At 40.2% G+C, this 576,716-nt stretch overlaps 5 protein-coding genes and 1 long non-coding RNA gene across 14 annotated transcripts; 5 read left to right on the top strand and 1 right to left on the bottom strand.

Moving 5' to 3' along the window:
* The first annotated feature begins 29,057 nt into the window (after window positions 1-29,057).
* On the top strand, window positions 29,058-179,504 carry LOC140494655 (transcription factor 12-like). 5 transcript variants are annotated; one of them, XM_072594080.1, is made up of 20 exons: window positions 29,058-29,585; window positions 30,200-30,294; window positions 30,836-30,908; window positions 76,347-76,426; window positions 78,725-78,827; window positions 94,245-94,312; window positions 96,237-96,372; window positions 97,834-97,883; window positions 121,279-121,381; window positions 122,909-123,048; window positions 125,351-125,498; window positions 135,269-135,333; window positions 135,568-135,646; window positions 136,387-136,460; window positions 146,752-146,955; window positions 149,029-149,149; window positions 150,690-150,852; window positions 159,901-160,124; window positions 172,336-172,481; window positions 173,771-179,504. In XM_072594080.1, the coding sequence occupies exons 2-19, from the start codon at window positions 30,220-30,222 to the stop codon at window positions 172,476-172,478; spliced, it is 2,049 nt and encodes a 682-aa protein (XP_072450181.1). In that variant the 5' UTR covers window positions 29,058-29,585; window positions 30,200-30,219; the 3' UTR covers window positions 172,479-172,481; window positions 173,771-179,504. The 5 variants fall into 5 exon arrangements, with proteins under 5 accessions (XP_072450181.1, XP_072450179.1, XP_072450180.1 ...); XM_072594078.1 differs by lacking the exon at window positions 159,901-160,124 and adding an exon at window positions 156,984-157,213 and having other exon boundaries at window positions 29,061-29,585; XM_072594079.1 differs by lacking the exon at window positions 159,901-160,124 and adding an exon at window positions 156,981-157,213 and having other exon boundaries at window positions 29,062-29,585; window positions 146,755-146,955.
* A 21,770-nt stretch (window positions 179,505-201,274) lies between these two features.
* uqcr11 (ubiquinol-cytochrome c reductase, complex III subunit XI) lies at window positions 201,275-214,633 on the top strand. The gene is made up of 3 exons (XM_072594075.1): window positions 201,275-201,413; window positions 210,920-211,055; window positions 214,388-214,633. The coding sequence occupies exons 1-2, from the start codon at window positions 201,304-201,306 to the stop codon at window positions 211,035-211,037; spliced, it is 228 nt and encodes a 75-aa protein (XP_072450176.1). The 5' UTR covers window positions 201,275-201,303; the 3' UTR covers window positions 211,038-211,055; window positions 214,388-214,633.
* A 6,488-nt stretch (window positions 214,634-221,121) lies between these two features.
* On the top strand, window positions 221,122-247,440 carry mbd3a (methyl-CpG binding domain protein 3a). 5 transcript variants are annotated; one of them, XM_072594071.1, is made up of 9 exons: window positions 221,853-222,062; window positions 222,330-222,404; window positions 226,690-226,788; window positions 227,523-227,682; window positions 230,396-230,533; window positions 231,072-231,162; window positions 235,015-235,192; window positions 240,593-240,727; window positions 246,836-247,440. In XM_072594071.1, the coding sequence occupies exons 1-8, from the start codon at window positions 222,052-222,054 to the stop codon at window positions 240,720-240,722; spliced, it is 882 nt and encodes a 293-aa protein (XP_072450172.1). In that variant the 5' UTR covers window positions 221,853-222,051; the 3' UTR covers window positions 240,723-240,727; window positions 246,836-247,440. The 5 variants fall into 5 exon arrangements, with proteins under 5 accessions (XP_072450174.1, XP_072450170.1, XP_072450171.1 ...); XM_072594069.1 differs by lacking the exons at window positions 221,853-222,062; window positions 222,330-222,404 and adding an exon at window positions 221,123-221,429; XM_072594070.1 differs by lacking the exons at window positions 221,853-222,062; window positions 222,330-222,404 and adding an exon at window positions 221,124-221,429 and having other exon boundaries at window positions 227,523-227,676.
* A 12,074-nt stretch (window positions 247,441-259,514) lies between these two features.
* Window positions 259,515-275,067, bottom strand: LOC140494652 (uncharacterized). Its single transcript, XR_011964022.1, has 2 exons — window positions 274,821-275,067; window positions 259,515-259,692 (listed from the first exon to the last, which is right to left on the bottom strand). It is a non-coding gene; the product is annotated as an uncharacterized lncRNA (long non-coding RNA).
* Window positions 275,068-275,842: 775 nt separating this feature from the next.
* Window positions 275,843-300,651, top strand: LOC140494651 (RNA-binding E3 ubiquitin-protein ligase MEX3C-like). Its single transcript, XM_072594067.1, has 2 exons — window positions 275,843-276,023; window positions 298,743-300,651. The coding sequence occupies exons 1-2, from the start codon at window positions 275,843-275,845 to the stop codon at window positions 300,002-300,004; spliced, it is 1,443 nt and encodes a 480-aa protein (XP_072450168.1). The 3' UTR covers window positions 300,005-300,651.
* Window positions 275,890-573,300, top strand: LOC140494650 (unconventional myosin-Vb-like). The gene is made up of 37 exons (XM_072594066.1): window positions 275,890-276,023; window positions 420,727-420,837; window positions 432,819-432,990; window positions 437,540-437,684; window positions 441,417-441,573; window positions 442,649-442,792; window positions 447,816-447,897; window positions 450,551-450,658; window positions 459,682-459,794; window positions 464,460-464,725; window positions 464,819-464,900; window positions 469,389-469,529; window positions 470,912-471,037; window positions 472,532-472,615; window positions 475,093-475,227; window positions 478,676-478,773; window positions 480,339-480,425; window positions 492,644-492,752; window positions 494,722-494,933; window positions 496,411-496,567; window positions 498,464-498,703; window positions 502,585-502,818; window positions 516,632-516,725; window positions 520,928-521,076; window positions 529,091-529,138; window positions 529,506-529,742; window positions 530,746-530,843; window positions 543,894-544,092; window positions 549,047-549,125; window positions 549,984-550,124; window positions 552,801-552,955; window positions 554,205-554,291; window positions 554,797-554,947; window positions 558,179-558,470; window positions 569,516-569,690; window positions 571,216-571,296; window positions 572,172-573,300. Exons 1-37 carry the CDS (start codon window positions 275,997-275,999, stop codon window positions 572,322-572,324), a joined length of 5,169 nt encoding a protein of 1,722 aa, XP_072450167.1. The 5' UTR covers window positions 275,890-275,996; the 3' UTR covers window positions 572,325-573,300.
* Window positions 573,301-576,716: the final 3,416 nt, after the last annotated feature.

Below are 576,716 nucleotides of genomic sequence, written 5' to 3'. Positions count from 1 at the left end.
CCTCAGAGGTTTCTTTGACATTAGTCAGAGGGAGGAACACCATGGCCTCTAACAGCCTTGCCAAATGTTCTGAGGGGCCGGGTATGTTTTGCCCCTGCCCTGTTTGCGAGGGTGCAGCTTTCGTGTGATCGACGTGCTTGTTCAGGACTGCCTCTCCTACCCAAACTTTGTCCGTCATGGGACCTTCCTTCACATCGGCCATGCTTCTTACCCCTGCAGGGCCATTCCTATGATTTCAAGCTTTGTACCCTGAAGTAAACTTTCTCTCTCGCTAAGAGGAGTCTTGTGTCCAACATTAACATTCCTGATGTTGTTTTACCTTATCCCCCAGGTCCAGGAAGATCACATTTAACCCAGTGAGGATCCTTCTCCCCATTAACAACTGTGCTGGAGCTATCCCTGTAGTTGCATGAGGAGTGGTCCTATAATCATATAGGAACCAAAACAGTTTGATATCAAATAAAGCTGTTGGCTGTTTCTTTAAGCCTGCCTTCAAAATTTTAACTGCTTTTTCTGCCAGACTATTGAATGATGGATGTGATATAGCTGTCCTTACATGCCAAATGCCATTCTTTTTTGCATTCCCTGCTGGTAAACAATGCAAAAGATGTTCACAACTGTTTAATCATTGTCCCCATGCTTGACAAATGAACACTATGCATACCCAACCACTTCCAATGGGCACCCACAATGACTAAAAACATAGAGCCATGAAAAGACCAAGATTGTTTACGTACAACCAAGTCGAAGGTATACCTGGCAATTCCTGGGAGCTTTTGGTGGTAATTCTTGTTCTTGTTGGCACTCTGGGCCTTGCCCCACCATTGCAGCCAATGCTGGCCACCAAAAATAACTTCTCATCAACATCTTCATTTTTGGAACCCTTGGATGACACTGGTGGAATTCAGCTAGTATCTGAAAGAAAACTTTACTCAGGATAATCACTCGTGCTACCCATAATAATGTGCTGTCCTCTATGGTGATCTGGTTTCACTGAGTCCAAATGGTTTCAGTTCTGGCTGTGGTGGCCCTTTTGTTTCCCCCATCACCACCAGGTGTTTTAGTTTTAGCAGGACTGGATCTTTTTGTGTCCATAGTCTGATATTGTCAACAGTGACAAGATGTGTACCCAGTAAGTTTAAAACCAGAACAGATTCTTCTAGTGATGGCATTAGCATTGGGAAGTGGCTCAAGGCATTAGCCATTTGGTCTCCAGACCATACTGCTGAATTTGACCTGAAGCTATAGGTGGCATGGCTCTGTCCTCTTTAAATAGTCCTAGCAGGGCTTTGGATATGTTACTATTAGATTAGATTAGATGAGATTACTTACAGTGTGGAAACAGGCCCTTCAGCCCAACAAATCCACACTGACCCACCCGCCGAAGCGCATACCACCCAGACCCATACTCCTACATTTACCCCTTCAACTAACACTACGGACAATTTAGCATGGTCAATTTACCTAACCTGCACATTTTTGGATTGTGGGAGGAAACCGGAGCACCCGGAGGAAACCCACGCATACACTATCTCAAATTTAATTTCATAAAAGGTGTTGGTTGAACCTTCTCACACCAAAAATGACTGCCAAACCTTCCTTCTCTATCTGGGTGTATCTTCGTTTGGCATCAGCCAACGTCTGGGATGTATAAGCTATCAGGTGTTCCTCTCTGCTGGGCCACCAGTGAGCCAACACTACCCGGATACCATATATGTGGGGGCTCACATGTCAGCACCATAGCTCACTTGGGATCATAGTGTGGCAACACCTTCGATAACAATTGCTGCTTCTTCACTTCTCCAAAGGCTACATCTTTGCTACGAGACCATTTCCAAGGCTGACCCTTTTCCATTTGCAAATGTAAGAGTGCCAGGATGGAGGCCAAGTTATATATGAATTTTCTGTAATAATTCACCAAACCAAGGAAAGACCGAAGCTCCACTACAGATGTGGGAGCCAGGGCTCCTTTTAATTGTCCTAATGTTATCTTCCATGGGTGTAACCTGACGACTCTGTAATCCAAATAGGTCACATGGGGGGGGCATGGAACGCTGATTGTTTTACCTCCTATCCCATACCCCTTCCTTGGAGAAACGTTTGAGCACTATGTCCAAGTTCTCTAAATGTTCTTTACGATCTTCCCTGTTATTAGCACATCATTAATCCCTCAAAGCAAACAGTTTTTCAATGTCCCATTAAGGGTTAAATCAAAATCACATGACTCTACCAGTCATCTTAACCTCATCAAAAATCCTGACACAGATTCCTTTGGGTCTCAAACTGCTGAGTAAAACATTTCAGAATTAGAGGAGGCTTGGGGTGTTAATATTCTTTAACTAAATCCATCAACTCTTTAGTATCTGGTCCCTCAGGAAACTTTAGACTCATAATAGCCAAAGAAGCTTCAGATCCACAAGCTGTCAGGAGAATTAGCTCAATGCTTTCATCTGCCCCATTGTCATTTTCTCAGAAACAATAACACATCCTTTCCACACATTGGGTCCAGTCTTTGACAGCAGGATCAAACAGTTCAAGCTTCCCAAATAATATTATATTGCCAGAAATACTTATCCCAACGCAAAGTCAACTGTTACGAGTGAATTTCTTCAAGAGTGTATTTATTTTCTGTCATTATCACTGAAATGACTCCATATAGACTGGTATCCTCTCACCAAGTCACCTTTTATTTCCACATGCAGAGTACTTGATACTGATCCCACTTCCTTGGAGCCAGTTCTCAATTTCAGCAAAATCTCTGACCCTCCTGTTTTTTGTTGCTTCCCATCTGACATTGGACTTTTTTTTCTTTTTTTATCTCTAGAATGAACAGAGCCCCGATGCTCCTTTTTTTTTAATCCCCCCAGCACCCATGTTGTTTGTGTGCAAATGTGAGACACAGTGAGAGACACAAGGTGTATGAATCTTTATTCAATTTCCACCACCAGGAAGATAGGAAAACACCCGAGTGGCCAGTGACAAGCACTGCCCTTCACAAAAGGGCAATGCTGTGTGATCAAACAGTGAAGGGGAGGGCAGGGATTAAATCAAAATAGAGTTGGAGGGGGAAATAATGCACTCCACTCCCTGCGGCGCCCACCTCAACCCTCCTGTTTTTTTTTCTTTTTTTTCCTTTTTTTTCTTTTACACCCGAGTGGCCAGTGATAAGCAGTGCCCTTCACATCAAAGGGCAAAATCTTCTGTTTTTTTTATTTTAGATCCCCTGTATTTTTTTTTAACCCCCACACTACTGCCTAACCGTGGTAGTGCTTATTTTTTCCCAGCACCCAAGGATTAGATCCCCTGTTTATTTTTTTTTCTCCAGCACCGATGGTGTATGTGTGCAGGTGTGAGACACAGTGAAAGACACAAAGTGCACGAATCTGTATTCAATTTCCACCACCAGGAAAATAGGAAAAACACCCGAGTGGCCAGTGACAAGCAGTGCCCTTCACATCAAAGGGCAATGCTGTGTGATCAAAACAGTGAAGGGGAGGGTAGGGACTAAATCAAAATAGAGTTGGAGGGGGAAATAATGCACTCCACTCCCTGCGGCACCCACCTCAACCCTCCTGTTTATTTTTTTTTCTTTGGAAGAGGGGCAGGCAGTCGGCCCTAACGACCCCCTCCATGCCCTCCTGTTTATTTTTTTTTGCATTTTATGTTAATTTTTTTTGTTTTTTTTTTAAACCCCCACACTACCGCCTAAGTGCGGTAGTGCTTATTTTTTTCCCCAGCACCCATGGTGTGTGTGTGCAGGTGTAAAACACAGTGAAGGACACAAAGTGCACGAATCTTTATTCAATTTCCACCACCAGGAAGATAGGAAAAAACACCCGAGTGGCCAGTGACAAGCACTGCCCTTCAAACCACAGGGCAATGCTGTGTGATCAAAACAGTGAACGGGAGGGTAGGGACAAAATCAAAATAGAGTTGGAGGGGGAAATAATGCACTCCACTCCCTGCGGCGCCCACCTCAACCCTCCTGTTTATTTATTTTTTTTTCTACCGCCTAAGTGCGGTAGTGCTTATTTTTATTCCCCAGCACCCGTGGTGTGTGTGTGTGTGTGCAGATGTAAAACACAGTGAAAGACACAAAGTGCGCGAATCTTTATTCAATTTCCACCACCAGGAAGATAGGAAAAAACACCCGAGTGGCCAGTGACAAGCACTGCCCTTCAAACCACAGGGCAATGCTGTGTGATCAAAACAGTGAAGGGGAGGGTAGGGACAAAATCAAAATAGAGTTGGAGGGGGAAATAATGCACTCCACTCCCTGCGGCGCCCACCTCAACCCTCCTGTTTATTTTATTTTATTTTTTTCTACCGCCTAAGTGCGGTAGTGCTTATTTTTATTCCCCAGCACCCGTGGTGTGTGTGTGTGTGTGTGCAGGTGTAAAACACAGTGAAAGACACAAAGTGCGCGAATCTTTATTCAATTTCCACCACCAGGAAGATAGGAAAAAACACCCGAGTGGCCAGTGACAAGCACTGCCCTTCAAACCACAGGGCAATGCTGTGTGATCAAAACAGTGAAGGGGAGGGTAGGGACAAAATCAAAATAGAGTTGGAGGGGGAAATAATGCACTCCACTCCCTGCGGCGCCCACCTCAACCCTCCTGTTTATTTTTTTTTTGTTTTTTTTGACAAGCACTGCCCTTCTCTCCTGCTTATATTTTTTTTTCTTTCTTTTTTTTTGAATCCCCTGGTTATTTTTTTTTCTTTTTTTTAATTTTATTTAACCCCCACACTACCGCCTAAGTGCGGTAGTGCTTATTTTTTTCCCCAGCACCCATGGTGTGTGTGTGTAGATGTGAGACACAGTGAAAGACACAAAGTGCACGAATCTTTATTCAATTTCCACCACCAGGAAGATATGAAAAACACCTGAGTGGCCAGTGACAAGCACTGCCCTTCAAACCACAGGGCAATGCTGTGTGAGCAAAACAGTGAAGGGGAGGGTAGGGACTAAATCAAAATAGAGTTGGAGGGGGAAATAATGCACTCCACTCCCTGCGGCGCCCACCTCAACCCTCCTGTTTATTATTTTTTTTTATTATTTTTTTCTTTTTTTTTACATAACCCTCTCCCCTTTTTTTTCTTCCTTTTTTTTTAACCCCCACACTACCACCTAACTGCGGTAGTGCTTATTTTTACCCCAGCACCCATGGTGTGTGTGTGCAGGTGTGAGACACAGTGAAAGACACAAAGTGCATGAATCTTTATTCAATTTCCACCACCAGGAAGATATGATAAACACCTGAGTGGCCAGTGACAAGCACTGCCCTTCAAACCACAGGGCAATGCTGTGTGAGCAAAACAGTGAAGGGGAGGGTAGGGACAAAATCAAAATAGAGTTGGAGGGGGAAATAATGCACTCCACTCCCTGCGGCGCCCACCTCAACCCTCCTGTTTATTTTTTTTTCTTTTTTTTGTTTTTTTTTCTTTTCTTTTTTTCTTTTTTCTTTTTTCTTTTTTTTTGTCTTTTTTAACCCCCACACTACCGCCTAAGTGCGGTAGTGCTTATTTTTATTCCCCAGCACCCATAGTGTGTGTGTGTGCAGGTGTGAGACACAGTGAAAAGACACAAAGTGCACGAATCTTTATTCAATTTCCACCACCAGGAAGATAGGAAAGACACCCGAGTGGCCAGTGACAAGCACTGCCCTTCAAACCACAGGGCAATGCTGTGTGAGCAAAACAGTGAAGGGGAGGGTAGGGACTAAATCAAAATAGAGTTGGAGGGGGAAATAATGCACTCCACTCCCTGCGGCGCCCACCTCAACCCTCCTGTTTTTTTTGTTTTTTTTTTCTCTTTTTTTTCTTTTTTTTTATTTATTTTTTTTTCTTTTTTTTTTCTTCTTTTTTTTTGTAGGTGTAAGACACAGTGAAAGACACAAAGTGCACGAATCTTTATTCAATTTCCACCACCAGGAAGATAGGAAAGACACCCGAGTGGCCAGTGACAAGCACTGCCCTTCAAACCACAGGGCAATGCTATGTGATCAAAACAGTGAAGGGGAGGGTAGGGACTAAATCAAAATAGAGTTGGAGGGGGAAATAATGCACTCCACTCCCTGCGGCGCCCACCTCAACCCTCCTGTTTATTTTTTTTTCCAAAAGGCAAAACACCTGAGTGGCCAGTGATCCGCCCAGTTTATATTTTTTTTTTTTTTTTTGGCAAATTCTACTGTTTTTTTTTTTATCTTCATCCACTCCTGTTTATTTATTTTTTTTTTTCTTTTTTTTTTCTTTCTTTTTTTCTTTAACCCCCACACTACCGCCTAAGTGCGGTAGTGCTTATTTTTTCCCCAGCACCCATGGTGTGTGTGCGCAAGTGTGAGACACAGTGAAAGGACACAAAGTGCACGAATCTTTATTCAATTTCCACCACCAGGAAGATATGAAAAACACCCGAGTGGCCAGTGACAAGCACTGCCCTTCAAACCACAGGGCAATGCTATGTGATCAAAACAGTGAAGGGGAGGGTAGGGACTAAATCAAAATAGAGTTGGAGGGGGAAATAATGCACTCCACTCCCTGCGGCGCCCACCTCAACCCTCCTGTTTATTTATTTTTTTCTTTCTTTTTTTTTTTCTTTTTTTTTCTCTTTTTTTTTTCAGTCACAACTCCAGGGTGTCAGTGGACACCGCGTGCTCCTTCTCCAAGGACACCCGGGCTAACCCTCCTGTTTATTTTTTTTTTTTTTTTTTTTTTTTCAGATCTTTATTCAATTAAGAACTCCTGTTCTTTTTTTTTCTTTTTTTTTTTTTTAAATTAACCCCCACACTACCGCCTAAGTGCGGTAGTGCTTATTTTTTCCCCAGCACCCATGGTGTGTGTGTGCAGGTGTGAGACACAGTGAAAGACACAAAGTGTACGAATCTTTATTCAATTTCCACCACCAGGAAGATATGAAAAACACCCGAGTGGCCAGTGACAAGCACTGCCCTTCAAACCACAGGGCAATGCTATGTGATCAAAACAGTGAAGGGGAGGGTAGGGACTAAATCAAAATAGAGTTGGAGGGGGAAATAATGCACTCCACTCCCTGCGGCGCCCACCTCAACCCTCCTGTTTATTTATTTTTTTCTTTCTTTTTTTTTTTCTTTTTTTTTCTCTTTTTTTTTTCAGTCACAACTCCAGGGTGTCAGTGGACACCGCGTGCTCCTTCTCCAAGGACACCCGGGCTAACCCTCCTGTTTATCTCTGTCAACCTGGAATCCCTGATTGGACCAGGTTAACAGTCCCAATCAGGGAACTCCAATTTGATGACACCCACCTGGCTGACCTCATTCCAATCATTACAACTACACTGAAGCTGTACACAGAGGCATCATGTGTCAGTATTTTGTCTCACCAGGCATCATAGTGTACCAATATCTAAGAGGATGATAGCTGTTTCTTCACTTGCCTGAAAGCAATGGCTTGACTACATGTCCATTTCCAAGGCTGACCCTTTTTTTAAAACAAAGGTACCAGGATGGAGATCAGGTTATATATGAACTTTCTGTGATAATTCACCAACCTAAGGAAATACCTAAGCTCCAGTGGAGATGTGGGAGCCAGGCACCTATGATTGCCCTCACTTTATGTTCCAATGGGTGTGACCTGGTCTTGTCAACTTTAGCCCAAGTAGATCACACGGTGCCTGGAACACCCATTTTTCCCTTCTAGACATACGCATGCCTGGGAGAAATGTTTAAGGGCTACAGTGTGTTCTGGTATAAGGCAACAGTTGCGTTCCTCTACAACTTAGTATTACTGTATGTCCAAGTTCTCTCAGTGCTCTTTATTGCTCTTCTCTTTATTAGCTCATTATCTAGATAAATGCATCCTGGGTTAGACCTTGTAAAATGTTCTCCATCATCCACTGAAAAATTGCACAGGCTGATGATACCTCAAATGGCAGTCTCGTATATTGGAACAAACCCTTATTGGTATTAATTGTAGCATACTTCTGGGAATCCTCATTTAACTGCAAGTACACATACTTATGACCACTCCATGAAGGATAGCACCCCTGCCAATTCTGCATATAAATCCTCTTTGCAAGGGATTGAGTATTTATCCAGCTGCAAAAAGCATTTTCCCATTTGTTTAAAATCCCTATAATGGTGAACTGTGCTCTCAGGCTTCACAATTGGTACAACAGGTGCTGCCCATTCCACAAACTGGACTGGTTTAATGATTCCTTCGCTTTACAGCCTCCTGGTTTCTGCCTCTACTTTTACCATAAGTCAAATGGCACTGGGCAGGCCTTGAACAGTCATGGAATTGCTTCCTGGTCAACATGCAAGTTCGCCTTGGCTCTTTTGATACTTCCTAGACCTTCCTGAAAAACGTCCAGATATTTCATTAAGACTTCCCTCAGTTGAGCCAATCTAGATGAATCTTTCTCAACCAATTTCACCCCATCAAGCTTGGGTGGGAGACTTTTACTACAACCAATGAGAACTAACCTAGCTGCTTCTCATAAGAGACTGGAACCAAAGTTGTAATCTTAATCTGTAGGGGATCCCCTGGCATACCTTCTCACACAGCGAACAGGATGTCTGGCACTCCTGTTCTTATCTAATCAGCCAGGGCCTCCTGATTGGACCAGGTTAACAGCCCCAATCAGGGATCTCATATTCTATGAGTCCCTCTGGCTGACCTTGTTACGATCATTATGCACATCCTCCTGGAGAGATTCTAGAGACCTCCCAATTCCAGAGGGCCAACCCAATCAAACAGTACTTTTTCTCCCTCATTTCCATTATATCTGTACCTAACAAAAAAAAGTGACAAAATTGTGTGGTGTGCTTCATTTTTTTATGCCCATCTGATTTTTCTCAATGATCTTTTTGACACAATGTCCAGAAGATAAGTCTTTAATTTTGGAGACTCCAAGGCAATCATGCAGGTTTGGGAACTCCAGTCTTGCACTGATGTTTATCTTTCCATCGCTTTAGAAATTCATTCTTGTGCACAACTGCATTTGTGAAGAGTCTTAAACAAAGTAAACATCCCAAGGTGCTTCACAAAGGTGTTAAAATATGCTCCTGAACCACATAAATATGAGAACAGATGACCAAAAGCTTGCTCCAAAGACTTTGTTTAATGAGGGACTTAAAGAAGGAAAGAGAAAATGAGAGATTCAGGAATGGAATTTCAAAACTTTAGGCTTGTTGAAGGCCCAGGAAATACAAAGGAAATCAATGATGCGCAAAAGGCTACAAATGGAGGAGCTTAGAAATCCTGAAAAGTTGTAGGATTGGAGGAGATAAAAAAAGATAAAGAGAAAGGATTTGAACACAATGACGGCAGACTGGAAACTAGTATAGGTCAGAAAGATGCAAGATTACTGAGCAGGATTTGGAATGAGTTCTTCAGTGAAAGGTCCTGGGTTCAACTGACTTCAGCTGCTTCATCATTGACCTTCAATGCATTATAAGGTTAAAAGTGGGGATTTTCAATGATCATAGCATTGATAATTCCTTGTAGAGTGAAGCAGTCCCTACCTGCATGCAACAAGACCTAGACAGTATTCAGGTTTGGAATCAGAATTTTCATGTAACATTCAGACCAGCCCCATTTCAAAAAAGAAAATGACCAGCCATGTCCCCTTGATATTCAATGGTATTACTATCATTGAATTGCCCACTAACAATATATTGAACATCTCTGCTAAGTAGAAACTTCACTGTACTGGCTACATATGTACTATGGAGATAAAGAAGAAACAGACTGTTCTGTCTATTCTGTGGAAAGTAACTCATTTTCTGACTCCAAAGTCTTTCCATCACTTACAAGACACAACTCAGGACTCTGATTGAATACTCTCCACTATCTGAATGAGTACAACTTCAATAACTCTCATGAAATTTGATGTGGAGGTGTCGGTGTTGGGCTGGAGTGGACAAAGTCAGAAGTCACCTGACACCAGGTTATGGTCCAACAGGTTTATTTGAAATCACAAGCTTTTGGAGCAATGCTCCTTTCTCAGTTGAGCAGCACTCCGAAAGCTTGTGATTTCAAATAAACCTGTTGGACCATAACCTGATGTCACATGACTTCTGACTCAAGAAATTTGACACCATCAATGACAAAGCAGTCCACTTGATCTGTCCAGCACATCGGACATTTGCTTCAACCTCTACGAGTGAAAATTGACTATCATCCACAAGATGCCTTGCAATAATTCACCAAAGCATCTTTGACAGCAACTCCAAACCTGGTATCCCTTCCAACTAGAAAAACAAGAGCAGCAAAAACATGGGATCACCAACACTTGTAACTTTACCTCCAAGGCACATAATGTCCTGTATTATCATTCCCTCATCATCATTGAGTTTAAATCTTGGATCTCCCTACCGAAATTATTGTGATACTACTATGGGCTGTAGTAAATCAAGATGGTAGTCACCTTTGCTTTCTCAAGTACACTTACGGTTGGACAATAAATACTGGTCTTGATAGCCTTGCAACATCCTGTGAATGATTAACAAGAGAATAGTTCTCATTCTTTCACAAGACCTCAAAACTGCAATTCCTTAATTATGTTGGTTATTCCTTCCACCTACAATCTTTGAAAATGTTTGCATCAACTAATCGTTTTCTGCTAATTCATTTATTTTTGCTCTTTTGATTTAGATTCTTTGCATACCAACCTACACCTACTAGTAGATTTCTTAATATAAAAGTTATTGAGGGGTTCAGAAAAGATTTAGAAGGATGTTGCCAGGGTTGGAGGACTTGAGATATAGGGAGACGTTGAATAGGCTAGGGCTGTTTTCCCTGTGGCGTTGGAGGCTGAGGACTGACCACATAGAGGTTTATAAAATCTTGAGAGACATAGGTAAGGTACATAGACAAGGTCTTTTCCCTGGTGTGAGGGAGGGAAAACTAGAGGGCATGGGTTTAGGGTGTTAGGGGAAAGATCTAAAAGGGAACAAAGCAGCAACTTTTTCATGCAGAGGATGGTGCGTATGTGGAATGAGCTGCCAGAAGAAATGGTGGAAGCTGGTACAATTGCAACATTGAAACGGCATCTCAATGGGTCTGTGAGTAGGAAAGGTCTGGTGCTGGCAGGTGGGACCAGATGGGATTGGAATATCTGGTCGGCATGGACAAGTTGGACTGAAGGGTCTGTTTCCAAGCTGTACATCTCTCTGACTCTATGACTCACTTGAACTGAATTAACTCTGCTTTAAAATTTGCTAATATCTCATGATAATCCAAGTGTCAGATTTTGATCTGACTCCAGAGGGATGGAATGTGGGACCTAGTGCAGAAATCCATTTCACACAGCTTAGATTTGACAGTGCATGATTCATATTGCCAGTCTAGTCTCAAACTACATTACAATCTTTCTACTGAACCCTTTCACTCTAAACACACTATTTTTACTTTTAACTCGTGCTAGATTTAAATATTTGAGGAAAGCTTTATTTTAAAAAATGGCATAAGAAAAGACAGTTGAGTTATGGAGTTTATTTCCTCTACCCCCAGCGTCTGCTCCCCATAACTCCTGTTATACCTTAGCTAACTATGTTGTTACTACCTTCATTGTCTCAACCAAGAAACAAGTTACAATTACGTAGTATCCATCTGCCATTTCTCATCCCAGCTCTGCATGCTGTCTCAGTCACACTGCAGCCTGCAATAGCCCTCAATACTATCAACATTTCATTGATTCTTTCCACAACTCATTTGCATATTTAAATACCTGATATGGTTTAGTATAAACTATTGAGTAATGGGGTTATGCAATTTTTTTTTCCTTTCCATACAAGCGATCACAACTATTATGGAAAACAATGTTCAACACTTTCCAAAGATCTTTTGAAATATTATATTGAAAAGCTGAAAAAATAATCAAGAAGGCTAATGAAATGCTAGCCTGTCGATATGACTCTAGGGAACTGGAGTATAAGGATACAGAGGTTATGCTGCAACTACACAAAACTCTAATTAGACCCCAATTGGAGCACTGTGAGCAGATCTGGGCACCGCACCTTAGGAAGGATATATTGATCTTGAACAGAATACAAGAATAATACCTGGACTTCAGGCATTAAGTTATGAGGAGAGATTGTACAAATTATTTCTGTTTTCTCTAGAATTTAGACGGTTAAGGGATTATCTCGTAGAAGTCATCAAAATACTAATAGGAGAGGACAGGGTGGTTAAAGACAAACTATTTCTATTGGTTGGGGATACTACAACTATGGGGTAAAGTCTACTACTGGTAATCCCAGAGGACCACATTAATGGTCTAGCATGTGTTCAAGACTACTATATTGAATTTAAATAAGAACAAATATAAGGACATGGAAGTAGAACTAGTGAAAATAAATTTAGGTTAAGGAATACATCAATAGAGATGTGGTGACAAACATTTAAGGGTATTTTCCAGAAAGTGCAAAATAAACATATTCCAACAAATAAGAAAGATTTTAAGGGATGGACTCACCATCTGTGGTAACTAAATGAGTCAACGATAGTATCAAACTCAAACAAAAGACATATAATTAGACAAAGGTAAGTACAGATCAGAAGATTGGACAGAACATAAAAATTAGGAAAGAATTACTAAAGGGTTAACAAAAAGGGAAAGATTAGAGTATGAGAAAAAGTTGCTTAAAAATATTTTTAAAAAGGAAAAATTTCTTTAGATATTTACAAAAGAAAGAGGCATGGTTTGTAAATTTATGGAAAACACCAAAATTGGTGGTATAGTGGACAGTCAAGAAGGTAATCTAAGATGACAAAGAGATATTAATCCAATTGGGGCAATGGGCTGAGGACTGGCAGATGAATCTAATTTGGTTAAATATGAGGTATTGCATTTTGATAATGCAAACAAGAGGAGGACTTACACAATTAACAGTAGGGCCCTGTGTAATATTGTGAAACAAAGAGACCTAGGTACATAATTCTTTTAAATTTGTGAAACAGGTAGACAGGACGGTTAAAAAGGTATCTAGCATGCTTGCCTTTGTTGCTCAGGCCTCTGAGTATAAGAGTTGGGACATCATGTTGAGGTTGTACAGGACGTTGGTGAGGCCTCTTCTAGAGTACTGTATGCAGTTCTGGTCACCCTGTTATAGGAAGGATATTATTAAACTGAAGAACGTTCAGAAAACATTTACCAGGATGTTACCGAGGAAGGAGGGTTTGCGAAAACAGATTGGAAACAGTGGGCCATTTTTCATTGAAGCAAAGGAGTATGAGGGGTGACGTTACTGAGGTTTATAAAATCATGAGAGGCATAGATAAGGTGATTGGCAAGTGTATTTTCCCTAGAACGGGGAAGTTCAAAACTAGAGTTCATACTTTTAAGGCGAGAGGAGAAAGGTTTTAAAAAAGGCACGAGAGGCAATTTTCTTTACACAGAGAATGGTTTTTTGAATAGGAAGGGTTAGGAGGGATATGGGCTGGGGTGCTGGCAGGTGGGACTAGATTTGGTTGGGATATCTGGTCGGCATGGAAGGTTTGAACCGAAGGGTCTGTTTCCGTGCTGTACATCTCTATGGCTTTATGTGTGGAATGAGCTGCCAGAAAAAGTGATGGATGCAGGTACAGTTACGTTTAAAATACATTTGGTTAAGTACATAAATAGGAAAGGTTTGGAGGGATATGGGCAAAGCTCAGGCAGGTGTGACTAGTTTATTTCAGGGACATGGCCGGTGTGGACCAGTTGAACCAAAGGATCTGTTTCCATTCTGTATAACTCTGCTCTAAAATAGTTAACAAAATAAGTACTGGTCCTTTAGAAAATGAGTCTGAGAAATTAGTATGGAGAACGAGGAGATGGCAGAGAAATTGAACAGATATTTTGAGACATTCTTCACCATAGAGGATAGAAATTATATTCCAGGAATAGCTGTAAATCAGGAATTGAACGGGAGAGAATAACTCAAGAAAATTACAATTAGGAGGGAAATAGTACTGAATAAGCTGTTGGAACTGTAAGCTGACAAATTCCCAGGTCCTGAAGGATTTCATCCTAGAGTCCAAGATGGAGGAGTGGCAGAGCAAATGGTGAGCTGGTGTTGCTGGTTAACTGCTCTGAATTTCATGTCAAGAATTGTTACCGTCTACTTTCTATCTGATGGTTGGGAGAATAGGAAACTACATATCCAATAAGTGTAATTGATTAATTATAGATTGCCAATACATGAAAATGAATGCAAATAGGCCTATTGTCGCTCACTAGTGAGATTCTCATCTTACCATGAAAAAATTGGTTGGAGAATCAGACTTCTTTTCTCTTAACGTCAGTAATCTGATTTCTGCCAATTTCACACTATTTTCCTAACTGATTCACCCATTGCCACTTGATTCGGCCGCTGGGAAGATTTCAAACAATAATTCAACAGCAATGTTTTAAGTATATTAGAGAATTTCAGTTATGTATTTGTCTTTCCATAGAGTCATAGAGATGTACAACATGAAAACAGACCCTTCGGTCCAACTTGTCCATGCCAACCAGATATCTCAACCCAATCTAGTCCCACCTGCCAGCACCCGGCCCATATCCCTCCAAACCTTTCCTATTCATATACCCATCCAGATGGCTTTTAAATGTTGCAATTATACCAGCCTCCACCACTTCCTCTGGCAGTTCATTCCATACACTTACCACCCTCTGTGTGAAAAGATTACCCCTTCGGTCTCTTTTATATATCTTTCCCCTCTCACCCTAAACCTATGTCCTCTTTTTCCAGATATTGTATCTGTCCCTTCTATGGTATCTGGGTATCAGCAGATTTTTGTGTCCTGACTAAAAACTAGGTATTTTTCCACTGAATTCATCATAACTGGCAGTCTAGTTTTCATTTTCTCCCTTATTCATGGTTGCATTTCTTTTCTCTGTTGGCAATATATATGCTTAATCATGCACAAAGGAATGTTCCAAAATAGTATGGAAAACTAGACAACTGCAAGATAACTACGTTCCCTGCAAATTGCTTAAAATAAAAAGGTGATTGAACATGTTGGGAGTGTATGAATTTTTCTGTAATAGGAACAGAGCAAAGAATTATCCTATCAACATTTAAAATGGCTACGTAAGAGTTTATAAAGGCAAGCCGTGATCGTTCTTCTATAGGCTAATAGAGAGTAGTAGTTTTGGAAAGAAAATGAAAATATCTTAATTAGATTTACTAATATCAATATTTGGCCAGCTACATATATTCCATTTGACTAGCTAGTAAATGTTCTGTTGTTTATGACCTTAACCTGTACTCAACAAAAAGGACAAAAATCGATATTATTTTTCCCTCTAATCATTAATTATTATATTGTTAAACTTTTTAATTTGAAACCTCAGAAGTATTAGGCACCATATTATAAATGGTCATTATATTAAGAAAGCCAAATATGAAATAACTTTTTTTAATAGCCAGCAAAAGGAATACTTTGATCTGGAACACAATGGTTATTATAATGAGAAAGGCGACACAGCACCAGTAAATTCTTCATAATCCTGCTCACTCGATCTGCTGAGGTTATGTTGATTAGCAATTAATACCTTTGTTGTGCTGTCATTCTTGTGCCAAATTTATGCCTGTAATGATGTAAATTTGGCTCAAAAACATGAACTATTTGGCTCAAAACCATGAATTCTATGTGGAAATTATTTTGAGAAGCATGCCAAATCTTCCTCTGCTGCAACTATATTATTTTTCACTAAGATTCAGCCTTAGAGTTGTCTTGCACAGCTCCAATCACACAACTGAAGCCCACATAATATTGTAGAATCTAATGCCTGTCTTGATATGCAGTGAAACTACTTTAGACCTCCTTAGCAAAGTCAGCCAAGTCTCATTGAATTGGCAGATGTAATGTATGTGCCAGAGCTCATTTACTTCATATATTGGACTCTTATTTCCTCTGTTTTGATTGTAGCATTCTGAATTTTAGCTAGTAGCACACCCATTATTACACCATGTAACCTGAATCAAAGTTTACATTAGCTTTTTATGGCTAAGCTCGTAAAAAGATAAGAGCAATGCAAATTGTGAAAAGGTACTGCTAACAGACAACTGAATTAATGAATTTGTACGAGTGTTTGTATTTTGATCCTCTTAAAAGTAAGTTCCAATCATAACTTTTCTCAGACTTTCTTTGTAATAAAACACATCAATGGAATTTGCATGGTATGCATTGCATGCTCACTATTCATTGGATGAAGGGCCCTGGTAATCTGTATAAATGATGTTGAAAGTACCTTTCTTCCAAAATAACAAATCCTCAGAATTAACTCTGGTCCAAGTTGACTACAAACATCAATTCCATGACATAGATGCCATGGTTGAGCCATAACCAACACAGTGTGTTGAGAGATAAATGTTCATAAGAGAAATAGTTTCCAATCATATCAAAATACTGTTCATTATATTTAAAAAACTGTTGATGCTGGAAATCAGAAACAAAATCAGAATTGCTGCAGAAGTTTAGCGGTTTCTCCAGCAATTTTGTTTTTTTGTGACTGTGAATTATATTTTTGCCTAACATCAAATTAATTTCTATACTGGATAACAGACAACTAGCAATGTGTTTAAACAGTGTTGTCCAATAGAATTTGCTGAGCAGCCACCATGTTATTGTCATATCCGTAATTCAGTAGAAAACAGTTTACACTCACCCAGTCAATACAGATTATGGTACTTTACATGTGTTTATTAATTTAATTATCTGCCAACATTTGTGACCAAGGAAGCAAAACATTCACAATGATCCAATGATCTTCTGATGAAGAGTCACCAGATTTGAAACCTTAACTCTGTGTTCTCCCTCCAATTGCTCCAGGTCTGCTGAGTTTCACCAGCAATTTCTGTTTTTGTTTCAAATTTTCATCTTGTTTTAGATTAAAATATAGATAGGGCATCATTTAAACAGGTATTGAGATCATATTCCCAATTATGACTATTACTCATCTACTATTTCCTAATCAGAGTTTCAATTTGCCACATCTGGATTCTCAATTAGCCACATGTGACTAGTGGTTAACCTATTGGACAACACTGTGTTAAAAGACTGCAAATTAATTAACTGTGTTTAAGACTGTAAGAGTAAAGCTCAAGTGGGTTATGAATGTCACAGCACACCAAGATTGAATTATAGCCTTGAGCTCAAACCCAATTATGTGAAGCTTACTCACAATTGTCTGTTAGTTTTATTAATTTATTTATTTGATGGTAGTCAGGATATTTGCACCTAATCAGTGAAGATGCTAGTATTACTTTTTCCAAGACAGTCCAGAGATGTGCTATACCTTTTAAGTAATTAGGATCAACATCACCCGACTTTACCCAATCTAGTTCAGACTGAAAAAACCTCAATGCATTGCTGATTTGACATGTTGGCTGTGTTTGTCTGAAATGCCAGCATCAACAGTTTTGAGTACTCTTGCAAAACCCATGACCAACTAATATTATGCTTTTTCATTCAATAGTAAAGTTTTAGTCACTCAATCCATTGCCTTCTTAATAGCTTTTGTGCCATTGCAACACGAGTGTGATTTACCAGACAAGCAAAACACCTTCAAGTGCTCCATGAATCTTGTATGATATATTTGCAAAGAATCCCCTATTTAAAGTTTGATATCTAAATCCATAACATTGCCTTTGGCTTGTCAACACTGGTACAAGTGTCTCAAGGTTGACTCTTTCTCTTACTGTTACCCACAGCAGAATGAAAGAGCAATTAAATAATTGATACAATTAAATTAAAAGATAAATTTGCTTTGAAGGCAGTTTAACAGACACTTTAAGGCTCTTAGTAATCACTGACACAGAAAAAGATTATAGTTCAATGGATAAGTATTGCAAATATATTCCCACTCATCAAATTTGTTCTTATTGGAGCTATCTGCAAAAACCTGCACCTCCATTTTAACCAATTAAAGACTTAATAGCCATCCAGGTTTCACTACATTTGCAGAAGTTGTATGATCCTTTGATCTTTTACCATAAATTCTGTGTTCGATGTCTCTCACTAGCTGCCTGAGGAAGGAGCGGGCACTTCAAAAGCTTGCAATTTCAAATAAACCTGTTGGACTATAACCCAGCGTCGTGCGATTTTTGGCTTTGTCCAACCTGGTCCAGCATCGGCACCTCCACATCATATCTGTAATAAGACCTGTATGATTTAATCAGGATTCAACCAAAGTTGTACTTAGCAGCTGCAGAAATAATTTAGCTTAACTTTATATCCCAGTTTTCATTTTTTTCACCCTTCTCATACATCACATATTATATAAAACAACTAATGAACATGTGTTTTCACATTTCTGTTGGCTTCTATGGGGTAAAGATTCATAATTAAGTGATCTTGTCTTCTAACTGTCACTCTCCACATCTGGACGAGGATTGAATCTTACTCTTTCTTCCTTCCAATTGCCTCCTCAATTTTCAGGCATTCAGGCATTGCTTGCCGGGACAGCATTTATTGCCCATCCTGAATTGATCTTGAGAAGTTGGTGGTGAGCTGCCTTCTTGAACCACAGCAGTCCATTTGGTGTAAGTTGGCAAGAGTATCCCAGGATTTAGACCCACGAATACTGAAGGAATGATGATATATTTCTCAGTCTGGATGTTGAGTGCCTAAGAGGGGAACTTGCACACGACAGTGTTCTTACTTATCTGCTGCCTTTGTAAATCAGGATAGCAGTAGCCATGGGTTTGGAACTCTTGAGTTCTGAACAAGAGTCATACCAAACATCAATTCTGTTTCTCTCTCTATGATTTTGCCAGAGCTGTTGAGTTTCTCCAGCATTTTATACTTTTAGAGTCATAGAAAATGTACAGCACGGTAACAGACCCTTAGGTCCAACTCATCCATGCAAACCAGATATCCAAACCTAATCTAGTCCCATTTGCAGCACTTGGCCCATATTCCTCTAAACCCTTCCTATTCATATACCCATCCAGATGCCTTTTAAATGCTATAACTGTACTAGCCTCTACCAGTTCCACTGGCAGCTCATTCCATACACACACCACCCTCTGTGTGAAAAAGTTTCCCCTTCAGTCCCTTTTACACCTTTCTTCTCTCACCCTAAACCTTTGCCCTCTAGTTCTGGACTCCCCCACCCCAGGGAAAAGACCTTTTCCATTTACCCTATCCACGCCCCTCATGCATTTATAAACCTCTATAAGGTCACCCCTCAGCCTCCGATGCTCCAGAGAAAACAGCCCCAGCCTATTCAGCCTCTCCCCATAGATCAAATCCTCCAACCCTGGCAACACCCTTGTAAATCTTTTCTGAACCCTTTCAAGCTTCACAATATTCTTCCGATAGGAAGGAGACTAGAAGTGCATTCAATACTCCAAAAGTGGCCTAACCAATGTCCTGTAAACCGCAACATGACCTCCCAACTCCTATACTCAATATTCTGACCAATAAAGGAAAGCATACCAAACGTCTTCTTCACTATCCTATAACTGGACTCGACTTTCAAGGAACTATGAACCTGCATTCCAAGGTCTATTTGTTCAGCAACATTCCCCAGGACCTTACCATTAAGTGTATAAGTCCTGCTCTGATTTGCTTTTCCAAAATGCAGGACCTCACATTTACCTGAATTAAACTCTATCTGTCGCTCCTCAGCCCAGTGACCCATCTGATCAAGATCCTGTTGTAATCTGAGGTAACCTTTTCACTGTTCACTACACCTCCAATTTTAGTGTCATTTGCAAACTTACTAACTATACCTCCTATGTTCACATCCAAAGCATTTATATAAATGACAAAAAGCAATGGACCCAGCACTGATCCTTGTGGCACACCACTGACCACAGACCTCCAGTCTGAAAAGCAACTCTCCACCATCACCCTCTGACTTCTACCTTTGAGGCAGTTCTGTATCCAAATGGCTAGTCCTCCCTGTATTCTATGAGATCAAACCTTGCTAACCAGTCTCCCATGAGGAATCTTGTCAAACACCTCACCGAAGTTCATATAGATCACATCTATGGCTCTCCCCTCTTCAATCCTCTTTCTTACTTCTTCAAAAGGCTCAATCAAGTTCATGACACATGATTTCTCAAGCACAAAGCTATGCTGACTATCCCGAATCAATCCTTGCCTTTCCAAATACATGTAAGTCCTGTCCCTCAGGATTCCTTCCAACAACTTGCCCATCACCGATGTCAGACTCACCTGTTTATAGTTCCCTGGCTTTTCCTTACCACCTTTCTTAAATAGTGGCATTAGGTTAGCCAATCTCCAGTCTTCTGGCATCTCACCTATGACTATTGATAATACAAATATCTCAGCAAGGGGCCCAGAAATCAATTCCCTCGCTTCATACAGAGTTCTAGAGTACATCTGATCAGGTCCTGGGGAATTATCCACTTTTATGATTTGGAGGTGCCAGTGTTGGACTAGCATATGAAAAGTTAAAAATCACACAACACCAGTTTATAGTCCAACAGGTTTATTTGGAAGCACTAGCTTTCAGAGCACTGTTCCTTCATCAGGTGGTTGTGGAGTATAAGATTGTAGGACACAGAATTTATAACAAAAGTTTACATTGTGATGTAAGTGAAATTATATATTGATAAAGAACTGGATTGTTTGTTAAGTCTCTCACCATTTAGAATGGGCATGTTGGTTTCAGCCCTGTGTGAGGCTGTCTGTGCCCCAACATTCATAATGATTCTAATCTAAAAAAGGAATTTACAGAATCTTACATGGATTCATGCAGTTTTTGAGCAAAGTAAAATGTAATTCTGCAAGTACAAGTTCATCCCGCAAACATATATCTGTGAGTGTGGGTGTGTATGCGGGGGTCCTATGATCTTATACTCCACAACCACCTGATGAAGGAGCAGTACTGTAAAAGCTAGTGCTTCCAAATAAACCTGTTGGACTATAACCTGGTGTTGTGTGATTTTTAACTTTATCCATTTTTATACATTTCAAGACGTCCAGCACCTGTAACATAGACATTTTTCAAGATGTCACCATCTATTTCACCACATTCTATATCTTTCATGTTCTTCTCCACAGGAAACACTGATGCAAAATCTTTGTTTAGTACCTCCCCCATCTCCTGTGGTTCCACACATAGACTGCCTTGCTGACCTTTGAGGGGCCCCTATTCTCTCTCTAGTTAGCCTTTTGTCCTTAATGTATTTATTATAAAGTCCCTATGGATTCCCTTTAACACTATTTGCCAAAGCTATCTCTCATAGAATTATGGTTGCTGGCCCCAAAGTGTTCCCCCACTGACACCTCAGTCACCTGCCTTGCCTTATTTCCCAAGAGTAGGTCACGTTTTGCACCTTCTCTTGTAGGTACATCCACGTAGTGAATCACAAAATTTTATTGTACACACTTAAATTTCTCTCTATCAAACCGTTAACACAATGGCAGTCCCAGTCTATGTTTGGAGAGTTAAAATCCCCTACCATAACCACCCTATTATACTTACAGATAACTGAAATCTCCTTACAAATTTGTTTCTCAATTTCCCTCTGACCATTAGGGGGTCTATAATACAATCTCAATAAGGTGATCATCCTTTTCTTATTTTTCAGTTCCATGCAAATAACTTCCCTGGATGTATTCCCAGGAATATCCTCCCTAAGTACAATAGTGATGTTATCCCTTATCAAAAACACTACTCTCCCTCCTCTCTTGCCTCCCTTTCTATCCTTCTTATCACATTTGTATCCTAGAATATTAAGCTGCTAGTCCTGTATGTCCCTGAGCCACGTCTCTGTAATTGCTATGATGTCCCAATCACATTTTCGTACCATGCCCTGAGTTCATCTGCCTTCCCTGTTAGGCCTCTTGCATTGAAGTAAATGCAGTTTAATTTATCAGTCCTACCTTGTTCTCTGCTTTGTTCCTGCCTGCTCTGACTGTTTGATTCTCTCCTTTTCCCAACTGTACCAATCTCAGATTGATCTCTTTCCTTACTATCTCCCTGGACCCCACTCTCCCACCTTACTAGTTTAATTCCTCCCAAGCAGCTCTAGGAAACCTCCCTGACAGTATATTAGTCCCCTTCGAATTCAGGTACAATCTGTTCTTCTTGTATAGGTCGCTTCTACCCTAGAAGGGATTCCAATGATCCAGAAATGTGAACCCTTCTCCCCTGTACCAGCACCCCAGCCACACATTTATCTGTTCTATCCTCCTATTCCTACCCTCACGAGCTTGTAGCACCTGGAGTAATCCAGATATTACTATCCTCGAGGACCTTCTTTTTACATTCCTGCCTAACTTTCTATATTCTCCCTTCAGAATCTCATCCTTTACCTTTCCTATGTCATTAGTTCCAATGTGTACAATGACCTCTTGCTGGTGCCTCTCCACTTTGAGAATTCTGCACCCTCTCCGAGATATCCTTGATTCTGGCACCAAGGAGGCAACACACTATTCTGATTTTTCGCTGCTGGCCGCAGAAATGTCAATCTGTGCCTCTGACTCGAGAATCCCCTAACACAATCAATCACTTGGAACCCAACGTATCCGTCATTACCTGAGAGCCAGTCTTGATATCAGAAACTTGGTTGTTTGTGCTACATTCCCCCGAGAATCCATCACCACTTACATTTTCTCCATTGTTGGAAATGGGGATAGCCACAGAAGACTCCTGCACTACCGCCTACCCCTCCTACCTTTCCTGAAGTTAACCCATCTACCTGACTGTGTCCACAGTTTTCCTCCCTTCCTACAACTGCCATCCATCACACCCTCTAGCTCCTGTAAGTTCCTTCTTCCCTCTAACTGCTGCTCCAAATGATCCATCCGATCTGATAGGATTCACAGCCAGAGACACTTCCTGCAGACATAGTTATCAGTAACATGGAAACTCTCCCTAAACTCCCACATCCTACAAGAAGAGCATACCACTCTACTAAAGGCCATCTTTATTCCTTCACAACCTACAGACATGGAAAATAGCACGGCCTGGTTGTTCTAAAAAAATCTACTCCAGGTTCACTTAGTACTTACGGTTTATATTTTAAAATTTTAATCAAGTGACAGACCTCAATAAAATATAAAATCAAGAAAGGACCCATTCTACTCACTATTGTAGACTTAGAGCAAGGTTACACTTAAAAACTATGCGCTTATCTGTTCCAGTGCTGTGAGCTCTCCCAAACAGGTTCCTCCAAGGTCAGCTGTGAATTTTGCTGTTTGTTAATTTTTCCTAGATGCAATCCAATGTCCAGAGATACATGAATCAAACAGCAAAGGCAGTAACCATGCACATTTACTGCTGTGTCAGTTAACAGTGTAGGTTTCTTTCTTTCTCTCTCTCTCTCTCCCTCACTGACCATGTGGTCGCTGCCTTTCCTCTGACTTCCTCCTTTTAAAAGTGCCTTTTTTAAAATCCTTTTTCTCAATAGTTCCAAAACAATGCAACAGCATATAAAACAGTAATTGCTACTCCTGGAATTCAAGGAAATCACCTGCAACACCTAAAATACCTCAAAAAAGGAGCAGGTTTTATAGCCACAATTATTTTCCCACCCTTCATCTTGGATTACCTAGATTGTTGAAGATTTCCACCTTCCATAAGAGTTTGCTTTTATTTATAAGACTAGGCAATGGTAAAGTCCTCAGAATATTGATTATGGGGCTTTTCGCAGTGTAAAAGCCTTTTAATGTCAAAAGGTGATAGTTAGATTCTCTCTTGCTACAGATGGACATTGCACAACAAGTGTGTAACATGAATGTTACTTTCCACTTGTCAGCCAAACTGGATACCAGTTTGAACATGCACTCTTTCAGTTTCTGAGGAGTCATGAATGATGCTGAATATTGTGCAAACATCCCCTCTTCTGACCTTATGGTGGAGGTAAGGTCACTAAAATGAATAAGTGGAATATGATTTGGCCCATGAAGAATTTCTGCAGAAATGTCCCAGAGCTGAGAAGACTGACCTGAAACAATCACAACCATCTTTGTTTTTTTTTTGCTGAGTATGATTCTAACCAATAGAGCGCCTGATTCCCAGTGATTTTCCTTTTGTTTGGCTCCTTGATGCCAAACTCAGTCAAAATGTAGCCTTTATGTTAAAGGAAGTCTCTCTCACCTTCCCTGTGGAAATCAGCTCTTTCATCCATATTTGAACTAAGGCAATCACTAAGAAAGTGCTGCTTGATAGCATTGCTGATAACACTTTTCATCACATTACTGATGACCGAGACTAGACTGATGGGATGGTAGATGGCTGGGCTGGATTTGTCCTATTTCTTGAAAATAGGATACACCTGGACAATTTTCTACATTGTTAGAAAAATGACAGTGTTATAGCTCTACTAAAACAGCTTGGCTTGGAGTGCAGGAATTTCCGGAGTGCTGGTCTTTATTACATTGTCAGAATGTTGTTAGGAACCTTTACAATATCCAATGCCTTCATCATTTCTTGAAATGAATTTTTGGAAGCAGCCAGTGCAAAGGAAAGATTCTTGCAAAGGCTTCAGCATTATCACATGCACTGATGAGCTGGGGTCCCCATCGCTGAGGATGAAGATATATGTGAAGCTCAATCATTAACATGATTGAGATTAAGACTTGTTGTTGAGCACAGCAATGCTTTCCAATATGGCTATGGTGTAGCAGTTTGGAAAGCTACGAACCAGTACTGTTCTTCATAAAATAATGATTTCCAAGGATAATTTGATATATTTTACAATTTGTCTGATATAATGAATGGTCAAAGTTCACTCCAATGGTATTAATTGGTATCAAGGTAAATTTGGTTTTAGTCAAATGTATACCATGTCTCCTGCATCTTACGCCTCAATAATGCATATTACTTTTTAAGAACCAAAGGACAAAGTTGAGATGGATTCATTCCTTCATTGATGGGAAAGGGGAGTGTTAAATAAAAATAACTTCCATATTTGATATTCAAACTGGATTAAATCTCATTTGATTATTTTTCACATGCAAAGGCATGGTGTTCTTGGGTTAGTTGTAGTTGTAAACATCTTGCAAATGAGATTTTCTTTCCCAATAATGTTTATTTCCCCATTGGATTCTGCATGTGGACAAGAAGGGGCCTTTGAAGTTTGCGTCTATGAGGTTCAAACCATTATAGACTGTGTTAAAACTTGTCTTACATACAATAAGTTTAATCCACAATCACTCTTTCATCACTGAAGACAAAGAAACTAAACATGCTGAGCATTTCCTGCCAATGGCAATCACATGATCTAGATTCCAAAATGAATCAAAACTTTAGATAGAAATCCCTTAAGCTTTTCAAGCAATACCTTCAAAAGCCGATCTAGAAAAGCGCAAAGCCAAAATAATGCACTCGAGAGCACCATCCTCCATTTCTACCAGCTTGTCTTTTGTTAAAATTAATAAGATGTGTACCAAACTTACCTCAGCACGAACAAATACGATCTGGGAAAAACAAACCCATATTTTCTTCGACAGGAAAACTTCCATATTTTTCCCTAAATTTTTATTCAATGCATAAGTGAAGAAATGGGTGGTGGTGGACACTTTTTCTCCTTCTTAAGAGATGGATTCAGTCAGTTCACTATTTTCCTTACATAAATCTTGGAGTCAGAGTAAACCTACTGAATAAAATCTCAAAGTACTTTAATTTGCCTATTCCATAGAATTGCATGACAAACTAGTTCAGAATTGATGAGTACAGCATAAAGTGTATTCCTTTCCACAATCTAGTAAAAAGCCACGAAGTTGTACCAAACGGGATTGATGCAGGGGAATTCATTTGGAATGGATTGAAGCATGAAATAAACCCAAATTAAATACAGAAACATTTTTGGAAAATATATTTTGTTGCATACTAATAGCAAAAACTGCACCAATTTTACAATTTAACAAGTTGCAAGAGACTAGCTTTCTAAACCCTGCAGGTTTGTGGCAAAAACACCACAGGTGTAATTGCAATTCTTTCAATGGAACCTTCAGAACAAAGACACATAAAGGGGCATAGTTAAGCCCAAGTTTAGATTCAGATTTTCTTTCTAATGGTTTCAAAAATATCACAAATACAGCACCTTACTTCTAGCTAAAATAAATGAGTGATGCCAGTTTCAGAACCCTACCAGTAAGTATAATGTAACTTAATTAAGTTGGAATTGAAATAACAAACAGTTTCACGCATCTCAAACAGGGTAGTTGGAAAAAATGCAATGTAATTTGCTATTCACGATAAATTAGGGATCATAGTTACAAAGTCAATATTGCAAAGTTTAGGATATTTTTACCAAAACTGAGAAGGTTAACAGATAGCCCAAAACAACTTAAAGGGTAATCTGGAACAAATCTGTTTGGAGGGATGGTTAGAATCTACAAAATATGCCACAAATAGATACAGAGCTGCTTTGGAATTTTAAATGGGAACTACACAACTACTTACCAATGGAATATTTTGCCCTTTGAAAAGCAAACATTAGAATAGCTTACTCAGAGCAAAACAATAGTGTAAACTGAATAAGTTGAATAATCTTTTTTGTAACTTTGTTAATTATTACATATTTTATTTTGAATTTGTTCTGATCAGTTATAATAATTTTTGGCATATATTGATTGCACTGTTGGCGCCATCTCTGTAATATGCAATTCCCAGTTAGCAAGGTTGGAATTATGATAAATGCCTATTTATATCTCTGGACTATTTTCACATCAGACTGAGAGATGAGATCAAACTGTTTGATATCAGGATAGTCAATGAACTATTAATAGTTAAACTCCAGTCATTCTGAGACTGACTTAGGTGAACTATTTCACTACCATGGGGAATGAGGCGAGATGCAACCTGACACACAAAATCAGTTTGAATTTCCTCTTTTCAGAAGCCACTATTTTAGTTTTTGATACTATGTTGTATTTGTAACGCACGTATCCAATATCTAATAGCTGTACCTTAACACTTTCCATTCGTGAACCAACATTGTGAACATATCTATTGCACGGGACAGTATAGAGTAGATTGTTGGTTTCATAATGAGTGTTTTCAAATCTGCCGCAGTGTCCCAACACACTAATGAATTTACTTTTTTGGTAAAGTGCATTTTTGCGGGTGAATTTGTGCTTGCTAATCTAAGGGATGTCCATATTAATATAAGGCAAGACCCTCCCTTTAGACACGCATTGATAGGCATTGAGCATACCTAGTTCAAGAATAGTAGAGTTATTTTGAACCACAGCGCTGTTTCACGATTACAAGTTGATGCACAGCAAACTTCAACACAAGATGTGCAATCACTACTTTTTTTAGGAAGATGTGGTCAAAATACTGAGAAAATAATCTTTTCTTCTTTTAATAGTTTCATAAGATCCTTAACATTTTAAATGCGATAATGTAGCATTTAAATCAGTGTTAGCACTGAGATTAGTGGCAGTCAAATTTTCATCTTGGGAGTAGAGTTTAAAACTATATACAGTACATTTAGTACAGATCAAAGCAAGTAAGTGCTGCCAACTGAGTCAAGCTGGCACAGCATTTTTTTGGGGACTTCAATGCACTTTAGATCCTCTTGAAAACCCTTCACAGCCTTATCAATCCAAAACTTCCTTAGTCTGATATTACTTCTCCACTCTCTGTTGTTCATTTCATTACCATTGCTGGCAATCAGATGATTTGGCTCTATATTTCAACAAACCTCCAAAGAACAACTGCCTCGCATCATCTCTCTAAAATTTGCAAGCCATCCCAATGAACACTTCCCCAAATTATTTCTTCATTTCCTTTTTAAAAATACTTTCTATTAATTCTCTTATGGTATTTTCGTCAAAGGTGCAGAGGTTGGATGGCCAAATTTTTGCATGCTAATGGTTTTAGTTTATCAACCCCAGTCTCACAGCCTGGACTAAGAACTTTTTTTTAATCTCTGACGTTTGAGTTAGAGTTGAGAATGTAATTCATGTCACCATAATGCGTTTAATCTCTGACAATCCTCTTTAAAAACCTACTCATTTTACACTTATTTTTGTATATATACATAAACTCGACGATCCACGCAGAATTAAAACCATACATTGTAGACAGGGTGTATCAGAGACCAAGGAAGTTTCGCCTACTGCAAAGGCAGAACAAAAAGTATTTACACGAACAAATAACCTTGCTTTTTTTTTGGTAAACAGAGCTGGCCTCTCGGGCTGCAAAATCCCAATGCTTCGCTCGGTATTTTGGAACCATTAAAGATTTGAACAGGGGTGGGGGAAATATTTGATTCACAATTTGGGTTCGGCTCAGTCTCTGGCTTTCTGTCTGGTTTCTCAGTAGCAGGACATTTGAGGAGAATTGGACGCCCTCCAATTAAAAAAAAAGATGACATCACTGCCATTCCAAAGTGCTGTTCCATTGAGTTTTTTTTCCCCCGTGAAATATCTGTTCAGTTTTGGTTTAGATGGAGCCGCTCCATTCCAACCCCCCCACCCCCCCCCCCCCCATTTGCAATACACCTAGATGTAAAAATCCCCTACACACTTCGGGTAAGAGGTGAGGTATCACGTCCCCTCGTATCATTTGTAGCAAAGGCTGCAATTTTTTTTTGTCGTCTTAGCGTTTACAAGCGTCGATGTTACTGCATTCCTCCCCCAGCCCCTCACTCTTCGTAGGAGTTTACACTGCACCCCTCGTGACCATGTCGGTCATTAAACATTCTTCCATTCATTCCAATTCCAATTCCAATTCCAATCCCATTCCCATTTTCCAACACACTGACTCGGTGTGTCCGCTCTACTTTGCTCGACTCGATCGAAAAGTCCGTGTCTGAAGTAACTACGAACAACAACAGCGAACTCACTTCTTGGTCTTATCCTCCCACCTCCCCCAACAAACCTCTTTCCCATCCTCCCCCTCCCCCACAACCTCAACCGCAACCAGCCGGGGCCACGCCCCCTCAACTCGAGGGGGTGGGACGTACCGCCGGGGACTGGGGGGAGGGAAAGGAGGACAGGGTAGGACTCGGCCTGCCCTGTCGAGCCAATCCGAGGGCGGCAGCGGCCGGCTGTAGACCACACCCCCTCCACCTTCCACCTCCCCCTCCTCCTCCGTCCCGGACCGTTGATTGGCCGAACGCCGCGCGCCGGCGTTGGCAGCTGTCAGTCAAAGAGAGGCCGCGAGCCGCGCTCGAGCCGACCGTCGTCCACCTACGCGCGAGATTGTCCCGGCGAAGCTCGCCGCGCCTTTCGCCCGGAGCCCACCCATACTCCTCCTCCTCCCTCATCCTCCTCCCCACTTTCAGTCCTTTCATACCGTGGGGGGTGGCCGCAGGTTCGAGTCGCGGGAGGAGGGGAAGTTTTTAAAGAAAACATTTTTTTTTAAATGTGTCTGTATAATCCGCTTTATTCCGAAGTAGTTTTTTTTTGGATGAGCTCCCGGATGTTGGCGCATGGATATCTCGCCGCCTCTCCAATGTGCTGGTGTTGAAGAGAGTAAATATGTCGGCCGCTGGGAATGCATTTGTCACGGTGTAAGCAGGATCGGTGAAGGTTTGCTGTTGGCCCGAGCCCTCTGAAGTTTTGCGGGAGATATCTAACTGCTGCGAAAGGGCGGAGAGATTTGCGGCGTCGGCGGTGGTTTTTTTAGTCCTGCTTCACTTCCCTTGAATGTTGACTTTCGGATGCTCAGAGAAGAGGTAAACAAACGGCGTGTACTTTTATTGTTGCGGAGCAGAAAGTTGTGTCTGTCTGCGCGACCCGGGTTGTGGGGGCAAATCCAAGTTTTTTTAAAAAAAATTATAAAAAATTGTAATCTGGGCCAGGCAGTCGGCCCATTTGGGAGCGACGGGTCTCCGATCCGTAGAGCTCTGGAAATAAGTGAATTTGCTGCTTTTATGTCTTGGAAGTTGTTGCAGCCACTCGCTTTGAGCGAGGGGCGCACATGTACAAAATTTTGTTTGCCTCGGATGGTTGGGATTGAATTAAGAAATGAATACAATCTGCGAGAAGCTGAGGTAGTTTTAGTAGTTAATGATTTTCCATGAACTTTTTTTCCACCCTTAAAAATTGATTCCCTCGCCTCGAGCTGTCCTAGTGCATAGATAATATGATCTGCCGGCAAGTGTTTGTTAAAAAGTGGTCTTGTTCTCGCACTTCTTGTTTGTGTGTTTTTTTTTAAAAGGCCATGTCAAATCGTTTTTTTTCTCTCTTTAAGTCGAAGGGATTGGTATATTTTGATTCTCGTGGTTAACATCACGTATAATCGAGGGTAGTAAGGTTTGCTTTCCATTTTTTTTAACCTTTCTTTTAGGGGTGTTTTAATTTGTCAAAATGAATCCTCAGCAGCAGCGAATGGCAGCCATAGGGACGGACAAAGAACTCAGCGACTTGCTGGATTTCAGTGCGGTAAGGATTATGGCGGTGTATTATGTATTTGTGACCGATATTTTTCTTTGCAGGATCTCTGTTGTTCTGTAATTACGAAGTAAATAACCACTTCAGAGTAGCTAGTCGATGTCTCGACGTTGTAGATTTTTAATTTTTAAAAATTCTTTTTATGTGTACAACGACTTGGCTGTTGAGGAGTTTCTGTAAAAGCCACGAACCAGTGGTGGTAGTGTCAAAGCTCCAGCAGTGTATGTACTTGGCAATCTTTTGTTTGAGAATACTTGTATGTTTGATCCTAAGAATTTGTGGTGCAAGATGGTAGTCCTAATGCAGTCTTTACGTGAAGCAAATGCTGCGCTTTGAGAGTGGACATAGTGTCGATTGCGAGTTTGGTTGTGGTTTTAATGAATTTAGATAACTGAAATATTCTGTCAATAAAAGACAAAAAGGCAGTATTGTTTTTTTTCAGACTAATTGCTCTGAGAGGGAGGGAAGCAATGATTTGACAACCTGTAGTAAAATCTTTTTATTCAAGTGATACTTATTCTATATTTCTTAGATGTTTTCCCCGCCTGCATCTAATGGAAAGAACCGACCAACCACATTAGGAAGCAACCAGTTTGGGGGCACAGGTACAGTATGTTCATGTTTTGTTGTGGGCAGGGTGTTGCATACATGAATATTGTATTATGATGCTTTTTATCTTCAGGCTCTGGATCTGCACTTGTGTGGAGGTTGTATGTTGTAAGAACAAGTCTCTTTTAGGTCTTTAAATCTGTGGTCTCTATTGAAAATTTGCATAGTTATTCACAAGTGGGAAATCAGTGGGGAATGTGAAATGGAGTAAGGTATCCTGGAAAGCAGCCTGAAGCAATAAAAAGAAGCAATGATTTGCCAGACCAAAAAAGATCTTTGTAGGAATTATGTGATCGTTCCTGATTTTTGCGATGTAATTGGATGAAATCCTAACATTGACAGAGGTTTTCATTTGAGCTAAATTGTCTTTCATTTCGGGTGGCAGTTGTAATGTGTTTTTTTTTACCAGAAACTGAGGTTTTTTTGTGTGTAGCTGTGCACATCTTGTCTAGTGGCTGTCATGTTAGACTTATTTGTTTCTATTAAATATGATGCAAGATGACTGACCACTCCTGTATTTACAGTATGCATAGGATTGATGTCTCATTTCTTAACTTGTGCATTTCTGGTTTTATAATTGTATCCAATGATGAAAAAACGCCAGTTGATTGCAATGTATATCTTGCTATCTGTTGCATATAATCCTTGGAATCTAAACTAAGAACCCATCTTTAAAACTGAATACTGTATGTGGACATAGACACTATTTAAATAGGTTAATGATTGCAAATTTGTTTCCATACCATTCAAATGAATGTCATGATTTAGTTGGAGAGTATGCTTGCTTTTTTTCAAAAAAAAGAGTGCTCACTTTAGATAGGACAGCTTTAGTAAGTTTCCTTCCAAAAAGATTATGTAATACATTTTACAATTGTATGATATTACTTTGAAGAAAGATATGTGCAATGGAAATGTAAAATGTTTTTTGGGTACAAACATTTTTTCTGCCACAAGTGATTGATTCTTTGACTTCAATCAATCAGATTCCTGATTTAGATGTATAGTTTGAAAACTTGAACTTTTTTTTGAGGTCTTAGTTGAGCTTCAGTTGTATTGTGTAGTGATATCAATTTGAAGAAAACAATTTATTAACTCCAAGGGAAACATGAGAAATCACAAACTCTTGAATTTATGTGATATAACAAGTTCAAAACTACAGTGAGCAAAATGTAGCCCAGTAGCAGTTATTGTATGTTAACTAGCATCAATGCTTTCTGAAATTCACCATCTAATAAATAAGTGATCTGATTTTAATGCTGCAAATTATTTCCTCCTGCTATCTAGTCCAAAACAGGCTGATGTCGCATTTAAGAAATAATAATGGGAAAGATATTTTTCAGTTGATTTTTGGCTGTTACGTCCAATCGCTACTGTCCCTGTGGCACATTATATTGACTTGGGGATTGTGGAGTTGGTGAGCACGTAAACAGGGCAGAGGGTGATAAGTGGACAATGGGGACCCCACTTCTATCCTGTTTTGTTTTAGAGTGGAAAAAGTCAATGTGCTGCTTTCCTTCCCCACATCAGATTCTGACTATGCTGTAGGTTTACTATGCAAGGAGCAGGGCATTCAATCCATGTGGAGGTACTTGTGGGCTCTTAGCATGGCTTAGGGGTGGCAAAGAACCTGATCAAGGAACCTGGTAAGAGGAGGGGTTGTCTGCTGAGAACCACCATCTTGCCCTTACTGTTGATGTGATCGCACCTTCCTAGACTAGTTTCCAGTGGTGCTACTGGGATGTGGACGGCTGTCCTACCTGCAACAGCCATCAGTTCCTCTATGCTTTTGGCCTCTGGCAGCATCTCAGCAGATGGCAGGTGTCAGATTCTCAAGCTGACGGCAGATGGCAAGATTTTGATGAACAAGATGCAGCAAGCCTTCCAGAAATAGGCAACATGAGGTCTTAAGACCTCCATCACCTTTGGGGTTCTACCCAAAGCATTGAAAAGGAGAGCTAGGAAAGAAGCTTGAAAGCCTGTTGAATCCTGACAATGAATTACAGTCTTTAGTTCCCAGCACAGTATCTATTTTTGTATTAAGGTACATGCACTTTGTAAATTTTAAAGTATTTTGTTTTTAAAATTGTAGCTGTGCTTTGAAATTTTCTGGGCAGGGAAGTATTTTAAGTGTTTTTACACTTTGTGAAATAAAAGAAAATGCAAGGGTGAAAATGTTAATCCATTAGGCAACATCCAATTTGATTTGGTATATTTAGATGTTCTCTATAAATTTACAAAATTGAAAAATACAATGGTGATTTACAAGTTTTTCATGCCAGAGCTTGACATTACCATAATTTGTTTTTCTTTGTTTTTGAGAACACAAGTTATATAAACCTGTGTTTGATTCACGCCTCTGACTAATTCCCTGGTATAGTGCTACTTTCCTTAATGGCACTTTATGGAAGAGCCAATCATGAAAAGTCAAAAACTCTTATGCGTTCAGTATTTTATAACTGGAAGTTGCTATTTTCTGATGGATTGTGCATGATTTATTATGCATAATAAATCAATGCATCATTTGTTTTTAGTCTGTTAGAGAAGTATACTCTGGGAAATATGAATATTTCAGCAATGACTTTTAAATGTTTTGTGGTCTTGATGACAACCAGGTTAAACTACAAGTCTGAGTAATACCCAAAGTCCTGTGCTTTCGGGAGGTATTGCACTGCTTTACATCTTGATAACATTGCATGACTTCGCCCCTGTCTCTTATCATCTGCTTTTTTTTACCTTCAGACTTGATTTATTCCGATTTATTTCTGGCCTGCCTCCTATCTTCCACACTCAATTAAATGAAACTCGTGCCCATGTCCAAACTGTTCCGTTCACACATCATCACCTCTTTGCTTGCTGACCCATGTTGGCTTCCATTTGAACAAAATCTCTACAACTTCCTCCAGCCTGCTACCCTCAAATCACTAAACCCCTCTACTTCTAGCCTGTGGTACATCCCTGATTTTAAGTACTTCAAGATAACTTTTCATTCATATGCTGTAGTCTTTGACTGTAGATTTTTTTCTGTCAGAGCTCTTTGCTGCTGTTTATAAGGTGATAATTAAAACTTTGACCAATCCTTAGGTCATCTGCTGTAATATCGTACCTGGCTGCTTGCCAAAGTTTTGTTTGTTAATGCTCCTTGAGACATCTTTGCTATTTTAAAGGTGCTTGATTTAATGCACTTTGTTACAGATATGTGTTTGCTATTTAAGATGATCAAACTATTATACATGTTTTTGTATAGCAATTGAGTATAGACCAAATAAGGCTTTGAAATAGCAAATATAGAATATATAGGGCTTGAATATTTGTGCAGTAAAACTTTCTTGATATATTTGTGAGGTTTGCTTGTTTGGGTATTTTGTTTGGTTAACTGTTCATGATATGAATACCTGACTAACATGAGATTTTGTGTGTTTAATTTCAGAAAATAGTGATAATGATTTTTTGATCTGTACGGTGTCAAATAAGCATATTAAAGAATGAGAGATTTTAATGCTGCTGAAGTTTCTTTAAAACAATTACAACAAAGCACTTCAGATTTCTGAGCAAAGTTCATGGAAAATGTGATTGGAGGGGAAAAATTTTGCAGGATTTAAACCTGTCAGGATACATGCCCAATTGGCTCTTTCTGGACTGTAGGAACAGATGTTTTGAGTCTTTGTGTAGTTTTAATTGTAACATCCTGACTTTATACTACCAGTTTTATACAGAAGGATTCATTTAACTTGGGAACTGAAAATGCTTCAAAAATTGAATTGCAATACCTAACATGCCATTTTTAGAAGTTTGTTGAAAGCATGTTTTCATGTCTCAAAGCAGTTATATGTTTAGCACTTGAGTGTGAAAGCTGGAATGCCTTTTGTTGTGGACTGCATCTAGGTTGATAAGGCATTATTGCATGGATATTTATGACCAGGAATTCCAACAAACTCATGAGTGAAAGTGGAAGACAGTGTATTTGGCATGTTTTAGTGGGAACTTTTTAAATCTTTCTGCAGTGACTAGTTTTGACCTTATCATGCATTATCTGAGCTTGCTATTATATTTTGGTCATTGTGCAGTTTAACTTATGGATGGATGAGCAATAACTTCCCATGTATTGGGAAGAACAAGTTTTATAAGTATTGTCATGTGACTAATCAGCCAGTTGTTTACTAAATTTTCTGTCATTGGTTTTCTATTATCATTTGAGGATAAGGCACTTCTGTGTAATTTAGAAGGCAGTACATAAAAGTTTATACACTAGTTGACTTGAACTGTTCAACTTAATGGTGCAGTCATTACACAAGGTGCTTATAAATATTCTAATATTTAAAGTAAAAGGCTGAAGCTGTTTCAGCAAATCTTTGTTTTGAAAGGGTGACACATTTAGTTTGTTCAACCAATTTGTTTAAAAGATAACTTTAAAAGAAAAGTTGCATTGATCTAACTGATGGAGGGAACCAGACACCATTTTAAAAATGGGTTGTAATTTGGGTGATATCATCCAAAATGAAAATACAAATGTGTGACAATATTTGTGTTTAAAATTCAGGGCACGGTTTCCTTGCTATTAGCAGCATGTTTCTTTTGCGTGCTAGCCCCCAATTCCCTATGACTGCCAATGACAACCATGTTTGAATTTGTACCCCACATATATCTTTGTTTTAAGATTCACTTTTTAAAATGAATCTCTTTAGTTGCTGCACTCCGTTTCTCCTTTTGGCTTGGAATTTTCCTTTATGAAGTGCTTGTAAACATTTTTGAAGTTGAAAGGTGCTACTGCATATAAGTATATGGTTGAGGTCTTTAAGTCTTTTTGGTCTTTATCTTTATTGTGTTGGATAATTTTAATGATACTTTGCAAGCAAATTTTTAATGTGGGGTGCATATTTCTGTGTGAGAAGAATTAACAGCTGATGAAGTACAGTGATCTCCAGTTTCTTCAGAAACCTTAGTTTGTTTTTGTGAGTTGTTGTTTTTTTTGTAGGGTCTATGTTTAGTTCTCCAACATTGCTATTGGCCTTCTGGCAAGAAATATCCCTGGGTGAAGTTTCAGGGGTAACACAGGGCACTCCCTAGGGAATTTTCAGTGCAGGAAATGACAGGCAGAGCTCAGACAAAAAGGCTAATAGTTTCACACTTAATTCATCTAATCACCAGTAACACCTCAAGTCAAACCCTTTTGTCTGACCCATTTAAGTGATTTTTAAGTAAACAGTCCTGGTGTGTCTCTTTGATTACTGTATCACCTCAGCAACTGTTGAACTTTCATCTTTTTTTTTCAAACTGTATGGTGTCAGGAAAATGGTATTGTGTGCTTTAATTATTTTTGGAATGTGTATCCATTTTCAAGATGTTTGGATTCTTTAAAGGTAGATAATGCGCATGTCCATAGGGATATTTATCATTTGGACCTACAATAGAACTAAACTTAAATTTTTGATCCTGACATTTTGATTTTTGCCAAAACCAGAAAATTTTGTTGCAAAACAGCCTGTCCTGTGTGAAGGTCCTGTAATGTTACCTTTTACTGATGTGTTTTAGTCCATTGTTTATATTGAGGGGCAAATTTCAGGATATCGATGAGAAATAACTGCAGTTATTTAAAAGCTGAGTGTCGCTTACTTTCATTTTCTAACTTAGAGTGTTCAGTCTCGCATTATTGGCCTGTTTTGGGTTGTTACATGGTTCACCCCACCCACAGATAGAAAATACTGTTGATAGTATCCTGTTACCTCTGCTTACTTTTTGTATTTGAATTCTGAAATGTACAAATAACTCTGTAGTATCTGCTGAAATTTGAAATATTTTTGTGCTTTAAAAGCAATTCACTTAAGCAACGTTTCGAATTAAGATGTTTTAATTCTGCTGCTGTTGTAAATTAGTAATTCTGTTATCGCTTTGGTGCATTTTATTTTTTACAAATCAACCTGTTCTCTTCTACCCTGCAATTAATTTTATTCCTCTATGGTGCTCTTAAGTTCAACTTGATATGATCCTAAAATACAACGATCAAGTTGTCTTTATTGGTGGTTTTATTCAGAAAACATAGGAACACTCCTTTTGCAAGGAACTTACGATGTCTTTCTTAATCTGTTTTGGGAAAGTGTTTAAGTCTGGATTTATTGTCTATTTTGTGTTGACAGTTTCTGTTTCTCGTATTGAACTTTATTAACTAAATTCATTCTGATTATTCTTTATTTTGAATTTATATGTTGAGTCTGTTTTTAAAAATCAGATTCTCAAAAGATTTGAGGTGCAGAACATACCTGAGTTTCAGCATTGCTGAAACATTTACTACTTGACCGCAGCATAACACATTATGGAGTACTGTAATACATTAGACACCATTTGATGTGTTTATGTTGCAGTTATACATCAGGCACCATATGAGCGCCATACTTTCTTTTGCAAATTGCGTGAGCCAGTAGCACTGATTTATACCACTCAGGAGAAAGCAGAACACTGCCAAATGGCACCTCAATGCTGATGACAGTTTTAATGTTTTTTCCTGTTAGAAAATAACTAATAGCTAAAATTGAGAAAGCAGTTCATTGAACCACCTGGGAATTTTGGTAAACTTTTAAAATATAATGCACTGATAAGAAGTCATCGGTTTTCCTTGAGTTGCTGATTGAAAAATGTGGGTTTTTGTGCTAAAACCCTGAATTTTCTTCTTAGCAATAAAGTAGAGGTTATTCTTCATGCAAAATACATTTCTTTTTCTGGATGCTGAGAAAATGGAGAAGATGGCTTCAGCCAGATGAGAATTTTAGTCATAGATCATGCACTTTTGAAATGTTTCAACCTGACTCTGAAGTTAATGTACAGATCACTTAATACATTAAATCATCATTGCTTGATGAAAAAATGAGTATTATATTTTAACTGTATAACCTCCTTTGTTCATAGATTTTGATTTTCATTAGCTTAAGTGTGTAAAATGGTGGCTTGTGATAGTTTAAAGGTGTTTCAGCATATTTGATCCATACTTCTTCCCTATAGTTAGACTTTTTAAAATAGTCTCCCAGACGTCCTGGTCTTTTTTTATATATAAAGACAAAAATACCCACAGAATTAATTTTCCTGACTACCCAAAATACTTGCTGAATTCTGTGTAAACAGGAACAATGGGATCTATTTGTCATTTTATATGCTTTTTCCTGGTTTTATGTTGGCTATAAATAGTTTTGCAAAAGTTTTTTTTGTTTTGTATTATTAGCTTAGAAAAGTGAATAATGTTCTCGTGGATGTGGGGAAATCAATGAAAAGTATTTTTAAGTATGATTTATGCAGCATTCATATGGATATTTTGCCAGTTTTATTTTAGATTTAAATGAGTTTATTTACTTAGCCCCATAATCTTTCTGTTAAATTCATCCTAAAGTTAAGAATTGTTCCCTCTTGATATACTGTTTCTTATTATTGAGTCATTATATTCTTCTTTCACATAAAATGATTTGCAATGGTTTGAATATCTTTGCATCATTGGAGAAACTCACTTTTTAAGTAGCTGAAGCACCTCTTTCCTTTTATAAAAGTTAAGTGAATTTTCAAGTATAACTTTAGCAATATTGTCATTTTACTAATGAGTGGATTGTACCGTAATTTGATATTCCCAAAAATATGCTAAGACGTGTCATCAAACTAGGTTTATTGTACCATTGGCTCCTGATACATGGGTCTGGATTAGTGGTGCTGGAAGAGCACAGCAGTTCAGGCAGCATCCAAGGAGCAGCGAAATCGACGTTTCGGGCAAAAGCCCTTCATCAGGAATAAAGGCAGAGAGCCTGAAGCGTGGAGAGATAAGCTAGAGGAGAGTGGGGGCGGGAAGAAAGTAGCATAGAGTACAATGGGTGAGTGAGGAAGGGGAGGAGGGTGGAGTGGATAGGTGGAAAAGAAAATAGGCAGGTAGGACAAGTCATGGGGACAGTGCTGAGCTGGAAGTTTAGAACTAGGGTGATGTGGGGGAAGGGGAAATGAGGAAGCTGTTGAAGTCCACATTGATGCCCTGGGGTTGAAGTGTTCCAAGGCAGAAGATGAGGCGTTCTTCCTCCAGGCGTCTGGTGGTGAGGGAGTGGTGGCAAAGGAGGCCCAGGACCTCCATGTCCTCGGCAGAGTGGGAGGGGGAGTTGAAATGTTGGGCCACAGGGCGGTGTGGTTGATTGGTGCGGGTGTCCTGGAGATGTTCCCTAAAGTGCTCTGCTAGGAGGCGCCCAGTCTCCCCAATGTAGAGGAGACCGCATTGGGAGCAACGGATACAATAAATGAGAATAGTGGATGTGCAGGTAAAACTTTGGATGTGGAAGGCTCCTTTAGGGCCTTGGATAGAGGTGAGGGAGGAAGTGTGGGCACAGGTTTTACAGTTCCTGTGGTGGCAGGGAAAGGTGCCAGGAACTGGTCCTCTTAGGAGCAGATCCGGCGGAGGCAGAGGAATTGGGAATACGGGATGGCATTTTTGCAAGAGGTAGGGTGGGAAGAGGTGTAATCCAGGTAGCTGTGGGAGTTGGTGGGTTTGTAAAAAAATGTCAGTGTCAATTCGGTTGTCATTAATGGAGATGGAGGTGTCCAGGAAGGGGAGGGAGGTGTCAGAGATGGTCCAGGTAAATTTAAGGTCAGGGTGAAATGTATTGGTGTAGTTGATGAATTGCTCAACCTCCTCGCGGGAGCACGAGGTGGCGCCAATGCAGTTATCAATGTAGCGGAGGAAGAGGTGAGGAGTGGTGCTGGTGTAATTACGGAAGATCAACTGTTCTATGTAGCCAACAAAGAGACAGGCACAGCTGGGGCCCATACGTGTGTCCATGACTACCCCTTTGGTCGAAGTGGGAGGATTTGAAGGAGAAATTAAGGGTGAGGACCAGTTTGGCCAAACAAATGAGTGTCAGTGGAAGGGTACTATTGGGGATGTCTGGAGAGGAAAAAACGGAGGGCTTGGAAGCCCTGGTCATGGCGGACGGAGGTGTAGAGAGATTGGATATCAATGGTGAAGATGAGGCGTTGGCGGCCGGGGAAACGGTAGTCTTGGAGGAGGTGGTGGGCGTGGGTGGTGTCTCGAACGTATGTGGGGGGAGAGTACTGTCGAGGTACGTAGAGATGAGTTCAGTGGGGCAGGAGCATGTTGAGATAATGGGTCGGCCAGGGTGGTCAGGCTTGTGGATCTTGGGAAGGAGGTAGAACCAGGCTGTGCGGGGTTCCCAGATTATGAGGTTGGAAGCTGTGGCTGGGAGATCTCCTGAAGTGATGAGGTTCTGTATGGTCTGGGAGATGATGGTTTGGTGATTTGAGGAGTGGGGTCATAGTCGAGGGGGCAATAGGAAGAGGCGTCCTCGAGTTGGCGTTTGGCTTCAGCGGTGTAGAGGTCAGTGTGCCAGACTACCACTGCACCCCTATTATCCGCTGGCTTGATGGTGAGGTTGAGATTGGAGCAGAGGGATTGGAGGGCTGCGCGTTGATGGGGAGAGGGGTAGACAAGTTGAGGCGGTTAATGTCCCGGCGGCAGTTGGAAATGAAGAGGTCGAGGGCAGGTAATAGGCCAGCGCGGGGTGTGCAGGTGGATGCAGTGTGTTGGAGGTGGTCGAAGGGGTCCTTGGAAGGTGGGCGGGAATCCTGATTGCCTCCACCTCAGAGCGTACTTTCACAATGGAAGAATTGTTCGACGTCACGGCGTGTATTAAATTCATTGATGCGTGAACGGAGGGGGGTGAAGGGGAGTCCTTTGCTGAGGACTGATTGTTCATCCTCAGTGAGGGGGGGTCTGGAGGGATGGTGAAAACCCGGCAGGGCTGGGAGCTGGGATCTGGTGTGGGTGTGGGTGTGGAGCTGGGAATGGGGGCGGAATCTGTAACTGGAGTGGGTGTGGTGGTGGGGGAAATGGGGGTGGAGTCATGAGCAGGGGTAGTGTTCCTCGGGGGTTCTGGGGGGTGAGGATAGTGACAGTGGGGTCTGGGGGGGTGGGCCTGTCAGCAGAATGCAGGTGATTGGCGCTGGTGGGGGCGGAAGTGGTGGTGACCACGGTCGTAGGGGTGGCGGAAGTCACTGAGCGTGTGGCACCAGTGATGATGTGAGGGGTGGAAGTGATGTCACATGTGATGCATGAGGAAGTGGCCATGATTGGGGGGGGGGGGCGGAAGTGACATCATCAATCAGCGTGAGGGTGGCAGCTGTATCAGCCGCATGGCTAATGGCATCTGTGTAGATTCTGAGGCCAGGGGAATTTTCTGCAAAGTTTGAGGAGCGCTGGTTATGGAGGTGGGTAGATAAAAGTTTGTTGTACTTACAGTTTTTGATGTTTGAGGTGGAATTGAAATACTGTTTGTTGAGAGTATGAATTCTCCTGAGGATGTGGTACAGAGTGGGTCCTTTGCAATTCTGAGAGGTTGTGGCCCTCAGCTGAGGCAGGGTAGAGAGGTTAGGTGTCGGCGCATTGCTGCAATCGTGGAGCGGAGGATCTTGAAGGAAACCCGTTGCTGGTGTTTTTGAATCTGTAGTCTGTACTGTTTGTCCTGTTCGAGTCTGGAGTCCGTGTGGGATGAGTTGGTTACGGAGGCAGGCACTGAGGAAGCAAATGTGGCTGTGGTAGCGAGTTTGTTTCACGACATGGTTGAAGAGCTTCAGGGCAGAGGAATTGACCTGGGAGTTGCACGACATGTTTGAAGAGCATCAATGTGGACTTCAACAGTTTCCTCATTTCCCCTTTCCCCCACCTCACCCTAGTTCCAAACTTCCAGCTCAGCACTGTCCCCTTGACTTGTCCGGACTTGTCCTACCTGCCTATCACCTTCATCCCCTCCCCCACTCACCTATTGTACACTCTGCTACTTTCTCCCCACCCCCACCCTCCTCGAGCTTCTCTCCACGCTTCAGGCTCTCTGCCTTTATTCCTGATGAAGGGCTTTTGCCCTAAACATCGATTTCGCTGCTCCTCGGATGCTGCCTGAACTGCTGTGCTCTTCCAGCACCACTCATCCAGAATCTAGTTTCCAGCATCTACAGTCATTGTTTTTACCTCCTGATACATGGGTGTCAGCCAGTAGTAATCTTAAAGGAAGTCTTCCCCATTCAGTTCAAGTGACTTGTATTGAAACCTTTTGTTCTTGGCTGCTGCCACCACGACCATTGTGGTGTAGCATGTTCTGTATTAGTTAATGAGAATTCATGTTGTAGTAACCTTTATCATGTGTGAGATGTCAAACATCCTGGGACATTACAATGTAAAACAAATCACTAAGAGTAAATGTTCAAATCCATTTAAATTTTGATTTGCTTTTCATTGTTATTGATTGAGACCAGGTGGACCTCCATTGACAAAGTTCTTGATTGGCCCATGTTAACAGCCCCATTCAGGAAAGGCTTGGCTGACTAATATAACCAGGTGATTAGAATCTCCTCAGTTGAGGACTGACTCCAAGCTAGTTGGCCACAGCCAGTATGCTGTGCATTAGTAAGTAAAGGGTGACTTGGTGACTGGAGCTGGCCTCTGTGCAGCTTTTTAAGTGGCGATGGGAGAAAACAGGATGTGCTCGAAGAACATTACTTGCAACTTTCATCTTATAGTTGGTAAGCATTTCTGGCATCATCCCTCTAGTTGGGAAGCTTGGCTCATTTGCTGCCAAAGACTGGGCCAAGTATGTACAAAGATTTCGGTATTTCTTTTCCTGGGTAAATGAAATTGGAGCTGCAGATGAAAAGCAACGAGTAATCCTTCTGGCAGTGTGAGAACCCACAGCATTTTAACTTACAAGGGGCTTAATTTTCCCAGAGGCTTCAGGTACTAAAACCTTCCAAGAATTGACAGTTTAAGGAATATTGCAACGCTAACCCTTAGACCCTATTGGGTTTTATTCAGCTGTTAGAGAGCCATTGGAATGTATATTTGGAATTTTTGTCCAGGTTGTGACGACTGGCAGTAGCATGTGATTTTGGGTTAACCCTGAATGAGATGCTGAGAGACTTTGAGGCGTCAATGATGTAACCGTTCAGAAGTGCCTACTAGCAGAAGCCCAACTGGACTTCAAGCAGGCGCTACAGCTGGCCTTGTCATTAGAAAATGCAGTAAGAGAATGGGAACTACAAGACATCCTAATGCAAGTGGACACCCTTTTCTGCCCAACTGAGCTTGGGGAACACCACTCGAATGTAGGCAATCACAGAGCCTCATGCATGGCATACCCTGAGTAAGGGATCCTCGGCCAACCCACAGCAGAACCCCACAACAAAGTCGAGCCTCAGCCAAGTGGTTGAACAGTTTTCCAGAATCTGGGCCAGCGAGCCATTGTAGCTGCTACCAGTGGCAGACCGAGACAGCAAAGGAGTCCTACAGGGCTTGACTTGAATAGGAAACCTTTTGTAGGCTGGTACCCTGGCGAGCCCCCCTACACGTGGGTTGGAACAGTTAAATTGTTTAGCGACACCTAAATTGGAGTCAATTAAAGTTAATGTTTTGTTAAATGACCACCATAGGAATTGGGTGACCAATACCAGTGCAACTGTGTCTGTGGTTGCAGAATGTCTTTTTAATGAGATTTGCCTGGAACTCCACCCTTAGGTTTGTGCAAGACTGAGAACATACACTGGGAACTGTTGTAAATGAAGGGTACGATTTCAGTTCCAGTCTCATAGAGGCAGTTGGTGCAGTTACCACTGACTGTAAAAGGTTCGGGCCCAAGACTATTGAGGCAGAGTTGGTTGAGAAAGATTCACCTAGATTGGCTGAACATTTTTTCTGATTAGAAAATGGCTACCTCCAGTGAAGTCCTAGTAAAATACTCAAGGGGTTTTTCAAGAAGGGCTTGGGACTATCAAAGAGGCCAAAGCCAGCTTTACATGTAGACCAGGATGCAGTTCTGAGATTTTGCAAGGCCCACCCCATGCAATTTGCCTTACAGACAACGTAGAGATGGAAACCAGGAGGCTGGAGAGCAAAGGAATCATTACACCAGTGCAGTTTGCAGAATGGGCAGCACTAGCCGTGCCGATTGTGAAGCCTGGTGACTCCATTCACCTTTGTGGTGATTTTGAGCAAACAGTAAACCATTTCGCACAGCTGGAAAAATATCCAATCCCTTGTGTAGAGGACTTGTATGCAATGTTGGCAGGGATACTGTCCTTTATGAAGCTGGATATGAGCCATGTCCACCTGCAATTGCGACTAGATGAGTCCTGAAGTATGCCACAATTAATACCCATAAGGGTTTATATCAATATACAGGACTGCCATTTAGGGTATCATCAGCGCTCTTCCAGCTGACAATGTAGAACATTTTACAAAGGCTACTTCAGATTACCATTTATCTGGATGACACACTAACCAGAGTGAAGACCAATAAGAATATTTGGAGAACTTGGACAAAGTGCTTAAATGTTTCTCCCAGGTAGTCATATGCCTTAGAAGGGAAAAATGTGTGTTTGAGGCGTCCCAAATGACTGACCTGGGTTAGTCATCAAAACTGGGTTACACGCATTGGAAAAGAAAGTGAAGGCAATAAAAGAGCCTCAACTCCCACGTCCTGCTTAGGCCTCTTCATGGGTAAGTTAATTATTACTTAAAATTCATACATAGCCTGGCCTCCATCTTAGCACCCTACACCTGTTGTTTGAAAAAAGGTCAGCTTGGAAATGGTCACAGCCAAGAAGCTGCCTTTTTGGGAAGTTAAAAAGCAGCTATTGTCATTGAAGGTGTAGGCCCAATACAATCTGAAGTGAGAAGTAATGCTGACATGCAACACTTCCCCGTATGGTATTGGAGTAGTGTTGGCTCACCAGTGGCCCAATTGAGAGGAATGGTGATAGTGTATGCTGACTGGACTTTGGCTGATGCTGAACACAAGTATGTTCAGATGGAGAAGGAAGGTTTTAGCAGTCATCTTTGCTGTGAGCAAGTTTCACTCGTACCTTTTTTGTTATGGATGGGAATTTGTCATAGTAATACATCACAAACCACTGTTAGGCTACTGATCAAAGATTAGGCTGTGTCGCCCATAGCTTCTGGTAGAATTCAGTGCAGGACATTACTCATTGCGTACAAGTTAGAATGCAGTCCAGGAAACCAAGTAGCTGATGGGTCTGGTGACCCTTCCTCAAAACACAAAACATTAACTTTTTTTTCCACTAATGCCAATGCCTTGAGCCACCTCCCACTGGCAGGTACTCCACTGGTGGAGTCTGTTTTGGTTTTCAACTTTTCTGGGCACCCTTCCAGTCACTGCTGACAATACCTGACTGGACGCAAAGATCCTCTCCTAGCAAAATGAAACCGTTGGTGTTAATGAGGGAAACAGAAGGGGCATTGCAACCAGGATTGAAGCCTTTTTGGATTCAGTGAGATGAGAGGACAGCATACTACTGTGGGGAGCAAGGGTAATTGTCCTGAGTAAAAGTTGCAGCCAGATACTGGCTGAACACCACCAGGGTGATCCAGGATTTCCACGGTCAAGATGCTGGCAAGAAGCTATCTGGTGGCCAGGGTTGGATGCTGACAAAGCTGTGTTGGTGGCATAGTGCAACAAGGACAATTTTCTTTTTAAATTTCAAAAGTGTACTTTATTTTGAGAAGGAAATCTTTATGGACATAGTTCATGAAGCCGTTCACATTTGTACCATCTTTACTTACAGAACAGAAAACAAACATTGATCCTGACTTTCTCTATTTAGCTCAGGCATCAGGGAGGGTCCAATTACTGGTTGGACTCCCCTTATTCTTTGACTGAAGGGCCTTTTATAGTGGGTTTCTTCCCCCCCCCCCCCCCCCACCCCCCCCCGTACCTTGATGGCAGCTGTCCACCGCTTTAGTGCGTTGCTCAGCATGTAGTCCTGGACCTTTGGAATGTGCCAGTCTGCAACGCTCAGTCGGAGTCAACTCTTTCAACTGGAAGGCCACGTTTTGGACAGACCAAATAGCGTCTTTCACCAAGTTGATGGTCCTTCAGGCGCAATTGATGTTTGTCTGTGTCCCAGGGAACAGACTGTACAGTATGAGTCCCATGTCACTGAGCTGTTTGAACCTTAACAAAAATCACTCCCTCTATTTCCAGACTTCCTTCACATCGGCCCATTCCAGAAAGAGGTGTGTGATAGTCTCATCCCCTCTGCAGCTGCTTAGAGGCCAGCATGCAGTGACGTGGAGTCTGGGTATGCATAAAAGATCTTTCAGGCAGAGCTCTTTTTTTTTACCATCAGCCAAGTAATGCCCTCCTTTTTCTGAAAAGGGTTTTGAGAATATTACGCGCTGACCACTACCTGATGGACATATGGTCAAAGGTGTTTTCTTCACAAATTTCTCAACAAAGGACTGCTGTGGTGCAGAATGATCTAACTGCTTGGGGCATTCTGCAGCAGTGAGGCCAGTCGAATCATTCTCAACACTAGGGGCAAGTAGAACCTCAGTAAGACTCTTGGTACTTGTGTATGGAGGATCTACACTCTGTTAAATGCAGCCACACATAAAGGTGGCCATCAGGGTGAGGGTACCATTTAGCTGTTTTCTTCTCTTTCTCCCCGTCCCCTTTTGGAGATCTTCATACGTAATGTCCCTTTGGATTCTGTCCATCTTAGACCTCCCAAAAAAAAGTGAAAGATAGCCCAGGTGATTGCAGTGGCACATGGTTGGGGAATCAGCCAGTTCAGTGCCACATAAACAAAATATTGCCATCAGCAGCACCCCCATGTTCATGGGAATGGCCACATAAGGCCTGGACTCAGTTGCATATCAACTATGCCAGTCTTTTTAATGGGCTCAATGTACTGATTATGCATGTCCAACCACTTTGAATGGGCACAATAAGTTCATTCAAAAATCTCTGGAATAATGATTGAGAAACTGAGCATCAGTCACGACACACACTCTTGGAAGTATTGGTCACGGACAATAGGACATTATTTACCACATGGGATTCAAATATTTCCTAAGGTCCGATGACATTTGGCACATAAGGACAGCTCCATACCATGGTCCAATGGTCTAGTGGAAAGAGTGGTCCAAATGTTGAAGGCAGGCTATAAAAAAGCAGCAGCCAACAGCGTCAATTGATAGCAAATTGTCCCAGTTCCTGTTCAATTATAGGGTCACCCCACAGGAATAGCTCCAGCAAAAATGCTGATGGGGAGAAGACTGCACCAGGTTAAACCTGATATTTCCAGACCCTTTTGGGGGAGGGGGGGTGAAACGGCAGCAGGAATGCTAATGCCAGCTAAATGCCATCTCCAAGCAAAAGGGGCAGTTTAATTCAGGGGATGAAGTTTGGTGCAAAAACCATCGAAATGGCCCTATATGGGTACAAGGTGAGGTTGACGCTATGTCAGGTGCTGGGGCTTAGAAAATTCAGGTATGTGATATAGTCCTGAACAAAAACACGTTGCAAACAGATAGGAGCAAAACATACTGGCCCCTCTGGACAGCCAGATGGCCTGGCAGAAGCTGCAGATGCTCTCCCTCCCTCTAGAATTGAGGAAATGTCAATCTGAAGTAGATGCAGCCTTGATCCCATTGCCACTGGAAGAAGAGGAGAAAACTCTCCCAAGAAGTTCCAGACACAAGTCTGACCACGGTCCAGTGCATATCCCTTGAACAGAGTCAGGAAGTGGACCTGGGTGGGGGGAGTTGTTGCGGTGAAAGATCAGGCCTGCATCCCTGGATGACTTTGGGGAGGGGGGGAACGAAAGGTGTAGTGATTGGAACCAGGTTGACCTCATTGACTACAAGGTTCTTGATTGGGGTTGTAAACCTGGACAAATCAGGAAAGCCTTGGCTGAACAATATAGCCAGTAGATTAGAATCTCCTCAGTTGAGAACTGACTCCGAGCCGACTGGGCCACAGACCGTGTGTATTACTGCTGTACTTGGTTTCTGCTCTTTGGGGGGGAAACCTGATTCCTGAACTGGCTGAAATATTTAGCCAGTTTAACTGGTATTCATTTTTATTGAGGACTGATTTTTTTAAACTGCCTGATCCACAGAGTGTTTCAGATGTAACTCATTCACATTAGGGGATTGTTGTTTCAGCGGCTGGTTACAGCCTGTGTTACTCTGTCCTTTTTCTCAAAGAAAAATATGTTGACTTTTGTGGCATGGCTTATCCCTTTTTTGTCTTTTAGTGAAGATACGTACAAAAAAAACAAAACTTTTTTTGGTGTTTTGAAGTGAGCTCTTGAGAAAATACAGCTTTCCAGATGAGTTGTTCCTGTGCGTAGGCCTGACCCTAGGACTAGGCCTCTGCAAAGACTGAACACCTGTGTGTGCTGGGAGGTGAGCACTTGCTATATCCTGGAGTTAGGGAGTGGACCAAACCCCTATGAGTTAACTGCACATTTTACAATGCACTGTGTTCCCGGTTCTCAATCAATGGGCCAGGACTCTATGGAGACTGAAACCTGTGTGCTGTGGGGGATGCATTTTCTCCTTTCACGAATGGACTCTGCCCTCTGTTGTGGACTTTTTTTTTAGCAATGAACTCTGCAGTTTTGGAGTGGATGCTGTATTTCTTCTGACAATGCACTTTGTACACTGGAGTGGACTCTGTTCCTGAGAATGGGCACTACCTTTTGAAGATGACTGTTTATTGTAATGAACTCTGATTTAGAAGGGACTCTGTTGACAATTGACTTTGACTTTTGTCTTGTCGGTTATTAGTTTATCACCTGCACTGTCTTGTGTTCCCCTGGGTCTGGCAGGCCTTACTGGGAGCCAGAAAGCTCTTAGTTTTCAGGATGACCTATCAGCTGGAGAGTTGAAGTGTACGTAGGCCATCCTGATGCTGGTCGCCCCAACAGCTGGAAGGGGGTAGGCCAGTCTGAGTGGTGTCGTCATGGGAAGGGGAACTTGGGAAGGGCTGTCCTAAAGGTGGTCAGAAGGTGCGTTGGGACAGGCAGAGATCTGGAAGGCTTGTGGGCTGCCATGCGTGCACTCATCCTATGGAAGGGGATGGTCTGTTCAAGAGGTGACCAGATGGTGTGTCAGGGTGTGCAAGAGCCAGATGGTATGTAGGGTAGCCAGAGCTGGAAGGCGGGTAGGCTTGTCCTCAGCGCTGTCACCCTGGGCAGGTACCGGGGCGGGCTGTCCTAGAGGTGGCCAGAAGGTGTAAAGGGCAGTCATGGAAACTGGGGGTAGGCTGTCCTGACTGAAATGCTGGGGGGTGGGGTTTGAAAAAGCATGACTGACTGACTGACTGTCCTAGAGGTGGTCGGAAGGTGTGACAGGGCGGACCGAGAGTCCAAAGGGGCATGGGACAGACTGAGAGCTGGAAGGGGCACATGGGTGGGCTGCTTTAGTGTGGCTGGAATGTCGGTGACTTGCTGGGGGGGTCTGTATTTTATGCACTTTTTTTACATGTAATTGGACTGTCTTATGTGTACTTGTCATTGTTACTGTTTTGTGATTGAAAGCAGGGTTTGAGGTTTGTCCTCATTTCCCTGAAAACTGGTTGAAAGGTAGGGTTTGGGGCCTGGCTTTGCTGTCCCTCTCCCTTGTAAGATTGCTGTTTCTTTGCATACAGGTGTGTCAGAACAGCTGTGAGCCAGAAGGTACGTAGGGACAGGCTGAGATTTGGAAGGCATGTGGGCTGCCTTGCATGCCACCTTGCCAGGGAAGGGCATGAGATGGCCGGAAGTTATCAGGGCAGTCCACGGGCTGGATGTAGAGTCTGGGTGGGCAAGAGCCAGATGGTTCATAAGGGCAGACAGAGCTGGAAGGCAGGTAGGCCATCCTTTGTGCTGTCAAGCTGGGCAGGTACTGGGTCAAGCTGTCCTAAAGGTGACCGGAAGGTGCAAAGAGTGGTTAGGAAAGCAGAAAGATGCCTGGGGTGGACCAAGAGCCGGAAGAGGCGTAGGGGCGGGCTGCCTGAGTGTGGCCGAAAAGTGGGAGAGATGGGTGGGTTGCTGGGGGAGGTCTCTATTCTCTGCACACTTTTTCATGTAATTTGACTGTCCTATATGTGTTTGTTACTGTTTGTGGTGATTCAAAGTAGAATTTGAGGTTTGTCCTTGTTTCCTGAAGACTGGTTGAATGGTAGGGTTTGGGGCCTGGCTTTGCTGCTCCTCTCCCTTGTAAAATTGCTGTTTCTGTATATATAAATGTTGATGTTAACTGTTTTGTAAACTGTGTATTGTTGAATAAAATTTTTAAAAGCCAGGAGATTAGAATTTCCTCAGTTGAGGACTGACTCAGAACTGGCTGGCCACAGCCAGTGTACTGTGGGGGGGGGAAAGTCCTCTCAACTGGAGACATTACCTTCTGCTGTTATTTTTCTTTTTTGGGCTGTGTTTGGAATAAAAAGGAAGAAAAATACCCAGGCAATTAGAATCTCCTCGGTTGAGGACTGACTCCCAGCTGACTAAACACAGACCCTGTACTGTGCACTAGTAAACAAAGGGTGACTTGGTGACATGACCCTGCCTCTCTGCAGTTATTTCAATTGTCACCCCTCTTTACTCCAGCATAACTTCATTTCACATGTGTTGTTTAATGGGGATATTGTTCCATTACCGAAAATGTTAGTGTACAATTGACAGTAATGAAGATAATTGGATATGAGGGACTGCTTTGTTACTGCAATGAAATTTTGACCTAGCATTTCGGAGTTGAAAACTGTGGAGATGCTGGTGGTCTGGAAGTTCAAAGGAACAGGGATAGATCTTTGTACTTTTAAGACTGCTCACTTTCTCGTGATGCTTGATCTTACAACAGGAAAAGAATGGCTGGTTCGTCGTGTATGCCTCACACCACTGCATTATTCGTCTGTCCCAATATATAGTCCCCACCCCACTTCAGAGCTGTATAATTTTCTACGAGTGTGGAAAAATGCAGATTAATTAGAAGGAAATTTTGAGTAATTCCTCTCTGGCCATAAAAGAGGAACTTTATGCTAGAACAAAGTTCTAAACATTACTTATTGCTCTCATTTTAATCTGTCTATTTTGAAAACTTGCAGTAACCATTCTGTGCAATGCTTGTGAAAATTCTTTAGGCCCACCTTTCAAAAATGCTTGCACTAACCTAATGTATTTTGTGTTTAATTTTTGTCTTTGTGACACTCTAGATGTAGCTGTCAAGTGTAATAATGCGTTTATAATGGAACCTAAGGAGACTTCGCACACTGTCTGTTGTCCGTGATTTTAAACATGGTGATTTTGTTGGAGTCCAAATGACAGTACATTTTGCTTCCTGCTTTTCATCCTCTGGAATCATTTTTAAATCTTGTGACCTGGAACCACAGTGGGTATTAGAATTGAAACTGTGACATATCATAGTAAAATGCTTAACAGTCAGCAAATTGTGCTAAAGCTATTGTAGATCTGAGCTATGTTTCATTCTTTCTTACACAGCCTGGAACAGACTGATCACACAAATTACCTCCTAATGACCTGGTATTAAATCACTAAAATTACAGTCTGATGTTTCAATATTGTGATATAACTGAAATATTCTGGTAAAATGGAAGATTCGTTTTCGGAAAACTTCAGCTAGTTGCAGACTAAGTGCTTATATCCCGTAAAATTGTTCTATTCAGTTTGCAATGTATAAATTGATTTGAGAGGAGAGATTATTGGAGAGGTCACCACTGCCAGAAATTAGTGAGTTTATAGTTACTTTTAAGAAATTTTTACCATTTTGTAGCATGAAGTGATGGGCAATTATTTGCATCCCCATACCCACCATTTTATAATCTTTAATTTATATCGTATGTTCATTTGTTTAATGTTTAGGCTGTTAAATCAGTATTCCACATCTTGAAAGTGGATTGTAGATGTGCAGGTTGGAAACTCCCTTTTCAAAAATGTAGCTGGTCCCATTGGCAAGGTCTGTTGTAAAAAAAAATTAATGTTTTTGTTTACATTAAAATGCAGATTGTATCAAAACTGAATTTGTGTAAATTAAAAGACTGCCCAGTTTTAGAGATTAGCTTTCCAAATCATTCTGGCTTCTCCTTTGCTTCATCTAAACTGTACAAATATATACAGCAGTGCAGACATACTTTTGTGTCCCTCAGTCTGTGGTGAACATCTTCAATTGTTGATCTCGCGTGGAAAGAAGTCTCTGCAAGAACCTGTTCTAAAATCAGTAGAAGTGGTTCAGCTAGATCTAAATGGTTTTCACAAGTCTTATATATCCCAGAATGGGCATAGTTAGTGCTATAAAGTTTTACTAATGCAAAGTGAGGCTTTTAACATAGTTTATTTAAGTAATCCTTCATTTAACTCTGTATATTTCTCTCATTTAAGTCCTGCATAAAGATTTTTTTTTGTATTTGCGTGGATGTATACTTAAACTGTTCTTTTGTTTTGGAAAATAACACACCTGTGTTTAAGTATATTTGACCCTGTATTGCCACCTCTCAGTACATATATTGTGTGTTGTGGCTGAGTCAGAACCTACACTTAAAACTAAAGCACACTTTATATATTGTATTCATTGTTGGTTTGAACTGTCCTATATGCACATGTTGGTAAAATGTAGGGCATGTTTTTGAAAGTAGGCATTAAGTAAAGTAAGACTTTCAGTAAATTATTAGTTAACTTGGCTTTTAATGTGCTATGTCCTACATTATGGCAGATCAAGCTGTGGCTGAGAAAGACCTCTTTGGGGGTTTAGTGGTGGCAAATGTGCAGTCACCACCCCCATCGTGGTTTGAACTCTGGTAATGTCAGAAAATGAATAAATGCATTTTTCCATTTGATGGCTTTTATGGTTGGTTGGCTTGCACCTCAACTACAAGAATTGGTTTGACAATTTTAATAGTTTCATTACTTCAGGGGATATACAGTTTTTTAAGGTTTCACTTTTTTTTTGTTAATGGCATTGTCTAAATGGTATTATTTGGCCAAGTGTGTTGGATGATGGTTCTAGGTTCAGAGTAAACTGTTTTTCTGCTCCAGACCTCCAAGAAATGATAGTCATGGCATTATTGATGAGGTTCGGAATGTGCAAGAGAAATTATCTTCCGGTACAGTTTCAGGTTTTCCAGTACAGATTTTGTGCATCAAGTTGTGCTGGCATCTGTTTTATAAGTCAAATATATCAAGTTATGTTTTTCTTATGAATGGGAATGAAAATTATCACTGCTTTAAGTGTATAGCTACAAAGAATAAACAGTGAAAAATTCTCCCTTTCAACTACAAGTTGAAGTTAATTTGAGTAAACACACTTTTTTTTTGTATTGCCAAGTTTTAGGCTGTTTCTTTAGATCTCCATGCTGGGATGGACATTTTGGGGTCTGTTCCCTGGCTAGTATTGTTTCCATAGGGATGCATTTCTGTGTTTGCTATCGTCAAGTCTTTACAGAAAGTTGCACTAAAATCTGTGTTAAAATGAAATAATTACTGTAGAAATGCAGATACAGATAACATTCAAACTCTTCGGCAAAGTAATACTTAACAGATTGAAAAAAGGGCAAGTTTTATCGATGCATGTGTTGACTAGAAGTAAGAGTACTGTGCTTTCTCTCAGCTTTACCTTTTGTTCGTTAAAATGTTAAATTGCATTTTTGTAATGATTCGCTAATGCGGAGATGTTCTTTTTCTCTTCCTTACCTCATTGTCACATGGTATATATTTGTGTAAAAATCCCTGAAGAAGGGCTTATGCCCGAAACGTCGATGCGGCCTGACTTGCTGCGCTTTTCCAGCAACACATTTTTCAGCTTGTGTAAAAATTACACTGGAAAACTGCAGACCTATTCAGCAACATCTGTGATGCTAATCCCTGTGTACTCAAACCATAATCTTGAGTTCCAGCAGTACGTGTAAACAAAGGTTTCTTCAGCTTATGCCAGTTGCAGGAAGGGGTTATAAAAATGAATTTTTCTTGGGACTGATTGATCTTATTTATTAAATTAAATCTTTTTAAATTAAGAGCTTGGTATGAAGGCTAACTTCTTCAAGTAATTGCTTGTGATATCTGCAGCTTATAAGCAAGAAGCTATGCAGCTGTAAATAGTTGCAGTTGCCCGTAGGAATCTAAATTTTTATTGATTTTAAAGTTGGTTTAAAATAAATCTAAAAATCATGTTATAGCCGAGAATTGTAAAAATGTCCCTTTTAAGGTTGGACAGCCTCATGCACCTTGGGTTTTAATATCTTTATTAATCTAATGCTATCTTTTATTAATCTAATCCTAAATGCTATTACTGATGTGGGGTAAGTTTTCTGTAATGAATTTTATTTATTTTATTTATGTATAATATATATGTTGTGCATTGATCTCTTGCACTGCCTATATCGAGCACACTCGAAATAGGCATAAACAAAAACTAAGTATGCATAAAATAGAATCCCAAAAGTGTGACAACTTGGTTGTGAAATAATTGGTTATTGTAGACTAACTATGCATGACTGCCAATTTAATGTCACTCTAATACTGAGTTATGAACAGTTGTGCTGTGGACTCATGCCTACTAGGAATTGCCTTTTAGAATGCCAAAACTAATTACACTCATGACCATTTACAGCTGCTTATTCACCATATCCCATCAATGTCTGTGAGACGTGGAAAGAATGGCTTAAACATAGCCTTTAATTCTTTTAATAGTTTGCCATGTGATAAAGGTGCATGTGATGGATTGGGTTCAGAATTGGCTCCATGACAGGAAACAAAGGATAATAATCAACAGCTTGCTTAAGAATGGGAAGTGGTTTCCAGTGGTTATCACAGGACTCTGCTTTGGGCCTCTTGCTGTTTTTGGTTTGTATTAATGATTTGATTTGAATGTTGGAGGGATGACTGGCAAGTTTGCAGATGACGTAAACATTGTCTACATAGTTGACAGTGAAGAGGGTGAGAAAGTGTATAAGGTATGAGCAGGTGGGGAAAGAGTTTAAGTTTAGGGGTGCTTGGCAAAGGCTCAGCTAACCTGACGTTGATTAGATAAGAACTTGCAGTAAACAATGAGGTGCTGGAGGCAAGGATAATAGTTTAATGAGCTGAAGAACATCCACTGTGTAATGCCAGATGGCTTAATCTTTACTATTGATGCTCGCTGATTGAAGGACTGTTACAATCAATACAGATCTTAACTTATTTGAATGCTGCTCCCTGTAAGTGACTATATAAATTCCTTAAGAATCTGCTGCTCAAGGGAAAACTGAGAATGTGTGTCTGTGTACATGGGCAATCACTCTCTCTCCAGGGCATGGAATAAAGATGAAGGTAGAGCCATACTGGATAAAAGCAAATTACTGCAGATGCTGGAATCTGAAACAAAAGAGAAAATGCTGGAAAATCTCAGCAGGTCTGGCAGCATCTGTAAGGAGAGAAAAGTGCTGACGTTTCGAGTCTAACTGACCCTTTGATCAAGAATAGAATAACTATTGAGAAAGTGTTGAGGTTGTTAACAAGAATGTTAGTAGGACTTAAACTGCAGATAGGAGAAAAACATGGATAGGCTAGGAGTGTTTCTCATTTCAGAACAGAGGCGGCCAAAGTGCCAAGTTGATTGAGATTTATAAAATAATAATGGGCTTAGGTAGTGTGGACAGGAAAACCTGTATCCTGTAACAAGTCAGTTACCAGAGGGCACAGGTTTTAAGTGGTTGGTAGAAGGATTAGAAGGGAAATGAGGAAACATCTTTCACCCAGAGGTGATTGGCGTCTGAAATTCACTGTGAAAACTGCTGTGCAAATGCTTACTGATTCTGTAACCATTCAATAGGATAATTGTTAAAGGAGCTAGATTTGAAAATATTTATTCTGCAGTCTTTACAATCTGAACTGATTTATCTCAATCAAAGCTTTTTGTTCAAAATTTTCATCTGGAATTGGTGGATTGCACTTTTTTTTTCTCTTGTACTGAGTCTGATATCTGGTTGAGGCAAATGCCTGTGTAGTGTTCTGCTCTGCCTCCCTGTTTAGGAGGATGCAAACCTTCCCATGGAATTATTCAGAGCAACCTGTTTAAGGACTGTTTATCTCCTCAAATGACCAAAAAAAATGATTCCTTTTGCTTATGGCAGGTTTGCTATTCATAATTTTTTAAAAAATGATTACTTTTGATTATCATCACAATTATAATTGTATTCTAGTAATTATGCTTGAAAACATTTTATTTGTGGAATCGTAGAATCATAGAGTCCTACAGCAGGGAAACAGATCCAACCAGTCCATGCTGACCATGTTCTCAAGCTAGTCCCACCTGCCTGCTCCTGCCTATATCCCTCAACCTTTTTCATTCACAATTATCCAAATGTCTTTTAAACTTTAACTGTATCCACCACTTCCTCAAGAAGTTTGTTCCACATGCGAAGCATTTGTTCTGTTTTTAAGCAAAATCGATCAGACTCCCTTAAGGATCTGCAAGTTTGTACTCCTGTAGCTTTCTCCACTCAGCCTCTGTATGGCTTGTATATAAGTGTGTCTTTTTGTTATATGAATGAGATTCCATTAACGAGACAATGGTTATTGGCACACTCGGTTCCTTTTACTTGAGGGGCCATTCCATCTTCTATATGTCTGGAGACCCCATAACAAAGCTACTATGTCATCCTTGAATATTGACCAGGATTTTTTTCTGATCTTGCTGCATTGGGATGTCGGAGGGGATATGAGGAGATTAGAGGATATCCCAGTCGGTTTGCTAGAGGTATGTCCAGAATGCTTAAGTTCTGGTTGGAGGGTTGCTCTGATATTTGTGTATACTCTGGTTACCTTGGAGTGGAATCTGTATCTTGATAGACTTGAAGCCTGTGTGACAGATGCGTTCTGCAGAAAAAGTGCATGTAATATGATCACCAGATATGTTTTAGTTTTGTTCAAGCTGTTATGGTCAGAGTGGTCACTAGCAGAACTTTAATGTTATTGGCTTAATCTTAGTACCGCTTTACTGCCCTTTCAAAAGGTTCTGAACTTGATGCAGTAACTTTAACAGAGTGAACTTGAGATCAGTGTCAAAAGTCAATATAAACTGCCTTTACTCAGCATCCTAAGGATGTTAGATGTTGAAAGATCTTTATTAAGCTACTGAGAAATTGTCATCTTGTGGACTGAGCTGTGTTCATTTAAGTCCAATGCTCTAAACATGAGGGTTAGTGTTAATTTGAACCATTTATGTGGGAATTTGACTTTGTCATGTGCAAAGCAATTGCTTAACTGCTGCTTTGCAAACATTAATGACCAGGACTTGGGCATTGAAGACTTTTTTTAAAAAAAGTTTTTGCTGTAATATACAACTTCATTCAGTAAAGATTGAGAAACCAGAAACTAATGAAATAGGTAGACATGGAATATGGGTGTGGCTGATGAGGCTAGCATTTATTAGCCATCCCTAATGACCTTTTAAAGATGGGACTGAGCCACTGCCTTGGGTGCAACTGTTGTAACTTGGTAGGCCATTTCAGAGAGCAGTTAAGAATCAACCATAAGTTGGGGTCTAGTCACAGCCTGGGTAAGGAAAGCCGATATCCTTTCCTTGAGCATTGGATTTTCTTTTGTTTTGCTCCAAACTAGTATTTCCGTGGTCATCACTATTGTCTTCCTATTTCAGATTATCTCCAGTTCAAAATTAAATTCTCTACCTATCCTGGAGGGATTTGAACTTTCCTGCAGATCATGAATCCAGGTTGCTGAATTGCTACTTTAATCCAAAAGCAAAATATTGTCTTTATGTAATAGTATTTCCTGTATCTGCAATACTTAGTACGCTTGGCAGTGCTTATGAAATGAGGGAAACTTATTTCAAGTTAGGACCTTTTTTTGAGTGTCTGTATCTATAGAAATGTTGTGGGTGGCAGGAAAGCTTAAGTAGTTTTTATTGGCTTTTTAAAAATAAAAGCATAGTACAGCATAAAGATGACTAATCTATTACAAACCCTCTGAATACATTTTTCTGTTTTGGACACTTGATCTTGGAAAAGATGTCAAATGCAGAGGCAGTTTAGGATAAGCTTGTGTGAAGAGACTGGTGATGCTGGGTTTGTTTTATTGGAGCAGAAAAAGATTTAGTTTTGAAACCATTAAATGAAGAGAGGCTGTTTCCAGTGACAAGGTTCAGTAATTAAAGGAGACAGATTTTTAAGGTGATGAACTAGAAGCGAATTGGTGTTTTTGCACAGGTTATTGTGATCACCTATGTACTGCCTGAAAGGTGGTAAAAATGGATTCCATGCTAACATTCAAGAATGAACTAGATAAATTCTTGCCCTGTAATTTTTTTTATCCCCTGTTTAGGAAAGAGTATGGAAGTCGGTCTACACTTACAGCTTCTTCAGCGAGTCAGCAAAAATGACATGAGCTGAATTGTCCCATGCTGCATCATTCTGTGGTTCTAGATAATTGTGTAGAGAATAGAGTGCAGGGACAGCTTTTTAATACAGTATCACCTCCAATGTGGACTTTAAATTTTTGAAATTAAGAATTTTTCCTTTATGATTTTGATCTGAAAGTGTTGGTACATCAAATGTGATGGTGTCTCTGAAGGAATTGTGCTACCTCAGTGACTTAACTCACTCTCGAATTATTGCTAATCTTGATAGTGGATTTCCACATCATTGCTCTGCTTTTAAGAAAGACCAGCCTATAAATGTTTTTGTTTGGTTTGTAACAATCCTCCAAATGTCTCTTACCAGACAAAATGGCCTTTGCTGTAGACCTGAGCTGAAGAATGTGTTGCTGGAAAAGCACAGCAGGTCAGGCAGCATCCAAGGAGCAGGAGAATCGACGTTTCAGGCACAAGCCCTTCTCAGGATAGCTAGTGACTGGAGCTGTAGCTACAAGGTGTAGAAAAGACTCCCTTTCATATTTTTCATTTTTGCTAACCAATTTGAAAATGCTTTACAACTTAATAGATTATCACCTTTAATTGGTGAATACTAGTTATGGTGAGAATTTAATTTTCTGTAGGACGATTATCAAAAAGATGTTGTGAAACTTGAAAAGGGTTCAGAAAAGATTTACAAGGATGTTGTTAGGGTTGGAGGATTTGAACTAGAAGGAGAGGTTGAATAGGCTGGGGCTGTTTTCCCTGGAGCATCGGAAGCTGAGGGGTGATCTTGGAGGTTTATAAAATTATGAGGGGCCTAGATAGGGTAAATAGACAAAGTCTTTTCCCTGTGGTAGGGGAGTCCAGAACTAGAGGGCATAGGTTTAGGGTGAGCGGGAAAAGATATAGAGAAGAGACCTATGGGGCAACTTTTTCACGCAGAGGGTAGTACGTGTATGGAATGAGTTGCCAGAGGAAGTGGTGGAGGCTGGTACAATTGCAACATTTTAAAAGGCACCTGGATGGGTTTATGAATAGGAAGGCTTTGGAGGGATATGGGCCAGGTGCTGGCAGGTTGGACTAGATTGGGTTGGGATATCTGGTCGGCATGGAAAGGTTGGACCAAAGGGTCGGTTTCCGTGCTGTACATCTGAGAGTCTAATTGTTGAAACTTTAGGCTAAACTGAAAGCGCAAATAAGGAATTTAAAATCTTGGAAATGTATAAGAATAAAAAATTTTAACTCTTGGAATATTCTAAAAAGTGCTTCACATAATACTAAAAATGGAAATGAAGGTTTACAAAAGGTGCTGTGGTATTGAGGTAAAAACAATGACTGCAGATGCTGGAAACCAGATTCTGGATTAGTGGTGCTGGAAGAGCACAGCAGTTCAGGCAGTATCCAATTAGCTTTGAAATCGACGTTTCGGGCAAAAGCCCTTCATCAGGAATAAGGGCAGTGAGCCTGAAGCGTGGAGAGATAAGCTAGAGGAGGGTGTAGGTGGGGAGAAAGTAGCATGGAGTACAATAGATGAGTGGGGGAGGGGATGAAGGTGATAGGCAGGTAGGACAAGTCCGGACAAGTCAAGGGGACAGCTACTGAGCTGGAAGTTTAGAACTAGGGTGAGGTGGGGGAAGGGGAAATGAGGAAACTGTTGAAGTCCACATTGATGCCCTGGGGTTGAAGTGTTCCGAGGCGGAAGATGAGGCTTCTTCCTCCAGGTGTCTGGTGGTGACGGAGCGGTGGTGAAGGAGGCCCAGGACCTCCATGTCCTCGGCAGAGTGGGAGGGGGAGTTGAAATGTTGGGCCACGGGGCAGTGTGGTTTTGAGTCTGTTTTTGTTTTAGTTTTTAGACACCATTGAATCTTTCTGTTCCTGTTGTGTATTTCTATAGGAAGTATGCAGTATTTGTGTTGCTACGTAAGGCTTCATTCTTCTAAATTGTATATTTTAATTATAGTGCAACCTTGTACATAATCCAGGCCCAACATTCAAATTTGGTGGTGATGAGCCCTGTGCAAACTCTATTTCTTCCTACGCCTTCCCACCCCCATCCCATTTTAATGTCCTTCTTTTGTCTTGATTTGGATTTGCAGTTTTTAAAGTGCATATTTGAGCACAGGCACGCTGTAAAACATTCTTAAATATACATTAAGATCAAGTGGTGAGGGGACCAGAGTTTGAGAGCCCTGGGAAATTCATTCATAGAATATGTACTGAGTGTCCAGGCATCCAAGAACTACTTGTGGAAATTTGTGCTGCTTGTATCCCAGTTAGTGACATGAGTAGATTCACCAATAATTGGAACCTGCCTGAGATTTGCATGCACATATACGTCAAAGTGCATTTAAGCCCAACTGCACTTTCAGAGCAAGCACAAAGTTGCAGTTACAGCATTAAACTGGCTTTGGATCTTTTCTCACTGCTCATAAATGAGAAATGTATTGTATGTGGGTTCTTGATCATTCCTCAAAAATGGTTATACCCAATTGTAAACGCATCTCTCAATTTGTGTAGTCGCAAACCAGACTTGGTGAGTGAAAGCTTTCCCAAGTCAGTTGCTGCCACCTCTCTTAAAAAGCCATGAAAGCTAACTGTTTGTATAGAAAAGAATACAGTAGCCAGGTTGCTTATCCTACAAGTGTCCTTTCAGCAGCTATGATACAAATAGACATCAGTTTTTGAGTGTTTATCAAGCTAGGTGCGTGGATAGGTAAAGTTGTCATACTCCTATCAGACCATAGGACTGCACTGGCATTAGAGAGATAATTGGTGGTTTAATCTGAGGTTGACTATGCTTGCAAATATACATTATGCACCAGAAAGAGTTTTGTGGTAATCACAGCTGGCATGGGAATTGAATGCATGCTATTGGCATTGCTCTGAATCGCAAACCAGCCAACCAGTTAACTGAGTTAGAATACTGTTTGGTATGCCATATCTTTATTCATTCAAGCCAATTACGAAAGTTTGAACAAAATGTTTTCTTCCTATACAGATTGATGCCATGCTTTAAAGGGAAAAGTGGCATGAAGTTAACTTCTAATTGAGTACGATCTTCCTGTATTAATGCACAATGCTCTTGTTGGAGCCAGCAAAGTATACTCTGCATCTAATGAATTGTCAAAGGGAGTATAGCTGAATTATTTGGACACAAGTTTCTTCCTGGCCATAACCTTGACTGATTTTGTTTTTATTTTTGTTTCATCAGTGCAGACCTGTTCTAACCCCAACATTTTACGGTATTGTGGAAAAAGCTTTTACCATTATGTCTGATCACCTGCATGCTCCCAATTTTCAAACATGTTCATCTTTTTATCAAATCTCTTTTGGGATATAATCCAACAACAAGAGGGGTGGGGAGAGGAGTGCCTCTAGCATGCACCCCTCAAGTCTAAGAATTTAAGATGTTTCGAGAATATCTCCTCTCATTCATCTAAACTCTAAGGCACAATTCTGCTCCAACCTTCCATTAGAAGAAATCCCTCCATGCCTGGAGTTAACCTGGTGACCCTTTTCTGGACGACTAGTGCACCTTCCTGCTTCTGAACTGTTACCCACCCAGACCCATTCTCCTACCCTATTACTCTACATTTACCCCTGACTACAGTTTCCTCCCACAATCAAAAGCTGTGCAGGTTAGGTGATTTGGTCATGCCAAATTGCCCATAGTGTTCAGGGATGGTTAAGTGCATTTGTCAGAGGTAAATGTAGAGTAATATGGTAAAAGAATGGGTCTGGATCGGTGACTCTTCGGAGGCTCTGTGTGGACTTGTTGGGCTGAATGGCCTGTTTCTGCACGTAAGGGATTCTGATAAGGGAAGGAAAGATATTCCCAGTATTCTAAGTATGGTCTGACTAGTGTGTTGTATAATTTTTAACAGTACCTCCCTGTTTTCTCTGTTCCGTTTTAAATAAAGGTTGACAGTCCTTTTCCCTTCCCCTTTACCCATTTGGATGCTAGTTGTTTTTTGTGACTCATGAATGAGGATCTCCAAATCCCATTGTGCTACAGTTGCAGAAATCTGCAAAGCAAGCTTTTGTCAAAACCTTGTCATCTAACCACATAATGGGAATATTTACAAAATCAGTTAAACAATTATTGTTTGGGGCCATTCACCTGGTTTGCACTTGGGCACGTTCCCTCTTATATGTTTGAGCAGCATTGCTAGAAGCTTGGCGAACTTAATTTTTACAACAAAAGTGTATTGTGCTTTCCCTTCCTGAGGTGAAGGGGTGAGAATGTGACTCACTGCAGTTTATCTAAACATTTTAATAAATGTACAGAAGCAACAGAGTTTTGCAAGACCATGATTTTTAAAATAAATTTGAAATATTAAGTAAAGTAAAAATGTTGGATAAAAGCAAATTACTGCGGATGCTGGAATCTGAAATCAAAAGAAAATGCTGGAAAATCTCAGCAGATCTGGCAGCATCTGTAAGGAGAGAAAAAAAGAGCTGACATTTCGAGTCTAACTGGCCCTTTGCCAAAGCTTTGACAAAGGGTCAGTGAGACTCAAAACGTCAGCTCTTTTTTTTTCTCTCCTTACAGATGCCGCCAGACCTGCTGAGATTTTCCAGCATTTTCTCTTTTGAAAGCTAAAATATTGTCTAGAATATAATGACATGCAAATAGAAAACTGCAATTAATGGCAATGTAAACTATATAACCTTTTTTAAAAAAACTCCCATTAATTAGAAGATTAATAATAATTATTCAACCTTTCTCAGTCACAGCTGAATTTGTTTTTGCTTTGTCAGTGGGATTTTGGCTGCAAGGGTACAATACTGAGCTATAATGTGGAGTAACTATTGACATGTCTTCTGTTGGAAAAGAGCTAATTTACTTGTTTCTAACAGAAGTTTGAAGCTCATTCGGCAAGTTGCCTAGTTTGTATTGTTTGTCCAGTTTACTTCCCACAGATTGAAATAGAACTGTAGTTGGAGCAGACTGTTTCGGTGAGATTAGAATATGGAAGTAATCTCTCATCAAATGTAAAATACCAAAGTGCTGTTAATTTGGCTGCAGTAATATTGCATTTAAAGTCTAGTTCCTACAGCATGAGCATGTGTTTTAACCAAATGGTACTTGGGAATGGATTAACACTATCTTAATGGTTATGACACGCTATAGTAACTTGAATCTGTAGTTGGTGGTGTGGAACACCAAGATACAAATATAAGACTCAGCAATGTGATTGGACAGTAGACAGTAAACTCTTTGCTTAGCCTAGTGAAGGGTGTGTCTTTTGTTATGAGGCAATACTAGTTAAAAATCACAATACCTAGGTTATAGTGCAACAAATTTATTTGGGAGTGCTGCTCTTTCAGGTAGCTGTCGAGCAGGACCATAAGACAGCATTTACAGCAATTTACAGTTATCTGAATGTGACTTAAAAGTTCTGGGATTTATGTATTAATGAACTAAAACCTGCAACCCATTCTAAAAGATGGAAGACTTGTCACCAATCTAGATTTGTTTAATATATCTTTTCAGTTGCATGATACTGTAATCTTTTGCTACAAATTCTGTCTCTTATGATCCTGCTCCACAGTTACTTGATGAAAGAGTAGCACTCCGAAACCTAATGCTTCCAAATAAACTTGTTGGGCCACAACCTGATGCTGTGATTTGTTTTCTTTTTTTAAACTTTGTTCACCCCAGTCCAACACCAGCTCCTCCGCAGAGGTAATAATAAGCATTTGATGTTAACCTTTTCCAAGAAATCTATTGCTGCTGTTTCAGTAGTGCAGTGATATCTTTCGCATCCATCCAAGGAACCTTATTGAAGAGTGTGAAATGTCAGTCTTGATTGCATGTTGAAAGCTGGAACAGGGCTTGAACCTAGAACTTCCCTAAGTGGAAAACACATTGTCACTGAGCCAGTCTCTGTTCTGTATTTACAGAAGGGTATGATAATGGGAAAGCATAGGTACTTAAAGCAAATGACACAGCCATATCACTCCCTCTTTCTTGTTCTTTTTGATGGGATTTCATTTCAAATTTTGCACTATTTCGGAAAATACTGAAAAATAACTAAAATTGGCAGTGTAAGGGAAAAAAAGCTAGCTTACACTGAGATTGCTACTGGGGTGAGTTCAGTGTTCAAGGTAAGTACTCCAGCAATGAGTTCAATATTTGATTAAAGCTAATACTGCAGTTATACTGGAATTGCTATAAATTGTCAGCAATTTATATTTTTTTTAATAGATGTGTAATGTGTACTTCAAATGCCAAAGGCTCTCCCTGCTGTGATGAGGAAACTCATTTGGCAGTCTGACACTAGCCTTTAGCAAATCTGAAATGCTGGGAATTGGCTCTAGAACATTTTAACCTCTTGGGATTTTACTTGTGATAGGACAGGTGGGGAAATGATTGGAATGAAAGCAAGAGCCAATTCTGACCGACAGGAATTGTGGGAGTAATTCCAACATAGCTTTTTTTTACCTCCAGACAGGTGCAGCTTTAGACAGCAAATAATCTTAGACTCGGCTAAAAGGACTTGATAGGAAACTCTGCTCACTTAAGGTCTAAAATGGTTGATCATGAAACCCCTGCTTTGTCAACAATTCAAATGCAGTTTCGACCTAGAAAAAAGTAAGTGTCATTATATGGATATGATTGTGGAACTGAACTTTCCTCCTTGAGGTTGTATTTCTAAGCTTTGGAAAGGCAGTAAATGTGCAATTGAATTTCCTCAGCGGAAAACAACCTTTAAGTTGTGAAGTGTTTCCCAGGCTTTAGTTCTTTCTAAACAATCCATTGTTTCTACGTAACTATGCTGATTTGAAGCCCTGATTTATCTGCTGGTTTTGTACTGATATATCACAGTAGAACAGAACAATGGGAAGTTGGTGTCTTCAATTGCAACATAATTTTAGCCACTGGTTACTTACTGGAGCAGCTATAGATTTGGATTAAAAGGAATGATGCAGTCTATTTAGCTCTTGTGCAAAACCTAAAAATGGAAGTGGTACCTTCTTTTAAAAGACTTTGACCCTTCCAGTATCTCTTTACAATTTTCATCTAAAATGTACTAAAACTTTTGTGTAACCATATCTGGAATGTCCTCTTTTATCGTAATGGATAAATGTACCTGATCTAGTGAAATGTTGTTGAACAGGTTTTTTAATTGAAAGGGCTGTACTATTCTTACACATTTGGACTAGAAAAAAAATGAATGTGGTTGTGCAGTGAAACTAGTAAGGCAACTGTAAAAATCACATGTAGCACTTAGCTCTGACTTTATTTGCTAACTGGTCAGTCATCTTAAGCTGTTTGTTTCCTTATGATTCTCCTACACCCTTACAAGATGGAAATCTTGTAAAGCTGTATGTAGTTGATGGAACTTAATCCAATCCAGCAGTCATGCTTCATTTGGTGTCAATTGATCATGATGCAGTAGTTGATGAGCTCATTTCATTATCTTTGCTTGAACTGTTTTTATTCCTCCTGGTTCAATTAAAATGTTCTCATTGAACACCTAGATTTGGAAATTCAGTACAATATAACTAATGTAAAGTTCTGTTGCCACAGTGCAATCATGTTAGTGCACCTACCTTTTGACCTAAGCCAATACTTGTGATACCTTTTTAAAAAAAGGTCAACCTGTTGAAGCTACAATACGAGTAGGAGTAACATGCATTGGGCATTGCTACAAAATCCCACAACCAGTGCATCAGATGTAAACTGTATAATTCTGCCACCTGTGAATGACTGGATAATTAAACAACTCTCAGGAAACTGAGGATCCCCATTATTCCTTGCTGATGGGGAATCCCAGGACATCAATACATAAGACCAGCAAGGCTGAAATTTTTATATCTCTCAAGTCAGAAGTGTGAAGTGGATCTATTTGGACTTTAAGGAGGCATTTGACAAGGTGCAGCACAGGAGGCTCCTGAGCAAGATAAGGGCCCGTGGTGTCTGAGGCAAGTTTCTCGCGTGGATAGAAGCCTGGCTGTCTGGCAGAACGTAGAGTGTGGGGATGAAAGGGTCCTTCTCAGGATGGCAGCCAGTAACAAGTAGTGTTCCACAAGGCTGAGTGTTGGAACCTCAACGTTTCACTTTTTACACTAATGATCTAGATAAAAGAACTGAGAGCGTTCTGGCTTTTTGTTTGCAGACAATACAAAGATGGGTAGAGGGACAGGTAGCATTGAGGAGGTGTGGAGGCTGCAGATGGATTTGGATAGGTAAGGAGAGTGGGCGAAGTGGCAGATAGTACAACATGGAGAAGCCTGAGGTCCTAATTTTCTAGGAAGAATAGAGGCATGCACTATTTTCTAAATGGGGGGGAAAATAATTCAATAGTCTGAAGTGCAAGGAAACTTGGGAGTTCTAGTCCAGGATTCTCTCAAGGTAAACTTGCAAGTTGAGTCAGTTGTTAGGAAGGCAATGCAATGATGGCATTTATTTTGAGAGCACTTGAATATAAAAGCAGGGATGTACTTCTGAGGCTGTATAAGGCTCTGGTTAGACCACGTTTTGAGTATTGTGCGCAGTTTTGGGCCCTGTATCTCAGGAAGGATGTACTGGCCTTGAAATGTATCCAGAGAAGGTTCACGAGAATGGTCTCAGGAGTGAAAAGCTTAACATATGAGGAATGTTTGAGGACTGAGTTTAAACTTGATTGAGTTTAGAAGGATGATAGGGGGATCTAACTCAAATTTACAGAATATTGAATGGCCTGGACCCAGTAGATTTTGGGAAGATGTTTCCGTTGGTGGGAGAGGCTTGGACCTGAGGGCATAGCCTTAGCGTCAAGGGAAGACCTATTAGAATAGAGATAAGGAGCAACTTCAGGTAGACAGTGGAGAATCTATGGAATTTATTGGCAAGAAGGCTGTGGAGGCCAGGTCATTGAGTATGTTTAAGACTGAGATAGGTAGTAGAGTATCAAAGGTTATGGGGTGAAAGTGGGAGAATGGGATTGAGAAACTTATCAGCCATGATTGAGTGGCAGAGCAGACTTGATAGGCTAATTTGGCCTAATTTCTGTTCCTGTACCCTTTTTATGGTCTCTTCGCCACCTCCTGAGATATTGGATACTGCAAAGGCTGTGGGCCTTGAAATTATTCCCACAATAGACTTGAAGACTTGTGCTGCAGTACTAGCCCCACCCCAGCCAAGCTGTTCCATTAGTTACATCACTTGACATCTATCTAGTCAAGTGTAAAATTACCCACAAAGAAGGACAAATCCAACCTGGCCAATTATCACCCCCTCAGTTTATTCTACATCTGCATAGTGCTGAGTGGTTGTTGACCACACTATAAAATTACACTTGCCAAGGAATGACCTCCTGACACTGAGTGAACCAAAACTGTGCTCTTGACCTCATTGCAGCCTTTTTCTAAACATGAACAAGAGGTGTAAGTTTGCTCGCTGCACTGGAAGGTTTGTTTCAGATGTTTTGTCACTATACTAGGTAACATCAGCAAGCCTTTGGTGAGGTATTGGTGTTAGTGACCCGCTTTGTATTTGTGTTTGGGTTTCCTTGGGTTGGTGTCATTTCCTGTTCTTTTTCTCAGCATGGCAAATGGGGTCCACGTCGTGTGTTTGTTGATAGACCTCTGGTTGGAATGCCAAGCTTCTAGGAATTCTTATGCATGACTCTGTTTGGCTTGTCCTAGGATGGATGTGTTGTCCCAGTCTGTGACATTCCTAGATGTCACAGTAGAGCAAACAGCCAATGGGGAACTTCAAACCAGCGTCTACAGGAAAACCACACATATGGACCAAACACTGAATTACAGAAGCAATCATCCCAACATCCACAAACGAAGCTGCATTAGCTTATTTATTTCAACGAGCCACCACTCACTGCAGCACAGGAACCAAGAAGAGCAGAAGAAAATCACCCCTACAGCGCATTCAAAAGAATAGATACCCAGTGAGCACAATCCGTCAATTTCTCAGCAATAAACCCAAAAGAGCAGACAAAATGTGTCCAGAAACCCTAGCCACACTCCCCTACAATAAAGACATCTCTGAAACGACTGCAGACTACTCAGACCCCTTGACATCATGGTAGCCCACAAACCCACCAACACACTAAAACAGCAGCTAATGAACTTGAAAGACCCTATGCAGACAACAAGCAAAACTAAGTCATTTACAAAATACCTTGCAAAAACTGTAACAAACACAACATTGGACAAACAGGCAGAAAAGTAGCCACCAAGATACGTGAACATCAACTAGCTACAAAAGACACATGATCCACACACACTCTAGTTTGCTTACATACAGATGAGGAAGGACACCACTTCGACTGGGACAACACATCCATCCAAGGACAAGCCAAACAGAGAGACGCATGAGAATGCCTAGAAGCATGGCATTCTAACCAGAAGTCTATCAACAAACACATTGACTTGGACCTCCATTTACCACCCTCTTGGGTGGGGGGGGGGCGGCGGAAGCATAAACTGACATCAGCACAGGAAATGACATCACTAACCCAAGGCAACCTATACACAAATACGAAGTAGGTCACTAACATCAGTGCTTCACTGGAGGCTCACCTGAAGATGTTACCTAGTATGGTGATGAAACGTCTGACAATAAACCATCCAGCTCAGCAAGCTAACTTGCATCTAGTGCCTCAACCTGAGGTATAAACCTCCTCAAAACTTGCTGATGAGCAAGAGAGGTGAATTCCTGAAGGGAGTGACTGACAGCTTTTGCCATCACCGCATCATTCACCCAAACATAGCATTAAGGAGCCCTTTCAAAACTGAAATTGGAAATGGAAAACTTTTCAATGCACAAATCAGGAGCGTGATTGAATACTGTCCACTGAAGGAGTACAATTCCATCAATATTCAAAGCTTGACGCTATCTAAGGTAAAGCAACCAGCCTGATTAGCACTGCGTCCTCCACCTTCAACATTCATTCTGCACTCAATTGATGCATAGTAGAAGCTGTATACGCTATGTAGTAGATGCAGTGCAGTAGCTCAGCAAGGCAGCTTTGACAGCACCTTCCAAATCTGTGACTTCCCTAGAAGGACAATGGGAGCATTGAACTTCCCCTCCAAGCCACACACCAATCCTGGCTTGGAACTACAGAGGAACCTCTACTATCTGAATGAGATGGGCAGGCACTATTTAATTCTGATAATTGATTATTCGGTTAATTGATTCAATGCCTTCCCTTTGGGGCTTGGAGTTTTCTGTTGAGTCCGCTCCCTGTTCAGCTGATAAGGCAGCTGCACACCATTGTTGGAAGTGTGTCTTTGATGTAATGTTTCTATCGGGACCTTGAGATCATCTTCGGATAATCAAGGTTCCTCTGTATACCACTCTTCCTTCTTTGGTTTAAAATTTTGGAACTCCCTTTCTAATGTATGTCTGTACCTGTAAGACTGCAGTGTCCAAGATGCAGCTTACTGCTACCTCCCTTGAGTGGGCAGTAGATTCTGGCCTTGCCAGTGATGCCTGCATTTTGTTTTTTTAAGTCACTGCTGACCATTGTTGCTTTGCCTTTAGAATTTAAATGTGTACTTTTACATATCAGCTGAGAATGAATTGGCAAATTTGACTATAGAACTTGTAAGTGCTCAAGATGAGCATCCATGAAAATACAATACTGTAGATCTAATGTTACTGTCAAGATTTTGAACGAGTGCTTTTTAAATTAAATCTTTAATCTGTAGACTGCACCACTATCCCCTATTGATGTGGAGCCAAGTGTATCTGAATGTTCATACATGTGCCAGTGTAGTTCTGGCATTTGGGTAATTTGTGCAAATGTCATCAGCCAGGGGCACCACTCATGTCTCACATTCTAGACTTGGCTCCATTTTGATGTGTGCACGCTCTGCCTAGTTGTAGTGTTGTTTTAGGTAAAGTTATTTTTGCAAACTTTAAAGTCCCTGGTGTTGTGTTATTAAGAGATTCACAGTCGAACATTCTTAAAAGATAAGTTAGCAGCGAAGAATTCTACTGTTGAAGTGAAACTAGCAACCAATTCTAGGACTTGTGTGGAACTGGGTCATCCTTGTTACCAATTTGTTGGTCCAGTAATGTGTCAAAGTGCAAAATGGAAAACCTTTTTTTTTTTAAAAAACTACTTTTTCCCAAATTATTCTCCATTTGTCAACTCTATGACCACTTCCCTATCAATATCTGTTTAAACTGTTAGTGTCCTTGTGGGCGGCATGGTCGCTCAGTGGTTACCATTGCTGCCTTGCAGCGGCAGGAACCGGAGTTTGATTCCAGCCTCTGGCAACTGTCTGGATTTTGTATATCCTCCCACAGTCCAAAGGTGTGCAGGTCAGGTGAATTGACCATGCTAAAGTGCTCATCGTGTTGAGGGATGTGTGTGTTAGGTGCATTAGTTAAGGGTAAATATAGAGTAGGGAAATGGGTCTGGGTGGATTACTCTTCGGAGGGTCAGTGTGGACTTGGGCCTAATGACCTGTTTCTGCACTGTAGGGATTCTGTGATTCTATGATTCTCACTATCTGCCTTTCTGTCTATAGCTGTTAGCAATATGAAACATCAATTTATTATTGACAGCCATTTATTGGATTTCCTATTGACTATGACTGACCACTTTGCCATCGTAGGTTTAGGTTGTCTGTCTTTGCCTCATTTATGATTTCATTATAGCTTTAAAATATTGACTGACTTGAGCCTCAGTTGATGCCGCAAATTCAATATAACCATAATATGGTGGATCTTGCTGATTGTGTCACAGCTCTTGTGTAGAAATTATTCTTCCCCTTTAATCTGTGTGCTGTTTGATGAAGCTTATACTGAGACAATGCAGACAGTGCATCACTGTTTGGAGCATGGGTCTGTACAGGAACTTGGTGGTGTTTGCAGGCATGTTTATTGAATTAAAATTTTAAATGGCACAGATCTGGAAACCATTTCAAGGTTTTCTAATTTAATTTTAATATTTATTATCTTGGTGTGTACTTCCCATTGCATGCATACTCCAGTTAACTAACTTATGGCTCCTTCTGAAATGTTCTTACTTGTAGAATATCTTGTTTTGAAGATCCTGGTATCACTTGCTTTAACCCATTCATATTACAGGTCTGTCCATTTGAAAGCTATAGGAGTTTTTGAATATCATCTGAATGCATAGTTGTCCATTTTGCTGTATGGGACATGTGCAGCTCAATATTGCAAGGCTTGTACATACAAATTTATTCCAAGTGTGTAGCAGTCAGTCATGCACTTGATGCTGTGTTATGTTCTCTGTACAGATAGGAACAGAAGGTGACCAAACAATGCCTTGAGCTTATTCCACCATTCAATGAGAGCATGGTTCGTCTGTGGCCTAACCCAATATATCTGCCTTTAGCCGAGGTCCCTCAATACCTTTTTGCTTAACAAATATGTATCTATCACAGATTTAAAATTAATAACTGTTCCAGCATTCACTGCCATTTGTGAAAGAGTTCCAAACATCGTCATCTCTTCCTAACATCTCTCTCTTGAATGGTCTGGCCCTAATTCTCAGACCATGCCCCCTCGTTCTAGAATTACCCACCAGTTTGTCTTTATCTACCCTGTCTTTTCCTGAAGATTCTGGTCAGATCACCCTTAAACCTTCTAAATTCTGGAGAAAATGGGCCTAATTTGTAGAACAAAAACAAATTGCTAATAAAACTGCAGGTCCAGCAGTATCTGTGAGAAGAAAGCAAACTTTAATGTTTCAAGTCCAGTGATTCTTCATCAGAACTTGAAACTTTTAACTCCACAGTTGCTGCCAGACCTGAGTTTTGCCAGCAAATTCTGTTTGTTCTAGACCTGCAGCAACAAGTTTTTTTGTTTTATCCTAATTTGCATAATCTCTCCTGTAGACCTGAAGTCCATTTATCATTCTTGTAAACATAGGTTCTGCTTTTTCTAAGACCAGTATATTCTTTCTAAAGTGTGGTGTACAGATCTACCCAGTACTCCACGTGGGTTCTAACCAGGGTTTTGTTTAACTGCAGCATAATGCCTGCAGACTGACTGAACTCCAGTCCTCTAGATAGAAAGGCCAGCATTTCGTTAGCGTTCTTGATTATTTTCTGCAATAACATTTTTAACTCAAGTTCAAATTTTCTTTTAAAAGCTGAAATGATGGTGCACGATTTCATATCCTAGACTTTCCTTATAGTAAAGGACTAAGTGGTATTGACTAAACATTGTCATTTTAGGCAACCTGTGTTTTAAATGAACAGCTACAAGGTACATTTTAATGTGTCCTTTTAAATTGATTTTCAGGTCTTCCTGATTCAGACCAAAATAATTCTTGGTTGTGGAGGGGTAACTTTACTTATTGAGCCCTGAAATTTTTAACTCAAACTGTTTTTTGCAGATGGGTTTTCCTGGAGACTCCTCACTCGAGCGCAAGCTAAACCATCCTTCCAGCCTCTGTCTGCCACCTGCAGTTCCTATGAGATGAACCCTAGAAATATTTAACCTTTGACTGCTTCTCCACTGCATGATGTTGCAATGTTGAATAGATCAGGAATGGTAAAATGGTATTGCTGCCTATTTCAAAATGGGCAAAAAGCTCAACATACTTTGTGCTTAAACAAGAAATTTCGTGTCTACTTTGTGACCATGGTGGTAGTGTTTAATTACTAACTAGGCAGCCAGGAAATTGAATGTTGATGCTACATACAGTACAACATGAGCGAGTTAATGTTTCTTCTGGTATCACTGATGCCACATTGACCTTTGTCTGGTGACTCTCTAGATAAATGACCAATATTCATAAGAGTGACTACTAGGAAGGCATCTTTTCTACCTGCTCTTGCTCTAGCTATAGCAACAACAACTTTTTAACATCATGAAATTCTCATATTTCAGGAACACTAAACTGAAAAATGACACGACATTAGATCAGAAGATCTTCGTCAAAGAGATTTTAAACAGACCTTTTAAAGAGGATGAAGGAAGACTGTGGCCTTGGAAAAGCATGGCCGGTCAGACAGAATCGGAGGAGCAGGAGAGTAGACATTTCGAGCACAAACTCTTCCTGATGAAGAGCTTATGCTCAAAATGTCGATTCTCCTGCTCAGATGCTGCCTGACTGGCTGCGTTTTTCCAGCGCCACGCTCTTTGCAGATGCTGGAGATCAGAGTCAATCATCGCTTTCTCCTTTTTAGAGTATGTAGAGACAGAGGAATGTATGGAATCTCTAGCTTGGGGCATAGGCAATTTGAGCAGTAGTGGAGTAATTAAATTCAGCGATGCATTACAGGAGTGCACATATTGGAAGAGATTGTAAGACTTTGTTACTTCATGAGGTACCATTATCCTTCCAATATTTAATTGAAGACAATTCTGCCTATAATTCTGGATGTCAAGATAGTAGCGTTGTAAGTTAGCAATAGGAGTTGGAATTGAGCTGGCAGTAAGCTGGGCTTTCTGTCATTAGCATGTAGGTGAATATTCACACTGTCACCAAAGGACGGTATGTGAATCTTTTAAATAGGGAGGCAAGAGTAAATCCTTAAAGAGCACCAAAAGTATTGGTGTAGGATCAGGAAGAGAATCCATTACAAGTGATTGTATACTTACAACTAAGTAGATGAAAATAGAATTGAGAGCAGGTTCTAACTAGCTGGTTGATTCTGGAGATGTGTTGGAGAAGAATGATGTGGTGAGCCACATCAAAGACCATGGAATGGTAAAGCAGGAGATAGACAAATGTTTACCTTTTTTATTTTAGTCACATTAGACATCCTTTATCTAATAAGAACTATTTGAGTACTGCATGGTGGGGGTTGGTGAAGAATATTCTTTAGAAACTCAAATAAAGCCCTTGAAGATGGCAGTGGGTTATTGCGTTTTCTGATCACTCAGGTAGCTCTCATTGCTGGGGTACTAAGGATTGCTGAACTCTGTGGAATTCTAAATCTCTGGAAGGATGGTAGAAAATACTTGCTTAATAAGAGGCCATTCAAATATTTGAATGATTTCATGTTTATTGTAAGATTGAAAGTAAAATGTGTGTTATGTACTGATGGACATTCCCTATAATGGTTAAATTTTAAATTGCTTTGAATCTTCCGAAGTAATTTATCATTTGCTTTTTATAAACCATCAAACTCCTACCTTAAACGAATCAGAATTTTGAAGTTACTGACCGCTGGGAAAAACTATCCACTCAGGCTGTTATTTTTACTGTTTGGTTACTCATTGTGCATATGGTTGTTATGATGGCCTCCATCTTTCTCCTTTTTCCTTGCATACCCCATACCCCTTTACAAGCATGTGTTTGATCTCCATTTAACCTGTTGGCAGCTTGACTTAAATAAATTCTAACTTTGTTTGTGAGTGTCACACGTGATTTTCAAATTTATTTTTCTTATTCTTTTGGTGTAAGAATTATTTTCAGTGTGTAGTTCACACTTCACAGACCATTCTGTCTCCTGACTTGGATAGTACATGTTCCATTTGCCTTTCTTTAGCAGGATTTTACAATATCTAAGCAAATTTGGGAACTGTCATGTTCTGCAGTATTAGATCTATATAATTAGTATTGAGTTTAGGATAGTTTTTTTTTATTCGGTCTGTGTGGGGAAATATGGTATTATGTGCAAAAGGAGTCCGCTTGGACTAACTTCTGAGTTTTAAAAAAATTATTAACTGATGTCTGACCCATTTATGATATGAAGAAATTGTTGAAGGCATTGGATTACTGCAACATTCTTGCAGTACTTGTGCCCCAGGACTTGCCACTATTCTGGTACAGCTACAAGGCTGCCATCAACCTGACAATGTAAAAAAATTGCCCAGGTATGCCCTGTCCATAAATAGGACAAATAAACCCTTGCCAATTGTTGCTCTATCTGTCTGACTACCTTCTAATCAATCTGTTCTGAGAAGTCAGTACTTGCATCTGGACAAGTGGGACTCAAGCCTAGGTCTCCTAGCTCAGATAGTATCACTGTCCCAAGAGCTCCATCCCCATCAGTAAAGTGATGGAAGATGTTCCCAATGGTGCGATGGAGCCACACTTGCTTAGCAATAACCTGCTCACTGATGCTCAGTTTTAGGTTCTGCTAGAGCCACCCAGCTTCTGATCTCCATGGAGCCTTGGTTCAAACATGGGCAAAAGAACTGAATTCCAGGGGTGAAATAAGTGATTGCCCTTGACAACAAGGCCAGATTTGCAAGGATCCTTTGCTGAACTTGAGTCAGTAGAATCCGAGGGAAAATTCAGGCGTCATACCTGGCAAATGTAGGATGGAGATCAGGTATTTCAGCTGGAGGGCCTTTTTCTGAAGGAGTTTCTTAGGGTAGTGCCCTAGACCCAACCATCTTCAGCTGCTTCATCAAATCAGAAGTGTGGGTGCGCTAATAATTGCAGTCTGTACTCTGTTTAGCATCATTTGTGACACCTTGCATATCGAAGCAGTTCATGTCCCAATGTAGAAATACCTCAACAATATCCAAGCTTGAGCTGACAGATGACCAGTAACAGTCATGCCACAAGTGCCAGGCACTGACCACCTTCAGCAAGAGTCTAACCTTTGTTTGTTGACATTCGATGGTGTTATCATCACTGAATCCCCCACTGTTAGCATGGTTGGGATGGGGGTGGGTGGTTGGGGGAGGGGTGTTACCATTGACCAGAAACTAAACTAGCAATATAAATACTGTGAGTATAGGCCAGACAGTTGGCGTCCTGCAGCAATCAATTCACCACTTTATTCCTCAAAGCTTGTTCCCATCAACTAGCATAAGTTAGGAGTGTGATGGAATACACTGTACTTGCCTGGCTGAGTGCAGCTCCGAAAACACTTAAAAAAAAAAAGCTTGACACCTCAAAGCAATCTTTGATTGTAATGTTGTGCCACTCATTTCATCCACCAGTGTTCAAAAGAAGCAAGGCGTGATTCCTAGAAGATGCACTGCAGAAATTCACCAATGCTCCTTAGCCAGCATCTTCCAAATCTATTACCATCTACAAGGACAAAGCTGACATATGGGTACACCAATACTCGCAAGTTCCCCTCCAAGTCACACTCCATCAAACTTGGGAATATGTCACTTCTTTACTCTCACTGGTTTGAAGTCCTGAAGTCTGCAATGGTCTACCTAACTCAAATGGACTGCAGCAAAAGGTGCCACCACTTTCTCTTAAGTATATCTAGGAACAGGCAAAAAGATGTTGGCCCAATCAGTGGTGCCAACATTCCATGAAAGAGATTTTTAAAACCAGAGCTTCTGTACATGGCTTTCCTTCAATATTTTAGTTTCATTTAAGAGTCATGCTTAACTGATTTTTGTTTCAACTCTTAGGTTTGGATGAGAGAACAGGTCCTGGTCCATGGGCAACAAGCACACAGAGTAGTAGTCCATCAACATATGAACAGCCCAGGGTAAGAATTAATTATTTTCCTTTCTTCAGCTTTTGTTAGTTCTGATTCAATATCTGATTCCCCATTTCATTTTCCATTTCTGTTGTCTTTTCCAAATGCGAAACAGATGACATCTTTGAGCCATATTGAGCTTTGACTACAGAATAACAATCCATTTAGTGCAGACTGTTGGTGTAATTTTTCTGGTGTCAGCTCTGGTAATATTAACTTTGTGTTATGCTGGTTATTTATTCTTACTTGGTGATTGTAGTGTATCAGCCTATTTTATGCACATTGATTCCTGACTGGCTCAAATTAGCAAGAAATGTGGTTGTTTCTAACATTTTGTTTCCGCCCCCACCCCCAGTTCCCTTCATTGGGAAATCAATTCTGACTTCTTTGTCGGTGTAGCAGCATTTTGTTTTGTTTTACAGCCTTATAACCAAGGCTTTTCTGGCCTCGCACAATATCCACAAACAAACTCTGTCTCCAACAGATATTAAAAAAGCATGGAACCTGTCCCAAATTAAGTCTATCCCAGCTCAACTAAGTTTAAGAAAACTATTTGATCAAATGCTCGACTTATTCACCAAATCAAGAATTTAGCCGTTGTTCACCTGATTTGGTTGACCCCTTCAGCACCAGAGTCATTTTGGTGTTTGACAATGGTTTTTATTTGTTAATGTGTCAATGAAACTTCCTACCTATCCACTCCACCCTCCTCTCTGACCTATTACCATCACCCCCATCTGCATCTACCTATCACCTTCCCAGCCCGACGCATAGACAGACGCGCACACACATGGGCGTAGACGCAGACAGAGACCTGCGCATGCACAGACGCACGGACACTTCACCTGCTCTTTGGATGCGGCCTGGCCTGCTGTGCTTTTCCAGCACCACACTTTTCCACTCTGATCTCCAGCATCTGTAGTCCTCACTTTCTCCAGTACCTCTGCCAGCCAATGGTTGCATGGTTTGCTGGCACTCACTCTCCAAGCTCCTGTATTAAATGTCACTTCACTGAAACGCATAGGATGATCAATATTAGTGGGGAAAAGTTAACACTTCCTGTTCTCCTGCAACGTGAAGTAAAAGCAGGGTTCATCAACTACAGGTCATTCTGGTATAATGCACATTTTGTCAATGCGAATTGACTATAACACAATTTGGTGAATTAGGGACAGCATTTGGATAATGCGATCTTTCTATGGATAGATTTTCTATAGCGCAAGTTGTGGAGGAACGCAGCTGCCACGTTATACCAGAACACCCTGTAGGCATGTTTATCAAATCTGAGGTAGCTCAATTTGTACATGTTTTGTTTGCATCTTGTGCATTGCTTAAAATATATCGGAATTTGGAAGTCGACGCCAATAACCCTTCCTAAGGGTGGCACAGTGGCTCAGTGGTTAGCACTGCTGCCTCACAGCACCAGGGTCCCAGGTTCAATTCCAGCCTCAGGTGAGTCTGTGGAGTTTTCACATTCTTCCCCTGTCTGCGTGGGTTTCCTCCCACAATCCAAAGAAGTGCAGGTCAGGTGAATTGGCCATGTTAAATTGCCCATAGTATGAGGTGCATTAGCCAGAGGGAAATGGATCTAGTGGGCAGATTACTCTTTTTGGAGGGTCGATGTGGACTTGTTAGGCCGAAGGGTCTGTTTCCACACTGTAAGGAATCTAATCTAATCTAATTTTGATCAGTAGTTTTATAGTAATATTTTGAATGATCCATACCAGTGCTGTCAAAACTCAGTTTTGGCTCCATTGCTGCCTTTGGGATTTTGGGTCATAATACTCATTCTGTGACCCCAATGTGGGAGCCCGACCTATAATTTGGGAATCTGCTCTATACATATGGTCTTTTCTGCTAGTCTTGGGGATATTTGTTCTTGCTGCCACTTACAAATTAAGGTAATTTTTTTCCCGTCTAGGCAGACTGTGGAAAGCCGACAAAGCTTTTTTTTTTGAAGTTCTGAGCCAGATTTTGCCAACAAAATATGGTGACCGAGCAGCATTTGACTTTATCAATGCACAAAATGCCAAGCACCGCAGATGAAAGAACAGAAGCCCTGTGAATTGTTAAATCTTTGTTTAATGCGATTCACTGTCGGCGCCATTATTCACTAGGGTCCCAGAAGCCCTGTTACACTTACTGTCAACTTGCACTCCCAGCAATGTATTAAGCAAAAAGGTTAAAGCCTAAATGTGGATAAGAAAGCCTAACAAAGAGGACATGGCCACTAATGTTCAACTCTTGGATTTATGCCCTCAATCTAAATCAGTTATGTAGGTAAGCTGGTTTTGGTCTTATTTACAGGGCTATGGTGAAGGTTCCCACTATGGTGATCATGTATCCAATAGAGAGCTGTCATCGCATGATGGCATATCATCTTCATCTTTCATAAACCCTGGTCTTGTTGGTGAGTAGAATTTGTTTTTAATTGCTGAACTTTCTGAATCTCTTGAATATAGCCATAATGCTGTTGATTGCGCTACCCCGAATCATTAGCTGTACAATTGGCAGTAAGAACCAGGAAATATTCTAGTACAAGGGGACCCCAATTAACAAATGTCCAAATTATAAATGCTTGGACTTAATCCCATTCAGGGTATGTAATTTTTAAAGACCCAACATACAAATGTCTCGTACTTATGAGCAGCTGTTTTACATTGTCCTGCATTGTGTTCCGACTTGCATACAAATTGACTTACGAATGGATTGTAGAATGGAACCCATTTTCAACCTGAGGATTGCCTGCAACTGAGTTTTTTTAGTTTCTGGCTTAGTGCTGCTGGAAGAGCACAGCAGTTCAGGCAGCATCCAAGTAGCTTCGAAATCGACGTTTCGGGCAAAAGCCCAGTGACTGAGGGGGGCATTGTTGAAAGGTTTCTGAATAAACCAACTTCAGGGGGACCTCCTTTATCCGAACGTGATGGGCAAGCACTATTTCATTCGGATAATCGATTACTTGGTTAATCGATTTTTAAATGCTTTTCCTCCTGGGGCTCGGAGTTTTTCCAAGTCTGCTCCTTGGTTCAGGAGACAGCAGCAGCACACTGCATACAAGGCCCTGCCCCCAACACCGCTGCAGCCCCCACCCCCACCCCGGCCCGATGCCATCTGACACCGCCCCAACCCCGTACAACACTGCCCCCACCCCCAACACCGCTCCCTCGCCCCAACCCTGTGCAACACTACCCTCTCCCTCAACCCTGCCCCCAATCCCATCTAACACTGCCCCCAAACCGTCTAACATTCTGTCTGCCCACCCCTGCCCCCCACCAAATCCGATACACATCCCACCCCCTCACTGGGGTAGCTGGACTGGACACTAACAACAAGACTGCTGCAGTTGCCTTTGCCACAACCCCACACAACCTTTTACTGCAACCTTTTGACCGGTTCCACGTTTGCCCTGTACAGAACAATGTTGGAGACATTATGTGGAAAACGGGGTTTTAGGTACACCCCAATGTAGAACTCCAGGGAAAGTGTGGGGAGAGAGAGGGTGGGCAGTCGGACATTTGGAGACTGCCTGTTTAATCACTATAAACAAAAGATGTGATCACTGTTAGAAACACGTCTTTGATGTAGTGTTTCCATTGGGACCTCGAGATCTCCTTTGGTTAATCCGATTTTCAGATAATTGGTATTTGGATAATCTAGGTTCCTCTGAAAAAGATTTTATTTGGAGGTTGGGGAAGAAATGTAGTCTCAATGCACTTGCTTTGTAGGTGTACAAGTTATAATGAGTTTTTGTTTTTGTCCTCCTTTTTAAAATTCTGCTACCTTGGGTTGATGTATCGGAGTTTAGTAAATGCAGGTTGTTTATAACTGAGTGAAGTGGTAATTTGTGTGATACCTATATACATACTAATAGGATTGGAAACTGATACTGAAATGCTGCATGGGTAACCCAAGAGCTCAAGTCTGTATTAGATTGATTTTTTTTCATTTGAGTAGTAATTGTCTTCTGATTATCTGTTATTCTTTCTGTTAGGTAGCTTACCTGATTAATTGTATCTGGGAATGGTTACTGTTTTTATGGTGACTACTTTCAGTAGTTGTTTATTTCCAAAATGGACAAATCCAAATATTTACGGGTATGAAAATTTTCTAGTGATTTAGTGCTGAAGAAAATCAAAGTGCATTTTGAGGGTGCATATCTTGGTGGATCCTTTTTGTAATTGCAGTCACTAAACAAGAAAGAGTTCAGATTTCAATTGTAGATTTGATATGATAGGACACGCTAAAGGCAGGCATTCCTCTTTATCCTGTTGATATGAAAATACATTCCAATTTGGGGATGGGAAAGTAGTTGAGTTTCTCTTGGAAAAGTTCCTCAAAGGTATATTGTTGCAATTTTCTACTTGAATTGGCTCTGATAACATTGTATGTGAAGCATAACTAATAAAGCATCCCTGCTTACAGCTCTAAGCTGCTTTTTGTAATAGCTATTTGACTCTGTGCTCTTGAGAGATTCCCCCATGTTTTGTATTTTGATTTTTATTCCTCCGGTACATTTTATGAATCTCCTTGCTTCATCTCTTTTTTTTTATTATTGTGCAATTTATTCTTTTTATCCTGCCTGCCATCTTAATTCCAGTCTGCCTCGAGTTGGCATCTGCACTTCTACTAACTCTAATAAAACTATCTTTATGCCTCACAGTATGTTTTTCTGTGATCTCATTTCTGCTGTGCATTTGGTCTCGACTCACCCCTGGCTTGTGTCTGCTGCCTTTTTAATACGCTATAGCTTTCTCTAATGAGCTTCTGTTCTGCTTTCCAACTCCTTTGAAATCTACTGCTGTCGCCTGGGACTCTCACTTTCCAACTGAGTTTACAGTGCTTTGGGATCAGTTCCTCGCTTAACCATCTAAACACTTAAGGCGCTTGCTGAGAAGGCTATTTACCCTATTTTACTACATTAAATAAATTGACCAATTAATACATTATTTGTTCGTGGGCTTTTTTTTAATTGAAACAAAATGAACTCCTGGGAGTGCAGTCAAAAGCACTTGACTGCCATGTTGTAGGTAGAATCTTTTGAAGCTGCTGACCTGTCATGATCATGTCTATTTATTATTGATGTGCAGTTGTACTCTAATGGACCAGTATGCTTGTTTTGTCGTGTTTGTGTGTGCATAAAGTCTCACTTGTCAGTGCAATCAGAGATAGTATTATTAAGTTGATGTTGGTTTAAAGGTATGGATGTCATATGTTGTGTGTCGCCTTTCAATTGTGGAGATGTTTTTAATATGAGAAAACGAATTACAATATGTTAATTTTTAACTTTGGATCAACCACTATGCAATATATTTCAGTTTTTCCGACTGGCGTCATGTAAGACGCTATGCGAGATCTGTGTGAACTGGTAATGGTGGAAGCAATTTGAGATTTGTTCAGGAATGTGTTGTGAAAAAGATGTACCACATTAATCAAGCATGTTGTTAGAAGTTATTTTTCTATTTATATCATTCTGGTAGTAAAACATTAAGTAGTTCAGAATCTCCACTGACCATACTTAGTTCTGTGGATCATTTCTGCAGTTTCCTGGATTTGGCCTGAAGATGTTTTTGCGGCAGTTATTTACTCTATGTAGAATTGTACTTTGACTACTTTTTAATGTCGCAAAAGCCTGACTGATACCTGATTTTTTTTTTCTTCCCTCTGGCTACAGTTTAGTTATTCAACAGTAATTTGTAATGTGCAGTGTTCTGTATTAGGTATACTAGGAGAGTTGCACGTTTGATAACTATGCAAGTGTCTGTTAGAAGTTGAGTGGAAAGATGTGTAAGTTCTGTAGCCTAATTAAAGGCCTTTTTTAAGTTGAAAGCAACTTTGAAGAAAGCTTGATGCAGTTATATCATGGGACCATCCATTTGTCAAATTGACCATGCAGTGCTTCATGGTACTGCTGGAACTGGACAGTTGTTTCATAGTTTCTCATTAAATTTTGCAATTGTACAATTGTATGCATTCTGAAGATTTAATTGACTAAAGATGTACTTAGCTTTTTTCAGCTGAAGCGAAGTCTTTCACAATTGCAGGAAAATGTTTAAATGGGAAAAATATGTTGCTCAAACTGGATTGTTAAATATATAATTTGATGGTAATCTATAATCATGGATGGGATTTTGAAGTTGTGCTAGTTGAAATAATCCAGCAGTGAGTTATTATTTATGAAGTATTAAAGGTGCCTTTTTAGTGTTGCTAGGGAGTTTGAGCTACTTCAAAAATAGAATAAACACTTTTTTTGTTCATGGTGGAAGAGTTGGAGAGGTTTTATCTCAAGTTTACAATGAGAAGCAAAGATCTTGCAGTGACAATGTAAGATGTGTGAATTATGTTTGTCCTGTAGGATTTGCCAAGATCAATTCATGGGCACCCATGTGTGAATTCCCTGTGGATGAGGAAAACAGTGGTGTCATGTGGCTGTTTTGCATCTGCACCCTTGAGTGATTTATAGAATCGTATAGCACGGAAACAGCTCCTTGAATCCAACTTGTCCGTGCTGACTAGGCATCCAATCTGACCTAGTTCCATTTGCCAGCATTTAGCCCATATACCCCTCAACCCTTCTAATTAATATATCCATCCAGAAGCCTTTTGAATGTTGTAATTGTACCCACCACCTCCACTTTCTCTAGCATCTCATTCCATACGCATGCCACTCTCTGCATGAAACAGTCTGCATGATTATTTTCTGATGCCAAGGGGAAAATTTTATTTTAAAAGTCCTGATTGTCTAATATTTGCATTGTTAAAGGAAAACCTTTACTGACTGTTCATTAACAGGTTTTGTTTATTTCAGTTTGTAATCTCTAATTTTCTAGCAGCTCCTTTTTTAATGAATATGATACCAATTTAGCGAAAAGATTTTAAATGCAGTCAGAAATCTTCAGCTTTTTAATTTACGGATCTACAGTTATGCTACAACTTTCCTGGAAAATAGATGAAAAGCTATGTTGTTGTGTGCAGCAAAAAATCAGAACTTAGTGACAATCCAAATAAATTGCAGAATTTTTATCAAATTTGTTCTGTTTAGTTGATTTTCTACTGAAACAAGAATTTTAAATATCATTCTTCCTTTTTTTTTAAACTAACTTTGTTTTTTTTTCTCTGAAACCCAACATTTTGCCATCAGATTTGAACTCTAGTGCTTTCCTTGTCTGCTTCCCAACATCCAACCTTTAAACTTGCATTGATCTGGAATTCTGTTTTCATCACAAAACTCTCACCATGTCCCATTTCCTATCAGCTGCACCAACTCATTGTCCAGCAATAATTTACATTTACATTTCTTCGTACTTGGACTGTTTCATGGTTTCATCTTCCCATAGTTTTGACTTCCTTCATCTGTGTCCTCCAATTCTGGTCTCGTGTTTATGTCCTAATTTTTATGTCACTACACTGTTGTCAACCATATCCTCATCTGTCTAGACGCAAACACTAGAATTAGCTCCCTAAACATGTCCACTCTTAATTTATTTTATGCTGAATAAAGCCTTGCCTGTTTGATCACTTTTTGTTCATCTGACCTGATATTTGCTGGTGTAGTTCTGTCACAGATGTTGCTAGAGATTTTTATTACTGTTTAAGGCACTGACAATGTTATGTGGGAATGTCATTTTGCAACAAGGAACAATTTAGCTGGTATTACAAACAATGCAGTATGAAAAACCTGGATCTTCCATTGTATTTTTTGGAATTGTAGTTTTGTTTCATAACTCTGAAATTTCAGACATGTGTTCTCATTTTCTGACTTGGTATGCTTTCATATTCTCTCCTGTCTCATGGTTTTGCATACTCCATCTCCCCATCTTTGTCTGTTGTGTCTGTCTCTGTCTCTCTCATTCTTCTTTCCCCCACCTCCACCTGTATTTCTTTCTCATTGGCTTAGCTTTTGCAATTTACCCATTTTTTTTAAAGAGGCTTTATGATAAACTAGTTCACTTTCTTCTTTTTGGCACCATTTGGAAAATAAACTTGGCTTCATGACTTAGAAAAAGTGACTTCAGTAAATTCCATTCAAATTTAAAGCATAGCTCTTGTTTGGACATGTACTCTATACTAATTTAGTTTGTCAGATGTGATCTGTCTGTTTAATCTTAGAATGTGTTGTCTATCTTGAGAAGTGAACTTCAATCACTTCCTCTCATAAAAGTCTCTAATCTTTGTCTGTCTTGCTCAAACCTTCCTGGATTCCTGATCTTCATTGAATAAATTTTGAATATTATTTGTCTTCTAATATTTAGTTAATGAATTGAGTACACCTAGTTTTGATAGGGAATCTAATCTAATCCTAACGCTACAGTGTGGAAACAGGCCCTTCGGGCCAACACGTCCACCACCGACCCTCAGAGTAACCCACCCGCCTCTGACCAGTGCACCTAACACCATGGGCAATTTAGTATGGCCAGTTCACCAAACCTGCACATCTTTGGATTGTGGGAGGAAACCGGAGCACCCAGAGAGAACCCACGCAGACAGTTACCCGAGGCTGGAATTGAACCTGGGGCCCTTGTACTGTGAGGCAGCAGTGCTAACCACTGGACCATCCTGCCACCCAACTACCACACTCACGTACAGATATTGTGGTTTATATGCAATTAAAGCTTGTCTTCTGTTGCTATTTCAATGCTGCTTATTTTAAGATGACCCTTCTCATTCCTCAAGTGTACAGCTGTTTACTTATAATATTGTTTGCAGTGTTCACCAATTTGGTTATTTGTGGGAGGTATACTGAGAAATGGAGTAGCTTGCCTAATGGCCATTCTTGGATTAGATTCACGCTTCATTTCCCTCAACATTCCAACTGCCTCAGCACTTCAAATTTCCATTTTCTACAGCAGCCAACTTGCGTATCAGACCAAGGATGCTACATAATGGATAATCCTATGCTGGTATTATTGCATAAACTCATGTAACTTCAATCTTTGGCAGCTCTTGAAGATGAGAAATATTTCCATCAATGTAGGCTATTTAAACCTGGTAGGTGAAAGTGAGGACTGCAGATGCTGGAGATCAGTGCTGGAAAAGTACAGCAGGTCTGTGCTTTTCCAGCACCACTCTAATTTTGACTCTATTTAAACCTGATTCCTGTCATTAGAGTTGTTTTGGATTCTATTTTGCCTTCAGTTCCACAACTGATGTAAATGATAAATTGATAAAAATAAATGTCTCCTTCCCATGCCTCTGTCTGTTATGGGTTTCTGTTTTCATGTAGAAAATACTAGTAACCTGAATTGTTCTGAGATTATGATTATGACCAAGTGATTACCATATGAAATTACATTCTGAAATTAACATCAGTCGGTAAGATGTTCATTTAATTAGTGCAATATTTAGATTTTAAATTTCTTGTTGTACAGAAAGTGTTTTATGTATTAACCTTCAAGTTTTAACTAGCATTGAAAACCCACCCAACCAAAAAAAAGGACCAAAGGCCAAATAAATTTTTCAGTTCAGTGTTGATTACGGACTTGGGAAGTTGTATCAGTCAAACTGGCAATTCTGAGTCAGGCAAGAAAATGATAATTGTGACTTTATAAACTTTGTTTTAATTGTTTATTGCTGGTGGTGCTGTTTAACCTCTGATTAATCAATTTTCACTATTATAAAGAACGTCTCTGTTACCTTTTTCTACAAAAATAATAGAAATTGAATTGGGAAGAGGTGAGAAAATCAGATTGTATAGTCTTCATCCTGGAAAAAGCGAATAGAACGTGCAGCTTAGTGTCCAAAACCATGTTTGCATGCTAAACTGAAACTCTATCTTGGTTATTCTGGAATGCAATGGAAAGCATAATAAAATAGATGAAGTATTGATGTGAGCTGTTGAATAAGTAGAACTAATTATACAAAATAGTATCCCGTGTACTGAATGGAAGAATTGTGTAATCCTTTTTAGTGTGGAGTAGAAATTTTCTGGCTTGATTTGGTCCATAATGATGAAAGAAGTAGACTACTAATATAACTTGTTTTCAGTTGTTCATAAATCATAAACATCATGTGAATAGTGTGATTTGTGAACTGCAGCAGTTCAAGAAGGCAGCTCACCACAACCTTCTGAAAGGCAACTAGGATGGACAGTAATAACGTAATGAAAGTTGCCTCTGTGTCTAGGGATATGGAGTTTAGATGGGTTAGCCGTGGATTTAAAAACTCTATGCAGGGTTATGGGGATAGGATAGGATGCCCTTTAGAGGGTCAGTGCAGATTTGATGGACGGAAGCCTCTTTCTGCATTTTAGGGCTTCTGTCATAAATGCTGGCCAGGCAGTGATGCCCACATCCCTCGAGTGAATTTAAAAAATTAAACTGTTATGTTGCAGAAGTTGCAGAAAGATTGCTAGTCTGGTCATGTTTTAATTCTGCCATCGATTGGAAAAAATACAGATGTTTGATTGCAGAAGATCTTTGCTAAATTTCTGCATCAGCAGTTTATTGGTTAAGATTAGGATTCATGTAATTTTTAAAAAGAGGTCAAATTGAAGTATACCAGAATTAAAGAGATTACCTTCATCACTATATGGAAACAGTGATCAGAATAGCAGTGCTGCACTTCACGTGCAGATTCATCCTCATGTGCAAGTCTGTTTGTTTTGTTGAGATTCTTCTTTAAATGTGTGACTTGAGCACTGTATCAAACAGGTATTACAAAATACACAAAGCTGGTAAACCCATATGCCCTCAAAAGTCTTCAGATTTCATGGGGAATCTTTCTCATGAGAGCAATCCATCAAAGAAAAGTTACCTTCTTTAAATAGAATGAAATAAAACAATGAAGAACCTTTTCCAATCACAGGCTGATTCTCTCACATTGCTGATGGGTGCAGTCATGGAGAAAGGTAATACTACAAAGTCTGGAGAGGAGGGGTGAGAGATGGAAAATGGAGAACTGCACAAAGGAAAAACTTTTCAACAAAGAAGACACCTAGCTGTGAACAGGACAACTGAAATAATGAAATTGCCTTGCAAATCAACGTACAGTTTCTAGACTAAAGGTGCAGGAGTTCAGGAGCCACTATCGAGGAGAAGTGTAGTCAATGCTATTTTAATGGATATTCAATTGTGCATTTAATTTTGAACAGCTTTATTTCCTAAAGATTTGAATATCCCTATTATCAGAACTGTCATTGTTACAAAGAACTACTTGAGGTGAAAAGGTTGTGTTATAGACAAACAGGAGAAAGTGAGGACTGCAGATGCTGGAGATCAGAGCTGAAAATGTGTTGCTGGAAAAGTGCAGCAGGTCAGGCAGCATCCAAGGAGCAGGAGAATCGACGTTTCGGGCATGAGCCCTTCTTCAGGAATGAGGAAAGTGTATCCAGCAGGCTGTAGGCAAACAGTTCAGCTGTGACCTTACCAGTCATGTAAAGCATAATTAGGGTGATAACATGTTCATGTTTAAAGCCTGGAACTTATTTGGAACAAAATAAATTTGGGTCCTGGCTTAATGCAAGAGTGGAGTGAGAGAGAGAGAGAGAGAGATTGAGAAATAGAATTGAGATCCAGTTATTCTTACCTGCCCTTTTTTTTTAAGCAACAGAAGCACAGAATCGCAGAAGTTCTGGAGTGCAGAGGGAAGCCTTTCTGACAGTCTTATTAAATGAACATGATTACCTCATTCCAGGGAGTAGAAGAGAAAACAACTGGCTCTTCTGTTTTACTGAGGGAGTGATAGTGACGCACCATCTCCCTTCCAGGTTTTTCACTATTATTCTCAGAGCTGTTTAGCTACCCAGGAACCAATCCGAATTAAGTGCTTCAGGGATGCTTTGGGGACATCCAGTATGTTTCCGATGTCCTCCTAGAACTGAGATGCCTACTCTGAAGAAGTACTGCTCTGCTCTCCAACCGGCTTTGACAAAGGGTCAGTTAGACTCAACGTCAGCTCTTTTCTCTCCTTACAGATGCTGCCAGACTTGCTGAGATTTTCCTGCATTTTCTCTTTTTTTGGAACCAATCAGAATTCAGACGTGATGACATTTGGTACCCACAATTGGCATGTGCAATTGTAATCTAATTAGGTACTTGTTAAAGCCTGAATCTCAATTTGTATACCCAAGTGTTTGGCGCTCTCATTCCAAATCCTCTTTTCTTTCCCTATCCCTTCCTCCCTCCCACTTTCTCTATCCTTGCTTGAATTTTAAGGCTGGCATTAAATTCTATATGGGTTGCCTAAAATATGTTTAATGAAGGGCTGATGATTTACGGTGGTTTGCTTAAAACTGTTCAGAAAAGGAGATCTGACTGAAAGGGGGCTATCTTTTTTTGGTTTTATGAGGACTAGTTAAGTAATTCAATAAATTTCAAGGATTAAACATGAGGATAGTGCAACTTTTTTGAAACTTTGACCTATCATTTATGATGAAATTGATTCTGTTCTCAATGTTGCATCGCTCTGTTTATGCATAGTAGAAAATATAAACTAGTGTATATTTTAATGAGGACAAAACTGATCTGTATTTGGTGGTGTTGTATGAATATGAACTGAAATTTAAAGTTTGGAAGGGCAGGGCAAAAGATCTGCATGCATCTGTGTTTATATCGGCCAAGAAAATTCTGTATTTTTTGTGGCTTGAGTATTTGTTGAAGAGCGCATTTGCCTCAAATTAAAACTAAGGTGTCTCTTCTGTTTTACATATCACACTATGTTCTACACAACATCATGAAGTCATAGTTCCTCTTACAATACCCAACAAAAATTGTTCCTCATATCAGTTTTGTCCTAATCATATAGTGCAGAAGGGACGCTTATCATTATTTGGTGACACACCCATTGGAGTTGACCGGGAATAGAAAGAGAAACTAAACATATCAAGGAAGAATTTGGAGGAAACTCCAAGCTTTATCAAGTTGTCGATCATAATCTTGGGATGCATTACCTATTTCTTTTATTTTGGTTGAGTTAATTTTGCCCTTTAGTTATTGAAGTCTTAACTGAAGTTGATTTAAACTCACTACAGTGGAAAATATAATAATCCTCGTGTCTTGGTTTCGCTCATTGGTAGAGCGAACTCTTTTTTTTGTAACTCTACCATTTGAAAATGAGACTTTTTTTTTGTTTCAAACCCCAGTGAGCTCTATACCTTTAATCTTAGCTTGAAGCTATTTTTTCATAAAGAAAAACTTTTTACTCTTCGCTGATGCTTTTGAAGATTGATAGTTGAGGCATGATATCTAGACTGCAATTGGTTTCATGAGAGAGAATTCAATAAGAAAGCACCAGTCTTAGTATTTAACAAATGGGATTATTACAAAATGATAGCATTGTAATAATACTACTAAATTAATAATCCTCTAAACTAGGCTAATCTAGTTAAAGAATTAGAATCTCGTGGCAGTTTGAAAAAGCTAGTTGTATTAAAAGTGATCCTCAACGTATTGAAATGTTGTAAAATTCCCATTGCTGCCCTAATGTCCTCTTTAGGGAAAGATAGGTATAGCCTCTTCCCAGTCTAACCTGTACGGGATGAGAAGAAAAACCACTTGGAATCTTAGTCAGGGAACAGCTGTGAAGAGCAACAGTTAATATTTCAGAGTGTTGACCTTTTTCCTATCTGACCTCCAGTCCCACGCAGTTGATCTTAACAGCATTCTGAAGACACTGAGCAACAATGAGCGTGCAAGAAATGCAAACCTTGTCAGTAATGTCTGAAACTTTGGTCCTGCATTTATCCACTAAATTAAGTAATTGTTAATTCCAATGTGTTAATTTGATATGCGAAGGAATCTTTGACTATATATTCTAAAAACCAAACAAGCAGAAGTTTCGAGTCATTCATTCCTTTTCTTTCTCAAAAAGCTTTCAATATTGAAAATTTTAAGATCTTTGTCATAAAATACTTCCTTCTAAAAATGGGCAGAATCTTCACAGGAACGCAATGACATTGGCATTAGCAACAAAGTTAGGAGAATCTTGTGAATGAAGGGAATTCTTGATATCAAGTTTACAAAGTCCTGCTTTCCAACAAAGTGTTGAGCGAGTAGTCAAAATCTTTGCTAGTGAGTGACAAAACACCTATTAGCAAGAATTGGCATGTGTTAGCATCCTCCATTATTATGTAACCTTGCATTATTGATGTGCAGTTTACCATTCTTCCTCCTACCAGATAGCAATTAGATAGTGGAAGCTTCCGATGTGAAAGTTTGAGCAGTAACCTGCCAACTTCTGTAGCTCTCATCTTGGGCATCAGGCACCAGCATCTTTGGTCACAGTTATGGGCGTTGATTGCATGCAACCCCTGTCTACCAGGTCACTATTAGCAAAGCAAGATTCCGATTTCCTTTTGTGTATAGCACTCAGAGCTGTCATGTATTGAAGTGAAAATCTTCAAGGAGAAAGTGAGGACTGCAGATGCTGGAGATCAGAGCTGAAAATGTGTCGCTGAAAAAGCGCAGCAGGTCAGGCAGCATCCAAGGAACAGGAATTCCTGAAGAAGGGCTTATGCCTGAAACGTTGATTCTCCTGTTCCTTGGATGCTGCCTGACCTGCTGCGCTTTTCCAGCAACACATTTTCAGCTCATGTATTGAAGTAACAGGTAAACATTGTTTAATCCAATATGGTAGCCACCTCATTGCGACTACAACTCATATTTTCATGCATTCTGAAACTTTTGAATTTTGCATGCAGTTAGGTAATCTTTGTAGTGATTGCATTCCTACTTTTTGAGGGGGATTGTAACTACTTTCATTAGTTTGAAAACTGGAATAAGTGAAAGATGTATGTTTTTCATTTAAGTGAGCCAATACACTTAACAATTCCTATTTAAACAGTTTTGTCTGTCTTAATTTGCGAAGTAAAGTAATAATTACGCCATTCAGTTTGCTTTGTGCTTTCACAAAGTTGTGGCAGGTGAACTGATGTCATCAAAATTGCTTCGCGTAACCTGCTTTCCATTTGGCTCCCATTTAATTGTGTCGCTCCTTTTTTACCCTTTGAAGTTTTTGTTTCCTTTTTGAGTGATTGTTTCCATCTTTTTTTGTTTCTTTCTGTGCCGGGATCCCCAATAATTGCCTCATTTGCTATCTGTCTGTACTTGCATGTCTGGGAAGGCGCTTATATGCGCATTAGGGTTTTGTGGCATAGTGGTAGTGGCTTACTTCGAAGCCAGGGGACCCAGGTTCCAGTCCCATCTATTCCAGATGACCAGGCTGCTAGAGGTCTTTCACTTATTGCTGGGCTGGCTGTCACATGTAGTTGGCCCCTCCTGTTCTCCACATCTGACAAAGAGAGGCATTCTGGCTCAGTAGCTCACTGTTGTGCCTTGAACATTCTGAGATTAAATGGTCAGGAATTTCTTGACTTTTCTATCTCATTAACTGGTGTTTCAACTTGCTATAATTTCATCTCAAACGTGATTGTTGTTAATAAACCTCCATTTACAACTTGTCACAGCTTCTTCATGGCCAAAATTATTTACTAAATTATCAATTTCCAATGAAAAATATTGGTGTATACATAGTTCCCACAAACTTTTTGTAAAACTTGTTTAGTTGTTTTAATACTTTTTTAATCTAAAAATGGTGATTTTAAGCTGTTCTTTTTGTTTTAATATATTGTTAGAGATGCTCAGTTAAATGTACTGTAATGATTGCTGATACACAATACAGTAAGTGACCTGCTTTTTGCACATTACAAAGGCAAATGAACATTCAATTCAAAATTTTCATTAAAATGATTTAGTTGTATAGACCTTAAACTTGGAAATGCTTGGATCTCCTATTTGATTGAATTCATCAGCTGAAATACCTTTTTGTGAGTATTTTGTATTGATTGAGCACCTAAGGTGTTAAAATGCTATACTTCACTTCACACAGTGCATTACCTTTGAAAGATGCTGCATATAGCTGTGGCTCAGTGGTAACAGTCTGTTTCTGAAATGTTGTTGGATTTGTCCCACTTCACAGACTAGTGTATAGAATCAGTACTGAGTGTTAGGGACACCGTTGTTAGAATGAAATAGTAAACCAAGGTCCTGGCTGCTCCTTAGGGTGCAGTTAAAAGATTCCATTTTACTATTTTGAGGAATAGCATGTTCTTGGGTGTCCTGACTAGTATCTATTGTTAATTAACGTCACTAAAGAGGAAAAATAGATTATCTGTACTTAGCTTGCTGCTGTTTTTTAGAACCTTGCTGTGCATAAATTGGCTGCTTAATTTTCTTCATTATGGCAATGGTTGTGCTTTAAAGTACTTAAGTATAAACTGCTTTGGGACATCCTGAGGTGATAAAAATGCACTCTGCACTTGCAACTCTTTTATTTGCTAGTTATGAGAGAGAAAATATTGTACCAAAGGAACATCTCTTGACCTGTTGCAGTATTCACATAGCTAAAATGGACAAATGTAGTTGGTGTTCAACATCTTATCTGAATAATGGAACCTCTAATAGTGTAGAACTCTTAAGCAATACTCCAATGCAGCATTAAGGGTTCAAGTCCTGAATGGAACTTGATTTCCACTTTCTGACCAGGGGCTCAATCAAATGAACTGTGAGAGCAAAAGTGGCAATTAGTGTTGGTAAGGCAGTAAAGACACACTGCAGTCTCTTTAATGCCTGGTTTAAGTTTGGGCTAAACTTAATTTAATAGAATTATAGGAGCTATTGATCTTGAACTGTGAGCAGTTAGCTCTTTAGCTTCCCTTGGTCGCTAGTTTCCCGATTTCTGCTGGACACCAATTGTATTTCAGAAGCTGTTATAGGAGAATGACACAAATATCTATAAACATTAAGTGTCTGATACAATTGATATGATTTGTAATAATTTGATCTGTTTTGTGGGAGATGAAACAAAAACTACTGCTTATGAGCAGTACGCATAAAGTTCCAGTAATACTTAACACTGTTACTCTTGTGACTTAACGACAACTATTATGAAATGATTTGCTAAGTTTTTTTGCACTTGGATAAATTAACCTTGTTATCTCGCTAGGACAACAAATGTCTTTTTGTAATTTGACTAGAATGGAAATGTATTCTTGCATGGGAGTTTAGTTGTTTGCAGTTGTCATTTAAGTTCATTTAATCAATGTGGAAATTCTGGTTATCATTCAACACTGCACAAATTATATAATAGCCTGTTACCTGGGTGGGAATTGCACCCTTAATGCCAGGACTGAGCTGTGTACATGCAAACATAAATGTTCCAGTTGTTTTTAATGCTTCAAATGTATTTGGGAGCATCCAAAAACCCTAAGATTCTATCTGGGATTATAAAATGCCACAGTAAAGTAGGCTGCCTGAGCACTTTTAAACTAGACTTCACACTGTTTTGATGTTGAATTCCTAGTTTGTGAAGTCCACGTGTGTTGAGCTGGTTTACCTGAATAAGTCTTAACCAGCTGAGTTCTGGAATTGTGCTGCTGTTATTTCTTTGCAGACAAGTATAGCAAAAACTGTTGCGCATCAATGAGTATTTCCTCTGAAACGTAATATTAAAATTGGATATGGTTTCTAAAAATGCAGAGATGTAAATAGAACTTGACTGTCTGCTAGAAAAAGCCCAGGCTGTTCTAAATAGTTGAACATTCTGAAATTGTTAATATGAAACTGAGCTTTGTATGCAGTATTTCAATCTAGCTTAAAGGCCATTACATGAATGTCCAATTAGCCCAACTTCTATATGCAAAGAGAGGCATTCTGCTTTTGTATTCCTGGTATGCAACAGGGAAATTTCACAACCTTACGATTGTGGGACTGAATGCATGATTTTCAGATAAAAGCTCATTTTATGTTTGGGGAAAAAAATGTGGAATTGGGAAATATTACTGTAGTGCTTAATGATCAAACTGATACTAAGATGCCACTTTTTTTAAAAAATATAGTCAAAAATACTGAGAGAGTTCCTTTCCCACCCTTTGGAAGAGATTCTGCCATGTCAAGTTTAAATCAGGTAAGTGGAATTCATGTATAACTTAATTTTCTTTTAGCCAAAGTTGTTCTACTTCATCTGTAACTGTTACAAAATTTAGTTTTGTCTAGGCACAGATTTGACATGGTTGAAAATAAGCAATTTATTTAAATATATTCAAGTTAATGGTAAAGCTAAACTTGAAGTTTATTTTAATCGTAGTAATTCTTTCAAAATTTTTACTAGTATATTTAAGTTACTGAACAAACTTGCAGAAATTTTTGGACTTATCAATTAAACTAGTGACAAGTTTGACCTTTTCATAGTAATCTTTTACGTTAGATTAGTGTTTTTTTTGTTTTAGCATCAACTCATCCCCATAGGCATCACAGCAGTGGAAGGATAATGCAGATTATTTTCAACCTGTCTTTTTCATTTTTAAGACTGCATGCTGTACACTGCTGGAGTTTTCTTAAATCTTGCTATCTAAAGTCAAACTGGTTTAAATATTTAGTTTGAAAATACAGATTTGGTATTGAATTTTCAAAGGATTTCTTGTTCAAATCATGTTTGTGAAAATAACTGTTAAATCGATAGTTAATCGTTGGGGACCGTCTCAATATATGTAAAGTACTGATAGCTAATTTGGTTATTTCTTTGAAATTTCATGTGCATAAGATGTAAGTAAGGCATGAGAGAAATAGCAGACATGCTGAAAATTTGATTTTTAAAAACTGGTAATATTCAGCAGTTCAAGCAGCATCTAAAGACTGTTGATGTTTCAGGTTAATGACTTTTCATCAGAATAGTTTATCAACATGTCTGCCGTCCATACTAGTGCTACAGGCAGATGAACCTACTGGTTTAAAAACAATTAATCTGTATGCATCAAATGGATGGCTTGAACATCCAGCTAATTTCACCTTGACACAATAGAGAGAAAATCCAGTTGCTTTTCTCATGCAGTCTTTTAACGGAGATGGACTTTTTTCATTTCCATTTGCTTGTTCCATTTTATTACTGGCTAAATTATTGATGAAGCAATTTACTCAATGCTCCAACAAAAAAGTCCATATGTTCTGCAGAAGTGTCACAGGACCTGAAAAGTTAACTCTGCTTTGTCTCCACAGATACTACCAGTCTTGAGTTTTTCCCAGTATTTGTTTTTGTTTCTGATTTCCAGCATCTGCAGATCCTTTGGGTTGCTTTGTGAAAGAAATTCTTATAATTGCTCTGAATTTAGTTTCTGAAACTCCAGTAGTTACTCTTCTGAACTATGTTCTCAAAGACCAAAGGGATTTAGAATTATAAATCAAAATATAATTGGTACAGTCAACCATTTTTAAAAGTCTAATCGTAAAAGGAACAAGTTGTGCTTGCTTGTTCATACAATTACTGTTGCTGAATTTCATCTCTTCCCCACGCCCATCCCCAACACACTACACTAGCATTTCTCTTCTATCAGAATTCATAGATCACTTACCTGTTACTGGAAGATTGAACTTTGAGAAGTGCTTAAGCTATTTTATATTTAACATTCACATTCTGAATGGACACAAGTCTTAACTCTTGTTTCATCAGGTCAATAAAGAAATTAGTGATTACCCCCTGCGTTTAATTTGTCATTGCTTCCAGTGGCTTGAAGAAAAAGTGTATAGTTTGTGGTCTATTGGCTGTACAGCTATATAGTTTGACCCGTCAAAAAGGTTTATTCAGTTGAACTATTAAAATGTATTTGGAAAGTTTCATTATGTTTTATTTTACAGTTTATTCATTGACTGGAATTATCATGTAGCCTCAATAGAATTGTGGATTTTTTTCACCCCAAGTTCAGTTCCATGGTTAACTTCTTGAAATATTTGGAAAACAAATGCAATAAACATTTGCATCAATTTAAGTTGTTTGGAATTCAGCTCTAGATGTGCTCTAGCTGACAAATCATAAATGCATTAATTATCTGTGGCAGGGAAGTTTTCTGAACTCTGAAATGGGAATGGCCAATTCGGGAGCAGTATCGCCAACTGGAGTCAAACCAGGATCTCAGTATTATCCCTATACCAGCAATCCTCGAAGACGACCCGTGCAAGAAGCAAGTAATTTAGGTAACAGTCACATAGCATTACTTTGTATTATAGTAAGCGGTATTGACAATATTGCCTAATCGTCTCTGTAATTCTCATTTTAAATGTCTGTCCTGATTTGCTTTTCTTATAACCACAAATCAAGAAAGTATCCCTTTTTTTTCCTCAAAAGTATCAGCTATTTGCTTTAATAAGTGGAAAGCTGTTTTGGATGTTCGTTTGGATACACCTTTTGATCACCTTTATTTCTTATCTACTCTCTGTGACCACTGACCTGCACTCCATGGCAGTCTATTTGTCTGTATTGCTTTTTATGGCTTTCTCTCTTCCTTTCTCAAGTTTTCTTTCCTGCTGTCTAAATATCTTATCCTGAATTGCTTATTTTTGATTCCAGACATGGCATTTGTTACAAAGCTAACTTATCTTTTTTTCAGTATGGATTTCTTGGGTGAAAGAAGTATAGCAATCCACAATACATGAGTTTTGTTCAATACAAAGTGGGTGGTGGTCTTTTCTAGTCTGTGTTCGAATATTTCAAAGAATTGGAGTCATCAGGAATGCATTAGTGTGGCAATGAAAGTAGTGGACATAGGACCCAGTAGAGACCCTACTAAAAAGAGAAGCAGAAGAAGTGACAGACAAATATCTGGTATACCTGAGAGAGAGAAGTTCAACAGAAACTAAGTAGAAGAGAGTGGAGATCACAGCAGAAGAGCTAAGAAAGAAGTTCCAGGCATGGATCAGCATGCAACGTCACTTTGCTGAAGTAAGGATTAAACCCTGGAGAGATCAGAGGAGTTTGAGTTGGTGTTGAATACAGATTTGGAACACCAGATTTAATTGTAGGAAGTGAACAGATAATTAAGTGTTCCAAGTTGGTGGGAGTTCAGAAGTGGATCTTCAAAAATGAAGAGTAGAAATCCCTCTGGATGAAGACCAAGTGTTAACAAGATTGTTGTGACTGAGTGATTTCTGATGTCTGGATCAGTTACCCAAAAATGCATGGGATTTCTGAAGAAGGGCGTATGCCCGAAATGTCGATTCTCCTGCTCGTTGGATGCTGCCTGACCTGCTGCTCTTTTCCAGCAACACATTTTCAGCTCTGATCTCCAGCATCTACAGTCCTCACCTTTCTCCTATATGGGATCAGTCAAGGTTGCATAAGCCATTAAATTTAACTATGGTGTGTTTGTTAATTCATGTTTGCTTCATATTTAATTTTGAATGTTAAGAGTATGAAATCAATATTGTGTTGTTTGTTTTGGGCTAGTGATTTTTGTTCAAACCTGTTGAATCTTGTAGCTGTATTGTGTTCGGCGGATTTGAGATTCCCAGACTTCATCCATTTGATGCAAAAGTTACAAGTTCTGAAGATCATAACTTGTGTGTCTGGTCCAAGATCATAAAACAATAAAAATTAATTTTAATTTCATTTGTTTATTAGCTTTGTAACATTAAATGTTAATCCATGTTTCCCTCTAGAATCCCAACCCAAGAAAGTTCGAAAGGTACCTCCTGGCCTTCCTTCTTCGGTGAGCATTTTGTTTCTTGATAATATGATTTTTAAAATTAGCTGACGTTATCTTGTTTAAATTATAAATTAGATTATTTCTCTGTCACCTTGTCAAACACAAGTACCACATAAGCAGAAAATTCTCTAGCTAAGTGTCAGGAAGAACAAAGTCATTGTCTTCGATCTCCATCACAAATTCTGTTCCCTAGTTTTGATTCCAGTTGGCAACTGTCTAAGGATGAAAGATGTTTTCAATCAATTATTCGAATCCAAAGTGAGCTTCTGATCACTCCTCATCTGTGAGTCACTGATTGCCATCTCCTGTCATATTGCATCTCTGCCTCGTTTGCTCTTCTACTGGAAACCTTACCCATGCTTTTATTACCACACTCCTGACTAGCCTGCTGAGTTCATCCTTGTGTAAACTTAGGGCCATCCAAAAACTGGTTTTCCCTCTGCTCTAATTGTACTAAATTACATTGACTGATCATCACTGTAATTACATTAGCCCAGATTAATTAATGTTCAAACCACCATCTGACTTGTGACCCTCTGTGATATCTGCATTAGTCAATTTATATCTCTTTCACAAAGCTATCCACCTCCTCAATCCCTGCTTTTTAGCTGCTTCACTGTGCAGTGCCTTTAGTTGCTTTGATTCCCTTCCTAAACATCTCCACCCCTGTTCCTTTCCCTCTCCTTTTTAAGGTGTTCTTCAAAATTTACCTTTGATCAAACTTTAGGTCATTCCTCTAATATGTGGCTTGGTGTTGCATTTTTTCTGAAGATGCATTCCAAGAGTGCTCACAGAAGCTTTACTATATTAGAGGTGCTATATGAATGCAAACTGTGGTTCAGTTCTGTTGCATACTGTTCACCATTTTGTTGGGTTGCTAAGTATACAAAATTTAGTAGTTACATAAAGTATTTTTCACTTTTGTATGTTTATTATCAGAACCTCTTATCCTGAATGCATCATAGTTCTTGCTCCCCTGAATAAAGAACCAGTGCAGAAACCACTTAGAGCAGGCTGCACCAATAAGCTTAGGCTATTCTCCACGTGTTAGTTGTGCTGGACTCCAGAATTGGTAACCTTCAATATGTGGGTGTACCTACTAGAGAAGGAGCAATACCTGCCCTTCTGTTAGAAAATTAGTCATAATGTGTGGCACTGGAAACACAGCAGGTCAAGCAGCATCTGAGGAGAGGATAGTCAACATTTCGGGCAAAAGCCCTTCAGGAATGTGAAATAAGGCAGGATAAGTCACTGAGGTATCAGTAGGGGTGCAATTTGGGGTGAGTGATCATAATTCTAATGTTTTTAAAATAGTTATGGAAAGGGATAGAACTGATCATGAAATTCTAAATTGAAGTAAGGCCAATTTTGATGGTATTAGACAGGAACGTTCAAAGTTGATTGGCGGCAGCTATTTGCAAGTAAAGAGATAGTTGGGAAGTGGGGGAGGCCTTCAAAAATAAGATAATGAGATTTCAAAAACATTATGCTCTTATTAGTGTGAAGGGCAAGGCTGTTATGTCTAAGGAATACTGGATGATAGACAAATTTGAGGCTCTGGTCAAGAAAAAGGATGCATACATCAGAGATAGGCAGATGGGATCTAGTGAATCCCTAAAAGAGTATAAAGATAGAAGGAGTATACTTGAGAGAAATCAGGAGATCAGCAAAAAGGGGACATGAGATAGCTTTGGCAAATCAAGTTAAGAATCCAAAGGTATTCTATAAATAAACTAAGGGTAAAAAGAGTAACTAGGGAGAGAATAGGGCACCTTTAAAATGAGCGTGGCCATCTGTATGGAACCACAGGAGATGGGTGAGATACTAAACAAATATTTTGTCTGTATTTACTATGGAGAAGGACATGGTGGCTAGGGAATTTGGGGAAATAAATAGTGTAGTCTTGAAAACAGTTCATATCACAGAAGGAGTTGGAGATTGCATAAAGGTAGATAAATTCCTGGGACCTGACCAGGTCTTTCCCAGAACTTTGTGGGAAGCTAGGAAAGAGATTGCTGGTCCCTGAGATATTTGTATCATTTATAGCTACAAGGTGAGGTACCAGAATACTGGAGTTTGACTAACGTGTTGAAGTTATTTGAGAGGCTATAAGGAAAGGCCAGGGAACTATGGACCGGTGAGCTTTATATCAGTGTGGATAAGTTTCTTGGAAGGGATTCTGAAGGACAGGTTTGACATGCATTTGGAAAGATAAAGACTGATATAAGGAAAATCAGCATGGCTTTATGTGTGAGAAAACACATCTCAGTAATTTTGAGTTTTTTGAAGAGGTGACAATGAAGGTAGAGTGGAAGATCACATGGAATCCAAGGGGAGCTAGCCAGTTGGATACAAAATTGGCTTGAAGGTAAGAGGCAACGTGGCAATGGAGGGTTGTTTCTTGGACTGGAGGCCTGTGACCGTTGGTGTGCCACGAGGATCTGTGCTTTCGTTCATTATTCTTCGTAATTTATATAAATGATTTGGATGTGAATATAGGAGGTAAGGTTATTACGTTTGCAGGTGACACTAAAATAAGTGGTGTACTAGACAACAAAGACTATTATCTCTGAGTACAACAGGAGCTTGATCAGATGGAGTTTAATTGAGATAGAAGAGGTTGCATTTTGGTAAGGCAGGACTTATACACTTAATGGTAGGACTCTGGGGAGAATTGCCAAACAAAGAGACCTCTGAGTGTAGGTTCATAGTTCCTTAAAAGTGGAGTCGCAGGTATATGAGATGGTGAAGAAGGCATCTGGCACAAGTTGCCTTTATTGGTCAGTGCATTGAGTATAGGAGTTAGGGTGTCATGTTGCAAATGTATAGGATATTTATTGGCCACCTTTGGCGTACTGTGTACAATTCTGATAACCCTTCTATAGGAGGATGTTGTTAAACTTGAGAGGGTGCAGAAAAGATTCACAAGGATGTTATTGGGACTGGAAGGTTTGAGTTATAGGGAGAGGTTGAAATAGATTGGGGCTGCTTTTTTGTGGAGCATCAGAGGCAAGAGGGGTGACCTTTTATAGAGGCTTATAAATTAATGGGGGACATTGATAGGGTGAATAGCCAAGATCTCCTTCCTAGAGTGGGGTACTCTAGAACGAGAGGGTATAGGTTTAGGATGACAGGGGAAAGATTTAAAACTGTCCTGAGGAGTAACGTTTTCATGTAGAGGGTAGGGAACAAACTGCCAGAGGAAGTGGTGGGGAAGGGTACATTGACAACAGTTAAAAGGCATCTGGATGGGTAGATGAATAGGAAGGTTTTAGAGGGATATGAGCCAAATACTGATGATGGGACAAGGTCAGATTAGGTTGTCTGGTCAGCGTGGATGAGTTGGAATGCATAGTCTGTTTACATGCTTTATTACTCTTTGACGCTTAAGTCACAGAGGTGGTTTTCAAAGTGATCAAGCTCATACTGATGTATGGTACTTTCTTCCAATATCAATCAACAAACCATCTTCAGAGAAGCTACTAGGAATTCTTGATGAGTTAAGAAAGATGACTGCTTCTGAGTTTAAGCTATGTATTGGGGTATGTGTTTATTAAAACTCTACTACCCTGAAATGTGGTTATTCAAGTGCACTCTTGGGAGCTTAACTGCTGATAGCAGCATTAGCAGTCTGACTCTGGAGGCTGAGAATGTACAACCGATTATGATGTGTATGTGTCTCAGGGGACAAGTAAAGTTTTTTTTTTGATATGCTTGTTTACATGCCCTTGGGCATGTTGAAACTAGAATTCAGTATGCTGAGTTCAACAGTTACTTTTTGAGGCCAACTTGCAATTCAACACAAAGTAAAATGCAAGCATGCCCATTAAGAGCCAGAAACTCTGTACTGTATTCTAAAATGATCTGCAGACTCTCATACATCAGAATTTTGATAAGTACTATGATGAAAGATGGCACCATGGAGGATAATGGGAATTGGCAGATAAGAGCAACTCTGACTCATTAAGGCAGGCATTTTAAATGAATAAATTGGTAGGTGTTGTCATGGAATGGTAATAGAGAGTCTTGGGACTAATTATTCAGTGGATGAGAATTTGAATTACACCATGCAGTTCACTTTTAAAGTAATTGGTAGAAGAACTGGACACCTTTTTTTTAAATAAAAGTTAATACATTTGATTTGGCATGCATTGTCAGACTGAATAACAGAAACAGATTCAACAATTGCTTTCAGAAGGCAGTTGGAGAAATATTTTAAGGGGAACACCAGCAGCAATGAGGAAAAGGCAGAAATATGGAATTAGTTTTTTGTTGAGGAACTGGGACAGACCTTTTCTGTGCATTCCATGCTACAAGAATGTGTTCCAAAAATACTTCCATCATGCTGCTGATTGATTGATAAATTCCTTAAGATTGTACATAGTAAAACATTTGTAAAGGGAAGTATTTGTGGCTTTTTGGTGGTTAGACCCCAATAGAATAGCATGCAGTGGCAATGTGTAATATCTTTAGTCAGGACAATATTTGATTTCAACTTCCAACCAGACGCACGTAGACACACTCACAGATCCACCCCCGACCATTATGCCAGTGGTCATTTTCTCTTTGTCACTGTCTCGGATGCCAATTGCTTTCATCTTACTTGCATGGAAGCTTTCATTCTCATCGGAGGGTGAAGTCTGCTAAGCAAATTCCAATCTCTCCGATTCAGCTTGGTTCAGACCCTTTAAAGTAGTGTGCATTATTTGGGCAAAGGTGAGTACGCAGAATTCTTGTCATCTGGCTTTTTAAACATATACTTGTAGATTCACAGCGATTTACAGTGGGTATGGGTGGGTTGCGCTTCGGCGGGTCGGTGTGGACTTGTTGGGCCGAAGGGCCTGTTTCCACACTAAGTAATCTAATCTAATCTAAAGCATTTTGGTACAGTTGAAGCAAAGTACTGCTGTTGATGGGTAATACTAATAGTAATTTATTGTTGAATATGTTTATAAAAAACACAGTAAAATTTGTTTACTGTAAAGTAGCCATAAGCCTGCACCATTTAATTGCATAAATTACAAAAAGAAAGAAACCATACAAAGTTAGGACGATTTACATCTCTTGTTCCATACACGGCTTTGTGATTTCCCAAGTGGCTTCAGGACATCATGTTCCACAGCTTCCACATCTGAGGGTGCAACACCAAGGAGGAAACAGCCTCTGCCAACATTGACCAGACGCAGAACGTTGCCTCTGTCGAAAGCTGTCCTTGAGGCTGAAACACCAAGGAGGAAGCATGCGAATGCTGCTGCTGACCAGACCCAGAATGTCACTTCAGCCAAAACCACCTCATCACTGATACTCCTGCTGCCATAGCCAGGAGACTATCCCAACTCTTAAGGATTGGAGCCATCTCAATTTTTGAGAACCAATTGACTGTCTAAATTAACTCCCAAAGACAGAGACATTATTTCCGCGCCATTGCAGATGCTGCAAAAACACCAGAGGAATAGAACAGATCCTCATTCATTGATGCTGGTTGCTCAAGCCATGACCATCATGGTTACAAGGAATGGGCCTGATCCAGTGTTCCAACAGCTCCCCGCAACCCTTTTCCACTACCACAGTCGCAGAAAGAATAAAAAATTAATTCGATTCAAAAGTTAAATGAAGAAAAATAAAATTTAAGAATGCAGTTGGTCACACGAGAGGAAACAGATGGTCCGGAAGCCAGAACATTGCCTACCTTGTCGCCTCTGCTATCTAGAAGTGAGATTCACACCTGAGCTTTTAATGCTGATCAGTTGTGGATGAAATGTACTTAACCTGAAAAACTAACGCAACTAATTGCTTTTGGATGTAAATTGAGACATTAATTTGTACTCATTGGGAAATAAACTTCTTTTTTAACTTTGCATCCATATCATGGTCTAAAAACCCATCTGTAAATTATGTTAATTCCTGCCAATCTGCACTATTTAGACATTAGAAGTTCAATTTCAGCTAATCGACCATTCAACATGAGCTTTGTTAATGGCAGCCAAATGGCGACGTTGATGTCTTCTGGGACCGTGTTTCTATTTTACTCAAGACTCGTTAGAACCCAACTGGGTGTTTATGTTATAACTGGATGAAATTAAGTTAAGATGGACTGACATGTAGTTACAGTTTAAGTATTGTTTTATGCAGTTCTCTAGTGACACAGTTGAGTAGGATATAAGCAAAATTATATTTCCTTATCAATCCCTTGTGAGTACGTTAACATGATATGCAGAACTTGAAGCACACTGGTGCTTCGCATACACCGTATTTATGATCAAGCTGACTTTGTTAAAAGTAGTGTCACGTTTCTGACCTGTTAGCTTGAAATATCTCCAAGCCTAGTTGCATATGGATGGAAATCTGAAAAGTGCTGAAAATTTACATCTGTATGATGTCATTTGCCTTGTTTGAGGAATTTGCAGCCTTCCTCATATTACTTAGTGTCATTTTCAGAGCTTTCTGCTTGAGGTCCGCTGCAAATATTGACTCATTTTCACAGACCTCTGAAAAGTAGTATTGCTGTCACCATAAAAATATTTTTATTCATTGTTTTTCCATGCGCTAAATTAAACTAGTCAAAACCAACAGTACTCACTCAGTGAACTGAAGTTTGAGTAGGGAATAACTGAATCAAATAAAGAAAAATAATTTGGTCTCTTTATGTCACATTATTTGCTTATTTTCTTATTAATATTTGATTTATTTTAATTTGAGTTAAATAGCAAAAGTCACGGCAATTTTGAATGCCAAAAAGTGGAATTATGCGAAATACTAATTTGTGTAAAAGTGAGAGGAGTTGGGAGTAATATTAACACTGCCATAACTTATAGCATAAAATGCACAGCTATTTGAAATATGGCAATAAACATTTCATATTTAGAAGATATGATTCAAGTATGACAAAAAAAGCAGTTGGAAATTTTTGTATGCAAAAGTCAATGCTGGTCCATGACTTCTGATGTATTGACGTAGCAGGAGATCGACTGAAGAAGTAGAATTTTGAATTCAAATAGTATAAACGTCAATACAATGATGTTGCTGACCCCAATTTAAAAACCTGTCATTAAATCTGCCATGAAACTCTGTCCACAGCTTGGCAAGTTTCATTTTTGTATTCAAGTAAATTTTAAGTTACCTTTTTAATTTCTTCTAAACTTTAAAAATTACAACTTAGTTGATTTTTATTTACTATCTTCATTCGAGGCACATTTTAGCTTTCTCTGATGTCTTGTTAGATTGGGATCTTTTACAGCTGGCTTTGTACCACATACTTGTTACTTCAGTAACAGAAGTACTTTGCAGAACAGTTTATGGTACACCACGTGCATCCTCTCCAACACCCTGTACACTTTTAACAAGACATCTCGAGACCCCAGCAATTGCAGAAAGCTAAAGCTAAAGCTAAAATTCCTGGTTCTTGGGGAGCCTAACCCCACCTATTCAGGTTGCTTCTATTGTTCCAAATTCTGAGAAGAAAAAGAAATTAAAGCCTCACAAGCTGTTTACTCTATTGGCATTGAACAGACTGCTCAGTACCTTTTTGTGCCAACCTTTCTTCATTTAATAAAAAACCAGGACAAAAAACACATCTTAAAACCATATTATCATCACCCCTTCCTTCCCCCACCTACTTAAACAAAAAGGGACCATCAATATACAAAGATCATTTGACTTCATTTTTAAAAGCCTTTAGCCTTTTGTGATTAGTGCACTACAATAAATACACATTACTTTGACTCTAAGCATGCAAACATTCACTACAGTCCATTTCAGTTTTTGTCCCCTTGCCACTAAGCACCTTTGTCATCCTTCGTAGTTGCAACAATGTGTTGGCAATTACATTCTCTCTTCCTGTGGCTGCAATAATAAGCACCATCTAAACAGTCTAGAATTTTTATCCTTAATTTTTCCAGAAACGATAAGGGGTTATGGTCAGTATATACAACTGTCGCCGACACATTACTGGCAAAAATAAATGTAGAAATGTTGCAATGCCAACACCAAAGTCAAGGTCTCTTCAATTGTGGAATATTTATGCTGATTATTCAGTTTTCTGGAAAAATACCCAATAGGTTTTTCTATCTTGTCATCTTGCAAGTGTAAGCATTAATATCTACCTTGAATGGCTTTGCATAATTAGGTCTGGCTAACTGGGCAGTGGTTGCCACAGCATTCAGGCTGTCAAATGCCTTCTGACATTCCTCCTTTCACTGATGTTTTCTGCACTTTTCAACAAGTTAGCAACCACGCTGCTAAAATTTGGTACTAACTCCTGATTTAAAAACCAGGAATTGTACTTCCTCCTTCGATGGTATGGGAAACTCCCTAATAGCATTTATTTTCAGATCCCGTGGGACCATCTGTCTGTGTCCAATAATGTGACACAGGAAAGTGACCTGGGCTTTTGCAAACTCATTCTTAACCAGTTTTATCACCAAGCCTGCTTCCCACAGTCAATTGACAACTCTAGTAGATGCTCTAAATATTCTTTCCATGTGTGACTAAACATCACCAGGTCGTCTGTGTATACCACACAACTTGATAATCCAAAAGGCCTATTTCATACTGAACAGCATGATTTTAAACTGGTGCAGTCCATTCAGCATCACCAAAGCTGAAATTTCCTTTGCTCTTTGGTCAGAAAAAGATATCTGCCATTGTCCTCTGAGTAAGTCCAACTTTGAAAAAGAGAGAAGCACCTTATATTTCTATGCAGCCTTCCAAAGGATAGGATGCGAAATAGATTCTGTAACTGACTTTGTGATAGTCCACACATGATTGTTGGATGCCATCTGGCTTCCATTTGCTGCAACTCACTTCAATTATATGCTGAGTTGGAGGGTTGGATCTGGCATGAGGTGGGGGAGCAGAGATTTGGAAACTAGTGAAGTCAATGTTGCCATTTTGTTGAAAGGTCCCAAGGTGGGCAATGAGGCAGTCTTCAAGTGGCTTGGATTTGGCAGTGGAGGAGGCCCAGGACCTGCATGTCCTTGGCGGAATGGGAGGGGAGTTGAAATAGCCACAGGGTTGTGGGGTTGTTTGGTGCATGTGTCCCAGAGATGTTCTCTGAAATGTTCTGCAAGTTGGTGTCCTGGCTCCCCAACATAGAGGAGACCACATCGAAGCAACGGGCACAGTAGAATGAGATGTTTGGATGTGCAGGAAAGTCTGTGCCAATGTGAAAGGATTCTTTCCCACCTTGGACAGAAGTGGGGGGAGGTGTGTGTGCAGGTTTTACCTCTTGTGGCGGCAAGGGAAGGTGCCAGATGTGGCGGGTGGGTTGGTGGGGAGCATGGACCTAAGTAGGGAGTCGTGGAGGGAATGGTCTATGTGGAATACAGATAGGCGTGGGGAGGAAAATCTATCTCTGGTGGTGAGGTCTGATTGTAGGTGGCAGAAATGGCAGATAATGTTCTGTATCTGGAGATTAATGGGGTGGAAGGTGAGGACCGGTGGGGGGGGGGGGGGGGGGGGTACTATCGTTGCGGTTGGTGGGGTGGGGTTTAAGGCCAGAGGCGCAGGAAGTGGAGGAGATGTGTTGGAGGGCATTGTTGATAAATTGGAAGGGGATGTTGCAATCCTTGAAATAGGAGATCATCCGGGATGTCTGGAGGGGAATTGCTCCTCCTGGAAGCAGATACAATGAAGGAATTGGAAGTAAGGGATCGCATTTTTAGAGGAGGGGGTGCGTAGGAGGAGGTACAGTCCAGGTAGCTGTGGGAGTCTATGGATTTGAAGTAGATGTCAGTGTTGAGTTAGTTGCTAGAGGTGGAGACAAAGGGGCCCAGGAAAGGGAGGGAGGTGGATGGTCTAGGTGAACTTACCACTCTTACTTTCAAGTGCTGTCTAGCCAACTCCTCTGCTCTATTTAAACATTCCCTAAAATGTGACACAGTTCAAATATGTAGTCTCTGAATTCTGACTCACCAATTCCTCAATTTATTTTTAGTGGGGGTCCTCTCACTTCATGCCCAAAACTTAGTCCATTTGAATTAGTTTTTGTTGATTTATTAAGTGTATCCCTAATTGCAAAAAGTACAAATGGAATTCCTTTATCCCAATCTTCTGGATTAGTTATAGTCTTGTCTGTAAGCCCTCAATATGAGCTTTATAAAGGTTGCCACCGATCTAATGCCCCCTGCAAATCTAGCTGTCATGCTATGGATTTGAATTGTTTCATTCCTAAGCTATCTGTAACTTCCTTGAATAATTTTGATGTAAAATGTGACCCTGTAGCTAGATTTTTAAATTTGAGCAACTCTTCTGCAATCCTTTTAGCTAAGATACTGCATAATGGAATAGCCACTGGAAATGTAGTGGACACATCCATTATGGTCAACAAATACTGGTTCCCACTTTTTTGTTTTAGGTCGGAGTCCTATTGCTAATCAATTAAGCCTCTTGTTCAAGGTTCCTCAAATATGGGAATGGATATTAAGGGTGCTGGTTTTATCACTGCCTGAGCTTTATCAATTACCTGATGTATATGACGTGTCTGGCAAAACTAAACCACATTCTTATGCAGTCCAGGCCAATAAGTGTTTTTTTTTCTTTGTGTTTTGGCTTGCATTTTCCCTTCTCCCAAATGACCACCTACTGGTAATTCATGTGCTACCCACAACACCACCTTTCTATAACTCACTGGTAATACAACTTGATGAATGTCTGCCCATTTTAGATGAGATTAGATTCCCTACAGTGTGGAAACAGGCCCTTCGGCCCAAACAGTTCACACCAACCCTCCAAAGAGTAACTCACCCAGACCTATTTCCCTCTGACTAATGCACCTAACACTATGGGTAATTTGACGTGGCCAATTCACCTGACCTGCACATCTTTGGACTGTGGGAGGAAAAACCGGAGCACCATGAGGAAACCCACGCAGACATTGGGAGAAGGCTGGAATCTAACCTGGGGTCCTGGTGCTGTGAGGCAGCAATGTTTGCCACTGTGCTGCCCCATGTCTGAATATGCAGTGGTCTCCATTTCCTAGTCAAGATTTCATTTTTAAGATAGTAAAATTTTGTGATGCACTCAGATTCTTCTGTGCATGCCTTTTGATACAACTGTGTCAATTTTTCCTCTTTCTGTTGGAATTTAGCTAATTTCCCTGAACTAAAACTAGCAACTTTTTCCTTCTTCTTTTTTCTCAACTGTTTGATCAAACATGGTTTCTGATAATTGAATATCAACATCCTTCTCTTTATTCCTTGATTTCTCCTGCTTCAGTCTGTAGCTTTGTGCCTTTGTTACCATTGAGTCAGGAAAAATCCCAGGATTTGCTTCCTGTAACACCTGATTTTTTTTTCCCTGGTTTTACAACCACAGTAGGTATCATGAGATTAGATTAGATTATTTAGAGTGGAAACAGGCCCTTCGGCCCAACAAGTCCACACCGACCCGCCGAAGCGCAACCCACCCAGACCCATTCCCCTACATTTACCTCTGCACCGAACACTACGGGCAATTTAGCATGGCCAATTCACCTAACCTGCACATTTTTGGACTGTGGGAGGAAACCGGAGCACCCGGAGGAAACCCACGCAGACAAGGGGAGAATGTGCAAATTCCACACAGTCAGTCGCCTGAGGCAGGAATTGAACCCAGGTCTCTGGCGCTGTGAGGCAGCAGTGCTAACCTCTGCCACCGTGCCGCATCACTCCCAGCTGTGATCTGGTTAAAGCATTGCTGAGGATAAACTCTATTTCTGGAACAGGGAATTTCTCCCTTACTCCTGTCACAACTTCTCCACTTTCCACTGGATTCTCTAACCTCATTTTATATAATTGAACACTGCTGTGCTCCCTATGAATTCCATATATTACCACCTTTTCTGGCAGTATTGCTTTTGAATTACATATCTCCTTATCTCTCACTATCAAAGATTGACTGGCTCCCAGATCTCAAAATCTTAATTTCTTTACCTGCTCCTGGCATAGAGGTTGAATAGGTTGGGGCTGTTTTCCCTAGAGGCTGAGGGGTGACCTTATAGAGGTTTATGAAATCATGAAGGGCATGGATAGGGTGAATAGATAAGGTCTTTTCCCTGGGGTGGGGGAGACCAGAACTAGAAGGCACAGGTGTAGGTTGAGAGGGGAAAGACATAAACATAAGGGGCAACTTTTTCATGCAGAGGGTGATGCGTGAGTGGAATGAGCTGCCAGAGGAAGTGGTGGAGGCTGGTATGATTGCAACATTTAAAAGGTATCTGGATAGGTATATGAACAGGAAGTGTTTGAAGGGATCTGGGCTGGGTGCTGGCAGGTGGGACTAAATTAGGTTGGCACATCTGGTTGGCATGGGCGAGTTGGACCAAAGGGTCTGTTTCTGTGCTGTACACCTCTGACTTCTCTGACTCTGAGTAAACCTTACCCACGCAAGAAAATTATTTTGAGAGATCTAGCACTTTCTTCTCAACCAACTCATAATCAAACTTTACTTTTTTTTAAAACCACCACCACTGACTTCATGTGTCCTATTTTTATTGCAGTGAAAACACCTGAGCTTTTTTACTTCCCCTTCCCTTTCATGGGTTTTCCTTTTTTTTAATCTTGTGGTAAACTATCTTTATTACCTTCAATGAGATCACCACCTTTTTTCCTTACTATCTGAGGATTTCTATTCCCCTCAGATTGAAATTGTTGGACACCAAACTTTGATTTATGAGCCAACTCATCATCTGTCATTTCCACTACTAATCTTAGTCTTCACTCTCTGCTCTTCCTCCTGAGTTGTCACTACTTCAGGAAGTGAATTTTTGGACTCCTCCAAAATAATCATCTGAGTGTCACATGATTGATCTATTTTTAATCCCCTATCAAAATTACTTAGATCCTTTCAAATTCAATTAACCAGGATCCCTCCTTAGATTCCTAAAATGTTGTCTGTTGGCACCTGATACTAGCTATTTTTCACTGCATCATACTCCCAGATACCACCTCTGATAGTGATGTAAATACCTCACTAAATGTACCTACACACTTCTGATGGATCAACAATACCCACATGGTCACCAACCATTTCATTTGTTTAGCTCCTTTCAAATAAAATGAAACAGTCCACTGCTGTGTTCTCTTCAGCTCATCAGTGACCCTGATCTTTCTGGTCAGCTCCATTCCTAGAGAGTAAAAAGTCTGTCATTTCTTACCTTTTTCCCTCCCTGTTGTGGACCCCTCCGCCTAGTTTTGGGTCAATTTTTCCTACAGTGATACAAAGGAGGGATTGAGTGTAACAGAAATTGATGCAAAAGCAGTTAGCATATGAGTGGGAAGCTAGCTTACTTTTCTCTTGGGCCTTCTGGCCAGTGTTTTAAAATGAGCACCTCAGCATGAAAGGGTAGTTCCTGGCTTGTCTGAAGAGATGTTCAGCTGAACTTGAAATGTGACATCAGAGCCTTGGAAGCCAATAGGTTCGAGCAGTGGTGTACACGATTGTCTCTCTCCATGCAGTTCACCAAGAAATGTGCTCAATATCTTGCATTAAAAATAAATCATGAGAAGCATGTGTTCCTGTGAGAACTCAGTTCTGGCTCATGAGGAATGATGCCATGAAACTAACTTGCCTCCACTGTTTAACTTCAAACAGGAAAACCTTAATCCCTGGTTTGTCACCACCTCACTGCTTATAGTTCCTGTTTTCAGTCTGAATGGAGTCATTTGCTATGGACTTTGACTGCAGCAAGGTCCGATCTGTATAGAGATTAAAATCACCCGTGACTTGCCTCCATTATTTCTTGTCTCACTGTAGGACAAGCATAAGTCAACTCTTTGGGGGTTGACCGATGACTACCACCCATGATTTCTTTTCCTTGCTATTCCGCCTTTCCACCCAAATTGATTCCACATTACAATCTATTGCACTTATACCTTTACTCCCTACCACACTGCACCCCTTTATTAGCAATGCTATCCCACCATCTTTTCCATTTTTACGTATTTTTTTTTCTGAATATCAAATTTCCTTAACCTCCCATTCCTTGCAAACCAATCTGTAATAGCTAAAAAGTCACATGCATTTATTACTATTTGTGCATCAAAGTATCTATCTTGTTATAAGTACTGTGTGCATTTCAATGATTTTTGACTTTTTTAAGGGGATTCAAGAAGGTGAGTTACATGTAGTGGTTTCCGAGCCTTTGATTTAGACTGCTAGCCACAGCCTTTACATGGCTAGTTCAGTTCACGTTCTAGTCATTGGCAATCTTTCTTCAAAGTTTAGATGTTTTTATCCTGCCATAATTTTTAAAATTTTTGTTTTGTATGTTTATATTTTCAGAACCTTTGTGTGTAATTTTACGGCATTTGAAAGAAAATTTCTTAGGATAAATACACTTGTAGAATCAGTAGAAATCTTTGTGATTTAGTCACGTTTCTCAAGTGTGCATAGGATTTTTTTCTGTCAATTTTGAAACTTCACTTTTATACCTACTTGTAATAAGACTCTAGTTTGTTTGCCCTTTTGCAAAGCAAATACACAAGCTAACAAAAAGATAGACAGGTGAGGTCTGCAGATGCTGGAGATCAGAGTTGTGTGTGTTGCTGGAAAAGCACAACATGTCAGGCAGCATCCGAAGAGCAGGAAAGTCGACGTTTCGGGCCAGAGCCGCCCTCCTTGAATGAGGCTAGGAACTTCGGGGGTTGAGAGATAAATGGGAGGGGGATGGGGCTGGAGAGAAGGTAGCTCAGAGTGCAATAGGTGGATGGAGGTGGGGGTAAACATAATAGGTCGAAGAGGAGGGTGGAGCAGATAGGTGGGAAGGAAGATTGACAGGTGGGATAGGTCATGAGGGTGGTACTGAGCTGGAAGGTTGGAACTAGGGTAAGGTGGGGGTAGGGGAAATGAGGAAAATGGTGAAGTTCACATTGATGCCCTGGGGTTGAAGGGTCACAAGGTGGAAGATAAGGCGTTCTTGCTCCAGGCGTTGGATGGTGAGGAAATGGTGATTTGAGGAGGTCCAGGACCTGCATATCCTCGACAGAGTGGGAGGGGCAGTTGAAATGTTCGGCCACTGGGTGGTGGGGTTGATTGGTGCGGGTGTGCTGGAGACGTTCTGTTAAGCGCTCTGCAACAAGGCGTCCAGTCTCTCCAATGTAGAGGAGACCACATTGGGAGCAACAGATACAATAAATAATATGTAAGTACAGGTGAAACTTTGGATGTGGAAGGCTCCTTTTGGGGCCTTGGACGGAGGTAAGGGGGGAGGTGTGGGTGCAGGTTTTGCAATTCCTAGGTGGTAGGCGAAGGTACCAGGAGGGGAGGATGGCTTGTTAGGAGACGTGGACCTGACCAGTTAGTCGCAGAGGGGAATGGTCTTTGCAGAAAGCAGATAGGGGTGGGGAGGGAAATGTATCCCTGGTGTTTAGGTCCATTTGTAGGTGGTGGAAATGTCAGCGGATGATGCGATTTATGCGGAGGTTGGCGGGGTGGAAGGTGAGAACCAGAAGTTTCTGTCCCTTTTTTGTGGTTGGACAGGTGGGGTTTGAGGGTGGAGGTGCGGGACGTGGATGAGATGCGTTGGAAGGCGTCTTCAACCATGTGGGAGAGGAAATTCCAGTCTTTAAAGGAGGAGGCCATCTGGTGTGTTCTGTGGTGGAACTGTTCCTCCTGGGAGCAGATGTGGCGAAGGAATTGGGAATACGGGATAGACATTTTTGCAGGTGGTAGGGTGGGAGGAGGTGTAATCCCAGGTAGCGGTGGAAGTCGGTATCCCAGGTAGCGGTGGAAGTCGGTAGGTTTGTAAAAAAAAAAAAGGTCCGTGTTGAGTTGGTCCCCGTCGATGGGGAGGGAGGTGTCAGAGATGGTCCAGGTGAATTTAAGGTCTGGGTGGAATGTGTTGAAGTTTGAGGTGTTCAACCTCAAGGTGGCGCCAATGCAGTCATCACTGTAGCAGAGGAAGAGGTGGGGAGTGGTGCTGGTGTAACTCTGGACTGTTCTATGTAGCTGACAAAGAAACTAGCATACCTGGGACCCATGCGGGGTGCCCATGGCTGGAGGAATTGGAGGCTTGGCAGGAGAAATTGTGGAGGGTGAAGATGAGCTCAGCCAAACAAGTAAGTGTCAGTGGAAAGGCACTGGTGCGGACGTCAGGAGAGGAAGAAACTGAAGGCTTGGAGACCCTGGTCATGGCAGGTGGAGGTGTAGAGTGACTGTCCATGGTGAAGATGAGGTGTTGGGGGCTGGGGACAAGGAAGTCTTGGAGGAGGTGGAGGGTGGTGTCCCGAACGTATGTGGGGAGTTTCTGGACCAGGAGGGATAGGACCACTTTGCGGTAGATGGAGATGAGTTTGGGATAGAAGCAGGCTGATGCAATAGGTTGGCTGGGGTAGTCAGGTTTGTGGATCTTGGGTAGGAGGTAGAATCGGGCGGTGCGGTATTCCCGAACTGAGGTTGGAAGCTGTGATCCCCTGAGGCGATGAGGTTGTGTATGATCTGGGAGATGATGGTTTGGGGATCAGGTGTGAGGTCATGGCCGAGGGGGCGGTAGGAGGAGGTGTCTGAGTTGGCACCTGGCTTCAGCGGTATAGAGGTCAGTGTGCCAAACTACCACTGCACCTCCTTTGTCTGCTGACTTGATGGTGAGGTTGAGGTTGGAGTGGAAGGCTGCACATCGTGAGGGAGAGATGTTGGACAGGTTGAGGCGGTTGATGTCACGGTGGCAGTTTGAAATGAAGAGGTCCAGGGCAGGTAGCAGGTCAGCACAGGGTGTCCGGGAGGATGGGGTATGTTGGAGGTGGGGAAGGGGTCCTCAGACACCCGCCCTCCCACTATGTTGCAAAAGTAGGCACAGAGGCGGTGGAAGAAACATTCAAGGTTGCAGTGTATGTCGAATTCATTCATCTGGGACTGTAGAGGGATAAAGGTAAGGCCTTCACTGAGGAAGAAGCGTTCGTCCTCCGTGAGGGGGGGGGGGGGGGGGTCTGGGGGAATTGTGAAGACACGGCAGGGATGGGAGCTAAGACCTGGAGTGGGGCTGGATTTCGAGGTGATGCTTCCAAAAGGGGGTGGCAGTGGTGCTTATGGTTAAGTTAACGGGCAGAAGTAATGTCACAGGAGGGGAGGGCAATGTTATTGTTTGGTTTCAAGGTCGCAGCGTGTGTCAAACGCATTAATCTGGTACTGTAGATTTCCTCCACTCCAACCCCAACCTCGCCATCAAACCAGCAGACAAAGGTGCTGTGGTAGTTTGGCGCACTGACCTCTACACCGCTGAAGCCAGGCGCCAACTCTAAGACACCTCCTCCTACCGCCCCCTCGGCCATGTTCTCTCACCCCATCCACAAACCATCATCTCCCAAACCATACACAACCTCATCACCCTCAGGAGATCTCCCACCTCATAGTCCCACCTCATAGATCTCCAACCTCATAGTTCGGGAATACTGCACCACCCAATTCTACCTCCTACTCAAGATCCACAAGTCTGACTACCCCAGCCGACCCATCATGTCAGCCTGCTCCTGCCCTACCGAACTCCCCTCCACCTACCTCGATACTGTCCTATCCTTCCTGGTCCAGGGTCTCCCCACATACGTTCAGGATACTACCCACACCCTCCACCTCCTCCAAGACTTCCTTTTCCCCAGCCCCCAATGCCTCATCTTCACCATGGACATCCAGTCCCTCTACGCCTCCATCTGCCATGACCAGAGCGTCAAAGCCCTCCATTTCTTCCTCTCCAAATGTCCGCACGAGTACCCTTCCACTGACATTCTTATTTGTTTGGCTGAACTGGTCCTCACCCTCAATGATTTCTCCTTCCAATCCTCCCACTTCCTCCAGACGAAAGGAATAGCCAGGGGCACCCACATTGGTCCTAGGTATGCCTGTCTCGTTGTCAGCTACGTAGAACAGTCCATCTTCCGCAGTTACACCAGCACCACTCTCTCCACTTCTCCCTCCGCTACGTTGATGACTGCATTGGCGCCACCTTGTGCTCCCACAAGGAGGTTGAACAGTTCATCAACTTCACCAACACATTCCACCCCGACCTTAAATTCACCTGGACTATTCCGGACACCTCCCTCCCCTTCCTAGACCCCTCCATCTCCATCCACGAGGATCAACTCGACACTGACATTTTTTTACAAACCTATCGACTCCCACAGCTATCTGGATTACTCCTCCTCCCACCCTACCACCTGCAAGTATGCTATCCTGTAATCCCAATTTCCCAATTCCCCAATTCCTCCACCTCCGCCGCATCTGTTCCCACGAGGACCAGTTTCACCACAGGACACATCAAGTGGCCTCCTCCTTTTTAAAGACCTGAAATTTCCCCTCCCATGAGGTTGAAGGTGCCCTCCAGTGTATCTTATCAACTTCCCACACCTGTGCTCCCAAACCCCACCCCTCCAACCACAACAAGGACAGACCCCCCCCTGCCCCCGCCACCCCGGTCCTCCCCTTCCACTCCACCAACCTCCACATAAATCTCATTATCCGCCAACATTTCAGCCACCTACAAATGGATCCGACCACCAGGGATATATTTCCCTCCCCACCCCTATCCGCTTTCCTGCACTTCCATGTGTCATTTATTATATTTGTTGCGCCCGATGTGGTCTCCTTTACGTTGGGGAGACTGGACGCATTCTTGCTGAGCGCTTTACAGAACATCTCCAGGGCACCCGCACCAATCTACCCCACCATCCCATGGCTGAATATTTCAACTCCCACTCTGCCTGGGCCTCTTCCATCGCCATTCCCTCCACCTGATACCTGGAACAAGAACGCCTTATCTTCGGCCTTGAGACCCCGCAACCCCAGGGCATCAATGCGGACTTCACCAGTTTCCTCACTTCCCCTCCCCCACCTTACCCTGTTCCAACCTTCCAATCTCGATTTTCCTGCTCTTTGGATGCTGCCTGACCTGCTGTGCTTTTCCAGCAACACACTAGCAAAAAGATAGTCAGCACCTTTTTTTAATTGAAACCTTTTACAGATGTTACTGTTGAGTTGCAAGAAGATAATATTCTACCCTCATCGGGTTTATTATGATGCATGCATTCCTCCTGCACAGCTGTGTTTAAAGCTGGGCAGATGCCAGAAATGGACAGATGGCAGAGTTATTAGATGTACATCATTCAGTTCCCTTCCTGATGCTTGCTATTTAATCAGATTATAAAATAAGTCAATTTTTCTAGATTCATTTTCAACCCAGTACCTGTTCTTTTAGATTTGAGTGTATTGTAGGAGAAAAAGATTTTGCATCTGATTTCTGGGTGTGTATTGTTGTCTGTAACGTTGTAGCTTTATGTATGGTAATAAAATGAACACCTTTTATTTTAACTTAATTGAACTGCAGGACATTGGTGTTTGTAAATGATTCACGATCCATGATCCATTTTAGGAAACTGACATCAATCATTTCTTGGTTAGATCTGGCACAGTAAAAGTACTTTAAAATTTCATTCAAGGTCTTCGCTATCTAATTTGTAGCTGGGGACAGTGGCCTTTCTTCCTACTCCTGCAGCCTGCAGTGTCATCCATCCTTCTCAACTTATTTCCTACTTGCAATGCCACCCTTGCTTCATCATTTAAAAGCACAAAGTTCACTTCCATGTTTATGATGATTCCACCTCACAGCACCTCCTTCAGTCCTCTTGTTGAGTACTTCTCATTCAGCATACATTTTCTCAAATATTTGGAAAATAAAAGCCATTTGCCTTCAGTTCACATCACAGTTTCAATGGGGTGAATGACTTACTCAGCTGCCTTTTGTTATCTCTACAATTGACTGCAATATTCCTGTGTGCACTTGACCACACCCCAAGATTTACCCTCTGTAATTTTGAGCTCATGCAGTTTTTTAAAATCCAATCTTGTCCTTATGGCTTAATTTGCACCATTTGGTTTACTCATTGCCTATTTTCTCGCAAACTTGCATTGGCTCCTGGTGAACTGTGCCTTGATTTTAAAATCCTCCCTGTTGTTTTCAAATCTGATTGTGACCTGCCCCCACTTTATCTTTCTATTCTCCATCCTTTCAATCCTCTAATATTAGTTTCTTTAATTGAGGCCTCTTGACAATTTCTGACCTTAATTACTTCACCTTGATCTGTCAAAGTCCTGAACTCTGGCATTTCCTCTACAAACCCCTCTCTTTTGCTTACTCCTTTTGAGGCATTATTTTTAAGATCTAGTTCTTTGATCAAGCCTTTGGCCCTTGTCTTAAATTAACGAACTTTTGTGGCTCTGTACCATATTCTAAACTTTATATGCCTTGAAGTATTTTTGGCTAGTTTATTACATTAAGGATACAATGTAAGTACTTGTTTGGTCTTGAGATAGCAAACTAACTACATTAATCTTTAGCTACATTTAGCTTTTGTGATGTAATTGCATGCTTTTTATGGTCCAAAACTGTAAATTTAATTCAAAAAAATTCTTAAAATATCCATCTGTAAAGGTGCCATTCTCTGTCTCCTACTTGCTTTGCAACGTGAAAAGGTAAAACTTCATGTTCCTTTTAAAGTTTTTTCAATGGCATTTATTAAACAAATAAGAGAAACTATAGAATTTTAAAGGAGGCCTTTTGGCCAATCATGCCTGTGTTAGTGCTGACTTAACAGAGAATGGTTTTGGAAGGACGCAGTTTTCCTATCAATCTTTATATACTTCCTATAATTTGCAAATGTATGTCTATTTTTCTTTAGTTGATGTTGTTTACCTTAACCCTTTTGTGGGAAGACATTGGATTTTCTAACCACCTTCTGTAAGGGAAAGAAGGTTTTCCACTTGATTCATTCATCCAATCTGGAATCTGGGCTTTTTTTAGTTCACTAATTAGTGGGAGCAATCCACTGGTTTGTACCCTTATTTTTAAATGTAAAAAAAGAAAGTCCTGCAGATTTGAAAGCTATCACTCCTTGTTTGGTCTTCTCCAAGTAATTGAAATTGCCCCAATTTGTTTGAGCTATTCTTGATCCAAAACTTTCATTTGTCTTATCATTTCAGTGAATGTAGTTGAATGTTTTCCTCTAATATGCTTACTATAATGGACTCTAGAACTGCAAGTAGCCCTCCAGTTGTGACCTAATCGATAGTTTGTACAAATTCAACATTACTTGCATTTACGTATGAAGAATGGCTATAATTTGCTTATTAATGGATTTTCTGAATGAAATCTATTTTTAAAGATTAATATTCCTGAATCACTCCGATCTGTTACTGCTATGTTTTTCAAATTATTTTATGCTTATATTTCATTTGACCAATTTTTCTAAATCAGCCTGTTCAGAGATGTTAATGCACGCATTAAACCTAGGCCTTTATTTATCACTTTCTTTGTTCAAATGTAATTTTTTTTAACGTGCTCCCTCTGTAAATATGCCTATGTCCTGCAATCTACTATCTGTTTATTAAATCCAGAAGTTGTCATTGTAAAGTGGTGAGGGAGCAGACTGGAGTAGGACAAGAACAAATAGTTAAAAATCACACAACACCAGGTTATAGTCCAACGGGTTTATTTGGTGGCACTAGCTTTCAAAGCGCTGCTTCTTCTGATAAAGCACCTGATGAAGAAACAGTGCTTCGAAAGCAAGTGCCTCCAAATAAACCTGTTGAACTATAACCTGGTGTTGTGATTTTTAACTTTGTCCACCCCAGTTCAACACCGGTATCTCCAGATCATTAGAACAAATAATGTTCCCTTCTCCCATTTAAAAGGCACATAGAAGTAGGACCCTTTCAGGTCCTTATTGAAACACCTTTTATTTGGAGAAAATGGAGTCATCGAGAAAACTTGAAGTAAAAGGTCAGACAGTGAGTATGTACAGGCAGGACTTTTTTGGGTTAGAATGCCTTTCTAACAGTACTGGGTGTACTTACCCACTGTGGGCTGTTGGGGAGTTCAAAAAAGGGGGCTTAACACCTCTTTTGAGGTCATCTTAGGGTTTGGCATAACCAGTAATGAAATAAATGAGTAATGAAAGTACATCTAGTGAGAGGTGGAGCTGAGAAGGAATAGGGTACACATAATAAAGTACAGTAAGTGTCAGGAAATTGGGAACAGTGTGAAAGCAGTGAAGGATGTTGACGGAGTACTCAATGTAGGTAGGAAGACCCTGAACAGGGGAGAAAGAACAGTTTGGAAAGGAAGAAATCAGTTCTGTGGGGCCAGAACAGGCTGAAAAGGTGGGTCTGCCATGGTAGAATAATTTTGTAGCGTTTCAATAGGAAGTGACCGAGCTGTGCAGTTTTAGAAATGGAAATTGGAGGCTGCAGAAGAGTGATTGCAAAAAAAGGTGACAGTCTTGGAATTGATGGCTTGATGCTTGTTAATGAGATCATAGTCCAGTAGGAGGTGATGTTGGAGTTTGGTATTCAGTCACTTCAAAGTAACTGTTGGTTTGCCAAATGGTAGTTCCAGCTAACATTGTTTGAGTTGGATCTGTGAAAGTGAAGTTCTGCAAGCTCCGATGACATTAGAGTGAGTAGATCAAAGAAATTGACCCAGCTTGTGTCAGGAAGAAAGGATAAAAGGCCAGATAATGGAATTGAGGTGAAACAAGAGAAAGTGTTCACCCCTACCTTAAAGTGGGTGTGACTTAAGCTCATTGTGTCTAGTTTTGAAATTTGAGGAAGGCGTCTAAGGCATAGATTTGAAATGCTTTCCGTCAAAGGACCCTTTTTCAAATAGTAAAATCTACAATATTATACTGAAGTGAATGGTTAACTTAACCCTTTTCTTAGGAGGGGGGGGGAGTCCCTCAGTTGGTTTCACCTGGCATGCACTGCCAGCCTTGTTAACTGAGGTTCTCCCCAGTGATCATCTTGATATTTTACATTCTCCTCCGTTCTGTCACACCACTGAAGTGAGACCAGAAGCCCATTTTGATGCAATCTGCTCCTAATTCAGACCAAAGCCACTTGTGACTGCTGCTCATGAACATATTGTTTGACTGTTTTAAGGATATGTACCCCACTTCCATTTGACAATCTGCAGTAAGAATACGCATGAGGCATTTATTGGCTGATCATTTGGTGGCCATGCTTTTGAGGTGAGTGGGGCTGGTTAAAAGGTGAATAACTTGCTGCAAAATTCCCAGCTTCTGACCTGCACTTCTAGCCATTGTATTTATATGGTTAGTCCAGTTCAATTCCTTATAAATAGTAACTGTCAGGATATTAGTGGGGAGTCCAGCAATGATAGTCAATGGGAAATTATTTGCTTATTTCTGTTTTGTTGGAGATTATCATTGCCTGCCACTGTAACACAAGTTACTAGTAACCCTGCTAATTATAGTCATGTAAATTGTGAATATATACTTATTACAAAATCCTTAGACTTCATTAAGGTGGAAAACATTCAATTATTTGGGTTTAAATGGCATTAAAAACTGTAGAAATTTAGCTTAAGACCTTATTCAGTTTTTATCTTTTTTAAATATATTTATTCAACCTTCCAATGCAGGTCTACGCATCAACATCAAGTGAAGAATATAGCAGAGATACATCTGGGTATTCTTCAACCAAACCTTCAGGTTCTGTGTTTCCAGGATCTTTCTATATTCAAGGTAAAAGGCTGATTACAGATAACTGAATTAATCAACATTGAAGTGATGAATACATTCTGTTTTCTCCTTATTTAATGCAATTCCTGATTCACAATTGATCAATAATATTGGACATGTTTTGAGTGCATAACATTGTCTTTGTGCAGTCATTTCTGTAAAGGAACCCTACTTTGAGGTAAATTAACTTTACTGGGGAAAAAAATAAGGAATGACATATCAATATGATGCATTGCTCCTTTTGTTTTTTGTTCTCTGGGTATTGGTCAGAATCATTCTCGCTCAACTGTACATGTGAATGCTCAAACCTTTGTGTATAATTTTTCAAACCAATTTTCTTTCCTCCTACCTTAGCCCCTGCACAATTTCTTCTCTCTGTCTTTCTTTGCATCCATCTAGGGTTTGAATCTTGACAAGCAGTTTTAGTTAGGGAATTGAGAATGATTTGTAAATGTGATTGTTAAGCACAATAGGGTCTTGCAACAGCCTGTGTGGGGTACAAAATAATTATTTCAGTTAAGTTGTTGATTTCATTTGGTTTTTCACCAACTCTCTGCCAGTTGAAAGATTTGGCATTGTTCTAATTTAATAATTAATTGTCAAAGCACCAATCTCTGGTCAATACTGAGACTTCACACCATCTCACCCAGTTGTTCTTGTCCTGCCTCTTGTGCAGAGAGCAGTCTTCCAAAGTGCATCCCATTTCACTTAAGCAACTATGTAGGCTGAGAGTGGTAAATAATTTCTGTACATAAATTGCAATGTGAACAAGTTAGATGAAACAGACTCTGGTGTATTTGATGGTTTATCCAATATGGGTGATTCATTTCAAGATTGCGACTGGAGCTTATTCAACATCTTTTAAGGTGCTGGTTATATTTCCAATATTTTTGGTTTTGCTTTTACTAGCAGCTAGTTTGTCTCAACAAGGAATCCATTATTAGATGCAAATGAAAGTTCCTTTGTCATCCCCAATAATGGTGCAACTTGAACATAGAAGGTGACATCCAGATACCTAGTTGGAGCTTGCCTTTTGTCCTGTCAAGCTATCCTATGATCTATCTTAGTGAAATTGTACACAAATGACTTAAGGATGACTTTCATCTGTAAGTTACTGCCCACCGTGAACTGGATTAGGAGTGCAAACTAATTCACATTAGTGAAAGAAGAGTATTTATTATTCTACTCTTTCCTCTTTTCTTCCTCCCTCCCAACCCCCCCCCCCCCCCCCAAACCGCAAGGGAAAAGTCTTAGTCCAGATTCAACCTTGTAATGAAGTAGTTAATTAGATCAAAAAAGGGGTTTTTATTCTGCATCAATAAGAACGGATCCCATTGAATACCTTAGGATATATTCACAGAATGCAACAAATAACTGGAAAGAAAAAAATGCTTTACCTAAGAGTGATTTGGTTTACTTTTATCTTGTTTTTTTTAAATATACAAAACTGACCAGATAAGAGTGTTAATAATTAAACTTCTGTTCCTGTGTGGCATAGTTATTTAAGTACGCTTCTTGTTACATTTTTAGATGGTATTCACAATGGTCCTGATGTTTGGACCTCATCCAGTGGAATAGGCCAGCCAGGATATGGAAATTTGATGGCAAATTCTTCATCCCATTTGTCCCAATCTGGTGGCTACAGCAACCTTCATTCACAGGAACGCCTGGTAAGTGAGGTTTATCTCCAGAATGATGATTCTAGGTTGGAAATGCTTGTTTATTGTTGTCATTTTTTTCTCAGCATTTCGTCCTGGTTTTAGTGGATTTTAGCCTCTGGCAAAACTGTTATAATACAAGTTTCATACTTGTTCTAAAGGCCAAGTGATAAATACTGATTTTTGGTTGGACACATTTATTCAATCGTTACATCATCACTGAATCATTTAGCTGATGCTGAACTATTAAAGTCCACTTATGGAAAGCGATCCATTTCAATCAATATGCTGATACAGTTTTACTCAGCATTCTTGTTAAAATGTGCAAACCATTTAGGTCTGCTGTTTTAAAAACTGGTTTTAAACAAACTCAATAACATTTACAGTTTAGCAATTTGCTTGGAAAGCTTAAAGGACAATTTCTTTGTTTAACTTTTTATCTCTAGTGAATATAGCATTTGTTACAGAATGATATACATTTGATTAGTACTACATGTCTCAAAATACATATCACAGTGAATTATTTCTGGAAGTTACATAAATAAATTAACTATTAATGCCAAAAGAGTTGTTTTGATATGTTTTTTCCTAATTTTCTCAATCTATCCCATGAAATATAGTGTTCCTTTTTATAGTATGGGTATTTTTATTCAACATGGTTTTCTTGGTCCAGTGACACAATTGATTGTTCAGGTTGGAGGTCATTTAAAGAAGTGTCAAAATAAGAATATTTTAAACCGCATCCCATGAATCGCACTGCCTTCTGCTCGGCTGGGGTTAAATCACATTGGAGGATGATAAACCATCAACAACCAACACTTTCCATTTGGTTTTTAAATAAATTATTGTTAAATTAAGGCTGCTTTTTATTTATTTAGGACAAAAGTTAATGCCTTATGGAAGGAAATGAAAATTCATTCTTGACTTTGTATGCAGTACAAGTTTATGGATAATATTAATCAGCCAGGAACACTCTGAATTTTCCTGTTTATTTTGGGCTTATATTGCCTGAAAACCAGGCACATATTAGAAAGAATTTTTTAAAAACACAAATCTGTATTTCTGGCCATAAGAGACTTGCATTTTTCTTCACCTAAAAAAGCAAGAGGTACAATTTGTAATAGATGTAACCTATTGAACAGTACAGCCTGTTTGTTACTCTGGGCATGAAAGTCACATTAAATATTCAAAGGTCAGATATATTTTTTCCAGACTTGTACATAACAATGTCCTTAGCCCCAACCTCCAGGAAGCTTGCAGTTGCACAGTGTGAACTTCCTATTCCCACAATAGTCATCCTCTGGAGTGATAATTCTGATTAGTATTGAGCTTTACTACTTTCAAATTTCATTTCCTCAAAAATATGAGCTATATCGTGAAGGCCAAATTTGTTTCACATAGTCTCCGGTCTGTTTGCTGGAAAAGCCCTCTTGAACCATTCAGACATATTGTAGAAAACCTGTATCAGATCTTCATTTTACCTAATTTGTTTCAATGTCACTAAATATCTTTAAACAAGCCTCCTGCATGCTCCTAAGTTGTCCAACTGCGTATTTTAAAAATAGTCATGGTTTGTTCTATTAGTTTCTATATCAATTTTGAGAATTACAGTACTTGAAAATATCCTAAGTAGCTGATAGAAATCTAACATTTCTAGTTTAAAATATGGCTTAGTGGCATGATGATTGGAAATCCTTGAGTTTTTGTTCTAACTCGCAAATTGTGTTATAACATGCACTTGTTTGTAGCCTCTTCAAAGACGTTCGGCCAGGGCTAATTAGTAGTGTACTGCCAGTAAACTCAACAGAGCCAGGGAGTCCTTCATGCTTTATTCTGTAATAAAACATTTCCCTTGTTACTTGCCAAAGATGGCATGATTGAGATTAGAAGCCTCCAGAAGAAATCATGGATATGGATTATTCTGCCAACTTTAGTCAAACCACTTTTACTTTTTAAACCTTGAAAATGTGTAATAGAAGTTTTTATTAGTTTTAAGGGACAGAGATTGCACATATGACGGTCAGAATCTATACCATGCACATACTGATTTATTGGATCACATCTTTATCCAAGTATAGAACAAGGGCAAAACTAGCCTTTGTTTCATGACAGTTTCCTTTTACCTGTTGTTTGTTTTTTGTTTTTGTTTTTGTTTTGTTTGTTTGTTTGAGTTTATTTTTTAAAAATTCAGTTAAAATCTGTAGTTTTAAGACTGATTACAAGTGCCCTGAACCTTCAGCGCAACCACATACTTTCAGCACTTGGAAAATTGGTGAATGAGCTTTGTGCCTCTACATTTTTCTTTTTTTTTTAGAGCTACCCAATACACAGTGTGCCATCAACAGAAGTTAACGGAAGTCTTCCATCTATGTCTGGTTTCCATTGTTCCAATAATGCAGGTTCAACTGCATATGGTGTTTCATCTCACACACCACCAATCAGTGGGACAGAAACCATCATGAGTATGTATGGCTTTTTAACGCATGGTTGCTGTAAATATTTTGATCTGTTCATATGTATGAAGCATATGTTGTCCTGTTGTTTTCTGTTATCATTGTTAAAGTTTTTGTTTCAGAATTCCAAGTTTACATCTTCAATGTCACTGTGTTTTGCATTGAACTGATTGTCGGGCCCTTTTCAAATTCACTCACTGGCCATGCGCATTACTAGACGGGCCAGGATTTATTACCCATGTCTTTTTGCCTTGAGAAGGTGGTGATCAGCTGCCACCATCCATTTTGGTGTCAGTAGACCATTCTGGTAGGAAGTTCCAGGTGACTGACTCAATGACACCAAAGGAACAACAATATATTTTCAAGTCAGAATGGTAGTGGCTTGAAAGTGTTCTCCCCACACATCTGCATCCCTTAAGATGATGGTTGTGGGTTTGCAAATTGCTGTTTTAGGAGCCTTGGTGAATTTCAGCAGTGCATCTTATTGATGGTACACATTGCTGGTGGAATGACCAAATGTTTGTTGATATCCTATCAATTAAGTCGGCTGTTTCGTCCTGAATGTAGACCTTAAGATAGTAAGAAATAGGAAGGAGGGCAAGAGATACCTTCACACACCTTTTATAGATGGTGTATACTGCCTGAATGATGGCATTTCTTTGTCACCTCCACAGTTGAAGAGCCCTGCCAAGTTTCAATATTCCCAAGTTATTCATTATTTTGAGAATGAATCATTTTGCTGAATGCAGTACTCATTTTGAGATTTTGGAGAAGGTTTGTAGCTCAGATTGTGAATCAGGTTGTCTGTTTGCTTGCTGAGCTGTTGGGTTTGTTTTCAGAAATTTCATTACCATGCAAGGTAGTATCAGTGAGCCTCCAGTGAAGTGTTGTTGTTCTGTCCCACGTGCTGTTTATGCGTTTTGGTCTGTCGCGGTGGGTGGTGTCAATTCTGGTTCTGTTTCTGAGAGGTTAGTAAATGGGGTTCAAATCTGTGTATATTTAATGGAGTTCTCAGTTTGGATTCCAGGTCTCTGAATTCCCGTGAGTTTCTTTGTTTAGCCTGTCCCAGGATGGATGTAATGTCCCAGTCGAACTGGTGTCCTCCTTTTTGTTTTTGTGTGGACACTAGTGATAGTCGTCATGTCTTTTGGTGGCTCGTTGGTGTTCATGTATCCTGGTGGCTAGTTTCCTGCCGGTTTGTCCAATATAATGTATGTTGTAGTCCTTGTAGGGTATTTTGTATATTATATTCGTTCTGGTGGATGCTGTGGTCCTTTTTTTAAATTCATCAGTAGTTATCTTAGGTATGGTAGTAGGTTTGTGGGCTACCATGTTGCCTTGGGGCTGGAGTAGTCTGGTGGTCATCTCCTGAAATGTCTTTGTATGGTACAGTGACTGGAGTCTCTGCGCATGTTGTTATCTTGCTTAGATCTGTTGCGCAGGAATTGGCGGATTGTGCTTATCGCATAACGGTTAGAACATAGAAAACAGGCCCTTTGGCCCACAATGTTGTGCCAAGGATTATTCCTAATCTAAAATAAAATAACCTAACCTACATACCCCTCAATTCACTGCTGTCCATGTGCATGTCCAGCAGTCGCTTAAATGTCCCTAATGACTCTGTTTCCACCACCACAGATGGCAAAGCATTTCATGCATTCACAACTCTCTGCGTAAAGAACCTACCTCTGATGTCTCCTCTATACCTTCCTCCGAATATCTTAAAATGATGACCGCTCGTGCCAGTCAATCCTGCCCTGGGGGAAAGTCTCTGGCTATTGACTTTATCCAAGCCTTTCATTACCTTGTATATCTCGATCAGGTCACCTCTCTTCCTCCTCTCCAGAGAGAAGTCCAAGCTTAGTCAACCACTCTTCATAAAAAAAGCCCTCCAGTCCAGGCAGCATCTTGGTAAAGCTTCTTTGCACCCTCTCCAAAGCCTTCTGTACCTTTCCTATAGTAGGGTGACCAGAACTGGACACAATATTCCAAGTGTGGTCTCACCAGGGTTTTGTAGAGCTGCAGCAAAACCTCGCGCTCTTACACTCGATCCCCCTGTTAATGAAAGCCAGAACACCATATGCTTTCTTAACAACCCTATCCACTTGGGTGGCAACTTTGAGGGACCTATGCATTGAACACTAAGATCCCCCTGTTCCTCCATGCTGCCAAGACTCCTATCTTTTAATCCCATATTCAGCATTCAAGTTCAACCTTCCAAAATGCATCACTTCACATTTATTCAGGTTGAACTCTATCTGCCATTTTTCAACCCAGCTCTGCATCCTGTCTGTGTCACACTGCAGCCTGCAGTAGCCCTGGATAGAATCAATGTCACCTCCAACCTTTGTGTCATTGGCAATTTTACTAACACACCCCTCAACCACCACCTCCATTTATAAAAACTACAAAGAGCAGAGCCCAAGAACTCAACTCTGTGGGACACCACTCCCTACTGACCTCCAGGCAGAATACTTTCCATCCAACTGTCTGCCTTCTGTAGGCCAACCAGTTCTGAATCCAGACCGCCAAGTCTCCCTGTATCCCATACCTCCTGACTTTATGAATGAGCCTACCGTGGGGACCTTATTAAATGTCTTGCTGAAGTCCATATACACCGCATCCACTGCTTGACCTTCGTAGACCTGTCTCGTCGTCACCTCAAAGAACTCAAGATTTGTGAGGCATGACCTGCCCCTTGCAAAGCCATGCTGACTGCCCTTAATCAAAATGCTTTTCCAAATAGTCATAAATCTTATCCCTCGGAATTCCTTGCAAAATCTTGCTGACCACAGATGTAAGGCATGCTGACTGGTCTGTACTTGCCAGAGAGTTCCCTATTCCTCCTCTTAAAAAGAGGAATAACATTCGCCTCCCTCCGGTACGACTCCCGTGAACAGTGAGGAAGCAAAGATCTTCGCCAGCGGCTTAGCAACCTCCTTGCTCGTTTCCCGGAGCAACCTAGGATAAATCTGGTCTGGCCCTGGAGAGTTATCAATCTTAATGTTTGTCAAAATTTCCAGTACATCAACTTCACCAATCTTGATCTGTTCAAGCCTGTTTCCCAGCTCCTCAAAGTTCTCATTCACAACAAGGTCCCTTTCCTTAGTGAAAACCGAAGCAAAAAACTCATTTAGGGCTTCCCACATTTGCTCAGACTCCACACACAAGTTCCCTATGTTCTCCCTGATCATTCTCCTATTCCTCACGTATGACTAAAATGCCTTTGGGTTCTCCCTCATCCTTCCTGCCAATCCTTTTTCGTGCCCCCTCCTGGCTTGCCTCAGTCTATTTCTGACCTCTCTTCTAGTAAACCTGTAATCCTCTAAAGCTGTGCTAGATCCTTTCTCCCTCCACCTTACATAAGCTGCCACCTTCCTTTTGACGAGAAGCTCCTCTGTTCTTGTCATCTAAGGCTCCTTAATCTTACCCCTTCTTGCCTATCTCAGCGGAACAAATTTGTGCATCACTCGCAACAATTGCTCCTTAAACCGTCTCCCCATGTCAGTTGTGCTCTTGTGGAACATCTGTACTTCCAACTTCTGTCTGATTAGCATCATAATTTTCTTTTCCCCAATTAAATATCTTCCCTTGATAAATGTGAGGCAGTTGTGGTCACTGTCACCAAAGTGTTCTCCCACCGCGAGATCTGACACTGTCCTGGCTCATTGCCAAGCACCAAATCCAAAATGGCCTCTTCTCCTCGTCAGCCTGTCTAATGTACTGAGTAAGGAAACCCTCAGATACCTGACAGAAACTGCTCCATCCAAACCATCTACATTCCAGTCAATATTGGGAAAGTTGAAGTCACCTATTAACAACAGCCCTGCTACATCTGCATTTTTCCAAAATCTGCCAGTCTTGAGTTCTTCAATCTCCCTACTGCTATTACGGGGTCTGTGGAAAACCCCCAATGAGGTGGCTGCTCCTTTGCTGTTCCTAACTTCCAGTAGAAAAGCTTTCCTCAACAACCTTCATTTCTGTAGCTGTGATGCAGTCTGATTAGCAATGCCCCTGCCTCTTTTTCCACCCTCCCTGTTCTTTTAAAAAGTTCTAAACCCTGGAACATCTAGCAACCATTCCTGCCCCTATGAAACCCACATCTCCATTTATGGCCACAGCATCATGGTCCCAAGTACTGATCCATGCTCTAAGTTCATCACTCTTATTTCTGACGCTCCTTGCATTAAAGCATCACACTTTAACCAATTCCTTTGTTGTTCCTAAATACGTTGTATCGGTGTTTCTCCTCGGCCCCTCATTGTTTCAAGATTATAGCTCATTAAAACAGTGTTCTAATGCAGCTCCATTTGTGGGTGTTGAGATGGTTGTTTTTGCACTTTAGTATCTGGTCAGTGTGTGTGACTTTCTTGTAGATGCTTGTCTGCAGTTCTCCATTGGTTTTTCATTCTACTGTAATGTCCAAGGAGGGTCTTGGATGAAACCAGAAGGGTCCAACGCCCCCTGTTTATGTGGATTAACAAAGGTACACAAACAAGGGCCCCCCCTCAGACCCATAGTCTCACTTCCCAGCACACCGACATACAGGTTAGCAATGGAACTACAACAAAAGCTATCAACACCTGCTAGAAGACTCCAACCACTCCATCCAGGAACTCCTTAACACCAAAGACACCCAAGATAGAGGATGAAGAAGTCATGGTTTCCTTTGACATGATGGCCCTTTTTCACATCAACAATTGACACCCTAGCCAAAGAAACACTGGCCTCACTGCTAGACAAACCTGGGATACAAACACCCAACAGTGCCAACTCCAGCAAGGACAACATCCTCAAATACCCACTTCACCTTCAACAACAGGATATACAAACAAATCAATGGGATGCCTGTGGGCTCACCAATATCAGGACTTATATCAGCACCAGCTATGCAGAGGTTAAAACAGACAGCCCTTCCCACATTCCAGCCTAAGCTTTGGGTCCGCTGTGGGGAATGACACCTTTTGCCATTGCGAAACGTGACAAACTAGAAGAAACCCACAAACACCCAGACAAGATCCTCACCAGTGTAATGTTCACCAAAGAGGAAGCGAACAATAACCCACACTCCATTGATGTCACAGTAGAATGAAAGACCAGTGTTCACAGGAAAGCCACTGACCAGATACTCAACTACAAAAGCAACTAAACCAGTACCCACAATGGAACTGCATCAGGCTACTGTTTAAAGGAGCCACAACATGCTGCAGCACCCCCAGAGCTATGATGAGCTGAGCAGAAACAACTATACAATGTATTCTGAAACAACCTGCTAAGTGCAATCCATTGATTCCTGCACATGGTCTACACAAGGTGACACAACACACCCAGAGACTCCAGTCACTCCACCATACATCAAAGACCTTTCAGAAATGACCACCAGACTACTCCTGCCCCAAGGCATCATGGTAGCCCACAAACCTACTACAACACCTAAGACAGCTCCTTTAGTTCGGGATTATGGAAACTAGCCACCAGGATACATGAACACCAACTAACCACCAAAAGACATGACTGACTATCACTAGTATCCACACACAGACGAAGGACACTATATCCATCCTGGGACAAGCCAAACAAAGACAGGTGCGGGACTTCCTAGAGACTTGGCATTCGAACCGGAACTCCATTAACAAACACACAGATTTTGAACCCCATTTAACCAACCTCTCAGAAACCGAACCGGAAATAACACCACGCACTGCGACAGACCAAGACACACACATTGCAAGTGGGACAGAATGCTAACACCTCACTGTAGACCCACTGGTGTTACCTAGCATGGTGATGAAATGTCTGAAAACAAACTCACCAGCTCACTGAGTAAACAGACAACCAGAATTTCTTTCCTTTTCAGTGATAGCTGAAAAATGCTTTGTGTAAAGAATAAAGATGTTTTTTCCAGGTGGTTCACAAGTCCAAACAAGGTCCTTCCATCTTTTGTTTCGTGTTGTTTGGTTTTTTTCCCTGGAGCTAAATTGGTTAATGTATTTCAGCAAGACAAAATGGTAAAAATAATTGGCCCTAGTTGAACCGATCCTTAAACTCCACATCCAAGCTTGATTTATTTAAGCTAATGTAAACTGTGTTTTGCACAGTTTGTAATTTTTTTTGTCTACAATTTCATTTATTTTTGAAATGACCGAAATTGTTAAATGTTCTGGTCATTGAATGAGTTGGGGGTTGGTTTAGCTCTGTTGGCTAGGCAGCTATTTTGCAATGCAGAGTGACGCCAACGGCCTGTGTTCAGTTCCTGCACAGGCTGAGGTTACCATGAAGGATTCTCCTTCTCAACCTCTCCTCTTGCGCGAGGCTCAGGTTAAACCACCATCAGTTGTGTCTTTGTAATGAGAAAGAGACCGTATGATCTGGTAAGACCATTGTGACTTTACCATTGAATGGGGCAAGAAACAGAAGTTCAACAAATTTGAAAAATTCAGTATAAGAAATCGCACCATCATAATCAGAAAAAGAGATTACAATTCATGGTGTTACATTTCACTTTTGGTTTGTTTTGATCATGGTCCATTTTCCAGCATAAAAGTACTAAAATTGGATTTTAACTCTAGAAATTCCAATCTTTTTCAAAAAAAATGTGTAATATTAGTATGCAGGAATTATTCTCCAATAATGTAAGTTTGTAGCAAAACTCATTAGGGCGTGGAGTGTGGGAAGTGAACTTTTGTCTGTGCTGTGTTCCATTGACACCCAGTGCAACCATATCTGCCCACCATTAGAGCAAAGCACTGTGATGCAATGTATTTCTCCAAGAAGTTGAAACAGCATTGTAGAATTCATTACATAAAATTCATTACATTGTAGAATTCATTACTTCCCTTTACACAAATTTTGTGTCTTAAGTTAATGTCAAGCCTAGTTAAATCAGAAGACACCACCTAAACCCAACATGCAGGAATTCCTCAGAATGCATTTTAATATTCTGGGCCAAATGATGTCTGAATTCCAACTGGAATAAGAAATTTTAAGTCTTACTTTCTGCTAACACTTGGAGCAGAATTTCTGGTTATCCAGCAGTGTATGCGTGAACATCAAGTTAATGTTATCTTGTGAAGTTGGCAAGAAAATCTGTTAGGGAATGATAATTTGAGTTAGGCAGCGAGTAGCCATTGAGGAGAAATGCATTTTGACACTAGTATTCCATACAAGTCGTGTTGAGGTTGTACGGGACATTGGTGAGGTTTCTTCTGGACTGCTCTGCCCAGTTCTGGTCAATCTGTTATAGGAAGGATATCCTTAAGCAGGAGATGACCAGGATGTTGCTGGGAATGAAGGAGTTGAGTTATAAGGAGATGCTAGGTAAGCTGGGACTTCTTTCACTGAAGTGTAGAAGGTTGAGAGGTGACCTTTAGAGGTTTAAAAAATCATGAGGGGTATAGATAAGGTGAGTGGCAGGTGTCTTTTCCCTAGGGTGGGGGATTTTAAGATTTAGGGGGCATATTTTTAAGCTGCAAGGAGAAAGATTTTAAAAAAAGACATGAGGGACAGTTTTTTTTTTAAAATCTAGTCCAGTATGGAATGAATGTCCGGAGAAAGTGATGGATGCAACTACAGTTAGTGGTTAACAGGTATTTATGTAAATACATGAATAAGAAACACTTAGAGATATGGACCAAGTGCAGGCAGGCAATCGTTTAGTTTGAGATTATGGTCAGCATGGACTGATGGACCAAAACAGTCTGTTTCTGTGCTGTATAACTCTGACTCTAAGTTGTTGTCGTGTGGAATTAGTGTTGTTTCTCTTAGAGAATTAGAAGTTATCATGTGTAATTTTATTAAAAATTACTGATATTTGGCAAAGCTTCTAACTGCTAAAATAAGTTTTATCCAGATATAAATAAAGCATTGAGTTCCTTTTCTTGTATTTCCTTAATAAGCTTGGTGATATTCACCACTTACTAAGTGTTATCCTTCCAAACTGCCTCGGTTGATGGATTCTTCTATGGTTTCTTTTTTGTTTTGCTTTCCCTGTAATTTTCGATGCCTGGAATGTGCTCTGAGATATTTAAAAACATTTATTAAAAACAAAAAATTAAATAAAATGAAAAGGAGTATGTAATGCTAATATAGATTTCTTTACAATTTCTCTGCTGCATTGCTCCTGCTGGTGATCACAGTTGAACATTTGGCCACGGGCCCTTGGATGTGAGTTGGAGGGATCACACAAGTTCTTAAAAGGATAGGCATTCTTTTATGATTTTCTTTAATCTAAACCACCGTCTCCATTAAGTGAATCCACTTATCCCACCTGTAAAAGAACTATGTTTACAAATGAAGTGAGAACATTTGTAGCATTGATCCTTGAACTTGCACTTCTTTTAGGCACTGATTCACTACATTATAAATTGGTAAAGCAGTGCTTCTAGGTGAAGACTCCTATTTAAAATGAGACAGTATTACAGTCTGGCCTTTGCTAATCCTGACAGTTATCACTGCAATCATTATTCTACTAAATGGGTAACTTTACAAGTTTGCGCATGTGCAAAATAAAGTGGAAATCTAGTGTTACTGTTTGAAATCACACTGTCCTGGTCCTTGCTGCAGATGCAATCAGTAGGATATTGATGAATTGACTATTTGTGTTTTTTTTTTGTTGGTCTCATTGTAAAAACCTTGAAAGAAAGGTACACTTGAATGAGTTTACCTGGGATTTTAAAGAGTATATGAACTTCATAATTATACCTAAAACTAGTTTCCTGGAAAGTTAGTGTCCAATTTAGCCATTGTCATGAAAACAATTGAACTTTTAAAATGCTTGATTATTTTAGCTTCTACCTTATTCTAATCATTTATTTAAAAATTAAGGATAAAGTGCTTCAGGCTTCAATATGTTTGGCTACTTCATATGCTTTTTGGCTTTGCTACTGATGTTGCTGGACACTTAAAGATCCACTTGACTTGGCATCAGATTTGAATTCTTGTCAGGAAAGGAAAAATCCTTGTCATGGAGTTGTCTAGACCTTCATTAGGTGTTTTTCTCAAGGTCAGCAGCCATACTATGTTTTGCCTCTTAACACAAAATCCAAGCCATAATCTTGTCATGCATGTGGAGGTGTGGACTTGTTATATCTTGGATATTAAACCATTGATGCAATAGTTTTGGTAACCTTCAAAGACAAATCACTTTTAAAATAATTGGTCCTAAAATAATTGGTCCTCCTGAGTACCTTGCATATGAAGGCTGGGGGTGAGGAAAGCAATCAAATGCAGATCTTAGGAGTGAATTGAAGAATGGCCTTGACATAGGGATGGATCAGAGTAACACTTAACAGATTTTGCCAATTGAAAGTAAGTTTACATAGTGTCCTAACTTTGTGTAGGTTATGGTGTCCTGAATTTAAAACGTCGAGCCATTAATATATCTGATCTAGCTGCTCAATTTATTTGTCACTGTGTACACAAATGGAGTAATGCATTTGGCTGTTTTGTCCCTTATAAATGAGTTTCCATCTTTCTGTCATTTAAACTTCACAGCTTTTCACCCTTGTTCATCACTCACTCTTAAATTTTGTAAACAAAACTAACTGCTTTTATTTTTGTTAGCCATATTTAGTTATGCGAACATAATTTGTGAATTTGTATCAGTTTTCAAGAAATAAATGATAAGATCTTTGTCTAAAAAATGCTTCTGTTCAATTGATTTATTTAAATAATAGATTCATGTAGTTTATCTGAATTCAGATACATCTGTGAGCTGAACATAAAATATTTATTGTATTTACCTGCTGGGTTTCCTGTTAATGTATCTATTCTGGTTTTAGCTAACAGAGGAAGCTCAGCTGGCAGCCCACAAACCTGTGATGCACTGGGAAAGGCTCTAGCTTCGGTAAGCTTGCATAATGAGTCATTTTAAAGTAAGGATTAGTTAACGGTCTTTAAATAACATGAACCAGTTTATTGCAGGTTTAGAATTTTGTATGCAGCTAAATTTTAGATTGGTACTTGAAATGTAGTTAATCAACATTACAATGTTCAATATGAATTCAGCTTCACAAGAAGAGTGCAATTAAGTAAGTTGCCTTTGTGTTGAATTCAGTTTGGCCCTTTTAATGTTTTCCAGATCTATTCACCAGATCACACCAGCAATAACTTCCATTCAAATCCATCAACACCAGTTGGGTCCCCACAGGCAATTGCAGGTAAATTGTGGTTTTGGTTTTTTCCCATGGTTTGATTTAAAATTTAGGCGTTCACTTTCAGAATATTATGGTTAGCATTTGTCTAAGCTATCATACATAGAAACATGGATACATGGTTGTTCCATTATACTTTAAAATGGTGCAGTTGCACCATCTAATGGTCAAAGCTTAAATTGAAGCAGTTGTTAAATAGAATGTAATTGGTATTTTCTGCCTTCGGTCATGGCATCGGATGTGGTTAGTCAGGCCAGCATTTAATATCAGTGTTTATCCTTTTTAATGGTGAACAATTACAGTTTGTATGGTCTAGGTATTCCCACTTCGTAGTTAGGGAGTGAATTTAAGGATTTTGACTATGAAAGATTAGTAACATATATTTCCAGGCCTGGATGTCACATGACGTGGAATAAGGCTTGGAAGTAAAGCGTTCTCTTCTGATTGTTGCTGGTAGAGGTTGTGGCTTTGGATGATGCTGTCACAGCAGTCTTGGGAGTTGATGCAGTGTTGGGAACCCTTGCTTTCACTGTGTTCTCAGTGAAAGGAGTGATTGTTTGAGGAGGTGGAGAGGGATGTAGGCATTAAAGAACTTGAGCTGCTCTGTAATGTGGTTCATCTTTACTGAAAGTTCTAGAGCTCAGAAATGGATTGAATGAGAATTAAGCAAACCTTTTTCAATTTAATATTGTGGACTTGATTTTGAGTAAAACAAAGTCTTACGAGCAGTTGTTATCATTTTCTAGGTACAGGTCAATGGTCTAGATCTGGAGGCCAAGGTGCATTATCACCGAATTATGAAGGGACGGTACATAATCTGGTAGGATTTTAATGTTTAATTCCTCTACTTTGTTGAAAAATTATAGCTTATGTAACAGCATATTTTAAATCATTTATTGCTCTTTGTCAAAGAACCACTCAAAAGAGTAAATACTTGCAATGAAAATTTGAGTTGGTGCAGTCCTTTCATCAGCATCATTTGGGGTTTATCTTCAACCTTGAGGTTTTAATTAAATTCTTGACAAATTTGTACCTTTTTTGAGATGCTTTGTTCTCTGTCTCTCAGTGGGTCTCTCTCTGTCTGTCTGTGTGTCTCTCCCTGGCTGTGGGTCTCTCCCTGGCTGTGAGTTGGTCGCGCGCGCGCCCTCGCCCTCCGTGTGCCTCGCGCGCGCCCTCGCCCTCCGTGTGCCTCGCGCGCGCCCTCGCCCTCCGTGTGCCTCGCGCGCGCCCTCGCCCTCCGTGTGCCGCGCGCGCGCCCTCGCCCTCCGTGTGCCGCGCGCGCGCCCTCGCCCTCCGTGTGCCGCGCGCGCGCCCTCGCCCTCCGTGTGCCGCGCGCGCGCCCTCGCCCTCCGTGTGCCGCGCGCGCGCCCTCGCCCTCCGTGTGCCGCGCGCGCGCCCTCGCCCTCCGTGTGCCGCGCGCGCGCCCTCGCCCTCCGTGTGCCGCGCGCGCGCCCTCGCCCTCCGTGTGCCGCGCGCGCGCCCTCGCCCTCCGTGTGCCGCGCGCGCGCCCTCGCCCTCCGTGTGCCGCGCGCGCGCCCTCGCCCTCCGTGTGCCGCGCGCGCGCCCTCGCCCTCCGTGTGCCGCGCGCGCGCCCTCGCCCTCCGTGTGCCGCGCGCGCGCCCTCGCCCTCCGTGTGCCGCGCGCGCGCCCTCGCCCTCCGTGTGCCGCGCGCGCGCCCTCGCCCTCCGTGTGCCGCGCGCGCGCCCTCGCCCTCCGTGTGCCTCGCGCGCGCCCTCGCCCACACACTCACTCACTTGAGCTTCCATCTACAATCTATTTCTCTCACCTGAAATAATCCTTCATTCAATCCTACTTTTTCCAGCTGTGTTTTGAGGCAGCGGCCTATACCTTTGTCACCTCCAAAACCTGCCTTTGTAAATTTCCTCTGACACTGCCAGAGAGCGAATAGAATTAGGTCATTTGGTCCATTTAGTCCTCTATCCCATTCAACCATGGCTGATATGTTTCTCAGCCCCATGCTTTTATCTTCGTGTAATCCCTAGTCCCCTTTCTAAACCAAAACTTATTTCTGTCTGAAATACACTCAACAGATTGCGACAGAGGGCTATTGAACAATGAGTTTCACAGATTGACCACCTTCTGGCTTAAGAAATTCCCATTTCTCTCAGGTCTAAACAATCATCCTTTCTCTCTGAGACTGTGCCTTTGGGGTCTAGTCTCTCGTACTGGTGGAAACATCTTCTCCCTGTCCACTTTATCCAGGCCCCTCAGTATTGTATAAGTCTCTTTGCTAGCTATTTGTCTTTATCCTCTGCAAACTGTAATCTGTTGAAATTATGACATCCCTATCCTTGCCAGACTCCAACCTCCCACCTCCCACTTTGGATTATTAGAACCTTGTGCTCACAATTATCCACATCCTACCTCGACTTTACATCTTGAGTATTCCTTTAATCTGTAGACTTTAGACAAATGATGTTTCTCTGCTCAGTTTATCTTGTTTACTGTTCACTTTATATTCCTATGTCACTAATTGTGTTATTGGATATCAAAACCCCTACTCTCTAAAACTTGCCCTTAGAATTATTTATCATTTACAGCTCCTGTTTTCACTATTCTTCAAATTTTTTAATTTATGTACGTTTTCACTGCAGCCCCTACTTTTATTTTGACTTTTTAACTACTCATTAATGCACTGTAAGACAAGTTGGGTTAAAATTGTCACTAGAATATCTGCTCTTTGGAAATGTTAATCCAAATGGATTGGAGGAAATGTGACTTGTAAAAGATGCGTGGTTTCTTTAAAGCCCTTTCTTTTAAAATTGGTGAAAGGTGGGTGGCTTTGTGGATGGCTTTGGTCTGTCTTATCAGGTAAAAAGAATACACAGTTCCTGGATTTAAGTTGTGACCCATCAAAGTATTAAGTGTGGTGTGATCTGGTGGCTCAAAAGTTAATCCCTCCATGGTGAATGTGATGTTGTTATCAAACAGGAAATGTTGCCATTGAATTTTGTCCTGTTTATTAAATAAGTGTGTACAGTAGCAAAATTCGTCTTTTCTATAAAAAGCTAATTACAACATCCAAAGATTTAATGTCTTTATATTGTGTCCAGTCTTCAATATTTTCACATTTTGCTTCTATACTCTTTTGTTCTTGCAAGATTGAAATTCCATTCGCTTTAATAAACATGAAGCAATGGTGAAAGATAGCAACTCAATAACATAAAACCAATAGGTATTTGGTGTTTAATATTTTGTACCGCTTTGAAGTGAAGGGAGTGGCTGCTGAAAAGAGGAACTCTCTTTTAAATAATCTAACTGAAATGTTGTCATCAAGCCAAATTTGATCAGTCCTATCTATGAACCTACATTTTGTAATCGGGTGGTGAAAAACGTGATGTAAACCTATTTTCTTTGCACCTGACAGCACTTTTTTTTTGTTGGAATGGAGATCCAGAAGTGCAAACAACCCATTAATGGTATCTACCCATATTTGTTTAATGCTTCAGGTCTATGTTTTTGCCTATACTCAGATGCTCTGATGTTGCTGCTCTGAGCCTGAATAACTTGACAAGAATCAAACTGGGCGGCACCTCTGTTTAGCTTTGTACCACAACACTCTTGGTTTTACCAGAAATGATTCAAAGTTCTCTTTGGATTGCTAATTGTCAGAAACTCTTACTTTTCTCATTTTTGGTTTGGAACTGACAGTTGAAGTTAAAAAATTGAACATTGAACAGCAGCTTCATTTTTAAAAAGGCAGAAGAAAAAGACTGCTGTTGGAAACTAGCAGAGAGATACTGTCTGTTAATTACTGCTGTTAGAACACTGCTCAATCTAGCAACGAGATGTTATGCTCAGGAACTAGTAGCTGATTGGATGTTGTGTTGTCAATCGAGAGGACTGCTGCTGGCCAGCCAACCTGAGGTTAGAGTCACAGAAGTCTTCAGCAGAGAAAAAGACCCTTCGGCTCATAGGTCTGTGCCGGCCAAAAACGACTACCTAACTGTTCTAGTCCCATTAACCAGCCAAGTGTTTGAAACCAGAATGTTGGGAGTAGGGGTGGGGGGGGGGGGAGGAAGGGAAATGGCTGTGGTTTTGGGCAGGAAGCAATTTTGCTTTGGAATATGCTGGATTGGGTTGGGATTTTTTGGTTTTGCGCTCTCTAGATATTCTCTAGTTTTCAACTTGTTCAAAGTTCTGAGAGAAGAAGCCCAGTCATTGAGTCAGAGATGTACAGCACGGAAACAGACCCTTCGGTCCAACTAATCTATGCCGATCAACTGTCCTAACCCAATCTAGTCCAACCTGCCAGCACCCGGCCCATATGCCTCCTTACCCTTCCTATTCGTATACCCATCCAGATGCCTTTTAAATGTTGCATTTGTACTAGCTCTCATCACTTCCTCTGGCAACTCATTCCATACACGTACCACCCTCTGCGTGAAAACGTTGCCCCTAGGTCTCTTTTATATCATTCCCCTCTCACCCTAAACCTATGCCCTCTAGTTCTGGACTCCCCCACCCCAGAAAAGAGACTCTATCTATTTACCCTCTCCATGCCCCTCCATGATTTTATAAACCTCTATAAATGCTCAGCCTCTGACACTCCAGGGAAAACAGCCCCAGCCTATTCAACCTCCCTGTATAGCTCAAATCCTCCAACCCTGGCAACATCCTTATTAATCTTTTCTGAATCCTTGTAAAAGATGCGTGGTTTCTTTAAAGCCCTTTCTTTTAAAATTGGTGAAAGGTGGGTGGCTTTGTGGATGGCTGTAGTCGGTCTTATCAGGTAAAAAGAATACACAGTTCCTGGATTTAAATTTTGTCCCATCAAAGTATTAAGTGTGGTGTGATCTGGTGGCTCAAAAGTTAATCCCTCCTTAGCCAATGTGATGATGTTATCAAACAGGAGATGTTGCCATTGAATTTTGTCCTGTTTATTAAATGGTACAAGAATATGCAGTAGCAAAATTTGTCTTTTCTATAAAAAGTTAATTACAATATCCAAAGATTTGATGTCTGCATATTGTGTCCAATCTTCAATATCCTTCCTTTCTATAGGAATGAGACCAGAATTGCGCGCACTATTCCAAAAGTGGCCTAACCAATATCCTGTACAGCTACAACATGACCTCAGAACTCCTGCACCCACTACTCTGACCAATAAAGGAAAGCATACCAAACACCACCTTCACTATCCTATCTACCTGTGATTCTACTTTCAAGGAGCTTTGAACCTGCACGTCAAAGTCTCTTTGTTCAACAATACTCCCTAGTACCTTACCATTAAGTGTACAAGTCCTACTAAGATTTACTTTCCCAAAAAGCACGACCTCGCATTTATTTGAACTAAACTCCATCTGCCACTTCTCAGCACATTGGCCCATCTGGTCAAGATCCTGTTGTAATCAGAGGTAACCTCCTTCGCTGTCCACTACACCTCCAATTTTGGTGTCATCTGCAAATTTACTAACTATACCTCTTATGCTCACATAAAAATCATTTGTATAAATGACAAAAAGTAGTGGACCCAGCACCAATCCTTGTGGCACTCCACTGGTTACAGGCCTCCAGTCTGAAAAACAACCCTCCACCTTTTTTGAGCCAGTTCTGTTTCCAAGTGGATAGTTCTCTCTGTATTCCATGAGATCTAACCTTGCTAACCAATCTCCCAAGGGAACCTTTTCAAATCCATTACTGAAGTCCTTATAGTTCACATCCACTGCTCTGCCCTCATCAATCCTCTGAGTTTATTTTGAAGAAGTAACAATCAAGTTTGTGAGACATGATTTCCCCCACACACAACCTTGTTGGCTATCCTAAATCAGTCCTTGCCTTTCCAAATACATGTGCATCCTGTCACTCCAGATTCCCTCCAACAATTTGCTCACTACTGATGTCAGGCTCACTGGTCTATAGTTCCCTGGCTTGTCCTTACCACCCTTCTTAAGCAGTGGCACCACGTTAGCCAACTGCCAGTCTTCTGGCACCTCACCTGTGACTATCGATGATCAAATATATCAGCAAGGTGCCCAGCAATCACTTCCTTAGTTTCCCACAGAGTTCTAGGGTACACCTGATCAGGTCCTGGGGATTTATTCACTTTTTTGTGTTTCAAGACATCCAGCACTTCCCTCCTCTGTAATATGGACATTTTTAAAGATGTCACCATCTATTTCCCTATCTTCCATGTCCTTTTCCACAGTAAACACTGACGCAAAATACTCGTTTAGTATCTCCGCTATCTCTTGCAGCTCCACACAAAGGCTGCCTTGCTGATCTTTGAGGGGCCCTATTCTCTCCCCAGTTACATTTCAGGACAAAAGGGTATTTGCAAAACCCTTTGGACTCTCCTCAACTCTGTCTCCTTTTTGTCATCTGTTTTCCCTCTTAAGTATACTCCTATTGCCCTTATACTCTTCTAAGGATTTATTCGATCTATCTTGTCAATACATGACATACAATTCCTTTTTCTTAATCAAACCCTCAATTTCTTTAGTCATCCAGCGTTCCCTGTACCTACCAGACTTTCATTTCACCCTAACAGGAATATACTGTCTCTGGACACTCGTTATCTCGTTTCTGAAGGCTTCCCATTTTCCAGCTGTCTTTTTACCTGCGAACATCTGCCCCAATTAGCTTTTAAAGGTTCTTGCCTAATACCATCAAAAATTAGCCTTGCTCCAATTTAGAACTTCAACTTTTAGATCTGGTCTATCCTTTTCCATCACTATTTTAAATCTAATAGAATTATGGTGGCTGGCCTCAAAGTCCTCCCCAACTGACACCTCAGTTGCCTGCCCTGTCTTATTTCCCAAGAGTAGGTCAAGTTTTGCACCTTCTCTATTAGGTACATCCACACACTGAATCACAAAATTTTCTTGTACACACTTAACAAATTCCTGTCCATCTAAACCCTTAACACTATGGCAGTCCCAATCCCAGTGGGTGGCACGGTGGCACAGTGGTTAACACTGCTGCCTCACAGCGCCAGAGACCCAGGTTCAATTCCCGCCTCAGGCAACTGTGTGGAGTTTGCACATTCACCCCGTGTCTGCATGGGTTTCCTCCGGGTGCTCCGGTTTCCTCCCACAGTCCAAAGATGTGCAGGTCAGGTGAATTGGCCATGCTAAATTGTCCGTAGTGTTAGGTAAGGGGTAAATGCAGGGATGGGGGTGGTTTGCGCTTCGGGCTGGTGTGGACTTGTTGGGCCGAAGGGCCTGTTTCCACACTGTAAAGTAATCTAATCTATGTTTGGAAAGTTAAAATCCCCGACTATAACCACCCTATTATTCTTACAGATAACGGAGATCTCCTTACAAATGTTTTTCTCAATTTCCCTCTGACTATTAGGGGGTCTATAATACAATCCCAATAAGGTGATCATCCCTTTCTCATTTCTCAGTTCCACCCAAATAACTTCCCTGGATGTATTCCCAGGAACATCCTCCCTCAGTACATCTGTAATGCTATCCCTTATCAAAACCACCATTCCCACTCCTCTCTTGCCTCCTTTTCTGTCCTTTCTGAAGCATTTGTATCCTAGAACATTTAAGCTGCCAGTCCTGTCTACCCCTGAGCCACATTCTTGTAATTGCTATGATATCTCCGTCCCATGTTCCTATCCATGTCCGGAGTTCATCTGCCTTCCCTATTAGGGCTCTTGCATTGAAGTAAATGCAGTTTAATTTATCAGTCCTGCCTTGTTCTCGTATTTGGCCCTGCCTGCCCTGACTGTGTTTGACTCTCTTCTTTTCTTTTCTCAATTGTACCAGTCTCAGATTGATCTCTTTCCTCAGTATCTCCCTGGGTCTCACCCCCCACACCCCCCAAACCTTAATAGTTTACCTTTCCTGGAGTTAATCCATCTGTTTGACTGTATCTGCAACTCCCGCCCCCTTCCTATAACTACGATCCATCACATCCCCTTGCTCTTGTAAATTCCTCATTGTCTCTAACTGTCTCTCCAACTGATCCATTCAATCCGATTAGGATTCGCAACCAACAGCATTTATTGCAAATTTCACCCTCAGTAACACAAATTCTCCCTAAACTCCCAGATCCAGCAAGAAGAGCATCTCACCCTAGTAAAGGCCATTTTTGCTGCTTCCGATCTACAGACTCCGAATATAGCACTGACTTATTCCTGTACAAAACACTGCTCCCAGCTAACTTAATACTTATTTTTAAGTTTAATAAAGGGACCTATCTCAATAAAACATAAAATCAAGAAAGAACCCACTCTACTCACTACTGCAGACTTACTGTATGGCTACAGTTAAAAATATTCACTACCTGTTTTCGTGCTGTGACCTCTCCCAAACAGGTCCCTCCAAAATCAGTTGTGAATTTCACTCAATTTTCCCAGGCGCACACTGATGTCCAGCGATACTGAATTCAAACCACAAAGGCAGTAACTGCACAGGTTCACTGCTGTGTCAGTTAGCAGTGGGGGTTTCTTTTTTTTCTCTGTCTCTCTGACCTGCACTGACCTCACCATGTGCAGCCTTTGTCTGTTTGTCTCCCTTTTTAAAAGTGCTGTTATTTTGACTTTTTTTCCCCCCATAGTTCCAAAACAATGCAACAACATATAAAACAGTTATTGCTGTTCCTGGAATTCAAGGAAATCACCTCCAATACCTAAAGTACCTCAAAAGGAGCAGCCTGTTACAGCCAGAAAGGTTTCCCGTCCTCCATCTTGGATTACCCAGAATCTTCAAGTCTGTAAGAAATAAGTAAAATGTCTCCAGAGCTCCACAGAAGCTCTTTGCATTGACAGATGACTTTGGAATTCAAGCAAGATACGCAGTCTTGTGTGCCTGTTGTAGAAATGATTGTCCAAGGATTTCCTGAATGCCTGGTATTCATTGTAGAAAAGATTATCAAACTGGCATGTTAAAATTTATTTTTCATTTCTCCCTTGATTATCTCTCTGTCGATCAGTGTATCATAGGAGATTGGACGTACATCACAAACACCAATTGATTTACTTTGCTAATCAGTGGTCTGCTAAAGATACATTCTTCATCAGTTGTTAAATTTGTGTGACTTATAAACTTTGTATTCAAGTTCTGTTATTTATAATGTCTATTTAGGACAATTGAGCAATTTTGAGGGTCATTGAATGTTTTAAGTTCAGTGTGTTGCTATATCAGTGATAGGCTGCTTTGGTTTGTGTTGCTATCAGTGTTGTAATGCCTGTTTGATTCTGAATTGCTAAATGTGCTCAAGCCGTTTACTTTGTTTTAAAGTAAATGGTGTAATGGCTTCACTCAGTTCTTGGCTTCTATTTCCGAAAGTGTACAAAAGGAAACATTTCCATATTATTGTGCTGCAGATGCAAACCTTGCCCCAACTTTTCAGATCATAGCCCTGTTTATAAAATGTAACTTTTAATTTAGCGAGTTTTGAGAAGATTTGCTGCTCGAGTTGAGGTTTTGAATGTAGGTTTGCTTGCTGAGCTGAAAGGTTCATTTCCAGACATTTCATTACCTTACTCGGTAACATCTTCAGTGGACCTCATGCGAAGCAATGCTGAAAATTCCTGCTTTCTGTTTATATGTTTGGGTTTCTTTGGGTTGGTGATGTCATTTTCTGTGGAGGTGATATTTCCTGTAGTGAAGATTTCCTGTTCATTTTCTCAGGGGGTGGTAGATGGGGTCTAACTCCTGTTTGTTGATTAGTTCCGGTTGGAATGCCATGCTTCTAGGAATTTCCGTGTGTATGTCTTTCGTTTGGCTTGTCCTAGGATGGATGTATTGTCCCATTCGAAGTGGGACCCTGTACAGACAATGAACAAAACTAACGTCATTTACAAAATACCGTGCAAAGATTGTAACAAACACAACATTGGACAAACGGGCAGAAAATTAGCCACCAGGATACATGAACACCATCTAGCCACGAAAAGACATGACCATCTCTCACTAGTATCCTCACATATGGACTTCAATTGAGACAATACATCCATCCTAGGACAAGCCAAACAAAGACATACCCGAGAATTCCTAGAAGTATGGCATTCCAACTGGAACTCTCAACAAACACATCAAATTAGACCCCATCTACCACCCTCTGAGAAAAGGAGCCGGAAGTGACTTCACCACAGGAAATGACATAACCAACCCAAATATATCAATAGAAAGCAGGAATTTTCAGCATTGCTTTGCCTGAGGTCCACTGAAGATGTTACCTAGTAAGGTAATGAAATGTCTGTAAATGCACCTTTCAGCTCAGTGAGCAAACCTACATCCATAACTTTTAATTAGTAGTTCTTGCTGTCATATGATGAGTAACTAAAGGAGCTTTTTTTTATTAACAGTTTATCTTTGTTCCGGCTGAGGCTAGCTCTTTTTGCAACAGCTGCTTGTAGCTATTCCTACCAGAAGAATTGCTGGCTAGATATATATATCTCATCTGTCTTACATCATTCTCTCTCAAACACTGCAGTTCATCTACAATAACTCTGACATTCTTCATCATAGTATGCATGGTTGACCTTTCTTTGTGCTGCCTTCCACTTTGCCCTCCAGGAGAGATCTCTAGTTTTTCGGCTGCATTCGAATGGCCAGTACTGATATTTTCCTTTCTGGGTATCTTTTTAAAAGTTCGTTTTGCTCCTGAAATTTCAGGGACCTCTTCACATCTTATGGTTTTCTTGGGATATATCTTGCCATCCATATTTCACAGGCCTTTCATTTTCTTTTCCATAGATCTTTACTACTTGTGCAAACAAAGTGGGTAGAATTTAGCATCTTAGGAGTCTTTTTTTTTCCCTTATTGGCACCATTTCAAGATGGACATCTAGTGATGCTCCCAAGCAACCTCTCTGCATTTATTGTTATATTACAATTATTAGGGCAATAGGAAGAATGTGTATTGATGTAACGCTTTTTACAAACCGAAACTCTTAAGTGTTTCACAAACCTGTGAGGTATTTGTGGTTTTTCTATTTTATGTAGGATGTAACCTTGTAGATCAATAGCAGTGGTATATTTGCAAATTCCTGCAATCATAGATTTCATGGAAATAATATTTGATCTTTTAACTCTACTAAATTTGCTGCAATTGTCAAAACAAGTTACAGATATATGGTCAATCAATAACAATTTTAAAAAAACTGAGCCCTTCATTTTTTTTCTAAACAGCAGAATAAAATGGAGGATCGACTAGACCGACTGGACGATGCCATCCATGTTCTACGAAGTCATGCTGTTGGATCTGCAACTGCCATGCCTGGTGGCCATGGTGACTTGCATGTGTTAATAGGACCATCACACAATGGCCCAGTTGGAGGTATAGGCTCAGGATTTACACCCCCAGGACTGATGTCAGCCAACAGGCATTCAATGGTGAGAGTTCTTTCTTCCTTAGTTTAAATATAGAAGTATTATTTTGATCTAGTGAACAAGAATCCCCTCTCAGCTACTTTGCTGACCTATGTTGCAGCACAATTCTTGTTTTGGGATTCTATCTTCTATTTTGTCTGCAATGTACAGGGGAAAATTTAGTTGTTAAATGGTTTTCTCTAAAGTTAGCATTGAATCGAATTGTATTGTGAAAGATCTTTGTTTTTGAAAACTTTGCCTGAGTTTTTGACTTTTCAGTTTTTAGCATATTTAGAACAACTATCAGACTCCAGTTCCAATACCCATAATTAATCATTGCACGTCTTAGCCTCAGCCTGAACTCAGTTCAACTCTGCAACCAAAGAGAAGCAAGAAATATAATGTAACTTCCTGCAATGCCCATACTGTTGAAGACTGTCAAGGAAGGTATCCTGTATATTTGACCTGAGGTGGCTAGCTGATTATCTCTATTATATATAATATATATATATTAGAATCACAGTTGCAATTTTAAAGTATCTACTGTAGTTCATTCTATCGTGTCTTTATTTGTTTTTAGGGCCATTGTGTGTCTGTTCAGTTTGGAAACTGGCTCACTTCCTTGGGCACACTTAAAAACTCAGATTTTGTACAAATATTGCACATCCAATCTTAGCTGATTGCAATCTTAACTCTTGCAGTTTCTCTTGATACAAATGTTGTATTTCAGTGAAGAGTTTACTAAGCACTATAGTGAATTTTGGGTTGCACAGTGTAAATTAATTTCTGAAATTGGAGATCCAGAAAACTAACTTAGTCTTTCATGGCCTCAGTATCTCTGAGCCACTAGTATTTATTTTGAAGTTCAATCACTGTTGTGGACAAAACAGCAACTAAGTTAGTCACAGAACATGTAAGCAGCAATGACCATATTCTCATTGTTTTTAACTCTTATTGGTTGAGAGATAGTATTGTTCAAGTAACCCAGAGAACTTGCTGTTTTTAGGTATGTCCAACATCCTTTAATCTCCACCAGAGATGGCAGATAGAACTCTCGAGTCATAGAGATGTACAGCATGGAAACAGACCCTTCGGACTAACCTGTTCATGCCGACCAGATATCCCAACCAATCTAGTCCCACCTGCCAGCTCCCGGCCCATATCCCTCCAAACCCTTCCTATTCCTATACCCATCCAAATGCCTCTTAAATGTTGCAATTGTAGCAGCCTCCACCACTTCCTCTGGCAGTTTATTCCATATACGTACCACCCTCTGCATGAAATGGTTGCCCCATAGATTCCTTTTATATCTTTCCCCTTTCACCCTAAACCTATGCCCTCTCGTTCTGGACTCCCCCACCACAGGGAAAAGACTTTGTCTATTTACCCTATCCGTGCCCCTCATAATTTTGTAAACCTCTATAAAGTCACCCCTCAGTCTCCGACGCTCCATGGAAAACAGCCTCTCCCTTTAGCTCAAATCCTCCAACCCTGGCAACATCCTTGTAAATCTTTTCAGAACCCTTTTTTCAAGTTTCACAACCTCTTTCTGATAGGAAGGAGACCAGGAATTGTATGCAATATTCCAGCAGTGGCCTCACCAATATCCTGTACAGCTGCAACATTGCCTCCCAACTCCTGTACTCAATACTCTGACCAATAAAAGAAAGCATACCAAATGCTGCCTTCACTATCCTATCTATCTCTGACTCCACTTTCAAAGAGCTATGAACTTGCACTCCATGGTCTTTGAGTTTGCCAACACCCCCCAGGACCCTACCATGAAGTGTATAAGTCCTGCTAAGATTTGCTTCTCAGCCCATTGGCCCATCTGATCAAGATCCTGTTGTAATCTGAAGTAACCATCTTCGCTGTCTTAGTTTTAAACTTTCATCTAAATGACAGCCCCAGTATCAGTGTTGACTTTTCCAGCATTCCACAATTGTCCTGCAGCTTTTAATTCTCTTAAATTCCACAAACCTATTCTATGTCTATTTTGAGGTTTTCAGGTATGCATCTTAATGTCCCTTTGTCATTTAATTTGCTTAAATTTCAGATTGTGCAAAACATTATTCCTAAAATTAATTTATTTTGCAGGTTGGAGCTCATGAAGAAAGTGCAGGAATATCTAGTAATGCCAGTGTTCTGCCTAGTCGTGCACTCCCATCACAAACTACTGCACTGTCAGACCTGAACCGACCACAAGAAACCTATAGTGGTTAGTATTAGCATATCGCTAGGTTTTTAATTGTCTTTTGCATATATTTCTTTCAACATACAGAGGAACCTCAATTATGTGGCATTCGATTAGCCAAATTTCAGATTATCCGAACAAGATCGTGGGGTCCCAATGCTTGGCTAAGTAAGTTATCCGGCATTTGACTAAACGAACTGAATATTTCCAGCCTGTGTTCTTTGGATAATAAAGGTTCCTCTATAGATGTAAATATCAAACCGGTTGTAAAACAGCAGAGATATTTGAAGCTTCATAATGATCCATCATTGCAAATGTAAGGATTCAGTTATGCCTCATCACCTGGTGTTACTTATTCGAGTTATATAATTTGAGTAATACAGAGATAAATTGATTTACTGCATGAAGGCTGAGAAAATGGAATTCCTGTGGGCAACTCTTAGCTAATAATAGGCTAGTTATAGATTAGCATAAATGAAAACAACATGAGAGGAAATTGTCTCTTTTTTTTTAATTTAGGATATTATAATCTAAGAAGAGAATTTTCGTTCTTGAGCATCACCTCTGTTAGTGAATGAAAAATTTACTGCATGAATAGCCAGGTCAATACAGTTAAAGGATTAGAGGAATAAAGATTGTTTGCAAAAGATACTGAGATGTGAGATCTTCTCAATCATATTTGGGTACTTCAGTAGAAAATAATGGCTTGTGTAGTTTGTACTATAATAGATGGGTATGTTTTTGATTAGATGTAGGCAGTTTATTTCCTGTTTGAGGCACTTAATGCAAATAGAAACATCACAATATTTACTCTCCATCCACCTCTTTCCCCTTCTTCTCCCTCCACTCGAAGGATTTCAAGGCTCTTGCCTCACATTGAGTGTTCAGTGTTTTACCACAGAAACAAAATAAATAATATGAAAAGCAACAGCAATATTATTTTTTAAAAAGGGACTTGCCTGTCCTTCCAGTCACTGGCTTCTCTGAAGTCTTGCTTTGCTTGACTTGGGCTCTTTTTCTTTTACATAACCCTGATTAATGAAGCAGAATCTTATTCCACCAATTCTGGGTCACCACAGTCATGCAGCCACTACTCAACTAGGTACATTCAAGTAGCAGCTGGCTGTAAATGTACCTCACTAAGGATTCCAACATAAGTTTCTTTAAATTGGTAAATCTGATTTTATTTTATATCAACTCTTTTTAACGAAATAATTTCTGTTTAACAGATTTGAAATGGTATCTCTTGTATCTGTACACTGCAATGCTTTCATTTGCACACTGAGAATAATGCCATAGCTTCCCTGGTCTCAACTAAAATAAAAGGCTTCCTGATTGTACTGCCTCTTCTCCACTGAAGCTTTTAAAATTCCTGTCTGGGTTACAATACCTTGAAAGTATAAGCTGGAAACATCTTTGCTTCAAAATTACTGTAAGGTCATAACTATAAGGTTTGCCTACGCCTATTACTATTTGACCTTTTGAAAATTCATGTGTGAACAAACCCCTTTCCTGTTTGATCAAAAATGTGAGTTCTTTTTGGGTTTTTTGCATTCTGTTTTAGGAATGACCAGTGGTCTTCAGAGATCAAGTGTTAGTCAATCTAGCACTGATATTAAACGAGAAGAAAAGGAGGATGATGAAAATCACAATTCCTCTGGTTCTGAAGACAAATCAGAAGATGAGAGGAAAGATTCCAAAATGTCATCAAGGGCATCAAGAACAAGGTACTTTAGTATTGTCCTAGAATATTTTTTCCAATTGCCTGGTCTGAAGTAATCCTCTGTAAAAAGCTGTGCAATCATTTAGGTATGAACTAATTTTTACATTTATGATTTCAGATAAGCAATATTGCTTGAAAATATTGAAACTGTAAAATACTGTTTGATCATTGGAATCCCTCATTTCTGTAGGAATGAAAAATTTGTGGAAATTTGGATATGTTTGCAAGACATCTATAGTGATATTTGCATCTATATCTATTTTGACCATGTATATTTGGCTAGTATGACAGGTAATTTGACAATTACATTGTTTGGTGACAATTGGGATGTTGTCAGCAGAGTTTGGAAATTGTTACTGAAAATAACCCTTGCAGAAGTACATACACTGAACATCTTTTGTGAACTTGTATTCTTCTCAATGATAGAGGTTATTTTTATTCTGTCTGTATTCTCAGGTGACTCAGTGGGTGAATAGTTGAAATAATATTGTATGAAGATAAATGGATCAGATCAGAAAGTAGTTTTGTCACTACTTAATATTCACTTGGTGTATTATCTGTTCAGTACTCCTTGGCCTGAAGCTTGAATTTTAAATCCTAGCTGGTAGAAGAGTTGCAATACTGTGATATTTCACTTTCCTGAGTCGTATCATTTCTGGAGTTAGGTTCCTTCTTTTACATATATGGGGTCCATTAACTTGTAGATGGATTTGTTTAATTTTGAAATTCTCAATTCAGTTAAGTGCATGATGCTGCATATATATTGGAATTATAGAACCCCAGCTGAGTGTGGCAACATGGAAATAGTTCAACTTACAACCAGTTTGAACACTAATTGGGTGAAGTTCAAGCAAAGAATCTGGATGTAGGTTTGCTCACTGAGCTGGAAGGTTCATTTTCAGATGTTTTGTTCCCATACTAGGTAACATCTTCAGTGAGCCCGAGGACGAAGCGCTGCTGGTGTTTCCTGCTTTCTATTGATATGTTTGGGTTTCCTTGGATAGGTGATGTTACTTCCTGTAGTGATGTCATTTCCTGTTCTTTTTTTTCCCCAGGGGTGGTAAATGGGATCCAAGCCAATGTGTTTCTTGATAGAGTTCCGTTTGGAATGCCATGCTTCTAGGGATTCTTGTGCATGTCTCTGTTTGGCTCGTCCGAGGATAGGTGTGTTGTCCCAATTGAAGTGGTGTCCTTTCTTATCTGTATGTAAGGATAATAGTGAGAGATGGTCATGTCGTTTTGTGGCCAGTTGATGTTCAGGTATCCTGGTGGCGAGTTTTCTGCCTGTTTGTCCAACGTAGTGTCACAGTTTTTGCAAGATATTTTGTAAATGACATTAGTTTTGCTTGTTGTCTGCATAGGGTCTTTCAAGTTCATTAGCTGCTGTTTTAGTATGTTGGTGGGTTTGTGGGCTACCATGATGCCAAGGGGTCTGAGCAGTCTGGCAGTCATTTCCAAGATGTCTTTGTAGGGGAGAGTGGCGAAGATTTCTGGATGTGTTTTGTCTGCTTGTTTGGGTTCCTTGCTGAGAAACCTGTGGACTGTGTTCATTGGGTACCCATTTTTTTTTAATACATTGTATTGCTGATTTTTCTCTGCTCTACCTAGTTCCTTTGTGCTGTAGTATGTGGTGGCTGATTGAAATAATGTTCTGATGCAGCTTTGTTTGTGAATGTTGGGATGATTTGCTTCTGTAGTTCAATATTTGGTCCATATGTGGTGTTTTCCTGTATACGTTGGTTTGAGACTTTAATATGCTTTAAGACTTGCTGCCAGAGGATGTGGTGTAGGCTGGTACAATTACAACATTTTAAGAGGCATTTGGATGGATATGTGAATAGGAAGGGTTTGGAGGGATATGGGCCAGGTGCTGGCAGGTGGGACTAGATTGGGTTGGGATATCTGGTCGGCATGGACGGGTTGGATCGAAGGGTCTGTTTCCATCTCTATGACTCTATGTAGCTGGAGCTTTGTAGTTAGTGTATGCGCTAAATGTTATTGTCTGGATCCGAGTTGCTTTTCTCTTCTCAAATGACTATTTCCACCTCACACATCTCTGACAATGCTGAGTGAAAGGAGTTCATTAACTGTAAAATGCTTTGGAATATTCTATGATTGTAAGAGGCTGAAGGTAAATGTTAAGTTTAAAATGCTAGTCTTAGACATATTCTTCTCACTTTCAAGCTGAATGTAAAATTACATTGTGGTCACTGCTCCCTTTATTTCGAAGATATTAATTTAAGCTTGTCAAACTACACACTACCAAGTCAAATGTGACCTCTCCGATTAATTCCAAAATGTGCCCTTCTGAAAAACTATCTCTGTCAAGTATTCTCTGAATTCCTCACCCAGACTACTGCCAGTTTGATTTTTCTCAGTTTATTTAGAAATTAAAGTCATCCATGAATCTTGGCATGCCTTTGTCACAAGCACCCAGTATTTCTTCCTGCTACTTTCTTGCATTGTGGTTACTGTTAAAGGGCTTGTAGACCACACTCAATACTGACTATCTCCTAATATTCCTTCCTTCTATCCAAATTGATTTTATTTTCTCAACTTCTGAACCAAGTTCACCTCTCAACATATATACCATCTTTGATTAACATTGTTAACCTTCACCTTTTACCCAGCTTCCAGTTTTTTTAAAAGTCATATTTTCCTGTATATTCAGGACAGTCCTTATCCCCATCATACTGTGGCCATGTCTCTTTAATGGCTATTATATTTTATTTATTTACAACACTGTGTGCTGTTAATTTGTTTACATTTGTTCTGAATGTTCTATGTATTGCAATACAAAGCATTCAAACTTGTATCTTGAGGTTTTGTGCTTTCTGTACCTTCCTGCCATTCTCTGATCCATGTTGTTTTCATCTCTTGCCTCGTCTCTACTCCCATCTTTCTACGTTAGATCTCTAGCCCCACCATTTAGATTAAATCCTTGTGAACTGCTCAACCAGGGAAGTAGACAAGGACATTGGTCTTGGGCTGGTACTCCTCCTGCCCTCTGCTTCACTACTTCTTAACTGTGACCAATAACCAAATTAGAAGACTATATGTTACGATAGGAGAAAGTGAGGACTGGAGATCAGAGCTGAAAATGTGTTGCTGGAAAAGCGCAGCACGTTACGATAGGTTGGCTGCCACCTCATTACAAAGAATCCAACAAAATTCCCCCCAGCACAATGATAATGGTATCTTTAGTATAGCTCCCAAGCCCCAGTTTCCTGAGCAGAAACTACTCAAACTTTGAATACTTTGTGCATGTTTGTCCCAGATCACATGTTGTCTAAGAAGCTCTTGTGCTGCAGTCTAGACGCATCTGTCCTGCCAATTTGAACAAGTTATTTTTTTCATAAATTATACTATTCACTTTGCTCCACTGCACCTATAATCTTAAATGTAGGAGTGCAATAATGCACCTAAAACAGATTATCACTTTTCCCAACTACAGAGGAATTTCCATTATCTGGCATTCGATTATCCGGCAAGATCGCAAGGTCCCGATGCTTGACTAAACTGTTATCCAGAATTCGATTAACCGAACTAAATACTGTCCGTCCGTGTCCTTTGGATACGTGAGGTTCCTCTGTACTCATTTGGATTCAGAAGTATTGTTTTTCAACATACATGAAATACTTGGGAGGAAGAAATTTAATGACCATCTATAGAAATTGGGTAGCATTCGACATTGTCCTTAAGACTTTAATTGCTTTGAAGCCATTTCTATCTGTAGTTCTTTCTCTTCTGTCCAAAACCTTCATGCTCGCTCTCTCCCTCATCTATGAATTTTTTCACTGCTGATTGAGTTCTTTGACAGAATATTGATTCATGGGCTCCCAAAAGATAATACAGTAATTTTGCTTAATGTTTTAATCCAGTCAGATCTCCTTTGAATGATTTGAGCTCAGAGGATAAGTGCACATTAGTGCTGTGGTAACTTTGTATATCAATATGTTAGTATGTACAGTGGTTCACTTTTTTGCAGTGCCTCTATAGTTATTGACTTTGACATGAATGCGTATCTTACAGCCATGGAGGTGTCTTAATCAACAGGCATGATTGGTTTATGATTATAGTTTCATGAATTGTTTTCAAACTGAAAGCAAAGCAATCAATGTATCCTTTTTAAGGAACGTGCAGGTGCATTTGATGCTGGAGAATATAAAGAACCAGCACCAGAGTGTGAAAGCCATTGCAGACATGACTCCCGTTGGAGGAGAGTCAATCCCATTGTGTCACAATTACTGTCTTAAACATCTGGCTAACCTTGATATTTTAAGTACAGATTTAAAATCATTTTGGAGTTTGAACAAATCACACTCCTGTCATTGAGACCGCAACAAAATGCAGATATTACATTGGTTTCATTGGAATTTCATCATTTTAACCTTGTAGAGCACAAAATACCACCGCCCATACTTTAAGCAGTGGCAAAGTCAGAAGCAGGGATGTTTGATGACTGCAGAATGATTGACGCCATTTACAACGACTCTGATCTGAAACCTGTCCAAATGCAGCAAAACCTGGACAATGTCCAGGCTTGGGCTGAAAAGTGGCAAGTAATATTTGTGTCACACCATATCCAGCAAGGGTCTAATCATCGCCCTATGATATTTGATGGCATTACCATCACTGGATTCCCCCACTGTCCATGTTGGAGAATCGCTGCGGTTTTTGATTAATGGTGATTTCCACAAGATCCTTAGACAGCATCTTCCAAATCTGCAGCAATGTAGAAGGACAGAGGCAGTAGATGCATACCACAATCTGCAGGTTCCCCTACATGCCACTGATCATTGTGACTTGAAAGTATATCGCCATTCTCTCAGTTTTGTTAGGGTCGAATCCTAGAATTCCTGTCTTTTTAAAGCATTGTGGATCTACCTGCAGTGATTCAAGAAGGTAGCTTGCCACCATTTTAAGGGAAACTAGTGATGGGCAACAAATGCTGGCCTAGCTAGTGAAGTCCATGTTGATCAAGTGAATTAAACAGAAACAAATCTGGAAGCAGAACTGACTTTTTGCAAGAGTCAAATCAAATTAGGGCCAGCAGTTTACTCCGTTACATGATCAATTGACCATCATGGTTTTCCAGTCTTTAATTTGAAGCCTGCTGTTAAGGAACATGATAAATGATCAAGACACAGTACAGGAATGCTTCCCATTGAAGTGTGAGAGATGTGACCTTCAAGTGTGACCCCAGCTTTAATTTAAATATTTTTATATCCTGTAACTTGGATTTATAAGTTCAGTCTTGCACTGCATTGCTTCGGTCTCATTTTGACATGGACAGGATGATAAATATCATATACAGTCTGTTGTTTTTCACTCTTCTAGGTTTATCTGCTTTTTATTTGGGATTGTAGGTACTACTCTATATTTGAGCTCTCTCGGAGCAATCATAAAGCTATACAGCACAGAACAAGACTGTTTGGTTCCTCGTGCCTTGTTGACTCTTCCAAAGAATCATCTTTTTTAAGTTACAGTTTGATAATATTTAGAAACCTTTAGGATGTGGTATTTGGAGTTAGAAATTCTTGTATCACTTGAGTTGAAATTGAAATAAGATATTAGTTAGAAATGTCATTCTCTATCTCCCAAAAAATAGAATGTAATACTTTGGCTTTTCAACCTTTTTGAATAAAATTACTTGTATGTTCTTGAAGTTCCATTTTAGAGAACTATTTCTTAACTAGAGTTCTAAACCCATCATGTGATGAACAGGCATTACGTTCAGGTGAGATGTCTTGCAGATGTATCAAATGTTCCACAAATTTGTTGTCTGTTATTTGCAAGTGAAGTACAAATATGCTTCTGCACAAATAGAAAAGGTTAATATTCAAATGCAGTAAGTATAATGTGTGGAGTTGTAGTTTTTTTTGTTCAAAAAGTAACTACTTTTATTCTGCATAAATGATAAATTGAGCTATACGTTGTGAACTATTGCTGATCAAGTTGCAGCCTTCAAAAATGTATGAACATTGCGTCCTCCTAATATCTTGGTATGTTAAAGTGATTATTTGTTGAAGGTATTATTCAGTTGAAATGCTTGAATTCAGCACATGATTGCCTCTACATTTTGTATTTGATATTTGTATTTGAGGGATGTTTTTATTATATTTTGGTCAGTAGTCAAGATGATGATGAACACCTTCCCCCAGAGCAAAAGGCAGAGAGAGAGCGGGAAAGGAGAGTAGCTAATAATGCTCGTGAACGCCTTCGTGTGCGTGACATCAATGAGGCCTTCAAGGAACTTGGACGCATGTGTCAACTCCATCTTAACAGTGACAAGCCACAGACAAAACTGCTTATTCTCCACCAGGCTGTATCAGTCATTCTCAACTTGGAACAACAAGTCAGAGGTCAGTTGGTCATAGTGATATCAACTGGCATGGGCTGTCTCTACTTGGAATACAACATGCCAAAGGCTTACTTTCCCCATTTGTCCTGAAGATCCTGATCCTGTTTTACACAACTTTCACTTGCATGCAATGCATGTCATTTATCCTAGCAGTTTATTCCACAACAAATTTAAATACGGTACAATATTATGAATCACTTTTGCAATTGTTCTCTTGTCCATCAAAATGTTGAAGCTAGCATGAGCTTGAGGCCTCCTTTTTGAATACAGTTAATGAAACTATATGTGCAGGACATGCCATACAATTTGAAGAGCTATGACAACAGAAATATTTGTCCCAGAATGAACTGAAAACTTATTAAAAATTCATGCCTAGTGAACACATCTCATGCTGTCATGTACTGACAGAAGGCTGCGTATTTATGAATGTTGCTTAATATATGCATGTACCTGAAAGTTTTGCAAGGAGTGTAACGCAACATGCGCAACAGCCTTGCTCAGTAATATAGATGTTTGGGCAAGCTACCAGAGACCTGTTTGAAATCAGTTACTCTTAATTGTGTCAACAAGATGGGGAGAAAAAAAAGAACATTATTAGATGTTTTGTGCTCTCCTTCACACACCTGGTGAGTCCATGATCATATAATGGACATTTATTCCAGCTGTGCAGGATAAACATATGCTCCTGAAAATAGAGCTTTACTGCAAGTTGTGAACAATCTAGATACAAACTTTCTTCTCTCCATCTCTGTTTTTGAAAGAAACTTGGCAAAATTTGCCTTCCATATTGCAATCAATTGCATCAGTTTAAACTGTGGTGAGAGTCTAATTTTGAAGAGCTGTAATTGTTAATTACTCCTCTAGCTCAAATTTCACAACTACCATCACCTCAAACATGCACAAAACCAGTGAAATTCCAAGAGTAAAGTTAGGGAAGGAATGACTGCATGATAGTTTGTAGTCCATTTATGTAAATTAGATTCAGCCTTCAGTGGTTGCCTCTCGGCTAACCAGATGACTTTGTTCCCCTCTGTAATATATTTTTGCTTCTTCGCTTTGTAATGTTTCTTTTGCACTTTTTTTATAGAGGTGTCCTGCGTATTGAGCATATTTTCTACTCATGTAGGCCTATACACTTTGCTTCTGTGTTCTTATCCTATTTTCCAGCGTGCCTCTTTTCCCCTCTTTCCCCCCCCCCCCCCCCAAAAAAAAAATTAAATGCATGCCATGTATGAATATCCTGGCATATTTATGCAGCTTAACATTTCCTTTGCAGTTTGCTGTACAAACTTTGGATTTGAGTGTGTTTCCATACATCCAGCTTTTGCACTTAGTTATGTTCTTCTAATTTCCAAAACACATTTTCTGCTCTCTTGTTCTTGCCTTGGATGTTTCCAAGTCATAGTCACTCACTGGTTCCATTCTGACCTCGTACTTGCTGTTTGGCAGTGTTCAAAGCAGGGAACTGATGTAAGAATTATTCAATCTGACATGTCTGGCAACTCTGATTTTGTTGTTGATGCTATAATAGATCCAAATTCTGATTTATCTGGGAGTCTGGCTCTTTATAAATTGGTAGGCTTCTACATCTAACAAATTTACAAACTGACCTATTCAGTCCCAGTCTAGATTACAAAAATGTGCCTCTAGTTTCCTAAATTACCCTGTACATCAAGGCTAAAAAATAATTCCTAGTTGGCCTCACTTTGCACACAAGGTAAATAATAGATTGCTATCACAAAATAATAGTGGGCAATACAAATTTGCATGATTGCAAATTATCTGGGTAAGGTAGCAGTGGGAACATGAAAACTTTTGTTCTCTGGGCATTGTTGAAAGAAAATCCAGGAACACCAAGGTCCAAAAATTGATTCAAACAATGAATAGACTATCATCCCTGTGAACTGCCTTAGACTATGGAAATGCTTTCAGGATTTAAAGTGAGCTGTTGGAAACTCTGGACTTTTCAAAGATGCTGATTTGTTTTAAACTATTACGATGGAAGGCCTAAAGTTGGATGCTGAGAATCTAATAGGAAGGACCTGTAATAAGAAATTTGATAATCGGACATGCCAGAAATTGAATATAAATTGAAAGCCTTTTTTTACAAATGAAAATGCTTCTGTAAGTTCATTGCATTTACTTAGGAGAATTAAAACCTAATAAATGCGACTTAGTAATATTTACTTTCGCTTTACAGTAAGTGCATTCATCCTGGATTGAATTCCATCCCCTTCAAGAGAATCTATAAACAATTATGGAAGTAAATTAAGCAGTTATCCTTTCAGTAGCTGTTGTAAATATAATTAGGTCTGTAGCATAACAGCATTTCCTAAGGGTCATGTAATCTCCTGTACCTATCTCTTCTAGCAGTTTGCTCTGGGTGTGACAGTTTGTTGTTTCAAAGGTTAAAAGGCAATGTATCCTTTTGTGGGCTTCCTTGATTGACCAAATTTGTATGCAGTACTTTGGCAACTCTGTCCCATCAATATTAGCAAATTCTGAAATACAAATTGATTTTGTTAAAAACAAATTTTGCCACCTTTTATGAAGCTTTAAATTTAAGCTATGTAAAAGTGTATTTTATACAAGTTTGATCAGTATTCATATCTTTGTGCCTACAAAAGGATTACGGCTTGTGCAAAATTGCCATCCCTAACTAACCCCTGTTGGCACTGAATCCTGCAGTCATGATGAAGGCTTTACAGGCGAAGAAAAAGAAATGAAGGACCGTGAAAGGCGAATGGCAAATAATATGAGGGAGCGAATTCGCGTCAGAGACATTAATGAGGCTTTCAAAGAGTTGGGTCGCATGTGTCAGATGCACTTAAAAACTGATAAAGCTCAGACCAAACTGATCATCCTACAGCAGGCCGTCCAGGTCATTCTCTGCCTTGAACAGCAAGTACGAGGTAGTGTACAGTAACAGTAATCAGCAAGCACTGATTATTCCTGCCATTTTAAATATATTGTGCGGATTGATTTTACATTCACAACATTTACATCAATAGGAGTTAGGTTACCTAACTCCTGAAAAATATACTTCAGAGTTAACCTCAATCAAGATTGATCTACTGGAGTAGACGTTTAGAAAATCCTTCATTATAAATTTATTCTAATTTAATAAACATGGACACGGCCAGAATTGTGGAATTTGTATGTATACACATTCTTTTTTTTTAAATTATGAAGTGGGGTTGTGAAATTGTTAAAGCGTGTTGAATTGTAAATCTCTTTTTTTTTGAATATTTTGTCTATCATTCAAACAAAATACTTGAGGGTGGCAAGTTAGACATTTAATTGGAGGAAACTTGAGATGATGAACCATGGGCTAGAATGCAAGATTCCACCAAAACTGGGGAGAAAACCGGTAAATGAAGGAAGCAGTGGGAATAATGTTGAGCTTGGAATTTTGGAAAACTGAAGACTACTAAGGTGAAGTCTTCCTGGGAATGATTCAACTCTAATGGATTTGGACCATGTGCAGCCAAGATTGTTTGTTGCTTTTGATTACTCACATTTGCGCAAACAATTTTAATTCTCTCCTCCTTCCCATATCCCATACTGACATTATATCCCTGGCTTAGTTATTTAGATTTGAGGCAGAGAGAAGGCAGCACATGGTTTGTAGTTTGTAAAGTAATAAAGATCTAGTCAGGGCACTTTCTCTCTACCTTCCCTTCACAACATGGTGATTTATGTTGGAATATAGTTACTGGAGTGCCAACAGTCTTCTAGTATTTCAACTAAGTTACCACTGTCTACAAATCAGAACTATTGCCAAATTTAACCTTGCGTTCACCTAAGCTCCACATGCTTAGTAACTCATGCACAATATCCTGCCTCAGTACATCTCCTGGCATAGTAAGCTTTTGAGTCAACAAAACCATTTTGGGCAGCACTTTTTTTTCTCTCTAAAAAGATGAAAGAAGCCAACCATTTGGGACTGAGATACAGGGTGAAATGTTCCCCTCCTGATAAGTGATGATGAAAAGGGGAAATAATTCAGGGATTTGGCTTTTGGATGAATCTCTGATATTTCTTGAACTTGCTGCCTCCTTCTCCAAGTATATTAGAGGTTAAAGGATCTTTGGCAAGTTGCTGCAGTATGTTTTATAGATGGTACACAACTGCAGACAGTGTCAAGTTGGGAAGTCAATCAAGCAGACTGCTTTGCTTTTCCTATTGTGATATTGACTCTCTAGAGTCGAGTTGAAGCTGCTCTCTTCCAGATAACGGCTATTTCATCAAACTAGGTCCTTTTTAGCAAGATGGCAGACACTGGAATCATGTGAAGGATCCAGTTCTGACCAACTCTTGTATCTATGTGGTTATCCCAACTAAATAACTGGTTGGTGGTGACCTCAGAATGTTAATGGCGAGTAGTGGTAGGTTTGTTAGACTATTGCTGAAAATCATTCTTGCCTGACAATTTGAGGTACAACTAGAAAGAAAGGACATAAGAGTAGGCTACTCAGCTCATTGAGCTTGCCCTGCCATTCAGTACAAATGTGGCTGATTTGAACTCTTCAGTGTCTTTTTACCCATTCCACCACTTATGCCTGCATGCCAATGGCAGTCCAAAATCTATCAATCGCTACCTTAAGCATACACAAAGGTGAGCTTCCTTGCCCATCTGTGCTAGAGAATTCCAAGGGTTCACAATCCTCTGTGTAGAAATTTTTCCTCATCTCTGATCCTAGTGGCCTCCATCTTTTTTTTTTAATTGTGCCCGCTTGTTTTAGGCTCCCCAATCAAAGGACACCTCTTGGACGCATCTGCCCTTTTTTTTTCTCCTTAAATATTTTAAGTTTCAATGATATCCCCTCTGTTCTTTGAAACCCTAGAGAATACAGGCCTAATTTGCCCCTTCACTCTTCATCGGTCAGTTCCGCTATCCAAGACACAAGTCTGGTACCCTTTGCACGCTGTCTATGTCAACAATATCTTTTTTGAGATATGGAGACCAAAACTGCGCACAGTATTTCAGGTGTGGTTCAACGAACTTTTTATATGTTGAGCCAAGTTTTCACTACTCTTGTATTCCAATCCTCTTGTATTGAAAGCTCGCATGCCATGAGCTCCCTTAATTGCTTGCTGTATGTGCATGTTAACTTTCAGTGACTTATCAATAAGGGCACTGAGGTCTGTTTTGTGCATCTACACTTTCCAATGTCTTGCCATTTAAGGAATACTCTATCTTTTGTTTCTTCTGATTTAAAGTTGATAATCTCTCATTTTTCCACATCATCATCCATGTTCTTGCCAAATCACAATGCCTATCCAAATCCTGAAGCCACTTCACATCTTCGTTGCAAAACTCCTCCTCACTTCACTTCAAATCATCTGCTAATTTAGTCTCCAACTTCATTTGGGAATATTATGCAAATCCCTGTTGATACATGTATTATGAACAATGGGGCGCAAGTATTGATCCTTACAGTACCCAATAGACACAGCATGCCAATGTGAAAATGACCGTCCAATCATGAATCCATGTTTGTATGTTACCACCTATCCTATGTACTTTAATGTTTCTAATCAGCCTCCTGTGGGGTATTAAGCTTTCTGAAAATTGAAGTATACTACTCCTACAGCTTTTTGTTAATTTTGTTTGTAACGTCTTTTTAAAAAAAAACCCAACAAGCTTGTCAAATATTATTTTCCATTTTCCACCATGATGACAATGCTCATCAGATCATTATCAACCAGGTATCTGTTAACCTCAAGCTTTTGAATGGATTCTTACATTTTCCCTACTACTTGTGTGAGATGAACAGATGTGTTGTTCTGTTTTTGCTCTCGCCTTTTTAAAGACTGATAACATTTGCTATCTTCCAATCCACTGGAATCATTCAGAATCTATAGGAATTCGGAAGATAATCATCAATGTATCTACTATCCTCATAGCCACCTCCTATGACACTTTGGGATATCGATCATTAGATCATGGGGATCTGTTAACTTTTAGCTCTGTTAATTTCTCTTACAATCTCCTCACTGTTGCTGTATAAATGATTTGAATGAGAATTTAGGAGGCATGGTTAGTAAGCTTGCAGATGACACCACATTTGGTAGTATAGCGGACAGTTAAGATTGTCCAAGATTACAAAGAGATCTTGATCAATTGGGTCAATGCATTGAGGAGAGGCAGACAAGAGTTTAATTTGGATAAACACGAGGTATTTCAGTTTGTAAAACGAACAAGGGCAGGACTTATACAGTTAATGGTAGGGCCCTGGGTAGTGTTGTTGAACAAAGACCTGGGAATTCAGGTACATAGTTTTTTGAAAGTTGCATCACAGGTAGACAGGGTGGTTAAGAAGAAACTTAGCACACTTGCCATCATTGCTCAAATCGTTTGACTATAGGAGTTGGGACGTCGTGTTGAGATTGTACAGGATGTTGGTGAGGCCACTTTGAGTACTGTGTGCAGTTCTGGTTGCCCTGCTACAGGAACGATATTATTAAAGTGGAGAGGGTTCAAAAAGGATTTGCAAGGGTTTGAGTTCGAAAGAAAGGCAGGATAGATTGGAATTTCATTCACTGGAGCATAGGAGGTTGAGGGTGACTTACGAGGTTAATAAAATCATGAGGCATAGATAAGGTGAATAGTTAATGACTTTTCCCTAGGGTACATGAGTTTAAAACAAGAGGGCTAGTGTTAAAAATAAAACTAGTATTATTAAGGTGAGGGGAGAAAGATTTGAGAGATCTGAGAGGCAATTTTTTTCCTACAGGTGGTGGTTTGTATGTGGAATGAAATGCCAGAGGATGTGGTAGATGCGGATACAGTTACAATGTTCAAAAGACATTTGGACAGGTCCATGAATAGGACCTTTTCTTGTAAGCTATAACTCTACCAATCCTAAATTACTGCTATTTCTGGCAACTTTATAGGCCTTTTATTAATTTGAGCTCTGGCAGCTCATTCCATACACGTACCACCCTCTGTGTGAAAACGTTGTCCTTTAGGTCTCTTTTATATCTTTCCCCTCTTACCCTAAACCTATGCCCTCTAGTTCTGGACTCCCCCACCCCAAGGAGACTTTATCATATCCATGCCCCTCATAATTTTATAAGCCTCTATAAGGTCACCCCTCAACCTCCGACGCTCCGGGGAAAACAGCCCCAGCCTATTCAACCTCTCCCTGTAGCTCAAATCCTCCAACCCTGGCAATATCCTTGTAAATCTTTTCTGAACCCTTCCAAGTTTCACAACATCTTTCCGATAGAAAGGAGACCAGAATTGCACGCAATATTCCAACAGTGGCCTAACCAATGTCCTGTACAACTGCAACATGACCTCCCAATTCCTATACTCAATACTCTGACCAATAAAGGAAAGCATACCGATCGACTACTTCACTATCCTAACTACCTGCGACTCCACTTCCAAGGAGCTATGAACCTACACTTCAAGGCCTCTTTTTGTTCAGCAACACTCCCTAGGACCTTAGCAGGACTTATACATTTAATGTTAAGATTTGCTTTCGAAAAATGCAGCACCTTCAATTTATCTAAATTAAGTTCCATGTGTCCCTTCTCAGCCCATTGGCACATCTGATCAAGATCCCGTTGTAAACTACTTCACTGTCCACTACCCCTCCAATTTTGGTGTCATCTGCAAACTTATTAACTATACCTCTTATGCTCACATCCAAATCATTTATATAAATGACAAAAAGTCATGATCCTTGTGGCACTCCAATGGTCACGGGCTTCCAGTCTGAAAAACAACCCTCCACCACCACCCTTTGTCTTCTACCTTTTGAGCCAGTTCTGTTTCCAAATGGCAATTCCTCTCTGTATTCCATGAGATCTAATCTTGCTAACCAGTCTCCCATGGGGAACCTGGTCGAACGCTTGCTATAGTCCATATAGATCATATCCAGTGTTCTGCCATCATCAATCTTCTGTGTTACTTCTTCAAAAAACAACTAAATCAAGTTTGTGGGACTTGATTTCCCATGCACAAAACCATGTTGACTATCCCTAATGAGGCCTTGCCTTTCCAAATACATGTACATCCTGTCCCACCACTGACGTCAGGCTCACTGGTCTATAGTTCCCTGGCTTGTCCTTACCACCCTTCTTATAGTGGCACCATGTTAGCCAACCTCCCGTCTTCCAGTACCTCACCTGTGACTATCAATGATGCAAATATCTCAGCAAGGCGCCCAGCAATCACTTCCTTAGCTTCCCACAGAGTTCTAGAGTACACCTGATCACGTCCTGGGGATTTATCCACTTTTATGCATTTCAAGACATCCAGCACTTCCTCCTCTATAATATGGACTTTTTTTTTTTCAAGATGCCACCATCTGTTTCCCTACATTCTATATCTTTTATGTTCTTTTCCACAGTAAACACTGATGCAAAATACTCGTTTAGTATCTCCCCTGTGGCTCCACACAAAAAGACCGCTTTGCTGATCTTTGAGGGGCCCTGTTCTCTCTCTTGTTACCATTTTGTCCTTAATGTATTTCGGAAAACCCTTTGAACTCTCCTTAACTCTATTTGCCAAAGTTATCTCGCCCCCTTTTTGTCCTCCTGATTTCCCTCTTAAATGTACTCCTCCTGCCCTTATACTCTAAGGATTCATTTGATCTATCTTGACTATATCTGACATGCTTCCTCCTTTTTCTTAACCAAACCCTCAATTTCTTTGGTCATCCAGCATTCCCTATACCTACCAGCCTTTCCTTTCACCCTAACCGGAATACACTACCTCTGGACTCTCGTTATCTCATTTCTGAAGGCTTCCCATTTTCCAGCCAACCCTTTACCTGCGAACATCTGCCCCCAATCAGTTTTTGAAAGATCTTGCCTAATACCATCAAAATGAGCTTTCCTCCAATTTCGAACTTCAACTTTTAGAGCTGATCTATCCTTTTCCATCACTATTCAAAAACTAATACAATTATGGTCACAGCCCCAAAGTGCTCCCCCACCAACACCTGCCCTGTCTTATTTCCCAAGAGTAGGTCAAGTTTTGCACCTTCTCTAGTAGGTACATCCACATATTAAATCAGAAAATGTTCTTGTACATGTTGAACAAATTTCTCTCCATCTAAAACCTAAACACTATGACAGTCCCAGTCTATGTTTGGAAAGTTAAAATCCCCGATCATAACTGCCTTATTATTCTTACAGATAACTGAAATCTCCTTACAAATCTGTTTCTCAATTTCCCTCTGACAGGGCATGTATAATACAATCCCAATAAGGTGATCATCCCTTTCTTATTTCTCCGTTCCATTCAAATAACTTCCCTGGATGTGTTTCTGGGAATATCCTTCCTCAATACAGCTGTAATGCTATCTCTTATCAAAACCGCCACTCCCACTCCTCTCTTGCCTCCCTTTCTGTCCTTCCTGAAGCATTTCTATCCTGGAACGTTAAGCTGCCATTCCTGTCCATCCCTGAGTCAGTTTCTGTAATTGCTATGATATCCCAGTCCCATGTTCCTAACCATGCCCTGAGTTCATCTGCCATCCCTGTTAGGCCTCTTGCATTGAAATAAACGCAGTTTAATTTATCAGTCCTACTTTGTTTTCTGCTTTGTCCCTGCCTGCCCTGACTGTTTGACTCACTACTTTTCTCAACTGTGCCAGTCTCAGATTGATCTCTTTCCTCAGTATCTCCCTGGGTCTCACCCCCAAACCTTAATAGTTTAAATCCTCCTGAGCAGCTCTAGCAAATCCACCTGCCAGTATACTAGTCCCCCTTCCAATTCAAGTACAATCTGTCCTCCTTATACAGGTCACTTTTACCCCAGAAGCGATTCCAGTGATCCAAAAATGTGAATCATTCTCACATACACCAGCTCCACAGCCACATCTGCTCTATCCTCCTATTCCTACCCTCACTAACTCGCAGCACTGAAGGTAACCCAGATATTACTACTCTCGAGGATCTTTTTAAATTCCTGCCTAACTTCTCTATTCTCCCTTAAGAATCTCCTCCTTTTCCCTTCCTGTGTTGTTGGTTCCAATGTGTACAATGATTTCCTGCTGATCCCTCTTCCCCTTGAGAACATTCTGCACCCTCTCTGAAACATCCTTGATCCTGGCACCAGGAAGGCAGCACACCATTGATTTTTCACAGCTGGCTGCAGAAATGTGTCTGTGCCTCTGACTAGAGAGTCCCCTAACACAATTGATCTGTTTGAATCCAACGTACCCCTCATTGCATTAGAGCCAGTCTCGATACCAGAATGTAGCTGTTCTTGCTACATTCCCCTTAGAAAGCATCACGCACTACGTTTTCCAAAACAGCATACTTGTTTGAAATGGTTATAGCCACAGAAGTCTCCTACACTACCTGCCTACCTCTCTTACCTTTCCTGGAGTTAATCCATCTATGTGACTGTATCTGCAACTCCCGCCCCCTTCCTATAACTGCCATCCATCACATCCCCTTGTTCTTGTAAATTCCTCATTGCCTCTAACTGTCTCTCCAACCGATCCATTCAATCTGATAGGATTCGCAACCAACGTCATTTAATGCAAGTATAATCCTCAGTAACACAAACTCTCCCTAAACTCACTTATCTGACAAGAAGAGCATTTCACTCTACTAAAGGCCATTTTTGCTTCTTCAGATCTACAAACTCCGAATATAGCACTGACTTATTCCTGTACAAAACACTGCTCCCAGCTAACTTAATACTTATTTTTAAGTTTAATAAAGGGACCTATCTCAATAAAACATAAAATCAAGAAAGAACCCACTCTACTCACTACTGCAGACTTACTGTATGGCTACAGTTAAAAATATTCACTTGCCTGTTTTCGTGCTGTGACCTCTCCCAAACAGGTCCCTCCAAAATCAGTTGTGAATTTCGCTGTTTGTTAATTTTCCCAGACGCACCCCGATGTCCAGCGATACATGAATTCAAACAGCAAAGGCAGTAACTACGCAGGTTCACTGCTGTCAGTTAGCAGTGGGGGTTTCTTTCCACTCTTTGTCTCTCTGACCTGCACTAACCTCACCATGTGCTGCCTTTGTGTGTTCCTCTCCCTTTTTAAAAGTGCTGTTGTTTTGACTTTTGTTTTTCTCCCACGTTCCAAAACAATGCAACAGCCTTTAAAACAGTAATTGCAGCTCCTGGAATTCTCGGAAATCCCCTCCAACACCTAAAATACCTCAAAAAAAAAAGGAGCAGCCTGTTACAGCCAGAAATTTTTCCTGTCCACCATCTTTGATTACCCAGAATCCTTTTCTTTATTCTCATGAGACCATGCTCCACAGAAGCAACAGTGTTTGGTGTATCATAAATAACTGCAACCAATATGTGCCAACTGTTACTGATTTCAGAGAATGATGCATTTGTCTTGTGCAGAGAGATTGAGCGGTTTAGGCCTATACTCTCTGGAGTTTACAAGAATGAGAGGGAATCTAATTGAGGTATAGAAGATGCTGAAGGAAATTGACAAAGTAGGCATAGTAAGGATGTTTACAGTTGTTGGACAATCTACAACAAGAGGTCATTGTTTTAGGATAAGGGGTAGCAGATTTAAAAAATGAGAAATTACTTCCCTGAAAGGATTGTAAATCTGTGGAATTCACTACCCCAAAGTGGAGTGGATGCTGGAGCATTGAGTAAATTTAAGGAGGAGATGGCCCTTCCATCCATTACTACTTAAAAATCTGTGGAGATAGGGCAGGAGAGTAGAGTTGAGGTGGAGATGAGATCAGGCTCAATGGGTTGAATTGCCTCTAGTTCTCATGTTCTTGGTTCCACCCAAACAGATTCCACACGTTTGCCTAGTAGTCACCTGAGCCCTCTGCATGTCAGCTTCTAATCTGTAGTGTGACCACCTCCATATACATACTATCCACAGATCCTCTGGCTTGCTGGTACTCAGCAGTGACTCTAGTCACTATTCAAGTTCCAAAACATGGTTTTTAAGCTTGAGTAGCTGGTAACACTTCCTGCACATGTTTGTCTTGGAGCACATAGTATGTCCCATAACTTCACAAATACCACAGGTCGTACATTCCATTTGACTGTTCTAACTTGCTGTCCCCTAACTCTCTCTTTAAAACAAACTATTTGTTACCCCTAGGATAAGAATGGACTTAGAATAAAAACTCAAGAAAAGCGAAAACATTGTAAAAACTTAACCGCAAACTAAATACTGAACTTTCAATTTAAAGATTAGGAATGCAGACTAAACCACCTCCTCAATCAGCTGCTTTCCTTGCATTAGTGATGTCATGTTACAGTTAGTCTCTACAAGAGGGTCTGTCAATCCGTTTATTTCTTGGAATTGGCCTTTAATTGAAGCATTGTTTTTGGTCCAAATTCCCACTTTGACCCCAATTCCCAGTTACTCATTCTGTCTCCGTATTACTCCCATGAAGTTTCTTACACTGTGTGGCTTACTCTGACCTATTTTACATCTTTCATGAGAACAAACCTGAATGTTGCCCACATTTTGGTCATGTCGGCTAAAATTCATCTGAAATGAACATGAGGTCAACCCAGGCGTCCATCCTTCTGACCAAAGAAAATGAGACCGTTAAAGATTGTTCGATCGTAGACACATCCCGGAACTGAGATGATTTGCCTCCCACATCCATTTCTCTTTGTACTAGGTATGTCAGGAGCCAAACTAGGCTCACACCTTCACCCACTCACTCCCCTGATACACACTGGATTTCAATTTTATTAGGGTTCCTTGATACCACACTAAGTGAAATCCAGTCTTCATGTCAAAAAGGGTTCATGTAACATCTTTTGAATTCTGATCTTTTTGTCTCTGTTTGGTCCATAAAGCTAAGAAGTTCAAGTAGAACACAAACTAAGCATTTATAAGCATCTTATTCATAAGTGTTGGTTAGTGATGTCCATATTCCTTTCACCTGTAATGGGACAGTAATTCATCATATTTCTTTTGCATTTAGTTGTTCAGATATGCTTGAACAGTTTCTATTTTGTCAGGGAGATATACATTCCAATTTATACTGGATTACTTTGATCGGTAGCATAACTAATTCTAGAGCATAACTCCTTAACACTGCTCACTGGATGTTGTTAAGGCCCATAGTCTTCGCTGCATCTAATATGCCCAATCATTTTTCAGTAACGATGGAGTTAGTCAGTAGTTAGAGACCTTGGGAGACAGCTGAGGATTATCTATTAACAGTTGCAAATTCTTCAATCTTGCCTTTTGCACCAATGCACTGGACTTTATTGTCATTGGGAATGGAGAAAATTCATAGAGCTTCCTCTTTTTAGTTAATTGCTAATGATTCGCAACTGTATATTGCAAAACTGCAGAAGTTTGATCTAATCAGTTGGCTGTGGGATCACTTGATTTTTCGGAGGTCTGTATTTGTAATATTCCTAATTCAAAGGCAACATTGCTGGAGTCCTTGCTTCTGATGGCAGTCTCAGGGCCTCTGCTACAAAATGTTTGTATTAATATAAGCAATTTGAATTTTAAGTGTTAATCAATCTTCCTTCCTCACAGTTCAATAGTTTGCCAACACTCATTTTCTGGACTCTGATACGTAATGAAAATTTAACTATCTATGCTGCTGAAATCAAATTGGGACAACAGTAAATATTTGAAAGGAAGAGCTCAGTTCCCTTCCCATTAAACATTTCGAAGCCTTCATGTGAATTGAATGGATATGAAGATGTTAATGAGCAAGGATATTTAATCTGAGGTGAAGCATGGAAGTGGGTATTGCAGCAGTGTAGGCTGGAATTGCACATTGGGACCATGCGAAAATCCCAATGTACTTGACTGCAAGGGAAATGTAAAATTCTGTGGAATCTCCCTACATCTGTAATCCTCTGGGAAAAGGTGCCTTGAAGTCAGAATTCAGATTCAGTTTCTACTTGCTTTCACCTTGTAGTGTTTTAATCCTACAGCTTTTTTCTGGGTGATAACCATTAAGCTGAATTCCAAATTACTTCTATCTCCCTCTTCCTGCCCCACCCCACTATCACCTTGATACCGTGACCAGTCTGAAACAGCATCTCCTTACTTACTCTCTTGCTGTTGCTCTCTTCCCCACATACTTGCTCTCCCAATTCCCCCCACCATAAACATAGACACACATCTACTCCCTGGGACCTGACTGTTGTGCTTCGCAAACGCAAACAGACGTTCCCAGAAATAGAATTTCTGCCCTAATTCAAATTTCTGAACTATTGCTGTCAGTGATTCTCCACTTTTCTGCAGGGTACAATGTTGAAGTCTCAATTGATTGCAAACAACTAGAGGTTATTGCGTTAATACAGTCTCAACACTTTTTTTAAGGCTTCCTTATAAGGTTATCCCTTTACAGGATGTGAGTTGTTTTATTAACATTCTAAGTAATGACTACTGATGAACCTTTCTTATTCTGGAAAATTAATTTTCTCTTTGTGCAATGCCAGATTTTTCCATCACGAAAAAATTCTCAAGTTTTTAATATTTTCAAATCAGCTCATATTTCAGTTTCAAAATATAGCTTCCAATCATTAATTTTACAGGAAGCAAAATAAATGTAGGATGCAGAATAATCAGTGAATTTTATTTACGAATTTGTTCTCTGCAACAATATTTCACTTAGATGCTTGTTTTAATTGACAACATCACTGCTAGATGTTTGGCAATCTCCTTTATTTGGCATCTTTTTCAAACTAATACAAATTCGGAATCATTCCACAGATTATTAGATGTTTGAACAACTTTTTCAGAGGTCAGGCTGTGACTATTCTACTGGCTACAAAATCTGACTAATATGTATATTGAATAATAACAATTATCTGGCTGACCTGTTTGAAAATTCAAATATTCTTATTGCCTTTTGTGTCATCAGTCATTGATCTGGCACTGACATTTTCTTTACAAGTTGTATATAGTCTGCAGAATTAAAGTTGTATTGTTTACTCTTACAGATCTCCTGAAGCAGAATAATGCTTTGATTGTGATTTTGCTATGAGAATATGATTTAAACATCTGTAAAAGAATTCAGTTATACTATAGAGTACTTGATATATTTTTAGTCCAATGTGTATATATTAATTTTCTGAAAGATGAATTGCAGTGAAGAATATATTAAATGTTTATGATCTGTATTTTCTCTTTCTCTTCCCCCACATTGTTTTGTTTCTAGAACGTAATTTGAATCCTAAAGCTGCCTGCCTTAAACGAAGGGAAGAGGAGAAGGTATCTGCAGTTGTAGGAGAACAGCCACTGCCCCTTTCAGCTGCGCATCCTAGTCTGGGAGATAATCACAATGCAGTGAGCCACATGTAGGAGGTAAAATGCCAATTTGTAGAATGCTGGAATGTGAGAAATGGCATTTTAATCTATGAGAATGAAGTTTTAGAAGCAGTCCAAATTGGGATAACTCCGTTTAGGTTAAGAAATTTCATGAACTGTACTTTTGTCCTATAGAATTCCCTCATGGGACAGTGAACTTATTGCTATTAAAATAAAGTAGACTTAAGATAGTAATCCTCTGCTGTCATGTGGCTGCCTCGGTGTCTTTGGGGCTTTGCAAAAGAAATAACCAGTCTGGGTGACTTGATCCAATAAATGATGTAATGGGTCCTGCTTCAAATTGCACAGTTAAAAGGTAAAGCAGTGCCTTCTTTTTGGTGGCAAACCATGTTGATGCTTAGGTTTGCTGCATGTTTGTAGAATGTATTTTGGATTTTGTATCAGATTTGTTAATACATTTTGGACAATCTTCCATTTGGAGTTGTTATTCTTTAGAAGAAAGAAAACTTTTAAAGGGTAGTATTGTATATCCATTGAATGTAATATTGAATGATAATTGTTTAACCCTCGGCCTTTAAAAAATACTGATGCAAAGTATCCTGTTTAATAACAGGTAAAATTGCACTCTTGCAATACTTTCAATGTGTAAAAGACTGCATAATTTGAATTTGTCTATGCAGTTTATCACCTTGAAATAGTTTTCCATTTGAGAATATATTTTTCTCAGTATGGTGAGCATCATCTCTCTTGCCCCATTTAAATCAAGTTCTCCCTTCCTAAATTTTAATTAACCCTGAAACAATTTGTACTATCATTTTCGCTAGTAACTTAATGACTCAATTTTTTAAATTTAATATTACTCCGACAGAACTGCAATGCTGGAAATCGGAAACAAAAATAGAAGTTGCTAGAAAAACTCTGATCTGGCAGCATCTGAACAAGGGTCACTGGTCCTGAAATGTTAACTCTGCTTTCTCCCATAGCTGCTGCTAGACCTACTGAGTTTCTCCATGAATTTCTATTTTTATTCTTTGTATGTGCTGTTTAGTTCATAATATTAAGCTTCAATTCAGTTGCTTTAGAACTCTTCCCAAATAAAATTACAACTTTTGTTTCAAGTCTTGCTTTAGTTTAGAATTGATCATTGTGTAAAATGGGTTTACTTATTTGCCCTGAACGTATAAGTGAGCACTTGTGGAGATTTTGATTGTTGAATAATATATGCCTTTGTAGAAATGAGTGCAGTCTTTTTTAGTTCAAAATGTGTAGGTAATTGCAAATATTATGCAAAAAAAGTCAGATATTCTATTTTATTTTTCTCACAGCTCTTTCTGCCTGGTATAACTGAAGTTGTTGAGCAAGAGAGGGCATATCATCTGTCATCTTTCTCTATAAGGAAGAAATCTTGTTCTGCCAAAAAGATGATAAACTGACGAATCCTTTCTGGATCAGAATTGCAAATGTGAATCCATGCATTTGCCATATCTATCGAAAAAAGGGGGGGAAGTCGACATATATCGTTGAAGTACTGGATCTCTGTGCTGCAAAAAAAGGTTTTTTCTACAGCCCAAAGAAAAAATCTTCCCCACAGTGGAAAAAAGGAGTTAGTGCCTAAGCTTACTTTAAATCCCAGTATGTTTTGATGAAACTTACAAGGATGTGAGGTTGTTTTGGAACAAAATTTCAGAAGTCCTTTTTTGCTTGTTTTGTAAGCAATTGGTCTTTTTGTTTTAAAAAGAGAACTTTTGGTGTCCTTGGTTTGCAGCATTCCCAGCAAAAATATTTGTCTTACTCAATTGATGCTCAACCACTCCATATCTCCCTGGTAGTTGGCTGGGAGGAATTGTTAGCCAATGGACAAAATATTCTACAGATCTTCTCTTGCCCTGCCTATATGATCAGGTATATCTGGAGGGCCAACAAAATGAGTGCATTACAAAAGCTAGTTCATTCATTTGTAGGGAGTTATTTTATGTATGATGAGCAAAACTATATTTTTGCATTATTAGACTTTACATTGTAGTTTTTTAAGATAGCTGGGCATAGTGTGTACTTAGAAATTGAAAGGTCTTTGAAGACTTTCATGTTGCAACAGAAAATGTTGCAGATTCTAGGTCTTGTATGACTATAGGTTTGTCATGGACTTATTCAAGAGTGGGAAAGATTTCCACCTTTTTCTAGGATTCCTGCACAATGAACTGTTAAAATGTTTAAAATTCATATGAATTGGTTGTGGAATCTAATAAGGATGTGAGCAACTTATGTATCAGTGGCTTGCATTATGCCAAGCTGAATTCATTTCTGCAGCAGCCTGTGTACTGTGGAAACGAACCCATTACAAATAAAACACGGAATCAGTCTTCCACTGAACATATTCACAGACTTTCACCAGCCAAGCAGAAGACACAGTACTTTTGACATAACTTTTTTTTATTTTTAAAAATAAAAGATGTGAACAAGTGGAAAACGGGCAATGAAACCGTGGGACTGAATGAACAAAAGTTTTTGACATTTTAGGGTAATATGCCTGACATTTCTAAAACTGCATTAAGTATTGTGCAGTGACATTTCTCAGCTCATTTTGAGTATTGCAGATGTATGTAATAGTTTAAAAAAAATTACATGTGGCCTTTTCATTCTTGTACTTGTGATGCAATGTGAACAGAATGAAAAATGACCAGTGCCTAACATTTCATTAAAAGCCTCTTTTTTGTCTAGTGCTTTTTTTGCTAAGAAAAGACTTGCAGTATACCCTTACAAAGTGAAATTTAAGGAAAAAAGTTGGCTTATTTTCACAACAACGATCCTTTTATACCATAAATCTTGAAAATGTCTTGGATTCTGAATGTTACTTTTTGTAGATTTTTACTCTATGTCTGATTCCAGAAGTTTATTTTACTACATTTTAGGCAATGCTTCTTCTAGCATCCATACAGTACTTAAATGTTGCACAATTAGATTTCTGATTGTGTTGCTGAGTGCCTCAAGTTCCTTGTGTTTTTTTTTGTATTTGTACAAGCATCAAAACAGCTGGCTGGAGTATTCAGAAAAGTAGTTTAAATCATTTCCTTTTGTCTTAGTAGCTAATGAGAACTGTCATGTATATAACAGTAATGTAGCAATAAATGTGCCATTTTTATAACAGGAATGCCCCTCCTTTTTCATGTCTGTTTAATCTTGTATACCCGATGTCATTGTAATAAAGGGTTTACCTTTAAATTTAAAAACAAAAAGCTTCATTTAACTTTTTCACTGTAAATTGGAGAATATATACTGGAAAAAGTGATATGTACACCTGTATCCTTTACTTTTGCCTTTTAATCTTTTTTGTAGAGAATAAGATCCGAAAATGTCCCATTCAGAATGTGTTTTTCTGGCCTCATCTTGGGCAATATACTTTCAGAAGTTTATAATTACACCCATTTGCAATGTTGGTACATGGTGATTAGGTCAATAATGACTTGTTAATTAAAGTAAAATGTTGATCATTTGTAAAATCGTTGACATTTGAAGTTTTGCTATAGGTCAGTGGCTGTGAAATTTTCCACCAAAACAATTCTCCACATGTTATGAATACATGTACTGAAATGTCTGCTTGTATTATAACTTTTTTTTTTGTCTTTTTTCTTCTTTAGTCTGTTTCTCTCTCACTGTCTTTCTGAAATACTGTTGGTTCAGTGATGGTACACATACCTGTCAGTAAAGTTCCACTCTAGAAACTCCAGCAAATAACGTGATTGATACTAGTGCATGATGAGTATCATGCTACTTCACATGCCCCTTTTTTTTTGCCCAGATTAGATGTTTAAACTAAGGTTTGTTTGCTGAAATAAAATATTCAATCATGAAGAAGGGAAGATGATGTGGTGGTCATGTCATTAGGCAACTAATCTTCTGAAAGAGTGTGTTCAAATCCCACCATTGCAACTGATGGAATTTAAATTCAGTTCATAAAATCTCAAGTTGAAAGCTAGTAATGGTGACTGAAACTATCGTTGTCATAAAACTCATCACGTTACCTAATGTCCTTTAGGAAAATAAATCTGCCATCTTTAAACAGGCTAGTCTGCATGTCACTTCAGACTTGAAGCAACATGGTTTACTTTTAACTGTCCTTTTAAATGACCTAATAAGCTAATAGATTTGAGGGAAAATTGGAATGAGCAACAAGTATGGCCTTGCACACAGCATCTACATTCCCATGGATTTTTTTAAGCTTGTTGTTCTGGTCAATATTTCTCATCTCTATTATCATTAAAGCAGGTTGGATTTTTTGACATTGAGTGAAATTTGGATGTTACATTTCATTTTCTTATACCTTTTATTTAAAAAAAACTTTAGTTGTGACATGCTCTCTCTGTTTGTCAGTCTATTCTCTGTACCTTGTTTTCTTTCAACCCCAATCTGTTTCTTTCTCTTGCTTTTTTTATTCTCCACTTTGTTTTTGTTTCCAACTTTGTTATTCGTAGAGGCATAGAGATGTACAGCACAGCAACAGATCCTTTGGTCCATCTTGTCCATGCCAACCAGATTTCCTAACGTAATCTAGACCATTTGCCAGCACTTGGCCCATATCCCTCCAAACTCTTCCGATTCATATACCCATCCAGATGCCTTTTAAATGTTGTAATTGTACTACCCTCCACCACTTCCTCTGGCAGCTCATTCCATATATGCACCACCCTCTGTGTGAAAAAGTTGCCCCTTAGGTCTCTTTCATATCTTTCCCCCTCACCCTAAACCTATGCCCTCGAGTTCTGGACTCTTTCCCCCCCCCCCCCCCAATCCCGGGGAAAAACCTTTGTCTATTTATCCTATCCATGCTTCTCATGATTTTATAAATCTCGAAGGTCATCCCTCAGCCTCTGATGCTCCAGGGAAAACAGCCCTAGCCTGTTTAACCTCTCCCTATAGCTCAAATCCTCCAACCCTGGCAACATCCTTATAAATCTTTTCTGAACCCTTTCAAGTTTCACAACACCCTTCTCACTTGATTACAGCAGCTGTTCTGCTCAAGGAAGAGTAAAGATCGTTGAGAAATTCTAAGGTTGTGGTATATGATCATAGCATTTGGATCTCACTGGCTAGGCCAGCACTTACTGCCCATCTTTAATTGTACTTGAGAAGGTAGTGGTGAACTGCCTTTTTGAATTGGGGTCTGGGGACAGATGTTAGTAAGGAGAACTTTGCAGAGTTGAGAAGAATATGTTTACCTTTGTAATTTCTTTCTAGATTACTGGATGGTCTGTCCAGTTTTATTCCCCAGTTTCATTCCTTTCTTTGCACTTTCAGCAATTTTGTACAAATATGTTCCTTGCTCGCCCATTTCAGAGGGTAGATAAAAATCATCCACTGGAGTCAGACTAGTTAAGATTGGCAGATCTCCTTTCCTAAAATACCATTAGTAGACCAGTTAGGTTTTTGAAGGCAGTCAGCAGTGATTGCCATTAGGCTAGCTTTTTAAATCCAGATCTTTACTTCAAATTTCACTAGCTGCCATGTGTGCATTAGCCTGGTGCTGTGGACTACAACCCACCTGCACTCACTGTGCACTTTTTTTCACAATTTTTTTTATATAATAAGATTGATCTCTTTATTTTCAGTTTGGTTTAAGATGGATGCTATAGCCAGTTGGGAGGAACAAGAACATAATTTCATTCATGATTGATGTAGTTTACCCAACTGTTTTGCTTTATCTGCCTTCCTATTCCACATAAGAATTTATGCTGCAGCATTCCCTACATGGTGTATCATCCTGTTTAGTTTCCATATTTCAGAAGGCAAATGGTTTACGACCTCCCAGGTTTTGATGCTGTGGGGCTAATTTAAATGTTCTTCCAATTACCTCTATACTCTGTCCACTGTAGAAATTTGTGCATGTTTTCATTCAAAGAAGGTTTCCTGCAGGAATTATTAATTGACACCAGATAGCTCACTTTGTTTAACTTCTATAAAGTATTTTGCAGCCTCTGTTATCTGAATTATTTTTCTCAAATGCATCCTCCTCACTGTGATTACTATGATAAACCCCAGTACCTTGGATATGCAACACTTATTTGGAAGTTTGAGATTTGCAATTCATCTCAAACACTTATGTAATATATAGTTAATTGCATAGTGACCATCAAAACATGAAAATGAGGTTTCAGGCTTTCTTGAAACTTTGCTACTGTGACAGTAGCTCAATAAAGACCAGTCCATTATTCAATTCCAGGCATTGCCTTTTGTAAAGCTTGCTTTGGCTTTTAATATTTTACACTCATGCTGGATGATATAAGTTTTGAAATACTTAAGCAGTTTTTAAAAACCTATTGCAAACTGTATCAGTGCTGAATAACATTTAGTGTGGCAATTATTGTTGAAAATGCACAGTCCTTTTCTGATTTGTTTATGTAAAACTTTTGATGTGTTAATGAATTACAAGGCAATCCTTTCACCTTTCCACCTGTACCGATATCCCCTAATTCCTCTGGCACTTTATTCTACATATGAACCATTCTCTGTTTTACAAAAAATGTCGCTCCTCACATGTGTTTTAAAACTTTCTCCTCTCACCTTAAAAATAGGCTCTCTACTTTTGAACTCCCCTACCCTAGGGAAAAGACCCTTACTGTTCACCTTATCCATGCCCCTCATGATTTTTATGACCTCTGAGGTCACCCTTCAACCTCCTATGCTCCAGTGAAAAAAGTCCCAGCCTATGATTTTTTTTATTATATAACTCAAACCCTCTATTCCTGGCTACATCCTGGTAAGTCTTCTCTGAAACCTGTCCAACTTAATAGCATCCTTTTAATAGCAGGATGACCAGAACTGCACATCGTATTCCAGAAGAGGCCTCATGGACATCCTGGACATGTGACATCCCAGTTCCTGTAGTCAAAGATCTGAGCAATGAAGGCAAGTGTGCTAAATGGCTTCTTCACCATCTGTTGGCCTGTGCAACAAATTTTGAAGAATTATGTATCTGAGCCCCTAGATCTCTTTGTATAAGTTCTGCCCTTATTTGTCTAACCAAAATGTACCTGTATTTATCCAAATTAAATTCCATCTACCATTCCTCCACCCATTGACTCATTTGAACAAGATCTTTGTAATCATAACTTTCTTCACCCTTACTGTACCACCAATTTCGGTGTCAACTACAAACTTACTAACCATGACTCTTGTGTTTTCATCCAAATTGTTTTATATAAATGACAAAAGTGGACTCCATACCAATCCCTGTGGAACCGTACTGGTCACATACCTCCAAAGATTCACAAGGATGTTGCTGCGATTGGAGGATTTGCGTTATAGGGAGAGACTGGGTCTATCCTCCATGGAGTATCAGAGGCTGTGGGGTGCCCTTCTAGAGCTTTATAAAATCATGAGCTTTGTGGATAGGCTGAATAGTCAAGCTCTTTTCCCCAGGATAGGGGTGTCCAAACTAGAGGGCATAGGTTTAAGGTGAGAGGGGGAAGATATAAAAGGGACCTAAGGGCTAACTTCCTCGCAGCTCATTCCTTATATGCAGCACCCTCCATTTGAGGAAGTGATGGGGGCTGGTGCAATTACATTTAAAAGGTGTCTCAATGGGAGGGGTTTAGAGGGATATGGGTGAAATGCTGGTAAATGGGACTAGATTAATTTAGGATCTTTGGTAGGCATAGATGTGTTGGACCAAAGAGTCTGTTACTGTGCTGTACAACTCTTAATAACCCTCCACCACCACCCTCTGTCTCCTGCTATCAAGACAATTTTGTATCCTATTGGCAAGGTCACCCTGGATCTTCAAAGTATTTTACATATCTTTGATCACCACCTACTTATGATCTGTTTCTAGCTGCTCTAGCTTGTATTCTGGTTTTTCATGCTGGAGGAATAGTGACTAGAGCTTTCTGGAGCTTGAGCAGTCCATGCTGTATTCTGAGAGATGGTCACCTCAGGAAGATGAGAAAGAAGCCTGTAGTACTAGGATCTGGATAATAATTGGATGGGAGGATAAGATAAATATTTAATGATGCTCAGCTAAAATTGATTCTAAACAAAAAGGACCTGATGAGAAGAATGAACATTTAACCAAAAAAAAACAAAAGCACTACACATAGTGTAAATCAGAAACAAAAACAGAAGTTGCTGGAAAAGCTCAGCAGGTCTGGCAGCATCTGGGAAGAGAAATCGGGGTTAGCGCTTTGGGTCCGCTGACCCTTCCTCAGAACAGTTCTGAGGAATGGTTACCAGACTGGAAACCACTCTTGATTTCTCTTCATACATGCTGTCAGACCTGCTGAGCTTTTCTAGCAACTTCTGTTTTTGCTGTACGTTAACAAAGGCAGTCAAAAGATGTATCCTGTCAAAATCTCAGGCACATAAAGTGATGAATACTAATGGAGGCCAAAGGACTGGTTTAGTTTTGGGGGGGGAAGGGAGAGGGGAAAGAAGGTGGGGGTGAGAATTGGGGAAGGTTCAGGAACTAGCAGTAGGCGACTAAAAAGTGTGGGGGGGGGGGTGGTGGTTGAATAGTAAACTTGCAATAAATACAAAAACAATCAGCAAAAGCTTCTGTGGTTATATAAAAAGAGGAACAGAGGTTAATGTAGGACCCTTGTAGGGTATGACTAGAGAGTTAATGACGGGAGTGGGACCTAAACTGAACTACTTTGCATTGGTCTTCATGGTGAAGGACATGATAAATAGCCCAAAGATAACATTAGGTTCTAGGTCTTCTAACAGTTATCACGAGGGACAAGTGTTTGACAAACTAAGGTGGACAAATTGCCTGATGGCCTGCATTTAAATATTTTAAAGGAAGATGCTGCAGAGATGGTAGTGATGTTGGTCGAGATATTCTAAACTCTCAAGATTCCAGAGGATTCCAGCAAATTGAAAACCCAACAATGTGATGCCCTGTTCAAGAAGGGAGGTAGATAGAAAACAGGAAACTGCAGAGCAGTTAGCCTAACATCTGTTTAGAAAATGTCAGAGTTCATTATTAGGGAAGAAATAACCAATATCATTTAGAAAAAACTTAACACAATCAAACTAGTTAATATCGAGTTCTTTAGGGATGAAACCAAAGTTGACAAAGGGGAGTCAGTGGATATAGTTCATTTGGGTTTCCAGAAGACATTCAATCAGGTGCCACATAAAGGGTTATTGCAGAAGCTGGGAGCTGATAGTATTGGGAGTAATGTAGTACCATGGATTAAAGATTGGTTAACCCACAGACGATTAATGGATCATTTTCAGGTTGAAAAGGGAAAACTAGTGAAGTACCATAAGTATCAGTCCTATGACAATTATTTACTATTTACAGTCTGCCCCACCCTTCAAATTGTTTGTAAACCAGTTTGGAACATTACAATACCATAATAGCGAGGGCATGTGATGATGAATCTGCGAGGAGATAATAGATTGAGTGTGTAAGCAAAACCTTGGGAAGTGGAGTTTCATGTAAGAAAGTGTGAGATAATGAATTTTGATAAGAGAAATCAAAAAGCGAGCTATTATTTAATTAGAGGAATTCTAAAAGGATGTGTAGCAGAAAAGGATCTGGTGTTTTTGTGTATGGAACACAAAATTAGCATGGAGGTGCAGCAGGAAAGGTAAATTGAATTTTGGACTTTATTAGTTTGATTTTAAAGATAGGGAGGTCTAATTACAACTGTATATCGTGTTAATAAGGCCACATCTGGAATTCTATATTTTGGTTTGATTCCTGGAACAAACTTTAATGATTAGAGTTTAGAAGAATGAAGGGTGATGTTATTGAAACGTGCAACATTTTGATGGAGTTTGACAAGGTAGAAGTTTCTATTAAGGGACGTGAATCTTGAAATGGAGGATGTAGTTATACAATAATATGATAGTGTTACACCCACCATATGGGTGGCACAGTGGTTAGCACTGCTGCCTCATGGCGCCAGACACCTGGCTTCAATTCCCACCTCAGGCAACTGTGGGGAGAATGTGCAAACTCCACGTGTCTGCGTAGGTTTCCTTCCACAGTCCAACAATGTGCAGGTTAGGTGAATTGGCCATTTTAAATTGCCCATAGTGTTAGGTGAAAGGGTAAATGTAGAGGTCTGGGTGGGTTGCTCTTTGGAGGGTCGGTGTGGACTTGTTGGGCCAAAGGGCCTATTTCCACACTCTAAATAATCTAATCATAATCACATGCACACAGACATAAGTTTGTGGGGTGAATTTGTACTAGCAGAATTACATTTTTATTTTGCTCAAAAATTGAGTCCATGTAAGATTCTGGAAATCTTTTTTTTAGAAATAGAATCAGTCTGAACATGGGTGTCCTGTGTGAGGCTGCCTGTGCCCCAAACACCTTCAATGCATTCTGAACTGACATGGCACCTGTCGTTAAAGTTCCCTTGAGAATGTAACTTTTTAAAAAATAAGTTCTGGGATTTACATATGAAAGAACTGAAACCAACATGGTCATTCTAAAAGATGAGAGACTTAACAAACAATGCAGGTCTTTTTCAGTATATAATTTCAGTTGCATCACACTGTAAACTTTTGCTATAAATTCTGTGTCTTACAATCTTGTACTCCACAAACCTGAAGAAAGAGCAGCGCTCTGAAAGCTAGTGCTTCCAAATAAACCCGTTGGACTATAACCTGGTCTTGTGTGATTTTTAACTTTGCCCACCCCAGTCTAACACCAGCACTTCCCAATCAAGATAAAGTTGGGCTTTAAAACTGAGAGTTAAAGTAATTTCTTCTGATAGCAAATGTTTACTCCAGAGAGCTGGAGAGGTTACATCACGAAGTATTTAAAGGGGATGTAGATACTTGAAATGCTCAGAGAGGAACTAGCATAACAGTAGTACAGGCTTGAGGCAGATCAGCCATGGCCTTAAAGAGGTAAGCATGAGAAGATGAATGTCCCAGTGTTACTGTTTGTTAAATTTTTAATGCATAGCTTTAAACATGGTGCAAGAAGAGGGCTTGAGATTCTTGGCACACAGAAACTAGTCCTGGTACAGAAGGTGCTATTCAAAAGCAATGTAGAAACCTCAATAGCAGTGGGAATGACATTCTCTCAAGATGTTTACTGGCATGATTGGGGAGAGTGTAAATTCTGGATTTGCAAGAGCATATAGAAGTCAAAAAGGAAACAAAAGTGTGTAACATGAATGTTGAACAGTACTTAAGGAATATACCCTTGGACGATCTAAGAGGGACTATAAGGATTACAAGGACGAGATTATAATGCACTTGTGTAAATGTACACGTGTGAATAAGGTTGTTGAGCAATATGCGCAAATAGCAGTGCCAAAATACATTGAAGTGTCAGGAATGGAATTGTGACTCAAACATGGTTAAGTACTCTGCATTTAATAGACAGGTCATTAAATGTTCACAAAACAAAAGGTGAAGGGGAAAAGGGCAGATGAAACAGGTAGCAGAATTGATCTTAAAAAAGACATTGTAGTATCAGAAAGAGGGGATGTTCTTAACAGGACAAGGATCGAGACCATTTGCTACTTGGTGTATTCTATCAGCCTCAAAATGATGAAAGAGATAGGGACAAATCTCTAGGGAAATCAGATATGCTAAAACTGAAGAAAAGGACTTTATCCCAATTAAAGGGTAAAAAGGGAGAGGAAGTTCTAAACTCTTCAGGAGAATTTCTTAGAAAAATGGTATTGCTGGGAAATTAGATGGACCGGGGATCTGAGGGAGAATATTTGAGGAAGGATGATCATTGTCTTATGAATTTAGGTTAGTAATGGAGAAGAGCAAGGAATATTTTAATATACAACTGTTTGATTGGGAGAGGATTAATGTCTGTGCAATCGAAAAGGAATCTAGCTAGGTTCAAATGGAACTGGAGACCAGCAAATGAAAAACTAATGGAAGAGTAGATCATCTTTAAGGAAGAGTTGCATTCCAGCAAGAGCATAACTGATCTAAAAACAGGACTCCATGTATGCCAGGGTGAGAGAGATTATGATGCACAAAGGAAGATGTGGGATGCATATCAGGTGAGTTCTTCAAGTGAGAACTTTAAGTAAAGGGGAGGTGAAGAGAAATGTAAGACTGGCAAAGAGAGTGTATGAGAATAAAATGGATCAATATATAACAAAACTCAAAATTCTACAAATGTCAGTAAATTGGAAGAACGTATTTGCGTAATCAGAGGAATTTGGGTGACTAAGGATTGGCCAAATATGCAGTTTTTAATTAGGCCTTAAAGAAGGGAGAGCTTTTGTAAAGAAATTCAGACCCTAGATTTGGAAGACATATTTAATCATGGGGCAGAGGAGTGGGAGTTTAATAATGAATGAAAATTAGAGTTCTTGAAGAGTTGGAGGAGACAACTGTGATGTTGAAGGTTCTGTACTATATGCTCCACTTATGCCCTGGATAGATTGACTGCTACTAATCCTTCTTGGTATTAGTCTAAGTTACTAATCTAAAAGGGAAAGGATGCCCACATTGCTCAGTTTTGATAGTCGAAAGTGGTTGAGTACATAATGCTTTACCTCAGTACATTACAACCAAAGTGCACAAGAATCCTTTGTAAGACCTCCGGCTATACTTAAGTACATATTACTGCTATTGAAGCATTCTAGAGCACAGTGTAGACATCTGAACTGGGGTCGGGTCCTCCCAGGAACATTCCTTTTTATATCCTGATGAGATCTCATCTCATGATACCAATTAGCCCTTTCGGTACTAACAGCATTGTTCGTCTACTCTTCCCCACCACCAGCTATTTTTGCTGATTTAAGTTCTTCATAAAATTGTTTCAAATAAACAAGGTTTACTAATACCTCCTCCTCATACATCTCTCTCCAGATGGCTAACTTTGTAAAGGATGACTTGGTTAGGATGAATGAGGTAAAAACAATGATTGCAGATGCTGGAAACCAGATTCTGGATTAGTGGTGCTGGAAGAGCACAGCAGTTCAGGCAGCATCCAAGGAGCTTCGATGTCTGCTATTTGAAGATGAAACATTCCGATGCAGTTCCTTCCTAGACTGGAACTTTGAATATTTGATTTCTTGAAAAGCCTTTGCAGGACATGTGCTCTGACATCAAAGCTCCTATTAAATTACTTTCCCTTGGAAGATCTTTAGCTTCTTCAAATTGTGTTGGAAGATAGTTGTCTTTCTGCAAAAGAGGTCTTCTCCTTTTTGACATTGCAATTTATGTAGACTCTTGTGATCCTTCCATTCTCCATTTTATCAGTTTAAATCATTATAACGCTGACTCAGTTTTGGGTACTGCTTCTAAACAGCTGAATTGGCTGTATCAATTTTTCACTACAAAATTGTAATGGTTACTGTGTCAAAGGATGCTTGATGATCAGATTTTGAAAATTTATTTGTAGTTGAAATACAATTGAATAATTCATTTTAACTTGTGAAATCTGTAATAAATCCTGATCTTTTGGTCATGAAGAGTTGTCGGACACTAACGTGATTTCAAATGATATATTTTAATTTTGGTTTTGCAAACTTTTTTTTGAGACCAATGAAATCTTCCTCTTGTTGGTAATGTTACATTGATCACTTGTATTTAGGTTCTGAGTTGATTATAGTTCTTCAACATCCTGTAGAATGTTAAGAGCAAAGCGAGTTTATCTGCTCAGAAATTAGAAGTGTTGGTTTCTGAGAATGTACACCTGTTCCACATGGTACTGTTCTCTGGATGTTAAGATTACTCCAAGTATTCCTTTGATTTGTCCTGCCTGTTGCAGTTCCTGTCCTACAGCTTCATTCTCTAAGCCCAAAGGATTTTTTTAAGGTAACACTGAGTGAGTGTTACCGTATTAAGTTTTAAATTTGTTGGATGACCATTAACCTGTGTGATCTATGTGGTTCAGATGAATCATCTGTTACCCCTAGGAAAGGTTTGCTGTCTCTTCCAAACTTAGGATCAATCATAAAAATATATGTGCTCCAATTAAGATATACAGACATCCTGAAACTGTGTTTTCTTCCAAAGATGCTTCCTGTAAAGTGTTGACCTTTTTGTCCAAGCAACCATTTTTAGTTCTGTGGTCGGACAGTTGTTTTTGATTTTGCACATTCTCTAGAAATATCCCACTTCCTTAAAAGTTGCATTGAGTGGCTTTTTGTTCCCATCATTCCCTTGTGCTGTTTGTTGATTTCATCTTCCACCACCAGCTAGATCACTCTTTCCGGTGTAAGATCCTCCTTTGGTAACATCTCTGAAAGATAATCAATCAGAAATTTTGATGACAATTCTGTCTTGAATTAGTTCTGATGGTAAATCATGATTGATATTCAAAAATTCAGAAAATGTATAAAGATCACTACTAAAGTTATCAACTGGTTATCCTGGAAAGTGTTTTTTCTATTAAATCTTGCTCTTTCTATTATATCATTGGTTAATGTAAATTAATAGTCAAATACTATTGCAACAGCAAAGATAGTTGTCTCTTACATTCTGTCATTTTAAAACATGATCTTCTATCAAACTTACAGAATAAAGAAATGCGTTCTCTTGTTCTTCTCTGGGCTACTTAATTCCCTGTGTGAAGGATTTGTGATTTTAATTCTGCTTGTGTACATAATATCTTTCTCCATTTTACATAATTAAAATTTTTCCTCTTATTTAAATTATTTACTCAAGCTGTTGAAGATTTTTTCAAATTTTTTGTACACATAGCAGTTCTATTGTTCATTGTATTAAAGTTACAAACACTTCCCTTGTATTTAAATGTTGAATTTTCTTCAAGTTCTTTTCATTTTTTTTCTTTTTTCTTCTATTATTGCATAATGGAGATGAATTGCCTAAGGATTTGTCATTACGTTTCATTTTAATGAGTTTTTTTTTATTCTTATTTTCCTTCTCAGAAATTCTTTTAAATGGAGAACGTTCAATCAGAATTGTCTTCCAATCTGTGCTGAAGAACTCATTTTCCAGCACTTAAAAATCATAGCAATGTGTTTTATTAAAATCTGAGATACATGAGAGTCCTTTATAAGGCCTCTCTCTGGCTGTACTTAAGTACAAATTTCTGCTATTAAAACATTCTGATATACAATTGAGAGACAACTATTAGTTCCTCTCAAGACCAGTTCCCTGTTCCACTTGATGGGTGGATCTTGTTTTCTGATGCAAGTTAACCCTTCAAGATATTAACAGAAGGGATTGAACATAAGATTAAGAATTTCAAACACTGAGTGTGACTGAAAATTGTTATAGGTTAGGATATATGTAATATATTTCTGCATGAGCTGGAATTGATGGAAAATGGAGACTGGGCGGGAGAACATTGGAATAATTAAGTGTTGGAAGTTACCAAAAGAATGAATGAGGGTTCCAGCAGTGGACAGGTTGAGGCAGGGTTACAAATGTCAACTGTTATACCATAAACAGTTTAATGATGCGGATATGGAAGACACTCTGCTCATTCAACTAGGCTGTCAACTTTGTGAATGGTATTGTTTGACCTGAGGCAGTGATCAGATGTGATTGATGTTGCGGTAAAGAGAAACAAGTCACCTGGTACTGATGGGTTGCATCCTATGATTATTAAATGAATTAGCTACAGACATAATGAATGCATTGGAAGATATTTTGTAAGGATCTTTTGATCTTAGATAAGTCTTAGACAACAGGAAAAATGCGAACATATTATTCAGGATGTAGGTTTGCTCGCTGAGCTGGAAGGTTCATTTCCAGACATTTTGTCACCCTACTAGTTAACATCTTCAGTGGGCCTCCGCGTGATTGAGCTCGGCAAACCACAAAAATATTTCCACTATTAGATACTATACTGCTGTTGAAACAGATTTACTGAATAATTCCAGCTGTGCTAAGCGTGACACTGGAAACCAATCTAAGATCATTTGATACATTTGCTTCGGCTAAAAGCCGTGTACTTTAATATTCAGGACCCTGTTTTATCTTGCTACCATTTTCAAAAGAGAAAGTGGTCGTAGCCAAGCATGGGAATTCCTAGAGGCCTGGCATTTAAACTGGAACTCCATTAACAAACATATCGATTTCGACCCCATTTACTAACCTCTCAGGAAAAGAACCGGAAATGATATCACCACCACAACAGACCAAGACACACAAATAGAAAGCGGGACAGTACACCGGTGCTTCAATGGAGACTCACTGATGATGTTACATAGCATAGTGACAAATCGTATGAGAGCAAGTCTTCCAGTTCAGTGAGCAAACTTACAACCTGAGTGGTCGTAGAGACAGCCAAACTCTCTGCCCCTATTGCACTGCCCTGACCAATCAGTGTCTACTTGCCTAGTCTGAGAATTGAGATTGACTGCTTACTGTTGCTGTATTTCCCTGCCAATTATGGACATCAAATCAGCCCTTTCTTCTCATCTATATACAATAGCTTTTTTCTCCCCAAGTCTGTTTACTGCATCCTTCTTCTACTGAGTACAAAACAAAAAGCTTCAACACCTAATTTCCTTTCAGCACTGTTTATGATCTGCTAACATTGGGAAATGAGGCTTTTTTTTCCTTTAGAATGTTGTTTTGGGGGGAGGGGGTTAAGAGTGTGGTTCTTAAATTCTGTGGATTGGCTCAGCTGTTCTGGTGGAATTTGTCACGACTCTGCTTGCATTTTGATCATTTCAGAGAACTTTGTTGGATGTGGATTGATCTTAAGCCACTTGATGGCTTCTTAATAAAAAGTTGAATTATTTCCACCTCTGTAGTGCTAGATTATCAAATAAATTGTGAAAAGTCTCAAGGAAGAATAGTGTAATTGTGATATTAAGTTAATAAAGTGCAAATTGTATTCTCCTTGTCAGTTAGCAATAGGTGGTATCAGTGGCAGTGCCATTTACTTCAAAGATTCCTGGGTACCTTAAATATTTGTAATCTTGATAAATATTTGTATGTTTTATAGTTAGCCAGGTGTACAAAGATGTTTTCTTTCCTGCAAAATATCCTGTTGCATTCCATACATTTCCCCAGCCCTATAGTAAAGTTTTATCAAAACCTATTCACTTTTCCTCATGAGAATTGTACAAGTTGTGATTTTTGTGAACACATTTATTTCTCTCTATCGTACGTAGCAATAAGTTTGCTTCAAGGAGTCGTTAAAGGCACGATTATGTGATGTGATGTATGGTACTATCACTGTGCTAAATGATACAAACTTTGAAAATATAGCAATTCAAGAAAGTGCATATGTGAGGTGCTGAAGGCCATCATCAGCAGAATTATATTTCAACGTGATCTCTAACGTCATGGCCCTCCATATCCCCCATTCTACTATTATAAAGCCAGGGGATCAACCTTAGGTGAATAATGATTGATTGCATGGGGCCATACCAGGCATAGCACCAGGCATTCCTAAAACTGAGTTGTCAACCTGTTAAAGCTACAAAACAGCTCCTGTTAAGATTAGATTCCCTACAGCATGGAAACAGGCCCTTCGGCCCAGCAAATCCACACCAACCCTCCAAAGAGTAACCCACCCAGACCCATTCCCCTACATTTACATCTGACTAAAGCACCAAACACTATGGGCAATTTAGCATGGCCAATTCTCGCAACCTGCACATCTTTGGATTGTGGGAGGAAACTGAAACACCCAGAGGAAACCCATGCAAATACAGAAAGAATGTGCAAACTCCACACAGTCACCCAAGGTGGAGTTCGAACCTGGGTCCCTGGCACTGTGAGGCAGCAGTGCTAACTACTCAGCCACCATGCCACCTTACGCTAAGCAGCAAGTGGTAGAGCTGATTTATTCTGCAACCAACAGATCAGATCTAAGCTCTGCACTCCTGCCACATCTAGTTGTGGAAGATGGTGAATAATTAAACAAGTCACTGGAGGCGACAGCTCCACAAACTTCTATCCAGGCTCGGGGAACCCAGTATGTACAGTGTAAATGATAAGGCTGAAGCAATCACAAGTTTAAGCCAGAAAGGCTGAGTGGATGACCAATCTCAGCCTTCTCCAAAGGATCCCAGCATCACATGCCAGTCTTCAACCAATTCAATTCACTCCGTGCAATATCAAGAAACACTGGGAAGCAGTGGACACTACAACGTCTATGGGCCCTGACAACGTTCCAGCAATAATACCGAACACTTGTGTTTCAGCACTTGCTGCTCTCCTAGCCAAGTGCTTCCAGTACAGTTACAGCACTAGCAACAATGTGAAAAGTTGCCAAGTATGTTTTGTATATTAAAAAAGCAGGACAAATCCAACCTGACCAATTACCACCCCATTAGTCTCCTCTTGATCAAGTGATGGATGGTGTCATTAACAGTGCTTTCAAGAGCATCTGCTCAGCAATAACCTGCTCAGTGACACCCAGTTTGGGTTCCGTCAGGTCCACTCAGTTCCTGACCTCATCGTAACATAGCCAAAAAGCTGAATTGCAGATATGAGATGATAGTGGGAGCCCTCAACATCAAGGCTGCATTTGAGTGTAGCATCAAGGAATCCTTGCAAAATTGGAATCAATTGGTATCAGAGGCCAAATTGTCCTGTGATTGGAGTCATACCTGGCACATAGGAAGATGGTTGCGGTTGCCGGTGGTCATGTCAGCACTAGGACATCTCTGCAGAAGTTTCTCAGGGTAGTGTCCTAGGTCAAATCATCTATGATTCTATATAAGTACAAAGAAGGCCAGAGGCTAGGAAAATTGCACCGAATAATTTACCTCCTGACTCCCCAGAGCCTATCCATCATCTGCAAGGCACAAATCAAGAGTATTGTGGAATACTTCCGACTTGCCCAGATAGGTGCAGCTGCAACAACATTCAAGAAACTTGACACCATCCAGGAAAAAGCTGTCCACTTGTTTGGCATTACATCCAAAAACATGCACTTGCTCTGCCACTGCCAATCAACAGCAAGTGGTACTATTTACAAAATGTACTGCAGAAATTGACCAAAGATCTTCAGACAGCATCTTCCAAACCCACAGTCACTTCCAAATGGAATAACAAGGGCAGCAGATCCCCCACCAAGATCCCCACCAAGCCACTCACCATCCTAACATGAAAATATATTGCTGTTCCTTCACTTTTGCTGGGTTAAAATCCTGGAATTCCTTTACTAATGGCACTGTGGGACTACCTACAGCACATGGACTGCAGCAGTTCAAGAAGGCAGCTCACCAGCTGTTTGCCAAGGGCAACTTGGGATGGGTAATAAATTCAAGTGCAACCAGCCATGTCCACGTCTCACAAGTGAATGAGAAAAGTCTTCTATGCTACCTCCCGCTAAACCAGTTAGTAAGCAATGTTCTTTACAAATTAGAACATAAGAACCAGGAGCAGGAGGTGCCATCACCCCTTTGAGCCTGGTCCTCCATTCAAAAAGATCATGGCTGGTCTTTTCATGGCCTCAGTTCCACTTACCCACCCTCTACCATAACCCTTAATTCCTTTACTGTTCACAAAATTATCTTAGTTTAAAAGCATTCAATGAGGAAGCCTCAACTACTTCACTGGGCAGAGAATTCCACAGATTCACAACCCCTTGGGTGAAGCAGTTCCTTCTCAATTCAGTCCTAAATCTGCTCCCCCCTAATGTTGAGGCCACGCACTCTTGTCCTAGTTTCACATACCAATGGAAACAACCTCCCTGCTTCTATCTTATCTATTCCCTTCATAATTTTATATCTCTCTGTAAACCCCCCCCCCCCCCAGTCTTCTAAATTCCAATGAATATGATCCCAATCTACTCAGCCTCTCCTCATAAGCTAACCCCCTCAACTCCAGAAACAACCTCGTGAATCTACTCTGCACTTCCTCCAGTCCCAGTACATCCTTTCTCAAATAAGGAGACCAAAACTGCACACAGTACACCAAATCTGGCCTCACCCTACAGCTGCAACAAAACCTCCCTGCTTTTAAATTCAATCCCTGTAGCAATGAAAGACAAATTTCCATTTGCCTTGTTCATTACCTGTTGTACGCACAAACCAATCTTCTGTGACTCATACACAAGGACAGCCTGGTCCCTCTGCACAGCAGCATGCTGCAATTTAATCCTTTTTACTTTATTCCTACCAAAATGGGTGGCTTCACATTTATCAACATTGTAATCCATCTGCCAGACCTTTGCCCACTCACTAAAGCCATCTATATCCCTCTGCAAATTTTCAGAGCCCTCTCCACACTTTGCTCTAAAACTCATCTTAGTATCATCTGCACACTTTGACACACTACACGTGGTAACAACTTTCCAGAAATGGACCTGCTCGGTTGCATTTTGATTTTGGAAACCGTACCAGAAATAAGGCATTCCATAGCAATTCTATAATAGCAACAGCTGCCTTTTATAATTTATGCCGAATCATTTCTTACTTTGAGTTTCATAAGTATTTTATCAAAGTATGTTTTACTTATGACAGTGCAATATTTAAGTCAAATCTATGCAAGTGTCACACTGAGTATAGTATATTGAAGTGACTTCCAACATTGCAATTTCAATCATAGAATCCCTATAGTGTGGAAACAGGCCCTCTTGAAGAGTAACCCACCCAGACTGATTTCCCTATTACTCTACATTTACCCCTGACTAATGCACCTAATCTACACATCCCTGAACACTATGGGCAATTTAGATTAGATTCCCTATGGTTTGGAAACAGGTCCTTCGGCCCAACAAGTCCACACTAACCCTCCAAAGAGTAATCCATTCAGACCCATTCCCCTACACTACATTTACCCCTGACTAATGCACCTGACGCTATGGGCAATTTAGCATGGTTAATTTAACTAACCTGCACATCTTTGGATTGTGGGAAGAAACCAGAGCACCTGGAGGAAACCCACACAGACACAGAGAGAATGTGCAAACTCCACATAGAGGCTATAATCGATACTGGGTCCCTGGTGGCAGTAGTGTGAGGCAGTAGTGTTAACCACTGAGCCACTGCCATATCAGATCTATTAACTCCATATTGGCTAGCCAAGAGGTGCTGTGAGGCAGCAGCCTCAGGGGAATTGTACTTGATTACAATCTGCAATCTGATGATCTAGCATACCCTCCTCCATAACTGTCCAGCCAGGGAATCAGTCTTGGCTTAAATAATGCAAGAGAACAACCAGGAACAGCATTAGGCACACCTAAAAATGATGTATCAGCCTGGTGAAGCTACAACACATAACATCCCTGTTCACATCCATCAACATGAACCTGGCCAATGAAGCACTGACTATACCATTAGAAGAACCAAAGACACATACGCCAAACACCACCAACTTCATCAGCAAGGACAACATCATCAAGCTAGTGGACCTACGCCTTACCATCCACTTCACTTTCAATAACAAAACCTACAGACAAACCAACAGAACACCCATGGGATCTCTGATATCAGGGTTCTTGGCAGAGGTAGTAATGCAGAGACTTGAACAAATAGCTCTGCCAGCCATCCAACCCAAAGCTTAGTCCTCTATATGGATGACACCTTTGTCATCACTAAACAAAACAAATTAGAGGAAACTTTCAAGACCATCAGTAATTTCCTCACTGGCATAAAATTCACTAAAGAGGATGAAAACAACAACAAACTGCCATTCCTAGATGTCACAGTAGAGCAAACAGCCAATTGGGAACTTTAAACCAACGTTTACTGGAAAACAACACATCCAGACCAAATACTGAACTACAGAAGCAATCATTTCAACACCCACAAAGGAAGCTGCATTAGAACGTTATTTCAATGAGCCATCACACACTGCAGCACAGAGGAACTATAAAGAGCAGAGAAAAATCACCTATACAGCTTATTTAAAAAGAACGGGTACCCACTGAACACAGTCCACCGATTTCTCAGCAACAAACCTAAACAAGCAGACAAACTCACCGAGAAACCCTAGCCACTCTCCCCTACATCAAAGACATCTCAGAAATGACTGCCACTCAGGCATCTTGCCATCATGGTAGCCCACAAACCCACCAACATACTAAAACAGCAGCTAATGAACTTAAAAGACCCTATACAGGCAACAAGCAAAACGAATGTCATTTACAAAATACCTTGCAAGAACTCTAAACAAACACAACATTGGACAAACCGGCAGAAAACCAGCCACCAGGATACGTTAACATCAACTCTCCACAAAACAACATGACCCACTCTCACTAGTATCCTTACATACAGATGAGAAAGGACACCACTTCCACTGGGGCAACACATCCATCCTAGGACAAGCCAAACAGAGACATGCACAAGAATTCCTAGAAGCATGGCATTCCAAACTGAACTCTATCAAGAAACACATCAACTTGGACCCCATCTGCCACCCTCTGAGAAAATGAACAGGAAATGACATCACCAATCCAAGAAACCTAAACACATCAATAAAAAGTGGGACGTAACACCAGCACTTCACCAAAGGCTCACAGATGATGTTACCTAGTATGGTGGGGAAACATCTGAAAATGTACCTTCCAGCTCAGTGAGCAAACTTACATCCACGGCACATATTTTGGTCCCCTCTAGCAGTGCCCAGCATCTCAGATACCAGTCTTCAGCCAATTCAATTCACTCCAAAATGATCTGACAAAAGGCTGAAGATATTTGATACTTAAAAGGCTCTGGAATCAATATTCTAGAAGGCCTGTGATCCAAATTTATCATGCTTTGGCTCAGTTGTTCCTATAAAGCTACAGCATGAGAATCTGCTCACAATGTGAAAAATGTCCAGTACACAAAACAAGACCAATCCAACCTGGCCAGTCACTGCCTCATCAGTCAACTCTCAACAACCATTTGAATGATGGAAAATGTCATCAACAGTGATATCAAACACCACTTCCTTGGCCACAACCTGCTAAGTACTCAGTTTGGATTCTGCCAAGTCTTCTCAGCTCTTAACGTCATGGCAATTTTGGTTTAAATGTACATATAAAAACTGATTTCCAGAGGTGAGTTAAGAGTGAATGCCTTTGACATCAAGCCTACCTTTGATCCAAGTGTTGTATCAAGGAGCCCTAGCAAAACTGGAGTCGATAGGAGTCAAAAGTGAAAATTCTCTGCTGGCACAAATGTGGTGGTGGTTGTTGGATGTCAGTTATTTCAGCTCCAGGAGTTCTCCCAGAGGTGCCCCAGGCCCAATCATCTTCAATAGCTTCATCATTGACCTTCACTCCATCATAAGATCAGAAGCAGGGATATTCGCTGATGATTGGGCAATGCTCAGCAACATCCATGACTCAAACAGTTCATGGCCAAAGTCAGCAAGACCTTAACAATATCTAGGTTTGGACTAACAAATGGCTAGCAATATTTGCATCATGCTAGTGCTAGGCAATGATCATCACCAATAATCGAATCTAACCATAGCCCTTTGATATTCAATGGTAATATGATTGATGAATCTGCTACTTTCAAAATCGTGGGGGTTTACCATTGACAGAAACTGAACTGGATCAGCCATTTAAGTTCTGCTGGTGAAATCTTAAACTCTGAGTGACGTGATGTAAGATCATCTCATTGTAGTGTGGCACGTTGCAAATTGACAATCATTGCTTGTTAAAAGTCACCATTGTCTTACCAGACCAGAGGGCTGCTCCCTCATCAGAGAGGGGTGTGGTGGTTTAATCGAAGTCTCAGGCAAGGGGAGAGGTTGAGGAGGACAGTCTTCATGGTAACCTCAGTAGGTGCTGGAATTGAACCCATATTGAACCCATCACTCTGCATTGCAATCCAGCCATCCAGCCAACTGAGCTAGTAGATGCCAAACTGTTAACAACTCGCCACTGGTTAAGATCTAACCCAAACTCACCATGTTAACTTACTGAAAGCTCACTATGGGAACCAGAGTTGTTGGCAGGTTCAACTCACTACTTTCTCCAAATGACCTCTGTGTTGGAACTAGGCACCAGTATTTCAGGGCATGCTCTATGGACAGTGGTCACATGCACCTATGTCCACAGACTTTGATACCTGATATGTGCCAGTCTCTAAGAACCCTTATGACACATGAATGCTACACCTTAGGTTGCACTGGAAACTATCATTGTAATGTTGCAGAAAGGACACTGTGTTCTCAGAGACATACACCCAGCTTATGAACTGGACCAGGCTGCATCTTTGCACTCTAGTTCACTACACTGAGCATACTTGGTTGATCACAGCATCCCCGTCTTGTCTTTTTGCATACTGTCCTCTCAGCCAGCGATACCTGGTTCATATTGCTACTGACTTGCCATGCTATCCCATTTCAGTAAATCAAGGGTAGCCTCCAACACGAGTCCACACGCTGCTCTGGGCAGTCAGAGTCATATGCTCTACTCATGAGAGGCGAGGAGTCAGTTGATGGGCAGCACATCACCCATCGCTTTCTTCCTTATTGAGAGCTGTTTGCTCCTGCGATGAGAGAGAGGCAGGTATTATGAAAGATGAAAGTATGTAGTGCATATGTTACTCAATGTGCAGGTTGTAAGATTTCCCAAGTGAGTGAACAGGCAGTGCAAAGGGCATGCAGGGTTAGTGGTGTCACCATTTGCGGTGGGTGAAGGTGAGTGGGCAAGATATTGCATCATTAATTAGAATGATAAGAGCACGGGCCTTGGTGAGAAATGGTGCAGTTGCAGAGAGAGTGAGTGTGAGGTATCAGAGAGAAATTGTGGCATTTGTGCTGGCAGAGTGGTAACGGACAGTTGACCTTCCTCCAGTACTAAGTGTTCCTCCAGATGGCTGTGACTGCTTTATTCTGGGTGACAACTTTGGACTAGACTGGCATGGTCTGTTTAATTGACCTCTACTAGTGGTTCTTGGGCAAGAGAAATTCCCTCCTGATGCATCATTTCATCCAAGAGGACCTTCAGGACTATGCCTGAAAAGCAGGATGTTGATTTCCTCTTGTCTACCAAGTTGGGCAAATAAAGGAATCATTCAGGAGAACTCAAAACTGACAGTGTTTGGCGAGGTGCAGTGACCTTTTAAAAATAACGCCAGTGCCAAGGATGCCAGTCAATTGTGGGATCTTGGCGAGTGGTGAGTTGCTCCAGGAATGATGTGTTATAAGGTAGGGTGGAAATCAGATCTAATACTCCCCAGAAGGGGTGAAATGCCAATTAATGTAGCAAATTTGATAAGATCTAGTGAGAAAATTCACTTGGTTTCCCGTAGAGAATCTCTATCAAAGTCAATGGCTCTCAAACTGTCAGATTCGGCCCGGTGTTCAGGGTCCTTCCTGAATGCCTGACCACTACAAGGCATAAGAGTGTGATGGAATATTCTCAATTGTTCTGGATGAGTGAATCTCCAACAACAGGAATCTTGATGATACCATCCAGCACAAATCAACCTGCTTGAATGGCACAACTTCCTCAAACATTCACTCCATTCACCACGAAGACAGTGTGACCATCCTGCAGAAGTTCACAAGATTACTTAAACAGCACCTTCCAAACCCTCAATCATAACTATCTGGAAGGACAAACACAGTAGAAACATACGAACACCATCGCCTGCAAGTTTCTTTCCAAGACACTCATCACCTTGACTCAATAAAACATGTATTTTGACTTCATTTTCACTCGATTAATATCCTAGGACTCTCTCTCTAATAGCACTGTGGGTGCTCCTGCACTAAATGAAATGCAGGAAACATTTCAAAAAGCCTGCTTTCTATCATCTTCTCAAGGGCAATTAGGGATTGGCATCTATGCTGATCCAGGCAGCAAAGCCAACATCTCCTGAATGAATTTTAAAAAAGGGAGACTTTCCATCAAATTCTTCCACTCTTCCATCATGACTTGAGCAGAACCATCAAAGTACTATAGTTTTACAATTCTTTTAAAGAAAACATATTCGGCTATTTAAACATTTCTAATTTTGGACAGGAGCCATGGACATATTTGCCCAATATGATAATTGCATTGGTATATTGAAAAGGAATTGTACCTGTTTTTCCACCCTTTTTCTGCTCCCAAAATCCTTCACATATTATTCCAAGAGTGGATCCTTTATATACGAATGTAAGGAGAATTTATCATTTGTATCTACAGGTCTGTACGTTTATCAATCATAGGTCCATATATTTAGCTGAGGCGTCAGCCGAGCCCAAATGACTGTATGGGCACCCTGTTCTTCTTAGGCAGGCAGATGTTACACGGTGGTCTTTCCCCATCGCGCCTTGGCGGCAGCTGCCCCAAGCTTCAGCGCATCCCTCAACATGTAGTCCTGGACCTTGGAATATGCCAGTCGTAACACTCAGTCGGGGTCAATTCCTTCAGCTGGAAGATCAACAGGTTTCGGACTGCCCAGAGAGCGTCCTTCACCGAGTTGATGATCCTCCAGGCACAGTTGATGTTCATCTCAGTATGCGTTCTGGGGAACAGACCGTACAGCACGGAGTCCCGCATCACGGCGCTGCTTGGGACGAACCTTGACAAACACCACTGCATTCCTCTCCAGACTTCTTCTGCGTAGGCACATTCCAGAAGGAGGTGTGTGACAGTCTCGCTCCCCCCCCCGTAGCCGCTTCGAGGGCTGCGTGTGGTGCGGCTGAGAGTCCGGGCGTGAATAAAGGATCTCACAGGCAGAGCCCTTCTCACCACCAGCCAAGCCATGTCTTGGTGCTTGTTGGAAAGTTCTGGCGATGAGGCATTCTGCCAAATGGCCTTGACAGTCTGCTCAGGGAACCGCTCGATAGGATCCGCCCTCAAGGACAGTACATGCTGACCACTTCCTGATGGACTTGCGGTCAAAGGTGTTTTTCTTCATAAACTTCTCCACGAAGGATCGGTCCAACTACTCGGAGCGTTCCGCTGCAGCGAGGCCAGGCACATCCTTCTCAGCAGCGGGGACAGGTAGAATCTCAGTACATAGTGACACTTGGTGTTTGCGTACCGGGGATCCATGCACAACTTGATGCAGCCACACACAATGGTGGCCATCAGGGTGAGGGTGGCATTGGGTATATTTTTTCTCCCATTGCCCAGATCTTTGTACAGCGAGTCCCTTCGGACCCGGTCCATCTTTGACCTCCATATAAATTGGAAGATGGCCCGGGTGACTGCAGCGGCACAGGTTCTGGGAATAGGCCAGACCTGTGCCACGTATAACAGTAATGATAGTGCCTCACACCTGATGACCAGGATTTTTCCCGCAATGGAAAGCGACCGTAGCTTCCATCTGCCCAGTTTCTGCCTCACTTTGCTGATACGCTCCTCCCAAAGACTTGGCGCGCGCCCCAGTCCCCCAGAACCAAATACCGAGTACCTTCAGGTGGTCGGTCCTGACGGTGAAGGGGATTGAGGATTGGTCGGCCCAGTTCCCGAAGAGCATGGCCTCGCTCCTGCCTCGGTTTAGCTTGGCCCCCGAGGCCCGTTCGAACTGGTCACATGTGCACATGAGTCTGCGCATGGATAGCGGATCCAAGCAGAAAACGGTGACATCATCTATGTACAGGGAGGCCTTAACCTGCAGGCCCCCCCCTGCCAGGAATAGTCACCCCTCTCAGGCTCGCATCCTTCCTGATGGACTCGGCAAATGGCTCTATGCAGCACACAAACGAGGCAGGAGAGAGAGGGCAGCCCTGCCTGACTCCAGATCTGACTGGGAAGCTATTGATTGAGACTGCACTGACAATGTTGGTGTACAGCAGTCTGATCCAATTGCAGATTCCCTCCCCAAAACCCATTTTGGAGAGAACATCTCTCATATACCTGTGTGATATCCTGTCAAAGGCTTTCTCCTGGTCCAGGCTGATCAGGCAGGTGTCCAACCCTCTGTCCTGCTTGTAGACGATCGTATCCCTGAGGGGTGCAAGACTCCCAGCGATCATGTACGAATGTAAGGAGCCATAAATCACAAAGCGCCATAGGCACCCTTATGTCCATTAGTGAGAGATAATTGGTTATGTACAGTTTGAGGGTAAGCAGGCCTCCATGAATTACCATAGCTGGAACTTCCTAAACCTCCTCCCACTGTGAACTCACATCATGATTTGGGAATTGTCGGGATCCCTTGGTGAGCAGTTGGGGGTGGGTGGGGAGAGAAGAAGACTGAGTAAAGGAGTTCGAGTGGATAGGAGTTAGCTATTGTTTCCTCAGAGTCTTCTTGACCTGCAATCTTCTTCCTGACCTCTCTGCCCCCACCCCCTCTCTGGCCTATCACCCTCACCTTAACCTCCTTCCACCTATCACATTCCCAACGCACCTCCCCCAAGTCCCTCCTCCCTACCTTTTATCTTAGCCTGCTTGGCACACCTTCCTCATTCCTGAAGAAGGGCTTATGTCCGAAACGTCTATTCTCCTGTTCCTTGGATGCTGCCTGACCTGCTGCGCTTTTCCAGCAACACATTTTTCAGCTCAGAGCATAGGTCCCCAAAGTTTCAGCTCACAAACCCTATTACAGGGAAGTCCTGCGGTGCTGGGACTGAACTCATGCTGTTTATTTTACACCACATCTGATTTTACACCAGATCTGGAGGCTGGAGGTGGAGGTAATATATTAGTCTTTGTTCCTCCCCAAAAGAATCCAACTCTTTGCGAAATCCAGTTTTCTGTGATTGTATTTATTTATAGTCGATTTTGTATTTCTTATTCAAATCTTTTGGTTTTTTTTTGAAAGATTACTCATTTCAAATGCTTTTTGATGAAGATCTCCCTGTTTGTGATAGCAACAAATAACCATAGGTGGTGCAATGAGGAAACTATCTGCGATCAAATCCGATTCTGGCCAAAGGGGGCAGCACCGAGCAACTCGACATAGAAACTTCACTGAAGACCCCTGGCGGGACCTATCATATTTACAATTCTGATTACGGCCTAATTTTTTTTTAAACTTTGGCAGTATGAATTTTTACTTAAAAATAAGAACGGGGTTTAAGGGAGCATAGATGTGAGAGTGTTTGTTTCCATGGTGAATTGATGTCTTATTTATGACAGGCGCTGACTGGGCCGGCCTTTATGTGGGGTCTTGGCACCGCCATTTTGTGGTGCGGAGCGGGACGGCGAGCGGATGCCGAGATGTTGGAGAAGTTAATCGGACCCAGATATGTCCAGTTGGTAAAAAACTGGTAAGGACGCGAGCTGCCAGGCCGGGGCTGTAATTAAGGTGATATGGAGGGTTTACTTTTAAGAGAAGGTGAAAATGGCTGGGCGCTGGACTCTGATAAAGTCCCTGCTTTGCAGGAGGGCCAGAGGCTGGATTCACCTTGACAGTCCTTTCTCTTCTCGACCCTCTTTTACACACGCTCCCTCTATCCTGACTTGTTTTCAACACAAAATAAAACTCTTCTTGCGGCGCAGCTTATTTTTTGATTTGGTTCCTTGATTCAACTGGCTGCCTATTTTGTTGAGTCCATTTATTTATCAATTGGAAATCATGAAGTGCCGTTCTGCTTCCCAGTTAATCCTTGGTGTTAGTGGTTTTATTTATTCGTGCCTGTGATTCACTTTTATCTTGATTGGAAAGCCCTTGGATTGACAATGTAACGCTCTGTGATTAAAACAAACGATTAGAAATACTCAAAACTCCCAACATCTGTGCATACAGTTACCAACATGTAGAGGAGCCGGTGTTGGACTGGGGTGGACAAAGTTTTTAAAAATCACACAACTATGCAACTGAACTGATATACTGAACAAGCCTAGATTGCTGTTAAGTATTTCATCTTTTACAATGCGTTGTAGGTTTTAGTTCATTAATATGTAAATCCCAGAACTACTATTAAGTCACATTCTCGAGATATCATTTAGATTTTATTTGAAAAAGTGACATCTCAGTTCAGACAATGCATTGAAAGTGTGAGGTTAGAATTTGTCTGTATCCCAATCTTGAGTCAGACTGGTTCTATTTCCAAAGAGGAATTTATAAAATATTACATGGATTGACTGCCAGCAGATTGTGTGCTTTTTGAGCAAAATAGAATGTACCTGAAAATATAATTCTGCAAATGCAAATTCACCCCATACACTTATATCTGTGTGCATGCATGAGAGTGTGTGTGAGAGGGGGTGTATGTGCACGAGTGTATGAGAGAGGGTCTGCCTGAGTGTGAGAGCATGTACAAGTGTGTGAGTGTATAGCGTAGTGGGGTCACCTGTAGTATGACTTGAACCTGTGGTCCTGGTTGAGGCCATCCTCATGGGTATTGAACTTGGCAATCAGCCTCTGCTTGGCCACTCTGCGTTATTGCATATCCCAAAGTCTGCCTTGGAGTATAGTTACGGAGGCCAAATGTCCCTGATTGCTGAAGTGTTCCCTGACTAGGAGGGAACATCCCTGCCTGTCAGTTGTTGCGTGGTGTCCATTCATCTATTGTCGTAGCATCTGCTTGATCTCCTTGATGCCTGCAACGTATGAGAGAGACAATGTTGGCCGAGTCACATGAGTACCTGCTGCGTAATTGGTGGGTGGCATCCAGGTTGATACTGTGACACGTCTTGCAGTGTTTGCCATGACCAGGTTGTACGGTGTTGTGGTTGATGTTGTCCTGAAGGCTGGGCAGTTTGCTGCAAGCGAAAGTCTGTTTAAGGTTTGGTGGTTGTTTTAAAGGTGAGAAGTGGAGGCGTAGGGAAGGTCTTGGCAAAGTGCTTATCCTCATCGATAATGTAATGCAGGCAGCAAAGAACATGGTGTAGTTTCTCCACTCATGGGGAATGCTGGACAACAAAGGCTACCCTATCAGTTGCATCCTGTGTCTATCTCCTGAGGAGGTCATTACAGTTTCTCGCTGTGGTACTTCAGAAATGGCGATTGATAAATTGAGCATTGTAAACCTACTCTGAGGGCATCCTGGAGGACCTTCAGGTGTCCATCATGTTCCTCCTCATCTGAACAGATCCTGTGTATACATTGAACTTGTCCGTAGGAGATGACTGTTTTAATATATTTAGGATGGAAGCTAGAGAAGTGCCGCATCGTGAGGTTATCTGTGGGTTTGTGGTAGAGTGAGGTACTGAGGTGCCTGTCCTTGACAGAGTTGCACGTGTCCAAGAGTGAGACAGATACTAAAGAGTAGTCCATGGTAAGACTGATGGTGTGATGAAACTTGTTGATATCACTGTGTAATTGTTTCAGTGACTCCTCGCCATGGGTCCAGAGGAAGAAAATGTCGTCAATATACCTGCTGTATAGTGTTGGTTGGAAGTCCTGCGTAGAGAAGAAGTCTTGTTTGAATCTGTGCATGAAAATGTTGGCATATTGGGGTGCAGTTTGGTCACTGTGGCTGTTCTGTGTATCTGGGTGACGAACCAGTTGTCAAAGAACAAAATGTTGTGGTTGGGGATGAACCGGATGAGTTGTAGGATGGTGCTCAGAGATTGGCATTTGTTGGTATTGAGTACTGAGGCTGTTGCAGCAATGTCGTCATCGTGGGGGATACTTTTGTAGAGTGTTGAAACATGCATTGTGTTGAGGAATCTTCCCGGTTTGACTAGTCCATGGGTGCTGAGTTTCTCTAAGAAATCTGTAGTATCGTGACAGAAGCTAGGGGTACCCTGTGCAATGGCTTTCAAGATGCCCTCGACATAGCCAGAGAAGTTCGCACACAGAGTCCCATTACCTGATATGGGACATCCAGATGTGTTGGTTTTTGTATCTTTGGAAGGCAGTGGAAGTCCCCTAAGCAAGAAGTACGTGGGATAAGAGTGTATGGGGAACTCTGAAGGACTGGATCAAAAGACTTGATCAATGTGTTTAGTTCACGGGTATGTTCTTTGGTCGGATCGGCCAGTAGTTGCCTGTAGTGTACCTGTTGTTCAGTTGTCAGTACACTTTTTTGCAGTAGTCAGTTCTATTCTGAATGAAGGTGGCTCCCCCTCTATCTGCTGGTTTGATGACGATGTTGTGATGAGTTTTGGGAGTATGGATGGCATTGCGTTTTGACCAGGTGGTATTTTGCTCTACCTTGTGGGTGCGGCTGATGAATCTGGCATTTACACATTTCCTGACTGAGCGTACTTATTGAGGAAATGTGTAAATGCCAACAAAGCCAACAAGTCTGGACGTCCTGTCGTATCAAACAATGGGACCCTGTGTAAGAACCTCTCTGGCTATGTCAAAGGCATCTTGAAACCCACTGCACAGGGAACCCCCCAGCTACTGTCATGACAATGTATCATTTCAGTTGCATAATTAAAAATCACACAACACCAGGTTATAGTCTGACAGGTTTATTTGGAAGCACTAGCTTTCGGAGTGCTGCTCCTTCATGGCCTGATGGTCAAATAAACCTGTTGGACTATTACCTGGTATTGCATGATTTCTAACTTTGTACGCCCCAGTCCAATACCAGCATCTCCAAATTATTTCAATTGCATAACACTGTAATCATTTGCTATAAATTCGGTGTCTTGTGGTCCCTGTTCCACAGCTACCTGATGAAGGAGCAGCTCTCCAAAAGTCCAAATAAACCAGTTGGACTTAAACCTGTTGCTCTCTAACCTTTCATGTGATTTTTTTTAACTTAGAATTACCAAGTTACTGTTTTGATTGAATTTAATTCTTCAGAATTGAAAGAAAGTAGAATAGAGAAAGATATTTGCCTCGTCTCCCACCTTCCAAGGCCCTAACCACTCTGTCCTGGTGCAGTAGCAATTTCCTTCCATTTTCAGTTTAGATTTTTAAAATTCTTTCAGGGTTGAGCTTCACTGGCTTGGCCAGCATTTGCCCATGAGAAGGTGGTTGTGAACTGCCTTGAGTTGTTGTAGTTGACTTGGTACACCCACAATGCCTTTTGGGAGGAAATTGCAGAATCTTGACCCAGCAATACTAAAGGAATGGTTTTGCAAGTTTCCTTTCAAGGCACTCAGCCTCCTGATTTAGAGTATTTTCTAAGTCAGGAGGCTGAGTGGCTTGAAGGGAAACTTGCAAATGGTAACTGCTGCCCTGTTTTTTACTTGGTAGTGGTTGTGAGTTGTAATGTGCCATCTAAAGAGTTTTGGTGATGTACAACAATGCACCTTGTAGATGATACATGGCTCCTACTGTATGTTGGTGGTGGACGGAGTGAATGTTTGCAGATGTGGTACCAATCAAATGAGTGATAATGAAATTGTTTTGTTGGTCATGGCCTGGCATGTGTGGCATGAATGTTGCTTATCACCTGTCAACACAAGTGTAGGTATTATCCAGGACTTTCTGCATTTGGACATGGAATGCTTCAGATTTTCAGAATTATTGAATAGAACTGAACATCATGCAAACATCAACCAATATCCCAACTTCTGATCTTAAGAAGGTGAAAAGACCATTGAAGAACTGAAGAGTGTTGGACCAAGGATGATACTCCCCTGAGGAACTGATGCCCTAAAGCTGAATAACTGATCTTCAATCATGGTTTTCCTTCATGCTAGAGAGGACACTGACTAGTATATAGTTTTACTTCTGATTTCTATAGGCTCTGGTTTTGCTAGGTTTCCTTGATATCAAGGGTAGTCACTGTCATCTTTCATGAATTTGCTGCTCACAATGTGGCGGCCTGTCCATTATGAAGACCAAATGTGAATTGAGTGACCACTTTGTTGAACAACCCTGCTTAGTCCTCAAGTATGATCATAACCTACCAGTTGTTTGCTATTTTAATTTAGTATTATACTTTTACTCCTATTTCTTTCCTTGGTCAGTTGCAGTAGTCCATTTTGAGGAACAGCATCTGATTTGGCACTTTACAGCCTTCTGGACTCAACAATTCAAGACCACGAACGCTGTCTCCCATTTTAAGTTTCCTTTGCTACATAGTGGTCCGAACCTTGTTTTTTATAGCATCATAGAGACGGAAACAGACCCTTTGGTCCAACTCATCCATGATGATCAGATATGCTAAATTAATCTAGCCCCATTTGCCAACACTTGGCCCATATCAGTCTAAACCCTTCTTATTCATGTACCCATCCGGATGCCTTTTAAGTGTTGCAATTGTACCAGCCTTCACCACTTCCTCTGGCAGTTCATTCCACACACTCATCACCCCAGGCTACTCATCTTCTCGCCATAGCTCAAACCCTCCAAACCTGGCAGCATCCTTGTAAATCTTTTCTGAATCGTATCAAGTTTCACAACATCCTTCTGATAGGAGGGACAACAGTATTCCAAAAGTAGCTGAACCAATGTCCTGTGCAGCTGCAACATGACCTCCTAGCTCATATACTCAATGCTCTGACCAACAAAGGAAAGCATACCAAACACTGCCTTCACTATCCTATCCACCTGCGACTTCACTTTCAAGGAACTGTGGACCTGTACTCCAAAGTCTCTTTGTTCAGCAACACTCTCCCCAGGACCTTGCGATTAAGTATATAAATCCTGCCCAGATTTTTTTTTTTCCTTTCAAAAAGGGTTATTCTTTAGTCTACCATTGACACTTTAGAGTCATAGAGATGTACAACACGGAAACAGACCTTTCGGTCCAACTTGTCCATGCCAACCAGATATCCCAACCCAATCTAGTCCTACTTGCCAGCACCCGGCCCATATCTCTCCAAACCCTTCCTATCCATATACCCGTCCAGGTGACCTTTTAAATATTGCAATTGTACTAGCCTCCACCACTTCCTCTGGCAGATCATTCCATACACATACCACCCTCTGCGTAAAAAAAGTTGCCCCTTAGCTCTCTTTTTGTATTTTTCCCCTCTCACCCTAAACCTATACCCTCTAATTCTGGACTTCCACACCCCAGGGAAGAGACTTTGTCTATTTATGCTATCCATGCCTCTCATGATTTTATAAACATCTATAAGGTCACCCCTCAGCCTCTGACACTCCAGGGAAAACAGCACAAGCCTATTCACCCTTTCCCTACAGTTCAAATCCTCCAACCCTGGCAACATCCTTGTAAATCTTTTCTGAGCGCTTTCAGGTTTCACAACATCTTTCCGATATGAAGGAGACCAGAATTGCACGCAATATTCCAGCAGTGGCCTAACCAATGTCCTGTACAGTTGCAATATGACCTCCCAACTCTTGTACTCAATACTCTGACCAATAAAGGAAAGCATACCAAACGCCGCCTTCTCTATCTTATCTACCTGCGACTCCACTCTGCACAAATACTTTGTTTTATTGCTAAAGCCCTTAGCACTCGCTTTTGTCTTTTGTTCCATTAAACAGTTGTCATTCAATCTCTCCTGTCCTATTCCCAATCCCAGAGTATCCTCTTTATTCTTCCTCCCTCCCTTCCTTTCATTTACATGAAACCTATTGCATCTCTACTTCATAATAGAGCCATTTCCAATTCAATGTTTACTCTTTCTCTCTATGGATGCTGCTGACCAGCTGAGTATTTTCTCTGCTGGAAATTTGAAAGGAAAACATCCTGCAATGCTTTGGTTTTGTTTCTAATACATAAATATCAGTTGGGCAACACACTTTATTACTGATGTCAGTAAGAATATATCATAACTATTTGCAATTCCCTCTGTACAATTCATGCTAATTCTAAGGCTGATATATGGCAATAACAAATGGAGAAAAGTTACCTATTTGATCACGAGTTATTTGAGTAGCATTGATTCATTCCACTTCTGATGAAAGGACACCATACCTCCTTTCTTTCCACACATGCTGCCTCCCCTTTTTGAGTTTTTAGCATTTTTGGCCTTGCTTATGATTTCCAGAACTACTTTGTGGTGCTATATGGATCCAGTTTGTTTTTATTGTTTACATCTTGTAACAAAGAATCTATTTCCTCTCTGAAAAGCATCAGTTTAAGTATTTGCATCACTAGGTAGCAGTTTATTTGACAAATTAATCTAAAACTTAATTTTAATCCAGTTTTTAACTTGCCACAATTTTGATTTTGTCTTCGCTGCTCTGACCTGATTGATTGATTGATTGTATTCAATTCTTTGAATCCAATATTCCTTTGTATCTTACAACAAATTTCTCTAAATGCCATTCTCAGATCTGTGTACTGTATGTTGTAAAATTGTTTACAGCCCATGAAATCTGTATGGAGAAGCAAAGTATTCCTGGAGCAACTGAACTGCTGTGTCAAATGTTTTTGTTAACTAGTGCAACTTTGCTTCTTTCTGTAACTTCATTGTGTTTGATTTTGCTCTGTGCTACCTCCTAAAATTTTGGCTGTGTGGCTGATAGTCTGATATCTGGAGAATAGTTTGTAAAACTTATTCTCGTCCTGTAACTCTCTCTATGTTCGTATAATTTTCCTATTGCCATGTGTAGCCAATTTACTGATTGCCTGCACATCTCCTTTTAGTATGTAATTTTGATTTTCCCACCTCCACAACCTCATTTTCAGTCACTTATATTATTGTGTAAATTTTCCTTAACTTGTGGGATTTGCAACTCTTACACAGGCTGCAAGTGCTATTCTCTTCTCCAACTACCCTTAAAAAAAACTTTTCCTGTCTCATTTTAAATAACCATGCCAAGTTACAATTGCATATGAATAATATCCAAACTTGGGCTGGCAGTGGAGGGTAATATTACCACATTTAGTGCTAGTTAATGACACAGACCTCATAAAAGTTTTTTCGTGACCTACAAAGAAGGAAAACATATAGTCATTCACCGTCATGATCTTGAGGGTCACCAATGACTGAAAGAGCAGAGTAGGAGGGAGGCTGATCTCTCAAAATATTTTCAACATTGCAAGACTGAAATTGGAATATTTGCCACTGGTTGGAATGGTGCAAATTCATGAGCAGCTCATAAAATTTGCACTGCTGACGGGAGAATAGTTCACCTGATTATTGTGCCTGCTAGACTGAACACTGTTTACTCTATCCATCAGCAACAAACTGTAATAGTTCACTCATGTTACAGCAACTTGCACTTGTGAGTCATACAGCACAGACACAGATCCTTTGGTCCAATTCTGCATGCCAAACAAGCCTTCCAAACCAGAACTATTCCCACTTGCCCATATCCTCTGAACACTTCCTATTAATGTACCTATCCAAATGTCTTTTAAACATCGTAACTGTACCTGTGTCTACCATTCCATCCCGCAGTTCATTCCACGTATAAACCACTCTGTTTCAAAAGGTTGCCTCTTGGGTCCCTTTTTTTTTGAAATCTTTGTCCTCTCACCTTAAAAATATGCCACCTAGTTTTGAACTTCTTGCTCACAGGGAAAAGACCCTTGCTATTCACTTTATCTATGCCCCTCATGATTTTCGAAATCAGACCAGAATGAGATCAATCTAAATACTATGCCAAAGGAGACTTCAGGAAATGTGATCAAAAAGCATTTGATATAGGGAAGCTGTTAGTGAAGAATTGCTTCTGAGAAGATATTCCATACCTTATGGCTTAGCAACTGAAAATGCAGTTACCAATGGTGAGACAAATATTAAGAGGCACAGAGGGCAGATTAAATGAATGTAAAACTGATTGTTGGAGGATGTTAAAGGACTTGGACGATACAAGATTATAGGTTTTAAATATGAAGATTGATATTTTAATACTGAAGCATTCGTGCACTGGAGGTCAAGGCATATCACATGGTACGTTAGGCAAGCAAGATGTCTTGCGAATTAGGATATGGATAGAGGAGCTTTGGATAAGTACATTTATCAGAAAATGGGAGGTCAACCAGGAGAAAATTGGCATTATCAAATTTTCAGATAACCAATACATAGTTTGCAAATTTCAATGAAAGATGGGCTAAGGCATACATAAATTCAAGTAGGTGGATTTAGTGACTTGAGAACAGCACATTCTCAGGGTTAGTAGGATGTAGAGATCGCAATTAACGTACTTTTAGGTTGAAAACGACTGGGGAATGTAGTTCTTGGCTGGGTTGATAGACAATGGCTTTGATTGCCCCAATGATTAATTTGAGGAAATATCAAATCACTCCGGACTGACACTAAAGGCAGCATAATAAAATGAGAGGGGTCTGAGGACTTGGGTGCTATCGTAAGTGTGAAACCTGATGTTTTCAGATAGTATTGCTATTAGGCAACATGTAGGTGGAAGATGGGGTGTGCATGATAGACACTTGGGGGATTGTTGAGATTAGCAGTGTGGAAGTGAGAAGAGAAACCATTGAATGATGTTCTCTCCCTACAATTGGATAGGTGATCATTAGACCTGGTAAAGATAGACCTGGTGAACTAGACAATGGAGGAGAGATTTGGAAAGCTGGTCAGCCGCCTCCAAGGCTGCAGACAATCTGAATAAAGTGCAGGTGGATCTTACACCATGGTTATATAGGATGTCATTTCTGATTTTTAATTAGAGCTGCATCACTGCTGTGGCAGAATTGGCAATCTCTATGTACAAATGTTAAATAAAAACCTCTCATTAAGAATCAGTGTCACACATTGTATATATTAGAAGCTATGATTTACCTGGCCCAGTTAAAAGATTTTGTTTCCAATCTATCATGATTAGTTGGTATGGTAAACTTTAGATTTTTGGATTTCCACTGTATTTGGATGAAATCTACAGGTCCAGTGGATAATTCTGTGTACAAAGGATTAGGGATATTTTGTTGATTTTTGATCAAATAAATAATCTGAACCCGTATTGCAGTAGCTTTCTGCAGAACTCCATGAGAACTTTCTAGATTGTGTGTGTGTGTGTATATATAATCTTTTATTTTTCTAGGATTCCAACAGTGGCAACATGGGGAGGCTTTGGTTGTGTAGCACTGGTATACAGTACAGATTGGAGAGTAATACTTGGCCATGTTCCATACATAAGGGGGAAATTCAAGGATGAATGAAGCAATCATGTTTTAATGGTAAGCCAGTTTATTCCTAAATTTGTGCAGAGTTTTTTGCTACCTGCAGGTTGAGTAGAAATGTTTATTTGTACCTATGCATACTAAAACATAATGAAGTGACATGGTTAACAATGGTCAGTATGCTTGACAGTCTTTGGCTGTTGAAAATGTTTTGGGAACATCAACTTGTGTCAATGATATTCTCACCACCACAGTAAAGAGGTTTTAGTCCTAAAAACAAAGTGTTGGAGAAACTCAGCAGGTCATGCAGCATGTGTAGAGAAAGAGAGTGCAGGTTTCAACTCCAGCAATCAGGACTAAAGGTGGCTGGGAAAGGGATTTTATGCTGATAGTGGGATTGGGGGAGTGAATAGAGTTAATGGAGGTGAGTCCCAGAGAGGAAGAGAGAATAAAGAGATTGTTGTTGATAAACTAAGAGATTAATAAATGCTAGGCAAGGTGCTAGCAGGAAGTGTTAAATGGTTGACAATTGATTTCTTATGATGGAAGCACCCCAAATTAAACAGGACCAATGGGTGTGGGGGAAGCTTAGTGAACATAGAGGACGGTGTCCGTGTTCTGAATTTATTAAGAATCTTGAAATCTGTGAGGTACCTATGAGGTGTTGTTCCTTCAGCTTGCATTGAGCCTGGTCGGATCACTGTAGCAGACCTGTGACAGAAATGCTGGCATGGAACATGGTACTGTATTGAAGTGGCAGGTGTAGGACACTGTTTGGCAGTGTTTTGTGTTCAGTGGATCTAATGCTGCCCAAAACCCAACATATAGAATTGGTTTCTGCAATGAATATAGAGTCAATGCTACCGTTTACTTGTGACCTAGAATGGCAGGAAAACATACTTTTTCTGGGCAAATTTGCTTGTTTAAAATGCATATGGCAATAGCTATTATTGACTTATTTCTGAAAATGGTAAAAACAATGACTGCAGATGCTGAAAATCAAATACTGGATTAGTGGTGCTGGAAGAGCACAGCAGTTCAGGCAGCATCCAGCGAGCAGCGAAATCAACGTTTCGGGCAAAAGCCTTCTGAAAATGTCAAGTTCTTAAATAATTATTGTTTCCCATCCATCAACAAGGCATATTGTAAGAACCTCATGATTATTTTTTTTCCCCCGTTATGCTACCTAAGCATCTTAACTACTGCAGCATTGACATCCCTTCCAGCATAAGGTCAGATGTTTGCTACTGATTGTGTAATGTTCAGAACTATTTGCGACTCCTCAGATACTGAAGCAGTCCATGTTCAAATGCCAACAAGACCTAGCCAATATACATGCTTGGGCTGACAACTGGCAAGCAACATTTGCAACACACAAAAGCCAGGCAATGACCACCTCCAACAAGAGACAATCTGACACATTCACTGGTGTTGCTGTCACTTGAGTCTGCAAATATCGTCATCCACAGGGTTCCATTGACCAAACATTCAACTGGAATCACCGTATAAATATAGTGGCTACATAAGCAAGCCAGAGACTAAGAACACTGCAGCAAGTAACTCCCCTCCTAAATCTCCCAAAACCTGTCCACCATCAACAAGGCACAAATATGATAGAATACTCCCCATTTGCCTGGATTAATGCATTGCCAACAATATTCAAGAAACTTGACACCATCCAGGAAAATGTAGCCCTCTTGATTGGCATCACATCCACAAGTATTCATTCCTTCACCACCAACACTGAGTAGCAGCAGTGTTGCACAGCAGAAAATCATCAAAAATCCTGAGACCACTTCTTCCAAGCCCATGTTTCACTTCCACCTAGAAGGGCAAGGGCAGCAGGTACATGAGAACAATATCACCTGCAAGTTTCCCTCAAGCCACTCACCAATCTGACTTGGACATATTTCCCTGTTCCTTTAGTGTCACTGGGTCAGTGCTGGAATTCCTTCCCTAATGGTCTACCTACAGAAGGCAGCTCACCACCACCACTTTAAGGGCAATAAATGCTGGCCAGCCAGCTATGTCCACAGTGAATAACAAAAATTGATCTCCAACGGACTTAGTTTTTGATAGCTAAAATGTTTTTAATCTGATGCAGTTTGTATTCTCCTTCTACATATTTCACTAACTAAAAACAGTAAACACCTATCTTCCACAGGCCTTTGGCTTTTAACAGCATGAACATTGGTGCTAATTTGTCCTGCAGTCAGTGCTGTTGTGCTGTCTATGTTATGTATTATTGCTCTTGATGCCCACTTTGAAAAAGTTATCTGCCACACCCCTAGTCCTGAAGAAGGGTTATACCCAAAAGGTTGACTTCTCCACCTCCTGATACTGACTGGCTTGCTGTGTTCTTCCAGTCTTCTACTTGTCTACCTTTGGTCCTTCATTACAGTTTATAGTAGTGACTTTATGTTCAATCATAAGGATTGTTATTTGACTAAGGTACTTGGCAAGGAGTTTTAAAATAAAAAGGAAAGTGAGTGTTTATGAAAGAGTAACTAGTAAATTTGGGAGGACTGGCAAAAGGTTTGTTCAAAGATCGTCTTGAAATATTGTCCTGTTAGAGTACTGTATGACTTGAGATGGAACTTTTAAAGATTATTGGGTGATTGAGGTGTGGCTCCAACAGTTGGAAACACAAAGGTTAGTGGTGAAGTCATGGGAACAAAAAGTTTGTTGCTGGGTTGTAGGTGGACACCAGTTGATGACATTTGGGGGATTATGGGTAAGAAGAAAAATTAAAATTACCATGTGATGGACTACAAGCAGTGTGCCAGTGAAGTCTGGTTAATAAATTTTGAATAGTATTTTACACAATCTATAATTTTATTGTAATATCAATCATTGGATGCTTCATGATGGGATTTTCATATGCTAATTTTATTGATTTGGAATTTGTAGAATGTTGACCTCCATAAATCCATCTAAAGGAATTGGTCTCGATCAATCCACATAGGCCTATTTAATTTGAACATATTATTCTTCCTGGCACATCTTATATAAGATCTAAGACATGTACAAGTAGGAAGTGGCTACTCAGTCTATTAACACAGATTTATTTTCCTTGTTATTCTTCAAGATCCAGACTAATCACTCCAAATTTTTTCCTTATTCCAAAAACATATTCACGTTGCACGCTGAATAGTTTCTTCCCATCTCCTCCAATATTTTTAAATCTACCTATGAATCCAATCACTGGGAGTTGCAAGAGACTGGATTATAGTTTCAGTAGCTTCAGCATACATTATTCCTATGCCCAAAGAATTAAGAAAAGCATTTGCTATGTAAACTTTTTGTTGGTGCTTCGCTGCCTTAGCTCAAGCTAGGACTGTTCTGTATTAAATATGTTTGTCTTATTTGCTGTGTTTTCTGCATTGCAGGATGTAGATGAACAATCGAGACAAGTGACCAATGGCTTCAGACATCAGGACAGTCTAAATTTTTCTGAACTGAACATTTCTGTTTTTTTGAACTTTAAAGCAGAAGCAGGAAACATTATTATTTGCAGCTTTTGAAGTTTTTGCGTTAATGTGAAACATACACTGCATCCACTTCAGCACTTTGTCTTCTGAATCCTAAACTACACCGTGAATATTTAAAATAAAACAATGAAAATCTTTACTCGATTGATGCATTTTGAGTGTTTATAAACTCAGTCATTAGTCTTATAGTCTCCTGTAATCTCTGCGTTTAAGTGTAATCAGGGAGCACTAAATCCCTAGAATTGTGCTGTATCTCAGAGTTAGCATCAGACTCGACTAGGTTTAACATACTTAGTTGCAAACATAAGGAATTTTAGTTGAAAGACAATCCAAATTTCATGTTTTTTTTTAAAATTCCATACCTTGTACATATTGGGTCAATTTTAGTGTGTTGCCTAATTTATAAGCATTTATCATTTACAATTCATGGTGTCTAGCAGCAAAAGATATTCAAAACCTTACATCAGCAAAAAAAAAATTCAGTGCAATTATACACCATTTTAAGAGAGTGTGAAATAGAGACTGATCTCTAATGCTTGGGATTAATGCAGAATTGTAGCGAATATAAACCTGCACAGTGCTTGTGGGGGTTTGTTATCATTATATTTAGAATCTACATTCCTTTGCCAAGTGGTTTAGAATTATAGAATCCCTACAGTGCAGAAAGAGGCCCATCATGTCTGCCCCAATCCTCCAAAGGAGTATCCATCCCCCAATCCCCATAACCCCACATTTACCATTGTTAACCCACATTACCAGATATCTTTGGACTCTGGGAGAAAACCAGAGCACCCAGCGGAACCCACACATTGGTGACGTAGGGAGAACGTGCAAATTCTACATGCTGCAATTGAACCAGAGCCTCTAGTGCTATGAGACAGCAGTGCAAGCCACCAAGTTACCCTGACCTCACTGTAAAAGTAAAATATGAGATTTGTCTTTGGGAGAAATTTTTTGTACCTCATCACAATTTTCCCAGTGAGGAATCTACTTGTTGAAGACTCGTCGTTTAGTTTAATTTGTTCTTGTGTAGAGTATGGGCCTAGCTGGCAGGGCCAACATTTGTTTCTTATTTCTGCAACCCTTAAACTGAGTAGCTTGTTAGTCATTTTTCCCTAATTTCTTATTCTTCTGCAATGGACTTCTGAAATCTCTGCAATCATGACTTCTGGAAACAGAAGTCAGTGCTACAATCCAATCACTTGAAGGATGGTAGTAAACTGAAAGTTCTGTGGTCACCATCACTGAGACTATATTCCATACTTATTAATTGAATTTAAATGCAGTGGTGAGATTTGAAACCAACCAGATATTAGTCTGAGCCTCTATTACCAGACTGCCTGATGGATCAAGTGATATCCTTTGTTGTAAAACATGCTAAAAACATGCATTGATCATTTTTGGGATGTTGACAATTGAGAAGAAATATAGCCACAGCAGCAAAAGGATCTCCTGCTCTTTGAATAGTTCAAATAGATCTTGAGACACCAGCATTCCTCCTGCATTGTAAAAGATATCATAAATTTATCTTAAATTGAGGTTTTAATCCACACCTCCTATCTCCGAAATATTATTAAATGAACCCAGATGACCTTCATATGATTAAAGCAAACATTTTTCTGTGATAAAGATCATGTCATTGAATTTACATATTTTGAATGCACAATTAAAGGCAATGCAAAGACTTATTTGTGAAAGGGGATTTTGAGGAATTTTGGATTTTCCCTGTACATCTGATTGACTCATCAATTTAGTCCCTGCTCTGTCGCCTCAACAAGTCTTAAATACAATAGGATGTGCATTTCAGTTTGCAGTTGAAAAGAATTGGAGAGAACCACAGGTAAATCCAGCAATATCGACAAAGTATCACTAAATTTAAGAAAAATTTCAAAGTGCTGGGAATGATTATTTGAACACATGATGTGATAAATCTGGTGAACAGAGAAAAAGTGAGTATAATGCATTCGCAGATTGGTTAGAAATCCTCAAACTTTAACTGAGGGAGAAAAGCATCTGAGACTTAAAATGCAAAGCTTGTTGTGATTCAGGTTCAAAAGTATTATGCTTAAAATTGACATAGACAATAAAATTAGGATGTTTCAATTGCTGTTTAGTATCGAGCTGATTTTTTTTTCAGAAAAAGTGAGGCAAAAATTATTACACTCGTTTTTAATGTCTAGAAAACATCAAACTGCTCCTGATAATTATGTTCCATATATTTGATTCTAGTACATTGTTCCATCATATTTTTTTACAGGAAATAGCCAAATATAATGACATATTAAACAAACTGGGTGCATTACACCTAGACTACCTTGCAAAATAAATCCTTTGTTTCTTGGCAATCCCTTGCTTTTTTCTGTATATGTATAGTCAATCTGTAATTCACGAAAGTGAAGAAAATCAGTTACGAATACATTCATATAGCATTATCTTTATATAAATGAATTGGGAGTGAGTATAGGAGGTATTCACAGTAAGTTTGTAGATGCCACCAAAATTGGTGGTGTATTGGACACCAAAAGACATTAGCACAGAGTAGAATGGGACCTTGATCAGATGGGCTAAGGAATGGCGGATGGAGTTTAATCTATATAAAAGTGAAGTGCTTTACATTTTGGTAGGGCAGGACATATACACTTTTATGTGTACATAAGGTACAATGGTAAGGTCCTGGGGTGTGTTGCCAAGCAAAGAAACCTTGGAATGGAGGTTCATAGTTCCCTGAAAGTGGAATCACAGGTGGACAGGACAGTGATGGAAGCATTTGGTACACTTGCATTTATTGGTCAGACCATTGAGTATAGTAGTCGGGAGGTTGTGTTGCAGCTGTATAGGACATTGGTTAGGCCACTTCTGAAATACTACACTCAATTCTGGTCTCCCTGCGATAGGAAAGATGTTAAATTTGAAGGGGTTCAGAAAAGATTTACAAGGATGTTGCCAGAGTTGGAGGGTTTAAGCTTTAGGGATTGGCTGAATAGGCTGGGCTATTTTCTGTGCAGGGTCAGATTCTGAGGGGTGACCTTTACAGAATTTTATAAAATCATGAGGAAAATGGATAGAGTGAAAAGTCAAGGTCTTTTCCCCAGGGTAGAGGAGTCCAAAACTGGAAGGCATAGGTTTAAGATGAGAGGGGAAAGATTTAAAAGGGACCTTTGGGGGTCAATCTTTTCACACATGGTGGCACCTGTATGAAATTGCTGAAGGAAGTGGTGGAGGTTAATACAACTACAACATTTAAAAGGCATCTTGATGGATATATGAATAGGAAGGGTACAGAGGGATATGAGCCAAATACTGACAAATGGGACTTAACTTAAGCATGGACAAGTTGGACCAAAGGGTCTGAACATCTGTCCATGTTGTACATCTCCCTGACTCCATAGTAAGCAGTTTTTCTTTGTAATATTATTCTTCCTGAGTCCCTTGAAGTACACAGGGCTCCATCTTCAAGGTAATTAGGATGATCTAATTAGCTCAGTGGTTAGCACTGCTGCCTTACAGCACCAGAGACCTGGGTTCAATTCCCGCCTCAGGCGACTGGCTGTGTGGAGTTTGCACATTCTCCCAGTGTTTGTGTGGGTGTGCTCCGGTTTCCTCCCACAGTCCAAAAATGTGCAGGTAAGGGGAAATTGCCCTTAGTGTTAGGTGAAGGGGTAAATGTAGGGGAATGGGTCTGGGTGGGTTGCGCTTCGGCAGATTGGTGTGGACTTGTTGGGTTGAAGGGCCTGTTTCCACACTAAGTAATCTAATGTAAATCTATTTTGAAATGAAAGAAGGTTTTGTACTGAATGTTAAAAATTCTTCGATTTTCACTTTTTTCAATATATTTAATGAACACAAGTCAGATATAATGGAAGGATTCTTTAAGTTATGACTGTCAGATGTTCTGCATTTTGAATGGTAAAATTTTCTAAATGTGCAGTTTAAAGTTAGAGGAACCTTCACCTGAGAAAATTATTTTGCTTGTTTCCATAAGAGGACAGGCGTGTCACGTTTCACAGAGCCTTGCCTACTGTTAACTTTCTTCAACTTGCTGAGTAAGTTATTTGAAAATAAAAGGAAGTACTATAATGTTTAGGTCCTTCCTCGTTTTCTGCCAAATTTAGGCTGATAGTGACAATAGAGTGGTGAATGAAATTTAAGAAAGTTAGAGTGGGGAAGAATGTGATATAAGTCAACAAAATTCTCTTTTGAAAAAATAGCAATGCTCTTTTTATTATTGTTCATGCATATCTTAATTCTGGATTAGTGGTGCTGGAAGAGCACAGCAGTTCAGGCAGCGTCCGAGGAGCAGTAAAATCGACGTTTCGGGCAAAAGCCCTTCACCAGGAAAGCATATCTTATATCATGTTCATTCTTGATTCATAAATTAATGGAATATCATATGAAAGCTGTGGAAGATACTTTGATTTGAGAAGCCATACATATTCACATGTAGGACACTCGTACTTTGCAAACAGGAATAACATGTCCACGTTTTGCCTTTTTACAATTTAAGATAAGCTTGCACATGGCCATTTTCTGTTGCATTCTCAATGGCAATTGGATTGGTTAGAATTTAAACAAAGCTTCGCAGCTATGTATTCTCTGGCGCATTTTCCGTGTCTATACCTCTATTAATCGAGTCCCTCTTCTCATGCAGCATTATCGTTCCCTTTTGAGATTGCAATTCTATCTTGATGACTCTCCCTCTATACTACCTAGTAACTAAAAATATTCAGTAACACTAGATGGTAGCATTGAGTTGGATGCAATGTGAAAAATAAATTTTATACGGACGATCAATATATACTTAAATATTCAAATAACTAGGTTATTGAGCTAGCATAGATTTTGATATTAAATACTGCCAAAGCATATTATTTGACCATGAAATGGCTTAAAATGTTAACTAATACATTTTGATTTTATTGTAACAGAAAACTGATCGTCTGTTACTGAATGGTGTCATGTTTTGAGTACATTAGTCATTGGCTCTGATGTTATTCCTTAAAAGTTCATTTTAGAGTGCAAATCCATTGCTATCAATGTGTTTTGAAATAGAAAGAAAGTTGCATGAAATTTTCCTCCTACATATATTCATCTTGATTACGATAATGCTTAGCTTTTGTTCATTGCTGTCAAATTGTTGACCTGCTTGTGCCCAAGATATGGTTAAGGTCATATCCAACTCTATTCGTGGTTTGATGAGGTTATCAACTGGTTTGCTGAGCCTTAAAGATAGGAAAATTCCAGGTTTAATCCCTAGCCCGAAAGTTAATTTCAACTGCGGAGATAGCAGAAGCACTACAGTCGTTATTGGGATCTCATGGTACCTGCTGCAATTTTTACTGCCCAGAGGCTTAAAATATGTAAATGTTTGATAATAGCAATGGGTTTGCCTGGAACATTTTACAATCAATGCTAAAACAAGGTCTTTTGAATGAGGCACTTGAGCTAACGAGTATCCTTTCAACCAGAGAACATTTTTTAAAAAAAGAATCCCTACAGTGTGGAATTCCTAAGAGCATTTTTTCAACTTATACTCAAGCCAATGTTGTAAAGAATAGCTCCCACATTGGGCATGTTCGTTCTTTGATTAGTTTGTCGCGGGGCAGCATTCTTGCAGCTGGTAATGGGCGCGTATATACCCAAAAGTGAAAAGGGTTAAAACTTGTACATGAAGTTGCCAACACACCAGGATTGTCCTGGATGTTGTGTTTTTTTTTATTGCATGCATTTATTTGTTACAAAAACATTTGGTGGGTAAGACTGTTCTAGGGGGTTGGTGGCACAGCTGGCGATCTTGTGCCGAAAACTGCATCTATAGAATTGGCAGTCTTATCAATGGTATGTCTGTACTGTACATTGTATCCAGAAACTGTAACAATATGTAAACTTTGGATTGTTTGCTTTTTTGAAACTGGCTCATTTGGAAGCACATTCGTCTGAGTCAGAAGGTTGAGGTTCAAGTTGGGTGCAAAACATTAAAATTGTCACCGTTGCGTCCTAGCGGTGCTCCAATTTGGATCGGACATTAGACTTTTGGTAGGAAAGTTAACACAGCTGCCCTGGCCAGTATCCTTTAACATCACAAGAATAGACCCTTTGTCACTCCTTTTTGTGTGGCCTTGCTGTGCATAACTTGCATATCTCCTTACATTACAATAGGACTTAATTAGCTGCAAAGTGCTTGAGAAGGCGCTGAATAAAACGCAAGACTTTTTATCTCTTAAAACCCCCCACTCTCCCCAAACTGATTTAGTTTACGCTTTACTCACTGCCTGAGACAGAATGAAGAGACGGGCTGTCGGAATTGGAGGAAGGGGGCAAGAGTTCTCCGGGTACTTTTCCAACTTTTGTAATACAAATGTTTGCTTCTGGTTGTATTTTGAATTGCGAGCCGTGGTTTCAAGTCCTCGCACGGTTTTGTTTTTTGGTGTACGGGGGTTGGGCGGGCGAGGGAGGCGAATGGAGCGGCTTCATTGCAGACTTGAGTGTGTGCTGGCCCTGGTGACTGAGAGTCATGTCTCTGTCGCCCGCACGGAGGGGAGCAGCAGCAGTGAGGCGGTACTACTTCGGCGGCGCGGAGGGAGGGTTTTGGGGGCTGTGTCGGGTCGGCCTGGGGAAGGGGGGGTGAGGCGGCTGCGCGGAGTGTTGTGGAGCGGCGGCGGCGGCGCGAGGCGGGCTGTGCGGACACGGGGCACGAAGCGCCGGCGGCCCGGCCTGAAGCGATAGGGTCTTCCACATTCACCCCCCACCCCATCGCTAGGCTACCGTTACAGCCCCGCCACCCCACCCCCGTCCACTAGGCCTCTGCCCACACCAAGCCGGCAATCCTGGAGATGGAAAGGAAGCGTTTCGAGTGCTCGGCGCTCCCCTCCGGCTGGAAAAGGGAAGAAGTGACTCGAAAGTCGGGCCTGTCGGCGGGGAAGAGCGACGTCTATTATTATAGGTGAGTACCCGGGGAGGGTCTGTGTGTGTGTGTAGGGGCGGGCGGGGAGGGGGAGGCCGCGGCCTAACGCCGGCTCCTTAGGGCAGGGGGGGGGGGGGGGAGTGGCCTCGACCCGGACCCCCGGCCGAGGCTGCACTCTCCCTCCGCAGGGATGAGAATCCTGGGCCTGTACTCACTGTTCCCCCCTATTCCCCCACCCCCCCAAGCAGCTGCCGCTTTGTGCATATCGTTTGGGGTGGGGGTGGGTAAGGGGTAGCATTGTGCCTCCCTTTGTCGGAGGCCACGGTGAGTTAGCTTCCACAAAACGCAGCTTCAAGTAACTTCGCGCTTAACAACCCCCCCCCCCCCCCCGGCTCTTCATCTCTCACACCCCTCGCTTGAGGTTTTTTTTTGTTGATGCATGCTGTCGTTATCCACGCCACTCTGCAGACTTCTTCCCCATTCAAGTTCTGTTTTTGATCTGGATCCTTCGTTCCAAAACGCACTCAAAAGACATGGACGCTTCCGAAAGCTGTTGGGAATATAGTTAGTGGCTAGTGTTATATGAAGGATTTTGGCACTGCGGGTGTAGTGGTGAAATAATCCAGATTAAAACTGATGAACTTCTTTGTCCATTTCAGGAATGGAGCCAGTGTGAGTAGACATTAAAACACGTGGCTGTCAGGCTTATTCTGTTTAAGTTAAAATTTAATTGCAATCATTCCTGTCTACAAACAAAACTGACGGAGACGATCTTAATTCTGTCTGTCTCCCAAGATTTTTGTCTCATTTTAATTTGGTAGTTTTGGAATCTGTTCATGCTGCTTCTAAGCTACTGCAAACTGCAGAACTTAAAAGCAAAGTCATGAAGTATTTCCTGACAGTCATGATGTTTTGCATACTTCCCTATTTGTGATCTAGAGCAGATTTTTCGCAACTAGGATTCTGCAGATCCACAGGCGGTGAATACTTTGGCTGGGTGGCCACTCTTGAAGTGTGAGTATAGACAGTGAATGTTAGTAGACTGACCAAGATATCCAGCCAAAACTGCTGAGTAGGAATCAGGAAAGGGAATCTTGGTCTTATTTTCTTCTTCCTACCATCACCAGAGTTCTGAAATCAATTTGCTTCTAACACAGAAAACAACTTTCAACCATTAGTGCATAATTGACATGAATTGGCATCTTGCCATTTAAAAGGTGATGCCTGTGGAACCACACTCCAGAATAACTCATTTGAGAGTGCAGTTGTTCTTTCTAGTCCATTGAATGCTTATGGTCTTCTCAGGAGTGGCAGAATGGAAGAAATTATTTGAGAGATGTGTTTATAGTTGCAATTTAGTTAAATTACTGTACACCTTTAATGCAAACTGTGATCAATTTATTTTGGTGCATGAATTGAGCAAGTATCCATGCCTAGAGTCATATCACTGCTTTGTGAAAATCACATGGTTTTGCATGTTTGCCTTCAGTTCAATAGGACTCTTGTTTTCTGTGTACCTTGAAAGAATCATTATAATAGGTTTAGAATTTGTCACTGGACTTGCACAAAAATGTTAGGATTTATGGGAATTGCCCTGTTGAGCATGTATGTGCAGAGTTTTCATTGCATTGGGGAGAAAAATTAGTGATAAAAAGGTAGTCTAAGTACATTATTCCTGTAAAATAGTGATACGCCAAGATAATTATCCTTTTCTTTGCTAAAGCACAGTGCAGGTTAAAACTTCAAGTGGAATTATACGTGAAACATGCAATACATAGAGCATAAGAATTAGGAGTTAGAATAGCAGATCAACCCTCCACCCTGTTCTGCTATTCACTAAAATTGATAAATCTTTCACTTAAGTGGCACATTACAGCACATTCCCTTTTGCTTAATACACTTGTACCCAGAAATTTTAATTTCTGCCATGCATATGCGCACCCTGCGTATTCACAGCTTGTTTTGGTGAAATCCTCATCTCGTGGCTAAATGGCTAACCCCTAGTGCTGAGACTGTGATTTTTCAGTTCTAGAGTCCCCAACCAGAGGAAACATCTTCCTATCAACAATTCTGCCAAGTCATTTAAAACTTATTTCAGTTAGATCATCAGTCACTCTTCTAAACTCTGGAGACTGTGTGTGTCTAGTACTCTGTCTCTTCTCAAAGGTCAGCCCCCTCATCACAAAAACTAGCTAGTGATTCTTCATTATACTCCCTCTAAGGCAAATTGTCTACTCTTTAGCCTTAATTTATGTTAGCTTTAGATATGTTAAATGTACAAGGTATCACAATCATGTTCGTATAGTATATAGATTTGTTCTTTGCTTTTATAAGTATATAATTTGATTTTTCGCTGTACATAAATTCAAAGATCTATAATTGTGTGTGTTCTACCTATCAATCGTGATAATCAGATTGTGTAATTGAGGTGTTGATTTTAACCTATTTGCCAGTAGCTTCAGAGAAGCTCTTGGCTTTTGAAACAATCTCTGTTTGCATCTTGTGTATGCTGACAGAGGTGGGACAGCTAAGTTAGAGAGGATTTATTTAGTGTACAAATCAAGAATTCAGGATGTTATGTAGGAGAGTCCTTATGCTGTGAAGCTTCATATTATACAAAATGTTTTCACATTTTAATGAAAGCAGCTTGTATCAATTTATTCATAAATTTTTGCTGACCTTTTTAAAGATAAATGTTTATATAAAACATTAAGTTACCATCTGAATTTTTAGAGGTTGAGCTGAAAAATAGGAAATTGCCACTGATTTGAAAATGATCAAGTAATCCAGTGGTGGGACATGTGCATTCATGGAAGTGATATGAACGTTAGATAATTCATTTGAGGACCTTTCTGCACTGAACATAATAAGTTTAGACATTGTATCCTCTGCTCCCAGGTTGATATATGCAGTATATAATATGAGCTTGAGAAATGGTAAATGTGAGTCCATCAAGCCAGTTTTATATTGTACCATTCATAGGGGGTTCATAACATTCACAAACTGGGAAAATTGAAATGAGCTTTCCACAAATCATCCACAGTGAATACAAGTCAACCCCTAGGCATCTCAGTATAGCAAATGTTGAGAGTAACTGCTGAGTCCGAATATGTTACAGTCTACGAAATAGATATTATCTGTCAAATTATGCTTTTCAAATTGGTGATTTTCGATAGCATTTTTGTCAATGAAACCACTGATTATTTGAGCACGGAGTCAATAATATCTGTTATGCAGGATCAATGTTTCTCAAAAGTAAATATTTTTGTGAAGAATGTATATATTACTTTTATTCCAGTATTGCAAAGGATGGTCTTCTGTTGGTATAGGTATAACTGCAGAGTTTCAAGCACAAGATTTATTATTTATATGAACATTTGAAATCTTTTCTAGGATACTGGATTTTAAGTAAGTTTGTCATGTGTAGTGCCGCATAGTGATTGTTATTTCTCTGCAACTCAAGCCGCTGTAAGTGGGCATATCTGTTTTTTAAAATCTACTTTAAGAAGTCGGTAATGAAAAAACAATAGCTAGTGGTGAACATTTCCATGCTGATGTATTTTCCTATAGTTTATATGGTACTGTCACCCATCGTCTAAGGACAAAGGGCAATTGGAACAGTTTCTACCTTCCTGCTCTTCATATAACTTTTGAAATAATTGAATGCATTAATAATTAAATTACTTGTGTTAGATTTTCAGAATTAAGTCTGGAAGACTTTTATCATAGCTTTCATTTTCCTCAATCTGACATTGAAAATCTATATTAATGACTTGGATGAAGGGACCGACTGTATTGTAACCAAATTCGTTGGTGATACAAAGATAGGTAAGAAAGCAAGTTCTGAGGAGGATGCAAAGCCTGCAAAGATTAACTGAGTGGACAAATGTTTGTCAGATGGAGCATAATATAGGAAAATGTAAACGTGTCCATTTTAGCAGTTTGTCTGATAAGGCAAAGTATTATTTAAAAGGCTGCTGTGTAAGGGGATCTGGGTTTCTTTCTGGCCAGCAGTAGAAACACTACCACTGCACCGCAGAATCATTAGATTCAGTGTGCTTGAACATGAATCGGATGTACCATGTGGTACACCAGCAGTTAAGAGAGCAAATGCTACATTGAATTTTGGTGTAAAGGGGTGCAGTATAAAATAAGTCTCTCAGGGCATTGGTGAGATGGTATCTGGAGTACTGTGTGCAGTTTTTGTTCCTCTAAAGAGGTATATACTTGCATTAGAACTGGTTTAGAAAGGGTTCAGTCAACTGATTCATGGGCTGAAGTGTTTGTCGTATGAGGAGAAGTTGAGAAGTTTGACCTGTACTCATTTAGACCTGGGGTAATTTATACACAAGGAAGATTGATGAGATTTAATCAGAATATTTTATTGGGATAATTTAGACCACGTGAGTGCCAATTGAAAATAAGACATCTCCCATTTTAAGAATTTTTCTTCTGAAGGTCATTGAGTATTTGAAATTCTCTCCAAAAGCAGGCACTGGAGTCTGGGTCATTGAATACTTTCGAGGCTCAGTTATATATTTATGATTTACCAAAAAACCTAGGGTTATGGGATATGTGATTTATATTTTGAAGTGTTTTTCATCTGAATGTTGAAGGACTACTTTCCAAGAGCCAGATTATTGTCTTTCAGGATATGTCCTCCAAAACATTGTCTTGCAATACCTATATTTCTACTAAACTTCAGATTCCACTTCCAAGATACTACCAGACCTCAAGGCAATTTCAGAGCTGTTAAAGCTCAGGGCCTTGTATCTGTTTGCAATTTCACACACAAAACTTTTAGAATTTGCAGACAAAAGTTCTTTTAACTAAATTCGTTACGTCTAATTTATTTCATTCGAAAATTATTTCCCCATTTTATCATACCACACTAGTGGGCATTTATTGTGAAGCTGTGGTAGATGGGTGAGGTAGTATATGTTTAAAAATTTAACACCGTGCCACTTTGATCTGCATAGACAGGTCTCATCTTTTGAGATTTTAAATTTATGTTGAATAGAAGCCCAAATCTTCCTTAAGAGAACTATGATCAACTATGATCTTAAATGCACTTAGAGATGACTGAAAGTAATATTTCTGGGAAAGGAACAGTTTGACTCTACATGTTTATTAACATATTTGTCATTTTATTATTAGACCAATCCCTTGCTCTCTCAAGTGCTATCATTTTGAAGTTCTGCAAATATCTCTGAAGATGGGGGTGGGAAAAATTCAAAATGCTTGATTATGTTCCATTTCCATCCCCTATTTTAAATTGTGTTTCTCCCCTCTTGTTTAGGTTGCCTGTCCATCACGCACCATTCCCTGGCCAAGAAGAGAGGCAGGTGATCTGCTACCAGGCCTCTGCCAATGTAGCTCTTGAGCTGTCCACTAGGAGGTGCGTGAGAGTCCTTTTTCTTCCCCATGGGGAAGCGTGCGACACCTTCTCCTTCTCTAGCGTGATTGAGATCAGGAGATTGGTATGTGGGGATCATGGGTCCAAATGACTAACACTGTAGAAGTTCTAGAGTTTCTGGGACTATGTAAATGTGGTTACAAATTTCATTTTCTTGTTTTTTTTATCTTTTATTATTTTTTTCCCCTTGAAGTCTCCCTGCACAGTTCACCTTTTTCCTGCTAAGAAAATGTTGTGGCATCTTTTTCCAGGCCCCTCCCAATGCTGCTGTATAACCAGCTGCTTCGAGGTGCATGAGGATAGTGCATAAAGGGCACTTTTTTTTCCCCTTCCCTGTGGTGAAGATCCTGGTCATTATTTTGTATGACTGTGATCAACACCTTGTTTAATGGAAAGTTCCGTACCCAAAATTTCCTACTTGTGCCATGTCAAAAGGTTAATTGTTAATGATGCCCATGAGTGTGGATTCTACATGGTTTCTTGGATTATCATGACTAATCCCTAAATTAAAATTGAAAAGTAAACAAAAATCTAACAATGCTATTAGATCAGCAAGTGGTTTTGGTAGCATGTCTAAAATTTCCGTACTTGTGTGTATACCACATTATCAGTAGGTTTTAGTTATCAAAGTTAAATCTTAGCTTTCAAAGCCATTATTTCATTGTTTTATTTAATACATTAAGAAACACTTCAATTTTTGTTTGCCTTACTTTTAGCCCAAGTGGAAAGAAGTTCAGAAGCAAGCCACAGCTTGCACGTTACCTGGGAAATTCAATGGATCTGAGCAGTTTCGATTTCCGAACAGGAAAAATGTTGATCAGCAAACTGAACAAGAACAGACAGAGACTGCGCTTCGACTCTGCCAACCAGGTCAAGGTATTTAAGATTTAGACATTTTCACCAGTTAATTGTATTCCACAATGGTTTGAAGTGTGATCCGTGATTCTGACTTTATTAACTCAATTGGCTTTTACAAATCTAAGATTGGAAACAAAACAGATTCCATCCTCTTACGTTAGTGCAAACTCAACTAATGTTATGCATATTCTTCAGACTAGAGGTGGTGAGATTCCTCTGTAGACCTGAGTGAAAGCCTTCGAGACCTGCCTACAGGCCTATATTGAAATTGGATGTATAACCAGCTGTTGCAGATGTGAGAGGATAAGCTGAGACATGAATATTTTTGCTTCCTCGTTTTGGGTGAAACGTCTGATCATCACTTGGTATGGTTCAAGATTGGCAACTTGCTGGTTTTTAGAATCGGACATCTTCAATCATGTGTAATCTATTGTTGCTGGTGGAAATGCTTGGGGAAACTAGAAGTGTCAGCAGTGACTCACATGAGATAATGATTTCAACTTCCTATTAGTGCTTGTTTTGTTCTTGGTGAATTACATTTCCTTCAACTAAAATGGTTGCATTATTGCAGCATATGATCAACAATGAAACACCATTGCTCCTTATTTTCTATAACCGCTTGTCTATTTGGAAACTTTAGCTGGCACCTTAATGCTCAAAATTCCAAAAAAATTAAATTACTGAACTGAAATAATTAGTTGAACCCCCATTAGAAACTGTTACTTGGCAACATAAAGGGTGACCTGTTATAAGAAGTGGATAAGCAACTCTGTTTTCTTGAGAATACTTCAAAATATATAAATAAGTCAAAGTGCAACCATGTAATTTTCTTAAAGTTTGGACACATTTAAAGGGAGGCGTTTTGACATTGAGCATTACAGTAACTAACTAATATCCTAATTGTATGCTGTCCTCACTAGGCCACGTAGGACATAGTGTCTATTGTTTTAGATTAGATTACTTACAGTTTGGAAACAGGCCCTTCGGCCCAACAAGTCCACACCGACCCACTGAAGCGCAACCCACCCATTCCCCTACATTTACCCCTTCACCTAGCACTACGGGCAATTTAGCATGGCCAATTCACCTGACCTGCACATCTTTGGACTGTGGGAGGAAACTGGAGCACCCGGAGGAAACCCACGCAGACACAGGGAGAATGTGCAAACTCCACACAGTCAGTCGTCTGAGTCGGGAATTGAACCCGGGTCTCTGGCGCTGTGAGGCAGCAGTGCTAACCACTGTGCCACCATGCCGCAATGTAATCATGCAGCACCGTGTTGATAGGTGCTGCATGATTACATTGTCAACACAGGTTCCAATATATGGGTGATGGATGTTCATAGAATCTCTAGTGTGGAAGCAGGCCCTTTGGGTTATCAAGTCCACACTGACCCTCTGAAGAACAGCCAATTCAGACCTACTCCCCTATCCTATCCCATTCACCCTGCATTTCCCATGGCTTGTCCACCTAGCCTGCACACCCCTGGACATAATGGACAATTTAGTGTGGGTGGAAACCGGAACACCCGGAAGAAACCCACACAGTCACCCAAGAATGCTCATCACTGAACCATCATGCTGCCCTAAAGGAAAGGATAATGGGAAAGGAAATGTCACAAGAGTTGAGTGTAACGTTGCACATTTTGCATAACACATTTTAGATGAAGTTAAAAAATCACAACATTAGGTTATAGCCCAACAAATTTATTTGAAAATACAAGCTTTCAGAGCACTGCTCATTTATCAGTGGGGCAGGTGCATAGGACACAGTTTATAAGTAAAAGATCAAAGTGTCATACAACTGATGCGACATATTAGACAAACCTAGATGGCTGTTAAGTCTTAATCATTTGGAATGGGGATGCAGGTTTTGAATGATTAAGATGTAAATCCCAGAATTTCTTTGATGTTACAGCCCTGAGATAACTTACTTTTTATCCGTTGATAAAACAATTGATATCTCACCTCAGACAATGCATTATAGGTGTGAGGTTAGAGTCTGTTTGTATCCCAACCTGGAGTCAGACTTGTCTTATTTCCAAAGTAGGAATTTATAAAATGTCAAATTTTTTAAGTTTTGTTCTTCCATTGGAAAGTTGAAACATTTCAACTATTTATCATTGTAATATTCAACTTCTGACATAATCTGTAGGGCAGAGTGGTTTGCATAACGATGTTTCAGTTGATAGTCCTGCAAGGCACCATCCATACTTCTCAAGCTGTACTATCACTACAGCATGATGATGGCCATCAGAAGGTATATTAAGGTGAAAGACATCATAACTCAGCGTGATTCTATCTGTCCATGCATATCTTTCAGCAGAGGGTACTTGAAGGAATTGGTAGCTGAAGTGATTAAAAAAGAAATTGCAGAGGAGAACTTACAGATCAATAAAGAAAGTAGATAAACTAACTTGAGACCCCTCTAAAATTGGTAAGGCAATGGACCTTTCTCTACACCAAAAAGTTCAATGACACTCGACATGAAATCATTATCTAGTAAAGCTGCTGAACTTCTTCGCCCCATATATTCTGAATCGTTTTGTAATAATATTATACTATAATGTCTTGAAGTTTTTAATCTTGTGTATTTTATATGTTAGATCTGAATGTTTAAAATACAGTATTCTGCAGTCTGATGAATTTGTTTAGTATCATGTCATTTATAAAGTAGTTGATGATTGCTCAGTTATATTATCCATACTCATGAACAAATTTGCTTTGACAGGGCAAACCAGATCTGAACACTTCACTACCTGTTAGACAGACAGCTTCAATCTTCAAACAACCAGTTACCAAAGTGACCAACCACCCCAACAATAAAGTAAAAATGGATCCACAGAAAGCTGTAGAACAGCCACGGCAGGTAGTGATGTTTAATATTGTGTTTGTAGATCAGTGAAAATGTTCTAGATGTTTCGGTTTTCTTTAATTTTTATAAATAATTACTGTTGTTTTCTGTTTTTCCCTTCTTTGCCCTTCCTGAAGGGACTGATGCTTGCAGAGGTATTGTTTTAATAGCATCAACAGCACTCTGGCAGTCTGCCAATTTGAGACCTTACCATGTGCAAATCAAGAGTATTAGCTTTTTTGTCCAAGTAGGGCACTGCTTCTACATTTAATTCTGTCCAACCAGCAAGCATGTTGATTAGTAATGACCAAAATGGTTTAATATTGCCACATGCTATCTGTTTGCTGATGCTTTTAAGCCATTGGGGAAGTTTGTGTTTTTAAATGCTTCCCATTTGTCTGCAAATTCTACATCACTTGGGTCAAATTAAATCGCTTTTAGTTTCTACTGTTTGTTTGTTTTTAATTAAAATGCTTCAAAAATTGTAGCAAGTTTTGAAAACTTTTTTTCCAGCTCTTGCTTTTAAAATATTTATTATTCTGTAACACTCTAGTTATTCTGGGAGAAGAAGCTGACTGGATTGAATGCATTTGACATTGCTGAAGAAATCATAAAGACTATGGATCTACCTAAAGGTCTACAAGGTGAGCTTGAATTTGAGTATATTGCTTATTTTGTTATTGGGATCAGGAGGAGATATTTTAAAAAATTGTGGAATTAATTCGCTTATTTGTTGATGCTTGTTCTCTTAACTGTTTTTGGCTTTTGTAATGAAGTTGAACAATATTCTAAGTTTAGATGTTTGTGCAATTGTGCATGTTCATCCCTACAAAAATCAGCCAGTGCTGAACTAGTTTTCAATCTCAAATCTTGTCTTCCCACTCTCTCCTATGGTTTAGCAGCTTGCTTTACTCAACCAAATTCAATGCATTTTAGCCCAATTGGAACTGTTGTTTGTTGCACACTGTGGACATATTTCCTCCTACCTGATGACTGACTGCAAAAATCTCTACCACTTGTCCTGACCTGATGAGAGGACAGAGAAACAGTAACAACCTGACAGTTTGCTGACCTGTGGATCCGCTCCTTTTCCTAACGCCCACGTATTAAAGCAGATGGGCAAAGTGTTAGTGTGAAACAAACGAGCTGGTTCAGCCTAGAGTTGAGATGATTTTGGCACCTTTCCTGTATGAGTATACCCCTACGCTTCAGTGATCAGATTTGAAGGTATGACTTGACCAGAACATAGTAGCTTTAATCTTCACTCAAATTGTTTCCTAATGAAGGGTGATGTCATCTCTTTCAAAAACACCATTGCTCCCTTTCAAAACCACCATTTGCTCCCTTTCAAATCAAAAAGTTATAAATCTTTGACCATCACCAACCTTGTTTTCCTCCAACATCAACAAAATCAAATACTGCAGGAATGCTGTGTATCTTTGGCAGTTCTGGGAAAATGTCTTCAACCTGAAAAGTTCACTTTTACCACCAATGCCAAGCTGAGCATTTCCAACATTTTTTGTTCCTATTCCTTGAATGTATTGTTGAACAGACTTTTTATGTGATATTTTTGACCACTATGGTTGTCTAACAGCGGTTTACAACTAACAAAGCACTTTTTGAATTGTTCTCGCTGTTGAGAAACAAGGCTACTAATTTGTAATAGCCAGCTCCCATAAGCAGCAGTGTGATACTGCCTGGATGACCTGTTTGCAGTGTTTTTGAAGGGTGAGTATTGATTATAGAATGACGTCTTCAGAATAATTCTAGGGAACCTTTTCTGCCCTATTGGAGTGGATGAGACAAGGCCTCACTCCAACAGGTCATACAAAAGACAAGATCTCATATAATGTAGTCATTCTTTGTCAGTTTTTGTTCAATGTATGCAATGTATGACACAGTATGTAGACAGGCCAACAAGGGGTGAGGCCATATTGGATTTGATACTGGGGAATGAACCTGGCTAGGTGTTAGATTTGGAGGTAAGTGAGCACTTTGGCGATTAGTAACCATAATTCGGTTATGTTTACAATAGCAGTGGGCAGTATAACTGGGGGAAAGGCAATTATAATTTCAGTAGGCAAGATTTAGGATGCATAGGATGGAGAAGAAAACTGCAGGGGATGGACACACTTGAAATGTGGAATTCATTCAAGGAACAGCTACTGCAGGTCCTTAAGTATATACCTATCAGGCAGGGAGGTAGTTGTCAAGAGGAAGAAGAAGGTTTTCGTAAGGATAAGGCGTGAAGGCTCAGATAGGGGGCTGGAGAGTTATAAGTTAGCCAGAATAGATCTAAAGAGAGGGCTAAGAAGAGCCAAGAGGGGACATGAGAAGTTGTTGGCAAATAGGATCAAGAAAAACCCTAAGGCCTTCTATAGGTATGTCAGGAATAAAAGAATGACTGATTAGGGCTAATCAACGAAAGTAGTGTGTGGAATCTGAGGACATGGGGAAGCACCTAATTAATAGTTTCCGTCAGTATTCACATTGCCCTTTTCCAATGTTAGTGAGAATACGGAAATATTACTTCCTTGCATCGCCTTCCACCCCAAAAAAGACTCATTTATTGCTGCTACTTTCTATCTGCTAAACAATTCTCAGTCGTTTACCAGTATATCTAACCCTCCAATCAATTCTTTGTGCTTTAAGTTTGCACAGTAACCTCTTACATGCAAGTTGATCAAAAGTTTTCTGATTTAAAAAATATCCTAATATGTCATGCCCACTAGTTCTCCCTTTATATATTCTACAGTTGCATTCTCAAAAATATTGTGGTTGATTTGTCAAATGTTCTTTCCTTTTCATAAATCCACGCTGATTTCGTGTAATCCCATTGAAGTGTCCTTATGTTCCATCTCTAATAATTGGGCATCCTGCCTTACCCCTAACTTTTGCCTGCTGTGCAGTCTACATCCACTGCTTAAATTCTGAAGTATTATGCATCCTCCGCTCTGTTTACTTTGCCATTTGCTGCTTCAATCTGCATTCTAAATTTGCTGCTTTAATCTTCTCACCACCTTTAGAAGATCCTCATTAGATCACACTTTCATTAATCTTTTGATGATTTTCTATTAGGTTCAGATTTTTAACTGTGAGCACACGCAATTTCTTGCAATGTTGGCCACATTGAAAACATCGTAATATGCAAAAGAGATTCTTGATAAACAGGGGTCCGAGGTTGTATAGTTCAGACAGGAATGTGGAAATGAGACCACAACCAGATCAACCATAATATCTTTGGGGAAACAGATTAAAAGGACCAACTGGTTTGCTGCTATTCCAAAGCCCTAAGTTTTTAAATGCAAACGAATTTGTTGTTGTAACTATATCTCTGAAAGAGCCAAGACTGACCGACTGGCCTCCTGGATAAATCATTCTGTGATTCTGTTTTTTGTTGGCTGCTATTCAATGACTGGACAAGAAAGAGTTGAGAATGTTACCACTTTCATTTCCTTGATCTTTCCTGTGACTGATTTGGTATCAATGATAAAATTAAAGTAGCTCACTTCTTTTTGTTTCCCCTTTTTGTTAGTATGAATTTGTACTTGCCAATGCCGGATTGCATTCATCATGAATGGTGTACCCGCCATTGCGTCAACAAATTTGTTGCATTAATTCTCGCCACCTTCGTTTGACTCTCTGTCCCCATGTTTACGATCTGTTACACAGTTTGTCCTCAACTCTGATCGTTCTTTTAAATCAAAGCTTGAAAGGATTCCAGTGCTGGTCCAAGGGGCTTGTAGTCCCTGCATGTCATATGTCATTTGGTTCCTTAACTGCTATCCACTGTTTTACAGTTCCTCATCGGTTGCCATGTTTTATCTGTGCCTTAAGCTTGTGTAGCCTACCTGGGCCTGGCAACCTTATTGTCAGTTTTCTAGAGATATAGATATTCTGTAAGACTGTTTCCCTATCTAGTTAGGATGTTGCATTCTCAACAAAAACTCCGAAGAGTTACAAATGATCTCTTCCCATATTAACCCAAATCTTCTGACCTGGGTCAGGATTCCAATTTTTGATGAAAAGCAGACAGGAAAGTTGCATGCATACTTTCGTATTTTGGCTCCCTTAAAGGTATCCTGCAGAACTGCGGAGGTTGGGTTGGGTGACAGAGGGGTAGGTAGCCAAGGGATCTCTAAGGTGGTCTGGATGGAGAGGCAGGGAGGTTGGGTCAGTTTTTTTATTATTTTATTAGATTCCCTACAGCGTGGAAACAGGCCCTTTGGCCCAACCAGTCCACACTGACCCTCCAAAGAGTAACCCGCCCAGACCCATTTTTCCTCTGACTAATGCACCTAACAGATCAAGGTGCTTGTGTGATGTGGAAGTTTTGGTTTAGGGTAGATGAGGAGTCGTTGGCACTTCCTTGTTTTTAAATTTTTGAAGTCACTTAAGCTGGAATATCACAAGTAAATATCATAAACTTATTAAAAGAGAATTCATGAGTAAATTGTGATTAGTAATATAAATTGTTTGCATATTTTCTTTTTTAGGTGTGGGGCCAGGATGCACAGATGAAACTTTGTTGTCTGCTATAGCAAGTGCTCTACATACTAGTTCCAATCCTATTACTGGACAGGTCTCTGCAGCAGTAGAAAAAAATCCCGGTGTGTGGCTGAATACTTCGCAACCTCTCTGCAAAGCTTTCATGGTCACTGATGAGGACATTAGGTAGGAGCATTAATTATGCTGGCCTCTACCTTGAGCTATAAGTGTTGTGAACTGTAATATTTGCTGTTAATTTGGAAATTAATTTTTCTTTGCTTTGTTTGGCGTAAGCAGAATTAGGATCCTATTGGAAGTGCGATTTAATATTTTAGTTGGAATCTAATAAATCTTAAACCTGAAGGTGTTATGATTAAGTTCTGAAAAACGATTACTGGACTTGAAATGTTAATTGTTTTCTCTGCACAGATGCTGCCAGATCTGCTGAGTTTTTCCAGAAATGTTAGTTTTGGGGTTTTATGATTATTTCTGGTTATTGAAAAATTGAGATTGCTAGATAAGGAGATCAAGTCTTCAGTGATAAATGTGTTGGCTAGCTCCCACTGGACATCAAGTAACCAAACTGATAACTACAAATGGGAAATACATTTCATTGGTCTAAATTGTTTCGTTCCATCTCATGATCCTTCAGATACAGCAGCATCTTCAGCATTTGACTGATTTAAAATCAAGTCATCTTTGGATTTATGCTGTTACCTCAGTTTTTCATACTTCATACGTTGGATCATTGGAAGATGACCTGCTTCATGCAGGTATTGACAGTACTAACATTAGTTTGGCATACAAAATTGATTAAAATGCAAGTTTGTTTAATCCTCTTTGTGGCATACTGACTTTTAATAATTTGGGGTTGTTTGTTTCCTTGGATTCTAGGAACATAGACACCATGAATAATTCAGTCTGTTGAGTATAGTCATTACTTTGTAGAGTAGAGGTTGAAAAGTTTGTGAACCATTTCACAGCTGAACTATAAGCCTTATTCATTCACTTGCCAAGATTTCCAGGTTTAATTGCAAGCACAAATACTTTTCAAAGTTCAATGGTGATAATTGCTGAATTATTTTGCTTTGAGCATTGTCTTTCATTTTCCCCTGCACAGTCATCTCCCAGCACAGCAAAAAAAGTTTGATTTGCTATTGCTGATCTATGAAAGGAGATTGAAGCAAAAATTGAATGCGTTACAGGATCATCTTTGAATATTGCATATTTTTCACATGACGCAAATACCCATCCTTTTCCACAGTGTTTTTTTTTTGTTTCGTGAGTTATTAGATATGGATAGTGAGTTGAAATGCCCAAAGAATAGGAAGGAAGTGTGCTTCCTGAGCAAGTTGACTGCTAGAAATTTCAAACCATTACTCGGATCAAAACTTAGCTCTTTATCTCCTGGAAAGTGGCACTCCTTGCATTCTATGAAATTTCAGCCAAGCCAACACACTGGACAAGTAGACAGGGTGTCTAGCACAGTCTGTTCTCCGAGTTCTTAAACCCATTATTGCTTGATCTTGTGGGATGTCTCTGTAGTTGGTCAGTACAAAATGTAATGATTTTTGATGAGACATCACATCCAGCTTGTAGCTGTTTGTCTTAACCAATCAAAGATCAAACCTGATGATTTGTCTGCATTACCCATTATTATATGGCTTTGACATTTTGCCATGGTTTGTAACACCAAAAGAGTAAGCAGCACCAGACTTGGCCAAATATGTCTCAATCTTTATATAAAAAAAGCCTGATTTCTTGAAAGAAACTTCTATAAGTTGCCGACACAGTGAATAAATTCCCAAGTTTCATCTATTATATCTTCACCAATTTGACCCTGAGCTCCTTTAAGAGACTTCTATGCGCTGCTAGTTAAAGAACTTCAACTGAATATTTGCTTAACTATCTCTAATTCATGTGAACTGATTTTGATTATTTATTGGATTTTAGGCAATTTGTAACTTCTCTCACAATTTCTCTCTTTCATCTCTTTCTCTTGACGCATGTGTACATGTTAATGTGTGTCACAAACCATTTCACTGGGTAGTGAATATAGTAATAAACACTACTTAACCCTAAAGAATTTGCTGAGAGGCATTTTCACAAAGTAACAAGCAACACTAGCTCAACAATAACCTGCTCAATGGGCTTGAAATAAAACACAGATTGGGTTCTTTCAGTTTGTTACCTCATTACATCCTTGGCTGAAGCATGGAAGAAATGCTGAATGGGAGAGGAGAAAGTGAGGATGACTGCTCTTTAAGGTAGCAATTGACTGAGTGTAACATGAAGGCAACCCAGAAAAAACAGAGCCCACAGAAACTAGGGGAGGGGGGGGAGGAGTCTTTGGTTGAAATGGTATCTAGCAGGAAGGAAATGATATGCCTGTTGGTGGGCAGTCATCTCAGCCATAGATATTACGAAAAGAGCTCCTCCAGGTAGAATCCTAGGCTCAACCATCTTTAGCTACTTCACTGATGACCTCCCCTCCTTTAGAAAGCCAGAAATGGGGTTGTCTGCTGATGATTGTGCTGTTTTGCAGCATATGACAAAAGAAACAATAGTCTGAACTATTCCCTGTAGCAACAACTCACTGTAAAGAAAATTCACCCAACTCCCTATTTGGATTTTTTGGTGAGAAGTTGAAATTAAATTGCCCTTTATTTGCTCTTTACAATTTAAAAAAAGTGTTTGAGCACCTTGTTATCTGTTCATTCAAACTTCCACATTTTTGCATTGAATGTATATATGATCATTTCCTCCACATTTAAATTGGATTTGGCACCTACTTACCCATTCCACAAGCCAAACTTATTGATAGTACTTGCAGTGTCTTTTAACTCGTAAGATTTTGTCAGATGTGTTTGCACTCCTTACAACCAACGGTGTGTTGTCTACATGAACAAAAGTTAACCTCTCAGTAAACTACTTCCTTTGATTAAGCAACATCAAAAAAAATTATCTGCCATTTTATGACTGAAATCGTAGTGAATACACTCTGTTTGAAGTGTTAACTTTGTTTCTCTCTGCACCGATGCTGCCAGACCTGCTGAGTTTCTCCACACTTTGTATATACATTGCATCCAGATACTTTTTCTATATCTAATCACGTTATTCTGCCTGTAAGCTTAATTTACATCAACTTTTTTAAAACTAATTTATTACTAATTTGAATTGTGGCTTCAAGTGCCTACACTGACATTAGATTAACTAGTCTATGGTTTGTTGGTGTATCTCTCTCTCTCTCTCTTTCTCTGTGTTATTGGACAAGAATGTTGCATTGGCTAACTTTTACTTAATATAGTTCATACACTTGAGCTTTTTTAAAATTGTGGCTAGTATGTCGTCTTTTCTGGCTTTTTTCAACACCTGAGGCGATGTGCTCACAGGTAGCCTCTAATGTTTTTTTTAAATTAGAACTGATACCTGTTTTGTAAAGTATTACCAAATTACTATTTTGTTCCTCCCACCATCATTTGCCACACCTAAACATAGTGGCTAATTCTGAAATGTTAAGTTTTTTTGTAGTGAGTGATGTGTTTTTAATTACTCCAAACTGTACAGTAAGTATTCTAGATTTTACTTTAAATACATTTTCTGATTCTAGCAACCTTATTAAGTTTGCGAGATAATCAATATATGCCTTCCATTGTCAAGACAATCTTTCTTGTGAAATGAAACACAAGCAGGCTCTATGAGGGAATGTTGGCCTTTTTAGTGGTGCCGTCTTTTGGATAAGACATTTTAATGAGGTTCTCTTGATGCTTTCAAGTGGATGTAAAGTATCCTATAGCAATATTTAAGAATGGGAGTTATCCATAGTGTCCACCTATGTTTATTGCTCAACCAATAGAACTGAAAACAGACTATCCAGTAATTATAATACAGAATTCAGTAATTCTCAGTGTATTCACAGCTGTCTTGTCTGCAGTTTGGCTGCTGTAACCGAATTCCAAGTGTCTACACTTTAACGTTACTATACTAGCAGTATTGCACTTCATAATATTCTGATGACAAAACTGTTACATTTCCTTTTTTCTTGCAATTTGTACCAATGCCAGGAAGCGATTTGTTTTATTCCTGTCATTCTTCTGTTATCAGCTGCACAAACCTGCATTCCAACTTTTTTTGAGCACTCTTATCAGTGTCATGTCAGATTACCATTTCCCATTCACATATACATCAAGTATTGTTGGAAGAATGCTTACAGGCATTCTGAATCCAATTCTGAACCTTCAGTTGCAAGCATTTCTGTCTCAGTAATATTTGGGTGTTTACTTGTACGTGGGTTTTTTTTTCCCATACCTGCATTAAAATTACCTTCCCATCTCTTACTACCTAAACTCATCCTACCTACAATGACTGAATGCAATATATAATGTTTCACTGCAACTAATAGTCAAATAGAAAAGTAAAGTTAATTGATTTCCTCTTCCATCCCCTCTGGGGTAATACACTAATCCAGGCTGCTGCTTGTACTATGAGAGTTCAGAGTTAATTTTCACATCAATTTTTCTTGGGCATTCATCTTATTGAGATTTAGCCATTTAATGCAAAAACATGCTTACCGTGACAGACCATGAAAGTCGAGGCTTGTTTTACTCTGTTCACTAAAAATCAGATTGTTTAGACACCATTGCAACATTTATTTAAAATATAGATTTCATCTATAAGAGAAGTGTGCTGATTACTTTGCATTAAAAGCTTATTGGGGTTTGCTTTTCTTCAAAACAAGTATTGTGCCACAACACTGCCATTACAGACCTAAGGTAGTTTAATTGCAAGCCCAGATTAAGTACCCACCGTGCAATGACTTGTCTCTGTTTCAAGTTATGGCTATCAGACAATATATGTAAGTTTCTTGTCCATTTGGCCCTGGTCATCGATAATGTGTAGAGGTTTTTGCCCTGACATTCCTTCTATCTTTGTGTTCATTTTTAAAAACAGATCCTTCATGGGATATGGGTGTCACTGGCCAAACCAGGATTTATTACCCATTCCTAATTGCCCAGAGGGCAGTTAAGTGTCAACAACATTGCTGGGTGGCAGGAGTCCGGTGTAGGTTAGACCAAGTAAAGAACAGTTTCCCTACTGAAAGGACATAGTGAATCAATGGATTTTTCGAACATTCAACAATGGTTTCATAGTTATTAGACTTCTAATTCCAGATGTTTATTGATTCCAAATTCCATCTGCCGTGGCAGGATTAGAACGCAGGTCCCCAGAACATTACCAGGGTTTCTGGATTAATATCTAGTGATAAGACCACCAGACCATCATCTCAACTTTTATTGCTGTCAATTATTTATCATTTCACTGAAGGACAATTGACTGGGTAAAAGTGGAAATGGGGATTAAGGAGACAGAAGTGAATGATCATTCATGAGGCAAAAGTGGAAGTGGTATTAGCTATAAAGTGGCCAGTGGATTTTATATTATCTCCCTATGTCTTTAAAATTCTGGCATAGCCACATTAATGCCTGTAATACTAGTATACCAATTTGAGACTTGTTTGTGCTGGTTGTTGAGTCTTTAATAACTGAATGTGTTACTATTTAAAATGTGTCCATGTATTTATTGCAGGAAGCAAGAAGAACTTGTACAACAAGTGCGGAAGAAGTTGGAGGAGGCACTGATGGCTGATATGCTAGCACATGCTGAAGAATCTGGAAAGGAGTCAGATATAGCACAAGACAAGGAAGAGGATGTATAGCCAAGGTACCTTAAGAATGAGCAGAATCTCTGTGTTTATCCAATTCCTGTGAATTTAATATCTTACTGTTTTTCCACCAACCACATGCATTACAGTATGCAATTTTCATTCAGCATTTTCCATTCCTTTGGTGGAGTTGAACCAAGTTGGTTGGGAAAGCAACATAGTGGCTGACCGACCCAGTGACACACTTGTTATCAGGTATAACATGAAATTATCTGTGCTGTGCTACATACAAATTTCCTCTACCCTAGAATACATTTGGTAAACCTTAACACTTACATTTGCTATCTAATTTACAATTAGATACCTTCAGTTTACAATTTTGATCCTGAATTAGGACAATTGATTGCAATTCTTTAAAATCAGTTTATGCTCTGCCTATCCTCTCTCTGTCTTTGCTCAACATCTGTTTTAGTTGACCAGAGTCACAGATTTAACCGCATAATGCAATTTGGCAATATGTTGACTTCAGGCCAAATGAAAGGTTTGAATTGCTGTATGTCACAGAAGTTTTCTTGCCTAATAATTTCTAGTGGCCTCATAATGTTTAGGATCAATCGGGATAATTTATTAAAGGAAAAACCCAAAAACTCAAGGAAAGTTTATCTTAAACTGGCTGTATTCAACTACAAGTCTTAAGCGTGGTTTATGCCCTCCCCTGTTCATGTACTACTATCAAAAAGGCAACCAAGTAGAATTCCTGTGTGTCGGGTGATGAACTACAAACAGAAGAAATTAAAACTACCAGCTAGCATTGAACGTGTAGAGGATTTGGGATGGAAGTGCTCAATGTTCCAGTCAGAAATAGGTAGAATCTGGAATAATTGTTGGGCTAAAGAGCATTTTCTTTAGGTTTATTTTCAAAATCTTTGACCAAGTTACAACTGAAGTGACAATGTGTTAAAAGTACTTCATTAAAAAATGTTATTTGTGTAAGTGTAAATTTAAATCTTTGACTGTTCTGCTAAATGCTATAATTTCAGAAGTTCCTAGACTTCAGTAAGGAGAATATCCTTTGTATTAAATCCCTTAAAACCACAAAATCTATGACTGTGATTGAACAAGATTTCCAAGGATGTTGCCAGGGTTGGAGGATTTGAGCTATAGGAAGAGGCTGAACAGGCCTGTTTTCCCTGTATGGAATGAGCTGCCAGAGGAAATGGTGGAGGCTGGTACAATTGCAACATTTAAAAGGGACCTGGATGGGTGTAGGAATTGGAAGGGTTTGGAGGGATATGGGCCAGGTGCTGGCAGGTGGGAGTAGATAGAGTTGAGATATCTGGTTTGCATGGACAAGTTGGACCGAAGGGTTTGTTTCCATGCTGTACATCTCTATGACTCTAAGTGCACTTTCTTTGCAATACCGTCCAGGTGATTGAGCGGGCTGAGAGACATTAGATTGTCTTTCTGAATCCATTGATTTTAAGATTGTCACCTGTACCTATGTGATAAAGAATGCAGTTTATAGTCTTTTACATGACCAGACACCCAACTCCACCCAAATTCCTCAAGTACTGACATTAGACTATCTGAACAGAGCAACTGTGGAAATAGCCATGGTCCAGTGACTCTGTCTTTCCTGCTTTTTATTTGTTGTCTTTTTGGAACTACAGCAAGATCCTCAACAGTGAGACAGTTTAGTGGAGTCATAGAGATGTACAGCATAGAAACAGACCCTTTGGTCCAACCTGTCCATGCCGACCAGATATCCCAACCCAATCTAGTCCCACCTGCCAGCACCCTCCAAACCCTTCCTATTCATATACCCATCCAGGTGCCTTTTTAAATGTTGTAATTGTACCAGCTTCCACCACTCCTGTGGCAGCTCATTCCATATACGTACCACCCTCTGCATGAAAATTTGCCCCTGAGGTCCCTTTTATATCTTTCCCCCCTCACCCTAAACCTATGCTGCCTAATTCTTGACTCCCTGACCCCAGAGAAAAGACTCTGTCTTTTTATCCTATCCATGCCCCTCATAATTTTGTAAACCTCTATAAGGTCAATCCCTCAGCTTCCGACGCTTCAAGGAAAACAGCCCCAGCCTGTTCAGCTTCTCCCCATAGCTCAAATCCTCCAACCCTGGCAACATCCTTATAAATTTTTTCTACCTCTTTCAAGTTTCGCAACATCTTTCTGATAGGAAGGAGACCAGAATTGCATGCAATATTCCAACAGTGGTCTAACCAATGACCTGTACAGCCGCAACATGACCTCCCAACTCCTGTACTCACTACTCTGACCAATAAAGGAAAGCATACCAAATGCCGCCTTCACTATCCTAATTACCTGTGACTCCACTTTCAAGGAGCTGTGAACCTGCACTCCAAGGTCTCTTTGTTCAGCAACACTCTCTAGGACCTTACCATTAAGTGTATAAGCTCTGCTAAGATTTGCTTTCCCAAAATGCAGCACCTCGCATTTATCTGAATTTAAACTTCATCTGCCATTTCTCGGCCCATTGGCCCATCTGATCAAGATCCTGTTGTAATCTAAGATTACGCCTCCAATTTTGGTGTCATCTGCAAACTTACTAACTGTACCTCTTATGCTCGCATCCAAATCATTTATGTAAATGACAAAAAGTAGAGGACCCAGCACCGATCCTTGTCTCATTCCACTGGTCACAGGCCTCCAGTCTGAAAAACACCCTCCCACCACCACCCTCTATCTTCTACCTTTGAGCCAGTTCTGTATCCAAAAGGTGAATTCTCCCTGTATTCCATGAGATCTAACCTTGCTAACCAGTCTCCCATGGGGAACCTTGTTGAACACCTTATTGAAGTCCATATAAATCCCATCTACCGCTCTGCCCTCATCAATCCTCTTACTTCAAAAAACTCAATCAAGTTTGTGAGACATGATTTCCTACGCACAAAGCCATATTGACTATCCCTAATCAGTCCTTGCCTTTCCAAATACATGTACATCCTGTATCTCCGGATTCTTTCCAACAACTTGCCCACCACTGACGTCAGTTTCACTGGTCTATCGTTCCCTGGCTTGTCCTTACCACCCTTCTTAAACAGTGGCACCACGTTTGCCAACCTCCAGTCTTCCGTCACCTCACCTGTGACTATCAATGATACAAATATCTCAGCAAGAGGCCCAGCAATCGCTTCCCAAAGAGCTCTCTGGAACACCTGATCACGTCCTGGGGATTTATCCACCTTTGTGTTTCAAGACATCCAGCACTTCCTCCTCTGTAATATGGATATTTTGCAAGGTGTAACCATCTATTTTGTTACTTTCTATATCTTTCATATCCTTTTCCACACTAAATACTGATGCAAAATACTTGTTTAGTATCTCCCCTGTTTTCTGCGGCTCCAGACAAAAGCTGCCTTGCTGATCTTTGAGGCGCTCTATTCTCTCCCTAGTTAGCCTTTTGTCCTTAATGTATTTGGAAAAACCCTTTGCATTCTCCTTAATTCTATTTGCCAAAGCTATTTCATGTCCCCTTTTTGCCCTCCTGATTTCCCTCAAGTATACTCCTGCCATTATTCTCTTTTAAAGATTCACTCGATCTAACCTTACCTTGCTTCCTTCATTTTCTTAACCAAACCCTCAATTTCTTTAGTCATCCAGCATTCCCTATATCTACCAGCCTTACCTTTCACTCTGACAGGAATATACTTTCTCTGGATTCTCATTATCTCATTTCTGAAGGCTTCCCATTTTCCACCTGTCCCTTTACCTGCGAACATCTGCCCCAAATCAGCTTTTGAAAGTTCTTACCTAATACCGTCATAATTGGCCTTTCTCCAATTTAGAACTTCAACTCTTAGATCTGACCTATCCTTTTCCATCACTGTTTTAAATCTAATAGAATTATGGCCCCAAAGCACTCCCCCACTGACAGCTCAGTCACCTGCCCTGCCTTTTTTCCCAAGAGTAGGTCAAGTTTTGCACTTTCTCTAGTAGGTACATCCGCATACTGAATCAGAAAATGTTCTTGTACATGCTGAACAAATTCCTCTCCATCTAAACCTTTAACACTATGGCAGTCCCAGTCTGTGTTTGGAAAGTTAAAATCCCCTACCATAACCACCCTGCTATTCTTACAGATAGCTGAGATCTCCTTACAAGTTTGTTTCTCAATTTCCCCCTGACTATTAGGGGGTCTATAATACAGTCACAATAAGGTGATCATTCCTTTTTTATTTCTCATTTCCACCAAAATAACTTCCCTGGATGTATTTCCAGGAATATCCTCCCTCAGCACAGCTGTAATGCTATCCCTTATCAAAAACACTGCTATCCCTTTCTATCCTTCCTGTAGCATTTATATCCTGGAACATTAAGCTGCCAGTCCTACCCATCCCTGAGCCATGTCTCTGTAATTGCTTTCATATCCCAGTCCCATGTTCCTAACCATGCCCTGAATTTATCTGCCTTTCCTGTTAGGCACCATACCCTGAGTTCATCGGCCTTCCCTCTTAGGCCCCTTGCATTTAAGAGCATTTTTAAAGCAATTATCAGGATGGAGCAAAAAGTCTATGCTGTCCATTGCTTTACATTTATGCACTACTGAGAAATTTAGAAAAGGTTTGAACATCCTTTTGTAGATTTGATTTGGAGTCAAAGTTCACATACTGCCATGAAGGAAAGACTTACGGCAGCAACACTATTTCGGTCCTTTCAGCTCATAACTGCCCTGGTGTCATCCGTTTCCATTTGGACTGATCAGTACCTACATCTCAGCTTCGTATTTTCAGAATTAGCCCAATTTGGATAGATTATATTCATGATTTGAGAATTATTCTATGCACAGGTCATTCTGCTATAATGCGTATTTCATTAATGCAAATTTGCTGTAACACAACTGATAAATTGGGCGTACTGTTTCTAAAGTGCGAATTGTAAAGCATGGATTTGTTATAACATTATTCCAGTCCCACTCATTTAAATGGTGCTGGTATTATGTGGTTTTATTATAACACTGGGTTGCACGAGAACGGAACTGCCACATTATAACAGAACCCCCACAACTGTATTTTGCTAATGTGTAGAATTGAGGTTTCCAAAATGAATAAATAGGATTGTGACCTGCAGTGGCAGCTTTAGAATGAAGACTTTTTGTTTGTCTTTGGAGCTTACTGGATTATCTGCTATGGTCAAAGTCAGATTGCCAGATGGTAGGTGCCTTAACTGTTTTGTTTATGTCCTTACTATCCTTCATATCACCAACCCACAGACAGTTCACACTTGATACCACATCTCGTTCTACAGTGTCAGTAAGATCGTGCTTATTCCTACCCATCTCTTCAAAATTGATATTACTGTGCGGCCTGGAAATAATCTATTAACCAAAAACATAGTTTTCATCTTTTGATATTGGGTTGAATCTTTCTTGCTACCTTTCTAACTGCTAATGTTTTAGGTAAGGTGGGTAGTAACTTGATGAGTTTGCAAAGGTGAGTCTTATTTTTTATTCACCCATCCTGTGTGTATTGGTGGGTTCAAGCTCCAGAGAAATGATACTGCACCACCGGTACTGCAGTGTTTATATTGGGTAGGGATAACAGGAGAGAGAAAAAGATGATTGAACAATTAACAATTGTTGCTCCTTCATATTGGGCTGTCTTTTAGAAGATGGATAATATTTTGTCATATAATATTTTTAAAATGTCCTTTTCGATGAATGAGCCCCTGACACAATGTTAGGTTTTTGTACATTATAGGCTGTTGGAGAACTTTATTTTATCCCTGACCTGAGTTTTTGATTTGATGCCGAGGCCAAATATGGTTTGCTGTCATATCTTTTTAAGCGGTCAGGGAACCCATTTTGCATTGTTTCTGGTTAAACATTTTGAAATATTTGCAATAACATATGTTGAGTAAAGTGCTCACTCTATTTTGTCATACAATATGCTCATATTCAAAAAGTGCATTGGCATATAACTATCCTGTCGACACCTGAAACCTGAGTCTGAATCTAAACCAATCAAAAAAAATTCAGTTTGGATGGACCATGTCTGAGCTAGGTTACAAGTAGTCATTTCACAACTGATAAGTTGTTCAAGGCCTTAACAGAGAAACTTGATGCTTGTTGGCAGCAATTTATAATGCTTTTGTCTGCTATTCATTTTCATTTGTTTTCTTGGCAGGAGATTCTTAGAATCCAATATTTTTCAGGGAAGTATGGACATAAAGATGAGTGAAAATATTCGTAAGGATGAGAATCACTGAATAATTGTATCATTTGGAATTTCTGCATCCAAACTGGTTTATATGTTTGAAGAACTACTTTTCCAGTTTAAAAATAAAAGTGCTTTTTGTCAGATGGAAACAGTCATTGTGATGGGCATGTAGACCATTGCCAGTAATCATTTTTAAACTTGAAGTTTGTTTTTATATGCTCACATTTTTTAAAGCTATGTAAAATACTGTAAAATTTGATACGTGCAGGTTGTCTGTTGGTAGGTATATTCATTGTTTGTGGTTTAATCGTGAAATAAGCATACATCTCTGGTGACGAGCACCAGAGAATGAATCCAATATTTCTAGTTTTGTATGTTGTGTTTCTAGACCATTGCATTCTTAATCCTGTAATGAGGCAAACTGCATTCATGCATGTTTTGTGGAAAATTGTTTTGCAAGTGTTTTATAATGCATGTTTCCAATTTTTCCCCACCTTCAGTACATGTACATTGTGTAGTTGAAGCAAACTGTAAAAGCTGGAATAGCTTGTTAATAAAATCTATTTACTAAATATTTTTTATTTGTAATGTTTTGCAGGTGAGCTGATGCACCATGCCATTAGATTATAGAATTACTTACTGTACTTCTCTAATCTGTGTTTGGTATCAGCTGCAAGCCCACAAAGACAAAAGACCATGAACAGTTATCATGGTTTGGGATTTCTTTTAATGGAAGAGATTTGGGAGTTAATATTTGAAGTGTTAAAAACTGTTAAAAAGTGTTTTAAACTAAGGTTTAAAAGGTCACTGAAACAAAGGCTACAGTTATTGGGTCGTTTATTGAAACTAGACTTGCTAATATTCAGACATTTGTGCTGAAGTTGCAGTTAGTTTAAATCAAGGTCAGATTTGATATCTCTTTCTTGTGTGTCTGGAAATGCAAACAGCTTAACAATTTGTATCTTAAAGTGTCTGAGTCAACCTTGGGAAAGATGAAATTAGAATGTGCACAAAAGATATTATGCATTTTAGACTATCAGGGTATTCTGCTGCAAACCTAAGTTATAAGAAAGATGGACCAACGTTTATGATGTGCCTTTCACCACTTTAAGTTGTAAACAAGTACTTTTCGATAAGAGTCAAACATTTTACTAATGTAGACAACCTGTTCAGCAGGGATCTGCTAGCAGAAAAATGGCAGTGAACAGTTAATCAGCTAATTTTTAAACAGAACTCTGGGCAAACATTTCCTTTGCTCTTCAAAGTAATGCCATGGACTTGTGTACACTTGAGATGAAATGTCATCTAAAAGATGCGCCTCTGACAGTACACAGATCTGGACAATCAACCTAGCTTTTATACTTGGGTCTTTGGAGCAGAACATGAACCCATAACCTCAAGCATGTTCCTGAATGAATGCAAAATGTTTGGACCACTGAAAACCGTCACCATTGAAATTGCTACGTGTGTATCTCATGTAGGTGCAAAACTTGAATGATGACCTTAACCTGAAATAATCATCCTGTCTTATCAATTTAGCAGTTCTGTAAATTAAAGCTGTATGAAATTTATGCAAAAATGTTTCAGGATTCATTTTTATGCTAAAATCTTGCAGTATGCAACATTGAGCATATAGCTTGCTTTAACATCTCAAAGTGAATCCTATATCGTAGTTTAGCACTGATTTTCCTTCCCACTGAATGCCTAGCCGTCACTTAATAGTTTATCGGGTTACAATTGTACTGATGTTCAATTCTATGAATGCATCCTTTGTTTCCTCCTGAAGCATGTAGTGCGATTCGAGTGCTTATAGTCTTGTGGTACTTGATCCCCGTACTTGTGTGAATGAGAATGGAATTTATTTATGCTTTCATGTTTTGTGACTGCATACAAGGCTGTGTTGCAAGTTTGCAAATCCACTAGTAATTCCCAAATAAGGGTGTATGTGTTTAAATTGGCTGTAATGGTTTTGAATTACACATCAGAAATTGTGTTCTTTTACAGAATTTACCTGATTTTCTCAGACTACCCCTGAAGTATTAAATCTATTAATTTTCACAATTATCGCCTCAATGAATTTGCATATGAATTACGAACAGCTCTGCTGTTGATGGGCTAATTGCTTAAAAAAAACTTTTAGGAGTGGCTGGCTGAATATAAAAAGATATAGGGAAATTCAATAAAATTAGTAGATAGCAAAGATTTAAGTTGCTAGTACAAGTAAATTAACCCAATTTGTTATTTCCACAGTGTGACTCCTTTAGAGTTGACTCATGTATAAGAGCATAACTCAAATAATATCAGTGGCGGAGAGAGTATATCTGCCTCTTGACCTGCAGCAGACATGTCTTGAATATCTATCCATGAATGATCTAGATTCCAGCTTGTAACTGTTTTAATTCATATTCTATGGAAAATCTATCACATTTTTAAATTCTACTATTCTAAATTTAAGGCAAGTTTTGGGAGTGTTTCCTATCTTTTGATTAAACTGCTGTACAATAATTGGGGTTTAAATAGCATCCCCTGATCATTGCTAACAGCATTGTTGCTATGAATACATGAATCATATTATTTAATTTTACTAGAGCATTTTGAAGGAGCTTTCAGAACTTGCCGGTCCTTGTCACAGAGAAATATTCTGATTGAGAGTTAAGTTAGATTCTTGAACACCACATGCACTAATATTCATTCTGTTCACCAGTGCACTGGTAACAGTGACATGCACTGCAGAAATTCACGAAGACTCCTTCGTACCTTCTAAATCCACAATCATCATATTAGAAGGATAAGCAGCAGATTAATGGGAACACCAACTTTACCTTCTTTTGGAAATATATCACCATTCCTTCAGAGTCGCTGGGTAAAAGCTCTGGTACACATTGTGGGTGTACCTACAGCAAATAGACACAAGTTCAAGACAGTAGCTTGCCAAGGGGCAATTAGGGATGGCCAAATAATGCTGGCCAAGCCTGCAAAGCCTACATTTCCTAAATTTGCTTTTTTTTTGAAAAACAAAAACCTCATGCCAAGGCAGAAATTTGACTTGAAGCAAATTCGGTGAGGAATGACATTGTGGCTTATTGAATTTGTATGTTGCACTATACAGCCTAATGTACAATATTTGCACTTTTTAAAAATCCATTAGATCAAAATAATTGATTTTGGTAATCTTACATGAGGATAAGTGAGGAGAATATTGGTTGAGCCTTCAGTAGCTAACTGATAAATTGTGGTTAAGTATGGTGTGCACCACATCGTAGAAATCAAAGCAAAAATTCAGATTTATTGCTAATTCTTCAACTAGAGCTTTGTACTATGATATCTTCCTGCTTTTTCTATGTATTAGTTTACATTCTTTTCAAATACCTAATCAAATTGTTTTAATGAATAATTGTTTTTGCAGGACTATATAAAAGTATGTGAACAATGAAAATTCCAATTTTGTAGTGATAGCCGCTATGGTAAACCTTTTGCAACAAATTGCTTGCCTCATTGTTCACTGTATAATGAAAGCCCTGCTGCAAGTTGTGCAAATAATGAGCAAGGGCAGGATTAAGCTAAGCAGTGAGTGATTGACTTATTCCTACACTTGTTAAACTCTCATGAACTGAGATTTCAGGGCAGTTTGAGGTGCCATCTTAAATGTCATTTGACTTCAAGGGAGAAGGGTAAAGGAGAAAAGCTTTAGGGGAAATTGTTAGAGGTTGAAAAAAGCACCTCGTCTAAGAATCTCCATCATTGCAGAATTTATTTAGTTGGTCTGTTACGAAAGAAAACAGTTTGTCATACAGTTAGTATACTGTCTTGGAGTTCATTTTTATCAAATTGCTGCACCTTGTATTCTGTGTAACTTTATTTTTCACACTTCTGTATTTCTAATTTTACCATTTCAGATTACACTTTCCTAATCAGTACAAATACACGATTTGTGCATCGTTGGTGAAGACCTAAAATAAAATTTCATTCAATACCAAAAAAAATCTAAAAACTCAGCCAACTTTTTTTTAAACCAACACTATTCCCTTTTTTTTGTAATAAATGCAATTTTCAAGTAGAACCTCATGATATGCTTACCGTTCATTAATTTGTGTTTGTATTAGTTTGAAGCAGATGAGATCACTGTAGGCCTTGTATCTTTTGTAGATCGAAAAGAGAACTACATTCTCTGATTTATTTCCATGGCAATATCTTTGCATTGTGCTGCATTTTAAAAAAAAATCTAAGTAGAATGGTGAACTGTTATATAGGTCTGTGAGATTATTATTTCTACCGAGCAAATGCCATTTATATAGATGAGACAGAATTTTATAATAAAAGAGAATGTGACATTCTCAGAGCTCTTAGTGATTGCTGAATGAATTGACATGAAATTAATGAGATTGTTATATAAACCCATTAAATTGAGAACTCCTGGCTATTACTTATGCTTTTGGATTCTCTAATTTTGTTACATCATACAATTTAATTATCTGTGTTTTTTAAAGGATATCATCTTTCTCAACAATCAGTAATTCAAATATTAAGCATGGCAAAGGTGCCACTCTAAGCAATGAAAGTTTTCCCTCCACGAAGGTGGGACTTTGTTTTCAGACTTTCTGTACTGGTCATGCCTGACAAGTGAAGAATTCCAATCCAACTCATCTAGTAGATATTTTTTAACCAACGTGTTCAGACAAGTCATGACACACATCTGGAGGAGGTGAAACCTGAACTTGGGCACTAAAGTGGAGGATGACACCACTGAACCACAGACATGATAATTTTTTCACCTACCAAATTAAGTCCAGCAACTACCTTCAGGACTCAGTCAGCTCTTGGTAATATTAACGTGTTTGTGGACATTGAAGTCAGCCATCTATTATATTTTATGAACCCTGGGTTTCAGTAATGTTTCTGAGTTAACATTGAATCTGAAATACTTATTAAGAGAGAAAGTGATTGTAATCAGGTGTATTTTGCCCTATTTGACTAAATCCAGGAGTTGTGAACAACATACTGAGCTTACTAACTGTACATGGCTGTGCCCCAATTTTGGCTTTTCTCTTGCACTAGTCAGCAAATGGCACTGGAGATGATCAACATGTTGCCAGTAAATATAATGGAGTACAACACTCAAGCTGTGGTAGCTTGAAGAAGGGCTTATGCCCGAAACGTCGATTCTCCTGTTCCTTGGATGCTGCCTGATCTGCGCTTTTCCAGCAACACATTTTCAGCTACAACACTCAAGCTGCTATTTGAATTCGGTGGAACAGCTTTCTCAACTATGACATCAATCCCTAAGACGTTAGTGAGAGTACTTTGCAGAATGTAGTAAGTGATGATAATAATTTTAATAATCTTATTTAATGTTATAGATACAGTGCTTTTTCAGCAGCCTTCTGAGCTGACAAATGCAACACAGCATAGACCTGTTATTTCTGTCAAGACTTAACACTCTCACAAGCTCTGAAAGAAGACATTCTTAAACCTGATAATGCTGGTTCTAATGGCCTATATGTATATGAACTGTATATTAGGACATCCTAGCAAGCAACAAGCTGCAATATCACTGGATGTTAAACAGAAGGAGCAGCATTTACCTTGATTATCTTTGGCATGGTAATGGAAAATTGACATGGGATTGACACAAGGTAACCATTGAGCCCCAACCACAAAGGTATATAAGGTTCTGAAGAGGGAATAATCATTTTGATGCATAGTGGGTCATGCTGGCTTTGGAATAATGTTTTGGTTAGCTCAGGGAGTAGAGACTATCATTACTAATCATGGAGATCAGCATTCTCTTTGATCTGGGACCAGTAAATCATTCACATTATTAGAGGATATATGGCATATCTGGCTATTTGGCTGATGTGTTAACAGCTGTTTACTGCTTTTAACATCACCAGTAAATTTGGCTTTTTGGGTTATTGTAAGAATTGGTCCAGGAATCACAATGGGCTGGGTTGGCCTGGCCTGGAATTGTCTCAGCTTTGTCTTGATACAGTGCTTAGGTTGTTGTCAATAGGTACATCTCATGATTTTCTTATGAAGCTTTGGTCTGCAACTCTGGTTAAGTCCACTTCAGATGTCATTAATAATCCATCATACACTTTGTCTGCAACATATGTTATAAACTAATAACAAAGACTAAGCAACTAAATGTATCTTACCGTTGCAGCTTAAATTGGAATGTATTGTAGTTACTTATGTTTATGACATTGTGCCAATAAGTTCCATAGTTACTTTCTATGTTAAAATCCTAATTTTAGTACCTGAGATAGAAGGATAAATGCATATTTTAGAGTAACTAACTCTTCCAAAGAACATATACTGTGACCACAATGTAAATGAGTTAAATTGTCAATCATTTAACTATTTACAACATTGAAATGTGCATGTTCCAAGTTTTTCAAGTAGTCAAATACTTGCATTGTTACAACTATTGCTGTTAATGAGATGCCTAATTACCTAGCCCTGTAGGTACAGATTATATAATTATGACAATTCTATTTTGAGACATAATTTTGACACTGAAAAATGGAATAGATGCCCATCTTTAAACTAAAATACAAAACTCTAAAATAACTTCATAAATCACTGATTAAGGCCCTATTTTTGATTATTATTTTCAGTAGTTGTGGTTATTCTGTATGTGTAATTAAGCTTTAGAAAGTGGTGTTGAGACCCCTTTTTGAACTGTTGCAGTTCACCTGGTGTGGTACAACCTCAATGCTATGAAGTTTTAATCCTATCACAGTGAGGGTGCGACAATATAATTCCATCTCACAATGCTGTGTGCCTTGGAGGGGAACTTATAGATATATATTTACCAAAATTTATCTCATAGAGTCCTAGAGATGTACAGCATAGAAACAGACCCTTCGGTCCAACCTGTCAAGGCCGACCAGATATCCCAACCCAATCTAGTCCTACCTGCCAGCACCCGGCCCATATCCCTCCAAACCCTTCCATATATGCATCCAAATGCCTCTTAAATGTTGCAATTGTCTGTTGCCCTTGTTCTCCTAGGTGGTACAGGCTATGGGGATAGAGGGTGCTTTTAAAGGAGCTGCCATGTCCAATTCTAGCCACCAGCCCTTAGGAAGGGTTTCAAAGGATGAGGGATCTGTGTTCTTAGTGCAGAAAAATGTCAATGAAGATTTAATAAGAAGTATTTTGTATTATGAAGAATTTTTGTAGAGTTTTTAGAAATACTGTTTCTACTGCCATACAGGTCAACCGGTGAATACGGGTTTAAAATAGTTGGCAAGAGAACCAGGCAGTGGTAATCTGGTTTACTGCACACTGATTGTATGATTTGAGATGTACTTCCTAACAGCAATGAAACCAGACTAAGTAGTAGCTTTAAATATGTGTTTAGAAATGCTTGAAAAGTTCAAATTTACAGGCCTGGGTGAAAACAGAAAAGCAGTGGGAGTAATTGGATTGTCCTTTTGAAAGTACCAGCACAGGCAGGCTGGATCAATTGGCTCCATCAGTCCTACCTATAAGGTTATATGGTATGGCAACCTTGCTTTGTGATCAACAGAATCTGATGTTGCTGAATGTCAAGAGTGCCAATCCATTAGTGTTTTTCAACAAAGTAAAAAGACAGGAAAAGAAATAAACTATTCAGCAGCCCCCCCCCCCCCTCCCCCCCCCCCCAATGTGATCAACAATTCATGGAGATCATTACTCATCGGCTCCTCCACATCAAGATACAAGATACAGATGTTGAACTAGGGTGGACAAAGTTAAAAATCACACAATACCAGGTTATAGTCCAACAGGTTTATTTGGAAGCACTAGTTTTCGAAGTGCCGGTTCATCAGGTGGTTGTGGAGCAGAATCATAAGACACAATTTATAGCAACAGGATTGCAGTGTCATAGAAGGTAATAAACAAATTTAGCTCGAGTGTTTCATCTTTTAGAATGACGGTTGGTTTCAGTTAAATTACATTCTTAAGATAGCTTTTAACAATAGGTGCCATTTTGGTTCAGATAATGCACTAAAGGTGTGAAGTTAAAGTCTGTCTGTGTCCCAATGTTAGGTCAGACCGATTCTTTCTAAAGTGGGATTTACAGAATTTTGCATGGATTTATGCAGTTTTTGAGCAAAATAAAATTACAAATTCACCCCACAAACTTTTGTGTGTGCAGGGGAGACCGAGTGAATGTGTGCATATGTGTGTGTATATGGGATTTACATAGGAAGGAACCAAAACGAACATGATTATTCTAAAAAGATGAAAGACTTAAGCTAAATTTGTTTAATAGTATGTTCCATGACACTGCAATCCTGTTGCTATAAATTGTGTGTCATATGATTCTGCTCCACAACCACCTGATAAAGAAGCAGCACTTCAAAAGCTGGTGTTTCCAAATAAACCTTTTAGATTAGATTCCATACAGTGTGGAAACAGGCCCTTCGGCCCACACCAACCCTCCGAAGAGCAACCCACCCAGAACCATTCCCCTACATTTACCCCTGACTAAGGCACCTAACGCTACGAGCAATTTAGCATAGCCAATTCACCTGACCTGCACATCTCTTGATTGTGGGAGGACACCGGAGGAAACCCATGCAGACACTGGGAGAATGTGCAAACTCCACACAGACAGTTGCCCAAGGTGGGAATTGAACCCGGCTCCCTGGCACTGTGAGGCAGCAGTGCTAACCACTGAGCCACCGTGCCACCCATGTTGGGCTATAACTCGATGTTGTGTGATTTTTAGTATGTATATCTTAATTCCTTTCATCCATTTCTCTTAATACCTTTGACAAAAAGCTACCAATCTTAAATTTCTTTTAATTGAGCTGGTATCTGCTGCCTTTTGAAGAAGCATTCATTTTAGAATCTCCCCCGCATGAGAAAATGTTTCCAAATTTGTCTTCTGAATGGCTTAGTCCTCATTTTAAATTTAACTCCTTTTGTCCTAGACTTTCCCTACTGCAGACAAATTCTTAAAAGCCACAACCAAATCATAGCTTCACATTTTATGGCTCTCTTTATAATCTTTCGAGCCCGAGTAACATCTTGTTAAATCTTCCCTGCACTCCCTTGATAGCAATACTGTATATAGTTTCTGGGATGCCATGCCTCAACTTACACCAGATGTGACCTAACAAAGGCTTTGTGCAATGTTACATTTCCGTAAACACCAATAACATTTAAACAGAATGTCAGTTAGCAGTTGAAAGAATAACCTCAAGATTTCATGCTTTAAAGCTTTTACTGTAATAAATGACTTAAAAAATACACCACTAGTTAAACACCATTTTCATTCTATAGGCAACTTCTAACTACAGAAGGAGATTTCCCATTTAACTTCATAACTGAAACTATCATACTATAGTTATGCATTATTTTGCTCCTTAAATGGACATCTATCCTGAAGGAGCCAGTCTAAAATTATTTTTAATTCCCAATAGATTACTTCCTTCCCAATTTCCCAACTGAATAACTTATAATCCTAGAACTCATTTTCACAATGAGATTTGTCTGAGGTATTGCTTCCCAATATCCCATTAGGTGAAGCTTCTAATCTTTTAAATCCACACAAACACAGTCATGTCAATCTGAGTTTAAGTTCCCACTCTTATTTTGGTGAATAATAGGGTCAGTGTTTTTCTGTTTCAGTTGCAGGTCTGACTCCCACTATCTCTTGATTTCTGCCTTTCAGTTGGCTGCAGATCACAACAAACAAATCACCATCTCTTCTATTCATGAATGTTTAGGAATTGCTGCAACCAAATTTCAAAAATAACTTCCTGTACCCTCTTTCTTATGGCAGTATGATGTCTGACAATCATGTATTAAGGTAGAAGAGCTAGTTTAGCTAGTTTTGATCTCATTCATCTTAGAGGTAAATGAATAGTTTACAGCACCAGATGGTTATAGCTCCTTTCTGGGATTTGGAATACTCAGGGTCTACTCGTAATATATTCAGACTGTTGTCATTATCTTAATGAAGTAAATATCTTTCACCTAATCAGTAAAGAAAATGTGAACCCTTTCATCTCTAGCAATCAAACCAACTAGGATTTCTGTCAAACAGACTTCAGAACAGATATTATATCCCCCTTCATTTACAGTAGATGGAAAGGTTTGGTTCCAAACTATAATCTCAAAAACACTCAATTGTGACAATGCAAGTGACACAACTTCTTTCTTTTACTATAGCCTTCTAACTCAAGATTAATAGTTAGCTTGTTTGACTTCTTTTTGTAGCTGTTTACCTGGCAGTAATCTGTTTTCCTGCATTTTCTCCTAACTTTTCACATTTAGATATGACTTGGACATTACACATTTTGGACTAAAATGGATGACCTGATACTTGCCTGCATTAAAATTCGTGTAGTTGCACCATTTCACAATGTTATGTTTCTGTTTACACTAAATGTGCCACTAATCTTTGTGCCAAAGCAAACTTTGTATATTTTTTAGATCACAATAACACTGGTGAAAATTAAACTTGGAAAAAATAGAACAGGATATTTACCAGGATGATATCCCACTTACTGTGAATGTTTAGTTATCTGTTGATGACCTAAAGGTCACAAGAATTAGAGGATGTTTTATGGTTTCTATGTAATATAAAGATGGGCATAAAAGGCAGAATTTTCCTGTAGATTTCAGGACACTGACATCAAGACCAAATGGAAGGTGAACTGGGAGCTGCTTTTTTCCTTTCATGCAATTTAATTAAGGAAGGTGATAAGGCTGCCAGTCCAATTATTTGGTCAGTAGCTTGAGCCTTCGCAGTTCCATTGCTAAGGAGGCAGATACGGAACCTCTAATCAAAAGCACTCTGAGCCAAAGATTTAAAATACAAATTCAGAGGTGGCTGCTTGCAGGGGAGTGGAATCCATCCTGCAGCAGTGTCTGGCAGTGAGTGTAGCTGTTCCTGCTAGCAGCCTATTCTTCAGAGACTGAAATTCCAGTCTGGCATAAGGAGGTTGTCTTCATTAATGGGCAGCCCTCCGACGACTCACAAAATGTCATATGAACTCTAATTGGAGTCTTAATTATTTCAATTGGTTACCTGCCTCTGTTTATAAGATAGCCAATCCACATTCCGAATCATCTCTGGGAAATTTTCCTGATCATGGGAATATGTCAGGAGGCCTTTCTGACAGGGATCCTTGCTATTTTCCCTAACACTTGGATTAGGGAAACTTTTGCTGAATAATTCAGTCAGTGAGCAATCATTAAAGAGAGGTGCTGTGAAGAGCATGGATGAGATATTGCTCATAACTTCCAGGAAGTTCTTGTGGGTTTTTATATTGTAGAGCTGCATCTTATGCTCTTTCTCATTTTAAGATGAACATTCTGAAATATCAATTAATTAGCATGTATATTGCTGTCTCCAGCTTTTTGAATCTTACTGAAAAAACAGAACGAATCGGAATTGATGGGAAAGTGTACGCTCTCCCATATCATATCTTAATTTGCAACAAAAACTAGTTGCTGGAGAAACTGAACCAGGCTGGTAGAATCTGTGGAGAGAAAGCAGAATCAACATTTCAAGTTCAGTGACCCGTCTTCAGAACTCTGATTAACTTCGCTCATTAATTAACTTCAGTCACTGATTGCATTGTGTCCCATTTGTTGGGAGATCTACTTATGTTGAAGGATGGTTCAGAAAAAATATCTTCATTGATTGTATATTTATCTTGTTTTTATTTGTAAGTCAGCTAAAGTGAGGGAGGTGCCTTAAAAAATGAAATGGAATGTTGCCTATCCACACTCGAGAAGGTGATTCACAGTAGTCCACGTGGTATAGTTCCAAGGGGGAAGGAACAGAAATACATTCCCAAGTCAGGATGGGTCTCTGTTACGCTTATCCTTCTAGAAATCATAGGTTTGGAAGATGCTGTTGAAGGAGCCTTTGGTGAGTTGTGACAATGCATTTTGTAGACGGGACACACTTATTACTGTGTCAGTGGTAAAGGGAGTTTCAGGTTTTGGATGGGGTTCCAATCAAATAGTCACCTATTTCCAGACTGGTGATAAGTTTCATGAGATTTTCTTAAGTTGCACTTGTACAGACAAGTGAAAAGTATTCCATAAAGCTCCTGACTTGTATCTTAAGAGAGTGAACAGGCTTTGGAGAACCAGAAGGTGAGTTACTCACCACAGGATTTCTAGCCTCTGAACTGCTCTTAGAGCCACAGTATTCATGTGAATGATCCAGTTAAGCTACTGGTCAAGAAATGCAAGAATTTACGGCATAGGTACAAAGTGAATCCTCAGTTATTACGTGCTTGTAACAGTTACACAAATAGTAAATATTTTCAACTTCTTTTCAATTAGTAATAAATTAATGTCATTTTTTCCTCATCTCAAATCAGATATTTTAATATAATTAAAGCTACTAGTGAAGATACAAAGAAATTAATCAAACTGTAATTTACCTTATGATATATTTAAGAAAAATAAACTGATTGCAGCTCGAGGATAGACTTCCAAGATTCAATTACATAAAAGAAAAAAGTGTGGATGCTGGAGATATGTGGTGAAGAAGGGTCACAGGACTAGAATATTAACTGTTTTCTTTCCACTGATGCTGCTGAACTTGCTGAGTTTCTCCAGCAATTTTTGTTTTTGTTTCTTCGAAGATTCAAGTTATGACAAAAAAAACTTTAAAGAAAGCTAATTACCAAATCGACTTTAGTCTGTATTCAACCTTTCTTACAAATGAATGCTGGCATCTCAATCACCAAGCATCACAGACCAAATAGGTTGTGTTCTGTTTGTCTGGTCTGCTCTGGCTGATTTTCCACATAATTAGCAGACCGTAAACTGATCCATTTGACAAGTTCTCTTCTGAATATCTATAAAGACAAAAAAAAATCACTGCCTTAATAACTAGTTTATTTAGATTTTCCCTCTCCATTTTTTACTTGTACAATTTCTCATGTAAAATCCTTTTGCTATCATTGATTTAGTTTCTCTGTGGATTCATGGGTGGGCAAGTTGGAGAGTTTGCATTAAACCCTAAGCCATCCAAATAAAGAAACCTAGGTTTTACAAATTTTGTTTTGTATTGACCTTCTACTGGTCTCATGTATTACCATATACCACAACGTCATCTAAATAAGTTACACAATTACAAACATCAGGTATGACTTGTTTCATAAGCCTCTGAAATGTAGCAGGAGTGTTTTTCAATATTCAGTAAATGAAATATTAATTCCTATTCAGTACATAAAACAGGGAACCTGAAAAATAATTTACAGAAATTGCTTGAGAAACTCAGTAGGTCTGGCACATCCTTGATGAGAAAGCAAAGTTAATATTTTGGGTCCAATGACCATCCTGCAGCACATTCTGAAGATACTGCCAGACTTTCTGAGTTTCTTTCTGTTTTTCTTTCTTATAGAAACTGCAGTTCTTTTATTTTTATTAAAATAATTAAATTAGTTTTAGTATCTTGTTGCCATCACATCATAGACGGAAACTACATAACAATCATTGAAAACTATTGAGTTAAATTTATACACTCTTCTTGCACCTTGAATGGAGTCAATATTTGAGTAAGACGTGTGCAAATTGTTTCCATTATGAAGCTACTTCACCATACCAATTTGAACATAGTTTAAATCAATAAACACAATTTAAGTATTTAAGGAAAATCTTGTTGACCATAAGGCCTGAATTTTCTGAGGTGCTAGGGATCTTGCAAATCTAACCAAAAGGTGAGGAGTGGGGAGGAGTACAGGTTACTCCACTTTGGGAGGTGACAGGATCTACTGTTACATTTTACTATTATCCAGTTAAGGGGCTAAGGGAATATTGATGACCGTCCACACCCAAGAGCCTGTGCAGTTACAGACCAATAGCACCACTGCTGGGGGAGCACCTGGATAGTATGTGTGCCTTCAAAGTTAGTTTAATGGGGTCTGGAGCCAGTCAGGCAGAGTCCAGCAAAGAGGAATCACTGACGAAAGGCAGAGACCATGTCATGGGGATGGCCATAATTACTCAGAGTAGCACCATATTGGGCAGACAGACTTTCCATCACCTTCCCCATTGCTGGTAAAAATTGCATGATGATGCAAAAGCCACGTTTAGTGAACCATTCCATCTCAAAGCTGTCACTAAAGGTTCTATAAGAATCTTGGTGAAAATCAGTTCCTTTGAGTCATTATCCCCAACTGTCCTAGAGTCATAGAGATGCACAGCACGGAAACAGACCCTTCTGTCCAACACGTCCAGGCCGACCAGAAATCCCAACCCAATCTAGTCCCACCTGCCAGTACCTGGCCCATATCCCACTAAACCCTTCCTATTCATATACCCATCCAGATGCCTTTTAAATGTTGCATCTGTACTAGCCTCCACCACTTCCTCTGGCAGCTTATTCCATAAAAGTACCACTGTCTGCATGAAAATGTTGCCCCTTTGGTCTCTTTTATCTTTCCCCTCTCACCCTAAGCTTATGCCCTCAAGTTCTGGACTATCCCACTCCAGGGAAAAGACTGTCTATTTGTCCTATCCATGCCTGTCATGATTTTATAAATCTCTATGAGGTCAACCCTCAGCCTCCAACACTCCAGGGAAAACAGCCCCAGACTATTTAACCTCTCCCTGTAGCTCAAATCCTCCAACCCTGGCAACATTTTTGTAAATCTCCTCTGAACCCTCTCAAATTTCACAACATCCTCCTGATAGGAAGACCAGAATTGCATGCAATATTTCAAAAGTGGCCTAACCAATGTCCTGTGCACCTGCAACATGACCTCCCAACTCTTGTACTCAATATTCTGACCAATAAGGGAAAGCATACCAAACGCCTTCTTCACTATCCTAGCTACCTCCAACTTCACTTTCAAGGAGCTATGAACCTGCACTCCAAGGTCTCTTTGTTCAGCAACACTACCTAGGACCTTACCATTAAGTCCTGCTGAGATTTGCTTTCCCAAAATGCAGCACCTCGCATTTATCTAAATTAAACTCCATCTGTCACTTCTCAGCCCATTGGCCCATCTGATCAAGATCCCATTGGAATCCGAGGTAACCTTCTTTGCTGACCACTATACCTCCAATTTTGGTGTCATCTGCAAATTTACTAACTATACCTCTAATGCTCACATCCAAGTCATTTATATAAATGATGAAAAGTAGTGGACCCAGCACTGATCTTTGGCACTCCACTGGTCACAGGCCTCCAGTCTGAAAAACAACCTCCCCCCCCCCGTCTTCTATCTTTGGGCCAGTTCTGTATCTGAATGGCTAGTTCTCCCTGTATTCCATGAGATCTAACACTGCTAACCAGTCTCCCCTGAGGAACCTTGTCAAATGCCTTACTGAAGTCGATATAGATCACGTCTACTGCTCTCTCCTCATCAATCCTCTTTGTTACTTCTTCAAAAAACTCAATCAAGTTTGTGAGACGATTTCCCACACACAAAGCTATACTGACTATCCATAATCTGTTCTTGCCTTTCCAAATACACGTACATCCTGTCCCTCAGTATTCCCTCCAAACATTTGCCCACTACTGGCTTGTCCTTATCACCTTTCTCAAACAGTGGCACCACGTTTGCCAACCTCCAATCTTCCGGCACCTCACCTGTGACTATTGATGATACAAATATCTCTGTAAGAGGCCCAGCAATCACTTCCCTCGCTTCCCAAAGAGCTCTCTGGTCCACCTGATCAGGTCCTGGGGATTTATCCACTTTTAAGCGTTTCAAGACATCCAGCACTTCCGCCTCTGTAATATGGACATTTTTCAATTTGTCAACATCTATTTCCCTACCTTCTATATCTTCCATGTCCTTTTCCACAGTAAATACTGATGCACAATACTCAATTTAATATCTCCCCCATCTCCTGGGCTCCACACAAAGGCTGCCTTACTGATCTTTGAGGGGCCCTATTCTCTCCCTCGTTACCCTTTTGTCCTTAATGTACTTATAAAATCCCTTTGGATTCTCCTTAACCCTGTTTGCCAAAGCTATCTCATGTCCCCTTTTTGCCCTCCTGATTTTCCTCTTAAGTATACTCCTATTGCCATTATACTCTGCTAAGGATTCACTCATTTATCCTGTCTATACCTGACATATACTTCCTTCTTTTCCTTAACAAAATTCTCAATTTCTTTACTCATCCAGCATTCCCTACGCCTATCAGCCTTTCCTTTCACCTTGACAGGAATATACTGTCTCAGGACTCTCGTTATCTCATTTCTGAAGGCTTCCCATTTTTCAGCTGTCCCTTTACTTGTGAACATCTGCCTCCAATAAACTTTTGAAAGTTTTTGCCTAATACCATCAAAATTAGCCTTCCTTCAATTTAGAACTTCAACTTTTACATCTGGTCTATTCTTTACCGTCACTATTTTCAAACTAATACAATTATGGCTGCTGGCCCCAAAGTGCTCCCCCACTGACATCTCAGTCACCTGCCCTGCCTTATTTCCCAAGTGTAGGTCAAGTTTTGCACCTCCCCTAGTAGGTACATCCACATATTGAATCAATTTTTTTTTTGAACAAATTCCTCTCCATCTAAACCCTTAACACTATGGCAGTCCCCAGTCTATGTTTAAAAAGTTAAAATCCCCTACCATAACCACCTTATTATTCTTACAGATAACTGAGATCTCCTTACAAATTTATTTCAATTTCCCACTGACTATTAGGACGGGTCTGTAATACAATCCCAATAAGGTGATCATCACTTTCTTATTTCTTATCCACCCAAATAACTTCCCTGGATATGTTTCTGGGAATATCCTCCCTCAGAACACCTGTAATTCTATCCCTTATCAAAAACGTCGCTCCCCCCTCCTCCCATTGCCTCCCTTTCTGTCATTCCTGTAGCATTTGTATCTTGGAACATAAAGTTGCCAATTCTGTCCATCCCTGAGCCATGTTTCTATAATTGCTATGTTAACTGTTTTCTTAACTTCTCCATTAATTTCCTTATTCTTCTGAAATACTTCCAAAAGTGCCTTGAATCAATTTACACATTTTTTTCTTTTACTACCCAGACATGTTAGCAAACACAACTGAACACCTTTTGAATCAATTTTTACCAATTTAACATATTTCATGGTAATTTCTTCAATTAATCTTTTGCTCTCTAATTGAAAAAAATCTAGCTAAGTTTCCATCTTACTGCTGACTAACCTTCTAACATTTAACTTGTTTCTCCTGGCAGACAAATCCTTCATAAAAATGAATTATTTACCTGGAATTAGATACGGCTCACCTCACTTCAGAAGATGTGCAGAAACCTGCAATCTGGTTTCATTTTTTGCTTTTTGGAAAGGTACAGTTGACTCACAAGGGTTCAGTCCAAACACCAAAAAGTGAAAACACATGCAAAAAAAAAGTGCAGCCACTAAAAAAACCAAGTGTAAGGGATAAACCCTGCCACAAAATCAGCACAGTCCTTTTCTCAAAATAAAACAAAAGAGTAACGCACAGGCTGCAACCAGCCAATGAAACAACCATTCCCTAATGAATTGAAATAGACCTGTAACACACTGACGGCAAAGGTCAGGCACCTAAGAGATCAGTCCTCATAAATTGAATACCAGCAACAAACTGGCAGTACTGTACTTGTAAATTGTTTTGCTTGATTGGAAACACGAGTAAGTTGGTGTGTAAAAAAAGTTGTGTTATAGAGATGTACAGCACAGAAACAGACCCTTTAGTCCAACTTGTCCATGCCAACCAGATATCCCAAATCTAAACTAGTCCCACTTGCCAGCACCCGGCCCATATCCTTCCAAATCCTTCCTATTCATATACCCATCCCGATGCCTTTTAAATGTTGCAATTGTACTAGCCTCCACCATTTCTTCTGACAGCTCATTCCATACACACACCACCCTCTGTGTGAAAAATTGCCCCTTAGGTCTCTTTCATATCTTTCCCCTCTCACCATAAAGCTATGCCTCCTAGTTCTGGATGCTCCCACCCCAGGGAAAAGACTTTGTCTATTTATCCTATCCATGCCCTGCATAATTTTATAAAGCTCTTTAAGGTCACCCCTCAGTCTCTGACACTCCAGGGAAAACAGCCCCAGCCTATTCTACCTCTCATATAACTTAAATTTTCCAACGCTGGCATCATCCTTGTGAATTTCTTTCTGAACCCTTTCAAGTTTCACAACATCCAAGGAGACCAGAATTGCAAGCAATATTCCAAAAGTGGCCTAACCAAAATCCCGTACAGCCGAAGCATGATCTCCCAACTCCTGTATGCAATACTCTGACCAATAAAGGAAAGCATACCAAATGCCTTCTTCATTATTCTATCTACCTGCAACTCTTACTTTCAAGGAACTATGTGTGAAAGTACCTCTGGATATAGTACATAATAGGGGGAACAGGACAGGCAGCAGGCCATGGAAGAGGTTGTAGTTTCTGACCAACTGTCTCTCTTCTGTGGTTATGTTCATGCCTGGGTGTTCTTAGAGAGGGAGGATGTAATGTCCACCAACATCCTTCAGGTATTTAGAGAAAAGTGGGTACTACAGACACTGGAGTGCCTTATTTCCCCTTCCAGTTTCATTTTAATTTCGATCCCTCCCCCCTTCACATCCTCTTTTTTTTGTTGTTATAGTACTGCCCCTGGTGGGTAGTGCTGGTTTACTGGTACTTTAGTTAGTGACATAAGTGATTTGGTGATAGTTTAATTTGTAAAAATATTTTTAAAAAGGCTGAACAGGTGGGACTGGTGTGTAGGTCATAGAAGACTGAATAGATAATAAACTTTATCCACAAGAATGGTGGCTTCACCTCTGTTTCACTGACTTAATGGAATCTGAATTGACAGATCAAACAAATATACCAAAAATAAAACATGAAACTACTTTGAAAATTTAAAAATATTTTATGAAAAAGTTTAGAATTCAAATGCTTTACTTATGAGAGATTCTGTTCTTGTTCACTTTACTTTCAATTCCTTGGTATCAAAATGTGTGTCCAAAGAAGAGGCTTTCCCATTCAGATCTCTGGTATTTGAAAGCATCTTTTTTTCACACCAGTATTTATGGTTTCAATAAGATTTGAACCAACTATCCCAGTCTTTACTTGCCCTGAAGTAGAAACCTCCAGAGCAAATTGTGCAAATCCAAATATCAGATGACCCTGAAATGTAATGTAGCAACCTGATTCTGGTCTGATCCCCTTCATCCTAGGCTTTGTTCAGACACTGGTGCCTAATTTCTTTCTCAATTTAAGATATATTAATTTACTCTAAACATAAGCAGACTAAAATTTCAATAAAATATGGTAGAAGTGCTGAAACAGTAATCTGGTTTGTATTTTCCAGTGGTTCAGGTGCATATTAAACATCTCCTGCACTTTTCAAAGACTATTTAGTCCTCCTAATATCCTGGCTAAAATTATTTACAAAACTGCAAATTAGCTGGCAACTCAACTCATTGCTGCATAGAAGAGGAGTGTATACAAAATGGCAGTTGAAATTCCTACATAACATTTCAAAGTTTTATTACATAGGCGTGTGTTCAAAGTGCATTAATGATAATTCAAAATAATTTATTTTTAATCATTCATGGCAAGTGAGCTTTGCTGACTGAGTCGGCATTTGTTTCCCATTTTGGGTTACCCTTGAGAAAGTGGTGGTGAGCTGTGTGCTTGAACCTCTACAATCCATTTGATATATTTGCCTCCATAGTGTTATTAGGGAGGGAGTTTCAGGATTTTAATCCAGTGGCATTGAAGGAATAGCTATATATTTCTAAATAAGGACAGTGAGTGGCATTGAGAGGAATTTGCAGATGGTGGTGTCCCCATATGTGTTGGCCTTGCCTTCCAGATGGCAATGGTCATGAGTTTGGAAGTTGTTACCTAAGGAGTCTTCATGACTAACTGCAGTGCATCTTGTAGATGGTAAACTCTGCTACCATTGAGTGTTGGTGGTAGAGGGTGTGAATATTTGTGGATGTGGTGCTAATCAAGTGGGCTGCTTTGTCCTGCATGGTGTCAAACTTCTTGAGTATTTTTGGGAATTGTGCATTTATTCACAAAAGTGCAGAAAATTCCATCACACTCCTGACTTGAGCCTTGTGGAAAGTGGACAGGCATTTGGGGTGTTCAGGAGATGAGCTACACACTGAAAGATTGCTAGCCTCTGATTTGGTCTTATAGCCAAAGGATTTATATGGGTAGTTTAGTTCAGTTTCTAGTCAAGGGTAACCTTCCAGGATGTTGATAGTAGTTTCAGCAATGGTAGTTCTGTTAAATGTCAAGGGATGATGGTTAAATTCTGTTGGAGATAGTAATTGCCCACCATTTGTGTGGTGCAAATGCTACTTGCCATTTATCAGCGCAAACCTGAATGTTGAGCTTGAATCTTTTGGGCATTGACTGCTTCACTAACTGCGGAGTCTCAAATATTACTGAATATTATATGATCATCACCTAACACCCTCGCTTCTCACCTTATGGTGGAAGGACAGCAATTGAAGCAACTGAAGATGGATGCACCGAGGAAACTACCCAAACGAACTTCCACAGTGATATCCTGAAGCTGAGATCATAGAATTCCTGCAGTGCAGATACAGGCCATTGCCTCCAACAACCACATCCATGTTTCATTATGCTAACTCAGACCATCACCAGCAAAGCTTTCACTAATTGGTTCTGGTTTTGCTAGATCCCCTTAATGCCATACTTTTTTCAAATACAGCCTTGAGGTCAAGAAGAGTTTTTTGTACCTCACCAGAAAACTCCACAGCAAATTGTGCAAGTCCAAATATCAGATGATGCAGGAATTGATGTAGCAAAATGACATTGGATGTAACCCCTTCATGCCAGACTTGGTTCTGACATTGGTGTCTAATTTCCTTCTCAATTTTGAGATGTATTTACTTACTCTAAGCATAAACAGACTAAATTTCCGTAAACTATGGTGCTGTTGTAGAAGTACATTTTCCAGTGGTTGAGGTGCATATCAAACATCTCCTGCACCCTTCAAAGACTATTTAGTATCCTGGCTAACATTCTTTCCAAAACCACAAATTAACTGGCAATTCAACTCATTGCTGCATAGAAGACCAGTGTATACAAGATGGCAGTTGAAATGCCTGTTTAACAACAAATTTCAAAGTTTTATTACATAAGTGTGTGTTCAAAGTGCAGTAACTATAATATAATTTTATTCATTCATAGCAAGTGAGCTTTGTGGGCTGAGCCAACATTTGTTACCCATCTTGGGTTACAAGTTGAAGTGAGCTTCTTGATCCTCTGCAAGTATTTAAACGGTAACAGGTTTATTTGGAAATACAAGCTTTTGGAGCCCTGCTCCTTCATCAGGTGCATGCATGATCAGGTGCAAGATCACAGTGCATGACACTATGATTGTTTGCTATAAATTCTGTGTTTGATGATCCTGTCCCACTGGCTACCTGATGAAGAGGCAGCGCTCCGAAAGCTCGTACTCCCAAATAAACCTGTTGGACCATAACCTAGTATCGTGTGATTTTTAAGAGTGTGTACCGAGGCTTTTTTCCCACATTGTAAGTTAGATGCCAGTGCTGTAGCTGCACTGAAACAGCTTGGCTAGGGGCACAGCAAGTTCCAGAGCACATATCTTCAGTACTATTGCTGAAATGGTGTCAAGACCTATAGCCTTTGTAGTATCCAGTAGCTCCAGCTGTTTCTTGGTATCACACAGGGAATTAACAATATTGGCCGAAGAGTTGCATTTGTCACAGGAGGGATGCTCCAGAGGAGTGGAACTCCAGTGAGTTGTTTAATTGTCCACTACCATTCAGGACTTCATATTTGCAGGATTACAAAGTTAGATCCCATCCATTGTTTGTGAAATTGCTTAGCTCTGCCTACCACTTGCTGCTTACATCATTTGATATGCAAGTACACCTTCCCCAAGCTGACACTTCATTTTTAAGTGTGCTCTCCTGCATGCTTCCCTGAACTCTTTATTGAACAAGGATTTAAACCCTGCCTTGATGGTAATAGTTGAGTGAAGGAATATCTCAAGCCATGAAGTTGCTGATTGTGTTTCAGTGCTAGTGGTCACTTTTGCCAATACTGTCATGGAGATTTGCATCTGTGGCAGGCAGATTGGCGAGAATGAAATCCAGTATGTTCTTAACTACTTATTGATTACTTTACCTGTTTCAGCTATGTTCTTTAAGACATGATCAGCTGTCAGTAATGGTGCTGCCAAATCACTCTTGGTGATGGACATTGAAGTCCACCAGGCAGAGTACATACTATATCCTTGTTGCTGTCAGTCCTATCCAAGTTACGTTCAACATGAAGTAGTTCTGATTCATCAACTGATGGCTGTGTGGCTGCACTAGGTCATAATCAGCAGAAGGTCACTTTGTACATGTTTGACCTGGGCTCACGAGCTCCAAAATAAACATTGAGGGCTCCCATTGCAACTTCCTCCTGACTATACTACTGTGTCACTTGCTCAATTAAATCTGTCTTGCCAGGGGGACAGGAAATACCCAGGGATGGTGAAGGTGTTGTCTTGGACATTGTAAAGTTTGAATCCTTGAGTATGACTATGTGAGGCTTTTTCTTGACTAGTCTGTGATACAGCTCTCTCAACTTTCCCTAGGTGTTAGCAATGAGGACTTTGCAGAGTTGTAAGAGCAATTAGTTTTTATATTCGGCACCTAGTCTGGTCCATCTGTTTTCATTCCTTTTTTGAGACTTTTTAAGATGTGATGGTTTGTTAGGCCATTTTAAAGTGCAGTTAAGAATCAATTACATTGCTGTGTGTCTGGAGTCACACATAGACCAGATCATGTGAGGACATCAGATTTCCCGATCTAAAAGGCGATTCTGTAGGTTTTTCCTGCACAAATCAACAATGGTTTCATTGATATCATTAGCCTTTCAGTTACAGACTTTATTGAATTCAAATTCCACCATGATATGGGATTCAAAACCAGGTCTCTAGATTGATAGTGACAAGACCATTACATCACCTTAAGGTAATTAATTTTTTGGAAATACAAAACACTATTTTGTTGCATCTCCAAGAATATGTGTTGCTTATTTACCCTTCCATCCACGCATACATCCTCACTCAAATAATAGCCAAAGGATGGAGCAGATAACGTCCTATTTTTGCTTTATGACAGGATTTATGCTTTTCAAAGCTATGACATCTCACCTGCTCTGAATGAATAAATAAAAATAATTGATAAGTCTCATTATATAAAGTTAGACCAAGTTCAGCATAATAATAGACATAGTACACCATTATATCAGGAGTGTGAACTCCAAAGCAATTTGTAATTTGGAAGTTAACCCTTTACTCTCCAAAGACCACCACTCATGCAAACCAGTTGAGACAACCCCTCTTATAGTCACCTTTACATGAACTCCAATAATAGGGACTCTGTCTATTGATAACAGACCACAGATCCCCTCATCTAGGTTACACATCTACAGACTACTTCATAGAGATTACTCCTTTACATCCTCCTTCCCCCAATATGTTTTCTTCCTTAGAACAGTGACTACATTTCAAAATTGTTTAATTAGTTGTATATTGTTTTGACATGATAAATAGTTATGACATTGTGGGATATGGAGATATGGTGGAAAAATGGCATTGAGATTGCTAGATCATGGTTGATTATCTATGTAGAGCAAGCTTGAGGTACTGGTTGACCTCCTCTTGTTCCATAATCCTAAATTGGGCATTTTTCAGATTATTCTGCAAACCTGTTGAAATAGGAATGATAACATTTAAGTGGCAAAGACAACATGTAAAAAGTTGAACTAGTGATTTTATATATAGAAATACATGTTTGAAGTGAATCTTATATTTTAAACATTGTAATTCAGATCAATAACTTAAATTCTCATATTTCATAGAGTCCACAGAAATTAAAACAGTGAATTTACAAATATTCATATTTACGGGTTCGATCCCACATAGGGATATAATTTTAGAAAACGCGACATACAAACATTTCTGGTACTCACGAACAGTTGCTTTATATTGTCCTGCATTGTGTTCCAACTTGCACTCAAATCGACTTGCAAACAAATGCCAGAACAGAACCCATTCACAATTTGGGAATTACCCCAAAACATTAAGCATTGAGATTGTGAATTTTAAACAAATTTCTGCCCTTTTTAATGTGCAACCCTAAATGTTTTATTGGTTATGTTCATATATAATTTCCTGAATGTGTGACCATATGTTCATGAACTTTCTTGAGTTGCAAGGTATTACACTAAGAAAAGTATGTTCATGGGTGGTAGAATGTTACTTATCATGTGTTGCAAAATGATACTTTTATTTTCTGGCGGAGATCAATCATTCAGTGATGAAAGAACAAATCCAAGTGGAGACATGACTTATATTCCTGTCATATGAATTGATTTTCCACTTGAACCTGATCTTATTGCCTTTTTTAAACAGTCTGAGGAATTAATTGGGAGATAACGAAATTCTCCCTATCCTCAACTGATGAACACATACTCTGGGCCTTATGAAGTCAGGAAATGAGGCAGACACTTCTGCTTCTACATTTGTCCATGTGATAGTGAGGTTGAAATGTTAAAAAATCCCTTGAAAATTATGCCAAGTAATCTTAAGACTGCTTTTAGTTAACTACAAGTTGGAACAAATAAGGTAGCTGATTAGAGTCAATATAGCACAGAAACAGATCCTTCAGTCCAATTTGTCCACGCTGATTTGAAAGATATTAAATCATGACTGTATCAAGCACTTTGGACATATGGATTTTTGAAAAACTTCTGAATGTATTTGTCACGTTGTGTTAAATTGAAGCATGCAAAAACATTAGACATTATTGTTGAGGCTATGCAGATTACATATGAACCATTATCATTGTTTTTTTTACTTGATATATATCTCTTTTGTTTTTGATTATTACATGATTAAAAGATCTTTGTTTCTCATGTTAAGGTTTGAGGTTGCACTGAGGCTCGCTGGAACACTTCATGAGGCCAGCAAGAGAAATATTGGCATCAGAACATAGCGTGTTGAAGTGGCAAGCAACTGGGAGCTTGGGGTCATTGTTGTGGACAGAGTGCAGATTCTGTAAAGCAGTCAGCAAGTTTGCATTTCATCTCCCCAATGTAGAGGAGACCACACTGTGAATAGTAAATACAGTAGATTAGACTGAGTGAAGTACAGATGAATCTCTGCTTCACTTGGATGGTGAGAAGGGAGGGAAGGTGAATGTTTGGTTGTGACGTCCTATTAGAGGTGATAGAAATGGAAGCTTCCAATTCTTTGGATGGGGAAGCTGATGGGGTGATAAGTGAGGACCAGTGGGAAGGGGTAAAGACAGAAGTGCAGGAGATGGGTCGAACACTGTCAACTATGATAGTGGGGAATCATTTGAGGAAAAAAGGTGGATGTTTCTGAGGCCACCCCACAGAAGGTAGCATCATCAGTACGGAAGTAATGGAGATGGGGAAACTGGGAGAATGGGATGGAGTGCTTAGTGGAATCAGGATGTGAAGATATATAGTTGAAATAAGTAATGGAGTCAGTGGGTTTGTAGTGTAAATCTGTAGGCCAGTCTATCCCCAGAAATAGAAACAGAGATGTTGAGGAAGACAAGAGAGGAATGGGAGATGGACCAGCTAAAGGTGAGGGCATGGTGGAAATTGGAAGTGAAATTGATAAATTTTTCCAATTCTGAATTGGGGAGCGGAGGGAAGCAGCGGTGATATTGTCATTGTTGTACGGAGAAAGTGTGTTGGGGGTGGGGAGTAGAGCTGAGTAATGTTGGAACAAGGGAATGTTCCACTGCTACCATGGGCACCACCAGTACTAACAAGCTTTGGCTTCTCATAAAGACTAGTTTGCTTAGCTACTAAAAGTTCTGAAGTGTCACTGGGCTCAAAACTTTTTGCTTCCCAGAGATGCTGCCAGACCTGGTGAGTTTGTCAAGCAATTTCTGATTTTTGATGTATGAGATTCAAGACCCACTCCAGGACCACAGGGGAAAAAAAATAGCCTTGGCTATTAATCAGGCTACAAAACCCTTTCAATACTCTCCATTCTTGAGTGTGAGGAAAGAATGTGAAAATATGCCAAATAAATAAAATGATCCTAGTTACCACCACATAGACCAGACAAGAGATTGAACTTGTGACTTGATGACTGCTTACTAAATTGCTGTTTTTGTTTCAGAAAGCACAAAACTAAAAATGACTAACATGATTAAGCATACTTTATACTTTTAAACAATATTTCACTTGATGATAGTATAAAGCTGTCAGTACTGTAATAAAAACAGATGTGGAGAAACTCAGCAGGTCTGACATCAATGGAGAGAAAAACAGTTAGCAAGTTTTGAGAAGATTTGTAGCTCAAGTTGAGGGTTTCGATGTAGGTTTGCTCAGCAGCCAATTAACACATAGCAAGTTTCCACAAACAAGTACCAACAATGGAATAATCTTTCAATAATACAAAACAGAAATTGCTGGCAAAGCTCAGCAGGTCTGGTGGGCACCTGTGGGAAGAAAGCAGAGTTAATGTTTTGAGTCAGGTCAGTTCTGATGAGTCACTGGACTCAAAACATTAACTCTGCTTTCCTCTCACAGATGCTGCCAGACCTGTTGAGTTTCTCCAGCAATTTCTGTTTTTGTTTTAGATTGCCAGCATCCTCAATTCTTTGTTTCAATATTTCACGAATGTTGATTGACCAATCTATAACAGCCAGGACATCTCTGCTTTTTTTCAATCACAAGATCTTTTATGTCCACCTGAGAGGGTAGACAAGGACAATAAAAACAGCAAGTGCTGGAGGAACATCAAAACCAACAGCACCTGTTGAGAGAAAAACAAAGTTAACATTTCGAGTCTGATATGACTGTTCTTCAGAACTGAGTGGGGTATCACACATTATCCAAGAGATGGCATTCCCGACAGTGCGGCACACCTCTTGAAACAAAAACAGAAATCGCTGGTGAAACTCTGCAGGTTGGGTGACATCGATGGACAAAAAGCACAGTTAATGTTTCGAGTCCAAGAATCCATCTTCAGAACAGGGTGGGGGTTATAGTGTCAGCCTTGAAGTTTGCTTGATCGCCTAGAGTGGCAATAGGAAGCTGGAAAACATAGAACATAAGAACTCGGAGCAGGAGTAGGCCATCAGGCCCTTCGAGACTGCTCCACCATTCAATAAGATCATGGCTGCTTTTTTGTGGACTCAGATGCTTTTACTGTATCCCTTAATTCCTTTATTGTTCAGAAAAAATTTCCTTAGCTTTAAAAATGTTTACAGTGTCAACTACTTCAGTGGGCTAGGAATTTCAGATTAACAACTCTGTAGGTGAAGAAGATCCTTCTCAATTCAGTCCTAAATCAGTTCCCTCTAAGCTTGAGGCTATGCCCTCTTGTCCTCATTTCACCTGTAAGTGGAAACATCCTCTCTATTTGTATCTTATCTAATTTTATATGTTTCTATAAAATCCTCCCTCAATCTTCTGAATTACAATTAATATAATCCCAATCTACCCAGGCTCTCCTTAAAAACCAACCCCCTCAACTCCAGAATCAACCTAGTGAACCTCCACTGCAACCCCTCCAATGCCAGTACACTTTTCATCACGTAAGGGGACCAAAGCTGCACACAGCACTCCCAATACTTGCACAGCTGCAAAACCACAGCAGGTCAGACAGCATCCGAGGAGCAGGAACGTCGACATCTCGGGCCCGAAACGCTGACTTTTCTGCATCTCGGAAGCTCTCCGACCTGCTGTGCTGTTCCTAGTTCACATCTTATTGACTCTTGCTTACAGCATCCGCTGTCCTCACTGTCTCCAAGCCGTGGAGTGGAAGTTGGGGCCCTCTCAGCCACAAGGGTCAACCAGAGAGCTGAGCCTGGCCAGGATGAAAGTTTCCGTCGAAGTTTTTAAAAGAGTAGGAATACAGAATCAGGCGGGTGATGACAGCGTGTCACCCACCCTCTTTTTATTCCCCCCCCTCAGACGGTGTTGTACCTCAGGCCTCGCCGCCATCCGCCGCGCGCCTCCCTCTCCGGCTCCATCGTCCCCGGGGGCGGCTGTTTGCGCCTTGACCCCTGACCCGGCGGCGGATGGCCGGTTCCCATTGTTTTGCTGCGGTGACGTCACTGAGCACATTTCCCGGTGTGAGGGAGGGAGGGAGTGAGTGAGTGTGTTGAGTGAGAGAGAGAGAGAGAGACAGAGAAAGACAAAGAGAGAGGAAAAAGAAGAGAGGGAGACACGGCTCAGGGCGGGAGGGTGGGGGGGTACAGGGAGAGGAACAGGAGTGCGAAGCGGGTGGGGGGGGGGTGGGAAGAGGGGTGAGACAGGGAGCGCGCGCGGGTCGAAGACAAAGGGGGGCACGAGCCAGGGGCCGGGCTGGGAGGAGTGGGGTGGGGCGCAGGCGCGGAACTTGTTGTGTTTATGTGGGTGGGAAGTCAGTGAGCCCGAATCTGGAGAAAGGGGGTGGGGCTGTGGTGTAGGAGAGGGAGAAAGCGCGTGTGCGCGCTATCCCGGGGTTACGCGGGGCGAACGGGAAGGCACGAGCCCGAGGGACGCACAGAGAGAGAGGGAGGAGGGGGGGTTAGGGTGGGGGGTTGCGCGCCCGCGAGAGCGAGCCCGGACTCTCGCATAGCTAGAGCGAGCCAGCCAGCCGGCCGGGCGGCCGCGGGATGCCGGGCTCCATGTTCTCCGAGATGGAGCCTGTCAGCGAAGCTGGCGGCGAAAATGTGAGCGGCGGCGGCGGCGGCACCGGTGCGGTTGTCAGTGCGAGTGGAGCCGCTGCAGTCACTGCCGCCACCGCCGCCGCCGGGACGGAAGAGGAGCAGAAATCGTTGCGGCTCGCCTTGGATCACCTCTCCATCTTGGGGCTGGGGGAGGAAGGAGACGGCCTCTTGGGCGAGGGGGGAGGAGGAGGAGGAGGGGGGGGAGGTGGTGAGGGTGGAGGAGTGGTGGCCGGGGAGGAGGAGGACGACGAGGAGGAGGAGGACGACGACGAGGAGTTGGAGGATGAGAGCGGCATGAATGGGTTGGCCGGGCTGCCGCACTCGGCCGCCTCGCTGTTCCACCCGCCGCTGGTACCGCCGCCTCCCCCGCTGTTCACCATGCCCGGGGATCCCGGGCGCAGGAAGAGCGTCAACATGACCGAGTGTGTCCCGGTGCCCAGCTCCGAACATGTGGCCGAGATCGTTGGAAGGCAAGGTAAAGAGACGCTCGACGAGGAAGCGACACAAAACAAAAACTCACATTTCTTTTTTTTTTGTCTTAAAAAAGTTTTGCCAACTCCCGAGGGTGCAAATATAGTTTCCAGCAGCAGTAAGCACGGCATTGTGCATTGCAAAGTAAATACTTTTAAACATGCACTTTTTTAAAAGCAGAAAATCGGATAAAACAAGCTACAGCGCGAAAGGAAAATCCTGAAAGGGAAGACAAAGCGTTCTCGAATGCGTTAAATTTAGTGAGTGTAGGTACAACTATGTGCATTGGGGATGGGTTCGCATTGTCTTTGTGTTTGCTACAAAAGATGCTTTCATGATAGCTCTTTCACGATTTTGGTTCGATTGACCGTTTTACACCAGGGACTAATGGGTTATGGGTTTGTTTTCACATCGTTGGAAGATAAAGATGCAGATTTAGATTGAATGTAGTTTCTTTGTGTAGGGTGGCGTGAAGGGAGCAGAAATCGCTTCTTTAGTGCAGGACTTTCATGGATGAAATACTTCAGCGCAGTCGAGGCATTGGACCGTTCAATAGCGAAATCCCAATCCGATATAAGTCAACAAATTCGACGTGTTTGTAGTCTGACAGGATATTACTAAAGCACTCTTGTTGGTGAAAATTGTTCATTTGGAAATGGGATGGATCCATTATTTTTCTTTCTCTCGATATGCATCCCTGAGCGCATACACAGGCTTGGTAGATAAAAATTCCGAATCCTGTGTGGCTATTGTGTAAGATTGGACTGAAAATTCCTATTAGACACAAATATTTTATTCTGGTACTGTTATAATCAGAAAGTGTAAGTTCTTGCATTGGAATTAAAGGTGATGATCATTCTTTTTTAGTAAAAAGAGGCAATTTTTTCCCAGGTTCATTGTTTTCTTTGTTCAGGAATCAAACCATGCTCTGATTTATATGCTGACATCATAGGCTGTAGGGCTGGGAGTCTGGGATTGATTTAAGTGTTTTACATTTTTGCCTTTGTTTCCAGAAATGCAAAAATTGTCATAATTTAATTAGATTAATTTGCAAAATTTATCAATTTAGCAACATTGACTTCAGGCACTTTAGGCTTTTTAACGATTAAATGCTCACTTCAATTAAACACTTTAGTCATAGGTTCTTATTGCGTCTTTGCAGAATCTTGAATGCTATCTTGAAAATATTTAAGTTTAAACACTGCAATTCTGCTAAGGGGTGACACTGACATTTTTGACTGGGTAGAATGACCCTGCAAAGACCACTAGCACAACATCCTAGTTAGAAACTAAACACTCTTGGAAATTTCAAGTCAGTATATCTGATTTGGAATGCTGAGTAAACAGTCACTTCCTTGTGAGTTTCAATTTTATCGACACTACCCATGTGCTTTCCTCTCTCAGATCCTTCATTTTGAACCTATTAAGCTTGTGTTGGAATCTGACAGCCATTGGATTCTTGATACAAGTAACCAGCCATTTTACATTATTGAGTTTAAACATTTGAGAGCTCTCTGGGCTGTTTGACTAGAGACTTATCACAGCTGAAAATGTGTTGCTGGAAAAGCGCAGCAGGTCAGGCAGCATCCAAGGAACAGGAGAATCGACGTTTCAGGCATAAGCCCTTCTTCAGGAATGAGGAAAGTGTGTCCAGCAGGCTAAGATAAAAGGTAGGGAGGAGGGACTTGGGGGAGGGGCGTTGGAAATGCTATAGGTGGAAGGAGGTCAAGGTGAGGGTGATGGGCCGGAGTGGGGTGGGGGCAGAGAGGTCAGGAAGAAGATTGCTGCAGGTTAGGAAGGAGGTGCTGAGTTCGAGGGATTTGACTGCGACAAGGTGGGGGGAGGGGAAATGAGGAAACTGGAGAAATCTGAGTTCATCCCTTGTGGTTGGAGGGTTCCTAGGCGGAAGATGAGGCGCTCTTCCTCCAACCGTCGTGTTGCTATGGTCTGGCGATGGAGGAGTCCAAGGACCTGCATGTCCTTGGTGGAGTGGGAGGGGGAGTTGAAGTGTTGAGCTTACGGGGTGGTTGGGTTGGTTGGTCCGGGTGTCTCAGAGGTGTTCTCTGAAATGTACCGCAAGTAGAGACTTATCACATCCAAGCTTGTGCTCTCACTGCTATGGTCATGAAGTGATAATCAAGGGAGGGGACCCGAGGTAATTATTGTATAGGCTCAGTTTTTGGGTAGACTTGACAAATAATGCATTGAAAGTTTTCACACTTAAGTGTTAACTGAAATTAAAATTTTTGTATGAATAGTGTATCAATATGTTGTGATATCCAGAAATTGAATTAAATTGTGTTTGAACCAATTATGCCACTTCGCTTTTATCAATAACTTGCTTAAAGTTATTTGTTTTTGTTCCAAGAGAACTACATTATTTTAAATTTTAGTCTACCATTGATTAAATATGGGGGTTGAGATGATGAATAACCTCTACTTAGATCATACAACCCTGACCAAGTGAGTCATGATTTTCTGATTTTGGCAATCTCTTGAGGGAACTAGCTGGGCCTTGTTCAGTATTTTCCCTCAGAAATGTACATTTGTTTAGTTAGTATTTCAATCTGTGCTAATGAAACACTTTTTTTTCAAAATTGAACTGTTCAAATGTATGTTATTCTGTTGTGACTTTACTTTGTTATAATATGAAGAGGGTTGAATCAGTTACATTTTTTTTCAACTTTCATGGTTGGCCACAATGATATCACAGTGCCAGACATACAAATGTAAATATCTAAAGTCAACTGTGTAATTACAACATTTATACCCATCCAGATGCCTTTTATGAATATGAAGGGTTTAGAGGATTATGGGCCAAATGCTAGCAAATGGGACTAGATCAGATTGGGATGTCTCGTCGCCATGGACGAGTTGGAACAGAGGGTCTGTTTCCATGCTTTGTGACTCTATAACTGTGATTAAGGATCCAGTTGCATGGGTTCTTTGAATGAAAGGGGAGTTTTATTATTTTTATAAACCAAATCATCCGCTGACATTTCTGCCACCTCCAAAAAGACCCCGCCACCAGGGACATATTTTCCCCCTCCACCCGATTCTGCCTTCTGCAAAGACTGATCCCTCTGTGACTACCTGGTCAGGTCCACGACCCGCCCTACAACCCACCCTCCCATCCTGGCACCTTCCCCTGCCACCACAGGAACTGCAAAACCTGCGCCCCACACCACCTCCTCCCTCATCTCCATCCAATGCCCTAAAGGAACCTTCCACATCCATCAAAGTTTTACCTGCACATCCACTAATATCGTTTATTGTATCCTTTGCTCCCGATGCGGTCTCCTCTACATTGGGGACACTGGACGCCTCCTAGCAGAGCACTCGAGGACTCGAGGGAACATCTCCGGGACACCCGCACCAATCAACCACACCGCCCCGTGGCCCAACATTTCAACTCCCCCTTCCACTCTGCCGAGGACACGGAGGTCCTGGGCCTCCTTCACCGCCGCTCCCTCACCAGCAGACGCCTGGAGGAAGAACGCCTCCTCTTCCGCCTTGGAACACTTCAAACCCAGGGCATCAATGTGGACTTCAACAATTTCCTCATTTCCTCTTCCCCCACATCACCCTAGTTCCAAATTTCCAGCTCAGCACTGTCCCCATGACTTGTCCTACCTGCCTATCTTCTTTTCCACCTATCCACTCCACCCTCCTCCCTGACCTATCACCTTCATCCCCACCCCACTCACCTATTGTACTCCATGCTACTTTCTCCCCACCCCCACCCTCCTCTAGCTTATCTCTCCATGCTTCAGGCTCTCTGCCTTTATTCCTGATGAAGGGCTTTTGCCTCAGATGCTGCCTGAACTGCTGTGCTCTTCCAGCACCACTAATCCAAAATCTGGTTTCCAGCATCTGCAGTCATTGTTTTTTACCTAATTTTATGGGGGGGTGGGGGAGAAGAAAGTTACATCAAAGATGCATAAACACAGGTGCAAAGCTAGAGGGATGGTATCTATCACAAAAGGAAGTTATATACATTTAAAGACCTTGCAGCGTCCTTGAGTCTGTTCGGTGTCCAACATTGTTTTCAGTTAGCAATCATGAATATTGTCAATCTCTTTGTTCTCAGTGCCTAGGTGTTTCTCTCCAATTTGCATTGTCACTGGGTGCCCTTTAAGAGGCAAAGTGTTTTCTCAAGTTCTGTGGTCACAAGTCTGCAATGCCTCTGTGCCAAAAACAGTTCCTTGAGCTACAAACTGGCTTGAAATAAAAATTGGTTTGTGTATTTACATAGGAGTTTGTTTCCAAGCTTGATTATTGTTGATGTATTTCACCTCAAATGTGAAACTTATCATACAGGTGTAAGACCATGTTGGGCAATGTGGACCTTTAACTGGGTGAGCTAGTTTAAGTGTGCTTTGATAGTGTTAATTTCAGTTCAAATGGTTTTGTTTATTCCACTTTGGCTGTGTGAAGCTTGGCTAAACTGTGTGGTCAGCTGATTGCTATGGCCATTTTGTCAGTGTTTTTCTTTCTTAACATGTTCCTCTCTGTTCCTGTGGTTTCCTATAATATCTCAATACTTTTAATTTTTAGGCCTTATTTTCATATTTTTGTGGTTATTACATGGCCTGTTTCCACCCTGTAGGAAATCTGTAAAAATCAATATATATTAAGCAACTGATCTTTCCATTCAATGTGCCATTGCTTCCCAATAAAGGAGGGGCAAAGTTGCATGGGGTTGTGTTGGCAATTTCAGAACAGTGATACCAGAAGATTAATATGAGTTTAGCTGCAGTTGATGTACAACTGAGAGAACCTTGAAAACTTAACTGAACAGGCTTGTTCTTTACTTGGCCCCTCCATGCAAACCAATCCCCGACCCCTGCCTTTAAATCAGGCATTACTCTTGGGATAACTAGCATGCACCCCTTCAGATGAACTGATTCTATTGATGGCAGACCAGGCTCGAGGTGCTCAACAACTGCCTACTGTACCTGTTTCTTATGGTACTGGCAATCTCACCTGTGACCACCTATACAGTTCAATACTGAGTTATTAACCATGTTTTCTTTGTTTTCGCACAAAGAATAAAATAGTTAACTCCCTTAAAACCCGGTTTTTAAAATTAGCAGCAGCTAGCTTATGATACTAGCTGTAACAAGTATTATCTCCTGCTCTGTTGAGTGAATGATTTTGATCACTGATTTGAACTTTACTCTGTTTGCTTTGTTTTATCTCTCACCCTAATGAATTTAATGTAATAATGGATGATGAATACTACTTTAGTAACCTTGGGATATAAATGAAATAAAATTATTGATTTAATCAGTTGAAGGAGTGGGAAAGAAGCCAAAAAGGTAAAAGGAAGGACACATGTCCATTGAGTCAACCATGTTTGCCATTGTAGTGTTGATGATAAGCAGTTCTAGAGTGCATGCTGTGGTCTTGGCCAAGGAGTAGCAATGAAAAAAGCAAGATTTGTTTTTAATTCTACTCAGTTTAAACTGATGTTGATACTGTTATTGATTTTCAACTTTGGAGAAAAAATTCTGTCTGTTACAAAGATCAGAGGATTTAACCACTATGTGAAAGAACAGCTTGAATACGATTGGTCACAACTTGCATAATATTTCTGCGAGAAATTAATCAGTGAAGTGAACAAGTTTTGAGAAATTAATTTTGACATTTTTGTTGAAACTGCCTAACTTTATCTCTAAACGTACTGAATTTGCAGCAAGATACAACATTTTCTCTGTCACAACTACTGCTGCGTTAATAGTTCCTTGAACTTTATTCATTCTGCCAAATCAAATTTAGTCTGGCTGAATTTTTAAAAAGCTATAGACGGCTTGATGGGGCCATCAGCTGGAATAACATTCATTTACTGTGGAAACCCTAGATTTAATGCAGTCATTGCAATTTGACTGTTCACCCGCTAACATTTAGGGAGTTTCAACCCAGGTCCTGGAAACAGCATAAATTAGCATGCTGCTTTGGTAGTCTCGCTCAAATAGGATGCAAAGATCACTGTAGTGAAGACAAACAACTCAACTAATGCAGTCAGTATTTCAGTTCTGAAATTGGATATTAATCACATTGAGGCTTCTAATACTTGTATTCTACATCCAGTATTTTGTTTGTGCGCTCAGTACATATTTCAATAGTCTTCCCTGTTTTAGTGAGCTGACATTTTATATTGGAATCCATAGCAGCAACACATTTTGTTGTCATCACAGTTTTCTGTTTGTAACAATTATAATTAAAGTACTTGCATATTTCACTATAGTTAATTTTAGTCAAATAGAATTATTGGAAGAGCTTCCTTTTTGGGAAGTTTAACCTGTTTGTGTGGAAGCGGAATTATGTGCTTAAACCTGATCTTGGATAATTACTTTGTAAATGTATGGGATGGGAATCTGTACATTTTTTCAAAAGCAAGCATTTAGTTTTCAAGTTATGACTTTAAAAATAAATCCTATATTCCTTAACTGGCTTTGTCATGCTGTACTATATATTTTTCCATCTGTTTTTTATTTTGCTGCTGAAAGGTTTATTCATGTCTTTGGTCAGCCCTGTACTCAGTTAGTTGAACATGAATTACTGAATTCCAAAATTTACATATTACATCCTGACCAAAATGCGCTTCTCCTGTTACACCGTAGCCCCTGTTCTTTAGCTGCTTCAGTTTCCTATTATATGTTTATCACCCTCACAATTTTTGCCTTTAATCACATTGTGGTCTCATCCCTTCCACTGACATCTTTCATTTTTATTTTGTTCTAAATTGTATTATTTCTTCCTCCTCTGTTCCCATTTCAGATCTACTCCACTATCATGTAGCTGAGCCTCTCCTAGTGCTCCATGTTTCTCCAAGCACTCTGATTTTCTATGCATCTATTTTTCAACATCTCTGCATTTTGGAAATCAGGGCATGACTTAAACATGTAATGATAAGGTCCTGGGGAGTGTTGCTGAACAAAAAGACCTTGGAGTGCAGGTTCATAGTTTCGTGAAAGTATTCACAGAAGGATAATGAAGGCATTTTACGTGCAAGCCTTTATTTGTCAGTACATTGGTTAGAGGAGTTAGGAGATCATGTTGTGGCTGTACAGGACATTAGTTAGGCCACTTTTGGAATACAGTGTTCAATTCTGGTCTCCCTGTTATGGAAAGGATGTTGTAAAACTTGAACGGGTTCAGAAAAGATCACAAGGATGTTGCCAGGGTTGGAGGGTTTGAGCTATAGGCAGAGGCTGAAAAGGCTGGAAGTGGAGCTTCGGAGGCTGAGGGGTGACCTTAGAGGTTTGTAAAATCATGAGGGGCACAAATAGGGAAAATAGACATGGTCTTTGCACCGGAGTGGACGTAGCCAAAACTAGAGAGTATAGGTTTAAGGTGAGAGGGAAAAGATTTAAAAGGGATCTAAGTGGCGACGTTTTCATGCAGAGGGTGTTACGTGTATGGAATGAGCTGCCAGAGGAAGTGGTGGAGGCTGGTACAATTACAACATTTAAAAGGCATCTGGATGGGTATATGAATAGGAAGGGTTTCAAGGGGTATGGGCTAAAGGCTGATAAATGGGTCTAGATTAATTTAGCATATCTGGTCAGCGTGGATAAGTTGGCAAAGGGTCTGTTTCCGTGCTGAACATCTGACTTTCATCTTGCTTTTGTTCAAAACCTAAACTACTTTTATCAGGTAATATTTTTTATTCTGTAACTAGTTTTTTTTTGCCTCCATAAAGACTTCTATTTTAGACACCAGTAAAGTGATGCATTGTATAACTCAGTATAGGTCAAAGTTCTTAATTGAATAATGCGCATACTTCAGTGAGAAAAGAGATTTCAATTGTAATTTCTAAAATGAAAACGAAGGTTGATGATGTTTCAATAAATGTGGAACATTGAATATCATAAATATACATCTCAAAAGTATTTTTTTTCATTCACACCAAAATTCTGGAAGGGTGAAAGGTCTCATAAACCTGTATGTCATGATAGCAAGTTTTTTCCAGTTTTTCTGTAGAAACTATAGAACATAGAAAAGTACAGCACTGAACAGGCCCTTAGGTTGAGCTGAGGTTTAATCCTAATGTAAAATATAGTAACTTAACCCATGCACCCCTCAACTCACTGCTATCCATGTGCATGTCCAGCAGTCGCTTAAATGTCCCCAATGACTCTGCTTCCACCACCACAGCCAGCAATGCATTCACAACTCTCTGCGTAAAGGACATATCTCTGATGTCTCCTTTATACCTTCCTCCTAATATCTTCAAACTATGACTCCTCGTACCAGTCAGTCCTGCCCTGGGAATTAATTTGAGCTAATTTCATACTGATAGTGGCATGGAATACAGCACCAAATTATCTATCGACTTTATTATGTTGACGTAAAGATGGTTGATCAAATGGGCTCTTCTGTTACTGTGTCAGAAGGAATTAGGTATGTTGTCATGGATGAATTTGAGGTTTTTTGGCAAGAGTGAAATGAACATTTCATGCAGCATCCATCCAGTTGGATGTTCTTGAAACCTGATGTGGAATATTTAAACTTGATGTCTTCAGTTCAACAATTATATTCTTAAATTTGTATGCCCAAATACACAAATTTTAAAACAAAAAAATGCAATATATTTGAAATATAGTTAAGTCAAAGCAATAAGTAAAATAAATGTCTTGATAAGTTGTAATAAAACTTGCATGCCAATTAGTGCACCTTAATCATTAATCAATTCAATAAATTCAGAAATATTGCTGCAGGTTAAATGTACCTTGAATTCTGCATGAACATTTTTCTTGCTAATTAAAGTTGGTTATTTTGGGATTTAATTTTAAGACATTCTTGAAGTCTGATCACAGTATCTCATAGTTGAGATGAAGCATGATATGATTTTCATTTTTGGAGCTTCTTTGAGTTGGTAAATGGATGTTCAGGCAAGGTTTCTTAAGAACCTATGTAACTGGGAATGCATTAGCATAAATAGAGGATTGGCTAACTAAAGTGGGACAAGGGGGTGCTTTTTCAGAATGGTAACCTTGTAACTAGTGCACAGGGATCAGTGTTGGGCCGCAGTTGTTTACAATATATATTAATAATTTGGATAAGGAAGTGAATGTATTATAGCCAAGCTTGCAAATGACGTGCATGGGTAGAAGGCAAGGGGTGAGGATTACGCACACAATACGAAGAGGACATGCAACCACCTGATGAAGGAGCGGCGCTCCGAAAGCTAGTGCTTCCAATTAAACCTGTTGTACTATAACCTGGTGTTGTGATTTTTAACATTGTACACCCCAGTCCAACACCGGCATCTCCAAATTCATGAATACAAAGAGGCATATAGTCATTTTAAGCAAATGAGCAAAAAACTTGGCAGATGGAATATAAATGTGCAAAAATGAGTTATGCACATTGGTAGGAAGAACGTGAGCTGAATGTCATTTAAATGGCGCTAGACTGCAGAAAACTACAGTGCAGTGGGATTTAGAAGTTCTCGTCCGCCATCTCAAAAGTTCAATCTTCAGTCTTTTTCTCAAGTTTGGAGAATTAAGGACTATGGGGCATCTGTTTAAGGTTAGTGGGGAAAGAATAAAAGGGAACCTGAGGGCCACCTTTTTTTTGAGTGGTATGCATATAGAATGAGCTGCCAGTGGAAATGGTTGAGGTAGGTGCACTAACAATATTTAAAAGGCATTTGGTCACATGGATGGGAAAGATTTAGAAGGATGTGGGCCAAGTGCAGGGAAATGGGGTTAGCATTAGTGGACATTATGATTGACATGGACCAGTTTGGGGCAAAGGGCCTATCTTCGTGCTGTATGATTCTGACTCGATATTAAGATTGTATAAGGCTGTAGTCAGAGCACAGTTGGATAGTGTGAATATTTTGGTCACCTTGTCGAAGGAAAAATGTTAAAAATCACAACACCAGGTTATAGTCCAACAGGTTTAATTGGAAGCACACTAGCTTTCGGAGCTACGCTCCTTCATCAGGTGGTAGTGGAGGGCTCAATCCTAACGCACAGAATTGAGCCCTCCACTACCACCTGATGAAGGAGCGTCGCTCCGAAAGCTAGTGTGCTTCCAATTAAACCTGTTGGACTATAACCTGATGTTGTGATTTTTAACTTTGTATGCCCTAGTCCAACACCGGCATCTCCAAATCATAAAGAAAAATATATTGACATTGCTGGCAGTTCAGAGAAGGTTCACTAAGCTGATCCTGGAAATGGCAAGACTGTTTGAGTTCTTGAGTTGGTTTTGCATGTACTCATTTGAGTTTAGAAGAATGAGAGGTGACGATATTGAAACATAGAGGATTCTTGGGGAATCTTGACAGTGTAGATGCAGTAAAGGGATCTAAGACCAGAGGGGTATCCCTTTTAAGGCAGATAAGGAATTTTTTGTCTTGAGGGCAGTGAAACTGGAATTTTTTACTGCAGCGGGCTGTCTTGGCTGAGTTGTTAAGTATATTCAAAGCTGTGATAAAGTTCTAATCAGTAAGACAATCAAGGTTTATGGGGAAAAGGCAATATGTGGAGTTAAGGACTATCATATTAACCATGAACTTACTGAGTCGCGGAGCAGACTCAATGAGTTGAATTCCTTCCTTCTGTCCTTCCATCTTATCCTGTGTTACCATGGAAAGCTACAAAAAACTAGTGGAGATCTTAAAAAAAAAACTTGAGGCACTCAGCTGGCAGCTGAAATATAGTTCAGAGTATTTATTAAACTTGCAAGCTTATCTGACATTCTGTTACCTGTATTTATATGAAGAGGAAAACTATTAGTACATGGAAATCCTAAGTATAGAAAGTGCAAAATTGATGATACAAGTGGAGTAGTTTGAATATTTTACTTCTTTGAAATGATCCATCCTGTTGAATTATGAAGTAGTAGATTAAAATTTTAGAAGTAAAAATAGTGACATTGTGCAGAATCCAAGAGGTTCAAATTAACCTGTTAGTTAGTTTTGTGGTTAGGAAATGTAGGCTTTCATATTCAATTTTAGATACTTCCTATTATGGAACACTGAACTTCATTTGCTAGGTGATGTTTTCAGTAACGGTACATTTATCGTATTGTAATAAGACTTGGTGTATCTGCAAATACTGACTATTCAAGCAGTATTGCAAAACAGAAAACATATTAAGTATTGTGAAGAAAATCCAAATCTTTGTTTTGTCTGAATTCTGTAGTAATTGTAAGAATCATAGGAATTTAACCTCCATAAAGGTCTGCACAGTCACAGAACCTTTGTAATGTGAAGGATGAAATGAGGGGGATCAAGTCTGTAATTGTTGCGAAAGTATTGAATGCAGACTAGATTGCCCTGCAATGATTTATGTGTAATGTAGAATGTAAAATGTCTGGAAATAACATGATTGCATAGTGTCTGTTGTGTTAATGTCGTTGTCCTTTTAAGCACTTTGCCAGTAAAATTTGTTTCCGTTTAATCTATTCATTTAGCAGAAACTGTGTGCACTATTATTCTGGTATTCTTCTAATCTTCTGTACTTTGCAGTTGACTGAAGTATGTGAAGGTCACTTGTTGTTTTTGCACCTGAAAGTAGCTAAACCTCACCAGGAGCTGAAATTGCTCAAAAATGTAAAAGTATTTTTACTGAATTATATATTAATTTTAAAAGAATGACCACATTGAGAGAGAGGTTGCCCAGGCTGCAACTCCCTTGCAGCTCCCCTTTGAAAGCAGAGGTGAGATTGATGGGATGAATTTTGTTGCCACAAAATGTTATTTCTAAAAGAGAGAATATACTTTCTTACTACTAATGAACACATATTTAAAGCGTGCATTGAACAGCTATCATTTTCTTTCTAGTCGTGTAGTGAATGGTCCTAAATGTGTTTTGCATGTGGGGAAGGGAAACTACATGCAAAGGTTGCTGTTGTACACCACCTCAGGAATCCTCAGTGCGTCCTGTTCTAAGTTCCCTACAGCCTTCCAAGCCCCACTGAATCATCAGCTCTGACTTCAGGGATGAAGAATGAGTGGTGAGTGCAAACATGAAAACTAGTCTATGCACAAGACCACACCACAATCACTTTGAATCAATGAGCAAAATCGTTTTTGAAAATAGGGAGAGGATTGGGTTGTGGAAGGGAAGGTTGAAGGCTAGTGAAAGAAAGGAATGCAGTTGGAAACTGCCCGGGACACTACGCAGCAAGAACAAGAAAGCACTGTGGAGTGTTAGACAACTACTGGCAAAGTAGGAAAGGGCATGGCTGCAGAATTAATCCATTGTTTGTATTGCTGAAGGGTGATCACGAGCATAAGCTAGGGGTAAGGTTGACCTGAAGGGGAGTGAGACATGGTGGTTCAGAATATGAGATTTAGGTTACCAAGAGTTCACGGAGTGGGGACAACATGAGGCCTGTTAGATTTTCACATTAGGATAAGATGTTGACTGTAATTTATGGAGTGTTGAGGGTGAATATCTAGAATGTCTCGAAGATACTGCAACAAGAATCACGGTGCATTAAGTAAGATGTTTTGAATCAGCAGGGGCAGATGGATTATGTTACTGTGATGAAGTATAAGGATTGGTTACAATAAAATTGGAACTTGGGGTTTAAGCGAACTACCAGTGATTTGGTCTGGCAGCTGAAGTTGGTGGATTCAAAGTTAGAAGCAGATATGGGCTGGTGTAAGCCAAGGAGAATTAATTTGGTTTGGAAGGCAATAATAACATCTGTGCTTATATAGTATTTAGATATACATAGAGTTGGGAGTTGTCGTCATGCATGTGTAAATTGGCCCCTTGATATATCTTGGAGTATCATGTAATTAAGAAGACCAGTCCAAAGTTGAATTCTTGTGATAGATTAGAACATGGCTTAAATGTTGCTGACAGTTTAATCTTTGCATGGCAAAGGTTATAGCAGAATTAGGAAAAAAGTTGTGTTGAGAAGAACTGCAGAGGAGACCAGCTGAAATGGTTATTGGCTCAGGTGTTGGCAGAAAATTGGACAAGTACAAAGATTACTTTCATATAACATGTTAACCATGTGATTTTGGCATGGCACAAGTCCATTGTAGTGTCTCAAACAAGGAATGGTGATAATACTGTAAGACCAAGATGTGTAGGCTAGAACTTGGAAAATAAGGAATGAAAAGATGAGGTAATGGATGCAGAGAGCATCATTCCTACATCAACCCTATCTGGTCCTGTTTAAAATTTGAGATTTCTGAGATTTGCCCTCATTTCTTCTGAACTCGTGAATATAATTCTAACCAATTCAACTACTCATACATCAGTCTTGCCATTGCAGGAATCAGTCTGGTAAACTTTGCTGCACTCCCTCTGACAACACCCTTCCTCTGATGAGGAGACTAAAACTGCACACTGTTCGAGGTTTGGTCTCACCAAGGTCCTGTATGTTTGCACCAAGATATCCCTTCTCCTATACTCTCGGCCTCCTGCTATGAAGGCCAACGTACCAATTGCCGCCTTGACCACCTGCGTGCTGACCTTTGGTGTACAGAGACACTTGGGATTTGTTGTACATTCCCCCTCTCAATTTATAATTGTTCATATAATTTATCTTTCTGTTTTGCCACCATAGTGGATAACTGCTTATTTATCAATGTTTTACTGCATTTAGTATGCATTTGCCCACTCTCAGCTTGTCCAAATCACACTGCAGATGAGAATCAAAACGTGGTGCTGGAAAAGCGCAGCCAGTCAGGCAGCATCCGAGGAGCAGGAGAGTCGACATTTCGTGCATAAGCTCTTCATCATTCCTGAATCTCTGGATCCTCTTCATAGTTCACCCTTCCACCCAGCTTAGTGTCACCTGCAAATTTGGTGATATTACGCTTCATTCCTTAATTCTGATCATTATACATTGTGAATAGGTGAGGTCCTAGCACTGATTCCTGCTAGTACCCCATTGGTCATTGCCTGCCATTTAGAAAAAGACTTTCTACAAACCAGTTTTCTATCAATCTTAATATACTGCACCCAATCCCATGTGCTTTAATTTTACACACTAATCTTTTATGTGTGGCTTTGTTGAAAGTTTTGAGTCCAAATAAACCACATCCACTGGCTCCCCTCATCAACTGAGTCACATTCTTGAAGAATTCTAATAGATTGGTTAAACATTATCTCCCTTTTGTGAATCCATGCTGACTCTGTCCAATCCATTGTTTTCCAAGTGCTGTACTATTAAATCTTTTATAATGGGCACCAGTCCATTTTCCTGATATCAACATCAGGCTAACTGGTTTATAATTTCCAGTGTTCTCTTTGCCTCCCATGTTTAATTACATTAGCTACCCTCTTAATCTGTAAGAACTATTCCAGAGTATGTAGAATCTTGAAAGATGACCACCATAGTATCCACTATTTCTAGGATCACCAAGTAATTTGGGATGTAAGTTAGCAGAGTCTCTAGTTTATCAGCCTTCAATTCCATCACTTCCACCAACACTGTTTCCTACTAATGTTGATTTGCTTCAGGTTTCTCCCTCTCACTAAACCATGTTTCCCAACATTTCTGTCTGTTATTTGTGTTCTCTCATTGTGAAGTCAAAGTATGTATTCAATTAGTCAGCCATCTGTGTTCCCCATTATAAATTTTCTTGTTTCCTTATTGTAAGGAACACTCTAGGGATTCCTCCTGTATTGTGTTGTTACTTATTTGATCCAGAATTACAGATGTTCCTTTATTGCAAGCAAGTCTAATTTCCTCCGTCAAAATGCGCTGGAAAAGCGCAGTGGGTCAGGCAGCAACTGAGGAGCATAAGAATCGGCGTTTCATGCTTAAGCTCTTAATCAGGAATGATGTAGAGCTTAAGCGCGAAACACCAACTCTCCTCCTCGGGTGCTGCCTGACTTGCTGTGCTTTTCCAGCACCATACGTATTGACTCTGATCTGCAGTCCTCACTTTCTCCATCCCTAATTTCCTGTTTAATGTCACTTCCAACATCACCTGTACAGTTTGGGGTCTATATGTGACCCCCACTCATGTTTATTTGCACCTCTACCCATACTAATTTCATATTATTGGAACTAATATCCTTCCTCACTATTGTATACTTTCCTTTTTAACCAACAATGTAAGTCTCCCTCCCTTTCCTTTTTGTCAGTTCTTCTTAAGATCTGAATACATTTGGGTATTCCATTCCCATCCCTGGTCACCCTACAGCCATGTCGCTGTAATCCCAAATAATTCATGCCTATTTTCATCTATTTATGAATAATTCATTTTTACTGTAAATGTGTTAAGATACAAAGTGTTAACGTTTGTCTTTATCACAATATTTGTCCTTTGTTTTTGCACTGTGGCCCTGTTTGATCCTGGACCTTTGATTTCTCTCTCATTTTTCTAATTCCCCTTTCTGTCTGTCCGTTTTTGTTTTTAATTCCTGGCATTGGTTTCCATTTCCCTCATATTTTAGTTCGAAGCCTCCCCACCACTCTAGGAACTACTCCCCTGATGATACCAGTCCTAATCCTCCCCTGATGTAACCTGCCCAGTTTGTAGCGGTCACACCTCCCCTAGAACCAGTGCCCCAGGAATCTGAAACCCTTCCCTTTGCATCATCTCCTCAGCCACGTCTTTGTCTGATATATCCTGCTATTTCTGCTCTGACTAGCATGTCCTGAGATCACCACCTTTCGGGGTCCTGCTTTTTAACTTGCAACCTTAGTCTCTCTATTCTGCCTTTAGGACCTCATTCCTTTTATTTTGGAGTAGATTTTACCCTGAGAGACAGTCAGGGCCTCAGTTTGACATCTAATCATTCGGCACCCTACATGGTATATTGTAGTATGTACCTGGATTCTGTTGCTCAAGTTTCTGGAGTGGGGATTCAGTGGGAACCCATAACCACCTAACTCAGTCAGATGTTCTGCCATTGAATTTGTTGCTGACTGAAGATGAGGTTTTGTGGTTGGCAGTTTAGATGGGTGATAGTTAGGGGTGCAATTGGTCAGCCTTGCAAAGAATGACCATGTTGAGAATGAAGACAGTGTACTGAAACTATAGAGAGAGGGATTGATTGGGTGGAGAGAAAGCTGGTTAGTTTACAAGGTGTAGCAACAACACTCAGTGGTCCAGATCTTGGGAAAAGAATAAGTTCACAAATTTCTGATCTAAAAATGTGGAGTTATTTCGGGTCTTTGGGGGGGGGGGGGGGGGAGCTACTGTAGTAAATCAACTTAGTTGGGAGTGGCAGTGAGGTTTTATATTACAATTTTGCAGTTATACTCCATAAAGTCATGTTAATTTGTTGACAAGTACATTTGAGATCATTGGTATAGAGTGCAGCGATAACTTGTGTTTGGGTTGATGGCCATATTTATAGGCATAGGAAGATGGAAAAGGTGAAACCAGCAAAAAGTAGCTGGAGAAAATTTGCAGAAGAACAGATAAAACTTCAAAACCAACAGTTCATGTGTTTTAAGCAACATAAGTTATACCAAATTCCTAATACATTTACAGTAGGACATTCTTAGTACATTCTTGTGGCAAAATTCTGTTTGGTATAGTTTAAAGCAGAAATTTATGCATTAAGACAGATCTATGTTCTGTTGACATTTTATATTGTAAATCACCTCTGTTTTATGTTAATGTATATCCATAGGTGGAATGTTCTCTTTTTGGGACCTTCTTTGAGCCTTTGTATGTATTTCTGTTACAATAGTGATATTTATGGGATAGCATATTTTGAAGTTAACTTGAAATTGAAAAGATAATTGATTCTAGAATTTAAGACTGTCCTGCTCCATCTGATTCATTGTGCAAGTGCTACACAGTATGTAGTACTTTAGTATGTACTTAAAGATGTAATGTTAAGCTTGGGTTAGTGACCGTGTTAATGTCCTACATTTTATGTATATTTTCCATGGTATGATTGTTTATAGAATAATAAAAATTGACTTGGTAATGAAAAATAACTGCAGATGTGAGAAATCTGAAACTAAGTGTTGGAGAAAAGCAGCAGATCTGATAGCATCTGGAGAGAGAAAATAAAGTTAACACTTCTGGTCTTGAAACATTAACTCTGTAGAGAAAACAGATATTGCCAGGTGTCCTGCGTTTCTCTAGGACTCTGTTTTGTTTGACTCAATAATGCTTTGATACTGATGGGAATAGTGTTGAAGTAAGTCACCCTGCAGCTGTGTAGGCCCTCTGTTTCTGGTAATCATGCTATCCTGAACAGCATTGCGATTTGAAATCCCATCATTTCACCTTTTAAGCTATAAGTGACAGTCTTTTGCCTGATCCCAAAGTTGGGGGTTTGGACCACTCCAGTTGCTTGTGGCTAGGTCCAGAGCATAAAACTGCACCATGGTATTGCACTCTTGAGCATATGATTACTAAATCTCTTGCTGCTGAAGTTAGGGAGGTCCTCTGAATGCTTTGAGATGAAGCAAATGAATCCTCAGTTTATAATATAACTTTGGAGTGATGGGCAAATGCTAAATGTGCAGTTTTGTTTTCGATATCCTTTATTCCAGAATTCACATTGCCCAAATGACCGGTCTCAGATATTTGCAATGTTATATAAATTTTAGTCTTGCCGAATTCCGAACCTTTTAATAAGCCACTGGTCAAATTTGCAATGTGCAGTCAGCTAAACCAGAATCATAACGGCATTAGATTAGATTCCCTACCGTGTGAAAACAGTCCCTTCGGCCCAAAAGGTCCACACCGACCCTCCTAAAAGTAACCCATTTCCCTCTGGCTAATGCATCTAACACTATGGGCAATTCACCTAACCTGCACATCTTTGGACTGTGGGAGGAAACCAACGCAGACACAGGGAGAATGTGCAAATTCCACACAGACAGTCACCCTAGGCTGGAATTGAACCTGGGACCCTGGTGCTGTGAGGCAGCAGTGCTAACTACTGAGCCACCGTGCTGCCCCAAATAGGGGCTTTCATTGCTTTAAATAGAACTCTGTACTGCTTTAGTTCAGTGCACTTTATGTAAGGCAAGAAGGACTCAGCATCCTCATCTCTCTCAATTGATCTCAACTGAGTCGGCAATGGACAGAAAAATGGTTAAAATTTGTCTTCAAGACTAGAGACCAGAAAAATCCAACTGGATTGCTGCTCATGAAGTTGTTGCTTCTTGCTAGAAATGCAATTTTGAGAAAATGTGCAGAAGCATTTACATGATCTACCTTTAGCTTACACTAGCCTACAGTTTGTGATGGAATAGCTCAGTCAGTGGTTAGGCTTGCATCTGAATACACACCCATTTAAATGAAGTAAAAGAGAGCGACCTGTAGTTATGTCATCATACCTTGCACTAGCCTGCACCTTTAGGAGGCATGAGTATGCCCCAAGAACACTGCAGATCCACTGAGTGAAACAAAAAGTTCCAGTTATACAAGTATTAGATTAGTGATGCTGAAAATATAAGTAATGAAATCAAAACCTGAAATTTGACATATGTCTGACTCATTATTGACAAATCATATGTTTGAGTTTCTTCAGAGACTCTACTAAGTAAGAAACTGGAGATGTAGTGTTGCCTCTTAGATAAAGGGAATTTGAAGCAATTGGTGTGAAGTTGTGTGGTGAACAGGTCCAGAGGACTAAGACTGAAAGAGAACTTTGCACTGTAGATAACTGACCGACCTAGGGTGACAATACTGGAAACAATGCTTCATCCATCACATTCAAGAATACAGAATCCAAAACATTTTTAAAAGTAAGTATTTAAGGTTTTGAAAAAAGATTTTTTTATTCAGGGAATAAACAGGCTATTAACAAAGTTGGGAAGGTTTTGATACTTTTATTTACATACAATGCTGTCAGAATTCAATTTTGCTCATATGCCATTTGCGTTGTTACACCGATAGCCACTGAGAGATGGTCTCATTCTATTTGGCTAACATTGTTCCTATCTTCATTTCATAGACTCCTACAGAGTTGCATGTGCACTATACTAACATGGGGATTCAAATTGTGATACTGGGCAAATAAAAAACAGAACATTGACTGGAATATACAGAGAACCTGGGTTCATAATGTTATGCGTGCATCACTTTTTGTATTTTCCAGATTTTAATGTCACAATCGGGTGGGCAGGAAAAGATGCAATGAGTGCAGAAGTTCCACAGACCACAATGAACTGTGATACGTTTGAAGTTCACCCTATCAGATGGAGCATAAGCCATCGATGGGCTCTTGTTTTGCCCTGCATCCCTGTTATTAGCAATTTTAATTTGGTGTGAGGTATTTGTTAAGGAGGAACAATATGATTTAGGATGATGCATTAAGAAATTGGATGTGAATTGTCAGGGATGTGGTATTGAACTAAGAATAAGTGCAGTTATTCCCTTCCGTGATATGTGAAACTGAGATAGTTTGAGCTGTTTAGGTAGGATGCAAGTTGTTAGAATTATACTAATCTAACTGGGAATGAATTTCTTCACCTTGATTTTCTTTGTAGTAAAATATATTTTAAATCTATGCAGCAAGCCCCTGTTAAATTTCACTTGGTTAATGTTTTGCTTTCTCATTGTTAAATCAAAAAGACTGGTTTGACTTTAATGTTTAGTTTTCAGTTTAACGTTATTTACCAGACTTCCTGTTCTGTGGCCTGCTGCATTTAACACTTTTCCATGGCCTTCCACCTGTTCTCCTGGCTTCCATTCCTGCCATCATTTTCTGGTCTGGAAAAATCTGATGTCCATTTCTGTCCCGGCTTCTAGTCTGAATTTGCAATGAAGTTCTGGGCTCCACCTAGTGGAGGAATGTATTGGTGCAGGTAGTTTTATCAGCACCAACCAGCTTCTCACATTGTGAGGTATTAGATCACAGAATCCCTACAGTGCTGAAACAGGCTATTTGGCCCACCAAATCCATATCAACCCTCCGGTCAATTAAAATTTAATCTAGTTAGTATAATTTTAATGCACTTGTAGTTTATTTGCATTGAAGAGTTACGCCGTAGTTCTAGATTTAAATATTTTAGAGATTTTGTTTTTAAATGTAGTATTTGGGAACATACACCATTTCAACTTAATGTTAACAAAGATCATAAAGTACCTAACTGTCTAGCATTTCAAAAGTTGCTTCAAGCAGTACACAGTACTGCAAAATATATAACCCTATTTCCACTCATTTGTTGTTTCTTTGAGGAATAATTGTCTGCAAGAACCTAACTGTGCCTTTAATGTTGATTTCTGTAGGAAACCATGCTTCACTTAAAGTGGAGATTCTCAGGAATGCTTCCATGAGGAGTGAGGAATTGCAGTAAAAACCTAAATTCATCTAAAGTATTAAGTCTAGTTCCAGGGTAAAAAAGATTTAAACAGATTGTTGCACCTAGAGCAATAAAGATTTTAAAGTTTGATGTTCAAAATTATGATCAAAACAGTAATGAGGGGAAACCATGAATGGTCTTTGTGTTATACAATTCAATAATGCTTCTGAGATCTTGTAGACAGTGACCTGGGAGCAATTTTTAAAAATAATTCAAGAGCTACTTGAATGTTTATGGTAAGCAACTTGAGTTTAAATAGCCAATCTGCATTTCAGCAGGGTCTCAAAACTTGTTACGTACAATGTACAACTTTGCAAATAGTTTTGTACGCATTCAAGTTCTGCAAAAAAAATTATATTGGTTGTTGTGCAGGAACCAGCACAGAGCTGAGAACTTCCTCTACAACTATTTTACGGCAAGTGGCCCAAGAATCCAAAGTGACAGGAGGAAGTACGTTTTTATGTAGCAAATAGTTATAACCTGAAATGTGCTGCCTGAGATTGAGTTGGAGGTAGAGGCAATTGGATTATTACTTGGAGAGAGAATTTTGAGGCTTGCAGAAATGGGCAGGAGAATAGAATTAGATAAATTCTGGCAAAGAGACAGGGCAAATGTGATGGGCCAAATGGCCTCCCTTTGTAACCATTGTGATTTTATGAATAATTTATTGGATCTTTATCTGAACTAGAATGTGAGCTGTATTGTACTGCAGTCCACACAGAACTTGAGTCTACACCTTTCTGCTTCAAAACATTATGCAACCAATATGGATAAACCAATTCTGGAATTAAATTGGCAGGTAGGGGGTAGTTGATGTGACATCTTAAATTAAAAATCAAGTAAAACTATGCAGTTAGAGCCCTTTAATTTTGATGGGAGCCACAGCAGAAAAATGTTCCATTCTCGGCTCTGGCCCTTGCCTTCAGCATAATGCTATCCTTGAATGTGATGTGTAAAAGCATTCTAAACTAATTATGTTTGCAAAGAAGATTTTGTGTTGCTGAGAGGATGTTTATTACACCTGGGCCAAAGAATGTTAAAAATGAAAAGCAAAGCAATGTTGTGGGACTGCAATAACGCCATGGTAAAAGTTAGAACCCCCCCCCCCACCAATATCAGAGTACCTGAGCAAAGCAACTTGAGACCTGCTTGTATTACTAAATGTTGCTAGTTGACCTTTAAATGCAACACAGTGCAAACAGTGTCCTTAGTGGTAGAGTATTTGCGAGGACATATTTGATGTTTGTCAAATCTCATATTCGTTGTGTGATGTTTTGGTATATCGTAGTATATGGCTGGAGGATTGTGTTCAGAAATCTAATCAAACGTTGATATTGTCAATCTCTTTCTGTACTAAATACAAAGTACATCATGGTTGCTAAAGATGCTACTATATATATTCAGCATTACTCTAAAAGATATAGAAACAGAAAGTAGTTGCAGGTGTAGGCCATTTGGCCCTTAAAGTCTGCTCTGCCATTCAGTGTGACCATGGCTGATCATCAAACGCCATTCCCTGTTCCTGCTTTCTCCACAATCTTTAATCCCTTTGAAATTTAACAACTATATCTAGCTCCTACAATGCATAATGTGATTGAAATTAGCTTTTCCTATATCTTTGTAATAAATCCTAATACCAGTGTTAAGAGAATTTTCTCTTGAGGCCAGTAACTACACAAGTATTCCTCAGCTCAATACTATGCTGGCTAATCACGGAGTAAAACAGTGTGCACATTGTTTCAATGCCTGTACCCCAATTTCACAAGTGCATCTTTTACTATACCTATTACTATGCAGCTAGTGTTATCTCCATCTGAAAGAAATTTTGCCAATTTGAGGTTAATGAATTATATATGTATCTATACTGAATCCTATATTTAGCATTCAGATGTCAGTTATTTGTACGTTAGTTCACAGTATCTTGTTTTGTCATGACATGGAACTTTCTTTTGCAGATTATTTAAGTTCCCTTTTTTAACCAGTTTTAGCCTAAACATACATAGTTTTGATTTATCAAAACCAAAAGCCAGCAGCTCTACTTTGCCCATATGGTTTTAATAATGTTGGCTTGCCAAGAATAGGATATATCTTTGCAATTTTTAATATTTGCATTTGGTATAACCTATAGAGCACAATCATTGTACTTGCAAGCTTTGCTCTTAAATTCTTAAGAATGCTGTGGCAACTTAATCCCAAGAGCTTTTCTAATATGAGCACTACCTTCATGCTGATTACAGCATAAATTAGAAGTTAACCATGTCAAAAATGCATTGGTGTTTATATAATGGAATTGCAGCTTTATATGTACGTGTGTACATATTTCTAACTATTTCTTCAGTTTCCTGGTTGTCACAAAGGAAAACAAAAGCCTTGAATCTCATATCTGTATTTCATTTCTCTACCTTTTGTCAACCTGCCTAAAGGAAGCAAAATATGCTTGGGTGTTTATAATGATCAAGATCTGATATTTGCTAAAATTTATGACTTTTTTTTCTCTTCAAAGGTTGCAAAATTAAGGCGCTTCGTGCTAAGACAAACACGTACATAAAAACTCCTGTTCGAGGTGAAGAGCCTGTATTTATTGTCACTGGGAGAAAGGAGGATGTAGCCATGGCTAAAAGAGAGATTCTTTCAGCAGCAGAACATTTCTCGATGATCCGAGCATCTCGCAACAAAACAAATGGACTGGCAGGAGCTGTAGCAGGACCTCCAAACCTGCCAGGACAGACAACAATCCAGGTGCGTGTGCCTTATCGTGTGGTGGGGCTTGTGGTAGGACCTAAAGGTGCTACCATAAAACGAATTCAGCAAACAACTCATACATACATAGTCACTCCAAGTCGTGACAAAGAACCAGTTTTTGAGGTCACAGGCATGCCAGAAAATGTGGATCGGGCCAGAGAGGAAATAGAGGCTCATATTTCAATGAGAACTGGAGTACTTATCGACTTAACCGCAGACAATGACTTTCACTCCAATGGAACTGATGTAAGCTTAGACGGCATCGGCACTACTGGAAGCCTCTGGTCCAAAGCCCCCAACCCAGCCCGCAGATCTGCTGCTACCTTTCGAAATGACAGCCTAAGTTCTTTGGGAAGTACTTCCACTGATTCCTATTACAGCAATAGATTAGCAGATACCAGTCCAACAAGTCCATTCAGTACAGGCAGTGGTGGTTTCACGTTTGGGGAGTCACTTACCTCTGTCAACTCGGATGAACGTGATGTGGGCTTGGAGTATCCAGCCATTGATTGCTTAAGTGGGCCTCACAGCATGATCTGGTCTCCATTTGAGCATGGCAATCCTATTCAAGCCTTTAATGGTAGCTCAACTGTCCAGAGACGCACTAACAGCATTAGTGGCTCTTCTACTCTTCGTGTATCACCCACCATTTCTGATAGTAGTACACTCGATCATCCACTGGCTAGGCGTGTGCAAAGTGATCCTTTAGCTAATTTAGCATGGCTGCCTAACCAGACAACCCTGTCTGCCTTTTCAAACAGTCCAGGCTATTCATCATCTTCACTCCCAGGGAGTACCTCAGCAACATCTGGCTCTCCCACAGACTCGAGTGGTTCTGAAAGCAGGCAGAAAAACAACCGCGACTGTGTAGTTTGCCGTGAGAGCGAAGTGATTGCAGCACTTGTTCCTTGTGGTCACAATTACTTCTGTATGGAGTGTGCCAACCGCATATGTGAGAAAGCCGAGCCCAAGTGCCCTGTCTGCCAAAAACCAGCATCACAGGCCATTCGTATATTTTCTTAGCGGCATCATGTCCTAGCAAGTACTGCAGGCAACACAAAGAACAGAATAACCGCTGTACAATATACCCTAGACAAACCTTATTTTATTTCGACTGGAAGACTATATTTCCTAGAGGAGATGTTTACAAATTAGCTTTAATTTTAACCCAGTCATCATTGGCAATTTTGGAATAAGTTAGATATTGTTGAGCAGTTGTAACCACATGTGCTGATTGTGTACTGCTTGTCAAAGTTACTATGACAGTATTCAGTTAGATTTAAATAAAGGAAAGGTCCGCCGCACTTTGCAGATATGAGTTTTTAAAATTTCTACCTAGCATTTTATTTTTTAATGCATAGAATATATCTTGTACACATAGCTGAGAAAAGCCAAGTGGTTGTATGTTTTATAACACCAGAGTTTAATTGTGACAGCACCAGTACAAATTACTAAATATTCAAGTTTTATCATTTGTTTACCTCTTACTATGTATATGTAGGGAATTTATAGGATTGAAAATGTACTTTATTTGAATAAATTTTAAAAACTAAATATATTTTATTTTAAGATAATGGACCTTTAACCTTACATGGCTAAAGTACTGATATATATTTGCTGAACTGACTTGACGGTATGAAATTGTATTAAGAGTTTTATTTTTTGACTTAAACCTTCTTAATAAAAGCTTTTTACAGTAAATTGTGTGAAAAGAAAACCATTTTGTTCTGTGACCGTTTGATAGAAGAGGGATATGAAGAAAATTTCTTGAGATCTGATTTGGCACTGTGTAATGACAACACACATGATTTTAAATAAGTAGGGAATGTGAAAGGTTTCTTGGAGAAGATGTGTTTAGAAGAAAACTGAAATGGGCTAGCCTTAGCCAAGCAGCTACCAACATGTTTATAAATAAAACCTTGCATCAACTACATGGTATAATTAGACTGTTGGGGGAGGGCTATCACAATTGATGCTGCTATATTTACTATATAATGACGTGAATGAACAAACATTAACATTTAAAATCTCAAAGTGCAACCATCATCTCTCATTACCTCTTTTGATTACCCATCAAATTGTGCGGAGAAAGATAATTGAAAGTGCTCCTATCCTTCAGTGATCTATAACAATTGAAAATAAATTAAACTTTACTTGACACTTGTAGTGTCAAATGGTCAACGTTTTGCTTCAATAAAATATTCTGTAATGCAAAATTTGCCTTGTTTCCAAATAGTTTGATATCTTGATTTTCTTATTCTTTGGTTAATTTCTAATGCAGGTTTGAGTTAGATGTTCAGTATCTCAGATGTCAAAGTAAGTGCACGCAGTAATGTATAGCTTTTAGTAACTGAGATTGATGAGGGCTTTTAACCAAAAATGCATCAACGTCCATTTACCTGCTGAGATAAGCCATGATGTAAAAAGACCCAGTTGTGGAGTTTTAGGTTATATATAACGGTGAAGTAAATCAAATCTACTTTGTTCTTCCACTCAAACATTTGTGTTCTGCACACTTGGATACAACAATTTTATAGTTTGCTCTTCAGTAGTACCTGTTCATTTTTGTATTGTCACAGTGTTATCTCATTTACACATTGGCTCTTATAGTGCACAGATAAGAATGTTGTCTCATGTTTGTTAATACTTGTCTTGATACTGTTTTAAGAAAGAAGTCCAAGAGCTAGGAGCATGAGTAGATCGTTCAGCACCTTGAATCTGCTCTGCCATTTAATATGGTCATAACCAATCTCAACTTCTCTTTCCCCACTGCTGTCAATAGTCCTTCAGCCGGTACTAATTAAAAATCTGTCTCCTCAAGTTTATTTAATGCCCTATCCACCCCACAGTTTGTGAATTCCACAGATTCGCACCCCTTTCAGAGAAGTAATTTCTCCTCATCTGTTTTAAATCTGCTACTCCTTATCCTAAAGTTATGCCGTCTTGCTCTAGATTGCCCTACAAGAGGAGTAATCCTTTTATGTGTACGTTATCATCTTGTATGTGCCAAACTCTAGAGAGTATAGATGTAAACTTTTCAATCATTCTTCATAAGCCGTATCCCTCATCTCTGGAACCAATCTCATTAACCTCCTCCGAATGACCTCCAATACACTACATCCCTGAAGTAATGTGATTAAAGCTGTACTCTGTTCTCCAGGTGTGCTCTCACTAATGCCTTATACAGTTGTAGCAACATTACCAACTTTTAATAGCTTCCTTTAGCAATAAATGCCAAAATTCCATTTGCCTGCTTTTTTTACGTGTTGTACCTGCATACGAGTTTCCTGTGATTCTGTGCACATAGTATCGAGATCCATCTGCATCAAAGCACGCTGAAGTTGTTCTTCTTTTCGATAATTTGTCATTCCGACCAAAACGCATAGCCTCTCGCTTATCCATGTTAAACTCCAAACTGCCAAGTTTTTGGCCCATTCATCTAATTATCCATTTGCAAAAGTAATTTTAATTGTAATTTCCCACCTATTTTAGCGTCAAATTTGGGTATGATACTTTCTAACATGCATCCAAACCATTAATATACCTTTTGGGCTGTAAGGCCCAAACCCTGGGCACCAAATTAATTGCATCTTGCCAATCAGAAGATAACCAATTTGTCCCAACTTTCTGCTTTGTTGGTTAGACAAGCTAATAAATTACTGCAACCCCATTTGATCTTGACTTGCATGTTAATTTTTTTATGTGGCATATACTACAGTTGCATCCCCATTATCCACTTTGCTTGTTATGTTGTTGAAGAACTCTAGCAAATTTGTCATAACCCAATTCACCCCTCTAAAAATGTGCTGACTCCAATGTAGTGTCTTTTTGTCCTGTTTTGCTTCCTTGATATTTGATTCTAACAATTTGACCAAGGGCAGATGTTAAACTAACTGGTCTATAGTTTCTTGTGAAATCAGATGTGTAAATAACCAGTATTTTGATTTGGTATTAGAATTGTAATGTCAAGTAAATGAGGATTAGTTTTTCTTTTTGAAAGTAGGTGCTTTGTGTTAAGTCATCTGTCACCTAATGTCCCAATTATTTTTCACCTAAACAACAATTATCTGCAACATTTCTGTAATATGAGTTTACTGCTTATTGGGAATGCTGTCAAATTCAAAGCAGCAGCATGCAGGAGCAAGTTAGACTTGAGTACATTAATGCTTTACGTGAGGCTTCTGACTGCTGATATATTTTCTAACTCTGAGAAACCGGAACAGGTCATAGTCGTTCGAAACTGCTCTGCTGTTCAATGAAGTTATGGTTGATATCTAACTTTAAAGTTCCTTGGAAGGTTAACACATTCCTTGATTTACCTTAAGCCCAAAGTCTGTCTCTGCTTTAAATATACAATCAACAACTTAGCATCCATTGCCCTCTGTGGTGGTGAATTCTAAGAAGTGTTAAGTTGTGTTCTCAACCTTATTCACGACGGTGAAAAACAATTCCTCGATATCTTAGTCTCAGGGCAAGGAGGCAGTAATTAAAGATTGTTTTCGACTTCTAGACTTGACAGCCATAGTAGATAATACCCACTCAGTTATGCCTTTTTGGAGTCTTTTCTGTTTGTGATGTCACCATTCATTCTTCTGAACCACAGGAAATGTAGGCCCATTTACAAGCCACATCATAGAAATTCCCTCTTTCTTAGGAACAACCTACTGAACCTAAGTAGTACCACCTCCAAGATGTGTATCCTCTCAGTAAGGAAATCCAAAATCAACACTGATTCTTGTTCTCCAACACTCTTGCAATAAAGGCCAATGTTTCATTTATGCTTTATCTACATACTAACTTTAAGCTTTTGGCACTCAAATCTCTCAGAACATCAACATTTAACTGGCTATTACCATTTTAAAATATCCTTTTCCACTAAAATAAGTAGCATTGTATTTCCCCTTGCTCCAACTGACACCTTTTTTGTGATTCATATAGCCTGTCTCCACCCCTTGGCAGCCTCTAGTGATATCCTCCCAACTTTAATTTTACTTGGTGTTACATTGCTCGATATCTTCAAGTCATTAATATAGATTGTAAATAGCAGAAAGAAACCTCCAGTACTAACCCTTGAACCTCATAGTCACACACTGCCGACTGAAAGTATCCTATCGATCCTGACCCTTTGCAGAAACTAATTCATTCTCTATGCTAAAAGATGACTACTGCCCTATCAACAACCCTTAATGGATTTCACTATTTCCTAATGAATAATAATACTAAATGGCGTTTTCTGTCCTTTTTTTTGAATATTAATTGCTTTAAGTCTTAGTGTGATACTGAAACATACAGGCCTGGAAGTATCTGGGCTTGCTTCCTGGTACCACTTAAATGTCAGCCAGGGCAATACTGGTGATGGTTTTAAATCTCCTGGGTTTGGGTGATGTTTGCTTACTAGTTCCTGCTGAGAGAACAGAATCAAACAACAAGCCCTCCAATTTGACCAACTTGCTGAACTCCCTTTTCAGGTTTGTATGCAAATAATAGTAATGTATGTGATAGTGCTGAAAAATGTGTTGCTGGAAAAGCGCAGCAGGTCAGGCAGCATCCAAGGAGCAGGAGAATCGACGTTTCGGGCATAAGCCCTTCAGGAATGAGGAGGGTGTGCCAAGCAGGCTAAGATAAAAGGTAGGGAGGAGGGACTTGGGAGGGGCGTTGGGAACATGATAGGTGGAAGGAGGTTAAGGTGAGGGTGATAGGCTGGAGAGGGAGTGGGGGCAGAGAGGTTGGGAAGAAGATTGCAGGTCAAGAAGGCGGTGCTGAGTCAGAGGGTTGGGACTGAGATAAGGTGGGGGGAGGGGAAATGAAGCTGGAGAAATCTGCATTCATCCCTTGTGGTTGGAGGGTTCCTTGGCGGAAGATGAGGCACTGTGCCTCGAGGCGTCGTGTTGCCATGGTCTGGCGATGGAGGAGGCCAAGGACCTGCATATCCTTGGCGGAGTGGGACGGGGAGTTAAAGTGTTCAGCCACTGCGTGTGTGGAGGTGCCGGTGAATTTGTGACGGATATGGAAGGATCCCTTGGGGCCTTGGAGGGAAGTGAGAGGGGAGGTGTGGGTGCTCAGTCCCAACCCTCGGACTCAGCACCGCGTTCTTGACCTGCAATCTTCTTCCCAATCTCTTCGCCCCCACCCCCTCTCTGGCCTATCACCCTCACCTTAACCTCCTTCCACCTATCACCTTCCCAATGCCCCTCCCCCAAGTCCCTCCTCCACACCTTTTATCTTAGCCTGCTTGGCACACCCTCCTCATTCCTGAAGAAGGGCTTATCCCTGAAACGTCGATTCTCCTGCTCCTTGGATGCTGCCTGGAAATTGGAGATTTTGTTTCAACTGTTATAACAATGTGTTAAAACAATTTACTTGGCTAACCAGAAAAACTTAAATGTGAATCGACAAGCTGTGTGTTTTAAAATATATGGCCAGTATTCTAATGCACAATATTAAAGATTAAGAAGGTTTTAAATTGGCCACTTTCTCAATATAAAATAGTATTGCATAATGACAACTTTGCACAATTTCATAGAACTGAACATGATAATGATGGGAATTTTTGCTGAGTCAGCACGCATGCTGTGGGCTATACTCTGTGGTTGTATTGTAATGCATGGCTCTAATTTTAAAAGTAATAAAAGCTTGTTTAATTCATTGATATGATCAAATTTGCCTGCAATTTGACAATTTCTTTGTCAGTTAGCTCATTTAGTTTAATTATTTTATATGCAGTTGTATATTGCAGTGCACTTGAAAGTTTGGGACTGAGTGTTCTGGGATAGACTGTCAACAGCATAAAGCAGCACGGTATTGAATCAATTCATGAGTCCCTTGTGAACAATGGAATGTTTAGTACAATACAGGAATTTCTTGCTTAATACATTTGCAGCATTCAGTGCTGAATTATGCAAGCCAAACAAAGATAAATTGTGAAGTTGACAAATTTCTTGGTATGGTTCTTGTCATCCTTCAAGCTTTATTTGGTGGAGAGTTGGATTGATTTTGTCAATCTTGATTTTCTTCTATTACATAAGTAAAATTCTGATATTCTGTTCAAGTCAATGTTGCAAGTGCTATTTTTCTTTCTGCTTTGAACGATTTCTTATTTGTATCTTGCCTTTTACTTTGTTTTATCCTTCTCCTTTATTTTCTGACTTGGATTGTTTTTCTTTTATGTATCTTTATTTAAAGGAAAATTTCATGTTACAACATACATTTATATGGTGAAGGCTTTTCTGTTACCTTTGTCCAACTAAAGCAAACTTAGATTTTAATTGTGGCATCCAGATGTCCTTGACATCACATTTTGCATCATTGATCTGCCTGAAAGTTGGTTCCTGTGTTAACCACTGGAGAAAATTTCCCAATCTACTTAGTTTGCTGGTGTGGTGCTATTTATCTTGGTGTAGTTTGATGTCTTTCAGCAGCAACATAGTATAGATTTTTTAAAAATTCAAATCTTTTACAAGGTAGTTGAATGCAAAAACCTGGGAGGTTTTAGAGGCAATGAATAAAAACTTTTCATCTAAGGTAGATTTTAAGGAAATGTAATAAATAGTGAGGCTTGATGGGTTTAGGAAAATTTCTAGAGCAGAGGGTCCAGTGAGCTCGGGGTATGGCCCACTTAGTGAAGTGGAATGGTGCACAACAGACTGAAACTCTAGAAGGTATTGGTGGACTGCACAGAATGATAGAATGAAAAGATGGAAACAAGCAAGAGAAATTTTCATGTTGGAGGTATTGGATTTGGCATCATGAAGTTAGTGTGGACTATAAGTTGGTGAAAGAGGATTTTGCAGCAGTGTTTTAGACAAGTTAAAGTTGAGAGAGTAAGGAACTTTTTAAGAAATTATTGTTGGTGTATGAGCATTGTTAGCAAAGCTGATTTTTGTTGTCCAAGTCTGATGAACATGTGTAGGGACACCTAAAGTTTTGCTACGTAGGATGTTACAGGATTTTCACCTAGCAAAGTGGTGATTATACAGTTCCACATCAGGATGATGTTATTTGGAAGAAGGGAACTTTTAGTGACAAATGATATTTCCTAGCAGCAACTCTGCTTCTAGATAGTGATGTTACGGCTTTGCAAGGTGCTTTTGAAGGAGCTTTGACACTTGTTTCAATATATCTATTTGATGTATACTTTTGTCATCGTGTAATGATGGAGGAAGTCATTATGGTGGCGGGGTGGGGTAAGGAGTTATGTTGGATGGTATCTAACTACTTGAATGTCATTAGAGATACATTTATCCAAACTATTGGGGTGGGTTCCATCACACTCCTGACTTTACCTTTTGGGTATGTGATCAGTAGGGTCTGGGGATATGGGGTGAGTAGTGGTGGTGAGTCATAGTAATAATATAGCTAGTCCAATTAAGTTTCTGATCAATGGTGACCCCCAAGATGTTGCTCATGGACTCAGTACTTGTAATGTTTTTGAACATAATACAGAGATGGGAGGATTCTTTCTCATTAGAAATGTCCTTGTCTGGATCTTGAGTCAGAAATGTTACTTGGAAATTTGGGAGCATTTTATTAGTTGAATCTAAAGTGATCATGGTATGAAGATTTCAGATTAGAGGCAGGTGATATTACACAGCTGAAAGGTGACAGCCCAAGAGATGGGCATGTATGGTGTCAAATCCAATTAAGAATCAGGATGCTGAGGTTGCCAGAAGTTTCCATTTAATTCTATGGAGAGAGCAATATTCTGATGTAGCCTCATTGGCCATTTGTATTTTGGACTTGTCTGTTCTTCATTGCCAACTCTAAAGAAATACTTAATGATGCCTACTCTTGAGGTGTTCAGCCGCTGAAACGGGTCTGAAGCATTTTTCAGGTTTGTTTCTTTATCCTAATTTGTAGTTTGTATGACTTTAACGTACCTCTTGAGTTATTCCCAAAGATGAAGAACCCTAGCTTATCTGCATCAGTGTTACACTTCACTCACTTATCAGCTAGTCTCCCATTTGTTTCCATGGCTAATGTCTCCCTTGTGTCTTAGTCTTTGTAACTTAATTCTCCAGAGTTCAGTTTTTTTTTTGTTGGTACGAATCATTGATTTATACTTGGATGGAGAGAAGGTCATTAATGAAGCAGCTGAAGATGGTTAGGCCTCCGATGCTACCCTGAGGACCTTCAGCAGAGATGACCTGGAGCTGAATTGACTGATTTTTGACAATCGTATCCACCTTCTCTTGTGCCAGCGATGACTAGGACATAGTGAGGACTTCAGATGGTGGAGAAGGCAGAGATGATAAAGTGTAGTGCAGAAAAAAGCACAGCAGGCCAGGCAGCATCTAAGGAGCAAGACAGATGATGTTTTGGGCATAACCCTTCATCAGGACCAGGGAGGCGAAGGGGACTGAGAAACCGAGGAGGGGGGGTGGCTATAGGTGGACAAAGGTAGGAGTTGATTGTGATAGGTCGGTGAGAAGGAAAATGGGCAGGTAGGTCAGGTCAAGAGGGTGGAGCCAAGTTGGAGGGCTGGATCTGGGAGGGGAGAGAGGGGAGATTGGGAAACTGGTAAATTCAATGTTGAGGCCATATGGTTGTAGACTACTGAGGCTGAAGATGAGATGTTCCTCCTCCGGTTTGCAGTGTCACACTTTATTGACTCAGCCAGATGACTTCAATCAGCAAGTTCTCCCCTGATTCCCATTGACCTCCGTTCTGCCAGGACTCTTTGATGCCACATATGATAAAATGCAGCCTTGAAGAACACTTACTCTTCCCTCGCCTCTGGAATTCAGGTCTTGTGTCTTTGTTTCAATCAAAATAGTAAATGAGGTCAGGAGCTGAGTGGCCCAGGCAGAACGTAAACTGAGCATCAGTGAACAGGCTATTCCTGTGTAATTTATATTTTCTATTGTGTAGACAGACGCAAAATTTGTTTAACATTTAACTTTGACAATTTTCTGATGTTGAAGCAGGTCTCTGTAATTAGAGATGATTAATTGTGCTACATTGCGTGTTTCATGCATTTTGAAAGGACAGAACATTGGAACAGGAAGATTGGGGAGTTTTGGATTGGACAAGACCCATTCTTGCTGTTCTAGTTTTACTAGAACACACCACATTTAAGGTAATCAGAGAAGGGAGTCTGTGCCATCAGAATTGTTCAGACCTTGAGAAACGTTTCATAGATATGTGCCCTGAGTATCAATTGTGCTTGGGACTTTGAGTGGAATGCACCTACTGGTGAATGCAAATCAAAGAGCCAAAACCGTTGGTTGAGAAATAAGCAATCCTGCACAGAAGAGGCCAATTTGTAAGAATGAAATTTCACAAAGTTCCATGTTTTTATATAATGCAATGTGAAGTATGGCGATATGCAATATGTCAATTGCTTAAAGTAAAATTTTTAAATTTCAAATACTCTGCCTGATTAATGTGTGAATTGCAATGAATTTAGTTGATCAATTACAGTTAAAGTGATGACAGCAAATTTTGTCCAGTTTGATTTCCATTTTTGTATTGTCAGAGTTTTTTAAAAACTGTCAATCTTTGTGGGACCCCAGTATTCTTTTTCCTTTTTATCAACATTATTTATCCTTTGTTGTTCCTAAAGTACTTTTGTTCCTCAAGCTTACTAACATTGTTTGCAATATTTCATGTCTCTAAAGGGTGTCCATTGCTATCCGAAAAATTCCTCAGAAATCATGGTTGGTTTCTTCTGATTTTTTTTTTGTTTCACATGACATGCATTCTTATTGAACGTTTTGAAATTTGTTTTTTTCATGCCTCCCACTGTTTATTTACCATTTTCTCCAATGGCTTATTGACCAACTCTCCATTCAAAATTTTAATTGGAATTCAACTGTGTTATGATTAATTTCTCAGATGATCTTGTATTTGCTGTATAAAAAAAACATTGGGGTGTTATTTGTTGAAGATGCTACTAAATTGCTGCTTTACATATACTTCCTCATTCAGAAAGGGGTATTAATCGTAAAAACTCGTCTTTTTCCAGTTTATGGCCTTAGGCTGTTTTAATAAACTTGTAGCATTCACATTGAAAGGGGTATGTTTTAACACCAGGGCAAATCAGGCTTTTCACACTTGTTCGGCTATTTTCACTGAAATAAGTTAGCAGCATTTAAAGGATTATTACAAAGAAAATTAAGATTTTTGTAAAGAATATTAAAGTAGGTAATTCCAAGTACAATTTTATTTGTATCCTTTCAAAGGTTTTTTTAAAGAAAAGAGATTAGCAACTGATCACATTGGTCCTGCTTTAATGATACTTAAAATATTTAAACAGCAATTAGGCAATTAACAGTATAAATGTTTATTATAAAATTTATTAATCCAGCTTCAAATGTGCAACTTCTGCTGGAAAAAAAGTGTGGAAATCTTTATTTGCTTTGGAGTAAACCGTCCACTTTAAAGTTTGAATGTGAATTATTAAAAGAATATTAGCAAGGCCGTAAGAAAATGTCTGACATTTTCTAATTAAAACTCCTTTTTACACTACAAAATATTTCTCCTGATTTTCTCTACCAAAGCCATATGATCAAATCTCCACTTGGTCTTCCTCTGTTATAAAGAGAAGTATGCAGCTGCTCTAGTTTCCCCAAGTGTCTGAATTCTTTTATTCCTAGTATCATTGTTTGCTTGCACACCAAGGCCTTGACATTGTCATCCAAACTATGGTGCCCCACAAAGGTCACAATTCTCCAGGTGAAGTGTAACCAGTGTTGTATAAAGACTTATCATGTCCTTATTTTTGTACTCTTAAAGATCCAATCTTTTTTCTCATTCTCCCTTTCCAAACATCACTTCAGACTTTCTGCAATGTCAGCCACTTTTACTAGTATTATGTCCTCATAAGATCTGTTAAACCCCCCTCTTGTATTTCTAAGCTTTGTATCATGAAGCATACTTTGAAACCATGAGATAGATATCCTCCTAATGCAAGTGTATATCTAAAATCTTATGCCTTTGTCCTGGTAGTGTTGTGTAAGATTTATAAGTTAGAGCCAAATTTCTCTCACTATACGTAGTTTGAATCAGAATTCAGATTTGTGAAGAACTGTCTTTCCATAAGATTTGTAAGCTGAATATCCAATGGTCTGGTTTGAATACAACCATCTGTTTTAACATTCTATTCTTGGGTCAACTTCTATTGCTCATTATTTAAATCAAGTAAGCTCATTGCCTGAAACAAAAGAAGTCTTGGAATGTAAAGAATGCCTCAGAATTGCTTACTCTTGTTTCTTGCGTTCTTACACTTATCCCTTTTTCATGTATTTCAAAAGACTTGCCACTTTAGGTTGTAAAATGAAACCAAAATTTCATTGCAGTGTTATGGACCAGACCAAGCCCCAGCTATAACCTCTATTGAAATATGCAACAAGCTAATACATATGCTAACTACCATTGATTAGCTGTTCCAAGATATCCCATAAACACACTCTTGGCAGAGGCAAACTCAGTGAAATCGATTGTCTCCCATGCAATGTTTCTCCAGTCCAGGAGGAAAGAAATTGAGAAAATTCTGAGAGGGCAATAGAGAACAAAAGTGTTTTGCTGTAGCAGAGAGACATGTATAGCAGCTTCCAAACCTAAAGAGCTACTGAAAGCTAAACTAAATTCCTGGTTCTGTGGGGGTTTGACCTTACCCACTACAGCTGCTTTTGAAATAAACCGCCAGGATCTCTCAAGCTGTTTATTGGCTTGGAACAGACTGCTCGTCACCTGTCTCAACCTCTTTATTTTATAACAAAAGAGAAATACACCTCTTGAAGCCAGAGTATTGTCACAACAGAAGGTGAGCAATTAGGATTGCACTTGAGAACAATGGATCTGATGTGTAAACTAAAATTATACTTTTATTGTTGGGAGTGACATATGTGGAGCAACTCCTCAATTATTGTGTAATATATTCCTTTGATAAGATGCTAAGCAATAAAACATTTGTACTGCTAACACTCCTGGTTTGTGAGTTAATTGAGCAGCAGCCTGTATCCAACTACAGCTTGTAGCATCTGAAATATTATGCTTTGTTGGAATTTCTATTGCACAACTCCCAAGTAACACATTTCTCTTGATCTCTCACACTGGGCTATATTTGTACTAAATTATCGTGATCAAAGATTCGTGGTGCACTTTCCATAGAGCTGATAACTATCAGGATGAAGACCAGGAGTACTCTCAAAAAGTCAATCGAATGCTGTCTCAATATTAATACAAAATAGGTCATAGTTAGTCACTGTATTTGCCTTCTCTTGCACCTCATTACTTGCACCAATCAAATATGGCTTCACTTTTAAAGTGGAACCACCTCAGTGCAGGATGTTGACGAATGCTGTATCATTTGGTTGAAATTGGAGACCAATATCATGTCTTTTTTCACAACCTTATGAAAACCCTTTAGGCTTCCAAAGTCCATCTATTTTCTGAGGTAACCTTTTCACCAATCATACGGTTATAGTCACAGCTATATAGCATGCAAACAGACCTGTCAGTCCAATTCATTCATGCCAACCAGATATCCTAAATAAATCAAGTCCCATTTACCAGCATTTTGCCAATATCCCTCTTAACCCCTCCAATTCATATACCCATCCAGATGCCTTTTAAACATTAATTGTCGCAACCTCCACCACCGCCTCTGGCAGCTCATTCCATACGTGCACCACCGTCTGTGTGGAAAACACTGTTGCTTAGGTCCCTTTTAAATATTGTCCCTCTCATCCTAAACCTATGCCTTCCAGCCCTGAAGAAGGGTTACACCCAAAACATCGACTTCTCCAACACCTCCACCTGCCTAGCTTGTTGTGTTCTCCCAGCCTCCTCTTCGTCTACCTTGGATTCCAGCATCTGCAGTTTTTTTGTCTCATCCCACAGTGCCAAAGCGGTCAAATGAATATGAAGGCAAGCTGATAGCAACACAAAACAGTTCCAACTTTATTAGGAACAAAGTTACACTATCTAATATTAAACATCCTCTCTGTAATCCTATTGGGACCTTTAAGGTTAAAATACTTTGAGTCTCTTGTAGATTTACATAGTTGCGCACTCTCTGGGTCTGTTGCTGGGTCTGCATAGCTGCCTTCTTCCTCTTTCCCTCTGGTCAGCTGATCTCTGCCTCCGGCAATTTCAAAGATTTTAAGAGTGAGGTCTGCCAGTGAGCCCTGTTTTTAAACCTTTTAGATCCTTTTCTGGAGCTTTCTATAGTTCTGACCAATCAGGGAGATAGACTCTGTTTCAAAGCGTATCATTTAGATGGCATGGTACTATTAGTTTTTGTGTAATAGGACCCAGTGCCTTTGTCTGGTGCCTCCTTTGTTTTAGTGGATAAATTGTGGGGGGTGTCTGTCCAGAATAACTGTTGCCTTTTATATTATGCTAATATAATTAACACTTGGCTGCTGTGTTTGCACTGTTTGGTATGGGTTTTGTGGCTTCAGAATTTTACTTGGCCAATATACCCAAATGCCTTGCTGTGTGGCCAAGTTAGCAATTGGGAGGCTGCTATACCATTCTGCCGGGGGAGTTGGTAGAAACAGATACTATAGCAACATTAAGAGGTATTTAGGCAGACACATGAGCAGGCAGGGAATAAAGGGATAGGAACCAAGTACAGTTTCGAATGGTATCATGGTCAGCACAGACATGGTGTGGGCCAAAGGGCCTGTTCCTGTCCTGTGCTATGTTCTATATTTGTAACCCTGTTATCAGATTTGACCTCAAATGATTTTCAGACCATATGGCTATTATCTTCACTGACACTCCCTATCTCCACTTGCATTGCCTAATTCCACTTCTGCCTCAACTGATCTGCTGAAACCCTCATCCGTGCCTACATTACCCTGGTTCTCCTGGTTGGCTTCCCCTCTTCGGTTCTCCATATAAACAATGTCATCCAAAACGGCACTGTCCTCCTCCTGTGTTGCACCAAGCCTTGTTCACCCCTCAACCCTGTCTTTGTTGACCCAACCTGGCTTGCAGTAAAGCAAAGCCTCATCATTGTTTACAAATCCCATTGTGGCCTTAGCCTCGACATTGCATCTCTGTGACTTCTTACAAAAGCCTCAGAGAGATCTGCACTTCTCCGAATCTGGTTTCTTGAATGTCCCTGATTTTCATAGCTCGGGTGTTGTTGGCAATGCCTTCAGCAACCAAAACCCTTAGTCACTAGAATTCTCTCCTTTATCTGTCTTGCTTCTCTATCTCTCTTTCTTCTCCCAACATGTACTCCAAAAACTCACCTGTTTGACAAATTGTCATTTTGGTCACTTGCCCTAATATTTCCTTATGTATCTTGGTGTCAAAATTTGTTTAATATATTTGTGAAGTTCTTTTGAATATTTTATGTCAAATGTGGTTTATTCACTGTCGCCAGCCCCAATTACCCTAGAGATAATTACTTAGAGACATTCCATTTAAGGATCCACATGTGGACAGATTTGGATTTGGGGCTAACTAAAAATTTTTTTTGCCTTGAGCGCAAATTAAGTGGTAAAAGCCTGAATTGTGATGAAGGTTAGAAATACAGTTTGAAGCACAGACCGCTCATTCAAAAAAAAAGTCGTACTGATTTTTGTCAAGATTAGAGTGGTGCTAGAAAAGCACAGCAGATCAGGCAGCATCCGAGGAGCAGGAAAATTTGACGTTTCGGGCAAAAGCCCTTCATCAGGAATCACCTCATTCCTGATGAAGTGCTTTTGCCTGAAATGTCGATTTTCCTGCTCCTCGGATGCTGCCTGACCTGCTGTGCTTTTCCAGCACCACTCTAATCTAGACTCTAATCTCCAGCAGCTGCAGTACTCACTTCCACCGTACTGTTTTTTGTGGTGGGTGAAATATAAATTATTCAAGCAATCTGTGATTATGCTCCATCTGCACATGCAACATGAACCTGGTAATAAGCCAGCAGTTATTTTTATTTTATTGCTACAAAAAGCCAGTAAGAAAGTAATCTCTGGTAGATTGTTCAGGTTTTTTGGTTTGGAGCCTTGAAGTTTCATGCCTTGTCTGAAGTCCTCTAGCTGGTCCTGAATGTTTTTTGATTGCCTGTGTAATATTCTAAGTTTCGTCAAAGACACAGGTTATACACTTGTTACCAATGATTGTCCATACTCCCCCTTGCTGGACTAACTGATAATCTACCGCATTTAATGTGCCTGCTGTAGGTTCAGCCGATTCACCATTGATTGCTTGTAGAGCCTTTGATGTATTGTTCCCTAAGATTGTCAATCCACATGCAATGTAGTTTCGGTTTTTAGTGCTGAGGACCCCTGGTGAACCTCCAAAGACAGAGATCTTAAAAACTGTACCCTAATGATGATCCCAGCGTGGTGGGGATCTGCCAATCAGAGCAGAATTCCCAGGTCACTATCCTTCTCCGAACATGTCCCCTGCTGGGGCATGGTTCAGTGAGGGGTACTATCATTCCTACTGCAAAAAGGTTTGGGAGGTTTGATGTGTCAGTAGCATAAATCCCCTTAAATAATAAAACAAATCCCTTCACTGCCCGATAGCATAGTGTCCTGTCTGTGGGCCTACTTGTTTACCCACTTCTCCTCTGACTCCCCATTTGTTCCCACCAGCTGGTAGGTATCAAACTGGTATGTCCATGTGGCAGAGCTGATGAGTGCCATTGCACTGCCTGCATATAAACTGTCTTCCCGCGGTCACTTTCAAGCATGCCTGCTTGCTGCAGATGCAGGTAAGTTGTCCCCGGGTGATTGTACAGTGCTGGTGAGTACATTGTGTCTGCACTCATGAACCGTTTCTAGCTACTCGGGTATAAAGACACCCCCATCCCTGCCCCATGAAACAGAGTGGGTACCTGGGGTCCTCTTTTGTATTTTCCTGGCTGTCCCTTGCATGGCACGCCCGAGGTATCTATTGTATATAAGTCACGAGGGGTCCACACGGGTAGCCACAAATAAGGATTTGACCAATCATGCCAGTGGGTAACAGACTGTTCGGTTCCCATGTAGACTTAGGTGGGTTTTGTAAAAGAGGTTATCCTCAAATCCCGACAGTCTCCCGGCTATCACAACACTTAGAAACAGTAATATATAATATATATTACAGTCCAAAGATGTGCAGGTTAGGTGAATTGGCCATGTTAAATTGCCTGTAGTGTTAGGTAAGGGGTAAATGTAGGGGTATGGGTGGGTTGCGCTTCGGCGGGTTGGTGTGGATTTGTTGGGCCGAAGGGCCTGTTTCCACACTGTAATGTAATGTAATCTAATGTAATGTAATCTAATCTATAATCGAGTAGGTACATGATTGGAGTGAAATGAGGTTAATAGTCGGTGTCCCTTTTTTTGAGGTACCCGGAGGTCAGCAACATAGTCATAGAGTCCTAGAGATGTACAGCACGGAAACAGACCCTTCGGTCCAACTCGTCCATGCTGATCAGATCCCAACCCAATCTAGTCCCACTTGCCAGGCACCTGGCCCATATCCCTCCAAACCCTTCCTATTCATATACCCATCCAGATACCTTTTAAATGTTGTAATTGTACCAGCCTCCACCACTTCCTCTGGCAGCTCATTCCATACACATACCGCCCTCTGCATGAAAACGTTGCCCTGTAGGTCTCTTATATGTTTCCACTCTCACTCTAAACTATGCCCTCTAGTTCTAGACTCCCCCACCCCAGGGAAAAGACTTTGTCTATTTATCCTATCCAGTAAGTGATTTCTGTATCTTGTCAGCAGTTTGATCCATGCCTCTGGGTGGTTTGCTTGGTTGTGATCTTGGTGCTGTCCCCTTGGTCACTGTCTTGCAGTTCCTGTCTGTGCCTGAGGGGATGGTCAATCATATTAGTCCATTCATAGGAGTCCTTCTACAGTTTGAGTTGGGTCCAGTGTTTCCATGTGCCTTTTTCCCTAATGTCTGCAGGTGTCACCACTGATTATAACTTTGTATGGCCCATTCCATTTTGGGGCAAAGCCTGATTTGTCAGGCAGGGTTCGTATGAGGGTGCGGTTCCCAGCTGTTGGGACATCAGAAAAGTTTTGAGTTCACCTGCCTTGACCTTTTGCTCTTGTCCCTCAGTTACCAATTTATGCATCCCTTTTAGTTGGGTGCTTAATTCCAGTGCATATCTCCAAATTTTGTCTTTTAGCGGACCTACATCGGTCCCACTCGTTCTAACGGTCTCTGGTAATTGCATAGCTTGCCCGGTCATTAATTTAGAGTGTTAGTCCGATTGTCTGATTCGTGGTGGCTCTTAATTTCATTAGTATGGCTGGCAGCACTTCAGCCCATGTCCTTCCTGATGTCTGTATGGCCTTAGCTAAAACATTTTTAAGGGCTCTGTTCATTCTCTCTACTATCCCTGAGCTCTGAGGGTGATTGGGCATATGAAATTTTTGTTTTATCCCTTGTAGCTGGCATACTGTTTTCATAACTTTGCCTATGAAATGTGTACCTTGATCGGAGTCTATCTGTAGGGGTACACCCCATCTTGGGATACCTCCTCTACTAGAATCCTGGCTACAGTGGTAGCAGTACAGTGTTTGGTGGGGAATGCCTCTACCCACCAGGTGAACTGGTCTGTGAAGACCAGGCAGCGTGTTTTCTCATAGGAAGGTGGTGGTGGCCCTGTGAAATCCATTTGGAGGTGTTTCCAGGGTCCCCTTAGCCTTGGTTGGTGTCACACCTTAACTTTTATGGGTCTACCTGGTTGTGCTGTGCGCAAACCACGCATCTACAGCAGTGTTTGGCTCAATCTCTTCCCATTCCCTTCCACCACAACTCTCTCCCTAGACCTGCTATCATAACTTCGCTGCCTGTATGTGAGAGCCCATGGTGCAGCTCAAGCAAGGTGTTTTGTATGCACGCTGGTGTTCCTACCTTGTCTGCTTGCCTCCAGACACCGTCCTCCCCTTTTAAGTGCTCCCTGCATTCTCCATTGCTCTCTCTCTGCCTGCAGGGAGTCCTCCTGCAGCTGCTGTATATGAATAGCATCTTTCACTAGTTAAATTGTTGCTATTGGAACCTCCACAACAGTTTCCTGCTCTAAGGCTTGCTGGGCTGCTCAGTCTGCGGTTTGGTTCCCCTAAAATTACATCCAGCCTAGACTATCATTCTTGGATCCTTTTGGTGTGCTTTGATTTTTATTACTGCAGCCTCTTTTGGCAGTTCACTGGCGCTCAGCAGTGCTTGGATTCTTAACTGGTGTTTGATGGGGGCTCCTCATGCTCTTCCCAGCACGTTGCCTCTGTATGCCCTGCTCTATTACAGTGGCTGCAGTACTTTATGCCATTCCTTGGCCTGTCCCCTGCCTGTGGGGCCCTACAGTCTATGGCAAAGTGTCCCTGTTGGCCACAGTTGTAGTAGGATAGTTTGGTAAGGGTAATGGCATATGTCCACCTTCCTTCTCTCCTCTTTCCCACCCCCCCCCCCCCCCCCCCCCCAAAAAAAAACCTGGTCTCCATTTGTCTGCTGGGCAGGCTGCCGGACCAGCTGGTGTCTATCCCTCAAGTGTGGTTGGTGCCCTACCCATGTACTGTCTAGCCCTTCCCAGAACCTCGTGTTTTCACTTTGGGGCTGATCTGTTGCCTTTCCCCTGAGGTAAAGGGTTTATAGTTTGCTTTTGGCTGCAACTCTGTCCCCCTGTTGTGACTGGTGCTAGATTACACATCCTACTCTGCTGAGGTAACAGTTGGTCTCTGCTGTACAGTTTTGTAGGAGGGGAGTGAGTTAGTCTCCCTTTCCTCCTGTACTTTTTCTGATCTTTGTTCTAGCTCCTTTATCCTGTCCTCCAGCTCCTCAATTCGTTCTTGGCCTTTTCTCCACCTGCTATTCGAGGCACCTACTTGTTCAATTAGGCCTGTGAATTGGTATACTAACATTACCCCTATATTTTTTAGTTTTGTTTTTGTTTTTGTTTGTTAATCCAATTTAGATGTACTAATGTCTGGGATGGGTCCCAACCCTCTTTCTGCATCTGTTCTATCAGCGCTAATCTATCTGTCGATATGGGAACCTGCAGTATCCCCTTGAAAATCCTGTTCTGCCATCTTACAGATTGTGTACCCCCGGATACCACCAACAGTAAAGTGTCCTTAACCAGTGGGACTTCTCTACCCCTGGCCCCAAATACTGCTTTAGCACTGTTCATACGGCTGTAGCAGCCCCCTAGCAAGTTGTGCTCTCTACCAATGGGACTTCTCTACCGTCCTGGCCACCATCACTAGTTAGTACCTACTGGTTGGCTGGGAATGTCGATTTAATAGTGTGCTCTCTTACTGGGACTTGTCTACCCTCCCTGCCACCTCAACTGTTCCAACACTGCCTGATAGGTCCAGTGTGCTTTCTACCGGGACAGGACTTCTTACCCTCCCAGCCAACCCGCTATTCAAGTTCTATCGTTCAGCTAACAGGGTAGCATGGTTACTCAGTGTCTATGCTTTCCACTTTGGTAACGTGCTGCTCCTCTGAAGTTTGGCTCTTGGTCAGTGATCAGCTCCTTTTTCTCACCACTTCACTTCAATTCAAAATAATACAGAAGAACCTCGATTATCTGAATATCAATTATCCAAATATTGGATTATCCAAAAGGGATCTCAAGGTCCTGATAGAAACATTACGTCAAAGAGCTGTTTCAACCCTGATCGCGTGTTTTGTTCACAGGTACAATGATTAAAAACAAACTCTGCTCACTGAAATGCTGCAGAGAACAGTCCAGGCACCGTCTCTAAATGCCTGACCTCCCGCCCACACTCTTCTCTCTTCCACCTCCCCCCCCCCACCTCACTCACTCACTCACTCACTCACTCTCTCTCTCTCTCCCTCCCTCTCTCTCTCTCTCTCTCTCTCACTCTCTCTCTCTCTCTCTCTCTCTCTCTCTCTCTCTCTCTCTCTCTCTCTCTCTCTCTCTCTCTCCCTCCCCTTCCCTGGAGTTTTACACAGGGTTGAACCCTATACCCCCCTTCTCCAACACTGTCCTGTGCAGGACTGAGGTGGAACCTGTCAAAAATGTGTGTGTGTACACGTGCGCACGCTATTTAGAGATCTACCCCACAATGGCAGCAGCAGTCTTACTGTTGGTGTATAGTCCGGCTGCCCCGGAGAGGGGGGGGCCGGACAGGGCTGTGGAATTGGGAGAGGATGGGGTTGGGGGCAGGGGCAAGCAGTTGGTGGGTCTCGCGCTCGGTGTGCTTTTGCCTAGTCTCCTGAACGGGAAGCAGACTTCACAGAAATATCCAAGTCCCAGAGGAAATCAATTAACCGAATAATCAATGATCTGAACGAAATGATGGCCACCCATCTCATTCGGATAATCGAGGTTCCTCTGTAACAGATAGCACCCAACCTTCGACTAGGCTCTAACTGGACTCTGCGTTGCTCACCCCTATAGAGTCCAATGTTACCCGACTTTGCCACTTGTGCTTTACAACTCCTAATACTCTTGGCACCTCAATGTCCACTTCAATTCCCAAACATTGTGTGGGGGCTACCCCTCTTAAACGATTTAAGGCAGGGATTTTTGAGACAGGCACTACCTTGTCCTCTGGTCATTTCAGCACAAGCAGCCGGTTATCACACCAGTTAGTACATTTTCCCACTTACGCTCCACAGGCATGCACTCCACAATCCAGTACTATTGCACAAGTTACACATTACAATGGTATATCTTTTTAAACTGTGTCTTTGGCCCGGTCTGACTCTTCCCGTTTGCGGATTCAAAGTGTCTCTTACCTTGGCTCCCAATCATGGCCTTTGATCAGAGCACCGGGAATAGGAGACCCTGCTCGCAGTGTCAGTTGTTGTGGGGAGAATTGCCAGTCTCAGTCAGAATCTGGTTTCAAAGCCTGAGTTTATTGGGTAAAGAAACTGGAGCTCCGGGGAGAGAAAGACATACATTAGCATGGCTCTCAGCTGTGAGCCGCCTCTCGCTCTCTGAGCACGTCATGATATTTTATACATTTTGTAATACAATAGTTCAAGTATTGTGTCTTTGTTTGTACAGCGTGCTTTGTTGAGGAAAAAAACATTACAAAAATGATTGTCCATTCTAGTGGTCGTGATCGTTTTTCCTAAGAAAGAAGATAGTTTTCCATCACTGCAGATCTGAAGTATTAACACTTGTGAACAAGCAGTCATAGGTAGTTAACATTTCTATTGAAGGTGGTGGCTGGACTCAGACACTCTGGCAGTAGATGTTACTGAGGGTATTCTCTCCCCCACCTACCTTAAACTAATCATCTATGCTCTGCGTCAGTTGTGCTGGTATCCTGTTAGCCTCAAACAGTATCTGTGTATGCTTTGCTGTATTTTTCCATGTAATGGCTCAGCAGCCATTTTGTGTGCTATGTGACCAATTTATGGCTCAGTGGCCTTCCTGTGTCTGTGTGCCCTGTGTCAACTCTGGCTTTAATGAACAATCTACAGTTACTTTCAGTTCCCAATAGGTCCCCATATGCCAATTTCACTGAAGAATAACTTTCAGGGTTCATTTTGCTATATCTATCATAGTCATTGTGGAAGCTATAAGGGGAGTAATGTACTAAACCAAAACATTTTTGTCTAAAGTTTAGCAGTCTTGGATTTTTAAATTTAATTTGTACTACTTAACAGACTACTTTTACAGAAATCACATTAGGGAGGAACCATATCATTCATACATCATATTTGAAAAGATTCTTACAAGATAATTGTAATATGCTTGAGGTATATGCCCTCCAAAATTCTCTACCACCTGTGTAGTTCTGAACCTAATTGATTGATTATCATGGTTACCTTATTATTAGTGCATTATGCCACTTGCCATCATCAGTGCCATGTAACAAAGACTGCTTTCCGCCAGGCTTCAGGATTGGTGTGTTTTCTGATGACTCAGCTATTCGATCCTGGAGCTACTCATCATTGGCCCGAGAGGACTGTATTTGTCTTGCTGAATGGGAAGGGTTTTTAAGTGTTTTTATTCCCTATCCTTCTGTTTAGTTACTCTTCTGCAGCACAGTTGGTAAACTCGGTGTCTAGCTCTTTTCCAGCTTCTTGAAAGAGCTAGAGCACCCAATGTGGTTACTTGCAGATTCTGATGCACCAATACCAATTTGTCCCTTTTTCAATGAGGTCTTCAGAGTGCCCTTAAAATATTTTCTCTGTTTTCCTTCAAATTAGGTGCCATCCTTAAGGACAAAAGAAAACATTAGATGTATCTTGTTTTATTTTGCAACATTTTTTAAAAAATGACAATTGTGTAAATCTGTGTGATCTCAATAACATATTTGTTAACCTTTCTTTTTTGATACCTAGTCATGGTGACAAAACATCTGAAACCTTCCAGCTCAGTGAGCTAACTTACTGATTAAACCTTTTTCTCTCTTCAAAGTAAACTAGTCAGGCATTACATGGGAATATTATTACCTTCTTGCTTCCCCATGAGTAACACAACCATTCTGACTTTGCTCAAATTGTGGAATTCCCAATCTAATATCATTGTGGGAGCTCTGTCATCAGAGGGTTGTTGTGCATCAAAGAGAAAACTCACTACAGTACCTGCTTCTTAAGACAATTGTAAATTCTCAATGTTGTTTTGCCATTATTGCCAACACCATCTGCATTAGTAAGTCTTAAGAAGTTGGTAGCTCAGGTTGAGGTTCTGGATGTAGGTTTGCTTGCTGAGCTGGAAGGTTCATTTTCAGTTGTTTTGTCACCATACTAGGTAATATCAGTGAGCCTCTGGATGAAGCACTGGTTGCATGGCCTGCTTTCTATTTGTGTTTAGGTTTCCTTGGGTTGGTGATGTCAGTTCCTGTGGTGATGACATTGCCAAACTCTTTCTAGTTTGTCTGGAGCTGAAGTACTTGCAGCCCAGGTGGGATGAGGCCCTTACTGATCATTAATTGACCACTTGAGGGCCTCAATTTACTGCAAAGTGGAAAAGACAAGCTTGACCTTCCTGCCAGGAACTTAATCAGGAAGCTGACTGGATCCTGGTCCATGACCATCTGGCCTAATTACGTTCATTTCCCACCTCCAGACCCATCATCTCTGGGCACTTTTCTGGTGTGACTGCAAACCAGTGGTCTGATGGTCTCCCCCTCTTGGCATATGGATTCTTATTACTCATGCTATATGACACGTATTACTTTTGCATAAATTTCTCAATGTGAATGCCGAAAAATGTTTTTTTTTTCTTAGCCTTCACCTTTGTTAACATAAATGTACTTTCAATTGGTCCTTTAAAGTTGCAATGAAAAGCATGCATTTCGAATTGAAAACAAAGTTCAAAACTATCTTCCACAAATCACTTCCTCCAATAACAGGTTATGTCATTTCATACGAATAGATCTGTACTAAAGAGCATTTTGTATTTCTGTTCAAAGCATTTCCGGTGAATCTAAACAATGTATCACAGTCTTCATTTTATTCACACTGATTAGGGAAAATTAATTTTATAACTTCTCTCAAACATTTGGTTATTATTCAATTCCTTTTGAAGTTGATTGATAATTTCATTCAGTTTAGGAACTGTTCCTTTCAGTTCAGTTGCCTTGATTTCAGAGTCATCTATTGAACCATGATATAAGTTTGACCATTTCACATGGGTATTCTGTTCATTTCAGAACACTTTCTCCTTGGTTACTGACTGTACTTTAGACTCTTTCAGTTTACCTATCAGCTTCTCGTTCTGTTTCTTGAAGTGTTCCTTAGTTGCTTTTAAAATCTGGATCTGGGGATCCAAGATGGCGGCGATCTGGGAGGATCGCGTTGCAGAGCTCCATTCCGCAGCACAAGCAGAGCCACCTTTTAACCCACCCAACCTAGAACCTCGCAATATCCTAGTACTCTGGAAAGGTTGTGGGGTCCCAAGAAATTGTAGAAAAACAAGTTACCAGGATTTTCACCATCCAGGGATGCCACAGAAGGGAGGAGGAGCATCCAAGACCAAGCCCATGGGCCAGCCTGCAGGATCCTCAGACTCTGATTATTTTTAAGGCCCTGGCGAAGGAGCTCACAAAATCTCATGAGATGTTGGGTAAGCAGATAGAGGAGAAGCTGGCCCCAATGTCTGTCATGCTGCAGAAGCATAAACAACAGCTGGGAGACCTGGAAAAAAGGACGGATGAGGTTGAACAGAGTCACAGTGGTGGAAGCTGATACCAGTTCCTCCAAGGATAGGATCCAGGCCCTGGAGATGCAGGTCTGTAATTTGCTTGACCAGGTTGATGACCTTGAGAATAGGGGTAAGAGAAAAAATCTTCGTAACATCGGTCTGCCTGAGAGTAAGGAATGAGAGTAGCCGGTGGAATTTATTGAGGATTGGTTGCCGAAATTCCTTAACTTGGAGGCTAGAATGAGAGGGCTCACCGGGTCACAACATGGAGGTCAGGTTCAGGTCAACATCCTCAACCACTCTTAGTGCGATTTCATCATTATGGAGATAGAGAGAAATGTGGAAGCATCCAGAATCCAGGGGAAAAATCTGAAGGCTCTAGTTTATGAGGGCTCTTAAGGTCATGTTCTTCCAGGACTTCTCAGCAGTGATCCAGAAAAGAAAATCCTATGACTGTGTCAAGAGAAGACTGAGGGAGCTCAGGATCCAGTACTCTGAGGTATCAGGCAGTGCTACAGATCACCTTAGATGGATCCGTACATCTCTTTGACATGTCAGAGAAGGGAAGAGGCTTTGTGGACAAATTAACTTAATATTGACAATTTAGTATGTACAAAGAGTAGTGTTATTTAGGTAAGTCTTTTTTTTAAAAAGCAAGAGGAAGTCTGGTTGGGGCTTTCTTTTCCTTTTTTTTATTGGTAATAATCTGGTTTAAACTATGTTTGGGGGCTGTTGGGATGTGTACTTTCAAATTCTAAGTTATACCAAAGGATGGGTGGGGTATTTGCCCTTTTAATTTTCAAAATTTCTTTGTCACATTTGCTAACCATGGAGTATTTTCTTTGTTTTCCACCTATGTTTGTGGTGCGGCTGTAGCTAGGGGAAGGGAAAATGGTTAGGATGGCTCGATGCCTACTTGCAAGCAGTTTATACCCAGTTCAGGTATTTAAGTGCCCTGGCTGCAGTCTTGGCAGCGGGATAGGAAATTGGAATTTGGGACCCAACTCCCTACTGAAGACCAGGCATGCAACATTCAAGTTGGACGATCCAGACCTATACAGAAAATCCAGATATGATCACCACAAAGCCTGATCAGAGATACCAAGAGACAGAACCGGACCAACTATTCCCCCTGCCACCTGTGGCGAGGCATAAACAACATAACAGGATACAAAATGAAGCAGAGCAAGATAGTGGACAATGACACATCCCTCCATGATGTCCTCAATGCTTTCTCTGCTTGGTTTGAGCAGAGTGCCAGCGGTGCGATGTTACCTGCCCTGACAGCCCCAGGCACACCTGTTCCTTTCTGCACCGCTACAGATGTCAAATCAATATTGCTGGGAGTCAACCCAAGGAAAGTGACGGGCCTGGTGGGAGTCCCCAGCAATACACACAGCTCCTACGTGGACCAGCTGGCGGAGGTATTCACTGACATCTTCAACCTCTCCCTCCCTCATCCCCATAGCTAAGAAAGCACATGCAATGTGCCTTATTGACTCCCGCCCAGCAGCTGTGACCTCCACGATCATGAAGTGCTCCGAGAGGTCGGTCACGGCCCACATCAACTCCAGTCTCCCAGCCTGCCTCGGTCCCTACAATTTACCAACCGATGTAACAGATCTAGAGCCTATGCCATTTCCTAGCCCCACACTCATCTCTGAAACACCTGGACAAAAAAGACACCTACATCAGGCTCCTGCTCATTGACTACAGCTCCATCTTCAACACCATTATCCCCTCCACACTGATCTCAAAATTCCAACACCTGGGTCTCAGCTCCACCCTCTGCAACTGGATCCTCAGCTTCCTGACCCATAGACTGAAATCAGAGAAGATAGACAACTGCATGTCCTCCACGATAATATTCAACACTGCAACCTCCCAAGGATGTGTTCACAGCTCCCTACTGTACTCTCTAAACACACACCACTATGTAGCCAAATTCTGAGCAAAGGCCATCTGCTGAAGACACCACTGGGGTAGGATGGATATCAAACAACGATGAGTCAGAATACAGGAAGGAGCTAGAGGGCTTGGTGATGTAATGCAATGGTAACAATCTCAATGCCAGCAAAAGTAAAGAACTGATAATTAACTTCAGAAAGAATGGAGGAGAGCATTCCCCCATCTACATCAACAGAGCAGAGGTTGAGAGAGTTGAGAACGTCAAGTTCCTCGGACTGACAATAATCAACAACCTTTCCTGGACTTTCCATGTAGATGCAACTGTCAAGAAGTCACAAGAATGCCTCTTCTTCCTCAGGCAGCTCAGGAAATTCAGCATGTCCTAAGGACCCTCATCAACCTTTACAGATGCACCATAGAAAGTATGCTGTCTGGGTACATAACGGTCTGGTATGGCAACTGCTCTGCCCAGGACCATAAGATACTATAAAAGGTGGCGTGCACAGCCCAGACCATCACAGAAGCCAACCTTCTATCCATGGACTCCATTTGCACAGCTCATTACAGTGGAAAGACTGCCAATATCATCAAACACGCATCCCACCCCAATAATGTTCTCCAACAACATCTTCGGTCAGACCCAAGATACAGAAGCTTGAACACGTGCACCAGCAGGTTCAAGAACAGCTTTCCCTGCTGTTAGTAGACTGATGAGTGAACTCTCTAACTTCAAAAAACCGCTGACGTCATTAATGTTGATCTTGCCTCATGCACATCCTGTGCAATGTAAACTGTATATCTTACTCTGTCCAACTTTTTTTTGCACCCTAGAATCCATATATCCTTGCTTTCAATGATCTGCCTGTACTACTCACAAACAAAGATTTTCCTTGTACTTAAGTACATGTGACAATAAATAAATCAAATCAAAAGCTGATAATTGGGGAATCCAAGATGGTGGAGATCTAAGAAGTTCATGTGGCAGAGCTGTACACCGTATTGTAAGTGGAAAAGCTGTGGAGTACCAGGAAACTGTTGGAGAGCAACTTACTTCTGTTTTCACCATCCAGGCATGCTAAAAAAGGGAGCAGGTATATCCAAGGCTGGGCCTGCGCCCCAGCCTGCATGAACCTCAGGTCCTGGTGAAGGAGCTTGTGAATTCTTGAGATGTTGGGCAAGCAGAGAGAGGAAAAGGTAACCCCGATCTCTATCATGCTGCAAAAGCATGAACAACAGTTGGGAGACCTGGAGAAAAGGACAGATGAGGTAAGACACAGGGTCACAGTTGTGGAAGCTGATACTGGCTCCTCCAAGGATAGGATCCAGGCCCTGGAGATGAAGATCCGTACTTTGCTTGACCAGGTTGATGACCTCGTGAACAGGGACAGGAGAAAAAATATTCGGATCGTTGTTCTGCCAGAGGGTAATGAAGGTGAGCGGCCGGTGGAATTTGAGGACTGGTTACTGAAATTCCTTAACTTGGAAGCTGGAATGAGAAGATTGAGAGAGCTCACTGGGTCACAGCATGGAGTTCAGGTTCAGGTCAATGTCCTTGTCCTGTCTTGGTGTGGTTTCATCACTATAGAGATAAGAGAGAATCGTGGAAGCTTCCAAAATCCAGGGGAAGGATCCAAAGGCGCTAGTTTACGAGGGCTCATAGATTGTTTTTTCAGGACTTCTCAGTGACGGTGATCTGGAAAAGAAAATCCTATGATGGCATCAAGAAAAGACGGAGGGAGCTTGGGATCCAGAACGCTGAGGTATCTGGCAGTGCTTCTGATCAGCTTAGATGGATCCATACATTCTCTTTGACATGTTGGAGAAGCCAAGAGACTTTGTGGACAAATTAATCTGAACAATTTAGTATGTACAAATAGTAATATTCTTTGGGTATGTCTCCGCTTTTCTTTCTAAAAAAAAGGAGGTCTGGCCAGGGCTTTCTTTTCCTTTTTTTATTGGTAATAATCTGATCTAAACTATGTTTGGGGGCTGTTGAGATGTGTACTTTCAAATTCTAAGTTAAGTTATACCCAAGGATGGGTAGGGTATTTACCTTTTTCTCTTTCCAAATTTCCTTGTTCACATTGTCATTTTATGGTGTATTTTCTTTCTTTTTCTGCTTGTTTGTGGTACAGTCTAGCTGGGAGGAGAGAAAATGGTTAGCATGGCTAGATGCCTACTTACGGGTGGTTTATGCCCTGATCAGTTACTTAAATGCCCTGGCTACAGTACTGGCCGCAGGAAAGGAAGTTGTGTTTTGGGATATGTAGATGCCCCCTTTGGGCAGGGGTTGAGTTCCCCTATTCAACGCCATTGACACTTTTTATATGTTGGTTTGTTTTTTGTTGTATATATAGTCTTTGATAGCTTTGTAGGTTTGTTAACTGTAGTGGCTTTAGTTTATGTAGTTTTTGCGTACAATGGTTCTTGCGACACTGACTTGGCAATTTGTAATTCAAGTTCTTCCTCTCTGGAATCTAATGTTACTGCAGAAGGTTATGGCTAGTGACTTGATTAAATGGTTTACCTGGAACATCAAGGGGAGTCACTCACCAATTAAGAGGAAAAAGGTACTTTCGAGTCTTAGAAAGGAAAAGGTGGATATTCTTTATTACAAGAGACACACTTGGATGATAAGGAGCACTTGAAACTACAGCAGAATGGCTTTGATCGGGTTTACTTTTCATCTTTTAGAGTCTTAGAGTCATAGAGATGTATAGCACAGAAAAGCCCTTTCAGTCCAACCCCTCCATGCCGACCAGATATCCCACCCAATCTAGTCCCACTTGCCAGCACTAGGCCCATAACCCTCCAAACTCTTCCTATTCATATCCCCATCCAGATGCCTTTTAGATGTTGCAATTGCACTAGCCTCCACCACTAGCTCATTCCATACACATACCACCTTCTGCGTGAAATAGTTGCCCCTTAGGTCTCTTTTATATCTTTTCCCCTCTCACCCTAAACCTATGCCTTCGAGTTCTGGACTCCCCTGCCCCAGGGAAGCAACTTTGTCTATTTATCCTATCCATGCCCCTCATGATTTTATAAGCCTCTAAGGTCACCCCATAGCTTCCGGTGCTCTAGGGAAAAAAGCCTCAGCCTGTTCAACCTCTCCCGATAGCTCAAATCCTCCAACCCAGGCGACATCCATGTAAATCGTTTCTGAACCTTTTCAGGTTTCATGGCACCCTTCCAATAAGGGGGAGATCAGAATGGCACACAATATTCCAAAAGTGGCCTAACCAATGACCTGTACAATCACAACATGACCTCCCAACTCCTGTACTCAATACTCTAACCAATAAAAGAAAGCATATTAAACGCCGCCTTCACTATCCTATCTACCTGCGACTCCACTTTCAAGGAGTTATGAACCTACACTCCAACGTCTCTTTGTTCAACAACACTTCCTAGGACCTTACCATTAAGTGTATAAGCTCTGCTAAGGTTTGCTTTCCCAAAATGCAGCACCTCGCATTTACCTGAATTAAACTCCATCTGCCACTTCTCAGCCCATTGGCCCATCTGATCAAAATCCCGTTGTAATCTGAGGTAACCTCCTATGCTGTCCACTACACCTTCAATTTTGGTGTCATCTGCAAACTTACTAACTATGCTTCTTATTTACATAAATGATTTGGATACGAACATGATGAAAACTAGTGGACCCAGCACCAATCCTTGTGGCACTCCACTGGTCGCAGGCCTCCAGTCTGAAAAACAACCCTCCACCACCACACTCTGTCTTCTACCTTTGAGCCAGTTCTGTATCCAAATGGCTAGTTTAGATTAGATTAGATTGCTTACAGTGTGGAAACAGGCCCTCCGGCCCAACAAGTCCACACTGACACACCGAAGCGCAACCCACCCTGACCCATTTACCCTTTCGCCTAACACTACGGGCAATTTAGCATGGCCAATTCACCTAACCTGCACATTTTTGGACTGTGGGAGGAAACCAGAGCACCCGGAGGAAACCCACGCAGACACTAGGAGAATGTGCAAACTCCACACAGACAGTCGCCTGAGGCAGGAATTCAACCTGGGTCTCTGGCGCTGAGAGGCAGCAAAGCTAACCACTGAGCCACCGTGCCGCCCCAGTTCTCCCTGTATTCCATGAGATCTAACCTTGTTAACCAGTCTCTCATGGGGAACCTTGTCGAACCCCTTACTGAAGTCCATATAGATCACATCTACCGCTCTGCCCTCATCAATCTTCTTTGTTACTTCAAAAGACTCAATCAAGTTTGTGAGACATGATTTCCCACGCACAAAGCCATATTGGCTATCCCTAATCAGTCCTTGCCTTTCCAAATACATGTACATCCTGTCCCTCAGGATTCCCTCCAACAACTTGCCCACCACTGAGGTCAGGCTCAGCAGTCTATAGTTCCCTGGCTTGTCCTTACCACATTTCTTAAACAGTGGCACCATATTAGCCGACCTCCAGTCTTCCGGCACCTCACCTGTGACTATCGATGACACAAATATCTCAGCAAAGGGCCCAGCAATCACTTCTCTAGCTTCCCACAGAGTTCTAGGGTGCACCTGATCAGGTCCTGGGGATTTATCCACCTTTTATGCGTTTCAAGACATCCAGCACTTTCTCCTCTGTAATATAGATACTTTTCAAGATGTCACCATCTATTTCCCTATATTCTGTATATTCCGTGTCCTTTTCCACAGTAAACACTGATGCAAAATACTTGTTTGGTATCTTACCCCATTTCCTGCAGCTTCACGCAAAGGCCACCTTGCTGATCTTTCAGGGGCCCTGTTCTCTCCCTCGTTACCCTTTTGTCCTAAATGTATTTGTAAAAGCCCTTTGGGTTCTCCTAAACCCTATTTGCCAAAGCTATCTCATGTCCCCTTTTTGTCCACCTGATTTCTCTCTTAAGGATACTCCTACCGCCTTTATACTCTTAAGATAGATTGAATAAATTCTTCTATCTATACCTGACATATGCTTCCTTCTTTTTCTTAACCAAACCCTCAATTTCTTTAGTCATCCAGCATTCCCTACACACCTACCAACCTTTCCTTTCACACTAACAGGAATATACTGTCTCTGGACTCTTGTTATCTCATTTCTGAAGGTTTCCCATTTTCCAGCCATCCCTTTACCTGCAAACATCTGCCTCAAATTAGCTTTTGAAAGTTCTTGCCTAATACTGTCAAAATTAGCCTTCCTCCAATTTAGAACTTCAACTTTTAGATCTGGTCTATCCTTTTCCATTACTATTCTAAAACTAATAGAATTATGATCACTGGCCCCAAAGTGCTCCCCCACTGATGCCTCAGTCACCTGCCCTGCCTTATTTCCCAAGAGTAGGTCAAGTTTTGCACCTTCTCTGTAGGTATATCCAAATATTGAATCAGAAAATTTTCTTGTACAATCTTAACAAATTCCTCTCCATCTAAACCCTTAACACTATGGCAGTCCCAGTTTATGTTTGGAAAGTTGAAATCCCCTACCATAATCACCCTATTTTTCTTACAAATAACTGAGATCTCCTTATAAATTTGTTTCTCAATTTCCTGCTGAAATTGGGGTCTATATTACGTTCCCAATAATGTGATCATCCCTTTCTTATTTTTCAGTTCAACCCAAGTAACGTCCCTGGATATATTTCCAGGAATATCCTCCCTCAGTACAGCTGTAATGTTATCCCTTATCTAAACCGCCAATACCCCTCCTCTCTTACCTCTCTTTCTGTCCTTCCTGTAACATTTGTATCCTGGAACATTAAGCTGCCAGTCCTACCCATCCCTGAGCCATGTTTCTGTAATTGCTATGATATCCCAGTCCCATGTTCCTAACCATGCCCTGAGTTCATCTGCCATCCCTGTTAGGCCTCTTGCATTGAAATAAATGCAGTTTAATTTATCAGTCCTACCTTGTTCTCTGCTTTGTCCCTGTCTGCCCTGACTGTTTGGCTCACTTTTCTCAACTGTACCAATCTCAGATTGATCTCTTTCCTCATTATTTCGTTGGGTCCCACACCCCCACCTTAGTAGTTTAAATCCTCCTACGCAGCTCTCTGCAATTTCGCTGCCAATATATTAGTCCCCCTTCCAATTTGGGTGCAATCCATCCTTCTTGGACAGGTCACTTCTACCCCAGAAGAGATTCCAATGATCCAAAAATGTGACCCCTTCTCCCATACACCAGCTCCTCAGCCATGCATTCATCTGCTCTATCCTCCTATTCCTACCCTCACTAGCTCCCAGCACCGGAAGTAAACCAGATATTACTACTGTCGAGGATCTCATAGAGTCATAGAGATGTACAGCACGGAATCAGACCCTTTGGTCCAACTCGTCCATGCTGACCAGATATCCCAACCCAATCTAGTCCCACTTGCCAGCACCCGGTCCATATCCCTCCAAACCCTTCCTATTCATATACCCATCCAAATGCCTCTGAAATGTTGCAATTGTACCAGCCTCCACCACTTCCTTTGGCAGCTCATTCCATACACGTACCACCACCCTCTCCGTGAAAATGTTGGCCCTTAGATCTCTTTTATATCTTTCCCCTCTCACCTAAACCTATGCTCTCTAGTTCTGGACTCCCCCACCCCAGGGAAAATACTTTGTCTATTTATCCTATCGATACTCCTCATAATTTTATAAACCTATATAAGGTCACCCTTCAGCCTCCGACGCTCCAGGGAAAACAGCCCCAGACTATTCAACCTCTCCCTAAAGCTCAAATCCTCCAACCCTGGCAACATTCTTGTAAATCTTTTCTGAACCCTTTCAAGTTTCACAACATCTTTCAGATAGGAAGGGCTCCAGAATTACAGACAATATTCCAACAGTGGCCTAACCAATGTTTTGTACAGCCACAGCATGACTTCCCAACTCCTGTACTCAACTCCTTTTTAAATTCCTGCCTAAATCTCTCTATTCTCCCTTCAGAATCTCAAACTTTTCCCTTCCTATGTCATTGGTTCCAATGTGTACAATGACCTCCTGCTGGTCCCCCTCCCCCTTGAGAACATTCTGCACCCTCTGAGACATCCTTGATCCTGGGACCAGGGAGGCAACACACCATTCTGCTTTTTTTGCTGTTGGCCACCGAAACATCTGTCTGTACCTCTAACTGGAGAGTCCCCTAACACAATTGATCTCATGGAACCCAATGTACCCCTTGTTGCATTTAATACCAGAAGTCGGGGAGGAGTCTATATTGGTTAGTAGGAATCTCCCATTTATGTGTGTTAAAGACAGACGCAGGAGGTTTGTAATCCTCCAAGCCCTGGGAAACAGGGAAGAATATGGTGTATTAAATGTTTACTGCCCTCCGGCCCATTCCCTCAAATTTCTGGTAGATGCGTTTTCTGAATTGATCAGTCTCAAATCCCAGCATATCATTATTGGGGGAGATTTTAATTGTCTTATGGGTCCTACAGTAGTCAGGTTGCTGAAATGCACTCCTCCCCTCCTCCCCACCTCCCCATCCCATATCCTCTATACAAACTAAACAACTAGGAAATCTGTGTACAGTGTTCAGATTGGTGGACGGCTGGAGGCATCTCCACCCTACAGGCAGCGATTTTACATTTTTTTCCAATCCTCACAGATGTCATACCAGGATTGTGTTTTTTTTCTGACACCCGTGGCAGCCCTGGACTTGGTGGCATCTTGTACAATTGGTAATATTACCATCTCCGGTCATAATCCAGTGTACTTGGTTAAAATTAAGGACGCTAAAGTGGGCCTGAGGGACTGGCAAATGGATCCTTTCATCCTTAAGGATAATAAGTTTGAAGAGTACTTCTCTAAGGAATTTAGGGTGCTCCTAGACATTAATTCAGACTCAGTTAGTAGCCTGTTTGTCCTTTGGGCAACTGCCAAAGCCTATGCCAGGGAGTTAGTTATTTCCTACTCTGCCAGTAGGAAGCAGGAGAAGGATGAGCAGCAACATCTCCTCAAAGCACGGTTGAAGGCAGCTGAGAAGGCTTACTATGACAGACCCTCGTTGGTCAAACTCCAGAGGATTATGGCACTGTGTTATGCATTGAATTCCATGCTCATGCCGACAGCAAAGAAGCAGCTTACTTTTGCAAAGCAAAGGTAATATGAGCATGGTGACAGGCCAGGCAAATATTTAGCGTATCTAGCCATGAAAAGGAGCGCCCCCCAGCCATCACAGCGATTAGGGAAGGGTTGAGCAAACTAACATGTGACTCCAAAAAGATTCATGTGGCATTCCAGAGATTTTACTCTGAATTATACCAATCTGAGGGTTGTGAGGAGCAGCAGGCCAAAATGGAGTCCTTCAAGGATCTGGAGCTCCCGGGCATGACCCCCGAACAAGAGTCTTTTCTCAATGCCCACTTATCAGAGCAAGAGATGCAAGAGGCTATGCAGCAGCTTCAGTGTGGAAAGGCACCCGGTCCTGATGGGCTTCCCAGCGAATTCTATAAGGAATGTATAGGCATAATATCAGTTCAGATGCTCAACGTGTTCAATGACTCATACAGCCATGATTGTCTTCCACTATCTCTGAGAGATCAATATTTCACTTATTTCTTAAAAAAGGGAAGGTCCTGGAGGACTGTGCTTCGTACAGGCCCATTTCACTCCTAAGTGTGGACTTTAAAATCCCCTCTAAGGCTCTTGCATTAAGGCTGGAGACTGTGTTACCTTCTGTTGTTAAAGAGGACCAGATGGGCTTCATGTAGGGCTGCAGATCCTCCAATAATGTTAGGAGGCTGCTTAATGTAATTCAAGCATGTCAACAACAGTCAATACAGGGATTGGTGATTTCTCTCGATGCAGAGAAAGCATTTGACAGAGTTGAGTGGCCGTACCTTTTTGTACTCTGGAGTGGTTTGGCTGGGGCAAAATTTTTATAAGATGGGTCAAGGTTCTCTACAGAGACCCTCTTGCTGTGGTCATCACCAATGAGGTGCGATCCAGCAATTTTAACATTTTTAGGTTCAGCCAGCAGGGATGTCCCCTTTTGTCATTGCTTTTTGCATTGGTGATTGAACCATTGGCAGAGGCCATTCATAGAAATCTGAACATATCGACTCCAGAAATGGGGTCAAAATTATATAAGATTTCGTTGTATGCAGACAATATCCTTTTTTTGTCAAATCCAGCAGTTTGAATGCCTCACCTGATACAATGCATCGATGTGTTTGGCACCTTTTTGGGGTACAAGATTAATCTTGCAAAATCAGAGGCTATGCCTATGATGATCTTAAGAAGGTGCTAGGTCTTGAGGTTGAATATCTATTCCCATTTAAGTGGTCACAGCGGGGTTTTCTGTATTTGGGCATATTCATTACTCCAGTTCTGGATCGGTTGTTCAAAGCTAATATTGTTCAATTGTTTGACAAAATCAAGCAAGACCTTCAAAGATGAGGGGCACTTCCGGTCTCATGGTTGGGTTGGATAGCACTTATTAAGATGAATATTCTCCTCCGTTTGTTGTATCCTCTATGAAAGATCCCCCTGATTTTTGATAAACAAACATTCAGGAGACTGGCTGGTTCAGCTCTTTTATTTGGTATTGTAAGCGGCCCCTTATTAAAGTAGCTAAACTGTATTTGCCTTACAGAGTGGGGGGAGTGGATCTCCTTGATGTTAAAGCGAGCTTAGTTGATAGATTAGATTAGATTAGATTACAGTGTGGAAACAGGCCCTTCGGCCCAACAAGTCCACACCGACCCGCCGAAGTGCAACCCACCCATACCCCTACATTCACCCCTTACCTAACACTATGGGCAATTTAGCATGGCCAATTCACCTGACCTGCACATCCTTGGACTGTGGGAGGAAACCGGAGCACCCGGAGGAAACCCACGCAGACACGGGGAGAACGTGCAAACTCCACACAGTCAGTCGCCTGAGGCGGGAGTTGAACCCAGGTCTCTGGCGCTGTGAGGCAGCAGTGCTAACCACTTTTTATCTTTCTTGAGTTATTGAGTTATCAATATGGTTAGATATCAAAACTTCTCCGGCAGGCTGCCTCCCCCATTAGCTTGCTGATTTTGGACAAAATGAGGACAGTTTGGGAATATTGCCATAACCCAGTAGTTATCAATACTATTAAAACATGGAGGGCAATTCGGCAGAGGGAAGGCAATATTGGCAAAATATCTTCTCTTACACCTATAGTGAGTATGCCGGATTTTTGACCGGAGTTAATGGATTCAGGATTCAAACATTGGGCAGCTAGGGGTGTGTTTTGCATGGGTGATTTATTTGAGGGAGACACGATGATGTCCTTTGATCAGTTAGCACAGAAATACGAGCTATCTAATAGGAACCTTTTATTTTTTTGATGTTAGGGATTTTATTCAAAAACAACTACACTTTTGACAGATCCCGACAAATCCGATATAAAGAGGAGGGTACTCAGTGTTAAGAGTACACTTTCTGTAAGCACTTTATATCATCAATTGGGGAGTGCCCCCTCAGATGTGTTTGATCGACTTTGTAAGGCGTGGGTGAGAGAGCTAGGCTTTGAGGTCTCCTCAGAGACATGGGAAGATATTTGGGAAAACGCAAGAAAGATATCAATTTACAATAGGATCCATGATTTACAGTTGAAGATTCTCACAGCGTCCACTTGGCTCTGTGTCGTTTGTCAAAATTTAAACCATACCTTCAATATGTCCCAAGTGCAAGGTTGGTACGGGCGCACTCGCCCTTTGTCTCTGGTCCTGTGAGAAGCTTCAAACATACTGGAGCACTGTGGCAGGAGAGGATTTTGGGTGTAAAGGTGGAGTAGGATCTGATCTCTCCTCTTCTTGGCCTGCCCAATGTGTTACCTGTAGATGCGCATAAGAAAAATCTTTTCAACATCCTCACTTTCTGCACAACAAAGAATATCTTGTTAGGTTGGGTGTCTGAAAATCCCCCAGGCCTATTGGGTTGGCGGAAGATTGTTATGGAGCATATCCTCTTGGATTTTCTCACCAGTATGGTACACCACAAAACTGAAAATTTCTATAAGACATGGCGGGCCTTTTTGGAATACCTGGACACTGATTTGGCTGCTGCACTAAGGGCGTTTATATAGCCGTAACGATTGTGTTTTACGGGTGCAGCATCTGGGGAGGGGATACTGTGAATGTATGAGTATTTTGTTTGGCTGAGCTGAGTTATTATTAGTTTGTTGGTTATTATTTATTTAGTTAAGTAGTTAGTTGGGGTTTTCTTAATATATATATTTTTCTATATGCAATTTATTTGTACATGAGGGCGGTTTGGGTTTTTTACTTTTTGTTGTTCTTTGTATTGTTTTGAATTGTATTATTTTGTATTTGTAATATCAAAAAATCTATTTTTCAATAAAAATATATTTTTTAAAAGAAGTAAATCTGGACCTAGTCTTCCATACTGCATATCTCATTTTCCTTATTCTCCAGCCTCCACTGGAGTTCAAAACTTTCATTGCTCTTTTCAAGACGGAGTTAAATAATTTGTCATTATGGGCTTCTTTGCAATCAATTAACAGTACTGATTCATAATTCTTTGAAATTTGCTTCACAGACAGGGTGATTAAGAACATGTTTAGCACACTTGCCTTCATTGTTCAGATCTTTGAGTATATGGGTTGGAACATCATGTTGGGGTTATACAGGACATTGATGAGGCCTCTTCTGGAATATTGTGTGTGCAGTTCTTGTTGCCTTGTCATAGGAAGGATGACAACTCTTACACTGGAGAGAGTTCAGAAAAGATTTACCAGGATTTTGCCAGGAACGGAGGGCTTGAAATATAAAACAAGCTGGATAGGCTAGGAATTTATAGCATAGGAGGTTGAGCGGTTACTTTGAAGAAGTTTATAAAATCATGAGGGGCATGGATAAGGTGAATAGCAAAAGTCTTTTTCCTAAGATGGGTGAGTTCAGAACAATGGAGCATATTTTTAAGGTGAGAGGAAAAAGATTGAAAAGGATGTGAGAGGTAACTTTTATTTACAGAGAGAGTGGTTAGTGTGGAGTGAACTGCCAGAGGTAATGGTTGATGTAGGTACAGTTACAACATTTAAATGTCCTTTGGGTAAGGACTTGAATAGGAAGGACATGACTCTATGACTATTAGGAATTCCTTTGGTAGATGGTATTTTTCAGAAGGAAATTTCAGAACTACTTCTGTTACTTGGAAAACTTATTGGGTTTTAATTGAAAATCTGTTTTGATTAAAATTCTACAGTTTTCAAGTCCTCATTCAAGTGTTTTTCTAACTGTGACTGATATTCAAGTGTTGTCATCACTTTTCGTTAACAAACTCATCTTTAGCACCTGAAAGCTGATTCCACACAGATCGGTTTCTGATTCTGCTTTTGACATTCTTGCATTGCTGATACTAACATGCTTGCTCCTGGGCTAATCATCTTTCTATTTAATCCCATCTAGCCTAAAGAGCTTGGCTATAGTTACTCCACAAGTGGGAAACAGTCCAGGATGTTGTAACTAAAAATTCTCAGTTTCTTTCACCTTAACCAATTCTTTTCAAACTCTTAGAAATGCTGAGAATTCCTGAATCATCACGCTGTATAAAATCTACCTCCTCAAAAGGTCACCTAGGAACAATTCCAGCAGTAACAATTCTGTCTGGTAAGTCACTTCTTAGGTTAACCTGATACAAGGGAACAGGTTGATAAGTTTCATAAAGACCCCTGTAGTAATACTTATTCTTTCATTAAATCTTCTGGAATACACACAGTATGATCAGTCACTATCAATGACTTACCTGCCCCAATAGCTCTTCAAATTATTATCTTGTTTGCACATGTTGGAATATTGTGTGCAATTCTGGTCTCCTTCCTATTGGAAAGATGTTGTGAAACTTGAAAGGGTTCAGAAAAGATTTACAAGGATGTTGCCAGGGTTGAAGGATTTGAGCTACAGGGCGAGGTTGAAAAGGCTGGGGCTGTTTTCCCTGGAGTGTTGGAGGCTGAGGGGTGACCTTATGCAGGTTTATAAAATCATGAGGGGGATGGATAGGATAAATAGATAAAGTCTTTTCTCTGGGGTGGGCAAGTCCAGAACTAGAGGGCATGGGTTTAGGGTGAGAGGGGAAAAATATAAGAGAGACCTAAGGGGCAACTTTTTCACACAGAGGGTGGTACATGTATGGAATGAGCTGCCAGAGGAAGTGGTGGAGGCTAGTACAATTGCAACATTCAAAAGGCACCTGGAGGAGTATAGGAATAGGAAGGGTTTGGAGGGATATAGGCCAAGTGCTGGCAGGTGGGACTAGATTGGGTTGGCTATCTGGTCGGCATGGATGAGTTGGACTGAAGGGTCTGTTTCCGTGCTGTACATCTCTATGTTGTTGGAAGAATAAGGAATCACTTCTCTTTTTGAGACTAAACCTCTGTGACCTTCAGTAACCAGATTGCTGTGGCAGTGTTCAAGGAGGGATTCCCTGGACTAACCTGAATCCCATCCTCATTATAAGAGATTCTGAGGGAACACATGTCATATGCACTATTGTCACTTTTGTAACAAACATTTTCTTTATGATACTATTCTTTTAGAAGACTCTGACCGTATTCCTATTACTCTACTGTGTATATCAAGTGATTTTTTAAAAAAACCTTTACTAAGATGACACTGCATACAGGTCAAAATTGTACATTTAATTGAAACTTAAGTACTGATTTAGGTTTTTCTTAAGATGTGCCCTTACAAATATTGAAGTGTCCATGCACAATGACACTCATGATGAAACCTTTAGACGAAGGCAATTGTGATTCTACAAATGTTCATAGAATTTAAATAACACTTTGGTTTTCATATGGTTTCCCCAGTAACAGATCACTGCAAAATTTATAGTTCCTAATCATACTTTTGGGTTGGGAGGACAGAATCCTCACAAATGACACAGGCCGGCACAGGTCAATATTCTTAATATGTAATAATCCTGAGTTTGGAGGCAAACAGGAGACACTGGATCTGAAGTGATGTATAGCTGTCAATTATACACATCTGGATGTTAGAAAACAGTATACAGTCAACATTCGAGCTTTACGAAACAAAAACTCAAGCAAGATTGCAGATTTTGTAACTTGAAATTCCATGTGCCCATCCATACTTTTCACATCCTGTGATTTTAAAATATTTGGATTACCTTTTAACAAAAATGTGAAGTAAAATGAAAATAATTTCAAATAAAAGTACATTCAAGTCAATACTTAACACACAGACAGTTGGAAGTTCAAAGAAAGCAGAGACTTTATTACATAGTCGTCTGCATGTGGGGAATATTGCTCATGGGAAACTGATCCCTCATCACAGTTTGCTTTACATATTTATACACCTTTTACAATCGCACCCATCACCCATATATTTCCTCACATTGATCACATGGCTACAGTGTAAAACTAATCAGGTGTGCGCTTCAAATGGTTTAGTGATCATGTCTCTTTGTGTTCAGCTGTTCAAGTCTCCATTTAAAGTTGATCAGATTTTGAGCTAAAAATCAATAATGTCTCAACCCTTTGCCACTGAATTTCCACACAGACTGCATTGCACCCCTCTACATGTCTGTGTGCTTCAGTTTGTTATACCAAGTCCCTGGGTGAGGTTCTTCAATTTGTTGCACTTCCAGATAGAATACCGCAAAACATTAAACTGTCACGTGGAGAAATATGAACTGGTTACCCTTGGTTTTTCAGCCACATTTTCAGTCGTTCATAACAAGGTAATTTTAAAAAGAATTTTTTTGCCTTTTAGATGCCATTCTCCCTGATGCAAATGGACAAATGTTTTCATAGGAGCCAATTTAATCAGATTTCCTTGAATTAATGCAAAGAAAATCGGTTTATTATGTACTAAATGCAAGAAGAAATAGTAACACCATACACAGGTTAGATGTAAAACGTAAGATCAAAAAGATAAAAAAATTTTAAAAAAAAGAAATGTTTCTGAATTGGTTATGAAGAACTCGTAGTTGAATATTGCAATAGTTGTGGACGTTACCAATAATGTTGATCTTGGGTAGTTGAAATCAATTTTGAGATTCCTGGCTTTAAAAGGTTGATTCGAACTTTTTGGTCCTGATTCCTAATGGCAGTGAGACTGGCAGTACTCAGAATGGAAGTGAGTCTTTTTTCTTTTTTCACCTGCACAGGAGGGCTGTTCATGTGGCTGTTCCCTATGACCCTCCCAGTACATTAATCTACATACTAGGACTTTGGGCCACTAACATACACAGATTAGAGTTACAGTCAGTTTTTAAAACCTCTTTCGTATATTCCTGGAAGGCCAGGACACAGGTTCTGCAAGATGTGGCTTTTTGCTGAGAGGGAGGAGATAGCCAGCCCCATTGTTATCTCTTCCTGTTACATTTTTTTCCCTGGTTGAAGTTTGCCTTTCACTCGATTCCATGCGTCCCATAGAGGAATCTACCAGAAAGATACTGAATTTACACCTGCAGCCATTTTTTGGCTGTAGTAGATTTATTTTGAAAAAAAAAACACATTGTTAACTTTTAACTCAATGCCTTTGGTACTTTGGGGTTCTAACCCATTGTGATGACAATTTCTACTCCCTACAACTCCCACCAGTTTACTGTTCTACTTCCCAAAATTTGGTTTTGCATGCTCTGTCTTATAGCAATGAAAATATATTGGTTTTCTAACATTATTTTTACTTACTACACTATAATTTCTATTGACTCGACCAGTTTCCCTTCAGCCATGTAACTTACCGCTTTTTAATATTCAATTCATGTTTTCTGATTTCTTTCTCTTTGAAGTTCTCTTTCTCTTTCCTTGTGTCTTTCTTCCAATGTCGACTTCTCTCTCTGGAGGTAAGTTCAAACATTTGCCTTTTTCTTTTGAATTCAAGTTTCTCATTTATTTTTCTTTTTTTTTAAATTTCATGCTGCATCGTTGCAACTGAATTCCAGCCAACTCAAACAGTATTCCGTCTGGGTTAGACTCTCCTTCTGATCCTAGATTCTGTTTGTACCTCAACTAGCTATCCTTTTTTAGGCTGCATTTTAACTCCGACTCCAATTTTTTTTGCTAATACTATTAATCTAGACTTTGTTCATTCTTGCAAATCATTTAGGGATAAGTCAGCCCTTTCTGGAAAAGTTGCAGCAACTCAATTCGCTTTTCAACATATACAGGAAATTTCGTGATGAAGATCTTAACAGTCTTAACATCAACAAGTCCTAGCTCTCATATTTGGCTGTGGATTTTGAGCCCTGCAGAAACCTCCAAATTATTTTATGGCTGGATTATCCAATATATATTATGAGCTGCCTAGGAGCTGTAACTTTCATTTTTAAAGTTGACAAAGTGTAATTTCTGGGCCCAATACCAATCAAATAAAGCCATATGGGTTCCATCATTTTGAGCAAACAATGATCATTTTTTGCCATGCAATCACTTGTACTACTTACATTCCAACACTCAGAATTAACATTAGGTAAATATAGAGGATAGGCTGCGATTGAACATCCCACAGCACATACAAATAATTAATGAGATCAAGACACAGCCCACAGCTTTTTCATCAGTTTCCCAGATGTTTAAGTTACAGTGGGTTTTCAAATCTCTAAATGTGTAAGGGATCACAAGTCTTTTTTTTCCCGAATCTGGCTGTGAAATACCCTCTCAACAGCTCTTCCATCATGACTGCCTCAACATCTTTTCCTGTTCTGGGTCCCCCTGATTTTCTGGGAGCTAAATTTCCAGAGACACTAAAACTGTACTCCCACATTCATCCACAAGAACACCTCTAGCTCTTCATGAATAGCTAACTTCACCAAGACAATTCTCCCACTGGGTGTCTCTCGAGCTCCAACTTTGCTCGGTTAAAATCAGCAAAAACTTTGCAAGCTTTTAACCTTCACTTTCTCAGCTACACTGAAGTATTAATGCTTGCAGGCTTCTTCTGCACATCTCTTGGGCTTCACCCAACAGAAAGCCAGTGACCTTCCTAGTTTCTCAGTTCACAAGATGTTTTCTAAGTCTTGACACCCAACACTTAGCCTCCTATCAACTCCTAGAATTTCCTAACAAGTTCTGACAATACAGAGTCATCCCCACTGCTCTTGACCCCTCATTGTGTCCCCTACTTAGAATCTTGTGTATTTCAGCTGCCTTCCCAGCAGCACAGCTAACTGCCACACTCTTAACATAGAGTCTACATCTCTCTCTCTGTCATTTGAACCTCTATTCTGTGACCTTCAAATGTCCAGAGTGACCTAATGAAAAGCTGGCAATGTGCCCCTCCCCTATTGCTGGGTAAAGTTGAACATTGCCACCAAACAACTTTTCGAACAGATTTTTGGAACCATCTGTCCCTTAAATGTTAACCGTCATAGGTTGCTGGCTTGATCAAAGCAAAAGATGGATACAAATGAAGATTTTTTTTCACAAGTAACACTTTCTCATCGTGAAGTTGATTTTTGCATAAGATATGACACCGATAGGCTCCGATTATGCATACATTGAGCAAATGCGGAATTGTCAAACAAATGCATATAGCACTCAAGCATATAGCGATTAAAAACAGGTGGATTCACTAAGACAATCCTCCCACTGGGTGTCTCTCGAGCTCCAACTTTGGTTGGTTAAAATCAGCAAAAACATTGTAATACTTGTATATTCACCACATGTTAATTCTGAGCGTTAGAATGTATGTAGTACATGTGTTGTAGTTTGTATTACTGTTTTACTCTTGTATGGTTCAAATTTATTGTTGTTTGTTTAAAACATGGAACCATGTGGCTTTATTTGCTTGGTAAGGGCCCTAGAACTTTCATTTTGCCCATTTTAAACATGAAAGTTACTGACCCCTACGCATATTGTAAAATAAATTAGTCACTGTAATAGTATGTGAGAAAATATATGCCAATAGCCTGATGTAGTCATTAAAAGGTCCATTGAACAGAGCACTTCAGATGACATAGCAGTTTGTGCCTTTCACTTGTGGAGCCCTCCATTTGATTTCTGTTTGAAGGTTCACTGTATTCATTTGTATCATTCTGACTTTCTATCAAGCATTCCTTCTTTTATTCATTGTAAAGGCAAGCCTGATTTTATGTTCATCCAAACCACATACTCGTACATTACAAAAATACCATCATCAGATAGCAAGAAATAGTGGCAATTTTATTGTGTGATTGTGATATTGGATGTGTCTGTTGACCTTCAGATATGTTGATGTTTGAGTTGTAGCTTCTTTGGAAGGAAGAGACTTGTGTTGTTTTTCTTGGGATATGTGGATTAATCTTTGAGGAGAAAGTGAGGACCGCAGATGCTGGAGTTCAGAGCTGAAAATGTGTTGCTGGAAAAGCGCAGCGGGTCATGCAGCATCCAAGGAACAGGAGAATCGACATTTTGGGCATCAGCCCTTCTTCCTGAAGAAGGGCTGATGCCCAAAATGTCGATTCTCCTGTTCCTTGGATGCTGCATGACCCGCTGCGCTTTTCCAGCAACACATTTTTAGCATATCTGGATTAATGGCATTTTCCCAACATCATCTGTTTTAATTCCCTCACATTTTATTCACCATTTGCTTGTACCAGTCTCTCCCATGCAATTTCACTGTCTTGCCCTGTGCAATGTCTTTTTTATACAATCTGTCAGATTTGTATTATACAGTGTAATATAATTTAACCCATTAATTTTCTCCCTCCAGCTGGTGTTTCTGTTGATTCTCTCCCATGCTCCCTTACTACTGTTTCACAATATGTAAGTGATAGGGTATCATCATCTCCAGCAAGAGACAGCATAGCCCACTCCCCTTGCTATGCAATAACATTACCGCCATCAAGCTCCAACAACCTGAGGTCACCATTGACCAGAAACTACTGGACATTTCATTCTGTGAATATTGAAGCAGCTTATTTGCTCAATTTTCTGTGGTGTGACTCACCTCGTGACTTTCCAAAATGTTTCCACAACCTACAAGCCACTAGTCAATGACTGTGATAAATGCTATCCTGATGAAGGGCTTTTGCCTGAAACGTCGATTTTCCTGCTCCTCGGATGCTGCCTGAACTGCTGTGCTTTTCCAGCACGACTCTAATCTAGACAATGACTGTGATATATCCCATTTAAGTGCCTTGTTATGATCCACTGGGGTAGTGCACTGAAAATCAGGCCCTGCTACTCCCAGCGTCAAGCAAGTTAAAGATGTTTTAAAAGTCGCAAGGTTCCCTAATTTACTTGATTTTCAAGCTGAGATTCTCAGAAAGCATGGACCAGATTTCTGTACAGCACAATAATTGCTAGTTTGCACAAATATTTAGACTCTAGTTACAGATAAACAATTATAAATTGCTTTATTATAATATCGCCAATAAGACTCCAATTCCCTTACAAAATCCATCTTATAAACAACCAAACTGATCAATAGACAGGGCAAAATAGACACTACCTGATGGTAAAACATTCCTGATGAAGGGCTTTTGCCTGAAACGTTGATTTTCCTGCTCCTGCGATACTGCCTGACCTGCTGTGCCTTTTCCAGCACCACTCTAATCTTGACTCTAATCTCCAGCATCTGCAGTACCCACTTCCACCTGGCGTAAAATGATTATAAATCGAAGGGAAACACTGGAAAGACAGTTTAGTAGTCTTTGTTTCTAGGTCCTGTTGCTGAGATTATCTTTCTGACTCATTTGATGGCCAGGTTCAGTTGGCTTTCTCTGTTTGCTTCCACTGGTTGGTGGGAGAAACAAGATGGCCAATTCAGTCGTATAATATCTCTGACTTATCAGTTAACAGCCACATCTTACAACAATTGTTTCAAGACAAATAAACTGGCTTTCTTCAGTTTACAGTGATTTCTGGCTGCAGAGATCAGACAGACTGCTTGTAAACTGGGAAAGAATCAAACAGCCGAAAGAATGAGAGTGTCAGTGGACGGGTACTGGTGGGTTCAAAGGGAGAGGAAGAAACTGAGGGCTTGGAGGCCTTCGTCATGGTGGATGGATGTCCATGGTGAAGATGAGGCTTTGGGGGCCAGGGCAACAAAAGTCATGGAGGAGGTTGAGGCCGTGGGTGGCATCCCGAACGTAGGTGGGGAGTTCCTGGACAGGGAGGGAGGGGTAATAGGATGGTGTCAAAATATGTCGAGATAAGATTGGTGGGGCATCTGCATGGGCCCCAGCTACGGCTGCCTCTTCATCAGGTATGAGAAATAGTCCATCCTCTGGAGCTACATCGGCACCATTCCCCACCTTTTTCCTCCGCGGCATCGATGACTGTATCAGCACCACCTTGTGCTCTCCTGAGGAGGTTGAAAAGTTTATCAACTTCACTAACACATTCCACCCTGACTTTAAATTCACCTGGACCATCTCGGACACCTCCAACCCCTTCCTGGACCTTTCCACCTCCATTAACAGTGACCAACTCAACACGGACATCTGCTACAAACCCACTGACTCCCACAATTACCTGGACTACACCTCCTCCTATCCTGTCTCCTGTAAAAATGCTATCCCTTATTCTCAATTCCACCATAGAACATACCAGATGGCCTCCTTCTTCAAAGAATGCAATTCTTCCTCCCACGTGGTCGATGATGCCCTCCAGCGCATCTCATCCACTTTCTTCACCTCCACCCTCATACCCCACCTCTCCAAGCGCAACAAGAATAGAACCTCCTTGTCCGCACCTTCCACCCCACCAATCTCTGGATACATTGCATAATGCTCCACCCTTTCTGCTACCTACAAACAGATCCCACCACTGGGATATATTTCCCTCCCCACCCCTATCTGCATTTCTGTAAAGATTTCCCTCACGATTTTCTTGTTAGGACCACGCCCCTCACCAACCCATCCTCCTTCCACCCGCCGGCACCTTCCCCTGTCACTGCAGGAATTGAAAAACCTGCACCCACATCTCCCCCATCACCTCTGTCCAAGGCCACAAAGGAGCCTTCCATATATATCAGAGATTTACCTGTACTTCCATACGTCATCAACTGTTTCCGTTGCTCCTGATGTGGTCTCCTGTACATTGGGGAGACAGGATGCCTACTTGCAGAACGCTTCAGAGAACATCTCCAGGACACATGTACGAAACAACTCCAACACCCTGTGGCCAAACACTTTAACTCCCCCTCTCACTCTGTCAAGAATTTGCAGGTCCTGGGCCGCCTCCACCACCAAACCCTTACCACCCGATACCTGGAGGAAGAACACCTCATCTTCCGCCTTTGCACCCTCCAATCACACGGTATCAATGTGGATTTCACCAGTTTCCCCATTTCACTCTCTTGTCCTGTCCCATCTGTCCATCTTCCTTCCTATCTAACCGCTTCACCCTCCTCTCCAACCTAACACCTTCACTCCCAACTTCATCTACCTATCGCATTCCCAGCTACCTTTCCACCAGCCCCACACCCCTCCCCCTTGGGCCCACCCCTCATTCCTGATGAAGAGCTTATGCTCGAAACGTCAATTCTTCTGCTCCTCAGATGCAGCCTGACTGGCTGTGCTTTTCCAGCACCACACTCTTTGACTCTGATCCCCAGCATCTGCAGTGCTGACTTGCTACAAAGGTTTGCTTGTTTATCTGCCACGAGTTTGATTGAAGAGTTGTAGCCCTGAGAAAATACATTAATGGCACTTAAACCATATTTCTGTAGCTGTTATGCTAATGTTATGCAGGATTAACTCCATTTACCTTTCTGTACTTTCAATTTAAGCATAAATTCTTTCTCCCTGTTGCATGGTTTCTCTGCCATACAGCTGAGAAGATTTATGATCTGCTAACAAGTTTTCGGCAACACCAATTTAGATAGGCTGCTAAGAACTGTATAGTGTATTCGCATGCTACTTTCTCAATAATTTTACTTTCCCTTACTTGGGCTCTGATTCTAAACTAACAAAGCTTCATTAACAGCTTCATAAAAACTGACATTAGCTCTAAATAACCTGGCAACTCAAGAACAGTCCTTGCAATAAAATGAGTACTTACACACACCAGTTCTAATTTAAGATGCGGGTATTTCTAACATTCCTTCAGTCTGATCACATATTAAAATTAATAAGCAAACGGAAGACTGAAGGGGAAAGATCAAATATTAGAAGCATAAATTAGTAATGTATTCCTCAGTGAGAGCTTCGAGGCAAGCCCCTCTGGACACACTTGAAATTTTATTCGTTGATTTTATGTTTTGCAATTGATTTTTATTCTTCAAAAAAGGGCTGTCTTCAAAGGTTTTTATTTTTAAGGAAAAAATAGCAATTGACTGCTTATGTATTAGCCTTTGTGTTTTATCTCTCTCTGTTGAGCTCCCTAGACCAAGGACATTCCAACACAACGGTGCAGAGTTTTATATTCCCAGGGATCACAATTTAACAACCTAGGTGGGAGGAGTGCACTGTTGATCTCATTCTATTACTCTACATGAAATAAAAATATTTTTTTGTAGTTACAAAGATGTCCAATTAAATACCTGATTTATGTCAGATTTTAAATAAAAACAAGTAAGTTTCTTAATAAGTACGATTATTGTTTTATCATTATTATTCCAGTTGGTAACATCAAAATATAAATGTTTATCATCCTTAATATCTGCAACACATGCAAAGTATAGAATGGTTTGAAGGTTGATGCTCTGATTTTTTGGCATATATTGTCAAGTTGTCCTTGAGGTCTTTGCAGGTACAGCTTGCCCAGGAATCATAATATTGAAATGTTCCTTCAATCACTCTTTTAAAAAATATCAAATAAAATTCATCCTGAACACAGCAAGAGGCGAAAGTGAGAACCGCAGATGCTAGTGATGAGAGACGAGAGTGTAGTGCTGGAAAGGCACAGAGGGTCAGGCAGCATCCGAGAAGCAGGAAAATTGACATTTTGGGCAAAAACCCTTCTTCAGGAATGAGGCCAGAAGCCTCTGGGGTGAAGAGATAAATGGAAGGGGGTTGGCGTTGGGGGAAAGTAGCTGGGAGTGTGATAGGTGGATGAGGTGGGGTAATGGTGATAGGTCGGAGGGGAGGGTGGAGTGGATAGATGGGAAGGAAGTTGGAAAGGTAGGACAGGTCATGAGTACAGTGCTGAGCTGCAAGGTTGGAACTGGGGTAAGGTGGAAGGAGAGGAAATGGGGAAACTGGTGAAATCCACATTGCCATGTAGTTGGAGGGTCCCGAAGCAGAAGATGAGGCGTTCTTCCTCCAGGTAGTGAGGGATTGGTGATGGAGGAGGCCCAGGACCTGTGTGTTCTTGACGGAGTGGGAGGGGGAGTTGAAGTGTTCGGCCACAGGTCGGTGGGGTTGGTTGGTGCTGGTATCCTGGAGATGTTCTCTGAAGCGCTCTGCAAGTAGGCATCCTGTATCCCCACTGTAGAGAAGACCGCATCAGGAGCAATGGATACAATAAATGACATGTGGAAGTGCAGGTGAAACTTTGATGGATGTGGAAGGCTTCTTTGGGTACTTGGATGGAGGTGATGGGGGGAGGTGTGGCGCCGGTTTTGCAATTCCTGCGGTGTCAGGAACCCCACCCCTCCAACTGCAACAAGGACAGACCTCCCTGCTCCTCACCTTCCACCCCACCAACCTCTGTATACATCGCATCATCCTCCGCCACTTCTGCCACATACAAACAGACCCCACCACCAGAGAAATATTTCCTTCCCCATCTTTATCCATTTTCCCTAAAGACCTTCCTTCTGCGACTGCCTTGTCAGGTCCACGCCCCTCAACAACCCACCCTCCCCTCCTGGCACCTTCCCCTGCCATTGCAGGAATTGCAAAACCTGCACCCACACCTCACTTCTGTCCAAGACCCCAAAGGAGCCTTCCACATCCATCAAAGTTTCACCTGCACTCCCACACGTCATTTATTGTATCCGTTGCTCCCAATGCAGTCTCCTCTACATTGGGGAGACAAGCCGCCTACTTGCAGAGCGCTTCAGAGAACATCTCCGGGACCAACCAACCTGCACCAACCAACCCCACCGCCCCCTGGTGGAACACTTTTACTCCCCCTCCCACTCTGCCAAGGACACACAGATCCTGGGCCTCCTTCATCGCCACGCCCTCACTACCTGATGCCTGGAGAAAGAATGCCTCGTCTTCCACCTCGGGACCCTCCAACCCTAGGGCATCACCAGTTTCATCATTTCCCCTCCCTCCACCTTACCCCAGCTCCAACCATCCAGCTCAGCACCGTACTCATGACCTGTCCTACCTGTCCATCATCCTTCCACTCCACCCTCCCCTCTGACCTATCACCTGTATTCACACCTCCATCCACCTATTGCACTCTCAGCTACTTTACCCCCAGTCACCCCCTTCCCATTTATCTTTCCACCCCCGAGGCTCCTGATGAAGGGCTTTTGCACGAATAGTTGATTTTCCTGCTCCTCGGATGATGCCTGACTGCTGTGCTTTTCCAGCACGACACACTCGACTTTGTTCTCTTTTTATAAATGGGAGATATCTTCTCCCCAGGCTTTATGTCGACCAGTTGAAGACCAGATGCAAATAACTCTTCAAGCCCAAGAGTGTTCTACAGCAGAACCAACAGTTCGCACCAGACAGGTGATTTCTCAAAAACCTTATTGAAATTGCCAAGGCCCAGAGTGATCTTGCAATGAGCTCTCTTGAAGAAACCAATCCAGATATTTATATGAAGCTTGAAATGAATAATTTTTTTCCACAATCCTTCAAAATTTAAATCTGCCAGGAAACATTAAATATGAAGTATCTTTACAACACAATGGACCACTTACCCACCTGCCATTGATTGCAATTCATGCAGCATGGCAAACTTGTGCTCTTTGTTGACCTGAATATTTTCACTTTCCAGAAAGTGCAAACTGTACTGTTGATCAGCTAGGTTCACCATCAGGAAAGCCAATAATGTGAAACAATCATAGAATCCATGCAATGTGGAGCAGACTATTCAGACCATCAAGTTTACACAGACGCTCCAAAGTGCATCCCATCCAGACCCACCACCACAATCCCCCCTGCCCCATCCTATCCCTGTAACTCTGCATTTCCCACAGGTAAAAACAATGACTGCAGATGCTGGAAACCAGATTCTAGATTAGTGGTGCTGGAAGAGCACAGCAGTTCAGGCAGCATTCCAGGAGCAGTAAAATCGACGTTTCGGGGAAAAGCCCTTCATCAGGAATACAGACAAAGAGCCTGAAGGGTGGAGAGATAAGTGAGAGGAGGGTTGGGGTGGGGAGAAAGTAGCATAGAGTTCTATCCCAGGGTTGGTTTGGTTGGTTTAAACAATGTTTGGGATAGCAATGGCTCTTTCAGTCACCAAGAGTTTTATGGGGGTGTAAGTATAATCCTGTTAGGGTGAAAGGAAAGGCTGGTAGGTATAGGAAATGCTGGATGACTAAAGAAATTGAGGGTTTGGTTAAGAAAAAGAAGAAAGCATATGTAAGGTACAGACAGGATAGATCGAGCGAATCCTTAGAGGAGTATAAAGACAGTAGAAGTATACTTAAGAGGGCAATCAGGAGGGCAAGAAGGGGACATGAGCTAGCTTTGGCAAATAGGATTAGGGAGAATCCAAAGGGTTTTTACAAATACATTTAAGAGAAAAGGGTAACTAGGGAGAGAATAGGGCCCCTCAAGGATCAGCAAGGCAGCCTATGTATGGAGCCGCAGGAGATGGGGGAAATGATAACCGAGCATTTTGCATCAATATTTACGGTGGAAAAGGACATGGAAGATATAGAATGTAGGGAAATAGACGGTGACTTCTTGAAAAACGAACATATTACAGAGGAGGGAGTGCTGGATGTCTTGAAACGCATAAAGGTGGATAAATCCCCAGGACCTGATCAGGTGTACCCGAGAACTCTGTGGGAAGCTAGGAAAGTGATTACTGGGCCTCTTGCTGAGATACTTGTATCATCAATAGTAACAGGTGAGGTGCTGGAGACTGGAGAAGACTGGAGGTTGGCTAACGTGGTACCACTGTTTAAGAAGGGTGGTAAGGACAAGCCAGGGAACTATAGAACAGTGAGCCTAATGTCAGTAGTGGGCAATTTGTTGGAGGGAATCGTGAGGGACAGGATGTACATGTATTTGGAAAGGCAAGGCCTGATTCGGGATAGTCAACATGGCTTTGTGCATGGGAAATTATGTCTCACAAACTTGATTGAGTTTTTTGAAGAAGTAACAAAGAAGATTGATGAGGGCAGACCGGTGGACATGATCTATGTTGACTTCAGTAAGGCATTCGACAACATTCCCCATGGGAGACTGGTTAGCAAGGTTAGATCTCGTGGAATACAGGGAGAACCAGCCATTTGGATACAGTAGTGGCTCAAAGGTAGAAGACAGAGGGTGATGGTGGAGAGTTGTTTTTCAGACTGGAGGCCTGTGACCAGTGGAGTGCCACAAGGATTGGTGCTGGGTCCACTACTTTTGGTCATTTATATAAATGATTTGGATGCGAGCATAAGAGGTACAGTTAGTAAGTTTGCAGATGACACCAAAATTGGAGGTGTAATGGACAGTGAAGAAGGTTATCTCATATTACAACGGGATCTTGATCACATTGGCCAATGGGCTGAGAAGTGGCAGATGGAGTTTAATTCAGATAAATGTGAGGTGCTGCATTTTGGGAAAGCAAATCTTAGCAGGACTTAATGGTAAGGTCCTAGGTAGTTTTGCTGAACAAAGACACCTTGGAGTGCAGGTTCATAGCTCCTTGAAAGTGGAGTCGCAGGTAGATAGAATAGTGAAGAAGGCATTTGGTATGCTTTTCTTTATTGGTCAGAGTATTGAGTACAGGAGTTGGGAGGTCATGTTGCAGCTGTACAGGACATTGGTTAGGTTACTGTTGGAATATTCCATGCAGTTCTGGTCTCCTTCCTATCGGAAAGATGTTGTGAAACTTGAAAGGGTTCAGAAAAGTTTTACAAGGATGTTGCCGGGGTTGGAGGATTTGAATTATAGGAAAAGGTTGAATAGGCTAGGGCTGTTTTCCCTGGAGTGTCGGAGGCTGAAGGGTGACCTTATAGAGGTTTATAAATCATGAGGTGCATGAATAGGATAAATAGACAAAGTCTTTTCCCTGGGGTGGGGGAGTCCAGAACTAAAGGGCATAGGTTTATGGTGAGAGGGGAAAGATATAAAAGAGACCTAAGGGGCAACTTTTTCCACACAGAGGGTGGTACATGTATGGAATGAGCTGCCAGAGGAAGTGGTGGAGGCTGGTACAATTGCAACATTTAAAAGACATCTGGATGGGTATGTGAATAGGAAGGGTTTGGAGGGATATGGGTCGGGTGCTGGCAGGTGCGACTAGATTGGGTTGGGATATCTGGTCGGCATGGACGGGTTGGACCGAAGGGTCTGTTTCTGTGCTGTACGTCTCTATGACTCTAAGTGACCTTAGGGGTTTTACAAAAGGTAAATACGGCCAAGTTGCTGGAATTAGCAGAGAAGCTGGAGTTGGAACTGCCTCATTCTATGAGGAAAGGAGAGATAATTACAACAGTAGCTCAACATTTAAATTTTCTGGAATCACCATCAGAATCATTAAAGATGGCTAAAGTTCAATTGAAAATGAAGCAGCTTGAGTTAGAGGCAAAAGACAAGGAAAGGGCAACAGAAATGAAACAGTTTGAATTCCGATTAAAAGTAGAGGAAAGAGAAAAAGAATGAATCGCTTTAGCTGAAGAGAGAGCGTTTGAACTTCAGGAACTGGCATGTGGACAGGAATATTAGCTTAAAAGGATAGAGATGAAGGCTGAAGATAAGCCTAGTGAGGAACAGCAGAGAGTTAATACAGCAAGATTAGCAGCTGAAATGGCTGATGATTATGAGTTGGTCCATAAAACAAAGTTTGGCTTCCAGAATCAATTTCAATCCGTGAGGAATAGATATTAGGGAAAAGAGAAATCCTCACATGGAAAGGGAAAGGTAGAACTTGGTGAAGATCATAAGGATAACTTACCACAGGGTAAAAAGGAAACCTTTGAAGGGGAAAGAGAAGTTAAAAAGTTCTAGTGTTTTCACTGCAATAAAATAGGCCACATGAAATCATACTGTTGGTGGGTTAGGAGAAGCACTGGGAAGCCAAATGCAGGAAAACACGATAAGCCGGTGAATTGTTTTGGAGTGGTAACTGAAAGCACAATGGAAGCTAGAAAGCTGCATCAGAATGTACAAGCTGGTGGGAGATTGGTTACAGAGGAAGTGCCAGATCTTCTTAAACCATTTACTTGTAAAGGTAAAGTTTATTCGCCTCAGCCAGGAACAGCAGGTAAAGAGATTACAATATTGTGAACCTCTTAGTCTGTGATGCTGAAAATTGAGGAGATATGTACTTCTGAAGGACTATTGCCAGAAAAGCTACTAGTAATAGGAATTCATAGTGAGATAAAAAGTGCTCAATTATGTAACGTGAGGTTAGAGTGTCCAGTGAAGAGTAGAGAATTCGTGGTAAGAGTACTGGACAAACTCTCAGCTCCAGGAATACAACTTGTCCTTGCTAATGATATAGCTGATTCACTGGTAGGAGTACTGCCTCCTGTGATGGAAAAGCCAGTGGAAAACTCAGGCAACTGAAACATTGCAGGACACATATCCTGGAATTTTTCCTGACTGTATGGTAACAAGGTCACAAAGTCACAAGTTGAAACAGGAGAGATCAAGAGATACAGATAAGGAAGTTGAAATGGAATTAACAGAGACCGTGTTTGATCAGATGGTTAGCACAAACCAGGATTAGATAATTGACGATGCAGACATCTTTAGCTCAGGAAAATTAACTGAGTTACAGCAGAAAGATGAAACTTTAAAGCAATTACATCAGAAGGCATACACGAGAAAGGAATTCAAATGCATTCCTGAATGTTATTAATTTAAAATCATGTCTTAATGAGGAAATGCAGTTCATCACATATTCGGGCAGATGAGAAATAGGCAAAAGATCATCAAATTGTATTGCCAGTGGGGTATAGAAAGGAGGTGTTGCGAGTGGTACATGAACTACCACTTGGGGGTCATTGAGGAGTGAGGAAAACACAAGCTAAAATACAAAGACATTTTTACTGGCCTGGTCTGAAAAAGGATGTAGTTAAATTTTGCCAGATGTGTCATACATGTCTGGTAATTGGAAAACCAAGGGCAGTAATAAAACCCGCACTTTTAATACCTATTCCTGCATTTGGGAAACTGCTTACAAGAGTCAAAATTGATTGCATGGATCCCCTACCTCAAACAAAAATTGGGAATTGGTATTTCTGAACAATAATGGATATGTCGACTAGATTTCCAGAGGCTGTCCCATTATGCAATATCATAGCTAAAAGGATTATAGAGGAATTACTCAAATTTTTCACAAGATACAGACTACCGACAGATATGCAATCAGATCAAGGGTCAAATATCACATCAAAATTATTCAAGGGAGTTATGGACAGCTTAGGAATAAAACAATGCAAATCTACTGCATACCATCCAGAATCTCAAGAAGTGCTAGAAAGGTGGCATCTGACATTAAAGAATATGCTGACAGCTTACAGTCAAGACTGTCCAGATGGTTAGGATAAGGGAATTCCATTTGTGCTTTTTGTGATCAGAGATGCTCTAAATGAATCAACCAAATTCAGTCCATTTGAATTAGTTTTTGGACATGAAGTGAGAGGATCATTAAAATTGATTAAGGAGAAATTAGCAAGTCAGAATTCAGAGACCACGCATTTGGACTGTGTGTCAAATTTTAGGGGAACAATTAAATAGAGCAGGGGAGTTGGCTGGACAGCATTTAAGAGTATCGCAGCGTACAATGAAACAATAAGCAGACAAGAAATCAAATATTCACAATTTTGCTAATGGGGATAAGGTATTGGTGTTACTTCCAGTGATAGATGAACCTTTAAAAGCAAGGTTTAGTTGATCTTATCAAGTCGGAAGGAAATTGAGTGAAGTGAACTACTTAAAAGGGACTCCAGACAGAAAGAAATCTCAGTGTGTCATGTGAACATGCTCAAAAGGTATTTTGACAGGGAAGGAAAGCAAGAGGAGAATGTGTTATTGATTACAACACAGAGGGAAGAAACAAGTTCAGAGAATTCGGAATTGGACTTTCCATAAATTAAATTGGATATTGAGAAAGTTGTCAAAAATTGGGATACAGTATTGAGTTACCTTCCCAAGGAAAATCAAAATGACCTGAAAGAGTTATTGCTGTCACATGGGAGATAAGTGGAAATAAGCTGTGAAGTACTAGCCTTACTATACACGATAGAGATGCTATTCCGGTTAAGCAACATGCTTGTAGGCATAGCCCTTTAAAGTTGGCACAGGTTCAAAAGGAGATTGAACGCATGCTCCAAGACAACATAATTGAAGTGAGTTACATTGACTGGAGCTCACCTATTGTAATGGTGCCAAAACTAAATGGCACCCAACGGTTATGTGTGGATGTTTGCAAAGTCAGTGCAGTTACAAAGACCGATGCATATTCGATTCTGCATTTGGAAGACTGTGTTGAGAAGTTGGGGCAAGAAACTTATATTTCTAAGTTGGACTTGCTCAGAGGATACTGGCAGTTACCTTTGTCAGAGAAAGCAAAGGCAATTTTGGCTTTTGTAACACTGAATGGACTGTATCAGTCGAAGAAGGTAAAAACAATGACTGCAGATGCTGAAAACCAAATACTGGATTAGTGGTGCTGGAAGAGCACAGCATTCAGGCAGCATCCAACGAGCAGCGCTCTTTTTGATGCTGCCTGAACTGCTGTGCTCTTCCAGCACCACTAATCCTGTATCAGTCTAAAGTCATGCCATTTGGCATGAGAAATGCGCCAGCCGCATTTCAGAGACTGACCACTTATATCATTGCCGGATTACCCAACTGTGTTGTATATATCGATGACGTGGTAATTTTTAGTCACACATGAAAGGAACATTTGCAACATCCATCAGAATTGTTCTATCAACTTCAAAGGCAGGTTTGCTGATAAACCTGGCTGAAAGTGAATTTGCCAAAGTCCGAATCACCTTCCTTTGCCATGTTATTGGATATGGACAAATGACCCCAAGGAATGCGAAAACAAAAGTAACTGGGGAGTTTCCCATACCATCGACATAAAGAGCAGTACTATGGTTCCTGGGATTGAGTGGATTTTATTGAAAATTTGTACCAAATGTTAGCTGCTCTACTCACTGAATTGCTAAGGAAAGGCAGGAGGTTTCAGTGGACAGCAGACTGTCAGAAGGCATTTGACAGCCTGAAAACTGTATTAACCACTGCTGAAAATGTGTTGCTGGAAAAGCGCAGCAGGTCAGGCAGCATCCAAGGAACAGGAGAATCGACGTTTCGAGCATAAGCCCTTCTTCAGGAATAAGGAGGAAAATCGATGTATTGACCACTGCCCTGGTATTAGCCACACCTAATGACACAAAGCCATTCAAGGTGGCTATCTGTACAATTGATGTGGGTACCAGTGCTGTGCTCTTGCAAGAAGACACCAAGAAGATAGAAAGACCTATTGAGTATTTCTCCAGGAAACTGAACATTCATCAGCAGAAATATTCGATGGTTAAGAAGGAGACTTTGAGCTCGATCTTGGCATTACAACATTCCAGTGTTTATATTATCAGTAATGTATCTGAGACAATCATATCCACTGATCATATCCAATTGAAGTTTGTGGAGAAATTTAAGGATGAAAATGCCAGACTGTTTAGATGGAGCTTGTTGTTACAGCCATTCAATTTGACAATTGTGCATGTGGCAGGATGAGAAAACACAATCTATGACCCCTCAAGAGGGGCCTCTTGGTTCGAGATCAGTCAAAAGAATCGTCACATGCAGTCTGTTCAAAAGCAAGGGTCATTAGTTTATTGAATTAAGAAACCTTGACACAATTCTATCCAGCAACGTAGAGGTTGAAGCTTCTGTGTTCTGTGGTGAAGTTGCGCAATTACATTTGAAAATTACACATTATTTATATGTTTTTTAAGAGATAGTACAGCCTTAATTACAAGACAGACCAATCACATATAATAGGGTGACATAATTTACAGCAAGTTAATCCAATGATATTGCTGATGCATCGTTGAGACTTGAATGAGAAACGGAGGCATTCGGTGGCAGGAGAAAACAGACTGAAACAGAACGTAATTGTGCATGTTTCCATGTTTATAGTCAGTGCAATGTATATGTGTGTTTTAAAGTATCACCCACTTTTTAAGGGGTTTTAAAATGAAGCCATCTTTGGATATTGACAGTTCTTTTTTTTAAGAGGGAGGAGGTGTGATGAAGCTGTTCCTTTAACAAGGTTGGGTTGTCCTTTTTATTCAGAGAGGTTGTAAATGACACAGGTTCTGAAAAGTCTGAATTTGGATGGATTTTGGGGCCAATTTGTTTACAGCTATCTGATACTGCCTCAGACAGAAGGCTTTCAAGTTTAAAAAACACTTGTATAATGAAAGGGGAGTGGCCAGTTCTCCCAGCTCAAATATTCTCTGGTTTGGTTTTAATGCAACTGTGTCTCTGTGTGTGTGTATGTGTGTGTGTGTGTGTGTGTGTGTGCGTGTATGTCGGTGAAGGAAGGCTGCTGGACCCCCTCTCTCTCTCTGACTTCTCACCTGTAAGAGCTTGTTTGATTTTACCTTTTGTGCCAATGGGTGTTTATGTGGATTGGTGCAAGTATTTAGGAACAGCATCACTAAGTTGGGATAGTCTGTTGGGTTTTCAGATAGGATAAGTTATTTGGTATTCTGTTTTTTGTGTTTCATTCAGTAACCTTGTAAATAAATTCCTGTTTTGTTTAAAACTAAGTGGTTTGACCATCTGATTCCCTCCTGGAATATTCACTATAAACTTGCTTAAATCAACTGGCAAAGTTAGGGTCTGGACCACCTTCTTGAAATGTTGTGAGGAGTCTAGCCTGGTCCATAACAGAACACACAGAAAACACATTACCCATCAGAACCAAAGATTCACAACAGTCCAACAACAGAAAAAGAATAAAAATTACTACAACAGCAATTATACAGGAAAAACTACCTAATGAAACAACATCACCCAGATGAACAGGCAATGATTACAACATGCTTGAGTACAGTCAAAAAACAGCATGATTTAAGGGAAACGTGTGAACAGAGACTGATGGAAATTCCAAACTGTTGAGGCATAACAATGGTAGTGTCTATTGTTGCTAACGCAGATTTCTAAAAATGTGTTCAAATGTATGATAATGCATTTTTCCTTTTCTGTATCAAAAGAGGGAGGTTTGATTGAAATGCAATCATGTGTAAATCTGTTGGAGTCATGTGACCTCTACCTTGAGGCACTCTCCCTGTTGGCTGACACGTTAAGATTCACTTCAGTGAAGACCTCATATTGAACACATTGTATTGTACACTCAAAATAGTGCTCATTGACCTACAAAGGCCCTGAATTAAGCAAGGTTTTGATCTTAAAAATCTCAACTTTTTGTTCTATTCCCTCAATAAATTTATCCCTTCCCCCATTTCGTCCAACACTAGAATCCTCTAAGAAACCTCTACATCTCCTACTCTAGCCTCTTTTCTGATTACAATTGTTCCATCATTCATGGCTGTGAACTCTCATGTTTAGATCCCAATGTATGGAATTCTCTTCACTCCTGTGCCCTGCTTTCCTCTTTTGAGATACCCTTTAAAAGCTGCACTTTTGACCCAATCTGACCAAATATCTTATAAGTGGTTTGGTACCATACTTTGTTTCATTATGCTCCTGTACATTTCCATGAGATGTTTAAGTAGTTCTATAAATATATATTGTTGTATTCGAGAGCAATACAAAACCTAGCCTGCCCTCATATTTTGTATTCATTTGGATTTATGACAGTATAAGCACTAGTCTGTGACAGTATTTGATTATGGGCGAAAGTGAGGACTGCAAATGCTGGAAATCAGAGTCAAGATTAGAGTGGTGCTGGAAAAGCACAGCAGGTCAGGCAGCATACAAGGAGGAGGAAAATCAACACTTCGGGCAGGAGCCCTTCATCAGGAGCAGGAAAATCGACATTTTGCACAGGGGCTCTTCATCAGGAATAGCAGGAAAATCAACATTTTGGGCAGGAGCCCTTCATCAGGAATAGCAAGAATCCTGATGAAGGACTCCTGCCTAAAAAGTTGATTTTCCTGCTCCTCGGATGCTGCCTGACCTGCTGTGCTTTTCCAGCGCCATTCTAATCTTGACACTAATATTTGATTATGTCGATTAAGAGTTGCAAACCATTTAGGAACTCCAAGCACTTAGATCGCTCCTTTGTTCTTATGAGAAATTTTGAAAAGATAAATAACAAAGTCAAGCAGTAATCATTGAAATAATAATGTGAAAAAATTGAAGTAACTGAAGAAAAGCTTTTGGCAAAAATTTCAAATTTTTGTTTTATGAAGCATGTAAGTTAATTTAATAGCATTATTCACATTGCATTTTGAAATTCAAAATAACTTACCAGAAGTATTTCAAATTTCTATTTCATCAAGAACATTTAAGGAAAATTATTCTGGACTTAAACTGCAAGGAAATGCCTACCAACAGTCACAATGGGATTATGTAAGAATTATTTGGACTATAAATGTGTGCATGTATGTCAATTACAGGAAATAGCACTTAAAAAGCACAGCTGTAAAAAGTTATTCACTGAATTCTGTTATAATGTATTATTCTCACTGATATGCCATTGTCTGCCTTCCTGAAGTTGTCCAGGTTTTTGCTCCTAAAAGCATCCAAGTTGCCATTGCCATAATACCTCTGATCAGTAACAAATCTGTAATTGGTCCCAAGTTCATCCTGTAAAGATGTTACTGTTCTACCATCTGGCACTGCTGGCTCCAAACAGAACATGCTTGGCAAACTTCAAATTGGAAAAATGAACAAAATAGAATATGTTCCTACCTTGATTACTCTATGACTTAACAGTATAATGGCAAAAAATGATATTGAAATAACAACTGAGCTGAAAATGTGTTGCTGGAAAAGCGCAGCAGGTCAGGCAGCATCCAAGGAGCAGGAGAATCGACGTTTCGGGCATGAGCCCTTCTTCAGGAATGAGGAAAGTGTGTCCAGCAGGCTCAGATAAAAGGTAGGGAGGAGGGACTCATGCCCAAAATGTCGATTCTCCTCCTTCTTGGATGCTGCCTGACTTGCTGCGCTTTTCCAGCAACACATTTTCAGCTCTGATCTCCAGCATCTGCAGTCCTCACTTTCTCCATTGAAAATAACAATACTTAGAACATAAAGAGAAAGAAACAGTCTCCTAATCTCACTACGTACATCACTGTTATATCTTAAGTATCGTGATGGAACCCATTTCTTTACAGCCCATTTGCTGAACCAAATCACAAACTAGTTTGATTCTCAGATACACTGGAGAAATCATAAATGTTTCTAAGGCTAAAGTTTGCATTGTAATGACCCTAAAGGGATCAAATCATCGAGAATCAAGTACAAACTGATAATTAAAAGAAAATCCTGGATTGTAAGTTAAAATGGAGTGAGTGATCTTGATATTTCAAGTCATATTCTTCTTAAAGGGGATTAGCTAAAAACAGTAAAACTGTTCCCTTTTTTGCTAAAATCAAGCTTAATATTAATCTGAAAGGGAATAGCACTTACAGAAATTATTAATAAATATATAAATGATGTTCCTCCCTGCCAAATTCACTAACATGGTAATTCTCATTGAGTAAGATACAACATGATTAATTGAGTTATGCCTTAGGGCAAGTCCATCACTTCCATTCTGTGTAATTCATTTTCTTCTATCTACCCAGCTTTCGTTCCCTAACCATCTCAATTCCTACACTTTATTGTTTTATGCTTTGTAACCAGGAGTTCTGTAGAGTGATCTCTCACAACTTAAAATTCATATGAAATCACAACAATTCAGGAAAGTGCACAAAATGCATTTCATGGTAACTATAAACCTCAGAATAGTCATTTAATTTAAAATAAAGTATAGGAACTAAAATCTGTAAGGCCATGTTATGAGTTGTAGATTATTCAGACCATTTTGTCTCAGAACGGTTTAGGGAGTAAAAATGATGGCTAAATTCAAAATTATTAAAATGCTAATTGTATTACTCTCTCTAGAGATTTAACAACCAGCATTTTTTTAAAAATTGCTTCTGTAATTTTCTAATCCCTCGAATCATTGGGTGGAAATTGGGATTGTTTAAATTGTTTCTATTAGAGGTCTAAAAGCAAGATCACAACACAACAGACTTCCAGAGGGAATTCCATTGGATATACTGGAGGTGATAGTGATAGTAACCATGCAGTGAACCTCCATGTACAGAACAGTTTGAAGCCAATAGTGCGATTTTGAAGCTCAATTCTCAAACTATTAACAATAGCTATCTCTATTAACCACGCACAATTGACTCCAAATTCAGCATCAGGAAACACTGTCCACAATCATTATTAATTTAAAGGAATTGTCTACTGTTCCTACTTAAAGATTCTTTTCCGGTTGATTTCTCTTAGCTGGTGAATTTTATAGAGTTTGGTGTTTTCTGTTGTTATGGACTAGGCAGACCGCTCAAAACATTCTTAAGCAGGCAGCCCCAGACAATAACTTTGCAATTTGTTTTGGTAAGTGTACAGTGAAAATTACCTGGAGTAAGATAGCTAGGTTGACTACTAGATTTTAAAACAGACAATTTATTGACAAAATTACACAATGAAACACAAAGAACAGAATAAAGAACCCCTACAGAACTCAGCCTATCCAACTATACTTAATTATGCTGTTCTGAATATACACAATAATCCAAATAAGTAAAATCCCTTTAAAAAACAGTATAAATGGAACCATGCTTCCAGCTTGAAGTTGAAGAGCAGAAAGAAAGAGAGTTTACACACATCTCCCTGTTGAACTTGCAACCAGCTCAAGACTGAATTAAAACTTCTCAGCTCAGCTAGAGAGCTGACCACTCCCCTTTTATTGTACAGGTCACTTCTAAAGCATGACCACTTTGGCCTGAAGTGTTACCTGTTTACATATGAACAAAAGGCCTCTCAAAAACCTTTTCATCTCTGTACCAAACCAGACTGATCAGAATCAGGCCCAGTTTATTGCCCTTAATAGGGTAGTTATGGTTGGGAATTTTAACTTTCCAAACATCGACTGGGACTGCCATAGTGTTAAAGGTTTAGATGGAGACGAATTTCTTAAGTGTGTACAAGACAATTTTCTGATTCAGTATGTGGATGTACCTACTAGGGAAGGTGCTAAACTTGACCTACTCTTGGGAAATAAGGCAGGGCAGGTGACTGAGGTGTCAGTGGGGGAGCACTTTGGGGCCAGCGACCATAATTCTATTTGTTTTAAAATCATGATGGAAAAGGATAGACCAGATCTAAAAGTTGAAGTTCTAAATTGGAGAAAGGCCAATTTTGACAGTATTAGGCAAGAACTGTTGAAGGCTGATTGGGGGCAGATTTTCACAGGGATGACTGGAAAATGGGAAGCCTTCAGAAATGAGATAACAAGAATCCAGAGACAGTATATTCCTGTCAGGGTGAAAGGAAAGGCTGGTAGGTATAGGGAATGCTGGATGACGAAAGAAATTGAGGGTTTGGTTAAGAAAAAGAAGGAAGCATATGTCCCGTATAGACAGGATAGATCGAGTGAATCCTTAGAAGAGTATAAAGGAAGTAGGAGTATACTTAAGAGGGAAATCAGGAGGGCAAAAAGGGGACATGAGGTAGTGTTGGCAAATAGAATTAAGGAGAATCCAAAGGGTATTTACAAATATATTAAGGAGAAAAGGGTAACCAGGGAGAGAAGAGGGCCCCTCAAAGATCAACAAGGCAGCCTTTGTGTAGAGTCACAGAAAATGGGGGAGATACTAAATGAATATTTTTTTCAGTATTTACTGTGGAAAAGGATATGGAAGATATAGACTGTATGGAAATAGATGGTGACATCTTGCAAAATGTCCATATTACAGAGGAGGAAGTGCTGGATGTCTTGAAATGGTTAAAGGTGGATAAATCCCCAGGACCTGATCAGGCGTACCCGAGAACTCTGTGGGAAGCTAGAGAAGTGATTGCTGGGCCTCTTGCTGAGATATTTGTATCATCAATAGTCACAGCTGAGATGCCGGAAAACTGGAAGTTGGCAAATGTGGTGCCACTGTTTAAGAAAGGTGGTAAGGACAAGCCAGGGAACTATAGACCGGTGAGCCTGACCTCAGTGGTGGGCACATTCTTGGAGAGAATCCTGAGGGACAGGATGTATATGTATTTGGAAAGGCAAGGACGATTCGGGATAGTCAACATGGCTTTGTGCGTGGGAAATCATGTCTCACAAACTTGATTGAGTTTTTTGAAGAAGTAACAAAGAAGATTGATGAGGGCATAGCATTAGCTGTGATCTATATGGACTTCAATAAGGCGTTCGACAATGTTTCCCATGGGAGACTGATTCGTAAGGTTAGATCTCATGGACTAAAGGTAGAACTAGCCATTTGGATTCAGAACTGGCTCAAAGGTAGAAGACAGAGGGTGGTGGTGGAGGGTTGGAGGCCTGTGACCATTGGAGTGCCACAAGGATCGGTGCTGGGCCCTCTACTTTTTGACTTTTACATAAATGATTTGGATGCGAGCATAAGAGGTACAGTTAGTAAGTTTGCAGATGACACCAAAATTGGAGGTGTAGTGGACAGCGAAGAGGGTTACCTCAGATTACAACAGGATCTAGACAAGATGGGTCAATGGGCTGAGAAGTGGCAGATGGAGTTTAATTCAGATAAATGTGAGGTGCTGCACTTTGGGAAAGCAAATCTTAGCAAGATGTATACACTTAATGGTAAGGTCCTAGGGACTGTTGCTGAACAAAGAGACCTTGGCGTGCAGGTTCATAGCTCCTTGAAAGTGGAGTCGCAGGTAGATAGGATAGTGAAAAAGGTATCTGGTATGCTTTCCTTTATTGTTCAGAGTATTGAGTACTGGAGTTGGGAGGTCATGTTGTGACTCTTCAGGACATTGGTTAGGCCACTGTTGGAATATTACATGCAATTCTAGTCTCCTTCCTATCGGAAAGATGTTGTGAAACTTGAAAGGGTTCAGAAAAAATTTACAAGGATGTTGCCAGGGTTGGAGGATTTGAGCTATACGGAGTGGCTGAACAGGCTGGGGCTGTTTTCCCTGGAGCGCGGAGGCTGTGTGTGTGTGATCCTGTGAGGTGAAACAATCTTCTAGCTTCAACCATGGTCTGTCTGGAATGTTATGTGTCATCAGCAGCTCTCTAGCTTCCTTAGTTTGGGCCTCATGACAGGTAATATGCTGACTGATGTGGCTCTTGACTTTGTTGTTCATGTTTGACCAGTAGAGCACATCTTTATCTTCCTCAGACTTGATTCAATTCCTTGATGATTTGCAGAGACGCATTTCAACATTTCCTCTCTGAACTCTTTTGGAGTAATGATTCTATTTCCTTTGTACAATATGCCTTCTTGGGCTGTCAATTTATCTCCAAATGCTCAATATGCTTTTATAGTAGCAGACATGTCCTTAATGCTGTCTGGCCAACCTTTCATCACTCCTCCTTGCGAAATTTTGGAGGTTTGCATCTTCTCAGATAATTTGCTTGATTTGGTCAAGGTGCTTGTCTGTTATATTCATTGTCTCTATTGGCTGGATGAGCAGAATGAGCTACTGCTTTCATGTTGAAGCTGGAAGATTTCACACTCTATTGTAACATCCTCCATTTTATTGGGAGGGATGCTGTCAACAGCAGGATGAATCATCTTCCCTTGCTTATGTGTTATGTCCAGATGATAACTCTGAAATTGAAGTAACAATCTTTGTCGATGCTTTACAGCAAATTGCAGTGGCTTCAGGAAATAGCTTTGCAATGACTTATGGTCAGACTTGCCTGGCACTTTATCTCTTCCAAGATGGTATTAATGAAAGTGTTCACAGAGACAAAGGCTAGCATCTTTCTCGATCTGGGCATGAACATACCTTTGTGTTTGTATTAGAATGCTAGATGCAATTGCAACCAGTAGTCCTTGCTGCATTGTAGTTGCTCCAAGTCCTGTCTTGCTGGCGTTACACTGGAGGGTACCTTCATCATTGACATCATAGAGTTCCCAAACTGACATTGCCATCACCAGTTGCTTGTTTTTAATGAGTGCTGCTTCACGTTCCATGCCCCAACATCACTGCATGTCCTTGCCATCAGTTGATAATGATTTGCACAAGAACTTCAACAAATAGTTGACAAATTCAACAAATTATTGCAATGATTTTACATTCGTTGGTCACTGCATCACTATTATAGATCTGCCCTTTTCAGAATCCAGGTGAAGACATTTCACTCTCAGTACATGGCCCATGTACTTGAATTTGGACATCTTTAACTGTGACATTTTATTGTTCAATAAATTAGAACCAGATTCCAGGGATATCGACCTTCCTACACTTGTCTTTCATCCACTCTTGAATCCAGTTGGTGAATGCTGATTGGCTACTCAAATGTATTGTTTGGCGAGCAGTATGACAGCTGAATTCACTTCTGTCCTCAGTGAACTCCTGTATAGTTCCTCTGTAGATCATGAGGGGCATAGATAAAGTGAATTGCAAGAGTCTTTTCCCTAGGGTGGGGGATTTCCAAACTAGGGGGCATATTTTTAAGTTGAGAGGAGAAAGACATGAAAAGGACATAAAGGACACCCTTTTCACGTGGACAGTAGTTCATATGTGGAATGAACTGCCAGAGGAACTGGTGGCTGCAGGTACAGTTACAACATTTAAAAGACATTTGAATAAGTACATGAATAGAAAAGGTTTGAAGAGATATGGACCAAACACAGGCAAATGGGACTAGGTCAGTTTGGGAAAATGGTCTGTATGGGCTAGTTGGATCGAAGAGTCTGTTTCCATGAAGTATGACTCTAAAAAGTCCCAGTTCTGCCACATATCCTAAGTACTGTGAGAAGAGTTGGTATGGGAAAATCTGCAGCCATTTTCTCTGAAGCAGTATTTTCACTGCTTTTTTGTTTTGTTTTTCAGTGGCAGTTCACCATGCTTTTCATTTCAGCTCTGAAAAATCCCACTTTTGACACCATGTTTCAAGGGTACAACACTGCAGTATGTTCAGCACAAGAACATCATTGAAGCAAAGCTTATGAGGTAAGGTCTACCTATAGAGATTGTGCCTTGTGTTAGAGGTCACATGACCACAGCAGACAAGGGCAGACATTTGCACATGACTGCATTTCAATCCAAACAAGAACAGAGGCTATAGGAAAATAGGATTGGCTGTGAGTTAAACGTGTGCAGCTGCATTCTGAGTCACTTCATGTTTTTGTGTCCAGAAGCAAGTGAGTATGCCGGAAAACCAAGTCAGCAGCTTTTGCATTTTAATATTTGGAAAGATCCCATGAGATTATTCCTTCCCTGCTGATCTTAAATAACTAGAATTGGAATGATCCAGGGTCTTTTATAGGTGGCAGCTGGTTTCTGATCTAGAGTGAAGCAAACAGCATGGGTTCAATTCCTGCACCGGCTGAGGTTACCATGAAGGACCCTCCTTCTCAACCTCTCCTCTTGCCTGAGGCGTGGTTACCTTCCCCAACTCTCTCTCTCTCTCTCTCTCTCTCTTTAATGAGAGAGCAGCTCCATGGTCCTCCGGGACTATGTCAACTTTACCTTTTATTTTATGGGTATATTTTGCTTTTATAATTCCTGTGAAAGTATAAATTTTAAACAATGTTAAACACTAATTTATGAGTCAAGCATAGCCCAACCTTGTTTTTATGCAAAATATTTCATATGATTATCACATACCCTATAATTCTTTCAAAAAGAAATATTGATATGTTGTGGCCATTGTCAGAAGGGCCCTAATTAGTATCCATTTCAGGCTCGCCTTGAGAAGGTTGTGGTGCGCAGCCTTTTAGAATATAATTGAGTAGTTTGCTGGGCCATTCCAAAATAGTTAGCAACATTGCAATGGAGTCAAATACAGATCAGACCAGGTAAAGACAACAGATTGCGTTCCCTAAAACACATAGATGGGTTTTTTCAACAATATGACAGTGTCATGCGTACCATGGTTGATTTAGCCTTTTAATGCATTATTTTAAAAACAATTTAAAAACAATTAATTTTTAATTCTCCAGTCGCTGTGGTGGGATTCAAACTCTACTAGGGCAGGCATCTGGATTACCAGCCCAGTATGATAACTATTTTGTGGTTTTAGACATAAAAGCAATCATCACAATTTTAAAAATACAGATATGGGTAGACTTTTAAGTTCTTGACCTTGAAATCATCTTTAGAAGACAGTGATCATTTTAAAGGAACAGTGTAAAATTATAAAATTACTATGCAAATGTAAGATCAGTCATGATGATTTATGATCACCATGATTGTAAGGTAATCCTCTGACCAATATGACATTGAAACAGTACAGACTTTAAAAGCAAATTCCACGATTATGAGGTGATTTATGTAAATTATTATGCTTCACTTAATTGGTGATCTTTAATCTATGAAATTAATAGCATTTAATTAATAAATCAACTTCTGAAAACAGAGTTTGAACCAATGTTTTTGTTTCTGAACCTGGTAACTTAATGTCCAAGGTTATCCATGAACTTAGATTTTGTTTTCGCTTATAAATTCAGTACATTATTACCTTTTGCAACTATGCTGTTGTTCATTGAACAAAAGACTTTCTTCACTGTTTTTAATTATTTAGCTGGAAATGAATATGAGAGTAAATGATATCACTAACCTTGAATATATATTTTCCTTTAGTCCCAGCGAGATGGTAACCCATAAGAAACTGTTAACTGAAACTAAAGTCCATGGAATTGAAGAAAAATTATTGATGTTAAAGCAATAGAAAACAGAGATTAGGGATTGTACTCAAATTGGAAACATGAGTGGTGTCCACAAGAATCTGTGCTGGGACATTAATAATTCATGACATTTACTGATAAGAGAACAGAGAACTGTATACTGTATCCAAGTTTGCTGATGATACAGGAATTTTTTTGACTGAAATATAAATGACTGTAAGTTTTGTTACTGTAATACAAAGCTGTGGGCAGAACAGAACTGGACACCACACTGCAGAAAACATATAAAAGTAAAATACTGAGGAGTTTGGACATCTGACAAAGAAATGGGAAATGTTGCAGACACACAACAGCGCTGGTGCAGAGAGAAACAGAGTTTATCAGCTCATTTTTGTCATGGGTTTGGACTTGGGGGAAGTGGGGAAATTTAGATATTTATGTGTCTTTGACTGGCTCCCTGAGGCTATCTCCTCTCTGGTTGGGTTTCCCAGATGTAGGCTGCAAGGAAAATCAACAATCCACTTCCGAGAGATGGGCAGCCAAATAGGCCAATTAGGGTTGATTTTAAGACTCTGCTGGGGTCACATTCATCTTTCCATCTTTACATTGTTCATCTGTCCCAGTGGGTTCTCAGTCTTGATAATGGTAAAATATGGGCTAGCAATTTTCAACAACATTTCAAATTTAATATCTGAGGCTTTTCATGGACTAAAATGGTTTTAAAAGGACGGTGACCTAAACATCATAGAATAGAATCTATACAGTGCAGAAAGAGGCCATTTGGCCCATCAAGTCTGAACCAATCCTCTGAAAAGCATCCCACCCAGATTCAATTCTCTACTTTATCCCCATAACCCTGCATTTACCATGGTTAATCCACCTAGCCTGCACAATATAGGGCAAATTCACATGGTCAATCCACCTAACCTGCATATCTTTGGACTGTGGGTTGAACACCCAGCAGGAATAGGGAGAACATGCAAACTCCACACAGACAGTCACCCAAGGCTGGAATTGAACCCTGGTCCTTTGTGGCTCTGAGAGAGCAGTGCTACTCACTGAGCCACTGTGCCACCTGTCATGGCTGAAATTATTTTCTGACCCCAGATTGAGGCAAATTCAGGAAATTAATGTGGAGGAAACAAATCCACCTCAACTAAAATTACCATTTTATCTAAAAGCATTGAAACCAGTCATCGTGTCTGGCATCTCCTGTTCCAATTTGTACCTGCTTGATAAGCAGCATATATTAGAGATGAAAGATTGCACATGGAGTATCTGGTTTGGAGCAACAACTGTGCTGGACTTTGGATATACAGATTAATTCTATTCAATAAGCTGTTGTTAAGCAGCAGAGGGGAGAAAGAAATATGGATTGGTAACACCAAGACCTTGACATCTCCTTTCTTGTTTATTCATCATCATCTTGAAAACAGCAAATCAAAGAAGCAACTATTCACCAAGACCTCAAAGATCTATAAAATCCACTGCTGCTGAGGATACCAATCCCCAGCTAAACAACTGTGGTGTCAAATCAACATCTGACACCTCCAGGACTCTAAGGACTTTTAAACTGTGCAGCCATTATTCTTCCTGTCATCAGTTACTCTCTCCTTTTTAAAGCTTTGTTTGTGTGTATTTTGTATTGTGTTTTATTATCTTTTTAAGGTTCATAATTTTAAAACATCCTCTTTCATTAACTCAGAAAAGCTTAGTTTTGACTATTGAGTAACAATAATGTGACTTTAAGAAGTATGTTTTGTCATGGATTCATTCGAGAGACAAATGGTCTATGATAAGATACACAACTTGTGAAACCTTGGGTGTTTTTTTTTAAAGTTGCAATAATAGAAGCAGACTGCATGGGTGTGGTCAAGCTCCCACCTACAGAACTAGGGATTTTAGGTTTAGCTTTTAGCAGTTGTTGCTGGGCTCTTAGCAGGCTCGGAAGGCAGCGAATCTCTCCAAGTTGCTATACTCTCTCTCTCAGAATTATCTTTTGATGCTGTTTCTTCCTGGATTACAGAACTGTATGTGAGATAATTTGTTTTGTGAATTTGCCTTTTGCCAAGGGTGTGTTTATGGGATGTTACTATATTGGAACAGTTAATTAGTAGTAGTTACTATATATTATTTTGTTAAGCATTCAAATTGAATTACAGCTAAGCCAATTATTTTCTTTAGTTATATTTGAACTGTAGTGTATGAATAAGTTGAGTTTTGCTTTACATCAATTAGCTTGACCAATTGAATTGCATCTGGAGGACAGCACCTCACATTTACCCTTAAAATAAGAAAAGCTTAGGGTCTAGGCTGCCTTCTTAACATATTTTGAGAGAATCTATTCTGGTCCATAACAAGTGCACCTTTTAATTGAAGTGTGATAGATGTATGCTAAAAATTAATTATACTATTTATTGGCAGTCACTCATTGGGCTTACAGCTCAGGAACCCATCCACCATCCTGAACTGTATGATGAAGATCGAGATAGTCAATTAGGAATCAGTTTATTACAAAGTTCTGTCATCTCTGTATGGTCACAATATTTTTAAGGAGCACATAATGTAGTCTCTTGGATCAAAAGCTACCACCAATATGATATGGTCTGAATGCTCCTTATATGTTAGCCCTTGTAACATATATCACTGGGTGCTTGTAGAGATGTCTATCTTGAAGTTTGTTAGCAACAACTTATACTGCTGTAAGATATCAGACTTACACATAGTCTGGGTTCTATGCTTATTGATTTTATGGCTACATTACATGACAGTAACACTATATATGTTTGACTGATTACACACCGCACTGCTATGGAAGGTGAGGCCAGGGTCTTTATACTGGAACATCATATGTTCTTTACAGTAATACAACACCATATTATCTGCATAACTGTCAAATCATTTTTGCTCTGACCATCCAAGTTTTTATGAAAAGGCTGAGGTTGTTTGTCACAAAAATAGTGCTTCATCAACTCAATCATTATTTTCTGCTGTAGATGATTGGTTACAAAAGAAATCTTACATTGCACTTAAAAGGCAAATGCATTGAGATCAATAAAGCATTCTATTTTTTAAAGGTCAGATTCACCTTGCAAGTCTGCTCACCTTTCATTTGCACACCATTCCTATTTATTCACCAAAGAACGATGTTATTGCATAAGTACATTCTATTAAAAAGATTCCTATGAAAATGGGGGCTACCACTGGAAATCGTAGAGAAGTGTACTGCTTAATCCTTAAATTTAACAACTGATATTTTCAAATGCAAGACAGAAAGTATCTTTGTGCGTAAGAATTTCCAATACTTTTTCAGCTTTGTTTATAAACTTAGCAAATTTGCTTCTTTTCTTATTCTTTGTGGCATTACTTTGTAAAAAGAGATTATTTTCAGCAAACATTTCTTCTCCTAGTTTCATTGTTACCAGGAACTGCAGTGTTTCTCACCTTGAGTAATAACTTATTTATGATATTGATTTTGCTCAAAGTGACAGAGATTAATTATATCTACCAGCAAAAAGTCCTATGGAGGATCATTGATTAAATCTGACCTGGTCTGCAATAGAATCTCTTTTGATTGCTTGACAGTTGAAGAGCAAATTAATTCAAGAAATTTGTATTTTTTTATAATGTATTTTAATGCAGATAATGTTTGCAGCAATTAATACAAATAGGCAATATCTCATATATTCACTAATTAGCATTTTTATCTTCTCAGTAGGGAGTCAAATATGCCACAGCCAAGTCATGTTAACATGTTAAAAATATTGCATGAACTGAATAATATATGATGATGTCATTTCCAAAATCACTATAATAAATTTCCATTCTTCATTAAAATGTACCTTTAAGCCCAATAAATGTATCAGCAACTCACTGTTATGTTATTTTCTGTTCGCTTTAAAATTTCAGAAGGCTGCATAGGTTTAGGGTGAGAGGAGAAAGATATAAAAGAGACCTAAAGGGCAACTTTTTCCACACAGAGGGTGGTACATGTATGGAATGAGCTGCCAGAGGATGTGGTGGAGGCTGGTACAATTGCAACATTTAAGAGGCATCTGGATGGGTATATGAATAGGAAGGGTTTGGAGAGATATGGGCCGGGTGCTGGCAGGTGGGACTAGATTGGGTTGGGATATCTGGTTGGCATGGACGGGTTGGACTGAAGGATCTGTTTCCATGCTGTACACCTCTATGACTCTATGGAGATAAAATAATAAAATAAACAAAACCACTTAGTTGGTTGTTCAGCTGTGGTTAAACTCAAATTAAACGACTACTTTGATGCAATTTGGAGTATGATTATTGTCAAGTACCATCCACCTGAACTTAAAAGCTGAAATTTAAGTCCTGTGAGCAATTTTGTTTCAGGAAGTAAGTATTCACTTCTCCCTCCTATAAAAATGTATTTTTTTAATATATATGTTAACACTTTATGATTCAGGAAAGAGTATTTGCGTGAAAACTGTGATTTGAATGTGGCACCGAGGAACCCTAATAAAACTGGAGCCATTGGGAATCAGGGGAAAATGCTCCACTGTTTGGAATCAAACCTAAAACAAAGGAAGATGGTTGTTGGAGGTCAGTTATCTCAACTCTAGGACATTTCTGCAGGAGTTCACATCAGGGTAGTGTCCTAGGCACAACCGTCTGCAAATACATCATTAATGGGCTTCCCTCCATCATTAAATCTGAAGTTGGAATATTTGCCAATGACTTCACAATTTGCACCATTTGCAGTTCCTCAAATACTGAGGCAGTCCATATTTAAATGCAGCAAGACCTTGATAATATTCAGATTTTGGCTGAAAAGTGGCAAGTAAGATTTGTGCAAGATACAAATGCCAGGAAAGAATCTAACATTGCCCCTTGACATTCAATGGCATAACCATTATTGCATGTCCCACTTTCAACACCCTTGCAGTTGTCATTGACCAGAAACTGAATGGGACTGGCCATGTAAGTACTGTGGCTACAAAAGCAGATCAGAGGCTAAGAATCCTGCAGTGAGTAACTCAATTCCTGATTCCCTAATGTCTAACACTATTGGCAAAGCACAAGTCAGGAGAATGATGAAAAACTCCCCACTTGCCCAAATGTGTGCAACTCCAAAAACACTTCAGACGTTTGACACCGTCTACAAATATTCAATTCCTCCACCATCAAAGCTCAGCAACATCATTGTGTACCATCTATAAGATGCACTGCAGAAATTCAGCAAGGTTCCTTAGACAGCATTGTCTAAACTCACGACGACTTCCATCTATGTCAAGGCCTTCAGATATATAAGAATACCACCACTTGCAAATTTCCATCCATGTCATTCTCCATACTGACTTGGAAATAAATCACCATTCCTTCAGTGTCACTGAGTCAATATCTTCAAACCCCCACCCTAACAGCATTGTGGGTGTATATAAAGTGGTTCAAGAAGGCAGTTCACACCACATGCTCAAAGGGCAATTAGGGATGGACAGTGAATCCTCACCTAGCTAGCAAAGTCCACATCTCATGAATGAATGAGTAAAGTGAATAAATTGATTATATTTTGAGGTTCTAGCCCTGGATTTTCCTCCTCTGCTCTCAAAGCATGAATCAGTCCCTTTCCTGACCTCTGAACCCTATTCCAACTATACTTTTGTGTCAGAGAGGCACATGTCAGTAGGAAGTTAGTTTTTGCAAGTCACAATGCAGTCCAAGAGGATTATGTATTTGTTGTGAGCTAGTTGGAAGGCCCACTTGGGACTATAACCCATCTTTAACATTATTCTTATGCTTCTGCAACCTCATTCTGCAACCCCCTTACAAAAGCCCACATACTTTTCTTGCTGTCTTCCATCTCCCTCATGTTCCACTATATTCCATCCATGGTTCTCAGGTATGCTTCCTAGCCACTCCCATAGTATTCTCTATGTACAGTCCTTAGGAACCATACAATAACAATACAACTTTTTAAAAATTGTAACTAAATATGTTGCAGTCTGATCTAACTATTTTGGATATTTGTCATTGATATTGCATAGATAAAATGTCGTAGTCCTATAGAAATAGGTTAAGTCCATTTGAGTGGCCAATAATCCATGTAAACAAATAACCATGTAATCAAAAACCATATAAAGACAGACTATGGTACAGGTACACAATCCTTTATCTAAAATCCTTGGGGCCAGTTGTTTTTTGGATTTTGGAATTTTTCAGATTTCAGAATTAACGAGAGTTTCACAGTGAAATTTTACAAAATTACCGAACAGCAAACCCACATGTGACCAATACGAATGCTGAGACACAATTGATGCCTGCCAGTGCTGGGCCATACCACCACATCACATTAAAGTGACATGGGTCGAGTGGGTGTGGGTTTGGGTCACTTGTTCGTACACCAAACAACCTTGTTATGTAGAAAAATACTTCACAAAGAAAGCTTTGGATTTCGGAGCTTTTCAGATTTCAGAATTTCGGATAAATGATTGTGTACCTGTATTACAATCTTTTAAAATTGTCTATTACAACCTCAAACTATTGTTCCAACTAAGTTATGTATTTCACAGCTTTTGGAACTCAGCCAAGCATTTTTTAAAAGCCACTCCTATACAGAACAATAACTTGAAACACCAGACCAGCTGAAACTGAAAGAACAGATGACCTTCCATTTCCAATTTAAAGTGAACTGTGGAGGCTGGTACTATTACAACATTTAAAAGGCAACTGGGTGGGCAGGAAGGGTTTAGAGAAAAGGTATGGGCCAAATGCTGGCAAGTGGGACTAGATTAATTTAGGATATTTGGTCAGCATGAATGAGTTGAACTGAAGGATCTGGTTCCATGCTGTCAACCAATGGACCACAGTAGATGCTTTTTGCTTTTAGGAGCATGGCAACTTCTTTCCTGAAATTAAAAATTTCTATATGTTTAAATTGCAAAGAAGGTAATAATGACAAGATAAATTCCAAGAACAATTCTCTTCATATTTGTGTGCATTATGGCACTTTCCCCAATGTGGGAAGGACTTTAATGCATCTCGACATTTAAATAATGCTGGTCAATTTAATTACCTATAATTAGAACAGAGCCCTATAATCAATCACTACAATAAAAAACACATGCATATTAAATGTAACATTTCAAAACATTTAACGTTTATCTATCAGAATACTACCAACTGTTTGGGATGTCCATCAGTAGTCATGAGCTCTCAAAGTTGGCAGATATTTTATGGCTCCCAAAATCCATGCCAGCACATGGAGACATGGGCAGAGGATATTCAGATTTCTTGTGGTCCTCACAATGATGACTTTGACATCAAAAAAGATACATATACATTTTGCACTCAAAGCTTTACTGAGCCAAAGTAAATGCACAAACAAACAACACAACTTCAGGATGGCAGAGGACATTTGCTTTTGCAACCAAAAATATCAAAATTTGAGGATTCCCAAATCCATTCCCACCTTTACCAGAGACAAAATCTGGGTCTAGATGTGCATTGCAGTAAGCATTGGAAGAGCTCATTAATTGCACAGGTAGGGCATGGTGTCTTTTATGAAATCAATCTACTTCTCATTTTGCATTTTGGACATTCAGAGGCATAGTGTTAATGTAGCTCGAACATAAAAAACATTTTTAAAGTTCATTTAACAATGATCATTGAAAAAATAGAGATATCTCTGATGATTGTCATTGATGTGAACTGATTTTTGATCCAATAGGATGTAAATGTCTTCTACTTGTCCTCAATGGAGGCAGTAATTTTAAATCAACACAGTAATTTCAGTTGCTTATGCCAATATTTTCACAATGAGTTATTAGCATCAACATCCATAAAAATTCATGCTGCTGTGTACTGTATCAGAGCTATAAGTCAAATAATCACATTTTATAACATCCAAATTTGACAGCATTATAGCATTAGTAAAGATTCCATTTTTCTATAATAAATTGTATTTGAACTGGGTTGGGGATAAGATTTGTCAGAGCACCTTTACACAGTTTATACCTATAGTTACACATAACAAACTCACAAAATGCATTTCAACACTTAAATAGAAGTTTTGATAGAAAATTGAACTAAACTAAATTTGGAAGTTAAGGTCTAAGACTCATTATAAAAACCATGTTAAGATTGATGTAACTTTGTGGAGCTGCTTGAGGAGATTGTAATAAAATATTAATGTTTTGTAAAATGCATTTTATCAAAAAGGGTATAAAATATCTGTACTTAACGTAGATACCAACGTTCAAGAAATGACCTTGTCCTCCCTAATAAGCAGACAATCTAGAACAAAATATATGCATCACATTAAATCTAAAATGGACATTAACTTTGAACATTCTCATATTTAATAATAGTGTGCTTATTGACTGCTCTAAACTTACATTGTCCAGCCAATCTGCTTTTTGTAACCTTGGTCTTTTGTACTAATGTATTAAGTACAAGAGACCAATCAAAAACTCCACCTCCTTCAGTTGTCCTTTATGACCCCTTTTCAACTCTTTGACAAAGCTTTTATTCATCCATCTTAAATACAATTAGCTTTGGCAAGCTGTATGTCAATTTATATCCAAATAACTCTCTTGCAGCTAGTATCTTGGAATATTCTCCTATATTAATGGCAGAACATGAAGTTGCTGTCTTCAGGGAAGATAAGGTTCTGTTGTACAACTTCTCCTTCTTCAGTCAAGTCCAGTTCATCCTGTGTGAGCACATCTTGGGATATGGTTGACTGTTTGATAGATTATGTAATTTTTATGGAAGGCTATTCATCCAAGGACATCCAAAGGTGTCTACTTACCCTGGACCATCATTGCTATATGTGTGATTGCTGCCAAATGATTGTTGACCAAGAACAACTGGAAAAGAGTCAGACTAGAATTCTGGTGGGAATGTGCAAGTCTTAAACTACAAATCCATCCCCCATATGTGGGATTCTATCTATGGTATGTGTCAGCTTTGGTTTAGTGGGTAGCACTCTTGCCCCTGCGTCAAAAAGTTATGAGTTCAAACATCAACATTAACACATCAATTCTGCTTTACTGGAGGTGCTGTCTTTCGACAAAATGTTAAACTGAATCCCTATCTGCTATCACAAGTGGAGGGCAAGATCCCATAACACTATCTCAGTAAAGAGCAGGAGAATCATTTCTGATGGCCCGGCCAATGTATATCTGGTTATGGACTAGGCCAGACCACTCAAAACATTCTTAAGCAGGCAGTCCCAGACCATAACTTTGCAATTTGTTTTGGTAAGTGTATAGTGAAAATTACCCAGCATAAGTTAGCTAGGTTGACTACTAGATTTTAAAACAGACAATTTATTCACAAAATTACACAATAAAACACAAAGAACAGTATAAAGAACCCAACCTATTCAACTAGACTTAATTATGCTGTTCCGAATATCCACAACAGTCCCAATAAGCAAACTCCCTTTAAAAACCAGTAATATGGAACACATGTCTACAGATTGAAGTTGTAGGGCAGAAAAGAGAGAGAGAGTTTCCACACAGCTCCCTGTTGAACTTCCCAGTTCAAGACTGAACTAAAACTGCTCAGTTCAGCTCAACTCAGATAGAGAGCTGACATCTCCCTTCTCTTTATACAGATCACTTCCAAAGTATGACCATTTTGGCCTGAAGTCTCATCTGTTTACATATAAACAAAAGGCCTCTCAAAATCCTTTTCATCTCTGTACCAAACCAGACTGATCAGAGCCCAGCCCGGTTTATTGCCCCTCTGAAAAAAATTGGAGAGAGTCCCCTTGTGCCAAGGAACTGCTTTTAGAACAAAAGAAACTAGCTTTGTGACAATCTCCCTCAATTAGAGTAACAGAAGATGGATTAACGGGTTGTTAACATAGAGTTATACAACATGGAAACACACCCTTCAGTCCAACCAGTCCATACCAAACATAATCCCAAACTTAAACCAGTCCCATCTGATTGCTCCTGGTACATATCCTTCCAAACCCCTTTCTATTCATGTACTTATCCAAATGTCTTTTAAATGTTGTAATTGTCCCCACATCCATCACTTCCTCAGGAAGTTCGTTCCACTTGCGAACCACCCTCTGTGTAAAGACTTTGCCCCTCATGTCTTTTTAAAATCTTTCCCCTCTCACCTTAAAATTACTCATTCTACAAAAAAGATATCTACCATTAACCCTATCTATACCTCTCATGGTTTTATAAACTTCTATAAGGTCACCTCTCAACCTCCTACGCTCCAGTGAAAAAAGTTCCAGTCTATCCAGCCTTTCATTATAATTCAAACTTGCCATTCCCAGCAACATCCTGGTAAATCTCTTTTGAACCTTCTCAAGCTTAATAATATCCTTCCTATAACTGGGCCAACCAGAACTGGACACAGTGCTCCAGACGATGCTTCATCAGTGGCCTGTACAACCTCAACATGACTTCCCAACTCCTACACTCAAAGGATTGAGCAACGAAGGCAAGTATGCTAAATGCCGTTTTAGCGACTCTGTCTATATATGACGTAAACTTCAAGGAATTATGTGCCTGAACCCCTAGCTCCCTTTGTTCTACAACACCATCCAAGGCCCTATCATTAATTATATAAATCCTACCTTTGTTTGTTATACCAAAATGCAATACTTCATCTTTAACCAGATTGAACTCCATCTGCCATTTTTCAGCCAGTGACTGATTTGATCAAGATCCCTTTATAATCTAAGAAAACCTTCTTCACTGTCTACTATGCCACCAATTTTGGGCTCATCCACAAACTTACTAATCATGTCTTCCATATTCTGATCCAAATCATTTCTATAAATGACAAACAAAAGAGGACCGAGAATCAATCCCTGGGGAGCACCACAAATTGCTGTTTGTTGGAGCTTGCTGCATGCAAATTAGCTACAAATTATCTACATTACCAAACATGGCTATGCTTCACAAGTGCTTCATTCCTTATAGAGTGCTTTGTTGTTGTAAAAATTGCTGGATACATACAAATCCTTCTCATTCATATCTTAAACCTAGACATATTTGAAAAAAAATACAAGACTTTGATTCCAGTTGAAATTCAGAGACTTTGTTCCAAATGCTGACATTTCAACATTGGTGGATATAAGAACTCATTTTCAGTTTGTGGTCATATCCAGGGAACAATCTATATAACAGTAGAGGAGGTATTGGACATATTAGAATATATGAAGGTGGGTAAATCTCCTGGTCCTGACCAGATGCATCCAAGGACACTGCTGGAGGCTAGAGAAGACATTGCAGGTGTCCTGGCTGATATTTTTGCATTATCGTTAGCCATGGGTGAGATCCTGAAAGACTGGCGGGTAGCACTTATTTAATAAGGGCTGCAACAAAAAACCTGGGGACTATAGACCAGTAAGTTAACAACTGTGGTGGGTAAGTTACTTGAGAAGAGTAGTTGCATTTGGAAAGACAGGGTTTTAGGACCAGTCAGCACAACTTTGTGCATGGGAGATCATGCCTCACAAATTTGTTAGAGTTCTTGGATGAAATGACCAGGAAGGGCAGTAGATGTAGTCTATATGAATTTCAGTAAGGCCTTTGTTAAGGTTCCACATGGTAGGCTGATCTGGAAGGTTAGATCGCATGGAATCCAGGATGAGCTGGCAAATTGGATATAAAATTAGCTTGATGGTAGGAAGCAGGGAGTAATAGTGGAAGGATGCTTTTCAGACTAGAGGCCTGTGACTAGTGGAGTGCCTCAGAAGTCAGTGCTGGGCCCATTGATGTTTGTTATCTATATCAATGATTTGAATGAGAATGTACAAGGCATGATTAGTAAGTTTGCAGACGACACTAAAATAGGTGGTATTGTGGACAATGAGGATGGTTATCAGAAATTGCAGCAGGACCTTGATCAGCTGGAGAAATGGGCTGAGAAATGGAAAATGGTGTTTAATATAGATAAGTGTGAAGTCTTGCATTTTGGAAAGTCAAATCAAGATAGGAGTTTCATGGTGAATGATAGGGCCTTCACAAGTGTAGTGGAATAGATGGATCTTGGAGTTCAGGTGCACAGTTCTTTGAAAGTGAAGTCACAGGTAGACAGGGCAGTGAAGCAGGCTTTTGGTACATTGGCCTTCATCAGTCAGGGCACTGAGTATAGAAGTTGAGAAGTTATGTTGCAGTTGTACAGGACATTGGTGAGGCCACACTTGGAGTATTGTGTTCAGTTTTGGGTCACCCTGTTCTAGGAAGGATATCATTAAACCAGAAAGAATGGAGAAGAAACTTACAAATATGTTGCCAGAGTTATAGGAAGAGGTTGGACAAGCCAGGACTTTTCTCTTTCGAGCTTAGAAGATTGAGGGGGCATCTTATAGAAGCGTACAGGATCATGAGAGGAATGGACAGGGTGAATGCACTCAGTCCTTTTCCCAGGGTTGGGGAATTGAAGACTAGAGGACATCAGTTCAAGTTTGGAGGAGAAAGGATAAAAGGGAACCTGAAGGGCAACTTTCTTACAGAAAGAGTGGTACGCATATGAAATGATCTGCTGGTGGAAGATGTTGAGGCAGGTACATTAATAACATTTAAAAGGCATTTGGACAAATATATGGATAGGAAAGATTTAGAAGGATATGGGCCAAGTGTAGGGAATTGGTGTTAGCATGGATGGACATTTTAGTTGGCATGGACCAGTTTTGGCCAAAGGGCCTGTCTCTGTGCTGTAGGACTGTATGACTCTATGACTCTATCTGGTCAAAATTGGCTTTGTACATCTTCTGGCACGGAGGTACTTACTGCTGCTTGTCCCTGCATTACAACAATAACTGTATTTCAAAATTCCTTTCTTTACATTTAAAAGGTACGCAGTATTTTGGGTTCATGAAAGTTGCAGGTTCTTTCTTTTACCTGCACCCTGTACATTGCGCACAATTCTTATCAGCATGGCCCTAGAGAGAGAAATGCAAATGGTGAGAATGATCATAATTTGTGCCTTCAGGGGGCAGCATCGTTCCTACATCAATTGACTGCCTCACACCTAGCTCAACATTCAGTGGGCCCCAGCTCACTCAAGGCACCAGCTCACTGAAGGGTTCAGAGATTTTCAGAGCATATTCTCTCATGAGTAACTAAGATATTTCATGAGCTAGGGTTGAGAGAAAACAGGGGTAAGTCTTATCAATTTTCAAATTACTAATTTTCTTCTGGTACAGTTGCTGTTAATTTACTACAAATATTTTAATAATTATTTAATTATGATAATTACACGTAACTCATGGACATTGCCATTCCACCATGAGTCTTTAATTTCTCTCCTCCTCTCATGTTATTGTTTCTCAATATCAATTATAAATGTGAAATCCCATTATTATATACCTTTGATGTGCTAGAATTCTCTAATGTTTCCAGTTCTATTGTCTAACTGATTGCTAAATTACTTATTTATTTCAACTGGCCATATAAGTCAAAGTCACCATAGGGCTGCTCTCTTATTAGGGAGAGACATGACTGTTGATAGTTTAAACTGGGAGATAGTGAGGACTGCAGATGCTGGAGGAGTCAGAGTCTATAAAATGTGATGCTGGAAAAAGCACAGCAGGTCAGGCAGCATCTGAGGAGTAAGACAGTCAACGTTTCAGGCACAGCCCTTCATCAAGACTGGGGAGGGGGGAGGGAGCTGAGAATTAAATGGAGGGTGTGGGGCTAGGGGAAAAGTATTTGGGATGGTGATAGCTGGGCGAAGGTAGGGGTGATGTGATAGGTCGGTGGGAAGTATGGAGCAATTAGGTGGGAAGGAAGATGGAGAGGTAGGTCAGATCAAGAGGTTGGAGCCGAGTTGGTGGGTTGGACCTGGAATGGGTGAGGGGAGGGGACATTTGGAAGCTGGTGTCCAAGGCATGGGATGGAATCCTGTGCGCCTCAACAGAAAGTAGAATGTGCTCCCTTTTACTAAAGGATATAAAGACTTCAACATCACTGAATCAACATTTTGGAATTTTCTACCTATCACCAGAATGGGCCCTCTATTATTGACTGAACTGCATTCCAGTTCAGAAGAGGCTCATCAATACATATTGAATTTTAAACTAAGTTTCTGTAAGATAGTGAGCATGAATTTCAATGGTGAGAAGGTTAGGATAGGTTATAGTTAGTTTACTGGCCACTTATAAACTTCTACACTTCACTTTAACTTTGCAGTGTGTTCAGAAGTCCTGGAGCAACAGTTATTATTACCTCTTTGTAAAGTACAGAGCCAGAAAAATAATAAGGAAAGGTGGTGGTAGAGAATTACATGCAAACTCATACAACATAATGCTCTAAAATGAGTTCAATTTGATTGATTAATTTACATGGACCATCGTTTATTTTGTCATTCTCAAAATGTACAACTTTAAGAACATAGGAACAGCTGTAGGCCATTCAGCCCCTCAAGCTTGATCCACTATTGAGTAAGGTCAAGGTCGATCTATTGCCTAACTCCATATGCCTACATTGGGCCATATCCCTTGATACACTTGCTTAATAAAAATTTGTCCATCTTGGATTTAAATTTAACAACTGAATCATTGTCAACCACTATTTGAGGAAGAGATTCCTAAACTTACGCTTTGCAATAGAAGTGCTTTCTAACATCTTTCCTGAATGGCCTGACCATTCTAGAATCTTCAACCAATGGAAATAGTTTATCTTTATTTATCCTGTTTTTCCCCTGTTAATATGCTGAAGACTTCAATTAGATCAGCTCTTAACCTTCTAAATACTAGAGTATAATGGCTTTATTTGTCTAAGCTTGCCTCATAATTTAACCCCTGAAGTCCTGGACTTGAAAACCTTGTTACACACCTTCCTGGGCCAAATCATCCTTCCTAACGTTTGGTGCCCAGATTCACTTATAGAACTCTGTGTGGGGTCTAACTAGCATTATGGCATCTTCATCTTTTTTCCTCCAGCCCTTTAGATGTGAAGGCCAGCATTCCATTAGACTTGTCTATTTTCTGCACTTGTTTGTGGCATTTTAAAGAGCTATGCACCTGAACCCCCAAATCTCATTGAAAATCCACTCTATTTAAAATTGTGCCTTCTAAAAAATACCCTGACTGATTCTTCTTCGGTCCGAAATGGATAACCTCTCACTTGATTACTTAAAATCTAATTGCCACAGCTTTGCATGTTCATATAATCTAGCAATATCCTATTGTAATTTTGTGCTATTGTCAACACAGTCTATAATGCTGCCCAAGTTAATGTCTTCAGCAAATTTGGATATTTGCCATATTTGCCATTATCCCAGTTGTTCATGAATATTGTGGATAATTGAGACTCCAACATGGATCCATGTGGAACACTACTAGTCACATCCTACCAATTGAGTATTTACCCATTATTCCAACTCTCTGTTTCCTTCCACTTAATCAATTTCCTATCTATGTCAATAATTTGTCCTCACTTCCATAGGCTTCCTCCTTAGCTAACAATCTCTTGTTTGAGTCTTTATCAAAAGCCTTCTGGAAGTTCATACAGACACTATCTATTGACTTACCTCTGTCCACCACCTTTGCTACCACTTCAAAAAAACTCTATGAGGTTTGTCAAGTATGACCTACCCTTCATGAATCCATGCTGACTCTCCCTGTTTAACAGAAATGTTTTGAGGTTATCAGTTACCCTATTCTTGATTGTAGTCTACAACAATTTGCCTACTACAGACATTAGGCTAACTGGTCTGTAATTCCCTGGTTTCCCTTGTCACCCTTCTTAAAGAGCAGAGTGACATGAGTGACGTTCCAATCTAGAGGTCCAGGGATTCCAGAGAACTCTGAAAGACAAGCAAAGATCAGTAATGTGCTCTCTTACCTCATTTAATACCTGTGAATTGAAATAAACAGATCATGGGATTTGTCACATTTCAGTTCCATTAATTTCCCAAATTATTAATTTACTTAAGCTAATTTTATTTAGATCCTGTCCCTGATCCTCTGTTAATTTCTTTGGGACTTCAGTAAGCTTTCCTGCTTTGAATACTGAAACAAAACAATCGTTCAACATGGCTGCCATTTCCCAATGGTCGTTGACAATATGCCCCACTTTCAGCCTTCAGTGGGCCAATCGTGCACTTAACAGATCCTTTCCTTTCGTATAACTATAAAATCTCTTTTTATTGTCTTTTATGTCCCTTGCAAGTTTCCTTGTTGGTCTTTGTTGGTCTTTCTATTTGTCCCATTCTGTGGGATCTGTACTGTTCTTTGCATTTCTAAAAGCCTTTTCTTTTAATGTTATCCTGTCCCTCACCTCTTTACATGTCCATGGATGTTTGTGGTGAGGTGAAGCTTTTTTTATCATGAGAACAATGCTTCTGAATAACATTAAATGCTTCTTTGAACACCCTCCTCAGTTCCTTGCTTATTTTACCTATTTACAGGACTTCTGGTTTATTGTGGATGGTCTCTGCCTCATCCCATTAAAGTCTATCTTATTTAAGTCCAAACTTCTAGTGTCCAATCTTTGCTTGTCTCTTACATATGTGACATGAATCTTGACCATGATATAATCCCCATTTGAAAAATTCTCACAAACAACAGAGTCACAAATTAAATCAGGCTCATTGCTCATTACTAGATCCAAAATTGCTTCTCTCCTTGTCACATCCAAGACATATTGCTGTAGGAAACTATCCTGGACACACTCTTGAAATTCACAATGTTTTTGGCAAGTGCTTATCCACCTTTCCCAGTCTATGTTAAGATTAAAATCTCCCATCAACACTACCCTACCAATGCTCTATTATTGTCAATGTGAGGTATTGTGTTATAGATTATCCTTATTAACTCACTCACCAGCACGCTATGTTCATTAATACTGGGTTCCTGTTCATTCATTCATTACCCTTTACTAATCCGTTATTTAGTAAAACACGGTTTCTTTAGCTGATTCTTCAAACTGTGGTTATGTAGTATATTTTAGTATTGCAAGATAATCTAAAATTAAAGCAATATTTCCAAACCCATTCACCTTAAACCCTTATCAGCTCTATTTCCATATCAAAAGCTACCTCTTAATAGCATCCTCATCAAGTGTCCATGAACCATTATAATATTAATCAGCCCTTACCAATCATCCCCCGGACCTGAATCGATTACAGAACAGCAAAACAGTTTCCCCAGTTAGTATATACTTGTTAAATACCTTTTAACTGGTTTCCTGTTAAGAAACTGTCAAAACAGCACTTATGTGAAATTGCATGAATGAATTAAACTCACGCCAGCAAATAGTAAACAAATCTCACAACCCAGCTGCAGTAATCCGTCGAATATCCTTTATTCTTTTATTAAGTGTAGGTGTAAATTATAACTTATTTAGAGCATACAGGCCTAGTGTTTTTACGAACATTTACTAACTTAAAAGACAAAAGGACTAACACGTCTTAATTATGCAAGCAGACTGGACAGAAACTCTTAACCTATCAGAAGTAGCAGCTTGCACTTAGCACGTTTTAACCCATCTCCTGTCTCCCAGGATAGAAGCCCCTCAAACCTTTGTGTACTATAGATGAAACAATTTAACATCGCAGTAATAGAATTTTAATATATGTAAGAACTGTGTATAAAGGAGCTCTTGTAAGAACCGTATTTCAGGATTCAAATGTCGACTTGAAACTCTGCTACTTGCAGTTTCAGATTTTGAGGCTATTTTCGCCAATCAGCAATCCATAGATCATAGAATCCCGACAGTGTGGAAACAGGCTCTTCAGCCCAACAAGTCCACACCGACCAATTTCAGTCATTATTTGAACATGATCCCACACCTAATGTCAACATTTATGCAATCTAGCACTTCATACTCAAAAGTTTATATTAGACACCTAATGTGTTTATAGAGTCATAGAGTCATAGAGATGTACAACATGGAAACAGACTCTTCGGTCCAACCTGTCCACGCCGACCAGATATCCCAACCCAATCTAGTCCCACCTGCCAGCACCTGGCCCAATATCCCTCCAAACCCTTTCCTATTCACATACCCATCCAAATGGCTCTTAAATGTTGCAATTGCACCAGCCTCCACCACTTCCTCTGGCAGCTCATTCCATACACGTACCACCCTCTCTGTGTGAAAAAGTTGCCTCTTAGCTCTCTTTTATATCTTTCCCTCTCACCCTAAACCTATGCCCTCTAGTTCTGGACTCCCCCATCCCGGGGAAAAGATTTTGCCTTTTTATCCTATCCATGCCCCGCACGATTTTGTAAAACTCTATAAGGTCACCCCTCAGTCTCCGACGCTCCAGGGAAAACAGGCCCAGCCTATTCAGCCTCTCCCTACAGCTCAAATCCTCCAACCCTGGCAACATCCTTGTAAATCTTTTCTGAACCCTTTCAAGTTTCACAACATCTTTCCAATAGGAAGGAGACCAGAATTGATTGCAATATTCCAACAGTGGCCTAACCAATGTCCTGTACAGCCGCAACATGACCTCCCAACTCCTGTACTCAATACTCTGACAAACACCTTCTTCACTATCCTATCCTACCTGCGACTCCACTTTCAAGGAGCTATGAACCTGCACTCCAAGGTCTCTTTGTTCAGCAACACTCCCTAGGATCTTAACATTAAGTGTTATACATCCTGTTAAGATTTGCTTTTCCAAAATGCAGCACCTCGCATTTATCTGAATTAAACTTCATCTGCCACTTTTCAGCCCATTGGCCCATCTGGTCCAGATCCTGTTGTAATCTGAGGTAACCTTCTTCGCTATTCACTACACCTCCAATTTTGGTGTCATCTGCAAACTTACTAACTGTCCCTCTTATGCTCACATCCAAATCATTTATGTAAATGACAAAAAGTAGTGGACCCAGCACCAATCCTTGTGGCACTTCACTAGTCACAGGCCTCCAGTCTGAAAAACAACCCTCCACCACCACCCTCTGTCTTCTACCTTTGAGCCAGTTCTGTATCCAAATGGTTAGTTCTCCCTGTATTCCGGAAAATCTCACCTTGCTAACCAGTCTTACATGGGGAACCTTGTTGAACACTTACTGAAGTCCATATAGATAACATCTACCACTCTGCCCTCATCAATCTTCTTTGTTACTTCTTCAATAACTCAAGCAAGATTGTGAGACATGATTTTCCATGCACAAAGCCATGTTGACTATCCTTAATCAGGCCTTGCCTTTCCAAATACATGTACATCCTGTCCCTCAGGATTCCCTCCAACAAATTGTCCACCACCGACATCAGGCTCACTGGTCTATAGTTCCCTGGTTTGTCCTTACCACCTTTCTTAAACAGTCACACCATGTTAGCCAACCTCCAGTCTTCTGGCACCTCACCTGTGACTATCAATAATACAAATATCTCAGTAAGAGGCCCAGCAATCACTTCCCTAGCTTCCCACGGAGGTCTAGGGTACACATGATCAGGTCCGAGGGATTTATCTACTTTTATGCGTTTCAAGATATCCAGTACTTCCTCCTCTGAAATATGGACATTTTCCAAGATGAGTCAGAGATGTAGATCATGAAAACAGACCCTTAGGTCCAACTCATCCATGCCGACCAGATATTGTAACAAAATCTAATCCCATTTGCGAGTACTTGGCCCGTATCTCTCTAAACCCTTCTGAATCATATATCCACCCAGAGGCCTTTTAAATATTGCAATTGCATCAGTGTCCACCACTTCCTCTGGCACCTCATTGCATACACACACCACCCTCTGTGTGAAAACATTGCCCCTTAGGTCGCTCTTATATCTTCCCCCTCTCACCCTAAAACAATGCCCTCGAGTTAAGGATTCCCCCACACCAGGGAAGATTTCATCTATTTACCCTATCCATTCCCCTCATGATTTTATAAACCTCTATAAGGTCACCCCTCAGCCTCTGATGCTCCAGGGAAAACAGCCCTAGCCTACTCAATCTCTCCCTATAGCTCAAATCCTCCATCCCTAGCAACATCCTTGCAAATCTTTTTCTGAACCCTTTCAAGTTTCACAACATCCTTCTGATAGGAAGGAGACCAGAATTGCACGCAATATTCTAACAGTGGCCTAACCAATATCCTATACAGCCACAACATGACCTCTCAACTCTTATATTCAGTACTCTGACCAATAAAGGAAAACACACCAAATGCCTTCTTCATGATCCTCTCTAACTGCAACTCGAATTTCAAGGAACTGTGAACCTGCGCTTCAATGTCTCCTTGTTCAGGAACATTCCCTAGGAGCTTGCCATTAAGTGTATTAGTCCTGCTCTGATTTGCCTTTCCAGAATGCAGGACCTCACATTTATCTGAATTAAACTCCATCTGCCACTCCTCAGCCCTTTGGCCCATCTGATCAACATCCCATTCTACTCTAAGGTAACCTTCTTCCCTGTCCACCCCACCTCCAATTTTGGAGTCATCTGCAAACTTACTAACCATCCCTCCTATGTTCACATTCAAATCATTTATATAAATGACAAAAAGTAGAGGACCGAGCACTGATCCTTGTGGCACTCCACTGGTCACAGGTATCCAGCCTAAAATACAACCCTCCACCACCACCCTCTGTCATCTACATTCGAGCCAGTTCTCTATCTAAATGGCTAGTTCTCCCTGTATTCCATGAGATCTAACCTTGCTACCAGAATCCCATGGAGAAAGTGAGGACTGCAGATGCTGGAGATCAGAGCTGAAAATGTGTTGCTGGAAAAGCGCAGCAGGTCAGGCAGCTCCAAGGAGCAAGAGAATCGACATTTCGGGCATGAGCCCTTCTTCCTGAAGAAGGGCTCATGCCCAAAACGTCGATTCTCCTGCTCCTTGGATGCTGCCTGACCTGCTGTGCTTTTCGTACCAGAATCTCATGGGGAACAGTGTCGAATGCCTTGCTGAAGTCCATATAGATCATGTCCCCTGCTCTGCCCTCATCAATCCTCTTTGTTACTTCTTCAAAAAACTCAATCAAGTTTGTGAGACATGATTTCCCATGCACAAAGCCATGTTGAGTATCCCTAATCAGTCATTGCCTTTCCAAATACATGTACATCCTGTCCCTCAGAATTCCCTCTAAACATTTGGCCATCACCGATGTCAGGCTCACTTGTCTATTGTTCCCCGGCTTTTCCTTGCTTCCTTTCTTAAATAGTGGTACAATGTTAGCCAACCTCCAGTTTTCCAGCACCTCACCTGTGACTACTGATGATACAAATAACTCAGCAAGGGGCCCAGTGATCACTTCCCTAGCTTCCCACAGAGTTCTAGGGTACACCTGATCAGGTCCTGGGGATTTATCCACTTTAATGCATTTCAAGATATCCAGCACTTCCTCCTCTGTAATATGGACATTTTCCATGATGTCGCCATTTATTTCCCCACATTCTATACCTTGTGTGTCCTTCTCCACTGTAAATACTCATTTAGTATCTCGCTCATCTCCTGCGGCTCCACATAACGATTGCCTTGATGATCTTTGAGAGGCCCTATTCTCTCCTGAGTTACCCTCTTGTCCTTAATGTATTTATAAAATCCCTTGGATTCTTCTTAACCCTGTTTGCCAAAGCTATCTCATGTCCCCTTTTTGCCCTCCTGATTTCCCTCTTAAGTATACTCCTACTGCCTTTATACTCTTCTAAGGATTATCTCAATCTATCCTGTCTATACCTGACATATGATTCCTTCTTTTTCTTATCCAAACCCTCAATTTCTCTAACCATCCAGCATTCCCTATACCTACCAGCCTTTCCTTTCACCCTGACAGGAATATACTTTCTCCATGCTATCGTTACCTCATTTCTGAAGGCTTCCCATTTTCCAGCCGTCCCTTTACCTGTGAACATCTGCACCCAATCAGCTTTTGAAAGTTTTTGTCTAATACCATCAAAAGTAGCCTTCCTCCAATTTAGAACTTCAACTTTTAGATCTGGTCTATCCTTTCCCATCACTATTTTAAATCTAATAGAATTATGGTCGCTGGCCCCAAAGTGCTCCCCCACTGACACCTCAATCACATATCCTGCCTTACTTCCCAAGAGTAGGTCAAGTTTTGCACCTTCTCTAGTTGGTACATCCACATACTGAGTCAGAAAATATTCTTGTACACACTTACCAAATTCCTCTCTATCTAAATTCTTAATATCATGGCAATCACAGTCCAAATTTGGAAAGTCAAATCCCCTACCATAACCACGCTGTTATTCTTACACATAATAGAGATCTCTGGAACAAATTTGTTTCTCAGTTTCCCACTGACTATTAGGGGGCCTCGAATACAATCCCAATAAGGTGATCATACCTTTCTTATTTCTCAATTCCACCCAAATAACTTCCTTGCATGTATTCCCAGGAATATCCTCCCTAAGTACAGCAGTAATGATATCCCTTATCAAAAACGCCACTCCCCTTCCTCTTTTGCACACCCCCTCCCTTTCAATCCTTCCTATAGCATTTGTATCCTGGAACATTAAGCTGCCAGTCCTGTCCCTCCCTGAGTCACATTTCCAGAATTGCTATTATATCATGGTCCCATGTTCCTAACTATGCCCTGAGTTCATCTGCCTTCCCTGGTAGGCCTCTTGTCTTGAAGTAAATACAGTTTAATTTATCAGTCCTACTTTGTTCTCTACTTTGTTCCTGCCTGCCCTGGCTGTTTGACTCGCTCCTTTTCCCAACTGTACCAGTCTCAGATTGATCTCTTTCCTCACTATCTCCCTGGGTCTCAACCCCAAACTTACTAGGTTAAATCCTCCTTAGTAGCTCTAACAAATCTCCCTGCCAGTATATTAGTCCCCTTCCAACTCAGGTGCAATCCATCCTTCTTGTACTGGTCACTTCTATCCTAAAAAAGATTCCAATGATTCAAAAATGTGAACCCTTCTCCTATACACCAGCTCCAGCCATGTATTCATCTGCTTCATTCTCCTATTCCTACCCTCACTAGCTCGAAGCACCAGGAATAATCCAGATCTTACTACCTTCAATGACCTCCTTTTAAAATTCTATATTAAAATCCTTTTAAGTTTCTATATTCTCCCTTCAGAATCTCCTTGTTTTCCCTTCCTATGTCGTTGGTTCCAATGTGAACAATGACCTTCTGTTGGCCCTTTTCCCCTTTGAGAACATTCTGCACCTGCTCTGAGACATCCTTGATCCTGGCACCAGGGAGGCAACACACCATTCTGATTTTTCACAATTGGTGCAGAAACATTTGTCTGTGCCTCTGACTGGAGAGTCCACTATCACAATCAATCGCTTGGAACCTGACATACCCCTCATTACATTAGAGCTGGTCTTGATACCATAAACTTGGCTGTTTGTGCTACATTCCACTGAGAATCCATCACCCCCTACATTTTCTAAAACAGCACACTTGTTTGAAATGGGGATAGCCACAGAAGATTCCTGTACTCCCTGCCTACCCCTCCTACCTTTTCTGGAGGTAACCCATCTATCTGACTGTATCTGTGGCTTTTTTCCCTTCTTGTCATTGCCATCCATCACACCCCTGGCTCTTGTAAATTCCTCATTGCCTTTAAACTGTCGCTCCAACCGATCCATTTGATCTGATAGGATTGACAACCAAAGGCACTTCCTGCAGACATAATCCTCAGTAACATGGAAACTCTCCCTGAACTCCCACATCTGACAAGAAGAGCACATCACTCTACTAAAGGCCACTGTTGCTCATTCACAATCTACTGACCCTGTCTTTTGCTGTAAAAGACAGTGCTCCAGGCTAAGTTCGTACTTATGGTTTATATCTTTAAAATTTAATCAAGAGACAGATTTCAATAAAACATATAATCAAGAAAGTACCCAATCTACTCACTCCTGTAGACTTACAGCAAGATTACATGTTAAAAACTATGCACTTATCTGTTCCTGTGCTGTGAGCTGTCCCACGCAGGTTCCTCCAAGATCAGTTGGGAGTTTTGCTGTTTGTTAAGTTTTCCTAGACATACCATCCTTAAAGTCTCCACTGGGTGATTCCACTCATTACAGTCTCCCTCACTTTCGAACTGATTTTGTTTCTGATCAGTAACACTACTTCACCTCTTCTGCAGTTTTCTCTATCCCTCCTTTAACCTTATAATCTGGTATGATTAGTTCTCAGTCCTGACCATTCTGCAGCCATGTTTCCACGATGACTGTTATATGATAGTTTCCAATTTGAATCTGTGCCTGCAGCTCATTTAATTTATTCCCTGCACTCTGTGCATTTGTATAAAGAACTCTAATTTTGGCTGTATGCTGTATTCTGTCCTTAGGCATCTTTTTATTATTTCTCCCTCCTGGCTTGCTCAAAACACTTTTTATAGTCCCACGTTGTTCATTAAACTGGCCTCACTTGTTCATTCTATGATCCCCTGCCCTACTAGTTTAAATCCTCCCAAACTGTGCGAGCAAACAATGCTGCCAGGATATTGGAGCCCCTCCAGTTTAGTTGCAGCCCATCCTTCTTGTACAGGTGCCACTTGCCCTGGAAGAGATGACATGATCAAGTGAAGGAGCAGTGCTCTGTACTCTAGTGATTCCAATTAAACCTGTGGGACTATAACCTGGTGTTGTGTGATTTTTAACTTTGTCCATTCCAATCCAACACCAGCTCCTCCACATCATGGCTACAATGATCCAGATATCTGAATTCCTCCCTCCTAAACCAGCTCTTCAGCCAACTATTCAGCTGTACTATCTTCATACTTTTGGTCTCACTAGCATGTCGCACTTTTGGTAATCCCAAGAATGCAACCCTAGATATCTTGCTTTTTAGCTTCCTGCCGAACTCCTTAAATTCATTTTGCAGGACCTCATCTCCTTTCCTAACTATGTCATTAGTTCTAATATGGACCACGTCTTCTGGCTGTTCACCACTGGCTCATTCAAAGATGCCTTGACCCTGGCACCAAGGGAGCAAACAAAACATCCTTGAGTCTCACCACAGAAATGTCTATCTGTGACCCTGACTATAGAGTCCTTGACTACTGACTGCTTGCTGCACTTTGATCTTCCCTTGTGTATGACAGAGCTGTTGTGATGCCACCATTCTTGCTCTGCTCTCACTACCCCCTGAAAGGCCATGCCGTCCAAAAATATCCAAAACGGTTTATGTGTTAGAGATGGGAATAGCCACAGACACTGCCTGCCCCTCCTGGCGGTCACCCATCCATCTGTCTCAACATCTTGCCAGGTCCACAAATGTTCTCCATGGACTGCTGCAGTGAATTCATTGATGGGGTTGCCATGATTGTATGGGAAGGAAATTCCATGATTCTGTCCCAGTGGTCATGATGTAACAGTGGTACACGCCTGAATCAGAATGATTTAGAGAAAAAATTGCCAATGGTGGTTTTGTGTAATTTTCTTGCTGGTTGTCCTTCTTGATGACAATGGTTCTAATGAGGACTTGTTGTCGTACATCCTGTAGAGAATGAATACTCCAGTCACAGTGCACTGATGGTGGAGGGTGTGAATATCAAGCATATATCAGGGATGATCTTTTTTATTATGCATTTGAGGAACATGGGCATTGCTGGCTGGGTCAGCATTTATTGCCCATCCCTAGTTGCCCTTGAGAAAGTGATGGTGAGCTGTCTTCTTGAGCCATTGCAGTCCATGTGCTGTAGGTTGACCCACAATGCTAATGGGAAGGAAATTCCAGGATTTTGACCTAGCAACAGTGAAGGAAAGGCAATATATTTCCAAGTCAGGATGGTGAGTGGTTTGGAGGGGAATTTGGAGGGGAGTGGTGTTCTCAATAACCTGCTGCCCTGTATGTCTAGATTGAAGAGGTCTTGGGTTTGGAAAGTGTTGCTTAAGGATTTTTTGGTGAATTTCTGTACTGCATCTTTTGGATAGTACACACTGCCGTTAGAGCATCACTAGTATAGGGAGTAGATGCTTGTGGATGTGGTGCTAATTAAGCTGGCCACTTTGTCCTGGATGCTGTCAAGCTTCTAGAATGTTATTGGAGCTGCACCCATCCAGGCAAGTGTTCCATCACATCCTTGTACATGTGCCGTGTAGATGATGGACTAGCACTAGGGAGTCAGGAGTTGAGTTACTTGGGGCAGTATTTCCAGCCTCTGGCCTGATCTTGTAGCCATTGAGTTTATGTGGTGAGTTTAGTTGAGATTGTGGTCAATGATAACCCCAAGGATGTTGATAGTGGGGAATTCAGTGATAGTAATGTTAATGAATGTCAAAGGATAGTGGTTAGATGGTCTCTTATTGGTGATGGTCATTGCCTAGCCTTTGTTTGGTGCAAACATTACATGTAAGCAAAGGTACTACTTTGACCTGGATGGTGATAATATATCTATACCCATCTAAGTGAGTGTATAGCATTCCTTCAAAGGCCTGATTTTAACTTTTTTGAGGCTTTAAGGAATCAGGAAGTGTACTGCTTGTCAGAGAGTACCCAACTTTCCCTTACAGCCACAGTGCTGATATAGCTGGTGCAGTCAAACTCCTAATCAATTTAACCAGCAGGAAGTTGGTGAGGAACTCAGTAATGATGTTGTTGAAAGTTAGGGACAAGTATCTAGGAGATTTATTGTGTTGTGTTAATCATTGCCTGATAATTCTGTGGCAGAAATAACATATTTCATCAATCAGCACAACCCTATCAAAGTCTTGCACTGTAATGGCAAAGACCATTTGTTATGGACGAGGCCAAACCCACTCATAATATTTCAGAAGTTAGTCTAGACCCTAATGCTTTCTTATTTTAAAGGTAAAAGGTAAGATGTTGCATTACAGACGCAATTCAATTGGTCAAACTAACAGATTCAAAGCAAACCACACTTTATTCATCCTCTATAGTTAAAATACACCAAAAGAAAGAAAGTATTGGAATAATGTAACTCTATTGGAAAACTTAACAGAATAATAGATACAGTAACTATTGCTAATTAACTGTTCCAGTGCAGTAACATTCCATAAACACACTCTTGGCAAAGAGCAAAAGATTATTTCATATACAACTCCAGTAGCAGGAGGAGAATCCCTAGCTTTTGGCTGTAACTGAGAGATGGAAAAGACAGCTTCCACTCCACATAAGACCAACAGCAAATGCTGCAAGCTAAATTCCTGGGCCTGTGGGAGCTTAGCCCCACCCATCCAGGTTGCTTCTATTGTTCCAACATTAATATTAACCCAAGGTCTCAGAAGCTGTTTACTCTAGTGGCTTTGGCAGACTGCTAATCAACTCTGCCTTCAACCCTCTCTTCAAAAAAACAGGACAAATGCACCTCTTTAAAGGCACAGTATTGTCACACTACTTCATTACTGGAGATGTAAGCGCAAGTGTATCAGCCAACAAACTCTTAAGCTGATGGCAGAGGGAAAACTGATAATGCACAAAAGATAATTAAGCCAAGAACTTTCTCTTGAGGAACACTGGCTGGCAATATAGACCTGTACAAAGACGTTCTGTATCCATTACGTTCATTAACTTCAATCTCGATGGGGCTCCCCACCAGCAATTATGTGAGCTGTATTTGGGAAAGTGACCTAAATTACTCGTGCTTTTTTTTTCACTCCAGGGTGCATTTGTGGTTGAGACAATTTCTGTTCAAATTCATTACAAGAACATTTTGAAGGCCACACACAGACACATATATGGTCACGATTTAGTCAGTTTAGCAATCCTTTTCCGTTTTACTATTGAACTGATAAGAATTAATTACGGGATTTGTATTTTCTAATCAACCCGTTTAGAGATGCTCTGACACAACTCTGGAGCAGGTTTGACTTAAGTCTGAGAGCGATATTACAACTGAGACACAGAAACCCTAAGAATGTCTTTATGATTAATTGCATTCGTTATTGATATGTTGGACTTCAACACGTTGTCTTTCGTAATAGTCCTTGCTCCGGTCTTCAGACAGTGAGAAAGCGCATATTATGGTCTGATTCCCTCCATTGACATCAGGTGTTTGGGTGGTTGCGTTCACGTGTAGTGAGTTAGTTTTTGGTTGAGAGAAGGGTAATAGGGATAGCTTGGTGGTAGGTGCGGAATCTTGTATCGAAATAACTATAGACAAAGTTTATTTTTTTCCCTGGGGTTGTCTGATCTGTTTGTGTCCCTATTAGAGAGGGGGGCTTTTTTTGAAGGGACGCAATGGCTGTGGTTGAACTTTACACCAAGGTATGCTCAAGTTTTATTTGTTTTGAAAGTGATTTGCTTAGACGTAATGTTAGATATTTCGAACATTTTTAAATTGGATGCCTACATGGAGGGACTCGTTTTGAAAAACGTGGAAGAAATTGTGATATCTATTGGCATTTACTACGCTTTATGTACTTTGAAGCAAATAACATAAAGACGTCTTGGATTCGCTTACTAGCTCAGTTTGTTTTTTCGCATCACATAAAGAGAGTATTTTGTTTGAGTTAAGAAAGGGGAAATATATTTCGAAGTTACTAATGGGAGCGTCGCCCTGCAAAATCGTGAGTAAATGACACCACGTCGAATGGGTGTCTCGAGCCTATATTTATGCAGGGCCTTTTAATGTAGTAATCCCATTTAAGGTTGTGATATTTGTATTAACTGGGAGACAATAGTGGTGATTGAAGAAGATTACTTTTTTGTATTGCAACTTATAAATAATGAGAAGGACTTTGTAGCAATGAGGAAAAAATGATTCTTAACTGAAGAGACACCTGTCTTTTTAAAATCCATATAATCAGAGAGGAAAGAAATTGGCTTGTCAAAGATGTACAGCACAGAAACTGACCCCTTGGTCCAATTTGTCTATGCTGAGCAGATATCCTAACCTAATCTAGTTCCATTTGCCAGCACTTGACCCATATCCCTCTAAACCCTTCCTCTATTCATATCCACATCCAGATGCCTGTTAAATGTGGTAATTGTACCAGCTGCTACCACTTCCTCTGGCACCTCATTCCATACACACACCACACTCTGTGTGGGGGAAAAAGTTGCCCCTTGGGTCTCTTTTACATCCTTCCCCTCTCACCTTGAGCCTATGTCCTCTAGTTCTGGACTTTCCCAACCCAGGGAAATGACTGACTGTCTGCTTATCCTATCAAGCACCACATGAATTTATAAACCTCTAGAAGGTCACCCCTTCAGCTTCTGATGCTCCAGGGAAAACAGCCCCAGCCTATTCAGCCTCTCCCAATAGATCAAAACCTCCAACCCTGGCAACATCCTTGAAAATCTTTTCTGAACCCTTTCAAGTTTCATAACATCCTTCCTTCTGATGGGAAGGAGATATGTATGATACTTCACTGATAATCATCTTTAAGTATGCAACTTTGTCCAGTGAGTGTCTCATCAATCTCCCATGAGCTATTGGAGAAAATTCTGAAGGAGAGAATTGATCTTTGTTAGGTAAGGTTTTATCAGAGATAGTCAGCATAGCTTTGTCAGAGGGAGGTCATTCCTAACAAATTTGAAGTTTTTGAGCAGGTGGCCAGTTGTCGATGAGGTCAGTGTAGTTTGTGAATTTCAGTAAAGCTCTTGACACTGACTCATGGGAGACTGAGAAAAGCACGTGTGATCCAGGTAACTCATCAAGTTGGATCCAAAATTGGCTGAGTGATAGGAGAGTTTGTGACTGGATGCTGGTGTCTAGTGTGAATCGCAAATTGGTGCTGAGTCCCTTTTTTTTTCTTTTTTGGTGACATATAAAATGTAGGGGCCTGTGATGACTAAATGTGCAGATTATTGAAGTTTGGCCAAGTGGTTGACAGTGAGGAAGGAGGCCTTGGGTTACAGGAGCATAGAGATCAATGGACAGATCAGTGGCTGATTTTATTAACCCTATGTAGTGACACTGTTCAGAAGTAACAAAACAAAGAAGTCTTGGATGAATTGCAGGCCATTAAGAATCTCTGAGGGATCTTTGGGTGCTTGTCCACATATCCCTGAATGTGGCAGGAAGGTTAATGTGAGGTAGTTATAGCATATAGGAACTTGCCTTTTGACAGTTGTGAGTATAAGCATGGAGGTTATGATGGACTGCACAAAATTTTGGTTAGGCCCCAGCTATGTGCAGTTCTGGTCATACATTATAGAAAGGATGCAATTGCACTGGAGGCAGCTTGAAGAAATTCACCAGGATGTTACTGGAATGGATCAGATTAAGTATGAAGAGTATTAAACGTTGGTGGCTTTTGAGAGAGAAGGCTGAGAGGGGACTTGATTGAGGGGTGTGAACAAGATCAAAAGAAAGCAGCTGTCCCAATGAGTTGAAGGGCCAATAACACAGCATACCTTTTCAAGTGAAAGGTAGGAGGTTTGGAAAGGATTTGAGGAAGTTTTCACCCAGAGGGCAGTGGAATGTCTGGAATGCATTTCCTGGGATGATTGTTGAGACAGGAAATCTCTCAAACTTTTTGAAGTATTTGGATGAGCTCTTGAAATGTCAATGTTTAAAGTGATGGGTCAAATGCTGCAAAGTGAGACTAATGTAGAATGGTTTGATAAGGCCAAGGGTTGCTTCAATACTGTATAATTCTATGAAAATGTCTTTTTTGTCAGTGGCAAATCAACTAAGTTGATTGGAGTCCACTAAATTTTTATACACTTGCAAGGATTTCTGAACGATCAACAGATTTTATGAAATGTATTTTTAAATGTGTACTTTTTGAGACTATTGTATGACTAAATATATTCATGCTGATACTTTGAGGTTAGTACACTTAATGAGTGTAGACTGTAAAGGCACTCAGTGCCTGTGATGAGAAAGTGTTGGGAACACTGGCAGCTGTGGTTGAAGTTGTTTTGATTTGGGGTTTGAAAGGAAAATCCTACTTGTTGTGGGCTGGATTTGGTGTTCTATTTGCAAATAGGCCTGTTACTGTGATAAATGGATCAACAGGATATGGCTCCATCCAGAATGTACTTGTTTTTTCCCCCCATGCTTACACAGACCAAGTACTACACACTTTTTGACTTGAGAGATCTCCTATGTTTCAGTCATGCATTAGTGCAGAGAAATGCATTCTCTTGTCCACATTGACGTTGTGATAGTTGCTTATTGAGGCCATTTTCTACCTACTTGGCTGACCCCGGAGGTCAGCTGGGTTATCCATGATTTAAGTGATTTTATGTTCTCTTTTTGGACTGCCATTTAGAGAGAATGAACTCTTGTTACCAGAATATATAGCTGGTGCCTTTGTCTGTATTGGCTGCCTAGTAATGCGTACATAAGCGTGGGAATAGGCCACTTGACCCATCAAACCTCCCTGCCTGTCTTTCTATTATATTCTGGTTGATTTATCCCAGGTCTCCACTCTTTCATGCCAGCTCCTCATAGGCCTCAATCTTCTGACACTTCAAACATCAATCTTTTGTTTAAATACTTGCTCCCACTGGCCACCTGATGCTGCCTGGCTTGCTGTGTTCTTCCAGCCTCCTGCTTGTCTACCCACTGGTCTGTGGCAAAGAATTCCAGATATTCGCTACTGTGAGAAGAAGCTTATTTTTAAATGTATCCCTTTATTCTGTAACTGTCCTATAGCTTGAGATTTCCTGTAAGTGTAAAGTTCACCTCCACACCTTCCTTGTCATGTCAACTCAATCATTTTGTTTCCATAAGATTATCCTTCATTCTTCTGAACTCGTGTGACAAATCTGACAATAGGCTTCCCTTTTACAAAACTAGATTAACTCGGTTTTACGGAGTTAAACTTTTCTAACTGCCCTGCTATTTCATTGTTGATGGACTCTCACATTGACCAATGACAGATGCTAGGTTAACTGACCCATAGCTTCCTGCTTGTTGTCTCCCAGGTTCCTTGAACAGGGACGTTTTAGTGGGTTTCCAATCCACTGGATTCCTCCCAGAATCTAGTGAGGTATAGCATAGTTTGATCAATGCTTCCACTATCTCTTTTAAAACTTAAGGATGCAGGTCACTGCATCCTGGTGGTTTGTCAAATACTTTGTCCTTCATGTTACAAAACTCTTCTTCCAATTAGCACCTTCCTTATCTGTTACCTTTGGGATGTTTCACTGTCTTGCACAGTGAAGACTGATGCAACATATTCATGTAAATGATCTGTTGTTTCCTTGTTGTTAATTCTGCAGTTACATTCTCCAAGGGTCCTACATTCACTGTAGCTCACTTTTTTTTCAAAACCTATCAATACAAGTTTTGTTTGTTATTCCTCTATTTGCACCAGTGTACACTCGTAATCAATTCTCCTCTTTTTTTAGTAATCTGCTGGTTCTTTAAACAAAGCCCCAGTCCCATGGCGTACCACTTATTTTTCATTGCTTTGCATTCCATAGTGTTTTGACTGGCTATCCTCTTCAATTGTCTTTGTTAATTATAGTGGTTCATCCTTCTCTTCAAGTCCTTTTTTATGACTAGATTAGATTTTGCAGAGTGTAATGAAATATCTGGTTAAATGCCTGTCATTGTGCATCCACTGACCTTCCCATTATTCTACTTTGACAGCATGCTTCAAACAACTTTCTGAACTGTTTTGTAATTGTCCTTGTTTACGTTGAGGTCACTGGTTTGAGACTTGAGTTGCTCTGCTTAAAACTGATTTTGAAATTCTAGTGGTTATGATCTCTATCCCCTAGAGAGTCTTAACTATGAGATGTCCATTATTAATCCTATCTCATTGCTACAGCTCAAAACGGAACCATGAGACTCCTTCATCCAACAATGTATATGGTATTAACTGTCGTGAAAATGGACCAGCAATACTTAACTTTTAGACTTGAATACCTGAGACGCAAACTCTATGGTTTTGCAAGGGACACTACTGATTTTAAATGGCTGCAGTGATCACTGGTAGGGAGGGGGGGGGATCTTGGCAACTCATAGAATTTGAAATCCGATACATTGGCTCGAATAAAAATAATAATTCCATCGAAAATTGCACCACTTAACTTTAGACATGATATATTCAAATTTTCAACAATGAGAGGTTCTGTACAAGTATTCAGCTTGGAATGAATCAATGACAAACATCTAAACCTGCAATCAAATTGTACATCAACAGCCTTTCAGCCATAAGAGAACAACATGGGCTGACAACAACCAGACTACTGGAAGTCTTACTTTATCAATCTCAGAAATCTATTTGGGGACAAAGGAACTTGGGAAGAAATCATTTTACTGAGAAATCAGGGTTATTTGTAAGTGTGTTTTTTGACATTCCTGAGGAAACTGGACAACTAACTTGCGGTGACTGGTTTTGTTTTCTCAAAGTCTCTTTGTTTATATAAAAAAAACAATTGCAGTTCAAGTTAATACCTTCCTTTCTGGATATATACCCTTCACTACAGCCTTTTTTTTTGTAAGCTGCTTATCTATGATTGTGTGTTTTTCACTTTCATTTGAGGTAGTAGATAATTCTTTTTTTTTCACTCGAGTAAACTTGAAATTGGTTCTTCTTGATCTACGGGTTGTTCTGTTATAATGTGTTTATAAATGTAAATTCACTAACGCGATTGACTAATTGGGGATGCTGTTTCTATAGTGCAAAGTTTTAAATGTGGCTGTAACACTATTACAGCACTGTTTCTAAAGCACGATTGCACAAGGATGCAATCATCCTCTTATAGAAGAACTGATTGGATTAATTTTTTTAACTAAAAGTGTGATAGCCATGTGCTGGGAGAGAAAATTGTAACTGAGCAAAGAAAATAACAAACACATAATTACACTCCTCACCTGGTCAAAACAAAATTTAGAATTAATATTACTTAAAAGGAAAGACCTGCATAATCCTCTTAATACCTTTTTTATAATTGTAGGATTTCCACAATACTTCACCGCAAGCTAAATCCTTTTTAAGCTTAGTTACCATGCAGGAGGTTGTCAACTCAAATTTATTTGTAGTAATCAGATTTTTAAAAAAAAATTGAGGTTAGTTAAGGGGCAAGTTTTGGCCTGTGTCAACTAAGGGCTGCATCTCTGAAAATGCAGCACTCACTCATAGCACAGTAACATACAATTTAGGAGTACGCCTTCTACACTAACTCAGTGGTTAGCACTGCTGCCTCATTACAAGGGAGCCGGGTTCAGTTCAGTTTTGAGCAACTGTGTGGGCTGCCTCTGGGTGTTCCACTTCAAAAACAGTCCAAAGATGTGCAGGTTAGGTTGTCCATGTCTAGGGTATGGATTAACCACAATAGTGTGGGGTTATAGGGATAGGATGTGGGGCTGGGTGGCCTCTTTGGAGGGTCGATGTAGACTTGACGGGCTGAATGGCCTCTTTGCACCTTGTAGGGATTCTATAAAACTCCTTTTTTTTGATTTTAAGAAATGCAAAAGAGGGAATGTGTGAGAGAGCTAGAAAAGAAATTTGGAACTTTTTAAACGACAAATTTCTAAAGTTATGCAATGGAACTTGACTAATCCCATATCAAGCAAGTGTTTTTAATTTTGTCCTCTGACCCTGGAAGTCATAAGAAAACAAGATTAGCATGTTCCCAGATTTAAAATTAAAGATTTAATGTTCAAAATTAACAAATGTAAATTGGATACTTGGCACCTCTCCTCCTCCTCCTCCTCAAAAGAAGCCAAGGCAAAGTTGCCCACAATGTCCATTCCTTTCAGTTCCTGATGCACAAGTGGTACCACTAAGTTGAATGAGTAATGTACAGTTCTGATGTTGCCTTTCAATGTGACAATTTAAAGCAATAAATTGGATTTTCCAAGTAAATGCACCTAATGCATGTAAATGCAACAATTTTGAGAACTTAAATTGATAAGTGAATCCTCAAATTAATGGATAATTTGCTTTATTTCAGCTAGCTTTACACTGCTGAAAGTTCATCATTGCCTCCATCTGAGTTTCACAGAATTTCATTTCCATCAAATTGTAAACTATAAATTTGCAGAAAGTTGGGGCTAGTACATAGTCATGCAAGGAATTGATTATCTACAATTGATCAAACATTCCACCTCATGTATAGTATGTTCTTTTTGGGTTTTTTTTTTCCAATTTATCCTTGCTGTCCCTCTTTTCCTTTTTTTTTCTGACCTGATGGACTCAAATTTGCCCATGCCTTTTCTGCTGTACTTCCATTTTTACGTCCTTCTGCTTGATTCTCACTGGTTAGAGATTGTTGGGTGTTAATCATCAAGATGTCTCACTGCTGTCAACTTGCAATTCCAGGAGTTTATCAAGACAGGTACTACAACTAGGCACACTCCAAAGATCATGTGATTTAGGTTAATGTGGCATTTGGCCTTTGGGTAAAAGGTATTATGATATCAACAGGTATTATTACCAGATAAACAAGATCCCTGCCAGAAACCTTGTTTTGATAGATCATTATTTATGATTTTAATGAAATGGTCTCAGACATCAGCATGCAGATTTTACTCTTGGAGATGGAACAACTTTATTAACAAAATGAACAGAATATTGTAAACCATATAATTAAAGATAAATTCAAAAATTTTTAAACGGATGTGCCATCCCATTAATCCCAAACAATTTCTCAATTTATACAAGAAATAGCTTCAGGTGTAGTAACCAAAATATACCATTGATGCAGTACCCAAAACACAATATGACCTAAGAGCAGAAATGAGGCCATTCAGCCCATCAAGTCTGCACTGCCTTTCAGTCATGGCTGATAAGTTCCTCCACCCCATTCTCCCACTTTCTCCCCATGACAATCAAGAATCTGTCTATCTCCGTCTTAAATATGTTCCGTGACCTGGCGTCCACAGCATTCTGTGGCAGTCCATTCCATAGATTGGGTCCTAGTCTCACCTACCAACGGAAACTACATCTTGCCAACATCTGTTCTGTTCAAGCCATTCAGTATTCTGCATGTTTCAATTAGATCTCCCCCTTTTTCCCCCTTGACCATTTTCTTCCCCCCCCCCCCCCCCCCCATCCTTCTAAATTCCATTTGAGTATAAGGGTCAAGAGTGTGGTGCTGGAAAAGCACAGCGGGTCAGGCAGCATCTGAGAAGCAGGAGGTGGTCACTTCTGCCTCACCACCAGAGAGAGATTTTCCCACCCCATCCCTATCATTGTTCTGAAAAGACAATTCCCTCTGTGATTTCCTCGTCAGGTCCACACCCCACTCCTGGCACCTTTCCCTGCCACTGCAGGAAGTGTAAAACCTCCACCCACACCACTCCCCTCCCCTCTGTTCAAGGCCCCAGGGGGGTCCTTCCACATCAGTCAGAAATTTACCTGCACCTCTACCAATGTCATCTGCATACGTTGCACCCGGTGTGGCCTCCTCCTGCATCGGGGAGAACGGACGACTTTTTGCAGATTGTTTCAGAGAACATTTCTGAGAGACCTGCGTCCATCAACCCCACCACCCCATGGCTGAACACTTCACCTCCCCCTCCCATTCTGTCAAGTGCATGCAGGTCCTGGGTCGACTCCACTGCCAAACTGTTGCCACCTGGTGCCTGGAGGAAGAAAGCCTCATTTTTCCGCCCTGGAACCCTGCAACCACACAACCACACTGGGTTCTGAGTTATGGGTGTTCCTCCAATATCACAATTTACAGCCCAGGAACAGGCCCTTCGACTGTCCAAGCCTGAGCTGATCCATATGGACTGTCTAAGCCTGTCACCCAATTCCTAAGCATCTGTATCCCTCTGCTCCCCACCTATTCCAGACACATCTTAAATGAATCTACCGTGCCTGCCTCTACCACCTCTGCTGGCAATGTGTTCCAAACACCCACTACCCTCTGTGTGAAGTACTTGTCGTGTGTATCCCCCTTAAACTTTCCACCTCTCACCTTAAAGGAGTGACCTCTCATTATTGAATCCTTCACCCTGGGGAAAACTCTTGTCTCTTTCCACCCTATCCATACCGTTTCATGATTTTGTAAACCTTAATCAGGTCTCCCCTCAATGTCCTTTTTATTTTTCCAATGAAAATAAACCTAACCTACTCCACCTCTCTTCATAACTAGCACCTTCCATACCAGGCAAAATCCTCAAGGCTTCTCTGCACCCTCTCCAAAGCGTCCACATCCTTTGGTAATGTGGCGACCAGAACTGTACACTGCATTCTAAATGCGGCTGAACCAATGTCTTGTACAATTTTAACATGATTTGCCAGCTCTTATACTCAAATCCCGTCCAATGAAGACAAGCCTACTATATGCTGCCTTGACCACACTATCCACCTGTGCAGCAACCTTCAGGGTATAATGGACCTGCACTCCCAGATCTCTCTGCCCATCAACTTTTCCCAAGGCTCTTCTGTTCATTACATAATTCGCTGAAGAGTTAGTCTTACTTAAATGCATCCCCTCATTTGTCTGGATTGAAAACCATCTGCCACTTTTCCGCTCAACTCTCTGTCCTCCTGTATTCTCTGACAGTCCCTTTTATACTTTCTGCTATTGCACTAACCTTTGCGTAATCTGCAAACTTGCTGATCATACCAACAGACTCTCTTCCAGATCATTGTTGTATATTGCAAACAACAGTGGCCCCAACACTGATCCCTGTGGAACACCACTGGTCACCTTTCTCCATTTGGAGAAACTTCCTTCAACTACTACTGGCTCCTGTTGCTCGATCAGTTCTTTATCCACCTAGCTAGAACACCCTGCACACCATGTGACTTCACTTTCTCCATTAGTCTACCATGGGGAACCTTATCAAATGCCTTACTAAAGTTTATGTATATTACATTAACAGCCCTTCACCTAACAATTTGGTCACTTCCTCGAAGAACTCTATAATGTTGGTAAGGCACGATCTTCCCCCGCACAAAACTATGTTGCCTATCGCTGATAAGCCCATTCTTTTCTAAATCTAAATAGATCCTATCCTTTTTTTTTCCAGCAACTTTCCCACCACTGACATCAGGCTCACTGCTCTGTAGTTACCCGGAATATCCCTATTACCCTTGTACAGGGGGACAACATGAGCAACCCTCTAGTCCTCTGGCACCTCACCTGTATTTAAGGATGCCACAAAGATATGTCAGGACCCCAGCTATTTCCTCTCTTGCCTCCCTCAGCAACCTGGGATAGATCCCATCCGGTCCTGGGGATTTGTCCACCTTAATAACTTATAGCCTACCCAACACATTCTCCCTACTTATGTCAACATGATCCAGACTAATCAAACTTCTATCTGTAATCTCAACATTTATCATGTTTCTCTCCTCAGTGAACACTGGAGCAAAGTAATCATTTAGAATCTCACCCATTCTCTCAGGTTCGACACACAGCCTTCCTTCGTTATCCTTTAGTGGACCAATCCCTTTCTCTAGTTACCTGCTTGCTGCTTGTATAAGAATAAAATGCTTTGGAATTCTCCTCAATTCTGCTCGCTAAAGCTATTTCATGATCCCTTTTTAGCCCGCTTGATTTCTAGTTTAAGACTTGTCCTACTCTTCTGATATTCCTCCAGGGCCCGTTTTGTTCTTAGCTGCCTAGACCTTATCCAGAGTCTTCTAACTGAAGCTTGTTTACTTTGTTAATTTTAACACTTTCCCAAGGAAATTAAAACCTGCCCTCATGCAACATTTCTAAAATAAATCACCATGGCTACAGAAATATATGCAAGTTAATTATTAAACCACTTCATATGCATTGACTAAACCAGGATAGCACTGGTTCAAAAGCCAAGTTCTGAACTTGGGTGGTAACAGTTTGGCAGTGGAGTAGGCCCAGGACCTGCATGTCCTTGGAGTGGGAGGGGGGAGTTGAAGTGTTCAGCCATAGGGTGTGGGGTTGATGGGTGCAGATGTCCTAGAGATGTTCTCTGAAATGATCTGCAAGAAGGCTTCCTGTCTCCCTGATCTAGAGGAGACCACACTGGGTGCAACAGATGCAGAAGATAACGTGACCTGGAGGAGGAATGCTTCATTTCACCTTGGAACCCTGCAATCACGTGGGATAAATATGGATTTTAACAGCTTCCTTATTTTCCTCCTCCCACATTATCCTAAACCTCCAACTTGGCACTGTGCCCGCAACCCCCATCGCTGCCCCCTCTGACTTATCACCTTCTCCCTCCCCTTCATCCACCTATCACTTTCTCAGCTACCTCTCCAACCCCACCCCCTCCCATTTATCTCTCAGCCCTGACCTACAAGCCTCATTCCTGATAATGGGCTTATGTCCAAAATGCTGATTCTCCTCCTTGAATGCTGTCTGACCTGTGCTTGTCCAGCACCAAATGCTTGACTCTGATCTCCAGCATCCACAGTCCTTGCATTCTCCATTTGAGTATAAACTCAGCATCCTCAAATGTTCCTTTTTTGTTATGCTGTTCATTTCTGTGACCATTCTCACAAATCTCCTCTGAACACGCTCCAGGGCCAGTACATTTCTTCCTGAGGTATGGGGCCCAGCATTGCACAATATTCCAAATGTGGTCTGACCAGAGCCTTATACAGCCTCAGAAGTACATTTTTTGCTTTTATATTCAAGTTCCCTCAAAATAAATGCTATCATTGCATTTGCCTTCCTAACTACTAACTCAACCTGCAAGTTTACCTTGAGAGAATCCTGGACTGGAACTCCCAAGTCTCTTTGCACCTCAGACTACTGAATTTTCTCCCCATTAGAAAGTAGTCCATGTTTCAATTCTTAAAGTGCCTGACCCCTCTTTCCCACATTGTATTCCACCTGCCAATTCTTTGCCTACTCTCCTGACCTGTCCAAATCCTCTGCACCTCCCTGCTGTCTCAGTATTATCTTCTGTGTCTCTCTCTCTCTCCTTTTTTTTTAAATCATCTGCAAACTTAGCCAAAATGCCGTTAGTTCCTTATCTTGATCGTTAATGTATAAAGTGAAAAATTGTGACCCTTGCAGAACACCATGTCACCAGCTGCTATCCTGAGAAAGGCTCTCTTTTTATATATTTGTACAATTCACATGCCATAGGCCCTGTCTATTGCAGCTCAGGAAAATGTCATAAGTGACTTCATCTTTTTAGACTGGAATTGGATATAGCTATTTCCTGGAGCTACCATGTATCTGGACGTCAGTGTTACTGCAGTTTATTCCCATCAAGGTTTCATCCCAGCACTTTGGCCTGGGACTAGCACAAAGCTAAGGTAACTTTAGTGCATTATGTCCTTCCTTACAGCAGCACTGATCCACACAGGTATCCTATTCTAAGGCTTCATAGAACTGCCCCAGTTAAAGGGAAAACTAAGTAGTCTCCCCTCTAAGATATGACCATTCCTTTAAGCTTTTCTTGCAGAATTGCACCACACAGGATTTTGATCCTCTAACAACAAAAGCTAACTCTCAGCAACCAGGAGAAATTACATCTCCCATCATTGTGGAATATTGTCATGTGAAATCATCAAATCGCAGTCTAATCTAATTGAATCCACCTTCATCTGGGGGTGGGGAAGACAAAGTCCCTGGCTGGGCTGGGATGGGATTGGGGGGTTTGACTCTCCTCAGGAGATGAGGGATGTGTGGGTGGTCTGATCATGTCTGATTGGGTCAATGACTTTTTGTTTACTGTGAATATTCTTGCATTTATTTGTATTTATGATTGGAAGCTAAGAAGCAGAGCTTCAGCTTATGACCTGCTCATTGCTATGTGAATACACTTGAACAGAGTTGGGGTTTCTGATAAGGAGGCAGTTAACCTGCTTGCTAAACTAGTTTTAATCTTAAAACACAAACCTCCCGAATAAATACAAGATCACACTGGATACAAATAAGATGGATTTTATCAAAACAAGTACAGCAGAAGTGACAATTGATCAGATGGGCTTGGCCACTTAACAATGGAATATCAATCCTCAATTGCCTGGGATGCTGTCTTATCCTCTTTCTGCACACTCTCTACCTTTTTTTTACAAATCATGACCACAGCCTGATCAGTGGTATACAGACTCAAGTTGGTCTTAGCAATGCAAATTAGATTTGAATTCCTCTCCATTTATCATGTACTCCTTTTGCCTTCGCCCTGATACCTCAGCCCCACAAAGCCATCTCTTTGCACACGTGTCATCTTTCCCTGTTACTGTCAGTTCTGAAGAAGGGTCACTGGACCTGAAAAACAAATTCCTCCAATGCTGCCAGATCTGTTTCTCCAGCATTTTTTTTTCTTTGCAAATTAAAATCCTCATTTAGCTAGGGGTGGCATGGCCATCCCCTGAAGATCCATCTTCCAGGATAGAAAGCTTTCTCAGAATATGCTTTAGGAATTCACACTAAGTGCGACACCTCTTACTGCATCTGTGCTGATTTGATCAATGCTTTTAAATGTGATTTTTGGAAGCTTCCTGCTGGGTGTTACATTTTACTGTGGCTGTTTTTTTTTAATTCTGAAAGAGGTTGCTTGATTTTAAAATTATAAATTACTTGGTAATATCTGACTAATTTTGTGTATTGGTTGATGTGTAATGTTTTGCCCCAATTTTGTGTGAAACAACATGTAGATAGCCCACCATCTAAATAATAAATGATTGCTAGGTAAATTGGTTATTGCATGTCGTACAGCTGTAAGTGATTTTTTTTTTCCCTTTAAAACCAAAAGGGTTGTCTAGTTCCAAAATAAACCGCCCTCTTTCAGAAGTTGAGCATGACTTTTGATGCTTGATTCTGTACTTAATCCAGATTCTTAACACTCAGACTTGGTTTCTTTTTTAAAGCTCACTTGTGTCTAGCCATTGGCTTTTGGGATGTCACTTCTGACTTCGTCTGGGATACTGTGGGGAGTGGGAGCTGCCGAAGGATTGTCCAAGGTGACACATACCTTTTGCTGCTTATGTTTGTTTTGAGCTCTAGTGAAGGGAAATGGAGACCTGTTTAAAATCAGGGGACACCTAGCCCAGAAGCTTAAAGAATAACAATGTTGTAAAGAAATAATCACTTTGAACAGAATGGAGAACTATTTGAAACACTGAGGTGTGATATTTGTGGAATAAGCAATGCAGTAGTGATTAGCCTTAAAAAGAACACTATTATTGGAGAGTGTCAAACACAGATTTGTTTATATAGAATTGCAAAGTTGAATAGGTTTGGGCAACTGAGGAGAATGTCCAATGTGTGAAACAAAGGATGTTTGAGATGAGGCATGCTCTTCATGAGCCATGTCCCCTGTGTGCCCAATTTTTTTAAAAATAAATCATTCTCATTCAAACTGTCTCCATCTCTAGTTTACTTGAACACCTTAAAATAAGTTATTGAAGCAAATCTTATGAAAATTTACTGTCATTTTAGTGAGATGAGGGCAGAGTGGTGGACATAATCTATATGGACTTCAGTAAAGCATTTGTCATGGTTCCCCATTGGAGACTAGTTAGCGAGAATGTGGGGGGAATCTAGCCTTTTGTTCGGTATCCAAAGGTAGAAGAGGGTGGTGGTGGAGGGTTGTCTTTCAGACTGGAAACCTGTGACCAGTGGCGTGCCACAAGGATTGATGCTGGGTCTGCTGCTTTTCTTCATTTATTTGGGTATAAACATAAGAGATATAGTTACTAAATTTGCAGATGACTCTAAAATTGGAGGTGTAGTGGACAGCGAAGAAGGTTACCTTAGATTACAATGGGATCTTGATCAGGATGGCCCAATAGGCTGATTGGCAGATGGAGTTTAATTTGGCGAAATGTGAAGTGCTGAATTTTGGGAAAGCAAATCTTAGCAGGACTTAAACACTTAATGGTCAGGTCCTAGGGAGTGTTGCTGAACAGAGACACCTTAGTTCATGCTCCTTGAAAGTGGAGTTGCAGGTAGATAGGTTAGTGAAAAAGACGTTTTGGTTTTGGTCAGAGCATTGAGTATTGGAGTTGGGGTGGGGGGGGGGGGGTCATGTTATAGCTGTACGGAACATTGGTTAGGCCACTGTTGGAATATTGTGTGCAATTCTGATCTTCCTATCAAAAGGATGTTGTGAAAGGGTTCAGGAAAGATTTAAGAAAGATGTTGCCAGGGTTGGAGGATTTGAGCTATAGGGAGAGGCTGTATAGGCTGGGGATGTTTCCCTAGAGCATCAGAGGCTGAGGAGTGACCTTTGAGGGTTTACAAAATCATGAGGGGAGTGGCTAGGATAAATAGATAGTCTTCCCTGGGGTGGTGGTGGGGAGTCCAGAACTAGAGGGCATAGGTTTAGGGTGAGAGGGGAAAGATATAAAAGAGACCTAAGGGGCAATTTTCTCACGCAGAGGCTGGTACATGTATGGAATGAGCTGCCAGAGGAAGTGGTGGAGGCTAGTACAATTGCAACATTCAAAAGGCATTTGGATGGGTATATGAATAGGAAGAGTTTTGAGGGATATGGGCCAAGTGCTGGCAAATGGGACTAAATTTAGGTTGGGCTCTCTAGTTGGCTGGGACTAGTTGAACCGAAGGGTCTGTTCCTGTGCTGTACATCTGACTATCTCTTGTAATCATCTCTCCAACTTCTTCACATTTGTCACCCTAGTTATGTTTTAATGCTGAATCAAAAATATTGAAGATAAGTTTATTGATTTAACACTGGACTTTGGGAAACATTTTTAATTGGTCTTTTTTAAAAAAAGTTAAAAACTAGTTATATCTCTGCATTGAAATTTACAATGGTAGGTGTTAATGGAATGTAAGTAATTTAATTAGCTCTACTACTCTATTTGAATATAATAGTGCTCTTCATTTATACATCTGTTTGTCATATTCAAACTAAGACTCAACCTTCATCTGTTGGGTGTAAAATGATATGTAAATATTTTTAGTTGTGTTCAACCAACAGATACCCAATAGTTCATTCTCACTGGTAGTTTAGTGTTGCCATTTGATGACCCATATGAAACGATCCACTTACTATAGCATAATTGTAAAATATTTTATGTAGTTCATAATCTTATGTTAATTTTTTTAATCAAACAAAATGTCCCTGGTTTAAAATGAATTACAAGGTTAACTTGTAATTTAGAAATGATAGTAAAAGTTTATTTCAATACATAAACAAACGACAGACAAAAGTAGACATTGGGCCACTTCAAACTGATGCTGGAAGCCTAGTGATGGGAGGTAAGGAAATAGCTGGAGAACTTAATAAGTACTTTGCGTCAGTCTTCACAGTGGAAGACATGAGTAATATCCCAACAATTAAAGGGAGTCAGGGGGCTGAGTTGAGTATGGTTGTCATTACAAAAGAGTGCTAGAAAAGCTAAAAAGTCTTAAAATTGATAAATCTCCTGGCCCCGATGGGATACATCCTAGAGTTCTGAGAGAGGTGGCTGAGGAAATAGCGGAGGCATTGGTTGAGATCTTTCAAGAGTCACTGGAGTCACGGAAAGTCCTGGATGATTGGAAGATCGCGGTTGTAACCCCATTGTTCAAGAAAGGATCAAGGCAAAAGATGGAAAATTATAGGCCAATTAGCCTAACCTCAGTTGTTGGTAAAATTCTAGAATCCATCATTAAGGATGAGGTTTCTAAATTCTTAGAGCAGAGTCTGATTAGATCAAGTCAACATGGATTTAGTAAGGGGAGGTCGTGCCTAACAAACCTGTTGGTATTCTTTGAAGAGGTGACAAGTAGGTTAGACCAGGGAAACCCAGTGGATGTGGTCTATCTAGACTTCCAAAAGGCCTTTGATAAGGTGCCACACGGGAGGCTGCTGAGCAAGGTGAGGGCCCATGGTGTTAGAGGTGAGCTACTGGGATGGATTGAGGATTGGCTGTCTGACAGAAGGCAGAGAGTTGGGATAAAAGGTTCTTTTTCAGAATGGCAGCCGGTGATGAGCGGTGTCCCGTAGGGTTCGGTGTTGGGGCCACAGCTTTCATGTTATATATTAATGATCTGGATGAAGGGACTGGGGACATTCTAGCGAAGTTTGCCGATGATACGAAGTTAGGTGGACAGGCAGGTAGTACTGAGGAAGTGGGGAGGCTACAGAAGGATCTAGACAGTTTGGGAGAGTGGTCCAGGAAATGGCTGATGGAATTCAACGTGAACAAATGCGAGGTCTTGCACTTTGGCAAAAAGAATAAAAGCACAGACTACTTTCTAAATGGTGAGAAAATTCGTAAAGCCAAAGTACAAAGGGATCTGGGAGTGCTAGTTGAGGATTCCCTAAAGGTCAACATGCAGGTTGAGTCTGTGATTAAGAAAGCGAATGCAATGTTGTCACTTATCTCAAGAGGGTTGGAATATAAAAACCCCATTGTGCTACTGAGACTTTATAAAGCTCTAGTTAGGCTCCATTTGGAGTACTGTGTCCAGTTTTGGTCCTCACACCTCAGGAAGGACATACTGGCACTGGAACATCTCCGGTGGAGATTCTCACGGATGATCCCTGGAATGGTAGGTATAACATATAAGGAACGGCTGAGGATCCTGGGATTGTATTCATTGGAGTTTAGAAGATTAAGGGGAGACCTAATAGAGATGTACAAGATAATACATGGCTTGGAAAGGGTGGATACTAGGAAATTGTTTCCGTTAGGTGAGGAGACTAGGACCCGTGGAGACAGCCTTAGAATTAGAGGGGGTGAATTCAGAACAGAAATGCGGAGAATTTCTTCAGCCAGAGAGTGGTGGGCCTGTGGAATTCATTGCCGCAGAGTGCAGTGGAGGCCGGGACGCTAAATGCCTTCAAGGCAGAGATTGATAGATTCTTGTTGTCTAGAGGAATTAAGGGCTACGGGGAGAATGCGGGTAAGTGGAGTTGAAGTGCCCAGCAGCCATGATTGAATGGCGGAGTGGACTCGATGGGCTGAATGGCCTTACTTCCACTCCTATGTCTTATGGTCTTAACGGATTTGGAAGAAGTCTTTACATTTTGGAGTTTCAGATCTCAGACTAGTTCAGTTTTTTTTTGGTTTGGTATAGTCTGGGTAAATTGGCCAATCCAGTGCAGATGATTAGGCCATTTTTAAGCAGCTTAAATTATTCCTCTTAATGTTGATTTTAAAATAATTCTATGGGTGGCCCATCCACCCAGATTGAAATAATGATCCTGGAGAGATTGCAACTATTGTACGAAGATCTTCAAATTGAGCTTATTTTCTTGGGTCTTTTGAGCACTTTTTTAAATATAAAAGACTTGTGAAGCAAACTCTTTTTATATAGTGTTCAATGAAATTGGTAGGTGATTCTATGTTGTTGAAATGGCATTTTGGGTGGAGTTGGGTTTTTTAACACTACCTATTTCAGCTGTTAATGCTGCTCTAGGCACCATTGTTAATGTATTCACTGTTTATAATTTCAAGACATTGTATTAGCACAACTGTCCAATGTAATGAGACAGCAAGCTGATTTGTTACACCAATTGTATTGGAAATTTGAGCAGTAACACACTCTCTCTCTGCAATTCTGTCTGCTTTCGCCAAAGTGGGCACATGATTCTGATTCTTTAAACAAAGGGGAGTTAATTTACCACTTCTAGTGTTGGCTTCTACAATGTTGCACAGCTGCAATGAAGTTTTTTAAAAATAATTTTAAAACATCAGCATTTTAAAATATAGTATTGTTATTCAGTGGTTTATTCAAGCATGAAACAGCACAGCAATCATAACATTCTGCCAGCAGCTTTTCTTGTCAGGTTTGATGTTTGTAACTTAATTCTGATCAATTCTTCACTCTTCATTTGAAAGCATATATTTTATCTTTCACTGAGTATTTGCTTTTCACTGTATTCTCACCACCTCACTATCTGAGGCCAGTAATCTGCTGATATCTTGATGCAGCATTGTTTCATTTGTGATGTACTGTACTGCCATCACTATCTTTTATGTCAATGTTGATTTGAAGTTCTGCAATTGAACTTCTGGGAGATGTGATCGCAGTGCTTGGTATGACTTATGAAGAAATTACAAGCATGTTGTACAAGAAGTTAATCCTAAATAAATTCAAAAATAACACTGCTCTTTAGTCTGTCTTTTAGCTAGTGTGGCTCTGGGATTCTGTTGTCATGGTTACACAGCTTGCTGTTTTGTGGTGGTTGCCAAAATTGCACCCCACACCCCCACAACCTGATGAATGTTTAAAAATATGCTTAGTGATGGTCTTTGCAGTTTTGAATCTCAAGATTGTAATCTACGTCTGGAGTATATAGTTCAGTCTGACACGTGCTAGTAACTGTGTTTTCGAGAGAGACCAGCCATCTGTTACAATAAGCAAATAATTTTTGTATGTGACCAAGTATGCCTATTTTGTCACTTTTTTTATAAAGACCCTTTTGTCCTATTCTTAACTGACTCTTAACTGCCCTGTGGGCAAATTAGAGACAAGCAATAAATGCTAGTCTAGCTGGTGATGCCTTGATCCCATGAATGAATTTTCAAAAAAAAAACCGAGCTCTGCAAACTACTGTTTAAATCATTTTTTAAACTTGAGCACTACCACACGAGACCGATTTTAAGGGAAGAGCTAAATGAATGCTAATATTTTCATTCAGCACCTTTTTTTTAAACATGATATTTGCATTAACTGTTTGTCACTGAACTTGCGGTGCACTCAATACTTTTCTCACTGGGGGCTCCCTGCTGGCATGCCCTTGGGGATTGCCAATTATAATTGCTGTGTCAATCTAAAGGAAATGACTCTCTTTTCCCAAATGTGTTGTTTTCCAAAAATCGCATTGTTAGTATTGGGTAGAGAGAACTTTTTTTAAGAATGGCAATTGAATGTTTCAACGGACACACCATTGTGACCTTTTCAGGTCAGCTTTTGGACTACTTTAAGCTAGTGACTAATAAACATTCCAAATGTCAGTCTAACTGCATAAGAGTTAATAATCTTATTAAATGTCTTCAAGCTGCTGAGTTTTAAAAAATGCAATCCTTGAGGAAAATTTTAGCAATTGTGTAAATGTTGTGATGGGTAACAGATTACATGAACTATTAGGTGAAATGAATCCATTGCCCAGAAAAAAAAATCCCCAGTGGGAATATTTAAGTATGAAGAATGGAGGGGAATACACTGAGTAGGTAAAAGTTTTTTTTAGCTAGAATTACAAAAACCCAGAAGCTAAAACTAATGTGAATGGAAAGGTCAGGGTGAGTATGTAATTACATTCTGCTGTAATTGACCAAGCAACTTTGCTATATTTTTGTTTTAAAAATACTCAAATTACTAATGGGTTGTAACCTATTCTGAGCATAGTTGTACAGGACAAGCCTATTGGTTAAAAACAAATCCCACTTTCCAGCACTTGCTCCCTAGCCTTGTATGGAGGAGGTGAGGACTGCAGATGCTAGAGAGCAGAGTCTAAAAGTGTGGTGCTGGAAAAGCACAGCAGGTCAGAAAGCATACCCTGATGAAGGGCTTATGCCTGAAATGTCGATTCTCCTTCTCGGATGCTGCCTGACCTGTGCTTTTCTAGCACCACACTCTTGAACCTAGTCTTGTATGCTTTGGTACCATTCTAAAATATTTAAATATCATGAGAGTTTCTACCTCTGTTGCTCTGACAAGCAGTGACTTCCAGATTCCCAACATCTCCTGGGTGAAAACTGATTTCCCCCCTCTACTTTAAACCTCTGTCCTCTACCATTAGTCTATCCCTTGGCCATTGATCCCTTCAAGGCAGTAAGACCTCTTTTTAAACAATAAAGGAACAGGAGTAGATTGTTTTGGCCCCTCCGACCTGTTCTGCCATTTGATAGCATCATGGCTAATCTGACACTTCTTCTCTACACCCATTTCCCTGTCCTTCCTTTAACTCTTGACATCCTACTGATTTATAAAGTATCCATCTGTATCAGCCTTTTAAAATATGTATGAAGATCCTGGCTGCATGATTCTCTGTTGGAGTTTCAAAGTCACTCAGCCCTCTGACAGAAAAATTCCCTCCATATCCCAGCCTTGAACTGGTCCCACTTTTTTTTTTATTCTGAGACTGTGCCCTCTAGTCCTGCACCCTCTCATGAGGGGAAGCATCTATTGTCAATCCCCTTTAATTTTTTTTTGATGTGATCACCTCTCATTATTAACTTCGTGGAGTCGCAATCTTTAAAATCATTGCTTGTAAGAGTCTCAGAGATACTCTGACCAGAAACCGAACTGAACTCGGCACATCAACACAGCAGCTGCAAAGATCAAGTCGGAGACTAGGATAACTGCAATACGTAACGCCGTTCCTGACTCCCTAAAGACTCTGCTGCATCTCATAGTCAGAGAGAGGTACAGTACAGAAACGGATCCTTCGGTCCAACTCATCCGTGCTGACCAGATATCCCAATCCAATCTAATCCCATCTGCCAGTGCCTGGCCCATATCCCTCCAAACCCTTCCTATTCATATTCCCATCCAGATGCTTTTTAAATGTTGTAATTGTATGAGCCTCCACCACTTCCTCTGGCAGCTCATTCCATACACATACTACCCTCTGTGTGGAAAAAGCTGCCCCTTAGGTCTTACATCTTTCCCCCCTCACCCTACATCTATGCCCTCTATAGTTCTGAACTCTCCCACCCTTGGGAATAGACTTTGTCTATTTATCTTATCCATGCTCCTCATGATTTTATAAATCTCTATAAGGTCACCCCGAGCCTTCCATGCTCCAGGGAAAACAGCCCCAGCCTGTTCAGCCTCTCCCTATAGCTCAAATCCTCCAACCCTGGCAACAGCCATGTAAATCTTCCCTAAATCCTTTCAAGTTTCACAACATCTTTCTGATAGGAAGGAGACCAGAATTGCAGACAATATTCCAACAGTGGCCTAACCAATGTCCTGTATAGCCGCAACATGACTTCCCAACTCCTGTACTCAATACTCTGACCAATAGACAATAGGTGCAGGAGTAGGCCATTCTGCCCTTCAAGCCTGCACCACCATTCAATATGATCATGGCTGATCATCCTTAATCAGTATCCTATTTCCTGCCTTATCTCCATAACCCTTGATTCCACTATCCTTGAGAGCTCTATCCAACTCTTTCTTAAATGAATCCAGAGACTGGGCCTCCACTGCCCTCTGGGGCAGAGCATTCCACACAGCCACCACTCTCTGGGTGAAGAAGTTTCTCTTCATCTCTGTCCTAAATGGTCTACCCTGTATTTTTAAGCTGTGTCCTCTGGTTTGGCACTCACCCATCAGCGGAAACATGTTTCCTGCCTCCAGCATGTCCAATCCTTTAATAATCTTATGTCTCAATCAGATCCCCTCTCAGTCTTCTAAACTCGAGGGTATACAAGCCCAGTCGCTCCAGTCTTTCAGCATAAGGTAGTCCTGCCATTCCAGGAATTGACCTCGTGAATCTACGCTGCACTCCCTAAATAGCCAGAATGTCTGTCTCTTTCCTCAAATTTGGAGACCAGAGCTGCACACAATACTCACAGGTGTGGTCTCACCAGGGCCCTGTACAGCTGCAGAAGCACCTCTTTGCTTCTATACTCAATCCCTCTTGTTATGAAGGCCATGCATGCTATTAGCCTTCTTCACTACCTCCTGTACCTGCATGCTTGCCTTCATTGACTGGTGTACAAGAACACCCAGGTATCTTTGTACTACCCCTTTACCTAAATTGATTCCATTTAGGTAGTAATCTGCCTTCCTGTTCTTGCCACCAAAGTGAATAACCGTACATTTATCCACATTAAACTGCATCTGCCATGCATCTGACCACTTGCCTAACTTGTTCAGGTCACCCTGTAATCTCCTAACATCCTCCTCACATTTCACCCTGTCACCAAGTTTAGTATCATCAGCAAATTTGCTAATGTTATTGCTAATACCATCTTCTATATCATTAATATATATTGTAAAATGCTGCGGTCCCAGCACTGATCCCTGCGGTACCCCACTGGTCACTGCCTGCCTTTCCAAAATGGAGCCATTTACCACTACTCTTGGTTTCCTGTCAGCCAACCAACTTTCAATCCAAGTTAGTACTTTGCCCCAATAACATGCGCCCTAATTTTGCTCACTAAATACCAATAAAGGAAATCTTACCAAACAGGACATGGAGTGAATACCCCCCCCCCCCCCCCACCCCCACCTTTTGCCTGGATTATTACAGCTCCAACAGCACGAAGCTTGACACCATCTGAGACAAAGCAGCCTGCTTAATTGGCACCTCATCATTTCTCCCCTCACCACTGCTCAGTAGTAGCAGTACACATGACCTTCAAGGTACACTGCAGAAACTTACCAAAATTCTTAGATTACACCTTCCACAACCACATTATCTGGAAGGAAAAAGGATAGCAGGTGTATGCAGCCTTTCCATTGGAAGCCATTCCTCTGTGCACAGTGCTGTTGCTGTGGCATATCCAATGTTTCGTACACTTCCATCATAACCTCCATACCCCCCATGCTCTTTAAATTCTGTGCCTCAACCAGTAAAGGCAAGTATTCTACCTTCCACCTTAGCCACTTTATAAACCTTCCTGCTCTCTTTTTTCTTAAGGTACTGTTGAAATGCACACCAAGGTCGCTGATTCTTGGTGCTTCCCAGGGTCTTGCTGTTGATTAGTGTATTCACTAGCCTTCCTTGTCCTACCCCGTGCTTCACCTCGCAGGACAGATGCACTGACCAGCTTCAAATCTGCTTGCCATTGTACTCTAAGGCTATCCTCCTCACTATTTACCACTCCTCCAATTTATGTATCATCCACAAACTTGTTGATCAAATCTCCAATGTTGAAGTTTAAATTTTTTGTATGAACCACAAATAGCAAGTGGATCAACACTGATCTCTGTGGAACTGACTGGACATGGGTTTCCAGTCACAAGCACCCCTCCACCAATCATCCTCTGATTCTTGCTATCTGGTTAGTTCTGGAACCAATTAGTCAGATTTCCTTTAATCTCGTGGGCTCTTACCTTTTTGCTGTCAGCCTCCTGTGTGGACCTTATCAAGAGCCTTGAAGTTCATGAAGACTGTCAAATGCACAGCCCTCATCTTTACACTTGGTCATCTTTTGTACATTTATAATTGCACCCAAGAAAGGCTGTTACGTAGGTGACATTCTTCCTACATTGAGACACTTAATCTCAATTATCAGTACAATTTTTTTTTAATCTTGGTCCAAAAATTATTGCCTTTTTTTGTGTGCTTCCTTTTTGTTTAAAACCAAGGTTGAAATGTTCAGCACCTGGAGATGTTGGATTTATTGAAATAACTTGTTTTGTAATCTGGAGTATATAGTGTTGCTTTGGGGTTGGGGTGACGTTATCAGAAAGTAGTTAGTTTTCCTTCAAAGTAATATAGTTAATTAATCTTGCTGGTCAACTGCTTTCCCAATTATTACTCATGATCTTATCTACTTTTGCTTTAGTCAACCAAAGTATGGATTCCCGATTCACAGGAGGTGTGGAAGTCAGCTGAACTAACAAAAGATTTTAAGGAAGATGACCACATCCTTTATCTCAAACTGCAAGATGGAACTGTAAGTTTAAGGTGGCACAAAATAATCCCCCCATCACCATTTTACTTAAAATTTGAATTGCTGCAACAAATGTTGTAGATTTCTGTTGTTTTCTATTTATGGTGCTTGTAACATTGAATTTATTAGCGGTTTGATTGATTTGATTCTCGTTTCTTGCTCAAAACTTCTGATTTTTAAAAAAATACCAAAACACAACTACAGCTGTGCATTTTTGCTGCAATGGTTTAAATTGAGAACCTGCAGTAGGTTACAATTGAACTGTAACTCTTTTAAAGCAATGAATAGTGGGGGGCAGATAGCGATCTTTAAAGGAGTAGAAAAATAGAAAACCATTTTTTTTATTGATAACTCAAAAAGGAGTAATTTTTTGGTCTCCAAAACACATTTTGTCTTGCTTCTCTTTAGCCTTTTGCTGGCTGATTTCCTGGTTTTTGTGTTGGGTGCGCATCTTGGTGATATGTACAAGTAGCAGAAGAATAGAGTAGGAGCCTATTATGTATTATTGCAAATTAGGCCCTAAAGTTAATTAAATCAATACTTTGGCCATTTTGAAATATTTGTTAACATGTCCTTGATTATTAATGTTTCAGTTTTAGCAATGAAACAAGTAGTTATGGATACAATTTTTAATAATTATGGATTTACACAAATGTTATCCTGGTAATCACAGGGGCTTGACTAAGACACAAATAGAACAAATCGCTTTTTTAAAAAATGCCATTCGCATGATTTAAGTCTTGCATAATTCAGTTTAAAATCTCAACACCAGGTTGTAGTTCAACACGTTTATTGGACTATAACCTGGTGTTGTGATTTTTTAAAAAAAAACTTTGTCCGCTCCAGTCCAACATTGGCACCTCCACATCATAATTTAGTTTGGGGAATTTTACTTTCAAACAGCAGAATAAAAACTCCATCTCGAAATAGATAGGATCCCTTCTCGCCACTCAACTTTTCTCCAATTGTGTGCTGGAGAATTCCTTGAGCTGCTTAATGCCACAAATGCACAAGTTCTAAAGCTGAGGCTTTTTGAGAAAACAAAAGCTCAAAATCTAGAATTTTGAGAAAAGCAGAGGCTTTGATCTTAACAACTATCTTAAGCTCTTAAGACACAGGTCAGTGTAAAATATATGTAACTATTATGTGCACTGGTCTCTTCTTAAACTGATTTTAGAAACCAACCCATTAGCAACGGCCCTGCCTGCTTCCTTCGTGTGAAGGTTTTTCTTGAAAGCTAACGCTAATCAAACTTTTAGTCATCTGCTTGAATCTCTAGGTTTGGTGTCAAATTTTGTAACACTTCTGTTAAGCCCCTTGAGACATCTTATTCCAAAGGTGCTACTTAAATGGCTTTACATCTGTGTCTTATTAACTGGGAATGAGGTGAAAGGTTTGGTTTTGCACTGACAATGAAACATTGCAATCAGATGCTGGCCCAGAGTTGTGCAATTATATAAACTGAGTTTCCACTGACATGATTTTTCCATTATATAAGCTTGATAGCTGAAGTATGGGTTTTATGGACATGAAATGCATCCCGTATGCAATTCAAGGCAATTTAATGCTGTCCAATCCATGAGTGGTTTTCGATGCGGAGGTCAGATTTGTGATCACTTCTTTAAAGCTTAGCATAATGTGGTGTATTGGTCAAAAGGCAAAATTATAGTTTATTAGATTTAAAAGCTGATTTGTTCTGTGGAATTGTTACCATTCATCCGATAATTGCTACATTTTGAAAATCACTATACACTGCCCTCTGGTGGGAGGGTTTGGATTTGTGCCTGCTCAAGTAATGAGGAATGTTAAAAGCAGACATTTTGGTGCCAAATGGTTGCATTTGTCAACATTGTTGCTGTAAAAAGTTTGCATAAATCTAACCACCAAAAGTGTCCAAACTGCCATATCGTCTGATATTAATGTGCTTCATTGGCTAACGCTAGGTTGTGATACATATATTTCTAATCATGGAAATTATTATTTTGGAAATGAATCGTTGATTATGATTGAAACCTGCCATGCAAATGGCTTGGTGAAAAATAGCTCTATCTGGCCACTTCAGCTGCTTAACTTTAAAGATCTGACTCTGATTCTGTTAACTTTCTGTAAATCATTCCACCAATTTTTTTCCCAATTATATTATTCTCCAATGCATCATGTCCTTTTTTAAAAAAAGATAGGGCCAGGCTGAAATTATGAAATACTTCAAATAAAATTTCATGGTTAAATGACTATTGGGTGCAAACTGATTTTTGCATGTCCAGGGCTGGAGTAGAGAATGTTGGTACAATGGCAATGTATTGGTTTAAAAACCTCCTCCTTCTAGGCAAAAATCTCACTTTAGAACAAAAATCTCAGTATTTGTTCTGCTTCTGATAATGTACTTATTTGGTATGACTTCATGACTTCTTTTGGCATTGACTGGAATGGATCAGAAGCTAGCTTCCAGTGATGAGAAAATCAACATGTTAACTTGTAACACTTTTTTTTTTGCTTTTTTGCCTCTCGGCACCAGGGACCCAAGCTCAAGTCAGTCTTGGGTGACTCTGCAAAGTCCATGCAGATATTTACCTTGTGTCTGTGTAGGTTTCCTCCCATAGTCCAAAGATATACAGGTTAGGTGGATTGGCCATGCTAAATTCTGCCATGTGCAGGCTGGATGAGATTGGCTATGGGAAGTACAAGCTTACAAGGATAGGATGGGCTGGGGTGTAATGTTCTTCAGCGGGTTGGTGCAGCCCTGAGGGGCTGAATGGCCTCTATCTGCACACTAGGGATTCTACGATCTAACACTCTTTTTATATATCATCCAGTCTTTGTTTCTTCACATGAAGAAATGTTTGAAAAATGTGGTTAAAATTAATGACTTGATGGCACAGTGTATTTTGGCAAGATGTGGACTTTAATATGACTAGAATATTGAATTCCCTTCTATCTAGAAAATTAAGCATTTTGAGACAATTGGTTAGCTGTTGCTTGTACTTAGCAGTTAGGTGTGTGCACCCTCTTCCCATTTCTTCCCACTTCAAACACGAGGTTGAGAATTTTCCATGGTGTTGATTGTTGTACTCAGTGAGGATTCTGCTGCAGCGTGTAGCCATTCCCCTCTGGTGAATAGCTGTCATGATAAACCACACTCACTCCTCTTTAATTCCACTCTCTCATATTCACTATACCTTGTATGCAGCCACTCCTCACTTGCCATCCAGCTATGCTCTTTCTGCTGCCCTCTACTTTTACTCTCTCTAGCAGAAAAATCTGTAGGTTTTGAACTTGATTAAATATCTAAAATATTGACCCATTTGTTTTCTAGATGCCACTTCTCAAATTTCATGAACAAAAAGGAAATTGTTCAATGTCTCTTTTTTTATCTTGTGATGTTTATATGAATTGCTCAGCATATGTTGTAGCATCGACATTTTGAAGGCTTTTTAATTTCTTTCCATAGATTTTCTTTCCAGCTTTTGTGGTATCCCAGAAGTGTGTAAAATGTAGCATCTTGAGCTTTTTTCCTCATCAAGTTTTGAATTTTCTTGCGGATACTTTCAGACAATTTTGTGAAGATGAATTTCCTCAGCACCCTAACTTCAGCATCTCGCCTTCCATCTTTTGTCATTTGTCCAAAATAAAAGATGTCCACTTGGATACCATCCATTTTCAGTGGTGCTCCTCCAAGTTTCTTTGAATGGATTCCTCCCTCCTGTTATTGTTTTTTGTCCTCTTTGATTTTTAAGTTTGCCCTTATTCTAAACTTCAAGATTTTACTTGTTCTGCACCGTTTTGTGCAGGGTGTCATCTGATTCTGCAAGATGGGCTGCAAGGATTTTTTTTGCCTATCTCTGGAAATAAATCTAATTTTGAGTATACGCGAAAGTTTAATTTTAGTATCTCTCTAATTTTTACTCTAATCGAGTGCTTTTCTTTCACAGGAAAATTCTTTGTAAACATTTTTTTTTTCTCAAATCATTTACCTGAAATTATGTCCTCTCTTCACCCCATTTGCAAAGATACTTCATGTTGATTCATCTTAATTCCAACTGCTGGGTCTTTCCCTTGCACCTATAAGCATTCCTCTTTCTTTTTATCTCTAAACTCTACTTTTTTTTGTCCCTTTTTTTCTATACAAGGCAGAGTTAGAGAAAATGGGTGAGATTCTTAACGAGTACTTTGTGTTGGTATTCACAGGAGAGGGGCATGACAAATGTTGAGGTTAGGGATAGATCTTTGAATACTCTAGGTCAAGTCAGCATAAGAAAGGAGGAAGTATTGGGTATTTTTAAAAGACGTTAAGGTGTGCAAGTTCCCAGGTCCAGATGGGATCGACCCCAGGTTACTGAGGGAAGAGCCAGGAAATAGCTGGGGCTTTAACCAATCTTTGCAGCATCCTTGAACATGGGTGAGGTCCTAGAGGACTGGAGAATTGCTAATGTTGTCCCCTTGTTTAAGAAGGGTAGCAGGGATACTACCGGTAATTATAAACTGGTGAGCCTGACATCAATGGTAGGGAAGCTGCAGGAGAAGATCCTAAGGGATAGGAGCTATTCCCATTTGGAAGAAAAATGGCTTATCAGTAATGGGCAGCATGGTTTTGTGCTGGGAAGGTAATGTCTTACAAACGTAATAGAATTCTTTTGAGGTGGTGACAACGTTGATTGGGGGAAGGGCTGTAGATGTCATGGACATGGACTTTAAGGCATTTGATAGATTCCCCATAGGCTGATGGAGAAGGTGAAGGTTGCATTGGGTCCAGGGTGTTCCAGCTAGATGGATAGAGAACTGGCTGGACAACAGGAGACTATAGTGGAAGTGAGTTTCTTAAAATGGAGACCTGTGACCAGTGGTGTTCCACAGATCTGTGCTGGGATTATATATGTGTTTGTGATTATATATGAACGATTTGGAGGAAGGTATCTGTTGCCTGTTGAGCAAGTTTGCAGAAAACACAACACTGGAGTAGCAGATAGTGAAGGGGACTGTCAGAGTATAGAAAAATTTAGATTGGAGAGATGGGCAGAGAAATGGCAGATGGAGTTCAATTCAGGTAAATGCGAGGTGATGCATTTTGGAAGATCCAATTCAAGAGTGAACTGTACACTAAATGGTAAGGTCCTGGGGAAAATTGACATACAGGAGATCTGGGTGTACAGGTCCATTGTTCCCTGAAGGTGGCAATGCAGGTCAGTGAAGTGGTCAAGACGACAAACTGCATGCTTTCCTTCATCGGACAGGGTATAGAGTATGAGTTGGCAGGTCCTATTATAGTTGTATATGACTTTGGTTTGGCCCCGTTTGGAATACTGCACACTGTTCTGGTTGCCATGTCACTAAAAGAATGTGGATGCTTTGGAGAGGGTGCAGAGGAGGTTCACCAGGATGTTGACTGGAATGGAGGGTGCTAGCTATGAAGACAGGTTGAAGAGATTAGGATTTCTTTCATTAGAAAGACTGAGGTTGAGGGGGACCTGATTTGAGGTCTACAAAATCATGAGGTATAGACAGGGTGGATAGCAAGCTTTTTCCCCAGCGTAAGGGACTCAATTACTAGGGGTCACAAGTTCAAAGTGAGGGAAAAGGTTTTAGGGGAGATGTGTAAAGAACGTTTCACACACAGAGGGTGGCGGTGGCCTGCGCAGATTATAAAGGTGGATCAATAGTGTCATTTAAGATATATCTTGATGGATGTGTGAATTGGCAGGGAGCAAAGGGATACAGACCCTTAGATAGGTGACAGGTTTAGGTAGAGAATGTGGATCAGCGCAGGCTTGGAGGGTCAAAGGGCCTGTTCTTGCACGTATTTTTCTTTGTAAGGCAACTAATGGAATGATGGCCTTCATCTTTATACCCCAGCCTTTAGAAATGCAGACCCTATGCTGCAGTTATGCAAAACCCTAGTTAGAATCTGTGAGCAGATTTGTACAGCACACTTTAGGAAAGATGTTTTTCTTAACACCCTGGAGGGTGTTAAACACAGGTTTGCAATAGTGATACCTTAAACCCTGAAGTTCGGATATGAGGGACCAATTAAGCCTTATCCTCTAAATTCCAGAGAATAAATGGGTGCTCTATTTTGAGGTCTTCAGGATATTAAATGGAAAGACTAGGTTGATTTTAAAGATAAAATTTCCATTAAAGATTCTAGAACTCGGGGCATAGTCGATGAATAGGGCCAGGCCATTCAAGAGATGTTAGAAAGCAATTCTACATCCAAAGAGTAATGGAGGTTTGAGCAAGAGTTCCAAATAGTGGTCAACGCCAACTCAATTATTAAACTTTTAAATTTGAGGCGCACCTTTTTCTAATGCAGTCAGGGTATCAAAGGATATGGGCCCAAGATGAGAATATACAGTTGGAACAAATCAACCATGATCGTATTGAATGGTAGAGCAGCCTTGAGGGGTTAAATGACCTATTCACTCCTGTTCCAAAACTTAATATTTTCAGAATGTTAGTGTCCTCTACCATGAGGACTAATGTCAGGTCTTTATTCAATTACTCCTGTGCCATTTCCTGTCCTTCTCTCTCCCTCCCTCCCTCCCTCCCTTTTTTCCCCCACCCCACCCCTGCCCCCATTATTAGTTCACAGTTTAATTCTCCCAAGGGGCATTTGTTCAGTTTGGCCTCTATTCCTTTTTTATATTTTAAAGAAGCACTTCATGTCTTTTTATCATTCGGCAGTTTGCACCCAAAGTTTATTCTCACACAATCACTTCTTGATTAGAAATGTTTTTAAAAAAATAAGTTAATCTGGTTTACCACTTATTTTTGCCCCATTGTATTTTTTCCAATTTGATGCTGTCCTTGAATACTTAGGTTTAACCTGCTTGGTGTAGCCTCCTTCCTACAATCCTCATTACTAGGATATATCAGTGTGTAGTCATGAACTAATATTTTTAAATGTCTCTCCCTGCTATAAGATGTTGTGAAACTTGAAAGGGTTCATAAAAAGATGTACGAGGATGTTGCCAGGGTTGGAGGAGAGGCTGAACAGGTTGAGGCTATTTTCCCCTGGAGTATCAGAGGCTGAGGGGAGACTTTTTAAAGAGGTCTATAAAATGAGGGATATGGATAGGGTAAATAGACTGGTATTTTCCCCAGAGTAGGGGAGTCCAAAACATGGCACAGCGATTAGCACTGCTGCCTCACAGCACCAGAGACCTGGGTTCAATTCCCACCTCGGGCAACTGTCTGTGTGGAGTTTGCACATTCTCCCAGTGTCTGCGTGGGTTTCCTCCCACAGTCCAAAGATGTGCAGGTTAAGCGAATTGGCCATGCTAAATTGCCCGTCGTGTTAGATGAAGGGGTAAAATGTAGGGGAATGGGTCTGGGTGGGTTGCTCTTCGGAGGGTCGGTGTGGACTTGTTGGACCGAAGGGCCTGTTTCCACACTAAATCTAATCAGAACTAGAGGGCATAGGTTTAGGGTGTAAAGGGAAAGATAATAAAAGGGACCTAACGGGGTAACATTTGCGCACAGAATGGTTCATGTATGGAATGAGCTGTCAGAGGAAGTAGTGGAGGCTGGTACAATTGCAGCATTTCAGAGGCATCTGGATGGGTAAATGAATATGGGTTTAGAGGGATATAGGTCAAATAGGACTAGATTTATTGAGGATATCTGGTGGACATGGACAAGTTGGAATGAAGGGTCTGTTTCCATGCTGTACATCTGACTCTGTCTGCTATTGATTCTCAGCTGTCTTTTCTGTTAAATTGTTTTCCAAATTGATTCCCATTGTGCCTATCTAATTATACTTGGTTTGGAAACAATTGGATTTAAGTTTCTCACTTAAACTGCCAAATTCTTCATGCTATGATTACTGTTCACTAGAGAATCTTTTACTCCGATAATATACTAAGCATTCCCATAACTCAGGCTGATCCTTGGTTGGATCGAAAACCTTTTTTGGAAACTGTCCTGAATACTTTTTGAATACTTTCTGAATTCTTCTTTGTCTCATGCCTGCCAGATTGACTTTCCCAATCCACATGAGGATGAAAGCTTCCTTATGACTGATGTACTCTTTTCATGCTTTTTATTTTCGTGATTTTTTCTGTCCTACACTATGTAGTTCCTGCTATGGGACCTGTAGACTAGTCCCATCAGTATTTGTCTCCCTTTTTGCTATCCTACTTTAGTTTGTCTTGTATGAACAAAGCTACTTCACCACCTTTTTTTTCCTTTTAAGGATAGTATAGGATTATGAAAGGATTGGACAGTCTGGCAGGAGGAAACATATTTCCGTTGATGGGGGAGTGCCGAACCAGAGGACACAACTTAAAAATACGGGGTAGACCATTTAGGACAGAGATGAGGAGAAACTACTTCACCCAGAGAGTGGTGGCTGTGTGGAATGCTCTGCCCCAGAGGGCAGTGGAGGCCCAGTCTCTGGATTCATTTAAGAAAGAATTGGATAGAGCTCTTAAAGATAGTGGAGTCAAGGGTTATGGAGATAAGGCTGGAACAGGATACTGATTGGGAATGATCAGCCATGATCATATTGAATGGCGGTGCAGACCCGAAGGGCTGAATGGCCTATTCCTGCATCTATTGTCTATTGTCTTAAGGTTACATATCCCTGAATTTTTGATTCCAGCTTTGATCACCTTTGTAACCATGTTTTTGGAATGGCTAAGCTTCATACCCATTAATCTCTGGTGTTAGTTTGTTTATTTTGTTTCTAATACAAGTATTCAAGTGAAGAGCCATTAGTTTTATCTTTTCTGCTATATTTCCCCTTTTTTTTTTCTTTTTGGTCCCAGTTCCTGTTTTCTGTATGTACACTCACCCAGAATGGGACAGAAAAGGTAATTATCCAAATAGCTGCACTGTAATGGCGTAATTTTGTTTCATACACTTACATTTCCCTTCTTTCAAACTCTCACCAAACTACCTTCTGCAGCCTTAGTTATGCAGTTTTTGCACGGTCACAGGTCGTAGCTCTGTTCAAGTAAAGCCTGTCCCACTGGAACAGTTTCCTTCTACTTCGATAATGGTGCCAGTGCCCCATGTAAACCTAATCCTCCACCAGTTTAACTCTTTAGTTATCTGATGTCAGTTTGCTCATCGCTTAGATAGTCATTGAGATTTACTTTGGAGGTTGTGCTTTGTAAGTTTTAGCTCCTAACAACAGTTTCAAATTTTTCAACAAACCTCCTCTTCTTTTTCTGGCCATGTCAGTGTTCTTTAGTGACACAACTGGTTCTCTTTCACTCCTCCTCCCACCCCCCCACACCCCCACCCCCCACACCTATTCGAAGTTTCTCAAGTCCTGAGGAGATGTCCTTACCATGGCACAAGGCAAACAACACAGACTGACTTGTCCTCATGACTGCAGAGGACTGTATCTATTCCTCTAATTATACAGCCACCTACTATTACTGCTTTCTAATTTTTCTGGCTTACTATGTAATGGTCAGTTCGCTACTTCTCCCAGAAGCCTCTAAACTTACCCACATAGCTTGGAAGAATTTTGATTGCTATAATTGTCTAGTTACAAAGCTCATCAAATGTGACTATCTGGATCTCTATCTGCAGTCACAAGGATTCCCTTCTCCCAGGCTAACAGTGTATTACTTACTTACCTACCTACCTAGGGGTGTGACTGCCTCCTGGACAGTGTCCAAGTAAGATCCCTCCTTCCCTTTAGTGCAATATATGCTGCTTGGACTCTAATTCCTTGACTCTGATCTTATGATCCTTGACCTACAAACACTTGCTAAGTTATTTGCTCAGGATCATTTGTGGTGTGAAGCAGTAATACATTCCCCACCCTGCCAACTCTATTGCATCTGATTTAAAATGTATTTACTGATCATTCTAGATTCCCTATTCATGACACTTCATGTAATTTAAAATTACAACACCATATCAACCTATATTTATTTTGAAGAGAAAGCTTAGACCTAAACAATGAGTGCTTTATTAAAAAATTAAACTCTAGATATTCATTCTTCTTGTCAATCAATTGTTTTCTCTGCACTCATCACCTTCTGTCACTCTGGTCTCACTGCAGGTTGGCCTCTCGATCTGTGCCTTTTTATCCTCCTCATCTCTCACCCTGGTGACCACTTGCAGGAAACCTTGTGTGAAGCTCCACTTTTCACCGCTGAGTCAGATGTCTAGCCTTTATCTCGCCCAGCTGCCCTTCATGTGACCTTGACCACCTTCCTTACATTGTTTACTGATATCTCTTCCCTTTCCAGCCACAAGTGTGGTGCTGGAAAAGCACAGCTGGTCAGGCAGCATCAGAGGAGCAGGAGAGTCGACATTTTGGCTATAAGCCGCCCTTCAGGAATGGAGGGGGTGGGAGAGAAAGGGGGCTGAGAGATGAATCACTTATCTCAGCTTCTCCCATACCCCTTTTCCTGATGAAGGGTTTATGCCCAAAATATCAACTTTCCTGCTCCTCTGATCCTGCCTGACCTGCTGTATTTATCCAGCACTTTTTTGACTCTGGCCTCCAGCATCTCCTACTCATTTTGAGGTCACCAGTGGAGGGGCCAGATATTCCTACTAATATGTTCCCATACTGTGAGCTAGGACCGCTGCTTGTAATACCATATAGGGGAATCTTCCTTTAACAAGAGTTCCTACGTGGTATACACTGAATATTTGGGGGCATTCACATGAAAAATGTTTCTGTTTGGTGCATTTGCCTTCATTGGTCAAAGCATTGAGTATAGGAGTTGGGATGTTGTTACAGCTGTACAGGACATGGGTGAGACCACTTTTGGAATGCAGTGTTCAATTCTGGTTGCCCTCCTACTTGAGAGGGTGCAGGAAAGATTTGCAAGGATCTTGGTAGATTTGAAATATAGGGAGATGCTAAATAGGCTGGGGAATTTTTCCCCTGGAGTATTGGAGGTTGGGGGGTGACCTTCTAGGTCTATAAAATTATGCACGGATAGGGTAAACAGACAAGTCTGTCCCCTGAAGTGGGGAGTCCAAAACTAGAGAGCATAAGTTTAAGGTGAGAGGGGAAAGATTTTAAAGGACATGAGGGTAACCTTTGCATGTATGGAATGAGCTGCCAGAGGAAGTGGTGAAACTGGTATAATTACAGCATTTTTAAAAGGCACCTGGATGAGTATATGAATATAAAGGGTTTAGTGATCTGTTCCAAATGCTAATAAATGGGCCTAGGTCAGATTGGGATTTTTGACTGGTGCAGATGAGTTGGACTGAAGGATGCCTTTCCGTGCTCCAGACTATGACTATAATTACCTGGATACCTGGTGCTTATATCTTTTTTTACCTTACAGCCAGGCCCCCTTCCAGGTATATTTGCTTGGAAAGTAGGTGGTGCTTCTAAAACTGTATTTTTTTTCTTTGAGACTTTAAATAGAAAAAACAACCATCCAGTTTCAAAGGTAAGTAAGTTTGCAACTGAGATTGGAAGGCAAAAACTTATGGGGTCACTGAAAATATTTGAAACCATCTTAAAAAGAACTACAACTATCAAAGCTCAGTTGGTACAGGCAGCCTAATGGAGGCAGTGGCTAGGTCCAGAAGCTTAACTTATGAATATGTCATTGTTGCAGACATTTCTGATGCTTGATGATATTGGATCCATACATTCCAGGCCACCACCAGTAAAGTTGGAGATTTTGCAGATGTATCACGTGTGTCTACTCTTTTAATGCATAACTTATACTTTATGACTAACTGAACTTTGTCTAATAATGTTTTAACTTGGGTAGGTACTGTTGGCTAAAATGGTGTCTACTGTTTGCTCAGTTTGACACTTGCTAAAAATTGTTTTAAACAATTTTGTGGTTTAATTCAGTGACTGAAATGTAAATTTCTTTAAAATTGCTGTTCTCGACCAAGCTGATAACTTCTCAAAATGCTGACAATTGAGTTTGTTTACTGCCCATGAACAGCCCTACAATCATTGGAAATAAGGATTAAGTTAGAGAAATGCTAGCAAAGAATCTTGTACGGAAAGTCTAGTATGTGGTCTAATGACTTTTGTTTTGCTGTAGAATATAGAGTATCGCATTAACAAAAAAACAGAAGAATTGCCATATCTGCGGAACCCTGACATTTTAATGGGTGAAAATGACTTGACTTCACTCAGTTACCTACACGAACCTGCAGTGCTTCACAACTTAAAAGTGAGGTTTTTAGAGTTCAACAACATTTATACATATTGTGGTAAGTTTCCTTTCACAGCAACTGTTAAAATGTGCTTATAAAATTTTTACTTTTTGAAAGCAAATTGGCCATCTCTTTTATTTATATTAAAAAATCCGCTGTTATTACTTCCCTGCCTTTGGTCAATGGCCTGCCTCCCTCTTCAATCTGGAATTTTGTTTACTTCCCAATGTTCTAGCTGAGTTTAAGACCGTAAGAAATAGGAACCGGATTAGGCCATTCAGCCCCTCCTAGCCTGCTTCACCACTCAACTGTATCATGGCTGGTCTACTTTCCAGCACTTTCTCCACCATCCTTGATCCCGTACTGATCAAGAATCTATCCATGTCATGCTCAAATATACACCAGGATTCTGCCCCACAGTTCTCTGACAGAGTTCCAGTTTCACTCATCCTCCTCAGTCTTAAATTGCCTCCTTTTTTTTTTTAATTCTGGGACTAAGCCTGCTGGTCCTAGACTTTGCCAGGAGGGGAAACATCCTCCTAGCACTTACCCTGACAAGTCCCATAAGAATCCCATATGTAACAACGAGATCACTTCTCATTCTTCTACTCTTTAGTGAGTAGAGTACCAACCTGTTTAATCTTTCCTCAAAAGACAATCCCTCCCCATATGTGGAATTGGCTTAGTGAATCTCCTCTGAGCTGCCTCCAATGAAGACCTTATCTTTTTAAACAAGGGGACTAAACTGCGCTCCACTCTTCTGATGTGGTCTCATCAACAGCTTGTACAGTTACAGTAAGATCTTCCTAATTTTGTCTAATGCCCTTGAAATAAGGGTGTTTACAGTTCTTGGTCTATTCTGTAAGAGATCATTTTGCAGTATTACTCCTATTGCTTCATTTTAGGTTTTCTTAATTATCCTTAACTTGAGTAATTGACTCTTTCTCCCTTCCTAAGGGATTGTTGACATGTGTTGGATACTGTTTGTGACTGCAGGAGGTCCTCCACAATATGATACATCTTACTCAAATATATGCATGATTCAAGTTATCTTCATCCTGCCTTGGAGGCAACAAGTTAATTTTGATAAGCAGTTTTTTAAAGCCTACAGAAATGGCAGAACCAATGAAAGGATCCTTGTACATTATTTTTAAGGAGCTTTCTAATATTACAAACTGATCCTGTGTTCTTGAGGCATTTCATGATAATTCTCTACATCTTGATTGCTTGATCTTTTTTGATCAAGATGATTGCTAAAATATAATCACTTTGTTGCATAGAACTATAACTATGTTGATTATTAGAATTATTTGCTTCAGCTTCCATCATGATTCTATATTTTGGTTAATTTACTACTATTTGGAAAAGAAATAGATATGATGCTTGGTCCAGTGGGAACATATCTCCCCCCCCCCCCCCCCCCCCCCGGTCAAGATAACACTGGTTCACTCCAAAACCTGATGATGTGTAATCTACACTGAGGTATTTTGGATAAGACATTAAAAATAATAACCTATAGCAATGCTCTACAGACCACTTTCCTGTCACCACTTCCACAAGCCCATGTCAACACTACCAAAATTGTTGAACATACTTTTGCATGTAAAACAGCCACTGTCATTGATTTTAATGAATGACCTTTTAAAGAGATTTGGGATGATAGAGCTAATGTGTGAATTTAATTCTACCATTTCCACGAGTCAGTCTTCCATCACCACAACCACTGCTTTAAAAACAATGCCAACTTGCTGTTAACGTCTTTGTAAAGCAGAGAGCTGCCTATGGTTTGGGTTTGATAAAAGACGGCAGAAAATTCATGGGAGCAAAGAACCTTTACCAAATAATAAGATTTAGGACTTAAACCCTTTTTGAGCTAAAAGGTTCCATTGACTTGAAAGTCAAAAAGGTTGTGCATGAGGTCAGAGCAACAGAATGAAAGGACTTGGGAGCCTTTTGAAGGAGATGGGCATTGTGAAGATGTTCAAAATGAACTGGGCAAAGCCATGGAAGAATTTGAAGATGGAGGCTTTAATGCATTGGAAAACCATTCTCATTTGCGACATTAAGCACTGTGCAATACATCTGTAAATTAGTGCACAAGCTTTGGCAAACGTCAGCACAACTATAGCAAAAATACAGACTTAAAGGCAAGTTATTTTGAAGTTTTGTTAGAGCAAATGAGAAACTACTTTCACTGGTGATAGGGCTGTTAATTAGAAAAGACCTGAGTTAATTGGTTTAAAAAAAAATCAAAAGCTAGATAAGATTATTTTACTTATTGCAGTGAGATATAAGCTGCCTGAAAGTGTCATGGAAGTAAATTCACTAAGAACTTTTGAAAGGTAATTGGATATCTACTTGAAAAAGAAGCATGTGGAACCAGAGGGGGGAAAAAAGGAAGTGGGAATAATTTTTTTAAAAAAAAGCTTTTTTTTTGTAGTGCTGTTACAAACTTAATGAGCTAATAGCTTTTATGTGCTGCATGTTAATGCCTTTTACCCTTTTATGTCCTGATATGCTGACTTGTCCTATATAGTCAAGTTTGAGGTTTTTTCTCTCCTGATATGACGGTATGCATTAAATCAGCCTGGTAAAACTTTGCACACATCCATTCCCAGATCATCCATCCATGAGTAAGGAAACTAAAACTGCAGAATTCTCTGCTCCAGGTATGTTTTCACGGAGGTCCACAGAATTGCAACATTATCTGTGCTCCTATACTTGAATCTTCTCTTTAATGAAGGCCAACATCCCATTCTTTGCCTTCACTGGCTGCTGCACTTACATGTTTACAGCATGGTATATGAGGACCCTCCTCATTGCACCCTCTCCCTTTTCCAATCTATCACTGTTCTGGTAATTTGCATTCCTGTTTCTGCTACCAAAGTGGATAACCTCCCATTTATCCACACTATATATTTCATTTGCTCACTCATTGTCCAAACCACACTGAAGCATGGAATCTTACGTACCTCAAGAGTCACTGGCTGCCACTAGAAGACCTGTTTATGCCTGCTGTTTCCTGTCTACCAACTGGTTCCTAATTCATGTCCGTATACCGCCCATAATCCATTCACTTTCATATTACATGCTAATTTCTTACATGGGTCCTTACAAAAGCCTTGTGAACGTAAGTAAATCATATCCCCTGGTTCTCCTTTATCAATTCTACTAGTTACATCCTGAAAATATTCCATTAGAGTTGTTAAGCATGACTTCCCTCTTGTAAATCATCTGATTATGCCACTCTCTTTCAAAGTTATCTGCTGTTAAATCTTTAATAATGACTAGTATTTTCCCTATTATATTTTCGGGCTCATCGGTCAAAATTGCCTGTTTTCTCACTCCCTCTTTTTAAACAGTGGGGCTACATTGGCTTTCCAAACAATAGGAACTAATCCAGAGCCTTTAAATATTGAAACATAACCACCAATGTATCCACTGTTTCTAGGCCAGTACCTTAAGCACTTGAGTGTAAATTTATCGGGCCCTGGGATTTCCACTTCAATACAATAAATTTCTCCATCCAACGATGACTTATCAGTACGGAGTGGGGGGAGAGGAGAAGCAGAGATAGAGAATGTTATCTATGCATTTTCTCAATGTCAACAAAACCAAAGTAGATTATGAACTTCAGGAAGAAAGGAGGATGACATGCCCCTACCTACAGCAATGGAGCTGAGGGGGTTGAGAGCATCAAGATTCTAGGAGTGACAACCAACAATCTCCCCTGGTCCTCCTGCGTGGATGCAACAGTCAAGAAGGCATGATGCCTCTTTGTGCTCAGGCACCTTTTTTAAAGTTGGCATGTCCATATGCAACTTTTAAAAGCACCGTAGAAAGCATTCTATTTGGGTGCATCACAGCTTGCTATGGCAACTGCGCTGCCCAAGGCCTTAAACGACCCAGAAAACTTTGAGCAGACCATTGTTCAAGCCAACTTCACATCCATTGACTCCATCTGCATTTCTCATTGCCATGGAAAGCCAGCCAATGTCAAAGGGCCCCTCCCCTCACTCTGGTTATAATCTCTTCCAACCTCTTCCATTAGGCAGAAGATACAAAAGCTTAGGTACGTGTGCCAACAAGTTCAAGAACAGCTTCTTTCCTGCTGAGACTGCTGAATGGACCCCTCAAATTTTAAACCTAATGTTGATCTTGCTTTATGCACCTTCTGTACAGCCATAACATTGTATGTCTTGCTCTATTTAATTGCCCTATGATCTGTATATCCTTGTGTGCTGTTACCTTCTGTATGGCACATAATACAAGAGTTTTGACTGTATGTAGGTGCATGTGACAACACTAAATCCATTTTTTTCCTTCAGCTCCTGCCCTTCACTGTGTTCCTTGACATTTTGTTTTCTCTTGGGATTTTGTCTTTAGGGAGAACACTGAGCCAAAATATGTATTTAATTAGTCCAATGTCTTTGTTCCCCATTTATAAATTCCCCTGTTTCTGACAGTGGGAAACATTATGCATTGGTACACGTCAAATCTTGAAACTGATTTGTAAATGTATTAAATAATACAATGATAAAATTACTTTATAATTTTAAATAGCTTGAATTCTTAAATTGCTTAACACCTTGAACCTTTTTTGTAGGTATTGTTCTTGTTGCTGTAAACCCATATGAACAGCTCCCTCTTTATGGAGATGATGTAATTTATGCTTATAGTGGACAGAATGTGGGTGATATGGATCCCCATATCTTTGCTGTTGCTGAGGAAGCATACAAGCAGTTGGCTAGGTGAGTACATGGGATCGCGATCCTAATACACCGCTTTGAAAAGCTGTTGAGTATGGACTTTTTTAAATATCAAAATAGCATCCAATTGAATATCAAAGAAACATCTGGTCTGTCTCTCTAAGGAATGTTCAGTATGAACTTTACTGGTCTTTCAGTCTGGATAATCTCAAAGGCTGAACAAAAAAGGCAAGAGGTAGGGATTAAGAATTGACTAAGTTGGCTCTTGTGTTGAATGGCTAGCAACTGAATTATTTGCAAAGGGGCATAAACTGATATCTAAGTATTGAACAATGACTTGCATTTAAGTAGTTTTTTTTAAACATGGTCATGGTGGCTTAATGCTAGAAAACTGAAATTAGTGGCAACCTTAAAGAGGCAGAGGTTGAGGAGTTTTGCTGGAGGAATTTGTGGGAGTTAAGTTGAAGGTACAACTATTAATGGTGGGACAAAGAGGGGGTGCTGCTGGCACAGTGTGGATAACCCACTCCAGTGACTGGAGTTGTGATTCTTGCACTTCTCATCCTGGACATATGGCTTCTCCTCCCACCCAGCCTCTTCTCAGATCTCCTAGGTCTGTACTTAACACATCAATGTGTTTCGTTGATGGATGTTGGAAATGAACATTGACCCAAAAAGGGGGAGTAGGTGAATTGGAAACTTGAATTCTTTCTCTTTTTTTTTGAAGGAAGAGGGAGTTTCAAGAAGCAGGACCTGGGGAAACAAGAGTACAGAATACATGAGTAGACAAAATGGGAGGAATGACACCTTTTTTTTTTTACAGGTAGCATGAAACAAGGCAATTGGTGGATCCTGGATGGTGTCAAACTTTGTGTTGTTGAAGCTGCAGTCATTTGGAGAAGAGCAGACTTCCATCACCACTGCTGATTTGTCTTCTAGGTGGTGGATAGCTTTTGGAGAGTCAGGAGCAGTTACTTGGTGCAGAATTCCAATCTGACCTGCCCTTCCAGTCACAGTACTTATTTGCCTGGTCCAGTTTAGTTTCTTTTAAACAGCAAATCCTCTTGGATGTTGGTAATAGCTGAACATCTATTTTTCAAGAAAATCTTCTACGTTTAAAGCATAAGCTGCTCTTCAAGTTGGGTATAAGGGGGTGCTGTAGCTGATGGCTCTTGACATTAGTTTTGTGTAGCTGGCATTATGTAGTGACATAGGAATTAGAAATGGGAGGTGGCAGTTCAGCTCTTTGCAATTTAGCGTGATCATGCCTGACCTTATCCTGGTCTCAACTCGACTTTCCTACCTTCCCCTTATTGCCCTTTTATCCAGCTTTTCATCAAAACTTACCCCTTTTTTATTTCCTGAATCTGATTTTCTGCCTCCACTGAACTCTGGGGTAATTTCCACAGATTATTGTCCCTCAGTGAAGTAGGTTCCCCTTATCTCCATTTTGAATCTACCTCCTCTCACTCTATATCTAAGACCCATTCTCTAACAAGGGGGGGAACATCTGTTCAACATCCACCTTTTTTATCAAACCCCTTTAGCATAACATGTACCTCCAGTCAAATTCAACCCCCCTCCTCCCACCACTTTCTAAAATCCAGTGAGTATGAGCCCAAGCTATTCAACCACTCCTCGTACAATAGAACGATTGTCTGGAATCAACCTTGTGAACCTCCTCTGAACTGCCTTCATTGCCACCACATCCTTCCTCAAGTAAGGAGCTCAAAACTGGACAGTGTTCCAGAGTAGAGTGTGGTGCTGGAAAACCACAGCAGGTTAGGCAGCATCTGTGGAGCAGGAGAATTGACGTTTCAGGCATAAGCCCTTCCTTCAGGAAAGATTAAGGGCTTATGCCTGAAACATAGATTCTCTTGCTCCTCTGCTGCCTGACTTGCTGTGCTTTTCCAGCATCACACTCTTCGACTCTGATCTCCAGCATCTGCAGTCCTCACCTTTTCTCAGCAATGTTCCAGGTTTAGTCTCACTAATGCCTTGTATAATTGGATCGACACCTCCTTACTTTTATAATCCAGTCCTTTTGCAATAAATACCAGGATTTCATTTGCCTGACTTTATTTCATTTACACCTGCATACCCCACTTATGCAGTTCATGCACAAAAACACCCACATCCCTCAGCGCTGATGCACTTTGAATCTGCTTCCCATTTAAATAACAATTTTCCCCTTTTTCTGTCCCCTGGCCAAAATGACCACCTTGCTGCACATATCCCATCTAAGCTCCATCTGCCAGATTTCCCCTACTTCCTCAATGCAAGGTTATCTGATGAAGTTTGCTACATTAATTCAATATATGGAGTTGCTTTGGAAAAAAAAATCATGTAATATTTGAAATTCTATTGTAATCAAACTGGTCTGCTTGTCCATCCTGATACTGGTCTAACACTTGCTGTGCATAGTAAAACAATGGTCAACTATAATGCCTTCAAACTAATCTGTTGTACATGTACCTCATGTTTTCCCAAGCGCTTTTTGAGCTTTTTCTGTTATGTAATAAATGGATACTTCATTCAATGACTGCAGGATAACTATTTCTTGTGCAATATACGATACTGACAGTGTTGTGCCTGGAGATTTAAAAGCCATATTCTTTCAAGAATACTGGATATTGTTTTCATTACTGTCAAGGCACTGAGCTTCAGTTTGCATTAATGCTAACCAAATGAGCTTATGTATTTGTCTTGCTATATTAGATGAATTGGGAAATATGTAGGTATGTTAATTTGTGTAGTTCAGGGAAAACAAGTCAAGTTTATTTTAATGTTACTTAACTGAAATATTGAATATGGGACTGTTTTAACGATGACTGTATTGAAGGTTTCTAGATCACCGGTCTCTCCTTTCGCAAGAAACCAAAACACTCCTCTTATCCTATAAACTTGAAAAGTTACTGTCAAGACAACTTTACTTTGCTATCTTTATTGGATGCATGCACAACTCAGAAGTAATTTGCACCAAGTATTTTTGTTAAATGTGCTCAACAAAAGCTATGCAAATAAAGTTGCTGAACAGAGATTAATTCTTTTTTAACTGTATCTCTTATCTCTGAATGACTTTCATTGCCTTGTGTTGCATTGTTTTTTCAATTTGATGTTGCACACGCATTTAATTAATCTGAATGGCACATTTAGTCAGTTTGGTCTAACTTGTTTCATTTGTATATTCAGTTCATTCGTTCCCAATTTTACTTAATCTTTTGACATCAATCAATACAAACTAGATATTAGACATCGCGAGCAAGAAGTTGGGCTTGAGTTTTTGCATTTAATTTTGCCTTTTTAAACAACTGTACTGCATCATTTTGAACTAAATGACCTTCAAGCTAAAACAATATCCTGCATTTGCGTAAAATGTTTTTGATCAGTTTTCCCACAATACCAACAATATTTGACAACGTCCTTAGCAATATTTTATATATAGTGAGCTAAGCTTTCTGACTCCAGTTCAAGTAACGTTTCCTTCATGGATTGTCTTAAGCACGCAATGGGGAGTTGTTTGTATTTTTGTACGTTTGTATTTTTATATTTGCCCTACATTTTGATTTTTGAATGCTTTCTATATTGAGACTGGAGTTTGTCTTCCATCAATCAGTAATTTCATCCATCACTTCCATGTGGTTTTACCTTTGTTTTGGGGTACTATGGCTTTTTTCTGTTGATTTGAATTCAGCTAATTATTTTGGCTCTACCAATTTTTCCTAACTGAATATAGGGTGATATGAGCAATAAATTATCCAATTTCTTTAACAGGGAAGAAAAGAACCAATCCATTATAGTAAGTGGTGAATCTGGAGCAGGGAAAACTCTGTCCGCCAAGTACATAATGCGCTATTTTGCAACCGTTGGAGGATCTACTGATGAAACAAACGTAGAAGATAAGGTTCTGGCATCCAACCCCATCATGGAGGTATATTTTGTACACTACCATATGTGGGCTTAATTTATTCTTTAAATACTTGGCACTATTTTTTTAAATAATTGGAATATCATCTGCTTACTGTTATATATGAACATCTTGGCAAAAGGCACAGCTCATTCTGACAGAAGTCCCTTCCTTCTATCCTGTCCGTCCGTCCATCCTCCCTCCCTTTTCAGTCCAACTCCTCTGTGCCAACAAGACATCTCAATCTGACCTAGTTCTATTTACCTGCATTTGGTCCATATCCCTCCCTCCCAACCCTTCCTGTTCATACACCCATCAGATGCCTTTAAATGTTGTTGTCGTCGTCGTCGTCGTCTCCATCATTTCCTTTGGCAGCTTGTTCTATATATACACGCGCCACCCTCTGCATGAAAGAGTTACACCTGAGGTCCTTTTTTGTTTTGGAAAAAATATCTCCTGCCTTTACTCCAACCACCACCTTTAACCCTATGCCCTCTAATTTTACACTCCTACCTTGGGAAGAAGGCCTCTGCTATTCTCACTATCCATTCCCCTCATGACCTTCTAAACCTGTATAACATCATCCCCAGTCTCCAACGCTCCAGTGGGGAAAAGGTCCCCAGCCTATTCAGCCTCTCCCTTTATAGCTCAAGCCCTCCACCATTCTTGTAACTCTTTTCTGCACTCCAGTTCAACAACATTCCTCCCACAATAGGCCCATGAAAATTGTGTAGTATTCCAAAAGTGGTCTAACAGATGTCCTGTAAAGCTGCAACATGACATCCCAACTCTTATACTCTGAACAATAAAGGCAAACCTACCAAATGATGCCTTCACCCTCTCTACCTGCAACTCCACTTCAAGGGATTATATTCACCTACCTGCCTGCCTACCCCCCCACTGACTTTTTTTTAATCAGCCACTCCTCTGTCTGCTGGCCGATTTGATCAAGATCCCACTTTACTCTGCAATAACTTTCGCTGTCCACTACACTTCATCTACAAACTTACCAACAATAGCTGTTGTATTCATGTCCGTATAAATGATTCTTATTGATTTGACTTTTTTTAATGTTGGTACTATGTTCATTTTCCAATAGGCAATTGGAAATGCAAAAACTACAAGAAATGACAACAGTAGTCGATTTGGAAAATACATTGAGATCCGTTTCGATCATAGGTATCACATTATGGGGGCCAATATGAGAACATACTTACTGGAGAAATCACGAGTGGTTTTTCAGGTAAAGAATGCTTTACTTGCTGCTTTGAGATATCTGTAAATGTTTTCTGTTGCGTTTAACATTTCTGCATGAAGAGCTGGTGCAGGGGACAAGGGTTCACATTTTTTTTTTTGGATCATTTTTGGAATCGCTTCTGGGGTAGAGTGACCTGTACAAGAAGGATGGATTGCAACTGAATTGGAAGGGAATTAATATACTAATAGAGAGATTTGTGAGAGCTGCTCAGGAGGATTTAAACGAGTAAGGTTGGGGGGTGGGAACCAGGGAAATAGTGAGGAAAGATCAATCTGAGACTGGTACACTTAGAAAAAGGAGTGAGTCAAACAGTCAGGGCGGGCATAGACAAAGCAGAGAAGAAGGTAGGACTAATAAATTAAACTGCATTTAATTCGATGCAAGAGGCCTAACAGGGAAGGCAGACGAGCTCAGGGCATGGTTAGGAACATGGGACTGGGATATCTCGGCGATTACAGGTGTGGTTCAAGGGTGGACAGAACTGGCAGCTTAATGTTCCAGGACACCACCTATATGAGGGAGGGGGAGTGGCCTTTTTGATTAGGATAGTATTACTTCTGTACTTGGAAGATATTCCTCTGAATACATGCAGGGAAGATATTTGGGTGGAACTGAAATAAGAAAGGGATGATCACCTTATTGGGACTCCCAATAGTCAGTGGGAAATTGAGAAACACACTAAGGAGATCTCTACCTGTAAGAATAAATAGGGTAGTTGTTGTAGGGATTTTAACTTTCCAAATGTAGACTGGTGAAGATCTAGACCCCTTCCATGGTCTCTTGGTCTCCGGATCGGTCAAAAGAATCTCTAGGCGTACGGTCTGCTTAAAGCAAGGTTACCAGCTTAATAAATTAAGGCAGCCTGGTGCAGATTAACAGCAGGTTAATCCAATGATATTTCCTGGGAACGGGTTCTTAATTACAAGAAAAGTCCAATCAACTGTAATAAGGTGACATGATTGACAACAGGCTAATCCAGCGATATTTCCTGGGACACCGATTATTATAAGCACAGAATCACCCCATGCTTGCTAGTTCAACGTTAGTTCAAATGCTAAATCACTCTTATAATTCATATTATGAAAAGTCCATTGTATTCTCTTCTATTTTGCTTAACTCAGCAAAGCAGCAGCACAAGTTGAGTCAAATCATTACTTTCAGCCATTTTGTTGTTTTAAATTGAAAAGCCATTTTGTGGTTAATAAAAATCTAAACCTGTTGCTTCTGACAACCACCTAAATTCAAACTTTAGATCCTTACTGGGACTGCCGTAGTATAAAGGGTTTAGATGGAGAGGAAATTGTGTACAAGAAAATTTTCTGATTCAGTATGTGGATGTGCCTACCAGAGAAGGTGCAAAACCTGACCTACTCTTGGGAAATAATGCAGGGCAGGTGACTGAGGTGTCAGTGGGGGAGCACTTTGGGGCCAATGACCATAATTCTATTAGTTTTAAAATCGCGATGGAAAAGGATAGACTGGATCTAAAAGTTGAAGTTTGAAATTTTGAGGAAGGCTAATTTTGACAGCATCAGGCAAAACTTTCAAAAGCTGATTGGAGGCAGATGTTAGCAGGTTAAGGGACAGCTGGAAAATGGGAAGCCTTGAGAAATGAGAGAACAAGAATCCAGAGACAATATATTGTGGTTAGGGTGAAAAGAAAAGCTGGTAGGTATAGGAAATGCTGGATGACTAGAGAATTTTGAGGGTTTGGTCAAGAAAAAGGAGGAAGCATGTCTCTAGTATAGACCAGAGATCAAGAGAATCCTTAGCAATATAAAGGCAGTAGGAGTATACTTAAGAGAAATCAGGAGGGCAAAAAGGGGATGTAGCTTTGGCAAATAAGGGTAAAGAGAATCCAAAGGGATTTTGTAAATACATGAAGGACAAAAGGGCAACTAGGAGCTAATAGGCGCCCCTCAAAGATCAGGAAGGCAACCTATGTGTGGAACTTCAGGAGATACTAAATGAGTATTTATCAGTGTTTACTGTGGTGAAGTGCATGTAAGATATAGATAGTGACATCTTGGGGAAAAAAAATCATCATCTTATTACCGAGGATATCTTAAAAAGCATAAAAGTAGATAAATCCCCAGGACCTGATCAGGTGTATCCTAGAACTCGGTGGGAAGTGATTGCTGGGTCCCTTGCTGAGATTCCTATCATTTGATCATCATAGATGAGGTCCTTGAAGACTCTAGATTGACTAACATGGTGCCACTATTAAGAAAGGTAAGGAAAATCCAGGGAACTATAGACCAGTGAACCTGACATCAGTGATGGACAAGTTGTTGGAGGGAATACTGAGGGACAGGATGTACATGTATTTGGAAAGGCAAGGACTGATTCGGGATAGTCAACATGGCTTTGTGCTTGAGAAATCATGTCTCAAACTTGACGATTATTCCTTCAAAAATTCAAAGCGGATTGAGGGCAGAGCAATGGATGTGATCTATATGACTTCACTAAGGTGCTTGCCAAGGTTCCTCATGGGACACTGGTTAGCAAGGTTAGATCTCGTGGAATACAGGGAGAACTAGCCATTTGGATACATGTCTGGCTCTCTAAGGTAGAAGACAGACTGGATACCTGTGAGCAGTGATGGTGTGTCACAAGGATCGATGTTGGGTCCACTGTTTTGTTTTTTGTTGTTTATAGGAATGATTTGGATGTGAGGATAAGAGGTATATTGCAGATGATGCCAAAATTGGAGGTATAGTGGACAGCAAAGAAGGTTTCCTCAGTACAACAGGATCACATGGGCTAATGGGCTGAGAAGTGGCAGATGGAGTTTAATTCAGATAAATGTGAGGTGCTGCATTTTGGGAAAGCAAATCTTAGCAGGACTTATACACTTAATGGTAAGGTCCTAGGGAGTGTTGCTGAACAAAGAGACCTTGGAGTGCAGGTTCATAGCTCCTTGAAAGTAGAGTGACAGGTTGATAGGATAGTGAAGGTTTTTTTACTTTTTTGCTTTTGCTTTTGCTTTGGCCAGACCTCTGACCGTAGGAGTTGGGAGATCATGTTGCAGCTGTACAGGATATTGCTTAAGCCATTTTTGGAATATTGCATTCCTGGTCTCCCTCCTATCAGAAGGATGTTGTGCAACTTGAAAAGGTTCAGAGAAAATTAACAAGAATGTTGTCTGGGTTGGAGGATTTGAGCAACAAGGAGAGGCTGAATAGGCTGGGGCTGTTTTTCTCGAGTGTCCGGCTGATCGTTGACATTTTTAGAGGTTTATAAAATCCATGTGGGTAAATAGACAAGCTCTTTTCCCTTGGGTGGGGAGGGAGTCCAGAACTATAGGGTGTAGTTTTGGTCTGAAGGGACAATATAAAAGGGACCTAAGGGGCAACTTTTCAGAGGGTGGTGTGTGTATGGAATGAGGTGGTGGAGGCTGGTACAATTACAGCATTTAACAACAGGCATCTGGATGCCTATATGAATAGGAAGGCTTTTGAGGGATATGGGACTAGATTGGGTTAGGATATCTGGTCAGCCTGGATAAGTTGGACCAAAGGGTCTGTTTCTGTGCTGTACATCTGACTCTATACAAAAATCCTCCAGAGTTTTGCTGTTCTCTTATCCTATTGTAGTAATTAAGTTTTCCACAAGCAACAGGCTTGAAAATTAGTTGGTATATGGTTTTAATAGGATTTTGGGATTTTGTTAGGATCTGGATGACTTTAACTTTAAACATGCAGATACTTAGTATCTGCATGACACTGGATGACTTTAAACTTAAACATGCAGATACCTTTTGGATGTCCTGAACAGTCCTCTGTTCAGCCTAAATCATCATTGTATCCCTGTAGTTAGGAATTGTTAGTCATACATGTGGTGCTTATTAGCTCCAAGTAACATTCCAATGAGATGTTGCACACACACAGTCCTGAAGGATTCAATGAACTTTTATCACACCACCTGGCAAGTGGGGAGTATTCCATTATCCTCCTGATGTGACTTGTACATGGAGTCTGGGGAGTCAGGAGGTGAGTAACTTGCAAGATTGCAAGCTGCTGACAGTCTAGTAGCCGCTGTATGTCGATGGCTAATCCAATTTCAATTCTGATTGTTAGGAGTTCCCAGGACGTTAGTGGCAGATTTGGTGATGGCGATGCCATTGAATATCGGGATTGATGTTTAGACTCTCTTGTTGGAGATGGTCATCACGCAGCATGTGAAAGTTATTTGTTGGCCTGAAACTGAATTTTGTGCAGATATTCTGTAACTTAGTTCACATGCCATCAAAAAGTAATAATTGAGTATATTTCTGCAGTAAGATAGAGCATAATAGTTAGCATCAAGTGCCTTCTAAGTATCCTAGTAATAAACCTTTACATGCAGGTACCAAGCCTTTTTTTAGTAACATTCCATATAAGTATGGAACATTAAACTGGGAAGTGGTTTATTCATAATAAATATACCACAGCAAAGGTTAATTGCAAAGATTATTTTTTTATTTGACTTTCCAAGATTGAAAGTCTTCTATTCTGAAAGTGAGCAGTGGAACTCATTAAATTTTGTTTACAAACTAATTGCTCATTTCTCTATGATGTAGGACTTTTCTCTTAACCTTCTCCAAGTACGTTTCTCCGCAAGATTGGAGTTTATTTCCTCACCAGTAAAGCACATGGAGTGTTATTTATGTAATTAAAAGTATTGTATGCAGTCAATTGCAAGAAAGCAGTTTTTTGTCCCCTTTTTTTTGTTTTCCTGATTTGGCGGAAGTTGAATCTGACGTTGAAAAATGTGACTAATTTGTTGGCCACCTTTTTTCTGCTGGGACTTTTTTTTTAATCTATTACCTGTGAATAGTAGCCCACAGCCCTTTGTCTTGTTGGTCTACATTTGCCTCTGTCCCACTGTCCTCTCCAGCCTGTTCTCGAGTCCAAAGACTGGTCTCCAGTCTAGTTGTGCTAGTCTCCTGAACTTCCAATAGTTTAGAGCATGCTACTTATCCTGATTTTTAATTTGAGTTATATCTGTTTTAATTATCACTTTGCAGGCTGCTCAGGAAAGGAACTATCACATATTCTATCAGCTCTGTGCCTCAGCTCAGATGGGAGAATTTCCTCAATTGGATCTTGGTAAGTGCAGGCAACAAATTAATTGATCTTTCCAAAATCGCTACAGACAATTGGCTGTAATTTATTCCCCCTCCTTTAATGACACTTTAACCAAAAGTTAATCACCCTGAAGACACTGAAAAAATTAGATATTTTCTACACCATTTGTTTACAAATGCAATGAGGAACACAGTCATTGGTGAAGTCACTCATTGCTATGTTTTAAGTTGTCAACGTTGTTCTGTGAATTTATTTTTAATGTCACTTGACTCCCATTTGTCCTTTCAATGTCTTTCACTTGTGCTCTGCTCAAAGGAAGGTCCTAGCTTCCTTGCCTGCCAATGCTTCAACCTGCTCTTTTCCTTTTCTGCTTCTGACTGGCGATTTGCCATTTTCTTGGGGGCAGGGCGAGGACGGTAGGTCTCCTGTCTACCTCAGCAAAATGGGAATTGAACCTGAGCCATTGGCATTACAGAGGAACCTCGACTATCCGAAGGACATAGGCGAGGAGTATTTCATTTGGTTAATCAAATTCCGGATAATTAAGTGTTGGGATAGCATGGTTTAGCTATGCAATGGGACCTTGCGTTCTTGCCAGATAATCCAATATTCAGAATTTCGAATGCTGCTAGGAGGTTCCTGTGTATTAGGAATGGCTCGTGAGCCCTCCAGTCAACTGAACTAAGTGGCTCTAGCAACTTATGACCCAACCCTCTTCCTAGAAATTGGCATTGTGTTCCAGAAACACAGTTGGATTGCCCTCATGAAACAGTAAAAATGTCATTGAGATGTAAGCTGTATCTATTAAGCAGGATAGTTTTTAGATTGTACTCGAGTACTTCACAAATAACTGACCAATAATAGAAATTTCGCATTCAAAAAACTTGGCAGAGAAAAAATCTTTTAAAGAGCATGGTTATCACCACAACACTTGATTCCTTACAAACTAAGAACTTTTATTCCTAGTGGGGTATCAAATTCTGAACACTTCAGTTTCTTATTTATTACCTTAGTTATGTTAGTTATACTTAATGCTTTCATAGAATTCCAATAGATTAGTTAAGGCATTAAGTGTGGTGGACAATGAGACCCAGTAGATGTGGTGTATCTAGATTTCCAAAAGGCATTTGACAAAATGTCGCACAAAAGACTGCATAAGATAAAGATGCATGGTGTTATGGGTAATGTATTATTATGGATAGGGGATTGATTAACTAACAGGATAAAAAGTGGGAATAAATGAGCGCTTTTCTGATTGGTGATCGGTGACTAGTGGCGTGCCTTGGATCAGTTTTGGGACTGCAATTATTCACAATTTACATAGGTGATTTAAAGTTGGGGACCACATGTAGTGTCAAAGTTTGCAGATGACATGAAGTGTAGAGCAAAGTGTACAGAGGACTGTGCAACTTTCCAGAGGACCATAGTTTAAGTGAGTGAGCGAGCAAAGGTCAGGCAGATGGACTACAATGTTTAATAAATGTGAAATCATCCATTTTGATGGGAATAAGAGTAAAAAGGACTATTACTTGAATGGTAAAAAGTTGCAGCATGCTGCTATTCCGAGGCATCTGGATGTCCTTGTGCATGAATCACAGAAGGTTGGTCTGCAGGTACACCAGGTAATTAGGAAGGCAAATGGAATTTGCCTTTCATTGCTAAAGGGATTGAGTTTAAAAGTAGGGAGGCTATGTTGCAGCTGGATAGGGACCTGGTAAAGCCACATCTACAGTAATGTCTGCTGTTTTCCTCTCCTTATTTGAGAGGATATATTAGCACTAGAGGGGGTGCAGAGAAGGTACACTAGGTTGATTCTGGGGTTGATTTGAGGAGAGACAGTATACTGGGATTATATGTATTGGAATTTAGAATGAAGGGGGGGTCTTGTAGAAACACAAAATTATGAAGGGAATAGATAAGATAAAGCAGGGCGGATGTTTTCATTGGCAGGTGAAACTAGGACAAGAGGGCACTGCCTCAATTGGGAGAGCAGATTTAGTACTGAACTGAGGAACTTCTTCACACAGATTTTTGAATCTGTGAAATTCCCTGCCCAGTGAAGTCGTTGAGGCTGCTTCATTAAATGATTTTTAAAGCTAAGAGACTTTTTTTTTGAACAGAAAAGGAATTCCGGGTTATGGTGAGAGGTATGGGTAAGTGGAGTTGAGACTATGAAAAGATTAGCTATGATCTTATTGAATGGCAGAGTGGGCTGAAAGCCAGATGGCCTACTCCTGCTCCTAACTCTTATGGTCTTTATGTTCTACTCGAACTAATGGTATTGGGTGACCGGCTTGTGGGGATCAGAGCTGGGTGAAAAGGGTGTTTGCCATCTGGTGAATCATTGTCACTGGAGGTACTGCTTTACATTTAAAACCAGAGAGAATGAAATGTTTAATTTCACATAATACAGTCCTATTACTTAGTCCATAAATTTGAATCAAAAAATGTGACACTGGAAAAGCACAGCCAGTCAGGCAGCATCTGAGGAACAGGAGAGTCTATATTTCTGGCATAAGTTCATCCACCTTCCTGATGAAGAGCTTATGCTTGAAACGTTGACACTCTTGCTGCCTAACTGGCTATACTTTTCCAGTGCCATACCTTTTTTTGACTCTGATCTCCAGCAGTTTTCACTTTCTCCATAAAATTTAAATGAATTATTTCCTTCCAGGTAGTGCAGAGGATTACTTCTATCTGAATCAAGGAGATAATATTTATATTTATGAAAGAGATGATGTTGCAGATCTTAAAAGAACTCAAAATGCTTTCTCCACACTGGGTATGTATATTCTAATATCAAATGCAGCAGAATTTACATGTAGATTTACTCATGGGTTAATTTTGATTTAGTTTTATTCTTGAATGTTTTCTCTTATGAACATGCTAATCATGCATAGTCCTGAGCAGTCACCTGCATTTTCAATGATCGTGCTGAATGAACAGGTTTCTCAATTCTATTTTAGAGAGTTTTCAACTCTTAATCTTGATATGAAAAAGATTTCAAGTTTTTTTTGAAGTATCTGAAGATAATTACAGCTGCTGTTGTTGAAGGATGTAACCCAACAGGACATGTACATTTTTCTCACTTCTAACCTTTGCAAATTGAATCTATTCAGGTGAATCCTTCCTTGATCCACTTCACATTTGGTGGATTACTGGAGAAGAGTTGTGCTTCCTATTTTGAACTTGGTTTAAATTCACTCAAGGTATCGGTGTCAGGTTTTTACGTTGATGCATAATGTGCCAATCTGAAATATCTGGTGTCTATGCACACAATTAATTCTGTACAAATGAGAAAAACTGTATTGATGGACTGTCCAAATGAAATGCAATCTTTCCATGCAAAGTACTTTTTAAAAGTTACAATGAATGATCTTCATTCTGAAGTCCTACTGGAGTCACCATCTGTACAGGTGCTGCCAGACCTGCTGAGTTTCTCCACTTTTTTTAATTTTCATTTTGGATTCCCAAACATCCACTGTATTTTGCTGCTACGTGAATTGCTTTTAATTTTCATTGCGACACTGACTTTTGATAAATGAAGAGCTCGTGTTAAGTGTGCTGGACTGAATGCTTCCTGCATGACTTGAGTTAATCAGAACCACCTGTATGAATGAGTTATTTGAGTTGAGGATATGGCATTTGGCTTTTGACAGTGAGCTATGACCTTAAGTTAATATAAACTGTTGACAAACTGATAAGAATCAGAACCTTACAACACGCAGTCCCAAGCCACTTCCATAAAATAAGTACTAGTGAGATTTGCACAGATTTTAAGATATTGGAAAGCAATGGACTCGAGCTGTTTATCTTTCCAGAGTTGGTTGGGACCAAGGATTGTCAAAACTAGAATACTTGAAGCTTATTTTCTTTGTTTTTCATTATTTATTACTCAACCTTGGAATCAAGTGTCTCCTTTACTAAAACTTTTGATTTCAAAATGTTGCGTTGGTGGCCTGCAGTGTGGTTACCCACTGCCTCCTTAATGCATTTATCTTTGTCCACCCCTGCCTAATTTGGATGAGAGAAGAAAATTCACAATTAACTTCCTCTTATTCTTAGTTGTATAATTGGATTGAACTTGCCAGAATCATCTACAAATCATGCATAAAGGTTTTAGTTACTGGCTGGATTGCAAAACATCCCAGAAAGAGACACTAAGGAAAAGAAAACCCACTTGTGGTCTGATACGCGCACTGGGCAGGGAGTTGCGTCTGGATGGCCCTGCCTAACTCCTGACCTATACTTCTAGCTCAATGTCCCATTCTCCTGCAGTTGCAGCAGTGCCTGCTCGAGCATCCCCTGGGCTGTTACAGTGACCTGTTGCTGTCCTTCCAGTGGTCTGGTTGGGCAATCTGAGGGAATGGCCTTTTTTCTGGCTGGGATTAGATTAGATTACTTAGTGTGGAAACAGGCCCTTCGGCCCAACCAGTCCACACCGCCCCGCAGAAGGGCAACCCACCCATACCCCTACGTTTACCCCTTACCTAACACTACAGGCAATTTAGCATGGCCAATTCATCTGACCTGCACATCTTTGGACTGTGGGAGGAAACCGGAGCACCCGGAGGAAACCCACGCAGACACTGGGAGAATGTGCAAACTCCACACAGTCGCCTGAGGTGGGAATTGAACCCAGGTCTCTGGTGCTGTGAGGCAGCAGTGCTAACCACTGTGCCGCCCTAAGTGGGAAGCAACTTGTCTGTGCTGCAAGTTGTTGGTTTTCTAATAATATGCCTGCTGAACAATCCCAGACTACTTTAAAATGCGCTATGAAGTCCAGTAGGGATTTGTCTGCTCTTTGCAGACACTGGGTTACAGCACCAAAATCCACGTGCTGCCTTGCACTGGTTTTTATGGCCTCTTTTACAATGTTGTCCAGCCAGTGATCCCAGTCTGAAATGGAGTCCCAGGGTCGGGTAGGGAGTTCTATGGCAGAATGAATAGTTCCCCAGTGGGATCCACATGCAAGTTGCAGCAGGGTCTGTATGTCTTGGGGCAGGCAATTTATAGGTAGCTGGAATTTGCAGTAGCCAACTATAGAATAGTATTGGCCTTAAGGTGTCTGGGGCATCCTGAGCATGGTCCGGACCTCCACGTGGGTCCAGGGCTTATCCGTCAGAGTGGAGCTGATCATGATGTGGAGGAGTTGATGGTCTGTGCCATGTTGGTTTTGGGCAGCAGTGGCAGCTGCGCTGCAGGTAACCCTGATGTTACTGGCGGCGGTGTTAAATTGGGCCACTCTGTGGCTGCTGAGTCCTGCTGTAAGCCCTGCTGGGGCTGAGTGGCCATTGGATGGGTAGCACAGTGGTTAGTACCGTTGCCTCTCAGCACCAGAGATTGGAGTTCAATTCCCGTCTCAGGCAACTGTGTGGAGTTTGCACATTCTGCCCGTGACTGCGTGGGTTTCCTCTGGGTGCTCTGGTTTCCTCCCACAATCCAAGAATGTGCAGGTTAGGTGAATAGGCTGTGCTAAATTGCTGTTAGTGTTAGTGAAGGGGTAAATGTAGGGGAATGGGTCTGGGTGGGTTACGCTTCAGGTTGGTGTGGACTTGTTGGGCCAAAGGGCATGTTTCCCCTCTATAAATAATCTAATGCAGCCACCTCATCTAGCAGCAGGTCTGATTCCGGAGGTGCGGGGCATAAGGAGGCAGGGCTGCAACTGGGGGGTTGTGGGGGTGTGAACTGTTCTAGGGGGGTCTGACCGTGATCTTTCTTTCACTTTTTGGGGGTTGGTGCCAACTTCACAACTTCCCTGAATTTTCCCATACACTGCAGCATGTTAGCAATGTCCCAGGGGGGGTCCCCATGCCCTCCCACAATGGCCATGGTCCAATAGTCGATCTTTTCAAGTTTTAAAGGACCTCCCATATGTCCAGTTTCTGTGGGACCAGGTGCACAGGTCTCCTGTGAAGGAGATGACAGTGGCTGTCCTGTTTCCTTGAGTACTGTTTGCCGGGGACTCTGGTGTTACAAGAGGATCTCCACCTTTTTGTCTTGAAGGTAGCATATTTACCATGCCTCCTAAGCATCATCTTGTCCAGAATTGGCGACTGTAGACTGTTGTCCCCACATGGCTGGGGCAGTAACGTGCCCGTGGGTGATACCTCCCTGGCAGAGAGTGGACTTTCATGCTCCCATACTGTGAAATGGCTCCTGAGCTGAGCTTGCAGACTGTGAATGTGGCTTTCTGTGTGAACCAGCGCTTGATTGTAAAACTACTCGGGCATACAATGACAGACCATAGGCAAACACTTACAAACTGCAAATTGAACTCTTGAAAACCAGTGTGCAGAACAAATCACAAGACACACACCAGCAGCCGGTGCCCCTGTTAATTTCCCCAATCTTAAATCTTTTAAGTGAGAGTTTAATGGACCAGCAGGGTTTCCCAGCAAGACAAGCAGAGACCGCCCATCTTTCCCCTGGCTGGATCAAGCACATGGCTGCTCTCCGGCCCAAGTTGGATCATGTGTCTACCTAAATGGGTACAATTAAGTATAATTTGGGAGTTCGCCAGCTTGTCTCTCTCAGTGAAAACAGCTCAGGGCTGAAATGCTGCTACCATGGATCAGAATTTTGGTGGCTACTCCACCTCCACCACCACCACCACCAGACGTCCAACCTGTTGTAGAGCCAGCTGCCAGGTCTGAATTGTGCACCATTTGAAAAGTCAGGTTCGCTTCAACCTGTTGATAGAAAGAACCTGCTGACTAACGCCAAACTCAGAAATTCAGCCCAATGAATCAGAGCCACAAAAGAGGATCGTAGTGGAAATTGACAAGCGATTTATTAAACGAAGCAACATTGCGGAAGAGAAATTGACCAAGCTTACATGGAACTGATTCTCTGCACAGATGGCCAGGATTCTTTCCCTGAGCGGAAGGTGCCAGTAGGTTTTATAGAGGTACAACAAAAAGGTGATAATTGAAAAGCAGTTACAGTACAATGGTGAAAATTGTACAATGATTAAAACAAGAATAAACTGAGTGGAAATTAATCCAGCGTCTGGCAGCAACAATTGATTTGTAATTGACACAGAAGATTCCAGCCATCTCTGAGCAGGTGAGAATGTCTTCGAGACAATTCTTCACTCTATTTCCTGTCCGCTGGAATATGTGTAAATGTTCCTTCTCCTGGTGTCCAGGTCTGTCCTTTGTGTTCCTCCTCCGAGCGGAGTCTTCCGGGGCCTTTCAGTCCACCTCTGTTTATGTGGTTTCGGTGGGAAATGAGCCGCCAGTTAGAGTATTGGCACTGCAGTGCTAATCAGGGCTGGGAGCTTACTGTGAAGGCTGTTTGGGAAGTGAATTTTCTCTCTAGTCTGAGTAGCTTGGCCATTTCTGGTTTCTTTCTTAGCTTGTTTGGCCAAGACTGGGGCATTGTTGGTGTGTTCTGTGTTGGCAGGCTTGATCTGTTTTGCAGACCTGTTTCTGTTATGTGGTCATGCTGTAGGTGGGCAGGGTAGCAGATCATTCTCCCACATTCTCCTTTACAGAACATTATCCTTTCTCTTCCATTTGTACACATTGGTACCAAAGACAATGACCTCCTGCTGGTTTCCTACCCCTTGAGAACATTCTGCACCCTCTGAGACATCCATGATCCTGGCACCAGGGAGGCAACACACCATTCTGATTTTTCACAATTGGCTGCAGAAACATCTGTCTGTGCCTCTGACGAGAGAGTCCCCTAACAATGGATCGCTTGGAACCCGACGTACCCCTCATTAGAGCCTGTCTTGATATGAGAAACTTGGCTGTAAGTGCTACATTTCCCTGAGAATCCATCACCCTCTACATTTTCCAAAATCGCATACTTGTTTGAAATGGGAATAGCCCCGGAAGACTCCTGTACTACCTGCCTTACTTCTCTTACCTTTTCCTGGAGTTAACCTGGGCGGCACGGTGGTTAGCACTGCTGCCTCACCGCGCCAGAGACCCGGGTTCAATTCCCGCCTCAGGCGACTGACTGTGTGGAGTTTGCACGTTCTCCCCGGGTGCTCCGGTTTCCTCCCACAGTCCAAAGATGTGCAGTTCAGGTGAATTGGCCATGCTAAATTGCCCGTAGTGTTAGGTAAGGGGTAGATGTAGGGGTATGGGTGGGTTGCGCTTCGGCGGGGCGGTGTGGACTTGTTGGGCCGAAGGGCCTGTTTCCACACTGTAAGTAATCTAATCTAATCTGTGACTGTATCTGCAACTTTTCTCCCTTCCCATAACTGCCATCCATCACACCCCCTAGCTCTTGCAAATTTCTCATTGCCTCCAACCGTCTCTCCAATTGATCCATTCAACAGGATTCACAACCAGATAACCTCAGTAACCCATAAACACACTCAAAACTCCCACATCTGGCAACAACATATCACTCTACTGAAGGCCATTTTCAGTCTAGACCCAGAAAATAGCACCATCTTTATTGCTCTGACAAACATTGTTCCAGGCTCACTTAATAGGGTTGAGACTTAACATTTCTAGAAGTTGCCTTTCCCCAGAAGGTGCCTATCAAGACTCTGGGATAAATTTTGAGGTTAGAGGTGAGCGATTTTTAAAGACCAGTTTTAAATTGTTTAAAGGGTGATTTGTGTGCAATGAACTTCCTGAGAAAATGGTACATATGTGTACAATTACAACATTTTAAGACATTTGGATAAGTATGTGAATAGACAGGCTTTTGAGGGATATGGGCCAGGAGCAGGCAGGTGGGATGAGTTTAGTTTTGGGTTATGTTCAGCATGGGCTAGTTGGACCAAGGGGTCTGTTTCTGTATTATATAACTCTGACTCTATATATTCTTTCATGCTCTCTGTAATGTATTTGTTGGTTTTGGGCAGTGTGTGTGGTGGATGTGTCCTCTGGCAATTCCAGGATTTTGCTGTTGACTGCTCTTGTACTGTTTATTGTGGTTTAGATTCCAGCAGAGTCTTGGTTCTAATGTTTCTGCTTAATGCTGAACAGGGAATGGTTTTTAAATTTTATTTTTTTCTGGTCAGAAAATTGTCATGACCTCCACAGTGGTGATTGAGTGTCTTATTTCATCTTCATTAAATAGCCATTTTGTTCACTTCACTCATGGAAATCAATCTTCTATTCTAAGCAATGATGGTCACTGTTGTCTGCTTTACTTTGGCCTTGGTATTGATTCAATGAATGTGAAATATGTTTGGGTGTGTGGTTTGAATTGATTTTCATATGTTTATAGCTTTATAGAGAAATCATTGAAAGGAACTAGAAATTCTATTTCAAATGCATTTTAACAGTTTTCAGTCTGAGGCAATTATCTTTATCACTCACCGGATTGAAGAATCTGATCAGTATGATAACTTTAATTTTTCCAAGGTAGTGTATTAACATTGTGACAGATTCTCTCTCTACCTCCTCTGCCCTCCACAGTATTTCCTTTTTTTTCAAAAAAAAAGTTTCAGATCCAGGGATCCAGTTTGAACTGTGCTTCTGAATGCTTTCCAGAATTTGAACATTGCTGCAGTAGTTACAGCTTTTAATTGAAATTGCACTATTCTAAGAACAATGAAATGGATTGTATTTTTATTTTAACCAGCAGTTTCAGTAAGTCCAGGTATAGCATCATTTGTGTTGGGCACACCCTCTGACAATACAGGGCTGAAGAGAATTACTAAATAACCAAAAAACTTTTTATGGAATACAGAAACTGATTTGCTCCAAACTCAAGATATGGGTCTAAGAAATGAATGGCCTTTTTTTTTTCTTCTGATTTAAATATCTTAATTTTGAGGTATTTATTGTCACCATCTGACTAAATCTGGGAGAATTTTGTTTATCTGATTTTAGTTATTGGTGACCTGGAGGTACTGTTTTATTCCTAATGTTATGGACCAGACCCAACCCTCAAATGTTATGAAATTAGCCTATACCCTAACTAAAGGCATGCGCCAGACATGGCGTTTTGGGTGCAAATCAATTGATCAAATGCCAGACTTGAAGCAAAATGCACTTTATTCATATACAATAGTCAATACAGCAAAAGGAAGTGGAATAACTTAATCAACACTATTAAATTATTTAACTACTAAACAGTCCCTGTTCAAATATAATAACATACCATAAATGCACCATTGGCAAAGTCAGTGTGTGACAGGCAGTCCTCCAGTCCAGGAGGAAAACCATCAAGACAACACTCCGGAAAAGTAGTAGGAAGTGATGTATTGGCTCTTCCGGAGCTAACTTCAAGATCCCAGCAACTGCTCCAGAAAAAAACAAAGTAGAAATCGTGGCTCTGGGGGAGCCTAACCCCACCCTTTCTTTTGATTGTTCTAACATTTCCAAAAAAAAACCCAAAGCCCCTCAAGTTTACTTTACTGGATTCAAATAACTCAGTACCTCCTGTCTTTAAACACAAAAAGGATAAAATATACCTCCAAGCCAGAGTATTGTCACTAGTTCATAGCAACACTTTTTATTTCTTTGCTACCCAAAACTAGGATTTTCTGTCAAATGAACATGCAAATTATACTGACAATGGGGCTCTGAGCTTAAAACAATCTGAGAATGCACTGGGGGGAAAAAGGGGGTGTTTTAACTGCCTTATTCCAAACCTGGAGTCTGATCCTTTCTACTGATTTGTGATTTTAAGCATTAAGATTTCAAACAAGTGCTCGCAACAGGCTGGGCTGGTCAGTGTTTGTTTCTCTTGGCATCTAATGTTTGTACCTGTATCTCTCCCTCTCTCGCATAGTATTGACTTGTTAAACAACATGCTTAATTCTAACATGTGGAGCTGTAGGGATTGCGATCCAATCATTTCCAGGAAATTGAAGGCTTAGTTACCAAAACGAAGGGCCGAAGGGCCTGTTTCCACACTAATGTGATGTAATCTAATTTCACAAAACAAGTTTACACCAATTTTATTGGTTGATTTATGATGTGACTAAAATAGGACACTATGTCTAACATAGAAATTTGCATTTTTACTGTACTGTATTCCTGTTTGTAACTTGACAGAAATCTTGCCCATGTCTTTGAATATAATTGCATTCTGCATTTCAATGTGGATACTGATTTGTAACGGACAATTTTTTGTTACAATACTTGAGACTTTATGACAATTTTCCAGTGACTGACCCCCCCCCCCCCCCCACTTCCTCCTTCTCCTTTCTTTCTCTCCCCCCCCCCACCCCCCAAAGAGTTTTACTGTAACAAATAAACTAACATCTGTCAATCTGATGTATTAACAGGCCACTGATACATGAAAATAAAGAAAATGTATTGGTGTTTACAAGTGCAACAAAATGTACCATTTTATCAGGTGCCAGACGTGAAACATTTAAAGGAGCAGTTCCTCCATCCCCCTCAGCCCCCTAATTCGTACTGCCAATATCCTTGGTCAATTATTCTACTTGATCTTAAAGTTTTTCAGATGGGATTCACTGTGGTGAATTTCTCCAGTTCCTTAAATCTTCAGTCTATCAGTTGTGTTCCTTTCCTCTTCCAAGGTAACACGATTTAATAGCCTCCTGCTTGATTGTTTACACAGAATTATTCTGATATTTTTCCCCTCGCAGTAGTCTTTTCTCTCTGCAGCTCCAATTTCCGCTATCCTCTTTCTGTAAGATCCTGAAGGATGATAAAGCTGTGAATTTCTGTATGACTTTCTCTCTCCCTAACCAGATCATATGGGAATGTCTGAGGTATTTCCAGGACTCTTCAGGACAACTATCCTGTAATGCATATTGAGTTCAAGTTCAGCATTCCTGAGTCTGCCTTTCCTATGGCAGACTTTATTCCAACTTCAGCAAGTTGTTTGATGTTTGTTTATTGATGTTTTCAGGTATCTGTGAATCTCATCAAGTGGAAATATTTCAAATTATAGCTTCTATTCTTCATCTGGGAAATATAAACTTTCAATCAAATGACCGTGATGGTGAAAATAGCTTTGTTAATGTAAGTGTTTTTTTTTGTTTTACAATGGAAAATGGTTCAACACAAGGTTTGCTGTGTATTTGAAGTTAACCTTGAAAACGTCAAGATAAAGGTTTTTTAATAATGAATTCCAAAAGCTGGTTAATTGATCTGTTTGTTTTGACGTCTTGCAGTATACCAACTGTCAGAGGGTCTTGTGGCTGAGTGGCAGTATATCCTTATCTCTGGACTAGAAGATATTATTCAAGCTCCACCTGCCCTGGAGCTATGTAACAATATGTCAGAACCAGTTTAGTTAAGGAAATACATTAGTAGCTTCTAACAGCAAAAGTGGGTGCACTTCAAAAAGTGATTTTGGCTGAGTGATTTGGAATGTTATAGTGTCACCTAAGGCTACATTTATGATGATGGAAGAGATTGTGTCTCTCTCTCTTTTGGCTTCATGTAATTCTGTTAGGGATGTGAGTAGTTTTTGGACTGGATTAGTTTTTGGATGTCTGGTCAGTGTGGATGGATTAGACTGAGGGATCTGTTTCCATGCTGTACGTCTGACTCTCCCTACAAGTAGAATAGAAGCGGGAGGAAATTAGAAATTGGTCACCAATTTCACTGCTGAATTCTGCTACAATCTCCTGTCTAAGATCATTGCCAACCGGGTCAGGTCTACTCTGGGATTGGTGATTCACCCAGACCTAACCAGTACTGTACCAGGCAGGACGATCGCTGAGAGCCTTGCACTCCTCAGGGATACGATCGCCTACACGCAGGATGGGGTGGACAGCTGCCTCACTTTTACACCTTTTTAATGGTAAAGTCCTGGGGAGTGTTGCTGAATAAAGAAACTTTGGAGTGTCGGTCCATAGTTCCTTTGAAAGTGGAGTCATAAGTAGATAGGATGGTGAAGGCAGCATTTGATATGCTTTCCTTTATTGGTCAGAGCATTGAGTATAGGAGTTGGGAGGTCACGTTACAGCTGTACAGGACACTGGTTAGGCCACTGTTGGAATATTGTGTGAAATTCTGGTCTCCTTCCTATCGGAAAGATGTTGTGAAACTTGAAAGGGTTCAGAAAAGGTTTACAAGGATGTTGCCAGGGTTGGAGGATTTGAGCGACAGGGAGAGGCTGAGCAGGGTGAGAGAGTTTTCCCCTTCCCTGGAGGCTGAGGGGTGACATGGATAGGATAAACAGACAAGGTCTTTTCCCTGGAGGTGGTTGGGGATGTGGGGGGAGGTGGTGCAGAACTACAGGGCATAAGTTTTTAGGGTAAGGGGGAAAGATTTAAAAGGGACTGAAGGGGCAAAGTTTTCATGCAGAGGGTGATGCATGTATGGAATGAGCTACCAGAGAAAATGTTGGAGGTATAATTACAGCATTTAAAAGTCATCTAGATGGATATATGAATAGGGAGGGTTTAGAGGGATAAGAGCTAACTGGCTATTGGGGCTAGATTTTCTTAAGATATCTGGTCAGCATGGATGAGTTAGATCAAAGGGTCTGTTCCATGGTGTACATCTCTATCAATCTATGATTAGAAGAACTATTATCCTGTAAAATAACTTTGAACTCCATTTCAAGACCAAGCAGGCACAATAAGTTGATCGCTTGGGTCTTGTACTTGAGTTTGCTGATAAGGCCCATCTTAGGATTCTTATTGTTTCACACATTAACACGTATATTCACTGAAGGTAGGCTTATGATAGATTATGGTAGTGAATCCTTTGGCTGATTTCTCAAAGAGTCGAGAATGGGTGATTAGATTCCCAACAGTGTGGAAACAACAGGCCATTTGGCCCAACAAGTCCACACTGACCCTCTGAAGAGTAACATACCCAGACCCATTCTCCTACATTTACCCTTGACTAATGCACCTAACACTCAGATGAATTGGCCGTGCTAAATTTCCCAAACCTGCATATCTCTTGGATTGTGGGAGGAAATCTGAGCTCAGAGAGACAACCCATGCAGACACTGAGAATGTGCAAACTCAACATAGGCAGTTGCCCAGGACAGGAATTGAACATGGGTCTCTGGTGCTGTGACGCAGCAGTGCTAACCACTGAGCCACCGTGCCACACCATTCCAGTGTGGTGCTGGAAAAACCTAGCAGGTCAGGCTGCATCCGAGGAGTAGGAGAATTGATGTTTTGGGCAAAAGCCCTTGATCGGGAATGAGGCTGTGAGCCGACACAGTGGACAAATAAATTGGAGGGGGTGGGGCTGTGTGGAAGATAGCTGTGTGTGTGATAGGTAAATAGAGGTGGGGGTAATGGTAGTAGGTCAGAGAGGAGGGTGGAGTGGATAGGTGAGAAGGAAAATGGGCAAGTCAAGATGGTGCTGAGTTAGAAGGTTGGAACTGGGATCAGGTTGGGGGAGGGGAAATGAGGAAACTGGTAAAATCCACATTGCCATGGGGTTGGAGGGTCCCAAGGTGGAAGATGATGTGCTTTTCCTTCAGATGGTAAGGGTTTGGCGGTGGGGGTGGCCCAGGACCTGCATGCCCTTTGGGGAGGGAGAGTTGAGCAGTTTGGTTACGGGGTGATGGGGTTGGTTAGTGTGGTGTCTCATGTTCTCTGAAGCATTCCGAATAGGCGTCCTGCCTCCCCAGTGTAAAGGCGACCGCATTTGGTGTAACGGATACGGTAAATGATGTGTGGAAATGCAGGTGATACTTTGGATGTGGAAGGCTTCTTTTTGGGGCCTTGAATGGAGATGGGGGGGGTGTTTAGGGAGGGGGGAGGTGTGGGCACCAGTTTTGCAATTCCTACTGTGGCAGGGGAAGGTGCTGGGAGGGGAGAGTGGGTTGTTGGAGGGTGTGGACTTGATGGAGTTGTGGAGGGAATGGTCTTTATGGAAAGTGGATGGGGTGGGGTGGGGCCAGTTTGTAAGTGGCAGAAAGGGCAGAGGATGATGCAATGTATAGAGGTTGGTGGAGTAAAAGGTGAGGGCCAGGGTGGTTCTGTCCTTTGTTGCGGTTGGAGGGGTGGGGTTTGAGGGCAGAGGTGCAGGAAGTGGATGAGGTGTGCTGGAGGGCATCATCAACCACATGAGGGGAAATTGTGGCCTTTAAAGGAGGAGACCATCTGGTGTGTTCTGTGTTGGAATTGTTCCTTCTGGGAGCAGACACAGCAGAAGAATTAGGGAAAACGGATCGCATTTTTACAGGAGGCAAGGTAGACGGAAGTGTGGTCCAAGTAGTTGTGGGAATTGGTGAGTTTGTAGAAGTTGCCAGCGTTGAGTCTGTCACTGCTGGAGATGGAGAGGCCCAGGAAGGGGAGGGAGATGTCAGATGATCCAGGTGAGCTTACGATCAGGATGGAATGTGTTGTAATTGAACTGTTCAACCCCGTCGTGGGGGTATGAGGTGGTGCTGACGCAGTCATCAATGTAGCGGAGGAAAAGGTGGGGAATGGTGCCAGCATGTCTAAGGAAGGTGGACTGTTGCATGTAACTGACAGACAGGCATAACTGGGGCCCATGTGGTTGCCCATGGCTACCCCCTTTCATCTAGAGGAGAAATTGAGGGTGAGGACCAGTTCAGCCAAACTAGTGTCAGTGGAAGGGTACTACTGGGAACACTGGGAGAGGAAGAAATGCAGGGGATGGAGGTGTATAGGGACTGGATGTCCACAGTGAGGATGAGGCTTTGGGGGCCAGGGAAATAAGTCTTGGAGGTGGAGGATGTGGGTGGTGTCTTGAACGTAGGTGGGGAGTTCCTGGACCAGGGTGATAGGACCATATCAATGTACGTGGAGATAAGTTAAGTGGCTGGGGTAGTCAGGCTTGTGAATCTTGGGTAGGAGGTAGGGCAGGGCAGGTTTCCTGAGCTGAAGTTGGAAGCAGTGGCTGGGAGATCCTCTGAAGTGATAAGGTTGTGTATGGTCTGGGAGATGGTTTGGTGATGGGAAGTGAGGTCATGGTCAAGGGAGCAGTAGGAGGAGGCGTCTTTAGGCTATAAAGGAAACCTCCCTCTCCCCTCTCCCCTCTCCTGGGTAGAAATGTTCTCTTTTTTTTTCTGTTGGTCTTTCCTGCAAGTTGTCCTGATAAGTGAAATAAAGTTTCAACAGAACATCTTTTCAACAATACTCTGGTTCTGTCTGACAAAATTCCACATACTATTTAGTAAGTGGTAATAAATCTAAACACAGGATGTGCGGTGTGATCCAATATATCTAGTCTACTGTAGGGCTTCTCTGAAGTGGGGGTTGAGAACCCAAGTGGGGTGATGAGCTGAAATTTGAATGATAACCTCCTGAGGCAGCTATGAAACTCTAACAATTTTATAAAACCTGGAGAAGCGAATTCATTCTTGGGTGTTGTGACAATTTTTGAATCTTGAAATGGGATCTAGAGGGGAAGAAGTTGTGAAGAGCTAATTTACTGTGTGCTGTAAAAAAACTGAGCAGAATTGAATCATTAGGCAGACAAAGGTCAGAGTTGCAAAACTGCAATGTTATGCACAAAGCATTCATCACTGTTCAGTGATTGTTGTTAATGTTTATTTTTAAATATGTCCTGTTTTAAGAACAGACTAATCTGTATCTTTGTCTAATTTTTAGTGAATGTGTTCAAAACGTCTTGAGAGTAGAATGAAAAGTAAAATGAGTGAAGAGTGTGGGTTCAAACCTTGGAATTTTTATACACCTGCTTAACTTGTAGATTTGCTTGTTGTCTTTCTTTCACATGCAGTTAAAAGATAAGAATCTTGATCAATTCTGCAAGTTATTGGGACTTGAGAAAAAGCAGTTGGCCCATTGGCTTTGTCACCGCAAGCTGGTTACACTAAACGAAACCTACATCAAATCAATGACACTGAAACAGGCAACCTGTTCCAGGGATGCTCTTGCGAAACACACTTATGGGCAGCTGTTCAGCTGGATTGTGAATCAAGTCAATAAAGCCTTAAGATCCTCTTCAAAACCACATGCCTTCATTGGTGTGTTGGATATTTATGGGTAGGAGTGACTAGCTTTATGCTTACCCCACACATTCTTGAAAATGAGTCGTTGTAATAAGTTTTTTTTTTTAAAAAAAAACTGTTGTTTTAGGTTTGAAACATTTGAAAATAACAGCTTTGAACAATTTTGCATTAATTATGCAAATGAGAAGCTGCAGCAACAATTTAACTGGGTAAGCTTTCTAAGTGTTTTTAAAATTCTGTGACTCCTTGCATTATTTCATCGTTTTTATCCTGGGTTTCCTTTTAATTTTTAAAATCAGTTTGTATGTTTTGTTTTTTTTTTGACATCTAGGTAAGCAGCAGAAGATCTTTTGGTCATGAATCTGTTTTGTGAAGGCTTATGTCCTGAGATGAAGCAGAACGATGTTCAAAACTGATTTAATTAAATGCTTATTTGGGCTTGATGAGGATATCAGGATGAAAACAGCGCTGCAAGTTGTGATGCCTCTGGTAGCAGCAACAATCTCCCCTTCCCAATTGAATTAATCCATTTTATATTGTTGGGGTCATGGTCCTGTTATACAAAATATGTTTGGAATGTTTCATTTTGAAATAACCAGACTTTGTGGGCACCCTGCAACAAATAGTCAGATGTACAGCACGGAAACAGACCCTTCAGGCCGACCAGATATCCCAACCCAATCTAGTCCCACCCTGCCAGCACCCAGTCCATATCTCTTCTCTTTTCCGCCCCCCCCAAACCCTTCCTATTCATATACCCATCCAGATACCTTTTAAATATTGTAATTGTACCAACCTCCACCACTTCCTCTGGCAGCTCATTCCATACACGTACCACCCTCTGCGTGGAAAAAGTTGCCCCTTAGGTGTCTCTTTACATCTTTCCCCCCTCACCCTAAACCTATGCCCTCTAGTTCTGGACTCTCTGACCCCAAGGAAAAGACTTTGTCTGTTTATCCTATCCATGCCCCTCATACCTTTGTAAACCTCTAAGGTCACCCCTCAGCCTCCGATGCTCCAGGGAAAACAGCCCCAGCCTGTTCAGCCTCTCCCTGTAGCTCAGATCCTCCAACCCTGGCAACATCCTTGTAAATCTTTTCTGAACCCTTTCAAGTTTCACAACATCTTTCCGATAGGAAGGAGACCAGAATTTCACGCAATATTCCAACAGTGGCCTAACCAATGTCCTGTACAGTCGCAATATGACCTCCCAACTCCTGTACTCCATATTCTGACAAATAAAGGAAAGCATACCAAATACCACCTTCACTATCCTATCTATTGGTGACTCCACTTTCAAGGAGCTATGAACCTGCACTCCAAGGTCTCTGTTTAACAACACTCCCTAGGACCTTACCATGAAGTGTATAAGTCCTGCTAAGATTTGCTTTCCCAAAATGCAGCACCTTGCATTTATCTGAATTAAACTCCATCTGCTACTTCTCAGCCTATTGGCCCATCTGGTCCAGATCCTGTTGTAATCTGAGGTAACCCTCCTTGCTGTCCACTACACCTCCAATTTTGGTGTCATCTGCAAACTTACAAACTGTACCTCTTATGTTCATATCCAAGTCACTTATGTAAATGACAAAAGATAGAGAACCCAGCACCAATCCTTGTGGCACACCACTGGTCACAGGCCTCCAGGCTGAAAACCTACCCTTCACCACCACCCTCTGTCTTCTACCTTTTTTAGCCAGTTCTGTATCCAAATGGTTGGCTCTCCCTGTATTCCATGAGATCTAACCTTGCTAATCAGTCTCCCATGAGGAACCTTGTCGAACGCCTTACTGAAGTCCATATAGATCACATCCATTGCTCTACCCTCCTCAATCTTCTTTGTTACTTCAAAAGACTCAATCAAGTTTGTGAGACACGATTTCCCACGCACAAAGCCATGTTGACTATCCTGAATCGTCCTTGCCTTTCCAAATAAATGTACATCCTGTCCCTCAGGATTCTCTCCAACAACTTGCCCACCACTAAGGTCAAGCTCACTGGTTTATAGTTCCCTGGCTTGTCTTTACCACCCAAATCTTGGCAATGACCTTTTGAAGATTATAGGGAATGATATTTAATGGAAGTGATGGGGAGTTTAGCAAAATTGGTAAGTATGCTCTCTGCTGATTTTTGGGAGAATTGGTAGTTGTGAGCCTTTGCAAGAACATTGGATCCCAGGGATGGGATTTATGTGTTTGCTTTCTTCTTCACAATCTTCACCACAATTCCACTAGAGAACCTGCAGTGGATTAGAGCTGCACCACTGGGGGAGTTGGGGTTTGCTGCTGATAATGAGCCATTCAATGCCCAACTTTGATTAGCCCAGGCCAGGAGTGAGTAATAATGGGGAGGTGCACATGGATGGGCTGGTAATAAAGACAAGAGTGACTTTCACTGGGACACCACCTCGCTGGTGCATGAATCATACGGGGAAGGAAGCCTCCCCCCTCTCATTGTCCATCCCCAGAAACCCACAACAATCTTGACTGGTGCTTTCCCTTCTTCACTTTCTTCTTGGAGACTTTTGTGGTCCTCTTTGATAACTCTTCCCCCACCCCAATCAACTGAAAGTTCCCCTGAGTCAAGGTGTTTAAGACCATCTCTGGGCTGGTGTGAATTGTGGAAGGAAAAATGCTCTTGCAGTAAAAATGATGCTAAAAATTTCATCACGAGGGCTCTATAGCCACTCGTGCATGTACCTAGTGCTCTGTTTACCATGTAATTTCCCTGCCATTTTTTTCAATTATTTTTAACTGATCAACCACACTTTTAAATGTTATGGTCACTACCCTATTGGCCAATTTGTCAGTGTTCTGACTGCCCAAGGTCTATATAATTTGTTAGCGCACTAAGCAAAGGCAATAGTTAGAATTGCACTCCTATTTAACTTGTATAGGAACGTGAGTAGGTCATTCTGCCCCTTGAGGTCATGGCTGATCTGTGATCTAACTCCATCTTTGGTCCATATCCCCTAATACCTTTATCAAAAATGTATCTATCTCTTAAAATTAACAACTTAATGATTCATTTTGTGAAGAAGCAAGTTTTCAAGCCTAGGTTTCATCAATTTTCTGAAGACACAGGATGTTGGCTCCAATGGATTTAAACTTAGCCCATATTTACATTTGAGTCAGTGACTTCTTTTGTTCTTTGATTAGCCAATTATGGCTACTTGGGGTACAAGTTTCTGACTGACCATTTCAACCAATTACTCTTCCATGCTCGTGTCCATCTTTTGCAATATTGAACTTTCACAACATTACAATTTTTATGGGACAAGATAGACTTTTTTGCCACTGTTCTGTTCTAGTCTTATCAGTTTTTCATGCTTGTCCAAGGGTTGCAGTTCAATAATGTGCTCTCATTGAAGCTTCCATAGAGAGGATTCTGACATCACTGCACTTCAGTTCCTTCCACTCTTTAAAATATACCTCATTGACCAATCTATTATTTCTGTACCTCCTTTAACACCTTCCATTGTACATCTGAAAAGATTTTTACCCCATATTGTTAAATATATTGCTTCCCTTTTTAAAATGTAAGTTCTACTTTTAGAGGTAAGGTGGGGGGGAGAAGGGGAACAGATGGTGCAAATGTTAAGACAACTGAATGTTTGTCAGCCAGGTAAAAGCTGATCTTTTTAGCTTTAAAGAAGCCCAAAGTAATTGTTCCGCTGCCAGTCTACAGTTAATCAGCTGAATCTTGCAGCTTGAAGATGAAGTTGATGAATCTGATCATCCACTTGATTAATGTGATAACTTGAAAATTGCAAGCTGCTAATGGAGTAAGTGCTAGTAGTTGAGCACTGCAATGTTGATAGCTAAGCATGAACAGGAAAAGGCAATTCTGTCCTTCAAGCTTGTTCCACTTTTGAATACGATCATTGGTTGTCTCCTCTCAGCCTTAACTCCATTTTCCTGCCTGCTCTCCACAACTTGTCAACTCCATTGCTAATTCAAAACCTGCTTGTCTCCTTAAATTTACTCCATGTCTGACTATCTGTCTAGCATTTTGGGGTAATGAATTCCACAGCTTTGTGACCCTTTTTGTTGAGAATGATTCATATGTTCCAAATTAAATACACTGTCAGATGTATTCAATAACCACTTGCTCCTATCCACACAGCCTCTTGAGATTATTTCTTCTGTATCCCTTAAAATCGTATTTCAATGAAAATTTTAAGTCCACCACAATGTCTCTTGAGCCTGCCACAATATTTAGTAACATTGCGTTAGGTGTACCCCAATAATATTTCAACTTCTTGAGGAACTGTTTATATTTAGATTTTATTGTCACATGTACTCATTTACTCAAGTACAGTGAAAAGTGTATAATGTTGCCACGCAAGATCCCATCTTACCTACCTAGATACAAAGGAGGAGAAACCGATTTTAAAAATTACCTGCCTTAGATTCAAAGACACTGTTCCACAAAAGATGGTGGCAATAGAGGATTGCAAGTCTTTTAACCAGAGTAAAAAAGATTCTCCTCTGGCTTAAATGGGTAACCTCTTTTACCCTATAGGTTAGGAGAGATGGCTATTGTTGAACGTAATTGAAAGCACACCAATAAATGGCACTGATGCTATTTAAAGAATTCATTTGATGTCAAGTAGCTCTTATTAGTGGCTATGTATAATTGTACAGTCTAATCTTTGTCCAGATGTGTAGAATATTATCTGGATATTTTCTTTCCAGCATGTTTTCAAGCTAGAGCAGGAGGAGTACTTGGCTGAGGGTTTACCGTGGACACTTATTGATTACTATGACAATCAAGCTTGTATTGATGTTATAGAAGCAAAGCTGGGGGTCTTGGATCTTCTAGATGAAGAGTGTAAGGTAAGAATTAGTGCATGATGTTCAGTAAATGGAAAGATGCACAATTTTAGTTTTAAATATTGACAACTGTGGACAATTATAGACAAGCTGTTGTATCACCACGTGGTTAGGGAGTGCAACCTGTAAACGTAGAACACTGGTAAGAGTCTGAGTGACGATCCTCTTGATGAAGCAGAGGTGAGGACTTAAAAACAAAAGTTTAAAGCAACCTGAATTAAGTACCACACACTTAGTTTGAGATGATTTATTTCTTTCCTGTAGTCACAAGCAGAGGATCATACCCTTTGTACATGGCATTGTTATCATGGTATCTTGTCAAATTTCCCCTGCTTTTGATGTTGACCACATAGAATTGTGTGTGCAACTCCATTGCAATCAGTAATAAGTTGCCAAGGTGGGAAATGAAATTACATTAATTGATCTCGTTTTATAGTAGCATTGGAACTCCCCACTCTCTTCTGAAAATCCTTCTCCCTCCGCCACTGGCCAGTCTGTCCTAGCTCACAGATTGAGTTATCCTTCAGGCCACAAGGGGGTTAAATACAGTAGTTTGTGTTACTGTCAGGCCAAGCCTTTTGAGGCCATCAGTTGTAGATGTGCACAAAAAATCTGCCACCATTTTACTTTCAAAGAATCTCATTTCTTGAATTCTGAACCAAGTTGAAGTTTGGTTTTCGAAATCGCCCAAGCTGATTTTAGAACATGGTAACAGTGCGTATAAAAGCAAAATTCACTGATCTGTAATAAAACCAGGGCTGGAGCAACTCTGTCAATACCTGTAGGGAGAGAAAAAGACTTGCTGTTTTAAGTCCCATGACTTGAAGATTCTTGGGACTCTATCTTTTGGTAATTGTGCATGCTACTGCTCTGTTACTGGTTCAGAGAATTGCTTTTAAATAAATCAGCTCTAAATTACAAACAAAGATGAAAGGAAAGGGAAATTGATTACAAACAACTAAAGATGGAATAAAACTGAAAGAACTTGGGATGCTGTAAATCAGACAAAAATACAAGTTGCTGGAAAAGCTCAGCATGTCTGGCAGCATCTGTGGAGAGAAATCAGGGTTAATGTTTCAGGTTGAGTGACCCTTGCCCTGAACCATCCTGAGGAAGGGCCTGAAACATTAACTGCTTTCTCTCCACAGATGCTGCTGGCCTGCTGAACTTTCCTAGCAATTTTGTTTTTGTCAATGTTGAAATAGTTTCTTTGTTTCAAAAGTGTCTAAACTTGTACCGATGGCTGTACTAAGTTTTTGATAATCATTACAATACCACTTTTTTAATCCTTGTATCATTTGACCTACTGAGGCATATTTCAATCCTGTTGGTTGATTTCTTTCCAGTAACTGTGTTGGTCTGTGGGCATTTGTTTTTAAATTTAGATACTTAATGGAACAGATGAGAAGTGGGTTCAGAAATTATATGATCGTCATCTGCATACAAGTCATCACTTTCAGAAACCCAGGATGTCAAATTCTGCTTTCATTATTCTTCACTTTGCTGCTGATGTAGGTGATTTTGTTAAATTCTATAACAGAACTAATTATTATATGCAGTTTGTTTCTTGTTACAATCAATTAAATTTTTAAGGGTCATAAACCATTTTGGATATTGTTACAACCAGACCCTGGGCAAGGTTTCCTGTTTCATGGCTTCAGAATGGAAATGCCATACCATTAATGTTGTGGTGAGTAGGGATGAACTGGAACCCCTCCTGTATTCACCAAATCCTCGGTGGGGTTGCATTTTTCCCTTTTTTTTAAAAAAAAGCATCAAAATCCCTTTTTGACTAGGTGTGGTGCATCTCTCTTCAGAATCCGTAAAGCCACTTAACTTGGCTCTTTTTGTCTGTCAGACCATCTTCTTCTTCTTTTAAAAAGACATTATTTGAATGGAGCTTAAAAATGTTCACAGTTCTTGGGAATTCAGACTCCTGGTCATGACAGAAGATGAAAGGAGCTGGAATTTCAAAGAATTTAAAGAAGCAAATCTTTTGAAATGTACTCCATGTCTACTTAACTCTTTTGAAGTTGACACTGTCTAAACCTTTTTGAGGCCTGGCAGAAAACTGGTAATTTAGGCATCGTTTAAATTTTCAGTTTTAAAATATAAACACTATATTTCAGTAGCAGTCTTGTACTCCTGTTTTGAGTAACTTTTTTGCTGTATAAGGCAGGCACTACCTGAAAATGCCAATGAGATCAATCAGTAAGCTCCAACATATGAAGGATTCTCAATGTGGGTTCTGTGTTTTAGGGGTTGGGGTAGTTGAGTTGGCTGGTTTGTAATGCAGAGTGATGCCAACAGTGCAAGTTCAGTTCAGGCTGAGGTTGCCATGAAGGTCCCTCTGTCTCAACCTGTCCCTTTGCCTGAGGTATGGTCACCTTTAGATTAAACTGTCCACTGTCCCTCCCTATGGAATTATGGTAAATTATTTATTTTTTACTTCAATTATTATGACCAAAGTTGAGAGAATGTTTCAGCAGTAGCAAACTTGAGTTTTAAGTGGAGTCTGAGCTCTTGATGTATTCCAAACAATGTTATGAGCTATTAAGTAATAGATCTACTCCCTCTTCATAATTGAGCTAAATGTCTGTACACACTGTTGAACCTATCACCACTTCATATCAGTGGCTCCGAGTGATACTGGTAGAAGCATTGGGGTCGATGTAACAAGCTTATCAGCCACCACCATCAACCCATGCCAATTAAAATAGTCTGCAGAATCTTTCCTACATCTAGTTGATTTTAAGTTGGTGTAGTTTCATACCAGATAGAATTTTCCCAATTTCACTTTGTTTTTTGCTTGGTGAGATGTTCTTCACCTTGAATGCTGCTTATTATCCAACAGTAAAATAAAGTTGCCTGACTGAAGACCGCATCCCCTCTCTCTTTTAAGTGATGTGGGCTATGAATCAGACACTAAATGTCAGAAAGTGACTGGGTCAAGAAGATTTATTCAATGTTATATCTATAAAGAAGCTTTATGAATCACCTCCTAGGTGCTGTATCAGTGTGAAGGATTTTTAGAGAAAAATAGAGACACAGTTTATGAAGAACCAATTAACATTTTGAAAGCAAGTAAGGTAAGCACTCTTGACCTAGTTCATGGAAGCATTGTATTGTATTGTATTGAACCAGTTCCCGTGGGTCTGAATTGTAGTGTCTATTCTAGGTGGAATGGGATAGTCTCATTTCCAAAATGCAAAAATTTTGAAGCTTACATTCTCAAACATTGCTGATTAAAATTTTCTGATTACATTTAGAAATTTTTAAGATTGTGGCTTTATAAATTCGTTATCTAGCTTGATCTATTCACCAGGTTTCTACAATGTAAAGTAAATTTTTGCAATTCATATTGAAACTTGAAAATTTTCATTGATCCACAACTTAATAACATTTTCATAGATGTTTTGACCCACTTGTGAGCACTTGATATGTCTGTAAAGCTACATGTGAAATAATTGCCTGATTTTTAAAAAAAAAAGTAAAATCTAATTGAATTGATGAAATGTAACAATAGGATTACATAGCGGGTTCCTGATTCCTAATTAAACATAACACCATACAACTTGTACCACAAAGGAATTCAACTGATTCATCGTGCATCTAGCTCTCCAACTAAGGGTATCTCTTCTAAATACATTTCTTGTTTCTCATACTTTCTTGACTGGATGTTATTAAGTGATTTAAATTCTACAACAAGACTAGGTCACTTTATTATGACTTCAACTTAAACAGGGTTTGTTGTAGTTGACTTCTCAGGTTATGAAGCCCTTACAAATCACAAAACTCTGCAGATTGTGAAAGGTAACCTTTTTTACAGTCTGCAGATTGGAGTCATATCATTTCAACTTTCATTATGAGATCAATGAGATTAAATTACAGTTAATGTGTCGGAATCTTGCCTCTGAACAGTGTAGGTAGTCTAGTTATGTGTCTCTAGCTTTGAGAATTATTTTGGCTGTGTATTAATGTTGCACCTGTTTTCATGCAGCTCGGTGTAAATCAAATGGAAACTTTGCCAATTATACATTACAACATGCTTTATTCCTTTGTGATCAAAGCCAGTTTTAACCTTGGATTTGATAACCATGCACTAACACAAGTGGTTAGATTATGCAATTGGAGTCGGAGAGGTCCTAACTAACTTAATTTGAAGTTAACTAAAAATTACTGATAACATGTTTCATGGTCATGATTTTCAGCATCAATTTTAATCAAGAAATCAAAAATATGAATTTTAAAATGCCTGCCATATGTAAATGGACTCCGGTCCTACAGTATAGTTCACTATTGATGCTTTGATAGTGTGGATGAGAAATAGACAATGGATTGTCAACATATTCCACATACAAAGAATAACTCCTATAAAAGGATTGTACATAACAAAAATGGGAACAATAGATTTCCTTAATGGGTTAAAACATTCTTGGTGGTTTGAAAAGTGAAGGTGGGTGTAGGATACTGGTAGATGTGGGGTGGTGGTGGGGGGTGGGGGGGAAAGAAGAACACAATGACCACAATGAAACACTTCAAGAGTTTGGTAAGGCTTTTGAGAATATGGACAAAAAGGAAATGGTTTTAGAGAATTTTAATGACTGAAATTTCAGCTAATTGGAAGATAAGAACAAGTGTGCTGGGATTGGGTTTTGGAAATTTACAAATGTGACAACCATTGGATTTTCAGATAAGTATTTTAAAGTTCATGCCTTGGTATATGAGCCTATGAAGCTTTTCTAGGTAACGGGTAACATGTAAATGGTTTTAGCTGAGCTGAACTTTGTGTAGGGTATTATAAGGGAGTGTGGAAGAGAACAGGAGAAATCTGAAATTGAGAGTTTAGCATTGAAATGTTTTGTTTGTGTGGGTGTGTTGGAGATGGAATGTTAGAGTTACACATAGATGCTATTGGATTGGATTTGAAGATTACTTTTGAGGTCAATAGAAGCATTTTGTCATTGGGTTCTGTTCAAACAGACAATACAGAAGATGATAGAGTTGAGCACAATTGCTAATGGATGGGAACTGAATGCTTTGCAGCTTACTGAAAATTTTTGGCTTATCCATAACTTTGGAGCTGGTCAGAACAGCAGGAACAAATGGATGTTTAGTGTTTTTCTGTGCTGGCCTGTTATGGATATATTGCAAAGACGCAGAAAGTAGATTCATAGAAGAAAGCATAGGATAAGTCATTGCAGGGAATAGGCTTGATGGAATATTGAAAAGGGATTGTAATTTAGCAGTGGAGGACAGATGTAGTGGATAGTTAATTATATTGAGATTTGAGGAATATAGGAGTATTGGATAAATTCGTGGCATTCAGTGAACCCCATTGTGTACAAGGAGTTAAGTAGAAAGTCTGTGTCTGGCAATGACTGGGTTTTTCTCATCATTGCTATGGGGTTGAGTTTGGGGAACTTATTGCAAGGCTGAACCTGTTTTAATGAGTAGAATTGGTCATTGTTATCCAAAATGTAATCTATGTTGTAAGCAAATAATTAGAAATCTGCCCCAATTCTCAATGTTGAGATTTTTGTCATCTTGTTACTTGTTTCCAAAGTCTGAGCTGATTTCTGAGCTGTTCCATGATGGTGATACTTCTGCAAGAAGAGGCCAGATCTCCAATATAACTTTAAAGTCTTTAAAAAAGGCCTTACCAGTGACAAGTGAACACAGAAAAACAGTGGGGTACCAGGTAATAAACTTCATTTTCTAAAACAGAATATGCTTAGATTTTCAATATTGGCTCTATAACAGTTGATGCAAATATTTTATTAACTTCATGTTTGACAGCAAAAGTGCTGATATTAAAATTTCTCTCAGGACTGGTATGATATTCAGCATTTCCTTTTGAAAAATAATAACGCACATTTTAATGGTGCCTTCCACTAGCTCGACCAATCTAGAAATTTTTTACATTACCTAGGATTTAAAAAAAAAATAGATCTTTCCTAATTCCAAAATCTAAAGCTCTAATTGAGCAGAACATGGTACAATGAGACATAGACCTAAAAGTTGTAATACAAGTGTGTGAAAATCTCCATGCTCAAAGCTTTTGCCCAAATAATTCCAAAAATCTAAATGTCTCAAGGCTGGTTGTGGGGAGTATAGTGGTGATCCCAGCTGATAATACAAGGCAAGTGTGATCCTACAGTTGTTTGTGTAATTTAGTTTACTTTATAGCGGTCAGTCACAGGTTGTTAATGTACTTTATAACAATGTGTGTAATCTATTACACAAAAAATGCTAACTGTTATAGAATAAAACTTATTTGAAAGTCTTATTAGAAATATCAGATAAGACTGAAGGTAAGAGGATCAAAATCTTATTCAAGCCTTATTTGAAGGATCGCCATTTCCAGTTGAAATTTCATTATAAATTCCCGGTTTAGAGGGTGCAGCTACAATTTGGTTTTATTTTTGGAAAACTTTTGTTTTTGCTTGATGCTATTTAATTATTCTTGACGCTATCAAAGCTTGCACACTTGACATTCGGCTTCCTTTTAAAAGCCTCCTTCTAAAGCAGTCTGTTGGAGATTTTTCTCTTGCTTAAGCCACTCAGACGACAATTCCCTGCCCTGACCACTTGAGACTGCACTCTGCTGTCTTTGAAGGATGTCTGCATACTTGCTGACCTAGATAGTACTATCTTTGTCTTTTGTCTCCCTAAGTCATAGAGTGCATTGTTGTATATTTTCTTTTTACCCGATACAACAGTTTATAGGGCATTGAACTATTTATCATCTTTTGTTTTCCAAGCATAATTCAATCACTTAATCAAGTTTCCAGACAACCTGAAATCACTCAGACTCAGAAGCAAAACTAAAACAATGGGTGGGATTTTCTCATCCTGTAAATAACATGAGCAATGGTGATGGCTGGTGAAGTATAAAATGGAAAGATTTTTTGACAGGTCAAAAGTGTTTGACTGGCTAGCTCGTGAGTGGCAAGGGTCCAAGTTGAGTGCATTAACACTTCCTTTATTACCAAATCTTGCCTCACTTCAACGAAGGCTTGCTGTTTTCCCAGGCAGTAGAGAGAATCATGGTGCACATTCCCAGCATGAATGGCTACCTGGCAGCTGCGGCTTGTTGACCTCTCCATCTGGGCCAGCACTTCTCAACAACATGGCACGTTCCATGGGCAGTGACCACCTGCACACTCCATCTAAATGTTGGCATGGAAAATTGCCAGCGTAACTCTATCCTGCATTGAGTTATAGTACAGTGCAGTACTTCAGATCTGCCCTTTAGAACTCACTGAAACATTTCATTGCGTTGCCACTGCCAGGCCCTGTGCATAGCAGGTATCTAACATTTGGCACAGGACACTTCATGGGGCTCTTGGCTTGTTTTCTTAGTAATCACTCATTTTGCATCTGCTTGGATGCTTAAAGCAACTCTGATTGCTTTGACTTTTTGTGCTTTGCTTTCAGAGCTTGCAGTACTTCTGTCTGGACTTTCCTTTTAGTGTAGACAAAGCCAAGCAGTCTTTTGTTGTTGACACATCATTGCCAGTAAACAACACACCTGTACCATGTGCCTTAGCTTGTGATAAAAATCTGCTTCAACCAAATGACTTTATCTCAATGTTTAAGAGGAGTCTGCCTTGGTCATATTCAGGGGGACTGTTGTCAGGATGATCCACCACAGTAAGTCAAGGCATCAGCTAATACCTGTTCATGGAATGCAGTCAGTCAGCCATTGATCAGAATCTAGGTTTCTGTATCATTCCAGTCCAGGGAATGGGTCACAGTCAGCCCTGCAGGTGTTCCTCTAAGCTGTGAAGACAGTGTTGCCCCAAATGGTAACTTCAGGAGAAGCTGTGGTCGTCAGATGGTTCTGAGGATGGTCCTTTTTTCTCCACCCTCTTTAACAGGGCCAGCAGGTCCCTGTCGGGAAAGTGGGGGTGCCAACTTTGCTCTGGTAATTTCCGATGTAGTTTCCCACACACTGGAACCTTGAAGGGCAATTTCCTGCAGAGTCTGGACTGATGCCCAGCTGAGCTTTAAAACCTTGTCCAGTGGTGAAAAGGCCAGCAACTCCTGGCAGCAGTGAGCACTTTGCTAGCTAGAGTGAGAACAGAGCCATGAAGGTAGGATGCATGTTTAATGCAACATAAAATTACATGAAAGAATGTACTAGAGTTCAAAGAAATGCCCTAATATTGATGTTTGACCATGTTTTGGCTAAATTCAGCCCATATATAGTATCCTGTTCTTAACTTGCTGTAGAAATACAATCAAGCCTAACTGTACATGTTCTGTCCACTTTAGAAACCGGAGATCCAAATAATAATAGATCATGAGTCTTCATTAGTGTAGTAAACTAAATCAAGGGGCTAATGTGGTAGTCAGTCCAGAGCACACAATGGAGTGATTTTGTTTTTTCTGGCCAGGGAATTTAACTTGTAGCATTTTTCCAGCACTCCTAGTTGTGCTACATGTGTCTTCAATCCTGGAGTTGGAATTTCAGGTGTTGGAGGTCAGTGGTGTGATGTTGACCTTCTATTATGTAGGTGATGCACAGTGGGATAGAATGGGTGGATTAATGGGGATGAGTACTGGGTGGTTAACTGTGACCAATTGCTTTTTAAGTTTCTATATTGAGTGCTCCAGTAAAACTGAATACTAAGAGGAGATTTAAATTTTAAATATAATCTGCTTTGTGGAGGTGGTTAAGGAAATACTCCCTCTAGTTAGAGGGATTAGGGATGAAATTGATAATATTTATGGTGAAGTTGGTGAGTTATCTTATAATACAGTGCAGAAACCTATCTATGTTGCAGTGTGGTGGATATAAAATTGGGGGTTGCGAATAACCAGCCAGCTTTGAAGCAATTTTACTCTGCCTTCAGCCCAAGATGAGTTTCAGAAACATCTCTGTTGGTTCTGATTCTCTTGTTTTCCTTTTTAGCTTTCCTCTATCACCACCAACTCTGCTTCTTGAAGTGATATGACAACTGTGCTTATGTTGTTTGGTTGTTTCAGAAATTTGCATAGACGTGTTGATGTGCTTACATGTTCTGTATGCTGATCTACTATCACACTGTCTAATTGGAGTTCGAGCTGACTACTTCAGACTAATCTATAGCATTTTAAGTGTTTACAAGTTACTGAGAAACATATGATGTTGTTTTCTGTAGTTTCGAGCATCACTTAATCTCCTAATGGAAACTTTGAATTCAACATCTCCTCACTATGTCCGCTGCCTAAAGCCAAATGATACAAAGGAACCGTTCTTGTGAGTAAATCTGCCACTGCTGTTTTTCAATGTCAATAAGTGTAAATGTGTTTTTGATTCTCCTGAGACAGGTGTGAAGTACATTTTTGCCATTAGGTCAATGGGCAAGATATGCAAAGCATATAATTCTACCCAAAAAAACAAAAATGATGCTTTAAAATGTTGCAGACAAAGATGTGCAGAGTTTGAGGGGGAAGTGCAAAACAATCTACTTTAGCCTCATTCCACTACAATTTCTCAAGTTTTCTTTTGATCATTTAAAATAATGACCATGGATTCTGCTTCCATTGGGTTTTTCATTTTCATCCCAGGCTGTGCACAGCTTTGCTAAGAGAACTAAGGAATCTATCAAGAGAAAGATATATGGATGTTTGATTCGAACGCTATACAAATGAATAGATTTTGAATGAGAGAGAATTCTGTCAATGAAAATATTTGATTCCAATTTTGCGAAAATGTTTTCACATTAAACATTTCAATCAGATCTACTCAATCCTTTTGCTTTATTACATCACTACCTCTGAACCATCTCCATACCTCTATTTATTTTGACTGTACCTAGTTGGTTGATCTCTCTCTAGCTTGTTGCATGTTTTTCCCTTCTCTTTTTTCCATTTGTGAAATGCCTTGGTTTTTTAAAAAAATTGTGCCATTATAAAATACAAAGTGGCTGTGACAACAACTTGGGGAAAATGTTTTACTGTTGCTCCTCATGTTTTGTACTTTCTGGAGGACTTTTTATTACATAAAGGATGGCTACAGCATCTTTTGTGGCATAATCATTATGGTAAATGCATCTAATACAGATTTCATTGAAGTCTCTTACTTTAAATGCAAACATTTTAGTTCAAAAACAATGCCACTGTTCTCAGTACAAATATTGTTATAATTGAGTGCTGACTTTAAAACTGGAATTATACAACTGTAAATTTCACTTAATTTTGGGGGTGTGGGTAAATGAAGATAAAGACCTGAGAATTAGTGATCAGTCTTAAGGTAAAATATTTACTATCTTTTTTTTTTGAAAGCTGTCAGTCTGCAAAGCTTCCCTGCTTTTTCTTAATTAATTGAGGGCCCTGTACTTTATTCAAATATAACTTCTTCAGCTAAGGGTATCGGAAATCTTCATAATATGAAGAGAGGGGTTTCAGATGATGGAGTGGGTAAGAGTTGTGAAACTCGCGTTGTGACCTGGAATGCATTGCAGAAAGGAATATTCAGTAATGTTCAATATTGAGCTGGATAAATACCTGGGTTGGGGGGGGGGGGAGGGTGCAGGGGGGAGGAGAGGTGGTGGAGCTGAGGCAATATGGAGAGTGGGATTAATTGGATACCTCCAAAAAATGGATCATCTGGATGGCAGCTACCTGTGTTAAATTTTAATGTGACTACTACCCCAGTTTCAGACCGTGTTGTAATGTATGAAAGAAGCTGATGAATAACTAGCTTTAACTGCGAAATGTAGTAAAGCAATACAGTATGTTACTCAGGACTGAGTATTTGAGCTCTACTTCACTTGTAGTTAAAGGCTATTGAGGTCAAAGTTTTTGGCATTTCTGCTTCAGGTTTAATCCAAAAAGAATGGTACAACAATTAAGAGCCTGTGGTGTTATTGAAACAATCCGTCTCAGTGCTGCTGGGTATCCATCAAGGTAAGTATGAATTGCATTGAATGTGGTTCATAGAGGATGGAGTGTTGAATTGTTGTTTTTTTATCTTAAACACTATGTATGTGATGCTTTGCTCAGTACCTTGGGCAGTGCTTTCACTTGCCTAAATTCAATGTGCTGAGGAATTAAACCCCTTAAAACCAGAAGAAGCTGTAACTATCATGTCTTTCCCACTTTCAAATACTAAGGTTATTGTTCCTCCAGGATAGATTTTATTAAATAAGTGTATGATAGTTAAATTAATACAGCAGCTACATTATATGCATTTGATAGTGGTCAACAATAGTTATTCTTCATGTGGACCATATTTTTCCCACAAATGTAAGTGAAGCTGTGGAACTTGTGGCTATCCAGCTGAGTTCAGGTACGTGGTTAAGGGCAGATCTAAAAGATATGTCCAAGATATACTGCACCATGTTTGAAATTGCTGCATTTGTGCAGTAAATGCAAATTAAAGCTGACACTTCAGTTTTAGTACTTTTTAAAAATTAGATGATTAATGTTTACTGTCAGTCATCCTTTTGGCATTGAATTAGTCAAAGTATGACCACTCCTTCCTTTAAAAAAAACTTATTTTAATCCAACAGCTCTATTCTTAAAATTCTTGTTTTCTGTCCCTGGTTTTGGATTGAATTTCCCCCATTTGAATCTAAAATTCCTACTTGATCGTCTGTGCTGTTGAATTTTACAATCTTATCTGATTTAAGGGGGAACGCTGGGTTTGTTTGCATGGAATATTGTGGAAAGAGTTAAAGCAGGGGTCGGCTCATCAGAGGTTAGAGTATGGAAGGGGTCAGGAAGCTAACTTCAGATACAGCAGATAAGGGGACAACTGAGAATGGGGTCAGTTGAAACAGGACTGAGGGTTTTGTACTTAAATTCAGTATATAAAACAAATGAGTTTGTAGCACACGTTGAAAATGGCAAATATAATGTTGTCGGTATCTCCGATTGTGGCTGCAAGGTTTTCAGGGCTGGGAACTGAATATTGAAAGGATAGGTGGGAGGGTCGCTGTTATCTTTCTAGTAAAAGATGAAAGTAAATCAATAAGCAATTTTATAGGGCCAGGTGTAGAATCTGTGGGGGTAGAGTTGAACCGCAAAGGAATAAATTCCCTGATGAGAGTTTTATATAGGCTGCCTCGCAGTGGTCAGGATGTGGGGAAGAAAATAGAAAAGCTGTAAGAAAGACATTTGCAATAATCTTGAAGGCCTTCAATATGTTAGACTGGGAAAATCAGGTTGTAGATTTTAAAGAAAAGACATTTGTGAAATGTCTAAAAGATGGTGTCTTTTTTTGTTTTACTGAAGCAGCTTGTAGAGGCATTTCTGGATTTAGTGATGTGTGTGTAATGTGGCAGACTGAAGGCAAAGGAACCCCTAGGGAGCAGTGACCACAATGTGACAGAACTCACCTTGCAGTTCGGGGAGAAGAATGAATCCCATGTAATGGTTTTACAATTGGGTAAAGGTGACTACAAAGACAATCGACAATAGGTGCAGGAGTAGGCCATTCTGCCCTTTGAGCCTGCACCACCATTCAATATGATCATGGCTGATCATCCTTAATCAGTATCCTGTTCCTGCCTTCTCTCCATAACCCTTGATTCCACTATCCTTGAGAGCTTTATCCAACTCTTTTTTTTTTCTTAAATGAATCCAGAGACTGGGCCTCCACTGCCCTCTGGGGAAGAGCATTCCACATGGGATGCTAGCCAGAGCTGATTGGAATGGAAGCCTAAGCAAGGAAGATGATGGAACAGCAATGGCAGGAGTTTCTGGGGATAATTTGGGACCCACAAAAATTCATCTGAATGAAAAAGCATATTAAGGAGAGGATGAGTCAGCCATGGCTGACAAGGGAAGCCAGGGACAGCATAAAAGTGAAAATAAAATACTGGTGGAAATATAAGGAGCCTTTTTTTAAAAAACTAGCAGAGGATAACTTTTTTTAAAATAAAAAAGCCTTGTAAAATAAGGTTGAATAAGCCTGGCTTCTTCAATGGGATGTCACTCCTGACCAATCTGTTAGAATTCCTTTTGAGGAGGTAATTAGCAAGTTAGACAAAGGAGAATCAGTGGACGCAATCTATTTTGTGTCCCGAAGGTTTATGACAAAGTGCAATACATGAGGCTGTTAAATGAGAGCAGGGCCTATAGTATTAGGTGTAAACAATGACTTATGTTATGGCTTGAGATAAAAGAATAAGTTTCAAGATGGCAGTCGGTGACTAGTGGAGTTCTGCAAGGGTCAGTTTGGACCACAACTATTCAACGCTATACAGAAATGATCTGGACATGGGAACTGAACACATTTTTGAAACTTGCATCTTTCATGTGTGAAATTTCAAGAATAGCCTAAAAGAAACCTGGCTGAGTTTCACTTTTTTTAATTTTAAAATGAAGAAGATTTTTGACAGTGTTATTTATCTTGCATTGGTTTTGTGAACTTAATCTGGTCTGTTGACCACCTTGAGTCTGTTTTCTTTAAAACACAATTATTTTAGTCCATGAAAAGTAGAAGTTGGAAACAGTACATATTGAAATATCTTTTTTCATAAATAACTGATGTGATCATTCAAACAAATTTTGATATGATAACTTAAAAAAAATGAAGTGGAAAGTCAAATTTAAAAACATGACTTCCACTCAAAAACATACATTTGAGCAATTCCATAGCTTTGTATATGAATAGGTTTGGTTCCCCCTTTTTTATTACATTAGCCACAGATGCATTTACCAGAATTTGTAACTGATTGGAGTGTTAAACTAAAACATAATTTCAATTAATTTAAATTTTGGAGCTCAGTTCAATACTGGACTAAAGGGCTAATTTCGTTATTTCAGTTTGAAACCTGGCAAACAGCATACTGTGGTGAGTAAATTTTAAGGCAGTAGAAGTACACCATATTTTCAAACTATTAGACTTGAAACCTACAGATTCCATTTGGCCTGACAGAAATTTCAGGATAATTGCTCTTTCAAGTACAGATATATCACCATTGTTCTGATGGAGTGATTTTTGACTTTGTAAACAAAGCTTTGGTATGAAAGCATTTGATGCTTTCCTAAAATTTATTCCATCTTTCAGAAGATTAGAATTCCAACAGTGTGGAAATAGGGTCCTTTGGCCCAACAAGACCCTCAGTGACCCATCTACCCTATATTTACCCTTGACTAATGCAGCTAATCAACACCTGTTTGAACACCAACGGCAATTTAGCATGACCAATTCACTCCACATCTTTGGACTATTGGAGGAAACGGGAATAAACCCACGCAGATGCGGGGAGAATGCAAACTCCACACAGTCGCCTATGGTTTGGAATTGAACCCAGGTCCTGGGCACTGTGAGGCAGTAGTGCTAACCACTGAACCACGTACTCTTAAAAATGAACTTGATGAAAAAAATACTTGTTAATAGCTGCTTAAATATTAATGTTTGCAAATTTCTGACTTTTGGTGAACTTTGACAGGGGTCACTTGATTTTGTAAGTCTTACAAAATGTGTGCTAAAAGCTATAAATGTTATGGGTAATGCCAACAGTTGCTTGACAGATTTTCCACAAAGTGGATATAGGTAGCGAGAGTCTGTTTGGTGTTTTCATTGCTTGGTTTCTTTTCAATCTTCAAGCACTATAGAAAGTCACAGATGGGCAGTACTGAAGATGACGGTTTGGCCCAATTCATCCATATCCAGACCATTTGCTAGTATTTGGCCCATATCTTTCCTATTCATGTAATACAGATGCCTTTTTAAATGTTGTACTAGCCTCCACTTCTGGCAGTTCATGCATACATGCACCACCCTCTGCGTGAAAAAGTTGCCCCTTAGGTCTCTTTCAAATTTTTCCCCCCCCTCCCCCTAAATCTATGCCCTCTATTTCTGGATTCCCTCCTCTCTAGGAAAATACCTCGCCTATTTATCCTATCCATACCCCGCATGATTGTATAAATCTAAGGTCACCCCTCAGCCTCAGAGGCTCCAGGGAAAACAGCCCCAGCCTATTCAAACTCTCCCTATAGTTCAAATCCTCCAACCCTGGCAACATTCTTGTTAAGTCTTTTCTGAACCCTTTCAAGTTTCACAACATCTTTCCGATAGGAAGGAAACCATAGGAGGGTTGTTTTTCAGTCTGGAGGCACGCAATATTCCAACAGTGGCCTAACCAATGTCCTGTACAGCTGCAACATGACCTCCTGACTCCTGTACTCCATACTCTGACCAGTAAAGGAAAGCATACCAAATGCCATCTTCACTATCCTATAGACCTGCAACTCCACTTTGAAGGGGCTATGACCCTGCACTCCAAGATCTCTGTTCAGCAACACTCCCTAGGACCTTACCATTAAGTGTATAAGCTCTGCTAAAATTTGCTTTCCCAAAATGCAGCATCTCTCATTTATCTGAATTAAACTCCATCTGCCACTTCTCAGCCCATTGGCCCATCTGATCAAGATCCTGTTGTAATTTGAGGTATCTTCTTTGCTGTCCACTACACCTCTAAATTTGGTGTCATCTGCAAACTTACTAATGATGACTAAAGAAATTGAGGGTTTGGTTAAGAAAAAGAAGGAAGCATATGTCACGTATAGACAGGATAGATCGAGTGAATCCTTAGAGTATAAAGGAAGTAGGAGTATACTTAAGAGGGAAATCAGGAGGGCAAAAAGGGGGCATGAGATAGCTTTGGCAAATAGAATTAAGGAGAATCCAATGGATTTTTACAAATACATGAAGGACAAAAGGGTGACTAGGGAGAGAATAGGGACCCTCAAAGATCAGCAAAATGGCCTTTGTGGAGCTGCAGAAAATGGAGATACTAAATGAGTATTTTACCTCTGTGTATTTACTGTGGAAAAGAGATGTAAGATATAGAATGTAGGGAAATAGATGGTGACACCTTGCAAAATCTCCATATTAGAGGAGGAAATGCTGGATGTCTTGAAATGCATAAAGGTGGATAAATCCCTAGGACCTGATCAGATGTACCCTAGAACTCTGTGGGAAGCTAGAGAAGTGATTGCTGGGCTCCTTGCTGAGATAGCTGTGACTATTGGTGATACAAATGAGGTGCCAGAAGACTGGAGGTTGGCTAATGTGGTGCCACTGTTAAAGGTGGTAAGGACAAGCCAGGGAACTAATAGGCCAGTAAGCCTGACATCTGTGGTGAGCAAGTTGTTGGAGGGAATCCTGAGGGACAGGGCGCAATGTATTTGAAAAGGCAAGAACTGATTAGGGATAGTCAACGTGGCTTTGTGTGTGGGAAATCATGTCTCACAAACTTGAGTGTTTTGAAGAAGTGATGAAGATTGAGGGCCGAGTGGTAGATGTGATCTAATGGACTTCAATAAGGTTTCCCATGGGAGACTGGTTAGCAAGGTTAGATCTTACGGGATATGGGAGAACTACCCATTTGGATACAGAACTGGCTCAAAGGTAGAAGACAGAGGGTGGTGGTGGAGGGTTGTTTTTCAGACTGTAGGCCTGTGACCAGTGGAGTGCCACAAGGATTGGTGCTGGGTCCACTACTTTTTGTCATTTACATAAATGATTTGGATGCGAGCATAAGAGGGACAGTTAGTAAGTTTGCAGATGACACCAAAATTGGAGGTGTAGTGGACAGTGAAGAAGATTTACCTCAGATTACAACGGGATCTTGACCCGATGGGCCAATGGGCTGAGAAGTGGCAGATGGAGTTTAATTCAGATCAATGTGAGGTGCTGCATTTTGGGAAAGCAAATCTTAGCAGGACGTATACATTTAATGTTAAGGTCCCAGGAAGTGTTGCATGTACAGAGAGACCTTGGAGTGCAGGTTCATAGTTCCTTGAAAGTGGAGTTGCAGGTCGATAGGATAGTGAAGATGGCATTTGGTATGCTTTCCTTTATTGGTCAGAGTATTGAGTACAGGAGTTGGGAGGTCATGTTGTGACTGTTCAGGACATTGGTTAGGCCACTGTTGGAATATTGCATGCAATTCTGGTCTCCTTCCTGCTGAAAAGATGTGAAACTTGAAAGGGTTCAGAAAAGATTTACAAGGATGTTGCCAGGGTTGGAGGATTTGAACTATAGGGGAGAGGTTGAATAGGCTGGAGCTATTTTCCCTGGAGCGTCAGAGACCTTAGAGTTTTACAAAATCATGCGGGGCATGGATAGGATAAAAAGGCAAAGTCTCTTCCCCAGGATTGGGGAGTCCAGAACTAGAGGGCATAGGTTTAGGGTGAGAGGGGAAGATATAAAAGAGAGCTAAGGGGTAACTTTTTCACACAGGGTGGTACGTGTATGGAATGACCTGCCAGAGGCAGTGGTGGAGGCTGGTATAATTGCAACATTTGAGACATTTGAATAGGTATGGGAATAGGAAAGGTTTGGAGGGATATGGGCCAGGTGTTGGCAGGTGGGGCTAGATTGGCTTGGGCTATTTGGTTAGCATGGACGGGTTGGACTGAAGGGTCGGTTTCCATGCTGTACATCTGACTCTATACCTCTTACGTTCACGTCCAAAAGATTTATATGAATAATGAAAAGCAGTGGGAACACCGTTGGTCACAGGCCTCCAGTCTGAAAGGCAACCTTCTCCAACACCATCTATGTCTACCTTAGAGCCAGTTCTGTAGGCAAATGTCTAGTTCTCCTTGTATTCGGTGGCACGAAGGCTCAGTGGTTAGCACTGCTACCTCCGCGCCAGGGACCTGGGTTCAATTCCACCCTGTGTGGAGTTTGTACATTCTTTGGTGGGATGGTGTGGACTTATGGGCCAAAGGCCCTGTTTCCACACTGTCGGGATTCCGATTCTAATTCCATGAGATCCAACCTTGCTGACCAGCCTACCATGAGGAACCTTGTCGGACGCCTTGCAGCCCATACAGATCACGTCCACTGCTCTGCCTTCTTCAATCCTGTTCGTTAGTACTTCAAAAACCTCAATCAAATTTGAGACATGATTTCCCATGCACAAAACCATGCTGACTATCCCTAATCAGCACTTGCCTTTTCAAATACATTCCCTCCAAAAACCTGCCCATCACTGATCAGACCACTGGTCTGATCAAGATCACATTGTAGTCTGAGGTAACCTCCTTTGCTGTCCATTACACCACCTTCTTTGTCATCTGCAAACTTGCTAATCATCCTTCCTATGTTCAAATCTAAATCACTTATAAATGATGAAAACGAGTGGACCAAGCACCAATCCTTATGGCACACTGCTGGTCACAAGCCTCTCGACTGAAAAGCAACCATCCACCACCTCCCTTCGAGCCAATTCTGTATCTAAATGGTTAGTTCTCCCTGTATTCAGTGTGATCTAGCCTTGCTAACTCCTCTACCATGAGGAACCTTGTCAAACGCCTTTCTGAAGTCCCTTAGATTCACGTCCATTGCTTTGCCCATATCAATCTATTTATTCATCTCTTCAAAAACTAACTCAAGTTAGTGAGGCATGATTTCCTGTGTACAAAGTCATATTGACTATCCCTAATCAGTCCTTGCCTTTCCAAATATATGTAAATTCTGTCCCTCCGGATTCCCTCCAACTTGCCACCACCGATGTCAGGCTCACTGGTCTATATTTGGCCTTGTCACCTTTTTCTTAAATAGCACCACCATCCTGGCCAACCTCTAGTCTTCCAGCACCTCACTTGTGGCTATTGATGATACAAATATCTCCACAAGGGACCCAACAATCACTTCCCTAACCTCCCACAGAGTTCTAGGGTACACCTGATCAGCTCCCAAGGATTTATCTACCTTTTGTGTTTTAAGATGTCCGGCACTGCCACCTCCTGTAATATGTACGTTTTTCAAAATGTCAACATGTATTTCCCTATGTACTAGACCTTCCACGTCCTCCTCGACAGTAAACACTGCAACATACTCGTTTATTATGTTTCCCCATCTCCTGTGGTTCCACAAAGGCCACCTTGCTGATCTTTTGAGGGGGCCCTATTCTCTCCCTAGTTACCCTTTTGTCCTTTAATGCATTTGTAGAATTTCTTTGGATTCTATGTAACCCTATTTACCAAAGCTTTCATGCCACCCTTTTTTTTTTTGGCATCCAGATTTCCCTCTTAAGGATGCCTTGTATTTTTAAGGATTCACTTGATCTCTGCTGTCTATCCCGGACATTTGCGTCCTCCTTTTTCTTAACTAGAGAAATTGAAGGTTTGGTTATCTAGCATTTCCTACACCTACCAGCTTTGCTCTTCCCCTTAACAGGAACATAGTGCCTCTGGACTCTCGTTATCTCATTTTTTGAAGGCTTCCCACTTTCCAGCCATCCCTTTTTTTTCCCCTCCAAACATTCATCCCCAATCAACTTTTTAAAGTACTTGCCTAATACTATCAAGTTGGCCTTACTTTTTTAGATCTGGTCTATTCTTTTCCATCACTATTTTAAAAATAGAATTATGGTCACTGGCCCCAAAAATGTTCCTCCACTGACTCCTCAGTCACCTACCCTGCCTTATTTCTCAAGATTAGGTCAAGTTTTACAACTTATCTAGTAGATACATCCTAAGCACATACTGAATTGGAAAATTTTCTTGTGCACATTTAAATTCCTCTCCATCCAAGCCGTTAACACTGGCAGTCCCAGTCTGTTTGGAAAATTTTAAAATCCCCTACCATCACCGCCCTGTTATTCCTACAGACAACTGAGATCGCCTTACAAATATGTTTAATTTCCTTCTGACTACTGGGGAGCTCCATAGTACAATCACAAGGTCTCCCCCCTACTCCCTCCCCTCCCAAATAACCTCCCTCCTCTCCCAAATAACCTCCCTCGACACATATTCCAGGAATATCCTCCCTAAGTACAGCCATAATGTTTCCTTATTCAAAAATGCCATTTTCCCCCTCCTCTCTTACACATTCCTCCTTTTTCACCCACCCCCTACCAATTCATCCTATAGGATCGATACCCTGTAACATTAAGCTGCCAGTCCTGTCCATCCCTGAGCCACCTCTGTCATTGCCATGATATCCCAGTCCCATGTTCCCAGGCATGCCCTGAGCTCATCTACCTTCCCTGTTAGGCCTCTGCATTGAAATAAATTAGTTTAATTCATAAGTCCTATCTCACTCTCTGCCTACCCTGACTTTTTGATTTGTTCTTTTCCCCAACTGTACTAGTATCTTCCCCACTATCTCTCCAAGTCATAGTCATACAGCATGGAAACAGACTCTTCAGTCCAACCAGTCCATGCTGACCATGTTCCCAATCTAAACTAATCCCACCTGCCTGTGCTTGGTCCCTATCCCTCAATCTTTCCTATTCATGACCTTATCCAAATATCCCATTTTTTAATTGTACAGGCATCCATTACTTTCTCTGGAAGATCATTCCACACACTAACCAATATTTAAAGTGACTCCTCCATCCTTTTTTTATAAGACTTTCTCCTCTCATCTTAAAAATATACCCCCTAATTTTGAATTTTCCTACACTACTCTAGGGGAAAGGACCCTCAGCATTTACATAATCTATGCCCCTCATGATTTTATAAGCTTCAATAAGGTGACCCCTCAACTACTTACACTCCAGTGAAAAATGTCATGCCGTTTCAGTCAATTTTCCTCTCAAACCCTTCAGAATTGTTTTTATATCTAAAAGCAAAGTTCTCTTCAGTCAGTGAAGAATTAGCTTCTCTGCTAACAAATGTTCACAATGAAGGAAAAAGATTTTGATCTGAAAGATCGACGCCCTCAAAACTTGTATAATGTGTCGACAAGAAATCACGTTTCCGCAATGACTCTATATATAGCATTCAGTTTTAACTACACCTTTTTATCCACCTGGGTACCACTGTTGCAACCTGTAGTCAGATGTGTCTCCCTATTGTGACAGCCTTGGGAGAATGGAAAATTTGAAGTTAAAGGAGGTCATGTGGTCAGTCAGTACAGGAATTCTTCCAATAACGAGGCACTTATTCCTGAGGGGTTGAAGCATTTAATTTTAATTCCTTTTACACCCAGCTGTGACCCATAAAATAAGTAATTTTAGTGTGAAGGGTCCATCAATTATGATCTGAATTATTCCAGACAAAAAGCAACATTTTACTAAAATTAATGCAAATTGAAACTGGGCATTCCAATTTTATACTTGTGACCCAAACAACAACTTTACACAGACCAGAACTGGAACCATTATTGCAGGCCCCGAACCAGAGAAGTTGATGGACCAGAGTGTGTTAGATTGCTAGTACTGGTTCTACTTTGTTTAAAAGTAGAGTCCCAGCACGTTATTACTCTTTCATAAGCTAAGAGAAGGCAAAGCAACACACATACAACATTTACATTGACAACAGAAGTGGCTATTTTGCCTCGCAAGACTCATTTAATGAGATCATAAGTGTTGCCCCATCACCTGTTTAAATCCTCCCAAGCAGCTCAAGTAAATCTCTCCTCCAGTGTCCCCTGCCAATTCAGGTGCCCATTCTCCTCTTTTTTTTTTTTTTCAAGGCTCCTTCTACTCCATAAGGAATTCCAATGATTTGCAAAATGTGAAGCGCTCTCACTCCTTTTTTTTTTTGTCTTTTAAGTTCCTGCCTGATTTCCTGTATTCTCTCCTCAAAATCTCATCCTTTCCTCTTCCAATGTGTACAATGACCTCCTGTTGATCCCTCACCCAATTTTGAGGATATTCTGCACCCTCTGAGAGATCCTTGATTCTGGCACCAGGGAGATAATACATCATTCTGATGACTCGTTGTCACCTGAAGAAATGTCTGTCCGTGTTTCTGACTAGAGTCCTCTATCACAGTCAAGATTAGAGTGGTGCTGGAAAAGCATAGTGGGTTAAGCAGCATCCAAGGAGTAGGGAAATCTACATTTCTGGCGAAAACCCTTCATCAGAATGATCGAATGGCTTTTTCCCAAAACGTTGATATTCCTGCTCCTTGGATGCTGCCTGACTTGCTGTGCTTTTCTAGCACCAGTCTAATCTTGACCATAATCTCTAGCATCTGCAGTATCTGCTTTCACTTAGCCCCTATCACAATTGATCACTTGTAATAAGGGATACGTCAGGTTCCATTAGAGTCAGTCCCAGTACCAGAAACCTGGCTGTCAGTGTTGCATTCCCCTCAGAGTCCATCACCACCTTCATTTTCTAAAACAACGTATCTGTTTCTAAAGGGGGTAGCCACAGAAGAGAGCTTCTGTAAATTCCTTGTTACTGCTGCTTCTACCGATCCATGTGGTCCGATAGGATTCACAACTAAACACACTTTCTGCAGATGTGATCATCAGTAATGTTAAATCACACGCCACCAGGTTATAGTCCAACAGGTTATAATTGGAAGCGCAAGCTTTCAGAGCACTGCCTTCATCAGGTGGTTGTCCTCCACAACCACTTGATGAAGGAGCAGTGCTCTGAAAGTTAGTGCTTCCAATTTAACCTGTTGGGTTATAACCAGATGTAGTGTGTGATGTTTTAACTTTGTACACCCCAGTCCAACAGCGGCATCTCCAAATCATGATCAGTAACATGGAAACCCTCCCTACACATCTGACAGGAAGAGCACCACTCTACTAGAGGCCATTATTGCACCTTAACAATCTACAGACCTAGAAAATAGCACATTGTTACTGCTTGAGCCTAAGCTAGTACCTATGTTTTTATACTTTTTTAATTAAGAAACAAATCCGTATAAAATTTTCTTCTTTGCCTTCATTTGGATTGTTCCTAAACTATCACTTCCATAGAACAATGTGTTGCCTTTCATAAAATGGAATGATCTGAGGAATGTAACAAATAATTGGAATGCATCTAACGATATTCATGCTCAAATTAAAGCCAATCCCTCAGTAATAAGGAGGACGTGCCTTCTCTTCTGTCTGCAACACAAACTGGTGTTCCTAGTTCTAATTATACAGGAATTTTTATTGGATTGAACAGAAAAGCCACCTTCAAAAAGGCTGGAAACCAAATGCAAACTTTACTCCAAAATAAAATGGGTTATACAGATTTCTGTTCAATATTAGGAAACCTGCGCATGACCATCAGACTTCACACTTAACTCTTAATGAAGGAAGCATGACGTCGTCATGTGTGAACCGTTTTGGTTGTGGAGATTTCATTGTACAGAGTTGAATGACCTGTTTCTGTATCATAACATTATATCGTTCTATCAAAGAATTTTGTAAATTGTGTTGTTGAAGTTTACTAATGTTGGATTTTTTTTTGTTTTTTTAGGTGGTCCTACGTTGATTTCTTTAGTCGCTACAGGGTTTTGATGAGAGAAGAAAGCATTTGTGCAGATGAGAAACAGACCTGTAAAAACATGTTGGAAAACCTAATCAAGGTTGAAAAAGCTATGATATCAGCCATTTTTCTTTACTAGTTTTAAAGGCCCATGTTGTGCCTGGGGCCAGGGGGAGAGTTCCCTTCTTCAAAGAATTTAAGTCTTGAACAATCCATTTTAGTTGTGAATGTTTGTTTGAAACAAACAACGTGCAACTTTTTTTGGCACGTGAACAAAATTTGAACCTAATTTTATTACTTCAACCTTTTAAAATTGTTTTTCCAAACATCCCTTAGCTTTTAGGAAAGCGCCAATCATACTTGAGGTATTCAACCTGCTCACCATTGAGTAATATTTGATCAATCCTTGATTTAAAAATTCAGCAAAGTGATAGATCTCTGACTATTGCTTATGCAGGTAGAAGTAGATTTCACATGGTAATCTTTTTAAATGGGAGTAGTATTGCATGTTGATCATTTGTTTGTCAGAGAAATCTGGTTTAATTTCTTAGTTTGAACATCGGTAGAGGAATAGTTAATATAAATTGAAGCTGTAGACTCTCAAATACCACATACCCACAACATGACGACAGTGTGACTCAATGGTAGCATAATCATCTGAATTTGAAGGTGATGGGTTCAAGTTGAGCTCCGTGATTTGTTGCAATTCTGTCAGACTTGGTTTTTGTGCAGTACTAAGGAAATGCTGCATAGTTAGAAATGTTTTGGATGAGGTATTAAACTGAGGTTCCAGATGTGTCCAATTTGCCATATTCTGAAGGAGTGGAGGGTGCTGTTCCTGTTTCCCCAAGCAATATTATTATTCTCCATCAAATTTACAAAACAAATTGTGTCCCTTTTTTAAGATTATTTGTGGGAGCTTGCTGTGGCTAAATTGGCTGTTGTGATTCCTATACTAAATATGGTCCAGAAGTTGTGGAGGTTTATAAAATAGTGTCATGGATAGGGTGAATAGCCAAGGTCTCTATCCTAGGATAGGGGCGTCTAAAACTAGAGGGCTTGGGTTTAAGGTGGGAGGGGAAAGATTTAAAAGGGACCTAAGGGGCATCTTTTCACACAGTGCATGTATGGAATGAATTGCCAGAGGAAGTGATGGAGGCTGGTACAATTAGATTGCTTAAAAGGCATCTGGATGGTTACATGAATAGGAAGGGTTGAGAGGGATATGGGCCAAATGTTGACAAATGGGACAAGATTAAATCCCTAATTAGCATGGATGAGTTGGACTGAAGGGTCTTGTTTCTGTGGTATATGACTCCTTAAGTTCTTCTGAACATAAAGAACTTTGAGTCTTCTAGCAGTTATAAAATGTAATGCATAACTGCAGTCTTAAAAAGGTGTTCAGTCCAAAAGTGGACCATTGCCACCTATGCTTGACACTTATTCTGTTTTGTTTTCAATTGTGGTTATTGATTTCATTAGGGGTTCAGTTTGCGTTGATTGTATTTAAAGGTTCCCGAATCAAACTCCTCTATTTTCATTGGGTTGAAGTTCCTGAACATTTGCAATCATTACACCTTTTTAGAATTGGAAGAACTGTCAGTGGAAGTGGTGGAGACTGGTACAATTGCAATATCTAAAAGGCATCTGGATGAGTATATGAATATGAAATGTTTGGAGGGATATAGGCCTGGTGCTTGCAGGTGGGACTAGATTGGGTTGGGATATCTGTTGGCATGGATGCGTTCGACCGAAGGGTCTGTTTCCGTGCTGTACATCTTTATGACTCTGACTATAATAATACCTTTAGATGGAAGAATAAATATTATATATATAAAAATATGTACTAGTGAGTGATATCTGATCAATGATGGATCTTGTGATTTTTGTTTGATTATTTTTTGGGTGTTTTTTTTTTGCTGGAAAAGCTCAGCAGGACTGGCAGCATGAGTTCTGATTTCTCTTCACAAATGCTGCCAGACCTGTTGAACCTTTCCAGCAACTTTTGCTTTGCTTTTGGATTTTAAATATTTTTTTAATTAAGAAAAAAAACTTCTGTTTATCCGCAGGATGAAAACAAATATCAATTTGGAAAGACCAAGATCTTCTTTTCTGCAGGGCAGGTGGCCTATCTGGAGAAGCTTCGGGCAAGCCGACTGCGAGCTGCCTGCATTATGGTACAGAAGATGGTGAGAGGTTGGATGCAAAGGAAGAAATATCAGCAGATATGCCGAGCCATTATTGTCATCCAGAAATACACTCGCAGGTTTCTAGCAAAACAGTAAGTAAAACAACACTAAAGCAGTCTTGAAACAAAAAAAAAAGTGCTGAAGAAACTCAGCAGCTCTGGCAGCATTTGTGGAGAGAAAGCTGTGTTTGTTTTGGGCCCAGTGACCTTTCTTCAGAACTCCGTTGTATCCAAACAGCCCATTAACCTCCATGTTGTGCAGTGAGGAAACTTGTTTGCTGTTACTGATTAAATCCGCCTTCCAGAAAAAAGTGACACCAAATGATCTCACCGGTGACTTAGGAAATAAACATTACAGCGCAGTATAGGCCCTTCAGCCCTCGATGGTTCCACATGTTTGCAACAATCTGAAGCCTATCTATTCTACATTATATTTCGCTTTCATCCATATGTTTATTCAATGACTATTTAAAGACCCTTAAAATTCCATGTCCTTACTACTTTGAGTAAAGAAACTATCTCTGATATCTGTCCTAACATCTATCACCCCTCTAATTTATAGTTATGTCCCCTTGTGCTAGCCGCCATCATTTGAGAAAAAGCGTCTCACTGTCCAGCCTATCTAACCCTCTGATGTATCTTGGCTCAATTAAGTCACCCCTCAACCTTCATCTCCCTAACAAAAACCGCCTCAAGTCGCTTAGCCTTTCCTCATAAGACCTACCCTCCATACCAGGCAACATCCTAATAAATCTCCTCTGCATCCTTTCCAAAGCTTCCACATCCTATAATGTGGTGACCAGAACTGTACGCAATACTCCAAGTGCGGCCCCACCAGAGTTTTGTACAGTTGCAGCATGATCTCATGGCTCTGAAACTCAATCCTTCCATCAATAAAAGCAAACCCATCGTATACCGCCTTAACAACCCTATCAACCTGGATGGCAACTTTCAGGCATCTGTGTACATGGACTCAGATCTCTCTGCTCATCTACACTACCAAGAATCTTATCTTACCATCTCATTATTGCAAAGAGTCGTCATCTGTACACTTATCATTAATGTTAAATAAATGTATATACTTAGTGCTTGATATTAGAAATAAATCTGTACTTTGCATTGCCATGTATCTCTCAATTTTTAAAATCTACACTTACCATTTGAGCCAGTCCTCCAGAGCTGGCTCAGTGGCCAGCACCACTGCCTCTTGGTGCCAAGATCTTGGGTTTCATTCCAACCTCTGGTGACTGTGTGGAGCTTGTATGTTCAAGCTTATACTTGTGGATCCACAATGTGGATTGGCCATGGTAAATGTGGGTTACAGGAACCTCTGGGTCTGGGAGGGATGCACTTTGGAGGGTCAGTCCAGATTCTGGCCCCTTTCTGCACTTAGGGATTGTGTATTTAAGATCTATTTAAAAATCATTTATGGAACTATATGGGGACGACTTCAAACAGGGCCTTTTATAAGCTAACTTGTCATAATTCATTCATATTGCTAAACTGTGCATGTTGACTTGGCACTTCACTGTATGAAGGGTGTATAAAAACATTAGTCTTTTTGTTTCAGACTAGTTGATCATTTAAGATTGACGAAGGCTGCCGTAATTATACAGAGACAATATAGAATGTTGGTAGTGAGGAGGCTGTATGTACACATCCGTACAGCAGTAATTACAATTCAAGCTTATGCAAGAGGCATGATTACAAGACGAACTTATCATAAGGCAAGTCTTTGAACATTTTATGCTCTGAACAGTTTCTGTAATTGTTTTTGATCTTAACTATGAAAGTTATTCTGATATCCTGTGAAGAATGAGGTTGTACGATTGATCATGTTTGTGGTCAGAAGGTCAAATCAAAAGCCAGAGTCCTGAGCACAAACCCAGACCACTCCAGTTGTGCACTGTCCTAGGATCTGTCAAACTATAATCTGAGATGTTTTACCACTGAATGTAAAAGGGCCTGGTGGTAGTTATCCCTCTTTTTGTTAAAATCTAATTCTTCAGCCATTCACCAAACTTTTGCTGGCTTTGATCATGGTTTGTAATGTTCAGGTATGAATTATTTAACAGGGCCTAGGGGGTTTTAAAAGGATGGGATTAACCATACTTTTTGAAGTCTTTAATCATCCCGTACTGTGGCTCCTTGGTATGCTGGCCAATATCTTTCTCAATCAAACACTGGTTTGGCTGCTATTTGTTTAGACCTTGTTGTGTACAAATTGGCTCCCTATATACTATTTCCTATATTGTTATAGTGACTCTCCTGTCAAAACACCTCATTGGCTGCAAAACATTTTGTGATCATCAGTGTTTTATAGGTGCAAGTTTGTTGTCTTGCTTCAATATTATGACTAAGATTGGAGGAGCGTGCAGTCAGTCTAATTGCTCTACACCATGGATCACAACGTGAAATTAAATAGTTTTTTTTCCAGTTACTGAAATGACCAGTTATAAATAACATGCCTATATTAGGTTTTGAAGTAAATGTCTATTACCCACATTTAATAAAACACAAATTATTAGTAAAATAAAGCTTCAATAAATATACAAGAAATGTTGAGTAATTATAAAAGTATAAGTGCTCATCACTCTCTAGATATCCCAAAAAAAAGCACAATAGTCTTCTCTGCAGAGATTGGCATTCCGAACAAAAACACACGTTTTAACCGATTTTGAGTTTTTCATGAAAGCAAATGGATAATGTAAAAGGTTTTGATTTGTCATTTTTTTTTTCTGGCAAGTGTAGTCAGGTCACTTAATTGTATGTGTTTGAGTCCCTGTAGATGCTGCCTGCTCAGGAAATACAATATTGAGAAATGCAATCCCTTCCTTTTAGAAGAACTAGTAGGTTTCCCCCTAAACTCAAGTGTTGCTTTCAGCAAACTAGATTAGCTGGACAGCCCTTTCTCACGGGCTGCTTGTCCCCAGCTGAAGACCACAACAAATACACTCCAGTCCAGTCACTGTTCAAAAAGCCTCCGAACTAAAGGTCATCGCCAGCCTAGCGGTTTTTTTTTCTAAGGCTTTTTTTTTAAAAAAAAAATTCAACATGACCTTTTCGGTCTCACACTCAAAACAAATCCAAGCATTTCCACAATACTTGAAAGAGATCAATTTTTCACAATTCTTTAAAACGTAAATTTGGTAAGAAGTTTTAAGTATGAAGCCTCTTCATTGCACTCAACTTCCGTCAACTTATGAAGTATGAAAAGGCCTTCAAGGTGCATACTTTTGTACAAAGTAACAAATCACACAACATCAGGTTATAGTCCAACAAGTTTAATCGGAAGCACTAGCTTTTGGAGAGCCGCTCCTTCATCAGGTGGTTGTGACACAACCACCTGATGAAGGAGCAATGCTCCAAAAGCTAGTGCTTCCAATTAAACCTGTTGGACTATAACCTGGTGTTGTGTGATTTTGTTACTTTGTACACCCTGGTCCAACACTGGCACCTCCAAATCATACTTTAATAATTCTGATATGTTTAATGAATGACACCAATATTGGCTTTGTGAATATGTGGAAGGAGGTAGGGGTACATGGAAGTTTTTCTTTTGAGTACTACATGAAGTTATTTCTTTAGCATTTCTAAAGACACATGCGCTTACTTTTAATTAGATGGTCCGAGAGCAAAAGGCTACTGTCCTACAGAAGTATGTGCGAGGATGGCTGAGCTTTTTGAAATATCAAAGAATTCGGCATGCGGTTATCTACTTGCAGTGCTGTTTTCGACGAATGATGGCGTATCGCCAACTGAAAAGGCTGAAGGTTGAAGCACGTTCAGTTGAGCACTACAAGAAACTGAACAAAGGAATGGAAAACAAGATTTTGCAGCTGCAGTGTAAAGTGAATGATCAGGTAAACTCCGATTCCATAAGTGGAAGCTAATTTGGCCGTGCATAATGCTTCACTGGTGGCAAATGTGCAGGAGCATTGTCTATGGATGCAGGATGAGATGTGCACGAGTAACAAGTTGTGTACAGTCTATTTTATGGAGTGGGGTCAAAGATCCACAAGTGGAGCATTGCAATGGATCAGAATCTACAGGTACAAAAGCAGAGTTTTTTGTATGATGGAGTGCCAGAAAGATTGGGGATTTTGAGCAGGAAATAAGTGGCCTTGCTGATGCAATGTTGTATTGGAATCCAAGATCAACAATAGTCTTATTGAGGCTGAATGAGGCATCCCTGGGAAGTGACGACTGAATTAATCTAACATCGTTTTGTGTTGGCACCAAGAATCGAGATGGAATTGGGACTGGAGTAATTGGCAGACTGGTTTTAAAAAGTCTGGGGCACAGTAAGTTGGTGAAGCTCCTCTTGAACTAGGAAATACAAACAAAAACTCCAAAAAACTGGATAAGAGGATGGAAGAAGTAGCTGATTGAGTGAAAAGATAACAAAACTTGTGTTTATTACACCAGTTCATACAATAATTGAAACTACAAGTCAGGCATGTAACACCTATAAAATATCTTTTAATATTCAATAAACTTTATCCATCCTACTAGTTACATTTTTCAATGTATCACTTTGCTTTGCTTTGCTTATTTGCATGACTTTAAGTATCCTGTTAATATAAATTCTAGTCCTTAGCTATTCCTAATATTGGCTAACTGAACTATAATTTCCTTTATTTTTGTTTGTTTACTATCTTCAAAGTCTTGGAGCTGTTCTGGAAAATCAAAACATTTTATCTCTGCAGTTACCTCTGATAAAGCCCCAAAATGTTCCTCATCAGTGCATGGTTATCTGGAACTTGAAACACTAGTTTCTCTAATTTTTATAGACTCAGAATCATTAAGATGTACAGCATGGAAGCAGACTCCTTTTTTGGTCCAACTAGTCCACACTGACTAGATACCCCAACCTAATGTAGTCTCATTTGCCAGCAGCTGGCCAATATCCCTCTTAAACCCATTCTATTCATATAGTCATCCAGATGCCGCCTTTAAACATTTGCAATTGTATCAGCTTCCACCACTTCCTGTGGCAGCTCATTCCATACACTCACCACCCTCTGCATGAAAATTTTGCCCCTTCGGTCCCTTTTTATATCTTCCCCCCCCCCCCCCCCCTCACCCTTAAACCTATGCCGTCTAGTTCTGGACTCTTCTCCCTGCTTCACCCCCACCTGAGGGAAAAGACTTTGTCAATTTATCCTATTCATGCCCGTCATGATTTTTATAAACCTCTATAAGGTCACCCCTCAGCCTTCGATGCTCCAGGGAAAATAGTCCAAGCCTATTCAATCTCTCTCTATAGCTCACATCCTCCAACCCTGGCAACATCCTTGTAAATCTTTTCTGACCCTTTCAAGTTTCACAACATCTTTCCAATAGGAAGGAGACCAGAATTGCAAGCAATATTCCAACAGTGGTCTAACCAATGTCCTGTACAGCTGCAACATGACCTCCCAACTCCTGTACTCGATACTCTGACCAATAAAGGAAAGCATACCAAACGCCACCTTCACTAGCCTATCTACATGCAATTCTACTTTCAAGGAGCTATGAACCTGTACTCAAAGGTCTCTATTCAGTAACACTCCCTAGGACCTTACCATTTAAGTATATAAATCCTGCTAAGATTTGCTTTCCCAAAATGCAGCACCTCTCACTTATCTAAATTAAACTCCATCTGCCACTTCTTAGCCCACTGGCCCATCTGATCAAGATTCTGTTGTAATCTGAGGTAACCTTCTTCACTGTCCACTACACCTCCAATTTTGTCATCTGCAAACTTATTTACTATACCTCCTATGTCTATGTCCATATCCAAATCATTTATATAACTGATGAAAAGTAGTGGACCCAACCCCGATCTTTGTGGCACACCATTGATCACAGGCCTCCAGTCTGAAAAATAACCCACCACCACTACCCCCCTCTGTCTTCTACCTTTTTTGATATATAATTGTTTATTAAGTTTCACATTCTGACACTTTTTGTTTCTGTAATGATTTTTAGAATTTTTATTGTGAAGATGAGTAATTGCTTAATATCTCTGGTGTTCTTTATTTGACTTGTCTATCTCTATTGGGCTAATTCTTAATTTCACCAATCTCTGCCTGTTTGCACACAAGTATAATGTTTGTCTTTTTTTCAAAGTTAAAAATCACACAACACCAGGTTATAGTTCAACAGGTTTAATTGGAAGCATTAGCTTTTTGGAGCACTGCTCCTTCAACCACCTGCTGAAGGAGCGGTGCTCCGAAAGCTAGTGCTTCCAATTAAACCTGTTGGACTATAACCTGGTGTTGTGATTTTTAACTTTTGTACACTCCAGTCCAACACTGACCTCTCCAAACATACTTCCTTTCTCCTTAGTGATTTCTTTTCTCTATCTTGCTCCATTCTAAATCTCTTTCACCCCTGGCTTCTACTTTGGCAACATAAGCCTCTTTATTTAACCAGGAATGGAGTGTAACTCCTCTTACTAGTCACAGTTGGATCACGTTTTCTGTAGGTGGTTTTGTGCCAAAAAGGAATATATATTTGTTGCAAATTGTTTTACTCTTCAAATGCAAGCCATCACTTGCCTATCTCTTCTAATTCCATATCAACCTTAATTGATCTGTCATTCATTCATGTGTTTTCATTTCATTAACTTTAAGATCTTAGTGTTTTATATGAAATGCAAAGCACAATTTGAAAGCAATATAGTAATCATATAATGCTTAGTAGCCCCTTTCCTACAAGGCTATTAATTAATCTTATTGCACAGTAACAGCAAAATTGCCTGTGTCTTCCTTTGGTTCCTTGATGTAGTTTGGGAAGTCATAAGTGTTGCTTGAATTCATCCTTTAAATTATTACTGCCCCATTGATATGCAAATGAACACCTTGCGTAATTGCTATGTTCTTAATGGATGTCTCTAACTTGCTGACTTATACAATGTACTATGCCCTATAGTACAGAAACTGCTGGGTGTGTAAAACGTTGAATTTATAGGTTCCCTATGTATGTTGAGTGTCATTATATGCTCATCTAGCTGTTTGACTCTAGCACTTGGTTGCTATGACACTATTCCAATTAACATTAATAGTTCTGCAAGCAGCTGAACTAGGTTTTTTTCTCTTCTGTATGTGATTACTATTTAATAGTTTGAGCTCATTCCACTTCTAGTTCATAATCCAATTTTAGTTTAATTTATATCCTATTTAGATGCACAAATGTACTCTCCGACCTAGTGAATATACATGTGCATCACTTTCAGCCTAGAAAATTTACAGGACCTCAATGGTCAAACAACTGACTCCATAATTCCATATCTAGTCCCAGCTTTTTTCCTATTTGGCTCAGCAACTTCCTAATTTAGTGATTTTCTTAATCACTAAAAAATGTCCTCAAAATGGACACCAAGCCAACCCATTATCAGGAAAGAGGTGAGAACTTGTATTTTAGTATGGATCCTTGATCAGAATGAGGCTGATGGGCTTGCAGACATTTTTCCCACAACATTCATTGATCTGTGTATTTTTAGATTTCAGGATTTACTGTTATTACAATTTCATTGCCAAGATGGAATGAAATGATAAATTGGGTTTTTTTGATTTGTAGTCACAAATTTCACTGAACAGTCTTTGACATGATCTTACACCTTTTTTCCTCGATTACAACTTGGCACTATTAATCCTAACTTTTGACCATTATAGAGCAATTGATATTCCCAGATATGAAGATGGTTGACAGCTGATGTTTCTGACAAGGTAACATTTTGTCTGAATTTCATTTTCAGAGTAAGAACAATAAAATGCTCTTAGAAAAAATGGCAGCACTTACTGCCTCTCACAGAAATGAGGTGGAAAAACTTAAGAATGAAATAGAGCACCTTCGGTGTAGAACAGAAGAAACTAAAATCGTGAATCTGCAGCAGCAAGTCACAAAACTCGAAGAGGAACTGGAGACTGCACATAAGAACAGAAGAGATGCAGAAGTTCAAGCTTCTCAGGAGCTAACTGTATTGAAACAAGTAGGAATGTACCCTTTTTTTTTACAATACCTGTGATAATTGTACAAACCATTGCATTCACTTTTTTTAAAGCAAGATTCACTTGTCTTAGCAGCTGTCTTCATTGTGGTAAACTGGTTTTCTAAAGGCACTTAATTTCTATTGTTTCCCATGAATAATGGACTACTAATTTCAAGCTGCAATCAGTCTTGGTGATTCATTCATTTCTGACCCTATCTGTTACCTGGTGGATATTGGTAAAGAAACTGTTACTTGACTAGCCCATTTATCTAGTTAGAAACTAATACTACTCGTGTTTGGAATGACATTTGACATGGAGATGGTTAGGGCTCCAAACTCTTAAGGTTATTGTCTTTTTGTGTAGCTGAATGGTTGTACCACAATTGCTGGGAGTGATTTCATTTGAAAGATTGGGTGTATCTATGGTTCAATATTTGTATGTTTTTTAAGTTTATAGTGGAGGTAGAAAACTGATTATCTTAATTTCACAAAAACTATACACGTTACAGAAACAGTCTGTGCATCATTCTAATTATGCACTTCTAAGTTTAAGTTTGCATTTAATGTTTTTTTACTTTAACCAGTAAAGCCGCAGCCAAATGTTGCCGTATACTGACCTTTCACCTTCTGTGTATCTGTATTCCCTTTATGTCTATCTGGTTGTATAATGTCTGAACCTATGGGCATGCCCAAACTCCATTGAAGCAAGATTAGTCTAATGTAGTTCAGTCAAACACTTATTTAATCCACTCATGACATGTATGGCATGGTCAAATTTATTGCACAGCCCTGGTTGTTTATGGGGCTTTTATATTCTTGATAGAAATGTGGTAACTTTGAATGAGTTATTGTGCTATTGAATCATTAGTAGGTCAGATAACTAACGTTTGTTAAACATTTGGTACTTTATAAGAAACTGGCAACTTTTTTGGCTAATGCCCAAATATAAACTTCTAGTCCACAACCACAACTGTAATGCCATTGAATGTCATTGGTAAATGTTTTGATAAAATACCTTTTAATTTTAAAATTATTTTCATTAAACCTTCCAAGCTAACCCTGCATTAGGTGTTATTTGGCAAATGGTTTTGAAAGGGTAGAAAGGACAATTCAGAACTTTTGAAGCTGACCAGTTAGTAATATAAAATCAATGTTTTCTCTCTGTAGCTTTCCATTCACGTTTCCAGGTAAGGTTATTTTTATCAAATGAATGATGTCTGCCTGCAACAACAGAATGGTCCCTGGACCTGTTGATCGAGTTCATTATGTTCTAGTCCATTTAGTCGTTGATGAAGCCAATCTCAATATTGAAAGTGACCCAAATACTTGAGTACAATTTTTAAATATTATGATTTTTAGATTAGATTCCCTACAGTATGGAAACAGGCCCTTTTGGCCCAACAAGTCCGCAATGACCTTCTGAAGAGTAATCCACCCAGACTCATTACCCTACTCTATATTTACCCAGGACTAATACACTTAACAGTATGGAGAAAGTGAGGACTGCAGATGCTGGAGATCAGTGCTGAAAAATGTCGCTGTAAAAGCGCAGCAGGTCAGGCAGCATCCAAGGAGCAGGAGAATCGACATTTCGGGCATAAGCCCTTCTTCAGGAATTCCTGAAGAAGGGCTTATGCCCGAAACATCGATTCTCCTCCTTGGATGCTGCCTGACCTGCTGTGCTTTTACAGCAACACACTTTTTTTCAGCTCACTTAACACCTATGGGCAATTTAGCATGGCCAATTCACCTGACCCCCACATCTTTGGAGTAGGGGAGGGAACCAGAGCACCCGGAGAAAACCCACGCAGACACAGAATGTGCAAACTCCACACAGACAGTTGTCCAACGTGGGAATTGAACCCAGGTCTCTGATGCTGAGTCAACAGTGCTAACCACTGAGTCATCGTGCTGCTCATCTCAGGTGTACAATTATTTGCTACAGCCTAATTTTAAATATTGAAGTCTTTGAAGGTTTTTAAATACAAGTTTTGCATTCTTAATTCCCAATTGAACAATTTAGAATAACATATACAAATGTGAATTGTGATCAAAAAAGTAAATTCAGTATTGAGATGAAGTTTTTCTAAGGCATCTTCAAGCACAACGATAAATTGGTTGTTATTGAACTAATCCAGAGAACATAGTCATGGAGTTATACAACGCAAACGGTCCCTTCAGCCCAACTCATCCATGCCAACCAGATTTCCTACACTGGAATAGTCACATTTGCCTGCATTTGGCCCATATCCTTCTAAATCTTTCCTATCCATGTACCCGTGCAAATGTCTCTTAAATGTTATAATTGTACTCACCTTTACCAATTCTTCTGGTAGCTCATTCCATATACACACCACCCTCTCTGTGGAATAAGTTGCCTCTGGGTCCCTTCCTTTTTTATTAAAAGGTCCCCCCACCACCACCTTAAACCTGTTTCCTGTAGTTTTGGATTCCTCGACCCAAAGGGGAAAAACCTTAGCAATTCACCTTTATCTATGCCCGTCATGATTTTTAAAATCTATAGCCATGGCCTCCTACATTCTGGGAGTAAGGGGACAGAAAAGTCCCAGCCTCTCCTTTTATAACTCAAACCCACCAGTCTTGGTAACATCCTTTAAATCTTTTTCTTTTTTCCCCACTCTTTTTGCAATTTAATAACATCCTTCCTATAGTAGGGTAGCCAGAATTGTATGAAGTACTCCAAATGCAGCCTTACCAAGTCTTGTCCAGCGATAAGATAACATGATCAATGAACGCAAGCATGCTAATGCTTTATTCACCACCCTGTCTCCCTGTGATGTCACTTTCAAGGAACCATGTATCCACACCCTAGGTGTCTTTGTTTGAAAGCACTCCCCAGTGCCCTACTATTAATTGCGTAAGTCCTGCTCTGGTTTGTCGTGCCAAAATGTAACCATTGTGCTTATGTAAACTAAACTCCATCTGTCATTCCTCAACCCATTGGCCCAGTTGATCAAGATCTTGTCATACTTTTTTTAAAAAAAAGTCCTTCACTGTCTGCTTATATTACCAATTTTGGTGTCCTCTGCAAACTTAATCATGCTTCCCATATTCTCATCCAAATCGTTTTATATAAATGACAAACAGTGGACCCAGCGCCAATCCTTGTGGCACACCACTTGTCACAGTTCTCCAGTCTGAACAACCCTCCACTACACACACACACACTACCTTTTTTACAGACATGTCAATTTTGTATCAAGTTGATTAGCTCTCCTTGGATCCCATGTGATCTACCCTTACTAAGTAATCTACCATGTGGAATTTCGTCAAATGCTAAAGTCCATGTAGACAATGTCTACCACTCTGCCATCATTTATCATCTTGGTCACCTCCTCAAAAAACATTTCAGCCAAGTTCCCATGCACAAAGCCCATGCTGACTATTCATAGTCAGACCTTGCCTTTCCAAATGCATGTAGATCCTGTTTATTGAAATCCCCTCCAACAATTTACCCAACACTGATGTCAGGCTCACCAGCCGTACCCTGGCTTCTCCTTGTGGTCTGTCTTAAATGATATCACAACGTTAGCCACCCTCCAGTCTCCCAACACCTCACTCATGGTTATAAATGACACTCATCTCGGCTAGGGCCAGAGCAATTTCTTCCCTAGCTTCCCACAATGTGCTCGGATATAATAGATCAGATCCTAGGGATTTATCTACCCTTTTCGTGCAGCAGCACCTCCTCTTCTTTAATGTAGACTCTTTTTGATTCGAGCCAGCACTGTTTGTTTATTTCCCTGAGTTCCCCAATTTTCCATGTCTTTTTCTTCATGGTAAATACTGAGACTGGTTCTTCACAGAAGGTCTTGTTGATCGTTAAGGTACCCTCTTCGCTCCCTAGTTACCTTTTTGCCCTTTAGTATACATACAGAATCTTTTTAATCTCCTCTGCCAAGGCTTTCATGTCCCTTTTCTTGGCCATTCTAATTTCCCTCTTAAGTGTACCCCTACACCCCTATACTGAAGGGATTCACTTGATCCTGCTCTTTATCTGACATTAATCCTTCCTCCTCCTTGTTCTTGACAAGACCCTTATAACTTAAGTCACCCAGGCTACAAGTTAAAGTTCTATCTTTTTCCACCACTATTTTAAAGCTAATAGAATTATGGTCACTTGCCCTGCCTCATCTCCCAAGAGGAGATGTAAGTTTTGCCCCTTCTCTACATATTGATTTCTTAAATTCATTCAAGAAAACTCATTCCTCTCTTTCCAAGCCCTTAACAGTATGGTAGTCCCAGTCTTATGTTTGGAAAGTTTAAAATCCTGTGCTATTACAACCCTATTTATACTTAGTTATCTGTGACCTCCTTACATATTTGCTCATTTAATTTCCTGCTGACCCCTTTTTTTATTTCTCAGTTCCTCCCATTTGGATTCATTGGATAATCCCTGAGGAATTAGAGAGACTTAAGTACTACAGTGATGTCTTCCCTACTCAAAAGCAGTACCCATCCCCTTTGCCTCCCCTTCTATTGTTCATATAGCATCTGTATATTGAGCTGCCAGACCCCTCTCTCCCTTGGCCATATTTCAATGATCTCCTAGTCCCATGTCCCCATCCCCTTACTTGTCAGGCCTCTCGCATTGAAATGTAGTTTAATTCATCAATCATCCCTTGTTCTCTGCTGTTCTGTTGCCTGCCTTGTCTATTTAACTTCTCTCTTTAACTTCTCTCTTTAACTTCTGTACCTCCCTCAACCATGTCTCATGACTGCATAGAATCCCAACACTCCCAGACTAGTTTAAACAAGTAGCTTGAAGAACATAAGACCATAGGCCATTCAGCCCATTGTGCCTGCTCTGCTATTTAATACAACATTAAGTTCCAAGAAGGATTGGGGGCTGAAGTGTTAAACAGCAGGATCTTTATGGATGTGTTCATTCTACAGGCAGTAAAGTTAGAGATTTGTCTGCTCAAAACAGCCAATGATCTCATCATTGTCATGTGATCAGTCTGTCAAACCTGCACACATTTACAACATCCCTTACCCTTTTTACATGAGGTTTCTTGTAATGAAAGCATTCTCAATATTTGTAATCATGTACACAACAGCCTTCAGTTAAGACCTTTTCTAGAGGGCGTTGATTGCTGTGTGACTGTTGGTACACCTCAGGCATTTGTTTGGTTTTTCTTATTGGCTTGAACCTGTGACGTTTTAGGTGTGCTAGGAACATCACCTGTTGTCTTTTTCATGTGATAACTGTTGAGGTTTGAACAATGTTGTGATATCCTCAGCATGCTAAGGTACCATCTCCCTCAGCCCATCAGCATTTCCATGGAAGTTAGATGCTGATACCGAATTGTATAAGTTTGAGCTGATAACAACAATAACCACCCTGCATGTAACTGGCTGCTAGAGGAGTTATCGCTGTATGATAGCTTGTTAGGGTACATTCCGAGCCATACATGTACAGTGGAATAGCCTAATGCCAAAAACAATTCCTAGAGCTGCTTTCTCTGTGAATAGTTCATTTCTGCTTTGCTTAAAGATCTTGTTGCAAAAGCTATTGGATTCTCTTCACTATGAAGTAATATGTGAGAGAGACTGCCCCCACACCATATGGTGATACATCGCATGCTAGTTACCACAGTAATTGTGGGTCAGAATGGGTCAGGACTTCTGGCTTTAATAAAGCCCCTCTGCCTTGTGTAAAGGCTGTTTCACACTGCACAATTTATTATGCCAAAACAAGAATTGGAAGCAGGAAGGTCAAAGTTTTTTTTTACACCAGCAATCTACTGCTACATGAACTTTGTCCAAATTGAGAGTTTTGAGTCAGTGTTGGTGCTTGTTTCAGCTTCCATTTTGTGAACTTTCATTCTCCAGCTTATTGTTGAGCTTCGATGGCTGTTGGTTCCATTTGAGACTATTTCCAAAGTGTTAAGTCAAGATTCCTTTCAATTGTAATCTCTTTCTGGATTACAATTGCTTCACATCTGAAACCACATCAGTTTGTCTCTAGCATCATTTAAGTTGTCCTTGCAAAATTCTACTAATTTTTAAAAAAATTTACACCTAACTGGAGGAGATATTCATAGCTTCACCTTTTATGCTTGTTGCGTTTTGTGATTTGATTGCCCAACAGTTCAGATCCCTGTAAATAGTTTTGTATTTTTTCTTTCTTTCGGTTTTGGAGTCCAGCCGCTTCAGGAGGTTAAACACTTTGCTTTCCATGATACTCTGGAGCTTCATTGTTAGCTTGAACAAAATAATGGAATCGCTCCATTTAGGAGTTCCAGCTCTCTCCCCACTATACAGTCCCACGACACAAACTCCCTGCCTTTTTAAATATGGGAATGACCTGTGTAGTACAATGTACCATAGAAATGTTGGGACTGACTTTGTTTTTTTTCCGTTTTTTTTTTGGAACAAGATATTTGAGTCTGCACTTCCTAAGACGTTTCCCTCCATGTAGGGTACTTGTCACTCCATGTTCCTTCAGGGTGGATCACATGGCAAGATTCTGCTGCACTGTTCACCTCTTCCAAGAGGTCACTTCCTTTTTCCTGACTGTACCTACTTCAATACAGCAATGGTACCTTTTTTGACTTCTTTTTTTTGAAGTACCTCTGATCTGCAGCAAATCTTATTTTTTAGAAAAGCTAATCAATAGATTGGTCTCGTAGGCTTCAAAGCCGTTTTCTTGTATTAGCTTCTGAGAAATGCCAGGAGGTTAAAGTTTGAAACAGCAGGAGCTGCTTTATGGGGATGTTCAGACAGCAAGATTAGAGAAACCTGTGCATCTCCACCTAAAACAGTTGATTACATCACATTATTGGATCCTTAAAGAGACAGTCCACTGTGCTTGCAGAAATGCACAACAATCATGGCTGAACTTGATGCATTTTATCACGTTGTCCCCATAATCCTTTTTTTAGGTCTGATCCTCAAATGTGTCAACCTGTACTTTAAATAGACTGAGCTTACACAGCCCTCTGGGAAAGAGCTCCAACTATTCAACATGCTGAGTAAACAAAAATTTTCTTCATTTCAGGTCTAAATGGCCTCCCCCTTATCTTTTAAGTTGTGCATTCTCCTGGCCTTCCCAACCAGTGGGAGCATGTTGTCTGATGTCTAAGATTTACTTTTCTGCTTTTTTTTTTAGAAAATGTTTAAAACTAATGTCAGAAAAAAGTAATTGCTAAATATCCATTATTATTAAAGTTCCTACTGATTTTTATTTGTTTGATTTGTGACTGCAATAACACCTGCAATTAGTTATTGACAGTTTTGTGCATTCTGAAGAGACTTTTAAAAACTGCTGAAATAGAAGGTAAGCCGGCAGGAGGCTGGAAGAACTCAGCAAGCCAGGCAGCATCAGGCGGTGGGTGGGGAACAGCCTTGAAGAAGGGTTACACCTGAAATGTTGACAGGCCTCCTGCCTGTCTATTCTGCATTCTGAAGGCAGGTTTGAAGACTAAGTTCTGAAGAAAGGTCACTGGATCCAAAACGTTAACTCTGCTTTCTTTCTAAGATGCTGCCAGATCTACTGAGTTTTGGCGCTATTTATTTTTTCTTGTCCGCAATTTCTAGCATCTGCAGTTCTCTTGAGTTTTTTATTTTTGTTGAGGGCAATCTAGGCTGGGTCAGGTCTTCAGTGATGCCTAATCCTGATCCTAAATTTTCTTCCAAGGGCAAGATCAAATTCATAACTACTTACCCCCTTCAAAGGAGAGAGGCAGACTGTGAATTTGTCCTGGTAGTTGAACCACCATGTTCAGAGGCCTCCTAAAATCTTGAACATTGTGACCATTTTCAGGGATGGACCTGGATGATTTGTTTGCAGAGCTTACAATAGTTTTATTCAATACAAAATAGCCTTAAATGTTGAGTTCTTTCTTTATATAAGATAAAAGTTTACCTTAATTGTTGCCTAATAGCCATTCACTACTTAAACTTTCATATACCTCTGTCCTTGATCAGAAAAGTCTCAATTTTCATTATCATCTTTTAGTCATGTGCATTTTCTACCAATGATAATTGTTCTCAGAAGCAATTGAACACTTTTAAAGTTAACTTGGAGCGGTTTCATTATTTATTCTATTATTTGTCGACTATTTTTAAGGCCTTTTTAAAAAATAATTTAACCTTGTTTTTCTAATTGACCCGGTCACATTTTATTACACAACCCTGGAGCAGGTGGTGCTTGAACTTTTATGCTTCTCCTTTCACGGATAGGGACACTTAACACTGTGCCAGAAGAGCAAGCAATTAACATTCAGTCCAGTTATCCTTACTAACAAGATAATTGGATCATAGTGATTTATTGAAGTAACAAAATCATTGAACATAATAGAATTAAACTATTCATCCACTTGAGCCATGTCTGCCATTCAATATGATAGTAGTTGATCTATTTGTTTCAAGGTTCACTTTCCCACCCACCGCTGATAACCCTTCATTCACTGGCCTAAAGAATCCATTCACCTGAAGGAGCATCGCTCCGAAAGCTAGTGTGCTTCCAATTAAACCTGTTGGACTATAACCTGGTGTTGTGATTTTTGCCTTTGCCTTAAAGACATTCATTGAGCTAGTCCCTCCCACCTTCTGAGGCAGTGACACAAGGGGATGAGAGGGAAAAAACATTCTATTCTTAAAGGGAAATTCTTGGTTTTAAAGTATTGCCCTCTATTTCTGGACTGACCCACAGGAGGAAACCAGGAGTGAGTCCAATGCATTGAGATGGTGCCCAGAGGGGTCACGAGAAAGTGAGGAAGTTGGCGAAGGGATTGCTGATAGTAAGCAAGAAGAGGAGTAAAATGACAAATGGGAGCTAACAAGAAGTGTGAATAGTTGAAAACTGACTCACCAGTACTTCTGATTTAGAGAGAGGCGGGCACTACAGGGGGTATAGTGCTTTACTTGCCCTCCCAACTGCATTTTGATTTCGCCGCCTCACCTTTTTTTGATTTTCAGGTAAATTAATCAATGGAAACACTTGTGATTTACTGACTCTGGCTAATTTAAAAAAAAATCTACGGGTGACTTACACAGGGGAAAAATGCTTTTTAGTTGTCTAAGAGCACTTCTGTATAAAAAAGAAAATGGGTTGGCTTTGCTGGGAATAGTATGTAGAGAACAGATCCTGGGGATGTGGTGGCCAACATACAGGAAGGTGTTCACTCTGAAATTGTTAAACTCTATCTTGAGTCCCGAGTGCCATAAGCTACCTAGGTGGAAGATTGTGTTCCTCCAGCTCGCATGGAACCTTACTGGAGCATAGCAACAGGCTTTAGACACATGTTGCATTGGCGCATTGAAGTGGCGGGCAATTGGAAGCTCTGTCAGTTTTATAAAGCAGAAATATTCCTGAAAGTGCTCACCCATTCTGCATTTTGTCTCCAATGTAGCAGAGAACACACTGAACAGCAAATGCACTTCATTCAATTTAGTCCATTGCAAAATAAATCACTGTCTGGGACTTTGGATAGTGAGAAGGGACGTGTTAAATGAGCAAGTGTTGTACCTTCTGTGATTGCATGGGAAGATTCCCTGGAAATGGTGTGGAGTGTGAACCAGGGTGTCTCTGAGGGGACATTTCCCTGCAAAATCTTGACCAGGAAGAGAAGGGGAATATATCTGGAGGTTGCAGAAATGGTGGCTTAAAATCAGTTTGGATGTGAAGGCTCATGAGATGTATGGTGAGGTCAAGGTGGGGTTCTATTGTTGAAAGGGCATGGAAGGAGTGAAGGCTAATGTGTGGGAAATGGGTCAGACATGTTCCGGAAGGGTCCCCGGACTTGGACACTAACTTGCTGAGTTTCTCTAGCAATTTGTTTTTGTTTCAGATCACCAGCATCTATATTTCTTTGACACATTAATCTAGCAAACTCCTTTGAATTACAGCCAATGCTTTTACATAATTTCTTAAACGGAGGCCAAAATTGCACACAGTTGGTCTCTCCATTGTCCTGTACATCTGAAGCATAACATCCTTACCTTTGTTTTTGACATTTAATTCCTCCTCTAATAAAGGATAACATCCCATTCACCACCTTAATTTAAGGTGCTGAACCTTTAATATTTGTTACTCACTTGTTTGCACAAATCTTTCTGCACCTCAATTCTCCATTTGAGAAATGTTGTTTTCTCATTCTTTCTGTTGGAATGAGCAGCCTCACAATTTACAAAACAATTCTGTTTGCCAGACTTGTGTAAACTTACTCCACCCATCTACGTACATCCACAACTTTTTTTGTCTTTGCAGCATAGTTTCCAACATGTCTTCATATCATCTGGAAATGTAGTTACCATGCTTTCTCCCGGATCTACATCATTTAATTAAATTGTAAAATGTTGAGATCATAGCACTGGCCTCTGAGGGGCTCCAGGTTTCATAATCTGCTAAATTTGCAGTTCCATTTATGCTCATGGCTTTCTGTCAACCAATCTTCTGTCGATGCTGAGATGTCATGTCCAACACTCAGCTTTTATTTTCCATAATAGATCTGTAGCTCCCCTTTATCCTGGGCAAATGATTTGTAATTATTCCTTCAAGGAACTCCAGTAAATTGATTTAAACATTTCCCTTTGAAACCATGCTGACTCTTCCCAATTACCTTGTTTGCTGTGTGTGCAGCTGTAATCTCTTTAATCAATTTTAACACCGCTTTTGTGACCGTTTTTTCTTTTTTTTTTGTTTCAAGCTAATTGGCTCAATTTTCTTTTTTTCTGTCTGCCAGCCCCCTCCTTGAAAGAGGTTTATAAAACCATGAGGGGCATGGATAAAGTAAATATACAAGTCTTTGGGGCAGGGAGTCCAAAACTAGAGGGCGTAGGTTTAGGGTGAGAGGGGAAATATATAAAAGGGACCTAAGGGGCAAACTGTTCATGCAGTTGGTGCATGTATGGAATTAGCTGCCAGAAGTGGAAGAGGCTGGTACAATTACAGCATTTAAAAGGCAACTGGATGGGCATATGAATAGGAAAGGTTTAGAGGGATAAGAGCCAATTGCTGGCAAACGGGACTAGATTTACTTAGGATATCTGGTTGGCATGGACAAGTTTGACCAAAAGGTGTCTTTGTGCTGAACAGCTCTAGACTCTGACCTTAACTACCTCATTAACAACCCACTTTAAGATCATATGATGAAATCCATCTGGACCCAGTTATGCCAGTCGACAGCTCAATCAGTTTTGCTTAGTTCCGCTTTGTTTGATTTTAATTTTGCCAATTCCCCTTACCCATCCACTACCTGATTCACAACTTTGTAAGGGTGGCCCATCTTTGAAAGAGACAAAATGGCCGGTAAGGGTCAAACAGAATTAAATGGCTGCTCCAGCATTTAAGTGAAACAATGTACCTTTTTGAACAGCGCTGCACCAAGGTGAATGGGAGGCCTACAAGCAACCAACTGAGAGTTTGATAAAAGGATGCCTAAGGTTAGACAAGTGATTGATTCCAGCCTCATTATTGAAAGGATGTTGTCCCAGTAGGTGAACAGTGCCCGTTCGATCAAGGGATTTAAATCTATGAACCAGTTACCCTAACTCAATAGGCAGCTTGGAAAACAGCTAAAGATCTTTTGTTGTAATCAGTTGTTTCTTTTGAGGTTCATTCATCGTATTAAGGAATAGGTTCTAGTTAAAGATTCTTCACATAATCGTAGAGTTTAACATAATTGCAGATGCACATATAACCAAAGTATAATAGCATTAGGGGGAAAGAAAACACTTTAAACTAATAAGTTGCAAACATGTCTTTCAGGACATGCCAGGCATCTTTCCAGGAGATGAGGCAAACATTTCCAGAGGCTGACTAACTTTCACATCTATGTTTAAAAAGTACAAGTAACTTTATAATAGGAAATCAATACTATGAATCTTGTGGCAGTTAGTTAAAACCAGCTGTCTTTATTATAAATAAAATTAGGACAGTGGAAAATGTGAAATAAGAATTCGATAGAGCACATGGAATATAATGAATAACAGAATTCAAACTGTTCTTCGAGATAAGCAAGTCTGAGAGGTCTGGAGGTGTATAACCAGTAACTTTGGAATGCAAATTAATAGGACGTATAGGAAGATCCCAAAGCCTGGTGACTACAATGTCTATTAAAACACAATGAGGTCCTGGGAACCTAAGGCTGTCCATAAGAATGCCCATCACTGATTTAGGTGTTTCACAGGATTGAGGGTATGGTGTAAGAGGAAGGACTCTGACCAAGTTGTAAGATTCATAAAAATGCTGTATTTCACTTTTTTTAAAAAAAGCATTGTCTTTGCTCGCTGAGCTGTAGATTAGGGAGTGATTGGGTTCTCACATTGAGGCCATCTTCAGGGGAAGATCTTTTGGCCTTCACCCTCCACTTAACCGGCTGTTGCTTGAATAAAAATCTCCTGGTCAGGGTGTTATGTTTCCTATGCGATTAGTATTAGCAAGTTTTTCTTCTATCGTTTAGTGAAGACAGAAGCAAAATATTTGTTTAGTTCATCTGTTTCCTTGTTATCTATTACTAACTGTCCATTCTCTCACCCATGATATGGTCCTTTCGAGGCATTTTTCTGTCCTGTTTCTCTTGAAGGGTGTTGTCAATCTGGTGCAAAGGTATCTGCTCAATTGAAAGCCTATTAGAAATAGCTTTGTTTTTGCTTTGAAATTACCCAAATGAATGGGTGGAGTCAAGGTTACAGACCCTGGATTTTTGTTTTGCTTTCAGTTGAAGTTGGGTTTTTGAAGTTGAAGCTTTTTGATAGCTCTTTTTTGCTGCTAGATTCATTCTCGGTGTTCTTTCTGGATTGGAGATAGCAAGAGGGAAATCATCTGTGTTTTGTTGAATTTGCTTTTGCTAAGGGTGTGGTTATGGGATGCTGCTAGGTTGGAAAATTTGAATAGTAGTTAAATCTATTAAGTTTTTTTGATAGAGCAAGTTATGCCTATTCTGTTTTGTTTGCATTTTAACTATGGTCTAAGAATTAGATTCCCTATGGTGTGGAAACCGGCCATTCGGCCCAACAAGTCTACACCATTCCCCTACATTTTATCCATGACTAATGCACCTAACACTAGGGGCAATTTAGCATGGCTAATTTACCTAACCTGCACATCTTTCGATTGTGGGAGGAAACCATAACACCTGTAGGAAACCCACGCAGACACTGGGAAAATGTGCAAACTCCCCACAGTCAGTTACACATGGCTGGAATCAAATCTGGGTGCTGTGAGGCAGTAGTGCTAGCCACTGTGCTGCCCCGAAATAGTGTTTTGCTTAAAGCCTAGTAGTTTGACCAATCATATCACATCAGAAATACAGCTCCTTGCATTTGACTTTAAACAAGATTAGTTAGGGTTTGGGCTCTCTTTTTTAATGAGGGGGTTTGGTCTTCTAGTGTGTTATGGGCCAGACCAATATTCATTTTACTTTTATTCCTTTTATAAATACCTCCAGAAGCACTTGCTATCCATTTTTACATCTTAGTTAACTTTTCATCCAGGTTAGCTACAGCTGTTGTTACTAAAGACTAATCCCATCTCTGGTTTGTGTTTGGAGGGACAAAAGCTTAAGTTCCCAATACATCAAGACCTGCAGAAGTAACCTATTCCTTTACCTATTTCCAGCTGACTGTGTATTTCTGAAGCAGATTGCTGAATTCTAACAGGTTTGATGCAAGTGTCATAATTAACATATGTTAAGCTTTTCATTTTGCAGTGGGCACTTGCATTCACAGTAAGTCAAATTTGAGTTTTTGGAAATTATCATTTGGTCTAGTTTATATCCTGCTTTGTCTGTGGTTTGGCATTTCAATATTCCTGAAAATATTAAAGTTTATAATTCTTTTTCAGCGCTTTGCCATTCTTGAAAAGGAGAAAATTGAGTTAAGTGATGAAAAAGAAGCTTTTAACAAATATCTTCAGGAACAGTCCAGGATTATTGAAGGTATTTTTAAAGTATTATTTAAATTTATTGATGGTCCTTTTTCTTTCTATTAACTTCAGTTCTAGGCACTGCTTTACATAAAGCAACATTAGTTTTAAGATCTCAATATATGACAGATTGAATGCAATACTCATCCAGATATGATAATGGAGGTAGGCACCAAAAAAAATTAATTTTAACCAAGGAAAACAAGTGCAAAGCCAGAAAATGATTGTCTATTGTACTTCCACTGATAGGGAACATTGGTCAAATGAACACTTTCTCACCTTGTCTATATATCTCATCTGGTCATAAGTGCTCATCTCATTAACAAAGCAATCTCAAATTCCCTCTGTTCTGATGGACCTTAGGCACCTTCTCTGAGAGAGACTTACCATCTCTACAATCAGCACAGGAATTTGATTTGAGGATTTGTTTTATATCCACTTGTTTTGAATGCATTTTGACCAGCGTGGTCAAAATTGCACATTGTATTTTGTTGTGGCCATCAGTGGCAGAATGGAGTAATTTTATGGCCGTTTATTGTTCATTTTCTATTATAAATATGCATAAGACTTTAGAATAACCACGCCAAGATATGAAACTTTAAAAGAGGCTGCATAAGACTGCAAGTTATTAGGGGCTCACTGTCTGACCTGGTTTTGACAGAAGATTCTTAACTCAGTGCATGTGACATTGCTAGATGTTTAGTTTGTAATAATCCATGTGCTTCACTAAATTCAGGTAATTATTTGAGATTATTCAATTTTTTGGCTCAATCAAGGGAGCTAATTATGAATAAATTATTTGGGCAGTGGGTGTGGTATGATATTTATGAATATGCTAGTGATTTAATTGATGACTCTGATTTGAAAGTAGAGCAGAAGAACAGATCCGAGCACAATGGGCAGTAATTTTTGATTTTTGGGGACTCAAAACAGAAAAGACACTCCAGCTGCATTCAGGAATTTTGTGTAACCCTGTAAATCTAAATACTGAAAGAAATGACATTTTAGAAATAAGACTACATGAATGGGAGCAGTCTTAGTGTAAATGTAGGATATTAACTAATTCAAAGTATTGGGGGAAAGGGAGTCAATTCTTCAACTTTATTTTATTCTGGCAAAGAACATTGAAAAACAAATCGCCAAAGGCCAGTTAGCATTAACATCTGTCATTGGGGAAAATACTAGGACAATGGTCTTCAAATCTTTCTTTGAGCAAATGATCACTTTTTGAATTTATGAATAAGCATTTTATTTTCAGTACTGTATTAACTTGTGTACGATATCTGCCAATGCCTTGAATTCTGGGTTGTAGTTGGAGCCTGCTAGTCATATACAGTCCACTGGATGGATATCTGTGAAGTGGGTGTGATATTTGGACTTGCGTATCTTAATTTGGCTCCAGATACATATGAGACGACATTCCTCCAAATGAAGTAAGCTTCCATTTTAAATGCACAGGATGGTAGATTCAGGAATTTTTCTGTTTTGAGTCCCCAAAAATCACAATCCCTTGATCTCTTTCAGCTCAGTAACACTTTACGTAGCATCCATCAACTTCTCTGCTTTTGTAAATCAAACACCTGTTGGAATTTGGCCAAATCTCTAATGTTTACTTTCAAGGGATAGGTTTTAGACAAACCTGACTAGCTCTACCACATCTGACTTCTGGAATCACCTGTCAAGTTTCGTTGCTAACTTCCTCAGGTGTGCATGGATGTTTTCTGGGTGGATTCACTTTCTTTGCATGTGATATTTTTCTGGCATTTTCTGCAGTCTGTGTTGTAACATTTTGTTGTAATTGGGAGAACCAGCGACTCTGTTTTAATTTAAATGCATTCACTGTACAAGTATTACATGTGGCAGTTTGCTAGTGCATCTTCGTGTGGAAGCATCAGGTGATGTGCTTTGGATTGCTGTTACTATTTCTTCTTTTACTTAGTCTTTGACTACTGAGTCAGCAACCACAGTCATTGCTTCTTTAATTATGTTGAGTCTCCGAATTACTTTTGCTAGAAGATGACAAAAGCAAAATTATGCTTCAGTGCTGGCATTACCTTTTTTTGCTATTGGTTTATAAAAAGAAATGACTTGCTTTCAAAATAACCTCCAACTCCTCAGCTTTTTGTCCAGTGTGCCATTGAAGGGAAAATTATCCTTGAATTGACTGTGCATTGTTGTGATGTTGTTCCAAAAGCATTTTTTACTTTTATTTCGACATACGAGGCAAACTCTATCGTTTACAACTGTGAACAAAAATGTTCCTATTTGGTATGTAGTTGTAAATTTTTTGGTTTCTTCTTGATAGTCCAGATTCATAACTCATCGTTATTGCTTCATCTTTGGATTTAAGGACACTTTTTTTTGCTGCAGAGCACGCTACAAGTAGACCTCTGGATCCACACCTCCAGTACATCTGGGATGTTATGGTTACTGCTTTAAAGTGTGGAGACATGGAAGGCCACGCCTGTGATTTGCAATTTGTTTCAAGAGCCTCTAGTCAGCTTGCATTGCTCAGATATTGGACATGCGGCATGGACCTAATTTGAGCAGTTGGGGGTAGAGAACATGCAGGTCTGCAGTGAACAGACAGAGGTGCAGGAGTAACCAAATTGATCCTGCAGCAAGTCCATATTGATATGGACTGAATAGCCTGTCTGTCCTTAGTACGCTTCTTCTTTTGTGTGCTATTATTGCCACCGCAAACTTGTCTTCACCTGGCAAAAATAGTCCCTCTGGACCAATATGAAACATGATGCAAAAGCTGACTTGATCTGTTAGTAGTATGCACTTTTTTTCTCTCTAGCTGTGCAGCTTCTGGAAATGGAAGTCATGCAGTGGTATGACAAACAGATGGACAGCAAGGGAATTGAAGTAGGTGGTGAGATTGACCATCGGGGACTCTGTCGATTTCAATCTGTGTCAAAGGCCACAGTATTAGAGCCCATTACAAAGGATATAATAGTAAGCATTTTAGAAATACAAAATATAACCAAGCCAAGTCAGCACAGCTTCATGAAGGGGTCATAATGTCTGACAGATTAATTAGAATTCTTTTGAAGATGTGGCAAGCAGGGGTGAAGAAACATCTATAGATGCAACATATTTAGATTTCCAAAAGATCTTTGGTAAGATATTATACATAAGATTATAGAATAAGAGCCAATGATAATGTGGATTTTTTTTTTAGTATGGATTGGCTAACTGATGGAAGACATTTGGGATGAAGACATTTTCAGGATGTCAACCTGAAATAGTGGAGTGCTGCAGGTCATGATGATTTTCAATATTTTACTAATTTTGGATGAAGGAAATGAACATTGACAAGTTTATGGATTATAGTCGAAAAGCAAGTGGTGTGGATGACTGTGTCTGTCTACAAAGGGACATAGACCAGTCAAGTGAGGGCCTCAACTTGGCAGGTGGCATATTATATGGGGAGTATTGATGTTATGCATTTTGGCAAGAAGAACAGAGGAACTGACTGTTTAAATAGAGAAAAACTGCACAATTCTGCAGAGAGGGATTGGGGGAGAGGGGGGGAATCTACTTCTGTAAATCACTAAAAGCCAGTGTTTGAGTTCAGGTGATGAAGGCAAATAGACAGGTGACTTTTTCTTTCATAGGGAATGGAGTATAAAATGAGGAAGTCTTGCTAAAGCAATACAGGGTTAAGACCTCAGTTGGGGGTTGTGTAGAGCAGAAGTAGGAGTTACCAGGTTTGAGTTGAACTGAGGTATTGAGAATATCACTCTACAGCCATGTGTCCTGATCTAAAAAGCAGGTAATTAGGAAAGTCATCTCAATTCCTAATCCAGATTCAATGGCTCTAATCTGCAACTTGTCAAACAGCTATCAAGGACCACTAAGTTATGTTTGTAATAGGAATTTATGCCAAGTATCAAGTTGCGTGGACCTCCATAACAAAAAATCCCAATATTGGTTAACTGTGGGAATTCTTACTTTAAAAGAAAGCATTCTAGAATATTCGATAATGCTAGTGTACACACCTGTTAGTGCTTAAACCTGCATTGTCAAACTTTAACTTTGTATTGCTATCATTAAAATTAAAAGGATTACATTTTGCCTGAATATTTTAGACCGTTTGAGCACTGCAATTTTAAAGATCTTGTTTCTTGTTATGCCACCCTTCACCCAATACAATTAATGAAGTGCAAATGTAAATAACATAAAGTTTTTTTTATTTGTATTTTCAAGATCAAATTTCCCTGAAGGTGGCACTAAAGAGTCAACAGTTGCATGCTGAATTTGAGGAAGAGCGATTTCATAACCAAAACCTTGTGAAAGAGTTCTCCCGCCTTGAACAAAGATATGAAAATCTGAAAGATGAACTGAATTTCATTAAGGTAATGTGAGCTTTAATTTATTTCGCATATTTACAATGTTGATAAAATGAATGTGCCAAAACCTTTTTCAGTTGTGCCACGACTTTAGATATCAACACTGCTCAAGTCTTAGGATATTGTTAGAATATGAATTAACTCTAAAATTAAAGTATTATGTTGTGTAAATAAATACCTTTTTGTATACCCGTGTGGATGGCTAGTGGGAGAAGGCATTAGAGAAACCCATCCAAAATCGATTTTATTTGTATGCATATTGACAATGTTTTCCACGTTTTCTCAACTCCATGAACAAAATTAAAAATATTTGTCTCTCCTAATGGTTTACTTCTGTGTCACATATCTTGCATTCAGGTTGCATTTCCATGCTTTCTGAAATGACTATCAATTTGTAACAATGCAAACAAAACAGCATTGTTTTCTGTTCCGAGACCACCAGGAGGCAGCAGTTTGACCTCCTTCAGCTTTATGCTACTGTAAAGTTAACCATAATCTTGCAGGCTTGTGGGAATCTGCTGGACTGTCTGTTTCTATAATAATTGCATCGGTTATTTTCTACCAGACTGAAATTTTCTTCTAATCCTATGGCTTGTTACCAAGAGCAGTTTGATACCTAATGCTAGACCTCACTGGGATGGAAATCAAGCCTGTTATTCTGAGGCAGACAGACCGTTGCACCTACTCTGAGCCGAAAGAGGGAAGGAAACAAACTGAACACACAAAAAGCCCTAGAAAACCTCAAAAAAGACAAAAACATCATCCTATTACCTGCAGACAAGGGTCGGCTCACAGTCATCCTGAACAGAAGGGCTGACATAGAGAAAGCCCATGCACTACTTGCAGACACCAACACCTACCAACAAGTGGCGCTAGATCCGACCCCACAACTAGGAAACAAAATTACATATCTCCTAAGAAAATTACACAGTTCCGGACAATTAAACAAGACGGAATTAAAAAAAAATGCAACCAGACAGGACCAACATCCCACGATTCTACAGACTACCAAAAATCCATAAACCAGGAGCCCGCCTCAGACCCATAGTCTCACTACCCGGAACACCAACTTACAAATTGGCCAAAGAACTACACACAAGACTGAAATACCTAGAAGAGACACAGCACTCCATCCACTCCACCCAGGAATTCCTAAAAATCAAAATAGAGGAAGATGAAACAATGATCTCATTTGACGCAACAGCACTGTTCACCTCCATCAGCATCAACCTGGCAAAGGAAACACTTACCACACTTAGAGACCATCTCTCGCACCCCAACGACCAATCGTCTTACCAATGAAAACATCATGAAGCTAGTGGACCTGTGCCTCACCACCCACTTCACCTTCAACAACAGTCTACAAACAAACCATCAGCACACCCATGGGATCTCCGCTATCAGGATTTTTAGAAGCAGTAATGCAAAAAAGACTAGAACAAACAGCCCTACCAACCATCAAACCAAAAATCTGGGTCTGCTACGTAGATGACACCTTTTGTCATCACAAAATGAAATCAGAGACGTTTATCATCAACACCACCCTCACAGGCATAAAGTTCACAAAGGAGGAAGAAAATGACGACAAACTCCTCATTCCTGGACATCACAGTCGAAAGAAAGGACAACGGAGAACTACAGACCTGCGTATACAGAAAACTGACAAACACTGTCCAAATACTTAACTACACCAGCAACCATCTCAACACACACACAAACGAAGCTGTATCAGGACACTATTCCAACGAGTCACCACACTGCAGCACAGACAAACTTCAGGAAACAGAACCACCTATACAACATATTCAAGAAGAACGGACACTCAAAATAGTGTGCAGATTCCTCAGAACAAACCACGACCAGCAGACCAAACACGGCCAGAAACCCTAACCACCTTACCATACATCAAAGAAGTCTCAAATGACAGCCAGACTACTAAGACCCCTCGAAATCCAAGTAGCACACAAACCCACCAATACTCTCAAACAAAAACTAACAAACGTAAAAGACCCAGTACAACCCATGGACAAAACCAACGTCATCTACAAAATTCCATGCAAGGACTGCCACAAACACTACGTAGGACAAACAGGAAGAAAGTTTTAGCCACCAGGATACACTAACACCAGCTATCCACAAAAAGACACTACCCTCTCTCCCCTACACATGGATGACAAAAAACCACTTTCGACTGGGACAACACATCTATCCTGGAACAGGTTAAGCAAAGACATGCCAGAGAATTCCTGGAGGCCTGGCACTCCAACAACAATGTCATAAACACACAGATCTAGATACCATCTATCAATCACTCAGAAAACGAACAGGAAATGACATCACAAACCCCAGGAATCCCATCCAGGGAAAACAAATAGAAAGCAGGAGATAACCGCTTCGCTTCACTTGGAGGTCGCCACTGATGTTACCTAGCCAGGTAATGAAATGTCTGGATATCAAACCTACAGCTCAGTGAGCAAACCTCCACCCTAAACCTCAACCTGAGCTACAAACCTTGCAGCTATGTCCCTGTTAACAGGATTTTGAGATGTCTCTCTTGTTTCTTGCTGCTTGATCTTCCTTCTCACGTGTTTTTACTTTGTAGGATGCACAGAGTGACTGATTCACACTTGGGTCTCTGACTTATACCACAACAATTGTTTTTAATAAGTAATCTGGTTTTCTTCAGGCTTAGTTTTTACTGCAGAGAATCAAGACCGTTTCTGAGCTTGTGGAGACCTAATGTTGTCTTGTCGTCCTATCTTGTTCACAGTCCCAAGCTGCTTAGCTACCTTGGATCCAATCTCCTGGTTTGGCAGGCAGAAGGTGTTTGTCATTCGATAACTAACTAGTCACTCGTCCACAGGCAAACCAGCCATTTGTTGCTGGCTGAATCTTCATTTTATGTACACATTTTGTCTCTAAACCACCTCCACTACTGTTTGAAGCAACTGCTGTGTAAACAGGTTACAATAAGTGTCAGGTTAGTTGCCTTCTTAAAAAAACTTTTGGAAAAAAACATTTAGTAATTTTATATCCTGCAGTTTTTGAAATTTTATTTTATCGTTGAAGTCATGAAGCTAATTCTTTTAATGAAAGACATACCAATGTAACTGCGCAGCAGTGTTGAATTATGGGAAACTATTTAGTATCTGGCTTCCTGCTTTGCAACAATTACTACACTCTAAAACAATTTCACTGCCTGTGATTGCAGACTGCTGTACAAATAAAAGTTTTAATGTTGAAAGTGCCTTTTTTTCAAGGCAACTCAGCTTGTGTAAATGCAAAAAACATTCTTAAAGTTTGCCAACTACCAGTCTGTCTAACTAGAGCTTCCCAGTCTGACCAGTTGCAACTTGTATGTGTGGAGAAGATGACACTGTGCAAGAGATGAACATGAAGAAAATTATTGCTTGCTTTTTGTTGTGTGCAAATAAAAAAAAATTGAAGTCACTTTAATCTGGTAGGATAGTTGATGTCAGGTGGCTGATCTAATTTTCCAATCAAATGATTAAAAAACTCCTTCCAACTTTATCTGAAGTCCAAAGTCATTTTGCCAAAATGCCACTTCTATTAGTCTTCCTAAGTAACCACTTTGGTCACGATAGTACATAATGTTAGTCACCTGTTGACCTGAACTGCGTTTCAGTCCTCACCTCCTAACAATTGTTAACTAATTCTACTTGCCCTCTGCCTTGTTCTTGTTTTGACAATATCTCCTTTAACTTGCTGCTGTCTCTCAGCACAGGCACCTGTGTTCAGTTCCATCATTGGGTGTCTGTTAGTGTGGAGCTTGCACATGCTTTCATGTCCGTATGGGTTTTCTCCAGATGCTATGGTGGCCTCCCAATGTCCAAAGGTGTGCAGGTTAGGTGGATTGGCCATAGGGAGTATGGAGTTACAGGAATAAGTTGGGGAGTGGGTCTGGGTAAGATGCTCTTTGGACGTTTGGTGTAGACTCCAATGGGCTGAATGGCCTGCTTCTACACTGTAGGGATTCTGATTCTAACCACCCCTTGCTTTCTTTGGGTCTAAGGTGTGGCCATGCCTAACATTTTTTCGTAGGCCCCATTATGCTTGTCTCTTTGTGGGGTACATGGAACGTTCCTTGTTCCAGTCCTCCACTCCCACCCACAATATGCAACTCTTAAGTACACTGCCATTGTTGGTGCTGCTTCCCTCTCTCTCCTCCAAATTGGAAAAAGTCATCTATTTTCCCTCCATTTTTCACCTGCTCTCTCCTTCACCCGGTCCACCTGACTCCCCTCCTCCTTTGCTCAATTTTCCGTTTCTGGGAGCAAGCTGTCCACCAGTATTCACTATAAGCCCTGACTCCCACAGTTAACCTTTATTACACATCCTCACCCTGGTTTCCTGTAAAGACTCCATTCTATTTTCCTATTCCTCTGTCGCATCTATCTGATGCCAACTTTGAAAAGGGGGCCTCCGAAATGTCCACCTGCCTCAACGAAGGATTCCCCACCACTGGTTACAGGGTCTTCACCAACCATCCCACCAGCATCCACATCCAAAGGATCATTCAGCAGCCATTTTCACCACCCCCAGCAGGATGCTACCACTGGACACCTGTTCCCTTCCCTTCCACGGGGACTGTTCTCTCTGGGACGCCTTGGTCCACTCCTTCACTCCCAACATCCCTATGGCACCTTCTGTTGCAATTGCAGAAAGTGTAACATCTGCCCATGTACTTCCTCCTTAGTTGAAGGGTCTAGATATCTTTCAGGTGAACCAGCAATTTTGCTCTGTTGTCTACTGTATTTGCTGCTCAGTGAAATCTCCCCTGCATTGGGGAGATGAAGCACAGACAGGATCACTACTTTAGCGAACACCTACATTTTGAACATGGAAATGACCCAGAGCTTGTGGAGCTTGCCACTTTATCACCCACCACACCACTGTGTTCCTTAGGTAACATCTCTTGCAGTAATCTGCCATGTTCCAGTGCAAGAGCAACACCGCTTTCATTTGGCAATCCTGAAATCTTCTTGACTCTATAATAGAGATCAACAACTTTGGGGCTTGAACACTACCTTGCCCCTCTTCCCTGAAACACCAGGCTTGTCATCACATGGGTTGCTACCACACAACTGATTTTGTTAGCCACTATTAATCCCCATTAACAGCAATTGATGCTTCCAGGCTGACCTTTAACTATTCCTTTGTTGCTCTCTCCTCTCCTGTCTCACGTTGGGCTCTCCATCAATATTTATTGCCAAACCTTTCCTCATCCACTCTACCAGCGTGTACACTAACCTTTTCCTGGCTACTATCAGTTCTGAAAAAGGGCCCCTGGCCTCCATATTAACTCTGCTTTTTCTTCAGAGATGCTGTCAGACCTGAGATTTTCCAGCAATTTTTGATTTTGATTCCAATTCTTGCCTGCCATTATCTTCACTTCTCTGGCATGAATCATTTTTCTATGTCTTTGTCTTTATCAATAGTTTTGAATCTCTTTTTGAAGACCAGTTTGCAATATTACCAATTTCAGGAGGGAAAAAAAACATTTATACTGCATAAGAAGGGAGTGATTGGTTAGCAAGTGGACTTAGGTGAAGGTGGGTACTGCAGATGCTGGAGATTAGAGTGGTGCTGGAAAAGCACAGGGCAAGCAGCATCCGAGGAGCAGGAAAATTGCCATTTCGGGCAAAAGCCCTTCATCAGCCAGCAAGTGGACTATGCTCACCAAATGCCATTTGTCAATATGTTACACTCGGAAGTAATAGACATTTACATTACATCACTATATCATGATGTTGTAGACCTGTCACTGGGTGTATCTGTTGGAATTATGAACTTGTGCAGTTAAGTTCACTTTGAATGGTATCATGTATACCCACATCCAGTGTTGCCATGGGATCGGTGCTAAACCTAGTTCTCTCAAATATCCTTGTTAGATTCCATCAGAAAATTGTCTTTGATGGAATGACTCCTTACAACCTATTTCTTGCGAACTTCCAATATGCAGGTGAGACATTTGTTATTAATGAATCCACTGCTGCATGGAAGAATTTCAATGCATGGCTTAATTTGCTTCATTCAGTATTTACATTTACACTGGAATGGAACAGGTGAAATGAGCTCCATGTCCAAGTTAATAAATTGGCCAGGGGTTCCCTATTGCGTTTAAAGGGGCTGTGAAATAGATTTAAGGGGAAGATCAGTAGATGTGCTGTGGTAAGAATTTAAGTAAGTATTTCATAACGTCATTATTCACATTTTAAAAAGTCACCTGAGATAGATGGTGGTCCAGGACAGCATGTAATCAAAAATGATGGTACACAGAGTGGTGCAAACTGGTGGCAGGTCAGAGGATTGGGAATGTTTTGGGAACCGGCAGCAGATAGCTAAAAGAGGGTGAAAATCAATTATGAAACTGAATTGGCAAGAGCTTCTGTGGGTATGTAAAAGTAAAAAAGCTACAGTACTCCCAGAAGATCTCTTTAATCTACGTGCTGCTACTTAGCAGCTACTAGCAACAGTGTAATCTTCATGCATAGTGAAATACTCATCTGTCTTGCCAGGATCTTGCACAACTTCTCTACTGTCTGAGTTGCTGTAAGGATGGATATATTTGTTTCAGTTAAATATTTGGAAGACCAACGCTCTGTTTATCTTCCTGGCAAGGCCGTTGCAAATTTGACATCATAATTGATGAGATGAGCTTCTGGCCACCTCCACAATATCACCTGATTCTGCAACTGTATCACTTCATCTGCTTAAACTCAACTGGCTTTCTAACCTCCCAGAGCATTCCAAAGCAGGTCTTACCAATCTCCTGCTTTCTAATATTCCCCTATCCCCGCTAAAACAGTCAAAGAAATAGGCTTGACAAAGATTTTGAGTCATCTGATAACCTGTCTTCATCTGTGGTTCAGTATTAGGATAAATGGCATATAATAAATATTGCACTTAAAATTGAAACTCTAATACATTTGGTATTCAATTTGTTCTGGGCAGTTTAAGTCCAAAGTCCATTTGGGTTGGTGAGTTCAATGTGTATACCTTCCAAGGAGGTGTGTAACTTCAGTCCATTAGCACCACAGGTACCCTGCCAGGTAATGAATCAAACATTTTATGCTACTGAAATTATTAATGGGCTCAAGGTCATTTGCTTAGGTTTGGCTTTAGTTCAGAAGAAAGAATACATTTCTATAAATAAAAACTTGACCTTTTTAGTTTGGGGGAAGTAGTAGCTTTTAAGTGTCTTGCATTTTTTTCAGTTTGTGTAGAAGCTTGTGCTGTTAAAAAGATTAGACCATCAGAACCAAGACAGGCTCATGTCAGCAGACAGGAATGAAGAAAATGTCACAGCAGCCCAAGGAGAAGAAACTGGGTTGGATGAAAATTAGCATTGAGATAGCGGAAATATTAGGAATAGGTTGACACTGTTTTTACTGTTGTATTTCTAACAGCCTTATTTACAATTTTAAATTAATTTTTGTTTAATAAACTTCTGTTAAAGAACACCTACAGCCTAATGTGAATGTATTAATGAATAACTGCTACAGTAACCAGCTACAGTAATTAAACATGATCTATCAAGTCAGGTTTCATCCTAGGGATTTGACCTCTCCAGTGTTACCATCAGAGAGGATCATTGTAACACTATCAGATTTTGTTTTATAATGCTGTTGAGGTGCATTGGAGCATTTTATTAATTTAAAGGTACTATGTAGTTATCGGGTGTTAATGTTGGCTTGATTATGGCAGCCCTTTTCAGGTCTGATTTTTGATTTTTAACTCTTCCAAATTTATTAAATGTTTATTTATACCTAGTTCATAAAAGTTTTTTTGTTTTGAAGTTCAATCTTTCTCACTTATGCGTTCTAATGTTGGCAAATATTGCCTTTGATTCTTTTGGATGTAACCAATCTATACCATTTTGTAGCTACTGTCCTGTACCTCCTAACTTAGGCCAAAGATAGATAAATCAATTCACCATGTTAAACAATTAATTCCATTCAATCTTGTCATTTGTAACTTGGTATGTTTACTTTAATAGGAAAATGAAATGAGAGATGCTGATATTGGAGAGATGTGTGGCATTAAGGTAATTTTTTAAGAAACTGGGTGTAAATGTGATTACATTTGAATTTTTAAAATTTAATTAAAACTTGCTAGCATGATCAGTTGCTATGATATTTACTAAACAAGTGATTAACTGAGTTTGTAAATATTTAAACAGTATTTGACTATAGCATTCCTTGTTATACTCTACTGCACTGAACAAAGCTAAGTGATAAACCAGTATCATATCTGTCACTGTATTTTTTTTTATTTTGCTGGCTTTGCTTGTGAACAATAGAATCCTTGAAATTCTTGCCATGGTTAAGATAGAATTTATCTATAAGGACTGAAAATTCTTGTTGCTCACTGCAAAGTTAACAATGAGTTAATAATATTTCAACATTTATTAGGATCAAGAGCTTGAGCTTGAAAACCACAAATTGAAGAATGAACTTGATGAGCTAAGGAAAGACCATGCTGATAACTCTACTGCACATGATTCCAAAAAGCAGAAAGAGGCTGACTCCAGTCTCCTGAACCAGCTCAAAACTGCTACTGAAGAAATTGAAATTCTGAAAGAGGAACAGATTTGGCTTAAATCTCAGCTCCTTAGGGCAGAAAAGGAGATTAACACAATGAAAAACCAGGTCAGTGGTATGTTAAAAACACATACTATTATGCAGAATTCCTATTTGCTGATGATTTGTCCATAATTGTTTTGGTTGCATATACAGTAATGGGTGGAGAAGAGGGAAAGGTGGAGAGAAAGGGAAGGTTTTTGTTGCCAAGCAGGCTATTTGGTGTCCTTCTATTGAGTTAACGTTTTAAATCTCTGCTGTTTGTTTCTTTTTTTTTTCCTTTTGGTCACCATTCCCTCATAACCACCCCTGTGGATAGCTTAAACTGAACTTTTGTAGAGGAAATGCATAGCGTAGAGCTCCAACGCAGTGTCAATTCAATGTTTGCCTTGTTCTGATACATATAGGTCTCTTGTGCTGTAACACTAATATTCTGAAGGACACTGGGGTTTTGCAGCCTGTTAATGCCAGAGAGTTTAGAGCAAAAATGTTGATGGGCCAACAGGTTTAGACTTGAACATTGCATGTAGATTTGTTTTCACTAATTTCCCATTTGATTCCAAATCCAACTTAATGAATTTCTACGCAATGTATTAATTTTCCTGTTTTTTTTGTACATTTGAATCTTCAACTTTTGCTTTTTCTGAGGAAGTGGCTATTGTTTGGCAGCTCCTCGTCTTTCGAAGATCTACAAGTTCAGGACTGGAGATATGAAACTGATGCATGTTGTCATAACTGTGCCAAGCAACTCCAAAGAATGGTCCATGTGTTGCAAACATATATTGTTCATTTAACGCTGGTTGTCTTTTTAAATGTTCAAGTTTGAGACTTAGCATGAAAGCTTAATCCTAATCAAAATTTGGGGTTAATTTGTTAGACAGCTATTCTTAAATGTTTTTGAGTAAAACGTAATGGTCATTAGCTAAAGTACAGATACCAAGGTAGAAACGAGATCTTTCTAAAGATGAAAGCAAGATAAATCTGTTGTTGCATGCATATTTCTTGCTCAAATATACTCTTACCAGGCAAAGTTTGGAATCTTCAAGTTTAAACATACATATTCTGTTCACAGGCTACTATGGCAGATGTCTTTGGGTTACCTAAAGATGGACATAAGATGTCTGAGGAAGATCTCCGATGTGCTTATGATGCTGTTCGTGTGGCCAATAGGTGAGTGAATGGAAGCTTGCTTGCAGCAAAAGCAGATTTCCAACTGGAATCAAGAACAAAAATTGTAATGTCTTTTGCTTACCAATCTCCTTTTGCTTCAAGTAGGAATGGCCAAGTTGTTATCTGCCATTTGAAACTAAGGCAATTTAGCCTGTCTTTATTTACCCTTTTGTGCATTTGTGTATGTCACTGACTCGCCAATGAGTGGCGCCCCATTGCTGCCTTTTTCATCATAGCTTTCCTTGATATGTATACAGTGAATTTTCTCAACTTTTTTTATAATTGAATCTGCTACCACTGTATTTTACAGCAATGTATTCCAGATCAAAGGAACAAATTACTGCAGATGCTGGGATCTGTACTGACGACGACAAATGCTGGAGATCACAGCAGATCAGACCGCATCCATGGAGAGAGAGAGAGCAAGCTAACATTTTGCATCTAGATGACACTTCAGAACTGTTTTTAGTATTCCAGATCTTGTTAGCTAACAAATCTGTTAGAGTTCTTATGAGGAGGTAATGAGTAAGTTAGACCAAGGAGAGGCAGTGGACATGATTTGATTTGGATTTCCAGAGTGTCTCTAACAAGGCTACCCTCAGGAGGCTGTTAAAGCTAAGAATCTATGATATTAGAGGCAATAAATGGCACAGAATTAGCTAACTTGCAGAGTGGGAATAAGAGGGTCTTTTTCAGGCTGGCAGCTGGTGACTAATGAAATTCCGCAACGGTCAGTGTTGGTACCACAATTATTCACATTGCACATTAATGTTCTGGATGAAGGAACGGAGGGCATTGTTGCTAAGTTTGTAGATGCGAAAGATAGTTGGAGGAGGCATATATATTGAGGAAGCAAGGAGGACATGGACAAGTTGGGAGAGTGGGAAAAGCAGTAACAGAGGGGATACAATGTGGGAATGTGAGGAAATGCACTTTGGTAGGAACAACAGAGGCGTAGATTTTTCTAAATGGGGAAAGGCTTCAGGTATTTGAAGTGCAAAGGGATTTGGGAGTCCTAGTTCAGAATTCTTTTAAGGTTAACATACAGGTTCAATTGATAGTTAGGAAGGTAAATACAGTGCTCCCTTTCATTTCGAGAGGGCTAGAATACAGGAGCAGGGATATACTGCTGAGGCTGTGTAAGTCTTTGGTCAGACTTATTATTGAGCAGTTTTAGCTCTGTATCTAAAGAAGGATATTTTGGCTGAGGAGGGGGTCCAGGAGAGAGTTGAGAATGATGCCAGGGATGAAGACTTGTATGAGGAGCGGTTGAGGATTCTTGGCTCGAGGGTAGAGGTGGGTGGAAAAATGGAAAGGTATCCATATTGAATGTGAAAACCTTTTCGGTAAAGAAAGTCTTGTACTGAGATTGAAACATTCAGAATACTGAGAGGCCTGGATAGTGTGGATGTGGAGAGGTGTTTCTACTAGTAGGAGAGATTAGCACCTGAATGCCCAGTCTCTGAAATGATCACCCTTTAGAACAGAGGTGAGGAGGAATTTCTTCAGGCAGGTGATAGCTAATCTATAAAACTCATTGCAACAGAAAGCTGTGCAACCCCAATTATTGAGTGTCTTTAAGACATATTAAGAACCTATCAATAAGGGGATCAAGGGTTATTAGTAGAAGGCAGGAGAATGGAACTCCAACATACCAGCCATGATTAAATAGTGGAGCTGACTCAAAGGGCCGATTAGCCTAATTCATCTCCTGTATCTCATGGTCCCATGTTCTTGTTCCTGTGCAAGTTGTGAAGAAAGATATTGTTATCATCACCTTCCCTTTCTTTCAATTCTCTCAAACATGGCCTTTGGTTACTTGTCTTGCTCCTAGCGGAGAGTAATTATAAAAATATAAACTATCAGAACCCTTTTAAATGCAGTTAAACCTCTGCACTTCCTGCTTCAGGAAAGTCTTGGTAGATCTAAATTCTGTAAAAACAGCATCCGTTATCCAACCAGGTTGGAGGGAGGAAAATTGGCAAGGTGTCCATATTGGATGTGAAGAACATTAGGCAAAGGAAGTCTTGTATTGATTTTGAATTCAGCAAGACCCCTCACTGTTGGAACAATTCCAGTTTCCGATAGCTTAAGACAGTGTTCACAATGGAAAAATCTAACTTCGTCACATATAGCTATTGCAGCAATATTAGCCATGTGCTAATTTTAGGAGGATATACTTTAGATGCACAATCACCTATCTGTCTTCAGTATTGAGGTGTGAGGTGGTATATTTTGGTCCAAAGAACACAAAGGCAAAAAGGAAGGGGTACAATTCCACAGGAGATGAGGGAGCAGAGACACTTAAAGGTGTACATGCATAGAACATTGAAGGTGGCAGGGCAGGTGGAAAGATGCAATAAATAAAGCATAGTTTCCTTGGCCTTATTAATATGACCGTTTAAGCGCAAGGAGATGATATTGAACTTGAAACTCTTGCTAGACCTTAGTTGGAGTATTGTGTACAGTTGTGTGTGCCACATCATAGATAAAAAAATCCAAATATGTTGGAGTGACTGCAGAAGCAGTTTGCTGGAATAACAAACTTCAGCTGTGCAGAAATTGAAGAAGTTAGGACTTTTGTTTTTCTCTCTCTCTGGAGAGAAGGTGGCGGAGATCTGACTTGAAATTTTCAAAATTGAATGGGCTGGCTGGTGTAGATAGAAGGAAACTCTTTCTGCATGTGAAAGAAACAAGAACAGAGTACTGTACAGCTTTCGTGATGTGCAATTGAAACAGGAGTGATGTAAGAATCCCTCTTTTCCCCCTCCCCTAGGTGGATCAGCCTTTGGAAATGCATGCTCACAATGGTAGGGAGAGTCGGTGTGAGCTCAATGGGCTGAATGGCCTGCTTCTGCACTGTGGGGATTCTATGAAGTTCAGTAATCACCTTGGCCTTCTAAACCTCTTTTAGATAAACTGGGGAACTGGTGCATTTGTAGCTGGTTTATTTTAATTCAGCATTAGTAGTACATTAAAAATATAGACTTTTTTTTTAAAAATTAAATTCAGCAGATATCCTGCAATAATCTTTCAGACGTGACTATCTTAGCTTTATCATCCAGTGCAAAACATTTTAAATGCAAATTGTATGCACACTGCCGATGAAATCTGCTTTTTGGGTTACCGAGGGAACAATATACTCTAGATTTGTTTTCTTTCTCTCCCTGCTAATTTGCAGTTGCTGGCATTGGGTGTAAATATATTGCTGAATCACTTTGCCTGGAAAGCGGAGTGCAATGAGCCGTTAACCAAATAGAATCCATCAAATTGAGAAATCAACAAGTCTCAAGAAATCAATAACTTTTAAAAATAAAACTTTGGGTTCTCGGAAAGGTGTTGAACTTGAGGGTGTGAATCCGGTCTATGATGTGAATGCAGTAAATGTGAATTTTATAAAAGTAAAGCAAATAGTGCAGAAGCACAGTTTGGCCTAATTTGAAGAGTAAACATGGGTTAACATTTTGCATGTTAGACCCTTTTTAAAGCTGAAAAGTGAGGGAGCATTTTGTTTTTGCAAGTATGTAAGGAATCTAAGAACAGTCATAAGTTGAGGGTCAGGAATGTCAGCTTGCCAGAAATTGTGCCCCTGTATCATGCGTGCTACCTTTGTTGCATTGGCTAAACTGAGCTATTCTGTCAAATTTATAAGTAAATTATTCCTGTTTGTATTATCAAGTGGTCAAAATGTACAAAGTATTGATTTAGTTTGAATGTTTCTCTTTGTCACTTGCAAATTATATCAATATATTAGAATTCCAGCGGTGTTCAAGAATGACACTGCTGTTGCAATCTTTCATAAGCCACTAATTTTAGGGCTGAGCATTGTGCATTTATTTGCGTTGAGAGCTCGATGAAAAACTGTGCCCAGAGACTCCTTCCCAGTTACTGAGCTACCAGTTTCTAATTGCTGGGATCTCCGCGTAGTCCTGTGTTTGAACTCCTTCAGCTGTGGTTCAGTTGTAGCATTTCTGCTGCTGAATCCGAAATCTGTGAATTCACATTCCACTGGGTTTAGAGGGATACGGACCAAATGCAGACAACTGGAGCTAGCTGAGTGGGCACCTCAGTCAGCATGGACCAGTTTGGCCCAAAGGGCCTGTTTCCATGCAGTGTCACTGACTCCCAAGGATCTGTGCATATTGAACCTGCCTCTGCAGTGTGGCATTAAGGAATGCTGTTGTGTAATAGGTTTTCCGTTTGTTAGTCAGGTGGGCATTGACTAAGGATTCAGTTGCTTCCTTTTATTTAGGTGCCAAATGAAATTGTCTTTGGAGGTGTGAGTATGTAGTGCTTTTCTCTAAAGCTTAATACTAAATAACTATACAGCAAATGTTAAAGCCAGAGTTAAGTGACAGGCTCCACTGTTCAACACACTACCCTTTTGAATGAGGCATTTAAACTAAGTCAAACCACTCCCTCAGTTGAATGTAAGATTCCATGACACTATTTGAAGAGGAGAAAAGAATTGTGTTCTAGTCAGTATTTATCCATTCATCATTTCAAAAACCAATTCAAAACTGATTGATTGTTTCCTTATTGCATTCTATGGGAGCGTATTATGTGCAAATTGAATGTTACATTGATGTAAATCAAAGACTAGATTTCAGAAATACTTCACTGGTTGTAGAGAACTGATGTGTCATGAAGGGTAGGGTATAAATGCAAGAGCAGCACCAAACATAACTAAGAATAAAGTGTCAATCTGGTGAAGCTAAAGCAATGACTGCCAAAAGATAAGCGATAGACAAAGTTAAGCAATTCCATCATCAATGGATCAGATCTAAGCTTTGCAGTCCTGCTTCCTCTCCGATTGTGACTAATTGTGGACAATTGAACACTGGAGGAGAAGTTTCCACAAATATCCTCAATGATGGGCTCCACAGCAGGTTAATGCAAAAGGTAGAGCTGAAGTATTAGCAATCATGCTCAGCCAGAAATGTCAAGAGGATGATCCATCTCTGCCTCCTTCAAAGGTCAGCAGCATCATAGATGAGTGTTCAGCCAATTTGGTTTACAGTGATAACCAGAAACAGCTGGAGGCTGTGGGTACTGTAGAGTCTATGGATCCTGATGATATTCCTGCAACAGTACTGAGGATTTGTGCTCCAGAGCTAGCTGTATCCCTAACAAAGCTATTGCATTGGTATCCATCCAATGTAGAACACTTTTTTTCCCAGACACATCCTGCACAAAGTCAGACAAATCCAGCTGGACTTAAAACATCAGTAAAATGATAGAAGGTGTCATGAATAGTTCAATTGAGTGTCACTTGTTTAAGAATAACCTGCTCACTAATGCTCAATTTGGGATCTGCCAAAGCCACTCAACCCTTCACTTCAGAACCTTTTGTTTAAAATCTAGTTTAGAAGAGCAAAATTCCAGAGGTGAAAGTGACTGCCTTTGACATTAGGCTGCATTTTGACAATGTGGCATAGAGGACCCTTTGCAGATTTCAAGTCAATGGGAATTGGTAGGGAGGGTACAGAATGAGAGAGATGTTGGAGGTCTGGTATCACAGCTGTAGTTTGCTGGGCCCAAACCTCTTCTGCTTCATCAGAGGTGTTCCCTCCAACATAAGATCAGAAGTGGGGGTATTTGCTCATGCCCAGTATTCACCACTCATGACTCCAAAACTAAAGCAATCCATGTCCAAATGCAGCAAGGCCAATATTCAGTTCTTTGAGGATGTGACGTGACAAGTCAACTAATGTTGAGCAGTGGGTGTGGTATATATGGATCTCAGTATGGCATTTGATAAGGTTCCCCATGGTAGGCTTATTCAGAAAGTTAGAGGTATGGGATACAGGGAAGTTTTAGCTGTCTGGATACAATTGGCTGGCTGAGTGAAATCAGTGAATGGTAGTGGATGGAAAGTATTCTGCCTGGAGGTCAGTGACCAGTGGTGTCCTGCAGGGATCTGTTCTTGGGCCTCTATTCTTTGTTATTGGCAAATTTACTAACCCACCCTTTCACATCCTTATAAAAACTACAAAGGTCCATTGTGTTGAGGGCTGTTGCAGGCTACAGTAAGACATTGTCAGGATGCAGAGCTGGGCTGAGAAGTGGCAGATGAAGTTCAACCTGGGTGAATACGAAGTGATTCATTTTGGTAGGTCAAATTTGAATGCTGAATACAAGGTTAAAGACAGGATTCTTGAAAATGTGGAGGAACAGCAGGATCTTGAGGTCCAGGTCCATGTTTCCTTCAAAGTTGCCACCCCAAGTTGATAGGGTTGTAAAGGTATATGGTGTTTCAGCTTTCATTTAACAAGGTTGAGTTTAAGGGCATCTCCATAAAACCCTGATTAGACTACGCTTGGGCTATTGTGCCCAGTTCTGGTCCCTTGTTATAGGAAGAATGTAGATGCTTTAGAGAGGGTTCAGAGGAGATTTACCTGGATTCTGCCTGGATTGAAGGGCCTGTCTTATGAAGAGTGGTTGAGTCAGCTCAGGCTTTTCACTCTAGAGAGAAGGAAGAGTGGTGACTTGTTAGAGGTGGACAAGGCAATGAGAAGCATAGAGTAGATAGCCAGAGACTTTATATTTTTCCCCCGGGTAGAAATGGCTGTCATGAGGGGTCATAATTTTAAGGTGATTGGAGGAAGGTATAGGGGAGATGTAAGAGATAGGTCCTTTGTTCAGGGAGTGGTGTGTGTATGGAATGCACTTTCGGCAGTGATAGTAGAGTCAGACATTAGGGACATTTAAGCGACTGCTGGATAAGCACGTGGATGGCAGCAAATTTGAGGGGGGTGTAGGTTAGGTTGATCTTAAGATTAAGAATTCTTGACACAACATCATGGGCCAAAGGACCTGTATTGTGCTGAGCTATTTTATTTTCTATGAAACGCCAACTATAGGTTCTCCAAGCCCCTCACTATCCTGACTTGTAAATGTTTTTCTGCTCCTTAAGTGTAATTAGGTCAAAACCTGAAAATCCCTCTCTCAAAAGCATTGTGGGGGGTACCTAAACCAATTGGACTGCTGTGGTTCAAAGTGGTAGCTCATCAGAACCTTCTGAATGGGTGGTTAGAAGTAGACACTAAATGCTGGCCCAGTAGGAGATACCTACATCTCCAAATGAACTTAAGAGAATATGAGGCTACTCCACATATCCGTATGATTCTCGTGCCTCTGTAATGTCTTCCGGAAAATATATCCTTCATAAAATATGTGCGATTGACTCTCTATCCCCCTTTTGGCTAGTTACCATAAATATTATCTTTTATAGCACACAGCTATCACACTTCAATTAGGATGAATTTTACCAGATTACAATGAAAGAGCCCAATGATGAGGTTTACTTGGATGAAAGGAAGAGGAATTTTATTCTGTACTGGGCCCAGAAATACAACATTATCCATAAACTGAAATAATAAAATTAGAGTGCCTAATACTTCTAATGACCATTAGAAATTTCTAATTTAAAGTTCTTGGAACCTTTGTTGTGAATATGACCTGAGCTCCATCTGTTTAATACTCATTGTTTCTTCAGATGTGATAAGCTTTGCAGATAACTTTGAGTTCCCGCTGGTTGTTCTTCAATTTGCTTATGCATTGGACTCTGATTCCCGAAATTAAGATAAGTGGAAAGGCGGGTGCATTGTTGCTATGATATTTATTCTTCCCTTTCTAATTCTTCCCTTTATAATTCCCAAGTCTGCTTCACCGTCCTTCCAAATTGACGACAGTTGTAGCTCTTTGTCCATTGGTAACTCATCATTATGACTCAAACAGGTGTGAATTGATACCCAATAGTATCCAGTCACCATGTCGTCCTTTATTTACACATGCATAGTACATGACACTGACGCAAATACCACAGAGCCAGCTCTCTGAACAGAATCTTTGCCACTTCTTCTGAGATCCACCTGGCTGACCTTGTCCTGGTCGCAACTTTTTTTTTTTTGCTGAATTTCAGTCTTTAGCTAACATGGAAATCTCAGTGCAGACAGGTTTAATTTATTCCAAATAGGTCCCCTGGACTTGCTGCAATCTGGTCAGGTGGTTACAGTGACCACTTTAAGCCAGTGTTGTCCTTTATTTTTAGAAAGATCCAGGAAGGCCTTTAGTAATTAAATGGTAGAATTTGAAACAATAGTCAATGTTCGCCATTATCTTAAGATTTGTTTCATTCTTTGAATACTATTCACCTTCGTGGTTTGTCTTCTACCACCAAAAGACTAAGGAAGTTAGGGGTGTTGTTAAGCAAGTGGATTTAGATTAGTGTCACCATGTCTAATCATGCAGGTCTCTGACTAAGAAGTTGTGTGTAATATATTTCTGAAGATGGCAGCCTTAAAATCTAGGGGTGTGCTAAAGCAAGTGTTGGATGCTAGGAATCTTTTAAATAGGGAGTGTTTTACGGAGTATGAAAGAAAAGTTTTACAAGGTGGGTAATTCTCCTAAACTGAGATTGAATTTCATGAGAGATTGACATTCTTTTAGTAAAGACCACAAGTAGTTTGGATTTAGGCTCTTGGTCTCTTCTCTTTCCCCCCCCCCCCCCCCTACTTCTCCTCACCCAAAATCCAGTGATGATCAGCAATGTGTCCCCTATATTTGTGAGATTTATAAATTTTTCTTGTCTGAACAGATGCACTAATTATTTCAAAAATACAAGTTGCTTTGGATGAGTTTGGCATCGAGTGCAGCAAATGACACGAACAGTTTAATTAAACTTACAAATATGCAGTAACATCGTAGTCACCGTATGTTATAAGTAATACTTTGCATTTCTGGTGTGATTTGTGAGCTGATTTCCATATTTAACTGCTGTGTTTGCAGTTTGGTAATCTGCTAGAGTGCCGTTTCCATTACCATGTGTCTTGTTGATGTTTGGTGTAAGATTCACTACTGCCAGCACCATCTGCTCTGAATGCCGTAAATCTGTTTTGCTCTTCTCAGCAGAGTTCTTGTCCCCATTGTGATTTAACAATCCCATTTGTTTCTCAGAAGAACTCCACAGTTTTATTTTCAGGAATTATATTTCTTTAAGCTTTTTTTTAACCAAACCTTGTTCTTGCTTACCAGTTACTTTCTCCAGCCATCGATGTTGCTTTGTATGGCTCATTCACCTCTCCTCCATATCAAATGGATTACAATGTTTCCAAGTAAAGTTACTTTTTTTTTCAACACTCCTCTGGTAGAGAATAGGGAGGAATGGAGACATCACTAAAGCAGATGCCATCCATCCATTCATTGGTATCTCTCCACCAGGCAAAGCAGAGGCCTTGAATGTCCTTTTCTAAAAATTTGGAACCTGGGTTTCAGCTTAACTCTAAATTGAGGGGATGCAGGTTCCTTTTCCCTTTTTGTTTTGATTTGATTTAGCATTGTCACGTGTACTGGTATACAATAAAGAGTGTTGTTTTGCATACTCTATGGGTAGACTGTATTCCATACTTTGTTCTGTTACCTGATGCACTTTGATACAAGTTACTGCTGCAGAGAAGGTGCAGAGTTGCTGTAGGTGATCAAAATCTAAAACAATTTTCATTCCCAACCAGTGTTACTTGTCATTTTGAGTGGAACTGGCTACCGTTCCACACATACTGTAGAATTCACTGTCTTGCTTGCATTATAAAAGATGGCTAAATGGGGAAAATAAAGCAGAACTTGTATTTTGAATCATCATTTAAGGTTAAGCTCTGTTTTCACATGTGGTAAAAACAATGACTGACTGCAGATGAACTGCTGTGCTCTTCCTGCACCACTAATCCAGAATCTGTTTTCACATGTACCTCGTCTCCTGGTAAAGTTTTGCAATAGAATATCAGGAACTCTCAGGTAAACTTTGTGATGTTTTTGAAGAGTTAGAATGATTAACTCCTTACCCGGAAAGCATCACTTTACAATATTTCCGGCCTTTAGCATCAGAAAAACCTAAGCTGAATTCTAAAATGACAACAACTAAATGGTTATGTCAGAACAGCTGGTTTATGATACTGACCTGACTTCTAGCCTTTTCATCATCATTTTATGCAATTGAGTGAGCAAGTGCTCCCTATAAATTTGAGTTTTCTCCTTTCAACTTGCTATAACCAGAATGGAATAGATGAACATGTCTAAAATGTGTGGGTTGCTCAGCGATATGCTTAGCACAAATCAACATACTTAGCAGTTAAATACTACAGGATTTAGAAACTTGCAGGTAAACAGAGTTTAATGTCAGCTTGAATAGAATAAACATCCTTTTATATTTTATTTTAGTCAAGTTGACCTGAGTAGTATTGATTTTTGTGCTTCTATCAAATTTTTAGTTGTTTTTGAACATTTTTTTTTAAGTTGACACAAGTTGTCGTGATTGCATTATGTCCTTTGGGAAGTGTATGTTTACTTTTCAGAGCACTGTAGGATATTGACTCTGTACCTTCATACAATGGACCCAAGTCAGATGACTTGTTTTTGTGGTTTCTGCAAAGACTAAGACTGACATGGCAACATATCTCTGGGAACTCATTTAAATGGCAAACAGACTTTCCAGGTGCCCATTGACTATCCTTTGTCCTTATTTTTCTTTGGTGGAAAAGATTTATGATTTCTGGATGCTAAACCTGCCAGCTTTGTAAAGAGGAGATTTTTAAAATTAAAACAAAGCTGAGGAAGCGAATAGCTGGAATATCAAACGTTTTCCCCATGGTGTGCCAATGATTGACTTCAACCTCATTATGTTAACATGGACCATATTAAAATAGACATCATGTGAGACAAACTGGCATGAGGGAGAAATGCACAAGGACAAGCTGCCTGGGACCAATACCTCCAATGAGAGATTTCAATCACAAAAGGGAAAGCTGTCTGCCTTGCAAAGAGTATCATCTCCAATGTTGAAGAGGAGCTAATTCATTTTACTTGCAAGATTATATTTCTTCATTACTGACATTCAACAACCAATTTGAAAGAAAAGCCAGAAACATTCATTTGCTTTCAGTAAACCAGGAGCGATTCCTTCAAGGGCAAATTACTACAGATGCTAGAAACTGTACCGAAAACAAAGTGCTGGAGATCAGTGGGTCAGGCAGCATTCGTGGAGAGAGAGCAAATTAATGTTTAAAGTTGAGATGACTCTTCAGAGCTGACATTGTCAGTAGAGTCCTTCCGACTTGCAACGTTTTAAATCATTTCAGTGACCTGTGTAAGTGATCTGTCTCAGTTTTACTTCTCCAAGTGCATGTTATCTCTTCCAAAAAGTCTCATTTGGAATGGGTGTTTCTTTTACATTTTGGAAATACATTGTGAAAATAAATACTTGCTCTTTATTTCGATTCAAACTTGTCCATGATATAAGAGTAACAGAACTCCAAAATGGTTAAACCCTGCTTCTCGAAAGAAATCTGGCTGAGGTCAGCTGAACAATGAGAAAAGAAGGGGCTAGGGGGATGGGAGAGAACTTATTCCACATTTCTCCCCATCTGTAATAGTCTCCTTGTGTTTTGTGACTGAATACAATGATTTGTTGCTGGTCTCAAATGTACACAAACACTTCAACCAGTAGATGTTGTTCGATGGAGTGAAATTGTCAGGGTTAATCATTAATCTAAGAGGAGCATCAGTTTGAAAACTGTAAGTTCACAATTTTGAAGATGACTGGTTGGTATGGTAGCTGAGCCACAATTGACCTGGAGTGGAGGTAATCTGGCTTTGCCTATGTTCTGGTGCCAAGTCATGGCCAGTTTTGGAAGCAGCAAATATTTGGGAGAGGAGCTGAAAACTTGAGGGACATCAGCTCCTTTTAGAAGTGAGCAGTCCTTCAGGAACCAGGTTTGTCTTATCCTAAGTATGCATGAGGGAGAAACTACTGCGTACACTTCCTTAGTCATACTGCTCATTGAAAATGGGAGGCTCTTGTAAACATCTGCCAAGGAAAACATTCCATGAGGTTTAGGTATTCTTGCAAGTGCCGTCCTTAGGCTAATCACCACTATGTTGCCTATTATCCTGCATTTAACTCCTGATCTAGAAATTTAAAGCTGAGAGTCTCTTTGCAAAGGTGCTGTTTATTATGCATTTGAGGCCAGACCAGGCAACATGGACATTGTGGTTCCTGTATTGTCCTTGTGTCCAACGTTGTTGAACTTCCTGTGATAGTGCTTCTGTTAATACTGTTGTTTGGGCCAGGCTGATGGAGATAATGGTCCATGGTGTTCTGCCTGAAGCTTTCACAACTTTAATTGATTCCAATATCTAGGTTTTAACAAAATGGCCTTTAATTTATGGAGTTATTAAATGTTTGAGCAATGATATCCTGTTTTGAATTTCAGTAATTTTGAAATTCTGTTTTGTCTCAGACACTGGTATGTACACTGTAATAAGTTTTAAGGAACTGTTGATTAGACTGGAAAGTAATTAAGCTAAACTCTTTTTGAGACTTGAATTTTCTCCTTGATTTAGGAGGGTTTTTTTTCTCCTTGCTATACTATTGTCATCCAGCATTTGCCTCTACTGAGAGAAAAACAATGTGCTCAATAAACTCTAGGTCAGACAGCATCTGTTGAGGGCGAATCAGTTAATGTTTCAAATCTGATTCTGGATTAGTGGTGCTGGAAGAGCACAGCAGTTCAGGCAGCATCCGAGGAGCAGTAAAATCGACGTTTTGGGCAAAAGCCCTTCGTCAGGAATACAGGCAGAGAGCCTGAAGGGTGGAGAGATAAGTGAGAGGAGGGTGGGGATGGGGAGAAAGTAGCATAGAGTACAATAGGTGAGTGGGGGAAGGGATGAAGGTGATAGGTCGGGGGGTGGGGAGGGTGGAGTGGATAGGTGGAAAAGAAGATAGGCAGGTAGGACAAATCATGGGGACAGTGCTGAACTGGAAGTTTGGAATTAGGGTGAGGTGGGGGGAAGGGGAAATGAGGAAGACAGTGCAAATCAGATATGACTCTTTAAACCCTTTTATGGAGTCCTGGTTTATGAATTATTGTATTGCTTTGTTTTTCTATTTACTCCTGTCACCCTCTCCTCTCGTCCTGAAAATGAAGGTTGATTCAACCATTTTGCTCTACAATTTTTTTTAAAACCAACTTGAAAACCTTTTCTCTCCCACGACAGGCTTCTCATGGACCAGTTAGATGAGCAGCAGGCACGGCATTTGAAAGAAGTAACGACTTTTCAAGATGAAGTGAGAGACCTTCAAGAGAAGTTGAATGAACAGCAGCGATACTTTGCTCAGGCTCTACAGCTGCCACCACAGGAGCAAATGGAAGTTTGTTTGCAGCAAGAAATTGCACAACTTAAAAGTGAAAACCTGGTAATGTACAGTGAAAGCATTTCTGGATTTCTGTTAACAATATCAAAGTTTAGGGTTTTGTTTTCTCTTCTTACATCCCAAAACCAAAGAAAAGTCAACACTATTGATTAGAAATTTTCTGCAGCTAAGCTGCAACTGTAAAGAGACTTAAGAATTTTTTGATTTTCTAGTGATGCCCTAACTCATCTAAAACTAACATTTTGCTATCTTTTTGAGAAATTGGTCACATGAGCTATCACCTGGACCTGCATGTATAGTTATCCAGCCTTGATGCTGTTGCAGGGGATTTTGATTGGGGCAGTGAGTGACTGGTGATATGTGTTCAGGTCAGGACGGTGTGTGGTTTTGAAAGGGAATGTTGCAGTTGGTGGTGTTCCCTGGTTGCCCTTTTTTTCCTCCAATGTAATATTGAAGTAATTTTGGCAAGTTGCTTCACATGTAGATGGTCATGCCAATCTGATGTGAGGTAAAGGGATCAATGTTAAAGGTGACAAATGTGAGACTGATCTAGTGAACAACTTTCCTCCTGGATGGCGTTCAGTTACTTGAATGTTATTGGAGCTACACTCATTCAGGCAAGGGGAGGGCTTTCCGCTATACTCTTGAATATGTATTGTTGGTGGTTTGGTGGACTGGCTTTGGGGAGTTGAGCTAAGTTACTTATCTCCTCACAAGTACAGTAGCTCCAAGGGCTGGGTATTCTGTGGCCAGTTTAGTTAAGGTATTGTTCAATGGTAACTTCTTTTCCCCCACAGACATATTCCACTACTTCCAACCCAATGCAGAATTTCTGGGATTTAACAGTAATTGAGTTTAACACTCAATTAACAATGGAGTGTTGAAGGAAGATGGTTTCCTCCTTTTATTTGGAAATGAGGTTGCCTGCATTTTTGGGGTGTAATTGGTACTTGCCATTTACTGGTATAAACGTAAATGTCCTGGCCTTGCTACATGTAGGTAACAAATGTCATTAACTGAGGAGTTGTTATTGATGCTGAACACTGCAATCACCTCTTATTACCACTTTTTATCTGAGCATCTAGTCCGAAGTTCCCTTAAATAGCCAGAAATGATTGGACCTAGGGCTCTTTTTTTTGTTTTTCTCCTGAAGTACATCCACACTGAAGTCCTGACCCAGAAAGGAAACTTAAGCAAAACATTTTTAAAACACCTTAAGCACTTGGAACACCAATTACAGCCAAATAAGACTGACACAGATTAGTTACTGGAGGAACACTTTTTTTCAGTTTGGTTTTGTCTTGGTCAGTAAAATGCAGCTATTGAGTTTGTGCAATGGATACAAGGCAATTAGCATACCTGAGTTTTTAAACATGAAGCATGATATCAAGAGAGCATTAAAGTGTCCATGGTTTGAATACAATTCTGAGCATGAATACATACCATTTCTAGCCTAGATAGGTAAACAAACTCGAAATGCATTGACAAAGTTGCTGTTCACAGGATTTAGCTCCACTGGTGACGCACTGATTCGTGCAATCAGGTCAACATATTTATTTCTGAAGTTATTTGCTGTCAGCTAATGTTTTGGTTTCTAGGTTGTCTCAGTCTGTGAAATGAACTTCAATTGCCTTTAGCAGGTTCTAAAGCAGTCACATCTATCACGTTCCAGACTTGATGAAGCGAGTGGAGCTAGTGCTGTGCTTTCTTTTATAAGCAACTTCTAGAGTTTGCATTAATAGGCTGAGGAGTGAATTGGTGGAGGAGGGAAAGAGTGGAATGGAAGAGCTGTGTGATGATCAGTGTTTCTCCATTTTCCTGTTGATTTTATTTGCTCAAGAAGCTGGTTTCTGAATGCCTTCATTTGGAGGGTAGCTGTTATAGAAAAATGGCTGAGGGAGGGACAGGACTGGCAACTTGATGTTCTAGGGTACAGATTCTATAGAAAGCATAGAAGGTGGGGCAGGGGGAGGGGAATGCAGTTGTGTTTTTGATTTGGGGAAGATATCATGGCAGTACTGAGAAAAAACCTATTCTTGAGGGTTTGTTCACTGAGTCTATATGGGTAGAACTGTGTGAAATAAAAAAGGGTTACTTTGATAGCATTGTACTATAAGCCCCCACCCCAATAGTCAGTGAGAGATTGAGGAGCAAATATGGAAGGAGATTGTAGATAGCTGCAAGAATAATAGGGTTCTAATGCAAGGAGATTTTGACTTGCCTCACATCAACTGGGACTGCCATAGTGTTAAGGGCTTAGATGGAGAGAAATTTGTGTGCAGGAAGAATTTTTCATGCAGTATGTAGATGGCATGACTAGAGAAGGGACAAAATCTTACCTCTTGGCACAAGTCAGGGCAAGTGGCTGAAGTGTTAGTAGGGGAGCACTTTGGGACCAGCGACCATAATTCCATTAGTTTTAATATCTATAGACAAGGATAGATCTAGTCCATGAGTTAAAGTTTTAAGTTGGGACAAGGCCAGTTTTGATGTTTTGGGGAGGCTGTTTGCAGGCAAAGGGGGAGTCTTGTAAGTGGGAGGCTTTCAAAAGTGACACCTTCCTCTTGGGGAAGGGTAAGGCTGGCATGAGTAGGGAACCCAGGATGACTAAAGACATTGAGGCCCTAGCCTTGTTAAAGGAGGAGACTTATGACATATCTATGTAGCTGGGATCCAGTGAATAAAGAAAAGGAAGCTCCAAAGAGATTCTACAAGAACCTGAAGGAATAGAATAGTAACTAGGGAGAGACTAATAGTAAGAGACTACCACAGTGTTACTAGTGGTAAGCTGCGAGGGTCTGTTCTGGGGCCACTGCTGTTTGTCACTTTTAGTTTTTAAAATGACCTCCTGTGGGCATAGAAAGATGGATTAATAAATTTGCAGATGTCACGAAGGTCGATTTTGGAGTTGTGGATAGTACTGAAGGATATTGCTGGTTACAGAGGGACATGGATAAGTTGCAGAGCTGGGCTGAGGTGGCAAATGGAGTTTAATGTGGAAAAGTGAGGTGATTCACTTTGGAAGGAGCAACAGGAATAGAGTACTGGGTAAGATTCTTGATAGTGTAGATGAGCAGAGAGGTCTGTGTTCATGTACATAAATCCCAGAAAGTTGCCACCCAGGTTGATAGGGTTGTAAGAGGCATGTGGTATGTTACTTTTATTGGCAGAAGGGTTGAGTTTCAGAGCCGCAAGGTCCTGTTGCAGCTGTACAAATCTTTGGTGCAGCCGCACTTGGAAATATTGTGTACAGTTCTGGTCGCTGCATTATAGGAAGGATGTGGAAGCTTTGGAAAGGGTGCAGAGGAGATTTACTTGGATGTTGCCTGGATTGGAGGGAAGTTCTTATGAGGAAAGGCTGAGGGACTTGAGGCTGTTTTTGTTGAAGGTTGAGAGATGACTTGGAGACATAAGACAGTCAGAGGGTTAGATAGGTTGAACAGTGAGAGCCTTTTTTCTTTGGATGGTGATTGCAAGCATGAAGGGATGTAGCTTTAAATTGCGGGGTGATAGTTTCTTTACTCAGTAGCATGGGTGTGGAATGTACTGCCTGCAACAGTAGTAGACTCACCAACATTAAGGGTATTTAAGTGGTCATTGGATAAATGTGAATGAAAATGGAATAGTGTAGGATAGATGGGCTTCAGATTGGTTTCCTAGGTCAACATAACATCGAAGGGCCTGTACTGCACTGTAATGTTCTGTGATTTGGATGAGAATTTAGGTATGGCGACTAAGTTTGTAAATGATACAAAGATTGGTGGTATTGTGGATATTGAAGAAGGCTCACTGGGAATGCAGTGAGATCTTGATCAGTGAGCTGAGGAATGGCAAATGGAATTTAATTTGGATAAATGCAAGGTGTTGTATTTTTATAAGGTAAACCAGGGCAGAACTTGTACCCCTAGATCTTTGTTTTTTAACACTCCAAACCTTACCATTGTCTGTACAAGTATGTAGCGTCTTGACAATGGAGTCATAAGTTGACAGGATGGTGAAGGTGACCTCTGGCATGTTAGCTTTAATTGGGTCAGAGCATTGACTATAGGAGATGGGATATCTTGTTGCAGCTGTAAAAGACATTGGTGAGGCAACATTTGGAGAACTGCATGCAGTCTGGTCACTCAATTAATAGAAGGATATTATTAAACTGGAAAGAGTGCAGAAAAATACTAGGATGTTACATGGGCTAGAAAGTTTGAATTATAAGGAAGAGGTTGGATAAGCTGGGATATTAGGGGCAGCTCAGTGATTAGCGCTGCTCCCTTGTAATGCCAGGGACCCGGGTTTGATTCCAACTGTGTGGAGTTTGCACATTCTCCTAGTGTCTGTGTTGGTTTCCTCCGGGTGCTCCAGTTTCCCCTCGCCATCCAAAGATGTGCAGGTTAGGTGAATTGGCCATACTAAATTGCCCATAGTGTTAGGTGCATTGGTCAGGAGTAAAGTATAAGGAAATGGGTCTGGGTGGGTTTCTGTTCAGAGGGTCAGTGTGGACTGGTGGGGCTGAAGGACCTGTTTCCATGCTGTAGGTAATCTAATCTGTTTTTTTCTCGAGTGCAGGAGACTGAGGGGTAACATTTTTATAGTGGTCTATAAAATCGAGAGGCATAGATAAGCTAGAGAGCTTTTCCCCATGATAGGGGAGTCTGAGAGTATATATTTAAGCAGAGAGTTCCAAAAGGTCCGGGGGGGAGCTTCCCCACCCCTGCAAATGCAGGCACACAGGATGGTGAGTGTCTAGAATGGGTAGACAGAGGCGGTGGTGGAGGCAAGTACAATTTCTTCATTTAAGAAATATTTAGATAGGTACAGAGGGATATGGACCAAACTCTGGCAAATTGGACTAGTTTAAATTGTGAAAACTGGGCAGCCTGGGGAAGTTGGGCTGAAGGGCCTGTTTTCTTGCTGTAAACCTGTATGACACTCAAGTGGCTGCTGTGATTACCTGACTACAGATATTTCCTTGATACAATAAATATCACTTTGTTTTCTATAGGATCTAATAGAACAACTTGAGAAGCAGGATAAGACTGTAAATAAACTGGAGAAGCAATTGAAATCTGTGAAGGAGTCAAGTATGTTTTAACTGATTTAACATTTTGAATGACGCTGTATTTTTTTGGATTTTTTTCTGACTTGAGAATTTATTATGAATTATCCTGCTCTATGCTAAATGTTGTAACTGGTCCTGAATTACTGGAGAACCTCTGGTTTGAACTAATAATGCATAGAACCTTGGTCTAAATTGCACTTTAGCTGTTGCATTTATTCATCTTCAGCATTTACACTATTGCCATCAGACCCTTTAGAGCTTACAAAACAACTTTGAGTAAGAAAGTAACTAAGATATTAGCATAGTGTCTCTACTAAACTGCTCCCCACTGAAACTTTAAATGGCTGTAATTTATATGCTAAGATACTACTTGTGACTTTTTTTATAAACTGCATTCCTGTAATATTCCTGTAATATTCCTAACGGCAGGAGCTTAACCCTGTTCACTCCTCTCTGAAATATCAAAACAATTCAACTCAGCTCATTGAGCAGCTTTGGTTTATTAAATTCCCTGCTTTTTTTTTTGTTTCATTTATAAATCGGCAAAGATTGGACAAAGTGCCCATGAAACCATTTGCCAGGTTGCTTGAAAATCTTTCATTGCTTAGTTGTAGTGTTTAAGCTCAGGATGTAAAACCCAAGATGGGTCTCTTGTGGCCACAGTGGCAGTGCCCCTACCTCTGAGCAAAGAGACCCAGTTTCAAGCCCCCACCTGCTCCAGATGTGTCATAACATCTTTGAACAGAGTGTGGGCAATGTAGATATTTTCATTCAGTCTTTGAACTGGAAGATTATAATTGGCCAGGGAAAAAGTATTTGACTGTCTCTGTTCATCTACAGTCTGTCCAAGATATGATTTGTAATTCCTCCCGTTAACCAGGAGTATTGCAGCATGCAGCTGAGCCCAAGGGGACTGAAGTACCAAATGGGCCTGCCATCCCATGGAAACATAAGGACTTTCAGGGAATGCTGGAATGTCGAAAAGAAGATGAAGCGCTCTTAATCAGGAACCTTATCACTGGTAAATCAGCTGTCTGGATTGAAGAGTTGGATTTGTAGAAGATTAATTAGCATACCCTGTTTTGCACATTTTGGGTAGATATAGTCTCTTTTTAAGAACATTTAAGTTGTGATTTCCAGAATTCTCAAGTCCAGGGACTCCATTTTACTACCCATTCAGGGATGGCTAGATGAGAGTTTGGCCTATCAGGGAACATAGCACAAAATATCTGGTTGAGTTTCATTAACATGCTGATTTCTGGGTCTTACTGAAACAGTTGATGAGGGAAAGGGAACCTCTCCTGGTGTTGGGCAGTTGGGCAGCTGGGCAGCAGGGAAGCCATAATCACAAGTCAGCTATAATGCAACTAAATAATCCACAAGGATGATTTTCAATAGGGTTGGCGACTTCAAAAGTAGATGGCATAATCTAAGAGGAGAGACATTTAAAAGGAGCCTGAGGGGCAATGTTTTCAGAGGATTTGTATGTTGAATGAACTACCAGACAAAAGTGGTAGATGCAGGTACAGTTATGACATTGGGGCAGGTACGTGAATTGACAAGATTTAGAAGGATATAGCCCAAATGCAGGAAAATGGGGCTAGTTTAGTTTGGGAAATGTGGTCGGCTTGAGTTGAATTGAAGGGTCTGTTTGTGTGCTAGATGACTTATTTTTACTTGGTGTTTCATGCTGAAAATGGCATGGTGTACGAGACAGGGCATTTAAAACCTGGGTAGTCAAGAGGACACAGTTGCTTGGTACATTTGATCAAATTGAAGGATTAAGAAATTAAAAGTGCTGCCAAGATTGAGCAGGGAGTGCATGTCAGATTTAACTGACACTAATAGAATAGCAGGGATAGAAAGATGAGATATTCTACAGGGAGAGAAGATGTAGAAATTTTAAAGAATATTGTTCTAAATTTTAAAAATCTACAATTAAGACTCCACATTTGTCACCTCTGGTGATGATTTGCAAATCATTGTGAATCAGAGTTGCTACAATAAGCTACACTTCAGGTGTTGTAGTCTAGAGCTGTGGATCACCAGGGTAAAGATTCTAATTCTGTTACTCAGTCAGTGTGTGACTGGAAAAGCACAGCCGGCAGCATCCGAGGAGCAGGGGAGTTGATGTTTCAAGCATCAGCTCTTCAGGAATAAAGGGGTGGCCCAAGAGGGCTGACGGATAAATGGGGGGTGGGGGGGTGGGGGGGTTTGTGGTTGGAATGGAAGGCAGGTAGCTGGGACTAGGTCAGAGAGGAGTTGGTAGGTGGGAAGAAAGGAGGACAGGATAGGACAGTTCAAGAGGGCTGAGAAGCTTCAGGGTAGAGATGACCTGGGGGGTATGGTGAGAGGGACTCTCAGATCTTTGTCGAGGAAGGAGAACTTCAAGATAGGCATCCTTGGAAGAGGCTTCACAGTAAGGTTATAATCAATTAGGAGGAAGTGTGGACTCTCCTGCTCCTCTGCTGCCTGACCTGCTGTGCTTTTCCAGCACCACACTCTTTGCAGATTGAAAATGTACATGCTTTAGCTATCAAGCCCTTACAAAAGATGCAAATGTTTTGGGAAGCCTTAACAAAAAAGTTCAGGTCTAGAATGCACAGTCTGGAATCATAGAATCCTTGTGGTGTGAAACAAGGCCATTTGGCCTGTCTGGTACATACCAATCCTCTAAAGACCATCCCACCCAGACTCCCACCCCTGCCCCTGTAACTCTGCAATTCCCATGGTTGATCCATCTAACCTGCATATCTCCAGACTGAGAGGAAACCAGAGTGTCTGCAGGAAACCCACAGAGACAGGGAGACTGCAAATTCCACTCGCAGTCCCCCAGGGCTAGATTTGAACCTGGGTTCCTAGTGTTGAGGCAGCAGTGCTAACCACTGAGCCACTATACCTTCTACAGTGTGGATAATTTCCATTGACCTATTCAAGAGGGCATTTAGCTGTTTATTTAAATTGGAACAACATGGAGTACACAGGAAAATGGCATGTCCCAATGTTCATTTGAGTGCCAGCATCGACCTAATGGACTGAGTGATGGCCACCTACGTTATAACCCACTTTTGTGATTGAGGTGGAGTGAGGTGTGAACCCTGAGCTTTTAACTTGGACATTGGACTACACCCACTGCAGGTATATCTGAACAGGTTGATCAGAAATGTTATTCCACACCCCTGAAGGTGGGGGTTGGAACCTCCTGGCTCAGAGGTGGGGACATTACTAATGAGGAAGGTCATCTTGTGGTGCAGTAGTAATATTTAAATTCCATGCCAGAGAAAGTTATTAACCATTAGATCAGCTCCACAGGTTGGCACAGCATCAAGGGTCAAAGGGCCTGTACTGCGCTGTTATGTTCTATGTTCTGTTATCACCATTTAATCATTCAGAGTACTTAGATTTGAAATAACGATTTGAGTTTAGTTTGTATCTAATGCATAAATGCAGATTGTTTATATTATATATATTGCAACTGAGGCAAGTGGCAATTTATTTGTGAATATAATGGAGTAATATATATTGAAGGCAACTTCTTAATTTCCACCATTCATTGTGCCCCTGTCCCTATCCTGAAGCTGCTGTCTTTCGTACGTACTTGAGCACCGTTTACTTTGCTGTTACTTAATGGAAATTTTGGGGCCACTAATCTGACTGGACATTTTATGGTAATCTACGTATTGGTTTTCTTTTTTAGATCTCAAACCGCAGTCTGATACATTAAATACCCTACCGACACTCCCAGCTTTCATTGTTTTCATGTGCATCAGACATGCAGATTATACAAATGATGAACAGAGAGCACATTCCCTGTTTACAGCTGTGCTTAATGGGATCAAGAAAATCCTGAAGGTAGGAATACGCAATAATTTATTTCTGATTTAAGATGTTTTTGTAGTTTTAGTATGGCTGGGGAAGAATCTGATTTTTCTTTTTCCCCCTCCGTTCCAACCATCCACTCCCATCTCCAATATTCCATCATTGACAGTTCCTAAGTCTGATGCTCACAGACCTGAGGATCGATGTTTTTAATGTGGGTTTAGTTCCCCCCCCATCTTAATTTGCACCCTGGGGTAGGACCCAGCTTTGGTATCTTGCATGTTGAATATACCTTTAGAACATACACCATCAAACAGGAGGATCCCAGATCTGTGTATCTCTACCTAAACTCAATTGTTTGATTAGAGCAAACATTTTGCAGCTTATTTTAGTAACCTTGTTGCAACTATTTAGTGTTTTATCACATCCTCTGGACTTTTCAAGCAAACAAAATGTTTTACGATTAATGGTTCCTGTTTGTACAGGCAAACTGAAGCCAAATTACTGTATCTCAAAAGGAGGATGATGTTTGATAGTTGGGGGACAAATTGTCAAGAAACTTTTCAGAGAACTTCTGTTCTTGTAAAGAGAAGTTAAACGGAGTACCCCTGCCATCTGCACGAATGAATAGAAAGTTGCTGGCAGCTTTTGATGATTGGTCTTTAAATGTCTATATTCATCCCTCCAAATAATACCTCAAACACATTATATAGTCATTTACAATCATTACTGTTTGTGGGAGATTAATGTGTGCAAATTAGCTGCTGTTTGTTACAAAATTGTCTGAAATTAATTGGCTTTAGTGGCTTCTTTGGTACCTAAAACATTTTAAAATCTCTCCTCGACTTCCCTTGATCACACTCTCTCTTGATCAGCTTCGGAATAGTACCATAGGGTTATTGTATTCAAATGAGAGCAGGTGAGAGCTCTCTTTCATGTCTCCTTAGACTACTGCACTGGAATATAAACCCAGATTTTGTACTGTTTCCAAGTGGGGTATGACTTTTGTGACCTAATGGCAACTGGGTTACAGTTGGGACTGTCGTTGACACACCCTCCCTCATGGCAACATATTTACCGAACCTTCAAGTAGTTAGTATTTTAGCTTTCTGCACATCAGCACCAGCTGTGTATTACGTGAGAGAATGACTTAGTAAGATGTGAATTTAACTGTTTTAGCTATGGCATATGCTTGGTCATGGTGGCTTAATTGTTTTAACTAATTATTCAAACTGAACAGGAGATGGAAAGCTAAGCATTTATTGTCTGATTTTAATCTTAGAGAAGCTCTGATTTTGAGATGGTGGCATTCTGGCTATCCAATACGTATCGTTTGTTGGTTTGCTTAAGGCAGTACAGTGGGGATGAGGTGAGTTGTTTTTCTTTTGAAAGACGTGATGGTGCAGGAGGTCATTAAGGTTAATATGAAAGTTTTGAATTAGATCTATTTGCTAAATATCAGTCATCAGTCTTTTAAAGACTATGACATAAATGCCCCAATGTCACTAAGATGCTAATATCTCTCTAATTTTGTCTCCCTTTTTGAATTTTCAAAACTATATACATTTAGTAGCACTGTACAGGTTCATTGCACAATGCTTCTGACTGGTTGGATCGTGAGTCAGTGGATGGGTGACTATAGAAGAAACTGAGTCACTTTTGTTGAGTGAACTATCAGGAATAATCCTTTAAATTTGTCATGCATAATGAGCACCCTTAAAGGTCCCATGCTGTCTCAACTGAAGCTTCAGAATTTAGCAACACTGCACACTTTTGACTCCTCATCAATAATGCATGGATGCACAGATATTTAAACAGACTGTAACGCCAGTTGCAAATGTGATATCCAACAATTTTTTTTTCTCTCTTAACAGAATTCTGTGGAAATGAATACACCAGAACAAAGAAAACACGTCTTGAGGAACTTTGATCTTTCTCAACACTGTCTAATTTTGTCAGATCTTGCTGTTCAACTTTACCATCAATTAATCAAAGTTGCAGAAGCAAAACTTCAAGAAATGATTGGCAAGTGATTCTTTTGTCAAGAGCAATACTCTGATTATTGCTAGTGACAAATGTTAAGTTAATCCGCCTAATTTAATGTTTCTACATCCAAAGCTTTCTTAACAATTTGGTGTATGTGGCACCATCAGAGGTTGTAAAGTCATCCAGATCCTTCAGTCCAACCAGTTCATGCTGACTATGTTCCCAAATTAAACTAGTCCCACTTGCCTGAGCTTGGTCCATATCCCTCCAAACCTTTTCCTATTCATGAACTCCTCCTAATGTATTTTAAACATTATCACTGTCACTGTACCTGCATTCATCACTTCCTCTGAAAGTTCATTCCACGTGTGAACCACTGATTTTTAAAAACAAAAAATGCCCCTCTTCTTTTAAAAAAAATTGTTCTCCTCTCATCATAAAAAATAATCTTAATTCCCTGCCCTAGGGAAAAGACCCTTGCTATTCACCTTTATCTATACCCCTCATGATTTTATAAACCTCTATAACCTTAACCACCTGACTGATCCATGCTCTCCTCCTAACCTGAACCCTCCATTGTCAGCAACGTTCTTGCAAATCTCTTCTGTATCCTCTTCAGCTTAATAAATCCTTCCTGTAACAGGATGATCAAAACTGAATGCAGTACTCCAGACTTCACCAATGTTCTGTACAACCTCAAGACCTCTCAGCTCCTACACACACACACTGTCTGAGCAGTGAAGACAAGTGTGCTAAATGCTGCCTTAATCACTCTGTCTACATGTGACACAAAATTCAAAGAATTATGTACCTGAACCCCTAGGACTCTGTTCTACAACACTACCCAGGGTCCTACTTTTAACTGTACAAGTCCTGCCCTTGCTTGTTTTACCAAAATGCAACACCCGTAATTCATCCAAATTAAACTCTATCTGCCACTCCTTGGCCCATTGACCCAGTTAATCAAGATCTCTTCATAATCTTGAATAACCTTCACTGTCTAGTACACCACTAATTTGTGTCATCTGCAGACTTACCACGCCGTCTATATTCTCATCTAAATTATTTATACAAATGACAGACAAAAATAGACCCAGCATTGATCCCTGTGGAACACCTGTGATAACTGGCCTCCAGACTGCAAAACCACTCTCCTCCATCACTGTCTCCTTCCGTTAAGCCAATTTTGGATCCCATTGGCAAGCTCCCTTGAATTTAATGTGCAAAAATGAAAAGGAACTGAGACTATTTAAGCCACACTTCAAGTCTGGTGTTTTGATCTTGAAATTGTTTTTGTCTGTTTTTTTTCTCCACTGATGATTTGTTGAACTGTCTGTCTGTTTTATTCATGAATGAGTACAAAGTTTTTTCAAAGGGGTTTGGTTTGTCACTTGGTAGCAGATTAGTAATCTTCTGCGTCAAATTTTAAAATTGTGTGTTTATGATAGTTAGTTATTTTTCTGTTAAACACGGAATCTGGTGCAAATTGGTTTTGTCCAGAATAGCAGTTAGTCTGGCAAATTGATCATCTTGGCTCCTGAACTGACGTTTTTGCGTAACAGTGGGGTTCAATTTTTGGTGCATTTTTTTCTCTGTTAAGGGGCAGCAATGTTAATTAAGTTAACTATCTGTGAAGTTCCGCAGAGTAACTTTCTAAAATATATCCTGCGTCTGTAAGTTTGCTCACTGAGCATGAAGGTTTGTTTTCAGATGTTTTGTCACCATACTAGGTAACATCAGTGAGGTGCTGGTGCATGTCCTGCCTCACGCTTGGTTTCTTAAGGTGGATGTTGTTTCTGGTTCCTTTTTTTTCTCTCCAAGGGAAGGAGGTCGGATCTAAATCAATGTTTTATTAATGGAGTTCTGGTTAGAATGCCATGCCTGTAAGAATTCTCGTTCATGCCTTTGTTTTGCATGTTCTAGGATGTGTATGTTGTCCCAGTCAAATGATTTCTTTCTTTGTATGTATAAAAACTAGCGATAGTGGGTAGTGTCTTTTGGTGGCCAGTTAGTGTTCATGTATCCTGGTGGCAAGTTTCCTGCTAGCTTGTCTGATGCAGTTTTTTTTTTTACAGTTTGTGCATGGTATCTTGTAAATGACATTAGTTTTGTTGGTGGTATCTAATGGATCCTTTAGGTTCATAAGTCACTGTCTTTTGGGCTACCATAATGCCAAGGGGTCTTGGTGGTCTGGAAATCATTTCTGATATGTCTTTTGACGTAAGGTAGTATGGCTATACGTTTTGGTTGCGTTGTGCCTGCTTGTTTGCGTTTGTCTGAGGAATCAGCGGTTTGTGTTTATTGGGTACCTGTTTTTCTTGTTGTATAGGTATTTTTCTGCTTTTTGTAATTTTTGGGTGCTGCAATGTAATGTAGCTTGTTGAAATAAGATCTTGATGCAGCTCCATTTGTGTGTTGGGAAGATTGCTTCAGAAGCAAAGTATTTGGTCTGTTGTTTTTCTGTAGACACTGAATTTGAAGTTCTCTGTTAACTGTACGTTCAACTGTCAAGTCTAGGAATGGGGGTCTGTCATCATTATCCTCCTATTGTGTAAATTTTATGCCCGTCAGGATGACTCTTTGGCATCATGTAGCCTACAAACACACTTAATCAGTGACTAATGAACCTAAAAGATCCATTAGATACCACCAGCAAAACTAATATAATTTATAAGATCCCATGCAAGAATTGTTTTTAAGAAAAAAACACGACATCAGACAAACTAGCATGAAACTTGCCACCAGGATACATGAATGCCAACTGGCCACCAAAAGATATGACCCACTATTGCTCGTTTCTATACATACAGACAGACAGACAAAGAAGGACACCACTTTGACTGGGACAACACACACATCCTAGGACAGGTGAAACAAAGGCATGCACAAGAATCCTTACAAACATGGCATTCTAACCAGAACTCCAATAAACACCTATTTAGATCCTATCTACCTTCCCTTGGGGGGGAAAAAAAAACTCCAAATGACATAACCCACCTTAAGAAACCAAGATCTATAAATAGAGTGGCGCGACATGCCACCAGTGCTTCACCTGAGACTCTAATGTTACCCAATATGGTGACAAAATGCCTGAAAACAAACCTTCAAGCTCAGCGAGCTAACTTGCAGACTTATTGATCAACCTGAGCTACAAATCTTCTCAAAAATCACGAACATATACTAAGTTTCTAATATGGTTTAGAGAACTATGTGGTGGCTTTAAACTAAGAATAATTCTTGCAGTAAAGTTTGTTTTCAATTTGTCTACAGTGCCCGGGATGTTAGAAAATGATACCATTCAGTGTGTTTCGATGGTTACTGCAAAGCCAGCAGGTTATAGAAAGAAAGCAGAAAGTCTGTCTGGAGAAAATACAAAATACACACTGAACTCCATCATTCACCAACTAAGCTTGTTCCACAACATCCTCTCCAAATATGGTTTGCATCCTGAAATTGTTAAACAAGTTTACCGGCAGATTTACTACATAATTACAGCAGTCACACTGAACAACTTCCTCCTCAGGAAGGATGTGTGCTCCTTCAGCAATGGAGTCCAAATCAGGTGAAATAAAATCTGCTAGAGTTCTGTGAAATATCATCTGGGCAGCAAATTCAAGAATTATTCTACCTTTTTTTTGTAGTAGGAGTCAAGATGGTCAAAAGGAAGATGAACAATCGTAGCTTGGTTGATGTACTTAAATGCTGCAGGCCACAATAGCAGTACTGACATTGGTCAATGTATGAGGGGTGGGTGGCTTAATTTAGAACAATAGACCAACTTCAGTTTGGGTGTTTTTGTTTCTGCTAAATTGGCAGTTGATATGTGGATAACAATTTAATAACATAAATAATTCTAGTTAATTTTCTGGAGTGATCTAGATTCAGAATGATTCTGGATTAGTGGTGCTGGAAGAGCACAGCAGTTCAGGCAGCATCCAAGTAGCTTCGATGAAGGGCTTTTGCCCGAAACGTCGATTTCGAAGCTACTTGGATGCTGCCTGAACTGCTGTGCTCTTCCAGCACCACAAATCCAGAATCTGGTTTCCAGCATCTGCAGTCATTGTTTTTACCTCGTAGATTCAGAATGAACCAATTTTGCTACATTTATTTACTCCTTGTAATGTAGGTCATATGGATGACATGCACAGACTTTGGAAATTTTTTGGTTCAGTTTGTGTAGCATAATGCAGTCCTGGTATTCTATCACAAGCCCACTGGAGGGGGTGTAGCCATGTTGGATGTAATAGCTCTGCATTTTGCTGGTTGTGTAACCATGGCAGTTTATTTATCCCGGGTGGGGGGAGGTGGGTGGTGGTATTTCTGGCTGGTCTGTTTTAACTTCAGACAATTCTTTAAAAAGTTTTTTATATGTTGGATGGGTCTGCAAGCTGCACAGAATTGTGCTGAAAATTAGACTTTTAATTCTGCCATTTCCAACCCCCAACCCCATACTTCTGAGCTAACCATGAATGTAGTGGAAACCAATTGTTTTGAACTGCAGTATTTGGTTTCAAAGACTTGCTATTTTTATTGGAGTATTTAAAATGTAAATGTTTGTTCTTCAATTATAAACTGTTTTCCTGACGGAAGGGGGAAGGGAAGTTATTCAGAGTTTAATATTCAGTTTAAAGAAGATACATGCTGTAAAATTGGAACCAGTATTTTGGAGTTTAGTCCCCACTTGTTACTATTGTGCAATCGTCTTTAAAATGAAAATTGCCACCTTTTAAAATTATAATCTGGTATTTACGACTGTAACTACAGAAACATCCTGTGGTATGTGGTTGGTGGCACACTATAAAATACCACTGCACTTGTGCAAAATGGTGAGGGTTAAGTCATAGTCATAGAACATTACAGTGCAGTACAGGCCCTTCGGCCCTCAATGTTGCGCTGACCAGTCATACCAATCTGAAGCCCATCTAACCTACACTATTCCATGTATGTCCATATGCTTGTCCAATGACTACTTAAATGTACTTAAAGTTGGCGAATCTACTGCCATTGCAGGCAAAGCATTCCGTGCCCTTACTACATTTGTACATTAAACTGCAGAGAAGAGCATTCCCTTATAAACTTTGTGCATGTTATGCACTCAGTGGAATTATAGCCTTTTATAGGAAGCCTTTCAGTTTCTAATGGGTTCTGGTGTGTTCCTTTTCCCCATTTGAGTGATCATCTCCAGGTGCTTTTTTTCATGCAGCTTTTGAGGTTTTTTTTTAATCCTCCACCACCTCAACTTCCTGTCTGAGGCATCAGCAAGTCAAATCTTCTGGAATCTTTAGCTGGCTGCAAAATGAAACAGCCAGTAAATGTTGTTCCCTCCTGCATCTAGCTGTGGTAGTTCTCATAGCCGTGCAGCCTCTGCTGAGTGCTCAGAACATCCTCCTTTCTGCGATTATTCCTTTGTTTTGTGCTGAAGTCTGTCGCCTGATTGCCGAAAATAACTTCCTCTCCTGGCACCACCACCCCCCACACCTCCCAGTGGTGACATTCAATTAGTAACTTGGTGGAAAAGCTAATTAGCTGTTGTCAACCCTCCTTTCCTTGTGCCACAAATGGTGCATGTCAGAATTGTTCACAATTTGGACCTTTTTGAAGCTTTGAGATTTGGGAGACTTATTGTAAACCTAGGGTCTGTTGCTGTTATCACTATGTAAATACCTTCCACCTTAACAAAACAATCTAAAACTTGAATAATCGAGCTACCCAGACTTCCCGTCAAGCAGACTGCAAAACAAGTTGTGACTCCATTTACCACCAATCTAAAGCTATAGTCTCAAAAGAATCTTTAAAACCCAGATGTAACAATTTACATCATTGAATGTACTTGGTTTGTTGATAAGCAGACTGTGGTAAGTGACTGGGAGGTGCCAGTGTTGGACTGGGGTGGCCAAAGTTTAAAAATCTCACAACACCATGTGATAGTCCAACAGGTTAATTTGGAAGTACTAGCTTTCGGAGCGCTGCGCCGCCTTCAGGTGGTTGTGGAGGACAAGACCATGATCACAGAATTGATAGCGAAAGTAGTCCAGTGTCATGGAGATGTGATACATTAAATAATTTTTAGATTAAATTGTTCATCGTTTGAAATTGGATATGCTGTTTTTGTTCTTTGATGTGTAAATCCCAGAACTACTATTAAATTACATTCTCAAGATAGTTCAGTTTTTTTAACAATAGATATGAAGTCAGTCTGTGTCCCAATATTTAGTCAGACTGATGAGCCCTCTGTGTGGTTTTACATGGACTCATGCAGTTTTTGAGCAAACTAAAATGCAATTCTGCAAATACAGATTTCACCCCATAAACCTGTGTGCCACTGCCCTGGGCTTGACATGTATGTTCAAACTGTCAGGAAATAATAAATGCCAGATTCATCAGGTGCACTCAAGGGGGAGCAAAACCACCTGATCACAACACATCACCATCCATGCTCTCAAAACCAATCATAACATTGTCATCATAACATGGTCATCAAACCAGCAGATAACGGAGGAACCATCGTCCTTCAGAATAGCACAGATTACTCTACCGACAACTGAACAACCAGGATCTCTACAGGCAACTACTGGCTGATCTGACCAAAAAACACCTGTGAACAAGAAACATTGATCAGGACTTTGGATCCAGTCCTTCAGAGTTCCCTATGCACCCTCAACCCACATACTTTCCATGTAGGTAACTTCTTCTGCCATCTGAAGATGCACAAAGCAAACACCAGGATGTCCCACCATATTAGGCAATGGGAACCTGTGTGAGAGCCTCTCTCTCTACATAGAGGACATCCTGAAACCCATTGTACAGGGGGCCCCAACTTCTGTTGTGACAATACAGGTTTCTTACAAAACGTCAGCACCCATGGGCCAGTGGAACTGAGAGCATTCCTCATCACAATGGATGTTTCAGCACTCTACACTAGCATCCCCCACAATGATGGCTTCACGGCAACAGCCTCAGTACTGAACACCAACAACTGCTAATCTACAGAGTACCATCCTAAACTCACCTGTTTTATCCTCGACCGCAATGTTTTCACCTTTGACAACCAGGTCTTCATCCAGACACATCGAACAGCCATGGGGACCAAATTTCTTATCCGATTGAATGGATCAGTTGGTGAGACCGAGGCAATGAGGAATTTAAGAGCAAGGGGATGTGATGGATGGCAGTTTTGGGGAGGGAGGGAGGGAGGAGGAGGGAGAGAAGGGAAGACTCTCATACGGTCACGTAGATGGGTTAACTTCAGAAAAGGTAAGAGGTAGGCAGATAGTCTTCCGTGGCTATCCTCATTTCAAACAAGTATGCTGTTTTGGAAAATGTAGAGAGTGATGGATTCTCAAGGGAATGTAGCAAGAGCAGCCAAGTTTTGGCATGACGCTGGCTCTAATGCAATGAGGGTCGCATCGAGTCCCAAGAGATCAATTGTTTTGGGGGCTCTCCAGTGCAAGGCACAGACAGATGTTTCTCTGGCCTGCAGCAAAAAATCAGAATGGCGTGTTGCTTCCCTGGTGCCAGGATCAAGGCTATCTCAGAGGGTGCAGAATGTTCTCAAGAGGGAGAGGGGCCAGCAGGGGTTTATTGTACACATTGGAGCCAACGACATATGAAGGGAAAAGATTGAGATTGAATGGGAGATTAGAGTTAGACAGGAATTTAAAAAGAGATCCTCGAGGTGCTACGAGCTAATGAGAGCAGGAATAGGTGGCTAGAGCAGATGAATGTATGGCTGAGGAGCTGGTTTATGGGAGAAGGATTCACATTTTTGGATCATTTGGAATCTCTTCTGGGATAGAAGTGATCTGTATGAGAAGGACTGATTGCACCTGAATTGGAAAGGGACTAATATACTGGCAGGGAGATTTGCTGGAGCTGCTCGGGAGGATTTAAACTAGTAAAGTTGGGCGGGGGGTGCGTTGGTGGGACCCAGGGAGATAGTGAGGAAAGAGACTGGTACAGTCGAGAACAGAAATGAGTCAAATAGCCAGGGCAGGCAGGGACAAAGCGGATAACAAGCTAGGACTGATAAATTAAACTGCATTTACTTTAAGGCAAGAGACCTAACAGGGAAGGCAGATGAACTCCAGGCATGGTTAGGAACATGGGACTGGGATATCTCAGCAATTACAGAAACATGGGTCAGGGATGGGGACAGGACTGCCAGCTTAATGTTTCAGGATACAAATCCTACAGGAAGGATGAAAGGGGTGACAAGCGAGAAGGGGGAGTGGAGATTTTGATAAGGGATAGCATTATAGTTGTGCTTAGGGAGGATATTCCTGGAAATACATCTAGGCAAGTTATTTGTGTCGAACTGAGAAATAAGAAAAGGATTGTATTGTAGACCCCCTAATAGTCAGAAGATAATTGAGAAACTGATTTGTAAGGAGAGCTGTTATCTGTAAGAATAATAGGGTGGTTATGGTCAGGGATTTTAACTTTCCAAACAGCCTGGGACTGCCATAGTGTTAAGGATTTAGATGGTGAGGAAATTGAGTACAAGAAAATTTTCTGATTTAGTATGTGGATGTACCTACTAGAGAAGGTGCAAAACTTGACCTACCCTTGGGAAATAAGGCAGGGCAGGTGACTGAGGTGTCAGTGGGGGAGTATTTTGGGGCCAGCGACCATAATTCTATTAGATTTAAAATCGTGATGGAAAAGGATAGTCCAGATCTAAAAGCTGAAGTTCTAAATTTTGAGGAAGGCTAATTTTGATGGTATTAGGCAAAACTTTCAAAAGTTGGGGGCAGAGGTTTGCAGGTAAAGGGATGGCTGGAAAATGGGAAGCCTTCAGAAATGAGAACTACTTTCCAGAGACAATATATTCCTGTCAGGGTGAAAGGGAAGGCTGGGAGGTATAGGGAATGTTGGATGATTAAATAAATTGCGGATTTGGTTAAGAAAAAAGCATGTGTCAGGTACAGACAGCAAAGATCAAGAGAATCCTTAAGTATACTCCTACTGCCTTTATACTCTGAGGGGGAAATCAGGAAGGCAAAAAGGGGACATGGGATAGCTTTGGCAAGTAGGGTTTAAGAGAATCAAAGGGTTTTTACAAATACATTTTAGGACAAAAGGGTAATGAGAGAGAACAGGGCCCCTCAAAAATCAGCAAGGCAGCCTTTGTGTGGAGCCGCAGGAGATGGAGATAATAAGCAAGTATTTTGCATCAGTGTTTACTGTGGAACAGGACTTGGAAGATTGAATGTGGGGAAAGGTGGTGACATCTTAAAGTGCCCATATGACAGATGAGGAACGGCTGGATGTCTTGAAACTCATAAAGGTGGATAAATTCCCAGGACCTGATCAGATGTACCCTGGAAGACCTGGGAAGCTACAGAAGTGATTGCTGGACATTTTTGCTGAGATATTTGTTTCATCAATAGTCCATAGCTGAGGTGTTGGAAGACTGCTAGAGGTTGGCTAACATGGTACCATTTAAGAAAGGTCATTTAAAGACACGCCAAGGAACTATAGACTAGTGAACCAGACGTTGGTGGTGGGCAAGTTGGAGGGAATACTGAGGGACATATTTGGAAAGGCAAGGACTGATTAGGGATAGTCAACATGGCTTTGTACATGGGAAATCATGTCACTCAAACTGAATTGAGTTTTTTTGAAGTAGAGGATTGATATGGGCAGAGCAGTAGACATGATCTATATGGACTTCAGTAAGACAAGACATTCGACAAGGTTCCCCATGGGAGACTGGTTAGCAAGATCGTATCTTGTGGAATACGTGGAGAACTAGCCATTTGGATACAGAACTGGCTCAAAAGTAAAGGGCAGAGGGTGGTGGTGGAGGGTTGTTTTTCAGACTGGTGGCCTGTGACCAGTGGAATGCCACAAGCATTGGTGCTGGGTCCACTACTTTTCATCATTTTATAAATGACTTGGATGTTAGCATAAGAGGTATAGTTCGTAAGTTTGCAAATGACACCAAAATTGGAGGTGTAGTGGACAGCGAAGAGGGTTACCTCCTGATTACAATGGTGTTTGATCAGATGGACCAATGGGCTGAGAAGTGACAAATGGAGTTTAATTTGAATAAATGTCAGGTGCCACATGTTGGGAAAGCAAATCTTAGCAGTACTTATACACTTATTGGTAAGGTCCTAGGGAGTGTTGCTGAACAAAGAGACCTTGGCGTGCAGGTTCATAGTAGCTCCTTGAAAGTGGAGTCACCGGTAGATAGGATAGTGAAGAAGGCATTTGGTATGCTTTCCTTTTATTGGTCAGAATATTGAGTACAGGAGTTGGGAGGTCATGTTGCAGCTGTACATGACTTTAGTTAGGCCACTGTTGGAATATTGTGTGCAATTCTGGTTTCCTTCCTGTTGGAAGGATGTTGTGAAACTTTGAAAGGATTCAGAGATTTAAAAGGATGTTGCCAGGGTTGGAGGATTTGAGCTATAGGGGGGAGGTTGACTAGACTAGGGCTATTTTCCCTGGAGCACTTAGAGGTTTATAAGGTCATGAGGGGCATGAATAGGATAAATAGACAAAGTTTCTTCCCTGGGTGGGAGAGTCCAGAACTAGAGGGCATAGGTTTAGGGTGAGAAGGGAAAGATGACACCTAAGGGTCAATCTTTTCCCATAGAGGGTGGTACATGTATGGAATGAGCTGCCAGAGGAAGTGGAGGTTTGTACAATTGCAACATTTTAAGAGGCATTTGGTTGGGTATATGAATAGAAAGGGTTTGGAGGGATATGGACCGGGTGCTGGCAGGTGGGACTAGATTGGGTTGGGATATCTGGCATGGATGGGTTGGACCGAAGGGTCTGTTTTCGTGCTGTACATTTGATTCTAAATCTTTCAATCCTTTTAAAATTGGCTATATCTAAAATTATTTAACGTATCACATCTCTGTGACACTGGACCCCTTTGGCTATAAATTGTGATCGTGATCTTAACCTCCAACTACCTGATCAAGGGGCGGTGCTCCAAAAGCTAGTGCTTCCAAATAAACCTGTTGGACTATAACCTGGGGTTGTTATTTTTAACTTTGTGGTAAACGTGGTTAACCCAAATCTCTCATTGTCCAATTGTATAAAGTTCCACAGAATTCAATATCCAGCTTAAATTCTAAATATTTAATTTTAATCTCAAATACTTCGTCTCAGTGCAAACTCCAGAAATATGTATAGATTGAAGGGCAAGTATAATCTATAAATATGATGGCATAGATCATCTGCTCTCTGGACAGTCAAAAACTGAACTATTCCCTAAGCTGTATGTCAATATATTTCCCAAAACCCAGAATGTTGACACTGGATTTACCTGGGAAGTTTGAACTTCTGATGTAAATTTCCCTACTTCCCTGGGACCATAAGAAAAGTCTTCACTCTAAGGCAGTGTTGGAGATTCTGCACAGTTCTGAGATCCTGAATCATTACCTGGAGAATGTTAGATACAATCCCTTCAATAACTCAACACAGAACAGTACAGGCCCTTCAGCCCTTGATGTTGCGCCAGCCTTTTATCTTACTCTAAGAAAATTATAATAGAGTCTAACAAACCCAAACAGGTTCCATAAAATTCTGTCATCGTGTGGTCATTTAAACCTAAAAGTTCTTTTACAACAAGGTTGTTAATTAGCCTTTTTTACTACATAATAGCGGTTCTAAAATAGCATGTCTGCATGCTTCTCAATATATTGCTGTAGAAAACAATCCCTAGTACAGTTCAGAAATTCATCCTCCATAGCTTTAGTGCTCTGTTAACCAAATATTTGCGTAAATTGAACTGATCCATGATGCTCATTCTATATGCTTCTCTAATTTCCTGTTTCATTCCATGCCCCACATTCCACTACTGCTTTGTGGTCTTCACATAACTCCAACCACTATCCACTGCCCCTTAAATGTTCTGGGGCGCCATGCACTGACCTTCCCCAATCTCACTGACCCCACTCCACCCTTCAAAAAAAAGCCTGACCTACCACCTCTGCTCCCTTGCATGCTTAGTTTACCCATCCTTCTCTGATAGTATTAGTAGAAGTGACCACTGCACAGCCTTGAGCTATTAGTCTTGTCTTATGTCATGTCTACCTTTCTTTCTGTTTTTTTTGGTGCTGCTACGCTTCCCATTGTGTTAAATGGGAAAATTTGCACTGACTTAGCAACTCAAAGTCTGGCATGGAGGCACTGCAGGCCCTTAACAGCAGAATGGTATTCAAATATCTGTAATTTCATGGCCTATCTCCCGTCTCTCTTAAATTGGAAGGTCAACCCTAGCTCAATGAAGAATGCAGAAGTACGTGCTAACACCATGTGCTAACACTGTGCATTCAGTGGTTACTACATGATCAGTAACATGCGATAGACGGGGGCGAAGTAATTCCACAACCAGTGGATCAGATTTGCTCTGCAGTCAAGAATGGTAATGTCCTGTTAAACCAATAACAGAAGGAGGAGGCTCTACAAGTTTTTGTTCTTTTTGATTCCAGTAACAGCAGCAAAGCTAACTCTGGAGCACACCCCTAGTTTAACTAATTGCACAGTTAAAAACACTGGCATTTACCCAGAAATGTGGAAGTTGGACAAATCCAACCTGGCCACTAGCTAATGTATTTATCTACTCTGGATCAACGTAAAATGTTGGAAGGGGTCAGTGATAGGTCTAGCAACCAATGCTTGCTTAACATTAGCCCTCTCACTGACCTCCCCTTGGGTTCTATAGAGTCCCTCAGCCCCTAACCTCATTAGAGCCTTGTTCCAAGTATTGGTCAAAGAGCTGAACTCTAGAATGAGCGTGAATGCCTTTCACACGAAGGAAGCAGTTGGAGTATGGCCTCAAGGTATCCTGGTAAATCTGATAACTCTCTCCTGTATTTGGAGTCATAACTAGCATGAAGAAAGATGGTCATGATGTTGGCAGTGAATTGTCTAAATCACAGGACATCACTGAGTTTCTTGAGGGAGTCTCTTAGTCCCACCCATCATAAGGTTAGAGGTAGCAATATGCAATCATCAGTAAAGTGTGTGCCCATATGCAGTAAGACCTTGGACAATAGTGGTTAGCACCACTGCCCCTCAGCGCCAGAGACCTGGGTTCAATTCCCACCTCAGGCAACTATGTGTGTGGAGTTTGCACATTCTCCCCGTGTCTCCGTGGTTTCCTCTGGGTGCTCTGGTTTCCTCCCACAGTCAAAAAAATGTGCTGGTTAGATGAATTGGCCATGCTAAATTATCAATAGTGTTTGGTGAAGGGGTAAATGTAGGGAAATGGGTCTCGGTGGGTTGCTCTTTAGAGGGTCGGTGTGGACTTGTTGGGCCAAAGGGCCTGTTTCCGCACTCTAATCTAATATCTGGGTTTGGGTTGACTAGCAACAGGTAACATTTATGCCACACTAGATCTCAAGCAATGACCATCTCCAACAAAGGAATCTAACTGTTCTCTCTTGATGTTAAATCAATTTTCATCCCTGAAACTCCAAAAGCAACATCCTAGGGTTACTATTGATCAGAAACTGCACGGAATCTGCCATGTAATTACTGCCCAAAGAGCAGGCAAGGAATTGGGCAGCGACTGACTCACCACCTGTTTTCAGTGCCAGCCCAACATCTACCTGACAAAAATCACGACTGTGATTATATTCTCGACTTGTTGGGAGTTGCAATCATCCAGGCAATACTTGAGAAGCTTGACACCATTTAGAACAAAGCAGCCCACTTGAGTGACGCTTCATCCACCACTTTCAAGTATCCTCCCTTCTCCATCAATGCACAGCGACAGCAGGTTTTACTACCTTTTGCAGTGCACTAATTGAGCAAAGATCCTTTGACATTTTCCTCCTTTTCTGAACCTGTGACCTCCTACAAGTTGAGCACAGCAGATGCATAGGAACACTACTTGCAAGATGTCTTCAAAACTGCACATCACCCTGACTTGAACTATATCATTATTCCTTCATTGTTGCCAGGTCAAAATTGTGGGACACCATTAACAATGCAGCAAGGTAGATGCACCCCAAGGGCTCCAGTGCTTCAAGGAGGCAGGTTGCCATCACCTAGTTGAGGAATGGCAATTAATGCTGACCTAGCCAGAGATCTACACATTCCCTGATTGAATATAAAGTGCAAATACATTTTCACAGGACTGCCAATTATGATTAGATTCCCTTCAGTGTGGAAACAGGCCCTTCAGCCCAACCAGCCCACACCGATTTTTAATTCCCCCCCCCCCCCGAAGTGTAACCCACCCAGATCCATTTCCCTCTGACTAATGCACTTAACGCTATGGGCAATTTTTAACATGGCCAAATCACCTGACCTGCACGTCTTTGGACTGTGGAAGGAAACCGGAGCACCTGGAGGAAACCCGCACAGACACGAGAATGTGCAAACTCCACACACACACAGTTGCCCAAGGCTGGAATCAAACCTGGGACCCTTGTGCTAACGACTGAGCCCCCATGCCGTCCTTATGATATTGTACTATAGAGTGTTGTAGTCTTGCCATGGATGCCAAGCAGCATTTCACATTTTGCTATGTTTATCATGCCGTTGAGTTTCAGACCGGTAAAAGCTGGTAGGTGTCTTGTTGCTTGGACTGCTAAGATACTTGTAGTTGTCTTCATAATCTTTCTCTTCCTGATGCAGAAACAATGTCACCCATCTAATTGAATGGCTAAGAGGTAAGAATCTACTTCAGAGTGGTGCACTTGAGATACTGGAGCCACTGATACAAGCTACCCAGCTCTTGCAATTGAATAAAACAACAGATGAAGATGCTGAGACAATCTGCTCAATGTGCACAGCACTCTCAAAGGCACAGGTACAGTTCAATTTACTGGTTTGAGCAAACCACAGCCACTTAACATGTTGGCGTAGTGCTTTTTTTTTAAAAGTACTGAGTGCAAGAAATAGTTTAACAGGAATGTCTTTGCGGTATGAGTCAAAATGCTGTTGAATGATTGTGTATGTATCACTAGCCTTGAGACCAAAAGGGATTGAGTGGAGAACAACCAGAATGATTGGAGGGGAGGGTGAGATCTTAGATTATGAAGAAAATTACTCTAATTGGGTTACTATTCTAATTTATGAGAATCTTTGATTTCAAAGGAACTAGATAATTCAAAATTAAAGCATAACGTTATTCTGTGAGCAACTGGTAAGTGTACTGAATAGCTTTCTTAGACTGTGGAGCATGTAACATTGATTCTTCCAAATGCAAAATAATTTTCAAAAATATTCTAAGTAATTTGAAACATATGCTTCCTGTAACATGGAAGGCACAGGTGACTCTGAATCATTAGCTCTTTTGTGGAAATCTTTAGTTTCCTTTCCTGTTTGCATCTGTTGTAGATTTTTTTAATAATGCCCATGAATAATGGACATTGCTATTGTGCATTGAGCTAAAAGGAAATATACGGGGAAACCACATCAACATTTATTTTTCACTTAGCTATTTGTTATTTTGCTTAGGAATCATATCATATGATAATAAAAACTGTATACTTGAGGGAAGGGAGAAAAGTGGAAATGATGCTTGCCAAGGATATGAGAAGGATCGCCATTTCTTTGCTGGAGCTAAATGGAATTGCAAGTTTCAGCACACATGTGTAACATTATAATTATGTACAGAAGTAACTTTCTTTACTTAGGCTGACATGAACAGGAGAGTTAGCACCACGTATTTTAAATGTTCCAGATGTTGTCTATTCACATTTGGATAGGGTTTTGGAACCTTAACAAATTTTAAGGTTCTGCTGGACATGTCAACAGTCAAGTAATGCCAACGATGATACACAACGCCTATGAAATTTTGAACATTGGCATTACAGTTTGTTTCCCATAGAGGACAGTGTTTGGAATAAGGCTCTACCCTTAAACCTTTTGCTTGGACGCTGATGTCGCTCTGTGGTTAGTCCTCCTCATGCTTTCAGTAAAACCTGAATACCCAATTGTAGACCTATCCTCTGGAAAGCTTGAGAGAAACTTACATTAGATGATGGTTGTTTAGGAGAAAGTGAGGACTGCAGATGCTGGGGATCAGAGCTTAAAAATGTGTTGCTGGAAAAGTGCAGCAGGTTAGGCAGCATCAAAGGAGGAGGAGAATTGACGTTTCGGGTATAAACCCAGTCATCTTTGTTTATGCCTAAGTAGGATCTCTGGTGCAGTTTTGAAATCTTCAAAATCAGGATACACCCAGATCATGTGCTTCAAAAACAACTTCAAGTGACAATGCTTGACATAGTTAGGATCATTTGACTATTAGCTTGCAGCACCTGTCCTCTTGTAATTAGTTTTCAAGCAATCTTTTTTTCTAATTTGTTCTTTTACCCTTTGAATTGTAACAGATTGTGAAAATACTGACACTATATACACCTATGAATGAATTTGAGGAACGTGTGACTATAGCTTTTATAAAGAATATTCAGGTAAATGTTTTTACTAACTACTGTGCATATTTGCATGCATGTTCAGTAATCTAACCCTCATTTTATATCATGTGCCTAGCCATCTAATTTCTGTGCAAAAATCCTAATTTGTCTTTTGACTACTTTTTGAAAGGTGCGAGGTTGTTTGAGGAGTTGGATTTTGGGGTAAAGCTTTTTGCAAGGTTTCTAATGCATATTGACTCTTATGATTTAGATTTTTATCTTCTGTTCAGTTCGGCAAGGTGTACTGAAACTGGGCCAACATAATTTACTGTAAAACCTTGGCATTTCTGAACATCCAAAAATAAAGGCGTTTAGCTTTTCTTGAGCAAGTGTAATCAATTGTATTACAATAATGTATAATCAACATACCTTTATCAATTATAAATGCTATCTTTAGAATATATTGGCAGTGCTTTATTTCTATTGTAGGTGTAATTTGCCTCATGTGTTTGTGAATAATATAATTTAATCTTTTGATTTAAATGTGATCGGTAGATCTACCACATGGCCAGGCCTTCTGTAAATGTCTCTTTCTTGTTAAATAAATCGATGTTCTCTTCTGTCCTCCCAAAAACAAAGTCAGTTTGAGATCATCTTTCTTCCAGTAGAACAATGCGAAATCTTGTGTTCTGTTGGTGACTGGATTGAAAACCAGCTTAACTGGTTTTTGAGGAGGTTGGCCTTGTGATCTTTTTGAAGTACATTCCATAATTTCTATAATTGTTATCCTGCCTGTAGAATGTAGCCTAAATCTAAACCTTATTGCTTTTGATATGAATTCAATGTTTTGAAATGTAATAATTCCTTTCAATAGCTAACCTTTGCCACACTTGGAAATAAATTAATCATACTGGATGTTTTGTCTTGCACAGGATCGATTAGCAGGTGGAAGTCCAAGTCGCCGATTACTAATGGAGTTAAAGCATGTATTTGCTGTAAACTTTCCCATCATTCCTTCACCAGTGAACCTGGACAAGATTAAAATTCCTAAAAACTTGAAACTGAACTTTCTAAATCGATTCTGAATAATGAGTGTTTGATCATCTGGAGTGGGTACACAACTTGCATGATTTTGTTTAAGAGCTTTTTTGATTTTGCAGAACTAATTTGTTGTAAGTTATGTAAAATTCAACTATTTTTAATATATTTAGCAATAATAAATTCAATTAAAAGGCCACATTTTACCAGAAGTAATTCATTTATAGTTCCTCTTGAAATGTGGGGTATCTTTTGAGAATCACAAGGCATAACTACAGTCATAGCAGATTCTCGGCACAAAACTGAGGGGGATATGAGTTTGAGAAGGTGCAAGATGTAGCTGGGAATTTATTTTGGGATAACTGATTTGGGGTCACTAGAATTATTTCAACTGTAGATGGGTGGTTTGTTTAGTTCACATGCACTAAATTGCTCTTTCTCGGATGTTTTTAGTTTCGTAGTTCAAAACTGAAGTGCTCGAATTTATTAAGCTCTTGCATATAAATATAATTTATATTTAAATATAACTTTTTGATTTCTTTGCATTTTTTTTGTCTACTTAAGGAATTGGGTATTTGATATTTTAGACATGGTGTTTGTCACTGATTTGACGAGGAGAAAATATTGAGGTGGTCTAAATCATTTCACGGAAGCTTGGTATGACTGCTTCCTTTTACTAGGAATCGTAAGAGGGAAAATGCAACAAAATAAACTAAGCATGAGAATGTCATAGTTATCTCATCTTAATGCTTAAACTATTTGTTCCTGTATTCTCCATAAAGAAATCAACTTTTAAATAGCTAAGAGGACACTTGTTTGTAACATGATCATTGCTGAGACATATTTATGAAAAACATATTTATGCTGATAGACTAATGCACATTTCAAGATGTCAGTGTTTGTGTGAGGATCTAACAAAATGTGAACATGTTTCTGTATTGTGTATGAATCTGTTTTACAATTCAAATAAAAATAATCAGCTTTGTTTTTAATATTTAAAAAAAATGTACTTTCGAGAAGCTATGGAACTATATATTTATGTACTTCAAATACTTAATAGATTTTCAGATTGAATGTTGGTCCTCCTTTTAAGTACATTATTATGTGTCAGATGATTCTCTAATAAAACATTGGTTAATGGAGAAAATTAAGTTGCACCATTTCGGATTCTGTATATGATGCAATTATTGATGCTTACGATTACTTTGAAAGCCTAACCAATAACACTTCTCAAATGTTACATTATGTCCTTTTTATTATTTAAATACTTTATCCCCACAAATGAAGTTTATATATCATATAATTTGGGGTGCAAGTTTTTTTTCCAAGTACATGGACATTGAGTAACCTAGCCCAAATGTTATTAGTGGTTTTAGATTTTTGATTATTTGACAGTTTAATACTACAGTAAACTGTGCCAGCACTATGCTGTGCAAGATATGTCCCTGTAGCCTATTGGTACCAGTGTGGAGTAATGGTACAGAAGTTTGTGGTTTTTGCTTCTCCAGAATATAACTCTTCACATCTTGAATGTTGTGCCAAGTGACTAATGGTTATTATACACCTTTCTAGGAAATCTAACTTTAAATGCCACTGGTGTCCATGTCCAGATTAATCATCACTGGATGTCATTGCTGTAATCTGAATTTTAATATTTTGTATTTAAACAGGTTGGTTGAATATAGTCTTTATTGCTGCCATTTGAGAATTGGAATAATCCTTTTTTTGCATTTGTAATTGAGGTGGAACAGACAACTTTTTTCTTAAAGGAATTTAGCTATAAATATCATAACTTTGTATCTTGGTATGGTTGAAGATGGAACTCATGAGAATGGAGATCAAACTAGTCAACAGATATCACATTTTGTATTCAACACACAATTGTTACTGTAAATGAAAATGACTAAATAGAATTGACTCTCATTCTGTATAGTATATGATGAAAGGGATTTGTGGGAATTAACTACTCTCATGACATTGACTGTTTTTCCCTTCCGCACAAAGTGCAGGTAACCCACGCCATAAAGACAGTTTTGGCACCTCCTCAAAAGTGACTTAAATGCAAGATAAGCATACAATTTATTGGCACTTTTTTTCCCTTCAAACTGGAAAGGGCTTTAAAGTTGTAATTTATTGGATCACTCAAACTGATTTACAAACAGTGATTCAATGATGAGTATTTACACAACTTTTTATCTGTTGGTCTTATTTTGTGATGGTGTTCATTTTCTTTGTGCTGCTATCTGTTCTGTAATATGACTGAAATCTGTTTTGTTGTAATTACTAAAGATTTTTCAAGTTTTAAAATCAGGACTTCAATTAATTCCCTTGCTGATTTCATGACTGAAAAGATTACCAAAGTAAGTAGTTATTCATAAATTAGTTAAGCATTAATGTTAATATCCAAGAAAATAATGTAGAATTTTTATAAAAGAAAGGACCTTAATGAACCAGACTGCTCATCTTGTTTATCTGGAATTCATTTGGATACATTTCAAACAAAATCTTTTTGAAAAGCTGATGTTTTTGTTTATCCAGAAACTTTATGCACAACATCCATCAAAGAAACCTGTTTCCAAGGAGCACTTCGCAAAATACATTGCAATCCTAGATTGTTGGTATTCTTAGTATTGCTTACACTGTTCTCCTATTTACATTACTGTAATGCTAGTTGTGCATTCTTTGATCTCTGACCCCCTTAATTGATCTGTAGTCTGCAATGATCAACTTTGCAACCCCGAGCCCAGAGTTTCAACATCAGAGCAAATAAGCAAGAATTTGTACTGACTCCCATTTCTGTTGGTGGCATTCTTTAGTCCAGTCATCGAGATGTACAGCATGGAAACAGACTTTTCAGTCCAAGCTGTCCATGTCAACCAGATATCTCAAACCAATCAAGTCCCACCTGCCAGCACCCGGCCCGTATTCCTCTTAAATCCTTCCTATTCCTATACCCATCCAAATGCCTTTCAAATGTTGCAACTGTACCAGCCTCCACCACTTCCTCTGGCAGCTCATTCCATACATGTACCAACTTCTATGTGGAAAAAGTTGCCCCTTGGGTCACTTTTCTTTTATATCTTTCCCTTCTCACCCTAAACCTATGCCCTCTAGTTCTGGACTCCCCGACTCTAGGGAAAAGACTTTGTTTATTTACCCTATCCATGCACCTCATAATTTTGTAAACCTCTATAAGGTCACCCCTCAGCCTCCAACGCTCCAGGGAAAACAGCCCCAGCCTGTTCAGCATCTCCCGGTAGCTCAAATCCTCCAACCCTGGCAACATGCTGGTAAATCTTTTCTGAACCCTTTCACGTTTCACAACATCTTTCCGATAGGAAAGAGACCAGAATTGCACGCAATATTCCAACAGTGGCCTAACCAATGTCCTGTACAGCCGCAACATGTCTTCCCAACTCCTGTACTCAATACTCTGACCAATAAATGAAAGCATACCAAACGCTGCCTTAACAATCCTATCTACCTGCGACTCCACTTTCAAGGAGCTATGAATCTGTACTCCAAGGTCTTTGTTCAGCAACACTGTCCAGCACCTTACCATTTAAGTGTATAAGTCCTGCTAAGATTTGCTTTCCCAAAATGCAGCAGTTGACTTGCTAATCAATCAAGACCTGCACAATTGTTTTAAATGTAGAAAACATTGATTAGTCATCCCTTATAAGATGGTCAATTTTTCACAAAGAAATGTTAGTATGTGAGTGCAAATTTGAGTTTTCACTGTCATTAGTTAAACAAATCCAACTTCAGAAGCCTGAAGCAAGATGTTTTATCATCTGTAAATCTCAGTATGCTGTAAAATAAATTGGGCTTTGATTCAACAAGGAATATCTGCTCTTTAAATTCAATACAATATACAATGAATGCAGTATGTCAGTAGAACCACCTCCATCTTAGTATACCATCGTATGTAGTTTGAAGCCCAAGTAAAATACTTAATTTTTACAACTTATTATGAATGGAGTGATTTAAATACTTTTCTAAGTAGTTTGTTCATAATTAAATGATACTGAGGCAAAAGACAAAGTCTTTCAATTTTCTGGTTTATAGATATTCAACTGAAGATCTAAAGGTAATTTATTTTTAAACTTTCCATGCTGTTCCCTAAAATAGCAGCCAACAATATTTTTAATTGGTTACAGCTTCTATCATTGTAAATTTTAGATGGGTGTTTTCTTAGATCTGGCTGGAGCTACACCCCTCCTTTCCTTAAACACTATATTGTTTTCATGTTAGATCAAATTTTGCTTCATTTAATTGTTACTGTACTGTTCATTACTGCCATTGTAGGCCATGGTACATTATATTTTAATCCACCTTCATAAGAATGTGCTTCTCATGCTTTTCTGCAAATTCAATCCTGACAACTTTTTACACATTTGCTAACCTAGCATTCATACTCTCTTTATATTGTGACCCTC

Source organism: Chiloscyllium punctatum, chromosome 24, assembly GCF_047496795.1.
Source record: "Chiloscyllium punctatum isolate Juve2018m chromosome 24, sChiPun1.3, whole genome shotgun sequence".
Classification (NCBI taxonomy): domain Eukaryota; kingdom Metazoa; phylum Chordata; class Chondrichthyes; order Orectolobiformes; family Hemiscylliidae; genus Chiloscyllium; species Chiloscyllium punctatum.
Note: the sequence above shows the minus strand (reverse complement) of the source record. Positions and strands in the feature narration are given on the sequence as shown.

Coding starts and splice junctions, on each gene's coding strand:
- LOC140494655 (XM_072594076.1), top strand. CDS start 30,220: ATGAATCCTCAGCAGCAGCGAATGGCAGCCATAGGGACGGACAAAGAA. Junction 76,427..78,724: donor CAACATATGAACAGCCCAGG/GTAAGAATTAAT, acceptor TCTTATTTACAG/GGCTATGGTGAAGGTTCCCA. Junction 96,373..97,833: donor GCAAGAAGCAAGTAATTTAG/GTAACAGTCACA, acceptor GTTTCCCTCTAG/AATCCCAACCCAAGAAAGTT.
- uqcr11 (XM_072594075.1), top strand. CDS start 201,304: ATGTGGGGTCTTGGCACCGCCATTTTGTGGTGCGGAGCGGGACGGCGA. Junction 201,414..210,919: donor GTCCAGTTGGTAAAAAACTG/GTAAGGACGCGA, acceptor TTATTTTTCTAG/GATTCCAACAGTGGCAACAT.
- mbd3a (XM_072594069.1), top strand. CDS start 221,320: ATGGAAAGGAAGCGTTTCGAGTGCTCGGCGCTCCCCTCCGGCTGGAAA. Junction 221,430..226,689: donor AGCGACGTCTATTATTATAG/GTGAGTACCCGG, acceptor CCTCTTGTTTAG/GTTGCCTGTCCATCACGCAC. Junction 235,193..240,592: donor GTCACTGATGAGGACATTAG/GTAGGAGCATTA, acceptor TATTTATTGCAG/GAAGCAAGAAGAACTTGTAC.
- LOC140494651 (XM_072594067.1), top strand. CDS start 275,843: ATGAATGGGTTGGCCGGGCTGCCGCACTCGGCCGCCTCGCTGTTCCAC. Junction 276,024..298,742: donor CGAGATCGTTGGAAGGCAAG/GTAAAGAGACGC, acceptor TTCTCTTCAAAG/GTTGCAAAATTAAGGCGCTT.
- LOC140494650 (XM_072594066.1), top strand. CDS start 275,997: ATGTGGCCGAGATCGTTGGAAGGCAAG. Junction 420,838..432,818: donor TCAAACTGCAAGATGGAACT/GTAAGTTTAAGG, acceptor GTTTTGCTGTAG/AATATAGAGTATCGCATTAA. Junction 554,292..554,796: donor GGCAGTACAGTGGGGATGAG/GTGAGTTGTTTT, acceptor CTCTCTTAACAG/AATTCTGTGGAAATGAATAC.